At 35.1% G+C, this 576,716-nt stretch overlaps 1 protein-coding gene and 2 pseudogenes across 4 annotated transcripts; all 3 read right to left on the bottom strand.

Moving 5' to 3' along the window:
* Window positions 1–44,244: 44,244 nt before the first annotated feature.
* Window positions 44,245–51,671, bottom strand: LOC130456955 (heat shock factor-binding protein 1-like; annotated as a pseudogene).
* Window positions 51,672–269,076: 217,405 nt separating this feature from the next.
* Window positions 269,077–545,448, bottom strand: SMOC2 (SPARC related modular calcium binding 2). 4 transcript variants are annotated; one of them, XM_007484915.3, is made up of 14 exons: window positions 544,890–545,412; window positions 464,824–464,995; window positions 434,072–434,178; window positions 432,541–432,640; window positions 404,042–404,089; window positions 398,242–398,268; window positions 395,163–395,213; window positions 393,787–393,861; window positions 344,151–344,337; window positions 337,341–337,423; window positions 280,479–280,581; window positions 278,463–278,737; window positions 275,411–275,448; window positions 269,077–270,705 (listed from the first exon to the last, which is right to left on the bottom strand). In XM_007484915.3, exons 1-14 carry the CDS (start codon window positions 544,995–544,997, stop codon window positions 270,688–270,690), a joined length of 1,392 nt encoding a protein of 463 aa, XP_007484977.1. In that variant the 5' UTR covers window positions 544,998–545,412; the 3' UTR covers window positions 269,077–270,687. The 4 variants fall into 4 exon arrangements, with proteins under 4 accessions (XP_007484977.1, XP_056675039.1, XP_007484979.1 ...); XM_056819061.1 differs by having other exon boundaries at window positions 278,490–278,737; XM_007484917.3 differs by lacking the exon at window positions 398,242–398,268 and having other exon boundaries at window positions 544,890–545,448.
* A 10,056-nt stretch (window positions 545,449–555,504) lies between these two features.
* LOC100619325 (40S ribosomal protein S12-like) lies at window positions 555,505–555,902 on the bottom strand (annotated as a pseudogene).
* Window positions 555,903–576,716: the final 20,814 nt, after the last annotated feature.

Genomic DNA, 576,716 nt, shown 5'->3' with positions numbered 1-576,716 from the left:
GCCTGGCACTTGGGAGATGCTTAATAAATGATTATTAACTATTGACTAAGGTTTACAAATTCTTTACAAATATTATATCATTTTATCCTCACAACAACCCTGGGAAGTAGGAGTTAATATCTTCATTTTGTAGATGAGGAACATGAGGTAGACAGAAGTTATGAGTACTTGATTATGTTTATACAGCCAACAAGTGTTTCAGGTCAGATTTGTTCCCAGGTCTTCCTGATTAGTACAGAGCTCTTTCTACTAAGGCAACAAATTTCCCCAAAAATGGCAGAGCATAATCTCCTATTGAAAATTTTACCATATAGGAATATCAAGAATCTTGATTCTCCTTTCCAGAGCTTCTCAAGGAAATGATTATTGCTGAAAAGATGCATGATATAATGCTAGAAGGTAGATTATATATAAAATACAATTAATACTATAATTAACTCAAAACCAGACCATTTTTCTTCTCCTTCTATTTCGCTCATCACCATTTTTACGCAAATTCTCTCTATAACTTTTCAATCACATTCTTATTATTTACACTCTTAGGTTCAGCAATCAAACTCTTCATTTTCATTATCTATATATTAACACTATAGAAATGTTAAACCAATAGTGAATCCCTCAGAACTATGACTTTCAGTAAGATTCTACTTTCCAGAGATAAGTGTGTTTTATCATATTTGTATTAAAATTGTAGTTATGTTGAATTAAAATATAAAATGTTTACCTTAATTTTTAACTTAAAAATGTGACATGTCCAAAGATTAGATTTGTATTAAATGGCAGATGGGGGATTTGAATTAGAGTAACAAACTCCAAATTCTTTACACTTTGCAAAATACCATACTACCTCAAAGATCTTCCTTAATATGGAATTAAACATAACCTAAATTAAACAATTTTATAATAATTTTATAATAAAAATACAATAAAACTTTCTCTTTTTAAAATGTACAAAATAATTCTTAATTATTAGGCATCCAAAAACAGGCAGAGGACTAGATAAGAAGTTTCAACCACTTAAAGATGGTTTTCACAGATCAAACATTTCTAAAACCAAAAGTTAATGATAACTGGAAAAATACAAGTTGGCAGTTTTAGCTGTGCTGATAAAAGAGTACATATATATATATATATATGATGGAATACTTTGTGCTCTCAACTCTTGGTGATTGATTTAAAATTTTAGGAATTTAAGTTTAATAGGAAGAAGAAAAAATTAACATATAATCTTTTCGTTTCATCCTCACTCTGACAATTATAAGAAAAAGCAAACTGCTAATTTTATTGAAAGTTTCAGAATTACATCATAAGACAGAATGTGGATCATGATTTTCAGAAAGAGTTAATCTAATCTAGCTAAATAAATTAGAATATAACTGACCAGATGGTAGTCAGCATTAGGTCTAGCCAAGCTGACTCGTTTACTTTTTTTTGTCCCATTTATTAAAGGAGAGATTCAGTGTCCTATATCTTATAATTGAAGGGGTGCAGAGTTTAAAAAAGTTGATTGATCCCAGTGAATTTTTAAATCTTATGCACTGTTGGGAAATACATGTGTACAGACATATAATGTATACCCTAAATAAAGCAAAGTAATTTTAGAGAGTAAACACTAACAATTAGCAGGAAGTAATCAAGAAGTATAAGGATAAAAGAAAGGCAATTAGATTTGACAAGTAAGAGATTGTTGGTAACTGTAGAGAAAAAAATTCATCTGAATTAGTAAGACCGGAACCCAGATTGCATAGAGTTCAGAAGAGAGAAAGTAGACTAAGATCCACAGAATTATGAAGAATCTGACATGACTGAATGACTGAACAATGACAAGTTTTCCCTTGTAGTTCTTTTCCATAGAGCCATGACAAAAATAGCATTTTTAAAAGGCAAAAAAAAAAATAAAGAGGAAGAAATCAGCATCTCTCATCAAAATATCGTTCTTTCCATTTATATTGTTGTCATTCATTATATATTTTTGTTTGTTGTCTGTTTTTTGTTTATTTGATTCTAATTCTTGGCTCTCATTAAATGTATAGCTATAAATATTTTATTCTCATCAGTGATTTCTTTGAGCCATTAAGTCTAGTAATTATGTCTCTTGATCAAAGGGTACAAACAATTTATTTACATAATTCCGACCAGCAATATGATTATCATTTCACATCCCTTCCGACATTGACTATAGCCATTTTTAGTTATTTTTTGCTAATTTGTAGGATATGAGTTATAATCACAGCAATGTTTTCTTTTTTAATTTCTCTTATTATAAATTATTTGGACCATTCTTTCACTTATTTGGGAATGTCCTCCAATTGTCTTTGAGAATTTTTCATATCATTTGACAATTTATCTGTTTGGAAATGGCTACTAAGTTTATAAATATTTATTAATTTTTTTGTCTGTTTTGGATACAAAGCCCTCATCAGAAAATTTTGAGACAAAGATTTTCCAATTCAACCTCATCTCAAATTATCATACATACATTAAATTTTGTCTCTGCAAAGCTGTTTTAGTTTCATATGATCAACATTACCTATTTTGCCCTTTATATCTGTTTCTATCTCTTATTTGGTTAAGGATACATTTCCTACTTATTGATTGGAGAGGTATATGATCTGTTTCTCTTCTAATTTTTATAGCATGATCTTTAATATTAGACTAAATTGTGAAAGATGGCATAAGGAATTGGTTTCAGTCTAATTTCTAATAACCTGCTTTCTAGTTTCCCCATTAGGATTAATCAAATAAGCATGTTTTTTTTTTTCCTCCTAGGTAATTTAGGTGTTTTGTTTTTGTTTTTGTTTTTTTACTCTCTGTCTAATCTGTTCCATTGATCTTTCTTTCTAGATTTTAAACTATTACCAAAAGGATTTAACAACTGCTATTTTATAATATAATTCAAAATATGAATGTATTATTCCCCCATTATCACTACTCTTTTATACTTTTCCTGTGTATTCTTCATCCATGGTTTATGTATTTTGTATAAAGCTGTTCCTTAAAAATTAAGGTGTGAGTGGCCGTATTTCTTTCCCTGAGACACAAGACTAGACTCATTCATATGTCAAAGATAGCTGGAATATCATGTAAGAGAGTAACTGCCCAATCTAGAAAACAGTTTTCTAAAAGCTAGGAATATATGACTATGGATTTCCATGGACAAGTGTATTTTAAAGGCTGAGTTCCCTTATCTGAAAGCAAAATGGAATAGAATGAGCTAAAGATGAAGAAAACTAATGCTAAGCACAGAGACCAAAATCTGGGAAAGAATCCTCTTATTTACTTGTAGCAGATGTGCTCTTAGTACCTTTCAACTTGACTGAAGGGACATCTGAGTCTTTTAAGATCCAAAAGAAAGGGCATGGGAGGGGGCAGCTGGGTAGCTCAGTGGATTGAGAGTCAGGACTAGAGACAGGAGGATATAGGTTCAAATCTGACCTCAGACACTTCCCAAATATTTGACCCTGGGCAAGTCACTTAACCCCCATTGCCTAGCCCTTACCACTCTTCTGCCTTGGAACCAATACACAGTATTGACTCTAAGATGGAAGGTAAGGGAAGAAAGAAAGAAAGAAAGAAAGAAAGAAAGAAAGAAAGAAAGAAAGAAAGAAAGAAAGAAAGAAAGAAAGAAAGAAAGAAAGAAAGAAAGAAAGAAAGAAAGAAAGAAAGAAAGAAAGAAAGAAAGAAAGAAAGAAAGAAAGAAAGAAAGAAAGAAAGAAAGAAAGAAAGAAAGAAAGAAAGAAAGAAAGAAAGAAGAGTTACTAAAAGAACTATTGCCATGAAGAATAGCTAGGTGGTATAGTGGATAGACCTACTAAGCCTAGAGTCAGGAATTCTCATCTTTCTGAGTTTTAATTTAGTCTCAGACTCTTTCTAGCTATGTGATCCTGGGCCAGTCACTTAACCTTGCTTGTCTCAGTTCCTCATCTATAAAATGTGCTGTAGAAGAAAATGGCCAACCTCCCATATTAACTGGTTCCTCCTAGGACCATTTCAGTTGAAAATCCTACTGATGTGGCAAAGAAAACAGTATCTTCTCTGAAGAACATTTGTAGAGAAGTTCCTGAAGGAACTGGAATGTAAATCGAAATTGGAATTTTTATTTTAAAAGCTTCTTGAATGGTTTAAAGAAGTTTTGCTTATTATAGCTGTCGTGCTTTCTTATGAGACTCATGAAACAATGAATTGTTGGATTCAACCTGCCAAGATTCAGTATTGCCAAACCTAAAAGATCTCTTGTTTCTAGCACCCTTGGGAGGAATGTAAAAGAAGCACATATCCATGAGTTTGTATGCAGACTCTCCTCAAGGAAAAGAGAACACAAGCAAAGAAAAATTAAGTGGGCAGTCATATATCTTAGGTTTTTCAATAAGTATCCTAATGTATTTATAGTCTTGGCTACATTTGACCCAACTTTCTTTCTGCCAGTGAATTAATACAAGCTATGTGTGTCAACAGGGAAAGCACTTTGAATGCCAGATTTGGAATCATCCTTGAAATGTACTGCTAGAATTTTGTAACACATATTTGGCTACTAAAAGCACATGGAGAGCAGAGGAGGACTGGAAAAGAATGGCAGAATTAAATATTCACAGTGAGATCCAAAGTCCAAAGGATTAATGCCATGCTTAAGCAGTCAGATATCTCACCCATCTTAAAAGAATTTATTACAAAAGTGTATGCCCTACAATTTTAACTTATGATAATCCAGGAACTAAATTACATGAGGGTTTTAGTATGATGATATTTGACATTGATTTAGCATTTTCAGGTGCTTGACATAAATTCTTTGATTTGTTCCTCATGACAACCCAGTGAGGGAAGTACTACAAATATTATTATTTCCATTGTACAGATGAGCTAACAAAAGTTCAGTGAGATTTGCCCATTGGCACACAGATGAGATATGGTTTAAATCTAAACTTTTCTTGACTCTGAGAGAAGCAAGCTTTATACAAAGAGTACTACACTATTTAGAGAAAGCATTGTTGAATAGTAGTATATCAGAGACAAATATTGTTCCTCTACCTTTGCTTTTTTATTATCATGTTGGTGTGATAGATGCAGAGGATGGGTCAATTAGTCAGCCAGAAAATAGAATCCAGCTGCATAATAGTCTGAGACATCTTGCAATAATTGCAAGAAGTGGAGGAGAAATTGATTGGGACTCTGATTGTTTCTTACCAATTTCTTATGATTTTGCTTTGATCTAGGCTCCATTTATTGGATTGAACCCTTCTGTTTTTGTAAGATTAATATAATATGTCTCATTAAATTGAAAGACAAATTTAGTGAAAGAAATTACTATTGATGTGGTGGGTAAGCTGATGAATCAGAAACCCGTCAAAAGGTCAAGGTTGTCCACAGCACTCATGAATAATATTCTGAAGCCACAAAAAATGGCTCTGAAAGGCACATCTGGCTAATGAATTAGTCTTAACTGGGAAGAATTGAAGAAGTGGCCTCTGAAAAACTGATTAGAGTTTTTGGACACTATTGTTTTATGTTGTTTTTAACAGAAAAAATTAAAAGAAAATTTTAATAAATTAAATTTAAATTTTTTATTGTTTTACAAAGGCAGCTTTCATCTGGTTCCTAATACACCTCTTTGACTTTGATCAAGAATATGAAAATATAGGCCAGTATACAAGGTCTGCCTGAAATTTCCATATGTAAACCTGTAAAGAAACAATATCACTCCCCAAAGAGCCCCTCTCTTCTCCTTTTGCAGTCAATTCATTGGTGCTATATGTCTAAAATTAAGGGAACTAAGCTTAGACCACTATGACCACAATGACAGAGTAAAAAAATAGAGATTGAAGTCAGACATAAGGGTCTGATATCAATAGCCTCATCTTGAGCACAGTCATAGCAGTGACATTCAAACTGCAGAGGGTAAAAGGTCTAAAAGGCAAGGGTCAAAGGTACTGGAAAGGTAGGAGTCTTCTAATATAGGCACTGATGCTAGAGATATGAGAAAACTGAAAATGATTTTGAATTTAATGGAGAAATGATATGATTTAAGAGAAACACAAAAAGTAAACCCCCAAAATGAGACAACTCCAAAGTAAATTGGAGCAGAACCTTCAAAAAAGAATTGTTTGGACACAAGGACTCTATGGCTAAGTGTAAGACAAGTAGAAACAAAAGTTGAAATGACAGTTATTAAGAAAATATAGGATAAAAATAACTTTGACTGGCAGAGAGAAAACATGACTGGAGTAGTAAATTCTTCAAAACCGAATGGAATTAATTGAATCTAATGATTCAGTGAAACATTAAAACAAAGTCAAAAGAATTTAGAATTGACAAGTACAACTGACTTGGAAAACAGCACAGAGTTAATTTAAGAATTATCATACTTATAGGGGGGCAGCTGGGTAGCTCAGAGGATTGAGAGCCAGGTGTAGAGATGGGAGGTCCTAGATTCAAATCTAGCCTCAGACACTTCTCAGCTGTGTGACTGAGCAATTCCCACTGCCTAGCCCTTAGCACTCTTCTGCCTTGGAATCAATACTGTGTATTGATTCAATACACAGTATTGATTCCAAGGCAAAAGGTAAGGGTTTAAAAAAAAGGATTATCATTCTTCTTGAAAACCATAAATAAACAAAATCTAGATATTATACTATGTAGAACCATAAAAGAAAACCTCACACGTTAAAAAAGGACAAGTTGAAAATAGAATGAATTCATTTGTTACCTTCTCAGATTGCACCCAGATTTAAAACAACAATGAATGTCTAAAATCCAGAGTTCCCAGGATAAAATTTTTATAATACTAAAAGTATTAAAAAAAGAAAGAGTTCAATTAGCAAAGAGCCATAGACAATATCACATAAGATTTTCTTTCAGTTAGTTTAAAGGAAAAGTAATCTTAGAATGCTATATCCCCCCCAAAAAAAAAACAATGAAAGACTTACAAAGATTACCTTATCTCAAAAAAATTATTATAATTTACAAAGAAAAATATGAAGGACATTTAATAAATCTGGAGATTTTAAAGAATTCCTTATGAAAAGATGACAGTTGGATAGAAGCTTAAAATACATGCACAGCAGAAGAAAAAAAGGTAAATCATCAGAGTAACTGGAAAAAGATAAATGATGGTCAATTGTTTATATTTTAAGAGGAAAAGAAGAGAAAAATGTCTCTTCAGAATCTCAATATCTATAACAGTAATATGAAGTAAAGAAAAACATATCCAAAATTGTTTGCATTCTAAGAGGAAAAGAACAGTGGCTCTCTTCAGAATCTCAATATCTATAAAGGTACAATAGAAGTAAAGAAAGACAGATTCAAAAGCTTTTAGCTTTGTTCTTATGTGTTCCTTGAAAAAAGAATAATTAGGGAGAACTAATTTCAGATTACTTCCCTTTACTCACTTTTTCCCAATCAAACCACCTTTTTGTTCTTCCCCATATATGACATTGCCTCTGATTTCCATAGTTTGACATGGATCTCATGCTTAGATTTTTCTCCTTTCCCACCCCTGGAATATGGGGGGTATCCATGATATAACAAGGCATATTAGGAGGAGGTTTAATTTTAGGGGAAAGATAATGACATCAGCTTTGAATACACTGGTTTTGAGATGCCCATAGGAGATTTAAGCAGAAATGTCCAGCTCTGGGGAGAGATAAAGATGTACATTTGGGAGTCATCTGCATGGAGATGCTAAGTCAAAGCAGCTGATGAGAATGGTAAGAGGAATAGAGAAAAAAGAAAAGAAGACCCATAACCCAGAGAGTATGCACCCTCTTACAAGGTAGGGAATTGATAAATACTGTCTTGGAAACAGAGTACCACAAAGAATGACCCATGTTACAAAAACCTGGGAGCATGAATATCTGAAAGAAAAGAGACTGATCAATAATTTCATATTGCTGTAGTGTCAAGAAGGATGAGGACTAACAAAGCACCATTGGATTTAACTATTTATAGACAGTTGGAAACCCAGAAAAGAATAGTTTCCTTTGAGTGTTGGAGTGAAAAATCAGAGTAACAGGTGACAAGAAGTTAGTTGGGAGGAAGCAGAGCCACCAGAATAGGCAGATCCTTCTAGGAGTGTAATTTTTTAAATGGTGCAGTCAACCCAGATTGCACTCCTTATAAAGAGGAGAGGAGACAAAGACAGTGATGGTCAGAATGACTGATGAATTTATCACTATAGACCCTAATAGCAATGGAATTCTTCCAATCCTTATGTTCATCTTTACAACTGGGGTATGAAGGGAGGAAAGAGAATGGAACAAGCATTTATTAAATGTCTACTACGTTCTAGATGCTATACTAAACACTTTATAAATATTAACTCATTCAATCTTCACTTCAGCTCTGTGAAGTTCTTATTATCTCCATTTTACAAGTGAAGAAACTGAGGCAAACAGAGGTTAAGCAATTTCCCCAGGATCACACAAATATTAAATTTTTAGACTGAATTTGAATCATTCTGTTTACCCTAGATTTATGCATTATTTGAAAAGACTCCAACTCCATTTGCCCTCCTGAGTATAAACCAATGGTAACTATAAAGGCTGGAATTATGAGTAAATAGTCTACAATTCTGAGCAGGATTAGTTTTCCCCAAGTTGACATTTGCACTGTTCTATATCTCAGAGTCCAGAAACATCTGAGATTTGTGGGGTCTGTTAAAGTTCATTTGCACATTTATCTTAATATTCATTTTGTTTGTGTGTCCCACTGTGGTTTGAGTATGAATAATAAACACTGGAGTTACATTTAAGGAGCGTGGAGCTGGGTTTCTGTTCTTTTGGAATAGAAGTCTGAGTCACCTATTCATTTTTAAGATCCAGTTCAAGTCCTGATTCCTACAAGAAGTATTCTCTCACTATTCTAACCAAAATGAACTTTCCCCTTTTCTGAGCATCAGTTTATATAGTCAGTACTTGCATTTTTTCATTGCAATTGTTTTCTAGTTTTATATATTTTAAGGTTGTCTTCTGAATTGGATTATAAATTCTTAGAAGAAGTATGTTTGCACTTGTTTTTAATTTTATTCAATCCACACTACAAGTCTAGACACAGAAAGGAGTATACTCTAAACAATAGTTAGTGAATAATTATCTTGTATATACTTATTTTTGCAACTTTTTTATTTATTTAAAGTTGGAAGGGACCTAAACAGTTATCTCACCTAATCCTCTCTTTCTGGATTGGAGGAAGAAAGTTTTAAAGGTTACAGAGGTGCATGTTCTCTTCTCCCACTAAACTACAAGCTCCTTGATGGGATGTATTTTTTCTTAATTTCTCTCTTTACATCCCTAGTGCCTAAGAAGGCAGTCAGATTTGTCAGTAATAAGAGCACTGGGTCTGGACTTTGAAGGATCTGAAATTCAAATCCATTCTCAGAGACACTCATCAATTATGCCTGGGCAAATCAGTTAATCTCTGCTTGCCTTAATCCATTGGAGAAGGAAATGGCAAGCCATTGGCATATCCTTGCCAAGAAAACCCCTTGAACAGTATGGTCCATGGGATCATGAAGAACTGAACAATAGAAACCCCTAGTGGCTACCCTATAGTAAATATTTGATAATTGTAGAATTTTTTAAATTGTAATTACCACTCTGACATCTCCAAATCAAAAGTCATTTCATTGCTCTTCCTTTTCTCCTCTTTTCTTTTTTCTTTTTTGCTTCTTCTTCCTTTGTCAGAACTATCAATATTTACCTGAAATAAATTCTGGATGATCATAGGATTTCCCACACAAGAAACTGAAGCCTAGAAATTTGAAATACTTTCCCATGATCACATAACTACTAAGAATTGTTACTAGTCTTTGATTTGGGGTCTCTTGATTTTAGGTCCAACACATTTTAGTATACTGAGAACATTGCAAGTCAAAATAGAAATATGTCAGTACAATTGCATATGGAAGAATACTGAATTACCATTCTTACTTTCATTATCATCATGTATAAAGATACACCAATAAATATTTTTGACTGAAAAAATAAATATTAAAAACTCAGACCAATAACCCAATACAATTAAGCCACCAGTGTGGAATTAAAATGAAAATGGAGAGAGAAGCCTTTTCACAGCTGCAGTTTCTCATGTTAGGTAAACTCACACTTGAGTTTGACTTTAAATGATCATAAAATACCTCAAATATGAATAGAATATTTTACAGACAGTCCCCAGTCCCATTAGAAGTATAGTAGTTTCTCACACCTCGTCTGGTTTCAAGATCTAAATTGTAATTCCTTACTGGAGAGCTGAAGCAGACACATTCCAACCCTGTGATGTCAGTTAACAACAAGCAGCAGACACTACAGAAGCTTAAAATTTATGCAATTGTGAATGGCATTTTCATACTGGATTCTGGATGTTGTAAAAGTATGATTATAGTATCAAAAGGCATCTTTTTTATAAAATTAAAGGAATTTTTAAAAAATTGTCAATATATTGATTAACATTGAGAAAAGTAAATAGGCATGGGAATTATCTTTTGAAGAATTCAATTCAATGAGAATATATTGAATTCTTACTGTGTACAAGGCATATGGCAACATTTAAAATATTAGTTCTAAAATAATTTACTTCATTTAGATTAACTATATGCAATTGAACAAATAACCTATAAAGGTGGTCCAATGATACATATAGCTTGGATTAATATTGAAAATCAATGGAGCTAGAGCTGAATTTGAACAGGAGGAAGTGAGCAGGTTAGATTGCCTTTGAGAAATTTTCCAGTATTCTTTATGGCCCGAAACATCTCCCTGAAACAAATACTTATCTCTTTACCATCACTGTTCTTTTAGGGATGCAGTAGAACCCATGAAGTATTCATAATTTCCAAAGAATTAAAGCTGAGGCTCATTGGAAGATTCATGGTGAATATGAGTAGACTATGTCATTATAAAGGAAAAGTGGTCTAAAGTAGTCAGCTAAAAGCTGTATTATTGGGGGTGGGAGAAGATGAGCTGATCTTATGCTGAGAAAAAGAAATAAATTCCAAAGTTCTTCCTTGATTTTCAGGCAAAGTCACTGAGCTGGAGGCCGAGCAGTCAGAAAAGAAAAGAAACGGGTTTAGGGAAATTCTCTAGGAATGCAAGTAAGAGTAAAGGTGACTGTATGGGAAACAATGAAACTAAGTGGATTTTTAGAGGAAATCTTAATATATTGAGTGGCCTTCTTCCATTGTATTTAAAGGAGAACATAAAGAAAAAGCACATAAGTATGAATGTTGTGTCCCCTCATTGAATGGAAATTTCTTGAGGACAGAGGATGTTTTCTTTCAGGTTTTGTGGTGCTAACATAGCATAGTGACACCTATAGACATTTAGTGACTATTTTATTGGTAGATTCAATGATGAATTGCAATCCATATTGTTGGATGGTTTAGCCATGTCAGTGATATCACAAACTCATTGCAAGATTATGGTATTCAGAGTAATACTATGCTATTTTTATTTCATGAATGCAAATGATCTTTTTATCTTCTTTCTGTCTTCTCTTACCCTTCCTTCCCCCCCTTTCTAACTTTATTCCCTGATATTGCTTGGCAATGAAACTATAATCATATAATGTAAAATTTTAAATTATGAGGCTAATTGTAGTAAATATTTCAAGAGAAAACTGAGGAGGAAGAAAATGGTAATAGAAAAATTAAGGTGTTTTTATAATTCATGTAGCACAATATGTTGTGCATAGTTGTGGCTCCATAAGTTTTTTAAGTTAGTTTAATGTTTTAAATATTTTCACTAGTTTTTGCTTTTACACTAGAACATATAAGAGCAGGGAAGATTATTTATCTAAACTTTGCATCCTCACATTATCTAAGTCAATGTTCTGTACATAGTAAGCACATAAAAAATAATTACTTAATTGATTGGACTGTCCATGAAAGAGGCACCTCAGTATTTTGGAAATTGGTCATGAAGTCAGGAAGACCTCGGTACAACTCCTTCCTCATGAAAAGGAGGACCAGTAAATGAATCCAGTCTTTTTTATTTTTGTTTTCTTTTTGGGGTTTTTTTTTATTAATTAATTTAGTCAATTTAGAGCATTATTCCTTGATTACAAGAATCATATTCCTTCCCCACCCCCACACCCTTACCATAGCTGACCAGCAATTCCACTGGGTATTACAAGTGTCCTTTATCAAAACCTATTTCTATGTTGTTGATGTTTGCACTGGGATGTTCATTTATAGTCTACATCTCCAATCATATCCCCTCAACTCATGTAATCAAGCAGTTGTTGTTTTTCTTCTATGTTTCTACTCCCACAGTTTCTCTTCTGAATGTGAATAGTGTTCTTTCTCTTAGATCCCTCCAAGTTGTTCAGGATCACTACATTTCCACTAATGGAGAAGTTCATTGCATTCGACTGTACCACAGTGTATCAGTCTCTGTGTACAATGTTCTCCTGGTTCTGCTCCTTTCACTCTGCATCAATTCCTAGAGGTCAATCAAGTTCACATGTAATTCCTCCACTTTATTATTCCTTTGAGCACAATGGTATTCCATCACCAACAGATACCATAATTTTTTCAGTCATTCCCCAATTGAAGGGCATCCCCTCATTTTCCAATTTTTTGCCACCACAAAGAGTGCAGCTATGAATTGAATCCAGTCTTTTTGAGCATTAATAGGATGCTCATCTAATGTCCTTACATGAACTTTGGAACAGATGCAAACTTTATTTGACATTTAATGTATTTTTACTTTTAAAATTTAATTTAATCTTTCTCCAATTATGTGAAAAGACAGCTGACAACATTCTCCCACCCCGACTGAGATGGTGAGCAATCTCATATATATTTTGTGTGAAATTATGAAGAGCATTTTTCCATGTTAATCCTTTTGTGAAAAGAAACTTGAGCAAAAAAATTAAGAAAGAAAGTAAAAAATAAAGTTTTCTTTGGTCTGGATTCAGGCTTCATCAGTTCTTTCCCTGGAAGATGACAGCATTTTTTGTCATGAGTTCTTTGGAAATGTTTTGGATCATTGTATTGCTGACAATTGCTAAGTTATTCACAATTGGCCATGGTATGATACTACTGTCACCATGTACAATGTTTTCCTAGTTTTGCTTATTTCACTCTGCTTCAGTTCATGTAAGTCTTTCCAGGTTTTTCTGAGGTCCTCCTGCTCATCATTTCTTATAACACAATATTTTTCCATTATAATCATATGACCATAACTTACCCATCCATTCCCCGATTGATGGGTCTCCCCTCACATTCCAATTCTGTGCTTCCATAAAAAGAGATGCTTTAAATATTTTTGTACAAATAAGTCTTTTTTCATTTTGCTTTTTATCTCCTTGGGATACAAACGTAGTAATTATTTTCCTAAGTCAAAGGATACGTACTGTTTATAGCCCTTTGAGTATAGTTCCAAATTGCTTTCCAGAATGATTGGATCAGTTCACAACTCCCCCAACAGCACACATTAGTGTCTCAATTTTCCCATATTCCTTCCAAGCTTTGTCATTTTCCTTTTCTGCCATAATAGCCATAATATAATAATAATAACAATTATAACCATAATAGTTGTAGGGTAGTGACTCAGAGTTGTTTTAATTCGAATTTCTCTAATTAATAGCAATTTAGAGCATTTTTTGCATTACTATAGAGAGCTTAAATTACTTTGCCTGAAAATTGTCTGTTCATATCCCTGAAGATTTATCATTTGGGGAAGACAGGTACATTGTACAACTAGTTTTAAAGAGGAGCCTCTTTATCAATAGAACTAAAATCAAAGTACTTCCGAAAGGCATTAGTCATTGAGAGCCTATAACTCTTGTTCTGATTCCTTCCTAACTAGATGCATTCTAGTAAGAGGAGAGACAATGTTATAAGGAAAAAAAGACCTTAGATCATCTCTATCTAAGGCTGAAATGTTGTTTGAGAATGGACTTCTGCTTTGCTTTTGCATTTATTCTTCTTGTTTTTAGGAGTCTGAATGGTGGAGACAAATTTCTCAGACTATTGTAGGTTTGTAGCTAGCCAGTCCAATATCAATCCTTTGAGGTGAGAAATTGCCTTAAGGACCCAACCCAAGGTAGCTGAGACTTGGATTCATTTATTAGCCATGCTACATTTGGATGTAAACTCAGTATGACTGGTGCCATGTACAAACCATCTTAAGTTTGAGCACTATCTCCCCAAGGTGTTGGCAGAGTGTAGCCCCCACGTGCTGAGGGGAAATGCTCATGTTCTTGTTATGTCTTTGAAGTAAATATTCTTTTGTAAAAACTAATTAAAGTTAATTGGTTAAGTAGAACAAGAGTACCATTCACTGGTCACTGAATGTTTCACACAAGGACACCAGGATGGAGGCTTGAGCTCCTAAAATTAGAAATATCTCTTAAGGTTAACTGAAGAATTTTGAAAGGATAAATATAGCTAACCTTACTCTAGGAGAATAAAGCCAGAATATTCACTAAAATTAGATATTTTGTAGCTGTGTGACCATAGACAACTTACTTAACATTTCTATTTCTATTCTTCATCTCCAGAATGGGAATAATTATAGTAAATACTTCATAGGATTTCTAGCCAGATAAAATTAGAAAATGCATTAAAATATTATAGAAATATCAGCTATTATTATTATCATGACTAAATTAGGACTGAAAATACTGATTCTACCCAGTACATCATTAATGTCTTAACAATCCATCCTAGATTAATCCATCAAAAAATATCAAAAAGTTTTCCAGAGAAGAATTTGAGAAAATCAAATAGACTGACTGAATCTAAATATAATACTAATAAAGATGATTTTATCTTTTGAAAACCACAAATTAGAAACTATATAAATTGTGACTGAATTCTTAAAACATAGTATTGAATTGAATGATACTATTTGATACCTTTTAAAAATCTTCCTTTTGCTTTTTTTATTAATAAATTAATTAATAATGAATATAAAGGTGTTTTCCCCACTCCCCCAATTATGATGGAGTTGGTGGCATGCTAATGCCCTATATTCACATTTGTTCAAGAAACTAAAGTCTAGATGAGAAGCCCTATAGACTCAAAGACTATGGCTATTTTCCAAGTGAAAACACTTATTCTCCATGAAAAGAAGTTCTGTGACTGTGACAGACAAAAACAGAACAGAACAGAACAGAACAGAACAAAACAAATAAATAAAAGCTGGTGTGGAGATAAGAAGCAATGAAGAATCTGAGAAAGCAGGATCAACTTCAGAGAACTGAGTTATGAATCATGTACCCAGAAAAGAGGGGAAACCAGTTCAGGGAAATTCTGTAGATGGAACTGAGAAATTTCAGCAAGTAAGATGACTATACAAGAAGCATTAAAAATAAAGGACTATTTAGGATGAAATAGAAAAGAAACTGCTTGCCTAGAAACCCACACTACTGAGAGAAATACAATGGTACCTTGATAAAGAGCACCTCAAGTCACAAGCAATTTGAGTTATAAGCAGTGTGGATCAGCATTTTTTGCTTTAAGTTGCAAGCAGATATTTGAATCATGAGTCTCTGCCTGTGGATGACATAATTGGTATGAAGGCGATGAAGGAAATATTGAGGATTTGGGAAAAAATTAAACAGTTTATTGAAAAGACACACCCAGAAAAATTGCACCAGGTTGTACATTGGAACTCTGTGGCAACAATTTTTCACACATTATCAAAATGTCCTGAAAGGGAGAAGAAACAAGCATCCATGGAAAGGATTTTGTTGAATCAGCCTCTAAGTGAAATGGAGGAAAGTGTGGCAAAACAGACAGAAATCAATGAAGAAAATGATGATAAGTAAAATTTTAAAAATGGCAGTTAAATATAGCAAGAAAGTTACATATCATAAGTAATATGTACAGTCAATTTTGCATTTAAATGTAGATTTATGTGTGAAGAGAGTAAGTTAAGTGATGGCACACAAAATGATAACCTTCTCTGCCAGCATCTTTACCTGATCTTGAAGGTAAATAACATTTCATAAGCAAGTTTCTTTTTTCTTTTTTTTTAATTTTAATTTAGAATATTTTCCATGGTTACATGATTCATAACCCACCCTCTTCTCCTCCTCCCAAAACCAATAAGCCATTCCTCTGGGTTATGCATGCATCATTGTTCAAAACATATTTCTACTTTACAATCTTTCTTATATCTATAAATATATTTATTTGTTATTTATAAAGTACATTTTCATATTTAATAGCATATGAAAACAAAAAAAATAGTGTGGATTTGTGGGACCAGAACAGATTAACTGCATTTCCATTAATTTAAGTGGGGATATTTGATTTGACCAACAAGCAAATTGAGTTACGAGCTTGACGATGGAACAAATTAAACTCGTGTGTCAAGGTACCACTGTAGGTCTCATTTTTGTTCTAGAAGAGAAAAGAGTGAACTAATGAAGATTAAAGAGAGGTGAATAATGAAACTATTGGAAGAGTGGTTTGTTCTGGGATTGAAAAATAGAGATCTTGAAAAATAAGAATCTTAAAGCAGGAGTCCTTATGGGTTTTTTCTTGTGTGTCATGGCCCATTTTGGTAATTTGATGATGCCTCTGAACCTCTTCTTAAACTAATGCTTTTAAATACATCAAATAAACTAATATGGTCAAAAGGAAATCAATTATTTAAAAACATAATTATCAAAGCATTTTATGAAACAAGCTTATGGACTGAAAGTTAAAAACTCCGGCAAACTAAGTTAAATTGAACTGAGCAATGTCAAACTAAATTCCCTTAATTTACCAATTCCAAGTCTAAGCTGTACTTTGATATTTTATCCCTTCTGGCTAATGTTCTGTGTTGTTTTTGTTGTTGATATTCTTCATTCATTTCACTTGTGTCCAACTCTTTGTGACCCATTTTGGAGTTTTCTTGGCAAAGATACAGGAGAAATTTGCCTTTCTTTCTACAGCTCTTTTTACAAATGAACTATGGCAAACAGGGTTAATTGACTCACCTAAGGTTACACAGCTAGAAGTGTCTGAGGGTACATTTCAAAGGAAGATGAATCTTCCTTACTTCAGCCTCAGCATTCTATCTACTATGCCATTTAGTTGCCCCATGTTCTGTACTAGATCTCTTTTATGCTTCATTTTCTTCTGACATTATTCATAGTAGTGTCTTATGCCCTCATTGTTGTATGAGTGCATGCCTCATCTCCCTAAAAAGACTGACTTAAACATAAAGAAGGAAACCATAAGTAAATTGGATAAACACAGAATAGTATACATGTCAGACCTTTGGGAGGGCAAAGACTTTAAAACCAAGCAAGACATAGAAAGAATCACAAAATGTAAAATAAATAATTTCAACTATATCAAATTAAAAAGCTTTTATACAAACAAAACCAATGTAACTAAAATCAGAAGGGAAACAACAAATTGGGAAAAAATCTTCATAGAAACCTCTGACAAAGGTTTAATTACTCAAATTTATAAAGAGCTAAATCAATTGTACAAAAAATCAAGCCATTCTCCAATTGATAAATGGGCAAGGGACATGGATAGGCAGTTCTCAGATAAAGAAATCAAAACTATTAATAAGCACATGAAGAAGTGTTCTACATCTCTTATAATCAGAGAGATGCAAATCAAAACAACTCTGAGGTACCATCTCACACCTAGCAGATTGGCTAACATGATAGCAAAGGAAAGTAATGAATGCTGGAGGGGATGTGGCAAAGTGGGGACATTAATTCATTGCTGGTGGAGTTGTGAATTGATCCAACCATTCTGGAGGGCAATTTGGAACTATGCCCAAAAGGCGATAAAAGAATGTCTGCCCTTTGATCCAGCCATAGCACTGCTGGGTTTGTACCCCAAAGAGATAATGGGGAAAAAGACATGTACAAGAATATTCATAGCTGCACTCTTTGTGGTGGCCAAAAATTGGAAAATGAGGGGATTCCCATCAATTGGGGAATGGCTGAAAAAATTGTGGTATATGTTGGTGATGGAATACTATTGTGCTAAAAGGAATAATAAAGTGGAGGAGTTAGTTCCATGGAGACTGGAACGACCTCCAGGAAGTGATGCAGAGCGAGAGGAGCAGAACCAGGAGAACATTTTACACAGAGACTGATAGACTGTGGTATAATCGAACATAATGGACTTCTCCATTAGTGGCGGTGTAATGTCCCTGAACAATTTGCAGGGTTCTAGGAGAAAAAACACTATCCATAAGCAGAGGACAAACTGTAGGAGTAGAAACATCGAGGAAAAGCAGCTGCCTGATTACAGCTGTTGAGGGGACATGACAGAGGAGAGGCTCTAAACGAACACTCTAATGCAAATATTATCAACAAAGCAATGGGTTCGAATCAAGAACACATGTGATACCCAGTGGAATCACGCATCGACTATGGGGGGTGGGGAGGAGGAAAAGAAAATGATCTTTGTCTTTAATGAATAATGCTTGGAAATGATCAAATAAAATATTATTTAAAAAAAAAGACTTTAAAATCTCTGTAATCTCTGCATCATATATTTCATCTATTCCCAAATGCTTAGTAAGGTGCTACTTTAATAGTTGTAAGGTCAAATATTTGCTGACCACTCAATGAATTTATATTTTAGGAGGCTGAAGTCCATAGATATTATTAATAAATATTGTTCATAGAAGTAACTACTACTGTTAACATACACCAGCCTGTGAAAAGGAAGTTCAAAGTCATATCAAAGTAATGAAGTCTTTCTGAATTCTTTTGACCCCAAATTAATTTACCTAGTAATTTAGTATTTTATTTCAGATTGCCTCATTCCTCTTTCCTGTTTTGAGTTGTTCCAGTTATCAATGAGACTAAGTTGAAAAGAAACAAGTACTTGGAGTGTCTGAAAATTTGTGAAAGGGTGGGTGCTTGAGAAATCTGGGGAAGCTTTAAAAAAATACCAAAGTTTTAGTTAAATAAATAAGTTTTAAAAATCTGCTTAACATAATGGGGGGAAAAAGTTTACTACTTAAAGGTCTTTCTTTACTACAAACACATCCTACAAGTGATATATGGCAATCCCTCCTGGGACTTTTTAAGTCCCTATATCCCTTAGTCTAAACTTTGGCATACTTCTCCATTATATACAAGTTGACTTTTGAACTCTTTGGACCCCAGTTGACTAATGGACATCACTTTTCATTCAGCCTTTTTGTTTACCAAGAGTTCAATTTGCATTTCTTTGAAAAGAGGGAAAAGCATTTTAGTGTCTTGAGTTTTATGGCTAGGAATATCAGTAATATCTGCACAAGATTGTTTCATGGGGACATTAGCCTCAGTGGAAGATATACCTACATATTTCTTCAATATATAAAAAATTGAAAAGCTCCAGGAGATTAAAATTACACCATAAATATCTTTTCCCACCTAGAGTAGAAATGGAGGAACAACTACCTCTCTTTTAAATCTTAAAAAAATAGATGCATTCTTGACATTCAAGTTGAAATGTTTTTATATCATCTTGCTCTTATATTTCTAGTATTACCACAATGTTTAAGATTTCTCTCTCTCTCTCTCTCTCTCTCTCTCTCTCTCTCTCTCTCTCTCTCTCTCTCTCTCTCTCTCTCTTTTCTTCTTTCCTTCCTCTTTCCTTTTTTTCTTCATCTCTTTTTTCTTTCTTCTTTCCCTCCTTATTCTCCCTTCTCTCCCTAATTCTATCCCTTTCCTTCCTTCTTTTCTTCCTAATTCCCAGCCCAGAATTCTATCTACTACATCATAGTACATTATTTCCTTACCTTCTGTTAGAACACACAAAAGTAGTAGTCAGTTGCATAAGCTCCTTCCCTAACAGCATTTTTGCAGTAGGATCTGATTCTGTATATATACCCTCTCCATTTCCCATAAACTGTGAGTGGGGTGGGAATGAGGTGTGTAATAATTTGGGAGTTACAGTTTGTGGAAGTAAAGTAAGAGAACAGTAAGTTTTAGAAATAACCCACTCCACTTGGGCAATAAATTTTGTTTCTCCTCAAAACGAAAAAGATATTCATTTGTTTTTCTACCTACCACCTTCTAAAGACCCGCCTAAGCTTAGACTATAAAATCTAAACTACAATCATGAGCTAGACAATTTACTCCTTAAAGTATCCAAGCAAAAGTCTGATGAGCATTTTGTCTGCTAGTCATTAAGGTATGAGTAGTACTAGGCTTTAAAGATATTGTTCCCTTATTCACGATTTTTCTTATTTTTATATTTTTCTCTTTCCAATGCTTGCTACAGCTAAGATCATTTTCTAATGAGGCTGATCCTCTATTCAGTTCTTCTTAGATATTGTGGGAATTATTTGTAGAGCAAACCCAAGATGTGGAGTAAATGGATCCTTCCAGTATCAGAGCATCAGAGTAAAGAAAGTATTTTTTAGATGAGAAAGTTAAACCCCCAAATACTTAGATGACTTGCCAAAGTTACACAGTTAATAACTAATATGCAGTAAGAACCAGAATGCAGGACTTCTAGTTTCCCAAAGTTTTTTTTCATAAGCTTCTTCCATGTGAACAGAAATATCCTTCAAGGTCCATTTTGAAAATAACTCATCCAAAGACCTGTTACCATCTATGGATTGACATATTGAAAGAAAAGCCTACTATCTCAAAATCTTTCCCTCTCTTTAATCATTCTTAGCTTATAAAACTGTATGTAAAGAACTTTTTAACCATAAATGTAAATAAATCATTGCTTTAATGTAGAAATCAGGTGGCACTGGAAAACTTTAAATAAGCTGTCAAATTTTAAGGTAGTTCTTCAAAGAGACTAAAACTTGATATGTTTGTCTTTCACTATTTTAAGACCATCTGACATGACTGGTTTAAGTAGGTTATACAAGCGTATTTACTTGAAGCCCTATGACACTCCAGAAATCTGAGCACATTCTCTATTTACTTGAAGGAATGTCATATTGTATCTTGTTTGTTTTTTCCCCTCCTAAAGGGCATTGGTCATTCTTCCCTCAGATGATTAACATAAAATTATTGCAGAATGACTGTCTTTGAATGGCTGGATTTTTAAATAGAGCCTCATAAGCTGAGGAAGAATAAGACTTCAATTAAAAGACAAAAAAGAAAAGGCATCTATTCAGTGCCTACTATGTACCAGACACAATATTTAAGTCTCGATTATAAAGGCATGTATCAATCCCTGTTCTTAAGGAGTTCATGTTCTAATGGAGGTCAAGAAATGCAAACAACTGTGTATAATGAGTTACAAATAAGATAAAATTGAAATGATCTTAGAAGGCATTAATATTAAAGAGAACTGGGAAAGGTTTCTTGCACATGTTCAGACTTTAGCTGAAACTTGAAGGAAGTCAGAAGGTAGAGGATTCCAGGCAGGGGGAAGAGCTAGTGAAAATGCCCAGATTTGGAAGAGGGAGTTTCTTTTCTTTTTTTTCTTTTTCTTTTTAATTTTTATCTATTTATTTATGCATTTGAATTAATTTATTTAGTCAATTTAGAACATTATTCCTTGGTTACAATAATCACATTATTTCCCTCCCCACCCCCTTCCCGCAACCGGCTAACAATTTCATTGAGTATTACGTGTGTTCTTGATCAGAACCTATTTCCATGTTGTTGGTGTTTGCACTAGGATGTTCATTTAGAGTCTACATCCCCAGCCATATCCCCTCGACCCATGTATTCAAGCAGTTGTTTTTCTTCAGTGTTTCTACTCCCACAGTTTTTCCTCTGAATGTGGATAGTGTTTTTTCTCATAGACTCCTCCAAGTTGTTCATGATCACTACATTTCCACTAATGGAGAAGTCCATTACATTCGATTGTACCACAGTATATTGGTCTCTGTGTACAATGTTTTCCTGGTTTCACTCTGCATCACTTCCTGGAGGTTCTTCCAGTCTCCATGGAATTCCTCCACTTTATTATTCCTTTGAGCACAATAGTATTCCATCACCATCAGATACCACAATTTGTTCAGCCATTCCCCAATTGAAGGGCATCCCCTCATTTTCCAATCATTTTGCCACCACAAAGTGTGCAGCTATGAATATTTTTGTACTTTTTCCTTATTATCTCTTTGGGGTACAAACCCAGCAGTGTGGAAGAGGGAGTTTCTTGAGTGAGGTAGAGCATGGAGGACAATATTACTAGATTGAAGAGTCAGTGTACAATTTGGGAATTAATCATTATCCAATTTCACAAAAATTGGAGCCAAAATATTTTGGAAAAACACACTGAAAAATGCAATTATGCTAGGTTCAGAAATCTTAGTGGCTGAAGGCTTGCAAAGTATGATTAACATTACAACAATTGCAGAAGGCAAAGAGCAGATATAACCTAACCACATACCTTATTGCTTATAAATCCTGATGTCCTCGAGATTTCCAAGAAAAAAGTTCAGCCAGTAATTTGTCAAGGTACTTTTCTTCTAACATATCCAAACACTCAGAGACAAGAAGGAACATGAAGAAAAAAAAAACCAACAATGCTTTATAAATGGATTTTCCTTGCCGTTTCAGTAGAATGAAAATTGGCCCCATTAGGTTATAAGAGAGGGACAAGAGTTTTTGTGCGGTATGTTTTTCTTTAGATATTTTACCATTTTAAAATGTCTTTTAAAATATTTTTGAGTAGAGTTGAATCAAATATCATCTAGCCATTATTGGGGGGAAAGGAAATTTCTCTAAGTCTAATTAATTAGACAATTGAAATGTCAGGTCTGTCCTCAACTGAGTTTTACCTACTCACTTTTTGTCTTAAGAAAATACATGAAAAAGTGCCTATTTTATGAAAGGCTGGGTAACTTTGGTATCTTTATCCAAAGCTTTCTTTCTTATTCTCTGATTTCAATCATTGATGTGAAAACCTTTTAACCTGCAATAGTGATTAAATTGAAAATCAAGGTATTTTATATCTAGCAATATAAATGTATCTCTCAATGATTCCCTAAAATAGTGTTCTCATACAGCAAAACTGACATACTTTAGGACTAACTATGCCTCTTCCTCACTTTTCTCTACTTAAGTCATATCTATCTTTCAAGTCCCAAGTTAAGACCCACATACTACACATAGCTATTTCTGAATATATATATGTATATATATAATATATATATACATATATATATATATTACTCTTTCCTCTGAATTCTTAAAGTAACTTCATAGGATTGTAGATTTAGAGATGGAAAGGATATTGGAGTTTATGTAGTTCAATCCTTATATGTTATAAGCAGTGTGAGATTATGGACAAAACCCTGAATTTAAACTTGGAGGATTTTTATTCGAATTTAACCTTTACCATCTGTTTGTTTCTTTTCATCTATAAAATGAAGGTGAAAGTAGAAATGATGGACTTTGCAATGCAATGATCCAGGACAATTCTGAAGGACTTATGAGAAGGAATGCTATCCACATTCAGAGAAAGAACTGTGGGAGTAGAAACAGAGAAGAAAAACAACTGCTTGATCACATGGTTCAATGGGAATATTATTGGAGATGTAGATTCTAAACGATCACACTGGTGTAAATATCAACAATATGGAAATACGTCTTGATCAATGACACATGTAAAACCCAGTTGTATTGAGTATTGGCTATGAGAGGGGGTATGGGAGGAGGGGAGGGAAAGAACAAGAATCATGTAACTATGGAAAAATTTTCTTAATTAATCAATTAAAATTCAAAAAGAAAAGATGGACTTTGAAGAGACTTACAACTTAAGTCTATAATTTTATGACATGAAATAGAAGCTCAGACAGGTTAAATGATTTGCTCAGACTCACATATCTAACAAGTGTTTGAGACAGAACTTGAACCCAAGTTTTTCTGACAATTCCAATGTCCTATCTACTACACCTCACTGACTCTTCCTTATATACCATTTATTCTATGTTTAAATTATTTTTTTAAATCTCTTTGGGTATATGCAGTATTTTCTTAACTAGGCTATAAGTCCTTTGAGGACAAAAATCATATTTTTTCCCTCTTTGCAATCTCCAAAGCAGCAGAGTGTCTTGCAAGGAATAGAAACTCAATAAATGTTTGTTCTTATTGTTAATGGTAGCAGTGATAATTAGGATGATGAGGATTATGCTGATGATTAAGATTCCTTTTTTAGAGTTTTTGATTCTAGTCTCTCTCTTGGGCCTTGTTGATATTTTATATGGTTTTTATCTTTCTCATTCTCTGAAACTCCTTTGGGATCCAAACAGATCCACCCCCACAACGATCTATGTTTGTCTTGGATGAACCTCTAGTATAAGGAATGAGATGAGGTTACTTATTCTGTGTCATGTAATTACATTGTTTTGCATTTTAATCTCTGTTGTCTGACATCTGGATGCTTCCAGTGAACATGCCCTGGTTGAGGTCAAATGTTAGTTTTGTAGGCATTTACTGATTTGCCCACAGTGAGTCTTGGCTCCTCAGAGATCATTCAGATTTGGGGGCCCTTGATATGGATCAAATATCTCAGGCAGAGTAACATTTCTGTCATCCAAGAAGATGATTAGAAACTTGGAAAGTCTTTGAAACAACTGATTATACTTTTTTAAAATGAAGAAACTGACAAGGAACTGAATTTTCTCACTTAAGTTGAAAAAAAAGACAATTAAATTGTTGCCTTTTCAAATACATGCTTTTTAAAAAAAATTTTTTTAAGACCTTGAAATGTGGCAGGTTTTTTTACAATTAGAAAACTTAGAGACATAGACATTTCATAAGGATAAATAAGAAATCAGTAGCAACATCAAAGAAAAAATTAATGTTTCCTGATTAGCTCAGAACTTGATGTGTCTGAACATATACCATGGGACAAAATGGGAATGGAGGTATATGGACTAAGAGAAGGTGGTGAAAGATGACAGAATGGAAAACAGAAAACTTCTTAGGGTTGTGTAGTGCAAGTTTCAAAAATTCCTGGCTCCATCTTTTCTTGGAATACATATAAATTCAATATAAACTTTTAAATGGATCATATCTGCAAAATGCTGTATAAATACAAGGTATGACTTGTTTTGAGATCAACCTTAAGCCTCTCCACAAAGCAACTCAGAAATCCTGTTTGTGTGACTCCCAAGTCCACATTCTGTCAGGCAGTGATTTGTTTACAGAAGCAAGCCTTGATGGTGCTGATTGGCTGGATTTCTGCTCAGCATTCTATGGCTGCCTTGTAATCCCTGGCTTGACCTTTAGCCCACACATCCATGGGGAGGCAAACATAATCTTTACCTGGCTTGCTTTAAGCCTGTACCTTTAATTTCTATTCATGGCTTTGCACAGCTGAAAAATAGTAACTTCAGACACTGATGTGTGATATTAAGCACAGCCGAATGGGTCAGATGCAGCCATAAGTTGATGTATGATTTGCTGCAATCCATATTAGATGGCAACTACTATTTTCCCACCTCTACCTGCACAGGTGGTTAATTAACTTTTCTTGGTCTCCATCCTGGCATGAACTTCACCTGCAATTAGTCAGATGAGCCTCTCCCCCTCCCCCCAACCTGGATGAGAGAAGAAATGAAACTCTTCTGAACTCCAGTATGGGAAGCTTTAGATTGCTGTCAATGTACAAGTGTTTTTGCCAAATTGGCAGACTTCACATCTTTGGGAGGTGGTCTGTTTTTAGCTCTGCTTTATTTTCCCTCTTGAGGACAGTTTTCTCTAGTTAAATGGTATTTGATACTACACTGCTATTGGATTGAACACTAGGGGACTCCCAAATTCAGGGGGAGGTAGATTGAAGAAGGATCCTCGAAAAGAAAATTGTAAGATTGGCTAAAAAGGTCAGAAGTAAACCAGGCAAGGATTGTTTCATGGAATCTCAGAGTGTAGAAGACATCTGGAGTTATATAAACTCCCACTTTCAGAAACTCAATATATAAAAGTTGAAAATAAATTAAAATGGGACATCTTGAAAATTACCAGGTAAGTTAGATACATGCTTTTAGTTAAACAGTTTGGGTTTATGGAACACTATTGCATCATAAGAAGCAATGAGAAGGGTAATTAAAAAAAACAAAAACTTGGAAAGAAATACATGGGATAATGAATAAAAAAAATGAATATAACCCCAAAAAACATTATATACAGCTACAGAATTAATACTAGAAGAAAAAATTGTGAATGTTACCTCCAGAAAGTGACCCGAAAAATGAAAGACTTAATTTTTATAAAAATGTTGGTCTCCCAGTGGGGAGGAGCTGAGACACTTACAGATGGTATTTATTATTCAGATACAAAGAAAAATAAGCTAAACATAGAAGAGATTTTATTTAAGACAGTTATCTTCCATCTTAGAATAAACATTATGTTTTGGGTTCTAAACCCAAAGAGTGATAAGGGCTGGGTAATGGGGTTTAAGTGACCAGCCCAGGGTCTCACAGCTAAAAAGGGTCTCACATAAGTGATTTTTTTTAAATTTTATTCATGTACTTTCTTTTTTCTTTGTATATGGAGATGCTTCTTTTATCTGGTTTTGTAAAATTTGTAATAAGAAAGGAGAAATTTCATTTTTTTAACAAATTTTTCAGAATAAAATTCTTGCAAAAGCAAATTTAAATGATTTAAGTGCTAAGCTACAGTGTCAGTGGCCAAAAGGCACTCAAGAGTAGCCTCAGTGAAGCATTATTTCCTACTTATCTGGATGTCAGATTGCCCAAACCTCAAGCCTCCAGGAAACAAACTAAAATCTAGTATTAAGTTAAAATGTCTTCTAATCTCCTGAAATAACTGTTAAAAAATAAATCCCTTGCACTAAAATCAAGTTTATATACTATCAAAATCTAATTTATTCCAAAAATGTTTATTGATAGGTTTTGTTTTCAAATCTTTTATTTTTGAATACATAGAAAGCTAAGTGAGGCAGTGGATAGACTGCTTGACCTGAAGTCAGGAAGACTCATCTTCCCAATTTCAAATATGACCTCAGATATTTCATAGCTGTGTAACCCTGTGAAATTCATGTTTGCCTCAGCTTCCTCACCAGTAAAATGAGCTGGAGAAAGAAATGGCAAAGCACTCCAAAATCTTTGCGAAGAAAACCCCAAATGATGTCACAGTTAGACACAAAAATTGACTCAACAGTAATATATTTACATATTTGGGGCTATATGTGTATCATCCCATACCCACTGAACTATCCTTTAAAATAAAGTATAAAGGAAAAAGGGTCAGGGGACAATAGTGATTTAGAAAATTCACCAATATTTCAAATAAGTTTGAAAGTAATAAAGCACCAGAATGGAGGCATCAATAAAGTACAGTAAGTACAAAAATCTGAGTGCAGTGTTAAGCTTGAAACTATACTCATTTAGCCTTTTTTTGATACCTTATCTATAAACCCATAGTACATATGCCAATAGTCCACAATCCCTCCTCTGGAAAGACGGGAACAAGCAACATTGGTATCATTTCTTCTTTGGGGATTGCATGATCATTATAATTATAAATCATTTGATTTCCTTGCCTATTATTTGATTTTTTTCACTTCCCTTGTAATCTTTGCTTACATTGTTTTCTGACCTTTGCTTACTTCCCCTATATCTGTCCATTTAAGTCTTTCTACACATTTAAGTATAATCTGCATCATCAACATTTTCCCTCTCACTTTCTTAAATCTAGGCAATCAATAAACAGTAAATCAAGCCCCAATTTGTAGTTATTGATCACTCAGGTGTAAATATTCACACAAACCTTTAAGCAGTCAGCTTCACAAGCCCCTGTATGACTTAACTCTAGAACCCTTCCCAATATTACCCCAATCTATGGAGCTTCTCTCTTGTTCATAATTCTTTCTTACAATAAAAATATATTTTGGTATACATGAGACCTTTCTGTAGTTGACCTCTTCAGGGTATATTTTCTATTGATGGGATATGTGGGGAAGAGTATACATATTTTATCCACTTTTAAAAATAATTTTTTTTTTGTTATTTAGTCATTTCATTCATGTATGTCTCTTTGTGACTCTTTTTGGAGGATGGCAAGAGGGGAGTTATTGCCAGAGATACTGGAATGGTTTATCATTTCCTTTCCCAGTTCATTTTATAGATGAAGAAACTGAGATAAACAGAATTAAGTAATTTGACCAAAAAGCCAATAAGTATCTGAAGTTCATTTTAACTCATGTCTTTCTGATTCCAGGCTCTATGCTCTATCCACTGTACCACCTAGCTGCTCCTTTTATTTATTTTTTCTTTTCTTTTCTTTAATTTTTTTCTTAATTGAAAATTTTTATTTAATTAGTTAATTTAGAATATTTTCCATGGTTACATGATTTATGTTCTTTCCCTCCCCTGTACCATCCCCCATGCTCCACCCCCTAGCCAATGAGCAATTAGCTGCTCCTTTTAAATGCAGCTCCAAATTTGAAATTTTAGAAGAGGTGTCATTCTGTATTGTTCAAAGTACCTTTCTTTAGACTTATATGAACTGATGCAAAGTGAAGTCAGTAGAACCAGGACATCACACACAGTCACAGCAATATTTCTTGATGAATAACTGTGAAAAACCTAGTTGTTCTCAGCAATACAGTGATCCAAGACAAACTCAGAGACTCAGTTTGAAAAATTCCATCTGCCCTCTAAGAAATAACTGGAGTTTGAATGCAGACTGAAAAATAATATATTTAATTCTCTTTATTCTTTTTTTATATGAGAACTCTTTAACAAAATCACTATTAGTAAAAAATGTCTTACATGATGTCACATGTAATATATATATCAGATAGATTGTCATATAGAGGCAGAGAGGGAAGGATTGAAAGAGGGTCAGAAGGGAGAGAATTTGGAATTCAACACTTTTTAAAAAATCAATGTTAAAAATATTTTATACATATAATGGGGGAAATTTTTATTTAAAAAAAGAAATACTTTTTCTTTAAATCCCTTATCCTACCAAAATCAGAGATCCAACAACAACCAGTCAAAGAAAATTTAACTTCATTTTCTAGTCCATAATAAAGTAGCAGCTAGACATTAAGTAGATGAATGATACCTATTGGACAGATTAAAGACAGCCTGGCTTTGGAGTCAAAAGACCTGAATTCAAATTCTACCTCTGCCACTTAGTATATCTGTGATTGTGGACAAGTCATTAAAAAAAAGTTAGTCTAGATGACCTCTGAACCTCTCTGAGAGATGCTACCCATATTTCCTAGCTAATGTCTATATAGCACTGAACAAATACCAGATGTGATTGTTATTTAGAGCTCAACTCTAAACCTCTCTACAGAGCAATATTGTAATCATTGGTTTGAGTGACTCCAAACTGTTTCCCTCAAGCTTTGTTTGGAGCAGAGATAGTATTGCTGGTCTGTATCACTGCCCAGCTATGGATGACTTACAATCCACAGCTGAACCCTTGGTCCACACGTAGTATTACAAACATGATTTTCACTAGGTAAAATAATGACAAAAGGCTCTGGCACTCCAGAGTACCCAGATTTTAAGGACCCTAGAACTCTATTCCACAGTTCCAAATTTCCATTAACTCCCTCTACACCCTAGGATGTGGCTATATATTTTAGGTATGCTAGCATACAGTATGTATGCTAAATCAGGGTAATTCATCAAGAAAGGAGGAGTGGACTGGATTCAGAAACCAGGTTTGAAGTCATAGAGGGGATTAGGATAGCAAGTGGAAATTTGTGGAAATTAAATGGACCACATTTACTCTATCTTGTGACTCAGTTTTGGAGTCAGTTCAGTTCCCTTTCTATTCAATTATGAGCCTTTATCTCAATTGTGAGAATTATGCAAATTCTGTCTTGTGAGAAAAGTTTATTCAATTATGGGAATTGGGAAAAAACTTTATTGCATTGTTTGGAACTAACTCTGTATGGCTGGGAAATTGGACCACCTGTACTTGCTATTTAGAGACCCTTAACAAAGGACCAAGGTTATGTTGAAACACAGTTATATCCTAAGATTGATGTAAGGAGTTTTCTCATAATTATGTATCTCAAGCAACCAAATATTTTATCTTAAACCTGGCCCCATACTGATCAGTTAGTTATTGTTTCCATGTTCTTTGGATTGTATACAGACACTTGAGGAGGAGTGGGACACTTCTCTCCCTCAATTCAGGGAATTCATGGGCTCACTCTCCCTCTTCCAATTTGGAAAATTCATAATCTTTCCTTCAACTAGAAATCAAATGACCTAATGTTGTATTGTTTCCTTTTAATTGTTTGGTCTTAACATGATAGACTTGGCTACTATCAAGAACACAACGATCCAGGACAATTCTGAAGGAGTGTTGACAAAGAATGCTATTCACCTCAGAGTCAGAATGAAGATGAAAGCATACGATTTTTCAATTGTTTATTTGAATATATATTTTGGGGTTTGGGTTTTATGTGATTATTCGCCTACAAAAATAAATCATATGGAAATGTTTTACATGAAAATATATGTGTAACCAAGAAAAAATTAAAATAATTGTTTGGTCTTATTTGATTTTTGTTAATGTAGAAAAGTCTGTTTGCCCCTATATTTAGAGTCCAGCCTTAAGCTGAGGAAGGAGCCTGGTCCCAATTTGTTAGGCAATTGGCATGCATTACTTAATAAATTGATTGTTCTGAAGATCAATTCATATTTCCTCAGTTATTTCATCTTTTGTTTGTTACTGAAAGCAATGTTTAGGAGAGAAGTTACATGCTGGTGATACCATTTGACTTTGAGGTGAACCAATAGGTGGCTAGGTAGAGAGAGAGTGGCCTGAGTGAAGGATGGCAAAGGTCTCTGTGTTTGCAACCAGGTGGGCTTGGGTAAAGGTAACCCAAGGAAAGGACTAAAAATGGGGATTGGAGATGCCCTTAAGCCTGAGGAATAGAAGAGGAGGGGTGTATTGAGTGAATCATCAACATTTTTATCATAATGACCTATCTTTATGCATTAGGTTCTATGCTAATCACTAAAGAAAGGCTAAAAAGAAATGATAGAAAGGCTAAAACTAGTCTCTGCACTCAAGAAGCTGGGAACCTAATGAGATGAGGGTAAGTGTATATGACAAGGGTAGCCTGGAGTCAGGGACAAAGGAAGGGATTAACATAAGAGCAGAAGAAATAGTTTCTTCAGGTCTTCAAGGGGCCTTCTTGTTATGGTATTGTCCAAATCTTTTGGTAAATGCATCTGGCTGGGGTCATTAGAGGCAGCCATACTGATCACCATAAAAAATTATAACTGATATAAAAGGAGGAGATATAAAAAATTTCAGAAGTATATGCAGAATTTTGCTAGGAAATTTGGTCTAATCTCTATAATAAAACTGAATTATTAGTAAAAAGTTAAATAATTTTCACTGCTTAGGAAAATGTTACTTCAGGGCTAGTAGAGTTAGTCAGGAGAACTGAGACTACCTCACATACAAACTGGATAAGACAATGAAGGGTGAGTCATTAAAATTCTCAAAGCCTCATTTTTTTCATCCACAAAGTAGAAATAATATCCATTATTTTACCAAACTCACAGATACATATGAGAAAATGTTTGTGAAATACCTTGTAAGCTATAAGTTCACAAAGTACAGATTTAGGTCATTAGGTTTAGAATTAGAAGTTACCTTAAAGATCCTCACTGATCTAACCTATTCATTTTATAGATGATGCAACTAGTTCCAGGAGAAAGAAGATGTGACTCGAGTAGACCACAAAGTGAATGGCAAAAAATTGGATCGAAAACCAGATCCTCTGACTTCACAACCTCAACATAATATATAAATGTGAGCAATTTTTATCATAATGTATTTTTAGAAAGATTCTCACTAAATATTTTAAATAAACAAAACAAAATCTATTTATGGAAAAAGACTTAGTTTCCCTAACTGCCAGATAAATGGGTTGCTACTGGTTCATCATTTTAATTTGATATTCATGCTTTCCTCATAATAATATGTCAAAATATAAAATAACGTGATTAAAAAATGTACCCGATGGTTTTGCTATGTGTGATATATAGGCATCATTTCATAATCACCATATATAGAATTATTATTGGCATGGGTTTATGGGAAATCATTTCTTACAGTGGCAGTTTACTTAGGACAAGGATAACAGAGAAATTTATACTATGAAATAATCTTGTTTACCTTCCAGATGTGGTATAATTACCTGAGTCAGAGTTTGACATCAAAATGGAAAGATCTAGAGATGCCAAGTGAGAATTGTTATTACCAGCTACTCTGCCCCCAGTTCAAAGAAACCAGAGCCTGTTTCCTAATTGTCAGTAATTGCAACTAAAACATATGCTCAAAGTTGGATTTTTTTATTCCTGAAATGTTTAATTTTGACCTTAATTTGACTTTAAGTGGCTTTTTGAAGGTCATTTTATGAAGAACTTCCTGAGAGAGACCTTCAGAGTCAGAAAGAAAAAAAAAGAAAAAAGGGAAAGAAATAGAGAAGGGGGAAAGTGACAGAAAGAAGCATCAAAAGACAAAGGAATTAAAGAGAGAAAGAGAAAATAAATCAGTAATTTAAATCCCTGAGACTATGCTCTGACTTGTAACTTGAATGAGATTTTTCCCATAATACAGCTCATCTGTATTGGATCAAGTCAACAATGCTGTCCATTAGAAGAAGTCTGCTTTCAACTATAGTTGGTCAACTTGCATTTATTAAGCAACTACTGTGTACCAAGCACTGAGCTAAGTGCTGGCAATACAAAGAAAGGGAAGAGATAGCCCCTGCTTTCAAAGAGCTCACCATCTGATGGGAAGGTAATATATGAACATTTATGCATAATTATGGTTTTGTAATTTTTAAAAAAGGATACAGGATACTGGAGACAGGAGGCAGGAGGTCTTGGGTTCAAATCTATATTCAAACACTTTCTTACTGCATGACCCTGGGCAAATCACTAAACCTGCTAATTTTTATTGTTTTTCTGCTTTAGAAACAAAACATAGTATTTATTCTAAGATTTAAATTAAGGGTTTTAAAAGAAAAGAAGTATAATGATGAAGGGGAGACATAAAACTAAGGTAAAAGACTAGAAATAATGAGAATCAAGAAAGGCTTACACTTGTAGAAATTCAGAGAATCCATAAGATTGAAATGAGAAACAAGAAAATGACAGACAGGGAAGAGAGCTAGGGAGAATGCCCAGAGTGTGGAAATGGAGTTTCTTGTTCAAGGAACAGCAAAGAAGACAGTGTTATTTGATCACAGAATAGGTGAGGCAAGTAAGACATAAAAAGACTAGAAATGTAAGAGGGGTTCAAGTTGTAAAAACTTCTGAATTGATGTCAAATAGAGGACACTTTAATCCTAGAGGTAATAGGGAGCAACTGTAGCTTAATAAATGGCACCAAGGCAGTGACAATGTTGGAGAAGAGATAGATAAGTATATGAAATGTGAGTTTTAAAGTGTTGTGGCCATCCCCCAGAGTGCCCCAGGGAGTCCTTCCCCCTTACTTCCTGGCATGGGATAGACAAATCCCATGCTGGGTGAGGGACCATGTCCTCTACTTCCTGGTGTGGGATTGGTCTTGAATTGGACCACTCCAGTGATAGGGAGGAGCCACTTCCCCCCCTCCCCTGGCACAGGATTGGTCTATATAAGAAACAATCCCACATCTAGGAGGGAACTTTGAATCTAACTAGATTCAAAGTTTAGCAGAATTAGTTAATTTCAAGGGGGTAGGGGGATCTGGTTTTTCTTATTTCATTAGAATTAATCAGATAAAGAGTTTTTATTTTGAATCATATCAGAGAGATGTCCCAAAAGTAAATCTATAGGATTTGGCAATAGATTGGATATAAGGGATAAGAGAAAAGAATAATGAAGGACTCTGTTGTGAGAATTGATGACTGAAAGGGTGGTGGCAGAGTTTAGAGACAAAAAAATGAGGCAAATCAATTTAGGATATGTTGAATTTAAATGTGACTATTTGACATCCGATTGGAGATCTCTATAAAGGATTTGGAGATGTAATATTGGAATTTAAGGAGAAAGGTTGAGGGCTGAATAATCACATATATAATTAATATGTGTTTAATCATATAAAGTGTCATACATGTTCTTTATATCATGTGTATACACATGATACAAATGTGGCATATTTATAGGAATTAAAGTAAAACTCAGTGACCTAGTACACTAATTCTTTCATTTTCCCCTTTTAAAAATGGTAACCTGCTGTATTCTTCAGTATTCTAGGCTACATGGGTGACTGAATTTTTCTAAGCCATCAAGATTATTTTATTGTATGCCCTCATCCAAGTTGGTATAAGCTCTCTATGAGTGATTCTTGTTCTCTTTTCATGTCCAAAAGCCATTTTTCTTAATAGAGAAAACATAATCAGACTCATAAATGAGTAGTTCTATGTTCCCTATTTTGTTAGTTATTATCATTCCATCCAATCAGTAATCCTATACTTTCTTTCCCAAATATATCTAAAAAAAAACCTTAACTCCCCACCACCCACCCTATTTTAGCTCTTTTTGGACTTTGGCAATCCTGTATCTTCTAATGGGAATTTGCATGATGCTTATATTCAACCTGTTATCTTCTCTTAATCCCTTCTTTTGCATAATTAAAACATTGAAATTAGAAATCTAGAACTCCCTCCCCCGTAATTTTTTTAATGGTGTATGACTTCCCTGGCATAGAGGCTGGCTTTGATGTATAATTTCTATTTTTTTCCTCCTTATTAGAATTCTTTTTCTTTGTGTCTTCATAGTTTCATTGTTTAGAGCTGCCAGTTTTTTAACTAGAATTTTATTCCATGATTTCTTACCTATTCTTTCTCTGGCCTGTGCAATTTATCTACTCAAACTCTAAAATACTTGATAGACTATGCTCTTTTTTCTTCATAAAAGATGTTACCCTTTAAGTATAAAAATTTTTATCTATTTTTATATCTATTTTATATCTATTTATTTTTTATTTATATATATTTATACATATTAATATATATTATATATTTTTATAATATCTGTTATTTTTATCTATTATTATAATCATAATTATTAATCATTATATATTCTAGGGCTACTATAAATTTCAAATTTCCATTCTCTGTAGAAAGTAGAAGGTAGCTGGCTACTTAACTCATTCAGGATTTTAGAGGACTGTGCAGAGCTCAGAAGTGCTTTTCTAGTATTATAACTCACAAGCCCCAACTAGTGTGCTTCCTTCAATTGATTTTCCATTGGTATCAATTAGCTATCTAGACTTAATGAGCTTTTAGAAATGAATATTGAATGAGATGGTATTGTAAATAAATGTAGACAGTACAAACATCACCTTTAAACTAGGGGTTTACCCTATCAAAAAGTACATTCAGAGTCCAGGATAAAATGAGGTCAAGTTTAGAGTGTATGTGGCTAATGGGTTAACTAACAGTTCTTAAAAGTCCTTTTCTTCCCTCCATGGAGTTCTCATGTTCTTCTTAGGTATGATCTATACTTCTCTCTTATTTAGATACTGAAAGGTTTCTTTACGAATTGTCTTTTTTTTTTTTGGCAGGGAGGTCTTCAGCTCCCAGTATAGACACTCCCAGCAGCTTCTGCTATATGAGGGGTACTGTTAGGATGCAGATAAAAAGTACAAATACTCCAAGTTTCTGAAGTTCACAAAGTTCTCCCCTAGTCAAGGTGGAAGGGATGAGACAGATGCTTAGCTAGAATCATTCTCTATTCTATACTATCAGACACATGAATCCTCAGTTATGAATAGCTTGACACTTTATAGAAGAGTAGGGCATGCGAGGGAATATATTAATTTAATGCTCTTAATTAATTGATTTAATAGAGATATGTGAATCTAATGAAGAAATTAGACCTAGAGGATCTTATAAGTTACTTTATGTAGGGTCTAATGATTCATTGATGGACTGTCAGACCTTTTTCTATATTTACATCTGGTCTGTATGGGTAAAAAAGGTCATTAATATGAGTCTCAGTTACTTCAATATCTTTATAGATTAGCAAAATCCTTTGAACACACTATTGGTAAAGCAGTAAGATAGATGTTCCTCGGGAAACTTCTGACAACTAGTAATAGCCACATAGTTCTTGAAAAGCCAAAGCAAAATTGGCACCTAGCTGTCATTCTTGCTTATTTTCCTAGTTCTGGTGCATAGTCTGTTGACTCTGGATCATTATGAACCATAACCATGCATTAGCACAGACATCTGAATAACCAAGCATTCTGCAATGCCAACACAAAGGTAGGAGAATCAGGGTGAATCATCAAGGGCTCAGTAGGGGCATTGTGTTTCTAAGTCCTTTTTTCATTTCTCTCCTATATTCACTCCATTGTCTTTTACCACAATGTCCTGTAGTTCTACTTTGTGCACATGAAACTCTGTCTCACCACCAAGTGTATATCATTCTTATCCTAAAGATTCACTAGCAGTTCTTATATTTTAAAAAGTATTCCCTGGGACTTTGAAATCCCTGACTATTCCAGGTACAAAATGAGCTGTTTCAGGTTTCATAATTAGTCAAATATGTCTTGAGACCTAATGCAATGAATACAATAACCACAGACTGGATGAGAATAGCAAAACATCAATTTGAACAGAATACCAAGGTAAATAACAAAAGAAATTACCAAGTAGTAGAATTCTTATCTATATGAATGGTATTCAGCTTACTACTTTCTTATTGACAAGAGATAGAATACTTCTGACACCATTTATGCTGTTAAAATCATATCATTTCTTGAATAATTCACATATGACCTTTTTTAGTGGCTAAATGAATCTCTGTATTTTATTATTCTACCTCTGAAACCATTTCTCTATGAAACTAATGCCGCTGTTCACTTCTCCAAGAAGTTATTACTGTCTTCTCCAAAAGCTGTCATCTTCTGAACTGTCTTCCTCTCCTTTTGTGATACTGCCAAGTCAACATGCCTGGAAACCAAGTCAATAAGTGTTCAGTTCTAAGGTTAGTCTTCCCCACAGTCAAGTCTTCCCAACCCACAAGCACCACCTTTAGGAAGCTGTCAAGACCTTTTTTGACCTCACTCACCACTCTCCTCAAATGGGAAGTCCTCCAGGCTCCCATCCTAGTTGGGTTAAGGCAAACAAATTCTTTTCAACTTCTTTCATGCCTCTGGCAGCTAATATTTAAAACATGTGAATTACCTTGAAGTTTTACTAAACTTCAAAGTGGTACCTGGCAGGCAGAAATAGTGATGATTTCCTCATATTCTCACCAAATACAGAAAAGCCTCTTGTCCCCTTTGCATTATTAGCTGGTTCCCTTAAATGCTCTAGTATGGGATCCATATTGTATGTGTGTGGGGTGGGGTGGGGTATAGGTGTGGATATATGATGGATTTCTTTGATGGCTTGGTGAAACCTCTGGATTCCTTCTCAGAATAATGTTCTTGAACCAATTGGAAAGGCAGAAGTTCAGTTAAACTAAAAGCTGTCTATTTTTATATCTAATGAAACCAGAGATGTATACTTTTCCCATCCAAATTCATGAAACTCCCTGGAATCTTTTCACAGACCCATCAGTTCATGGATCCCAGGAGGGATCTAAGGAGGAAAGGCAGAAGGGGGAAAATCTTTGAATCCCCTCTCCTTTCTCTGAGCCAACTCCTTACAGTTGCTGTCTCCCCTAAACCCCGATTTGAGAAGGGGATTCTCCTCTCTTTCCCCTTCTCCATACTGAAAGCCCAAACTTCTTCCTTCAAAAGTACAAACTTCCCATTTATCTTTTTACAAGACAGATGGCACCCTGGATTTAAAAGAACCCTATTTATTAAAAAAATAAAAACCTTTAGGGACTAACTGTCACCAACGATCATCAGTTGTCAGTTGTGAAGTTGTTGTCAATTACAACTCCTTAGGCTAGCCGCCTTTGTCACTGACTCTGCCTAGCAGTTTCCACACAGGATCAAAAAAAAATCTTGATTCCTGGCGGGGAGGGGGAGAACAAGTCAGTTACCTACTGGTAACTCTGGTCAGTTACAAAACCTGAGGGTGAGAGTCTATTGAAAAAGAGAAGTTGTACTAGTGCTGTCAGCAATAGGATCTAGCCATCTTGGATCCTATCTAGCTAGAAGCAAAGCTTGTGGGGACAACGACCATTTTTTAACTGTTAACTCCTGGCAGTTAGAGCCTAGAAAAGATCTAATGGGAAACATGTTACAACTAATACTTTGGTCTTCTATGCTAGGGATAATTGCCATTTATTGGGGCTTCTGTATCATTTATAATACAATGGCAGGGATGATAGACAATGTTCTGGAGACATTAGCCAATATGACTATGAGATGGACACAGTTGCCAATGAATTATCTAGATGTAAATTACCTCTGGAAAATCATACTCCAAGTCTATGTTGTGTTCATGGTAGTAACTAACATTTTAAAGAATATCAAAGCTGGTGCCAACCTGATTTTCCAAAAGAAAACTGTGCATGCTCTAGTCATTGATAATAGATTAGAGACATTGCTTGGTCAGATCCCCATTATAACTGAGATATGCCAAGATTTCACGTAGAGAAAATGAGGCATGGGGAAGGGAACCGATGAGGAGACTGGGGATGTGATGGGACAGACTAATAAGGATGATGTAGTTACTAATACTAATACTGGGACACCATTAGGTGTAGTAGGGGGAAATGACCTTGCCAATAACAAAAAGACACCAATGAATGCATCTGTAACAATCTTGCAAATGCATCAAAGTTTCAAAAGATTATGCCTTTGCTTGCATGATGTAGTAAGGTCACTGATAACTTTGGCATTTTACATGCAAATGTTCATATGTCATTAACCATCCATGACTTAGAGTATTTACATAACTGTATGCCTAAATTTTTATTGGAGCCTCATCTCGCAATTAAAGAACTGAAGAGAGCAGTTCACCTTTATGAACTAGATTTTGAGGATGTAGAAATTATTTTATATGAACTTTTTATACCCCAGGAACATAAAAATTTTATTGAACAAACTGGAAAAGATTCTTCACTCACAAGCTGGCCAGAAGTTTTTGAGGATCTGGATTTTTCTAATCCAAGATCAATGGCTTATCTAAGGAAATGCAGTGAGGATCAATTGCAGGGGATGAAGCAATTATCAGAAAGACCCAATGCATGGGGAAAATTGGAAAGATTATCCCAAGGAAAAAATGAACACCCAAGCACACTTATTGATGCCTTATCAAAAAAACTGAGGGACTGTTAGGTTTTAACCCTAATTCAAAAGAAGCAGAAGTACATGTGAGAAGACAATTTCTCAAGGGCTCTAATAAGCACTTGAGGGATTTCTTCAGGAACTATTGCCCTAAGTTTGACACTATCTCACTTCATGAACTTAGAGATACTGATACCTATCCCATGGGTAGCATAAGGGACTGCCCCAACCATATAGACATACATCTTGAATGGAAAGTCTACAATAACCTTCAATATCAAGTTCCAAATATTTCCTTCTCCCTAGTCCCAAATATGTGAATTGTATCATTTAACCATCCCTTGCCAAGGGAAAGAGGGTCCAAGTGATGGACATCACACATGTAATAAATTCAGTCTTGACCTATTATTAAGAGCAAACATTACTGTTAATTGAGACAATTTAGGCATGTATTCATCTAAATGAGAGACTATTAGTGTCATATATATGTGACAACACTTTTTTTAGCCTCAGAGGGGACAATTAGGATCAATGAATGGAAACTATAGAGAATTATGATTTGAATTAATATAAACAAAAACTCCTGAATAATTATAGTTATGAAGAATGTTGGAATTATTAGAATGGGCTACTTTGGGAAATAGTAAAGTCTTTACTTCTGAGGATCTTATAAATGGCATCAAATATAATCTTTTCAGGGCTTTTGTAGGTTGTGCCCAAGCTATAGGTCTGGTTTAATTAAATATTCCTCTTAACTCCCAATTGACATTTTATAATTCTATGCCATGTTACAACACAAAATTTCTGGGCCTTCCTTTTGTTGCCAGCAATGTGGCAAGTGTTCTTTGTTGTTTATGTCCTTTTTGGATGGTAATATTTTTTCCCTGTGCCTTACAAATATCCTTTAAACCTATAATAATGAAAGTGTCCCTAATTTATAACTCACTTGACTATTAAATCATTTGGATATTTGATATATTGGAAGTTCATTTCTTTGTTTTGGTATCTATATAAGCAAGTAAGTACTAGCCACACAAAGACTTTCTCCACATAATCAAAATAATTTTGCAATAGAATCATTAATAAATTGTAATATAATAGTTATATCTCACCATAATTTCATGAAGCCTTTCTGCAAATCCCAAATGATCAGTTGGGACTCAAACTAGATGACTGGCTATAATCCATATTAAAGCTTGAGCCTTGGCAGCAAAAATTCCCCTTAGCATTAGATTGTATTTGCCATATTACTTACATCATGTGCATGCATTTAATTCCTGTGTAATTAACTGTACCTTAGAGCACTGATCCATATACTGTCTTATTTTTATTGGACCAGATAATGATATTAATCAAGATGTGTCATTTATCTACTCAAAGACAGACTTACAGAGGAAGAAATAGAAGGATATTTTACAAACTCTATTCTGCCAGATCCTGGCTTGTAAAATAGAGACCAACATTTTGCTTTTATGATATCTGCAAATTTGACTTTTCTCCAAGTATTATCAGGTAGGACACCTACCTCATTGACCAAACGCACTAATCTTTACCTCAATGAGAGAAATTAGAGTATTAGTTTGAAAATTTGCATCTATTCTATTGTTGTAAGAACCGTCAATGATTTCAGTATCTCCTGAAATATTTCTTTTAGTCATTAAGGTGAGATAATGCATATTGTTTAGATATCTTCACAAAAAAAAATTCCTTCAACAAAAATACATCTTGTCTCCTACAAATGAGGGATAATGTTAGACACAGGCATGAGGGTGTACCTACAAAAAAAGGGAAAAGTATGTCCCTATTTTTAGGGTCTCAGGGTTGTTGGTCTTTCAATTTTGAAGAGGACCAATGACATCACAGGGTAATGTCTTGACTGATTTGAGAATGGGATTTAAGTGAGTTTTACAGAGTCATCAGCCTTACTGTCTCTTCCAGAATCATTAAAGTTCAGTGGTAAGATCAAAGCCAGGATGACTGGTGATGGCCTGATTACAGTGGTTACATTGGATGACCTAGGAATCTTTGATGTCAGACTAAGCTCTGAGAATGCTTCAACCAACTTCATGGCCATTGGAACAAATTGTTCTGACCTCCCCATTCTACCTGTAAAGATTAAATTAACTCTTCCTTGATTGTGAAAATGAAATTAATTACTTCTCTCCTAGTTGTGAAGATTAAATTTACTCCTCTGCCCATTTTTTAGATTTAATCACCAAAAGTATAAACTACTCACTTAATCATTAAGTGGGAGAGATCTGTGACCCATGTGTGCAATAGTGGGTGACAAATAAGAATCAAACTGAGTTCCTCCTGGGCAGTCCTAAGCAAAGCTTCAACTGTAATTGGTAGATGTAAAAATGGAGGAAGGCACAGGAAGTGACACAAAAGAAATTGTCTTTAAAAGGAAGTTACAACTTCCTTTGGGAGATCTTCAGAGATCTTCAGAAAGTTCTCAGAGTTCTGGAGTTCTGAGTTTGAGTTGGAGGCTGGTGAAGGATCTGCTGATTGGACCTGAGACCCTGTACTTGGTGAGGCTATTCTTAAATCTCCCCCTTTGTAATGACATGTGGTGAGTGAAAAAAGCTGACTCCTTTCCTGGATTTTCTGAAGATACTAGCCTCAGGAGAGACCTATCCTCTTGAGAGAGGCTCCCTGCATCCCTAGTTCTTCAGCTCAAAGTCAAGGCCTCTCTAGCTAAGGACTAACTCCCTGCCTGGGTTGAGCCAGGGGCCAGAGCAAAATATTTAGTCTCTATGCTAGATATCTTACCCTATCCTTTCTCTGATTTCCTACTTCACTCTTTCTATATTTTGTAAATAAATTATAAATAAATCTCTTTGGAATTTCAATAAAATTCCTGGTGACCCTATTCTTAAATAATTCAGTACAATCCTTTATAAAAACCCCTTTGGCCCCCTTGCATACTTGGGGCAGTTTTCACAGGTTTGAGTTCCATTGGTTGCCCTCTACCTGGTTTTGCCAGTCTACTGAGTTGGTTTTACTGGGATTTTGTGGCTGAGTATTCTATATTTTCTTAGAGCCACAGTTGGGAATTGGATGAAAGGTGGATGATCTGATCTAAAGAGGGCTCAGCAAGTCCTCACACCAAAGGTGCTAGTTGTCTTTGAACACTAAATGGCTCTTGCCTTGATTTCAGGAAGAGAAAATGAGAACCTAAACTAGTCCACTAAAGCTGGGCAGTGAGGGCATTAAAACTAGAAAAAGAAATGAGTAGAGAAAAGAAATAGTTGGAATATGCAAATTGAGACTGAAACCTTGCTGATGGAAACAAAATAGGGAGAGATTAAGGTTAGTAACAAAAAGGTCCCTGGTGCTATAGACAACTTTATATAAGATATGGGAGTAGAGCTGGGTCTTGGAAAATGGGAACAGTTTGGATAGGTAGAGAATGGGAGGCATTTATAGAATTCTAAAACTCATGCTTTTACATTGGAAAGAAGAATTGGTAACTCTAAGAAGTCTATGAAGTCATTAGACGTAATGAAATAGGAAGATTCTCTAGAGTTTTGAAGGCATTACAAAGGATAATGTGATTTGGGGAAAGTACTTCTTTCCAAACTGTTTCTTCATTTTACAAATGAGGGAGTTATATAAAATGAGCTCTTCCAGTTTAAGATCTGTGATACAGACATCTGACTCATTTAAAACCATTATTGATTTTTAAAAATTTAACAAATATTTATTTTCTTTCCCATCTAGCTTTGTTAAAGAGGAAAAACAAAAACAATACCTTTGTGACAAATTTACATAGTCAAGAAAAGCAAATCCTCACACTGTCCATATCCAAAAATATTTGTATCTGATACATTATTCATCACAAGTGGGGCAAAGTAGAATTAATTGTCAAACCCCTTGGAGAATAAATGCAACTCATTTCTATTGGTGATGTAAAGGCCAGTTAATATGTTCAAGGAAAACATGTTTTGCAGGGAAAAGGATTTTTTTATTGCATAGCTTTATTACATATATACAACAATACAATAAACCATCTGGTGGTACAGAAAATTTCTCCTACAATCACAAAATAATCATTTAAAAGTTCATTTCCAGGAAAATGACTCCCTCCACTTCTAGATCATCCTTCAGGTTATCTTGACTTTTTTTTGTTTTCCTTTTTTTTAACTCAAGAGCAATTTGATGAGTTAGTCACCTGGGCATCCAATCTCTGTCCCTCACCTCTTGATAAAAAGAAAATGATGTCATGATGAAAATGTTTGGTATTTATCATTCTACCTATAATCTATTATAAAAGTGTCATTCTACAAGCATTTAGTTAAGAAAGAAGGTAAATAATAAAATATGATTTTTCTTTAAAAAAAATCCAAGATTACAATAAGGCATTTGCTAGTCAATACACCAGGATTCACAATGGCCACTTGCTTTTTCTTCTAATTGACAAATGCTTTTTAAAAATCAGTAGCACAAATAAATAGCAAGTGGGTGTTAAAACCCCCTTATGTTCTTACAGGAAGCATTTTTGATATAACTGATTACTGAAGTGTTATACCACATGAAATTCCAATCAGTTAATGTAATGTATCTTTATAGGTTACTTTCTGTTATTGTTATTTGAGAGGAACTAAGATACTATTGTCATTATGCAAATGCTCTGGTATATAAAAAGTGGCAGTAGTTACAATCATTCAATTTCAGTTCCTTTCTGGGGCTTTTTACAGTAGATTCCTAGGTATAGTTCTCAATCATGGAAACATAGCAATGACACAAATACAAAATGCTCAATTTTTTATCTGCTTTAAAAATATGGTCAACATATGACTTATTTGTTATTAATACAACAGTAATTTTGTGCTAAGAATTATTAACCGTTGAATCTAGGTGCTCCAATTCACAAAGAGAATCTGATAACAGTTAAAAAATTAATATGGTTCTTAAAAAAATTACACCAATTTATTATTAAATTGAAATACAAAATGAATGACAAAGGACTTGACAAAAAATGCACTAAAAATTTAGTCAAGTAGTCAGAATTTCAGTTTACCAATATTTACACATTTTATGTCATATAATGCTACCACATACAAGAAATTTTTAAAAATCACTTTGAAACCTAACTAAACTACATATCTTAGGAATACAAACTTTATAATTTAAAAAATGTTTTGCACCCAGTAGTTAATTGAGAAAATCTGTTCCTTCACCTCTTGGCTTGTAAAAAAGATTTTTTTTTTTAAGAAATTAAGAAAATCTTTAACTATAATGCGTTGTTGGTATTTTGTTTTTTCCTTCTATTTCTTACATCCCTGCTTGGGTCATAAGGTCAGCAAAGTCTTTCTCCAGATCATCAATGCAACTGCTCATGTCATCAATTTAGCCAATTATCTGGTCTAACATGGTCTGAAATTTGTCCTTCATCTGCTGGAGAAGTGTATTTACCACAGCATTCAGGTCCTGTACAGTTTGGGGTCTGTCTCCTCCACTGCTCTGGCTCCAGACTTCTGTCACTTTCCCAACTTGGTCTCTCTGCAGGATGTAAGTCTAAGAGAAGGCAAACCAGATGACCTCACTAGATCAATCAAGAACTAGTTCAGAGGATGACCAACTCCAAGGGCTGGGTTAGAAGCAGGAAAAAAGTTAAGAAATCAGCCCACTTAGGGGAAAGAGGTTACCCAAGAGATGCTAGTTTGCCTCATGCAAATTTGCCCCTGGAGGCAGACTTCCTTTGAGGTGGCAATATGGCAGCCAAGTGGGATATAGTGTATTTCTGGACTTGAAGTCAAGAAGAACTAATTTAAAAACATCCCTCAAATAGTTACCAACTATGTGATACCAGATAAATTAATTGACTTCTTTGGGCCAGTTACTTTACTGATGAAATAAAGCATTTCGATTCGCTAACATCTGAGGTCCCTTTGAGCACTTAGTTCATGTTCCAATGGTCCTTCTTAACATGGTTAGTGCTAATGTGACTGTGATTTTGGATTAAAATGTATAATATGATGATTATTTAATTAGTTAGGCTCCTTAGTTCAGCCACTGACCAAGAAGGCCTTATCATAATATATGATAGAATATCTGAGAAAATCTCCTAACTCCAAAGATTGAGAACTTGATCCAAAGTTTCTGAAAAAGTCATCTAAGGGACTACATGTTAAGGATGTACTCCTTGGAACAACTATTAACATTTTTTTAAAATTCTGTTTACAGGATTTCTTGACTATTAAGGAAAACAGGTCAGCTTGACCTCTAGTTGGCAAAACACTCTGACTAGCTCACATTACTGTATACACTTGAGAAAGTAATAAAGCTACATTTCTTTTAATATACCCAATAATTTAGATAAGCTACCCACCACCCCTGCCAAGTGAAATTGAACTAGTGAGGAAGATATGTTTAGGCTAGGTGTTATTGCCTGCAATGTGTTAATATAATCTTAGAAAACTTGAAAATATCAGCAAAGTATTTTGTGAGCTTATGAATAATAATAGCCTACATCTTAGAATACAACTTCTTTTGGTTGTTATGGTTAGAAAAGTCCCCTTTTTTCCAAAAACCCTATGAGAAAAGTAATGTATATGTTGTTTCCATTTTACAAATGAAGAAACTGAAGCCAGGATTTGAACCCAAGGCCTACAACTCTAATTTCAGTGCTTTTGTCCATGGAATGTTATCTCACTAGAATTTATATGACTTCCAAAACACTTTAAGAGCTCACAGGGTCAGTTAGATAGCTAAGTGGATTGAGAGCTAGGCTTAGAGATGGGTACAAATCTGTCCTCAGACACTTCTTAGCTGTGTGATCCTAGACAAATCACTTAACCCTAGGTGCCTAGCCCTTACTTCTCTTCTTTCTTAGAACCTATGCACAGCATTGATTCTAAGAGGGAAGGGAAGGATTATTTTTTAAAGTCCACAAAATTAGAGGAGAGTTGATAAAATTCAGTAACTATATGAAGCATGAATGTTGAGATATTGACTCAAGTTTTTCCTCAAAGATATCACTGAATAAGTAATTATCATTTTTAAAAGACAAGTCTGTCTTAAAAGCATCATTAAAAGGCCAAAATGTTTTCTACAACTTTCTAAATCAAGCCAAAATTTAATATCCATAATTTTGTTCATTAAAATCTCTCTAGATGGGATCCTCTTAATGCATATAGAAGAGACCTTAGAAACGAACTAAACCTAGCTTGAAATTTAAAAATTTCCCTAGAATTCTACTCCAGGGGGAGGTATAATGAGTTAATGGGTGACTGACTGCACTACAAGTGACCCAATCTGAGCCATACTATAAATTCCTGTTTGACCAACCCAGCATGAACATGGCTCGGAACATCTTATAATATTCATCTGGTTTTCATTGGATAGGAAATGACAAACATTTTACTTGGAAAAAATAAGACAATGATAGAATTGTAAAACATCCTCAGCACTTAGACCTTTGTTGCTCATGTCTTGAATTTTCTGTTATAACAAATAATAGTGTGGTTTGTTTTATTTCTTTGCTTTTTATTGGCACTGTTTCACATTAGTTTCTATCAGTTCTGATTTTCAGACAGAAACTGAATTATTCCTTGGGCTATTTACATACAAAAGGAACCCTTGACATCTTTTTTGTATAATCAACACAGCTATAACCAGAAGAATACTTTTTTAATTTAATGATTAAATTCAAATATGTTTAATGTCTATCAGTGCTAAGTGCTACAAATACAAAACTTTACTAACTATTGACTCTTCATGCAAACATGTAATCCAACTAATGGCAAATACAAAAGAGTACAAACAAATAATTTTGATAAAAGTGAGAATGAAACTGGGGACCAGATGGAGACAGTGGAAAGTATGATGAACTAAGAGTGAAAATTTGACTTGGGTTTAAATCTTGGCCCAATCACTAATGATCTTTGTGACCTGGGTCAAGCTCCTTAAGCCAAAATTTCCTCATTTGTAAAATGAAGGAATTGTTCTGTTACCTCTAAGATTTATTCTTGTTTCAAGGATCCTGATGTAGGTACACAGGAGAGGTCCAATCAGAAAGGTATGAGAAATACAAAGTGGGAGAGACCACATAAATCTGGGGAAGAGTGGCAAGAAGGGTAAGGAAGGCTTCTTGAAGAAAGCAGCTTCTTGAAATAAGCCCCAGGGCAAATAGCATCCTCTTCATACCAATTTCTTCTAGAAAGTTTCTTAATGCCATGAATTTTTCCCTAGTGTCAGCAACATGTGATTTTGTTCACAAAGATTAACATGAAAGTAGGTATTATTGTAACACATGTACAACCTCTGCAAAATTACCTGCCATCTTAGGGAGGGGAGAGGGTTCAAAGGAGCAAAATAAAATGGATCACAAAAAGATCATTAAAAATTGTATCAACATCTAATCTGGAAAAAAATTTAGTTGTTTAGTGCACAAAATAATAGATATCGACTATGAGACAGCTCTTTTCACCCTACAATTAAATGCTTAAAAATACAAAACATTCATGAGACTGGCATGGCATTGACAGATACCTAAAACATTGAATAGTGATACATTGAATATTAATTCCTATTTTGATCCCCCAGGAGTTTAATATTTAGAATATGAAACGTGAATACTAAACTATTTTACTCCCACCATGAAAACATACAATTTGTCAGACAGATTGAGAGACAGTGACAGCGACACAGACAGAAACAGACAGAAACAGACACAGATGACAGAGACAGGCAATAAGAATGAGGAAGCCAGTAGTCACCTCTCATAGTTTTCTGGGTATGCAGCTCTTGCTTTTCTGCCTTTAAAAAAGCCCACAAAGTCTGTGACTAATGGAACCACTAGGAGACTCTTGTTGTGACTACTCTTTAGCAATACTTCATAGAACATGTGTAACTGGGAAAAGCTTAATCATTGGGACCTACCCAAAAAGGGCATAGAGCAGGCTTGCCACCATTTATGATCCATATAGAAAGCCTTCTTCCTGTGACCCAAGTCTGGAAGGTCTGAGAGCTCCCCTGATGGGTTCCATTATGCCCTCCCTTAGCACCAGTAAAAAAAAAAATTCTGTTTCCATAAAGCCGAATTATGTGCGTCTGGAACATTTATCCATATACCCAATTCTGAAAAGTTTTAGAGTGGATTAAATGTCCTCTTAGGGAACTACCCAGTATTCTAAGAGAGTCTCCATTCAATTAACGTGATTCTTACTGGCCTGCTAATTCCCATGCCCCAACAGTTCAGTGAGTAGGTTTTTTTTAGATAATTCTAAAATTGTCAGTCTTTTATAGGGACACAGACCTTCCAGAGCTGGAGAATCATTCCATCTCTCTGTATGACTCCTCATCAAACTAATCTTTGTACTCATTATAAGCCACAGTCGCTCCACACTTCTCAAGTTTTACAAAATACTATCTTTATAACCCTTAAAATGAGGCTCTAATAATTTATTGAAGAAATTGAAACTCTTCTCTAAGGTTATTCTTTTCTTTTCTCTTCCTCCTCTTACAATCTCTTGACATTATCTCATACTATTTTTGCTTAAATATTGTGTCCATATTATTCTCCTTGTCATTCCATAATATCATTTTGTAAATGATGAAGATGTATTCTTTCTCACCGAGGCCAAATTTTCAAAATGTACCCCTGTTCTCATCCCTTCCTATTATCTCTAGCAAATTTGCCCCCACTATCCACCTTTACTATAATATTCAGTGTTTCTCCATCTTCTCTTTCATTCTTTAATTTCTATAAGGATGTACAAATCTCCTTCATCCTTTTTCAATAAAGCCTGCCCTCCCAACTAAATATTATCTTTCATCTCTTCTCCATTATTCAGTCAAAATCCTAGAGAAATTCATCTACACTTGATGACTCTACTTCCCTTCCTCTTGCACACACTGAACCCCATAGTAGTCTGGATTCTGACACCATTATTCAACAGAAAACACTATCTCCAAAAATATCAATAAGGTCTTAATCACTAAATCGAATGGCCTCTTCTGAATCCTTACCCTCTTTGACTGCTAATTTAACACCATTAACCAGCCTCTCTTCTGTGATATTCTCCCCTCTATGAATTTTGATTCGATGATTTTGCTCTCCTGGTTCTCCTCCTACCACTCTTTTGCTGTCTACATTTTGATTCATCATCCATGCCATTCTCACTAATTGTGAAAGTCTCTCAGAGCTCTGTTCTGGGCTCATATTTTTATCTCTATTTCTCCTTTTAGTATCCTCATCATTCCCATGAGTTCAATTATTGTCTCTATGCAGATGACTCTCAGATATAAATATCCAAATTTATTCAGCCTCCTGATCTCAATTCCCAAATCAAGAATTGGCTTTTAAACATTATAAACTAAATGTACTACAGAAGACATATCAAGTTCAACACATAAAAACAAAGCTCATAATTTTTATTCCCAAACCACTCCTCTTTGAAGCTTTCCTATTTCTGTTAAGGACATTACCATCTTTCCAGTTATTTAAGTTTGTAGCCCTGGTACCATCTTCACCTCTTCATTCACAGTAACTTGCAGGGTCAGTCAGATGTTAGATATTATTTCTACCTCTATAACCTCTTGCACATGCCCTATCTTTTCCACTGTCACTGCAGCCACCCAAATTCAGAACCTTATGATCTCTGACCTCTTATTTGGTCTTGATGCCTAAAGTCTCTCCAATCTGCTTTTCCCACAACTTCTAAAGTGATTTTCCTTCACTGCAGCTCTAATCATAACACCTTCTTGCTCAAATAAATTCTAGAAATTCCATCCTACATTCAGAATAAAATATAAGCTCTTTTGTTGGATATTTAATTCACTTTGCAAATTGAATTCTCCCTACCTTTCCAGTCTTCTGAGCCATTATTCTGGATCTTCTGATGCAGTGTATGCTTTTTGCAAGCTTCTTTTTGGTGTCTTTTCCAAAAAGTTCACTTTCTTGAATCGAGGAGTTAGTGAACTTCTTTTCCTGGAATTTCTCTCAAAAAATTTTTAAATCATGGATTTCATGAAAATTAGACATTTCTGTTGATATTAGCATCTATCCCCTGTATCAATCAGAGTAAGACCTATAGCTTTCTGACTTCTTTCCATTTATAATCAAACCCTACAAGCCAAAATCCACCTCTATTCAACATAGTCTAATTTAATGAATAATCTTCCTTGCTGACACTTGCCTTTCAATGTCATTTTAATGTTTTAGAGCCTAGATCTCACTACTTAGACCTCTCATACATCCTTGTTCCTGCCTGCCTTCATTAATGTCTTTGGTTTCATCTACCCATCTACTAGACCCCATCCAATTTGTAATATCTCTCAGACATAACTTAACTATCCATAATCAAACCTTTCCTAAACCACTTGCTCACATAGTTATATATAACTTTTATTTCTTGATCCAAAAAATATCTGTTACACATATTAGACTGGCTAAAATGAGAGAAGGACAAAATAACAAATACTGGAGAGAATTTGGAAAAATAGGGACACTAATACACTTTTGGTAGAACTGTAAAGTAATCCAACCATTTTGGAAAGCAATCTGGATTTATGCCAAGAGAGTTATAAAACTTTACTTTGCTTTTAATCCATCCAATTTTAATCCAATCCCATATGATCAGTGGGTTTATTTCCTAAGGTTATAAGGGGAAAAGGGAAAGTAACTATATATTCTAAAATATTTATAACACCTCTCTTTGTAGTGGCAAAGAACTGAAAATTGAGGGAATGCCAATGAATTAGAGAATGGCTAAAGAAGTTGTGGCATATAATGTAGCCATAAGAAATGATGAATAGGTTGATTTTTCAAAAGCATGGAAATATCGATATGAAATTATGAAGAGAGAAATGAGCAGAAACAAGAGAAAATTATATACAGCAACAGAAATTTGAAGAATAACTTGCATATATCCACCTCTAGCAGAAAGCAATTTCTTTGTTGGCAATCTCTCCAAGAGCCATCAAATGCAGAGTGAGAGGAGCAGAACCAGGAGAACATTGTACACAGAGACTGATATACTGTGGCATGATCTGATGTAATGGATTTCATTACAGCAATGCAATGATCAAGGGACTTCTGAGAAAAAATGCTATCCACATTTAGGGGAAGAACTGTGGGAGCAGAAATACAGAGAAAAACAACCGTTTGATCACATGGGTTGATGGGAATATGATTGAGGATGTAGACTCCTGGTGATCACTCTAGTGCAAATATCAATATTATAGAAATAGGTCTTGATCAATGACACATGTAAAACCCAGTGGAATTGCATGTCAACTAAGGGGTAGAAGTGTGGGGGGGGGGGGTAGGAGGGAAAGAACATGAATCTTGTAACCATGGAAAAACATTCTAAATTAATTAATTAAATTAAATTTTCCAAATTAAAATAAAGAGCAAAAAAAATCATATTTATCATAGAATATGCATACCTCTGTCAAGAAGGCCACAAGAACTGATACACTATATATCCTCCATATAATTACTGCTATGTCCACTGAGAGTCAAACAGATCTAATCCAAACTTTCTTCATGCATGCCTCAGGGAGCCAGAGAAAAGGACAGATTAGAGTCCCCACCCGGAACATACCATTTCCAATTCTCTTTTCATTACTGAAATATACTTGAGTTTAAATAATGATTCTGAATCACGGCTCCCACCCCTTGGCAGAGAAGTACAGAATGTGACATGCATTCTCATACATGGCCAATGTGTTGATTATTTATTTTTTTTTTTTGCTTGACTGTGTTCATTTGTTTCAAGAGAGGATTTCTACTTAGGGAATGGAGGGGAAGGGAGTTAGTAGGTAGTATTAGACAAAGGAAAAAGCATCAATAAAAGATTTTTTAAATTCAAAAAATAAGATCTATAAAATGAGCTACAGGAGTCAAGATGGTGACTGAGAGTCAGCAATAGCCCAAACCTCCATAAAGGCTTCCTCACCAATCAAAAACACAATGCTTCAAGAGAACTGAAAACCAAATCTAACAACAGGACAGAGCTAGGGAACCCTCCTCCTGGAACCAAAGTAAAAGGTAAGCCTGAATTCTACAATATGTGGATTTAAGGGGAAGAAAAAAGGAAGGTCCCAGGACCCCTCCCCCACCTACAGAGCTGAGTCTGCAGTGGTGGTTGGAATCTCAGGGTAGGCAAGGGCACAAGTCTGGAGGGAGTACCTTGTCAGCAAAGCTGTGCCATGCTCAGGACTTAGAATATAGACAGCACAGAGGCAGCTGAAGGAGAAGCTCAGAGAAGGCAGGTCAGTCACAGTGGAGACACTCCATCTTGCCCCTCCCCCCCTTTTTCTGGAGGTTTTGGCCTCAGGGTACATCCAGCTTTGCAGATCAACTCCTATACCCTGGCTCAATCTCATCAATAGGGCAGATAAGAAGCCTTCAGAGGGCAGGGAAGCTCAAGCTCCAATACCCCTCCCCAACAGAAGGATCTGAAAGCACTGCTGATTAAGCCTCAAGGGCAAATGCTGCAACAAACTATAGGCAGGGACAGCTGGGTTGCTCAGTGGATTGAGAGCCAGGCCTAGAGACTAGAGGTCCTTGGTTCAAATCTGGCCTGAGACAATTCCCAGCTGTGTGACCCTGGGCAAGTCACCTGACCCTCATTGCCTAGCCCTTACCACTCTTCTGCCTTTGAGCCAATACACAGTATTGACTCCAAGATGGAAGGTAAGGGTTTAAAAAAAATTAAAAAACAAACTATAGGCAACAACCTTGACAACAGGGCAAGAAGAACAACTCCTTTTCAGCTTCTGTTGTCAACCTCAGAAGATCCAATAACCTGTTTAATCAGCAGAACAGAGAAGAAACAAAATGGGGTAAATTTATATGTCATAAAGAATCCCATGGCAGGAAAGGGGAGAACACCAATATGCTGGAGGGGAAAGAGGTTGGAGATAGGAAATACTTAATTCTTACATGCATTGACATTGACTAAAAGAGGGAAGAACAATTAAATCCATTGGGGCAGAGAATTGATTCCCTCCTTCAAGAGAAGTGGAAGGAAAACAAATGAACTGGTGGGGAGGGAAGCAATACAAGGGAGGAAAAAGTGGAGGTAGTTTAAAAAGACTGTAAAGAAAATAAGAAGGAAATAAGAAAGAAGGGAATAAGAAAGGAATAATAAAGAGAAGAAAAATAAGGGTGGGAATTAGGAGAAATGATTAAAAACAAAACACTGGTGTAGAAGGAAATAGTGAAAGAAGAAAGGGCAAGACTAGAAGGGTAAATCAAAATGTTGGGAAATACATAGCTGGTAATGATAACTCTGAATGTGAATGGAATGAACTCAAACATAAAACAAAAGCAAAAAGCAGAGTGGATTAGGAACCAAAATCTACCATATATTGTCTACAAGAAATACACATTAGGAAGGTAGACACACAGAGGGTAAAGGTAAGTGGATGGAGCAAAATTTATTGAGCATCAACTGAGAAAAAGAAGGCGGGAGTCAATATATCTGATGAAGCTAAAGTCAAAATAGATCTAGTTAAAAGAAATTGAGAAGACAATTACATCATGATAAAAAAACAGTATAGACAATGAGGAAATATTAGTACTCAACATGCATGCACCAAATGGCATAGCATCCAAATTTCTAAAGGAGAAACTAGTGGAGATCAAGGATGTAATAGATAGAAAAACTATACTAGTGGTAGACCTGAACCCTCCTCTATCAGAACTAGATAAATCAAACCAAAAAATAAATGAGAAAGAGGTAAGAAAAGTGAATGAAATCTTAGAAAAATTAGAGTTAGTAGATATATGGAAAAAATAAATTGGAACAAAAAGGAATACAACTTCTTTATAGAAGCACATGGTACATTCACAAAGATTGACCATGTACTAGGACATAAAAACATAGCAAACAAGTGCAAAAGAGCAAAAATAATAAATGCAATTTATCAGGATCACAATGCAATAAAACTAATAATTAGTAAGGGTACATGGAGAGGCAAATAAAAAATTAATTGGAAATTAAATAATATGATTCTCCAAAATCAGTTAATTAAAAAACAAATCATAGAAACAATAATTTCATTGAAGAAAATGACAATGATGAGACATCCTTTCAAAATCTATGGGATGCATGCAAAGCAGTAGTTAGTGGGAAATTTATATCTTTGAGTTCATATATTGACAAATTAGGGAGAGCACAGGTCAATGAATTGAGCATGCAAATTACAAAATTAGAATGTAAAGAAATAAAAAATCCTTAGATGAAAACTAAATTAGAGATCCTGAAAATTAAAGAAGAAATTAATAAAATTGAAAGTCAAAGAACTATTGATTTAATAAATAAGAGTAGAAGTTGGTACTTTGAAAAAAATAATTAAATAGACACAGTACTAGTCAATCTAATAAAAAAAAAGAAAGAAGAAAACTAAATTAATAGTATCCAAGATGAAAAGGGAGACCTCACATCTAATGAAGAGGAAATTAATGCAATCATTAAAAACTATGATGCCCAATTATATGGCAATAAATATGACAATCTAGGTGATATGGATGAATATTTACAAAAATATAAATTGCCTAGGTTAACAGAAGAACTAGAAACCTAAATAATACCATATCAGAAAAAGAAATTGAACAAGCCATCAAAGAATTCCCTAAGAAAAAAATCCCCAAGACCAGATGGGTTCCCAAACGAATTCTATCAAACATTCAAAGAACAACTAATCCCAATATTATAGAAACTATTTGACAGTATAAGCAAAGAAGGAGTTCTACCAAATTCCCTTTATGACACAAATATGGTACTAATTCCATAGCCAGGCAGGTCAAAAACAGAGAAAGAAAACTATAGACCAATCTCCTTAAAGCAAAAAGACTCCAGCAAGTGATCATGAGGATCATTCATTATGATCATTTGGGATATATACCAGAAATGAAAGAATGGTTTAATATTAGGAAAACTATACACATAATTGACTATATTAACAAGCAAACAAACAAAAATTACATGATTATCTCAGTAGATGCAGAAAAAGACTGACAAAATATAGCACTCATTCCTATTGAAAATACTAGAAAGTATAAGAATAGATGAAGGGCTTTTCACAAAAATAATAATCAGTATATATCTAAAACCATCAGCAAACATCATCTGCAGTGGGGATAAACTAGAAACCTTCCCAATAAGATTATGAATGAAACAAGGATGCCCATTATCACCTCTATTATTTAACATTGTACTGCAAACACTAGCATTAGCAATTAGAGAAGAAAAAGAATTTGAAAGTATTAAAATAGGCAATGAGGAGACCAAGCTCTCATTCTTTGTGGGTGATATGAAGGGCTACTTAAAGAATTGTAGACAATTCACTAAAAAGCTAGTGGAAATAATCAACACCTTTACCAAAGTTGCAGGATATAAAATAAACCCATATAAGTCATCAGAATTTCTATATATTTCCAACACATCTCAGCAGCAAGAATTAGAAAGAGAAACCCCATTTAAAATCACCCTAGACAATATAAAATACTTAGGAATCTATGTGCTAAAACAAACCCAGGAACTATATGAACACAACTACAAAACACTCTCCACACAATTAAAACTAAATCTAAATAATTGGGAAAACATTAATTGCTCATGGGTAGGATGAGCTAACATAAAAAAAAATGACAATCTTACCCAGACTAATTCACTTATTTAGTACCATACCCATCGAACTACCAAAAAACTTTTTTTTTTTTTTATGGAACTGGAAAAAAATAACAAAATCCATTTGGAAGACCAAAAGATCAAGGTTATCCAGGGAAATACTGTTGTGAAGGAAGGTGGCCTTATAGTACCAGATCTCCAAGTATACTATAAAGCAGTGATCATCAAAACAATATTGTACTGGCTAAGAGACAGAAAGGAGGATCAGTGGAATAGACTTGAGGTAAATGACCTCAGCAAGACAGTCTATGATACTCCAAAGATCACAGCTTTGGAGACAAAAATCCACTATTTGATAAAAACAGCTAAGAAAATTGGAAGATAGTATGGGAGAGATTGGGTTAGGATCATCATCGCATACCCTAAACCAAGATAAATTCAAAATGGTTGAATGACTTGGATATAAAGGAGGAAATTAGAAGTAAATTAGGTAAACACAGAATACTATACATGTCAGACCCTTGGGAAAGGAAAGATTTTAAGACCAAGCAAAAGTTAGAAAAATTACAAAATGTAAAATAAATAATTTTGATTACATTAAATTAAAAAGTTTTTGTACAAGCAAAACCAATGCAACCAAAATTAGAAGGGAAGCAACTTCATAACTAACATCTCTGACAAAGGTCTAATTACTCAAATTTATAAAGAGCTAAATAAATTGTACGAAAAATCAAGCCATTCCCCAATTGATAAATGAGTAAGGGACATGAAAAGGTAATTTTCAGATAAAGAAATAAAACTATTAATAAACACATGAAAAAGTGTTCTAAATCTCTTATAATCAGAGAGATACAAATCAAAGCAACTCTGAAGTATCACTGCACACATAGCAGGTTGGCTAACATGACAGATGTGATGTGGCAAACTTGGGACATTAATACATTTCTGGTTGAGTTGTGAATTGATCCCACCATTCTGGAGGGCAATTTGGAACTATGCCCAAAGGACTAAAGGACTGTCTGCCCTTTGATCCAGCCATAGCACTGCTGGGTTTGTACCCCAAAGAGATAATAAGGAAAAAGACACATACAAAAATATTAATAGCTTTATTCTTTGTGGTGGCAAAAAAATGGAAAATTAGGGGATGCCCTCCAATTGGGGAATGACTGAAAATATTGTGTGATGGAATACTATTGTGCTCAAAGGAACAATAAACTGGAGGAATTCCATGTGAACTGGAATGACCTCCAGGAATTGATGCTGAGTGAGAGGAGCAGGAGAACATTATACAAAGAGAGTGATACACTATGGTACAATCAAATGTAATGGGCTTCTCCATTAGTGGCAATGCAGTGATCCAGAACAACTTGGAGGGATTTATGAGAAAGAACACTCTCTACATTCAGAGGGAAAACTGTAGGAAAAGAAACACAGAAGAAAAACAACTGCTTGATTACATGGGTCGATGGGGATATGATTAGGGATGTAGACTCTAAATGATCATCCTAGTGCAAACTTCAACAACATGGAAATATGTTTTGATCAGGGACACATGTGAAATCCAGTGGAATTGTGCATCAGCTACAGGAAGGGGTGGGGTAGGGGAGAGAAATGATATGATTCTTGTAAACAAGGAAAATGTTCTAAATTGAATAAATAAATTTTCAAAAATTAAAAAAATAAAATAAAATGAGTTAGAGAAAAAATATTCAAAGAATAAAACAAACATATAGAATGGAGCATGAATAGTGTAATTTTGTTACTAATTTATTAAGCTTCATATATATGATTAATATATGTATATATTTATAAGTTCTTATATATTCACTATATAATTTCTACTTTTAAAGTATGTAATAAAACCTTTCTATGTAATCCTCTGGGCTCTTATTATCTTGAAATGTTCATATTTGATGATGATCCTTAAGTTTAAATAAAAAGTATATGTGTATGTATATGAGTATATGTGTTTCTTTGTGTGTATGAATGCATGTGCATATGTGTGTTTGTACAATAGGAGCCAGTATTTTTGAGCATATATTCTAAAATTAACACAGATGGCTGAAAGTACAGATATGAGGAAATATATACAGAATTTCATATATATATATATATATATATATATATATGTATGTATACTTTCTCTCCCTGCTCATGCCCTTCAGCTCAGGTGCTCTCCAGCCTTTCTTTGCCATAATCCCCTTCCTTACTGCCCCCTCCACCAAAAAAAAATAACTAAAAAAAGAAGTGAAAGTAGAAGCAAAAGATAACACAGCTGGGGTGGAATAGGATACAGACATCTACTACAGTTAGACTTTCTTTGCACTATAGGAGTCTCCAAAACTTCCAGTTGATTGAAACAAGGAAAGCAAAAGATGGATAAAGGGACCCTGCTGTATATAGTTGAATCCCATTTTAGACGTTTCAGAGAATTTGGAGGGGAAAGACAGTCAGGAAATTGAGTCAAGATCCTTAAAAACTTGGAAATCATTTTTAATAGGACTTTGATTCTATTGGTAGAGAAAATCCCTTTTCATGAACTATCTCTGCCAGTGGTCAAGTGTAATCCTAGTTTAATAGGCAACCTATGATGAGTTTGAATGTGATTATGTGTATGTAAGTGCATGAGTTGGGCCAATCATTCAGATGTATAATTTTCTTGAGAAATTCAACTGCAAAATATGAGTTGGCTATAGTTCTACCATTTTCAGTGACCTGTGTTTGTTGATTTATTTTTACACTTTCACTATAGCTACTTTCATACTTAGGATCACTATATAAAAACATATTTAAGATGTATTATTGAAATATCTGTGACTTCTCTGCAGAAAGTATACCCAGGATACATATATATATATATATATATATATATATATATATATAAAAATATTTCATAGTTTACAATTTGTCTAAAACTTAGTAAGTTTTTGGGGACTAGCCTAAAATTTGTAGAGCTTAAGTGACTTGCCCACATTCATACAACTAGTATATATCACAGGCAGAGTTTGAACCCATGTCTGCTTGACTGGAAATATAGAATTATAGATGTAATATAGAGCTGTCTCTCTTTCAAGAATTATATACTTAAAATATATCTTCAGAGGTGTGACACAAGCTACCCTTGAGTAACAATAAAAAAAAAACAGAAGAACAACAATGAATCACTGGATAGCAATTCCCCATGCCCCATGCAATTCATGTTTTGGTTATGGGTTTGGGGTTGGGGGGAATAGAGGAAGAAGGGTGGTTTAGGTGGAAAAATACTGTGTGTCATAGAATTCGGCTAACATTTAATTTACCATTATGAATTTAGCTCATGTGTTCTTGGGGCTCTGACTATTCTTTTGAAAACAAACAACCTTGTAATTGAAATTCATAAGTTTAGCAAAATAACAGAGGGAGAGAGGGTCTCAAACATGGGCAGAATGACTCATAAAACATCTTCAGAACAAATTCAGGAGCTGAAACAGATTTTTGAATGAAACATAATTCACAATGTTTTATTAGTTGTTCCATGAAATAAAATATAACAGAGTCTCGTTAACTATTCACTGTATGAGTTATATGTTATATTTATGACATATTCTAGAATATTGAACATTATAATTAATAACCATATATTTTATGGTAGGAACTGTTGTATAAGCAAGTTCAAAATCAGAACTGTTTGTATTAATTCCCATCTGCAATGCTACCATACTTGACCATGGCCAAAGTGATTAACTTCCCTAAATCTGATTTAATTCCATATTAAAAGTAAAGATTCATGGAAAGGAGCTCCTTCACATATAGATCAATATTTTTCAACTACTTCATGATTTAACTCCAAAAAATTCACTTTTCTGAATGGGGGGTACTTTTCTGTGAGGGGTGTGGTATAATAACTAAGTTAAAAACTGATGATTTTGTTTTCCAGACTGAAGGAGGCAGTTGTGGAATCTATACTCAAATAACTAATTTCCAACTATATAAAGGTCATGTTCAGTACAACTGACTACCCACTAACCACTTTATCCACAATTCCCTTTAGCCCTAGGACTGTTATAGAAGAGGTTTACTGAGGGGGTTCAGTGATCTGGGCTATTTAGCTCAGATGATTCAAGAAGGTTGCTAATGAGCCCATAGTTATGCCTTTGATCCTGTTTGGACCAAACTTCTGTGAAGGAAGCTTTTGTTCATTGGCCAAAATTTATATATCTCCTAACCCTATTTGGTTAGTTCCAGGGAAACCCAGAAGATAGTGCAGAATGGCAAACACATAAGCTCTTTTGGGAGAAATAAAACAAATAAGTATCCATACTATTTGTGCACTTACATAAATATTTCAATGGAACTGCTGCTGACAAATTACAGGAACTCTCTTCACAACCATCTGTATGTTCCCTTTCCTTTGTGGCTTTTATTCATGTCATAAGAAAAGCTAGCTATGAATTATTAATTAACAAACCCTCATGCTACCATTAAAGTCAAGTCCTTACCCCAAGACTACCGGATTACTGGAGATGGTATTCAGAGCAGAAGAAAATAGAAAACATCTACAATACCTTCCCCCAAGAACATCTGGTTGCAAGTATATCCTCCTTGTTACAATCGTCATTTAAATGAATGATTTAAAACATTAGGAAAAATAATATTTTAGCACACAAACATATACAATATAATTGCTTAACTTGGACAGATTGACATTTTGTTTATTTATCTATTTTATAGATCTACTTATATCCACTCTATGCTAGTGTGTGTTTTATTAACTACTTTTCCACTGTACTAACATAAATTGATCTTCAGTTGTTCTAGGAGAAGTTATAGAAAAATGTACTACATAATTATAAGAGCGTACCATATTATCAGTCTACTGTTTAGTCCTTTAAGGAGCTATAACTAGGGTAGGAAATTGGGATTTTATCTTGGTACAATGAAATTTAAAGAGCATTGACAGAATTTACATTCCTGAAGTATAGAGACAATTGAATTTAACAGGAGATAAGCAAGAATAATTGGTTTAAATTGGAATCTATTAGATAACATGATTCTCTTCCTAGTGGTTATAGCCTATGTAAGCTTTTGAAGACCCAACCACAACCTACATCTTAATCACTAAGGCAGCTAGACCATACAGTGGATAGAAATAGGGTCTTGACCCTATTTATATGTATAATCCAGCTTTATGCAATAATTGTGTGACTCTGGACAAGTCATGTAACCACCATTTGCCTCAGTTCCTCATCTATAAAATGGAGAAGCACTGAAAAAGGGAATGACAAACTATTCCTGTATCCTTGCCAAGAAAAAAGCATGGGCAAAGTCCATGGAATCAGTTAGAGATAGAAATGACTGAACAACACACCTAACTGCCATCACCTCCTCCTGCCATTAGGAACCATTCAAGCATTTCTTGAAATTAATACTCTAGGATATCAATTCATTGGGCAAATGTCCACTATTCTTTTGCCTCCACCAGTGTGTTGTGTCCTGGAGTATACCCTCCCCCTAATTGATCATAGGTTTCAAAGTTGATTTGTGGGTACATTTATACTCCTGTCCCAGGCACCGTTTTTGATTCTTGCCACGAAAGTAAAATTGCTAGTTACATCTGTAGACCTTTGATCCAATAAAGCAAACCATGTGCTTGTTTATGCCATTTTACTTGTGCCTGACTTCAGTTTTAGAGACTGTGTACTGTGTTAGAAATTCAAGAGTTATTTGTCACAGCTAGAGGCATGATTTTGTAGAGATGATAGGAAGAAGGGGAACTGAAGGTGGGAAGGTCAGAAATTATACAGGCAGGATAGAAGTTCTAGGTCAATGTGTCTTTGGGGAAGCAGCAGGGGATTTTAGGGAGAGGACTGATGGAGGTGGGCAGTATTAGAAGCAGGATCTTGGTGTTCTGAAATCTTGCTTTTTTTCAGCAATTAGCACTAGTTAAGCATCAATTTTTAAATCTATATTATTAGTCAGTTAACCATTCTGTATTATTAATTGCTCATCATGAATCTGTTCTGTATACTACCTTTGTACTATTGCTTATAATTAATTGCTTATATTGTTTTGTATTTACCTTAGTTCTGAAAGGTTATGGAATTATTATTACCCATAGTGGTTGTATAACCGCCCTGGGTCTCCCTCTTTGATAAGGGTTTTCCAGGAAGGCAGTGAGACATCTCCTATGCAAATAATAGAAATATTTTTTGAAAAACAAATTATTTTCTAGAAATATACAAAAAAAAATCCCCTCCCCACCCCCAAAAAGACGCTATTCTCTCATTTCCCCATCTTCTTCCTCTTCTTCAACACCTCTGATGTAAAGGACATTATTGCACCTTATTAAAACTTAGCCAAGGTGTCCAGACAATGCCCTATCTATGTATTCTTCTGTATTTGCAAGTTGCATGTTCATGTAGCCATCCACAGGTACCAGGTAACCTTTGTACTCCATTCCCCACTTAAGCTTCACCATCACTGGCATCACTGACAAATAATGACAAGTGAGACAATGGGGGAAAGCATGGGACATGCTCACTAAGGGCTCTGCTCCTCCAGGTAAATCCCTGAAACCTGCACATGCTCCTTATTCCTTTTGGGGGGAGGTCTTTATTTCCCAGGAATAGGAGGTGACAAGCCCTAACACCCTTAATAAATATATAAAAAATGATCCATACATGGGACTACCCCAACACTTCCAAGGCTACTCCACCAGCCCCCAGGCTATTCTATTAGCCTTAGGCTATTTCACCAGCTTCCCTAATGTACCATCTTAAAAGCCTCTTCTTTAAATAAAATTCCTTCACACTTCTGCATTGAAGGGAGTTTTAAGCCTCCCATTCTTGGAGTAAAACCCTGCTACAAACTTAGGTGTGTTTTCCCATAACAGGACAAGACTTTCTGGCAGGCAAAAAAAAAAAAGCTATAGTGGATAGAATATTGGGTCAGAATTGGTTAGAAACACAAGAGTTCAAGTCCCTTTTCAGACACTTCCTAAGTAAGTCATTCATGAACCACAGTACCCTCAGTTTCCCCAACTATAAAAATAGGATAATAATAGCATCTATTTCATGGGGCTATTATGATGATTAAATAAAATAATGTATGTGAAATTCTTTGCAAACCTCAAAGTACTATATAAATGGGAACCACTATCATTACTATTATTATTATACCAAAACTCATATACAGTGTCTTTGGGGAAAACTGATTCTTATGATGAAGGAGCATATGCCACAGTAACCTTTCAAAACCTGCTGAAAGTGTATAAAAATTCACAGCTTTTGAAATAGGCCTCTGAAATGCAGTATTTATGGTTCTAGCCAGACTCCCAGAAGCTGGATGTTGAATGTCATAAGATTAAAAAAAAATGAAGTACCTCAAGCTCTTACCACAATGCTCTCTCTTATGTGAGAAAACTGGCTCAAACTCAGACTCAAAGCAGCTGGAGAAAGACAACCAGGCTTCTGTCTGACCGATCTCTTTGAGAGATGGAGGAATAAAATTCTCCAGCAGTATTTTAAGAATTTTCTAAGCTTATTATATTTTACAATCATTTTCCTTCATGTTTTCCATATGAGAAACTTCCTTAATTGGGTCCACTGTACATATTTGCGACATCCGACTTTGTCTTTGATCACATGGGAAAGTATCACTTTCTGTCCACTGCTATCCAATAAAATTTCAAAGAAAGTATTACTTTGATTACAGAGCTTTGCCTTTGAGTGGTCTATTAGATATGGGTGATCTTGCCTCCTGAAGTTTGTCTACAGAGCATGTTAGTAATCCCACATGGTGGTCTTCACAATAGTCATAACTCAGTTCAGATTATTAGCTTTAGAAATGGCAAAAAAAAAAGTTAGTTGAGAGGAAGAGTAGAATCATGAATCTCTGACTGGGAAGTGACCTCATCTAGTACAATCTACGTTTGGGCAGGAATGTCCTCTGCAGCATCTCTGATACGTGGTCCTAAGAGTTATTCATGAAATATGTAAACTGCAGATGGAAAGCCCAGTCGAGTGGAAATAGTACCTGACATATAATAGTTCCTAGACCTGAGTCTAGCTGTTCTAGGGGAAAACACTTTCCTTTTTAATTCTAAGTTTTATCACTGATAAAATATAATTAACAATACTCATACTACCACTCTGATACAATTGTTGAGGAGTATAAATAAATAAAATGTGAAAACCTTTTGTTGAACTTTGAAAAGTCATTTTACTTCTTTAGGCATGTCAGAAAATTCCCTAGTAAGCCAAAGGGTTTAGGACCTGTGCTTATGGATAGAATTTTCATATTTGGGGATTTTCTTAATTAAAGTATTTGAATTCTGGACAAAAAAAACAGCATTAGCATACAATAATAGTATAATTTTAAGCAAAGATGAGCTGATTCAGAAAGTGATGTACTTTGGTGATTAGTATTCTTAAAAATGTTTTTATGTCAATTTGAACACATCTAATATTTCCCTCGATGTTTCTCATCAGCATATAACTCTAGGAAGACATATTGAATTTATTTTTATAAAAATTGAAAAACATTTGTACATGGATTTTTATGAGGATTTTTCTGAGTGGGAGGAGGAGGGAATTGATTAGGCTAATGCTTAATCAACTGATGCCCCTCTAATCCAGTTTATGAAATTTAAAAAAAAAAAAGGAAGGAGCAAGTAACAGAGGCAAGGAGGTAATACAAATTTAAATAAAATTCTAAGTAACTTAATATTTTTATCCCATCCATCCAAAAGATCAGCCAGGCACTTGGTGACTCTTTAAGAAGTAATAATTCTCTCTCATTTTGGAAAGCAATCTGGACTTATACTCAAAGCATTATAGAACTATGTATTCCTTTTCACCCAGTAATGTGATTATTAGGTTTGTATGATCAAGGAAAAAGGAGGAGAACCTTTATGATCTAAAATATTTATAGCAACTCTTTTTATGGTGGCAAAAAACTGGAAACTGAAATGATACCCATCAATTGGGGAATGGCTGAACAAATTGTGGTATACAATGTGATGGAATATTATTGTTTAATAAGAAATAATAAATAAAAGGATTGCCCCAAAACCTGGAAAGTCTTATATGAAGTGGTATAAAGTGAAATGAACAGAACCAGAAGAACACTGTACACATTAACAACAATTATATATAATGATAAAATGTGATTGATTTAACCATTATCCACAAGGCAAGGATCCACAGCAACTCTAAGGGCCTAATGATGAAAAAGGCTATCCATAGCTATAGAAGGAGAAGACAGAGTATGAATGCACATTGAAACATGCCATTCTTCACTTTATTTCCTCCATGAAATTTTCCCTGGTGTAAGAAATATGTATCTTGTTTTACAATATGACAAATAGGGAAATATACATTATATGATTTTATATATATGCATATATATACATACACAGAGAAAAAACTGTATCATATTAATTGCTGTCTTTGGGAGGGGAAGGAGTGGGAGAGGAAAAAAGAAGGCATAGATTCTTCAACATAGCTAATATGAAAATGTGTTTCTCTTGGGTGAGTATATTTATTATAATTTATAAAAATCATATATTATTTTATGTGATATATATTATTATACATAGAAAATAAAAATAAATGGTATTAAAAACAAGGTCATAGTTTTATATACAATCTTGTCTTTTATCCTTTACTAAAATATTCATACTTGTTGAACATTAAGTCCATGATAAAAGAAAAGAAGTAACTGATTCATGAGATAGCTTTGAGTAGTGGAAGCTCTGTAAGTCAAAGGGATATCCATTTATGGAAGAAGAACCCAGACATTGAGAGGGAAGCATTCCTTGGCTTTCTTTGAGAAGATGAGATTTCTGTATCCCTGACTTCACTGTTCATGGTCAGTGAGAGATGATGAATCCAGCATGGAGCACACTTAGCCAGTCATGGCAAGGACTGAAGGCACTGTGAGTTGAGAGAGAGAGAGAGAGAGAGAGAGAGAGAGAGAGAGAGAGAGAGAGAGAGAGAGAGAGAGAGAGAGAGAAAGAGAATTAGTCCTGACATTGATAGGAACAGTCTGAACTAAGCAACCTGCCTAATAGGAGATACTATTCTTAGGGGGAAGCAGCAGTAAGACACCATGATAGAAACAAAAGATATCAGGGGTTTATAATCCCAGTAGTGTAAATTACCTGAGTCATATGTGTTCTCTCTATTTGTACTTCTTTAATAGTATACTGTATGTGTGGCCACTAATTTCACTGACAATATGGAACCTGAGGTTGGTGCACTCCCAATTTGTGAAGGGAATAATGTATTATGATTGTTTTTAGTAGGAAATCTCATTGAAAGTCTTTCCATTAGCTGATTTTTCATTTAGCTGATTACTGATAAAGACAAAAGTGCCAAGAGGGGTGTTAACCAAAAATATACCTTGAATCTGGAAGTACAAGTAGTGAAGCAGTCTGGAGAAGATACTTATTTACTGAAAGAGAAAATGTTTCAGTGCCATACAGACTAAATTAGTGAAATGATCCAAGTGCTCAATAATTTAAAATGAAAGCAAATTCTTTCACTCAGTATCTCTTTCATGATCAATCCCAAAACTTCTTTGAAAAAGATTGAGAAGCTTTTTTGAAAATGAAAATATTAAGTGAATATAAAGCAGTCTAGAAATATTGTAATATCCAATAGTTTTTCCTAAGAGAAAACTTAATTCTACAGTTTGAGAGAGATAGGATAAGAATATGATTTTCAAGCCAACCTCCACATACACACAATCCTTTGCCTAGACCTATAAGTTCAATGATGTAGGAAACTCCAGAAGAACTCCGTCTACCAATGCAGATTGATGTCTTGTCCTACAATTTACAATTTTAGATAATTGCCTAGAGTCCCTGAAAGCTTATATTGTCTGTCAAGAAATGGGATTTGAACCAAGCTCTTCCTGACTCTGATGTCAATACACTCTCTGCATCTCCATCCTGCCCCCTTTTATGTGGTGCTTTCCCAAAATAACTATGCCCACATTAGATACTTTGCATTTAATCTCTAGCTAATACAAATTAATGACAACTCTATGCTACCTGAAGAGAATGTTTACAGTGGAAAGTTAATTTTCAGACTGATTCTACTGTTTATACTTATGTGCCTATGTTCTTGTAGTTGATGTCAACTCTTAAAGACACATGCCACTTGGTTGTCTGAGACAGAATCAGGATCAAAATCAGTTGGTTCTCAACACAGATTGCTTTGATTATCCACTGAAAAAGCACAGGAGACAAAAGAATAGGTTGTTACTCAGTAACATCTGAACCTTCATGGTCCTTCATGGGGTTTTCTTGGCAAAGATACTAGAGCAGTTTGCCATTTCCTTCTCTAGTGAATAGAGAAAGCTTAAGAATTTTAAAGAGTTTAAGTTTTAAAATGGGTAAGTAACTTGCCTAGGGTCACATAGCCAGTGTGTATCTGAGGTCAGATTTGAGCTCAGGTTTTCCTAACTCCAGGACTATCACTCTATCCCCTGAACCATCTAGCTATCTCAAGGGAGGGAAAGAATACCAAAGAAGGTTGTATTTTCAGATACACTTGAAGGGGGTGAAGTCTCTCTATGTCTATTATTCTACTGTGGAAACCTTCTTTATAGAACTTAGGATCAAATTTCATGTAATGTAGCTTGCCTCAAATTTGGGATTTATAGAAAAACACAACATTCAAGACTAAAAGGAAACTTAGTCATTATCAGACCATCAAACCTTTCCATCTGACTTAGAGTTAAAATTTGAGCTTCTTGAGAGCAAAAACAGTCTAACTTTTCTATTTATATCTCAAAATTTTAGCACAGTGCTTTGCACATAGTAAGAACTTAATATATATTAATACAACTTTATACAGTAATTCATTCATCTAACCCTTACTTCCTCCTGAAGTAGGAATCCTCTCTATACCAGTTGTCAAAGTAATAATGAGTCTCTGTCCAATCACCCCAAGTGATAATCAAGTTTTCAGTCACCCCCTTTAAACTGTTCCATTTCTACACAACTTAAAACCAAGAACCATAGGCGGCAAGAGATGAAAATAACTGAAAAATAAAACAGGGTCACATTTTTTCCAAAGTAAAATAACATCAGACAAACAGAAGCCTTAAGCTAATGTTTAGTCTTGTTTTCCAATATATCCTTAAATTGTTACTTGCTGAAAGTTCAAATTAATTCAAAAGAATGTCAATTTGCATATAAGTATCTAACATCAAGCACCTTAGAATTCCAAAGTTATGTTACAAGAAAAAAACTATTTAAAGAGTGTAACCTTGTAGTTTCATGTCCCACTTTCCCTGCCCATCTTTCTAGTCATCCTTCACCCCAGAAAAATGAGTAATTGGAGTTCCACATTTATTTTTATTACTATTTAAATTACTATATAAATAAAAATTATTTAGTACTGTAAGATTTACTAAGTGCTTTCTTCACAACACCATTGTGATATAGTTATAAATTTTATTTTATAGATAAGGAAACTGAGTCTCAAAGGTATGAATTTGCTCTGTCATGACACAAAACCACAGCTTCTGGTCCCTATGGTCTATATATAGGTGATAAATCTTCTCAGAGATGGTACTCTTTGTCTCATGCTCCAATCAGGATCCTGCCATGTTTTTTCCCTCCAATTTCTCTAGAATATCTGATTTTGATTTTTTTCCAGTTCTCTCCTAGGGGCATTCAATTTCTCTTCAACCATCAAGCTAATTAGGAATGGAATGAAGAAGAAATTTATAAAAAGTTCTCTAAATGGCTGAGAGTCTCATAGCCCAAATGAACAAATTAAGTTTGTTCATTTATCGTGTGCTTCTGATACATCAAGGACTATGCTAAGTGCTGGGAAAACATAAAGAAATTCAAACCAATCTTTTCTTTCAAGGAATTCACATTCTAAATAGAGGAAATAATACATGTAGGAAAATTGAAATATGGGCAGACAGAAAGGCCCAGTGTCACAAAGGTTATGACAGTATGGTCCAAAAGGATCAGATTCTTTAACATATAATTATAGATCCCCATCCCATTATAATGTGGCAAGAACTTTTATGTAACAAGCAGAAGTAGAATTGTTTTAATTATGTGTGGTCCAATAGATACTGAGATGTGAAGAAAATGGTTTTATTCATTTTTCTTTTCCTTTATTTTGATATTAGCCACCCAACTGGTAATGTAGACAATAGAGCACTGAACTTAGATTCAGGAAGATCTGAGTTTAAATTTGGCCTCAGATTTTTACTAGCTGTGTGCCCCTGAACAAGTCACTTATCTTCTGCCTGCCTCAGTTAACTCAACTATAAAAGGGAGATAAGAATAGCATTTATCTGAAAGAGTTGTGAGGATCAACTGAGATAATAACTCTTAAGCCTTTAGCATGGTCCTGGCATATAGCAGGTTCATAATAAATGTTTGTTCATTACCCCCACCACCACCACTCCTTGTACACTCACACAGTTTATTTGAATGATAATATAAATTCAAAATATACTTTAAGCTATGACTGTCACTGAAATAGGATAATTGGGTTTTGGTGTATGCTCAGACCACATAAAATGGCATTAGCCACAACTGATGGGAATTCAAGATAAAGGCAGAAATCTAGAGACTTTTCAACCTCTTCAGGGGAAAAAATCCCAAGATAGTAAGATACAGGGAAGACAAAGAAATAGAAAGAGTTAAATTGGGCAATGAGGAGTGCAACAGCTTGGTTTCTCAGACAATGGGGCAAAAATCAACCCACATTACAATAGGAAATGTCATCATTTAGGATGAGTCATGCAATGAAGAGAGATCCAGACTTGGACTAAGGAAAATCTTAGTTAAAATCTTGTCTCAGACACTTAATATCTGTGTGATTCTGTACAAGTCAATAGACTTCTGTTTTCCTCAGTTTCCTCATCTATAAAATGGGGATAATAATAGCCAATATCTTTTAGAATTGTGAGGATAAAAGATAATATTTGTAAAGTTCTTGCATATCTTAAATCACTAAATATTGGTTTTATTATTTAAACAGACCAAAGTTTATACCTGAGGTATCAAGTTAGAGCAAATTCAAGATACTTTCTTTTGTCTTTGTTTTGCTTTCTTTAACTGCCTCAGTATGAATTAGCATACCTTGCTCCCCATCTCAACACTTCCATAGTGCTTCAGACTTTAGGATCAATAATAGTCCTACTCAGGGATGGTATAAAAATTGTTAACAGTTTACCAGCCTAACACTGAATCAGTTTATTTATGGGTCTTGATTTGAATCAAGAACCCTAGTTCCCAAATCCAAAAGTGATTGGACTTCTTCCCTGGTGGGTTCCCCAGTCCCTCTAAAGACTGTATTTGTCCCTGATCCATAGCTCCCAATGCCTAGGTTCACAAGTTATACTTTAAAAATATCTTCTGTCTTAGAATCAATACTGTTATATTGGTTCAAAGGCAAAAGAACAGTAAGGGCTAGGCAGGGAGCATCGGTGGCTTGCCCATGGTCTCATAGATAGGAAGTGTCTATGGTCAGAATTGAACTTAACTCTGAATTCATTGAGCCAACTAGCTGCCTTTTCTCCTAAAATATACTTTAATTCCTTAGTTCCCAATGCCTAGCTTCCTAAATCATACTTTAATTCTGGGTCTTCTGTCCCCTCATTTTATTTTCTCATTGACTTCGTTTCTAAGACCTTCTGCTAAGTTTGCTAATACCTTCTGAGGTGGTTCTTCTTCAAATGTCACACACAATAATGAGGCAATAAAATGATTGATGGATTTCGAGCCAGAAGACCTGAGCTCAGAACTCAGATCATCCACTTACTACTTATGTAATCTTGGGCAAGTGATTTTACCTCTCTGAGTCTCAGTATCCTTACCTGTAAAAATGGAAGACTAAATGACCTCTGAGGTTTTATTCAGCTCTTTCTATGGCCTTTCTTCTTGATTCTTCATTGATCTTCTTCACTTCCATCATATTTCCATTTACTATTTTTTAAAAATCCTTAATTAGCTACAAAAAAGAACTACAAAATAGATGACCTTTCTTCAATATTTTCTATTTCCTTATCTCTCCCTGGGCTACTTTCCCAACTCCTCCTGATAATTTCTTACCCATTCTTAATTTTGAAAACTGAAGATTAGATAGATCAAGTAACCAAATTATCCAAGTTCAAACATCTAGATAGTGGCAGATGCTAGAATGAAGGTCTCCTGTCTAGCAGTCCCATGCTCTTTTACATTATACTACACAACCTTGTGCTCCTACAGGAATCTCTATGTCCATTCATCTAAACAGAGTGAACCTGTCAGTGCCCTCTCCAAGATAAGCTCCAGCCTCCAGAAGTAGTTGCATATTTAACATTGACTTAATTTTTTTTCTGAAAGTATTCCAGCCTGTCATATTTGCATACTTAAGACTGTTTGATTCAGAGACCACAGTACAAATATTTTCTTTTAAAATCTTTGTAAGTATCAAGATATATACAAATATTCTACAAAAAGTTCATTCTGTTTTCCATGAAAACAGTTGCATTGAAAAATACTTGGCTTGATACTTAGGAAAACACTTAAATCATTTCTTAAGGTTGAAACATCAGATAGTAGGTTTTCTGAAGAAACAGTCTTTATGAAATTGCTAAAAGAAAATAAAATACAGTGACACTGCTAGGTATTTAGAAATTCCTCTGTGGTAAAGGTATTTCAGTGCTTCCAAAAAAGCCCTGAGTTAAAGTGATTAATTATTCCTAAAAGACCTTTTTCAAACCAGTGTTTATTTTAGAGTGTACAATCCAGCAGGAACTTAACAATTGCCTCCAAGTGCCCCCAACTCCTTCCAAGAAAATCGAGGGAAAACAGTGACTGATCCACAGGCCTATAACTATCAAATCTGATACAGTGATTTGTTTGCACTCAGAGGGCCAGGAGAGTCAAACGTTCTCCATGTTGATATTGCTTTCAACCTGGACTATACTGGTCTCTTGTCACCATGTTGTTGTCTTGATAGGACAAATGGTTGTAAGGTCTGAAAACTGGTCCTTGGAGGGTTATGAGTGAAATACCACCTAGAATGCTATTATCTTCAGGAATAGGTAAAAGGAGATTGGCAATGCTTCACCTCTGCAGCAGGTGTTATTGCCAGCAAATACAAATGGTGCTCTGTTTAGTAATCTTGGGTTCAGGTTAGTTGGATGTTAATCTACACAGACTTTGACTTGGCAGATGCTGTCTCTGTTACCTAAATCTCTTAGCTCACCTTCAAGCGTTGCTTTTGGCTTAAAGGAAACCATCTCCATTCCTGTAATTTAAGATTTGGGCTGGTGTTTATATGGCGCTATTTTTCTCCTTTTCTCTCACTCTGTTTAATGTTCTGCAAGAGGCTCATACACTGAAAGTACTGTCTATTGCATTCTGGACCTAGCCTTTTAGTTTACTTTAAATCTTGGGGCTCATTTATTTCTTTTGTTGCTATACCTCAAATATAGCAGAGCAGGACAGAGCTTTATCTGTCCATGAATGGCACAAATTGGGGGCAGCCGAGTAGCTCAGTGGATTAAGAGCCAGGCCTAGAGATGGGAGGTCCTAGGTTCAAATCTGGCCTCAGACACTTCCCAGCTGTGTGACCCTGGGCAAGTCACTTGACCCCCATTGCCTAGCCCTTCCCACTCTTCTGCAGTTCCAAGACAGAAGGTAAGGGTTTTTTTGAAAAGAAAAGAAAAGAAAAGAAAAGAAAAGAAAAGAAAAGAAAAGAAAAGAAAAGAAAAGAAAAGAAAAGAAAAGAAAAGAAAAGAAAAGAAAAGAAAAGAAAAGAAAAGAAAAGAAAAGAAAAGAAAAGAAAAGAAAAGAATGGCACAAATGCCTGGAAAATATTCAAGATGAGAATGCATTGTTAGTAAAAAGTAAACTGGGAATCAGTCTCCCTCTGGCTCTGCCAATGACTAACTGCCTCAGGGGTATGCCATTGGTAAAAGTAAATGGTATATAATTCAAATTGAACAGTTTGCATCAATGTGATTCTTCTTAAATGGACTAGAAAGGGAAAGCATGCACACTTAGAAGAGTAATTAAACTTGGGTTTTAATCTTCAAAAAAAAGTATATAAGAAGTCACCTGGGTCTTTGGGAATTTAGGAACCAAAAACAGTAACAAAACCAGATTAATTAATAAAACAAAAATTATAGTTTACAGAACAAATGCTACATCTGCACAGAATAAAAACTCCTTAAGAATAAGGGTTGATTTATAATTTATCTTTCTGTCCTTTCAGTGGCCAACTCAATCATTACTTATCTTTTCATAAATGTGTGTAAAATGTGTTTGTGTGTATAGCAAATATAAGTGGAGTCTGGAGCCTGACCACACTCACTGAGAGGTAACCCAACTTCAGTTTGACACTTAACTCATTTACTAAACCAGAGCTCAATAGTGATCTGGCAGTATGTTGAATCTAATAAATTAATAAATTTTATTTATAGTAAGTCCAAATATTATAAAATGTATGTTATTGTACTTATACTTCTAAAGTTGTGTTACAAGTTAATATTAATAATTCATTAATAAGTATATATTTACTTGTTAGCTCAAGCTTCCACTATAATCAATTAAATCTTAATTAAAATTAATTTAAATATAAACCTTAAATTTACTCTTACAGGACTAGAAAAACCTACTTTCCATATATTACTATTGACTTTATCATCTGTATTTAAATTAATGTTGTCAAATAATTCATTTCAATGAATGTATATGCTATATCCATATACATAGGTGTTCATATGTACATATATATATGTGTTGCATATATTAATTAATACCAACGCCACTTCTAAAGTTATCTCAAATCCTCAAAATATCAGGGGCTGTCTCCTCTTCAGTTGTCCAGAAACTAACTACCAAATCATTCTACTCACTCTAGATAATCTTTTTAACATTTTAATATTTCTCCCCAAGATTAGTCCTTTTATCTCTATCTTCTCTTTAGTAGTGGCAGGTAGTTATCAGTTTCTCTCAAGCCCCTTCAAGAATTATTATAAAGTGTTATTTCATAAGATTTCATTTATTATACAAAATAACTATTATAAACCAAAAATGTTCATTTTCATTTTCTCTTGCCCATTTTATAGGTACTTATAGATCACAGAACAATATTCATCTTCTCTTTTACTTTATAGAGAATGTTTGACTTATTTTTTCATCTTACTTTTCCTAAATCTAAATGGATCACAGGTAAACATGTTCCCCTTCAATGTTATTTTCTCCAGGATAACTATACTTAGTTCCTTTAATAGATCCTCATACATCACAAATTCATGACTCCTTCACTGTTTTGCCCTTCTCTTTATACTATCCAGCTTAAAAATGTCCTCCTTAAGTTGTTGTCCAGACCTGATCACAAAGCAAGTCAGAATATGATGGGAATATTGCTTTCCTATTCCTGCAAACTATACCCGTATTAAAGTACAAATGGGCCTAAAGTCAGGAAGACTGATCTTCCTGAGTTCAAATCCAGCCTGTGAATCTTAAAATTTATCAGACGTGTGAATGTTAAAAATTCTTAGATTCTACCTTAGAACATTTGGTTAAGACCATTCCCTATTTTAAACAATGAAGGTACTTGATCAGGAATGTGAGAACTCTAACATTACTCCACCCATACTTAAGCATACTTTAGGGGAAGATAAAGTTGTGAACTCCTTACTGAACAATGAAAAGTACTTAACCCATACTTATAATGAGGCAAAAGCCCTTAAGCTAAGTGTATTTTTAGATCTAATACAAAAAGGTGCTAAGTACCTATGAATGTCAAATTAATCACTAAAAGGTCAGGCAACTTGCAAACTTGCAAGGGACAAACTTAATAAAAGAGGTGTGAAGTTTGGTCTACCCAGAGAAGTTAAGAACTAAAGAAGGTGTGAATTAAGAATGGTCAGTCCTTTGGAAAATGTCTACTGTGATTGGTAGATGTGAAAATTTAGGGGAGGTGACATAGGAGAAAATTCTCTTTAAAAGGAGGTCAGAAAAGCCTCTGAAGCAAGTGAGCTTGTCAAAGCTGAATTGCTCAGCTGAGCAATTCTGAAGGGCTCTGAAGGGCTCAGTGGCTGAACTTAATTCAGCTATGGAGCTGAATTGGAGGCTGGTCTCTGTCTCTGTGGCTGAAAGGGAATTTAGCCTTGGAAGCTGAAGTGGAGCTTCCTGAGCTAAACTGGAGAGTCTCTGAACACTAGAGTCTTGCTTGGAAGAATCTTGTGGTGAGTGATTAAAGACTGACTTAGTTTTCTCTCTTAAGGAGAAAGGTCTAGGCCATTGGCCCTATTTCCTCTCCTCTCTCTCCCTTTCCTTAATTCCTTATTTGTATTAATTAAAATCTCCATAAAAACCCAGCTGACTTGGGCATTTCATATTTGGGAATTTTCCAATGGCAACCAATATATTTTTTATTTGAAACCATATTTCCAAGGTCACATTTTAAGTCAACCACTCTTTTATCTGTAACAAGCCTCAAAATATTTACTAGCTGTGTGGCTCTAGGCAAGTCACTTAACCTCTTTTGCCTCAGTTTCTTTATCAGTAAAATAAGCTGAAGAAGGAAATGGCAAACCATTTCTTCAAAATCCTTACCAAGAAAATCCCAAAAGGGATCATGAAGAATCAGACATGATTGAAACAACTGAAGAACATACTGTTTTGAGATGGTTTTTGGCCACTACATTCCATCGCTACATATTGAGTTTATGGATCAGTAAAAGCCTGTAGATCATTTCCAAAACAACTGTTCTCTATGTATCCCTTTGACTTGTGTATTGATGGGAATGGCCATTGGAACAAATTGTTCTCATCCTCCCATTCAGTCAGGGAGAAGTTTCATGTACTTGGGGAAGAAACTCCCCTAACTCACTCATGACTTTATGAACCATAAGTTACCATCAGTCCGGAGCTCTCTCTATGGGATTTTGGAATGATCACCTAATGACCTAGACAACTCATTCCCCTTACCCTCCAAAAAAGTCACTGAATTGGGTGGACCTAGGGGTAGCAATATTTTTATACTGGGTTCCTACATTCAGAACGATATGATCAATCACGTTAGGACAGAGTTCCTCATATAAGCCAGCATTGGCATTTATTATAGGGCATCTAGGTTGCACAATGGATAGAGCTTCTAGTTGTGGACCCTGGGCTATTTGTTTAAACCTGTTTGCCTCTGTTTCTCATCTTTAAAATAATCTGAAGAAGGAAAAGACAAATCACTCTAGTATCCTTGCCAAGAAAGCCCCAGCTGTAGTCACAAAGTGAGACATAATGAAACTACTGAATATGTATTGATTACATATTGTTAAAGTTAAAGTCACTGTAGCAGCCTCTACAAAAGCATTAGAGAAAGGATTTTTCATAAGAAATCCAAGATCACAATGATCATTTCAATTTGAACCCAGCTGATAACAGATTCTTTTTTATTCTAAATAAAAATGTACAGCAACATGAGTATAAAGCAATAATTAATAAAGACTTTCAATTTGAACTCTCTGCATTTTGCTTTGTATCCTCAGTTTTGGATGCCTGGAATGTACTGCTTCATAAATGTTTGTTCAGTGATAAAATGTTCAGTGATTGGCTGATAAATCACTTGACTGACTCATAATCAAGCTTTGAGAAAATCCCTTCCAGAGGGAATTTTTTCCAATTCCTTCCCCAGAAGTTTTGCTCATAGTTGATACAAGATCATGGCCCATCTGCCTCAAAAGAAGCACCAAAACAGGTTAAGTGGTTCTCATACAAATAAAAGAATTAGCACCTCTCCCCATATTCTCTTGGATCTGCATGTCTAGTTTGCTTGGTCTCAGTTCCCTTGCTTTTGAGTCACCCTAAGGTTCCCTCTTCCATTCTCCTAATAGTGTTCTGTTTGCTGCATAATTGCCCTAGCTCTCTTTCACTGGGAATGAATAATCTTTTTCTATCATGTCTTGCTATTTTCTTGCCTCTATGAATTTGCCCAGGCACTCTTCCTGCCACTCCCAGCCTGGAAAACAATCTCTCCTCAACAGCCCTTCAGGACCCACCTTATCTCCTCTCTAATATCTTCTGTGATCCTCTCCCATTCACCCTTACCCAACAAGATGTGATCATTCACTTAAACCTCTCATCTCTTCTTCTAGGCATTCATCATCCTACTCGTCCTATAATTACATGCTCACGTGTCATTTCCTCTCTAACAGTATGCATCCTAAAGCCAATAATGTTCTTTTAAAACTATCTTTCTATATAGCAGGGTCACACTTTCCCCCCTCTTCTCACTAATCCCACATTCCTTCTTCAATTTATACTCACCTTTACAGATTGGCATCCCCCAGAGAGGCAACTCCTATCTTCTTTTCTAGTTGTGAACATTTTTGCTCTAGAACCCTCACTGATATACTTCTCATTAATAATTTATATATATACAGATGTAGATGTAACAACTTTTTGTGCCACTGGACCCAGGCTTCCTATGCCAAGAGAGTGGGACTGTCTCTGTGCATCGACTTTTCCACTTAAATCTTCATGCACAAGTGTCTTTGTGCACAAAAACACACAAAGACAATAGTCATCCTTGGTTACCGAGAGACTACTACTACTACTACTACTACTATTACTAGAGGTCCATACAGACCACTGTCTGCCAGTGGCCTCAAATTCTTTGTGTCATTAAATTGATTCTTCTTCATTGGACTGGAAATTCAGTATTATTCAATCCATTCCCTTTTAAAATATTGAACAAAATCAATAAAGCTCTTTAGTTCTCTTCAGAAGGCAAAGCTGAAAATAGCTTCCTTTTCCTAAAAAGTATCTTACTCTTTTTTTTTTTTTTGGTGTGACTTCTCCAGGTTGACAGGAAGCATCTCATTTTTTTTAAGTAGATCTTTATACAATGACACCAGTAAAACCCAGTGGAATTGTGCATTGGTTAATGGGAGTAAAGGGAAAGAGGGGAAGGAAAAAAACATGAATCATGTAACCATGGAAAAATATTCTAAATTAATTAATTAAATAAAATTTTTCAATTAAAAAATAAAGTAGATCTTTATAGATTAAAAATAACACCCCCGGGGGCAGCTGGATAGCTCAGTGGATTGAGAACCAGTCCTAGAGACGGGAGGTCCTAGGTTCAAATCTGGCCTCAGACACTTCTCAGGTAAGTGACCCTGGGTAAGTCACTTGACCCCCATTGCCTAGCCCTTACCACTCTTCTGCCTTGGAGCCAATACACAGTATTGACTCCAAGATGGGGAAGGTAAGGGTTAAAAAAAATAACACCCACCTCTCTTTCTTCCCTCTCTTTCTTCCTCTAACTCTCTCCCTCCCCACCCCCAGGAAAGGCATTTATGGTACAAGTATGAATTCTTCATTGATCTTTATGGATCATAGGCAAAATTCCTCTTCCTGTCTACATAAAGAGAGGTATTTAAGTCATTTCTCAACTTCCTGTTACTCCTTATTCCCAAAGCCAACTGTTAATTTTACAACATTCTATAAGCATCTCAATATTATAGTAACACTATTGATGCCTTTACTTGCCTTTTAAAGAAACAGTAAGGGTCTCTAGTGTCCATACATTAGAAGTTCAAAGAAAGGGTTACATTTGTCGTTCTCTTTGTCCCTTTCAATTGACAAATTTGCCAGTTATCCTTTGTGACTACTCTAACACAATGTACGTAGTAGATACTTAAAAATGCTTTTTGAATTACAATTTGAACGGTCCATTTAATCCAGATTAAGTTTTCTTTTGAGATTTGAATATAGTTTGTTAGTTTATCTTTCCATTTCTTTCTTCGGCTCTGGATTCTATCAATATCTGAATCTGGAAGCCTGAAAATGTCATGAACCTGGTCTCTTGCTAGTTCAGAATTAACTGAAAACAGACAGCATAGACATTATATAAGGACACAGAGACTACCAGTTTTTCATTTTTTTAGAACTAGGAAGTTTTAATAATGTTGGATACACATCAAAATATGAGGGTTCTTACCTGAATCAAAGTTTTTTAAGGTTTCACCTTTCTTTAACTTGATACAAGTCAGATGTTAAAGCTATTATTAAAGACTTTAAGACCATAATAGTTACCTTAAAATAATTTAGGTATGTTATTGACATAATCCATATATTTTAGTATAATTTTATATTTTTAGCATCAATCCTGTTGGCTCATCATGAATTATTTTAATAATTCAAATAAAATTATAATTATTCACCATTGTTTTAATAATAAACCTTCCACAGAGAATAATACCTTCAGGTAGTGTCTGATGCTATGTGTCTTCTCTCTGAAATGTGGTACTATTGTGGGAGAAACACACCCAAATTTGTAGCAGGGTCTTTTTCCAAAGAATGGGTGACTCAAACTCCATTTAATCTGGAAGTAAGAAAATAATTTTATTTGAAGAAGAGGCTTAAGGTGGTGAATAGTCCACATAACAAGTGGAATAATCTGGGGGATAATCAGATAGCCTTAGAGCTGATGGATTAGAACAGGTGCTAGTAGAGTAGCCTCTCTGGAGTTGATAGAATAGCAGCTTTCCAGATGCTGTGTAGCAGTTCCATGTGTGAGGTAGCAACTTAGAGTAGCAGCTTCTGCTCCCTGAAGATCAGGGTTTGTATATTTATTACAGTCCAGAGACTAGTCATCTCTCATTCCAGAGAAATTTTCACCTTTCCTGAAAACCCTGGAAAATGGGCATGGCAAAATTCAGGTGGGGCTATGTTTTGGGGTTTCACATAAACATCATAGGGAATAAAGAGGATGTGCAGGCTTGGGGGATTCTTCTGGAATGCCAGAGTGCTTAGTGTGCAAGTTCCAAGTTCCTCCCATTGTCCACTTTGTCATCAGTTGTCAATGTGGGAGAGATCTCTCTAACCTTCTGGAATGTTTTTTTCAATGATGGGAGTGGGGAGGGATGCAGTACATGGAAGAACCACCAGAGATAATTAATTATGTCATACATTTCAGAACTAAAATAAAGACAGAACAATAGGAGTATTAATTAAACAGAGTGGCACACAACTGATGCCCAGTATAGAACATTACAAACACAGTACAGAGGATTGATGGTATAGAATGGGTAACTAATCAACAATACAGATTCTGCAATTCATAATTGACTAATGCTGAAACGACAGATTTTCAGTTGATGTTTAACTAGTGCTAACTGGTGGCAATTACAAGATTTCAGAGTATGAGGGTCTTGTCCCTATTACTATCCCTCACTGCCCACTGCTAACCTCTATCAGTACTAGATACAAAATATTGGAAGAAGGGCAAAGGAAAATTTTGTTTCCATAAAACTTTTCCAAATTATTCATCTCTCTTTGTGAAAGCTGAACTCAACTCTCCTACTTATGCACATAAGTATACTAACTTAGTATCTTCTGGGATTAGAAGTCCTTTTTTAAGATTTATAAACCACTTTCCTGGTTCAATATTAGGAAAATTATTAGTAGAACTAACTCTATCAATTAAAAAAGCAACAAAAAGAATATAGTTATCTCAATAGATACAGAAAAAGCTTTTGACAAAATACAATGTTCATTCTTATTTAAAAAAAACACTAGAAAGCATAGAAAATATACTTTCCTTAAAATGATAAATTGTACCAATCTGCAAACATCATATGTAATGGAAACAAGCATAAGACTTCCCAATATAGATCAAGAGTCAAGCAAGGATACCCATTGTCATACCTGACTGACAGGGGTTCTAACCTGAAACTAATGAGATGAGAGTGTAGTGATATATCAAAGGTTTATTTAGAGGACAAGAGGGGGGACAAGGGGAGAGGGGAAGCTGATGGTGGTGGGGAAGGGGCAGAAAGGAGAGCAAAGGGGAGCCCCAAACCATTGGATTGCTAGGGATCTCCATCTGGATGAAGAAGGGAGCAATCTCTTATAGGGTAGTTGCTTGGGATGAGGTAATCTGTGTTGTCTCTATTGGTCAAAGTTTGGCTACTTGAGTCAAGTTCATTGAATGGTCCTGAGGTGATGTGGAACCTCAGTCTCTTGTGGTGGGAAGTTCTCAGGCCTGATGGTCACTGATTAAGGAGATCATTTGTCTAGACCTGACAAGGAAAGTCCTGATGCTCTGCCAGGTTTTACTGGGACTGTCTCATGGTTTGGATAGATGTTAGGGAAAGGAGGTTAAGGGGACTCAGTTTCAGTAGGGATTGGGGAAAAAGGGATTTTGGTCCCATAATCTATTACCCATTATCATTACTATTATTCAATATTGTTAAAGAAATACTAGTTATAGCAGTTAGAAAAGAAAAATAAAGAGAAGGAATTAGAATAGGCATTAAAGAAACAAAATTGTTATTCTTAGCAGATGATATGATGGTATTCTTAGAGAATCCTAGAGAAAAATTAGCAAATGAATGGATTTATGCCTTATCCATTTGGAGCATACTGAATAGTCAACTGGGGTCCCGCTTATTAATAGATGAAACAATGGTGCTGCCTATATCATAAAAAAGCAGTGTTTTACTTGGCTAAAACACGAAAATTTTCATCAAATGTGTTAAGGTCTGTCATATGCAAGGAATTTGACATATTCTACCTCATGTTGAAGAGCATAACTAGGAGAAATAAGTGAAAGTTGCAAAGGGCACACACTTCCTACAAGGAAATCCTTCTTAACAATTGGGGTGTTGGAGTTGTTTAAAACTGAAATGGGCCATGTTAAGAGTCAGTCAGTTCCTTAACTGAAAGTTTTCAAGTAGAGGCAAAATGACTACCCATAGGGATGTGGAAAAAATAATAATACGTAGATCCATGGCAAGATTCCATCATTTTCCCAGTTCTGAGATTCTAAGAAGACTTTCCCCATCACTCTAACCATAGTTTCTCCCCACAGTGACTCCTCATAGCATTATGTTTGTCACTCTCTTAGGCACTTATAATATTCAGTTCTGTTAAGATAGTTCAGTGATACAGACTTGACATGAAGTGAAGAGGCATTTCTAAAGTGCTTCCCTTTTATGTGCCAGGCACTTTGTTAAGCACTACATGAAGAAGTTTTGAGTTGAATCAATGCTCAGATACAAACTAGATATATATCACCAGGCAAATCATTTAACCTTTATCAAGCCTCAATTTCTCTTCTGTAAAATGGAGGCAGTGACAGAATCTGCTGCACAAGGTTGTAAGAATCAAATGAAATCACATCTATAAAGTGCTTTGTACCGTAATGGCATTATATCAATGCTAGTTATTATTGCTGTTGTTTGCTTTATCCTAGAGCCAGTTTGGCTACATCTACTTACTCAGGGTTCCAGAAGGGTCCTCCTGAAGAGTTGGAGGTGCTTTCCTCCAGTGTCCTTGGTTTAACCTCTTATTCCACTGCATTGGCTACTAATGAATAGCACCTCATTTCCATCTGATCAATTAACTTTAATTAGATTTTTAAAGGGATCTTTACTTTGAACATATAGCTAGAGCAGCAGTAGATTCCCCCAACAATTCAGGGGTGTCTAGCTCTAACTTTTACCACCTCAGTCTCTAGGGGGAGTGAACTCAGACAGTGCAATTTCTACATAGCATTGGTTCCATCAATATTATGTCCAAATGTGATATCACTGTTAAGTAAGTCTTTGTCTTAACTACCATTGGATTGGTTCAGAAATATTGCACCTCACTCCTCAGGGTCTCAAAATTTGAAAGTCTGGATGCACATAGTCTAGGGAGACTCAACTCAAATATCAACTAAAAGCTAGTTTTCCTGACATTTCAAAACACACAGGTCATAGCTTCTAATCTCCTTCCACTAAAACAAGAACCTTGTATTTACTAGGCAAGAAACAGAGTCCTGTCTTTATGGCTCACATATTTATGACAAATAAAGAGGACTTTATAGAATTATCTCTCTTTTCTCACAAATGTATAAGTATGCAAAAAGATGACAGCTGAAGAGGAAAAATGAAGCACTGGTTGCCTAATGCCTTTGAAATTTTGAATTTGAAATTTGGTTTTTTAATTTAAATTTTGAATTTGAATTGAAAATTTGAAAGCACCCCAAGTTCTTCACAATTAATCATATCCTTTCTTACCATATAGTTAAAATATTGGAATAAGTTACAAAATGTTTTCATTTGTCCCCAATTTTTCCAAATCATTGATATTTCTACTATACATCATCATGACTCTCTGAGAATCATAATCCACAGTCTCCTTCACAAGGGGAATTGTATCAGCTGTATTCTGAATATGTTCATAAGGAGTAAGTTCAAAGGCCACTGTCCTGTTACACATATGTTTTGGGTAGATTTATGCATACATGGATGGATAGATGGATGGATGGATGGATGGATGGATGGATGGATGGATGGTTAGAAGATAGAGGTGTTGTGATTTTGTCAAAAAATTATGTCATTTACCTTTTCAAAAAAAAGTTCTCTCTCTTACATTTATGGTTTTTCAAGCTTTGGTCAATCATTTGTTGTCCATTTTTAATCTAAAAAAGTAAAACCAAACATGAAATTCCAAAACAAAACACTGTTAAAGGCTGTTAAATAGGACAAATGTAGAAAAGAGTATGCCTCATTAGCATCTTTTAAGAACATTCTACTCCACAAATCTACATGGAAAATAAAGAGAATTATGCCTATTTGGAAAGCTGCCTCCTCCTGCCACGCTCTTTTCAAGAAAAGGAGAGGAAAATACCCTTCTGGACTAGAATTGAACAAAGTGTTCTGTTTATAAACAGAGACTTGAGTTGGCCAGAGTGGATAAAGTCTGTGTTAAATTTCCCCATATAGCTAGCAACATCATGGTATTATTGTGGTTTGGTTGTTTCAGTCATGTCTGATTTGTTGTGACCCTATTTGGAGTTTACACGACAAGGATACTATAATAGTTCACCATTTTCTTCTCCGGGTCACTTTACAGATGAAGAAACTAAGGCAAATAGGGATAGGTGACTTGTCAAAGGGCCACAAATAACGAATGTCTGAAATTAGATTTGAACTCATATCTTCCTGACTCTAGGCTTCTTAGCTGTTCCAACATCATTATGGTACAAAGTAGCTAAATGTGGCTAAATTATTTATTAAATTTGCAATATTTGCTTATTTTTTCCAATTATAGAAGATATACTTCACTGAGATCTCAATACTATATTCCTTAATAATAGCACAGCTGGGCATTCCTCATAAGTAGTCTATTAAAGTTATAATAATAGTTCACATTCCTATAGACTTGAAAGAATAGAGAGAGGAATTTCCTCACACCATCCCCAAGAGGAAATCTGTATAAGTATTATCCTTCTCATTTTACATATGTAGAAATCGAGGCTCTGATGAGTGTGCAGTATCTTGCAGTCAATTTCCACAAGTGTGAAATGACACACAGCTAATAAGTTTCAGAGCATGGGTATGAACACAGGCCTTCTAATTCCAAGTCCTAAATTTAACACTTTGCCAGTCAATGAAAATATACTGTTGAAAATTTGATAAAACTGGGAACAAATTTGGTACATATGGCCTAAATCTTGGCAGTGATGGATTATCCAGATTTCTGTGACATTGCCAGTCCTCCCAAGCTGACAATAAAGGCACCAAACCCAGCACTCTATTCATTGGCAATATTGGCAAAGCATAAGGGTTTGGAAGATAGTTGTTTTAACACTTGCTGTATTGAAAAGATTTCTTACATATAAAGAAATAAAAAAAGTTTTATTGAGATTGTGCCAAAATGAACTTCTAATGGGTATCACGACACCCAATAGGTATTTTTCTGATGAAATTCTACAGTCTTCATCATGACATTGATCTCTGATTTCCCTCTCTCACCCTTTTCACAACAAAGCATTCATTTCAGTGTTGGGGGTAGCTTGGGTGTGGAGAGTCTTTTTGTATGAGTGCTTCTCCAAGTTTGTGTCAATAGGGAGATAAAATTCAACATAAAAATGAACATTGTATACACTAACTTTTGGAACACATGTATTTCATAATTCAGGAACATTGTTTCTGGGCAGAGTCCAGTCAACTTTAAAAGGCTTTTAGCTGCCATTTTTCCAATATTTGCTTCATAGCAAATGAGAATTTGTTAGGGGAGTAAAATGTATTGTACTATGGTTTCTGCAGCCTAGTATATCTTGATGACAATTACTGAGATGACATTATTTTTAAAAAATGCATTAAAGATGGATTTTGGGTATTTTGCCATCTGTCATATTTGTGGATATGCTCTTAGGTTATCTTTAGAGTCTTTCCCTTTCCCATATGACAGAAAGCCATGAACAGAGTAAATAATCAATGAATTATGTTGAAGAATGCCAAACATTATTTCTTTTATTTTTAATATATTCTACTTACTTAATTTTTCCAAGTTACATTAAATTTTTAGCATTTATTATTTAATATTTTAGTCCCAAATTCTCCTCTTCTCACATATCCCATACCCCTTTAGAAAGCAAGCAATATAATCAATTATGTATACAAAATATACTTCCATATTAGTTATGTTGCAAAATAACACACAAAGAAGAAAGTGAAAAAATATGTGTTAATACATACTTATATGAAGATGGACAGCATTTTTCATCATAAGTCTTTTGGAATAGTCTTGAATAACTGTCTGAATCAGTGTAGCTAAATATTTCTCATTAGTTATTGTTATAATATTGCTCTTAGTATATATAATGTTATCTTTAAGGGTTCAACTTTTTTCACTTTGAATCAGTTCATAAAAGATTCCTTAGGTTTTTCTGAAACCCTTCTCATCATTTCTTATAGAACAACAATATTTTATCATGATTCACACAACTTTTGTTCATTCTTTATCTGATCTATCATCCCTCAATTAGTAATTTGTTTTCACAACAAGGAAAGAACTACTATAAATAGTTTTGAACAAACAAATATTTTTTTTCTTTTTCTTTGGTTTCTTTTAGATGCCAACCTAGTAGTAGTGTTGCTATATCAAAGTATTATAACCCTTTACGCATAGTTCCGAATTGTTCTCAAGAAGGGTAGGATCACTTCACAACTCCAAAAACAAATGCATTAGTGTTCCGATTTAATACATTCCTGAAAGCCATGATTCAAAAAAGAGCCTATATGTCATCTCTCAAGAAATTATTAAGAAAAATTGCCCTAATTTTTTTAGAACCAGAGGGTAAAAAATTAATTTTTAATTTAATTAATAAATAATATTTTATTTTAATTTATTTATTCATATATGTAACATACATGAATAAATAAATAAATAATTTATTTTATTTTATTTAAAAATAAATTAATAAATAAAAATAAATAAAATTTAATTAATTAATTAATTAGAAGACTTATCAATCACCTCTTGAAAGAAATCTCTAAATGAAAACTTCCAGGAATTTTATAGTCGAATTCCAGAACCCCTGGGTCAAAGGAGAAAATGTTATACGTAGCCAGAAATAAATAATTAATATACCATGAGGTCACTGTCAGGATAAACCCAGATTTAGCAGCTTCTATATTTAAGGATAAGAAAGCTTGGAATATGATATTCTGGAGGGTAAAAGAGATGTGATAACAACCAAGAATGACCTACTCAACAAAATTAAATCTAATCTTTCTAGATATAAAAAAGATACTTAATAAAAATCAATGACTTTAAAGCATTCCTGATGAAAATACCAGTGCTGAAAAGAAAATTTTACTTTAAAATTCAAGATGAAAAAGAAGCATATAAAGGTAAACAGGAAAGAGAAGTCAACAGGGATTGAATAAATTTAAACTGTTTTTATGCCTACATAGTGTGTGAAGATTGGATTTAGCTATCTCCTGATTGTAACAATGAAGGTACTTAGCTCTTCCTTTATGGTGAAGCTAGAATTGTAAGCTACAATCTAATTTTAGATTTTAACTACAAAAAGATGATAAGTAACTACAAAGGGTGAATTAATTACACAAATGCGTTAAGTAACTACAAAAGGTGAACTTACCAAAGGAGGTATTAAATTACCAAATAGATATAATCTAACCAGAGAAGGTGAGAACTAAAGAGTGGGAAGTCCTGGAGAAAATCTAACCAGAGAAGGTGAGAGCAAAAGAATGGACAGTCCTGGAGAAAAGCATCTGCTATGATTGGTAGACATGAAAATTTAGAGGAGGTGACACAAGAGAAAAAGATCTTTAAAAATAAGACCAAAAGGCAGAAGGAGATCATTGAATCATTCGGATTCAGATCATTCATTCGGATTCAGACATTTGGACAGTCGTTCGGAGATTCGGGTACTGACTGGGAGGAGCAACTGAAAGACAGACCCTTGAGGAGCGACCAGAAGTCAGACACCCAGACTTCTTTTAGACTGTCACTGTTGGTGAGTGAAAAGCTGACTTAGTGACCCCACCTTTCTGGAGGCATGAAGCCTCCAGGAAAGGTCCATTGTCTTGAGACTCTCTTCCCCTGGCTGGGGCTTAGAATTTCTAACTAGTATCAGAGGAAACCAGAGCTCAATTATTCTCATTCTCTCTCTGTCTCTCTCTCTCTGTCTGTCTCTCTCTCTGTCTCTCTCTCCTTAAATATCTTCCTTCTATTGTAAATATTGTAAATAAACTCCCATAAATTCCATTTACTTTAGTAATTTATTTTGGGATTTAGAAATTAAATCTCTGGTGATCACCTTTATATATACATATATATATATGTATGTATGTATGTATATACATATATGTATGTATGTATGTATGTATATATTCAGAGTATGAACCACAATAAATTTTAACAGGAGAATGGTATTTGTAACCACTAAGAACTTTATCATTATTAGGGCATTTACAAGGAGTGTACATAGACAGAAGGCATGAATGGCTATGATGGCATAATATCTAAAAATAAAATTAAGGAGTGAGAAAGAAGGATACACAAGGAGAAGAGAAGGAAGAGGTGGAATGGGGAAAATTAACTCACATCAAAAAGTACAAATGCGGTTATACAATGGAAAAGTTGCAGGGTGGTGGGATATGCTTGAACTTTACTATCATCAGAATGGGCTCAAAAAGGGAACAACATTTGGTATGGAAATATATATTACCCTATAGGAAAGTAGGAGAGGAGAAAGTTACGAGAATTGGACACAGGACTGATATAATGTAGTAAAGATTGGGGAAGACAGTGTTTAGAAACAAAATACTTTTGAGGAACGTCAGGCTGAAAGGAAAGGAAGCTAAAAAGGAAAAAATGGATAGAGAAATAAGCAGTAATTATAACTGTGAAAAAATGAACACCAAGTTTATTTCATACAACTCTTTATTTCTCAAACATATAGGTAAATGTATCAATTCATAAAAAATATGAGCCTTTTCTCCATTAGATAAATGGCCAAAGGATATTAACAGGCATATTTCAGGAGGAGCCCAAGCTATCAAGATGGGGTGGGGGGTTGGTCCAAATCTCTACTGATTAGAAAAATAAAAATTAAAAAACTCTGAGTTACCACCTTACCCATATAAGATTGGTTAATATGACAGAAAAGGAAAATCTCAAACGTTAGAGAGGATGTGGAAAATTTGGAACACTAAAGCACAGTTGGTCGAATTGTAAAGCTATTTGGAACAATGTTGAAAGGACTAGAAAAATATGCATACCCTTTGATCCTTTGATTTTTTTTAAAGGAAAAGAGCCAACCTATACAAAAATATTAATAACAGCTATTTTTGTGGTGGTAAAGAATTGGAAATGGAAATGGAAGGAATGTCCATCAACTGGAGAATGGATGAGTAAGTTATGGCATATGATTTTGATGGAATACTATTGTGCTATAAGAAATGATGAGCGGGATACTTTCAGAAAAACCTGGAAAGATTTCCATAAACTGATGCGAAGTGAAATGAGAAGTTCCAGGAGAATAATATATTTAGAAATAGCAATATGGCAATGCTGAGCAACTGAATGACTTAGCTATTCTCAGCAATATAAAACTCTAAGGTAATTCCAAAGAACTTATTATGAAAAATGCTACCGACTTCCAAAGAAAGAACTGGTGGAACCTGAATGAAGATCAAAGCATACTTTTTAGAGCTTTTCTTATTTTTCTTTTTTTGTTTTGGTTTTGTGCTGTTTTCTTTTATAATATGACTAATATAGAAATATATTTTTATAATTGCACAAAGATAATTTATATGAAATTACTTGGGGAATGAGGCAGGGAGAAAATTTGGAACTCCAAATTTTAAAAACTTATTAAAATTGTTTTTACATGTAATTGGAAAAAATAAAATATTTTAAAAAGAGAAATAGTGGTGTTATGTTAAATTAGATATAAGGACTATTATTTAAAATTATAGGGCAAGTATACATATTATCTATTTCTTGATTAGCAAAGGTAGAATGTGAAGACAATTTAATTATGTTCATCTAAATACTGTTATTTGTCCTCTTACAAATTTGAATTCCTAAATATTTCTGAAGAATCTTTATATTTATTATCTTAGTTGAAGCATATTTCTTATTTACTAACTTAGTCTTATTAAACATGAAATTTCAAAGTGGTGTTAATGTTCTAAGGAGGTGAACTTGGACCCATTTGCAATTCATCAAATGTTTCAAAATACTGCTCAAGCATTCCATGTTCAGGCCTAGGCCAAATATTTTTCCTTTAATAGTGATCCCCTATGTATTGTAAGAAAAATGGAATCCATGTGGTTTTGACACATTTACATTTTGCTCATCAAAATTGTTTTATTGGGACTATTTGACATCCAAGTAGTCCTTTCAGCTATTTTGGTCAGCCTTTATTCCTAGAAACAAGAAGTTGTATTATGCCAATAGCAAATGAACAGCAGTAAAGGAAAGATCAGAGTTTGGTTTTAATCTCTGAAAACATATGGTCTTAAGTAGATTCAATTCAAGCACAGAAAAAAATCACTCTTCTAGTATTGAATGTACATATATCTGGCTTTAGATGAGGTGGGACAGAGGAGGTGGAAAGATGAAGGGGAAAAGAGCAGTGCACAAAAATGCTGTACATTAAAGGACTTTGTTCATTAATTACTTCTCTACCTCATCTAGTTTAATGAAAAATCAGACAACAAAAAATATTTAAAATGAGTACAAATATTAAAAGTTTTGAAAGCAAAATAACAGCAAGAATATCTTGGTATTTATTTTTAAAAGATGAAATCATATCCAAAGCAATCAACACTGAGTAACATAAACATTAAGTGATTTGTTATATTTCTTTAGCTCAGTATTGACCGTAAGTATTTGTATTCACCCACAATCATATTAGAGTTTTGAGGTCAAACATTTTTAATTAGTTTTAGTAGATATTGGTTATATGTATAAACACATTCATTGCAAACTCAAGCTAATCTTACTTCATAAGCTATGGTCATTTTCATATGGCCAGTCTTCACCATGTATATAAAATCTGAACCCCAAAATCAGCACAAGTGACCTATGCCCCTCGAGGAACTTAAAAAGGGAAACTCCCTATAATGCACTTATGATTTGTCTTGCCACTTTGCAAATGGACCATTTTACTGTGTACAGTTGTTCAATTACCCTCAGGTCCCTGCTATGAGCACCAGCAATGGAAATGAGTCCAGTTTTCCCTCATCATTTCCCAACAAACACTCTATGACACATCTAGCCAACAGAATGACATTTCCAAATAAATTTCCCGCATGACGCGGTTGGCCACTGACCTGGTAATCATGTATTTCATTATACGTTACACATCCACGGATGTGGTCTGCAGCTCCGCACTGACCTGGCATGAATTCTCTAAAGCATGGAAGAATTCAGAGTTTCCCCTAAGTTTTAACCTTTTAATACCTTAGTGACATGCAGTTTAGCTTCATGAAGTAATATTGAGCTCACACCCCAAAGGGGAAAATTCCCCATTTTTCTCATGTTAATTGTTTATTGAATTTTTATGTCATAGCTTCAATAGCTACCAGTTTCAAAAAACTTTTAAAATGGCAGATTGGATCACATATTGGAAGAATTTTAAAGTTGATAAGAACCTAGGTGACCCTCTAATTCATATCACATTCAAAAGAAATCTCTACTATAAAATACCCAACAAGTTACTTTCAAATTTTGATCTAAGCCCTACAGTGAAAGGAAACCTATTATCTATTGAAGCAACTCCAGTCCACCTGATTGTATGTTTTCCACACCCCAATATTAAGAGTAATTTGCCACTCTACAGCTTTCTAGCATTGATCTTGATTCTGCCTTCTGAAAACAAACAAAATGCATTTGGTATTTGAAGGCAATCATCATGCCTGATTCTTTTCTTTCCTACATTCTAACTCCCTTGGTTCTTTGACATATCTTCATATGGCATCAAGTCCAGAGCAAGGATTCTATCTTCTTGGTTTCAAGCAATGGTCCTTAAACTAGGAGTTTTTCAAAAGAGACACATAAGTCTTCAATTTGTACTGAATTCAGTTTGTATTATGATTCTTGTAGCACTTGATACATCTATTACAGCTGTTCCCAAATAATTTCATATGCATGTATTTTGTCTTGTGTTGGGTTATAAATTCCTCAATGGCAGAGGCCATAATGTCTATTTCTTTTTACTATCTCCATTAAGGTTGGCTCTCAACAATACTGTACAGTTAATGATTTGCCTTTATTATCCAATTATTTTTCTCCTCTTTTATTACTCCTTTTCCTTCTTTGTGTAATAATTAAAGGGATTGTAGAGGATTGAAGAGGTACAGGGGATAAGGAAGCTTTTGTAACAGGGAAGGGAGGAGTTGAAGGGAGAGAGGGAATATGGCTACTGGTGAGGTAAAAGGAGAGAGGCTGTTTTTGAAAAATGAGGTTCCTGAGAAATGGGCCAACTGTGATAGCCTGAAGGGATCTCTTCTCTATTGATTAATGTTTAAGATACCCATAGCAGGTAATCAGGGACCCTCCTGAGGGACAAGCCTCCCCCCAGACCAAGGGCACCCAGCAGGGATCCAATAAGGACTGTTTATGGTTGAATGGCTATCCTTAGGTTCAGCTCCCTTTATGTCCCCGTAAAATGATAGTCCTCTTATCTGACTGCGGTTATTTAAATAAAGATTAATTTTAACACAAATTTGGATTGGGAGGTATCAGAGAAGAGGAAATTGGGATTTCCCTAAATTGGATTTGAGTGTCTCTCAGCTTTTGAGCTGAGGCCAGGCCTTGCAGGCTGGTGGAGGGTTTCTTTTATTCCTCTCTATGCTAATCTATGCTAGCTTTCTTAAATTCAAAGTCTTTAGCAGTAGACAGCAAGAGGAAGAAAAGATTCTGACCTTCAGAGCTGGTTGGACCTATCTCTTCGAACTGACACCCCTAAAGACAGGTCTTGCAGTTCATATTGCTCCCCTTAAATCCTTTTGTTTGATGACATGATCATAGGAATCCAGGTAGAGCACACAGTTGGGAAAATCAGGAATAGAGGAACTTCTATCCTAAAACAGGGAGAGAGGCTCCTTCCAGTCTGTGGGCTAGGAAAGAGTCCTTGAGACCAACTGTCACTCCCAGAAGCCCCTCTCCCCACCAACTGTCATTCTTGTCAATATCTTCTTTCTGACATTCCAATGCTGTTTGTTCCACCTGAGTGGCAGAAAGTCCAAAACTTGCTTCAGTTTTCCTTTCCACATTTGATACCATCTCCCAAAAGTTTCTCAATACCTTCCTGCTACCCAGGAACCAACACTTGACTATAATTTCTGGTCCTGTTCTAATCCTAACTATTTCATTAATCTAGTGCCCTAATCCTCAGTGGTTCTTCCTATTAGAACTTTCTCATCATGTGTCCCTTTTTTCAAGGAGACATTTTGAAAAATTAAAAATCAAAACAGACTCCTTTATGAAGGCAACAAATGCAGTGTGAAATTTGGAATTTTAACTATTAATTAGTATTATTCTTCAAATCTTTGGTCATTGGGGCAAAGGATGCCAGAAGTTAGGAGGGCATATAGAATCTTAAAGTTTTGCTCTCAATCTCCTATTATAACATATTAATAAATTATTTTATTAAAGTATTAATATCTCATAAACCTTAGTCTATTAGCCCTCAGTGGTGCATTTGTATTTCAATAGTGATAATATTGGGATGAGCCAAAGTAATAAATCTACTTTCTGTAGGAATATGGGTTTCTTCCCCATAACAGAATATGCCAGACAATAACAATTTCTTATTGACCTAGAAATAGCAGAATTTTCTCTGATTATGTTTTTTGCTTTATTGTATTCTGTCCTGTTCTATCTTTTTCTGTCCTCTGTTCTCCTCATCTCTTTTATCCTATCCTATTTATCCTACTTGATTCGTACTCTATTCAATAATATCTATATTTTCTCCTACGTACAAAATATTATTTTTGCTATGGTGTACAACAAAATTAATTGAGGACTAGTGTCCTGGATTTGGGTTACTTGATTTAGTAAAAAATATTAATGAGTATGAAATATTTACAGCAAAACATGGAATATAATAAGTACTCTATGATAGGTATAAATTTTTATGAGGACTCAGAGTCAAGGAAAAATGGCATCAGTTTGTGTTAATCAAGAAAGACTATATGTCAAAAGGAGCATGTCACTAGGACTTGAGAAGATAGAAATTGGAGAGGTACAGATAAGAGATGGAAAGCATTACAAAAATATGGATATAGAAACACTTGGTATTTGTTAGGGGAATAAGGAATAGTCTAAACTGACTGTTGCACTAGACATATTAAGAAATATAATAAGAAAAGCTTAGAAAATAAAGGATTCTTTACTTCATCATTTTGTACACTATGTTCTGTTGTGATTGAAACCCTTCCATGCCATGGCAGAAACCTTTAGGAGTTGCCAAAACCAAAAACATTTCATTATCAATGGGGACAGTTTAATGAAGAGTTCTTTGTATACTTTGAAGGCTCTTAGCTGATGTAGGATTCATGACTAGTTCAGTACTAGAAGCTACCATGACAGTGTACCATCTTCCAGAGCTTGTATCCTTCATACCTACTCTTCTGGAAGACCATAGTCACTCTTATGCCCCAATTCCCTAGCATAAAGCTTTAGTAAAGAAATAAGCTATAATTCTAAAATTATAGACCATGATCATAGTGCTCATTCTGATAAGGACTTTAAATATGAGTCTCAGTAGTTTGTTTAGCAAGAACCATGGAAGATTTGTGAATAGAGTAGTGAAATCATCTTGCCTTATATAATTTTGACTTGAATAGAAATTAAAGCACTCCCACACAAAAGAACATTTGAATTCAATTTTATTGTTTCTTAAAGGTATGTTGTGAAACACATAAGATTTTTTTTTGTTTTACTTTCTTGTATTGGAGAAGAGCATAAGACAGTTATTTCTATGATATCCATAGTCTGATGGATAAATATGATTAAAAATTCATCAGTACCCTATACCCAGCACAGTGAAATCACATTGTTTCTCAACATAAAAATATAAAACAAGTGCAACTGGGTTTGTTTCAGTCCATGAGTACTCTTGCACACAAAATCTCTTTATTTTTTAAATATATTTTGTATTTGCATTTTGCTTTTCCATCAACTAAAATTTACTCTATATTCCTCCCACTTCCAGAAAGTTATGCCCTCTAAATAACATTTTAAAGATAAACAGGGAAAAAAAAAACAAGAAAAATTATCAATTTATCAAAAAAAATCTGAAAATATATGTAATGTTCCATATCCATGAAACTCCTTCCTTTGCAAAAGAGTAGGTTTATTTTCATATCTCCTCTTTGGGGCTTTGTCTTGCTCTTTTCAATTTTGTATAATTCATTTTTAAATTTTGTAGTTGTTTGTTTTCTATTTACATTATTGTATTCATTGTGTATGCAATTTAACTCTGTATCAGTTCATGTAAATCTTTTCACACTTCTCTATTTTCACATATTGTACATATCAGTAGTATCTCTGGTATGGAGGGCTTGTTGTGCCCTCCTAGGGTAGCTCTCCAACCTCTGACCCTCACCTGACACCCAGCTCTAACTTGTGGCTCCTAGTAGCTGCTAGCATACAGCAGCAGCCACACCCCGGGCAACGGCTTTGACAGGCCGGCTAAACCTTGTGAGGGTAGCCATTGGGTTGTCAACCACTGGTGAACCAGGGCTTTGCTCAACCAGCATGTGAAGACTGCTTCAGCTGAACAGACGGAAGAAACCAATAAGAAGGTTCAACGGCTGAGAGGGCGACGCAGCAAAGCACTGTGGAGTGCTTAGGGCATGTTGGAGCACAAAAGACAACACGGCCATCCAATGCAGCTGAGGAAGTCTCCAGAGGTAACGACTTTTTGTGCCAATGGACCCAGGCTTCCAACACTAAGAGAGTGGGACTGTCTGTGCATCAACTTTTCCACTTAAATCTTCTTCACACACAAGTGTCTTTGTGCACACTCATCTACATCACAGATGAAAGAGCACAAAGACAATTGTCATCCTTGGTAACCGAGAGACTACTACTACTACATATCAGTAATATTCCATTATATTCATGTGGAACAATTTGTGTAGCCATTTTTGAACCAGTGGGTATTTGCTTTGCTTACAACATTAAAAAATGTTATTATAAATATTTTGGTGCATATGGTACCTTCCTTTGTATAAATTACCTCCTTGAAGCATATGATTATTAGTAGAATCTCAAATGTACTTATTGTTTTAAATAATTGTAATTATTCTTCAAAGATATATATCTAGTAAAGTTCACACCTAGGACAAGAAGCCAAAAATACTTATTCAAATTTGTTTTATAGTTCATTACATGAAAGTAATGCATTAAGTAATTATTCTAAATTAAAATCAGTGGGAATGTAGTAATTAGTATAGTAACTCACAGATATGTAAAAATAATGAAGAATATCATGAATTAATTTCTTATTTTAACTAACATTCCTATTAACTAGATGCTGAACTCATTGTTTCTATGCCATCGAAGAATACTTGCTCTCAACAATTAAATGTAACAAATTCGAGTACTGTTCAAACTTTTAAAATAATGTTTTGTTATTCTTAAATGTTGATACTCTAGTGCATAGCTCTTATTATTTTGCCCTAGTTACAGCCTTCCCTCAACAAAAGTCCTATTTTAAAACATTTTAATGACAATTTGGTGACCTTGGGTTTGCAAAGATGATACCAGTAAAGTGCAAATTCCAGCAGAATAGCCTTGATATGCTATCCTACTGATAAGCTGGATCTGATATTTAGAAGTTATGTTGAAGATGGGTTGTATATATATATTTTTGTGGAACAAGTTGAAGAGGTTCATCATCAAGATTTTGAGCTCTAAAGTATTAGTTGGCCATAGTAAGCCATGAAATAGATAAAAATTCAAGATATCCTCCAGTTCCATGAAAGCTCTTCAGTTCATCAGGAAAGTGTTAGAGTGACTAAAAGAAATATAGAAAAATCCATTAAAAAAAACTTTACCTTCCATCTTAGAATCCATACTAAGTATTGATTCCAAGGCAGAATAATGGTAATAAGGCAATTGGGGTTAAGTGATTTGTCCAGGGTCACAAAGCTAGGAAGTATCTGAATTCAAATTTGAAGCCAGAACCTCCTGTCCCTAAGCCTTCATCTCAGTCCACTGAGCCACCTAGCTGCTCCTAAGAATAAAAAATTTTAAAACATCTAAAAATATTACCTTAAATGTTGGTTATCAAATTTGATTTTGTCCAGAAAGCAATGAGTTAATATATATATATATATATATATATATATATATATGTATATATATATATATATATCAGTGGAGGAAAGGAACCACTTTCATATTTATATAGTACAAATGAAGCAAGACTTACATCTAAATAAAAGAATGGCTGTCAGGTTTTGTGTTTTTGTTGCTGTTTGTTTCTTTTTAATCAGAGAAGAAAATTAAAGAAATTCCCAGATTGGTTTTATCATGCTCTGAACATTCATGGAGTATACTTGATTATCTCATCTCGATTTGTGATCTTCCCAAATAGTCTACCATGAAGAGATTTAAAGTTTATCTTCCAATAATAATTACACAAGGGAAAGAATAAATACTGTAAAGATCTTGGCCCACTCCTATAAATCAAGTCAATTTATGTCTTGACAGTGACTTCAACAAGAAAATAGGGAGAGAGGAAATAGCATAAGTAAGTTTGGGAAATAAATAGATTTTGAATGAAGAATTGAAAGAAACCAATGGCTCACTAATTTATGGATAAACTTTGTCTTTGTGTTCATCTATTATGAACTATCTATTTAGAATAAAGTCACATGTCAAGGATCAAAAAATAAAATAAAATTGAATCTATGTTAACATATGTCATTTCAGAATTAACTGTCTATAAAATCAAATAATTTGTTAATAAAATAAATAGATAAGAAAAACATATAGATGAGGTAAGGGGGAAAGAATTATGAAAATTAGGAAATGGATACAATTGAAAATATTGACTCATTGTCATTTCTTCAGCAAATTTAACTAATGTAAAACAACCACCACAATAAAAATGCCAGGAGTCACAAGTACATGATCCTCTTGCCAAATAAAGACTTGGTAGCCGAAGGCAACACTGGTTACTATATAAACCATTGAAAAGCATTACTCCAAAGTACAGTAAATTAGATATATCATCTTTCAGAGAAGTAGAAGGAAAAAAAAAACACTAGAGAAAGTTTGGCCTGAGACTCCAACTAAGCCAGATCAATCAATCATTAAACATGTACTATGTGCTTGAGTAAAATGAAAAAAAAAATTAGCATCTATTCTTAAGGAGCTTTGTTGTTCAGTCATTTCAGTCCTGTTTGACTTCATGACACCATTTTGAATTTTGTTCGCAAAGATCCCAACTTGGTTTTCACTTCCTTCTCTAGCTCATTTTACAGATGAGGAACTGAGGCAAACAAGATTAAATGACATGCCTGGAGTGATCCAGCTAAAAGATATCTGTGGTCAGATTTTAATTCAGGAAGATGAGTCTTCTTTACTGCAGACCTTGCACTCTATCCACATTGAATTATCTAGTTTGCATTCATTATATCATAGGAAATGGCATCTCTTTATACAAATACATGGAAGGTTAGAGTTTAAAAAAAACAGAAATAGCTTTGATCTTGATAAGATTTAGGGGAATTAACAAAAATTTCAGGTAAACAGAATGTTGCTCTCTAACCAAAATTAAATTTGGTTTTAATAAAGCCCTCATTTTAATATATTAATGGCTTTTTGAAAAATGAATTCAACTTTATGCACTATTCTGAGTGTCCTTTTGCTATAGGAACATTTTAAAAGACAAAAATAATATCTGTTCAAATATCAGAAGAGTTTTTTTAGATAATAACTGTTGAAATCAGTCCTTTAAAGATCTTTTAGATGATGTAATTAGGAATAAAATAACATGTTAGACATAGCTATTATTGTTTTTGCAATAGAACAAACATGATATAGTAAGTTGATTTTATATTCTTTCTAATTTCTATACTACATATTCTACATAAAGGCTTAGAAGATAATTTCACAATTTGAAAAATATCTCTGATGTCATGATATGTCAATGATTTTAGTTATTAGTTTGATATTCTATTCATTTATTTACTATTTATTGACTTTTGTTGCTAAGTCTTTGGTAAGAAAACAACCCTCAATTGTTCTCATAGAAAGCAATCACGATGTATTTTTAAAAATACAGCCAGAATTGTGTTGGACTGAAAAAAATAGAAACTCTTTAAAATTATAGGATAGCTCTTAAAATATTCTGGATGATTATCTAACACTCTTGCTGCTTAACTTCTTATCATGTAAATCTTGTTTCTCTGAACTAGGAAAAATCATAGTATGTAGAGCTCAAAGTGACTATAAAGACATTTTCTTGCCTCCTCATTTTACAGATGGGAAAAAAAAAACAACCAATGTCAAAGATGTTAATGTGTTACCAAGATCACACAGCTAGTTTTGGTATAGCTAAGATTTGAACCCATGTCTCCTGACTCATAGGTTGGTGCTCTTTCTGCCACATAATTTTCATAAGAACAGAGACTACATTTAATGCTTCTTATATCCATTCATATAGTGGTTAACTAAATGTTAAGGATAAAGAAAGGGTTCAATAAATAATTGAACAGTAAATATAAAAATACATACCCTATTTATTTAAAAGCCCTACCAAATAAATTTTGGAATGCACTTTTGTTTTTGTTTATGATCATGTTAATTTAAGGATAGACCCTAGTAAACAGCTCTTTGGGAAGAAAGAGACATGAGTCATACGTAGGAACATAAATGGAGCCAGTAGAGTATAAGCAGGAACGGGTTCCCATTTTCTTTTGATCCTAGGGGACGTCTGTATATTGAGATGGGTTGACAAAATGGGAAATGAGGAGTAAATTAAAAAGAGACATAAGATTAGAACAAGAAAGACTGCCAAGAATCATATGCTAGAGGGACAAAGGATGCCTTATTCTAGTTCCAGCATCATAGAAGACCAGGTTCTATCTAGAATGTTAGAGTTAAAGACTACTTAACCACAAAGAGAACAGCCTGTGGTACAATCTGGCAATACAACTGCTTGACTTAGCTCAACAAGGAAAAAATATATAAGATAAGAATGAGAAAGAAATCCTACTATTTCACAGTACCGCGTTTTCTGGAAGAAGAATGAGAGAAACAAAGTCCTAAGAAAAAAGACATTTTAGAAGACCAGGAAAGGAAGAGACATTTTTTATATAGGTTCCAAGAAGTGTGAGGAAGACTATTCTAGGTCTATCATCTATTCAAAGTAAGAAGTCTAAGAGAAAAGAAATATTGACCTTCAAGTCTATTTCCTGCACCCAGATCTGAGGATTGGAAAACCATATTCAATACAGTTGAGACATTGACCCTTTGCCATACCAGACCCACTATTGGTGGAGAAATAAGTCTAAAAGAGAAGAGAAAGGAGAAAATGAAGAGATCAGAATAAGTTTGATCTCAGTAAACTTCGCAATTTTGAACATCTTATTTTCTAGCATGGGCTTGTTTGATTTTTGTTGTTTGGTTTACCTGTATCTAATAAAAAAGATCCTTTGATTATCTTTCTTCTTTGTTAGTCAGGGAAAATAAGCAGATAGAAGGTGCTTATGAATTAGATCAGCAATAGTATATCTTTTGATGTGGAGGAACTCTTGGCCCCCATAGTGAGTGGGGTCTAATCTTTAATTAATAACCAGTCACCTTCCCTTGTGTAAAGATTTAGGTTAACTCAAAGATATGAGTACTATGTGTCAGTATGGGATTCAATTATTCATATCCTTTAAAGAAAAGAAAAAAAAAAACCTTAACCCTCCATCTTAGAATTGATGCTGTGTATTGGTTCCAGGCAGAAGAATGGTAAGGGCTAGGCAATGGGGGTTAAATGACTTCCCCAGGATCAAATAGCTGGGAAGTGTTTGAGGTCATATTTGAACCCAGGACTCAAGTCTCTAGGTGTGACACTAAATCCACTGAAGCACCTAGGTGTCCCCTCCTACCTTTTTAACAGGTTTTAATTGCATCACATAAACGTTAACATGATTTCCTTTGAAAAGTTTGATTCTTAGTTTTTGTTGGAGATGGCTCCTTAGCATGGACAAGCAATTTGCTTGTTCCAGTATGGAAATTCTTATACCATTTTTGTGGTGATAGCCATAAATAAATTGCATAAGCAATTGCAAAAATCACAAAGGCACTACTAGCTATGTCTTCATTCTTTATTGGCAGTCTAGAAATTAGTAGCAGCTGAGACTCTGATTGGATCCACCCCAACATTTATCCAAAAAGGAAAGATAAGGAAATGCAGCTGACTGTGGAATGAAGAGAGCCCTGAAGGTTTTCTGGGACCTGCCAATTGTTGATTGATACCCTGCTCCAGTCCTTCAAAATGATAAAACCAAAGTTGAAAGAGATATCTCTACCACTTGCTAAACTTGCATCTTAATCTAGCTTCAACTGAGCTGGGAGTTCTAGCATTTTCTCTCCTTTGACAACATAAATAGCATTTAAAATGTGACAGTGCAACACCGGAAATTTACCCAATTCATAATATAATAGCTAAGGTAGAACTCTGAGCCACTAAGTGTTTATTAGAGGGACTTGGCCTCCCCCAACTAATAGGATCCCAGACCTTCTTCATAGTCAGAAACCCCCTTCTTCTCCAAAATATAGCTTTTTATCCTTAGGTACCCAAGCCCATGCTTTCATGCCTAGTCAGTCCAGGCATCAGTGAGTGATCTCATTGGTGGGCATCAAACTCTTGGTCTGCCCTCTGGTCCTGTTGCTAACAAACAGTAGGTGGTCATATAGCAGTTAGCTCATCTACTCTATCTTTATGCCACCCACTTTAAGTAACCTGATTATTCATGTCTTTTGACTAAATGGCCCAGATTGCCCAGTGAGGGTCATGAGGAAATCAATAATGGGTGGAAGGGCTTTTTTTTTTCCTTTTAAATATATAAAGGAACTTTTCACTGATGCTTGTGATATCTGGGTGGAGGGTCCCTTTAAACTATGCTGACAAGTTAAGAGCTTAACATAGAGTTTTATAAGATGAAATACTTATTTCTAGAAACTATTCAATTATGAATTATAACTGCTTCTGAATATCATTTGTTAATATGTAACTAGTCACTATTCTTATGAAATCACATTAAATTATATAATATTGATTAGAATTAATTGTAGGGATACAAATAGTGATTTAAGATGGGCAAGGATCTACTAAAATAGTATAGGGGTCAAATTATTTTATTTTAATTTTTTAAATTTGAAATGTTTAATTAATTGATTTAGAATATTTTTCTATGGTTACATGATTCATGTCCTTTCCCTCTGTTTCTCCCCCCACCCCCGGAGCCAATGAGACATTCCACTGGGTTTTACATGGGTCAAAGATCAAGATCTATTTCCATATAAAATTGTTTTTTAAAACAGGACAGGGGAAACTTCTGGGTAATCATGGCTGCAATCTAGACACCACACGCTTCCTCTCCCCGGCACCAAATGAAATAGACTATATCAAAGGAGCATAAAAATTACCTTTGGTGGAACAGGACTCCCCAGTATCCCACAGAGGTGAACGTACCTGGGGATTGAACATTTCCACACTATAATAAGAAGGAGGAAAAGCTTGCACAGAAAAGTGAACTGAGCCGCCCTTCCCCCACCCCACCTCCCCCAACAAACCAGAGTGAGCATCCTGAGCGGTCACCGGGACAGCGAGTGAGTGGGGAATGTCTCTGTCGGGGGGGGGGGGGCCTCCAGGATCCTTGGGATCTGGGGACTGCCGGGAAAAAATGTCTCAGGGCAGTTTCACTGGAGAACCCGGCGCTGAGCAGGGGGATCAGTGGAGCTATACATGGGGTGGCTGCACTGAACATCTCCGCGGAGCTAAACACCAGGGGTGGACCACACACTGATTACCTGGGCGGAGCTGAACACCTGGGCAGTGTGGCTGTGATCAGGGACCCAGCGCTCTAAGAAACCTCAGAGGCTGGGAAGAACTAGTCTGAAGCAACCTAAATTCACAGAATAACCGCCCATATAACCCAGACCCCAGACCAAAAAGGAAAGGGGAATAAAACTACCAAAGGGATGGCTCACACGGCCCAAAATCAAGGCTCCAGGAAGAAAGGGAAAAAAGTGACTATTGAAAACTTTTATGGTGGAAGTACCCAAGGAAAAGAGGAGAATGAGGAGGAAATCCAAAAAAAAATCAGAACATGCCTCCCAAAATGGAAACTATCAACAAGCTTTGGAAGATCTCAAACTGGAAGTTATCCAAAAGATGGAAACCTGGAAAGAAAAATGGGAGAACGAGATCAGCAGTCTAACAGATAAGACTACTCAATTGGAAAAAGAGCTCGAAGCATCCAATAGAAGGGCAGACAAAGCTGAAAAGCAAAACCAGTCCCTAACGACCAGAATCAAGCAATTCGAAGAAAGTGAGATGATAAAACAGCAAGAATCAATAAAGCAAACCCAAAAAATTAATGAATTAGAAGAAAACATAAAATATCTCACTGAGAAGGTCACCGATCTTGAAAACAGAAGGAGAAGAGAAAACCTCCGAATTATCGGTCTCCCAGAAAAACCAGAGATAAACAATAAACTCGATATTATTCTACAGGAGATTATAAAAGAAAATTGCCCCCACGTTCTGGAACAAGGGGGCAAAATAGAAATAGAAAGAATTCATAGAACACCTTCTATACTAAATCCCCAAAAGACATCCCCTAGGAATGTAATTGCCAAATTCAAGAGCTTCCAAGAAAAGGAGAAAATCCTACAAGAAGCCAAGAAGAGGAGCTTCACATATAAGGGGGCTCCCATAAGGATCATACACAACTTGGCGGCTAACACACTAAGAGACTGCAAAGCATGGAACGCGATATTTAGAAAGGCAAGAGAGATGGGTCTCCAACCAAGAATCAACTACCCAGCAAAACTGACTATATACTTCCAGGGGAAAGTATGGGCATTCAACAAAATAGAAGATTTCCAAGCATTTGCTAAGAAAAGACCAGAACTTAGTGGAAAATTTGATATCCAAGCACAGAAAGAGAAACATGAAAAGGTAAATATAAACGAAAGGGAAAAGGAGATAAATCTTACCCATGGAATTTCCAAAAATTTTTTTACTGATTTAGTAAAAAACATAACAAAGTTCATTTGGAAGAACAAAAGATCAAGGATATCCAGGGAAATAATGAAAAAAAAAATACAAAGGAAGGGGGTCTTGCAGTCCCAGATCTCAGACTATATTATAAAGCAGCAGTCATCAAAACAATTTGGTACTGGCTAAGAGACAGAAAGGAGGATCAGTGGAATAGAATGGGGGCAAGCAACCTCAGCAAGACAGTATATGACAAACCCAAAGATCCCAGCTTTTGGGACAAAAATCCACTATTTCATTAAAACTGCTGGGAAAATTGGAGGACAGTGTGTGAAAGATTAGGTTTAGATCAACACTTCACACCCTACACCAAGATAAATTCAAAATGGGTTAATGACTTGAACATAAAGAAGGAAACTATAAGAAAATTAGGAGAACACAGAATAGTATACATGTCAGACCTTTGGGAAGGGAAAGACTTCAAAACCAAGCAAGAATTAGAAAGAGTTACAAAATGCAAAATAAATAATCTGGATTACATCAAATTAAAAAGTTTTTGTACAAACAAAACCAATGTAACCAAAATCAGAAGGATAGCAACAAATTGGGAAACAATCTTCATAAAAACCTCTGACAAAGGTTTAATTACTCAAGTTTATAAAGAACTAAATCAATTGACAAATGGGCAAGGGACATGAACAGGCAGTTCTCAGCCAAAGAAATCAAAACTATTAATAAGCACATGAAAAAGTGCTCTACATCTCTTATAATCAGAGAGATGCAAATCAAAACAACTCTGAGGTATCACCTCACACCTAGCAGATTGGCTAACATGACAGCTATGGAAAGTAATGAATGCTGGAGGGGATGTGGCAAAGTGGGGACATTAATTCATTGCTGATGGAGTTGTGAATTGATCCAACCATTCTGGAGGGCAATTTGGAACTATGCCCAAAGGGTGATAAAATACTATCTGCCCTTTGATCCTGCCATAGCACTGCTGGGTTTGTACTCCAAAGAGATAATAAGGAAAAAGACTTGTACAAGAATATTCATAGCTGCACTCTTTGTGGTGGCCAAAAATTGGAGAACGAGGGGATGCCCGTCAATTGGGGAATGGCTGAACAAATTGTGGTATATGTTGGTGATGGAATACTATTGTGCTAAAAGGAATAATAAAGTAGAGGAATTCCATGGAGACTGGAACAACCTCCAGGAAGTGATGCAGAGCGAAAGGAGCAGAACCAGGAAAACATTATACACAGAGACTGATACATTGTGGTACAATCGAAGGTGATGGACTTCATTAGTGTCAATGCAATGTCCCTGAACAATCTGCAGGGATCTAAAAAATACTATCCACAAGCAGAGGATAAACTGTGGGAGTAAAAACACTGATGAAAAGCAACTGCTTGACTACAGGGTTGGAGGGGACAAGACTGAGGAGAGACTCTAAATGAACCCTCTAATGCAAATTCCAACAACAGGGAAATGAGTTCGAGTCAAGAACACATGTGATAACCAGAGGAATCGTGCCTCGGCTATGGGAGAGGGAAAGGTGTTGGGACGGGGGGAGAGGAGGAAAAGAAAATGATCTTTGTTTCCAGTGAATAATGTATGGAAATGACCAAATAAAATAATGTTTAAAATTAAAAAAAAAAAACAGTATAGGGGCAGCTAGGTAGCACAGTGGATAGAAAGCCAGGCCTGAAAACAGGAGGTTCTAGGTTCAAATATGACCTCAGACACTTCCTAGCTGTGTGATCCTTGACAAGTCATGTAACTCTAATTGATTAGCCCTTACCACTCTTCTGCCTTGAAACTAATACTTAGTATTGATTTTAAGACTAAAAGTAAGTTTAAAAAAATTATAACAGGACTGGGAATATAACCTACTTGATTATTGTATTATCCCCAGTCCCCATTACATCAATCTGTATATAAAAGATGCCTAAAAATTCTTGTTAATACTGTTCTTAATTAGAGAAAATCAGTGCAACAGAGACAAAGAAAAAGCATGAAGATAACTAAAGACTTTGAATAAATGAAAGTTAATACTTTGCATTCTATAATAATAAAACCAAGGTTGAAAAAAAAGTATTAATGAACCAGCATGTTATTTCATTGATGAGGGTGCTCTGGTATGGAATTTCCTCCATTGATATAGATTAGCATCTGATCTGAAATTCTCTTCTTAAGGAGTTGCTAAGAGGAACTAATAACTTAAAAAAACCTGCCTATAGTCACAAAAATTTCTATATGTCTGGTAGAAGAATTGAACTTAAGACTTGCTGAAATCTAGCAGTCATTCTATCCACTATAATGCTGATGTTCACAATAAAAAATTGTAAAAATGAATATAAAATTACACTAAAATTAAACAGAAAAGCCTACTAGCTTCATAGATTTCCTATCTCCAGTTCAGATGAAAAAATGATTTTCTAAAACCCAAATATGACCATGACATGTCCTGTTTAATGAATTTCAATGGCTTCCTAATACTTTTAGGATGAAAGTCAAATTTCTCTGTTCAGCATATGAAAACCAACCCAACCTAGCTCCAACTTATATTACCAAACTTACTCATTACTACCTTTCACCTATTCTATGGTGAAGCCAAACTGGTCTTCTTGCTTTTTCTTGAACATGAATATTCATTTCTTATCTCTGTATCCTTGCATGGGCCGTCTCATATACCTGGAAAGCACTACCCCCTTCCCTTTGAGAATCCCTAGTTTCCTTCAATGATGAGCTCAGACATGACCTTCTTCTACATGAGATTTTCTTAATTCCAAAGTTACTCCTAATAACTTTCAAGCCCTACCCCCAAGTTTCCTACTCTTCATTTTCATATAGAATGTCCATATTTCTATATGTGTTTTTGTACAAAACATGTATATTATATACATAAATATATGCATGTGTAGGTGTGTATACACATGTAGTTTCCCAAATGGAATATTAGTTCCTTGAGGGAAGTGATAGATTCATTTTTTGCCTTTGCATCACAAGATAAGTACATGATTTTTGTTGCTTTTGTTATTGATATGATCAAATATGCTGATAGTTTTCCTTATGTTGAACCAGTCCTGCATTCCTGAGATAAACTGCAGCTTGTCATAATGGATGATACTTGTGATATATTGCTGTAATCTCCTTGCTAGTATTCTATTTTAAAATTTTGCAATAATATTCATTAGGGACATTTCCTTCTCTGTTTTCATTTTTCTTCATTTAGGTATCAGCACCATATTTGTTTCATGAAAGGAATTTGTAGGACTTCTTTACATATTTATTCATCTGGTACCAGGGATTTTTTAAAATTTTGTCATGACTGATACTATTTTTTTTTCAGAACTACATATAAGAATATCAGGAAAAGGAATATTTACTTTAGTCCTGAATTTATTGAGAAAGTTTCCTATATTTTCCTATTATTTATAGAGTATTGGATTTTTAAAAATATATACTTTTTTCTTATTTGTAAAAGGTATTTTTATGCTTATGAATTGTAAGATATATCATAAATGAGTATTTAATGCAAGGTTTTTTCTGTAACTTCATTTTAGATGATTTGTTTTCACTATGTTCTTTTCCTATTTTTAAGTGCATTTAAATATATAAATGTGAATATCTAAGGGACAAATGGGTATAATTTTTGTGTCTGTTTTGTACAATTTTTGAATAGTCATAAATAATATTGCTCTCTACTTTCTTGGCTTTATTTTCTCATGGTTTAAGCATAGAAATATATTTATCTCAAAAAAAGGAGTAGATTATTTTCTCAATTTTTAAGAATTCATGTGGATATTTAATCCAAATTATCAGAAAATATGCTTTTTCATTTTAAGATAATCATGTTTGTTTTGCTAAAAATGAATGTAGAGCTTTTCAGAGACTATGTGCATATGCTTATTTACAAAGCAATGTGAACATATTTTCTATTATTTTCAACATGCAAAATTAAACCCCAACCAAAAAAGTTAATTACTTTGATTTAGTTCACACAGATAATAAGTAAAAAGCCTAGAGCTTAGACCTCAAAAAGTGAATACTGTTTACAGAGGAGTAGAGAATGATGAGTAAAAATATTGGAGTAATTTTTTTTTTCATCCAGAACTATCAAAGAATAGGTCACTGTAAATAATAACTTTTTCTATTTAGTGTTCAACTCCTTATTTTAAATATTTTCAAAAATAATGTTATTTATTGTCTTCTGGATGGTTTAGAAAAAAAATTTTAAATGAGCAATATAACCAGTCTTTTTATGATTTAGGATCAAAATTATGATAACTAATTATCTTTCCCCCAAAACCCACCTCTTTCTGGATTTTCCCTATTGCTACTGCGGATGCTGCTCTCCTCCCAGCCATTGAATTTTGCAACTACAATATCATGTTTAATTCTAAACTCTCACAAATCCTACATACTCAGTCTATGGCCAGATTTTATTTTTTCTTTCCTCCAAAATATGGGTAAATTAATTCACTATGATAAAATTACAATACTAACTAAATTAATTTAATTATTCATTACTATACCAATCAAATTACCAAAGGATTATTTACAGATCTAGAAAAAATAATAACATAATGGGTTGGTGAAGGAATATGTAAAGGGAATGAAGTATTTCTCATGTAAGAAAAAAGTTTGATTTACAAATTGTATTTCTAACTTTTTCTAGGTTCATAGGATCAGAGATCAAGAGTTTTGAGGTACCATGGAAATTTTTTAAACCTCTTGCCTTCACAGTTAAGGAAACTAAGGCCCAGAGAGATTTAAATTAATAATTCAAATCTCAAAGTTCTTCTATGACTTCAAGTTTAATAGTTTCTACTATATCAAAGAACCTTCCCAATTTGCAAAGAAAAACAAAAATCAGTAAAAGAATTGAAGAGTTAGGATCACACAAAGTTGAGAGTTGAGAATTAAAATGTGGCAAGAAGCAAATTAAAAAAAACAGGACAAATTATAGAACTAAAGTTCAATATGCAATTTTATGTGGTTGTATATGCAATTATGGCTAAAAACAAGATCATATATTTTCTCTCTACATGAAACTTCTGTATATGGTTTTTCATCTCTCGATTTATAAAGCACTGTTCCAATGCTTCATTGTGGCATAGAGATGTCACTTGGTTCTCAAAGAGGATTGTCTGTTCTGACAGAATGTACCTACATGGAAAAGTTTCAGCCACAGGCACCTTGGTCCTGTTTAGTTTGGAGAGACTTAACATTAGTCAGGTGATAGATTTTTTTTTTTTGGCCACAAAGTTATGATGTTTCAGAGTTGGAATCTATGGTGGCAGAGGGCATTCTAATATAATTAAATAATGGGTCTTTTTAATATCAGAAATTTTTTTTACGTGAACTGTGATTCATTTGGTTTCAAAATTCCCAGAGAGGAAATACTTACTGCCAATGCAGATCAGCATCTGCCTGAATTTTATTTTCTTGGAGAGTTGCCTGGAGGTACTAAGAGATTAAGTGACTTGGCCATACCAGTGAATGTCAGAGATAAGATTTGAACCCAGGTTTTCTGGACTCCAAAGCTGATTCTATGGCACTCCCTTTCCCCTCTTAAAATACAAAACACAAACAAACACTCATCTATGATAACCTGTTAAGGCTAAAATACTTTGCTTGATAGAATAGACTCCATGAAAATCATAGGAAATACCTTGGACATTGTTCTTAGAGAATTTGCTTATTGGAAAACTCTCCTTTAATCTGGTACTACTAGAATAAAAATTTTCAAATACTATTTAATTTAAAATCTTTCTTGTATAAATAATAACAGTAGGAGTGGGATGCCCTCTTCCCAACAAGGTACCCCATCTCTGCTTTATATGGACAGAGGTTTATCTCCTTAAGGAGCTTGACCTTTAAAATAAAACTTCACCCTTTAATCATTCTCTTTTGTTCATTTTGGCCCAATTACAGAGTAGAACCCTGGAAGAAATTTCTTAAATATACCTTAGGTTTGGATCATGTCTAGGGTCTCCCCAAAAGAGTTTCTTCTACAAAGGTATTAAATAGATAAAATAATCTATTTATAAAAACTATTTCCTCCATCACAAAAGAAATGCTTAAAACACAAAAGACCAATAAAGAACATATTGGCAAATATTTAAAATATGAAATACCAATTTATCAATCTTAGTATACCTTCTCTGGTAGGTTGATATTTAAATCATTAACATATGGATATTTTGTGCTGGTGTTAAACAGATATTTCACTTGAAACTCTCTCAAAGGTTATATTTTCTGAACAGTCATGATCTGATTTGAACTTTTTCAACCAGTCCTTTCAGAAAGGAAACAGGAGCCCCCAAAACAGAAATGGAAAAAGCAAAAGGCACTAAAATCATTCAGCTCATCTCCTTTTTTAGATCTTAAGTTCAAATTTACTGGCATGCTAAGCCTTGGCTTGGATTTTCCTGGTTGCCTTATCTATTGTAATTTCCTAGAAGTAGCCAAATTTTCCACTCAGTAATTATGAAGATCTCATTTTGGACAACCAAGACCTAGCAGTCCATAACCTTTCAACTTCATATCTTTATTGCTAATGCTAAAAACTCCATTACTATTGTGCTATAAGGAATGATAAACTGTTTGATTTCTATATGAACTGGAAAGACATCCACAAACTGATGCAGAGCAAAATGAACAGAACCAGGAGAACATTGTACACAGAAATGGAAACATTGTGGCATAATCAAATGTAATAGACTTGGTTACTAGTAGCAATGCAACAATCCAGGACAATTGAGGAACTTCTAAGAAAGAAAACTATCCACATCCTGAGAAAGAACTATGGGAATAGAAATGTAGAAGAAAAATATTCGATGTATCACTTGTTTATATGGGTATAGGGTTTGAGGTTTGGTTTTTTAAAGATTGATCTATTATAAAAATGAATAATATGGAAATAGGTATCAAGTGATAGCATGTTTAACCAAGTAGAATTGCTTATCAGCTCTGGAAATGGGAAGGGAAGAGGACAGGGAGAGAAAATGAATCATGTAACCATGAAAAAATATAATACACATATATTTTAAAGTTAATTTATTTAGAATATTTTTCCATGGTTACATGATTCATGATTTTTCCCAACCTTCTTCCCTTCCCACTCCCTGAGATTACAAGCAATTTAATTTGGGTTATACATATATCATTGTTCAAAAACTATTTCCATATTATTCATATTTGCAATAGAGTGGTGTTTTGACGTCCATACACCAATTATATCCCTACTGAACCACATGATCAATCATATGTTTTCTTCTGCATTTCAACTCCCACAGTTCTTTCTTGGAATGTGGATAGCATTCTTTCTCATAAATTCCTCTGGATTGTCCTAGAGCTTTACATTGCTTTTAGTAGAAAAGTCTATTACATTTGATTGTGCCCCATTGTATCAGTCTCTGTGAACACTATTCCCCTTTTTCTTCTCCTTTCACTATACATCCATCAAAATGGAGGTTTTTTCCATTTCACATGGAATTCCTCCAGTTCATCATTACTTTCAGTACAATTCCATCACCATCAGATGCCACAATTTTTTCAGCCATTCTTCAATTGATGGACACCCCCTCATTTTCTAATTTTTTGCCCCCACAAAGTGCAGCTATAAATATTTTTTTACAAGTCTTTTTCCTTATTATTGCTTTGGGGTATAAACCCAACAGTAATATGGCTGGATCAAAGGGAAGACATTCTTTTAAATTCCTGTGGGCATAATTTCAAATTACCCTCCAGAATGGTTGGATTAATTCACAACTCCACCAGTCCAATTTTGCCACATCTCCTCCAACAATTATCCCTTTCCTTTGTTGTCATATTGGACAATCTCCTAGGTAGTAAGGTAGTACCTTAGAGTTGTTTTTATTTGCAGTTTAATCAAGAGGAATTTAGAATACTTTTTCATGTGAATATTGATAGTTTTGATTTCTTCACCTGAGAGCTTCCTATTCATATCCTTTGACTATTTGTTAATTGGGGAATGGCTTGATTTTTTTTGTAAATTTTACTTCGTTCCTTATAAATTTGGAAAATTAGACCTTTGTTAGAGAGTTTTGTTTACAACAATTTTCTACCAGTTTGTTGCTTTCCTTCTAATTTTGGTTGCATTGGTTCTGTTTGTACAAACACTTTTTAATTTGATATAGTCAATTCATTCATTTTACATTTTGTAATGTTATCTATATCTTGATTAGTCTTAAATCCCTTCCTTTCCCACAGATATTACAGGTATAGTTTTATGTTCACCTAATTTATTTATGCTTTCATTCTTTATATTTAATTCATTTACCCATTTTGGATTTATCTTGGTATAAGGTGTGGAAAAGATGTTTCAAGTAAACAATTTTTTTAAAACTCCATTACTGTTGACTTGCTTGTACTCACATAAAGAAAATCAAATCAGAAGTCAGCTATGAATTTTAAACCACACCCAGGCTCATCTACAAAGAGAAGGCTAGCACCTGAACTTATTGTCATGTGTTAGTGGTTATTATTATTGTTTGAAAAGATTCTTTCCTATCTTAATAAAAGTCTAAAGAAGGGATTGACAAGTACTATGCTCAATAAATAGAGAGTGGAATCACTCCTTTTAAACACTACTCAGGAATAAATCCCTTTGACTTAGTGGCCATTCTTTTCTTTTACATAGACCTTTCCCCACCTAAAGATGAGCATCACAAGAACAATGAAAACCTCACTATTGATAAGAGTTCACAATTCTCCCTGGAAGTTGCTAGGATGTACCAATAGCCCTCCATTAGCAGTACATTAGTCAGAAAAGACTGTCTGCCCTTTGACATAGCCATAGAACTACTGGGTTTATACCCCAAAGAGATAATAAGGAAAAAGACTTGTACAAGAATATTCATAGCTGCACTCTTTTGTGGCAAAAAAATTAGAAAATGAGGAGATGCCCTCGATTGGAGAATGACTGAACAAATTGTGGTATATGTTGGTGATGGAATACTATTGTGCCCAAAGGAATAATGAACTGGAGGAATTCCATGGGAACTGGAATGACCTTCAGGAATTGATGCTTAGTGAAAGGAGAAGAACCAGAGACCATTGTATACAGAGACTGATATACTGTGGTACAGTCAAATGTAATGCACTTCTCTACTAGCAGCAATGCTATGATCCAGGACAATTCTGAGGGACTTATGAGAAAGAACACTATCCACATCCAGAGAAAGAACTGGGAGAGTAGAAACACAGAGGAAAAACAACTGATTGATCACATGAGTAGAAGAGGATATGATTGGGGTTATAGACTCTAAATGATCACCCTAGTGCAAATATCAACAATATGGAAATAGGTTTTGATCAAAGACACATGTAAAACCCAGTGGATTTGCTTGTCAGCTAAGGGAGGGGGTGGGAGGAGGGAAGGAACATTATTCTTGTAACCAGGGGAAAATGTTCTAAATTAACTAAATAATTAAAAAAATAAAAGAAGTACATTAGCCAGACCATATGTCACTAGAACTTTATCTCATTCAGTTATTTCAATGCCTGACTCTTTGTTACCTGATTTTGAGTTTTCATGGAAAAGATACTGGAGTGGTTTACTATTTCCAACTCTAGCTTATTTCATAGATGAAGAAACTAGGGTAAATGTGGTTAAGTGACCTTCCCAGGGTCACACAGATAATATATATCTGAGGTTGGATTTGAATTCAGGATTCCTCACTCTAGACCCAGGACTCTATCCATTGGGAAACCTATCCATCTGTAATTATATATGCCTAGGGTCAACTCTACTATCCATAAGAAGGTACCCAGAAGCCATCCCTTCATGCTCTGTGGGGTTCAGGGAGGACTCATTCCAATTTCCCACCATATTAATATAATTAGGAATCCATTTCCAAGGGGAGTTTGAAGTCTTTTGAAACTAGCCTGAAATGATGAATTCAACACATGAGATCATGTGTACCAACCAAGCACTAGGCAAAACTTTGTTTCTTATTTGCATGAGTAGAAATCATTGAAAACCTTTATTTTACTATTATTACCCTCCCCACTGCAGGTACAAACAGATGTCTTGAAAGATTTGGAAGCAAATATGTAAGCTTGAGGCAAGAGTCTAGATGGAAAATGATATATGTGATGAATCACTCTCCTTCCCAAGAATCAAAAGATTAAACCTGGTTCTGTTATTAACTCAGTGTGTGACTAAGTCATTCAAATTCTTGCCTTGGAAATGACTGAGCTCTTCATCACTGGAAATACCCAGGAGAGGCTGAATGGCCTTATAAGTGATATGTTATGGAAGTAATCACTGAATGGGATCAGAGCTTAGACTTATGGTTCTCAGGATTGCTTTCAACCCAGAAAGTCTAAAGTGTCACTTTATCTGTAAAATGTGAATTATAATTCCTGCTCTTCTTTCCATTCAGAATTGTTTGGGGAATTAGATGATGTCATAGATAGTGTGTTGAAAAGTATATAATACTGTGCAACCCAACAAGCATTTAAGTGTCTACTGTGTGCAATGCATTATGATGAAGATACAACAACCACAACAACAAAATATACATTAAAATATATTTATATGTAAAGAGCAAGAGCGAGAGAGAGAAAGAGAGAGAGAGAGAGAGAGAGAGAGAGAGAGAGAGAGAGAGAGAGAGAGAGAGAGAGAGAGAGAGAGAAAGAGAGTTCCTGACCTCAAGAGGCTTACATTCTACTGGGACAAAGTATTAAATATATAAACACACAAAAATGCACTTGGGAATTACAGTAGTGAGGAAGTACTAATAGCTAAAGGAGATTATGAAATCAAGGTAGTCAAGGTAAGGATTTTAAGAGGTGACAGTGAGGTGGGTATATATTTCTGGCTTGTGGATAGCCCATGCAAAAGCATGGAAACAGGAAATGGATTGCCAAGTTTGAGGAAATACAAGTAGGCCATTTTGACTAAAACATTGAGTGTATGAAGGGGAATACTGTGCTTCAAGCCTGAAAAGAAAGACTGAGTTACATCAAGAAGGGTGTTAAATGTGTGAAAAAGAATTTTATTTATCTTAATCAAGTACTTGGAGTGCTCTGAATCAGTCAGGAACTTGTGAATCCTTTTGATAAGAGTTCAAGCCCTCATTTGATGGGAAGTGGATCCCACAGACACTGACCCCTTGGCAGTGATAAGCAAATTGAGAGACTTTGATTGGTTCCTGAGATGTGATAGGCCAGGCCACAGTGAAAGGAAGGAGGAACAAGAGAAATAGGAAGTACCATGGAGAAAACTGCTTATAAAAGCCAGCCTAGAGCATTATGACTTATTTCTACTTCTGCTGAGCTGGTGGCTCTTGCTGAGGGAGGATATCTGCATTGGTGTCTCTGCTTTGGAGGATTTTCTGAATTGGAGCACTTCTGCTTTGCAGGCTTATACTGTCCGGCTCCTTTGGCCAAAGATTGGAACTTTGTCGAGGAATGAGCTAGATTTCTTCAGAGCAGACAGAGTGATAGACTAGACAATTTCCCTCTTTATTATCTCTACCCTGCTATAATGAAGATAATAACGTTGCTAATAGCCTCATGACTTAAGAGTTAATTTTCTAAAAGGTGACCCCAATTTTTTTTAAATTCTCATATTTGTCAAACCCATTTTTAATTATTACAAATGCCAAACTAAAGAGTTGCCATTTTATCCTATAGCTACTCAGGAAGATTCTGATGCAGGGAATGACCTGGTAAAACTTGTGATTTAGGCATATGTAAAAGGAAACATATTTGTAAAGAATTTTCTAAATCTTTAAAAAAGTATATAAATGCTAGATATACAAGGTTTCTTTTTACCTTTTTGTTCTATACCATAATAACATAAAGTCAATAAAAAAATGGTATTTACCCAGGGACACTCTCCTTTTTCCAGACACTAAAAGCTGTCAGAACAACTTTCACTTCAAGTTCTCAACTTGTCCAGAGTGTCAACATGAATTTAAATCCTGATCATCAGTTGTTCAGAAATCTAGAATTCTGTGTAATTAATTCTGGGAAGCAGATGGAGAATATCCCCAGTAGAATCAATCACTAGACTAATGACCCATGGAATAACTTACAATCTTTGCACTCAAGCTTGAGAGTAGAAAGGGATCTTACAGATTTGGTTTAGCCTTTTTTTCACTTTAGAAAGGAGTAGACTAAAGCCTTGGGGCCCTTTATATTTTTATACTACATGGTAAAATCCTCCAAAAATCTATATTTGTACAAGTAATTATTAAATAGTATTTTCCATATACTAAACAAAATTATCTTCCAACAACTTCAATCAGTCAACAAATGAATTAAGTGTTTACTAAAAGTAATATAGAGTGCTAGGTGCTGGTTTTAAAAAAAAATTGATTTAATTTTTAAAAGATTCTTTTTCCTTCCCCATCTTTGTTTTTTTGGAGAACCATTTCAACTCTATACTATCTTCTTCTAGTAAGTCCCTTGCTCTCTTATCTTATCTTGCCATGCCAAGGTTCAGCCTTGAATTCCTTCTGCCATCTACTGCCTGTGATCCTATCTATGTGCTACTAAATGAAGTTGGAGAAAATCACACAACTATGTCCACTATGAATTTATATTATATAATATCAATTGGCCTTTCACTGTTTCAAGGCAATCCTTTTATATCTTCCTACTAATTTTACCATCTTATTCACCAGAGTGGTTTTTCCCAAAGCCTCTTTATCCATCCTCAAACATTCTATGCCTTTCCCTACCCCCACCTACTTAGCTGAGAACTTTGTCTCAGATTTTACTGAAAAAATGAAATAATTAATCAAGATCCTTCTTCTCTCTCTTTCTCATCCCAAACCACTCAGATGCCTTCAATGGCTCTTTCCCTACCATGAATATGTGGCCTTCTTACCAAAATCAACTCAACATGTACAATTGATCCTATTCCTTCCTGTTAGCTCCAGCATTCTATCATTCCAACTCTTTCTCTTATCTTTATTCTTTCCCTGTATATTGGTTCCTTCCCTATAACCTACAGACATGCCCATGTCTCCCCATCCTCAAAAAACCCTTGCTTGATCCTTCCATTTCTTCTTTCTCCTTCATCTCTTCAGAATAAACTCCTAGAAAAGGCTTTCTACAATACATGTTTCTACTTCTTTTCTTAAATGCACTCCAGTTTCCAGTTTCACCTTTCAATGGACACTATGCTCTCCAAAGCTACCAGACAGTTTTGCCACCTAGTAAGATATATCTGTGCCCTGAGAAGTCAAACTAGTATAAGACAAAAGTAGTTAAATGACTTAATTAGGTCACTGGTCAGTATGATAATTAATAGTTTCTGCAACACATTAGGTGTTTTTTAGCCACTATGTTTTAGCAAATGCCTATGGAGACCAAGACAATGGTAGCAGTGATGAGGAGATCATAGAATCACTGGATTATAGCTTTCAAGCTTGAAATAACCCTGACACCATCTAATCCACTCCTTTCATTTTAAAGATGAGGAAATGGAGATCCAGTGACATTTAGTGACCTGGCCAAGGTTAGACATGTGTCAAGTGGCAGAATTGGGCTTCCAACACAGTTCCTTGAACTTATTGAACAATGATGTCCATTGGCAACCCAAGAGAATAGTTTGCATACATAACAGAAAGTACTGGCACAGTATCCCCTAGAGAGTTGTCATGATGCTTAGCAGAAGGTAATAAAAAACCATGATAATATAATCAAGGACATTAGTAGCTCTGCAGCAGCAGAAATCTGAACTGTCTTAGCTCCACATGTACCTGGTGCATATCTATATCTGTGTCCTCCATCCATGTTTTTTTAAAAATATGCATGTTTTCTTCTCATGTACTCCAACATGAGTCAAGAGTCAATTGAAAGAAGAATTGAAAGATAAACCACTGAAAAACAAGCCATTGAAACACATAGGAGACAGAAGTCTAAGGTTTATGCTCATGAGTGAAGAACCTAGGGTATAAAAATTGAAGAAACTTTAGAAGATTAAAAGCAGCTTTGCTGGAGCAGAGTTTGAAGGAACTAGTGGGAGAATACACAGCTGACAGGAGGATGATTAAGTGATTTCTGATTGGCTAGAGAAAATATTGAAACAGTTTCAAGTCTAAGTATTGCTCTTCAATGCCCTCTAGAGCATATGTAGGCTCTCCTGAATGTCAGTCACTCTTTACAGTAGTGGGGAAAGATATATTTTGTAACTTCTACACAGTAAAAGGTGCTGAAATTCAATCAGATAATATAGCATTCTGGTGAGTAAAGATGGTTGGCCTTGACCAGACAATCAACTTCAGGGGTTTTTTGTTGTTGTTTTGTTTGTTTGTTTGTTTTTAATGAATTCTCTCCATTAGACAACATCTCTACTGGTGAATAGAGCTGGCTAGGCTGATTTGCCTTACTCAGAGAATTGTTTAGATCTGTTTTGTTGTGATCTTTATTGGCTCCAATTTGGAAAGTAGAGCAATGTTATAAGTTAATAACTAGCAAGGTTTGTTCTGTTCTATCTACAAAAAGATGTCTCATGAGCTTTGTTGTTCTCCTTTAAAAGGAATTACTTCGAGCATAAGTTTGTCATCAAATTAATCATGCAACATTTTCCAATGCCATATTAATATGGTTGAGAAGCTGGAAAAATAAAAGGCGGCTAGGTGGTACAGGACATAGATTTCTTAGCCTAAAGTCAAGAGTCATCTTCATGAGGTTAAATCAGGCCTCAGATACTTGGTAGTTGTTTGACCCTGGGCAAATTATTTAGCTCAGTTTGCTTCAGTTTCTCATTTGCAAAATGAGCTGGAGAAGTAAAAGGCAGAGCACTCTAATATCTTTGCCAAAAAAAACCCAAATGGGGTCATGGAGAGCTGGATACACCTGAAAAACAACAATAGAAAAGTTGAAAACTTATAAATCCTGTAATAATTTGAGTAAAGAAGAGAAGAGGATTTGCTCAGCTGAATAGTAGTACTATATAATATCAGAAAAGTAGAAGTGGCTTCTTATGGGGTAGGGGTTCCTGAAGGAAACAATAATATCAAAGCCTGTAGCCCAGAATTGGGAAGTATCTAAGTAGTTGAGTTTTCCTCCTTCTCAGGGGCTACTTGGTTTCTTTGTGTGATTCTACTCTTTACCCCAAATATTGAGTGTACTAGAAGTTTATAGCCCAGGTTTATTCATGGATTGTGATGTATTGTTACTGTATTTATTTTACCATATGAGTATCTATGATATTACTAAAATTTGTCTTTCCTTATAATTAAATAAATGGTTATGGTCTAGAACTAAAAGTGTCATTATTGTGAGTGTTTGATTATAAGGCTACACAAACTTATCAGTGGTGACCTAAGAACTAAAGTGGAGAGAGTGTCTTTCACCTCAACCAGGAATATATTATTTCTAGAACCCTAAGAGAATACGAATATAAGCATGTAGTGGCCCTTCCTGTAATCTAAACCTACAAAAGAGAAGGCAGTTTGACATGAGTGCTCTAAGTCAGAGGGCAAATGGATGTTCAGATGCCCACGTAAAAAATATAAGGTGCTATAGAAGATGTAGTGCAGAACCATGAGATAGATTTTTATTAAAAAAAAATTTCTGACACTTTCAGATCCAGAAGTGTTCATCCAAAACAGAGGTAATATCTTTTATACTTGACTAGTTGGTACAATTTTTTTTCTTTATATAAAAGTGCATGAAAATCTGAGGCAGATAATTTTATGGGGACTTTCTAAAGGTTTAGAAGTAGAAAAAACAGGGAAAAGGCATTCAGCTTAGCTTTATTACTGATGTGGATAAGTAATTCCTCAATTTTTTTTAAATTGGATACAACTTACAAACTTGACTAAAATATTTAATATGTGTTTATTCAGAGTTGGAAAGGCCCCTTATGAGTTTTGAGTGCCATTTATTTTTTGGTTCATACTCTCTCACTTTGCATGAATAGGATAGGGAAAGAGATAATTGTACATACATTGGTTCTGGGCTGTGGGGAAGGTGGGATTAGGTATGGAACAAACTGTGCTCTCTTTTACAACAAATTGGCATAAATTTCAGCCTCCAAAAGTAATATAACTGATGTATAAACATATTGAAAATAGGATCCACTGTGTTTATTTCTAGTGGCATGATGCAAAAGCCAAGTGTCGCTATTTCTCTGCCAGAATATGGTGAAATTAAGCAATATTCAAGGTCCAGTAAAATTATTCATGCCTTCCCAACAATGAAACATTTAGAATCTTTGTCTTTTTCTTATTTTCTTAACTATAAATGTCAATGTTTTTCTCAGAATCAGACTTAAAAAGAAGAGAAGGAAGCAAAGAAGGAAGGAAGGAAGGATGGGAACAAGGAAAAAAGGAGGGAAGGAAGGAAAAAAAGGAAAATAGAAAGAGGAAGATAAAAAGGGAAGAAGGGATGAAGAGATAAAGCGATAGAGGGCAAAAGGTGAAAAAAAAAGGAGAAAAAGGGAGGGAGGCAGGAAAGCAGGTCTGAATAAAGGAAAGAAGTTAAGCATAAAAAAAGTGTTAATATTCTCAAATCTCTCTGGGGCTAAAGTTCTATAAAGTACAATATTAAGAAGTGATTATAAAATAATCTCACTTTCTGTAATATGTCCTTAATGAATGATTGCAATTAGGAGATGTTTTGACACCTACCTTGATGGTCAGGATATCATGATTATTTCAATTTCTTTTCCTCAATTTTTATATTATTTGGCCAAAAACTGTTGAGTTCTTTCTTCTTCAAAATGCAGGACTTATTGCATAACAGAAAGTGCACTTAATTAAGAATCATAAGATCTTTTCATAATTTAACCACCAATCTATGAGATCTTGGGAAAGTCCCTATAATAGCCCTAGTTTCACATTTCCTTATTTGTAAAGTGAGCTCTATAAAGTGAGCCAGTAAGACTCTACTTTCTTTTTCTAAGGCAATTAGATTCCAAATTCTAAAATAGCATGATCCTACATGGATATAGTAGTTTAAATTAGGTCTTCTAAAAGGTGATAAATATGAAGCATAATATTAAACAATTAACTTTTTTGACCTTCATAAATACTACATATTATATAGATGTTAATCCTATCCTCCTAACAAGGGAAACACTGTCTATAAATGAATACTGAAATTATAAATGAAGAGAAAATGAAAGTTTAATAAAAAAATAATTCTTTAATATCAATTTAAATTATAAATAAATCTCTTTTTAAAGATCCATTTAAATATATTTTGCTTGTAAATTGCTTTTGAATTTTATCATTTCTTTTTTCCTATTGATATGCTTTGGGTTTAAATATTAAATTGCCAAGAGTCCAAAAAGCATGAAGAATACATCTATTGGGAAGTCTAACATTTGCCAATCTGCTTAAAAGCCAGAAGTAAAAGTCACATTTTCATGCAATTAGCAGCCAGCTCAATTCTCCAAGTCCTCAGAGGCTTGAATGTACTTTCGATGAGCACTCCAAAATGACTGGGTATGTATTTCGATATAACCTTTGAGACTACTTGAGGTTCACTCTCTCACTATATTATACCTAGAAATACAAATCTTTCTATGTCTAGGACAAAAAGGGATTTGGTAGAAAAGACCACACAAGAAAGTACAATTATAATATTTTGCCCGACTAATGAATGCAATATGGGATTTTCAGACCATATTACCTCTTCTCAGAATCACCAATGGGAGATAAAAGATCAATCATGAATCATCATTACAGAGGAAGTAAAAGATTCAAGCTCTTGAGGTTAAGCTATTGGATGTATTTATTTTTACAACTGCCTAACTTCCCCTGTGACAAAGAAGTTTTGAGAATGCAGATCTTCAAATCCCCTGCTGTCTTATAAGTCCCCAATGTCTCGAAGTTAATGCTACAAATGAGGACTTCAGTATGGAATAAGAAAAGAACCAACCCAATCATTTATTTGCCTCAAAATCAAACCAAGTATGTTTGAGGTTAGAGACATTTAGATAATTTTCCCCATTAACTTGTTTTGCACATCCTTTTCCCACAGCCAAAATGGCTTTTTCTCTACTCTGTTTGTTATTTCAGGAGTCTTATTTTTTTAAAAAATAGTAACCAATGAAGTGGATTCTTGCCTTTTAAAAATGAATAGATAGTCTAGTTGGGCAAAATCATTTTCATTTTATTTTTTTCTCTCTTAAAAAACTGCCATATTTTATTTTCATTAAGTGTGTGTAACAATGAGACTGGGTGATGGCAGAGAATGAAGAATACTCTTTATGAGAGATATATTTAATTAGCCTAGCTCAACAGGCTTTGTTCTGCTCAGTTCTCTCCAGGGTGGAATAACATGGGTCCAGAAAAAGAAATAGTTACTGACATGGGCACTGTACCCCCAGAAACCCAGGCGAACTCTTATCAAGGAAACTCCATTGCCCTTGCATCCTTGTGACTCTAACCCTAGAAACACCCAATGACCCCACCCAGGGTCCTGAGATGTTTACCCTCTTTTGTCCTCTAGATTTAAGGTGGACAAAGAAATGAATCTTTATGCCTCCAGGCAGACCCCAGTCAGATGACCACCTCACCCCACCAGATGCCTGAGGGACTAACATTCTGGTCATGTCCACACCAGGACATAGCATCTAAAGAGTATATAAACCCCAGAACTGATGTCGTCTGGGGGACAGCCTCTCCATCCATGCTGTCCCCATGGAGGAACAGTCTTTCCTTTCATGCTGTCCTCCCAAGGAACTGCTCCCCATCTTGCTATTCCACCTTGCTATCCTCCTGGCCACTCTCAACATTACTCTCTAAATTAATAAATCTCTTTTTTGTTTTTAAGCTAAGTTTTTGAGTCATCGCATGCTTGCAAAAGGAATCCTTCCAGAACCCAAAGGGTATCCTTCCATGCCCATAACAGTTACTCTGGCCAAGAAGAATGATATGAAGAAAATTAAAAAAAAAAAAAAGGTTTCCAAAGGACTTTCCCTTGGCCTCTTCAGGAAGGCATATTAAGTATTGCCCTCTTGGAGGAGAGAATCAATATAATTGTGCCTTAGTACAAGTTTGTAATTTCCATTACTTTATATTTTTGTACCCCAGGCCCCCTGAACTTTGTGAACCCATATTTTTTAACTCATAGTCTCCTCCATTTCACTTTGAGGTATCCCTTAAACTTCTTCCCACTTTTTTACATCCTCTCACCTACAAAAAAAAAATCTAAAACTAAAATCAGAAATAAAATAAACTGTTTTATAAAAGATTTCTACTAAGCACTACAGAAAATAAGCAAGGAATTTACAATAACAAATCAAAGGGAGAAGACAGAAAGTTACTGAAATCTTATCAGTTAATCCTGGTCTCACAAACAATACCCAAGAAACTGGGTCTTATTCATTCTTTGTTCTCCATTCCCCTATATAGTAGTGGTAGTCTCTTGGTGATCAAGAATGACTATTGTCTTGGTGCAGTTTCATCTACAGTGTACCCTCATGTGGCTTTGGAGTCCAAAGGCTGAGGCGCAAATTTTGTGGCACACGGGGCATGGGACGCCAGTTGTTACGGGAGGTGCAGTTGTGGCCTGGTGTCAGTGTTCACAAGCAGCATCAAGACATCGACATTGCTCATCTTCAAATGTGGTGGCGGCCTGGTGAATTTGAGTTCTCCAGCTGCTTCTGTTGGAGGCAGCGAGTTCTAGTTACTTTGGTGTAATGCCAGCCCACTTCAAGTTGGACTTTAGCTGATCCTTGAATCTTTTCTTTGGCCAGCCTTGTTTCCTGAGTCCAGCTGACAGTTCACCATAGAATACCTGTCTTGGTATTCGCTGTGGGTCCATGTGGATGACGTGTCCAGACCATCGTAGCTGGGCTTTGAGGACCATGACTTCTATGCTGGTGGAGTTGGCTTTGTCGAGGACTTCCTGATTGGTGATTCGGTCCTGCCATCGGATCCTCATGATTGACCAGAGGGAGCGTTGGTGGAATTGCTCCAGCTGTTTCATGTGCTTCCAGTATAGTGTCCATGTTTCACAACCATATAGGAGCGAGCTGAGGACCACTGCGTTATACACTTCGAGCTTCGTCGCAGTGCTTACACCTCTGTGTTGGAGGACTTTGCAGCGCAGCCACCCGAGTGCCTGGCTGGCCTTTTGAATCCTGGCATTAATCTAGTGTTCTAGGGACCTGTCTTTGGCAATGGTGCTGCCCAGGTACTTGAAAGTGTTGACGTTAGAAAGCTGCATGCTGTCGATTGTAATGCACGGCTGGTTCGTTGGCCTCCCTGGTGCAGGTTGGAAGAGAACCTCTGTTTTGCTGAGGCTGATAGTCAGGCCAAACAGTTTTGTTGCAGTGGAGAACCTGTCCACAATGGTTTGGAGATGATTTTCTTGGTGGGCCATGCGAGCACAGTCATCTGCGAAGAGAGCTTCCAGGATGAGTTTCTCTGTTGTCTTTGTTTTTGCAGTCAGGTGGCGAAGGTCAAATAGTGAGCCATCCAGTCGGTATTTGATGTAGATGCCCAGGTCTAGATCCATCACAGCATGTCGTAATACTTGGGTGAAAAATAGGTTGAATAGTACCGGAGAGAGGACACAGCCTTGTTTCATGCCATTGGAGATGTTGAAGTGATAGGAAGTCTCTCCACCAGATAGGACTTCCCCTGTCATGTCGACATGAAAGAGCTGGATCAGTTTGACGAATTTTCCTGGGCAACTGAGCTTGCTGAGGATCACCCACAATGCGTCCCTGTTTCCTGTGTCGAACGCCTTTGTCAGGTCTATGAAGACAATGTAGAGACTCAGGTTCTGCTCAAGGTATTTTTCATGTCCATGGTGCTGCGATCTGATCAGAAGCCACCATTGTGATTCAGGCAGGTTCTGCTCTGAAATAGATGACAGGAGTCTGTTGAGTATAACACAGGTGAGGATCTTTCCAGCAGTGGAGAGTAGTGAGATGCCTCTGTAGTTGTTACAGGTTGTTTGTGAGCCTTTGTTCTTGTATAGGGCTATGATGGAGGCATCTCTGAGTTCTGGGGGCATGTCTCCCTGTTCCCATATGCTGGTCAGCACTATGTGGAATGCCTGGAGCGCCTTTCCATTTAAGGCCTTGTACACCTCGGTTGGGATCCCGTCTTTACCGGGTGCCTTGCCTGCACTCATTTGTTTAATGGCTTTTTGGACTTCCTCTATTGAAGGAGGGACATCAAATTGTTCAATGGAGCGGTTTTGGGGGATCTGGTCAAGGGCGCTTTGGTCGACTGAAGAGGTGTCGGTTGAGAAGCTGACTGAAGTGTTCTTTCCACTTGTTGCTGATGCCTTTTTTATCTTTTATGAGAGTGTTACTGTCAGAGGATAGCAAGGGAGTGGTGGTGGGTTTTAATGGCCCATAGACAGTCTTGAGGGCACTGAAAAATTGTTTGTAGTTTTTCATATCAGCAAACCGCTGGATTTCTTCTGCCTTTTTTTCCTACCGTAGGTCTTGCATCTTCCTGATCTCACGCTACGCCATGGCTTGGAGAGACTTGAATCTGTCCTTTTTAGGAGCAGAATTTGGGTCATTTTGCCACTCCATAAAGGCTTTGTTCTTCTTGCTCAATAGGTCTTCAATAGCAGTGTTGTTCTTGTCGAACCAGTTCTGGTGATTGCGTTGTTTTGGGCCTAGGACTGCCTTTGATGTTTCCTTCACTGCGTCTCTGAACTGGTTCCATTTCTTGGTTGAGCTTCCAGTGAGTCAGCTTGTCATTCAGGCAGGACTGGAATGTTTGCAAATAAGATGGATCTCTAAGATGACTCATGTTGTAAAATGCGTGAACTGTCTGGGCGCATTTTGGATGGTGAGGCGCAATGCGCATTTGAAGATTCTCTCTAACCAATTGGTGGTCTGTCCAGCATTCAGCTCCTCTCATGGTTCTGGTGATCTTTACATCCTGGATGTCTCGCCGGCGTACAATGATGTAGTCAATGAGATGCCACTGTTTTGATCTTGGGTGCATCCACGTTGTTTTATATTTGTTCGCCATTCTGAACACAGTGTTCGTGATGGTGAGTTCGAACTCTGAGCATTTTCTGAGTAGCAGAAGGCCGTTGTTGTTCATTTTGCCCACGCCATGTTTGCTGAGCACTCCTTTCCATCTTTCATGGTCCTGGCCAATGCGGGCGTTGAAGTCTCCCAGTAGTATCAGCTTGTCATTTGTGGGTACTGAGTGCAGGATGGCACTCAGGTCAGAGTAGAACTGCTCAATGGTCTCCTCTGTGCTGGTCAGTGTTGGGGCATATGCGCTGATGATTGTGGCATACCGGTCTTTGCTGAGAGGCAAACGGATCTTCATGAGCCTCTCGCTGATGCCCACAGGCAAGTCTGGCAGCTGTTTGAGCAAACTGGTCTTGATGGCCAGGCCAACACAGTGGAATCTCTCTTCATTTGAGGCTCTACCTTTCCAGAAGAAGGTGTATCCAGTGGTGGGTTCGCTGAGTGATCCCTCTTCTGGTAAGCGTGTTTCGCTTAAGTCTGTGATGTCGATGTTATATCATGCCAGTTCTTTACCGATTAGAGCTGTTCTTCTCTCTAAACAGAATCACAGACACTAGTAGCTGAAAGAACCCTCAAACATTATTTAGACTAACCTGATAGAAGAGGAAGAGTAGAGGCCTCAGAAAGAGATGCTGAAGTCCCTTTACCTCTCAGCAACTTAGGCAACTCCCTAACCTGAAAATTGAAGGGGAAATGCTGATAAATATTAATAGAGAAAGCATTATCATCAGGACTTCCTGAAACCAATGAAATCACAAGACTTGTTTTTAAAAATCCCTAAAAGAATTAGTGGGCAGAGAAATAAAGACCTCAGTTAACCTGCCCTTTCTATTTGGGGACAGCTAAACTGGAGAGATTTTTCCCTAAAGTAAACTCAAATCTGCCTCTCTGCAACTTTACCCTCCAGGGCTCCTGGTTGGAAAGACACAAGAAGTAAAGACTCAATGCCAATGTCACAGGAACTCTCCAGCAAAGTGTGCCAGTTGTGTGGGTCTATCCCTCTTCTGCTGTAGGTGCTGGTCATGATGCTAATGGCAATAATGATAATTATGCATCATCACTATCATTGTCATAATTAATAATATTTTATTTAACCATTCTTTTCCTTTCCCCATCATTCTAACTATTCCTAGTCAAAAATTTCCCCAATTTTAAGGAATTATATTATAATTTGATTATAATATATTCCATTATAAGGAATAAAATTAGGGCTTTGGTCCTTATTGTTCATGAATTGTATTAGAATTTACTTGGATAGGTAAAGACAAAGAATTAGATAGAAAGCCTATTCTATTTAGCCGTGGTCTCAATATGGCTATCTCATCCATCTTCCTCTTGGCTGGTCTACTCTTAAAAAAAAAAGAGATCCTCTTTCCTTGTCTCAAACCTTTTAACCTCTCTACCCAAATTCAATCATGTCTGGATCAAACTCAGTCACATAACCCACACTATATGAACTAGGAGTGCAGGGATGCAAGTAAGATCCCATGGGTGATCCTTGGATACGGTTTCTTTACACACCATAAAATGTCTCTTTTTTCACTCTTAAGCCCATCACCTACAAAGTACTTCATCATTGGTCCTGTAGAAAAATAAGTATTTAGCTCTTGAATTGTACCCCATAATGTTTACCATTTTTATCAATTATCTTGATTAATGATGACATATTTATCAAATTTTCAAGGGATGAAAATCTGAGAGGGGTAGTGAACAAATTAGAAAACTAGTCAACAGAATCAGGATTCAAAAAGGTATTGGCAGATTCTTAGAGAACTGAGTTGAGTCTAATAAGATAAAAGTCAATGAGGATTAATGTAATGTCTTGGATTTGAACTCAAACCAAGTTCACAAGGACAAGATAAGATAAGATAACAGTTTGTCTAGAAATGATCTGGTAGTTTTTAGTGGATCAAGTGCTCACTATGTGACATTATGATGCTGTCATGAAAAAAGTTACTTCAATCTTGGTCCCCATTAAGAGAAGAGTAGCTTACAGAGAAAAAGTCCTTCTTTACTCTGCCTTGTCCAGGCAAAATCTGGAGAAGGAGACCTTAACACGTTTTGCTAAGATTAATGAAGGATATAGACTGCTCAGAATATCTCTAAATTCACAGAGTAAAACAGATAAGATTACAAAATGTTGAAATTCAGTTATTAAAATATTTTTGCAAACAAATTTGCAAATCCCATGTTAAGAATAACTAGTCACTTATTTGTTTATAACCTAGTATTTTTCAACTTTTTGGCTCAATATCTATTTTTCAATTGAAAAAACTAGGTGGTAAAGTGAATATAAAGCACCAGACTTGTAATAAGGAAAACCTCAGTTCAAATTCAGCCTCAAAAACTTAGTTCTTGTGTGACACCCCCGACAAGTCATTTAACCCTTGTTTGCCTCAGTTTCTGCATCTGTAAAATGGGCATAATAATAACACCTACCTCTCAGGATTGTTGGGAGATTTCAAATGAGATATTAATTGTAAAATTCTGAGCACAGTGACTGGCAAAATGTAAATGCTATAGAAATGTTAACCTTCAGTTCTTTATCATTGACTTGCTACTCTCCTCCTTTCCCATCTTGACTCCTCAATAAATTAGCCCAACTACATATTCCTCTTTGATACACTGACTTGTTTGTTCCCTTATCCTATTGCTGACCTTGCTCTGAAAACTCTCATTTTTAAATTTCTCCTACTACCCACTGCCATTACTCCTACTCATATGCTTTAGACTAATGCTATAGAAAATTATGGAACTGTGCTAACTGGATTCCCTACACACTTATGATACATAATCTCAACTGGGCATTCCCGAAGATAAGGAAATCCTTTCATATCTCCTTAATTGACAATTTCACTCAACAGAATTATTTTTTCAAACCTTTTCAAAGCCACTGAAAACTCCTAATGCTTCCTCTACCCCTCCTTGTCCTAATACAAAAACAAGGAATCTAACATCTCTCTGTGGGATTCAGTGATCTCTTAATCACCAAATTGAATGGACTTTTAAAAATTCTCATCTTTTTTTTCTCTCTTCAACCTTTAATATTCTTACTCTCTAACACAATTACTCTTTGATTGATCTTTGATGCTCTTTTCTTTCTAGGTAGTCACAATGTTCTCTCCTGGTTCTCCTCTGATCTATCTGACTATTGTAATAAAAGAGATAATCTGTGTGGAACTATGTCTGGTTGTGGTAACTGGAATATTCTGGCTGCTAGAGAGCTACTACTAGAGGACACCTGAGGCTGCCTAGTTATAATGGAGATAGATGAGAGATAATGCTAGAGAGATAGTGACTAGAGGGGATTACTCTGGAGCTGCCTAAATATCACTAATTGCTAATAAGTCAAGATATTTCTTATCCTTCTCCTCCCTTCACCTCCCAATTTCCACCCATGTCTCCCTTTCCCCTCCCCCAATCTTAGTCAGCCACCTTCTAAGTAACTCAGGGGAACTATGAGGTTTCCAAGAAATATTCTTCACTCTTCCTTTCTCAAGTAAAGGGGTTTATTGGGAACAAACAGGATGGGGATTGAGGTTAAGGGGATAGGTTTGTCCCTAATCTACAAGGAGAATTAAGAGGGTGTGGGAAATGTAGTTCCATCCACAGCTGTGACACAGAGATAGCCAAAGAGATGGAGGACAACTGTTAAACCTTCTTCCTTCTTCAGTTAGATAATCTCTGCTTGAGTAATTCAAGGCCAGACTCTGTCAAAAGCCAAAAAGTTCTCTCTCTCTGCCTAGGTCAGAAAAAGCCAGTCTCTCTTGATCAGGAACTCAGAGAAGAGGTTTCTCTCTTGGTCAATCACCAGTTTCTCTCCTTTGGCCAGACTCCCAACTGCCTCTCCTGGGAACATTCCATTTGGAATCTTCACCTTGATTTTGCAGATCAGGTCCCCAGCTTGCCCTGCATGCCTGGCTTGTCCTGCAAATCTTCTCTTTCTTCATGTCTCTTCCACACTATATGACCACTCATATCTTCTTGCTGGATCTTTATTCAAGTTGTATTTGTTAATCATGGCTGTCTCCCAAAGCTACATCTTAGAATTTTACTTCTCATCTCTCTATATATTATTTCCTTCAGTGATATTATCAGCTACCATGGATTTGACTGTTATATCTATGAAAAGAATTCTCAGATTTATTTTTCCAGATACAACCTCTCTACTGACTTAAAATAGTCTCAAATCTCCAATTGACTATTAAATATCTTGAACTGGATTTATTGTAAATATGTTAAATTCAGTATGTCCAAAACTGAACTCATCCCCAACTCTTCCACTTCTTAATTTCTCCATCACTATTGAAGGTATCATTATCCTCCTAGTTACTCAGGCTTGAAACCAAAGTATTATCCTCTATTTCTTACTGTCTCTCATTCTCTTTATCCAATTAATGCCAAATCCTGCCATTTCTATCTTCTTAAATTCTCTCATATATTATTTTTCCCTCTTCTTAAACTGTCACCATCCTGGTAAAGTTCCTCATCATTTTATGCATGGATTATTTCAAAAACCTTTCTAATGGAACTCCAGTAGAGTTGGGTTAGGATTCACTGCCTCAAGTTTTTAAAAAAATATAGGAAAACAAAAGGAGATACAATTCTCTTTTCTGATCTTTTGAGAAAGTTCTAATTTTTTTTTTCAGGGAACAAAAATTTATTTTATCTTACTATTCCACCTCCTTGATACAAGAAAGAAAAATGAAATCCTTGTAAAAATATACATAATCAAGCCAAGTGGAGTCCCATATTGACCATGTCCAAAAAGATTTACTTTATTATTCATCTTGAATAATCCATCTTTTCTTTTTTAGGAGGTACATAGCATACATCATTATTTGTCCTCTGAAATCATAGCTGGTCACAGAGTTCTTAAGTTTTTCAAAGTTGTTTGGGACAGAAGACAACTTTAGTTGTCTCCTGAAGTACCTTTCACACAAGTATGATTAGCAAGAAAATTCTTAAGCAATGTGACAAGGAAATCACTTTAAAAGACTGATATATATATTAATTTAAGGTCGCCAAGGAATTCAGCTATGTAATTCCTTAATGAAAACTCAAGTCAGCAGTCAACCTTTTGTGGAGTTTAATTACAAACAGGAGGAAGAAACGTATTAGAGAGAGAAGGAAAGAGAGAGAGAGAGAGAGAGAGAGAGAGAGAGAGAGAGAGAGAGAGAGAGAGAGAGAGAGAGAGAAGGGAATAGGGCTTAAATACCCCCTCTGTTTAGGCTGGGCCAAAAGGCCCAAGCTCTTAGATAGCTGAGGCAAACAAAAGAGATCAGTCCCTATCACTCACGTGACCAAAATGGAGAAACAGTCTCAGGGGCCTCCACCTCCAGCTTCCTTCAGAGCAAGCTTCTCAGAGCACCACCTCTCAGAGCAAAACCTCTCCAACCTCCCCTCAATCCTCAGACCCCGCTATCTTTAAGGACACCATCTCAGTTCCCTGCCCTCAGTTCTCACATATACCAATCACTGTCCATGTCTTCCCTCTGCCAATGGTGGCTCTAGCTTAACCCAGGACTGCCCAGAGGTCTGTGGCTTTGCACATGTCTGTTGAAGATGATATTCTCAAATAATTAAATTTTGATCTATGCTGCAGCCCTTCCTAAATCCTGTTAGGACTGAGTAGGGTGGAGATTGTAAGTTCCAAGACCTGGTTCTGTCATTCCAAGTATCTCTATTGTATCAATTCTAAAATCAATCATGACTCAAAGAACTTCCTGTTCTATGCTTAAGTATAGGTCAAAGCCCTTTCCATTGTTCAGCAAAAGGTTTCTGTCCTAAAGTAATCTTAAGTAGGGAGGAGAAGGACCCTCCCATGCCAAAGGGGGTTTCACATTCCAATAGACTATCAGTAGGAAATTTTTCAAGTATGAAATTTCCCAATGGTGAAATTTCCAACATTTATAAGTCTAAGAAATTTTAAGGTTTACAGCAAAGAACAAAGATAATCATAAAAATTAGTTATATAAAATTAAAAACCTTTTACCTAAACAGAATTTTAATGATGACAGAACAACAAAAAAACTAAATGAATAAAAATATTTTATCAGATTTCACTGATACATGTCTGAAATCCAAGACATAGGGAACTGACACAAATATAATCCACTGTAGTCCAGACTTTTCTCAGCAGTCAAAGTGATTTTCCTAAATCACAAGATTGACTATGTCACATTCCCACCCAATAAACTCCATTGGTTCACTTGTCAGTTAACACAAAACTTCTCTTATTTCTCTGATATTCTTATATTGACATTTCTTAGAGTATGGTCATATTCCATTATAGAGATGTATTTTAGTTTATTCAGTCACCTTGAGTATCAATTACAAAATTCCTCTGTTTGGAATTAAAGCCCCCTTTTTAATCTCTCTCCCCCTTCTCTAACTTTCCAGACATGTTATATTTTATCATGCCCCTCACCCAGATAGTCCAGTGTGTGTGGAGAGCTTCATTCAGTCCAGTGATGCTAACCTCTTTTCAGTTCAATGAAAAAAATATTCCATCTCTAGCCTCTGGGCATATTTACTGGATGTTCCCTATTTCTGGAATTCTTTTCTTCAACATCTCTACCTCCTGGTTTCTCTAACTTTGTTCCAAGTAAATTCTACCTTCTACCAGAAGAAGTCTCTCCACATTCCCCTTAATTTTCATGGCTTCTGTCAATGATCTACAATCTATCTTGTGCATCTGAGTGTCATTCACAAGTATGATTAGAGAATTAATACTTAAACAAAGGACAAAGCTCAAAAAATTTTAAATGAATGAACAATTTTCAAAAAGAAGAACAAACTCTTTACAACATTTTGCAAAAAAAAAAAAAAAGAAGTTTATGGTTTCTAAATATAGAGCTAGAAAAAAATCACAAAAGTCACCTAGTCCAGGGAAAAATATCACCAATGAGAGAAAAATATCACCAGAGAGTTTACTTGAATTTCTCAAGATTATAGAGGTAATAAGTAACAAAGCTGAGAGGTGGACTTAAGGTCCTCTAATTTCAAGTACTCAGATCTTCCCATTGAAACATATTGAACCTATTCCAAAGTACCAATAAGATGATTACATATTAAAACACCCTGAATATTGACAAAGATGACAAAAAAGAAGCAGTTAATTTTGAAGAGTATAAGGAAAGGCAAATACAAAGCATACTGTTTAAAAAACTGAATCAGCTTAAAAGTTCTGGAAAACTATTTGAAATGATGTGAGAAAAATTTCTAAATTAACATGGGATGTGTGCCATAGAGATCCAAAAACCAAAAGGTTCAAAATATGCTATAATATTAGTAGTACAATTTGTGAGGGGGTGGAGGGAGTAACAAAGAACTAGGAATAAAGTAGCTAAACACTGAATGAAGGACAACTGAATAAACTGAAATATATGTTGATAATGGAATATGACCATACTATAAGAAATGTCAATATCAGAATATCAGAGAAATAAGGAAAGTTTTGTGTTAGCTGACACAAAGTGCACCATAATTAATGAAGGAAATAAATAGAAACCAAAGAATAATATGCACAGTGACCATCACAATGGAGGTCTCTCCAGTGGTCCTGGAGCATGTGACTTCCAGGGAGGAAGAGGTTGAGATTTCAGAAATGATTTTTTAAAAATAATTTTTAATTTTATTTAATTGATTAAGAAAATTTTTCCATGGTTACATAATTCATGTTCTTTCTCTCCCCTCCTCTCACCCTCCCTCCCATAGCCAATGCTCAATTCTACTGGGTTTTACATGTGTCATTGATCAAGACCTATTTCCATATTACTGATATTTACAAGAAATGATTTTTGTTAATGACTTTTGCCTTTCAGTTTGTGTATATGTGTAAAACTTATTTCTGAATATATGTTCTAGCCAAAATTGAACCTGTTATAATTAGTAATTTTTAATAGTTAAGCAAGAATAATCAATATAACTAGCACTCTGATGACATGTACTATTCTTTCATGGTAGTCCTCAAATCTATGATGACAAAAGGGAGAGAAATTTCATTATCTGCTCTCTAGCATTATTATTAGTTTCTCAGTTAAATAGCATTTGGCTTCCTTTTAGTGACCTCTCCATTTACATTGTTCTAGTCCTTTCTATTACACAATCATATTCCATTACATGCATATATCAACATTTGTTCAGTCATTCCCCAATCAGTAGTCACCTACTTTGTTTTCAGTTCTTTAGTGCCCCTAAACTACTCCCCAAACAGATTTTCTGCCAGAGCCTCTTTCCTGTTCAAAATTGTTCCCTCTCCCCTTTTCTGGCTCTCCCACCAAACTCTCCTTCTGGCCTCCCTGGTTCATAGGAAAGGCAAAGAGAGCAGACTCCAGTACTGCCTGGGCCTCCCAAACACTGGAAACCTAGCTCTGGCCCAGAGGCTTACTCCAATCAACTCCCTATTCTCAGATTGCTGAGATTTGGCTCTTATCCTCCTCCCTGTGGGAATGGATTATTAGAATACAGGTTCAGGGAGAAATGTCTTAAATGGACAGTTAGTAATAATACAACAGAAAGAACATCTGTTGCATATCTGTGTGTATTCACTAAAGCACCCCTTAAGTCTGGAATATACCCGTTACTCAACTTCACCTTTCTGAGACTTTTTCCCCTTTAAAAATCTAAGCAGAAATGCTACATCCTTTATGAAATCTAATTTGGCTTCTAATTGCCCTGTTCCTATGAATTCACTTGCTTTTACTGATGGACGGAAGCGGGATTTTTTAAAAATCATTTTTATTATTGTCTTTGTATACATTCAGTAGCTGCCATCCTGCTTTTTCATGCAATAAGTGCTTAAGAAGAATTAAATGAGTATCATTTCTTAGTCTCCTACCAATCAGACAGCTCCTAGGAGATGTGATTAGTCAGTCAAATAGCACTATGGTAGAAAGAGCTATGCCCTAAACCAGGTTGCCTATCACTTAATTTCCCCCAATTCCCAATTCATACCTTGGACAACCCTCTGTATCAGAATCTCAGTGTGCCAATCTGTAAAATAGGGGGTAATGAATAGATCCTTCACCTAATTGGTAGGGTTGCACTGAATTAAATTACTTACCTCTTGGGATGTATTTGGGAAGAAATGAGATAAGAACATGCAAAATAAAGATGTAATAATAAGAAGAAGAAAGAATAAAGAAGAATAAAGAATAAGAAGAAACAACTACTGGCATATGTATAAAGCTTTAAGGTTTCTAAATCACTGATCACATGGGTTGGTGGGGATATGATTGGGGATGTAGACTCTAAACAAATGATCACCCTAGTGTAAATATCAATAATATAGAAATAGGTCTTGATACATGTAAAAACCAGTGGAATTGAGTGTCAGTTATGGGATAGGAGGAGGCAGGAGGAGAGGGAAAGAACATGAATCTTGTAACGGTAGAAAAATATTCTAAATTAATTCATTAAATAAAAATTTTCAAATAAAAAAGGTTTGTAAAGCACTTAATTCATGTATTCTTTCTTTTGCAACTCACAATACCTCTGGAGTTATTACATCCATTAGAAAATTGGCAAAAGACATCTAAGAGGCAGTGACTTGCCCTCTTGCACCTAAATGTCAGAATTAATCCTCAAACCCACAACATTCCTAACTCTTTGCTTTCCCCTACTCAATGGTATATCATTGATCTCCCCCACATCCATTAAGGAAAAAAAGGTAAACTGTGAAGAAAAAAAAAGGAGATGAACCCCTGCTTAGAATTTCTCCACTTCCCACTTGGGGGTTGGAATGTAATAAGAACTTAATAAATGGGTTTGTTTTGCTTTGTTTTCTTTCCTTCCATTCATTCCTTTAGAAAGCAGCTTGGGAATGTCCTTAGTAGAGCAAGCAGCTTACCCATCAGCACAGTGGGCCCAGGTTAATAGATGTTCAGAGTCCTTCCCTATTTTGCAACCCCTTTTCTTCCTTTTATCTCTCTGCCCCCAATACCCACACCCCAATGTCTCCTGCAGTGTTTTGTTATGCCAACTCTGAGGGAGTTGTGAAGCTCCTCTAGAAGGAAGAGGTTACCATAAGAAGTCAGCAGGTAGGGAAAATATGACAGGAGTTCCTGAGGCTTTTCTTTTCTTTGGACCCAGCAGGGGCACTCCATTCACCCCAACATGAAATCAGGGATCTAGTCTTAAATGAAAAGTCAGTATGCAATTGTTATAAAGAAAACCTTTAAGAATAGTAACTTGCAAAATAGATAAATTAGAGGGTAGTTCATTGCATTACAAAATACTTGGTCCTTTAAGGAGGGATTGCCTGCTAGCTTCCTTTCACAAGAATTGCTTCCTACCCACCTAGCTCCATGCTTTGTTTATAGATTCATCATCTACCTAACAAAACCAGAGAGGGAGGGCAATTTAAAGTCAAATGATTCCTCATGGACTTGGTCCTTAGACTGAACGGTCAGGAATGAAAATAAAGCATCTTTAAAGTAAAGCTTGTAAGCATTGGGGAAATCAGATTGGATGAATACATACTTTGAAGAATATACCTGTTGTCAGGTATACCTCCTTGGAGGTCTGGTAGGGAGAGAGTGGAGAGATACATATAGTATTTCTAAGCAGCTAAAATGTAGAACCTTAGGATAAGAATGATACACCTTGCAATTTTAAACAGTTTTACAAAGTCCCATGGAATCTCTAGTTTCCTTTTTGGACAAAAGCCAGTGACATTAACTGGCGTAGTGGTTAATGCTTTTAGGAAGGCTTAGAAACCATATACAGCTTAGCTCCTTTGGGGTTTTACCTAAGCCAGCTGTGAAATTAGGGGTTTCAATATCCCCTGAACTTCTGGTAAAGCCTTGAAATGAAACTTGTTTGTCAACAAGACTTAAGAATCAATTTTCCTCAAACACTTGGTCATGCCTCTAGTCTCCATTTCCTTTTCCAGTTTCGAATGAACAAACTCAGCATGAATTCCAAAATTCCTTTGAAATCTGGGTTTTGTTGGGAGCTTGGGGGAGGGAGAAGCATAGCAATCAGAGGTGGTATTTGTGATGATATTTTCATGAAGAAAATACTACTCTTAGGTTTTAGACCTAGGAGGAAATGAGCTCTGAGGTCTAAATCCTAAAGCCCTATGATCTAAATGCTAGAAGCATGATCATGTTATTTTATGGACAAAAAAATGAGATCCAACAGAGATTGGATAGATGACTTAGTCAAGGATGGACAGACAATATGAAAGCTGAGTTTGAAGCCAAATCCTCTGATTCTAGACCTCAAAACTTTTCCTATTATACCATTAATTATACCATTACACTTCAGTCCAGAAGAGCTGAGTACCATGAGCTGGCTTTATTTTAAGTTTTTTTTCTCACTAAGAGAATTAAATGAATCATTTATTATTAAATAAGGTAATGAGACCCATTTCCAGGATTTAAACAATAGGGCTGTTGCATCTGCACTCACTACAGCTTTAAAATCCAAGGATTAATGGTAAAATGGAATGAGTGCCACCTCAAGTAAAAGACTGCTCTCTTCTTCATCACTGCTAGACCTTTCTTCCATTGAAGAAAATAGAGATTTCTTCCCTTAAGATCTGAGTCCTTGGGGCAACCCTCATTTTTATTCATTTTTAAACAGACATTTTTAATAATATGTTTCAATTTGCACTAAGAGTTCATCAGTTCTCTCTCTTTGAATGTGGATAACATCTTTCATTATGGGTCTTTTAGAATTGTCTTGGATCATTACCTTGATCAGAGAAGCTAAATCTTTCATAGTGGATCATCCACAACATTGCTCTTACTATGTACAATGTTCCCTTAGTTCTGCTTACGTCACTCTGCATCAGTATCTGAGCTATTATAATGGCCTCCCCACAAATGGTGCTACCTTCTTTCCTTCTCCCAATATAAACTGCTTCCAGATTTAATCTCCTTATACACCAAGGATATGGATAACTATGGGACTGATGGCTTCATTGAGATAGAAAATTCCCAGGTGAGAAAAGCCTCTCTAGTTATGCAAGTTGGCATCTTCCCTGAAACTTATGATCTCAAGAGAGTCACCTAAAAAGTTTAGAAGTTAAGTCATTTGTCCAGAGTTACACAGCTAGTATGAGTGGCAAAGACATCAATTTAACTCAGGTATTCCTGGCTATCTATTTCATTCATGCCATGCTGTGCCTCTTTCTTATGCATAGATATGAAGTCACTTGTCTGCCCCAAAACTTAGAATGGGTTCCTAGTTCCTAAAAAACAAAGTTCTGATTCTTTATCCTGGTACTTAAAGCCTTTCATAATCTGGAGTCATGTTACCTTTCTAGATTTATTTTGTGTTACTCAAAACTATTCCCTTGTCATATTGGACTATATAATATCCCATAAGTTTATCCTATCTTTTTCTATCCCTATCTTTTTGTCAACATTACCTAGAATACTCTCCCTGACTAATCCCTGATAAATTTCCACTCATTCTCCAATACAACAAGAAAAAATAATTGCCTCCTCCAGGAAACTGTCTTCCCTATATTTCAAGACATTGTCCCTGTCAGACTTTATGTAGCAATTTCCATGACCTCTCTTAAAGTTGTTTGAGGTTTTTGTCATACTCCCCCCCAGTAAATTGTAAATTACATAAGGACAAGGTTTTACTTAAACTTTGTAATTTCCCATTAAAAAGTCTGTAAACGTCATCATTTATTTAATAAATGCTCATTTCTATGCATTTTAAAATATTTTATTTTATTTCTTTTTTTTTTTATAAAGAATGGTAGGTGGGATATTGGATTGAGCACTGAACCTGGAGTCAGGAAGACCTGAGTTCTAATCTGAATCTGGACACTAACTTTGTGAACCTACATGAATCAATTAACTTTGTCTACCTCAGTTTCCTCAACTGGAAAATAAAGATAACAATAGCACCTAATTCATAAGGTTGTTGTAAAGATCAAATAAGAAAAATATTTGTAAAGTGCCATTAGCAGAGTTCCTGGAGCATAATAAATGCTTAATAGACTTTTTTCCTTTTTTTTTTCAGGACATGCTTACCCAATCTTTAAGAGGAAACTGTGTGGTAAAATGGAAGGAATATTTGATTTGGAGTTATAGAACAAGGAATCCATAGGTCAATTAGGCCCAATAAAGCCTAAGGTCAACTAGATGATAACTAGGAGATTTATTTACCCTGACTATGTCTTAATTTCCTTATCTATAAAATAAAAGAATTGGACCAGAAGAATTCTAAGCTCCCTTCTAGTCCTAAATCTATAGCCATATAAAGCAAAATTTCATTATAAGAAAATATTTAGGAAATTTATTAACTAAATGACAACATTATTCTTGATTTCTATAGTTAACTGATGAAGTTTGCTCCTCCCTGAAACTATCCTTTCCTATGAGTTCTATGTAACTACTTTACCCATCACCCTTTCTTTTTTTATTTATTTATTGAGTCTACCTTTCAAGTGGCTCCTTTCTGTCAGGTAATAAATGAGTCTCTTCCATTCTAAAATAAAACTTTCAAATCATTCCTCATATTGTTGCCCAAGATCTCTTTTTTCAGATCTTCAAAAGCTCAACCATCTTAAAAAGTATGATCTCCTGATCCTACACTTAAGGCCCAAATAATCAGGCTCCAACTAATGCTTTCATTCTTATTTCATGCCAGATTGGACTATTTTCTATAACCTGTTTTGAATCTTCTCTTTTTCTTCTTTATGACTTTGCTCACTATTCTCCCCATTCCTAGAATGGATCTCCCAATACACCAATCTATTGAACAAAACCTTTCCCTTCCTTTAAGGTCAACTCAGGTATAACCTTCTGCAAGGAGGTTTCTCTGGCTCCCTTCCTCCCTTTCTCCCCTATCTCAGATGAAAATGATTGCTCCTTTTTCAAATTTCTCATAAAATTTTGCCTTTACCACTCTTTTACACATAAAATCTTTCTCTCTCTCTCTCTCTCTCTCTCTCTCTCTCTCTCTCTCTCTCTCTCTCTCTCACACACACACACACACACACACACACACACACACACACACAAACTAAGTACTGATTTTTGACCTTCATTTTGAAGATGATGGATGACATCACAGGCTTATGTCTTGACTGGTAAACGAAATTGATTTAAATGAGGCAGAGTTGTGCAAAGTCTTCAACCTCATACTCTCTTCCAGAATCATCAAAGTCAAGTGGAAAGTCAAGTCAGGATGACTGGTGATGGCCCAGGATACAGAGGAGGATCTTATTGTCTTCAATATCTGACCAAACTCTAAGTACTTCACAGCACCTTCTTTAGCCACTTTCATGGCTATTGGAATAAATTATTCATATTCACCCACTGCATCTGGGGAAATTCTCATATGCCTGGGGTAGACATCTCTCCAACTCATTGACAGATTTGAAATTTGTGGATGAAGGTCAACCTGGTTTAGTCTGCCAACAAACACAGTTTACTGGGGTGTGACTGCTGAAACTTATTGGAGCTATAAGTGACAGTTGAGTGAAAAGTGGACACCAAGGGTAAGCATCCCAAAAAGGGGCTAGGTAAAGCTCCACAATAAGGTGGTAGTCCTTCATAAACACTCCATACACTCCACAGGTACTAGAAGTACAGTTTAAAATGCTTGTTATTGATTGATTGATTTATTGATTCTGAAGGAATTGAAAGTACAATCAGAAATTTCTAAATTTTGGCATCAAGCTCCATATATCCTGTTCTATCTTTGATCATTTTGGCAAGAAACTAGTCCTGAATAAACCAATCTGCCAAACCAATTGTAGACCTTATTCTATGTTAATCATGTTTTTAGGCTCTATTATATTACTGCTAAAGTATTTTGGTTTTTTTCTATATAATGTATAAATCAGGTTGCAGTTATATGAAACCAAAGTAACCAGGAGCCATAAACACATCAATCCAAAAATAGGCAATTGAATTAAAATGTCAACTTCAGTAGATTTTAAACATTGTATAACCTGTGTTGGCCAAACTAACTTGACTATATTAATTCATTTTAGGCCTCAAATACATTGATGGATCCATAAATGCTAATGTGAATGTTCTCCAAGTATGAAAAACCTTTAAGGATAAATGGGATTGGAAAATTATTATTCAAGATAGAGAGAATTAAGTCTATTTTCCTGTTCCCCAAGTGCTATAAATATTAAATACTTTGGATACATACATAATTTTTATTTAATAAATTATAGGAGAAAAATTGCATAATTGAAATTCTTTTATGGAAATCATATTCTTATAGTATTCTATGGATCGCCATTTGGGAAATGCTAACAGCAAAAAATCGGTCAATTAATTACATTTCTTACAATGACTGTAGTGATTGTTGTTTTGAGAATTAAAGTCACAAAATAATTGCTGTGGAAGAAAATTTTGTAAAGACAAGACAGTTGATAAATACTCAACTCTAGCTCCAGAACAATCATTGCAAAGGGTCATTGGTGAAATTAGTACTCCCTCAGTAGATTTGATATTGCCTAACAAAATATCCCAAAATGAATGTTTAATGAGAAATGACTTCGTAATTATACACAAAGGGGATTGTGTAAATACCACGGGGGGCTATTTCTCATTACTTGGCATAGACATATATTTTGCTTACCTTCCACGAAATATTAGGTCTTCTTTCACTGTTATACCCGAAATGGTTTTGCAGAATAATTTGTTTTAATGTCATTTCCTCTGCTGTTGTAAAGTTTCTGTTCAGCAGCCACTGAGATGAACAAAATCCAGGTGTTTTATGTCAAATTGTAGTTGAAGGTATTATGAAACATGCCACTCTATGAAATACGACTATGTCCTGTCTTTAAACTAAACTTTAATATTCATTTATATATTGCCTCAAACTTGCCAATGTTACAATTCCTCAGCATGCTTATCCAACACTGACCACACTGACTTCCACAGCCCTAAAGCCAGTTATGTTACTTTTGACCTCTCCATAAAGTTTTCCAGTACCCTTAAGGGGGTTTGGAACTGTCTAGTCTTTCATTATCTCAAGTTCCCACCAATTGTGTTGAGCAGAGGAAAACAGTGACAAAAACATGATTTTAAGATCTTGCCTAAAATAATCAAAATCTTTTCCCAATTATATTAATATATTATCAGTGCATAATAAAAGCAATCATGTCTTTTATTCTTTTTCCATGCACTCACAATTTGTTCACTTTGAAGATTAGAGCCATCTGCACTGAAAAGTTTCCATCAGTTGGGATATTGCAATCTAGTATTTATTCCAATGTATCTTGCCTTTTTTTGAGATACTCTCTTTGCCACTCTATCATGCTGACCATGAATGTTTCAAGATGGCCATTCTGGAATATTAAGTCACCCTGTCTATTTCTGAGATTTGTAGAAGTTCTATCATCAGGGTTAGTTAGCTAACAGAACAGATAATATCACCTTTGCCAAAATAGTTGGTACTTCAAGATTTCTGCAAGGTCTTCACAGATTTGATAGTGGATTCAGGGAAACCAAGGTACTTACTGTACATTTCTCTAGTTTCTTGATATCCCCTCATTTGACCATTCATCCCCCGTCTCAATCCCATATGATACAGAAACAGACATTAAATACACTAGGATTTGAAGGAGGGATGATGATAATGGTGATGTTGATGACACACATGAATTTGTTTGCTTCCTATTTAAGAAAGTGAAAACTATGCAAGCTTATGTAGTTCCCTTTAAGCTCCAGTGGTCAGAAAATTCAGAGTTAAATTTATTGCCTTAATGTGGTCATCTGCTATGCTCTGGCATCTGAAAGCACTTACTCCTTCTGCTTCTTCTAAACAGACTCTGTTTTGTTTTATGTTTAAATGTCTTATTATATCATTGCTCTAGGTAACAATCCACATGCCACCTCAAGTCCTCTATAAGTTAGTGAAGTAGAATATGAAATAAATAAATAAGTGACCTCTTGACTTGCTTCAAAATAATGTCTCTAAGATAATGTTTCTATTCCATTTTGACAGCACATTGTAAAAACATTGAATGGCTTTTTAGAAATCTTTTTTCATGCTCAATCTTTCTGTTGTCAGATGCCTAACTTTTGACCACCTTTTCCTCTGATATTTTCCCTTTTCTTGGATGCCCTGACACTGATCTCTTCTGGTCCAAAATGTTATTTTTCACCTGGGGCTAAAACAGTTGGAATGTGGTTTGAGAGCACTTGGTCAGTCATGAAGCCAGTAAATATCAAGTGATAAGTGGCAGAGGTAGAATTTTAACCAAAATTCCATGACTCCAAATCCAATAATCTTTCCACACTGCCTTATTTTACATAGGCTAAAATGAGTCTCAGGGGATTGAAGTAATTTACTTGGGATCACACGGCTTGTAAAAGTAAGAGGCATGTTGAGAGGTATCCTCAAATACATGAAGGGTTATCTTGTAAAACAGAGTATGAAGCACATTCCACTATTCCACTTCAACATGGAAAGTCCAAGGGGGAAGATATTAAGAGTAAAGGTAAAGAAAAAATTCGTGGAGCTATCCTCAAATAAAATGGATTATTTGGGGATTCCTCCTTATTAAAAGTCTTCAGACAAAGGTTAAATGATAATTGGTTGTGGATATTATATGGGGCAATTCTTGTTCAGGCATTGAATGGTCTAGATAGCCTCTGTCCTTCCTTCCAACTTTGAGTTCCAGTGGTAATCTCTATCTTATGATAAGATATCAAAGAAGGACTTTAATGTTCAAACAGGATCAGGACATTTAAGGGAATTATTGGAGAGGAAGTACTTTGGCCATTATGCCCTGATGGGCTAAGGACGGAAAATAGCAGTTTTTCTTTGTGAAGGAACATAAGGAAAGGTCCTGGGATTAATGCGGCCCATTAAAATGATGGTGGCCACAGAGAAGTGGGTCATAGGAATGGCTATTCCTGGAAAATGATTCATCTTTTCATAGACCCATATAAGAATTCCAGAGCAAAGTCCTAGTTGTTCTGTAAGAGTTTTGACCCTGCTCCTGATTCTATTCTCTCTCTGACTGTTCCTACTCTGTCTCTTTTTATGACTCCTCTTCCTCCTTTCACCCCTTAAAGATGGTAGTTCTCAAAAGCTTTATCCTTGGCACTCTTCTCTTTCTATATCTTCTCCTTTGGCAGGCTTACTTATCCTTATGGCTTCAGTTATAACCTTTATGCAGGTAACTTACAACATTGAAATCTCTAGCCCTGGCTTCTTCCCTAACTATAATACCGTACTTCCAACTGTCTCCCAGAAAGCAATACCTAAATATTATTTCTCTAGTACTTTATATTCAAATACCAGAAACAAAGCCCAATATCTGTCCACCAAATTATTCCTCTTAACAACTGCTATTTTTTTCCTGATGTCCAGAGCTTGGAAACTAGTATTAATCGCTGATTGGTACTTTCAAGATCCAATTAGTTAAAATATCATGTTAACTCCATTTCTACCACATATTTTGGATCTATTTCATGTATATTATTATAATTGAAGCTATTCTACCTGTAGAAAATGTTTTTCTACAATAGCTTCAATCTAATCTGCTTGCTTCAAGTCTCTAATCTAATTTTAATAACAAATCTACTAATAATCTTCCTGATCAGATCTAACCATGTAACTCCCCTGCTCAAAACCTTTCAATGTTTTCTCATTATTAAAGAGAACATGAAGTCCTAAGCCTGGCATTCAAGATCGTTAGTGTGATGAAGGGCCTTAACAGTCATCTAGACCAATCAAACAAAAGGGATACCTGAAAGGAATTCACATTATAGCTTACATGACAAATGGTCATTCAGCCTTTTATGAAGCCCTTCAGTAAGGAGTTATTGTCTGCCTCTGATGGTAGGCTTTCATACTTTGGGATAGCTCCAATTAGTAGGAAGATTTTTTTTTTTTTACATCAAAAGTGTTTCCTTCTTATACCTTTATTTTTCTCATTGCTTAGTTCTGCTCTTTGTAGCCAAATGAAATAATCTCTCCTTCCACTTCCCCTACTGTCTTTTCTTCTCCAGGTATATTTATCCATTTCCAGTTTACCTTTCTACTTCTAATTTGAGCTGAAGGAAAAGGATAGTCTTGCCCAGAAAAGACCACAGCAGACTTACTGTTATCTTCCCCCAGGGGAAGAAATTTTCCTTTTGAAGAGACTTACATCAAAAGCCTACAACAAGTGATAAACTAGAATTAGGGAAATCCTTTTCTCTCTCTCTCTCTCTCTCTCTCTCTCTCTCTCTCTCTCTCTCTCTCTCTCTCTCTCAGTTTCTCCCCTTGTCTCCTTCCCACAAGAGAATAAACAGATCTTTTAAACTAAAGAAAACTGTTCTGAAAGTTGTATTTAGAGGGAGGAACTGACACCAACTGTGAGGCAAACTTCATTAGTGCTTAGTGAAGAGAACAGGAAGTGAAGGAGGTGCTCTGAAATCTGCTTCCTTCCTTCAAACTGCTTCCCAGTGTAACATCTTTCAATTTCCCTCATTATCTCTCACTAAATTCCCTCTCTAATACAATATGAACTCAAGGTCCTTCTAACATCCTATTTATCTCTTTTGGAATCCAGTATATCAGTGTCCAAGATTATGTTTTGTTTCCTCTTGTATTCCTATCACTTGCAGAAAGTAGGTGATTAATAAATGATTCAGAAATTTGTGTGAAGAAATAGGTTGGTAGATACTCAACTATGAAACTTTTAAGGGAGTAGAAGAGAAAGGTCATAATGTGAGGTCTGTGTTTTAAAAGAAACAGGCTAAAATGGGTGGAAAAAAGATTAGGGTTAGTTTTCTTGGTCCTAGAAATTAAAATTAGGATGTGTGTGGAACTTAAAAAGACTTCCCAAAAGACGGTTAAGTTAGAAGAAAGAAAAAAGAATCAACGAAACATTTAAAAATAAGTTATAAATTAAAGCAAATAGCAGAAAATTCAAAAAGGAAATGAAGACAAGCCGTTTTTGTTATACTCATGTTCAATTTAATATATATCTTTAAAAGTGCATGTAAAAGAAGTTCTTTATTCCTACATACAATAAGAAATGACTAATGATTTTTAGCAGCAATTTAACAGATAGAATTCTTAAATTAAATTTTTACATTAATTCTTTAAATTAATTTTGCATATGTAGAAGATAGTTTGAAGATGGCAAAGGAACAGAGCAGGGACAGAAATTATGAAAGTTAATAGTGCAGAGAAGAAAGGAGGAAGTTCATAAATAAAGAAGTGGCTATTGGAATGGAATGAAGGGAATGAATATAAGACATTAAAATAACAATGATAATAACTATAACTAACATCTATATAACACTTTAAGACTTGCAATAGCTCCAAGTTGCCTTTATTTCAAAAATAGCAAAATATATATTAAAATTTTTATAAATCATGTACAACACATTAAAAGAGTGTGCAGCAAAGTGAAGCAAAACTTAAAGTAATATGTAAATTATTCATCTTAGAATAAAATGTGAGTTTAGTCTCACAGTTTATTATAATAAAGTTTTACTAATGTGAAGAAAAAACAAGCAATTACTCTTTGTTCCTATTACATCATCAGTCTTCAAAAGTTATCTACAAAATGGGGTGAGATGATATCATTATTTTCTGATTCCAAGGAATGTGTGATCAACCAGACCAGACAAGATGGATTGCATTTTACCCACACCATATTAGACAGTCCTGGAGTTTGCTTCCAATAAAACTATACTGACCTTTTTCTTCCAATGCTACCCATCCTGCTCCCTCTCTCTATTGACCTTACCTCACAAAAGTAGTATAGGCATATGGACCCCTTATAATGTTGGTAGATTCAACTATCCCAAAATCACCTACTGTGACAAGAACCTTAAGAGCTATTTTATTTTTAAAAACTGATAGTCTTCAAAAAAGCTTGAAGAGTCAATTACACTGAAACATCATCTATCACACCTATCAGACTGACTAAAATGATAGAAGGGAATGATGATAAATGTTGGAGGTGATGGAAACAAATTGGAACACTAATATACTGTTACTGTGAAATGACTTTAGAAAACAATCTGGATTTATATCCAATGAATTCTAAAACTATGTATATCCTTTGACCTAAGAAATATTACTTCTAGGTCTGTTTCCTAGTGTGATCAAAGACAGATAAAAGCACCTACATGTTCTAAAATATTAATAGCAGGTCTCTTTGTGGTGGGAAAGACCTAGAAACTGCAGGGATACTCTCTTTGGACCTTAACATTCACATCTGTTAAGTGGCAGGCTGGTCTGAATCACTTGTAAGGTCTTCAAGTTCTAAACCTATAGTTTTTAAAATTGTTTTTGGATGAGAACTTTTAGATTATATTGTTCATCAGGAAGAAAAAAGATGCCAATAATCTCCAATAGTCTTCTGAACAATAAGCTTGATAATTTTTGGAACAGCTAACCATTTAACAGTGTTTTACTGGCCTAATTTCCAATTTTATTTAATTAGTAAAAAGAAGTTTATTGTAAATATATTTAGTTGTGAAAAAGAATAGATTTAATCTATTATAGTTTTTTTTTAATTAGTCAAAATGCATCACTAAATTTAAAAGAGCAAGCAATGTCAGATAAGTATTGCAATTCCCCATAATTTCCAAGATGGTGAAGATATGCAATACTTAAAAGTTTCTTTTTTTCTTTTTTTTTTTGCTATTGTTATTCACAGACTTCTAACATACATCTTAATATTTTTAATAAAGAATTTTCAATCTCCCTTCTTTTTTAAAAGTATAAATCCTCCTACCAGGTTGTACACCTTCTAACTATAATAGGCTACCTTGGAATGTAGAGCATTCCCCCACACTTCTGATTTTTTAGCAAAGACTGTTGGATGTGCTATAGAAAGAGTTCTTCAGGTATGGGTTGGGATAAATGGCCAAAGTTACTTCCAACACTCAAATGCTCTGTTTTTATGAATTGAAATATATGCTTGTCCTTGTTGTATGTCTATATCTTAGAACTCCTAAAGCACAAAGAGGGGCAGTAATTTGTCCTCTTGGATTTTAGATCAGCAGTAATGAAAACTTAGCAGAAAGAATGATTGAGAAGCTGGACTCTTTACTAAAGTCAGTTCTTGTTGTTCAGTCATTTCAGTTGTATCTGACACTTCATGACCCCATTTAAGTTTTTCTCTGCAATGATACTGGATTGCTTTACCATTTCCTTCTCCAGTTCATTTTACAGTTGAGAAAACTGAGGTAAACAAGATTAAGTGAATTGCCTAGGTTCAAAGAGCAAGTTTCTAAGGTCATATTTGATAAAGATGTGTCTTCCTGACTTCAAGCTCAGCATTCTATCCACCTAATTTAAGAATGCATAAAAGTGTAGTTACTCTATAGCTTGCTTACTAGAGATGTACTAGAACCAGCTTGACCCTTCTTCCAATCATAGATTGTTAAATGTTTAGTGTGAGCATTTACACCTCAGGAATCAGTCAAAACTACATATCAGGGCTGGTTTTATTGTTTGTTGGTTGTCTAGATAAGGAATTAATGGAGAAAAACCTAAAAAATTAAGATTAAAATTAAAATCTTGAAATGAAAACATTGGATCACAGATCTTCACAACACTCTATTTGTGTTCTAAGTCCCAAAGGCATCCATGCCCTTGTCAGCCTGTCTGAGGATTTGGCCATGGCAAGTAGTGTATGGGCTAGTTTCCAGACAGGCCATGTGGTCCATGGGTGGTATGTGGGGAGACCTGAATTAGACTTTGTATTGGCCACATATGCTAACTTTGAAACCAATTGAAATAGTAATAAAGCACTGGGAAAAGCGTGGGAGCCTGAAGCAGAAAATAAATAAATAAATGTGGAATTTAACTCCAGGATAGAGTGAGTAGATGCTAATTACATGCCCGTTATGTGCAAGAATTGTTTAGCTTCTAGGTTAGAAAGTATCCAGGCTGGTACGGGGTCTTGCATTTTTGAAGGGCATTGAGAGTTGTCTTAGGAACTGGTATTCTGCACCTCCCCACCAAAGGTTTCTGTGTTCACTAGGGGCCTTTGTGTTGGGTGATGGAGCACTTGAATAAACACCTTAGAGAATGGAAAACTCCCACCTCTGAGGTCTCAGAGAGAATTACCACAAGAACTTTTTGATCTCTACTGTGTACCCAATTGGAAAAAAAGGAAAGATGAAAGAACGTGAAATACATTTTCACTTGTGTTCTATTTGTCCTGCCTTTTGGCCAGATTAATTTTTATTTTGGTCTCCTGTGGAAAATATTTGTGGATAAGAAAAATGTGATTTTATTGGCTTAATGGACTAACCTTCAAATCAGTAATGATGTGTTGACTGAATTGTGAAATATTTCTCTTTTTTTTTTTTAAATATCTTCTTTACTCACGCACCTCTTTCACCCATTACAGCAACTGACCTAAATTTAAACCCTGGGCACATTCCCATATCCCATACATTTTGGCCAACCTTTTTCTCATCAGTATTACCTTATAAGCAAACATGCCATCAAATAGACATGAGTATGGTTTCTTCTTTGTGCACTTGGAATTCTTCTGTCTCTCCTACATTAGGAAGCTAGAGTACTATTAAATAGCATCCCCAACCTTCAGGGATGTGCTAGTAAATGTTAAATGATCAGCTTTTCTTTATTGTGTTTTAATTCTATGTAATTCAAAAATATTACTTCAAGGAAATACGCAAAAATTGTAGCTCTTAACAGGCCCAAAGCAGTGACTCTTGGAGATTTTGCAGTAACCATTTAACTGGAGAAGTATATCAAGGAAATCCATGCCCACAATGAAACAGGATCAGTCATACAAAAGCACAGAGGAAATTCTGTTTGAAAAAGGAAAATGTCAAGAATTGACAATTGCTGCAAAACTGCATAATTGATGCCTAGAGAGCAAGCAAAGACTTTCAGTGGCCTAGTAACTTGAAGAACAATTATTGATTCTCTCTAGTGTAACTTGGGCTTCTTGAAGTTGGAAGAAAAGCAAGAATACTAGTAAACAAAAAAGCCATTAACAGGTGTTGGGAAGGAAAAAAAGAGAACAAAATATGTCTTATGTGAAAAACAAAATAAAGATCAGAGTATTGAAGAGTAATAAAAGGTAATTTTCTGGTGATATTCATATTTTTATTTCAAGGCTATACCAAAACTATTTTCAGAAATCTACATGAACCTATAAGAACTGGTCATCTTCATCACACTGAGGGGTGGAGGAGGAAAACATTCCAAAATACTTCTGGGGAAATTTTACTTGTACTGGCTCTAAAGGCCTTGTCTCTATTGATTAATAAACTTTGATAAATACATTGAAATACTGAGAAATAGAATTGTCCTGAATTATAGGACTTCTTAGATAGTTATTGAATACTATAACATAATCTTGACTCTGCCACATATCATGAAGAGTTAAAAATTTTTTCTAAGTGATGGAGATAAATATATTTCAACCAAGAAATTGAAAACCTATGAAATATAATCAAGACTAAACTTGGGGAACTGGACTGCTCATCAAAAACATACAAAAAGTCATAAAAATGCAGTTTCATGATGAAGTATTAAATACTATATGTCAAAATCTTGTGAAGTCAATGCCAAATCATGTACAAGTGATTTCTTTGAAAGGAGGATCCATTACAATTTTATTTTAAAGGTATAAATATTTGTAAAGTTTATATCAATAAATTTAATAATATATTCATCATGTTGATACATTTGATAATCTTACTTCTCCCAATTAATTTGTACATAGTAGCTGTGACTATACTTCCCACTGATGATGTTTGTATCTATGGATTAGTATGTTTCAGACTTATGGGACAAACCTTCTATTGCTATTTATTAATTATTCTATCCATTTACACCCTTGCTTTAAAATTTCTGTATTTTCTGAATGAGTAGTAAAAGACACTGCTGTGGGCTCGTGAAGTTGTTTTTTTTTTTTAATTTTTAAATTTTAATTTGAATCCAGAGACTACGTGAAATTGAGGTGGCTTTCTGGATGGCCATGTTAACTGGGGTGCCTCCCAGTTAATATGTATAGTGTTAAGAAAATTAAAGAAAAAAAAGAAAACTTGCAACTAGAGTGTTCAGGGATGCTTTACAGACAGTGGGGTACCTATACTGAATCTTAAAGAAAAGCAAACATTCTGAATGTACAAGTTGAGTTAAGACTTTAGTTTGGCAAGGCTTCTATACTTCTATGCTTTCCAGGTTCCAAGAAATCATAATATGATTTTTTAAAAGGAAAAATGAAGCTATTCTTCTATGAGTGGTCTAATGCAGATTCCATCTTTCTTTGAATCCTTATACACTATGAGAATAGTTATTTTGCTGTCTATGTATGTATGATTCATTCATTTCTCCACACTAGATTGTTATAATCTTCATGTAAGGGACCATATATATCTTTCTTTCACCCACAATGTCTAATACAACTTATTTGGAGAAGATACCCAGTAAATTGTGGTAAAGATGAAGAAGAGGAAAGGTCAGTCCATTAATTTTTTTTAAGGAAAATACAGGAATGCTTCTATGGTGAGAACCAGAGAACAGGAAACAATTGTGTCTTTCACATAACTCTAAAGAATTCCAAGTATTTTGCAAACACTTGCCAATAAATAATCACCGTATCTCTGTGAGAATAGAACTGACTTTTTTATCTTAATATTATAAATATGTAAACTAAGATATGAGCTGCATTGATGACCCCAACACACATTTGAGTTTCTGACTAATTATTTGGATGATAGCCTACTCATTTCAGGGCTATGTGTAAGAGGAAGGCTGTGAATGCGACTAGCTATACTAACTCAATTCCCAAGTCAAAACTCTTCCACAGATCATTGGCTTACTAGTAATCCTTCCAAGTCTTTTCTCATTGGCCTATTAGCACAGTACAATAGAGTGCTGGACTGAGCATTAGACCTTGGACCTTATTCTAACTCTTCTACTAGCTAGGTATGTGACCTCAAGAGAATCATTTATTATCTCTTAGTCTCAATTTCCTAACTGGAAAAAATGAGAGGATGGGACATGATGATTTATTCAACACAAATTTGTCATGTTTACACTGCATGATCAGTCACTCTGCAAGCATCAGGCACTGATGACGAAGCTTAGGATACAAAGGAGATATAAAATAAAAAATGAAACAGTCCCTGCTTTTAAGCTGCTTACATTATAATGGGAAAGACAATGTATACATGTAGACAGAATACAGATTATATATAATCTATAGATAGATAATGTGTGTATAACACCTTGCCCCCAAAATACATATATGAAATTGATGTAAAATAAATTTAAGGTAATTTGGGGAGTGAAGGTACTAATAGTTGAAGGAATTTTTTAAAAAATTATATGTATAAAGTGGTGCTTGGATTGAGTCTTGAAGGAAATAAGGTATTCTAAAAGGTAGAGGTAAAGATCGAATGAGTCCCAGATGTAAGAAATAGCCAGAGCAAAGGTAAAGATGGGAGATGGACTAATCATGTGTGAAAGACTCTTTTAACTATATAATGCCTGACTGAACTATATAGAACCATAAAGAAATATATAACAGTTCTAGAAAGTTAAATAATATTGAAGTAATGGAAAGCTTGAAGTTCCAAATAGGGAAGTTTCTAGTTTATCCTATTGATAATAAGAAACAATTAGAATTTATTGATGAGCTACTTGAAACATTTAGACATGTATCTAAGGAAAATCACTTTCACAGCTAAATTAAAATATGGATTAGAGCATAGCTAGGAGGCTAGTAGTCCAGGAGAGGTGTTAAGGACCTGAAGAAATACGGTGACAATGTGGATTATGAGTAGGGTAAGATGGAAGTTGTTGTGAAGGTAAATAAATAAGATTTTGCAATTGATTTAACATGTGGGTGAGGGAGAGTGAAATATTAAGTATAACATCAAAATTATGAAATGGGAGACTAGAAGAAATCTGATGACCTCTGCACAACTGGAGAAATTGAGAAGTAGAGTAAAATTGGGAGGGAAGATACTGAAGTCAGTATTGGTCATGTTCAGTTTAAGCTGTTTGGAGGATGTGTAGTTTAAAATGCTCAGCATATAATTGGTGACGTTGGAATGAAGTTCAAGACCAAGCTAGCCTTACAGATTGGACTGTGGTAATAAAGATGATAACCCCATTGGACTTAGAGGACATCAAGTGAGAGATTGTTGGGGGGAAAAAAGAACACAAGGCAGCTAAAGACAGTCTTGTGGGTTTACCATATGGAGAAATATATGGATGATCAGCAAGGAAAGGAGACCAAAGAGTGGTAAGTTGGGGAGAAGGAGAAGCAAAAGAATACTATTCCATAAAAACCCAAAGAAAAAATAGAATCCAGGAAGAAACAATTGTCAACATTACCAAATGCAACAGAAAAAAAAATAGGAATAAGGAAAAAGCTATTAGATTTGATAACCAAGAGACCTTGAGGAGCAGCTAAATGGCTCATTGAATAGAGCACCAGGCCTAGTAAAGGGAGGTCCTGGATTCAAATCTAGCCTCAATCATTTCTTAGCTATATGACCCTGGGCAAGTCACTTAATTGCAATTGCCTAGTCCTTAACTTCTTCTGCCTTAGAACCAATATTGTTTCTAAAACAGAAAGTATAGGCTTAAAAGAGAGAGACCATTGACAGTACCTAAATTATTTTTCAGTTTGAATACTAACACATGCACACAGACACAAACACACACACACACACACAATACATAATATCAAAAAATAATGGAATTTAAAAAATAAATGTTAATTGGAAGAATAAAAAATAACCCAAAATATGAAGGGGAAATAACTATAAAAAAGCAGCAATAAAGGGGAAATAGAATTTCTACACTTTAAACCATATTATATACAAAATATTTGATGTTAAAAAAATAGAAAACTATACTACTGTAAAGACTGGATAAGAAAATCTAAAACAATTGAACTCAATAACCTACTGTATAATAAATCAGAAAATTCAGATTGCCTAGAAAATAACTCTTTATTTGACAAGTATTACAGGGGAAACTGGCAAACAGTATGGTAGAAATTAGAGTGAGACGAACAGTTTACAACATATACCACAATAAACTCAAACCCTGAACATTGAAAGCCATACCATTAAAAAAAATTAGAAGAAAACAAAATCAGATATCCTTCATAATTATCTCTAAGAGAGTTTTTCAAACTTTTTTTATAATGACAAATCCATAGTTAAAAATGTATAACATCATTTATCAATTTATAAATTAAATTTGCACTTTAGCATATTAATAATAGTACACATTTTTAAATTTCTATTTCTCTAATTTCAAATTCCTTTTCTCTAATATTTGATTTAATGAAAAACTGAACATCTTAAAAGGATAAGATAAAGAGGAGATAAGAGTTGATATAAGAGATAACAGAGAGCTACTAGAAATTATTAACTGGGGGAGGAAATGGTAAGACCAGAACTTTAAGAAAATAACTTTGCCATTCATATGAGAAAATGAACTGGAGTGGGGATAGACATTTGGCAAGGAGAATGATCAGGTGGCCATTTGAAAAATCTAGGAGAGAGATGATCCCATGAAGAATGAGGGTGGTGGCTATGGTAGTAGAGAGAAGGGAACAACCTGAAATACAAAAAAGTAGATACAGCATGATTTGGCAACTCATTTGATATATGAATTGGGGGTAAGAGAAAGTAATAAATCAAGGATGACAAGGAAGTTAAGAAGTCTGGTTGAATGGAAGGATGATGATGCTTCTAAAAGGAATAGGAAAAATTGGGAGATCCATGATTAGGATGGGTGAAAGTTGATAGGTGATGATAGCATAGGGTCTGGCACATAGAAGGTGTTCGATTAATGTTTATTGATTAGTATCTGTAACCTAAATCACAATTTATTCATATCTAATTGTTCTGTTGACAAACTGTGTGCCACACAAAACTAAAAGTGCTAAGATGGTCTCTCTCAAATCATTCAAAGCCTACTCTCTGAAGGGTACTTGCAACAAGATAAGGTGATCTTGGATGCCAGAGGGTGAGGGCAGATTTTTTCCCCAAAGGCAGTGCTGCAGCTACTATGAGTAGTAAGGAATTTAGGTTATAATTGTCCAACAAGTACCTCAGAAAAGGTTGCAATCTTACAAACAGAAGAAGGGAGCAGAGTGAAGACTGGGAATAATAAGTATGTTTGTATGAATAAAAAATACAATTAGCTATTGTATCAATGGTATAATTGTGATAAAAGATAGTGCTCTAAAAGGAGTAGGGGAAGATATATATGCATATATATAGGGAATAGAGGAAATTTTACAACAAAAGTAATAAAAATTTATTGTTAAAGTGATCATTAGTAACTTTGGAGAGGACCTTCATTTCAGTGGAAATCAAGACTGCAAAGTATCAAGAAGCAATTGAAAGGAAATGATATGGAGACAATGAACAAAGATAATTTTATTTTGTTTCCGCACATTTGCTTTATTTTGTTATGCTTTTGTTTTTTTCCCTGTAAGTTTAATTGTGGAAGGTAGGGGAGATATGAAACAATAGCTTGAAGAAGTGCTAGGACCTAATTCATTTTTTTTAAGACTGACTATGGGTTATTGGGGCAGCTAGATGGTGTAACAAATAATATGTCCTGTCTGAGGTCGGGAAGTCTCATATTCATGAGTTCAAATATGGCCCTGAACACTTACTAGTTGTATGACTCTGAGAAAGCCACAACTCTGCCTCAGTTCCTCATCTGTAAAAAATGAGCTGGAGAAGGAAATGGCAAATCACTCCACTTTGTTAAGAAAACTCCAACTGGGTCCCAAAAAGTTCAACTCTACTGAAGCAACTGAACAACAATAATGGGATATTGAATATGTTTGTACATGCCTAAGAAGGAACAAGTAGATAGGAGAGATTAAATACTAGAGAAAGAAAATGACTGAAGAGGCAATCTGGAGAGAAGACAGAAATGAATGAGATCAAGGACACATGGGGAAAGTTTAGTCTTGGAAGACATAGATAAAAATTAGAATAGGGAATAATGTCAAGGGTTCTATAAAGCAGAAAATTGGAAAAGATGGGGCTCAAGGCAAATTGTCTTCTATTTTTCAGTATAGTATAAGATAGAATTCTCAACTAAGGGAAGAGAGAAGATGTTGAAAATCTGAAGGAGATAAAAGGTCTAGAATATTCTATATGAAGAATGATATAGACAATTATGTAGATATAAAAAGATTGCTTTCTCATAGTAAGGCTTCAGTTGAAGTTAGTGAACAATGCGAAATTCCACTAATTCTCTGATTTTTTTAACCTATTTGGCAGATATTGGGCATGAATAAATTAATGTGGCTAGTCACTCATGTCTCACATGGGCCATGATCTCTTTCTTCATCACCTCTTTGCCTACCTTCATTCAAATGAATGGCAACTGGTTCATGTAATATATAGAACACCAGGCCTGAGGTCAAATTTGGCCTCAGATCCTTACTAATTGTGTGACTCTGGGCAAGTCATTTAACCCTGTTTACCTCAGTTTCCTCATCTTTAAAATAAGTTGGAGAAGGAAATGGCAAACCACTTCAGGTTTTTTGCCAGGAAATCTCCAAATGGAGTCATGAAGCATTGGACACAACTGAGATAGCTGAACCACAATATTCAAAGGAATAAAGAATAGGTTCACTTTCTATTTTCATGATGATATAAGTCATTAGCTCTTTATCTTTCAAGATCATTTTATTCATTTTTCTCTGCAATTAAAAAGTCTGAAATAACTTCAATTAATATCACAGAGGAAGCATATAAATAGAATCAGCCTCAAAGAAGGCTCAGATTCATGCCATGCTTATGATACATACTAGCTGTATGACCCTAAGAAAGTCACTTAACTTCTCAATGATCTGAGCAACTTTTTAGACTATAAGGTCCAGAGGAAATACCAAATACCTACTCTTACTGAGAGGGAAATTTCCTCACTTGGAGTTTCCTATAGTAATGAGATCACAAATATAATACAGCTTAAGTGTTATGACTTGGTTGACTAAAGAAAACAGTCTATTTCTGCTGAGCAGTTAAAAATATTTCATATATAATGAGCAATTTTCCCTTTCTCTGAGACATGGACACTTAGCAATCCAGAGTCACCAATTCTAACCCCCACTTCCCTTCTTTTTTGGAAACTGTTTGGGGTGGGGGGCTGATTTGAAGAAAACACTTGCCTCAGAGGAAGACAGGAGATAGAGGAATGAAAAGAGTGAAAGTGCTCAAGTCACACTGCCCAGATGCTAAGGGAGAGACAAAGTAAATGGCTAAAAATTCACCATGAGCTGGCACAGAATGGAAAACAGAAACCTATTTGAATGATCCCACAGGCATTCCCAGAGCCACCTGTGGAGGGTGGGACTCCCTGACCTTCCAGTAAAACAACAGAAGATTTAAATAGACCAGAGAGACTCTGGCCCCACAGGGGCTTAATTCTGTGGACCAGCTGTTCAAGAGCCTGGGAGGAGGTAACTAGCACCACCTGTTGGAAAACAGAAAAAAAAAAGTGGGGGGGAGTAATGAATCAGATCTAACTAGTAGCAGCAGTGAAAGGACCTAGAACACACACACACACACACACACACACACACACAGAGAGAGAGAGAGAGAGAGAGAGAGAGAGAGAGAGAGAGAGAGAGAGAGAGAGAGAGAGAGAGTTAGCTAGCTTCTGGCAAAACAATACCACACTCTTCATTGGTTGAGACACCTAGAAAAGGATTTTAAATAGTGACTATATATGTCTTTAAGTAAAGTTTCAACTCTAGCCTCAGATTCTTGTCCTTTCTGCATCCTTTACTATTCAGTAATACTGTTCTGGGTGTTAAAGCTTTGTGATACTGAATGCTTGCAAGGGAGTGCTGGTGGCTACCAATGGGGAAACATCTGATACTGAAAAGCATACCTTTTTTCAAGGTAAAAGTAACATTAGAGAAGAAAGAGTTCTTCAACAGATATCTGGTTCCCTCATTTCTGCAGAGATACTCTTACACAAGGATTATACATTTGTCCATCTGTCTTTATTCCATTGCAACTTTGAAAATTATTTAATGAAAATGTATATATTATTAAATAGAGCAGACACATATTTTTACATATGAGGTGTTTCAAAATTAGTGGTATTGAAAGCTTTTTGAAAAAGTGCCACTATTGCTTAAATAGTTTAAAACTTTTGAGGTATACTGTATTTGTGGTTAGGGACACATCTTGAAACAAAATGGTGCTTGATATTCAAAATAAATATATATTTCCCTAATTAAAAAGATGTGTATATTTGACTCTATACATATCCATGAGATCCAGCATATGGATAGAGCTTACAGAAATGTGATTTCATAGAATATTCTTCTCAGGACATAGAATTTTGTAGAATACTCTTCACAGGAAAACTAAACAGTTCATACTGGGTCATGGCTATGTTTTCCTTGAGAGATTGATTTATAGAGTAGAATTTTGTTTCTCCTATATTCAAACATTGGACTCCAGATTAAGAAGTTAAAATACTTTCAACATAGATATACACATTTCAATCCTTTTGTGATCACACAACCACTCCTGTGAAGGCATTTGTAACTTCATGTGAAAAGTACCTAGTTCACTTTAAAATTATGTAATAAGAGCATCGTCAATTAGAAATGTTTTATTATTCCCTTGTTTATACACACAAATATAATTTTTGTGTTTTACTGAATAGTATCAAATACATTTTCAACATAATGAATATAACAAATTATTTATGGTAAATTAATCTATGTATGAGTTCTAATTTTAAGTATAAATATGTTTGAGTTAGATGGAATAAAATGTGCTTCTATCTAACAGCATATAACTAGGTGATAAAAAGAAATTTTTCAGGCATCATATTTAGTAGGCAAAATAATACTGAAAAGGAATTTGTTGATGAAATAATTAGAAACTGTGGACTCTCCACATCCATAATATCTTATCAACAGGTTTTACATATTTTACAACATCCTTTCCCTTTTCTGGAAAATATCCAACTTAGAAAAGAAAGGAGGCAAAATAATATTGTAGAAAGCTCTCTGAGCTTGAAATTTGAAGACAAGGTTTCTAGATAGAGTTTTATGCTAACTAGCTATAAGAATTTGGGAAAGTCATTCTCCTTCTCTCAATTTATCTCATAATAAATAAAGAGACGGTAAGTTTAGATGACCTCAAAAATCCCTTCCTGTTCTGAATCCTGTGATTTTAATTGATACTCTCAGTACCAAACCACACATATGTCCTTGATTATTAAGGAGTTATTTTTCTCTTCTAGTGTTAAGGCTAGAATCTGAACAAGTGTTTCTCATTGTTTAACATTTATTCTAAGTTGTAAAATACAGATTTCTCTTTTAAGTGCTCATATATTTTGCTGAAGAATATTAAAACATTTGTAGACAACCTTAACAGTAGTCTGTGTTAAGGAACTAACTTTAGTTTTCCAATTTCAACACCAACATTTGAAGTGACAATGGGCAAATGTGCTAACTTTTTTGTGCTTAAATTCTTTTATTTATAAAATAAGAATAATGAAACCCACCCGGTCATCATAATAAAAACTGTAACCAAGGTAATATTTTCATAATATTTAGAATTTGTTTTAATACGTAGAATGTTTTATCCTGAACTCCCTGGAGAGGATTAAAAGCAAAGTCTTCATAGTCAAAGCAAAGCAAGGAATTCACATTATTTAGATGACTCAGGTGAAAAATCCCATCAAAAGAGGATTCTCTTTGTCTAAGTGGGTGGCCTCAATTTCATGCTAATACTTCAATGTACTATGACATAAACCATGGTCCACAGTCTTTTTAGTCAGTGTGAGCAACTGAAGAAAACAGATCTTAGCCAAAATATAATGTATCCCCTAAAGTAAGAAACAATTTTTTTTCCTTATTAGGGTCATAGATTTTGAACCCGAAGGAACCAAAGAGGACAATAGACCAACCATCTCATTTTTCAGATAAAACTGAGGATCTGATAAATATCAGAGCCAACATTCTAACCCAAGTTCTTTCTTTCTTCCCTTTTCTCTCATTTTTAATGTATGACTTTTTATATCATATTTTAATTACTAATACATCAAACCCCACTGAACCCTCATTTGTAACAAAAAAGGAAAAGTAAGTAAATGTAACCTACTACCAACTGCATGTGGTAGTATATGCAACACTGTATACATTGTATACTCATAAAGCCTTATTTTACTGAGAGGAATTTGTGTTTCATCCTCTGATCTATAGGAATGAAGATTATTCATTTCAATTAATCTAAATTCTGCTTCTCTTCAATATAATTTTCATCTCGTTTCATTGCAGCCTTTTGCAGCCTACTCTTTAATCTATTCTGTGAATTCTGCATCAATTCATACAAATCATCCCATGTTTTTCTGATACTTCAAATAATCCATTTCTTGGAGTATGCTAAATTCTATTACACTCATTGGCCATAATTTCTTCAGGCATTTCCCAACTGACAAACATCCCCAGGATAATTCTCTTTGTATGATATCATCTTTCTGGCAACTGCATAACAAGTAGTGGTATTTAAGTAGTCATTTGAATAGAAGGCATAATGATTCCAAATGATCAAATAAAATATTCAAGAATCATGGATCATTTGTCAGTGTTGATGAACTCTTTGCTAATTATTTAAAACTATTTTATATTAAACACTTTAATGTGTTTTTTCTCTTTTCTAGAGAGGGATCCAGTATATTCATTTAGGACCCCCCAAAAGTTAAAAATAGTGAGAAAAGTAAATCATCAGTAAACCAAACTCTTTATTTCCTAGGGTGACCTATTAGACAGTCTCATTTGTTTCATAAAAGATACCCAAACTGAGAAGAGAAGACCTAGCTAGATAACAATGAGATACAGTGCCACAACAGTTGGCAAAATGTTATGGTTGGTATTTAATAAGAAATTAATTTCTAAATCAATGTTATATGTAATAGACACATTTTTCCCCCAAAAGAGAAGAAAAATCTGAAGAAAGTTTAATTAATTATTATTGCATTAACATCTAGAGAACCCTGTTTGGCCATCAGTTTCAGACATAGCTCAATGATACAGAGAGAGTTAACAGAGAAAGGAGAATCATAGCTAGGTTTTCCCCATTATCTCTAGACAGGAATACTCTTCTGGTAGGTAGCATACTGAGTCAATCTGAAATTTCCATTACTAAAGAACAGCTTTAACCCAGCTGTTATATCAAGTTCCCTTCAAGTGACATCTGTGTATTTTCCAACAAAGTTAAGTATCCTGTAAAAATGGAGGAGGCTGATTACACACCCTCATTGTCAAAATCTATTCTCTTCTTCTCCCCTCCCTGGAGTAAAGACCTCCACATGTCTTTATCAAATGTACTTTTCCCCCTTTTATTGGGAATTTAAATTAAGCTTATACTGAACTTCAGGGTTTTATCAGTTCCCACAGGTTATTTCAAAATATTGCATTTCAGTCCCAGTTAATTGAGGAATTTAAGGACATCTCAAAGGATCGAGCTATGTCAATAGAAATAATATTTTTTATCTATCCATAAGAAAAGAAAACAGATGTAGAAGGATATTGTTATTTCAAAATGAAATAGAGAGTTGCATATCATTATTTATATTTCAAGTGTATTTAGATTGCTAGGAGAAATTATAGTAAAATTTTTAAAAATGTCTATCAATTAGTACTGCTGGTCCTTCTAGTTTTAAAAAAATTATCTATTCCAGTGGGCTACAACCATACAAATATTCCAGATATTTAATATACTACACCATGGAAAAATGGCCTCACAACAAAGACTTAAATGTTATATACCAAGGTTGACTCCAATTAGTCTATGACATCAAAGAAGACAAAGGCTGTGACTCTTTCACATAGCTGTCCTATCTTTGGCCTTGATAGAACAACTACCTAAATAAACCCATTTCAAAGCCCTCAGCAGTACCCTGATGATGATTTTTCTTCATTTTGGCATACTGCCCAATCTCTGCACTACTAGAGAAAGTGGCCAGCTTGTGCACTTAACTCTTCTGAGAGTATGAGATAGTGTTATTTTTTTTTTGCTTAAGGATTTCCTTCTAACCCTCATTTCAGTTTGTTTTATTTGTTTCTTTGTCTTTTGTTTTAAAAATCAGTGCAAGGGGCAAGGAGATCAGAGAGTTGAGAGGTTCAAATATGGCCTCAGGTTCTTCCTAGTTGTCTGACTCTAGGCAAATCAGTTCACCCTGATTGCCTAGCCCTAGCCACTTTTCTGTCTTAGAATTTATACTAAGACAGGAGATCTGAGCTTAAAAAAAAAAAAAGATAAGTGCAATACAATAGAGCATTGGGCTTGGTCAGGAAGACCTATGATAAAGCCCTACCTCTTATTTACTACCTCTATAACTCTGGCCAGAAAATTGCCTACTAAAATATGTTGCTGAAGAAAAGCATAGTTTTTTTCATTTAGGAAAATATGAAGATAAATGGGCAAAAGATATGAAGACAGTTTTTGGATGAAGAGATCAAAGTCATGTTTAGGTTTATTAAAAATATTCTAAATCACTACTGATTAGGAAAATGCAAACTAAAACAATCCCGAGATATCTCATACCCATCAGAGTGGCTAAAATGACAAATATTAAAGGGGACATGGGAATATGGGAACACTAAATCATTGTTGGTACAACTTTGTACTGATCCAACCATTTTGAGAGCAATTTGGAATTATGCCCAGAGAGCTATAAAATTGTGTATACCTGTGTATAAATGTGTATGTCAATTTCCCATAGAAATAAAGAATAAAGGAAAAGAACACATATGTTCCAAAATATTTATAGCAGTTCTTTATGGTGGCAAAGAACTGGATATTGAATGACCATCAAATGGGGAATCACTGAACAAATTATACTATATGATTTTAATGGAATGCTACTATACCTTAAAAACAATAAGCATATCAATTTTTTTTTTAACTTGGAAAGAACTAAATGAGAAAAGGAAGAGTGAAATGAGTAGAACAGAAAGGATATTCTATATAGCTACAGTTTAATATTTGAAGTATAACTTATGAACGTTCACCTCCAGAGAATGAAAGAGCAAAGACATAGTCTACATATATATGGCTGTTTACCAGACAATGCCTTTTATGATGTGGGGAGGAAAGGGAAGGGAAGGGCTGCAAAATATAAAAAGAAATGAATAAGTAGGTACTACATGGCAGATAATTTTGTATAGATGAAGTAGTATTTTTTAATAACTCAAAGTTATGCTGCCAGAAGGTTTAGAAGATGCTGTCAGTAGAGATGATAGAAGTTTTCAGAGTAGCTTTTCTTCCTTAATTTCATGTGTAGATATGTTTGTTATTGGTCATTTCAGTCATATCCAACACTTCATAATACCATTTGAGGTTTTCTTGGAAAAGATACTAGAGTGTTTATCATTTATTTCTCTATTTCCTTTTACAGATGAGGAAACTAAGATAAACAGGATGAAGTGATTTGTCCAGGGTTACACAATTGGTATGTGTCTAAGACTTCATTGAACTCAGGTCTTCCTGACTCCAGGATCAGCATTCTATCTACTGTACCACCCCTGCAAATATGTAATTTAGAGTAAGTTTCTTATCTGCCTGCCCCAATAGTAAATAACAGTTCTAATTTTTTTAAATTGCCACACTTTTGTGTATACACATACTTTATATATAAATTAATTCTAATGAAAAATGTTTAACTTAAATAATATTCATTTGTGTTATAATATAGAATGCCTGGGGATATGAAGATCTATGTTAAAATCCCACCAAATTATTTCACCGTTTGAGTCCTCTGTTTTTTTTATATTTGAAATGAGATGAAATTAGGTGATCTCTAAGATTCCTTCTGCCTCTAACATTCTACAATTGAATGTAATTAAGTAACTTAAGTTCCTTATCATCCAAAATGGGAACCTCGAGGGAAATGGTATGGCTCCTAAAGAATCTTTCATTCTCCTAGAACTTTTTATTTACTTGATGGATTATTCCAGAAAGCCTATCTATACAATAATTGAAAATATTTTCCATTCACTCCTTTGAACCAATCATAAAGGTGAGATGGAAAAATGCATCAGTTTCAAAGAAGACTAAGTAAAAGATAAAAGGAGTGATGGAGGCTAAAATGTTAGTGACAGTATTTCTTATTTTGGTTGATGAGAATTTATGAAGTTATCAGGTAAGCTTAGAAATGTCAATGGTAAAAGTAATGGAAAAGACTCTTCAGACAAGTGAATGATACAGAAGTAGATAAAGGAAAAGCATGGTTTTTACAATCAGTCAATCAGTTAATAAAAGTCTGATCATCTAAGAAAGCTATTTGATTTCCAGCAGGTATTCATTTCAGAATGATAGAACCCACTGAACCCTTTTAGCTCTACTTCTCTCTCTGATTAATACCCTGTTCAGTACATTAAATTTATTTTTCAAACCTTTCTAGACAGAGTCCATTTAGACTTTGGGGATGTAGGAGAAAGGAAAAGTAATAAAAGAAGAAAAGGCATCATCAACAACAAAAAAGGATGTTTGTTTTTTCCCCCTCTTTAAATCATATTGGGTTGAGAAAGGGTAATTATGGAAAACAGAAGGGAAACAAACCTTTCCTATAACTCTTCCCATGATTCACTAAAACACTTTTGCCCCACACACAGGAACTAATATTTACCACAGAGTTATAGATGCTGCTAAAAGACCAGGGTGGTCTAAGTACTGGCATACGTGGTTTAAAACATTTTGAAAGAAAGTAAATGCATGTGTTGCTAGTAACAGTGATTTTGAATTTGATGTAGTGTGGTTCAGTTCACAAAAGAATACTCATTCTGGGCAAACAAAATAAAATGTTGTCCTTTATGTTAAACAATGTCTCTACTGATGAGGATCCCTACCAAAGATAGCCCAGTGGCTTCTGATGGTGGCTTTGATTTGCAGAATTCTTTGTGCTGGAGTCTATCTTTTAGAAACATGTTCTTTAGGGGATCATGGATTTAGAGCTAGAGGAGCTCAGAAGTCACTTAGTCTAATATTCTTAACTTTTAGATGAGGAAAATAAAGCCCAGACAAAAGAGGTGAGATACTGAATTTCATATTTATTTATTTTTAATAATTATTATTTTTATTTAAAATTTTTAATGTTTTTCAATTATATTTAGAAACAATTTTAACAATTATTATCTGATACTTTGTGTATTCATATTTTCCCCTCCACCTTTCATCTCCTATCTCCTGAGTGTGTAAATAGTCTGATATGGGTTACACCTCTATTGTCATACTATATGTATTTTTCCATATTCCTCATGCTGTGAAAGAAGACATAAATCACAATACAAGAAAAAACTCATGAAGGAAATAAAGTGGAAAATGGTATGTTCTGATCTGCATTCAGACTCTGGCAATTCCTTGCCAAAATCATTGGCTATGGATAGCATTTTTCTTCAGGAGTCCCTTGGGGTTATCTTGGCTCTTTGTAATGTGGATAATAGTTTAGTCCTCACAGTTGGAGATAATCAATTTTTAAGCCTTTTCTCCCCAAATACCTCATTTGACATTGCTACATGTGGAGTGGCTATGGATTTGACCATGTGTCAGCATCATCTAAATGATATAGGGCAATAGGATCATAGACCTTTGGGACCTTAGAGTCAGTCACAAAGCATTCATTAAGTGCTTAATATATCTCCAGCACTGTGCCAAGCACTGGTGTTTCAAAGAAAGGCAAATAATAATCCTGGCTTTCAAATTATTCATAGTGTGATGGGAGAGATAGCCTGCAAAACAACTTGTGCTTGCAACAAGATATAGATAGGATAAGTTGGAAATAATCAACCAAGAGAAGGAATTCTTAGAGAATGTTAGTTAGTTAGAAAATGCTAATTAAGGGGGAATTGGGTGGAATTTTAGATTGCACTTGAATGAAACCATGGAAAGCTAGAGAAAAGGATGAAGAGGGAAAGAATTCTAGGCATAGGGTTCCATCCTCTTGTTAAAAAGCCTGAAGCCCAGACAGGTCAAATGACTTGTCCAATGTCAAATAAGTAAAAAATAAAAGAGTTACAATTTCAATATAGATTATCTAATAGTAAATCTAATATTCTTTCCACTGTATCATTATGTCTTTTTTTATTTCAAGACTTATTACTACATTACTTTAAAGTATTCCCTCTGGTCTATTGTTTTTCTCTAAGTCTCGAATATAAATTGTTTGGGAATCTATATTTTGGGAATATTTTCACTTCCCCCTACTCCCTATCCCTTTTAAGCTATGTGTCTCTTCATTGAAAAATAAAAACAAAACCTGTTTGACTAGCTGCATCCTATATAATAATATATTTAAAGGATGTAGAAAAATAGATTGTCATTGCATCTTTAAAAAATTGGAAGCAGCTATGGCTCAGTAGTGAAGATCATTGGATCTGAATTCAAGGAAGACCTGAGTTCAAGTGCAGCCTCAGGCACTTCTTAGCTATGTTACCTTGGGCAAATCATTTAACCTTTGAATGCCTAGGAAGCAACTAAGTGACTCAGGGTATAGAATGCTGGGCCTGGATTTAGGAAGATCTGAGTTCAAATTTGACCACAGGTACTGCCTAGTTGTTTGACCCTAGGCAAAGCACTTTATCTCTGATTGATTGAAGAAGGGATCCACTGGAGAAGGAAATGGTAAACCAATCCAATATCCTTACCCAGAAAACTCGGTGGATTGTCATGGTCCACAGGTCATGAAGGGTGGAACTCAACTAATGCCTGAACAACAACTTAAACACACACACACACACACACACACACACACACACACACACACACACACACACACAATATAGGAGGCAGAAGCATAACTTTAATTAAAAATGTAATAAGATCAAAAGAAGAGCTCAAATTGCAATGAGTTCTGATAAGGAAGTTATCACAAGCAAAAAGGGAATGTTTCATGAATATTCATGTAAAAATGACTTAAAAAAACAAGATTTAAAGCTATATTAAATGAGATATTGTCCTAATATGGCATTTTGACAGATTTGATTTGGAATAAGACATTTACTTTGTTTCAGGTTTTTTTCTTAGATAATGCATCTGCAAAAGATATCTACATTCCACAATAATCTTCTCGAAAGTAATGATTTTGAGGATCTCAGGAGAAATGGTCCTATGTAAAGCTTTGCTGCAGAGACTTAACTAGAGCAGGATAACTGACATTTTTTCTCAGACTACCAAAATTAGAGTGTGATGAAAACATTGAAATCTTTCAGCAGAAGAGAAATAACAGAGCTCAACACCCATTTGCCAAGAAGATTTAATTAAAATGGGCAGCTACAAGATGACACTTCCTCTTCTCAGAAAGCCACAACCCAGGTGATCTCTCTACTCTGGTTTCTCTCCCAACCTTTAAATCCACTGAGACTCCCGCTACCAGTAGCCTCTGCCACAAAGTCCAGGAACCAAGCTGGAAAAGTTGGTTTCCTATTTGCCTTAGGCAGTCCTTCGGCTGCCCCAGAAATAAGAATTCTTATTTCCAGCTCTGCTCTGATGACAACTATTTTAGAAAAGAAATAACCATTCTACTCAGGGCCCCAAACTCTGCAGTTTCTAAACAAAAAACATATTCATCAAAGATATTGTTTCAGATAATCATTTCCCACTTTCTGAAGAGCTCTTCCTATATAAAATATAAAGTGCTAATTTTGGAGTCAGAAAAATGGCATCAAATCACACTTCTGACACTAGATATAGGATCTTAATCAAGTCATTTAACTTCTACATGCCTCAGAAAAGTTGCATTACAATTTTAAAAGCCTTGCAATCCTCCAATTAAGACAATGATCAACTAAGATTCCAGAGAAACACAGATGAAACATGCCTCTCATCTGTTGATAAAGAAGTGATGGACTTAGGTCAGATGGGACATATATAATTTGGGAAATGATCTGAACCAGAATTTTTTTTTGTTTGACTATGCATATTTTTAGGAAGGTTTTTCTTTTTTTTTTCCATGATTTTCAATTGAGCAGTAGAGAAACAAAAGGGAGAGAAAATAAATGATTGCTAATTTTTTAGAAATATTTAAATTAAATTACAAACAAAAAATGGAAAGTTGAATAATCAAGCTTGATGTATATATATACATATATATATATATACAATTGTTCAGTAATTTCAGTTATGCCTCACTCTTTTCACCTCATTTGAGTTTTTCTTGAACAGACACTGAAACACTTTCCATTTCCTTCTTCAGCTCATTTTACAAATGAGGAAACTGAAGTAAACAAGTTTAAATGACTTGCCCACAGACTCACAAATAGTTTCTGAGGCTAGATTTGAATTTAGGAAGATGTCTTCCCGATATCAGGCATATATATATGCCTCTTGTTTGATGTCCAATCCAAAGAGTTCTGAAGAAGCTCCTTACCAGATTGTCTGCAGACTGATTGATTTATTTGGGCTTCATTCTATATACTAAGTCATAAAGGAATGTAATTTGTATTAGTGGAGAAATGTCCATCATGGCGATATCATTGATCATGAAAAACTTATTTCAACATTAACATTTGAAAATAATGACAATGGCTAATACTGTTCAGAAAAGTTTTTATTAATTTAAATCACTTTATCAAAGCATTCATCTTCATTATCCCCACCCCCTATACCAAAAGTTTCCTGAAGTTTATAATTAAGCTCTCGAGAAAGAAATATTTATCCATTGTGAAAAGCACAATAATAAATGTTTAAATTGAAAAAAGTTAAGAGGAATGGGGATATTATTAAATACTTAGCATGGTTTCCCTTGAAAGGCAACCTGGTACAAAGCCAGTCTTAAGGGAGATTTGAGTTTAAATCTTGTCTCTGACACAAGTGTCACAATGGACAAAAGACTTACCCATTCTCCTGGAAATCCTTTAAGACAATCAATGACATATATCTGATGCTGATTTGCCTCAGTTGATGAAGTTTCCAATATTAGTAGTTCTCAACATTCATGAAATCACAGGCCATCTACTTCTCCACTCCTCATTCCACCCTCAGTTGATAAAGAACTTTTTAAAAATGTATTTGAACATGTTTACTGCTGTCATAAACTGGGAAATTTCATCTGAATAACAGATAAAATCCTATATAGTTAAAAACAGAATGACCCAGACCTTTGGTCCATTCAAAGTAATATTTTATCTTAAGTGTTTTGTGGGAGGCCATGATTGCTCCCTCTGTTTTCAACCTCAAAGATTAAGGACATAACCCAAAACATCCTGGCTTCCTTTTGTAATCCATTATGAAGCTGTCATCCATAGTTTTATCTGAATCTATTTTTCTAAGCATTTTTCTTTCAGTTTGTAATAAATAACTCTTAGGGTAACGAGTTCCATAAGTTTACTAACTTCTATGCTAAGAAGTGTTCCTTTTATTTATTTCCATAAATCACTTTTTCAAGCTTCAAGTTTCAAGGGGTACACCCAAGTACTAATTACTGCTAACTACCCAAACTCTTCCTGATTTTATAAATTTTGATCCCATTCTCTTTCACCTTCTTTATATTGTTGCTTCTTTCTACCACCATATTTCTTCAACTCCTTTTTCCCTTCTAAGGTCTTAAATGAACAGATACCACATACATAAATTAACTAATTTGATCACTCCATGATATGGTGTATAGAGCTTCAGAAAGTCCCTCTCCAACCCCTGAAGTGGCTTCTCAACCCATTTGTCTGATCTTGTACCACTCCAATATGGAGAACCATAACAACAACAGTTTCTCTGAAGTTTGGGAAAGTAAAAGAAATATCTGTTAGTCTCAATTATTTGTGATATTTCATATCCCCATATCCAAATTGTTTCCAGATAAATTCTTTCCTTGCCAATATCTTTCATCTACACCTTTTCCTCTTAAGATTTCTACTGTCCTAAAGCAATAACTCATCAGCTCATGCCTAGACTTCTCCAATAGCCTACTGATTGTACTCTCTCCCTCATGTCTCTTCCCAATCTGGTCCATCTTCCATTCAACTATCAAACTTACCCTCTTAAAGTTTAAGGCTGACCACATGACCCTCCTCACCTCCATTTAATGAATCCCAGTGACAGCCCTTTACCTTCAAGATCAAATGTAAAACCTTCTGTTTGTCTCTTTGAAAGCTTATAACCTGTCCCCCTCCTGTCTTCTCCATATACTCTGTGATTCATAGATATTGACTTCCTTCTTCTCCAGCTGATTGCTCCATATTATCTCCCCCTTGATCATTTATCTTTAATCTCTCTTATTCTATTGGCTCTTTTCCCACTGGCCCCAGACACATCTATATCTCCTTCACCTTTGATGCAAAACCCTCACCTGATGCATTCATCCATCCCTGCTTAATGTCTTTTTATGGCTAAACTTCTTGAGAAGGCCTTCTAAAATTCATGCCTCTACTTCCATTCCTCTCACTCTTTTCTTAACTCTTTACAATCTGGTCTCTCTGACTTCTTTGCTCATTTCAAAGTTACCAATAATCTCTCAATTGTCATTCTTAATAGTCTTTTCTCAATTTTGAACCCTCTTAACCTCTCTGCAGCCTATGAAACTGTTGATCACCCTCTTCTCCTTGATCGTTTTTCATTTCTATGTTTTCTTGACCCTGATCTTTCCTGATCCTTTTCCTACCTCTCTGACCATTCCTCTTCATTTTGAATTTTTATCTAGGCCATAGCAATTGAGTGGATATTTCCTAAGCTCTGTCCAGGCCCTCTTGTCTTCTTCCTGAATGCTATTTTACTTGGTGACATCATCAGTTCCTGTGGAATCAATGATCATTTTATAAAAATGATTCTCCAATCTATTTGTCTAGCCCTAATCTCTCCTCTGAATTTGTCTCACATCAACAGCCACCCATTGAATATTTCAAGCTGGATGTCCCATAAACATCTCAAACTCAACTTGTCCAAAACAGAATTCATTATAATTTCCCCAAAATTATCCCCTTCTTTCTCACATCCCTGTTACTATTTAAGGTATCACCATCTTCATAGTCACTTAGACTTACAACTTGGGCATCATTCTTGCCTCCTCACTTTCTCCCTCCACATCTAATCTGTTGTCAAGTCCTGACACCTGGAACTGCCCTCACATCTGGAATATTTTAATAGCTTTCTGGTTGGTCTCTTTGCTTCAAGTCTCCTCTACCAGGGGTCTCTCTATGTTTCACCTAGTACCTAAATGATCTTTCTAAAATTCAAGCCTGACCATATAAACCTCTTCTTAATTCACTGAACTTAAGTGACTTCCTATTATCTTCAGGACCAAATATAAAATACTTGGACTATCAAAACTATTCACAATCTGCTTTTTCTTACGTTTAAGTGTTCTTACATCTTATTCTACTCTATATACTCTGTGATCTCCTACTCCTCCTGGCCTCCTTGTTGTTCCTCAAACAAAACATTCCATCTTAGAAATATGTTGATTTCATTGTCTGTCCTCTATGCTTCATTCCTTATCCCCATCTCCTAGATTCTGTTTTCCTTCCAGTCTCATATAAAAGTCTACCTTTTATAAAAAGCTTTTCCTAGTTTCCCTTGGTGCTAATACCTTCACTTTGATATTATTATGAATGTATCCTGTCTATATGCTTTTTTCCATTAGTTGTTCCATATTGTCTTCCTGATTTGATTGTAAGCCCTATAAGGACAGGGACTGTTTTTGCCTTTCTTTGTAACTCCAGAGTTTTTCATAATAGGTATTTAATAAATATTTGTTTACCTATTGACAAAAAAATTCTTGAGTAGACTTTCCAGCCATATAGTAAAGCCAGAGCAAACTGTGGGAAATTTTCATCTCCAGTGGTTCTAGAGTGAATATTGCCTAAGGATGCGATCTATGCATTTTTTCCCCTTTTAAACATTATTTTATTTGGTCATTTTCAAACATTATTCATTAGAAACAAAGATCATTTTCTTTTTTCACCACCCTCCCACAACACTTTCCAATGGCGATGCATGTTTCCTCTGGGTATCACATGTGTCCTCGGTCTGAACTCTTTTCCATGTTGTTGGTATTTTCATTAAGGTGTTCATTTAGAGTCTTTTCTCAATTATATCCCCTCTACCCCTGTAGTCAAGCTGTTGCCTTTCCTTGGTGTTTTTACTCCCACCATTTATCCTCTGCTTGAGGGTAGTGTTTTTTTCTCCTTGATCCCTATGGATTGTTCAGAGACATTGCATTGCCCCTAATGGAGAATTCCATTATGTTCAATTGAACCACAGTGTATCAGTCTCTGTGTACAATGTTCTCCTGGCTCTGCTCCTTTCACTCTGCATCACTTCCTGGAGATTGTTACATGGAATTCCTCCACTTTATTATTCCTTTTAGCACAATAGTATACCATCACCAACATGTACCACAATTTGTTCAGCCATTCCCCAATTGAAGGTCATCCCCTCATTTTCCAACTTTTTGCCACCACAAGGAGCGCAGCTATGAATATTCTTGTACATGTCTTTTTCCTTATTATCTCTTTGGGGTACAAACCCAGCAGTGCTATGGCTGGATCAAAGGGCAGACAGTCTTTTATCACCCTTTGGGCATAGTTCCAAATTGCCTTCCAGAATGGTTGGATCAATTCACAACTCCACCAGCAATGAATTAATGTCCCCACTTTGCCACATCCCCTCCAACATTCATTACTTCCCATAGCTGTCATGTTAGCCAATCTGCTAGGTGTGAGGTGATACTTCACAGTTGTTTTGATTTGCATCTCTCTGATTATCAGAGATGTAGAGCACTTTTTCATGTGCTTATTAATAGTTTAGATTTCTTTGGCTGAGAACTGCCTATTCGTGTCCCTTGCCCATTTATCAGTTGGAGATTGGCTTAATTTTTTGTACAATTGATTTAGCTCCTTATAAATTTGAGTAATTAGACCTTTGTCAAAGGTTTTTGTTATGAAGATTGCTTCCCAATTTGTTGCTTCCCTTCTGATTTTGGTTACATTGATTTTATTTGTAGAAAACCTTTTTAATTTGATGTAATCAAAGTTGTTTATTTTACATTTTGTGACTCTTTCTATATCTTGCTTGGTTTTAAAGTCTTTCCCTTCCCATAGGTCTGACATGTATACCATTCTGTGTTCACCTATAGTTTCCTTCTTTATGTTCAAGTCATTCACCCATTCTGAGTTTATCTTGGTGTAGGGTGTGAGGTGTTGATCCAAACCTAATATTTTCCACACCGTCTTCCAGTTTGAGCAGCAGTTTTTGTCAAATAGTGGATTTTTGTCCCAAAAGCTTGGATATTTGGGCTTATCATAGACTGTCTTTCTGAGGTCACTTATCCCAAGTCTATTCCACTGATCTTTCTTTCTGTCTCTTAGCCAGTACCAAATTGTTTTGATGATTACTGCTTTATAATATAGTTTGAGATCTGGGACTGCAAGGCCACCTTCCTTTGTATTTTTTTTCATTATTTCCCTGGATATCTTTGATCCTTTGTTCTTCCAAATGAACTTTTTTATGTTTTTTTCTAATTCAGTAAAAAAAAAATTTGGAAGTTCAATGGGTATGGCACTAAATAGATAGATCAGTTTTGGTAGCATGTTCATTTTTATTATATTGGCTCATCTTACCCATGAGCAGTTAATGTTTTTCCAATTGCTCAAGTCTAGTTTTAGTTGTGTGGAGAGCTTTTTGTAGTTGTGTTCATATAGTTCCTGTGTTTGTCTTGGGAGATAGATTCCTAGGTATTTTATTTTGTCTAAGGTAATTTTGAATGGGATTTCTCTTTCTAATTCTTGCTGCTGAGCTGTGTTGGAAATATATAGAAATGCTGATGGCTTATGTGGGTGATTTTGTATCCTGCAACTTTGCTAAAGTTGTTGATTATTTCAACTAGCTCTTTGGATGATTCTCTAGGATTCTTTATGTAGACCATCATATCATCCACAAAGAGTGATAGCTTGGTCTCCCCATTGCCTATTTTAATGCCTTCAAATTCTTTTTCTTCTCTAGTTGCTACTGCTAGTGTTTCTAGTACAATGTTAAATAATAGAGGTGATAATAGGCATCCCTGTTTCACTCCTGATCTTATTGGGAATGCATCTAGTTTATCCCCATTGTAGATGATGTTAGCTGATTGTTTTAGATATATACTGTTTATTATTTTTAGGAAAGACCCTTCTATTCCTATGCTTTCTAGTGTTTTTAATAGGAATGGGTGTTATATTTTATCAAAGGCTTTTTCTGCGTCTATTGAGATAATTATGTGATTTGTGTTGGTTTGCTTGTTGATATGGTCAATTATGTGGATGGTTTTCCTAATATTGAACCAGCACTGCATTCACGATATAAATCCTACTTGGTTATAGTGAATGACCCTCATGATCACTTGATTAAGTCTTTTTGCTAGTATCCTGTTTAAGATTTTTGCATCTATGTTTTTGCATCTATGTTCATTATGGAGATTGGTCTATAGTTTTCTTTCTCTATTTTTGACCTGCCTGGCTTTGGAATCAGTACCATGTTTGTGTCTTAAAAGGAATTTGGTATAACTCCCTCTTTGCTTATTATGTCAAATAGTTTCAATAGTATTGGGATTAGCTGTTTTTTGAATGTTTGATAGAATTCACTTGTGAATCCATCTGGCCCTAGGGATTTTCACTTAGGGAGTTCTTTGATGGCCTGTTGGATTTCTTTTTCTGATATAGGATTATTTAAGAATTCTATTTCTTCTTCTGTTAGTCTAGGCAATTTTTATTTTTGTAAGTATTCCTCCATATCATCTAGATTGGCATATTTATTGCCATATAATTGGGCAAAGAAGTTTTTAATGATTGCCTTAATTTCCTCTTCATTGGAGGTAAGGTCCCCCTTTTCATCTATGATACTGTTAATTTGCTTTTCTTCTCTCCTTTTTTAAATTAGATTGACCAGTACTTTGTCTATTTTGTTTGTTTTTTTTTCAAAGTACCAGCTTCTTGTCTTATTTATTAGTTCAATAGTTCTATCACTTTCAATTTTATTAATTTCTCCCTAAATTTTTAAGATTTCTATTTTGGTTTTCCTCTGGAGGTTTTTAATTTGTTCACTTTCAAGTTTTTTTGATTTTCATGTCCAATTCATTGATCTCTGCCCTTCTTAATTTATTAATATATACACTCAGGGATATGAATTTTCCTCTGAGTACTGCTTTGGCTGCATCCCAAAAGGTTTGAAAGGATGTCTCACCATTGTAATTTTCTTCAATGAAATGATTAATTGTTTCTATGATTTGTTCTCTAACTAACCAATTTTGGAACATCATATATTTAATTTTCAATTGATTTTTTATTTTGCTCTCCATGTACCCTTCATTTTTATTTTTATTGCCTTATGATCTGAAAAGTTTGCATTAATTAATTCTGCTTTTCTGCATTTGTATGTCATTCTTTTATGACCTAGTGTATGGTCAATCTTTGTGAATATGCCATGTGCTGCTGAAAAGAAGCATTTTTTTAAAAAGGAAAAAGAAAAAAAATCCTTTTTATTCCTATTTATTTTTCTCCATATATCTATTAACTCTAATTTTTCTAAGATTTCATTCACCACTTTTACCCCTTTTTTATTTATTTTTTATTTGTTTTATTTAAATTTGATAGTGGTTGGTTCAGATCTCCCACTAGTATAGTTTTATTATCTATTTCCTCCTTCAATTCTAGTAGTTTCTCCATTAGAAATTTGGGTGCTATACCATTTGGTGCATACATGTTGATTAGTGAAATTTCCTCATTGTCTATATACTCCCTTTTATCAGGATGTATTTACCTTCCCTATCCCTTTTAATCAGATCTATTTTTGCTGTGGATTTGTCAGATATCATGATTGCTACTCCTGCCTTCTTTCTGTCAGTTGATGCCCAATAGGTCTTACTCCAACCTTTAATTCTGACCTTGTGAATATCTACCTGCCTCATGTGTGTTTCTTGAAGACAAAATATGGTAGGGTTTTGGATTCTAATCCATTCTGCTATTTGTATACGTTTTATGGTTGAGTTCGTCCCATTCACGTTCAATGTTATGATTGTCAGTTGTGAATTCCCCAGCATTTTGATATCCTCCCCTACTTCTGACCTTTCTTCTTTAGCTATAACCTTTTAAACCAGTGATTTACTTTAAATCAGTCCCCTTAGTCCCCTCCCTTGTTATGCTTCCCTTTCTGGCCCCTCCCTTTTTGTTCCCTTCCCCTCCCCCCTCTCCTTTCCTCCCTTTTTTTACTGCCTTCCCCCAACCCCTCTAGGTTTCCCCTCTCCATTACCCTGTTGGATAAGATAGAATTCAAGATGCCAATGGATCTGGATGCTCTTCCCTCTCAGAGTTGATTTCACTGAGAGTAAGGTTTAAGTAATACCAATTAGCACTCTTCCTCTCCTTCTTATAAGAGAATTCCTCCCCTTCCCTTCCCATGTGTATCTTTGTGTGACAAAGATTATTCTATTTAATTTTTTCAAGTATATGTTAGTACCCTCATTGATTCTCCCCCTCCCTTTATCTTTCTTTTTGGTTTTTCCCCCTCCAAATCATGTTAATGCCCCGATCTTTCCCTATGTGTGATTCTTCTGGTTACTCTATTATTGCATATAATTTTTGAAAGTTACACATACCATTTCCCCCATATTTTAGTATATATAATTTGATCTAATTGTATCCCTTATAGAAGAGAGTTTGAATAAAAGAAAAAAAAAACACTTTCTCCTTTTCCCTTTTTTTCATATTTACATTTTCTTGTTTCTCTTGTTCTTTGTGTTTGGATCTCAAACTTTCCACTGAGTTATGGTCTTTTCTTTACAAATACTTGGAAATCTTCTATTTTGTTGAATGCCCATACTTTCCCCTGGGAGTATATAGTCAGTTTCAATGGGTAGCTGATTCTTGGTTGAAGACCCAGTTCTATTGCCTTTCTGAATATCGTATTCCAGGCTTTGCAGTCTTTTAGATGTTACCTGCTAGGTCTTGTGTAATCCTTATTGGTGCTCTTCTGTATCTGAAGTTCCTTTTTTTAGCTTCTTGTAAGATTTTTTCCTTAGCTTGGAAGCTCTTGAATTTGGTGATTACATTCTAGGGGTTGTCTTTTGGGGATTTAGAATGGAGGGTGTTCTATTAACCCTTTCTATTTCTATTTTCCCCCCTTGTTTGAGAATATCAGGGCAATTCCCTTTGATGACTTCTTGTAGTGTGGTATCAAGATTTTTGTTAATCTCTGGTTTTTCAGGTAGCCCAATGATTCTCAAATTGTCTTTCCTTCCTCTGTTTTCCTGGTCTGTCACCTTGTCAGTGAAATATTTTATGTTTTCTTCTAATTCATTAATTTTTTGACTTTGCTTTATTAATTCTTGATGTTTTGCAGGATCAATGGTTTCTAGTTGCTCAATTCTGGTCCTTAAGGTCTGATTTTCTGCTTTAATTTTTTGGCATTCAGCTGTAATTTTTTTGGTTCTATAACAGTTAAAATTTAGGGGAGACTGAGGCAGGTAGGAATTAATTTCTCTCTGCAAGGAGTATTATATTTTTAGAGGTTTATTAAGGATTAAGGATTAAAGAAAATACAGGATAAGGAAAACATGCCTAAGCCAGAGGCCTAGACAAGACCTCACCTACATTATGGAAAGAGCCACGTCTGCTCCAAAACAGAAGTCCAAAAAGAGACCCAAAAATGTTTGCCACCAGCTTAAATCCTTCCATGATCTTGGCCCACCTCAGAATTCCCATGAGATTACAAAGCATTTTGGGGAAGTGGAGCAATGTCTTGTGGGGATTGAAGTCCAGAGTTCAAATTTCAATTATACATTCCCTCCGTTTGATCCTCTGGGAAGAAGTCCTTCCCAAAAGGATCATAAAAACATAATCAATTTAAAGATTACAATAATCTGAGGATAAGGAAAAAAAAAAGAACAAAACCAATAATTACTGGACGCATTGACCGAAAGCCAGTTAAGGGGCAGTCCCCTTTGGCATAAAAGTATACATACAAATAAATGTTCAATCAACCACACCCAAAGTTCAATTTTGTGCAACTTGTGGTCTGGAGGCTTCTTCATGGTGGCTTCTCCAACAGTTCAGTTCTGGATTCAGAGAGGTAGCTTCTTTTTTACCTAAAATTCTTCTCAAAAGGAATTTAAACTTTGCAATTTAAATAATGATATTACATTCCCCCCGTTAAGAGGGTGATTAAAAAAAAGAAAACAGGATCACTTAGGGATGCATGGCTGAGGTATGAGGTATATGAATCAATTGGCAAGAGATATTAAAAGGACATCAGAAAAATCGAAATAAAAAAGAAAAAATTCTGGATGAAAATATAGACTATCAAAGTCTTATGTGTAAAAATTCCAAGTAAAAAGAAAAATAAATCTATAGCAGGTCCTTGAATCAGGGCCCAATTAAAATGATCTAAGCAATGATGCATTTAACCAGTCAGTAGCCAGGACTACAGAAAGGTACCACACTATGAAAGACAGAAAAGGGGACCAGATTATAGGAGCCAAGGTTTGGGGATACTCATCTGTGAGTATTTTCAGAGTGAGTGTGGACACAAGGAAAGCCTATGTCTATCAATGTTAAACATAGTAACCTCAAGTCTTCACACTAGGTTCAAGACCTTTGTATTGGCCTAGAAGTGCATCAATCCATCCTGGATTGGCTTTTCTTTGGCTCTGTGAAATGGTTCTTTTGTGTATAGCTTGTCCTGGAATCAGACAGAATCATTAAGCAAATTCCCATAATTTTTTAAATAATTAGTGGCATCATTTTTATAGTCACAAGCTTGTTGGGCATACTCTGACAAATGTATTTCAAACTTATAGTATTGAAAAGTCAAAAAGTTAAAGAAAATCTTAATGCTGGTTACATGTGCTTCAAATATAAAAAGGAGAGAAAAAATAAAAAAAAAAACAAATAGTATATTGCACATGCAAGAAAAATATAATAATAAAAGAGGTTTAAAAAATTAAAAATGTAGCTTATAATCATTGACACTCTGTGTCAGCAAGGAAAATATAGAATACAAGGCTTTCTTACCAAAAATGAGATCCATTTCTTCTTAATATCTGGCCATGATCACTGTGAGTAGAAGGCAAATGAATTGAGAGAGGTAACATTTTTTCATTATTTAAAAAATACAGTAGTACAAATATATAGATATCAATATCCCCAAAATTCTCAATAGCCCAATTAAATACAATAGCAAACAAACACACTTTCATAATTTCACATAAGTTGCTGTATGGCATTTTTTTAAAGCCTATGAATTGATGGATATTTGTCACAAGTTTTTACAAACATAGCAATCTTTCAACCTTGTTATTTAAACATGTTTTTAAACAAAGTAAAACTCATCTTGGGTTAAAAACATAATCAAGAAATCTATATATCATTCTGGTGCAAGTAAAATAGTGAGCTGAAAAGTATAAGTAAAGGGATGCTCTTTTTTTTTGTTGGAGGCTTTTTAGGGATACAAATGCCCTGAGATTAACTGCCCCAACTTCCATTCACATATTTAGAAATGTGGGAAGGTTGGGGGTTATAATTGTATTTCACTTCAGCTAGAATTGTCCTTACCTCGTGGTAGGAGAAGGCAAAAATGGCCAGAGATTGTTAAAAAAAATTACAAAAATCATATTTAAAAAACCCTTACAATCATTGAGATATTTAGCATATTAAATTTCCCAAGGTTGTTATAGCAATTGTAACCAGTTCTGAAGTCCATCTATCCTCAGCAAACTAGAAAAAAGCTGTTTTTTCATATATGGGCTTATTCAATAATATTTGTTCAGCACAGTTATAGGGGAAAAACAACAGAATTTTAAAAGTAGTCAAAACTCAGTACATTAAAATGAACAGTATAACAGAATAATATCGAATCCAGTAATATATGAACTTAAAATCACAAAGTTATATCTTAAAACAATCAGGAAAAATGCAATAGAGTACAGATATTTGTGTAAACCATTGGATTCTGAAATGCCTTAGAATGTAGCCTTTAGTCTCTTCAAAGTTCCTTGGTTTTTTTTGTTTTCTTTTAATTAATTATTTATATTATTTTATTATATTATATATTAATTAATTAATTATCCATTTAAATGTCTATTGTCCGAAGACAGAGTAATAAGGGCTAGGCAATGGGGGTTAATCTGGCCTCAGAAGTTAAGTTCCTTGGGTTCTTATCCATTTAAATGTCTATTGTCGGAAGGTAGAGTGGTTAAGGGCTAAGCAATGGGGACCCATCCAGGGACCCACAGCTGGGAAGAATCTGAGGCCAGATTTTAACCCAGGACCTCATGTCTGTAGGCTCTCAGTTTGCTGAGCCACCCATTTGCCTCCCCTAAGTTGAATCTTTGGGCTGAATCTTTCTTCTGGCACACAGGTGAAATCAATGCTATTACCAGAAGAGTCAAAAGGTATACTTTTAAACAGCCCATTGCTTTTTAAGTTTCTGTTTGAAAAGTCTGTTTCTTCTCTCTCCCCTGCTATGAACCCACTGTGGTCAATACCCCCATTCACGTGGAGGCTTAGCCTAAGGGAAAATTACCCGTTCTCCTTTCCCTCTCATCTCTCCCCTCCACCTACGTGGCCAATACTGTTACCAGCTGGTCGCAATGAGTCCTGAGCAAACTGATCCAAGGATCTGGGTGATGAGCCATCTGGGTCGGAAGCCAGATGAGTGAAAGACAGACTGCCAGGGTGGGGCAGGGCCTGGAGCTGGAGTGCAGACATGCAGGGCCTGGAGCTCAGGCACCAGGTGAGAGGCCAGGAACAGAAGCAGGAGCCTGAGAGGGCCTCAGGCAGGAGTTGATCAAGATAGTTTTCTAAAAAGCATCTTGGAGAAAAGTGGCTTAAAAAATCATTATCTAGGCTAAAAAATTTGAGAAGTTCTCGTCCCTTCGTGGTCGCCAAAAACTGTAACAGTTAAAATTTAGGGGAGACTGAGGCAGGTAGAAATTAATTTCTCTCTGCAAGGAGTATTATATTTTTAGAGGTGTATTAAGGCTTAAGGATTAAAGAAAAAACAGGAAAAGGAAAACATGCCTAGGGCAGAGGCCTAGACAAGACCTCACCTACATTATGGAAAGAGCCACATCTGCTCCAAAACAGAAGTCCAAAAAAAGACCCAAAAATGTTTACCACCAGCTTAAATCCTTCCATGATCTTGGCCCACCTCAGAATTCCCATGAGATTACAAAGCATTTGGGGAAGTGGAGCAAGGGCTTGTGGGGATTGAAGTCCAGAGTTCAAATCTCAATTTTACAGTTCTCTAATATAATTTGTTGATTTTCTTTTTGAACCATTTCCCACTTCTCTTTCCAGAGGGTTTCCATCTTTCTGATGATAAGCTCCCTTTGAGACTCTTCCAGGGCTTGTGGACAATTTTCATTTTTTTTCAGTTTTGCCTTTCTTTGATTTTCATCCAGTATTTCCTCTGTAGCCTGGGTTTTTCCTCCATTAAAATTTTCAAGGATGACAGCTTTCTTTTTTGATCTCCTGGTGGCCTTTTGAGGTTCCTGTGCACAGTTAACCATTTTTTCTGCGTGTTTTCAGTTCCCTCTTTAGTCAGAAATCAGAGTCTGTTGAGCAGGGTTTTTGTGTATGGAGTTAATGAGCAGGCTCTAGGTTTTCCTCAGTCCTTTGTGGTATCTTCCTCCAGGGGGTGCTCAGTGTCTTCTCTCTCTTGCCTGCCTGGTTTTCAGGTTTGGCTACTTTCGGGGGGTGGGTCCCCTGCAGGCCTAGTCAGTTCCCAAGGACTCAAAAAATGCTCCCTGTTCATTCCAGAGGGACTCCTGTCTCACTCCCTGACTCCAGTGGGTGGGCTGGCTCTGGGCACCTGAGTTCTGAGCTCTCTCACATCTGGAGTTTTTCTGCCTAGATGCCTTCTGGGGGGAGCCCCCCTGCTGTCCTAGCCCACTCCCAAGGGTGCAGAAGTGCCCTCTCCTCACTTCAGAGGCTCCCCTTGCTCATTCATCTTGGCGTGCGCTGGCCCTGGCTCTGGCGCTATAAGTGGGGGTGGGGGAGGGTGGATCCACTCCTTTGTGTGGAAGCCTTTTCCCTCTCTTATAGTCTGGTAAAGCCTCTATCCCACATACCTTCACTGCACCCAGCTCTACAGCTCCTCCACTCCTCTGATAAAGATTCTTAAGTTCTTTTGGGGGTAATCCTTATCGGTGTATGTCGGTGTATGTCGGGGAGAGTGAGTAAGCCACGTTTAGCTGGCCACCATGCTTACTCGGAAGTTTCTAGGCATTTTTAAAGAAGACAAAATCTCACAACTCTAAACTAGATAAAGCAAAACACTAGAAAAAATTACATTTCTCAGCTTCCTTGTTTTTCCTACCCAATGGTAGAATTGTATTGAGTTAACTGAAAAAGGCACTGCTTGATGTAATCCAGTTATAGGGGGGGCAGGAGAAGGAGCTGACACAATAGATTCAATATGTGGTAGGGACCTAAATTTTAGGCTTTGCCCATAGCCCCTCAGAAGGGGTAAAGGAGCCAAAATCATTTTATTATAGAAGTCTGAGCTGCCTAAACCATAAACAATGGATGACAGATTAAGAAATACATCAAAACATGTATGATTTTGGAGCCATCTTGAAATACTTATCCACTCTAAGACTGTGGGAGATTGGTATATCAATGGTGCATTATGTAAGGCATTTTATGATATCTATCAAATGATTTATTTTTTCTTTGGGTATTTTTCAGATAACCATTTGGATGTCCATTTTGTTGTATGACTTGCTGGTTTGAGGGTTTTCTGGGTATCCACAGAGGGGAGAAGGAATGATAATTAACAGTATGAAGCAATACATTGTCTGATATAATCATTATATCATACCTCACACTCTTCTAACACACATACTGCATTGGAAGAATAGAAGAATGGAATAGGTATCCAGTCTTCTGGGAGGAGCCTAATTAAGGTCGGCTACCTTGGAATGTAGAGGCTTCATTTTCATTCAAGATCTTCTAGCCAAGACCTCTGGGAAGGTCTATTCCCAGAGGAAGGAAACTATAAAGTATAGAATATGTGTCTACAAAGAAGTACCTATCAAAGGAACATTTTGACTAACTCAATTTTTCTTCAAGGTGGCATATATGGATCCCAAAACAGGATTATGAAATTCAAACATAAATTTAGAATTAATGCTTTCACTTATTAATGACCACACATGGATAGCCAAGAGATAATCTGTTAGAAAGAGAAACAATTATGTTGTTGCAGGGGTAAAAAAAGGAAAACCCATGAACTCAGTTCTGTTGTTTTTATCACCTGATGTTAACTATTTTTAATCTTGACATTTAATTAGATATGATCAGATACTAGGTACAACACATTGTGCTAGATGTTTAGGAACATTTTTTTTAACTTAGAAAATTTAATTAGTTAATTTAGAATATTTTTCCATGGATAAAAGATTTATATTCTTTCCCTGCCCTATCCTCACCACCCCCCCATAGCCAATACACAATTCCATTGGGTTTTACATGTGTCATTCATCAAGAACTATTTCCATATTATTGATACTTGCACTAGGGTGATCATTTAGAGTCTCCATCCCCAATCATATCCCCATCAACCCATGTGATCAAGCAATTGCTTTTCTTCTATGTTGCTGCTCCCACTGTTCTTTCTCTGGATGTGGATAGTGGTTTTTCTCATATGTCACTCAGAATTGTCCTGGATCACTGCATTGCTGCTAGTAGAGAAGTCTATTACATTTGATTGTTCCATAGTGTATCACTCTCTGTGTATAATGTTCTCCTGGTTCTGCTTCTCTCACTCTGCATCAATTCCTGGAGGTCATTCCAGTTCCCATGGAATTCCTCCAGTTCATTATTCCTTTGAGCACAATAGTATTCTATCACCAACAGATAACCACAATTTGTTCAGCCATTGCCCAATCAAAGGTCATCCCCTCGTTTTCCAATTTTTTTGCCACCACAAAGAGTGCAGCTCTTAATATTTGTGTACAAGTCTTTTTCTTTAAGATCTCTTTGGTGTATAAACCCAGAAGTGGTATGGCTGGATCAAAGGGCAAGCAGTATTTTAGCATCCTTTGGGCATAGTCTTGGGAAAATTTTTAAAAATTTAAAAGATACAAATTTTATTCTCAATAGCATTAAGGTATTCAGTTGATGCAATACATAGCAGTCTAGGCATAGAAGTCAGGAAGACATAAATTCGAATCCAGCCTTAGCCACTTAATAGATATGACCTAGGATAAGTCATTTAACTTCTATTTGCCTCAGTTTCCTCAAGTATAAAATGAGAATAATATTTACCTCCCAGTGTTGTTGTCAGGACTAAATGGGATAAAAATTCATGAAAAGCTTAGTGTGTTGTCTGGCACTTAATAACTGCTAGCAATCAATCTAGTAAAGGCATAAATACACACAGAAAAAAAAAACTATAGCATAATATTGAATATTCCACTCAACCACTGAGTTGGAATAGACAAATAGATATTTAGACAGAGAGATAGACAACTCACACAGACAGATAGATAGACAGATATATGGATGGATAGATGGATGGATAGACAGAGATAAAGAGAGAGAGGAGAGAAAGACAGAGACAGAGACATAGAGAATATATCTATTCTGTTATTTCAGTCATGCCTGACTCTTTGTGACCCCAATGGTATTTTCTTGGCAAAGATACTAGAATGGTTTATCACTTTCTTCTCAACTCATTTTGCAGATGAGGCAAAAAGGGTGAAGTGACTTGCCTAGGATCATAGAGCTAGTAAATATCTGAGGCTAGATTTGAACTCAGGTCTTCCTGACTCTAGGCTAATGCTATACATACTGTATCATCCAACTACCACATATAAAGATATACATATAATTATATATATATATGTGTGTTTTTAGAATTATATATGTGTGCATATATGTATTGCTTTATACATATGTGTGTATTAGTATATATATATATGGAACTTATCTCTAATGGAAAAGCATATGATCAAGTGTGTTAAACTGTAGACTTTGATGAGGTGAATGAGGGTTAGGCAAAGTACTCTGAAAAGTTCAAGAAAAAGCAATTAGGGGCAGTTATATTTTTCTACCCTATCAGTTCTTTGATCCTTAGCATCTATCTCCACATTCGACCATAAAAGAGCACCACTGTTCTTCCTCCTAGATACAGAGGTTCCCCACCATGACTTTATCTGTCCCTTGCTTCCACTCCGCATATCACATCTTCCAAATCTAAAATGGGGACACATGGTCTAATAAAATACAAGCTCATTTCCATCTGAGCTTGGGGCAGTCTAGCATGCTGCTTTAGAGGAACTCTTAATTGGTTAAGAAAATGTTCAGAATAGTGCTGTATCTACTGTGAAGGACTTACTTCAGTTACTGGTATCAGATTTTTGAGAAAACACTCCTTTCTGCACAGTCTTATGAAAAGGGCACTCCTCTTTTTCTTCATTCCTTTCTTCTTTCCTTCTTTCCTCTTTTCCTCCTTTTCCCTCTCACTGTCAGTCACCCTCTTGCTCTATGTCCCCATACTTCCCTCCACTGTGGTGATGGTAGCAATAACCATAGACTTTATCTATTATTTCATAATGAACATCAATGGGAAAATGGGCTGGAAACATGGAATTTTGTTTCATAGATAATTTTGCTGAGACAAACACCTTTATAATCAATCTCTCTATAAATGTAGTGCATCTATCTTTTGAGTATCTGACATCCAATTGATGATTTTTTTTGCATTTTAAGTTGAGTACAATTTTAGGAAATGATTTTTGAAAATTCAGATTTCCAAGTGAAAAAAAGGTATATCCTAAATACAACAAAGTATTTTTAGTACTATTCTTTGCAATAGCAAAGAACTGGAAACAAATTAAATATCCATGGACTGAGGAATGGCTAAACAAATCAAGGTGCATAAATACAACTGAATTTTACTAGATTATAAAACAGATTAATATGAAAAATACAGAGAAGCATGAAGGCTTCTATGGATTGGAGAAAAGTAAAACAAGCAGAACTAAAAAAAATATAAATAATGAATACAATAATGTGGTTAGAAAACACACAAAAAGGAACTAAATACTGTATAATTATAATGATCAAACTCTCCCTGGGGGGGCAACAATTATAGAAAATGGTCATCCAATCTTGTTTGAATATTTTATGAGATTTTCTTGATTAATAGGTTAATGATACTGAACTCTTTCTCTTTCTCCCTGTCCTCTCCCCCCAAGGGTCCTATATAAGACCTAAGTTTAAAACTAGCCTCATGACCCCCAGGCAAGTCACCTAACTTCCATTTGCTTCAGGTTCAATTGTAAAATGAGAATAACAATAGATTTTAATTCACAAGATGAGTTTATCTAATATTAGTAAAAAAAAAAAAACAGTACAGTACCTGGCAAATCGTAAGTACTAATATAGGGAGAGAAATATAAGGGTGGGACGTATTTTGTAATGAATGTATAGTAAAAGCAAAATAGATCAATCCTAATCCTAATAGAATTTATATAGCATCTACTTTGGGCCATGTGCTCTTAATCAATTAATAAATATTATCTCATTTTTTCCTCACAATAATCCTGGGAGCTACGTGCTATTATTAAAGTAAGTTTACAATTGATGAAACTGAAGTAAACAGAGGTTAAATGATTTGCCTAAAGTCACACAACTAATAGGTGTCTGAGGTAAAATTTGAACTCAAGTCTTCCTGACTCTAAAAGTATTCTATACACTGATTCATACTGCTGCTTCTAGGCTATAAAGATAGATACATATACAGACAGACAGACAGATAGAGAGACAGATAGACAGAAATAGATTGATAGATCAATACAGATACGTACTTAAATGTGCATATTTAAATTCATTATAGTAATATAAAATATATTACATATATGAAATGTTATGCATTTGCATTAAATATATAATTTGCATAACATTAATACAAAATTTTATGTGTTATGCATATTATACACACATGTATATAAGTGAAAATTTAAGACACTTTCCTGTTCTATTATACATACAGAGCACATTTTATTTTATTTTATGCTCTTTTTGAATCATGTATCCATTTGACAAATGGTACAGTGGTTAGAATCCAGGCCTGCAGTCAATCTTCCTGAGTTCAAATCTGGTCTTAGACACTGCCTAGCTGTGTGACTCTGGGCAAGTAACTTAACCCTGTTTGTCTCTGTTTTTTCATTTATAAAATGAGCTGGAGAAGGAAATGACAAAGCATTCTAGTATTTCTGCCAAGAAAACCCCAAATGGAGTCACAAAAATTTAGAAACAACTAGAAACAAACTTTAACAGTCTGTCAAACCTATTGACTCCTACTTAGAATAATGTTTTTAAATACATAAAATAATATGTGCAAGATTACCAAGGAAACCAATTTATGTAGAAATAAAGTTATCAAAATATTTCTTAAAACAAGTTTACAGGTCCCAACTTAAGAACTTCTCATCTATAGATCATTTGCTAATGGGATTAGTGAACTTAGTTATTTTTCTTTTTAAAAATTTGCCCTCCTATTAAAAGGATAAAAATCCTTCTGCCCCACCCTGTAAAAAATAATGATAATCCCATCCTGTAAACTGGTAGGTTTCTGTCTCCAATTGAAATGGTGTGACCTGAAAGGCCTTTCTGGCATAGAGAACCCCAGGGAATGCAATCAATCCAAAGATGACCTGGTTTACCTCTCCAGGTGTTCATGTCCTGTGGGTTTTTGTCAGCTTCTGCTTTTAAAGTCCCTTTCCCTCCTCCCCTTTTCCTCATCTTAAAATTCTTTGCAATAGAACAGATTTTTTATAAGCCCATCAGTGTCTTTGTTTCTTCAGGTTTGAGATTCCTTTACCAATCGGAGTGAACAATGAACAGAATTTGGTTTTGTGGGAGTGATGGTGGTGGTGGTTTCAGTGTATGTCAGGAGAGAGGGGATTTGTGGAAAGAAATTGTTTTCTTCATCCAAGGGACCAGATGGCCATAACAAATTTGTCAACAGAGCATCCTAAAGCACATTCCAACAGTCTATTGGCCTCTTAATCCAAGGAATTTAAAAGAACTCACTTTGGGGACATGGAGAAACTTGAAGGAAGTTGTTTAAAGGTATTTCTTTTATGAATGGAAATCTGTCAAAGTTTATGCAGGATGGGAATGATCTCATTTCCCCATAGCCAAACTCCCAAATCCTTCATATCTCTCTTATCTATTAAAAAAAATCCAAGCTGGTCAATAGGAGTATGTTGGGTCTCATCCATATGGATAGAGTATGTCCCTGTATATAGAGAATTCTCAAAAGTATACGTATTCTTTAATTTCAAATCAGTTACGAGGAAACCTCAGGTGTTTTGTTTTGTTTTTTCAGTGTGGGTTTCTTCTCTATATTGACAATGATCAATAGAACATGAAAATACCTTCTTATTTAGCTTTTAATGAAAAAAGAAAGGGAGTTTCTTTCTTAGAAGACTTTCTGAAATGAAGTTATATTCACTGGTCTTAATTGAAAGGCAAGTGCCTTTCAAAGGAAATGTGCCATAGTGCACTTGCCCTATACTACAGAGATTTCTACCTACTCTTTACATTGGTTAAAATTAAGTAACTTGAATATGCAATAGAAATGTGTGTGTGTGTGTGTGTGTGTGTGTGTGTGTGTGTGTGTGTGTGTGTGTATGGGGAGTTGGTTTTTATTTTATATGGGTCTTATAACAGCATTTTATGGGTTGCCTATCATCACTTTGGAAATCCTTCTCCCATTCCATTTTTTCAAATGAACAATTTAAACAATAATAAGTAGACAAACAAAACTGCCATTCATCAAAAACAGGAATTTGTTTCAAATAGGCTTCCACTTACCTTTAGCTTACTTCTCAAATAATGTTTCAAAGTACTGAAATTTAAAAATTTTCTCAAATTTCAAAAGCTCTGCTGGCAGTCTTCCATCCTCAGTGCCATGTGTCCTAATCCAATGTAATTGCTTTGGGACTTTAGTGATGTCTACAGAAAAGGTAACGTAGCACATAGTAAGTATTTAATAAATATTTATTGATTGACAGACAGTGGTAAAGATACATTTCACCTTACATAAATGAAGGAATAATGCCAAATTCAAATTCACAAATTCCTCACATGGGTCTGGGTTTATGCAGGAGTAGACTACTGGAGGATTCCATCCCTACCAGTCCTGTGGGTTTAGAGGTGGAATCATAGTCCCGTCCCTCTTCATCAGGGATTCCAAAACTAGTTCTTTGTAAGTATATTTGGCTGGATATTAGAAATAAGACCCTGAATTATGCCTGAGATATGAGATACTCTATCACCATTGCTGCTGCTACTGGACTCTGAAATTCCTGTTTTCTTGATTCATCACATAGGGCATCCCTTCTAAGAACACTATTCTTCTCCAAAGGTGCCTTCTCAGTTTATCCTGGATCTGTGACTTGGAACTGGGTAGTGGACAACAAAGCTGCCAATGGGGAGATGTTCCACTTGTAATGCCCCAATGTAGGTGTGAGGATAGTGCAATATGAATCTGAGATCACCTCTTTCCTTTGTGCAGAACCTCTCCCTGGATTCAGGAGGGTCTCCATATATATGATCTTGGTCCAATTCTGACTCCAATATTCACAGACTTCCCTGCCTATCTCCTTATTCAGAGCTTGACTGGTCAAAGGACTTAGTAGTGGAGCCAGCCAACATGCCAGAGTAGGTATATGGACCCATCTTATCTTTAATAAATTACCATCCCTAAAACTATGATATTATGCCTCAAACTGAATTCTGGAGCAGGGAAAACCAAAACACAAACTCAGAAGAAGACAACAAAGTCAACAGTGCTGCATCTAAAGCCTCCAAGAAAAAAAATAAGAATTGGTTTCATGCTCCAAAAGAATTAATGGAGTAGTTCAAAAAGGATTTTAAAAATCAAATAAAAGAAGTAGAAGAAAAACTGGCAAAAGAAATGAGAGTGATACAAAAACTATTAAAAAGGGAGTCAATAGCTTGGTAAAAAAAAGGATAAAATTTTACTGAAGGAATGAATGCTTTAAAAAAAAAGAATAGACCAAGGGCAAAAACACATTAAAGAGAAAAACTTTTTAAAGAGATAAACTTCTTAAAGAGAAAAACTGGTCAAATTGAAAATATTATTCAAAAAATCACTGAAAATAAGTTCTCTAAAGACAGAATTGGTCATATGCAAAAAGATGTAAAAATTCACTAAGGAAAAAATACTCTTTACAAAATAGAATTGTTCAAATAGAAAAGGAGATACAAAAAATTACTCAAGAAAACCAGGTCTTAAATATTAGATTTGGGTGAGTGAAAGTTGATGACTCCATAAGACATCAAGAAAACCAAACAAAGACAAAAGAATGACAAAAAAATAGAAGAAAATGTGAAATATCTCATGGAAAAATAACTAACCTGGAAAATAAATCCAGGAGAGATAATGTGAAAATTATTGGATTACTTGAAAGTCATGATCATAAAAAGAGTTTAGACATTTTCTTTTAAGGACTAGAGTGGGAAGAGGAGTAAGGGAAAATAGAATGGGGCAAATTATCTCACATAAAAGAGTCATGAAAAAAAACTTTTACAGTGGAGGGGAAAGTGGGGAAAGTGGGCAGGTGAGTATAGGAACCTTACTCTCATTGGAATTACCTCAATGAGAGAAAAACATACACAATCAATTGGGTATTGAAATCTACCTAACCTTAAAGGATAGTATTAGGGGAAAGGGATAAGAGAATGTGGGAGGGGCTAATACAAAAGAAGGCAAACTGGGGGAGGTGGTAGTCATAAATTAGACAGAAGGAAATGGGATGGAGAGTAATATACAGTAATAATAATGGTACAAAAATTCTGGAAAGCAATTTAGACCTATGCCCAAAGGGCTGTATAATAGTAAATATCCTTTGATGCAGAAATACTAGGTTTGTATCCCAAATAGAATTATTTAAAAAAGAGAGAGAATATTTAGATATTTAAAGCAATTCTTTTTGTGGCAAAAAAGAATTGGAAAGTGAAGAGATACCCATCAACTGGGGAATGGCCAAGTAAGTTAAAATGTATGATTCTAATAGAATATTATCGTGCTGTAAGAAATGACAAGCAGAAGGACTTGAAAAAAAATGGAAAGATTTACATGAACTGCTTATGTGAAGCAGAGTGAAATTAGGAAAATGAGGAGAACATTGTACACAGTGTCAGGAATAATGTACAATGAACAACAATGGGGAAACCCAGAAAAAGTTCCTATGAGTCTTTTTAAAAATTATTTTCCTCCAGTTACTTTGGTCAGGATTCAGACTCTCTCAGTTCTTTTTCTCTGGAAATAGATGACATTTTCTTTTTATCCTGAGTTCTTAAGTTTTTTTATTCAAATTTCCTCCCACAAAAGGATTAATATGGAAAAATGTTATGTGGCAGCCTATGTAAAATCTATATTGAGATTACTTACCATCTCAGTGGATGAGAAGATTGGGAGGGAATGAGGGAGAGAATTCAAGTCTCAATTCTCTTTCAAAAGTGTTGGAAATTGTTGATATGTGTAATTTTTGTGGGGGGAATATTTTTTAAAAGACACAGCAATTTTTGCTGCATTTCTTGATCAGGATTTGGTCTTGTACATTTTCTAGATCTGTTAGGAAGAGTTTATGGAGAGAAGTTCAATGTATTACTTTCTAGCATTTTTCCATCTTAGTTTTACCTCAGCAGGAATTTCTTTATGGATAAGAAATGTAAGAAATTAAATGTAATTTTAAAAAGCAATAAAACAAAATAAAATGTCTTGTCAATATATTCAAAGTAATTATAAAAATGTAAATTTCAATTTGCTTCTTCTTAAGCAGAATATATCTAACATAAACCTAGGCCCTTCAAAAATAGAAATTTCATGATACAAAAAGTGAGCCAAAGAAACTATCCTTAGCTGTTATAATCTAAATCCTCCTAAAAAAGTTGTACTTGCTGTGGAATCTAACTAGACTTTCATTCCTTTCCATTTCTCTACTTTATGACCCATGATTGATATAATTAAACTCCAGGATTAAGGAATCAATGGATCACAATACTTTTTTTTTATCTGTACAAAGCATCCATTCTTAGATGAGAAAACTGAGGCCAGGGAATGTAAGTGACTTGTCTATATTCAAAAAGGAGCAATCATAGCAGTGAAATTGGAACCTATGTCCTCCAATTCCAGGGCTAGTGCTTTTTTACTAGATTACCCTTTGGTAAAACTATGAATTAGAGGAAGTTTTTATTTCCTCTTCCTCTAAGTTATTTTTTTCTCATCCTTCTTATCACCTGAGCACTACTTTATTTGGAAGCATAGCAAAAATAGCACAATAAAAATAATGGGAAAAGATATAGGAAAAATTATAGGAAAAATGGAATTAATAGCACAACATTCCAAGTCTTTATCAGTAACACTTTTTAAAAATAGGAACTGAATAAAAATTATGGTAATTATTCCCTCTAAGAGTTGAAACCACTGGTCATCCCTGCCTTCTTTTCATTTTTAAGTTTTTGTTTATGTCCCTCTTAAATCCATCTGCCCCAATCCCAGACTTGTCCTGTAAATGTTATGACAATCATGGGTACCAGTGTAGCTAACCAGCTAACCATCAAGTATTATTCTTGTTATATAACCAATTTTTGGTCATATTTTTCCTTGACAATATATTTTATACTGCTTCATGGGCTCAATTATTTTAACATGTTGCATTCTGCTCATACCCACCATGTATCTTTCCATTGCACTGTAGGTAGTAGATAACTTTAATTTTATAGACACCAATATTCTGTTCTTCACAATCATAACTGGGAAAGTACTAAATATCTATAAGATGGGCTTTTGTTTCAGACATGTCTGGGATCATTAAAATTATACCAAGGATCCCCAAATGCAATCCTATATTCCTACCATTCAAATCAATACCCAGTTTATTTTCCATCTGCAATGTCTGACTAAGAGAAATGTACTAACATGCCAGGATTGCTGAGTTAACTGAATACCATAGGATTTCTTAATTCATTTGGTTTTTCCTATGTTGGTAAGTCAAATTATTTTGATAAATTATGTATCTCATCTAGAAGATTCTGAAGCCATGCATCACTTCCAAAGAAAAGCTTTGATAGGACTTTATCATCATTAGTTACATCGATAATAAAGGTTGGCAAACCAAGGCTCACAGATCAAATCTATCCATTGTCTATATTTGTCTAGCCTTTGATGTAAGAATGCTTTAATTTTGATTCTTTTTACGTTTTACAAAATAGATGGTTGGTTTGAAGACCTCAATTTAAAGTAACCTCTCTTCCACCTAAACTTTGTGTTGGCATCTTCAAAAGGAGCATCAACCACTTTTAGCAAGCATTCATTTTCCAATTTTATGCCTTACATGACATCTCTAATCCTAAGGTTATAGAACAAAGAAATTTCTGGGGTTTTTCTTAATATCTTGAGAAATATTCAATGAGTTTAATATGTATTTGAGATACATAATTGGAGGAAAGCCTGTAAAGTGTCATTTTTTTACTAAATCAAAAGTTTTTCTTACTCAATAGCCATAATCACAATGTAATCTCATATTCTCTGCACTTTTAAATCAATTATACAACTGTAAAGATGTGGTCTGCTATAGAATATCAGTTACAAAATACTGCCTATTCCTTTTTATATCACTATTAAGAATCTCTTTTGTGTATAAGTAGATTAGTCTCAGAAAAAGCATATGGTTGTAGGCATTTCAATATTTTCTTGTTGGTAAATTTTCTAAATTATAACCTCTTTGCCCAGGTGTTTAGCACACTGTCCTTTCTCACTGTCTTAAGAACTGACCACACAGGCCATCTCTGAATATATTGGGTCTTTCTGTGATAATCTTCAGGAAATCTCATCAAGGTAACCTTTAGTACTTTGGGGATACATAAAAATGTTTATGATGTGAAACACTTAATTTCACTTCCACTTTCTTTTTACTTTCTCTATCCTAGTCTTTAAGGTATATAGTTTTGCAAGAATCTTCTTCCTACTCTCTAATATTTACTCCCAGTCCAGTTCAGTAATTATGGTGTTTCTAGAAAGGATTTCCAAAAAGTGAAAGCAATGATGAAGACTGAACCCTCTCAGGACCAGGTACGAGCATGAGAACCATTGGTAACAGGAACTGGACATTGAGTAGTTCACGTGCTATTTGAACTCAGCAGTATACTGGTTTATTTTGCTCTGCAAAAGTCTTTTGGAGATGGGGGAAACATTTGGGTCTTGAGGGCTAGAATGTTGTAGAATGTTCATGTTAAAAGGAGTCAAATCTAAGCAATCTGCCCCAGATCAGCTTTCTTCTACCATCAACACTAAGTAATCTAAGAAGTCATATGCTGGAATTAGGTCAGAGTTCCCATTTTTTCTCCAAACATGTAGTATCTATAAGAAGAATCATCTCCACAAGTAGTACATATGGCAAATTTTAAGTCATCCTAATACCTTTATTCATGTTTGGCTACTTCAAAAGTCATGGAAGACTTTAATATATCTAGTTGTTTATCTGGAGTGTACTTGAGTTTTTGTCGAGGGAGATGGATGTCATGCTAAATTCACCAATCAGGACATTAATAGCCTGTAATATTTGATGTAATGAACTTACTCTTTTCATCTATTTTTTATAAGAGCTTTTTCTACTTCTCACAATGCATTGATCCCTATGATGTTAAGTTATACATGGTGACTCTTTTGTCATTGTAAAAAAAACAATTGATTATAGAATGTCATAAAATCTTTTCAATGTTTTGTCTCTATATGGTTTTCCCAGTTTGATATTTTTTCCCTGAGTAGTTTTTGAATGATCTTGCTTAATTATTTTCTGCCAATCTCCCTACTACTTTTACTCCTTAATATTTTCTTTTTCCTTTCTTTTTTACTTTTTTTTTTAATTACAAAAGAAACTATTTTTGACAATTGTTTTCTGACATTTTAGGATTCAGTTTCTCTCTTTCCTTTCTTCACAACCCCTCCCCTAAGCAGCACATAGTCTGATATAAGTTATACTAGTGCATTCGTGCAATCCATATTTCCATATTGCTCATGCCATGACAGAAGACACATATCACACATGTAATAAAAGCTATGAAGTGATAAAAAATGACATCTACTTCCAGAGAAAAAGAACTGAATCTGAATCCAGAAAAAAGCAAACTTTTTTCACTTCCTTAATTTTTTTTCATTTGAGTTTCCTTCCACAAAAGAATCAATATGGAAAAATGTTTAACAGGATTGCACATGTAAAATCTATATGAGACTACTTAACATCTCAAGGGGGTAAGAGTTTGGGAGAAAAGGAGGGAGGGAGAGAATTCAAGACTCAATATTATTCTTAAAATGTTGGAATCAGTGTTGGGAAGCTCAGTAGATTGAAAGCTAAGCCTAGAGACACCAAGTCCTAGGTTCAAATATGGCCTCAGACACTTTTCATCTGTGTGACCCTGGGCAACTCACTTAACTCCCATTGCCTAGCCCTTACCACTCTTCTGCCTTGGAACCAATTCACAGTATTGATTCTAAGATGGAAGGTAAGGGTTTAAAAAATGTTGGAATCTTTTTATATGGAATTAGGGAAAATTAAATTTAAAATTAAAACTCACAAAAGAAATAAAGTAGAAGATGGTATGCTTTGATTTATGATCAGCCAAAAGTTCCATCTTTGGCTATGGATAACATTTTTCATCATGAGTCCCATGTGAATATCCTGGAAACTTGCTTTGCTGATAGTAGTTTAGTCCTTCACTGTTGATCACTATAAAGTATTTCTGATACTCTACACAGTGTTCTGATTCTGCTCACTTCATTTGCATCAGTTCACTCAAGTCTTTCAATATTTTCTGAACTCATCCTGTTCATCATTCTTATGGTGTAATAGTCTTTCATTATAACCATATATCCAAACTTGTTCAGCTATTCCCCAATTAATGGATATCCCCTCATTTACCAATTCTTTGCCACTCCAAAAAATGCTAAAAGTATTTTGGTACAGGTAGGTAGGTCCTTTTCCCTTTTCTCTGATCTCTTTGGGATATAGACACAGTGACACAGTAGTGGTATTTTTGGGTAAAAGGGTATAAATCGCTTTATGGCTTTAGGTGTGGTTTCATTTTGTTCTCCATTATAGTATCAGTTCACAGTTGCAACAACAGTGCATTAGTGTCCAAATTTTCCCACATCTCCTCTTAATATTTATCATTTTTTTTCCTTTTTAGCCATATCAATCCATCTGACAAGTATGAGATAGTATCTCAGAGTTTTTTAAACTTATATTTCTCTTATCAATAGTATTTTCAAGAATTTTTAATATGACTATAGAGATTTTTAATTCTTTCATCTGAGAATTGCCTGTTCATATCCATTGATCTACACTGCATTGAGTCATGTACCTCTTCATGAGAGAGAATTTACTCCCTTCCATTTCTCCTTTTCTCTTGTCCCCATGCGTTCCTCTTTCCCATTCTTTGTTGTTTTTCTATATTAACCCATAATATTCAACTTAACCCCTTTCTTCTTTCTATGTGTACTCTTCATTGCCCTAGTAGTGATAACATCCTTAAGTATCTAGAGTACTTTAGGTTTCTTGAGTACTTAAGTACTTTAAGTATCTCAAGTATTACCTTCCCAGGGATGAATCTGCTCAGTCAATATTATTGAAATCTTTACCCTTTTTGTGCTTCTCTTGAGTGTTGAATTTGCTTATCAGATTTTCTTTTTAGCTCTGTTTTTTGGTCAGGAAAATCTTCTATTTCCTTAAACATTTTTTTTTTTGCTTTGGAAGATTATGCTTAGTTTTTCTGGGTATGTAATTCTTGGTTGTAGTCCTAGATCCTTTGCCTTTCAGAATATCATATTCCACACTTTCTGATCTTTTAGTGTAAAAGATGCTAGGTCCTGTGTAATCTTGACTATAGTTCCATGACATTTTAATTATTCCCTTCTGGTTATTTGCAATACTTTTTCCTGGGCCAAGGAGTCCTAGAATTTGACTATAATAGTCTTGGGGTATTTTATTTTGAAGTCTCTTTCAATAGGTGATTAGTGGATTATTCCCATTTTTATCTTTCCCTCCTTTTAGGGGATATTAAGGCAATTTCCCCTGATGGTTTCTTACAATATGATGTCCATGTCCTTTAAAAAAAACATTATTATGTTTTTCAGGTATACTGATAAATCTTAGATTATCTGTCCTATATCTATTGTCCAAGTTGTTTATTTTTATAGTGAGGTATTTCAGATTTTTTTCCCTATTTTTTCAGTTTTTTATTTTATCTTATTGTTTTCTTATGTCTTATGGATTCATTAGCTTTTATTTACACAATTCTAATTTTTAGGAAATTATTTTCTTCTTTGATTTTTTGTATTTCCTTTACCATTTGGCCAATCCCACTCTTTTTTTTTTCCTCTTTTTTTTAAACCCTTAACTTCCATATTAGAGTCAATACTGCATATTGATTCCAAGGCAAAATAGTGGTAAGGTCTAAGCAATGGGGGTTGTGACTAGCCTAGGAGCACACAGCTAGGAAGTGTCTGAGGCCAGATTTGAACCCAGGACCTCCCATCTCTAGGCCTGGCTCTCAATCCACTGAGGCACCCAGCTGCCCCAATCCTACTCTGAAAAATGAGTTGTATTCTTTAGTATATTTTTGTGCCTCCATTTCCTTTTGGTCTCTTCCAATTTCTAAATAGTTGATTTCTTCAGTTAGTTTTGTCATAACTGTTGAGTCTTTGTTAATTTTCTTTTTATTTGACATTTTAACTTTTAACAAGTTCTTCTAAGGTTATTTGGGTGCCTGTCATAATTTCACACCTTTATTTGAGACTTCACATATTTCCTTTCTGGCATTGTTGTCCTCTTCTGAGTTCATATTTTGATCTTCTCCGTCACTAACTTTGTCAGATCAAGTTTTCTCTTTGTCTTTTTCCCATTTTTCTAGTTGTGTTTCATTTTCTGTTTCCTTCTGTATTAAAAAAAAAAAAAGATAAATGAGAGGGGAGTTTGTACCCGAGTGAAGCTTGGACTTTCAGTATGGAGAGGGGGAAAGAGAGGAGAACCCCCTTCACAAAGCGGGGTACAAAGGGAGACAGCAGCTGTAATGGGTTGGCTCAGAGAAAGGAGAGTGGGGTTTGAAGATTTTCTCCCTTCTGCCTTTCCTCCTTAGCTAAAGCTGCTCTCCCAGATTTGCTCTTGTCCCTCTTGTCCCCCCTCCACTACTTGAGACCAAAGGATCTCCCCTTGATCCATTCACTCACACTCAGCTTGGGGAACAGATAACTTTTAATGTTAACTCAATCAGGTAATACAAAGGAATAATGGCCAGGGAAGAATGGGAAAAGGAAAGTGGGAAGAAGGGGTCCCTATCTCTATCTAAACCCTTTCTCCTCCCCCCTTGAGTTTGGGGGGAATTCAGGCCTTGAGCTCCCTGAGAGAAAGTCAGGTTGACTCACCCCTGGCAATAGGAGTTGAGGCAAAGGCTGCTCAGATTTCACTTCAGAAAGTCCTTTCAATTGGGAAGTGTTGGGGGGAAAGATTTATTATCACCAGCAGGAAAAGTGGATAACCCTCAGGAGAAAAGTATTTTCCCACCTTCTCTCTTCGGCTTCTCAAGACCAAGAGATCCTCACTGTTCTCCAAGCCAGATCCTCCTCCTCCTCCTCCGGAATCCCCTCCTGTGGCCCCTCCCCCATTGAAGTGATCAATTTCACATACTCTTCAGTTTGGCACTTTTTCTCTAGTGCCAGCCTCTGTCACAATTCTGTATTTTTTTAGGTTCTTTTCTGCTCCTGGGGTAGAGGGAATACTGTACCAAGCTTACAGGGTACTGTTCTCTGGTACTTGAGATAAATTCAGCTGCTTCTGTTTCCCACCGTATGTCCATATAAAAGGTGACCTGATGTCTTGCTGTGGGGAGACTTGTAGCTGTTTTGGCCAGCTAGATTCTTCTCCCTGTGCTGTCACTGTCCCTGTTGTTTTGTGTGCTTGTCTGGTCTCCACTTTAACTGCCTTTGCCAACTGGCTTGAGCTGGTGTGTTCCCCTGCTCTGCTGCTTTGTTGACTTAGGCACCCTATCCCTTAACCTGCTCTTAATTTCCTTTATAAGATTTACAGTTTATATTCAAAACAGTATTGCCCAAGTTATCATATTGCTTTTCTTTTAGTAGAATTTCTCCATAAGTGTCCCATTCCTTTATCTCCTTTCTGTATCATAGAAGGCACCATCCAGGAGACAGACAGGTTTATACAAATTAGGTCTTTGATGTTTCCACCTTTCAGTTCACTCTCTGGAGATAACATTCATAATTTATTCTTCAAATATTGAATTTGTAACTCTATATGATCTTCTCCTTGTTCTATTCATTTCACTGTTCATTATCCTGTATAGTTCTTTCCAAGTTTTATTAAAATTAGCTTGTTCATCATTTCTCATGGCAGAGTAGTATTCCATCACAATTATATACTACCATTTGTTTAGACATTACTTGATTGATGGGCAACTCATCAATTTCCAGTTCTTTGCCACCATACACTGAGCTGCCATAAATATTTTCCACATATAGGATCTTTTCTTTTCCCCTCCAATCTCCTTGGGAAATAGACCCAGCAATGGTATTGCTGGATATAAGGATATACAGAATTTTATTCACATTCTGGGTATAATTCCAAATTGCTCTTCAAAATGATTGGATCAGTTCACAGTTCCACCAACAGTATATTAGTGTCCCCATTTCTCTATATCCCCTACAACATTTGTCATTTTGTCCCTTTGTCATTTCAGTCAATGTAATGGGTATGAGATGTGTCAACATGGAATTTAATAATCCCAATACTGAACCCCTTTATCCCTTGATTAAAGAGTGATTTTGACTATTTAATAGTTTTGTGTTTTTTCTATTTGACAGATGATATCTCAGAATTGTTTTGATTTGCATTTTTCTAACCAGTAATGATTTTGAACATTTTTATATATCTATATATGACTTTGACTTCTTCATCCCCAAATTATCTGTTCATGTCCTTTGCCCATTTGTCAATTGGGATGGGGGATGGCTCTTATTCTTATAAATTTGACAAGGTTTTCTATATATTTCATATATGAGATCTAAATAATAAAATAAGTTGCCAATATGTTATTATTGTGTTTTTTTTTTATTATAACAGAACAGAAAGACTGCTGGGTGTCAAAATCATATCCATCACAAGTTTGACCTCGTCACTCCCCTGACTAATGAGCTCCAATGACTTCCTATTATCTTCAGATTCAAGAAAATCCTCTCTGTTTTACATTTCAAGCCCTCACAGGCATACTTATTACTATACATTAAATCAATTCTCTATGCATGCTCCACAGTGTAGCCCAAGTGGCTTCTTTGCTGCTCTTTAGGGATATCCTTCTCTAATTCAAACAGTCTTCTTTACCATCAACCTCCCTATTTCCTCCCGATCATTTCTCCCTAAAGAAAAATAAAACTTTTAAGGTTATCTTGATTTAAAGAGGGGTAAAGAAGAAACTGGGATAGTAGGATCATCTCTCTTTTTTGTCCATTCTAGAAATTATCTAAATCAGACTATCTTCATCTTTTCTCTTCTTCTCCATCCTATTTCTCTGCCTTTACACAGACTGTCCATTAGACCTATAAAAATATTCCTTCCTACCTTTGCTTCTCAAAATCTCTCTTCCCCCCAAAAAGCTCAGCCCAGGTTCTATCTGAGACCTTTCTTGATCACCAAAGCTACTGATATCTTACCCTGATATTACCTTGTGTTAATTCTGTATATGCTTTTGTGTATAATACAGGATGTCTGAGTCCAGGAACTTCTTTATTTTTTTTGTCTTTGTATCCTCAACATTACCAAGTGCTTACTATGTCAGGCACTATACAAAATTCTCAGGTACAAAGGGGGGAAAGAGCCCCTGCTCTAGAGGAGTTTCCATTTTTTTAATAAAACTCTTACTTTTTGTCTTAGGATAAGTATTAGTTCTAATGCAGAATGGCAGTATAGGCTAGGCAATGGGGGTTAAATGACTTGCCTAGGGCTTCATATCTAGAATTTGTCAGAGGCCAGATTTGTACTACCAACACCAGTCCTGTCTTTTCACTGAGTCACCCAACTGCCTCAAGAAGCTTTGATTCTGATGGGGGAGCACCACATAAAAAACTAGCCACATTCAAATATATGTTGAGTAAATGAAAATAATCTGAAAGGAGAAGACATCAGCAGTTAGGGGAAACCAGGAAACACCTTCTGCAGGTGAGATTTGTGCTGAATTTTCAAGCAAACTAAGGAAACTAAGAGCTAGAGATGAAGTGGCAGAACATTCCAGCCATGAAGGGGCAGCCAATAAACAGATACTAAGAGATAGAGGGCACCGAGAAGATTTGTGGAATGAATTATTGCTTTTGAAAAATTGCAAGTATGCCCATGTAGATTTATTGTAGGGTGGAGAGGAAAAGAGGATGGAAGCTAGTGGGAAAGATGAGAAGAAAGAGCTTTAAATGCAAAACAGAGGTCTTTATATTTGTTCTTGGAAGTTACTGAAGGAGAGACTGGAGAATGTGGTTGTATCTATGATTTAGAAAAATCACCTTGACAGCTGAGTAGAGAAGTGGGATTGATGCAAGGAAACCAGTCAAAGGCTGGAGGAAAGATGAGAGTCCAAGTTGTAGTTATAATTATTTTCATAGAAATAAAAGGAAAATATGAAAGATTTTGTGAAGGTACATTGAGAAGACAGGACAATGGAGTAGATGTGTGAAGCAAGTGAGAGTGAAAGTAGCAAGATTTAGAATTGGAGAGGGGAATAGATAATGAGCCACATGTTGAACATGTTACCTTTGATATGCCAATACAATATGCAGTTTGAAATGTCCAGGAGGCAGTTGGAGAAGTATGCCTGTCCTTCAGCATAGAAACTAGAACTGGATATTTATAGGTCTGGGAATAATCTGCATAATAATCATCATTTAAGTCATAGTACATGAAGAAATGACCAAGTGAAATACAAGAGAACAAAAGAAAAGGTTTGGGACACAGTTTGAGGTTACACCCATGGTTGGTGTGTATATACCATGGATGCCTCAGTGGCACAGTAGTTAGAGCACTGAGTCTACAGTCAGGACCTATGTTCACATGCTCAGATATTTACTAACTGTCTCTAGGAAAGTCACTTAACCTCCTTTTGCCTTAATTTCTTCATCTGTAAAACTGAGATGATGACAATAGCACCTACCTCAAAGTATTGTTGAAAGGATCAAATGACAATTCTTAACACAGTGCCTAGCACATAGTAAGAACTACACTATTATTATTTAATTATTATATTATACTTTATTAATATCATTATTATGAAGAACCCTAAAAGGAAATCAAGGATTGTGCAGGTAGAAAACAAGCAGTGTCATGAAAACCTAGAAAGGAAAGAGCATCTAAAAAGAGAAAGTGATCAATGGTGCCAAAATTTTGTAGAAAAGTCAAAGAAGAACCCAAAGGGGAAAAAAAAAAGACTATTACTTCTGATGCTAAAAAATCACTGAGGGGCAGCTAGGTGGCTCAGTGGATAGAGTACCAGGGCAGGAAATAGAAAGTCCTTGGTTCAATTCTGGCCTGAAACTGTAACTTAACTGTGTGCCACTCAGCAAATCATTTAACCTCAATTGTCTAGCCCTTACCAATTCTTCTGCCTTGGAACTAATATTTAGTACCAATTCTAAAACAAAAGGTAAGGTTTTTTTTTTTTTCAGTACATATAGAGAAGCCCTCATTAATAAGAAGCATTACTATTTCTTAATATGAGAGCAGAGCAAAGGCTGAGAAAGTAAAGGAGATGTCTAAAGTTATGAAATGAGGAAGACAGAAGAAGGAACTCTGATGGAATAGTCTAAACTTTGTTAGTTTAATATGAAGTGAAACCCTTGGCTAAGAGCATGAGGAGGAGGGCTTACCATGTGATATATGAGAGTCAGAAAATTTCAAACAGCAACTAGAAAGTGTGAGATTGTGAATCATTTGGAAGAAGGAAATTGATTGTTTGCCTTGCAATGGTGAGGATCCATAGAGATTATGTAATAAATATTTAAAGTGGATCCAGTAAGTATGGTTCTGTGATGTTTTTCCAGCTTCACTTAGCAGTATGTGAACAGGAACCAAGGCAGCAGAGAGTGAGAGTAATTGGCCAGATACAATCAGTGATTGTTCAAGGAGGGTGAAGGATTCTAAAGTGGAGAGTAAGTAGCATGGAGAGATTTCAACAAGGAATTGATATAGGAAAGGAAGGAAAGAATACCAGGATCTAGAAAGGAATTGTTGAATGAAGGAAGTGAAGATTAGATTGAGGACAAAGAACAAGAGTAGGAATTATAAAAGAGGAAAATCTAATAATAAAAGATTATGATCAGATAAAGCAATTTCAGAATTCATGACCCTGGACATCAAATACTTCTGAGTCAAGGGTGTGAAGACTATTGCTAGATCTAGAATTTATTGATAAAGGAAGGAGAATGTCTTGGGAATCAATATATGACAGCACCTGGGATCTGGATTAAGTGGTACAATTCAATAAAACAAACTTCAAAGGAAGGAGAGATTTCTTAGAAAGGATATTTGATGGAAAGTCTGGAAGTGTTAATTGGAAACAAGGGGTATTCTGACCTCATATAGTCAGTACTGAAAGAGCATAAGGGACAAAAGATGGAAAGACTGAGAAAAACAAATTTGAGATGAATAGAAGTTTGTTCATTATGTAAATGGCATTACATTGGGCACAAAGGAAGGAGCAAGCAGAACTGAAATAGGGCATTGTAGGGGTAGAGTTGAAGGGATGGGGAATGTAGGAATAAGGAATGACAAGACAATGATGGGGAATGATATCTGTTAGGATCACATTACCACTGAGTATTGAGAACAGATTAATAAAAGCTTTGTGATTGATTTATTAAGAAAAATGAAATTCCATTAAATAGAATTTAAGTTTACAGAAAGGATACATCTAGAGAATTGCCAAGAAAGTGAAAGGAGTAGCATGCAAGCAACTCAAATTCATTTGCCTTATCAAATTTATGAAAAGGTCACTTTTGAAGCATTATATGTTGTTTCATGGATATCACTCAAAAGTATAATTTCAAACATCTGATGTTTGTAGATTTAGGAATGATTTTTTTAAACTAACACTCTTGGTAAAATATTTTATTATTTTGAACCATAAAATTATTTTTAATTTTTAAAATCTGTTAGATTTCAATTGAAATCTTAAAATGAGCTGAGTTTCAAACCAACCCTTTCCATCCTTCCTGAACTCTTTCAGATCTTTAAAGCACATTTGGTGCTTTTGGAGAGAGACATGAATTTTTCCTAGACAAGGTTTTTATGGTTTCATTTTGTAACATTTAACTACATGTTTGATGAAAAAACCACAAAACCTCACAACCCTATATGTAATAATGTCAAATGAAATTCGCTGATTTTGTTAGAGACTTCAGCATTGCCATATGACTTCAGCCAGAGCCATGCAAATTAAGACAAAAAGTCAACAGGAGACCAAATGAATGCTTTGAAGACCACACTTACTAAAATGTGTGGGGTTCCTTGAATCATTTCAACCAATACCCCCAATTTACATAGGTTTGGTTTGGTTTTTTCTATTGCAAATAAGACTTCGAGAAAGGAAACCTCCTTGCATGCTAGCGTGTGACCCCTCTGCAGGTTAATTTGAATTTGTATGAGACATTTAAAAAAAAATGATTTAATAAATTTTCCAAGAAGAATGAAAGGAGACACAGACAGCATTTCCAGAATCACCCAGGGAAGCCTTTGCCACATAGACATGTGGTAACTGGAGTTTATTTCCCATTGGCCTAACACAGTTCTACTTTGACCAACTACACTCTAAATGGAGAAATGTCTGCCCAAATAGCAACAGCAAATACAAACACACAAATAGCCCAGGATTATTTGCAGGGCTGTTTAATGTTTCATCCAGGATGTTTTGATGGATATTTTGATCCTGCTGTAGTCTCATTCAAAAGGTCATTTTGCTTGCTAAAACATTTACTTCACCAGTTCCTCCAGGGTGATGGAACTTGAATAATAGGGAATCTCTTTTTGTCCTAAGTATGTCAGCAAGACTGGTGTGTGTGTGTGTGTGTGTGTGTGTGTGTGTGTTTGTGCACGCGCATGTGCACACATGCACACATGCATGAGAAAGAGAGCAGTTCCATGGCTTCTTTAAGTCTTTTCAATCAATGGTAGGTCATAATACTAGATTAGCTAAAATTCGTTCATTCACAAAAATAGATAAGATCTAATTATCATCTTGAATATTTTAATTTAGTTTTCCATAATTATTTTAAAGCAGGTTAACAAATGACTTCATACCTGGTTTATCCAATGCAGAAAAGGAAACCCAGAGACATATTCATTGAGCCAGTTCTTGAACAGAGTTGCTATTATGACAAGTGGTTTGTGACACCTAATTCTGTCCTATAATTGGTCAAGGATGTGCTCATATGTATGGTATGATTAATAGAGTGGTAGAGTTTTGTTTTATTTTCCTGGCTTAATGTTTAGATTCATTTAAAACTATATAGCATGCCACAGAACCCTTAGGCAGTCCTGAAAATGCCCCTTAGCCTGGGTCAGCTTCTTTCTTAATACAAACTTTTCCATGAATCTGTGCTCATTTTCTCAGGGATACTCTTATTTTCCCTTGACACCAGAATGCATTCTTTTGTGTCCCACCTCATTTCTCAGTTTCACTGGACTATTTTTTCTTCATAATGGCTCTTTTTCATCTTTCCCCTCTCTTTTATCTTGACCTCAGAGATAGACAGAAACAAAAGCAGAGAGATGAGAAAAGATACAGTAGACAATCTGATCATTTCTAAAATGGATTAAAAAAAAAAAAAGAGATCATCCTCTTATTATGCCAATGTCCCTTTTATCTTTCTCAAAGTCTGGATAACCTTCAAAGCTTTATTTTTCCTTAGAGAGAAGTGGTTGGGGGAAAAGAGGTTGGGTTTATGTTAAAGAGGACTATTTAAGCCAAAGAAGGAAAAAGTCTGAGTACTACTGCTATTATATACCACATTAAGTTTGAGCCCACTCTCACTAAGGACTGAGGCTGGCTTCCTGGTTTTAAAGTTGTTTTACTTTTCTACTTTCGTAGTAAGTATCCCTTTTTAAAAGCTAATTGATGATAATTGTCTAAGTAATAGTTTAGAGAAATCAATCGATTTATTGAATTTAGAGGGACTATTCCAGATAAATGTGTATGTGCACATATAAGTAATCATATGTATGTATATATGTGTTTATTTCAAGTCATATTTATAACTATTTATATCACATAAATAGAAATCTAGAATATTGTGATATGAAAGCCTATTGTAAGATTGTAGAGTTAGAGGGGAAAAGATTGAATGTAACTGTGGTATTGATTAATTAGGTGATGTTATGCTGTTTCTCTTCTAGAGATTTTGACTCTTTAATAATAAATGGAGACGATTGACCTAAATGTAATTTTGTTCATAATGTTCACTACAAACTTGAATTTTTAATATTGAGGTCTTATTGTCAATGAAAAATTCCTGGACACTTCCTTTACACTTTATTAGTTTGATTATTTTTATTACTTTTTCTTCATTTTTGGAAGGAAGTGATTCCCATAGATAAGTAACATAATTATTTGTATATTATCCATCAAATTATTCCCAATGAAAAGAACATAAAATATGCATAAGTTTTTAGTTTTGTTTGGTACAGTTATAAATCTAACAATTGTTTCCAAAAATGTTTGAAACAAAGTTGTATCACATTGCAAATTAATAAGCACCTTTCACAAATTTTCTGGAAGTTTCACTACACAGAATTTCAAAGGTAAATAAATAAGGAAGATTCAGACCTAGAAGTTTAAAAAATGTAAATCTTTCATTTAATTACAGAAGAACTTTTTAGCAAGAAATCTTCTTGGCATATTCTTGATCTCTTTTAGGAGGCATATGTCAAAATTAAATGAACAAAATTATAAAATTTAAATGTTTCATCATCATAGAAGCTTTAGCTTCTATGATGATGATGATGATATGTATATGTATATATATATACATACAAAGTGTGGTTTTCTGTGTTATTTATATGAGTGGTTTATAGTCTTGGCTCTCAACTCACTAAGTCACCCAGCTGCCCCCATGGCAACCTGATTTTTTAAAAGAAAGGAGGCCACATCAACAAAATAGCAAATAATGAAAAATGTTGCTGAAAAAGCAACAAATCAAAAAGAATTTAACAAAGTATAGACACAGAGGGATCATTTTAAGTATATTTATCTAAAATCAAAAGCATGTATTATATATAATAGAGAAATAAACTAGAAGCTTCCCCAACAAATATAAGTGTAAAATAATTATTCCTTTTGATAGTAACACTGCTATTATTGAAATAATTACATAATTAATATTTGTATTACCATCAATATCAATAAGACAAGACTAAGAAATCAAAAGCCTAAAGTTAAGTAACAAAAATATGAAACTATCCCTAATTGCCGATGACTTGATAGAAAGCCACAAAACAATCTCCCCCCTCAAAAAAATGCATTTCTGTATAGTGACAGGAATAATAATTTTCTGTATATTAAGATCCAAGAGTCAGTAATATAAAGTGGGATTATTTATAATAACTACAAATACAGAAAATACTTCAGGATAAATAACACTGAGAAGTTTAAAAGCTCTGTATGTATCAATTCATTTAATCCTGTCAACAACCTGATGAGATGAGTATTATCTCTATTTTATAACAAGGAAACTGATAAATAGAGATGTTAAGTGACTTGTCCAAGATTACTTGGCTAGTGAATGTTTGACTTGAATTTTGCCCTTAGACATTTTTTTACTCCAAGATGTATCACTGTATCACCAGCTGCCTATTTACCTCACTATGGATCAGTCTATCAAAGAATATATAATACTTACATATATTCAGATACAAAATGTTTCTTAATGAAATAAGGAACAGTGCTTCTGACTGGGTTGTGCCAATATAATAAAAATGACAGTACCATCTAAGTTAATTTACTATTTTAATGCTATACAAATCAAACTATGAAATGGATTCTTTACAATATGAAACAAAATAAGTACAACAAATATTTGGCAAAACAAATGATCTATAATATTAAAACAAATAACTTAAAATAATAAGAAGGAAGGAGGAATGGAACTTACAGACTTCAAAGGACATTATAAAGTCTTCAAAATGCTTTGATATTTGTTAAAAATAGAGAAGTAGATCAATGGAACAGACCAGTAAAGAGAGAATGAGAAATAATGGAAATCAATAACACAGTAGTTTATAAAGCAAAGAATATAAATTACTTAAGAAAGAATTATTTATTTTATTAAGAACTACTGGGGAAACTAGAAATCAACCCAGTAGAAAATAGACTTGTACCAACACCTTATATCATATTCTACAATAAATTCAAAAAAGAATATATGAACCTAATTCAAAAGATCATACCATACAAAAATTAGAAGCAAGCTGGTAATATGCCTTTTGAATATGTTGTTGTATATTCTTAATGAACAATGGATAAAACCAATTATCAAAGATAACATAGATAACTTTGGTTACAAAAAACTGTAACATTTCTGCACAAATAAAATTAATGCACCTAGGATAAGAAGAGAAACAGTTGAATGGAAAAAGGTTTCCATTATGTGTCTATATATGTGCATGTGTATTTGTGTACAACTAAAAGGCATTCCCAACTAGATAAGTGGTCAGAGAATATGATCAAATAGCTCACAAAAGAATTTTAAACTTATTAACCAGCTTAAAAAAAGAATATGCTAAAACACTGATAACAAGAGAAATGCAAAAGAAACTACTCTGGAGTTTCACATCACACTCCACAAATTAGAAAAGATGCCAAAATATAGAAGAGAATCAACGTTGGAGTCATTTGAGAAAGGCAAGTCACATATATTATTGGTGGAGCAATAAATCAGTATAAACATTTGGGAAAGCAATCTGGAATTTTACACCTTAAATGACTGATATATCCACATCTTTTAACTTATAGATTCCACTGCAAAGTATATACCTCAAAGGCAGCTGGTAAGATTATCCCCATGTGAATCAAAATATTTATAGAAGCACATTTTATAGTAACAAAGAAGTAGAAACAAAGCAAATGTCCATTAGATTATGACTAACTGAATAAATTGTTACATGAATTTAATTAAACATTTCTCTGCTATAAGAAAGGAGATATATATTACATATATATATATATATACATATAAATGAATATAGAGAAGCATGGAAAGACTTCTATGAATTGATATGTAGGGAATTAAACAGTCCAAACTGATGTCCAAGGAATTAGTGTCAAGAAAACAATATACTCAATGATATAACAGTGTAAATGGAAAGAACAAGAACCATCAAATAATACAAAAGTGAATATTGCTGTATTATAAAGAATAAGCCTGGCCCCAAAGAAAAGAGGTGAGAAGACACTTCCCTCTGTTCTTTTGCAGAGATAAGAGATGATTGGTTGTAGAACCTTAGATATATTTTCAGATATCTTTGGTATGTATATTGCATGCCTTTGTTTGTCTTTCTCCCCCCTTTTTTTTCTTCTTTTGCTAATTGGGATAGTTTTCTGGGATTAATGAAGGAAAAGATACTTGGAGAAATTTAGGTGATTTAAAATCAAGATATCAATAAAATGTATTTAAAAAAATCACTATCAAGAAGCATTTATGCAAAAGAAATCAACACCTGTTTTAAGGCTTAAGTCCCATTATTTATCAATTCCAAACAAAGCAGAGTAGCCAGTAAAGGAAAGATTGACTGTCCACCACAAAAGAAAGCCAGAGAGAGTATGCTGTTGTCAGACATAACTAGGACTATAATTCCAACAAAAATGTGTTTTTTACTTTACTTTTAACTTACAAAAAGAGATATGAAATCAGACAGTCAGAGGGAAGGGGTGGATGAAACCGCTAGTGTGCCTCCAACAAAAGAAGCAAGATCTATGTGTGTGTTTTCTCTATATTCTTATAATCACTTCCAGTTTACTCAAGAACAGGTAATTAGCTTCTATCTTCTTTCCAGTCTCTAGCCGGTCCCTAAGCTTATTCTGAGGCTCAGAGGCAAAATTGTCCCTTTGTGTTTTAAATTTGATGCTGTATCACAAGATCACGGTGTTTAGAAATATAAGGGATCTTGGAGATTATTTATTCCAAAAATCTTATTTTGGGCAGAGAAAAACAGTCCTAGAAAGTTTTAGTAATTTGCCTAAGATCACAAGGATACTAAGGATAACAATTAAGATTCAAACCCAGATATTATAGTCACTGAGAACGTTTTCCTTCTACAAAGAACAGGTAAGTTTTAAATACTATGGTTGTGCCCTATTATTCAACTGAGTCATTATATAGTATATTTTCACTATTTTCATTATATTAAGTATATATAGTATATTTTAACTATTTTCACAGAATATCAGACATTGAGCAATAACACACATTGGAATTTGTCTACGGAGAATTCAAGAAGAAAAATAGGTGAAATACACTGATTTTATAAGACTATAACATTTTGATTGTTCTGTCCTTGTTTAAATCATTCTACTGAACAATGTGACCCCAAGAAGCAAGCCTCAAAAACAGTTAGAGGAAATGAAAGTAACTATTTTCTGGTATCCTTGAATATGTCTTGAATTACTCAGCACAATAGATAGATTACTTATCATAAGGACACTTATTATGAATATTGTATAAATTTCCTAAACCTTCAGTGGGATGTTGCCCTGATATTCTGAACTTTGATAGATCTATGACTTGGTAGTAGATCTTGTCCTTCCCCAAATATATAGAATGTATCCTCTTTTAGGTGTCCTGAATCATCATGGTTGAAACAATCATAATTTGGTGGCCAGTCTTTTGGTGACAGATATTCTTTCTGTTTCCTTGCTTTTCCAACCTTCCCCGGAATAGTGGCGATATTGTTGTGTATGGGACAGAACAAAGACTTGGAGACAGAAGAAATTTAGTTTAGAAAATTTCAAATATCTAATAGGAACCTGTTATGGATGTCACATAATTTCTCTAAGCCTTCAGCAGGATATCACAAAGTATAGTGTCATGCAAAAAGAGAAATCTCTCAGTCATGAAGTCTTGCCTTCAATTCCAGCCCTTTAGATATATTAATTGTGGCTGAAGTGACTGAAGCCCCTTAGCCTAGCCCCCTGGTGCAGCAGCAGTTTCCTAAAAGTTGAATAGAAAGCAAGGACTGTGCTTTTGTCCTTTTTATTCTTAGGAATTAAGAAATACTTAATAAATGCTTGTTAAATAATAGATCTTCAGTGGTAAAGGGAGTTCTCTCACTGGGAATTCCCTCTATCTAAAAAAGTCAAAGATCTCTTCCCCTAAGATACTAGGGAAAGGATTGGAGGATAATAATATTTTTTTTATAACACATATTGTTGTTGTGAAGTCTTTTGTAAGTGAGAAGCTACTCTGAGAATGGAGAGTTACCTTCAGGCTGCAAGGAAGCAATGGAAAAACTTGGTTGGAGAAAGTACCATAAATATCCCTTTAAAAATCATTTTAGGAATGTGAGCCACTTGAATATAAACTAGAAACAATGATGAGCCTCACTATTTGTTAGCCATACAATTTGAGTAATCTCATCCCCTGCTGGGGAACTGTTAAGTGGATCAGTAATTGGCAGAAGTTGGGTACTTGGTACAGCTAAGATGTATTGAAATGTGAGGTAAGGGAAGTTGTGTGCTTTGAAGAAAGATCCCTACACATCTCAACTTCACATGCATGAAATTGAACCAGTTGTGCTTGGGAGATTATGAGAAAAGTGTGAATGTACTAACTAAGGAACCCAATCCAAACAGAAGAAAGTGTCCCTGACCCTGAACAAATGATTTTAGAATCAGGGAAAAAAGGCAAGCAACAAAAACAGTGAGGCAGGGAAGCTCATAATTGAAAGAACTAGACTAATTATCAAAAAGATAATAAATAATAGTAAAAGTGGTGATGCTAATGGTAAATGAAAATATACATATATATGTACACACACACACACACACACATATATATGTATATATATATAGAGAGAGAGAGAGAGCATTTAGTTATTTGTTTTTTAAATCTTATTTAATTAGTCAATATTTTTCCTTGGTTACAAGAGTCATATTCTTTCCCTCACCTCCTCACCTCTCCCTCCCATGGCCAACACACAATTCCACTGTGTTTTACATGTGTCCTTGATCAAAACCCATTTCCATATTGTTAATGTTTGCACTAAGGTGATCATTTAGAATCTACATCCCCAATCATATCACCATTGACCCATGTGATCAAACAGTTGTTTTTTTCTTCTATGTTTCTGCTCCCACAGTTTTTCTTCTGGATGTGGATAGTGTTCTTTCTCATAAATCCCTCTGAGTTGTTCAGAATCATTGCATTACTGCTAGTAGAGAAGTCCATTACATTTGATTGTACCACAGTGTATCAGTCACTGTGTATAATGTTCTCCTGGTCCTGGCCCTTTCACTCTGCATCATATCCTAGAGGTTAATCCAGTTCACATGGAATTCCACCAGTGCATTATTCCTTTGGGCACAATAGTAGTATTCCATCACCACCATATACCACAATTTGTTCAGCCATTCCCCAATTGGATGATTTCGCTTCATTTTCTGATTTGTTGCCACCACAAACAGCATGACTATGAATATTCTTGTACAAGTCTTTTTCCTTATTACCTCTTTGGGGTATAAACCCAGCAGTGCTATGGCTGGATCAAAGGGCAGATAGTCTTTTAGTTCCCTTTGGGCATAGTTCCAAATAGCCCTCCATAATGGTTGGATCAATTCACAACTCCACCAGCAATGCATTAATGTCCACATTTTGACACATCCCCTCCAACATTCATTATTTTCCTTTGCTGTTATGTTAGCCTATAAGGCTCCCCGAACCCGTAAGAAGCCTCAAGGTAGGAAGACAGAAAAAGGATAAAAGTTTTGGATACCCTGAGGGGCATGTTGGAGCCAAGTTATAGATATGAGGTGGCAGAAATGAGTCAGAAACCAGGCCTTATTGATTATAATAGGGCCACAGCATAATCCCGATCTTTAGGATGTCGCAGACGCATGATCCATCCTGAGATCCACAATTAATACCACACAGGTTGGAGACATGATAGAGAAAAGAGAGTGCCTGGCCAAAAAGCCAAGTCCCAGGTGGGAGAGGTAGATAAGGAAAGGAATTAAAGATGGAGCTTTGCCTCTGGCCAAGGACAGACATCAGTGAGAGCTGAGATCCAAGAGAGGAAGAGAGGGCGGAGCTTGCTGTGGCCCTGTATTTAATCTCTTTGATATGCAAATATACACAATACATAGGGATGATTATCATTGGTTAATGACAAGGTATAGGTGTGGTTTCTCTTAGCCAGGTGAGCACAAAGAAACCTGTTTTCCCGCCTAACCTGGGGGAAGTTGGGGTCAAGGGTCAGAGGCTTTCTCAGCCATGCTCGAGACTGAGCATGCTCTCTTCTAAGCCACTCTGTACATACTAACTGTTTCCCTTGCCCATAGCTAGGGGTAGACTGCTACAGCCTATCGGCTGGGTGTGAGGTGTTTGGTACCTCAGAGTTGTTTTGATGTGCATTTCTCTGATTATAAGAGATTTAGAACACTTTTTCATGTGCTTATTAATATTTTGATTTCTTTATCTGAAAAATTGCCTATTTGTGTCCCTTACCCATTTATCAATTGGGGAATGGCTTGATTTTATTGCACAGTTGATTTAGTTCCTTATAAATTTGAATGATTAGACCTTTGTCAGAGGTTTCTTTATAAAGATTGTTTCCCAATTTGTTGCTTCCCTTCTAATTTTGATTGCATTGGTTTTGTTTGCACAAAACATTTTTAATTTAATGTAATAAAAATTATTTATTTTGCTTTTTGTAATTTTTTCTAACTATTGGTTGGTCTTAAAATCTTTCCTTTCCTGAATGTGAGCATTTTGGTGGAAGGCATTTCACTCCCTTATAGTGTGGAAATACCCAAATTCCACATACCTTCAATGCTGCAACCTACTGTAGAGTCCCTTCATTAATATGAATTTGATTTTTTGGCCTTTTGAGATAGTCTATATCAGTAGGTGGTGAGGAGAGGAAGAGTCATGGGTCTACATTGCTGCCATATTTACCCAGAAGTCCCCAGCACAGAGCTTATGTTGTACAAGGCACTGTGCTAAGTATTTTACAGTTATTATGTCATTTGGTTCTCACAACCATTCTGGGAGGTAAGTGCTTATTCTCACTTTACAGTTGAAGAAACTGAAGTAAAAAAGAGCTCAAGTGACTTGTTTAGGGTCACATAGCTGGTAAGTCTATGAGGCAATATTTGAACTCAGCATTTGCTTCCGGCCGATCCAGCACTCTACTACATCACCTGGCTTACTTTATTGGGTTTCCTTCTCTCTACCATGATAGGAAAGAAGAAAGGCATTGTATGATCTAGAATCATGTGATCTAAAATCAGGGGATTTGGAAATGTAAATCTAATCTAACTGAAAGAATTACAATCTCTATTCTTTCAGACAGGGCTGTGCATTAATTGTAAACCTTAAAATTTCTTAGACTTATGAATGTTGGAAATTTCACCATTGGGCAATTTCATACTGGAAAAAATTTCCTACTGATAGTAAGAACTCTATTGGAATGTGAAATCCCTTGGCATGGGAGGATCCTTCTCCTCCCTACTTAAGACTACTTTAGGACAGAAACCTTTTGCTAAACAATGGAAAGGGTTTTGACCTATGCTTAAACATAGAACAGGAAGTTCTTTGAGTCATGATTGATTTTAGAATTGATACAATAGAGATACTTGGAATGACAGAACCAGGTCTTTGAAAACACAATCTCCACCCTACTTAGAGTAACAGGATTTAGGAAGGGCTGCAGCAAAGATCAAGATTTAATTATTTGAGAATATGACCTTCAACAGACATGTGCAAAGCCACAGACCTCTGGGCGGTTCTGGGTTAAACTAGAGCCACCATTGGCACAGGGGAGACATGGACAGTGATTGGTAGATGTGAGAACTGAGGGGAGGGAACTTAGATGGTTTCCTTAAAGATAGTGGGATCTGAGGACAGAGGGAGGAGAGTTTTTTGCTCTGAGGAGGTTTTGCTCAAGTAGGTTTTGCTCTGAAGGAGTCTGAGAGGAGAGAGGTACTGAAGGGAGAGCTCCTGGAGAGGTCTTGAAGGAGGCTGTGAAAGGAGAACTCAGGAGGAGTCAGGAGGAGAATTCTCTGGAACATTTCTTGAAAGGAGGCTCTCTTGAAGGTGGAGCCTGAGGTTGGCATAAGAAGCCTTACCTAGAGAGATCTTGGGTGAGTGATAAAACCAACTGACTGATTTATTCATTCTTATTCCTTTCTTACTTTCTCTCTTTTTCTATTGATTAATCAGTGTATTATAAATTAAATTTCTCTATAAAACCCAGTTGGCTTGGGCATATTCATAAATTGGGAATATATTCCCTGGCGACCATCTTATATTTATATAAAACCAAGACACATATTATATAAAACCAAGAAAACATATTTCAGCGGTCATAATTGTTATATATTTCCCTTGCTCCCAAAACATTTTAATTATCACATAATGGGGGCATACCAAGACTGACTGGACAGAAATATTTCAGCTCTGTGATGATGAACAAGTCATTTATCCACAGTGTGTAAAATTTCCTCATTTGAACAATTAGGGGATTAGACTTTATGACCTCCAAGGTCCCTTCTGGCTTAAATACATGGCCCTGTCATTTTAATGTATCCTGTACTACTGGGAAAGAAGGGGCATAATAATAGCAATGACAACCCCTTACTTAAGGTTTGCAAAAGCCATTTATAAATATTATCTTGTTGGAGTCTCATAACAACTCTTCCAATTAGGTGCTATTATTATGCTTCTTTTACAATTGAGGAAACTGAGGAAATCAGAGGTTAAGTGTCTTGCCTAGGGTCAGACATCTAGTAAGGGTCTGAGACAGGATTTGTACCCAATCTGATTGCAAGTGCCATATTCTCTCCATAGCGCTACATAGAAGCAGTTGTATAATATTTCCTTAAAACAATTAAAGGGATTTCTGAGCCATACTCATTCACCTTGCATTATTAAGTATCCATTTTATTAGCATATGTTTATTTAATGTGTAATTCCCTAGACCTTCATCAAATTTATTTCATTGTCTATGCAGATGAGAATAGTTTTCCTGATTTTCTAAAATTTGACTTGTGCCACACAATGTCTCAATGCTCCCCATGACATTTAGAACTGCTCCTTTCTCTTTTGTCCCCCTTCAATTATGGTTTCTGAACCTCTATCTTTAATTCTCACCTCTTTTTCCACTCATTTCATACCACTGCCACTTCCTACACTTTCCATTATAGGAAGATTGGTACAAGAGATCTTCCACATTGGGAATGGTCTCCCACCTTACATTACTCTTGTGTTCGAAAAGAGTCTGTAGCCTTTTCTTATCTTCCCAATTATATTAGGAACCTTTGCATGTTAAGATCACTTAGTATTAATTTATATGTATTTTGAAGATACATATGTATTACTAAATTAATCCATCTAAGAGAATATAAGCTCCATTGTCCCAGAGATTAATTTATTTTTGCATTTGTATTTGTAGTGTTTGAACAATATCTTGCGCATGGTAGACATTTTTTTTTAATTAGATGACCATTAGTTTAACTAAATTGTCTTTACTTAATGAAGCCTTTTGTGCTTTTTAAAATTGCTAATTGCCTCCCTCATCAAATATCTTGCATTTTATTTTTCATATTTATTTCTATTTATATATGTTATGTTTAAATTGTTTATATTTGACTCACCCATTATAATGTAAGCTTTATTAATATAAGTTTTATAATGACTATCTCACCCATTTTAATATATCTTTTTAATATAAGCATTTGGTTACCATCTCACCCATTTTAATGTAAGTACTTTTAAAGTAAAAATTGTTTCATTCATTGAACTTATAAACTCATTGCCTAATATACTGCTTGAAGTATAATTCATTCAAAAATACTTAATAGATTTAGAGTACTGTGTTTACTCTTTCTTTTCTGCAGTATCTTTTTCTCTTACTCCATAAAAACTGGAAGTCTCATCCAACCCACTAGTTTTACAGATGAGAAAACTGAGGCTCAGAAAACCATGTCTTGCTAAGCTCTCAGATAGTAAGACGCAGATCAGTACAAATCTGGGAACATTCTTGGCCAGTTCTACTCCATCCTCATAACTCTGTATGCCAAAGTTAAAGATGTTAAAATTAAATTCAGTGAGTGATTTTTTCAGGTTTCTTTAACTTTCTGAGAAAAAATAAGTAAATAAACTGTCACTATCTACCTTCTCCCAATACTTTGTTTCTTAGTGAGGGTACAAACTAATGTGAAGAAACGTGTGTTTTAAATGAAGTCAAATATCAGACATTGTTCCTTGACCATCCATGAAGAGAACTGAAACACAAAACTTAGTGTTGGGTTCCAAATTTAAAAGTATGAATAGACTGAAAGAAAAGGGAGGGAGTGATAGAGATGGGGGAACAACTTGGCTTAAAATATAGTCTTCTAATTCATATCCCTGAGTGCATATATTAACAAATTAGGGAGGACAGAGATCAAGGAATTGGAAATGCAAATCAAAAAATTTGAGAACAAACAAATTAAAACCCCCCAGAAGAAAACCAAACTAGAGATCCTAAAAATTAAGGGAGAAATTAATAAAATCGAAAGTGACAGAACTATTGAGTTAATAAACAAGACTAGAAGCTGGTACTTTGAAAAAACAGACAAAATAGACAATGTACTGGTCAATCTAATTAAAAAAAGGAAAGAAGAAAGGAAAATTAACAGCATCAAGGATGTAAAGGGAGATTTCACCTCCAATGAAGAGGAAATTAAGGCAATCATTAAAAACTACTTTGCCCAACTATATGGCAATAAATATACCAACATAGGTGATATGGATGAATATTTAAAAAAATATAAATTGCCTAGACTAACAGAAGAAGAAATAGATTTCTTAAATAACCCCATATCAGAAAAAGAAATCCAACAGGCCATCAAAGAACTTCCTAAGAAAAATCCCCAGGGCCTGACAGATTCACCAGTGAATTCTATCAAACATTCAAAGAACACCTAATTCCAATACTATACAAACTATTAGACATAATAAGCAAAGAGGGAGTTCTACCAAACTCCTTTTATGACACAAACATGGTACTAATTCCAAAGCCAGGCAGGACAAAAACAGAGAAAGAAAATTATAGACCAATCTCCCTAATGAATATAGATGCAAAAATCTTAAATAGGATACTAGCAAAAAGACTCCAGCAAGTGATCAGAAGGGTCATCTACCATGATCAAATAGGATTTATACCAGGGATGCAGGGCTGGTTCAATATTAGGAAAACTATCCACATAATTGACCACATCAACAAGCAAACCAACAAGAACCACATGATTATCTCAATAGATGCAGAACATTCCTACTAAGAACACTAGAAAGCATAGGAATAGAAGGGTCATTCCTAAAAATAATAAACAGTATATATCTAAAACCATCAACTAATATCATCTGCAATGGGGATAAACTAAATCCATTCCCATTAAGATCAGGAGTGAAACAAGGATGCCCATTATCACCTCTATTATTTGATATTGTATTAGAAACACTAGCAGTAGCAATTAGAGAAGAAAAAGAAATTGAAGGCATTAAAATAGGCAAGGAGGAGACCAAATTATCGCTCTTTGCAGATGACATGATGGTCTACTTAAAGAATCCTAGAGATTCAACCAAAAAGCTAATCAAAATAATCAACAACTTTAACAAAGTTGCAGGATACAAAATAAACCCACATAAGTCATCAGCTTTTCTATATATCTCCAACAAAGCTCAGCAGCAAGAACTAGAAAGAGAAATCCCATTCAAAATTACCTTAGACAAAATAAAATACTTAGGAATCTATCTCCCGAGACAAACACAGGAACTATATGAACACAACTACAAAACACTTTCCACACAACTAAAACTAGACTTGAACAATTGGAAGAACATTAACTGCTCATGGGTAGGATGAGCCAATATAATAAAAATGACCATCCTACCCAAACTCATCTATCTATTTAGTGCCATACCCATGGAACTTCCAAAAAATTTTTTTACTGATTTAGAAAAAAACATAACAAAGTTCATTTGGAAGAACAAAAGATCAAGGATATCCAGGGAAATAATGAAAAAAAAATACAAAGGAAGGGGCCTTGCAGTCCCAGATCTCAGACTATATTATAAAGCAGTGGTCACCAAAACAATCTGGTACTGGCTAAGAGACAGAAAGGAGGATCATTGGAATTGACTGGGGGCAAGAGACCTCAGCAAGATAGTATATGACAAACCCAAAGATCCCAGCTTTTGGGACAAAAATCCACTATTTCATAAAAACTGCTGGGAAAATTGGAGGACAGTGTGTGAAAGACTAGGTTTAGATCAACACCTCACACCCTACACCAAGATAAATTCAAAATGGGTGAATGACTTGAACATAAAGAAGGAAATTATAAGAAAATTAGGAGAATACAGAATAGCATATATGTCAGACCTTTGGGAAGGGAAAGACTTCAAAACCAAGCAAGACTTAGAAAGAGTTACAAAATGCAAAATAAATAATCTGGAATACATCAAATTAAAAAGTTTTTGTACAAATAAAACCAATGTAACCAAAATCAGAAAGGTAGCAACAAATTGGGAAACAATCCTCATAAAAACCTCTGACAAAGGTTTAATTACTCAAATTTACAAAGAACTAAATCAATTGTACATAAAATCAAGCCATTCTCCAATTGATAAATGGGCAAGGGATATGAACAGAGTGTTCTCAGCCAAAGAAATCAAAACTATTAATAAGCACATGAAAAAAGAGCTCTACATCTCTTATAATCAGAGAGATGCAAATCAAAACAACTCTGAGGTATCACCTCACACCTAGCAGATTGGCTAACATGACAGTGAAGGAAAGTAATGAATGCTGGATGGGATGTGGCAAAGTGGGGACACTAATTCATTGCTGGTGGAGTTGTGAATTTATCCAGCCATTCTGGAGGGCAATTTGGAACTATGCCCTAAGGGTGATAAAAGACTGTCTGCCCTTTGATCCAGCCATAGCACGGCTGGGTTTGTACCCCAAAGAGATAATAAGGAAAAAGACTTGAACACGAATATTCATAGCTGCACTCTTTGTGGTGGCCAAAAATTGGAAAAGGAGGGGATGCCCATCAATTGGGGAATGGCTGAACAAATTGTGGTATATGTTGGTGATGGAATACTATTGTGCTAAAAGGAATAATAAAGTAGAGGAATTCCATGGAGACTAGAACAACCTCCAGGAAGTGATGCAGAGAGAGAGGAGCAGAACCTGGAAAACATTGTACACAGGAAAACATTGTACACAGAGACTGATACATTGTGGTAAATCAAAGGTGAAGGACTTCTCCATTAGTGGCAATGCAATGTCCCTGAACAATCTGCAGGGATCTAAAAAATACTATCCACAAGCAGAGGATAAACTGTGGGAGTAAAAACACCGATGAAAAGCAACTGATTGACTACAGGGGTGGAGGGGATATGACTGAGGAGAGACTCTAAATGAACACTAACACAAATACCAACAACAGGGAAATGGGTTCAAGTCAAGAACACATGTGATAACCAGTGGAATCGTGCGTCGGCTATGGGAGAGGGAAAGGTGGTGGGAGGGGGGGCGAAGAGGAAAAGAAAATGATCTTTGTTTCCAGTGAATAATGTTTGGAAATGACCAAATAAAATAATGTTTAAAATTATAAAAAATATATATATAGTCTTCTGTCCCTAATTTGCTGTCTACACTTGTTATTAGGAATATGTTGTGGGATGTTAGGAACAAAATATGTCAAGTGAAGCAGTGATTTGTTCTATACCTTGAGCCTATCCCCCTGCTAAAGAGTTATTCCTGGATCAGTTGAGGGGCTGCATGTCTTAACTAAACTATATCCTTAACCAGACCCTGTCTAACAACTTGAACTATTTCCATGAAAACACGTCAGGCAAAATAATATTACAGAAGGCAGATAGTTTTCTTTTACGAATAATGTTATAAACCAGTAATTAGCCAAAGAAGGATTCTATAGAGTTCTGAAAATTCACAAAGGAGTTCATTGTCATATGTTAATATAAAAGGGGTTCACACTTTTCTGACTTGTGCACTAAAAATCTGTTATGATTTGTTATGATAGTACCTTTTTAGAAAAGACCTAAGGATCCTCTAACATAGAAAACTCTCACTATTTCAGTAAAACCCACCCAATTTCTGCCAAGTGAAGACAGTGATTTTGGAAAAAGAAGATTTAGCAAGTGAAAAAGAAGAAAATCTCTGTGAAAAGGACTTGAATTTCTGATCTATAGAATAAGGATATGACTAGAGAAGAATATATATATATATAGATTTGTAGTCAACTTACATGTACATATGTGTGTTTATATATATATATATATATATATTTGTCATGGAGGAATGCTACCATAATTGTGGGGACCTGCAACTATTTTTTGGAGGTCTTTTTTACATAAGCACATGGTAATTTATTTTTCAATTGGCCTTAATAACTGTATCCTTCAAAACCTGGAAGAAAGGACAATGTATTTGTCTATTCTGAACCTAATTCAAACCAATGTTGAGAAACTAGTTGCTGACATAGAAATGGCGGAAATTGTAATTAGAAGTAAAGATTCCATCAAAGTATTTGTTGTAAAGGAGAGAAAATCCTGGTAGGTCATCCTCAGGATATTCTACCACCTTTCCAAGTATTCAGCTATTTAAAAAACCACAGTATCAACACATTATGTATTTTCCAATAACCTTTTTTCAATAGATAGAAAACTGTTTAATCAATATTATTGAATATTGTAATTTTTGGCCACAAGGCAGATAATAAATAGTTTATGATTAGTTGAGAAGATAATGTCACATCTCTTGGGCTGTATAGAGATAGAAGAATTAGTCTAGCACTGAGTTGCCAAACAATAGATCAGCAATGGTAAGGGACATAAGGCTCCAAAGGAATTGCTTTACGATAGAAAGGAGGGAAATTTTCTGTCTTTCCCACCCCCTGCCACCTGTACATACTGACCATGTTATTGAAGAAGCTATTCATATAGGAGACAATGCATCCAGTCAGAAGCAAAGAGAGACATGCCAAGATTAATTAACAGATCTTAGAAATCACAGGCTACGCTTATGTTTTCCCATTTCCTGTCTGAAAGGACTGAGGAATCACAGGCAATGGATAGTTGCCCTAACTCTCTCTTGGTCATGAAGTATTCAGAGTTGGAATTTAAATGGCCTTGTGAACTTCAAATGGTCAGGAGAGCTATAAGTCTTGTATGCATAGAAAATTGATCAATTAACTTAAAATTTTAAAATGTATGTTAAATTGTTCATAACCTTTGACCCAGAGATTTTGCTATTGATACTAAAACTAAATGAGATTAATGATAGCCAGAAAGCCCTATTTGTATCAAAATGTTCATAGCAGTCTATGAATGATAGAAATAAGATTCATGTCCAAATATTGATGAATAGTTGAGTCAACCATGGCATTAAGGCATAACAAATGTGAAAAACTCAGAGAAATACAAAACACAAAAGAAGTAATTCAGAATAAAGAAAAAAGAGTTAAAAGAAGAGTGTAAAAATTACTACAATAATATAAATAAAATCATTCTGATGAGGCAACAAAACTCTAGCATAAGAAAAAATATTTATTAGGCTCACAGATATGGTTAAAGTTAAACAACACACCATTAATTTCTGTTAAAGTGTTTTTCAGGGAATGATAAAATTCATTAAGTAAGTTTCTGTATTTGTTGGGAAGTATCTGTTATGTAAAAAAAGCATCTATACTACCTGTAAGAATGTGACTTTTTCAGACTTTGGGAATTTTGCTGATTGAATGGTGCAGAGGCAAAGACAAGTGTGAGTTACATATTTTTAAAAAAGTAAGAAAGCTGCACATATAGAGAAGGTACTTAAGACAAAGGTACTATGAGTCAAAGATTGGACTTGGTGCTTCTTTCTAACATGCCACTTGTTTTAACAAATAGTAGATCTTCAGATTTAAAGAGGGTAACTCTGAGCCACAGAGTTATTTTGATTACCAGACAAAGTTACATTACCTTGTTATGGTTAAGCTAAAAGAGATGAGGATTTAGCAACTATTCTAATTAATTACCATGTGCTGGATTAAAGTTTCTTACTAAAAAGACCCATCCTTTAATTTGGAAGGGATTAGTCTATCTATAAAAACACTTTAGAGCTTTGTGAAAAAGCATCTCCACTTCTCTGCCCTATTACCTGATGCCTGAAAAAATATGGTTATCAAAAAAATAAAATAAGTGAAAACCTTATTGACTGTCACTTGTTGTCCAGAAAGTAATAATTCTTCATAGCCCAGAAAAGTGATCAAGACTATTGAAGCATCTGTAAATCTCAGGTTACTGGCTCTACTCTTTTTTTAACTTATTTTTTTTTAATTTGGTCAATTTCAAACATTATTCATCGAGAACAAAAATCATTTTCTTTTCCTCCCTCCCCTCCCGCCAACCCTCCCATAGCTGACGATAGCCGAGGTGCAATTCCACTGGGTATCACATGTGTCCTTGTGATGAAATCATTTCCATGTTGTTGGTATTTGCTCTAGGATGTTCATTTAGAGTGTCCATCCCCAATCATTTCTCCTCGGCCCCTGTAGTCAAGCAGTTGCCTTTCTTCGGTGTTTTTGTTCCCACAGTTTGTCCTCTGCTTGTGGATAGTGAATTTTCTCGTATATCCCTGCAAGTTGTTCAGGGGCATTGCATTGAGACTAATGGAGAAGTCCAATGACATTCAATTGTACCACAGTGTATCAGTCTCTGTGTACAATGTTTTCCTGGTTCTGCTCCTCTCACTCTGCATCACTTCCTGGAAGTTGTTCCAGTTCACATGGAATTCCTCCACTTTATTATTCCTTTGAGCACAATAGTATTCCATCACCAACAGTTACCACAATTTGTTCAGCCATTCCCCAATTGTAGGGAATCCCCTCCTTTTCCAATTTTTGGCCACCACAAAGAGTGCAGCCATGAATATTCTTGTACATGTCTTTTTCCTTATTATCTCTTTGGGGTACAAACCCAGCAGTGCTATGGCTGGATCAAAGGGCAGACAGTCTTTTGTCGCCCTTTGGGTATAGTTCCAAATTGCCCTCCAGAATGGTTGGATCAATTCACAACTCCACCAGCAATGAATTAATGTCCCGACTTTGCCACATCCCCTCCAGCATTCATTACTTCCCATAGCTGTCATGTTAGCCAATCTGCTAGGTGTGAGGTGATACCTCAGAGTTGTTTTGATTTTCATCTCTCTGATTAACAGAGATTTATAACACTTTTTCATGTGCTTATCAATAGTTTTGATATCTTTAACTGAAAATTGCCAATTCATATCCCTTGCCCATTTATCAGTTGGAGAATGGCTTGATTTTTTGTACAATTGATTTAGCTCTTTGTAATTTTGAGTAATTAAACCTTTGTCAGAGGTTTTTGTTATGAAGATTGTTTCCCAATTTGTTGCTTCCCTTCTGATTTTGGTTACATTGGTTTTGTTCATACAAAAACTTTTTAATTTGATGTAGACAAAATTATTTATTTTACATTTTGTGGCTCTTTCTAAGTCTTGCTTGGTTTTAAAATCTTTCCCTTCCCAAAGGTCTGACATGTATGCTATTCTGTTTTCACATAATTTACTTATTGTTTCCTTCTTTACATTCAAATCATTCACCCATTCTGAGTTCATCTTGGTGTAGGGTGAGAGGTATTGATCCAAACCTAATCTCTCCCACACTGTCTTTGGGTTCTACTCTTTTTGAAAGACTATATCAATATTGTAGCCCTTTCAAAAAATAACTGTCATGCACAGATGTAACTTATCTCAGCAACTAGCCTAGCAATACCAGTACTTAGCCTGACCAACAGTGGAGGAAAGATCAAGGATATGCAGGGAAATAATGAAAAAAAATGTGAAGGAAAGTGGCCTTGCAGTACCAGATCTCAAACTATACTATAAAGCAATGGTCATCAAAACAATATGGTACTGGCTAAGAGACAGAAAGGAGGATCAGTGGAATAGGCTTCAGGTATATGACCTCAGCAAGACTGTCTATGATAGGCCCAATGATCCCAGCTTTGGGGACCAAAATCCACTATTTGATAAAAACTGCTGGGAAAATTAGAAGACAGAATGGGAGAGAATAGGTTTGGATCAACATCTCACATCCTACATCAAGAGAAACTCAGAATGGGTGAATGACTTGAATATAAAGAAGGAAACTATAAGCAAGTTAGGTGAACACAGAATAGTATACATGTCATATCTTTGGGAAGGGAAAGATTTTAAGACAAAGCAAGAGTTAGAAAAAAATTACAAAATGTAAAATAAATAATTTTGATTACATCAAATTAAAAGGTTTTTTGTACAAATAAAACCAATGCAACCAAAATTAGAAGGAAAGCAACAAATTGGGAAAAATCTTCATAACAAAGACCTCTGACAATGATCTAATTACTCAAATTTACAAAGAGCTAAATCAACTGTAGTGATGAAATACTATTGTGTTCAAAGGAATAATGAACTGGAAGAATTCTATGTGAACTGGAATGACCTCCAGGAATTGATGCAGAGTGAGAGGAGCAGAACCAGGAGAACATTGTACACAGAGACTGATACACTGTGGTACAATCAAATGTAATGGACTTCTCCATTTGTGGCAATGCAGTATTCCAGCTTCAATAGTCTTGATTACTTTTCTGGGCTATGAAGTGTTCCAGAACAGCCCGGAGGGATCTCCTGAGTGAGAAAGTGAAAAACAACACTATCCACATTTAGAGGAAAAACTGTGGGAGTAGAAACACAGAAGAAAAACAACTGCTTGATCATTTGGGTTGAGGGGATATGTTTGGGGATGTAGACTCTAAATGAACATCCTAATGGAAACATCAACAACATGGAAATGGGTTTTGATCAAGGACACATGTAAAACCCAGTGGAATTGTGCCTCAGCTATGGGAAGTGGTAGGGGGAGGGGAGGGAAAGAATATGATTCTTGTAGCCAAGAGAAAATGTTCTAAATTGACTAATTAAATAAAATTTTCAAAAAGAAAAAAAGAACCAATGCATAGTATTAATTCCAAGACAGAAGGTATGGGTTTCAAAAATGAATTGACTTTCATGGGACCCAAAAATAATAGATGCAAATGAAAATTTCAGCATCTTTTTACTCCTCACAATCCAGAGTGGAATAAATTCTCTAGAATCTTCTACCTTCAGAATGACCTCTGAAGAGGATTTTTTTTTTCTTTTCAGAAACTCAACATCCTTGGAGTGTACAGGGACACTACTTACTTGGCTAATACTTTTCAGGGATAGACTAAAATTGTGATCTTAGAGGAAGGGACTGTTGGGAGAACTTAAATGGGTGGCTGCTCCTAATCCACCATCTTGACTCTACCTGTATAGCCTAAAAGTATAATCTTGATTTGAAAGAAGTAGCAAATTGTACAATGAAAACAGAGCAATATTTGAATGGTTTTCACTCTTGTCTATTAATTAGTTGCATCTTCTTCTGCTCTGTGGAGTGGGAAAGGTGAGGGAAGAGATTGGGGAGAGGGTAGGGAGAGGTGGTAAGTGACTGAAGTAACTGATATAACAAAATCAATATGGAATCAAAGAATAGGCATGACTCCCTAGGTGGGGAGAACATCTCTTCTTTTGGTTGGAGGCACCAATCAGACAGTCAGTAAATATTTATTAAATACCTAATAAGTAAGCACTGTGGGAAGGCCTACAGATCTGAAAAATAGAAAAAGACAGCCCTCTTTCAAGAAGCTCCAAATGAAATGAGAGCTGTAACATGCAAACATCCATGTTCAATCAGCTGTCCTCTATACATAGGGAATAAATTGGAAATAATCAACCGAAGAAAGGTAATAGAATTAAGAGGGAACAGGAAATCCTTCCTAAAGATGGTGAGGCTTTAACTGAGACTTGAAGGAAACCAAGATTTTATGAGACCCCATTATGGTTCACTACAAAGTCACTGAGATGATTGCAAAGGAGCTGTATGCTCCATAAATGCTTAGTAGCTTTCTCATTATGTTATTTTGCCCAGGCTTCATATTCTAATCCAATAAGCTTTTATTACACACCTACTATATGTACCATGTTGATGGTAAAAGATACAAAAGGAAAGTTAATAGCAATGCCTGCCCTCAAGGTGTTTACCTATTATATCATCATATACTAAAAATATTTACCAGTAGTTTGGATTCATAAAATAAGTAACTCATAAGATTTTTTATTGGAATTAAATGTTTTATGTATCATTTTAGCACCCCTAATTCATTTTAATCCTGTATTTACCAAAGAGACATAAATCACACTGAAAAATCCTATTAATTCTTTTTTTTCCTCTTTTTAAAAAATGCCCCACTGTAATAATTTTATACAATGAATTCTATGTGAATTAATGAGACATAGTTTCCTGTTATTTCAACCAGATTGGGTACATTATTCATTTTTTATTATTTTTTGTTGCTGGAAATGGTGCTGATATTTAGTCAGTGTTGAGGGACTTTCGGTATGAAAACTCCCTACACACACACACACACACACACACACACACACACACATACATATATTTGCAACTTTTTTAGAATTTAGTATTCAGGAGTTATATGTACCACTGAAAGATTATACAATGTGCCTATGGACACATAGCCAGCATCTGTTAGAGAGAGGATTTATACCCAGATCTTCTTGACTCAAGCTCGCCTTCCAGGGACTGCACATGTATCTCTCAGAATAAATTAAAAATTTTCACATGAAAATGAACTGAAAATTACTTATTTTAATCAAGAAGCAGCTAAATGGTACAGTGGACATAACATTGGGCTTGAAGGAAGATGAGTTTATATCTAGTCTCAAATACTTACTAGTTGTAGAACTCTGGGAATCCACTGCCTGCCTCAGTTTCCTCCACTATAAAATGAGGATCACAATAGCTTCTGTCTGAGATTACATTTGTAAAACACTTAGCACAGTGCGCAGTGCATAGTGGACACTTAATAAATGCTTTACCCCTTTCTTTTTTCCTTCCTTCTTTCTTCAGCTGCATCTTTATGATATTAAAATATATTTTAAAATCAAGAATGGTCTAAGAATAAAAGAGAAAAAAATAGCTTGCTTAGCCTGTTTTTCAACAATTCCTTCCACAAAAACCCAAAGCTCAAACTCCTGGGATTCTCCAGCTGCCACTCTGAGTTTTCACTTTTTCTATATTCCCCTGAGAGACCTGTCAGTGCAAAGAGCCAAACAAAGGCAGAAAGAAACAAGTGTGGTTCTCAGAGTAGCCCAGAGTTACCAGCATGTGGTTCTCATTTGGAAAAGCTGAGAAGGAGCAGTGTTCTCATAGTAGCTCCAAATAAAAATACCCTCCTTGAAAACTCAAGAGTACAGTGAGAAGTAATGTCCTTAGGATCTTCCAAGCCAGAAACTGTACAAAAAGATGCATTCATTAAAAGTTGGATTGCCCAACTGGGTTTTGCAGAAAGTTCATTGCACCTCATGTCATCTGAAGGAGCTCATGCCTGAGTCCCTCCACATGAGAGTATTTGCATAAGAAAGCTACAAGGCTCAAATTGAATTAGGACTCTGAGTAAAAGTAAACTGAATTTGTAATGTCAAGGAATCCTGAAATTCTAATGAAGGTGAATATTCTCAATTTTAATGCTCTAGGTGGAAACATTGGAGCTGTGCTTATATCATTTAGAGTTCTATATCCTAGAGAAAGTCATATCCTATAGGTGACTGAGAAGTAATTCTAAAATTTCTCATTTCTTTGTATTGATCTAGTTTTTGAGTTTCTTTTCTCTCTCCCTCCCTCCCTCCCTCTCTCTCTCTCTCTCTTTCTCTTTCTCTGTCTCTCTGTCTCTGTCTCTGTCTCTGTCTCTCTGTCTCTGTCTCTCTCTCTCTCTCTCTCTCTCTCTCTCTCTCTCTCTCTCTCTCTCTAAGTGCCTCTAAAATTTTCATTTAATTGAACTGATCCAGTTTTAACATTTATTTTTTCCCTCTCTTCTTTTCTGTCCCCTCATCCCTAGTCCCTTCTTTGTATTGGATGTACTGAAGATCTGCCTATTACTTAAGAGGGTTTTTTTTTTGGTTAATATCCTGTAGTTAATTGGTGTTGGTAGGGTAATGGAAGAATTTAAATATTAATATAGCACCTACTATGTGCCAAGCACTAAGCTAAATGCTTTTCATAAGTATCATTTCGCTTAATCCTCAAAATAACTTCTCAAAGTAGGTGATACAGTTATTCCGACCTTAGACTGAGGAGAATAGAAGCTAAATTAATTGCCTGGGATTGTACAACCACAAAGATTCTAGGCACAGATATGAAATCAATTCTTCCCAACTATGACTATAGCAAAACATGCTATCCACTACCCTACTAATGCCTTAGTAGTAAACAATTGATTCATAAAATATAATCATCCTCCTTCATCTTCCTTTTTTCCTTCCTTCCTTTCTTTTCCTCTTCCTCTTCTTCGTCTAAATCAATTTGAAAAGCAGCATTGTGCAGTGTGTAGGATTCTGGATTCCAAATAAGGAAAACCTGTGTTCAGATCCAGCCTTAGAATACTTGCTAGCTGGGGCACTTAAGCAGATGTATTCTAGAATGTCCTTGTTCTCAACTGATCCTTCATTACTCAATTTTATCCCACTATTCAATTGCATGTTGAACATTCGTTGAGTTTTCTGTGTGGGATGCAGTTGGGTCATATCAGACTGCCTTTTTTAGAATTCCTAGAAGAAAAAAGGAAAGTTAAAAGAGAACTGCAGAAACTCAGAAGAAATGAATCTCTTAAATATTTCATATTGGGAAGAGCCTAGATGGTTAAAAGCCAGTGGTTAAATTGAATAATTTAAAATCTTCCTCTTTTGTCCCAATCTTCAACAAACACACACACATACCACACACTCATCCTTAACACCATTCCTAGCTACAGGATTCCAAGCTGAATCTTTCTGCTCTCATCTCTAAATCAAACAGCAAAAGACCTTTATTCTAGTCTCAGCTCTATCACTAATGAGCTATATTACCCCCCAAAAATCACCCTACCTCTTTGTAATTCAGTTTCCTAAATTATAAGTCAAAATAGTAGAAGATAAATTCTTAGATCTCTTCCAACTAAATAAGTCTATGATTCTATTCTCTGACTACACCTACTCCATACATCCAGAAAGCAGTGATGTTATTCTAAAAGGAATTTTGGATTTGTAATCAAATAAGATCCAGGTTTGAATCCTGCCTCTGACACTTTTCTAGTTGTGTGACCAGGGGCAAAACTCTTAACTCCTTTGAAACTCAGTTTCCTCAGGTGTAAAAATGGCATAAGAAAAGAAGAAAACAAGCATTTATTCAGTGACTCTTTTATACCAAGCACTGTACTAAATGCTGTAGAGGTATTATTTCCTTTCATCTTCACAACAACCCAATGATCCTATATAGACTTTAGAAAATGTAGGCAGAGAAAAGTTAAGTGACTTTCCCAGGGTCACACAACTAGTAGCTGTCTGAGGTAAAATGTAAACTCAGATTTTCCTTAATCTAGTCCAAGCATTATTCTATCCCCATTATGACCTAGATATCTATAAATATAATACATAATATGTAATCTAATGATAAGGGCATCAAGGTGGTACAGGGGATAGAGTGCCAGGCTTAGATCAGGAAGACTTGAGTTCAGATCTAATCTCAGACACTTATTAACTATGTGACCCTGGGCAAGTCACCTAACTCTGTTCACTTAAGTTTTTCGATATAATAGTATCTTTCATGAGGTAGTGTGGTATAGGAGATAGAGAATTGGATTTAAGAGTAGAAAGATTTGAGTTCCCAGCTCTCTTTTTCCACCTCCAGGTTGTTTCCTTGGACAAGTCCCTTAACCTCTCAATGCCCTAGCCTACTCTCTAAAGCTATATAATTGAAGATCAAGTTCAAAACTACATAGAAAGAGGTTCTTAATTAGGAACTGAGAGTATAATACACAGGTGAAATCATAGGTCTATTAGGAGTGGGAGGTGAGAAGAGAGGGAAGTATCTTTAATATTTCCCTAGTACATTTCTAAGGCTCAAATGAGCACATTGAAAACCTGAAAATGTCAGATGTTATTATGTGTCTCCTGCATCTTTGGAAACAATCAAGGGAAGCCAAGAAGGGCCATCAAGAAAAATTCTTTAGAGTTCATATTGTGATAGGCAGTTCGGGCAATGAATAAGGACTCCTCAGAAAAAAAGACCTCATGATCAGTGTAGTATCATCATGAGTATATGTTACATTAGAAGCTATAGGATTTGTTTTCTTTGTGGTAAAGAGAGAAAGAAAGGGCCTTGTCACAAAATATCCAGTGTTCCATGCTGAATCTCTAGGTTTCTAGATCAGAATTATCCTGATCTAATTAAGTCTAAAATTCCCCTGTTGTAGATTAAAATGGAATTGTTCATACTGGGCTTGAAAGACTAACATAGTCTAATTTTAAAAAATCAGCCCTTTTGTTTTTTCATTTATTTATTTATTTTTAAAGATTTTTCCATGTTTACATGATTCATTTTTCTTTCCCAACCCTACTTGCTCCACCCTCCCAGAGCCAACAAGCAATTCCACTGGGTTATACAAATGTTATCACTTGATATTTATTTCCATATTATTCATTTTTGCAATAGAGGAATCTTTTAAAACCAAAACCCCAAATCATGTACCCATATAAATTGATGTCATATATTTTTCTTCTGTATTTCTACTCCCACAGTTCTCGATGTGGATAGCATTCTTTCTTATAAGTCCCTTGGGATTGTCCTTGATCATTGCATTGCTACTAGAAGCAAAATCCATTACTTTCGATCATTCCACAATATTTCACTTTTTGTGCACAATGTTCTCTTGGTTCTGCTCATCTCACTCTACATCAGTTCATGGAGTTTCTTCCAGATCATACAGAAATCATCCAATTCATCATTCCTTATAGTACAATAGTATTTCATCACCATCATATACCACCCTTTGTTCATCCATTCCCCAATTTAGGGACACCTTCCATTTTCCATTTTTTTTTGCCACCACAAAGGGTAGAACCCTTTTTTATTATCTCTTTGGGGTATAAACCTAGTAAGGGTATTTCAGGATCAAAGGGTAGGCATTCTTTTAAAGTCCTTTGGGCATAATTCCAAATTGCCTTCCAGAACATAATTAGTTTCCTTTGTAAATCTATTAATTTATTCTATATATTTAAAAATGCCACCCCCCAGGTAACCATGAATTTCTTCAGAATTCCTAAAGCATCCATAAAGAAAAAAACTGAATCTATGTTTTTTGAGGAAGATAAAACTAAATCTTTTCAGAAACTGTACTTCATGATAGAGTATGCCTGCTGGTAGAATTGTTAATTGTTCCAACCATTCTGGAAGGCATCAATTGTGCAGTTCTTCTGGAGCCTTAATCTCTAACCCACCCAGAAGCTTTGGTAAGACTCAGGGCTGCAAACCCTTGCTCTCTAATTCACTAGCAAAATGTAGCTCTGTCTTATTACTACTTATTGAATAGTTTCTGCCAGGGGCAGAGCAGGGGCAAGCCATGGAGGCCATATGATTAACAAAACCCCAATCTGAAAGACTATCTCTCCCCCATCCCCTAGAGGCAGAGGAATGTAAAATTCACTGCAAGTCAACAGAACAGTCTTCCTTAGAATGTCTCAGAATCAGAAGAGGCCTTAGAAATCAATTAGATCAACCCCAGAACCTTAGGTTCCAAAACTAAAGTGACTTGGACACATGAGGTCACTGGCAGCCATGATTAGAACCTCTTGACTCTGAGTCTAATGTTCTTTCCACCAGTTTTGCCAGGCAGATTTCCAACACCTGTTGGAAATTTTTGCCAAGAATGAGCCAGGAAGATTCTAATGAAACATGGAAAAGCCCTGGGTGATCATGAGTAATCAAAGCTCATAAACTAGAAGGTCTTTCACAATACCATCTGGTTTTGTACCCTTCCTTAGATTGATGAATGTTCTAATATCTGGGCAAAAATAGTTATTTACTTTGTTTTTTTAGAATCTGTGGGATATAGAAACCTCACAATCTTGCAGAATAATAATTCTAGTGATTTAACACCTTGGCAATTAAGAATTGTTTTCATAAATCAAACAAAAATCTCTCCTACTTAGTTATCAGTGAATTAAATTATTATTTCAGTCCCCTCCTAATGAATACCGCACATTTACTTAAGATCATTAATTAGGAAGTGATCCTCACTCAAATTTTCATCTTCCATCTCTGTGTCTTTGTAATGTCTGTCCTTCATGCATGTAACACTCTAGTGTTTAACTCTTTAGGTTTACCATGGTAAAAACCAGCAGCTTTCTTTAAGACTGCTCAAAATACACTTCCTGTAAGATCTTTCCCCAGTCCTTTCAGCTTCCAGTACTTTTCCCATTAAAGGTTATTTTCTATCTAGTAAATATTTATCTTCTTAGTGAAATCTTAGGTTGATATTATTTCCTCCATTTGAATGTAAGTTCCTTGTCAGGGAAAAAGGAAAAGAATCTATATGTTCCAAAGTATTTATAGCAGCAGAAATTGGGGGATGCTTATCAGTTGGGGAATGGCAGAATAAATTGTGGTATGATTGTGATGGAAAAATACTGCCCCATAAGAAACTGAGCAGACTAATTTTTTTTTAAAACCTTGGAAAGAACAGCGTGGGATAATGAACAATGAAATGAGTAGAACCAAGAGAATATTATGCACAGCTACAGATTTAATACTTGAAGAATAACTTATGAATGTTACCTCTAGAGAATGAACTAAAAATGGAAACATGAAAGATGTTATATATATATACATATATATATATATATATATGCCTCCTATAATGATTGATGATGCCTCCTATAAATTGGGAGGGAAAGGAGGGACTGCGATACTTGTAAATAAATTCTATTAACAAAAAAAAAAAAAACATAAATTCCTTACAGACAAGAATTGTTTCCTTTTTTTCTATTTCCCCAACCTTCAGCATAATGTAGTTAATAAATATTTTTTAGTAATTTGTTGATGGATTCAATCTTCAGTATCTTTTCTTTAGTTTAATTACCCAAATTTCTTTAGTTTCTCTTTTTTAAGGAGATGTTTAGCTACTTTTTCCCCTTTACTACTTTTCCTCTTGGTCCTGGAGATGCAGAAAGAAAAGAGAGAAGCTTATGGTGCTAGCCACCTGAAAGGAAGAAACAATCTGAAATTGCTTGATACAAGAATGACCTAGTCCAGCCTCTGTTCTTTAAGATAATGATTGTTATTTGATGCTTCAGAGAAAGGCAGGGTAAACATTCCACAGAGCACCTGGCCTGTCATGAAATACTATATGGACAGAAGGGAAACATTCCTTTCTGAACCCAGCTGGTGATCAGCTTAGACCCTGGGGCACAAGGATTACAGATGCCAAAGCATTCAGTGTTTGGACAATGAGGATCATTGAGATGTTTCTTGTCCTTGAGAAGTAAGCTCATAGGAATAAGACATAGGAGCCAAAGGTGTTGACTTATGGAGCATTTCAGTTCAGATATCATTAAATGTATTATCTTCATTTGACATAAACTAATCCGGAAAAAGATGGTATCTTGGGGACTTGTGACTTCCTATGGTTTATAAACGTAGGGTCAAGATGACAATTCATGAAATCTAGTAGATATACTCTCATGTGGATTTAACTAACACTTTTTCATTTTAACTGTTCAGCAGAAAACACTAAGGTCTTATAATACAGGTGAGTATGGACTTCCCACTCTGCTCCCTTTATAGTTACCGGATGTTTATGCATGCATTTGTCCTATTTTTTTAATCTGAAGTATCCATACAAAAATAGTCTTTAAAATGCATGAAAAGAAGATTAATTTTCTCTATCTCTTTGAACCTCTATGCCTTAAAGAAAGAAATTTTTTGTCCTCAAAAATAAATTGTTTTGATTTGGAATATGCTGAGTAGATAAAATATATTATCTTTGTAATTCCTGAAGTCAACCAATCAATGACAAAAATGATTTGTCAGAGATTATAAAGGCTACTATGTTAAGTTTCAGACACATAGCCCCAGCTGTTGGCTTCTAAAACCCCAAAGAGATAGGATGACAGGATTAGTGGCATTACTGGGGCCCCTTCCCCCAGAAAACACAAACAGGAAAACACCCTCTGGGCAATTCTTAAATTCAATTCAGTTCAGTTCAACAAACATTTATTAAGGGTTTACTATGGACAGTCTTGAGCCAGGTGCTGAGTATGCAAAGATATTTACAATATAGGGGTAGGATAGAAGAGGTGGGAATCAGAGAAAGCATCATGGAGAGGCACTGGATCTGATCCTTAAAAGAGGAGGGTTTTAATAGACTGAAATTAGTAGAGGATGCATTCTAATGAAATGTATCCACTACACACAGAGGCAGGCCAGTTTGATAAGGTCAAGAAACAAGTGGTTTTATTTAGTCAAAAGTATAATTTGCACAAAATATAATACCATGAAGTAAGAATAGAAAAATAGTTAAGAACTAAAAGAAACTTTATGGGGCATTCATTCTAGGCTCTTTTATATATAAAGAAACTGAGGCCCAGAGATAGGAAGTGATTTGGAAACTGGGTAGAAATAGAAAACCTGGGATTCAAATAAATGTCCTTTGACTCTTTCCATACCACTAGATTAAAATCTATTTCTAGAAAACTTTTTATGACATGGTAAAGAGTTTGTATTTTATTCAATAAGCAATCCGGAAGTCCTGAGGGATTTAGAGCAGAACAAGCTAATCAAAACCTTTACTAAGATGAAGACAATAAGAATGAAAAAGAAGAAATAGATGCAAGATATATTTTAGAATTATACATGATAGAATTTCATAATTGATTGAATGTGGAACATGAGGCTAAGGAAGGAGTCAAGTATTGTTCTGAGTTTTTCAGACTGGGTCACTGGGAAGAGAGCAGTGCTATTAAAAGAAAGAAGTTAGGGAAAAGAATGAGTTTGGAGGAAAGATGATGAATTTTGTCATGTTGGGTTTAATAGTTAGACATACAATTGGAAACAATTGGTTTAATGTAGCATACCAGGTATATTTGCATCTTGAAAGTATTATTGGTGTATTAATATTGTATCTTATGTGTTTATATACCAGACTCATGGTCATGTTACTTTTTGATTATTATATTTCCAAATCTTCAGTCCAAAGGACAAAAGAATTCCTGAGCAGTACATTATTTGCCACAGGGTCCTAGATCCCACCTTGTTAGACCAGATTCCTTACCAAGTCACATTGATTGTCAATTGAGCCAATGTTAAAACCTATGTCATGTCACATGTTCATTAGCTACTCCCACTCCACATTCCTAAATTCTCCAATAAAAGTTTGGGGACATGTGTAGAGCCCTCTCTCAATTCCATCAGAGGGGCAAGCACGATGGAGCCCATATTTTTTAATTCCTTATCTCTGAGTCTCTCTCTTTCTCAATCTCTCATCTAACCATTTCCCCTCAGTTTCTAATTTCCTTCTCAGGTATCCACCCATGAAAATATTAATATGTAACTACAGGAGATTACATTTAAAATTGTGAGGCTGGAGCTCAGGGTTGATAATGAATGGCATTGGATGGAGTAAATGAGTCTGCCAAGGTTGAGCACATTCAAGGAAGAGGGCAAGGAAGAGCCCACTGGGGTTTGGGAATGGTAGACAAGAAGAAAAAGAAATTATATGAGAGATTAGGAAGTGATCAGAGTAAAAAGGGAAGGTGAAAATGGCATCACAGGAACAAAGAAGCGACATAATCTAAAAGGGGCAATTATAATATAAAATGCTATAGAATTAGGAATTTATTATGACTTTCAGAAAAACGGTAATGATATAAGGTAGATTACAGGCTTCTAAACTTAACAGATACTTCAGAGTGCCACAGAGAATTTATACATAAGAAAAGGAACATAGTATTTCCTGGAACACTGTGGTCTCATAATCATGCCATGCCAGAGACCCTTTGTCCCTTTCACTCTAGAATTATACTGCTTCTCTCACTTACCATGACAGAAGGACACTGGCCAATTTTCTATCACCAACAGCACTTCCCCCACTGAAGACCACTTCTAAATATCTAATGGTTCATGATTGACTGCAATGGAATGAAATGATCAGGTCTCAGTCCTCCAAAAGGACAGTCTGTGTACTATTACAACATCGGTCTATTCTATTCAGTCTTTTTTAATGTTTTCTGTTGTTTTCCATGGCCAATTCTGTCTTTTCAACAGAAATGTTTTCAAAAGATGTGTTCTCTTATTTATTGCACAGATAAAGTCATTGCAACCATTGTAAAATCAGATGTTAAATCATTATTATGCCTGATCCTCTAAAACCAAACCCTCCAAAATTCTTTCATGATCTTTTATATTCTTGGCATACAGATATGAGATGGAGAAAATAATTATATACATTCCTAATTCAGTGTACTCACTCGTTCTTTTAGCTTAGCACAACTACAGTTGCCAGCTTCTTGTCAGAATCGGTGCCCCTTTCAATTCACTTCATTTATAATAAACACCTATGTGGTAAACAGAAGGAAAACTAGCTTTCTTGTGGAAAAACATAAATTCCTATAGACAAGAAGCTTATATTCTACTGGAGAATAGATAATATTCCTATAAGACAGAAATAACATAAATATTGAGGTCCATGTTAAACATACATTTTTATTAATGCCTTTTGTTTTTATATGATAATGTTTGTTCCCAATATCACTCTCTCTCTTCCTCTTCCCAGAGATACATCTTACATATCAAAATAGTATTTTTAAAGTTAAAAATAAAATGAAAAAAGAAGAGGAAAGGAGCAGCAGAATCAATACACTAAAAACATCTTTTCTAAAATGTACAATTTATACCACCTATTGACCACTCTTCTTTGAGAAGGAATGGACTGAGAGAGTCTTTAAGAGGAATTTTTAATGTAGTGAATATAGTATCAAGCCAAAGGACAATCTTTAGGGATAAAAAGTATGTAAAGTACTCCTATTATTCTTAAAGCACTCTTCTACTCTTTTGGTTGAATCCAATAAGAGCATTCTTCTTATACTACTCTGCATTCTTGGCTCCAAAGGAAGCAAATTATTACATTATAAATGTGGCTTTGTTAATTTTCCTTAATTAAATTTTAACCACAGAATATTGACCCTCATTTATATGGCTCTTATTTTTAAAATTTTATGTGCTTTGTTTTGGAAAGACCAAACTCAAAACTGAAAGGCCTGTGGCCTTAAACTACTGCATCACAACATCACCATCTATCATTAGGTCAAATCAAATAAGATAAAATTTTATGGAGTAAATGGAAACTTGTAGCTTTGAGATAAAAGTCAAATGAGAAAAACATGACTGGACAAATACTTTCCTGAAAAGAACCTGGAGATTTTCTTTAACTCTAAGCTCAGTTTGATTCAACTATTTTGGCCAAAAGAGTTCATGAAGACAATCTTGGGATGTATTGAGAGACAGACCTTCTAAAAATAAGGTTTTACATAATACTACACTGCATTCCTTTCTGGTCACATCTCATTTGTAGCATCCCACATTTTAAGAAAGATATTATTTCAGTAGAATATCAGAAAGAATTATATGTTTTGTATTTTTAGTGATAAAACAAGTATCCCTAGTAACTAGTGTATAGTAATTATTTGGTAGATATGAAATAAAATAGAATTGAGGAGATTCTGACAACAGTAGTACCCTTATATATGCTAAGATAGTAAAGCAAGTTTATTTCTCTGATAGGGAGTTCCGCCCTACACAATAAGTTTGTAATAGGATCCCAGAATTGTTGAGTTATAGAGGGAAATGAATAACAATCTGATTGATTATATAACTTTAAACAATTCCCCTTATATTTATTTTTCCTTTGTCTGTTGGTTTACAAAATATATGTTACCAAATCTATGTACCAATATTTAGGATGGAAGCTGTTTGATTTTTGTCTTTCTATTCTGGGAAACAAACATGGTACTTGTCAAATAGCAGGTACTAAATGATAGGTTGTTTAGTATATAAAGCACTGCACTGGTAATCAGGGAGATTCATCTTCATGAGATAAAATCTGGCCTCCAGCACTTAATAGTTGGGTGATTCTGGGCAAGTCATTTAATCCTGTTTGCATCAGTTTCCTCATTTGTAAAATGAGCTGGAGAAGGAAATGACAAACTAGTATCTTTTCTAAGAAAAACCCAAATTGAGTCATGGAGAGCCAGACATGACTGAAAAAACTAAACAACAACCACAAAACCACAATACCTTATAAGCCATTCTTATATTCAAGGTATGAAAATGGTACTGTGATAATAGGGAAACATTTTTTTCTCTGTGTTTTGTGAAGCAAGCACTGCTGTTCTACGACTCTATGCCTACTTGGAAATTTCCACACCTAATGCTAACTCATCTAAGAGTTCACTGGTCAGTTCCCAGTGTTCTTGATTTTCCCCTGAAAGAATATAAGCTCCCTGCCCTGAATGTTTCACTTTTGCCTTTGTATCCTTTGTGCTTGGCTCTTAGTGGTCCCTTAATAAATGTTTGCTAATTGATAAATTGATTGTTTGCAGTTCTCCTGAAATTAGTCAGTCCCACATAAACAAAAACTTAATAATACTCATTGCCTTTGTCTTCATTATCAAACTGTTGCATTTGATCTGAAAATTTTGTGTAGACTCTGTCCCACATGAATGTGAGTACATTAAAATTACCACAAAGTCAAGGTACATTTTGGCTTATCAATCCTGCTTGCCTTTTTTAATAGACTAAATTAACTTGACCATGGAAGAAGTAACGGGAACATTCATTGATATCTATTTCCCCAGCTTAAGGGCAATAAATGAAAATTTCCAGTAACAACAGAAAAATAGTTACTTAGTCTGTAATTATTTAAGCCCAAACAGTCACTTGAAGCTTGACTTTCCTCCTTGCCTTTGTGTTGTATCTTTACTGGTATGCAATGTGTTTATCTCTTTAATAGTAGCTCAGCTGTGAATCTACCAGTGACAAGTCATAGGATCATTGATTTAGATGCAAAAGGGACTAAGAGGTCATCTAATCTAACTCATTTTTAGAGACGGGGAAAATGAGGAAACCAAGAATCAGAGAGATTAAGAAGCGAACAAGTATTTACTAAGCACCTGCTCTGTAACAGGCACTGTGCTATGTGCTCTACAAAAGTCTCATTTAATATCTTCACGAGCTCTCTGGCAGGTAAGTGCTATTATTATCACTATTTTTCAGTTGAGGAAATTGAGGTGGATACAGGCTAAGTAGCTTCCTGAGGTCTCAAAGCTGATCAATGTTTTAGTTCAGATTTGAATTTAGGTCTCCCTGACTCCAGACCGCTGGTTCTGTCTTCTGTGTCACCTAACTGCCTCCAGGTTAGGAAATTTGCCCATGGTCACACAGCTAGATGATGTAGTTATTATGAAAACATTATGAGAAGGGGAAGATTTGGAAACACTTCCTTCCAACTGGAGTAGGAAGCAGAAAAGCCTGGGAGATGAACTTAATGAATCAATATCCAAAATGAATGAAGAAATGGCCAAATGTTATAGGGAAATTAGCATGTTTGCAGAATCCCCAGTCCAGTCTGTTTATACATATATGTGGGAAATGTAGATGGGTTTAAGAGAAAACGCATCAAAAGACTCACCATTGCATCCCATAAGACATCAGCACAGAATTAAAAAGAATATTATTAAATTGTTCATCCAATAAGTAAATGGCATACTGCCTCTACTGTTTATGGTGTCTGTGGTTTTGGAATTTAAGGAGGGAATTCAAATTTTATTCAAGGATGGCTCCTTTTATTTGGAGAAACCAATTAGATTGGACTAATAAACTGTTATTATCTGCCTCAGGAGATTCTTGTAGTACAGGAGGCTGAAACAGCTGCTAGGGTATCTAGGGGAGCCCAGGAGGAAGACTAAGCACCTGCATCAGATCTTCTACTGTTCCCTTAGGGTCAAACACCTCCTGGTCTAGGAATGAATCCTGTGACCTAGAGAGTGACCTTTCTCAGAGGGAGAATAATCACTAACATCCAGAGGCTTAGACTTCCTGAGAGGAGATTTGCTTTAGGGAATCACAGTCCTATTATCAGAATAGAACAATATGGCTAGAAATGTTCAGCCACTCTGTCCCTCATCTTACCAAGTTCTAATGTACCCTTCTTCATTCACTGGGTGATTGTCATTTTCTTAGATATGTGGTCCCCTAAACTATTGGTACTCAATTTGGAGCAAAGGTTTTAGACTGCTCAGAGTGTCTTATCAAACCAAAAGGGCAAGATGACAATGTGTATTTTAGTACAATGTTTGGGATGATTTGGGGGCCTGAGGGAATCTGCTCTTTCCTCTTCCTAGTCACTAATGATGCTGGCTTTATAAATCCACAGGAATTTCTTGTTAATAAGCTTAACTGGCATCACAGAATGTTTATATAATGGAAATCACTACATTTTGCCACTTGCACTGTCACACCCACTGAGTGAGAACACATCATTTTAACAATAATATATATGACTATTCCATTAACTAAAAATATTAAGTTTTTGAAAATGCTCACACACTAATATAGGTATATGTTGTGGTGTATTTATATATGTGTATGAACATATATTCTGATGAGTTTAATGGCTTTGCCAAACTGTCAAAAGGGTCACTGATACAGAAAAAAAAATTTAAGAAAATTTGAAGCACTTAAAAGAATGACCAGTATGGAAGTGTGTTTTTCATGATAGTAAAAATACATTTAAAAAAAAAGACCCTTGAGCAAGGAATCCCTCTGAAAGGGTAAAAAATCTCTGATTTTTCTCTAAAAGATTATGGAGGTAAACCTACCAAGCAAACTAAACTCCTTTACATCACCCAAAATGAGTCCCCACCTAGTAATTTAATCCTAACTCTAAACCAACCCTAACCCTAAACCTAAACCCTAACCCTTATCCTAAACCTAATCCTAACCCTAACAATGGGTTATTGCTCATATGTAGAATGGACATGGGAGTATTAAAGGATACCTGACATAGAATTGCTAGGTCACAACAAGAAATGGAAAGAATTGTTGGGTCATCACAATGAAACAAAGAAAGGGATAAAAAAAGACTGTATACTGCTTAGGAAGTTGTTGAGGGTTAAATATGTTTAATATGTGTCTCTGTAATCGGAGTACCATCACAAACGAGCACTTAAATACTTTTTGATTGATTGAAAATATGATACTCCCTAAGCCTATATATGAACTCTGTCACCTGTGACAACAAAGCTTCTTAGATGAATCTTTGAAAAGTTCTTCTCTCTAGGTCACTCTGATACCCTGATGAACCAGGATGAGCTAGCATGTGGCTACAGATATAAAAAGGATTAGAAAACTACCAACATAGTTCATTTTCTTTATGAATTTGCATAAAGACTCACTAATGACAGGAATGTAGTCTGTGACCATGGGAGTGAATCAAGTGAGTGATACATTTAGGAACTGACTTTATTGTCAGAGCATCATTAACTAGCCACAGCCATTAAACACAGAAGACTGCTGAAGGGCTCAAATTTGGCTTTTGTCTGAGTCTTTCTGAACAGGGAATGTTGAGGATTTCTAGAATTCTACTACAAATTTTCTTTAGTTCTACTATTAAATTATAATTCCCCCCTTGATATTTTTAGAGAAAAATAAGTCAGATAATAATACCTCTTCTTTTAACCCTTATCTTCTTTCTTAGAATTCAAGCTATATATTAGTGCTAAGGCAGAAGAGTAGTAAGGACTAAGCAAAGATTGTTAAGTGACTTGTCTGGGGTCACACAGACAAGAAAGTATCTGAAGTCATATTTGAACCCAGGACCTCCTGTCTCTTAATCAACTAAGCCATCTAGCTATTCCCAATGTCTCTTCTTTAATGTCATTTCCAATGAAAAAAATCATCTCAGTATTCTTAATTCTCAGTTCCTTATCATATTCCTTATCATGAGCCCAAATAAACAGAGAAAATTTAAATGTCACAGTAACAATTAAGACAACAAAACAATCTACCACATAATTTTCATTCTTTTCTCATCAGTATAATCATTTACCTTTGAAAAATCTTAATTTGTTCTTTGAATAAATCACAGCAAAAAGAACATTCACTAGAATTAGGTTTCAGTTCAGATCATGACTCTGTCACTTACCAACTATGTGACCTTCAGCAAGTCATTTAACCTCCTAGTGCCTAAGCTTCCTCATGAGGCAATAGATTTTTCTGGTCTTTAGACAAGACTTAAATCCAAATATTCTGGTCTCAAAGGTTAATTCTCAATCAAATAGATCCCTCTATTCTCATGAAAGTCTGGTTATTCTGCATATATAAGGAAAGTTACATAAAAATATCATGTGTGTTCATAAAACAATTTTTCACTATGTAGTTTGTTGTAAGTTGGGTAATGATAAGCCATTAATATTCAGTAATCAGTCACATGGCATATGAAAGCTTTTAGTATTCCATTCCCTATCACAGAGTACAACTATCCTTTCACTAAGTAGATGGTCTCTCTGGTTGTGGCTAAAAAGTTCTTTCATAATCTTGTGCCACCCTGGTGATGAGCATCTTGGAATTGAGCTAGAAATAATAGATATGCAGTCCTCCAATGCACCTGGTTTTTGAGTTAATTTTTTTACATGTTAAAACAATTTTTAATAATTGTTTTCTGACATTTTGTGATCCATATTGTCTCCCTCCCTTCCTTCCTTCTCTACCCTCTCCCCAAGATGGAAGGTAATATGATATAGGTTGTACATGTGTTATAATATAAGACATATTTCCATGTTTGTCATGTTGTGAAAGAAGACGCATTGCTTACACTAAAGAAAAATTCATGGAGGAAATAAGTTGAAGAATGATATGTTTCCATCTGTATTCAGATACCCAGCCTATTTTTGAAACTGTTCTTTTCAATTTGATAAAGTCTACAAGAATTTGGTCTACATTAGCTTTACATTCAAGAACACAGGGTCCCCTCTGTGGCTCGATGAAGCATCAAAGCAGTAATATAATGTAGGGTTTATAATTGAAATTGGCTAAATGGGGAAATATTTTTCTTCTCTAAATGCCTCTATCAGTTTTGAAAAACTTTGATTTAGTGAATCTAAGAACACTCCTCCCACACCATCCTAATCTTTAAATGTGAGTATAGTTTAAGAGAAATTGTAACCCATATGTTTCTGATTCCTTTATACTTTTTGTAACCCATCTAAATGTTGATTTGTAATAGTTTTCTGATGTGCAAATGGTTTTGAACTTTGAAACCTATTTTTCTGAAAACAAAACCTTGTGTTTGCACCAAATCGAAGAAATTTAATTCAACTATTTGTTCAGTCCCTTGTGTTTGCAGACACTGTGTCAGATATGGAGAAAGGTCATTATACATAACATTGTTTTTAATTTTTTAAAAAACCCTTACCTTCCATCTTAGAATTAATACTATGTATTGGATCTGAGACAGAAGAGCAGGAAGGGATGGGTAATGGGGGTTAAGTGATTTGTCCAGAATAGAGTGTGAATGGGAATTCTTTATTCCCTTTGTCTACTTTAAGTTCTTAATAGATTAACTCAAATTAGACAATCAAGAACTTAAAGTAGACAAAGGGAATAAAGAATTCCATTTCACAAGAGTTAGGAAGTGTCCAAGGTCAGATACAAACCTAAGACCTCCCATCTCCAGGCCTAGTTCCCCATCCACTAAGCCACCTAGCTCCTCTTGGCATGTAACATTTTAGCTAAGATTCAATGAATCTTGGAAATAAAACCATAAAGATATCAAATTAGAAATCATAAAATTTTAGGATAGGATACATATTTTAAGAATATATTTTCACATTGTTCATATTGTTTGTTATATAACCACGAACTATTTGAATGTCTCTATTTTGGATTATTGTTAAGAATTGATTTACTAGTCTGTTTGGCTCTCAATATTCCAATCCATCCTTTATACCAGTAATTCTCAAGTGTGGTCTGTAGACCCTTAGGCATCCTTGAGACCCTTTCAGGGAATCCATCATTTTAAAACTACTATCATAATAACACTGATATCAATGAGCTTTTCACTCTTATTCTCTTAAAAGTGTATCATGGAATTCTCCAGGCTACATGATCTATGAATTAATACTTAGCTACCAATATGAAGACTCAATGAACATCTTATCTGAAGAATGGTACTTTTTGCCCTACAAAAAAATTTCTGGTATCAGTATCAATCACTGAACATCTTCTTTTATGTGAATATTTTGTAACAAACATTGTAGTGTCAAAATATTCAAAGTGTTGAATAATTTTTTAAGACAGGCTTGGGTATTTGGCAGAAATTTTCTTGAAAATGAATGAAGTGATCCTGTCATATTAAGAAAATCAACTTGCAATATTTGTTTTGTTTTTCTTGTTGTTCAGTCTTGTCTGACTCTACATGACCAAGTAGAGTTTGCCCATAGAGCTTTCACAGCAAAGATACTAGTTTGCCATTTCCCTTCTCCAATGTGTCTTCATTTTATTGATGAGGAACTGAGACAAATAGGGGTTAAGTGACTTGCCAAGGCCATCCACATAGGAAGTGTCTGAGACCATATTTTAACTCCTGAGTCAAGGTTTAGCACTCTTATCCACTGCACCATTGAGCTGTTCACACAGTATTTGTTACCAATGATAAAATTCATGAGAAAATTAGGATTTTGGAAGACATCTATCATCATGAGCTTGACAGTATCCAAATACTGAAGATTTTTCTGAGAATATCTGTGATGATATTAACTAAAATGGTTTGACATCATATGAAGAAATGTGTCAACTGCTGGAAGATCTGCATATCTTAGTGAACCTATTGATCAATATATATTACAAAATAACAAAAGTAAAAGATTCAATCAAATTTCAATCTGAATATAACAGAGTACATAAACTTACTTTATATGGTTTTAAATTCCACATTGAAATAAACATTTATGTAACTAAGTTTAATGTAGTTCCAAAGAAGAATATCCACAATTATATGAAGGAAGTTATTAAATACTCTTCCCTATTTAAACTGCATATCTATGTGAAGCTGCATTTTTCTTCATTCTTCAACCAAAACAATATATCTAAACAGAATGAATGTAAAAGCAGATGTGAGTATCTAACTGTCTTTTATTAATCCGGGCATTCATTAAATTTAATAAAATATATAAAACAATGACATTATTCAGAGTACTTTAAGCATATATCTATTTTTGTAAATTGATATTTGTATTAGCATTTAATGGGCTTATTATAGATGAATTAATGAATATTTTAACTTATCAATTTTAATTTTAAAAATAATAAATATCATTAAATTAAATCACATGAAGTTTTTTGGGAAACTCAGTAATTCTTAGAAGTCTAAAACTTCCTGAGACCAAAAATATTGAGAACCACTACTTTACACAAATGCCAAACAGGAGGGTGAGTATTTGGTAGAATAATTCTAGAAGAAAAAAAAAAACAAAAAAACATTAAATGGAAACTATTTACTTTTGACACATCTTCTTTTTGTCCTAATAACAATGTCAGCCCTACTGTTTAAAGTATCTTTAGTTGACTAGCTCATCATTGGAATTAGAAGGAGTCAGACTTGATTTGAATGTCTTGGCCATTCTCTCAAGCCATTATAATATAGAATTATTACTCTCAAATTCTAAGAGAAAGTCAACCAAAGAAAGTAATTAACCTTCTTTATGACCTCAAGAACTACATAAAGCATGGTATATATTCCAGAAACTATACATCTGGATAAATATTTTGATGATATTAATCTCAAGAGGTTGTTGTGAAGATTAAGCTATATAATGTGGATTTTTTTTAAAAATATAAAATGCTTTTAAACAATCTGGTACAATGGGATGAGTGTTATAGCTCTGGAAGTCACGAAGACCTGAATTTAGATGCTGCTTTGGACACTTTTGGTTCTGTGACTCCAGACAATTTATTTAACCTCTTTTAGGCTCAGTTTTCTCATTTGCAAAATGGGAGTAATGATAACAGCTACTTTTCATAATTACTGTGAAGATTAAATCAGATAAAATTACAAATATAAAATGCTTTATCAATCTAAAAGAATATAGGAAGGTTAGTTCCTATAAGAAAGAGGAGGAAAAAAGAAAAAGACCTTACTTCACTTGAGGTGGGCTACATTTTATTACTGAGAGCACACTCACATCTTCAGGTGGATGGACATAAAAGAAATATAGAATTTAGATGCACTATTTAGAGGTGGAATTTTTTGAAATCTAATTTCAATATGAAAATTGATTTTTATTTCCATTTATATATTTTGATTTTGTTTCACCTAGATTTCACCCACATCCCTTTCTCTGAGATCACAACAAAGAATTGTTTAAAAAAGAAAGAAAAGAGGATAAAGAGAAGAAATAATTCAGCAAAACTTATCAAAATAGTAAAATTTGACATAATGTACAGCATGCCACACCCATACGCCCAAAGTTCTACAAAGGAGTGAAGTGAGGTTCCTTTTTGTATCTTCCACATGGGGTCAAGCTTATTCTCTATAAGTTCACAGCATTCATTTTCAACTGTTTTATGTGTTTTTCCATCAACATAGCTGTAGTCATTATGTATGTTATTTTTCTGGTTCTTCTTACTTTACTTTTCATCAGTTCCTATTAAGTCTTTCCATGCTTCTTTATATTCTTCATATCTGTCATTTCATAGAGCACAGTAATATTCCTTTACCTTCATGTATCACAATTTATTTAGCTATTTCCCAATAGATGTGTCTGCTTTGTTTCTTGCTCTTTGCCTCAACAAAAAGCAAAACTATAATAAACACTTTGATGTCTGTGGAGTGAGATGTAATATTTCTAATATAAATTCAGAGAATGGCAAAATTTACTTGTAGGCTGCAGGTGAACCTGGTAAGTATTCTATGTCTTCACCAAATGCTATTGTTTTAGTTTTAGTTGAATGGAGTATCTGGATGTATATGGGTACTTTCAAAAATGTTGCTTCAACTTTCTTTTTATTCCCCACATTTTTCTGGAAGGCATTAACTGCTTTCGAAGAACCTCAGTTGTTATCCCAGTATCTAAATGAAAAGGCTTCTACTCCATTTGACTGAAGTTCTAACTTTGTTGAAATAAACTTAATAAAAACTTTTGTTACCATTCTAATAATCCCCTAACAACTATGCATATGTTCAGTACAATGTATCATCCCACTATAGCCTCAGACTTAACTTGAAGAATGGCACATAATGACGATAATTAGAAAAATAATGTAAAACATGAGCAAGCACAAGTTCTATTTCCATCTATGAAATTCATGTGTGGATAACATTAAGTGATTGTCATTAATTGTGCATTTTAGGGTCATTAAGTCTTCTTCAAAGTTCCAATTGTTCAGTTCAAAGCAAAAATCCTCAAGGAAATTATCTCTAAAGTAGTCTATGGTATCTAGTCAATGTTATTGAGTCCTCATATGCAAATTTATTTTTTTCTCTTTAAATTTTTATTTGGTCATTTCCAAACATTATTCATTGAAACAAAGATCATTTTCTTTTCTCCCTCCCCCCTCCCACCACCTCTCCCATAGCCCACACGCAATTCAACTGGGTATCATATGTGTTCTTGATTCAAACCCATTTCCATGTTGTTGGTATTTGCATTAGAGTGTTCATTTAGAGTTTCTCCTCAGTCGTATCCCCTCCACCCCTGTAGTCAAGCAGTTGATTTTCATCGGTGTTTTTACTCCCACAGTTTATCTTCTGCTTGTGGATAGTGTTTTTTAGATCCCTGCAGATTGTTCAGGGACATTGCATTGACCCTAATGGAGAAGTCCATCACCTTCGATTGTACCACAATGTATCAGTCTCTGTGTACAATATTTTCCTGGTTCTGCTCCTTTCGCTCTGCATCACTTCCTAGAGGTTGTTCCAGTTTCCATGGAATTCCTCCACTTTATTATTCCTTTTAGCACAATAGTATTCCATCATCAACATATACCACAATTTGTTAAGCCATTCCCCAATTGAAGGGCATCCCCTCATTTTCCAATTTTTGGCCATCACAAAGAGTGCAGCTATGAATATTCTTGTACAAGTCTTTTTCCTTATCTCTTTGGGGTACAAGCCCAGCAGTGCTATGGCTGGATCAAAGGGCAGACAGTCTTTTATCACCCTTTGGGCATAGTTCCAAATTGCCCTCCAGAATGGTTGAATTAATTCACAACTCCACCAGCAATGAATTAGTGTCCCAACTTTGCCACATCCCCTCCAACATTCATTACTTTCCATAGCTGTTATGTTAGCCAATCTACTAGGTGTGAGGTGATACCTCAGAGTTGTTTTGATTTGCATCTCTCTGATTATAAGAGATGTAGAACACTTTTTCATGTGCTTATTAATAGTTTTGATTTCTTTGGCTGGGAACTGCCTGTTCATGTCCCTTGCCCATTTATCAATTGGAGAATGGCTTGATTTTTTGTACAATTGATTTAGCTCTTTGTAAATTTGAGTAATTAAGCCTTTGTCAGAGGTTTTTATGAAAATTGTTTCCCAATTTGTTGCTACCCTTCTGATTTTAGTTACATTGGTTTTGTTTGTACAAAACCTTTTTAATTTGATGTAGTCAAAATTATTTATTTTACATTTTGTGACTCTTTCTAAGTCTTGCTTGGTTTTAAAATCTTTCCCTTCCCAAAGGTCTGACAGGTATACTATTCTGTGTTCACCTAATTTACTTATAGTTTCCTTCTTTATGTTCAAGTCATTCACCCATTCTGAATTTATCTTGGTGTAGGGCTCATATGCAAATTTAAAGGCAACTGTTGGATGCCTTTGTTACTCTACAAGAGAGCACTAACCAATAGGTAAAAGGAGAAGAGGAATATGATTGCACATCCTAAGAGTTCTGACATCAGTATCTTAGCTTTCATGATCATTTTCAATACAACCACTAGAAGAAAATTTCCTGTGATGAATGACTTGTTGGTTATTAAAACAAACTAGCACTAAATGAATAGCAGAAGTATTTATGTTGATATGTTAGGAAAAATTAGGCCCCAGACATTGAAAGTTTGGAAACTTTGAAATCATACATCTACTCCTAACATGCCAACAATCCATCCAATTTTTCAAGCTAGATTCACTGTCTATCATCTGGTTTATTAGGTAAACCTGAGAGAGATGTGAATTGACCATAGATATAGATATAAATAACACTATGTATTGATACTACCCAATTATTGAGTTCTTCACAGACTCAAGAACATATATTTAGAGCTAGAAAGTATTTAAAACTTGCCCCCATTGTTTTGAGATGAGCAAATTGAGACGAGTCATAATTTTTCTCTTCTACCCAATTTCTGTCTTTATACAAGAGGAACTCACCATATCTGCTGACTTTTCCTCAAACACTCTAACTACTCAGTTCCTCAATGTATTCATTTACCTAACCTACTTCCCAACCCCACTTTGATCACACCCAAAGATTTGATCTTGTCTTTCCCAAAATGTGCTATTTCCACATTTAAGAATTCCCAAATTCATATCCAACCATAATTTATTGACTTTTCACATACTACTCTTCCTCTCCTTATAAAACTCTACTCTTCATCTGTACCATGATTTCTAATCCTTTGACTCTTCTATATCATACCAGTCCTTCTCCCCTGAATTAGCCATTCCTAGTCCCATTATCATTTTACCTATTATTATCTGCTAAGCCTTAGCCTTGGATGATTCCCATTATTCCCTGACTTTCCTCCTTGTTGAGTGAAGGGAAGAAATTATGCAACCATTCTGACTGATCCCTTTACAAAATCTGTGTTAATTAACTTCAACTTGGCCCTTCTAGGCAATACTTCTATATTTATCAATTTTCTTGTCAATTTTACTCCACACTTGCTATTCTACATCTTTTTTGCTCCTAAAAAATCTGATAGCTTACTTCCCCCAACTCCCTTACCTGAGAACCTTAATTCATAATTTCCAGGAAAAAAATTAGGTCATTTGTCATTAGTTCTTCCTTTTCCCCTCTTCCTCATCTGTCATTCATATGTTTCACTATCTTTTTCTTCACCCCATCTCACATGATAAAGTGGCCTTCCTTCTTAGCAAGACATATCCCTCTATTTACTCAAGTGACTCCATTCCACCCTATCTCATCCAAAGGATTACTTCTATCTCTTTATCACTTCTTTTTAGTCTCACCTTTCATCTGCAAATCAGTTCATATCACATACTGAAAAAAATCTAATATACTACTGAAATCTCCAACAGGAAATGTATGTGGAAGTTTGATTAAAATATCCCAACATGATGTAAGAGCAATCAGGAAAACTTCAATCTTATTTAAGACTGTTACTAAATAGTAATGTAAGCCTGAATCCTTTCTCTTCTAATGAACTAGAGACCTCTATTTAGCTAGGTGATACAGTGGATAGAACACTGGTCAGGAAGATCAGATCATCAGGAAGATCAAAATTCAAATCCAGTCTCAGGCATTTATTACCTGTGTGACTCTTGGTAAGTCATTGAACCTTACTAGCTCTGTGACCCTGGATAAATAAAGTAATCTCTGCATCTCTCTTAATTATAAAATTGGTATAACAATAGCACCTACTTCTTAGAGTTGTTATAAGAATTATATAACAATGTAAGCACCCAGTGCAATGTCTGACATATAGTAGGCACTTAGTATGTGCTTGTTCCCTTTCTTTTCTCTATCTCTATTTTTACATTTCTTTAATGGGTGATTTGGAATAGATTATTTCTTTGGTCTTCCATGCTGAGTGTCTTCTGTGATTCTATGATTCTGCAGAAGATAATTTCTGAATCTATAGATATCATTATTTAGGATTAATTTCATGAATTCAACTCAGAGGCAAATGTTGGACACTGGATGGTGGGTAATTTTGAAAATTAGAAGATCAGAGATTTTGCCATAATCCTGGCCAAATCATTTAATTTCTTTATATGTAAAATAAAAGGGTAAAAATATAAGACTACTTAAGTCCCTTCCATCCCTAATTGTCTATGAATCTCAACCTAAAGTACTGCTCTGTAATAAACAATCCCATGTAGTGTCATTGTAGACATTCAATAAATGCTTGTTGAATAAGTGAATAATGTCCCTATGGATTTGACATTCTCACCCTACTTTAGGCTTTTATGGTTGTTCAGTCATGTACCAATCCCATTTGGGGTTTTCTTGTCAAAGTTACTGAAGTGACTTGCCATTTCTTTCCACAACACATTTTACAGATGAGTAAACTGAAGCAAACAAGGTCAAGTGATTGATTATTCCAGGGTCACACAGCTAGTACTTGTCTAAGCCTACATTTGAATTCAGGAAATTGAGTCTTCCTAAGTTCAGGTGCAGAGCCCTAGCCATGCAGCTGCCCTTACTTTATGCTAGTCACATACCAGTCAGTCTTCAGCTGCCAATGTTTAAGCAGATTGCTAAATACTTTCAGGCTGAAGTAATGAAGAAGATTTGGCTAGGAATGAAAGGGTTACTTCAAGATAAACAGGGAAAATAATGACAATGACAATGGTGCCTCTGATATGTGGTACTAAAAGTACCTGACCCTACCTCAGCTATTTAGCTTCACTAAACAGGTCACATGAAGACACCCTTGAGCTCTGTTATTGGACCCTAGGTGCCAACTCTATAAGTTGATTGGAAAACATCTTTGCCCCTTCTTACCTACAGTCCTCTCTGGACCCTCATCATATTTGAATATTTTCCTTGGTTGGGACAAGACACTAGTGCACAATGATGACTGAGGATGGCATTTCACACATCTTCACCAAAATCAATGTCTTTACACAGTTTTCAATGAATAAGTCCTTAAAATTTCCTGTTAAGACTTTGTCCTCTTGAATCTGTGGCTTGTTCAGACTTCACAATTGAGGACAGGATTAGCATAGCACTTCTAGTATGTTCTTAAAGTCAGGAAGAAAAAATGAGATGATACAACCATTCTGGAAGGCAATTTGGAATTATTCCCAAAGGACTTTGAAAGAATGCCTACCCTTTGATCCTGCAATACCCTTACTAGGTTTGTACCCCAAAGAGATAATAAAAAGTGTTGTACAAAAATATTCGTGGCTGTTCTCTTTGGGGTGGCAAAAAAAGGAAAATGGAGGAATGGCTGAACAAGTTGTGGTATATGATAGTGATGGAATACTATTGTACTATAAGAAATGATGAACTGGATGATTTCTGTGTGATCTAGAAGAACCTCCATGAACTGATGTAGAGTAAAATGAGCAGAACCAAGAGAACATTGTACACAAAAAGTGAAACATTGTGGAAAGATCAACTGTGATGGATTTTGCTACTCATAGCAATGCAATGATCCAGGACAATGCCAAGGAACTTATGAGAAAGAATGCTATCCACATCCAGAGAAAGAACTGTGGGAGTAGAAATTCAAAAGAAAACACATGATTTATCACTTGTTTGTATGGGTATATGATTTGGGGTTTTGGTTTTAAAAGATTGCTCTATTGCAAAAATGAATAATATGGAAGTAGGTATCAAGTGATAACATGTACAACCCAGTACAATTGCTTGTTGGCTCTGGGAGAGGGGAGGGAAAGAAAATGAATCCTATAAACATGGAAAAATATTTTTAAATAAATATATTTTTTTAAAAAGTAAGAAATGAGTTGTTACCATCTTCAGGAATTGTCAAGGATTGCTTCAGTTACAGGGAGACACAGCTGCAAAGAACTTGGTATTTTTGAATATATATGGGTGATGCTGTGGGGCTGAAAAACAGGTTAAACAGTGTCAGCATGGCAAAAACAAAGTTAAAAATTGTAGGACAGAGCAAGACCTCTCTTATCAATCATCAACTGTCTCATAAAGAAAACATTCATGATTAACATCTTCCTTCTTATGAGCAATTGCTAATAAACTCTAATCTTTATTCCTTGTTCTTAAAACCTCAGCTCCCTCTGCCCCTCAACCATATGAATGCTATTCTGGAGTTTACATATTCAGAAAACAGTCAGTCCATTGTTTAACAACTGTAGAAAATAAAACCAGTACCACCACCACCAACCAAAAGAACCCCAATCAATGTCATAAGTAAGATTTTAACTAGAAACTCTTTCTTGAATGTATAAGTACATGAATGACATATTAACAACATTCCTTGTGGCATAATCCTAGACTGACAAAACAGTAAATAAAAATGACTTAATATATACTTTCCCTCTACTATCCTTTATCCTCAGATTTAAAAGATAGCTAATTACATCATTCATTCTTACCAGTCAATGGAAATGCCATATTTCCCAACAGGCATAAAAGCTTGGGAGAAACCAAATGAAAAACCATAAACACTTGCCCAATTTTACTTGCCCTCTCCCTTTCCAATACCTGTAAATACCTTGTCATCTGACTATGAATCAACTTATTATTTCACTGCACAAAAATAATTTTTTAAAAAATCCACATTGCCATGGCCCCATTATGTTTATTTTACCTATGGTTCTTTAGCAATATAGAAGACCTGTAATTTTTTTCTTTTTTTTGAAAAACAGTCAAATATTAACCTAGAAATAAGAAAGAAAATGTACCAGCTATATGCTAATTCAACCCGTATGCTTCAGGTTTCTTATGTATGATTGATGCTAACCAAAAGCAAAGTTACATTTTAAAACAATTACAGCTGTCAATGAGCACTCATTCCACATTTGCATGTTTTAAAATTCCAAAGCAACAAAAATATGGAACTCATTGTCTTTTAACTATTTTCTCTTCTGATCCCAGTGGACTATTGTGGCTTTTGATATAACATACAACAATATGTGCCCCAGTGCACAGCTTGCTCACATCTTTTGACTTCCTCACAACTGTTTCTTAGTTTCTTTATTTAACTGAGTCCAAATGAAATCACATCAGAAGTCACTTTGTATATGGACAGTGATAATGACATCAGTTTGTGCTTTTATAGTTTGTATGCATTTTAAGATTTGTAATGTGCTTTCTTCACAACTAACCATGAGATAGGAATTGCAAGTGTCAATATCTTCATTTTGCAGTTAAGGAAAAAGGGCTTAGAGAGATCTGTATGACATGCTAAGGGCCACACAGTTAGTGCATCTCACACCAGGATTTGAATCCAGACAGGGGGTATGCTGGTAATTGTTTAATGACTGCCTCCATAGATAGATAGATAGATAGATAGATAGATAGATAGATAGATAGATAGATAGATAGATATAAGCATGACATACTTTTAGGTTTAATCTGCATTATTAACATTTCTCCATTATTTTCTTAAGTCTAAAAATAAATAAAACAATAAATCAAGTACTGATCTGTAGCATTTGATGATTTCTGAGGTATAAATGCTCCCACTGAAAATTCAACATATCATGCATATCAGGATTCCCAAATGAACTTCCTCAAACCATCATCTTGCTAATGCCAGAGTGAACCCTCAGGGTGAACTCTGTTGTTGTCAATCTGTTACTAGCAAAACCTCTGAATCGGCTCAAACCAATCAATCCAAATAGTCGCTGAGGTTGAGCAAACTCATATATATACCTGCAGGAATCACATCCAGGTCATGAAGCCCTGATGGGAATAGACTCTTTGATGGTGAGAAAACTGTCTTGTCACTGAGCAAACTTTACTACCTTCTTATTCTTTATTGTGTCACAATTATATAATCAAAACTTTACCTTGTTAATTTGGATATGTTCCTAAATCCAGACACAACCATTTATAGCTTTCCCTCCTCCAATGGAATAAATATGGAATAAAATGGAAAAAATAACATATTGCTTAGAAACTTTTGTGAACTCTCTCGTACTTTGTTTTCTAGAGTTTAATGAACAACTGGCTGGCTCCTGTCTTTTGACTCCAGGACTCTCCCTTTGGCCTTTAATAATAAAGGAGGTTACAAATTATTTCAAAGCTGTGAAAGGATGCTACTTCTGATATTCTTCCTTACAATTATTTGAGTTGGAGAAATGAAATTCAATCAATCCAAATATCTGATTTTTGTCCTTAAATGGTCACAGCAATTGAAAACCAAAATCTATTTTTGAGTTCATATAAGATTAGAGGCTGTGAGGAATATAAAACATGTTGGAGACTATGGTCATGCCCTTTACAAGATTGCAGTCTCCTTGGAGATATGGGGAGGTTGAAAGAAAAGTGAGAGCTGAACTGGATCGTGTGGGATAGGAAGGAAATAGATTAGGCAGAAAGAATGTGATTGTGGAAAGGACCATAGTTTTTGTGGAAGGAAGAAATAACAAGAGGAAAGAGAATTAATTAGCTGTATGGTATATAGAGGTAGTAATGACATTATTAAGTTCATTTTGGACTGGGTTTTCATGGCTTACCTTTGCTACATTTTGTGAAAGAAAAGAAGAGATATGCTTGATATGCTTTTAACTACACAATGTTGTACAATGGGGAAAGCTAATTTAGTCTTTGCCATTCCTTTATAAAGATGTCTCATTACAACTGTACTAGGAATTACAGAATGCTTAGGAGATTGGACAGAACTATATTGCTTCCTACAAAACCCCAAATATAAAATACAAAATCTTGATTATTTATATTTCATTTCTATTGTGCATGCTTTCCCATTAGTTGGGAATTATATAGTATGTGCTTTTGTTCAAATCCCAAACATTTTTCTACCCAAAAATCTTATGTTGTTCCTACCTCGAAGCAGCAAGGTAGAATAGTAAATGAAGCATTGTACCTTACATTAGTAAGATCTGACATAAAGTCTTAACATCAGAGACCTGGTAGCTATATGACTGACCCCTCCTAGTAGGAAGACAAGTAGGGCATTAAAGATTAGCAAATGGTCAAAAGAATAAGATAAGAGGAGAAACCCAGAAAGAAAAGAAGCTTTGAGAAGAATATCTTAATTTAATTCAATTCAATAGCTGTTGGTTAAGCACCTACTATGTGTAAAGCACTGTTCTAAAAGAACATTTATCAACTATGTAGAAAGTACTTCTCCATCATTTGGAGATTTAAAGAAAGAAATTAAAGCATTCCCTCTGCAAGGAACTTATATTTCAATGTTAGCCCTTAATTACAAAAAAAAAAATTTGGTAAGGGTTTGTTGTTCTTGTTGAATTGACTAAGTGTATTGAATGTCTTGAGAACATAAACATGAAGTTAGGAAGAATTCACAGTAAAAAAAATTAATAAGAAAACAATCCACAGTATTTGTTGAGATGATGAAGAAGATCAAGAAACAGAGAGCAAAAATAGGAAATCTTAATTAGACAATTATGGATCTACAGTTGGGAAAGAGAAGAAAAATGAATTAATATTTCATCTCTCCTTTTTTCTTTGTGGATTGTATTTAATTCCTCTCCATCAGGTTTACTTCTTCCTCTCTAGGATTAAATTTTTTCATCTGTAATCCAAATTCAGTAAATGAAATGAGACTGATCTAATTACTATTCAAAAACATTTCAATTTATATCAGCAAAAAATGTATTTAATCAATTTATATGTATATGTATGTATGTACACATATATTTCCAATTCATGTGTATTTATGAAACAGCTTCATATTTCTTCTCATTACTATCCCAGGTACTCCATCTAGTGAAAAAATAACAGGAATGTGTTATAAAATAAGATTCTTGTTCTCAAGGAGATTATAATCCATTTGGTTAAATAAGACTGGTTTATACAAAATCTTAGGAGAATAATAAATACAAAACAGTGTGCTACTGACTTTAAGTACACTAGGATTTACATGAGGATCAATGGGAACTTATAGTTTATTTCTGAATAGTGTATTCAGAAAAGACTTGAATTTATCTATGAAGATGGACAGGACTTGAATAGGCTGGATGATGGAAGACCTGAGGAAAACAGCATTAGCAATGGAGAAGGAGCTTGTTTAAAAAAATAAAAAACTATCCTTAGCAGCACTGACAAACTTGGGTGGGAACGATTTCCTATCATATAATCATTTTGTTGTTGTTGCAATTCTGGTCTTGGAAATTCATTTAAGTTTATACAAATAGGTTTTCTAAAGGCATCTATTGGTAAAGACTGAATCATTCAAAAAATTCCATTCTAAATTAAAAGTCAACCTATTCCAGTGTTTTGTTAACATTTTCCCTACTTCTGCTTCCCATGTTCCCAGCCCTAGATTAAAGATTTTTGAAAGTATTTAAATCATTAGTTTTTAGCCACCATGGGCCAAACATAAAGGCAACCACAAAAAAGCAACACTGCTATAATCCTTCACCATCGATGTGTTGATTAAAAATATATATTAAACCTTACTCTATCAGCCAAACCTTAAGAGGATCTATTGTTATAGGGAAAGATTTTTTTAATATCTAATTAAGTTTTGCTTGCAGCTTTAGTACATAAAAATACAAAAGGAAATTCATCTCTGTTGTGGCTCAGGTTCCTTCATCCTGTTGAAATCTGCTCCTAATTTGGAAATATATGTTGGTTTCTACTCTGAAATTTTCATCAACTGTTACTTAGCCTGTATGCATATCTACTGGAGGACTAAGCACTACCCTTTAATATAACTGACTTGTCCATATTCAAGGACACTCGTAAATGGAAATAGCTAAGTAGAGATGTATGCAGAAATCGTGGGACTTTCAGATTATGCCCAATACCATTCCCATTTTTCTTCATCAGACCCTGTCAATGTCTTCCATCAAATACATGTCTCATGGATTTCATAAAACTTTTAAAAATTGGGAGAGTTGGCTCTCCCCTATCTTACCTTTATCTTTTCTACTTTAAAACTAGCCATAATGGAAAGAGCAAAGCCTTGGGATCAAAAGACCTACAAAGGTCTGTATTGCCTCTTTGCCACTCATGGGTAAACTGAGTAAATAACTTCAATTCTTCCTTGTGATTTCAGTTTCCTCACCCATGAAGTACCTAGAGTAGCGACTAAAATGCTATATTTGGAGTCAGGAATACTTGAATTTGAATCCCACCTCAAGCACTTAGTTTATTAGTCAGATGCTAGATAAGGCATGTAACCTCAGTCTCATTTTCCTCATCTGTAAAATGGAGAAGATAATATCTCACCTAATAGAGTTTTGAAATTAAATGAGATATGTAAAGCATTTTGCCAATCTCTAATGGTTATATAAATATCACTAATTATTATTAGCTACAAAATGACGTGGTTGACTTAAAAGCATTGATTTAGAATTACAAGGGAACTCAATAGTCACCTAGCTAAACTGTCTCATTCAATAGATAGGGAAACTGAGACTCAGAAAGGCAAAGTCTCTTGCTCAAGGTTCAAGCACAGGTCTTTGGATTTTAGGAATAGATTTTATTCCATTGAACTATACTATCTTTTCCCTCTAAAACCCTTTCTAGCCCTAACATGACAACAAAGCATAGGTAGAAATCAGTCCTTAATTATAATCAGCTTGAATGAACAGAAAGGGTCTTGACCAAGTTCAGGGAATTATTTGCGACCATTTAAAATCAGGATATCAGATGCCAGTTGCCTCTAAAAGGATACACACAATGATCCAACAATGAACCCTTTATAAGGGACTGGTAATACATATGTAGTTAGGAAATTGAGAGTAAAGAATCTGAAGCCTAATTGACCACCTCTCAGATCACCATTCAAGTGTGCATTTGAGGGTGCACCCACGAGGGCTATTCTTTCTTCAAATACAAACAAGCTCATGATTCCTAGGACTACTTAGCCATCTTATTACCACATAGGCTGTTCATTTCCACCACTCTCCACTTTTCAGTTCCCTTCTTTATGTTGTTCTCTTCCACGAGAATATAAGCTTCTTGAGAAAAGGAATTTTTTGCTTGTATATATATATGTATATATATATATATATATTCTCATTATTTAGTATAATGCCTGTTACATAGTAAGTATTTAACAAATGGTTATCTATTTGCCTGTCTACTTAGGCAGGATTATATAATTGATAACCATCTTTCTACACAAACACTTTAACAGTGAGTCAAAGTTCAACCTGAATGATTAGATTACTAGGTTTTCTATTTCTAGTTAATGAATGAGTAATTTAAAATCAATTTATATTTTATTTAACTTTCTACAGTCTCCTCTATTAATAAGTATGAAATGATATAAAAAAAGAAAAGAAAAATTCATCTTACTATAATGATCAGAGTGCTTTAAAGAATGAAGGTTCATTAAAAAAAAAACAACTTAAACCTTTATCTTCTGTCTTAGAATCAATACTGTGTATTGGTTACAAAAAGGAAAAGAGGTAAGGGCTAGGGAATGGGGGTTAAGTGACTTCTCCAGGGTCACACAGCTAGGAAGTATCTGAGGTCAAATTTGAACTCTGGACCTCCCATTTCTAGATCTGGCTCTCAATCTACTAAGCCACTTCTAACAGTCATTTTGGGGGGATTTAGTTTAATTCTTCTTTATATGTTCACTGTCAATGGTAATTAATATGTTTGGCTATAGAAACACAGAAATATATCAATTAAAGAATGGAAAGACTAAATTATCTGCTGTGTTAATAAATATCCCTAATGAAGTACCATGAATCTTTCAATGTGGTTAATGGCAATGTCTGTGGTTTGTGAATATGATGGAAATAATAGTTTTTAGCCAAAATGATTGGTCATTTTTAATATGTAAAAAAGATGTACACAATATTGCATGATAATCAACTGTGAGTGACTTGACTACTATCAGCAATACAAGAATCCAGCACAATTTCAAAGGACTCATGACAAAAAAAGACTATCCACTGCTTTAGAGGGAACAGACCATCTGAATGAAGATTGAAGCACACCATTTTTCACTTTGTTTCCTCCATGAATTTCTCTCTAGTGTAAGCAATATGTGTCTTCTTTCTCAACATGATGAATATGGAAATAGGTATTGTATAATAACATATGTGTCACCTATATTACATTAGCTGCCATCGTGGGGAAGAAGAGGTGGGAGGGAGAAAACATTGATCACAAAATGTCAGAAAACAATTATTCAAGATTGTATCAACATGTAAAAGAATTTAAAAATTAAAAATTTTAAAAAGAAAAGGATATACCCCAGGAAATGATATGTTATAGTGCAACTCTATTGGTTCCATGGTTTCCCAAGACTTAGAAAAGTACGTGGCACAGAATGGGTGCTTAATAAATGCTGATTGACACTGACTGAATCTTTATGAATACATTTTTTTCATTTTTCAAATGATTTGTATATAAAGATCCATGCACATGCTTCTCAGTATAGAATGGAAGCTTGTTGAGGTCAAGGATTGTTACAGTTTTATCTGTCTAGCCCCAGTACAGGACACCTGATTGATAGTTAATATACTGTGTTGATGGATTGTTAAACCACGCTGCCACTTAACTGGTGCTACTGTAGTTTCTCATCCAGCCTTTGACTAAAGGTCCACTGTGAGGGGGAACCTCCTATCTTCCAAGACAGCTCACTCCATTGTATGGATAGAAATCATGCAGGAGGAGAAGGCTGGAGTTCCTCATAATCTGTGTTAGTGAAGGTGAGACCCATGCTGAATAGAGTCCAAATTCCTTGAAGAAGGGCTGAAGATATATTGCTTCCTCTTTTTCTCCAGATGATTCAACTTAAGTGACTCTTACATCAAGTTTTCTGTAGATTAATTTTGTCCTCCACCAAATGTTTTCCTTCCACACCTTTATCCCTATCTCACAATTACTAATTTTCTCCCTCCAAAAAATACCACATATGTTTTTGCACATACTCTAATTATAGTTATATATGTATATTTTCTCTCTCATTCAAATTGTAGGTCCTTAAGGATGGGAACTATTTTGTTTTTATATTTCTATGCCCAGAGCTAAGCATGATGTCTGATACATATTGATATTAAGTCACTTTTCTTGACCCCATTTAGAGCTTTCTTGGTGAATATACTAGAGTAGTTTGCCATTTTACAGATGAAGAAACTGGGGCAAACAGGGTGAAATGACTTGTCCAGGGTCACATAGCTAGTAAGTGTCTGAGATCACATTTGAATGCAGAAAGATGAGTCTTCCTGACTCTTGGACTGGTACTCTTATCTACTCCACCACCTAACTGCTCCTCTTGTTCATATTAGGAACTTAATAAGTGCTTATTGATTGAATGATAAATTATTTACATTTTTATAAAAAATTTTTCCTAAATCTATGGAAAGAACTCTTTTATTGATGATCAAAAATCCAAATCAGATTTCAAAGGATTTGGAAGTTAGTGGGAGAAGAGATAGTGGAGGAAAATAGTGTAGATGATTCTTTTCTTCAATTTACATTATAAAAAAAAAGAGGAAAATTACTTCAAGTTTTAGCTATCCTTGGTCACTAGAAGTTAGTTCAGACATTTATGGAATATCCACAATGGTCAGCTAGAGACAGGGGCATTGGGAGATAGGCAGTATCCCTTTCTACTGCCAAAGCCATCTTTGTCTACAGGAAGTTAGGAGACTAGACATTCATCTTTTCCCTTTAGGTGGGCAAGGCCAGATCAAGGAAGGAATGTCAAAGCCCGAGACTATGTAAAGTGAAGACAATAAAGATGGAGCTTATCAATTAGCCCAGTTTAGGTAGCTAGCTGGCACTGTGGATAGAGTGCATGATAGAGTCAGAAAGATTTGAATTTAAATCCTGCTTTAGAAATTAGTTATGTGACCTTGGGCAAGTATATTAACCTGTGCCTGATCTGTGGCTCAGTTTACTCCTCTGTAAAAATGGAAATATTTAGAGTAACTACCTACCTTGCATAATTTTTGTGAGTATCAAGTGAATTAAACATGATAAAATGCTGTTTGCTACTTTTAGTTATTATTTTGTTGTAATTAAGAGATGCATTGTGGAGAAGGTGGCAGAAGAGCACATCATTCTGGGCCACATGTAATTCCCAAATGTGTATATTTGGCTCCCTGAAATCCATTCTATCTTCCCATTCTTTGGGACATTCATCTGGTGCCCCCATAACAATAGGGCAATGCCTTCTTCTGTCTCCACCCCTAGCCTGGTTCAAGTTTTCCATGGAGTTGGTGGAAGCAGAGAAAGATCCAGTTGCTAAAGGGTTTATCATGGGATGGTGAGAAAAGCTGAGGTTCCATACTTGAACCCATACTATAATCCCATCATTTGCATCACTCCTCCCTCTACACCCATATTCCCCCCCACCCCATACACACACACACAGGACAAGTCTGATGCTGCTAGTGCAGAGCGATCTTAAATCATTCCTTTCATATCTTCAGTTCAGTCATAGCTGTAGCAAAGACTCCCTTGGTCTATTCAAATTTGTGTAAGTGAAGATGTGTCCAGTGAAAAAGGAGGACTCCAGAGGTTAGATGTTAGAACTTTAGAAGCTCATAGGTGAACTTAATTTGAATGGAACATCATGGAGAGATTGGGTAAATCTTAGAGCTGGCATTTATAAAATGCTTTAAGGTTTGCAAAGTCCTTTACATATGTGACCAAAGCTTAGTTTGGCTTTGCTTTCCACATGCTAAGATGACCTAAAATGCATTTACCACACTTCTAGGAGAAGACCTACTTTCCCCTACTATATGGAGCTGCTTCTTTTGCATTGGATATATCCCTGGAAAAGACTGAATCTTTAAAACAATGAGACTTGGACACTCTCTCTGTCCCTGTCATCCCACTCCAGAAACGGTGAAGGTCATATTTATGTACAGAGGAAGCACCATGATCTCAAAAGTTAGGAGGAAGGTTTCTTTGTCCTCCTTTCCCCTTTTACTCTGTGTCCCAGAGAAATAGGGCTAGATTCGACATTTTGTTTTGTTTCATTTGCACTTAGTTCTAAGTACACAGAAGGTAGACTCCCCATTGGTCCCAGGAACTTGAGCCATGAATAATTTGGAAGAAGTATTCCAAGCCATATGTGCAACCAGCCAACCCAATAAATAAGCCCTAAGAAATTACGATGCTTAAGACCTGAGTCCAAGATGGGGCTTTGGACTTGGAACTTGTTACTTTGCAATGTAGGAACTGAGATAAATGGTAAACCTAATCCTTTTCCACTCCAAGAAGATGAGGAGCTGGACTTATGCTTCTCCCTACCCTAGCCAAGGATTAAAAATGTTTGCTTATTTATTATTGCTACAGCTTTGAATTGAACGTACTTTTGTAAAAAGACAATCCAACTGTTGATTAATTAAGTGGCACTGCTACAATTGTAAAAAATAGACTGGAATACAGGACTACAATCCCCACAAGCCTTTGCTCCACTTCCCCAGAATTCCTTGTAATCTCACCTGGGCTGAGATCGAGAAGGTATTTAAACTGATTCAAAGGCTTTTGAGGCTCTCTCTTGGCTCTTGGACTTCCGTTTGGGGCAGATGTGGCTTTTTTTCATAATGTAGGTGAGGTTGTGTCTAAGCCACTCTATGGCCTGGACACGTGTTTCTTATGCTGTATTTTCTTTAATCCTTAATCTTCAATAAACCTCTAAAAAAATATAATACCCGTTGCAGAGAGAAACTAATTTCTACCTTCCTCAGTCTCCCGGTCTCCCCTAAATTTTAATCTTTACACAATTGAATGAACACTATCTGAGTGAGTTGCAGCCAATGACAAGGGGCCTAGAGATCCCAAAAGGTGGCTTTCTTAAAAGTACTGGAGAACCATTCAGGAATGGTGAAATATAATATGACTTTTCTTTAAGCAGTGGAAACCACGTTAAAGAATTGTAATGTGTATATTATTTCCTTTGATAATGAGCCTAATGAGTATATGCAATTTTTATCCTCATTTTTCAAAAAGAGAAGTAGGCAGAAAGACATTAAGGGATTTATTCAGTGGCACTTAAAACTAGTAAGTGTATAAAGCAGGGTTTGAATTCAGGTTTTTGTTTTTGTTTTTTTGTTTTTACTCCAAATCCAGAAATCTACTATCACTTTTAGCTGCTTCTGGTAGGAAGGAGAAGGGGGAAGGAGTGGAAGGGGATATGGATGCCAGAATTCTAGGTATGTTCTTTTAGGCATTTAGTGTTTTCTTCCTGGTTTTGCTTATTTAATTTTACTCTAATTCATAAAATTCATCTAGTTTTCTTTTAAATCTTCATATTTACCATTTCTTTTTGCATAGTCATATTCCTTTATATTCATATAGTACAATAGGTCTAGCTATTTCCCAATTCAAGCTAGATCCTAAAATACATTAGTTATCCCGCTTCTTTTAGAATCAGAATAGTTTTTTTTTTTTTTTGCTAACATAGTAGCCCTCATTTAACAAAACAGCTTGCCAACTATTCTTTTAATTGCAATATTATTAGATGTAAAAGTTAATAGTTTTGGCTTTCTTTCAGAGTAAAACCCCATATTTTATTGCCTCGTTCAAACAAATAATAGCAAAAGTTTGATAAGTGTACTGACTGTATTCATGCTATATTTCTTTAAGACATGTGTTTTCAAGATATTTAGTAGCAACTAACTTTACTGAATACATCTTTCTTCTTAATAGCAATGTTGCAATAACCAACAAAACAAGCACTATAAAAACATGCTGGGAATAAATTTGTAGGTACTTTCTACCATTTAAAGCAGAAATAAATCTAATTGCTGTGTGTGGTATGACCTATAATATAAGGAAATAAAAATCTATGGTTTCCAAAATAATAACAACAGCAAGATGTGTAAGGTTGGTCTGTTTCAGCTCTTGAAAACTCAGAGGGGATTAAATTAATTTATCACTCATCAGTTAAGATTAATCCTCCAGGTGCACATGACCTTGTGCAAGGCAATGTGTAGAATAGTCAGATGATACGCTTTGGCCATCAAAAACTTAAATTGCAACTGAGTGCAATTACCTACAGAATGCTAGAAAGAAGCCAGTAATAGAATAAAATCTCTTTGCAAGTTATATGTGGTTTCAAGTGGTTACCCATATAATTATTTTTAGCTTCATGTATGTTGATCAGGTTGTAAATCTTTATTCAAGATTCTTTCCACCTTTTATTTTTGAAATTCTTAGGAAGAAAATTCAAAACTGTTAGATATCATGTATATCAAAGAATGCTACACACTGAGAGACAGAAAAAAACATCATGGGACAGCAAATCCAATTTGTACTTCTGAAAAATCCTCTTATGACATTCCAAATCTAAAGATTTCTCAAAGATATCCAATGAAGCAAGGGTGGGTAATGTATTGTTATCTGAGGCTGAGGTAATACTTGTCATTTATGGGACCAGCTAAATATTAAGGTTTTCTTTACTTCAAGCCTTTAATCAGTCTCTGAAACTTCCGCTCAGTGCTTCCAGTTTTGTCAACTAAGGTGAAATCAAAGGGTTTAATCAGTCACTTTTAATCTTAGGAATGTTTGCTCTTCTGTCAATAATCAGTCTTTATTGGAACATCCCTCTATCACGCTGACCCTCTTCTCCAATTGGTAAATTCCTTCCATGGCTTCCATTTTGGAGATAGGTCCAGCTCTGCCAGGCTTAATTCTCCTTCTAGTTGTGCTTCTGATTCTGGACTTTACCTTCATGCATCTTTATCCTGCCTATTCCTGCTTTTCAGCTCCTTTTAATATGTTATCTTCTCTCATTATAAGTTCCTGAAGACATAAACTATCTTTCTTTTTGCTGATTTTTATACTTGCAGAACTTTGTCCAAAGCTTGGCACTGAAAAAATATTTTTAAAATACTTGTAGGGCAGCTAAGTAGCACCGTGGATAGAGCATCAAACCTTGTGTCAGGAAGATCTGAATTCAGACACATCCTAGCTGTGTGACCCTAGATAAGTCACTTAATCCCAGTAGTCTGACCCTTTCTGTCCTTCTTTCTTAGAGTTGATACTAGGATAGATGAGTTTAAGGATTAAAAAAAATACATGTGACCTGCCTTCCTGTCTTTTGTCCACATGATAGATTTTCAGCCTTTTTTATACTTGAAGACAGCTCTCATGTCTCCTCAAAGACTCCCCCCCCCCAAGATAACCTCCTTAAATCCTTCAATCAATCTTCATATAGATGTCATGGACTCCAGGCTGGCATGGTCACTAGTCTGGTATCCTTTTTTCTAGACATATTTCAGTCTCTATCTTTGGTAAAATACTGCAGATGTGACCTGATTTGATTACATGTAGATATAAGATCTCTCTCATTCTGTATTTGATTTTTAATTTGAACTATGATAGTATTTTTTAAATTTTATTTTCTTGGCCCCCCAGAAAGATATACTAGAACAGGGAAAGTCTCATCATAAGTATTTCTTAATATTATATTTTAAAATTTATATTTAAGTATATCTCATTAATGTATTTAAATAAATATTTTATATAGATAAATTTATGACATACATTTAAATATTCAATTTAAAATATGTAGTTTCTTTAGATTCACATTTTAAAATATATTTAAATATATACACATACTTATATAACATATTTAAAATTTAAAATATATACCATTAACTGTTTATTGATATATTAAAATATATACACATGTATACACACAACACATACATACATACACATATATTCATTCATTCCAGTCTATAATACCTTTTGAGTCATGTTGAGTGTGTTGTACTAGAAATCAGAGAGTTAGTTTAAAAAAAAAAAGGGAAACAGACCCTTATACTCAAGGAAATGAATGACAGACAGATGAATTGGCTTCCTAACAGGAATGACTTGAAGTAAGGTTTTGGGTTGAGAATGTTACTTCTTTGACAGCAGGAATTGTTTCGAATTGTTTCATTCTTCCTGATTGTATACCCAGAACAGGGCACACAGTAGATACTTAATAACTACATCTTTATTGATTAATTCATAGTTCAGTACCTCTTTTGCTGGTGCCTGGTACAGTTGTACTTTGGTACCCATGTACTTACCAGTAACATAAGTAAAATCTGACTTCTATTAAAAACAAGGTGACTGGGGCAGCTGGGTAGCTCAGTGGATTGAGAGCCAGGCCTAAAGATTGGAGGTCCTAGGTTCAAATATGACCTCAGACATTTCCCAGCTGTATGACTCCGGGCAAGTCATTTAACCTCCATTGCCTAGCCCTTACCACTTGATTCCAAGATGGAAGGAAAGGGCTTAAAAAAAACAAAAACAGAAATACGGTGACCATCCATATGAGATATCAAAAGAATCAGAGGTAGGTCTCTAACATAATCCTCTAGACAGCATTTTTGGAGAAAACATGAAGGGCAAATTCACATCTTGAGAAGACATAGACTGTTCTCATTCTTAAATGGTGGAGGAAATATTTGTGCTGGGGCTATTATGATCCACCAAGGCACCTTTGTAGTATGGCTGAACTATGCAAGCTGATTTTAGACTTTGTATACTCTTGGACATAAATACACTTTAATTCCCAAGGTAAAAATTACTAATACCTCAGAAAATATCTTAGAGGCATTTTATATTATCTGGGAAAACAAACAAAAATAACTAAGAATTGATGTGGAAGGGATGTTAGTACTGTAGTGGTGATGGCAGTAATGGAAGCACTTAACTTCAATTTCTGACCACATTTCTCATAACTGACCAACAAGAATCCTTACTTTTATGCCCATATATTCAGTGTACTCCTGTCAGTCACTTTTCTTCAGTCTACAATGGCCTTTAATGATGATTCATATTCTTTAATGATGCTCCATATTCTATAGATGCTTTTGAAGCCAGTTAAATTACCTTGTCCTCTATGAATCTTTCCCTTATGGCTCCAAGTCACAATACCATTTCCCTCCCTTTGTTCCTGTACTTAATAATTGACACTTTTTCGTAGTTATTATTTTGTTGTCCAGTCATTTTCAATTGTGTCAGACCCTGTGACCCCATATTGGGTTTTCTTGGCAAAGATAATGAAGTGGCTGGCCATTTCCTTCCCTGGTATATTTTACAGATGAGGAAATGAGGCAAACAGAGTGAAATAAATTCCTGAGGGTCATACAGCTAAGTGTTTGAGGCCAGGTTTGAATTCAAGAAAATGAATCTTTCCAATTGCCAGTGCTCTATTCACTGCACCACCTAGCTTTAACTGGTCCAAATGTAAGCTACCTTCATAGATACAGGCTGAATGTTAAAATTATATTTCTTTGAAATAAAAAAGATTATTAGAGAAAAAAACTACTTTTGTAAAATTACTCTATTAAATATATTTACTATAAAGGTAAATGGATGGATAGGTAAAAAAAGAGCCCAAGGGAAAGCTGTGGGGTTCTGAATTGCCCTTACCAAGGTCAAGAATAGGAAGGCAGGGACTTGGGAATTGTGAATAGCTACACAGACAAGCTGGTGTTCCTGCAAATTCACAGAACTGATTTGGGTGGAGAGGAAAAAAAGGACGAAGAATGAACAGAGCAAACCTTTGATCCAGATTCATACACAGTTGGAGAAAAGCCAATCATTGCAAGGTAAATTTTATTCAGTTTTTGTACAAGCCAGATTTGCCAGGAAGAGGACTACTACAGAGGATATTTGGACCAGTGTGGTAATTACGTTGTATGCATGTGTGTTAGCTCTCCAATGACATTGAAAGCTCTTTATAGTCAGAGACCATCCTTTATATTTTTGCATATCCCATGGAGCCAACTCTATGTGAAACACATAGCAATTCTCAGTGCAAGCTGGTTGGAGGGCTGGCTGCTTACTTAATTGACTTCTATTTATTTGTCTATATGGGCAATGCCATTATATTCCTTTATGAAAACATAGTTGCTCATATTTATTAGAATAAAAGACAAAGAAACAGCTGTGATAGCATATTGTATTTTAATCTAAGAAGAAGATTAAATTCAAAGTTTAACAATATGAAAGATTACCAAATAAATTTTGGATCAAACCCTTTCTTTAAACAAAAATGAAACACATTTGTACTTTTTCCTGTTGCTCCAATGATTACAGTTCTGATTTTTGCACATTTAAAATATATTCATACATGTCTTTTTCCATGAGTGTTTTATTTGCCATAAAGATTTTTTTTTCCCAACCAGAAGTCCAAGCCTAGACAGCATCACAGCTAATTGTCATTCACTACTTGCATGTCATACCCCAAATGTCTTAACTAAGCAAGTTCATGCCCTTTGATTACAGTAAAGTTTCCTCCTCGGGGTGCCAGGTTTGGAGATGCCAGCAGACACCGAACATTTCTGCTGCTTACACTGTGTCTGAATTCAGCTCCTGAATCTTTTCTCCCAGGAATCCATGGGACACAGAATTCTTAGCTCACCTGCAAATTCTTACTTGCTTGAGGCACTCCCAAAAGGTGAGAGGAAAGAAAGATATGAAAGCCTCCCAGAATTCCTTGGCTTCCATGGCCAATGGCTAAAACACAGCTGATGCTGGCTGGCCATATCTCAGGAAGGCAACCGTTCATCATTACTGAGGTGATAGATTTACCTTCTAATGGACCTAGGGACAGCCTCAGGTGGGAGAGGATTCTGCCAGGTGTAAGGAAAAAGCAAGACAGACAAGCATGTTTAGCCTGCCTCGTCTCTCCATAATTAGATTTACTGTCCGAAATAAATCTACCTCTTTACTGCCTTGTCCTGACAGCAGTAGGAGCATGCTCTAGGGTTTGGCAGGACCAGCTTTGAGTGACACTCCAATTCACCTCACTCTCTTTCAGTTTGCTGCATGACTAATCTGAGCCAAAGGCAAAACTTAAGCAAAAGATTACAATGGAAGGTGCATAGCAAATGTTTAAAAAAAAACACACACAACTATTTTCCTACAAGAGCACTAAATGTAGTTGTTTGAGTCCTGTAGTGGTTGCATAGCTCACTGCACGAGCATGATTTCGGGAAAGCAAAACAAACCCAAAGGAAACCCTTCCCTGTGCTATGGATGCATTCTCTGAGTAACTGCGAAGCTGAGTCAGCGGTATTTTACAAACTCTTTTTTTGGAAACCTAAAGATTCCAAAACCGATTCAAGAATATTGTGAGTACAGTAGATTTCAAATAAAGCAAAATGTCAGCATAACTATGTTAAATGGCTGTACTGGTTAGGAAAAGAGGCGTGGTATTAGAACCAAGATAATCTACTACCAGAAGATGGCATCTACTCCATTAATGTTTGCAGAAAAAATGTTTTAAAATTTAAAAAAGTTCAAATGCAAACTTAATACATCTCCACCAAGTACAGATTTCAAAGGTCAAAAGAAGACACATACATTGTATGTGATTAATTTTTTGAAACTAACCATTCCATTTTCACAGATTAAAAGTCTGCTTAAATATCTCATTTCTACAAAGTGAATTTACATTTAAAGTACAAAGTGCAAATACTATGGTTGTTTTTTTTTAATTGCCTTTTGGTGAGGGAATCTCCCACATGTCGAAGATCTGCCTTGTTATGATAGCCTTTCATCCTTGCTTCTTTGGCTGAAAAAAGAGAGACAAGTATTTTAAAAGGGCTGATTTAGTCATGTGTTAAAATAACTTTAAATATGTTCTATGTATATAAGAATATAATTTAGATTTTTAAAGATTAATCAGTTTCCATTCAATTCCAATTAAGAATTTGTATGTATGTATATATGTATTCATATAAGAATATAATTTAGATTTTTAAAGATTAATCCATTTCCATTCAATTCCAAATAAGGATTTCCATTTCCATCAAGAGACAACCCCAGCAGATTCAAGTTGATCTCAAAGTAATGAAAGCTGCCTGCTAAAATAATCATTGAGTATCATATTAATGAATAGTCAACATTCTGTGTAGATATCAAATTTTCCATTTCGTAATCCCTACCTACCCCTTCACCTCCCAAATATATTTCAAATCAAAGACATCAACCAAAAAGATATTGAATCTGTCCATATATTAAATGTGTGTGCGAGAGAAAAATAATCAGTTAAGAAGATAAATATTATTTCAAGGGGAATTAGAAAGCTCAGGATTTTGATTTCCCTTTAATAATACCATGCTCTTTTGGGGAAAGATTTTACAAAAATATTAGTTTCAACTGTAGAATGTGCTTTTATTCATTTCCCCTCAGAAAAATTCATTTACAAATATTTCCCTGATAAATGCAGCTATTTATTTTTTAATCATCTTCCACCTCACTCATTTAGGATATAGGTGCTATTTAGGCTAAGGTCACAGGTTTGACAACTGTATAATCCAGATAACTAAGCTCCATACAGAAACACACACACACACACACACACACACACACAAACACACAGAATCTTTGTTCTATGACACTGACTGTGTCCTTGCCTTTTACTCATTTGGTAAATGCAGGTTGTCAGAGGTAAACAGGAGAAAAAATCACACTGGTTCAGCATTCCTCAATTACTTGCAGTGGCAAAAGAGCCAACTCAGAATGCATATCTGGTACTTGTCCTGCTGACCAAAGTCAGGAGCAATATCTTGACACAGGACAATCTGGTGTTCCACTCTGAACCTCAAGATCAGTTACCTTCTATTCTCACACTGGTGGAGTTACCATGAAACTAGTTGTTCCTAGGAATACCATATTGCTGAGCCCCAATGATTAAGTCCTTGATTTGAGTTATTGGAACATATGAAACACAATGAAATGGAGCAAGAGGCATTCTGAAACAAACAATAATGCACTTTGGGTCCCATCTCCTCTAAAGGTAGCTCATGGAATCACAACACGACTGTAGGAATGTTTCTCCAATCATATGTTGGCTACCATGTAAATGACCTGCAAAAGGTGGCTATCAGCAAATTTTACCAATGGCTTCATAAAGCAGAAGTGTCCAACATGGCCCACAATGCTCTCTAGTGAAGGGATCATATTAAAAAAAACAATATGGAAACAGTAACAAAATGAATAAAAATACAATCAGATAAAGATAATATGTATATTTAAGTCAATATATGGATAACCTATGAGGATCCTTATTTATGTTTTGTTTTGTTTTTTTTTTCCACTGTTCATTTCAGTTTGACAACACTGCTGTGGAGCACTTAAAAATCAGAACTAGAAATGGCCTTTAAAAAAAAAGTCTAAGAAGGGCAAGGCCTAAGCAAATAGAATTAAAAGACTTGCCCAATGTCATAAAACTAAGAAATGTCTGAAGCCAAATTTGAACCCAAGTCCTCCAGACTCCAGGCCTGGCACTCTGACCATTGTACCACCAAACAACCTCCTGGCAGTGGTCTAAAAAACACTTTTGATCACTTTAAAAATGTATCTTTTCACAATATGTACTATCTATCATCTAATATATAATAGTAACTATAGTAATATAAATAACATATATGTATATAAATCTTAGTGACATGATATGCACATAAATTAGTTTGTAAGAAAAATAAAAATGAAGAGGCAAAAATTAGAAATACTTTTATTGACTATGCTCTATTAAAGAATGAGAAGCTTAATTTATTTAAATGAGTACATTCAGAAATGCAATTGATTAAGTTTTAAAATGATATATGCATTTTATATTCTGCAGGAATTTATAGTTCCTTGAAAATGTTGTATATATATATTTAAGAGTCAAAAGTTAGGGTCCAAACTTTTTAAGGTTAAAGTCAGTTTTCTTGGGCAGTATGGTATCTTGGCTGGAGAACTGGTTTCAAAGTCAAGAAGTTTTGGTTTAAGTCTTGATTTTGACATAATCCTGGCCAAATCACTTAACCTGTCAACACTCTAGGCAACTCTCTAAGACTCTAAGCTTCAGAGAAGGGGCTGACCTGAATTGATAAAGAGAATTTGCTTATCCCAGTGTCCCCTATACCAATAAAAGCAAAAGTCTAGGCCCTATATCCAACCTTATTTTTTTCCTTTTCAAATCTGTCTTAGTAACGAGTCTAAAAATTATTCTCAAATTTCAAATTATTTTCAAATTTTATTTCTCTAAGTCAAGTTGTAAAACTAAGGCTTGTGCACTTTTTAGGAAACATATTTTGATAACTTTATTTCAATATAACTGGTTCCCTTTCTAATCCTAAATATTTTTAATGTTGAAAAACATTAATATGAAAAGGTTTTATTTTACAAAATTGCCAAAGATATCTAAGACACATACAAATAGATTAAGAAATAATACAGCTTTTTCACATTATCCAATGTGATCTGCTTAAAAACATAGTATTCTCACTTTACTTAAAAAAATAAATGAGGGGGATCTAGGTAGCACAGTGGATAGAGGGCTAGATCTGGAGTCTAGAAGATTTGATTTCAAATTTGGGTTCAGGTACTTCTTAGCTGTGTGATCCTGAGCAAGTCACTTAACTCTGACTTAGAATTGATACTAAGAAGTAAGAGGTTTTTTATTTTTAAAGAAAATAAGAATTATTTGATTTTACTAAGAAACTGATCAAGTTAAGTTGACAGAACTCTCAGCTACATTTCAGTATATCAGATGAGTTGAAAGGAGCAACATTTTGAATTATGCATTTAACTATGGACAGCAAATGATATTGATTTAATCAGATATAATTGCAAATAGAAAGGGAGAAGGGAACTGAGAAGAAGGCTTAGATGGGTCAGCTTTCTCAGTGATGTTCTTTTCTTTTTAAGTATTAAAGGAAAATTACATCTTCCTAGGTACATCCTCCCATTATCGTTTTTCCTCAGAAGAAACATTTATTTTTTTAGTCTTATAGCACATATATGTCATTGAAGGCTCACACAGCAAAGCTTAATTAAAAGTTCATATTTCATAGTGTCAAAGAATCTGAAACACTTGAAAATGGAAAAGAGGGGCAGTGTTTTGAAATGACTATTCAGGAGTGATGGTGGATAGGGCACGTGTGCCAGTAATTGTCATCATCTAATTAAAGCAATCCTTTGAAAATTTGGGGAGTTCCGGTATTTGACTGTTTTCAGGCCAGCCCACTTTTAATGTGTAAGTGATTTGTGGAGGGATTTTCAAAATGAAAACCATAAACATTTGCTAAACAAAGAAAAAACTTATCACACATCTTGCCCTGTGAAATGGTTTTAAGCTCTAGCCAAGGTGTGTGTAGGAGGTCTCCACTTAAAACCCACAACAAAAGCTTAGCTTGCCTTGGGAGGTGTGGAGGGAACATCAAACAAGCAAAAGAGATAAAGTAAATAACAAATTGACTAGCTGAAGTGAAGGAGGGAGATTTGCCCTGGCTTTGAGAGACAGAGAACAGATTCAATCTATGTTTATCTTCTGGCAAATACTCCCTATTGGAGCTAAAGAGAGGGTAGAAAAAGACATCACAATTGATGCACTTAATGGTTTGCATTCTCATCATCTTTATACATAGATATGTAATGTATACCCATAGATTTGAATTTATAACTACACACATAATAGAGGTGCATATAGAGACAGAATTCATATATTCAGTATAATCCCAAATATTTGGTATAAGGTGGTGCAGTAGATAAGAGTCCTGGAGTCCCAGAGTCCTAGAGTCAGGAATACCTGAGTGCAAATCAGACCTTAGACATTTACTAGCTGTAGGACCCTGGGCAAGTCACTTAGTCCTGTTTGCCTTGGTTTCCTCATCTGTAAAAAGTGTTGGAAAAGGAAATGGCAAACCACTCCAGTATCTTTGCCAAGAAAACCCCAATGGGGCCATGAAGAGTCAACATAACTGAATAACATATATGTTCAGTATATGCTTATATGTTCTTCCTATGGAATTGTTATTCTATTATCTATCTATTATCTATCTATTAGAAGGCTTTAATGAAAAAAGGAGTATTCAATATTTTTATGACTAGAGTCTTACCTATAAAAACAATCAACCCAACCTGCTTACAGAAATTATTTACAGCTGACTGAGTTGTACAAAATACACTGACTCTCAAGAGCCCCAGGAGAAGCAGTATTTTTAAAAATTCATTTTAAAAGATAAAAATTATAATTAGTTGGAAACAATCTTGAGGATTTATCATTTCTACAGTGTGATAACCCCTCCCCCCAAAAGAAGAAATGTTAAAACTATTCACTGAAACATCATCAGTTTGAAAACTTTAGAAAGAAGGCTGAAAATACATTTGGCAAGTGGTGGTTTCTCTTTAAAGATGCCATGTATTCCATCACCAATAGAACCCAAATTATATATAATCAGATCAATTACTAGCACATGATTTTAGCCATTACAAAAAGGCTCACTTACCTGTCTGTTGGAAGTGCTTTCAGAGTTGGTTTTAGGAGCTGAAAAAAGAAATGTGTTTAAAATTATATTTTGTTTCACAAAGTAGAGTACACTGACTGTAGCCTGCATTTGGATTGCATTTCTCTCCTTCCTTCTCACAAAGCATGAAAATCATCACCTCTCCCCTGGACTATTCCACAATGGCTTCTTCATTGGCCTCCCTGCCACCATTTTCTCCACTCCAATGTATTCTTCACAGAGCAGTTAAGGTGAAATTCTTAGAACACCAATCTAACCACTTTATAAATTCATCCCTTATCTTTATTGGGTCTCTATTGCACTTGGGATAAAATGCACAATCTCTAACTGGGTCTTAAAAATGCTATATAATCTAACTCCAATCTACTTACCTTTTAGGCCTTATTTCATATTATTTCTCTTTATGCCCTTTCTTTCCCAGTCAAGGTGTCCTGCCAACTATTTCCCAAACATACAACATCCCATCCCCAACCACCATGTTTTTTTATAAGTCATCAATCCTGTCAAAAATGTACTCATTCCTCTTCTCTGACCTCTAGAGAACTTCCTTCAAAGAACTGCTCATAAAATACCTCTCTCTACATAAGACCTTTGCTGATTCCCCAATTACAGCCACTATTTCCCTTTTGAAATTACTTTCCATGTACTTCATTGTTATTTATTTGCATGTACATTTTATCCCTTACCACCACAATAATGGAAGCTACTTCAGGGCAAAGACTATTTTTTTTGTCTCTGTATCCCTTCAAAACACTAAATAATTGTTTGTTAACTGAATTGAATATTCAAGTTTATCAGAGAAACTATTATTAAAATATAATGCAATTTCTCTAGTACAAATGTACACCATTATTTTTCTTATGGAAATTCTGAAGGAAATGTTTACTAGGAAATGATTATTTATTGGGACTTACAGTCATATATGAATGTGCATATATATACTATTAAGACTGGTAATAATCCTCAGGTCTATTTTGAGGAATGCTAAGTACTACAAACACATGGTCCAAATGACTTCTAATTCTTCAGAAATAGAACAATTTCATTTAACCGTATAAAATCCTATCTTATATTGGGCATATTTAAACTCCTATTTTATATTAGACCTATTTTTATATAGGCACAATGAATTATGACATTAATATAATAAATATTCAGAAGGGATGTCTGTGTGTGGAAAGACCAGTCATCTTTTTCCCATCTTCATTTTCTCTCCCTCCACCCATTTTCTTCTCTTTTGTCAACAAACATATTCAGGTCTCTCTAATACTGCTAATAAAACAATGGATCCATAACCTCATCCATGTAGGTATTTGCTCCAATAATGCAGATTATAATTCATCAACACCTGCCCTGCTCTAAAACTCTAATCTGGTGCTTTCCATCAATTTGCTGCTGGAGGTCTATCTACCCAGCTTCCTGTGGTTTTCCTTACCTTCTGTTCATACTGCACAGATACCAAGAAAGTCAGCAAATTGTCCATTTGTTTTCTAACAATCTTACAAGTATCCTGCTCTTCTTGAAAAAAAAAAACCTTACCTTCTATTTTACTATTATTTCTAAGAGAGAAGAATAGCAAAGCTAGGTAACTGGGTTTAAGTGACTAGCACAGGGTCACTATTGCCCTTTTTGTCACTAACATGTTTCTCTGCCATCATTCACAGCATTTCTTCTTTAGCTTTCTGTTGCTTTGTTTTCCTATAGAGTGAAAATGTCAATGGGGTAGCTAGTGGATTGAGATCTAGGACTAGAAACAGTAGGTTCTGGGTTCGAGACTGGATTTATACACTTCCTAGTTATGTGACTCTGGGCAAATCACTTAATCTTGATCACCTAGCCCTTATTGCTCTTCTGCCTTAGAATCAATACTAAAGCAAGATAATGTTTTTTTTTTAATGTCAAAACTCAGATGATTTGGTTTCTCCTGTAGTTTGTCATTAGCCAAGAAGCTCACATTTGAAATCATTAAAATAAGAAAGTTAATATTGTATATGCCTACCATGCTGATAAATTTATATATGATTTAAATTTGTTTGATTATTAGCACTTCCTCCCTCCATCTATTTTCTGCTACCTCATTGTCTCTGTAGAAGAAGAAGTGAATATACCGGATTTGGGCAACATTTTTTATCTTTCTTTATTCCATGAGTTAATGTTATCAAATAATTTATCCCCAAGAGCAGCAATCTTAGCTCCAGAGAAATCCCTATCTCACCTGAATACATAAAACTCCTACCTACATCTGTCTCCTTCATTAAAAAAAAACAAGATGAAGGTCCTAAAGAGCCTGTCTCATCAGCCCCTTCCTTGTCTGAATTCCTTTAGGCTTGAAAAAAAGTCTTTCCTATGAATATCAATGCCAATTCTAATACTGTTCAAAAAATAGATCTCATAGTTGGATTCCTAGAGTTGTCTTCTTTCTACTGATTCCATATAAGAAAGGCCCAATTTGGTAATGGTAATAAAATGTTTCTGGGGCATGTTGGAAAATGTCACAATAAGAAGAGATATAACTGTTACTGTTTAATTCCCACACTGCTTAGTGTTTCTCTCCTTCCTTTATAAATAACTGGGAAAGAAGATGGGAGAACTTAAGCTTTCCAGGTGAGAATATTGAGTCCAGAAATATAGGGCAGTTTCTCCAAATTCCCCCTTGTGTCTATGACCCAGAGATGAAAGGTCCATAAAATGTTTCTGATTCTTCAGATAAGCCTTTTAGAGAACTGGAGGTACCGTGCTGTTTTTTAAAAGAAACCAAAGTATCTCATCTACCATCCATGATCTGATTTTTAAAGTGACAATGTAAAGTCTACCTGCTTCAACTTAGCTTATCCCTAGAGGAGTGACAATTTATACTCTCTCCTAGTGGCTAATTATTGATTTAAGCAGCATGAAAATGATACCTCTTCCTGTTTCAAAACTAGTGAATATTGTATGCAGTAAAAGTGATTTTCAAAATCTAAAAAAAATTCTAAACAGAATGTCAAGATTTGACATATTAAACAAGACTTAAAAAGTTAGAAAAGGTTCTTACTATGACGTTTCTTTGTGTTTGCTTTACCTTCTTCTTTTGTAACACCAAGGCAGCCCATTAACTCTTGAACAGAGATGGATTTGTCATTATTCACATCACAATACTCAACAAATTTCTTCACACACTTCTTGGGTTTGGATTTTTTCCGAAGGAATCTCTTAAAAGGCTTGATTTCTTTTTTGCCAATATCACCACTGGAGTTCTTATCAAGTAGTTTGAAATACCAATGGACCACTCTCTCTTCTAGAGTGTGACTAGGATCAGGTTCTGAAAGTCTGAAATAAAAACAAAATATGGAGCTTCCTTGAGATTCATTGTTTTTATAATATTAAAAAATACGTTTGATTACTTACTATATCCAGAGTACTCTGCCACATATGACCTAACTCCCTTAAGAAGCTTAAAGTCTAGTTGCGGTGGGGAAAAAGACTACAAATAAAGATAACATGAATTGAAATTATCTTAAGGATTAAAGAAGAGTAGACAGAACTATGAGATTAGATAAGCTAACCTTACTCCTCCTGGCTACTTATTGCCTTCTCTCCCAAATACAGAAGCAATTTACCAACATTCCCAGCAGTAGTCTGTTCCTTCTGCTTAGACTTTTGGTAGCAATGACATTTGAACTCTCATATGTTTGCATGAATAAAAAATGATGTCTTTCTAAGGCTCTAGAAAAATATTTTATTTTTGCATTTTGACACAGATCAAAAATTTGTCCATTTTGCTTCCTAAATTTTTGACCTATTGAAAGTCAGAGGTTGCCTTTGGTATTGACCAATTTGTTGTTAACAAAATCATCCTTATCCTATGGTTTCATTCAAGATATCCCAATTCAAACATGAAGCAGCAGGAAATTAATAAAGTGAACTCCTATGTTTCTAGTTCATTTGCTTTTACCTCGTCAAAGTTTCATTCCTTTGTAGATATTTCTGAAAGGTGTGTGTGTGTGTGTGTGTGTGTGTGTGTGTGTGAAGAGAAAATTAATTTGATGCTTTTTCGCCAATAATAATCTCCTTGAATCAGGAATCCTATTCAATATCACAAAATGCAAACCTCTTTAGGAGGGATATTTATTTTGAGATTTTGACTTTATACAGAAAGAATGGCAAAATGGATCATTTCACTGATTTGCATATGTGAAATTGCAGAATGTAAACTTCTTGATGATAGCACATGTATTTTATTTTTGTCTTTTTTTTTAAGTGCCTTACATGGTACCCTGCATAGAGTAGGACCTATATGAGTGCTGAGTGAATTGAATTGATGGAATGTTCTTCACTTTTGAATCCTCTTAGCTTATTATTCAGGCATGGTAGGGAGGTTTCTAGGATTTTGATGAGATCCACTTGATTGGATTTGAAAATAAGTTCATGTATGTTAGATTCTCTAGTACAGTCTCTCATGCTACTGACTTTTCTAAAAACTTATAAATATATTCTTATTTAGCAATTAATTAATTTTTCTGCATTTGTAGAGCAAGTGTTCTAAGTTATAATTATTTTTCAGAAAAAAATTTCCCATAATATAAAACAAAAAGCTAAGACTTTTTGGTTCTTATTTTATTAAAATGATTTGGTTAAACCAGTGATGATAGACATTTTCTGTTATAGCAGCTTATCTTTTTTTTTTCATGTCTTACTCTTAAATAACATGGAAAAAAATAACTGAAGAGAATAAATATCCTTGAATCTTCATTCCTGCCCCAGCTCTATTCCTGGATTCTGAACTTCAAAAATAATTTCTATGCCTGTCTCATCCTATTACTTTCTTCAGTGCTAAAGCTTCCTTTCCTTGGAACACGTAAAGATGAGAAAGAGACTGACAGACAGAGAGACAGACAGAGACAGAGACAGAGACAGAGTCAGAGAGACAGAAAGAAAATTTCCAGAGGAAGATATTTTTTGGATTTTAATGTCAATATCAATTAAGCCCAATTCTAATAATGTGGAGCCAGTATCAAGGGCATACCTGAAATGTTCATTTCCAATCTTTCCAAAATTAAGTTTAATTTACCTGCTAGATGAGGAGGAGGGATCAGAAACAGCATGAACCATATCAGTTGACAGAGCATCCAGAACACTGGTCAGGAATTCATTCTTCTTGGCCCCGGGACAACCTGAAAAAAATTAATTATATCAATATTTAACAAAAATAATTACATTCACATAAGTTGGCTAGGTTGTATAGTAGATAGTGCAGGGCTTGGAGTCAGGAATATCTAAGTTCAAATCTAGCCTTAGACACTTACTAGTTTTATTTCCCTGGGAATGAACCTTTATTTTATTCAGTTTTCTCAACTGTAAAATGGAGATGGTAATAACACCTAAGTCATAGAGTTGTTGTGAGGATCAAATGTTATAATACTGGTAAAGTACTTAGAAAAGCATGTGTTATATAATACTCATTTCCTTCCTTCCTTGCTTCCTCCCTTTCATTTCCCCAGTCTTTATGAAAAGAAAATTCACTTTGCTATACTGAGTTTATGTGTGTTTTCTCTTGTATTGCTGTTTTATTAAGAGAGTTGTTTGGGATTTCCTTCATTCCTTCAAAATCTTTTTGAATATTTGCAGGCATGCAACATCATCACAGTTTCATCTTGTCATCTTCTTCTTTTGAAGTTGGCAGAGGATTGGCTACCCTGGCAGGAGAAGCTAAGAATGAGGTCTTCCCATCATCTCTCCTTAGGGACAGATATATTTTGGTCTCTTAGGTTCCATTGGTACCTCCAAGGTATGATTCTATAAATTCAAAAAGATCCTAATGATGCCACATCTTTTTCCCCATTTAATTCTGGTCAAGCCTTAAGAAGTTTACTTTAACCTGTAAAGTTGAAGACCTTGCACTGAGTATATCAAGTCTTCAATTCATTCCTGATGGGGACATTACTAAAATTCTGAGACTACCTCTAGTTTCAGAATTACTCCTCTGATACTCATTGCATTAAGAATGAAGATGACAAACATAAAGTTGTTGAGAGGTTAACTTCTGCCCTGAGAAAAAATAATTTAAAGAAGGAAAAAAAAGTCATATAAAATCATTCAAGGTGTCCCAATTACTTTGGAGTCTATCCAGTATGGAGAAAAGAAATATATAAAAGCCCAAAGGGGAAGAGAACTGTCCATCAGTAGGGATTAAAAATCTCATTACATTTCCCAGTGACCCTTTGAGAAGGAGGAAGAATTATCTAAGATTAGAAAGCTCTGCCCTAGCAAATTATTTCTCAGTGGGCACATGAGGTGTTAAGGAAATTAGACCATTCAGAATGTGACTGTCTATTTCTGAGCTTCATTAGAATAAGAATGATTTAAGTCTTGTAGTGATTCTGTACTATAGCAGTTACACTCTGTGAAGAACATGTTTATGCAGTTAAAAGTACCCTGTTTCTTATACATTTCTCTTTGACACTTGGGGCTTTTTGTTTTATTCCTGTGTATATAAAAGTTGTATATAACAGGAATGTATTTAAGCCAGTTCTACTTCATTAACTTCCCGTATCAGAAAACAGATGTGAATCCTCAGCAAGAATGGAATGGGAGTGAAGATTGAGGGAACAAGGGGGAGGGAATGCTCTTTTCTTTTGAACACATCTGGAAAAGACTGATTATTATCTACAGAGAATACAGACAAGATGAGATTGCTACCCAGCCTTTATGTGAAAGGGAAAAAATATTATCTATTGGCACACACACACACACACACACACACACACACACACACATATATATATATATATATATATATATCATGAAATATCTTTTGTGGAAAGAAATAGCAGATAGATATTTCTGGAACCCAGAAAATTTATTAGTGGCACAGTAAAAACCACTTGAAATGCTCTCCTTGATCAATATGTCTATAAAATGGCAACTTCCTTGGTCAGTAGACCTGACATGTTTGAGTATCAGTCCTGTCAATTAAATAGGTCAAGCCTGTTGAATCAAGAGAAATGAATCCCAATGGCCTAAAATTTATCTCTAAGGACTGCTACTATTGGGGAAAGATTTCTTTCTTTCTTTGTAATTAACATCTACAATTCATAGAATGGGGTTTAGACTATAGTAGGTGATTCATATATATTGATTGATTGTTAATTGATGGAATAAATAGAGGGTAACTCTTGGTGGAAGCCTATCTCTAAACCAAAATCATAAGCAGTCAAAGGGAAAATATATGTGTGTGCCCCTTCTGAGCTATTTAGTCAAACTTTGGCCCATCTTATATGACCTTAAATTCTTTAGATACTTGAATTTTTAAAAATTGCCCCTTGGAAAAGCATCAAGTCTTATACAATTAGGTCACCATTAGTGTGCATAATGAATCCCCTAAAGTGATCACATTAAATTAATCTATATATTTCCATTGGATGGAACCAGTTAGTACATTTTACATAAATATCATTTTAAATTATGTGAATTTCAATACCTTCAACTGTTTTAAGGTACTCATTAATTCTTATTAATCATGACTTTGCTATAATCATTAAATCTCATGGTTGGAAGCAACCTCATAGGTGATCTAGTTCATATCATTTCTGATTAGGAATCTTCTTTGCAACACCCAGCTGCCATTTAAGAGAGTGATTGGGAGTCTGTGACCTCTGCAGATAGACCATTACTGTTTTGTATGACTCTATAAGGAAGACCTGAAAATGACCTCCCAATAAAATTTACCTTAGTTCAACCCTCTGAGGGCCAAGGAAAACAAATCTAATCCTGCTTCTACATTATAGTTCTGAAAGGAAAGGGGGAAGGGGAAAGAGAAAAGGGGAAAGGAAGGGAATAAGCATTTATATAGCATCTAGAATGTGCCAGACACTGTGATAATCATTTTTAAAATACAAAAATCTCTGTAAACCATAACTCTGCTTCAAGTACTCTCTTTTTCAAGTTTAATATCTTTTTTTCCTTCAACTAATCATTGTATGGCCTGAAACCCTGTCTTTCACCATCCTGAAAACCCTATTATATATCAACTTTAGTCAACTTGTCAATATTGTTCCTAAAATGTGAATTATAATATATAATTGCACATTCTAGATATAAACTGATCAGAGAACATTAAGGTAAGATCATCCGCTTTCTCCTTAAGTACATCATGTTTCTATCAATGTGGTCTAAAATTACATTAGAAATTTGACTGTCACATACTGCTGTTGACTCATATCTATTTTGCAGTCCACTTAAAAAATGGGTCTTTTTCACAGTCTTTCTGGCTTGCCAGGTGTTAGTATCTTCTCTCCAACATTACCTTTGGATCTTTATTGATAATGCTGATGTTGTTCCGTTGTGTCCAACTCTTTGCGAACCCACCTGGGGTTTTCTTGGCAAAGATACTAGAGTGGTTTGCCATTTCCTTCCTTTGACAGATGAAACTGAAGCAAACAAGGCTGAGTGACCTACCCAGGGTCATTCAAGTAGTAAATATCTTTGACTAGATTTGAACTCACAAAGATGAGTGTCCCTAACTCTAGGAACAGCATTCTATCCACAGTACCACCTACCTACCTGCTCATAAATTAATCAATCAATCAATAAATCAATCTATATCTATATCTATATCTATATAATACCTCTATACATGCATGCTTTCTCCACTATCAGAATATAAACTCCTTTAGGGCAGAAACTACTTTGTTCTTGCCTTTGTGATCTCAATGCCAAGCGCATAGTAAGAACTTAATTAATGCTTATCCAATGATTGCTTATGTATTGCCTTATTGATTCTTTTTAAATTTAATTTTATTTTTTCCATATTTTTAATATTTATAATAGAATGATCATTTAGAGTCTACATTCCCAATCATATCCCCATTTCATTGATTCTTTAAGTTTGAGTAGGCTTTTAAGTTTGAGTGGGCTTTTAAACATGGGGGTGGGGGAATTGGAGTTTAATCGGGAGAGTCCTTTAATTAATTCATGAACTCTTATATGAGATTGTACCCAGGCTGTTTAAGACTAGTTTTGAAGGGCTCTGGGTCAGACATAGCACGTTTATCCCTTAATTTTTTTAAAATTGAAATTTACTTGTTTCTTACATTAAAATATCCAGTTAGCTCCCTCCCTTTTTTCTCCCCATTATCATTTGATCTTTTTTTTTTATTTGGCTCATCAAATCTCTCAAAATATTTTTGGATAGTGACCCTAACCAAGGAAAAAAAGCATGTATATGGCACTTACTATGTGCCAGACACTGTGCTAAGTACTTTACAAATGTTATCTCATTTCTCCCACCCAAGAACCCTTGAAGATAGGTGCTATTATTATTTGCTTTTTGGGATATTGAGTCAAACAGAGGATTGCACAGTTAGAAAGTGTCTGAGACTGGATTCAGGCTCATGTCTTTCTGACTCCAGACATTAAACAACTTAGCTACCTTTAACAGATGGGGTGGAGGGGTAGGTGTGATGAATTAAAAACTATTTACAGGTCAGTTAGGTGGCTCAGGGGAGAGAGAGCCAGTCCTGGCGATAGGAGGTCCTGAATTCATATCTGGCCTTATATATTTCTTAGCTGTTTGACTCTGGGCAAGTCACTTAATCCCAATTGCCTAGCCCTTACTCTTCTGCCTTGGAACCAATGCTTAGTATTGATTATAAATCAGAAAATAAGGATTTTAAAAAATGCTATTTTCTTCAAGGTAAAAAAATAAATAAAAGGAGGGGAACAAGAGAAAGCCTTTCTTAATATATTCTCCCTCTCAAATTGCCTTCTATTTGCTGTTTCTACACATGGCATTTACTTGATTATTTACATGTTGCCTTCTTTAATAGAATGTACAGAGACTATTTTTCCCTTTTGGTCTCCCCATCACTTTGCACAGTGCATAGCATAAAATGAGTACTTAATAAATTCTTATTGATTTGCTGGCTGAATTTAAAATGGAAAGAAATCACATGATATCATTTGAGAGGAAAAAAGGTGAGATTTTAGTATGTAAAGAGTGATAGAAATAAATAGCAAGGCAAGGAAGAAACCCACCATGAAATAGCACTCTTAAAACCCTACAGCTAATTCCTGTAGAAATGTTCATGACTAATTCAACAGCTTAAGGGGAGATGAGAACCCACAAAATAGTTACTGTTCAAGCCAACAGAAAATAGTCAGCTTCTGACAAGTTATAACTTCAGCGGGCATGCACCTAGGTGCAGTTACAGGTCCAGGGCATTGCAATATAATGAACCCTCTGTTCTTGGCAGGTGTTATCAAGATGGCACTGCTCTTGAGCCCTCCAACCATGCTACAATCCATCCTGTGGATAAAAAGGTAGGACCGGGCCACTTAGGTCTTATGTAATGAATCATTCATGCACGTGCCAGCATGCAGCAAAGGAAGGGTTAGTTCAGGCTGAAAGGCTGATAGTTCTCTTTGCCTCCCGCTTGCTCTAATTTCGTTTTGTCCTACTGCCTATATTGTGTGGCTTTGACAGCTTACATAAATAATTTGTTGTTAAAGGGTTGGAGTTGAAACCACATGGTGTTACCCTGCAGGTTCAGAGATGTAACACAAAATTAAGTGTTTACTTTAGGGATAGTTTTACCCACAAGTATGTTCTCCATTCAAACACAGAATAGGCTTTAGAAACCTTAGACCAACAAATACATACCACGCATGACAGGAACATACACAAACACCTCACTTCAGTTGGAAACTTAAGAGCCTCATTTAAAATATATAATATATGTACGGCTGGTCTTATTACTCTACCCTGATAGGTAACTAATAAAACAATAAAAGGTATATTTATAGAAAGGAGACAGGATATTGCTATGGCACTTCAGAGCTGAAGAAGCTTTATAGAAGGTGCAGAGAAAATTCTCATTTACTCCCAAATCAGTCTCTTCCTGTGAAAGCACTGAAGAAGTGAATAATTTAGCTTACTAGACAGCTTTTTCTAGGTTCATTTTTATCTTTATCTCTTTTTATAGATGAAGAAACCAAGGTCCAGAGAGGTTAGAGGCTTGAGCAAGGTGACATAGCTCATTGGGATCCAAACCAATGCTAAAATCTGAGCCAGAACCCAAGAAAAGAATTGGTCATCTAAACACAACTTTCTTGAATTTCTTCAAATGAGTACAATGGTACAAACAATCCTAATCTAAATCCCAATGACCTATGCCATCTTGCTCAAGCCACTAACTTCTCTGGACCTTGGTTTCCTCATTTATAAAATGTAGTGGTTAGATCTAATCATCAGTCAATTAACAAGCATTTAAAAAGTATTTATTATATGTTCTAGGAGAGATAAAGACAACAATGAACCTAGAAAAAACTCTCTGAATTCCCTTCCTGTTCTAACATTCTGTGTCTCTGAGTAGATACGTCCCTTGAATTAACATGCATAATTCACATTTATGTAGGATGTTCCAAAAGTCTTGGTGTGGTTTTAACCTAGTAAAATTTAAAAATGTACCCAGACTTTTTAGACATTTGTTATAATTAAGGTTCACTAAGCACTTTGCATACATTACCTTTTATTTGATCCTTACAGCAACCCTATGAGGTAGGTGCTATTATTACCAGCATTTTATAGATGAAGAAATTGAGATTCAGAGAGTGTTATTTAGTGACTTGCCCAGAATCTCAGAGCTATTAAAAATCCAATGGAAAATTTAATTAGACAGGATTTGAACTAAAATCTTTCTCACTCTGAATCCATTATATCCCTGAATGATTTCATGCTATATGAATTGTTCTCAAATTCCAGTGCTAGAAAAAACAGTAGTATTGCCATCATCATCACCATTATCATCACCACCATCACCACCACTACTATCATCACCATCACCACTATATTTTTTTAAATATCTAATTAGGTCAATTTTTCACTCAAACAATTTGAGCTTATAGAATGGGAAGGGTGAGAGTCAAGCCTTCACATACTCAGTGATCTAGAAGGGATGTAAGAAGCTATCTAATTCTGCCCCTTCATTCTAAAAAAAAATAACCTCCCCCCCAAAAAAACCTGATACTCAAGGAGGATATATAACTTGCCTAAGCGTAGTAAGTTTAAGAGAGAGAATTCAAACTAGGTCTTCATTGTAAAGTCAGCTTTGTTTCCACTGCTATCTTCCTGCTCTCAAAAAGATTAACTTAAGTTTCTCTTCTCTTTTTCTAGCAAACAGATTGATGCTCTAGAATATCTCCTATTTCACTGCATCCTAAAATATTTTGCTAAATGTACCCCCACTCCCTCTAGGGTTGTAATACCTTCTTTTTTTTTTTAAACCCTTACCTTCCGTCTTGGAGTCAATACTGTGTATTGGCTCCAAGGCAGAAGAGTGGTAAGGGCTAGGCAATGGGGGTCAAGTGACTTGCCCAGGGTCACACAGCTGGGAAGTGTCTGAGGCCAGATTTGAACCTAGGACCTCCCGTCTCTAGGCCTGGCTCTCAATCCACTGAGATACCCAGCTGCCCCCTTGTAATACCTTCTTGACAAATTTATGTCCTTGAAAATGTTATTTTAAGTACTCTGCTAGAGCACGGCACATCATAAAGTAAGGTGAACAACTTGGCAATGATCTCATTGATTTCCCTGGTATGGATAATGAATCTTTAGAATTCAAGTCTTCAACACTCATCCTTTGCTTCCTTTCCTCCTTTGATATTCATATAATTCAATTGAACATTAATTACACACTTCCCATACATAAGCATTGTGATAGGTGCTGAGAATAAAACAACAAAAATAAAACAATCTTTGCCTTTGAGAATCTTATATTCAGCTGAGGGGATGACTAGTTTATAGTGAGAATTCATAATTAATGCAGAGGCTCCCAATGTAGAAATAAAAACTCTCCTAAAATCTCTAGCAGGGGTTGGGAGGAATGTATTGCATAATGGATGATCCTCTTCTATCAGGACTGACCTGATTGCAATTTAGCTCAACAATATTCACCCCTCTATAACCAGCCAAGGCCACAAATGCCAACAATCCCTAGTTATAGACCACACTGAGGTTCACTTAAGTCCTTCCCCAAGCCTCCTTCCTTGCTCAAGAATTGATAATCAAATCAACATAACCATTGTTTCTGGAACAATTTACTGCTTTATAGTTCCATTCAACATCACCGACTCTATGTCATATATTCCTAGGTTAATGCTTACTTGACAGACTATTACTTTCTGCTTCCTTATACATATTTTGTTAATCCCATTCCTTCCTATTTCTCTATTCCATTATACTCCATATTTCGACTGTGCATTTTGGAACTTTATTTAGAGTAGAGAAGTCATAGAGTCTATATCTATCCATCTATCTTGCATTTAATTTTCTATGAATAGGTTGTTAATTCCTGCCCTGTGCCTAAGTAGAATATAATCTTTTAAAGAATATGAATTATTTAGTTTTTATCTTTGAATCTCCAGCACCTCTTTTAAAGCATTTAATAAATGCTTATCAAATTAGTTTAAATGACCCAAGTAAAAGAAAAATTGAGAGAGGGAAAGAGTAAGAATAACAAATTGGTGGATCTCTGCCAGACACACAAGGGAGGTGACACTGAAGTCAGACTTCAAAAGAAGATAATTATTCTGAGAGGAAGATATTCCAGGCTAGCAAGATGACTTGAGTCAAATGCAAGGATATGGAACATAGTGTCTAGAATTCAGGGCAATTCAGTGTAAAGCAGAAGTCATCAAAGGAAAATGGAATGAAATAAACCTGGAAAGGGAGGCATGGAAAGACTATGGAGAATCTTAAGTACTGAGAAATGGCATTTGTATTTCATCCATTAAGTAATAGAGAGCCATTAAATGTTGTTGAGTAAAGAAGTGACAGTCAGACTCATGTTTTAGGAAAATTATTTTAACAGTTATTTGAAAGATAGATTGGAAAGGAATAGACTGCAAACAGAGACAACAACTAGGAGGACATTAGAATTGTCCAAGTGAAAAGCAAAAAGAATCTAGATTGAGGCTATGAGGGGGATGATAAGGATATTGATGTGAGACATGTGAAAATAAAATCAATAAATCTTCAGTATTCATTGGCCATGCAGGGTAAAGGAGAATAAAAATTAAAGGATGATAGAATGAGTATCGCTTAGGTCCTTGAGTTAAAAATGCCAGTGAGATGTCCAGAAGGACATATCTATTAAGCAAACTAAAGATATTGAAAAACATGAGCACAATTAGGCTTAAAAGAGATCAGGGCTAAATATATAGACAGGTATCATTGACATAGAGAGAATATTTTAATTAATTGGAGCTGAAGTGATCTCTGAAAGTACAAGTAGGGAAGATACCAAGAGACAACTTTAGGGGAATATATAGGACAAAGAGACAGATGATGAATGATGATGACCCACTACAATGTTCAGACAGGTCAGAGAGCAGGGTCATAGAAGAGAAGATAGAATATTCAGGAGGAATTTCTCAACAGTATAAGGAGCTACAGAAAAGTCAAAGGGGATGAGAACTTTAAAAGATCATATGAATATAAAGTTAAAAGATTGTTCATAAGCTTGGAGAGAGGGATTCACCTACAATTCATAGGCCTGAAAAGTGACTGAGAAGCAAAGAATCAGAATCAATGAATCTAGACCAAAGCTTCTTAACTTTTTGGATATCTTAGAACCCTTTGGCCACCTGGTAAAGACTACAAACCTTATCTCAGAACAATCTTCTTAAATGGAAAAAAATAAAATGTGTAGGATCCCCAAAGGAAAAATATCTTCTTAAATACAGTTATGTCTGTTTGTCTGTCCATCTGTCTGTATGTCTATCTATCTATCTATCTTATCTCTGTCTCTGTGTGTCTCTGTGTCTCTGTCTCTGTGTCTCTGTCTCTGTCTCTGTCTCTCTCTCTCTCTGTCTCTGTCTCTCTCTGTCTGTCTGTCTCTCTCTCTCTCTCTCTCTGATAGCTCACAAATCCCAGGTAAAGGACCCTTTGTATAAATAGTTCTTTCAAGGAATCTGAGAGTGAAAAGGAGAGACATAGGATATTAGTTTGTGTGGAGAGGTGATGTGAGGGCTTTTTAAAGCCTGGAGTTGAACTAAACAGATTAATAGGCAATGGAGAAGGAGCTTGGTTAGGAAAAACTGGGACTCAGATAGAGAGGAAAGGATTAATGGAAGAAGATCCTAGAAAAGTCCAAGGGGATATGATTCAGGTTACTTGCAGAGAACATTGGGAGGGAAATGGTCAGCCTCTTTCTCAGAGACTGAATTAATAATAGAAAGGATGAGTGATGCTGATGAGAGGTTTGGAGACAGTGGAGTTTGGGGTGACAAAATTTAGGATTTTAAGACCTGAATTAATTGCATGTTTACTGTTGCTGTCCTTTGTTCGATTATCACCCACTGCCTGCGCTCTTCACTTGTATGTTACAGAGTCCTCATCTTAGTCTTCCCTTTCTATCTTTGTTCTCCTGGAAGTGACATCACCTAAAATTAATTCAAATATCATCTCTTCAATGGTGATACCCAAATCAACATATCCAGTTTTAATCTTCAACTTGTTGACTGTGAAAAGATGCCACTATGTGTCAAGTTTATAAAGAGATTTATTTATTTATTATACATAAACCACAACAAATGTTTGAATACCCAAGAAAAGTTTCAAGGAAGAGTATAACAATATTTGATAACTAATCCTCTCCTCTGCCTCCATCTTTCCACACATGCTATTTGCAATATATTACATCCTTATCTTTGATATTCTAGAGTTTCACATTTCCACCAAAATAATGAATTAATATTATAAAGACTCAATTAAGAAGAATTTGCAAAGGCATTTGCCCTATATTAGCTCTTAATTTTTTTATCCCATGGATTAGAGGCATAATGGGGATAAAATAATCACTACTGCAAAGGCATTTTAAAAATTAAAATTATGAACTTCTCTCTTAGAATCCATATTAAGTATTGGTTCCAATGCAGAAGAGTAAGGTGGTTAAGTAACTTGCCCAGGGTCTCACAGTTAGGAAGTGTATGAGGCCAGATTCAATCCCAGTCCCTCCTATCTCCAGACCTGGTTCTTTATCCAGTGAGGCACCTAGCTGCCCCATTCATAGGATATGTTAAATTTACAAGGTATGAACATTTAAGCTAGATATTATTGCAATTTAAAAATTCTATCAGCAGTAGAATTTCTATATTAAATTTCCCAGTAGACTATAATTTCCTTATAATTCTCCCTTTATAACTGTTCTTATGGATGATTATATAGTAAAATTCTATTTCACTCAACATTCTAGCACATACATGCCATACAAGATGCTCTATTGGCAAGTCTTTTTGTAATAGAAAATTTGGGACTAAAAAGTAGAGAATTTGATTTTTTAATATTATATTGTTATTCTACAGTGATGCTAACAGATTTAAATATGTGACTGAAGAGGCAAAATGATCCTTTTTATATCCCTTTAAAAGGGATATAAAACAATGAATGCCTATAGTGTGGTGACTATAGAAATATAATTTTCCAGGCTTTGGGGTACTTTAGAAAGAAGTTGAAAACTATTTCTCTGCTTTGTGTGAGCTATAGTCCTGTTAGGAGACTAGATAATCTCTTAAATTGCATACTACTTTGACATTTTTAAGGCTCACTGGATAGAGCACTGGACCCCAGCATCAGAAAGCCTTGAGTTAAAAATTCAGACTCAGATACTAGGTGTGCAAGTCAGGCCAAGTCACTTAACCTCAGTTTCCTCATCTGTATAATGAGCTAAAGAAGGAAATGGCAAATCACTCAAATATCTGCGCCAAGAAAACTCCATAAACATTATGGTCCATGGTATCACAGAGAGTTGGACATGACTAAATCAAATAAACAACAACAAAATTGCATATTTTGAACACAGAAATCATTTGTTCCTCCCCTAATCCCAGTTATTTTTATTTCTTACATGAAATACCTTTCAATTCTATCAAAAGTTTAAAAAAAGATGATAACCACCTCATTGGGTGGCTATAAAGATCAAATGAAATACAATTCTTATAGCATTTTATAATTCTTATATATTATCTATGAGAGTTACTGTGGCCGAAAACATCATTACCTTGCTGCCAAACTAGTGATAATCCTCTCTGAAATTACCTAGATCAGGCCCAGATGAAATACATGCAATCCATTAGGGGCCCCCTACACATGGGTTTTCAGCTTCCTAGGACCTGCAAGTGCTCAGGTAATGTTAACACAGTGTTTGAGAACCTTGGCTGCTTCTATATGTCAATGATGTATGACTGAAGACTTTAGTGATATAAGACATAAAGCGAATAAAATTTCAAATCAAAATGTAAGAAGCTTGTAAAAAGAACCATAAAAATTAAATGTTTAAATCCAAACTAATGAGAATCAGGTTACCATATTATTTTTTATGCCTGACTAGGCTGGAATTAAAAGATTGCATTCATGGTAGGGAGTCTACGAGCCAATAAATAGTTCTTGCTACTACAGCACTTAATAATTGAAAATGTAGTCTTCACTATCACAATTCATTCAAATCAAGTTCAGTCAGAGGGGCATAAGCTAACATTTCTACCATTAACCAGTGGTATATTTTATCTGAAAAGCATGGATATAGGTAAATGGAACTTAAGTTTCATAGTAAAATGAAACAAAAAACAAAAACAAGAATATATATATATATATAAATTTCAGTCACAAGGGCCAGGAAGGAAAAAAAAACTATCATCAGTATAATTCTCATATGCAGAAGTCATAGAACTGTCTCTAGATTCTTCCTTATTATCATGGAATTAATACTCCTCAGCATTATTGTATTTTCATTTTATTTTAGTTAGCACATAATATAATCATAAGAATAAATCTCATTTGTAAGAAGCAACAAAGACAAATTGAACTTCAATGTAAGGTACAAGAAGGAAATAATAAAATAACTGGCAATGTAGTTTAAAGACAAACTGTAAAGTATTTAAAATTTCAGAGAAGTTTGTATTTGATCCTGGAAGTAAGGGGCATTAGAGTGGCACAGACACATCTGTGTTTCAGAAACATTGTTTTGACAACTCTGGGGAGAATAGATTACAGAGGGCAAGGACTTGGGACACAGAAACTACTGACTTTTGTAGTAATTCAATCAAGAAGAGTGAGGTTCTCAGTGAGGGTGGTTATGGGGAGAATTATAAGAAATGGATAAATATGAGAAATGCTATAAAGATAGAATGAGGGTAGCTAGGTAGCTCAGTGGATAGCAAGTCAAGCATGGAGATGGAACATCTCATGTTCAAATCAGACCTCAGATACTCCCAAGCTCTGGTACCCTGGGCAAGTCACTTAACCCCCATTGCCTAGCCCTTACAACTCTTATGCCTTGGAACCAATACTTGATTTTAGTTCTAAGACAGAAAATAAGCAATGCAAAATATAATAAATTGTAAATTACAAAAAAGTAAAAAATAATAAATAAATTTAAAAAAATAGAATGGATGGCAATTTGGAATTATGCCCAAAGGGCAATAAAAGACTGTCTGCACTTTGATCCAGCCATAGCACTGCTGGGTTTGTACCCCTAAGAGATAATAAGGAAAAAGACATGTACAAGAGTATCCATAGCTGCGCTCTTTGTGGTAGCAAAAAATTGGAAAATGAGGGGATGCCCTTCAATTGGGGAATGGCTGAACAAATTGTGGTATCTGTTGGTGATGGAATACTATTGTGCTCAAAGAAATAGTGAACTGGAGGAATTCTATGTGAACTGGAAAAACCTCCAGGAATTGATGCAGTGAAAGGAGCAGAACCAAGAGAACATTATACACAGAGACTGATACACTGTGGCACAATCGAATGTAATGGACTTCTCTACTAGCAGCAATGCAATGATCCAGGACAATTCTGAGGGACTTATGAGAAAGAACTCTATCCACATGCAGAGAAAGAACTGTGGGAGCAGAAACACAGAAGAAAAACAACTACTCAATCACATAGGTTGATGGGAATATGATTGGGGATGGAGACTCTTAATGATCACCCTAGTGCAAATATTAATAATGTTGAAATAGGTCTTTACCCAGTAGAATTGTGCCCATCAGTTATTGGGGGGGAAGGAGGGGAGGGAAAGAACATGAATCATATAACAGTGGAAAAATATTCTAAATTAATTAAATAAAATTTTTTAATTAAAAAAGACAGAATGGACACAATTTAGGAATTGATATGATGTGAGGGGTGAGGAAGAAAGAAGAATCACATCACATTTCTTACAACAAACCTGTGGGCTAAGTAATGCATTAATTTCTATTCCTATTTTCTATAGGAGAAAACTGCTCTGGGCTATGTATAGAATTAATGTTGGAGTTGGGATGTGAACTCTAATCTTATGTCAAGTGCATTTCCTTCTTAATTTTTTCTATTATGACAGCCTAAAGGAGGGAAAGAGGATTAATTGCAGGATACACTTTTAATTCACTCAATCAACATTTAATAAGCAATTATTATGTCCCAGGTACTGAGAGAATTAAAAAAAAAAAAAAGCAATAGACAGTCCTGGTTTTCTAGGAGCTCAAAATCTAATGAAATCAGACCAATTTAAGTGTGCAAATTTAAACTCTTAAAACAATTCTACCTTGTCTTTTTTTTGAGGAGTAATTGGTCTTTTACATAAATGTGAATAGGATACATGGTATTTCCTTCATAGATTTGCCCCCGTAAAAGACAGATTCAAAATCACAATGGTAAACTAGAAGCACAGAAAAGATGAAGCCCTTTGGACCCAGTTTGGAAGTTTCTTAAGCAACTTGTTATTTGTACATCCAGACACTACCACCAGCAGCCAAAAACTGTGGACACAGCACTCAGCTGACAATTTGATTAATGAGACATGAAGCTCTGACTGAATCTAAATAAGGAATAGTCTGTAGTTTGAAATCTTGACTCTCCTTGGCTGTCCTTAGGGTAATGAAACCAAGGCCTTAGAGTATCCTAAGTCTGTTTGTTTACAAAGTCTCTTGTTTTGTTCTACTCAGATTTTCAACTGAGGCCAGGCCAATTAAAAAAAATGTATCTTTACACAAGTAGACCATGTTATATTTCCCAGGATGCGATATTCAGCCACTCACCGCCATTTTGTTTGAATTTTGCTAGGGTCTTGAATGAAAGTGAGAATGAAAGAAAGACAAACATGGCCTGGGTGCAGAAAACTTCAACCTCAAAATTGATAACAGTGTCAGATTTTAAAGTAATTTTCATGTCTTGTCCCAATATACCATCTCTGTTTCTTAATAATGAATTTTTCTAAAATATCTTGAATACTAAATGGATTTATAAAGTAGAAAGCAAATACTCTGGTTTTCCAGTTTTCTAGCTACATAAAATTTAGAAACTAAACATCTTGCTCATTACAAAAAAAAACAACAACATGGTCTCTGCATCTTACAAAACAGTTTCAAGACTATGATCTCCCTTTAAATTCTCACCAGGTTATTGAATAGTAAACCAATATGGAATGATGTGCTGGAACCAATTCAAACTAGCTTGGAGAGCCAACTGTTAAAATTTCAAAATGAGATTTATATGTCATAAAGAGGCATGTTTGATTTATCAGGGCTTGACTTATTGTTTTCTTGTCTGGAATTAAGAAAGTGAGAGTAGGACAGGAAAGGAGGTAAGATACTTGAAAAATTTAATGTAATAAACTTTTTTAATACAAAAAAGTACATGATAAAAGAATTGGCAAAGATACAAATTAAAATTAAAAGTAGTGAAGGGTTTCTTTTTCCCCAAATAGATGGTTGTTAAATATTTAACAGCACATTAATGTCTGAAAGCTATTTTTTTTATTCTTAACTTGCACCTTAGAATCAATACCATGTATTGGTTCCAAGGCAGATGAGTGGTAATGGCTAGGCAATGAAGGTAAAGTGACTTAACCAGGGTCATACAGAACCCAGGACCTCTTGTCTCTAAGCATGACAATCTGCTGAGCCACCTAGCTGCCCCTTCCACAGCTATTTTTTTTCCTCACAGTTATTTTTTGAAGAATGTTATGTGGAAAAGGAATTGTGCTTGCTCTATTTGGACTTAGTAGGTAGAGCTGGAGGCAATATTGGAGTTTCACAGAGAGATTTCAGCTGGATGCAAGTTAGGAAGGACTTTCTTTCAATTAGCAGTGACTGTCTGCTTCAGGAGTTAGAGAATTCGATCTCACTAAAGATCTTCTGACTTAAGTTAGATATGCACTTGTTAGGCATGTGGCAGGGGAGAATACCATTTAGATATGGATTGGACGAAATTTCCTCAGAGACTATTTCTAAATAAGAAAATGATTCTCTGAATTTCCATCAGTCATTCCCACATTTCCTAGGGACATATTTAACAGGGAACTACCAGAAGCATGGAACTGAATGCCATATGGCATGGCATTTATATTATTTATACTTGATTCTTTCTAAAAGATCATCTTAGGAAAGAGAGTGGGATCTGAGCACGGAAATAGCCTATTGGTTAATGCCTAAGGGGGAAAACCCCAAATTCTATCACTAGAGAGCTTATAAGCAAGCACATTAGAGTTGAGTCAAATAATGCATAGTGAATACCTCAAACTCTAACCTCTTTCTCCTGTATTCCCATCAAATCTTAATGTTTCCAGGTGTTTTGTTGCTCAGTTGTTTCAGTCCATGTCCAATGCTTTGTGGCCTCATCTGGAGTTTTCTTGGCAAGGATACTTGAACAGTTTGCCATTTCCTTCTCCAGTTAATTTTACAGATTTCAGGGTCACACAGTGAGTATCTGAGGCCAGATTTTAACTTTAATCTTCCTGATTCCAGGCCTGAAGCTCTATTCATTATGCTATCTACCTGCCCAAAACTTCCCAGTAGCCTCAAGGAGAGACATACAGAAAAGAAATGACAAACAAGATCATCCTCCAAAACCCTCACAAATTATGTGAATGAATTAATTAATACAATGAATTAACCGATTACATGAACTGAATACATGACCTACATGAATTAGTGAAGTGAAGTAAGAAGAACCAGGAGAATGTTGAATGTAGTCATAACAATAGCATCTGATCAGCTGTGAATGAATGAACTATTCTCAGTGATGTAAGGATTCAGGACAAATCCAAGGGACTCAGGATGAAAGAGACTATCTGCCATAGAAGAAACTGATCGAGTCTGAATGCAGATTGAAGCATTCTATTCTTCACTTTATTTTCTCCATGGAGTTTTCTCTATTATAAGCAATATGTCTCTTCTTTCACAACATAATGAACACAGAATTATGTACTGCATGAAAGCACATGAACATCCTATAACATATTACCTGCCATCTTGGGGAAGATGAGGAAGGGAAGAAGGTCAAAAACATGGGGAAGGAAGCAAAGAATATGGGTTGAAAAATATCAGAAAACAATGATTAAATTTGTTTTTGCATGTAATCTGGGGGGGGGGGAAGGATTGTTAAAAAATATTTGAACAACCAAAAAAAAAAGAAGAGAAAAGAAGGTTCAAGGAGGCTTCATGCCAACATTTTGCTCAGGAAACTAGTTAAAAAGTTAATTCATTGCTGAGAGAAGTTCTTTTGAGAAATTGTCTTTTATTACTTTAGATATTATAATTTGGGCATGTAGAAGTCATGCACTTAATTATCTGAGAATAATGGACTTTTTGCACAGAAAAAGGCCTTAACAGAACACCCTCAGCTCTTCTCTTGGGTTTGTCCTCAGGCTCATTCCTCCTCAACAGAATATAATCTTTTGTGCTGAGAGACTGTTTTTCATTTTTCTTTGTATCCTTAGTACTTGCACATATTTGGCACTTCATAAACCCTTGTTGAATACACTTAAACTGAGTTACAATGAAAAAGGAAGGAAAAACATATAACAATCTCTGAAAAATCTAGATCGCTATAAAAGCTTTAAAATTCAGTATTATAATTACCATCATTTCTTCCCTGTGATGCTTTATCATAGTTTCTCAAAGAGTAGTATGCAAGCTTTGGTAGATTCTACCTTGCTAGAAAGATTGAGTGTACCTCTCTTGCTGGACTTTATATAAAAAAAGCTCATTATCAAGAGATAATGATTTTGGGGGTGAGGGAAAGAACTAATATGGTCAGAGCCTGGAATCACAAATCTAGTCTCAAATATTTGCTAACTGTGTGATTTTGGGCAAGTCTTTTAACTTGTGTCTGCCTTTATTTTCTCAACTTTAAATGAAGATAATAATAGCACTGACCACCCAGGGTTGCATAAATAAAATGAGATAATATTTGTAAAGCACTTAGCATAGTATCTGACACAAAGCAAGTGCTTAATAAATGCTTGTTTTCCTCCTTCCATCCTTCTTGCTAAAATACAATGAGGTTATGATTATTATCATTAGAGCGATTATTTAGAAACATGAAATCATAGAACTCAGAGGCATAACTGAATGGATACATGTTCTTGTTGATTAAAGTACCTTTTTCGGTGGTACAGATAACAATACAGTCATACCTGCCTCCCATCAGTCTTCTTTGGAGGAGCCACCCAATGCACTAGAAGTCTTTCTCTAGCTACCTTAACATTTCCTGGGTACCTGTGTAGACCTTGGGACTATTTGTCCTTATTCTCAATGTAGCCCCAACTCATTACTAGTGAAGAAGCTATACAATAGCAGTTTTCTCAACTGGAAGTTCTAGATACCAATGAAATCACACATCCAGCAGCTATCAGTTCTGATCCTTACCAAGGAGAAGAACAGAGAATTAATGATACATAATTAATTTAACTGTCTCTTTCCCAGACTTCCTTTTCCCATGTAGAATGCTCATGGAAGAGCAAGTTGCTTAGTGGATTATTTACATAATTTCCCAGAAAACATCCCCTGCTGAATTCAGATATCAGAAAGAGCCATTGGAAATGTTATATATGGTATAAATTCAGATTTATGTATGTACTGTCCCCAACTCTTTACCTAAATTCATTGCATATATTAAATTTTACTTTTAGTTTATTGTTTTAGCTATTAACAAGCTATCTCCTTCCTCAGAAGAACCTTTCTAAAATCTGATCTGAAATAACCAAATTTAAAATGTCTAAATTCATGTCAATTAAGACAAAGTCATGAAAATTATAAATATATGTAAGTATATATAATATATGCCTGTTATATATACATTCATTCTATATTAAATACATATACATCTAATTTCCATGCATGTGTACACAGAATAAATACATGCATCTATAAATGTATATATGAATATGTAATATGTTATATATGTGTATGTGTGTATGTACATATAAATGGTTCATTGCTTCTGAACTGGAACTGTATATTTTGTATTTTATTTCTAATACTTCTGTAAGTAAAATAACAATTTGCTTTATTAAAGATAAACATTTAAAAATACACATAGGCAAAAACATGTTCCTCACTATCCAGGAGCTCATATGTTAATGATGCTAATGATAAAGACAATTTGTAAGCAACTTTGTATATATAGGAAATAAACAGTGTAAATGAGAGGTTAAATCAGATGGAAGGCACTGAGTGGTAGAAAAGGGTCTTGTAGAGTGTGAGATTTAAGCTGATTGTTGAAGGTAGAAGGGCAAGACTTAAAATCAATCGAATATTTGAGATGACAGGAATTAAGGATGAAACAAAAGGGGTGATACGGGGTGACTGGGAGATTGCTTTTGCACTCAGTATTGCAGAGTAGTTGGAGAGAAGGAAAGGTTTGAGTATAAAATGACCTCTGTTTTGGACATGTTGAGTTTGAGATGTCCAAAAGGCATGTATAGATTTTAGAGCTGGAAGGGAGCTCACGGACTATATAGTCCAATTCTTTCACTTTACAAATTAGAAAACTGAAGTCTAGTGATTTGTCCAGGGTTACACAGTTAGTGTGGTTGTGGATTGGTGCTCTCAGTTAACATCTAGCTCTCTACACCATGTCACATTACAGAAAAATGAATCCTAAACTCAAATGACATATTAGATATATTTCTACCTGGTTTTCCTAATTAAATGTGATTTTATTCATTTGATGGATTAATATCATATCCTAAAAATTTATCCTTAATGAAATTAATTGATTGTAAAAAATAAGTAGATAATTTATGTATTCATCAATTGATAGTACCCAAAGAAAGGAAATTCAGAATTATTAGTAGGAAAAGAAGAAAACTATATAGTCCAACAAATGCTACTATGTAATAGTATCCACCATAAAATATAGATGCAATGTAGAGAGTGTCTGATGTTTTAAAAAAGCTACCCATTTAACCCCTTTTGGAAAATCAGAAATCCTCTTGTTCCTTGGAATTCCTAAGCCTCAAATGGATGATCCTGACCATATCAGTTGTCACATATGAGCTCTGCAATAATACAGTCTGGTTTTCTAATCTATTTCAGTGAGATAATAACTAATTTTGACACCGGAAAAATATGATATCTATTGCATACATATTTTTTCATTGAAGTGCATAGTGGACAAGTTGCATATTTAAATCAGATTCTGAAAACAGTTTCATCCTGGCTATATGCCTAATATATACTATTAGGAAATGACACATACTAGGGAGAATCATGCTCATTAAATATTTCTCAAACTCAAATTACAGAGTTGGAAGGTATCTTAAGAATCTTTCCTTATCCCTATAAGGAAACAGGATAAGAGGTTGTGATTGATGCAACATTTGTCCAGTCTAATTACAATATAAAACATCACTGCTCTGAATTCATAGCACCTGCATTCTAAAGCATAGCACAAACTATCCATCAATCTAAAGTAAATCATGTTTCTCATTATACTATTTTCCATCCAAAATTCATTTTTACATGAAGCTATTTTTAAAACTGGAAGGAAATAAATTTAAAAGAAGCACAACTTGTCAAATGAATTTTTACATTTATCTCTATGAACCCTTCAGAGGAAAGGACCTAAATAAGTCTAGACAAAAATAAAATTAAACCAATAAAAATTCAATTTGGTAATTAGATTTGTGCTTTAGAGCAAACTAGCTCCAGGCAGATGAGTTGGAGATGAAAGTTTCTGCCAAAAATGCAGAACTGTTTTAAAGCATTGATGAAAATGTGGACTCATAAAATGGAAATGCTGACAGACATGGTCTAGTATAGTGCTATTAAATACATATGAACACAGAAAACATTATCCCATTAAAATGGAAAATTGCTTACCTCTCTGTTTTAATTTTTGAGAGTATGTGCATATGTATTTGCTTTCTCTGATACCCATATTCAGACATCCATAATATAATTCCAGGGGGCAGCTAGATGGCTAGAGTCAGGACTGGCAGAAGATTCTTGGTTTAAATACAGCCACTGTATGGTCCTTAACATTCTTCTGTCTTAGAATCAATGGAAGGTGAGGATTGATTTTAAAAATATATGATTCTATTAGACAGAGGGAATTCCATACTGACTTTAAATTCTCTCTCTCTCGTCTTTGTAGCTGGAGCTGAATCTTTGTAAAGATAGGGACATTGTTTTATATTACTTCCCAGAAAAACTTCACTTTGCTGGACATGTCCTATGCACTATCTCTTGATTGACTGGTTGGCTGTTCTTTAATTGAATTTTGATTTGAACTGTTGGAGGCTCAGAGGGAGTAGCACCATTTGTTAAACTAATATAGAGTTTGTGAAGCCATTATTGACCAATTTTTAACATAGTGCACTTTTATTAAGCATATTTTATCTACTCTTTTAAGTGACAGTTTGCCCTAATTCATCTGTCTCACTTAAAAGAACTTAAAGGAGTGGTTGGTTTATGCTGCTAAACTTTTTTTTTCCTTTTTTTGCCCTGAGCATCTGAAAAACTGATATCTGAATAGAATGGACCCCTTAAACAAAATATAGTAGATTATTCTATATTAAGCCACAATAAACTCATATTGCTTAGGCTCTCACTGAAAGCTACACAAACTTAAATAGCAAGAAAAAATTTAGAATGTAAGCTGACAGCTTACAACTGTTCTGCCGTGTCTAAGAATTAAAGCAGAACTATAGGCAGCAGATTGAAGAGCATCCGTTACTGTGATATTTTGCATATTTTAAGCACCACATAGTAGCTAAGGGATAAATGACCAGTGTTACTGTGGTTCTCAATTTGCCAGTTCATAGTCTAGTGGAAAATAATTTGCGTGGACCAAAAGAAGAAACCAAAGGAGGAAAGGCACCTTTTATGAGTGTGATGCAAGACTGGCCAATTAGGGACTTTCAAGAATGTGTAAATTTATCCTTCTTGGTGAGTCATAAAGAGCTTGGGGATATTCTTTACCTATAGTTAATCCAAAGAGTGAAATGTTGAACAACCAAATTCTGTCCACACGAGTTTGAGGAACTATAAAAGTCTTTTGATTGACTGCAAAGTCAATGTTCTTAATAATTCATTAGGAGCTTAACTGAAACTGAGCATGCTTTCAAAACTTTGAAAGAACAGGGTTTCTTTTGGCTCTCATTTATTTTTTTCTTGATAATAAATGAATGAGCAAGCAGACTGATTAAGGTATAACTATGTAATCTTCCAAAAGATGGAGTGGCCACCAGTTACACAATTGAAAATGGTAGTTACAATAGCTAGATTCTAGAAATCAACTACCCCATCAACAAAGACATCAGACTCTCCAAGTAGGCAGCCCAGGTGAACAAGAGAATGACTTGTCCATTTGGTGATGTTTTGTTCACCAGCAAACTTGGTGAAGATGATGACAGACAAGGACTCTTGGGACAGGAGATACTCCTTGGCCTTATCTATCCTTTAGATGCTTGTTTCAGAGCTTTTCTGCTTAACCTCAGTGTTCCTGACTCCAGGATCCATACTCTATCCACTGTGCCACCCAGCTACCACAGGCCATCAGGGTTACCCTCACAACACTGGAGGGCATTAGGTACTCAAGCATTCAATACAAATTGGGTTTGAGAGTGTAGACTCAGAAGGGGTTACGCAGGATTCAATTAAGTGTATATAGTTAAATGTGTGTAATGAATAATAGATTTTCTGAAGCAAAAAGGGTTTATGATCTTTGAAATGGATTAAATGTTCCTGGATATATGAAAGACCCTTGTACCATCTAGAAGATGAGAGGAACCTGAACTTTCTAGCTCATTTTTAAACATCCTGGTTTCCTGAGTGGATTCCACTTAGATAATAGTTCTTATCCTTGTTAAGACCTTGGCCTTGGCAGACTGCATTAATACTATTAGAAAACTGTCTACTGTCACATGAAGATATATTGTTTTCCTGACTTTGCCCCTTAGCTCACATCCACTTCCCAAGAAATGAACTCTCAGCCTGCCTCAATATTATCTATACTGTGATACCCAAGTAATATTTTGTGTGTATGTAGTATTAAAAGTTGGGGAGATGTGTAGGCAAGCTACACATAAGACAGGGCTATTTGAGCTGATTCTTGAAGGAAACTATGGACTCTATGAGGTGAAATTGGTTGATACATTCCAAGAACGTCCAAATGTTTGGAAATGGGAGTATGAAAGTCATGTGTGAATAGAAGAAAAAAGACCAGTGTGTAAGAACTATATTAATAATAGCTAGCATTCATAAAATACTTTTAGGTTTACCAAGTTTTTTATATATGTTATTTGATCCTCATAACAATCCTATGGTAAGTGCTGATATTATTCACATTTTACGGAGAAGGAAATTGGCCACTTACCACCTTGAAATTCAATATGATGATCTTCTTCTTTGAATACTATTTATCCTATACTAAATTATACTAGTGAATTCAATTGATTTACCAAAAGCTATTCTAATACTGCTATTGGGGGTTAATTAAATATTTCCTAAATTTGTGATTTTAAAAAATTATGAGTAGCCTTTCCACTATAGATATAGCCTTTGAGAGCTCCCATCAACCTAAAAAAATACAATGAGGCCATTTAATCTAGCGTTAATTGAGGCACAGGAAAAATTGCTTACATTGAAGTCTAATGAATAGACTAAAAATATCATCAATCAGTTTTCTTTATAGGCTTGGAAGCATCCTTATAGGTAACTAAGGCCCACACCTTCATTTTATGAATGAGAAAATTGAGGTCCAGAGAGGTTAAGTGACTTGTACAGGGTAATAAAGATAATTAGTGGCAGATCTATGATTTGAATCCCCACCCATGAGTTCTATTTTAGTTCCCTTTCCATTCCACCACAGAAGCTCCATGACTGCCACTTATTATCTTTGTAGCTAACCATCACCAACTCACTCTTATTTCCTTATTTTAAAAATGCCCACCTTGTGTCTGTTTAGAGGATCAAATGCAGCAAAGACATGTTAAATTCTTTTGGTAAATACATGAGATTTTTGCAAATATGAAGTAGTTGTAAGGATTTATTTCAAGCAGTTAGCCCAGTGTAATTACATTACAAGGTACTGTGAACTTGGCTATAAGCTCACTGTTCATTTCTGAAAGAACATGGACAATGGACAATACACCTTCAGGCTGGTGCTGAGCAAATGATTCAATTTAAAAGAAAGAAAAAGAAAGAAAGAAAGAAAGAAAGAAAGAAAGAAAGAAAGAAAGAAAGAAAGAAAGAAAGAAAGAAAGAAAGAAAGAAAGAAAGAAAGAAAGAAAGAAAGAAAGAAAGAAAGAAAGAAAGAAAGAAAGAAAGAAAGAAAGAAAGAAAGAAAGAAAGACAAAGAAGAAACAAAGGAAACAAAAGAAAAGAAAATGGAATTTACAAATTATATATTGGAGAGTTTGTCTTAGATTCATTAAAAAATTCTTGACTGGATTATTAAAAGGAACTATCCAAAGTGAGCTTCTAGTAAAGGAATTGATAAACCAAAAGTCATCATGGTTTTGTTAAAATCATGCCAGGGGCAGCTAGGTGGCTCAGTGGATAGAAAGTCAAAAATGGGAGGTCCTGGGTACATATCTGGCCTTGGGCATTTCTTAGCTGTGTGACCCAGGGCAAGTCACTTAACACCCATTGCCTTGCCCTTACTGTTCTTCTACTTTAGAACCCATACACAGTATTAATTCTAAGGTTAAAGTAAGGTTTTAAAAAAATAACCCATTCCCATCTAAACTCATTTTCTAATGTGAAAGAAGTAAATATTGGATAACCATTTGTTGGTTGTGTTCTGAAGGAGATTTTTGTTCCACAATGGGTTGAACAGGAAAGACTCAGAGGTCCTTCAAATAGTGGCATTTTGTGATTCTGGGTGTTGCTAATTGTGGGAAGATGACTAGTATCAACATAATTATACCTTTCAAAAATAGTACTGTATTATGAAATATATATTCTTAAAATGTTCTATCCTCAAAATACAAAATATAGACATATCTCTGTGTGTTTTCTTTAGTTTATAAAGGTAACTGTGCCTGAGATACTTTCTTTGTTTTAATGTTAGACATTCAGACTAAGTTAGAGTTTCTCCTTGGGATCATTCATTCCCTATATCCCCACCCATTTTTAAAAAAAGGATCTTAAAATGAACACAAAATTTGTTTATTCTATACCTCCCAGTTGTCTATGAATTAAATTTTGCATAAATACAAAACTTTTATCATTTTTTATCAAGGTAAGGAATTCTCTATTCCAAATATATGATACTGAGGAATTCTACAAAATAGGCTTTTACTGGAGAAAGATGGATGTTTATTATCCAAGCCCAAGCAGAGTTCTCAAGTAAGCTACCAAATTGTGCCAAGCAAATTAGGTATTGAGTTCTAGAAATCAATACAAGTAGAGATAGTCAAAACTTATCTTCAGAAACATTAGAAAATGCTTGCCCTTCAGGAGTGCTTTAAAACTATATTTTTATATAATGCCATTTGACAATTCATTCATTGCACGTATTGGGAAGTATAAGTAAAAACACAGCTTCTGGACCTTATAAGCCCTTCTACTATAATTCCTATTCATCTTTTTTTTCCCCCTTCAGATTCAGCTGCCAACTTAGAAGTGTGTCGGTTTAATAAAGGGCTTGAACAATCAATTTCACCTCCTGCTATTCTGATGTTTCCCAGGGCTGTGGAGAAGAGGGAGGGTTGTTAAATATAGGGAGTTAATATATAGCTCTAGGGATTTCTTCTCATTGTAACTGCAGCCAAATGATTTGTTTACAGTAATCCCTTCTGGATTAAAAATTTCCAGATGACAACAGACTGACTTAATTAAATCCTCTAAAACTCAAAGCACACACAGCCCACACGGGACAGAACAGCCGCGGTCCTTGGACAGTACAATGTGTGGAGCCCTTGAAGCCACTTTTATAAACACACAGAGTGCTGAGAGGGCAATGAACTGGTCATGGAGACAAGTGATAAATGGATGTCTTGTGGCTTCATTTTCTGCCTGGTATTTAAAAGGGAGGAGTCAAGAGGAGGGCAGAAGCTACAACCACAGGCAAATCAAGAAAATGTCAGAGAATATAAAGAAGAAGAAAAAAAAAGACAGGCAATTAAGCCTGTAGTTGGAGGGATTATGTACATTATGGTCATTTTTAGAATGTGAAATCTGAGCCAGTATTATACGAGCCAGGGGGTGAAAAAGAAACTAATGCTTTGTTTAAGGAAATTAGAATGTTCTTTTAAAAAGTTGGAGGGAGGGGGGCAGCAAGAGAATCATTAGGGATAACCTAAGACCAAAAGGCCAGCAGATTCTACCATACATCAGGGTGGCCAAGAGAACAGTAATAAATACCATTTTCTATCAATAAACAGGATTTTAAAAAGCACTGTCAGTGACCTCAATTGATCATCTTCAAAGGCTATTTACCAAATGCCCATAATCCTAATCAGCGGAATCCCAATTTGTCACTAATTGCAATCACCATGTGCTTCTGGGCAATAGTCTGAAAACTCTAATTCTATTCTGTGAATAAGGAGGGAGGAACTTATGAAAATAGATATCACAAAATTGCCAGTTAAACTGAACACAATTTGTATATCTTTTTGGTGCACTTTCAACAAGAACATTTCTTAAAACTTCAGTTTTAGTTTCCCTTTTGAACCCTGCAAGGTTTTTCAGTCTCCCACATCTACTCTATATGTTCTTCATGATAAGGATCTTTTCCTATGTTTGGGTCCTTAAAGGATTCATTGGGAGAAACTAAGTTTCAGAGTACACTGACAAAACAAGAGACCGTCATTTGGTCATTATTCACAGAAGTTGTATATTTGCTGGATGCTTCTATTTTTATTCATTCTTTTGTTTTTCTTCTGGAGAACATGTTAATTTATAAGAGATTCATTTCTCCTGACCCTATAATCCTCATTCTCCCCCCTGGAGCATTGAGGAAATACTCAAAATGTGCTTCTGGGTTCTTATCAAAATCTGGGGGTTTACTTCCTGAAAATAATGGCAGCACCACCAGAATAATGCTGCTTTTCCATATATTGACCTCAGCTATTTTACCATGTATGTTGCTCAAAGGTACTGGGATAATTATTACCATGGTTCTGAAAACCCAGAGTGAGCTAAGCCTCTGTCACCCTCTCTTTTTTCTTCACAGGAGCCCAACAACAAGGAAACAACCTGAAGATCCAGAAGATGGCAGGGTAGGTGAAGGGGATTTAGGAATCAGTCATGTTGGTAGTTGATGGTATATAGAATGAACAACTGACTGAATGTCTGAATTTTTAAATTTTTTACTCGTCCCAAGTGTAATATTTTTTTTTAAACAAATAGCTAATTCGTTTGTTACACTAAATTTTCCAGGTACTACCCCACCACTAGAAAAGGCATCATTTGACAAATATATATATATATATATATATGTTTATATATATATATATATACATATATGTAACATATGTTATATTTACACATATATTTAACACATATACTGTACATATACCCATATTTAATAAATATATGTAATATGTTACATATACCCATATTTGACAAATATATATACTATACATATTATACATACAAATATACTTGACACATATACATACACATAAATCTGACAAATATATATTATATACACATGCACATATTTGACAAACACATAATATACTAATGGTATATGTACATATCTGACATATAATATACATATTTGACATATACATATCTGATGAATATAATATACATATTATACCTATATTCATATTTGGCAAATATAAAATATTTATACCCATATTTGACAAATATATATAATATGTATCTTTTACATATACCCATATTTGGAAAATGTATATGATATATATTATAGCTATACCCATATTTGACAAGTATATATACTATACTTATATCCATATTTGATAAATATATGTAATATATTATATATATATATATATATACACCCTTATTTGACAAATATGTTATACATATCACAAATATACTCATATTTGACAAATATATGTAATATACCTATTATACATATACCCATATTTGAAATATATATGATATATATTATACCTATATCCATATTTGATAGATATATATGGTATACATATTATACCTATACACATATTTGACAGATATATATATATCATATATATACACTATGTCTTGCTTTTCTATTTATCTGTTCTTTTTCTAGAGATAGACACAAGATATTTTTCAAACAATGTTTTTGTCCCTTTATATATCTTTTGGTTCTGCTTGTTTGACTTTTCTAATTTCATGTAGGTCTTTCCATGTTTGTAACACCCTTATAAACTGTATCCCATTCCATGTTCTCTTACTGTGCCCTTAGAGTATAAACCATTTTCCTCTGCTTGACTTCACTGTAACCAGAAATCACTTCAACCTTCATCCCTTGACTATTTTGAAAGTTAAATCAAGGCAGGTGGTGTCATAGCTTGTTAAAGGTGACAGGGCCATGACAAAGGGGGGAAAAAAGGTAACTGTGGTAGGGAAGGGGGTTTCAGTTCCCCTCCATGTAATCAAGAGTTTATTTTCACTGCAGTGAAATGTTGTAGCCACCACTGAAAAAACCAGAACAGCTACCACCACATTTATGAAAAAGGCTATGCTTCAATCTTCCCATTAACTCTGCCCTTTCTGATTCTTTAATAGAACACACATAAAAAAATACAGCTGGGTAGCAGACTTCAGGGAATGTTTCTGGAATATGTCAAGTAATCTGAGTTTCACATATAGAAGTTTTGCACACATGTCCAATTGTTTCTTAAAAGGAGGAGGAGGGGATGCAGTGGGTAGTACATAATGTCTTCATATTCATGCCTTGTAGCTTTAGACCAGGAAAGGACCTTAGGGGCTAACTGATACAATGTCCTCATTTTACAGATGAGAAAACTGAGTCTCAAGAGTTGATAAATGATTCAACCAAGATAAAACAGGGCACAATATCATCAGAGGCAACATTTAAAGTCAGGTTCTCTGACTCCAAACCTAGAACTCTTCCCTCAATACCTTAACTAGATATTTTGCCTCTGCTCATAATTCAGGATTGGCTGGTCAGAAACCAAGATGGCAAGCTGCAATACAAAGAGGAAAGAGCACACAATATGATCAAGAAATTGAAGAGTAAATAAGTGATCTTATTGCCAAATTTTCTTCATGAAATCAAAAGTCCTGGATGTGAACCCAGAGACCCCATACAGGTTCTTTTAGCCAGGTTTAAGAGGAGTAACTCCTTTATATCTCTTAGTAAAGGTTATTTTTAATCAGTGTATGAAATTAGTTTCCTTCATGCAAGAGGAATTATGTTTCATTTTGGATCAATAATCACTGGATTTGGAAGGGTTGATAGAATTGTTATTCTCTTTACTGAGAAGGTAGGCTGTCTCCCCATTCCTTGATATGAAAGCTCTAAGAGTGCAGAAGTGTGGCTCATCATATTCTAAATTACCTTGGATTCTAAAGAACATGAAACAAAGACCAACATCCTCACCCCAGTGCTCCAAGAAATTGTCTGACACATTGCTGCACGTATAAACAAGAGGAATCATTTCCTCCCCCAAAGAGCTTGTTGCTACAAAGAGAGAGAAAATCCAGAACTTGTCTATTTGTTTTTCTCTGTGCTCAAAACTTGACTTTCAGGGACCCTGAGGCTGAACCACATCTTGTACTGGGATCAGAGGATGAGGTTGGGTGCATTTGTAATTTAGCAATTATTTGAGCAGGCCTGAGGATATCATACTGGACTACACAATGCTTTCTCAGCCTCTCTTACCATTCTTCACATATGCCATCTATGGGCTGACAAAAGAATATCAAAATATCTAAAGGAAATACACTCTATTGGTTACTCATCAACTTATGTGCAGTGCCAAAAATAGAATAAATAAAGCTCAAGATTAGGGAAGATGGTGGAGACACCAAAGAGGCAGGGAAAGACATACAGTGAAAGGCGAGGATGACAAGGGAAAAGATAGGAAAGATAGGAAGGGACAATTCTGTCCAATTTAATTTTGAGCCTGGAATTTAAATTTTTCATGGTATACATAGAGATTCGATTTTTTAAAAAGAAACTGAGGGCAAGTGAACCAAAGTTAACCCTTGGAAAGAAAGTCAAGAACTAAGAAAGTGGAAGTTGGAGTCAGGAGAACTAGGTTGTATTGTAATGATGCTTCTAAGCAATTGTAATACCATAGGCAGGGCATTTCCTTTCTCTGGATCTTAGTTTCTCCTTTTTCTAACAGCACTGTGATGATATCTAGGCTTCTACTTCTAATACTATGGAGTTAGCATGGTAGAGTGAAAAAAAATGCTAGATCTGGAGTCAAAAGACTTGGGTTCAGATCTTAGCTTTTCTCCACATTGTCTGGGTGACCCTGGGAAAATTACTTCAACTCTCTGGGTTTCAGTTTCTTTCTCTATAAAATAAGAAAGTGAGACTACATGATCTAGATGTAAAATCCATTCCAACTCTCAGTCTATAGTCTTTTGATTTTCTTTTCCTCTCCCAGGGATAGAATGCTATTGTGAATCACAGAGGGTGTGTTACTTAAAGGGATTATACTATTAACTAACAGGTGAGGTAAAGTAATCCTTCTGGAGTGCTGGATTACCTGCTGATATATCACTCCTTCAGGGCAGTAAATAACCACAGAAACCTTGGAAGTAGAGGTGTTACTATCACCCTGAAATGTCTTGAAGCTGACAGGGGGAAATTCCTAGCTCCTCATCCTGCTGGGATGTCACATTTATCAAATTGCTTTTATTCCTTCTAAGGGGGGAAAAAAGCCAGGGAAGAGAACACCTGGGGACAAATCTGCTTTAAAAACTATCAGGCCAAAAAAATTCAGCATCACTCCACTGGTTTTTCAAGTACACAGAAGAAAAAAAAACAGTCAGAAATAAATCATCTTATTAATATTCATGATTTGATTTATTTTTCAAAGAATTGGCATACAGTGTGGGGTTTGATTGGGGATATATATGTTTATACATACCCACCCACATGCTCATTCTGTCCTCAAGGCTCATGACCCAGGACAATCAATCAAACAATATTTATTATTAATTTTATTAAGAAAAATGCTTAATTTTCAACCTAACTCAAGGAAGGACTTTCCAAAATAAATAATCTAATAGGAATTTTCTTGCATTTTAAATTGTTTAAAATAAAATAACCAAATGGGTAAAGTTTCCACACAAGTCATGTTATTATAATATATTAATCTGTTGGTTATATCTGGGGATATAAACCTCCCCCACTTTCAAAAGTGTATTTATAAAGGGAGAAAACATGTACATTTATACATATGTACAAAATAAAATCAAGGTAATTGTAGAAGAGGTTATTAGCACCAGAAAAGGTTCGGTTTAAGTGCTGCTTGAGCTATGTCTTGAAGAAAGAGAGGGATTCTATGATTTGTGATTAGAAAGGTCGGAATTCCAGGTTTGGGAGATGGCCATTACAGAGGCATGAAGAATGATGAAAGGAGATGCACCACTCTGTGTGAGGAATAGCAAGAAGGCTGATTTGACTGGGCCATAGAGTGATGGGATGGGAAGAATAGTGAGACTAGAAAGAGGTTGGGACCAGTATGTAAAGGACTTTAAAAATGAAACATTTTATAATTTATCCTAAAAGTAAAACGGATCCACTAGAGAAGAAAATGGCAAAGCACTCTAGCATTATGGATATGTATGGGGTATGGGGTAATGAAGAATGGATCAGAACAAGACTGAATAACAACAAAAAGGAACTGCTGAAATTTAAGGAGAAAAGTAACATGTTCACATCTATACTTAAAGCAAAACATGTTGACAGGTTTGTGGAGGATAGATTAGAAAAGCAAGAGACTTTAGATGAGAAGATAAATTAACAAGCTTTTGCTATATAGACTAGGAAAGAAATGATGAAAACCTAAAATAAGGTAGTAGAATGAGTAGAAAGAGGGAGGTAATGAAAAATATTGTAGAGATAGAAATTGAAAGATTCGGCAACTACTTAGATATGTGGAGTGAGGGAAGAGTTAGAAATTAAGGATGATGCCAATATTATGAACCAGGAAAACTGGAAGAAGGGTGGTACCATCAACATAAACAGGGGAATCTGGAAGAAGAGTTTGGGGGGGTGGAGTTTGGGGAAAAGATGTTTGAGACACATTGAATTTGAGAAGTCTCTGGGACATCAAGTTGGAAATGTTCAAATGATAGTTGTTTGGGGGTTCAGGACTGAAGCTCAGGGGAGAGATGTTTTAGATGAATAGATTTGGAAACTATAAATCAAGATATGACAATTAATCCCATGAGAGTTTATGAGATGACCAAAAGAGAAGGTGGAATGAAAAAACAGTACAGGACAAAGCCTTGGTGAACACTCACAATTAAAGAATGTGATATGAATAATAAGCCAGTAGAGAAGAGATGGAGGAATTATCAGATAGGTAGGAGGAAGGCTATGAGAAAGTAGTGTGTCACAAAAGAACATTAAGGGAAGAGAATCCAAAAATAGAGGGTTGCCAACAATGTCAAATTCAGGAGAAAGATCAAGAAGGATGAGGGCTGAGAAGATCATTAGATTTGATAGTTGAGGTCACTGGAAATTTTTGCCTAGAGCCATTCTTGTTGAATGATGAAGTTGGAAGTCAGATTACAAAGGTGAGTGAATGAGAAAAGTCAGCTTTTTCCAAGAATTTGACTAACAGAAGAAATAAACAATTATTGCTTAAGGAATCATAGGATCAAGAGAAGATTTTTTTTTGGAAGATGGGAGAGAACTGAACATGTGGGAAGGCAATAGGGAAGTTATAATAGACAAAAAGAAATTAAAAATTAGAGAGAAAAGGGAAGTAATTGAAGAAACAGTACACCAGAGAAGACAGGAGAGCACATGTAGAAAGTCTTGACAAGAGGAAGGACTACTTTGTTTTCAGAGGCTAGATGAATAGGTAGATATAGATCATGTCCTGGAATTTTGAGATAAAGAGAAAGGGAGAGGAGAGAGTTCAAATAATCTTATTTTCTTAATAGACTGAGGTTAGATCCCTCCACTGAGCTCCAAGGACATACATACTTGAATAATATACATTTGACTATTCAATTGGTTAAAGAAAGCTAAGAACAGGGAACTTTTCATTTTTTAAGAGCTAGAGTCCAAACATGAAGGGTGGGAGAAATCATAGCATGCTCATAGTAGCTCTTTCTTCTCCTTTTAGCTGCCTTGATGAAGTTGAGATAATGAAGCAGTATAGGTGTGTGTGTACATATACATATTTGTGTGTGTGTGTATATATATATATATATATATATATATATATGTGTGTGTGTGTGTGTGTGTGTGTTTCATATTTATATAATAATGCACATACCAGAAGTAAGAAGGAGAAATAGCTGGATATTAGGGAACTTAAAATCATGCCCAAGGCTATATTGCCCTTGCAAGCTGGGCTACCCCAAGGTGAGTCCAACAGAAGCTGATCCACCAAGAAAGACATATAATGGGGGTTGGGGGAGTAATGTAAAAACCCTGCTAGCTCTACAGGAAGCTCTATAGCTTCTAGAGGAAAGCAATCTTTTCAGTTTTTCTTCTAATTGATGCTTAAGGGCTTGATGCAGGGAATTAAAAAAAAAAAAGGCAGTTTGAGAACTAAAGCATTAGTTGCACTTTATTTGATCTGCTTTTATTTATTTCTTCCATTTTGATTAAAGCCTTTATGCACTATATTTTCCAAAGTAAAGTTTAAGAAAAAAATAGACAGTCAAATGGACAAGTGGAAAGAGTTAATGGAATATGGATCAGAGCTAATAGATTTGATTAGAGAACACAAATCCTACCCTAAATATAGATGTAATCAGAGTACACAAAGGACCAGAACCAAGAGTTGAAGGCTTGGAAGCTACTACAGATCTGGTGCTAGATGCCATTTATATGTATGTGGGACAGTGTGTGTGGGGGAGTCAGCACCCCCTGGTGGTCATAATGCTTTTATATGTGCTTGCATTTGCATAAGAGCAAGTAAAACTTCTTGGATTAAGAAGAGTTTACTGGAGTTTTAAAAGCATTTTTAGTACCTAGACCATTTTTTACACATAATAGGTAAGTGATAAATAAATGTTTGATGAAATCCTAAATCACTGAATTCTCCTGGAAAATAATATAATTAATCCTGACCTTTGGAAAGGGCAAGAGAATCATATAGGTAGAAATAGGTAATAATGTTTTATTTATTTGAAACAAATAGAGATTGTGGAGGAATCATTTTTTATGGATTAGATTAAATAACATCTGATTCTTGCCAAGTTTAAAATTTCAACAAAATTTGAGCTACCTAATCTTTTGTTAATCAATTTTTGGCTTTTATTTAAAATTTTATTAATATCTTTTGTTATCGTGTGATCTTTATTTCCTAATATGTTTCTCTGTACTTCTCTAATGCAAATAATCCTTTATTGCATAACAAGGAAGAAAAAAATAAGTTAATGGGAAAAAAACAGTTCAGCAAAATTAACCAACATAACCAATAGGCATTATTACATAATAATGGTCCATCACCTCTGCCAAGCAGAAAGAGATACAATCTCATAGTATTTCTTTGGCGAGAAGCTTGGCCAATATAACTGTAAGACAATACGTGTCCATTTTGTCATTCTTTCCATTTTAATTTTTTTGTCATTATTTTCCTGAATCTATGTTTTTACATCAGTTCATAGAAGTATTTTAATGCCTTTCTGTATTTACCAATTCTGTATTTTCTGTATTGCCATTCTTTCATATAGCACAATAATATGCCAACACATTCTTTTAGCAAAATTTGTTTAGTCATTCCCTGTTTAATGGAACTCTACTTTTCCCCCTTCGATAAATTAAGGCTAATAAAATACTTTTATAATATTGTAAATGTATATAAGCCTTTTCTTTTGCATCTTTGCCTTCTCTTAAAATATTATGACATATACACCTAATAGGATAGGATAGGATAGGATAGGATGTATATGGAGTTCTCAAAGTCTTAGTATAGTTTTAAATGGAAAACCCAGTGTGTATTCATACAAATGTGTGTATATACATCTAGATATGAACAGAAGAATAGTAGGTTGGGTCCTCTTTTGTCAAACTATATAGTACCATTAAACCCCAAACTTTTCCTTGTAATAAAGGCCCATTTTTTAACTCTAATATTCTGCTGGTATTGACTCACTCATAATACAATATCCAAAGGTTGAAGGCATCAAAAGTCTTTTGGTGGGCATTATTAAGCACATGTCCAATGTCTTTAAATATCAGAACAGCCAAGTAAAAAATATATGAAGCTTATTCCATTTTTTCTCCAAAAGACTTCATTAGATCAAGCTAGACCAATGGGTAAAAGTTACTTAGAAAGAGATCTTGAAGTAGTCTAAGAAATAATTTCATCCTAATCAAGGCTATAAACTAAGCAATAGCCTGCTTTATAAAATAGTGACCTTCTTGTCTTTGGATATGTTGAAGTATATGTTCACATATCAGAAATGTTGTACAGGACATTTTTACTTTAGGAATCAGATGGTACCAAATGACTGTACTTTCATCCAACTCTAAGATTCTATGACTTCCTATGACTCAATATATTTTGGGGACGGAATCTTATTATTCATAGTAGAATATGTACTAAATATCACGTTTAATAGGAAAGTCCTTATATACTATATGGGACCTGTAATAATTAAAGAAATATCTAAAGTTAGGAGGTCAAGCAACAAGTGACTAATACATCAATCTTTTCAAACAACATACACATCTTTGATTGAATTAAAGGGATGATCTATGCTGTTTAGAATACAGCTGAATATATGAAGGGCCCTCTCCCTGAAATAATTAGAAAAACTGAAAATTCAGAGAGAGGCACTGAAGAATGGGGAACATTAAATGAAATCATACTTTATAACACTGGCTGAAGGAATTGTGTTATAACAGCATGATTATGAAATAACAAAAAGCAAAGGTTCTTTTATATGGATTTTTCATATCTAAAGTATTAATACAAAGTAATGTGACTAATTTTTAATTGTCATACTAGAAGCTGAATATGAGTATCACCCCCCTTCAAACTTAATATATTGGGAAGTTTATTCCAATGAATACTAGAATTACTTTCTGAGATACTATACAAGGCATAAATATGTAAAAATTAGTTTCTTTTTATGATCATATCTCATTCTTAACCAAAATTCATATAATACATTTTTATCTACTTTATTCTTCAGATTGATCTCTACTAAAATGTATTCTGCTGCTTCCATAATTCATTTATATTCTTAGAGGGCCATGATTTGCTACCATTTTTTTTAGAAGAATCATAGGGCTCTCCTGCATGAAATAAGGCCAATTCCAACAAATAGTTCTAAGAATGATCTTGATAAATGATAGACTTCTTGGAATGAATATATGACTTCCAAAGGGACTTATTTAGAAGTCCCCAACCTTCATTTGAGTATGTATGTTGAACAAGTTACTTTTCTTCTCTATACTACAACTTAAACATTGAGAAGATAAGGGGGTTAAAGTGAATGATGTACATTTTGGTTCTACCATTCTATAGATACACATTCTAATGTTTTTAAAAAGTCACATTATTTAATAAAGTGAGATAGAGTGTTAAATGTCTTGACCAAATAAATATGAACTATTGTCAGTATTATCTTTTAGTCATACCCAAATAGCATACATGCTCAGAAAAAGGAGGTGTCTTAGTCATGTAGCTCAAGTGACAAGTAATGGATGAACAATGTGAACTAGTACCTGTGAATTGTTAAAAAAAAAAAGGCAGAAAGCTCTTTAGCATGTAGGATAGGATAGGATAGGTCCTCTTTGAAGGAATTGTGAGAGGACATCAATAAGAAAAACACAGGATGACATGTACAGGATTGGAATCTGAACCAGTGAAGGTAGTACCCACATAAATGAGATCATAGTTCCATCAAAATAATGAAATAGTCATATGTTTAAATGTCATTTTCCATCTCTCCCATCAATTCTGAAGCTGACTAAGTGTATGGATTATGCTTTCAAGTTCCTTCATCTATACCTTTGCATAAAGTTTATTTAAAATGCTTTTCACACAGCAGATGTTCAAAGAAGTCATTTTGATGGACGGTTCACATATGCAATATACCACCAATGGGAGAGCTATACAGGAGAAGCCTATTCCCTGCCCATTCTTGTGGTAGAAATTCTTTCCTAAACAGTGAAGAGGTGTATTTATGTGTCTCTGTGTGTGTGTGTGTGTGTGTGCATCAATTGAGGAACTATTCCCTTTATCAAAGATTTATGGAAGAGGATAGTTTTGGAACAATTTATTGATTTTATCACACAAAAGACTTTCAGCAATGATCATAGCAAAGGACATTAAGCATTTAACACTGCCTTTTCTCAGAATTTGCTGACTTCTGAGGCCAGGACTTCTTAGTACTGATCTTAAACAAATAACCTGAAAGATATGGTCATCCAAGTTCAAGAATGCACAGTATTCTGAGTTAGATGAAATGCAAAACCCTTAGATAAAAAGTCTAACCAAGACTACAGGTCAAATACAGGACAATGAGTTGCAGATCTAGGGAAATGACATGTTTTCATATTATTCCTTATATTGCACCATAATGAATGTGGATCAACTTTTGACTAAAATCAGATTAAGGTGATTGGTCTTGGGCTATCCCAATAGAATGCCCAAATAAACCATTTGAAAAGGGAAAAACCTAGCAACTGATTATTTTGTTTCTTTATTTAAATGACAAAATATCTGTGTTTTGCTTTAGAATGAACATATATGATAAAAATATTATAGATTATTCTGTATGCATTTATAGAATGAAGAAAATATATGTTTTTATTTAAAACCCAAATGGAACCAGAGAACAAAATACCCAATTGGCATCCATGGTAAGTTAAAACCTTTCCTACAAATTTCTTGTGCTTTTCTGTTGAGTTTAACTTTCAATAAATATAAACTACTCAGATAAGTAAATGTATATTGAAAATAGGGACTAGATTATTCTGTGCTTTAAAGTAATAACATATAATACGATCATAGATCAAAAGTTGTAAGGACTCTCATCATCCAACACGAAATTTAAAATAATAATAATGTCAATTATACACTGTTCTTTCCAGTGCACTACAGCAAAAATTTATTCATTTTCCCTCTGAAATCTTTTAATTTCTAGGTTAATTTTTTGTACCCTGATTGTCAAAGAGTTCCTGATAAATTTCCAGGGGGACTCTTTCTTTTTAAGGTATTTCAAGAACCTTTGGACAAATGTTCTAGGGAAGTAGTATGGAATTGGACTTTCCAAGTTTGAATTCTATTTTCTGGCCCTGCTCAATTCTGGATCATTTGTCTTTCAGAGGTGGGCTCTTTTCCTTTCCTTGATATAGCTCCAACCCATGCTTTAATGTTGTTGGGTTTTGTTGGTTTTTGTTTGTTTGTTTGTTTTTTTCACAAGGAAGAGAATAGAGGGTGATGATCATGAAAGCATGGAAGGTAAGGAACAGTATTGTTCTAGAAAAGACTTTAGATGAAATCTCATCCATACCCCAATTTTCAGGAATTTCCCTATCTCTCTGTATGAAACCATTTACAAAAGTGGGTAGAAAAGAACTGGAAACATCATCCAATAATCCATTTGCAGTACCCAACTGCTGATAGGGCTAGCAATTCTGTCCTTGTATTTAACCTAGAATCTCTCTTTTAAAATAATAGCTTATGATAAACTGGAGGAATTCCATGTGAACTAGAATAACCTCTAGGAATTGATGCAGAGTGAAAGGAGCAGAACCAGGAGAACATTGTACACAGAGACCGATACACTGTGCCACAATCAAATGTAATGGACTTCTCTACTAGCAGCAATGCAGTGATCCAGGACACTTCTGAGAGACCTATGATAAAGAACACCATCTACATTCAGAGGAAAAATTTTGGAAATAGAAACACTGAAGAAAAACAACTCCTTGATCACAGGATCCAGACTCTAAATGTAGATGTAGACTGTAGACTCTAAATGATGTAGACTCTAAATGATCACGCTAGTGCAAATATCAATAATTTGGATTTGGAAATAGTTCTGGATCAATAACACATGTAAAACCCAGTGGAATTATGCATCAGCTATGGGAGGGAGGTGGAGGTAGGGGAGGGAAAGAACAAGAATCTTGTAACCATGAAAAAATGTTCTAAATTAATTAATTAAATAAATAATATTTTCCAAAACTTAAAAATAAACCAATAAAATAATAACTTATGACCATTTCATTTTATTATCTTCTTAAGAAAGTTGGAAGGGAATCATTTACCTGTTCTCCATACAATGTCTTTGATGGTTCTTGAATATAGCTAATTAGTGATCCTTTATTTCTCTTGTTCAGAACAAAGGAGTGAAAACACAATATTGCTTCAGACTGTCAATAAAAGGTTGCTTATGTTTTTTGTGTTTCAACTTCTCCATCTGAGAAGGACACATACTCCATCTGTGGAAGTACTATGATGACTGATTAGTTAGCAATGCCATTGTGTAAGTGCTTTGTACAGTAAGGCATTGTGTGGTGTGCTATTTGGTAGAAAGTGTGAAAAGGAAGGATGCTGGACCAAATAATAGAGTAGATTTATTGACAAAGCTACCCCACCATTAGCAAAGCATCCTCTTGATTCTGAGGTTTTTGTCACCACTTCTAGAAAGGACAGGTACTCCAGCAGAGCAAAGTCTCAGAAATGCTCCATATTCCCTTCATTTGAAAGCTCACAAAGGCATAACTACTGTACTGCTGCATATCAATATATATTGGTCTGACCATTTGGTTTTGTCTCAATAAAACACTAGGTTTTTTGGTTTTTGTTTTTCAAATAAAGCTTGCTAGAAATTTAATTTACATGTGAGGTGGTAAAGAGATGATGACTACAACAAGGTAATTTAAGTCTCCCAAAGAGGTCAGTCTTATTACATGGTAGACAATGAATGCTTCTCCAAAAAAATCCAGAGAAACTTATCCTAAATATTGAATTTAAGGAATCTCTGATTAATTAGAATGGCATACCACTCCAATGAATCAGATTCTATGTGATTGACTTTGAAGAGAGAAAGTGAGTGCATTGGAAAGGGAGAATGAAAAGGAAAGCAAGACTTTAAATTTAGCCCAATTGCTTTCCAACTATTTGTCTTAGGACATTGGGCAAGCTAATTAGCATTTGAAATACAGCCAGTTAATCCTTTGCTGTCAAAGAGAGATGGATGGGGGAGGGAGGAACTATGGATTTTTCTGAAACTTTGCCCTTGAAATGACAAGTCCAGAGAGAGTTAAGAAAAACAAATGACAAGCCCAGAGAGAGTTAAGAAAAACTTAAGCATGTTGGCATATCCCCGCAGGGAAAACATACTAGAATTTGCTATGGTCGCCTGTTGTTCATTATAAACAAGCTTGTGAAACCCTCCCTACCATCAGTTGCTTAAGCAGGAGAGTTGATGCAGCCTGAAATACAGAATGAGCACTCGAATATTAGGAATACATCGGCGTGTCCAATCAAATTCTTATAGAATTAAGTTATCTGGAAAGAGTAACTCCATTTTTGCTATCAGCTGTCCCTTTCTCATTAGCCCGGCTTCCATTCTAGAAGTATCAAGCCCAGTGTTCTGGCCAATATCCAGCTTAGATAAATGGATTTCACTTGTCTCAATCCCCCTCGGAGTTTCAAGTGGAGAAGTGATTTTTCACTTTCACTCCCAAACATTTCGGAATGTACAACTGAGTAGACATTGCCCACAGACAGCTAACTTCCAGAGTTCAGCTATCTGGGTTGAGAGTGAATGAGATAGCCTTGAAACAGGCACAAATTCTGGAAAATATCTTTCAAGAATTAGACCACAAGAATATTTTTTGATTTAGAGGGGTTATTTAATCCTAGATTATTCTTTCCTTTTCTAAATTAATTTATTTGAAATGTGACTTTATCAGGTTTAGCATTGCACTGAGGACAATCGAATTGCAAACATTGTATTATAAATTCTTGGAGGACTGATCTGACCCATTTTTGAAATCACCAAAGCAGCTTTAAGCTAAAAAATATTTGTCAAGTGACTAAATAACTAAATGTTGAAATAATATAACACATAGAAGCCACAGTAAGACTCTTTCCAGTATACTGACTGTCACTTGACCTTAAGCAGTTTATATCCTATCTTGGATCACAAATAATTGTTTATAGCTAGAAATAAAAGTTTTAAGCAGAGAATAAGGTGCTACATTTTCTCATTTTACAATAAAAGGAGTAACATTAAGAATGCAGTTTAGCCAGTCAATCAACAAGCATTTTATTGAGTGTCCTGTCATTGAGAAGACTGAGAAAAAAGGTAAAGAGTAGGGGCATAAAGGACATCTTCATCAGCAAGGGAGGACTGAAATTACTGAAGAAGGTGGCAGAATTTCTTTCTCTAAAAATCTTAAATCTCAAAGTTTCTCAACTTCTGGTTTACCTTAGGTGTGGTTTAGAAGACTAAAAACCCTAAATGACCTGCCAAATTTCCTTCCAGAGCTTTTTATACTTATTTGATCTATTTAATGAAACAATTCTATTAAAATAAATTAAAGGATTCTTGCATAATTTGTAATTGTGGGAAAAGATAATCTGAATTAATCAATTACTGAACATTTAAATTACAGATAGTTTTAATTCCTTTTCATTACTCTGAGGGTACACACAATATCCAGGAGCAGGCTTTTAAATGAAATAGAGTAGAAGAATTACAGAAGACATTTAAATAGTCAGATAAGAATGTTTGAAGCTCCTTCCACATTTTCTGTAGCAGATACTTTTTCAGGGGTAAAATGAAATCAAACTTTGAGTCAGCCTTTCTATGAATGAGCACATATTTCCAGTCTATGGAGACCAAAGGAAGTGAAATTTTATGTACCAAATACATGCTATCATCTTTAGGAGGTCTTTGCTGGTACTTTTGGTCTTTGGTATAATCCCTTCTAGGGTTATTTTTCATATACATTACATTTATTCTGTATGTTCTGATATAAACATATGATATTTATATATATATACATAAATATGAATAAACATACGCACATATATACATATAAGAAACATATTCTAATAGAAAATCTCCCTCCCTTTTTATAGATATAAATCTCTCTCTTTCTCTATCTCTATATCTATATAGAGAGTCTGTAATGTAATAATAATCATTATCAGTTTAACAAAACTCCATTAATTTTAATACTATTTATGGCCCCTGCTGTGTTTCTACAATACATATCAAGGCTCTTTCACATAAAAGTTTTCTGTGAGATAACCCTTTTGGTCAGTATTATATAATCATTTATTAGTGGCAGTAAATAAGATACCAACAAAATATATATATATGTGTGTGTGTGTGTATAAATATATAGATATCCATCTACCTCTATAAAATATGTATGTCTCTCTCTCTATATATATACATTTATATTTACTATGCTAGTATTATTTGCCAGTAAAACAAGGCTTACATTTTAAAGATTCAGAAATGACAAAAAAGAAATGGACAAAAAAACCCAAATCTAGCAAGAGATATTGCCTCTTCTATGAAACCCTTGATGATTTCTTAATTTTAATTTCCCCAGGCATTATATAGGAGTTCGCCAGCCAAACTGCTTTAAGATTTCCCTATGTTATATTATTTTAATTACTTATAATATGAGTATCTAATATTTAGTTGTCATTTTAATATTTTCTGGCATTTTAGGTACTGAAATTAATTGTTTCATTACCAAATCATTTTGACATATGAGATATAAAATTGGAAACAGTAAGACTCAGGATATTCACAGAATAGCAGAATTAGAACAGACCTCAGAGGATTTCTAGTCCAACATGTCCCTGAACTACTCTTCATCATACCTAGTCCATGGTTATGTAAGCCTTTGAAGATCTTGAGTGAGCAAGAAACCACCACATTTTTAAAGAACTTATATTCATTTGGAAGCTTATATATATATTTTTAATATCAAGGCTGTTTGCTTCTTTGAAAATTCTAGTTATTGTTCCAATTCTGCCCAGTGGAGCCAAACCCAACCAATCCAACCCCTCTTTCACATGGCGGAGTCCAGGTCAAAAAATTTGAAGATTATCATATCTTCTGTCAATCTTCTCTTCTCCTGGTTAAATATGCCTATTTAGCCAGTTCTCTTATGACCTGAAATAAAGACTTAAAACTGTCTTTCTAGCCTGTGTACTTTCCCCAATTTATTAGCATTCATTTCCTTCCTAAAGTGTGGTGCCCAGAAATGAACATGGTACCCTAGATATGATCAGTCCTTGGTAAGACTATTACGCCTTCAGTGTGGGGTACTAGGGCATCCATTAGGTAGTTTAAGAATGTCTTAGATTTGTTGGCCATTATATTTCATTTTTGACTCATACTGAGCTTGAATTCTACTGATTTCTCAAGATATTTTTCAGATGAAGTTTTGTCTAATGATCTTTCCAACATCGTCTGCTTGTGAAATTGAGTTTTTTTAACCCAAACCCTAAGACTTCATATTTATATTGCTACATTTTCTCTTAAGTCCAATTTTCTAGCCTGTCAAGATCTTTTTAAAAATTTTTGTCATCCTTTTTAGCTTTTTATTATATGCAAATCTTACAAGTACTTACTCTGTCTTAATTCAGGCTACTGCTATACAATCTTAAGTAATAATAGTGGGCCAGTTAGTTTCCTGAGCCACTCCAAAAGCCATCTCCTTCCCAATCAATATCAAACAGTTAATGAAGCCTTTTTGGGTCCAGCAATTCATCTATTTTCAGATCCACCTTGTGTTAGGTTTAACTTTTTTCTATGAGGAAGCTTTGGAGTCTGTCAATATCTTTGTTAAAATTTCTAAAACATTTTAAAATATTAAAAAAAAATCACCTTTCTGTTTTGGTGAACCAGCTATTTCCCACTTGTTTGGCATTTTTCACTTATTAATAAATAATATCTTTTAATAAGAAATATTATTATTTCTAATAGGAATAGAATAATAAAGAAATAATAATTAATAAATAAAAGTGATTCCTCAGAGGAATTTACTGAAGTTAACAAAAAAAAGAAAATATTGCCCTTCTACTCCAGGTCAGACTGGTCCCCTGAATATTCCTTGACAATGATTTGTTCACTTCCCTTCATCTTTATGATAAAATATAATGAAATAGTTGACACTAGATTATAAAAAATTCTAACCTGCATTGGGGAGGGCACTTTGTCAGTTGATCTCCCCCATTCAAATCAAAGCAGTTATTAAAGAAATGAACCCCACCAAACAACTGGGGAAAAATGAGCTCAGACTTTTTTGTCAAGGTAATGGGCAAATGGCATGCATGCTGTAACTGAGGCAAATCTATCACAGGTATCAGAATGATCACTATTCCCCCATTAATCTCAATGCTATGACAGTTTAGATGATACATTAGCACTGGAGCTGTCATTTACAGGGAATGTTGCTGATAACATTCTTCTTTCAATTTATCTGTAAAGAAAATCAGTTCTTTTGAATTCTTAGCATAAAGAACCACAAGAAATTCATTATGTACTTCTTAACTGCTAGACATCAAGAGTATTCAAAACAAAATTTTTAAAAATTCTTAAATATTTCTACAGTCAAGGATTCAATATCCCTTAGTAGCACAGTATAATTTACCTAAGAATGTTCCTTAGATCTATCTTGATTCCCTCAGGTAAATTCATAGCAGTTCACTAATCTACAGCTGGAAAGGATCTTGGAAATCTTTTAAAATATCATTCTATTATTTTACAATCGAGGAAACTAAGGCCTGGAAAAGTGAAGTAAATAGCCCAATGTCACACAAGTGATAAATAGCAGAGATAAGTTTGATACATGTCTTCTGACTCCAAATTCATCATTTTTTCCACTCTAAAACCGAGTCTACTAATTCTAGATTCAGGTTATATAAAGAATAATTTCTAACACCTCTGTAAAAATTTTTAGATATAATTGAGTGAAATTATTCACTTACTCTTTAATTTTAACATATTGAAAAATCTTAGCTTCTATGACCTTTTCCCATTGGTCCCATTTTCTAACCCATTAGCAATTTCCACCACTCTTCTCTGGAACTTCTCCAGTTTCTCCAGATTCCTAATATGTAGACAGAGGGGAAAATATGTTCAACCAAATATACACTCATAAAAATCTAAGTATTTTGCCAAATATAACAGAATTATCATTTTTCATTCCTTACATATGATATTCCTTTGCTACATCACAGTGGCCTGTTCTTTTTTCTTTTTTTCTTTTTTGGCAACTATACAATAGGATGGCCTCCTGTTTAACTTTAGCTCTATTATGATTCCTAAGACTTTTTCCATTACTTTGTCAGTAATTTCCCATAATTTAGCTGAATAAGTGTTACCAGGATTTCAAGGAGACCTTACAAATTCTTGGAAGTTTATTTTATGCCCATAATACTTCCCAAAGGTAAGATGCCTGCTTCTATTGTCCTCATTCCCTTTTTTCTCCTTGCTTCCTCTGGAGTATAAAGTTTGTGGGATGGAAATTCAGTCTACCACCCATTTAATTGTTATTCCTAAAGTCACTGCCTTTCAGATATCCTCACTGAGGTTGGTTTAGAGAAACCACATCTTTCATTTGTCAGGGGAGAATTCTAGATTTTAGAGCTTCAAGAGGCCTTAGAGTTCATTTAATCCAACCCCCTCATTTTAGAGAAGAGGAAATAAAGATAAAAAGGCTTGCCTAAGATCATGCAAATAGTGGCAGAGCTAAGAGCAGGCCCCAAGTGTCCTCATCCCTTACCCCAGATCCTTTTATTTTGAATTTTGTTGTATAGAAATTTTTTTTCAGTTTTGTCCAACTATTTGTGACTCCTTTTAATTTTTTTTTCTTGATAAAGATCCTGGAGTGGATTGCCATTTCCTTCTTCAGCTCATTGTACAGATGAGGAAACTGAGGCAAGCAGGGTTAAATGACTTATTCATGGTCACACCGCTAGTAAAATGAATTTGAATTTGGGAATATAAGTCTTCCTGACTCTAGACACTTTATCTACTTTGACACTTAGCTACTCTTTTTGACTATATCCTACTATTTCATTTAAAGATCTCCACAATTTCACTTCTTATTTTTCTTCTAAGGTGTTGGTAATGTCATGCATCTACCAATTTAATGAACACATTTCTGAATTATATCATCCAGATCTTTTTATTAAAATATTAAATCACATGGGACCCTGGACTGAACCTTGGGGTACACTACTACTACAACTTTCCTTTAAACTTTCCACTCCTGACTAAGACTGGGTAATTAATCATTTCTCTAGAGGCCCCTCTTTCTACCAGCTGTGAATCTACTCAAAGGAATAATGTTATCTTTAAAAAACTTACATTAATATAAACGCACACCATGGTTTTCTTTTTTCTTTTCTTTTTTTTGGGGGGGGGCCTTAATGAGGGGAAAAGGAAAAAAAAAACTTGTCCTTTTCCTTAGGAAGATGCTAGTATATGTATCTGGTGCTTAAACTCATGAGTACTTGTTAGTGAAAGCAATGAAGTAATAAAATTCTCCATGGCCAGCACCATTTAGTAAGAATTGTGCCATCCACATTAATACTACCTTTGAGAGTTACACATCACAAGCTGAGACAGAACAGTCTGTTCTTTTGACCAGACTAAACTTTTTGCAGACTAATAATATATCCGTGAATTCAGTATTTGCTCTGAGGTAGGACTAGGCAGGAGTTGGAAACATTAATTGATGAAATATTGCCATCTCAGATTATTCTCATATTATGACTTTGAAAAGAACCTCTAAAGCTACAGAATAAACTCTTAAGCTGGCTATTAATTTCATTTTAGAGTAAAAGTAAATATTGAATTTTTTTCCTAGGTGTCATAGAATCCTTTACACAAATCAACCTGATATTTAATTCAGGATCCAACTGTCTCCTGGGAAATCATCTTAAGCCATGCATATGGCATCTAGAGTATCCATTTGTGCTGCTAAAGATGAGAATAATTAATATTGAAAATAAGTATAAGACTATTCATAAATGGTATAAAATGTTAAAGAGGAGCTTTTCAGATTTTGGTTTTGTTATATCATTTTTACTTGCAATTTATTACTAGTATCCCATATAACTAAAATTTTATTTTATACCAGGCTCTAAACTGTTATTTATTATAGCATCACCTCATCTACGATCAAGTTTTTGTAGTGATTGTTTCTAAGGAAGTTATTGAGTCAACTGATTGCTTTTCAGTCCTGAAAGTCTTCAAGGATCCTTCAGATGGAATTTCTTTTTAGGAGGTATGATAAATGATAAACCTTCAGGGTCAAGAGGAGGGGAGGGAGAGAGAGAGAGAAAGAGAGAGAGAAAGGAGGGAGGGAGGAGGGAGAGAGAGAGAGAGACAATCTGGCTATACTAATTGATCCAAATTGAGGTCAGAATGATTATAGGCTGAAGAGAAGGGAAATATTGCAATGCAGGAGGGCTCACAAGAACACCTGGAAACATGATACTCTTTCAGGGACTCTGATTGGGGTCTGGGAACTGAGAATGCTTCTTTAAATCATTCATGTGGTAGCACTCAGTCAAGTCTGGTTCTAGTTCATTCATCTTTGTTAGGGTTATCTAAAATCCAATATCTTTGAAAAGGGTAAGAATTTTGTTTGTGTAACTGTATTGTTATTTTATTATAATGAATCAAGATAAATAATTAATACTCTCAATGAAAGAAGCACTCTCTGGACCTTTGGTAATTTCAGAGTAAGACAAGTTAAAATGCCAATAAAGTCATAGATTTGAATATCTATTTCTCCAATGATATTACTTAGTACTGACTGTTTTAGACTAGTTGCACTGCATGATAAGGGGTTGGGGTGGGGTAAAATGCAACACAAGTTATATTTATACTTTATGAATCATCTGATAAGCCATAAGCATTATTAAACCATAACAAATTAATCAAGTTTTAGCTTCACTGTTAAATGGGAAGATAAATTTTTGGATCTTCCACCTTCCATGCTAATGCTATGTTAAGAATTGCTTGATTTTTTTTCTAAATTGTCCTAAGGGGAACTAAGGTTAGCTAACTGAGCTATGCTTCTCAGCTCTGACAGTTGCAAAACTCAAATCTTCTCTGACTAGCCCTTGCTTATGAATAAATCAGAAGCAGAATAGAATAAATATGGATGCTACAGGTAACCTGTCCCAGGTCTTATTGCTATTTTATAAAACTTTTAATATTAAGGAAGAATGTGGACTTTTAGAGGAAGGTTGAGGTCTCCCACTAGTATAGTTTTATTATCTATTTCCTCCTTAAACTCCAATGGTTTCTCCTTTAAAAATCTGAATGCTACACCATTTGGTGCATACATGTTGAATACTGATATTTACTCATTCTCCTATCTCTTTTAATCAGATCTATTTTTACTTTGACTTTGTCAGATAGCATTATTGCTACCCCTGCATTCTTTTTCTCAGTTGATGTCCAATAAATTCTGCTCCAGCCTTTTACCATTACCCCAGGTGTCTGTCTGCTCGGATGTATTTCTTGTAGACAGCAAATATGGACTTTTCATAGAAATAATGGACTAGATTATCACTTTTGGTCCTGGACACCAAATTAAGAACTTAAAGTGAGAATCTAGATGTAATACTCTTTTAGGAGGGGTGATGTCATAAATCTTCAGAGTCTGAACATCCAAAATAAATGAGAGAATGAGAAAGATCTGGATATAGTAATTGATTGGAACTGAGGTCAGAATGATTACAGGCTAGAGAGGTGTGTGTGTGTGTGTGTGTGTGTGTGTGTGTGTGTTTATACACACACACACACACACACATATATATATATATTAATGCATATATACATATGTCTGTATGTCTATATAATTGTATTTTGATATAACTAACTTTCCTAACATGGGTTTTTCATTGTACACTTAAAAATTATTCTGATAAGGGATTAATTGGTTTCACTAGATAACCAAAGGAAACCAAGACATCAAAAAAGGTTAAAAACCTTTATTTTAATGGAAAAACAATTCAGGCTTCCATCCTATATTTGAAATTCCATCATCCCTAAATTAGTTCTAAATCCTGGGTTCCTTTAAGAGATGCTGAACCTTTGAGTTATAAAGCTAGTTAATCATTCAATTGAGATTACTCAAAATAAGGACATAAATAATTATCAAGCAGGAGGAATGAAAGAGGATATAAACATAGCTCAATATGATTCATTCATAAAGAGAGATGGGCAATGTGTTTGACAAATACCAATTTGCAAGGAAGGAAAAGTTATTCTTTAATGATTTCATCAACTAAATATGAAAGGAAGAGAGGAAGTTTAAGGAGATAAGTCTCCAATATGTTTCAGTATTGAGTTGGACTTAACTGTTATTTGCTGTTATTTCTATGAGTACCAGTGTTGTACATTCTCTACGGCACAGAAAATAGCATCCATAAGAAAGACAAAAAGGAGAACCAGAAGAACAGGCATCATAAGACACAGTAATGATCTGTTCTTCAATATGAAACCCATTAAATGGGATTTCTCCTCCCATATGTAAAATGTTGGCCTCCAAAGATCAGATCATCATTTACTGTCAATTTGGTGTGAGATGGAAAAAACTGTTGACTCTTCTACATATGATGTGAATAAATATTTGGCAGTAAAAAAAGAAAAAGTGAGCTGTGTGTGATTTCTTTCTGAACATATTGCCAGATTAACTTGGAAAACAGAGTACCCTCCTGGGTCTGAAGAAAAGCAACAGGAAATGGAAATTTTGCCCTTTAAGAAGAAAACTCATTAGCTTGGTGTGACCGGAAGTAGCCACTACATTGGAGACATTCTCCCCCTTATTGAGAAGAAACTCATAAGGGAATTATTTTAAGATGCATTTGTTTTCTCCTAATAAGGATAATTATCTCCAAATAATCAAAGTGACTAAGTGCTTATGAACAGTACATTCACAAACATCTACAATTACAGACATAAGCTGACTTTTCCACTGTTAGCATAACATGATATTTTGCTGCCTCAAGACTCTGGCTTTCATTAAAGGTATGGGTGAGGCAAGAGGATCTTTGTTGTGACAGTTTAACAGTAATATTTTTTTCTCATTATGAGCAAATTGTGTCTTGGTTCTTTTAGGTCTGGAGAGCTTTTCCTGAATGTCTCTGTGACTTGAAATACTTGGAAAAGAGCTATTTCTGAAGAGTATATCTAAAATCCAGGCAACACAATACTAACATCATCTCATGTTTCTAATTTTGGTTACCAAATGTTGCTGAGTACCAGCTAAATGACCATTTCAGCTTTAAAGACACCTTTTTTTGTCATAGTATCTGAAATAGCGGGTTTCCAAATATGTATAGTATTTTTTCTCTCTCCCTCTCCATATATATATATATATATATATATATATATATATATATATATATATATATATGTATATGTATATATGTATACATATAGATAGATAGATAGATATCAAGATATATCTATATATATCAAGATATATATGTAGAATAATTAGGAGGGGCTGCATTTTCTTCTGACATATTTTATCAATGAATTAATTTGATTGCCTGCATATAGATTATTTAAATTGTGCATGAAATACTGCTCTTCTTTGAAAATATTTTTAATTTATAAATATATTAATTTAAATTTACAAATAAATGAATTAAAATGAATTCATAAAATAAATAAATGTATAAATTGAATGTATAAATATATACATAATAAATTTATATATTTCATATGTTATAAATATATTTATTTTTCTTTTTAGAAATGTAAATACAAACATATATGTTTTATTTACATGTTAAATATTACAAATGGAAGAGGGCTTAGACCATTTACGAAAACTAAGTCCGGAAGAGACCAGGCTTTAAATTACAAAGAAACTAATATAGGTAAATACAAGTCAAGTCAGTCAGTTCGTCAATGAGTCAATTAAGCCCTTACTATGTAGCAAGCATTGGGGACACAAAGAAAGGTAAAAAGGGGTCCCTAACTTTAAGGAGCTTACAGTCTAATGAGAGACACAACCTGATAGAAATCATTTGACTACTCATCCTTAATTTTGATTTCAAAGGGAAAAGGTGAAGGAAGGGTAAGTCTTAAGGAAGAAAAAGATTTCTGACCACTAACAAATCTTTAATGATAGGTAGCTGGCACCATAGTGCACAGTGTCAGTCTTGGAGTCAGACAGGTTTATCTTCCTGAGTTCAAAGTTGGCCTCAGACACTTGCTAGATATGTGATCCTGGGCAAGCCATTGAACCTTTTTTGCCTCAGTTTCCTCATCTGTAAAATGAGCTGGAGAAGAGAACAGCAAACAGCTCCAGTAATTGAACCAAGAAAACCCCAGTTGGGATCACAAAGCGACATTACTTAAAAAAAAAAAAAAAGAAACCTGAACAATAGAACCTTTATAAAGGATTTAACTGCTCTTTGAGGGCAGAAAATGTTTTTTTACCTTTTTTTGTTTGTCCAGATAATAACAGTGTGCTTGGAACATAATAAGAAATTGATAAATGCTTACTGACAACAAATATTTATTGCGCACATACTGTGTATAAGGCAATGCATTGTATGTGAAGCTTTGTGAGTTACTTATACCAGAGATATACATTTATGAATGCAGTGAATGATCTTTTTTTTCCAGCTATAGCCCTATAACCCATGAAGAAAGCTAAATTAATGGAACAAAAAGTTAATATCCCTTTTCAACAAAGAGATATAGAAGGATCACTGGATTTGGGGCTAGGAGATTTGAGTTTGATTCCGGTCTCTTCTACATACTACTACCTAGCCAAATCACCCAAGGATTCCTGTGGGCTTCATATTGACTTAGAAAACCTTAGAAAACCACATGCTTACATTTGCTATGTTTTTTTTCTATTTTTATTTATTTTGCTAAATATTTCCCAATTATATTGAAACTGGTTGGGTTGTACATGGAAGAATTGCATGAGTGTTTGACATCTCTGTTCTAAGTAACACTAATATTATAAACTGTAGAGTAGTTGCATTTCTACATTGAAACAAAGTGTTTTCTCTTCCAAGAGTTCCCTTTATCAATAAAATCACTAATCTGGTCTCTAATTTCCCTAAAGTAGGTAGATACAGCAGTTGAGTTGACAAGAAACCACCAAATTATATTTCTTTGACTTTTGCTCTGAACAATTTTTCATTGTCTATATTATACATTGCTACAAAATAAATTGCATAATAATTTTTGCATATAAAACATTTATTCAATTGTATTTTTTTGTCTTTCTTTGTATCACCATTGCTTAAAGAAGTGATTGGCATTAAATTTTTTGTTGTATTGTCATTTTGTTTTTTTAACCCTTATCTTTCTGTTCTAGAATGTATTCTAAAGCAGAAGAGTGGTAAGAGTTAAGCAACTGAGATTAAGGGACTTGTCCAGGGTCACATATATGAGGCCAAATTGGAATCCAGGATCTGCTGTCTCTAGATCTGTCTATTCACTTAGCCAACTAACTTCGCTGTTGTTTATTGACTTTACTGTAATGTGAGCCTCATTATCCACAACTATAAGGATTTCTTCTGTTTAAACTGAAGGTCTAAGGTGCCAATAAGCCCAGCTCCCTCTTTTAACTTATTGATAATTACTCACATCGTTGACCTAATGCCTAAGAGGAAATGAATGGACCTATATGTTAGCTTTAAAAACCCAAACCTATGAGGTGATGACAAATATCAATGTTATGTCTGGAAAATCAATCTCTAGAAATCAAATACTCCATTTTAGTGTTTCATTTTTCTAGGCAGTTCAAAAAGTAAATCAGAGATTAATAATGCTATGAGAATACCTGCATTTCTCTTCAAAAAAAAGATTCTATTTTCTTCAGTATAAAAGAATGGAACATCAAAGATTTGACTATAAAATTTATTGACTGGTATATAAGCAAGAAATGATACTGATGTACAACCGAGGTCTTCATATTCCTTCTTATAAGATTTCATGACATGTTACTCTTACCAAAGAATGAAGCTGGGGTAGTTTCATTGTTTCTTAAATACATAATATCCTGCCTTTTCAAGGGCTCTTTTAGCTCTGCAGTCACTGCATCATAGTCTAGCTGTTGCGTTGATCAAATAGTTACATTTAACCAGACCCATCTACAACTAATGCAAGAGACTGACTGACACATTACTGACTTATAGGATACATGCAAGTCATTTCTAAAGAAAGTCAACAATTATAAGAATTATCTTAATATACTAAAAGAGCTTTACTGATGGATATAATGCAACACAAGGGAGACTGTATCTCCCATCTATTTCCTGTGCCTAACATGGGAAATAGAAACAAGAAATCCAGTAAAGCAATGAAAATTACCAGAGGTGTTTTCAGATGAGATTTTCTATTGTGTTATCCTAGTCTTGTACTTAGTATTCAATAACATTTTCTCAAAGTATCCTGGGCATCCCTCTCTCCAAGTAGAGAATTTGGAGCTCAGGATTCCCAGGCTGTGGAGCATACAAAGAATGATTTAATGGATAATAAAATTCATAAAATATTGGGTTCCTCCCATGACTTCAAAATTGAACAAATAAAATAGATTAAATATCTCAATGTAATAAGTATATATCACATTTCTTGTGATTAGGTGGGAAATGTCAGATTCTAGTGATACCCACTGTATTGTTACTATGAAGTTTCCTCTTATACGGAACTGATAATCAGAAAGAATAACCTCTTCAATACTTTGAAAACAGGTCTCTCTTCAAATTACTTCTTTGAGGGCGAATGCCATTTAATGCTATAATTCTGATATGTACTGATTGTACAACTATACATACAGACTTTATGGTTAATATAAAATGTATTTTAGTTAGCAAAGAACATTTTATTTTCACCGTCAATTATGTAATTATGGAAAGGATGAAATAGGAAAATTTTTTCCAATTTTTTACCAGGGTCATATTTTCTGCACCAATACACCAGAAATGAGATATCCACTGCAACAACAGACCTTACTTCTTTAGAAAGACCTCCTTCCTATTCAAGCATATCTATATTCTTAGAAAGCATTTGTTTTGTTCAAAACTGAAAATATTACTATCTCCCTTAATTATAATATATCCATGTAATTAAACACAAATCAGCCAACTACGTTTAAGCTTATGAAGAACCCAAGCTAATTTAAATAATTCACAGACCCAGAACATAAATTCCTTCAGTTACTAAAAAAATTCCTGAAAATTAAAATAAGCATGAAATACTTGGAAACCCAAGTACTGTCTAAGGGAAAACTGTGCAAATGGAAAAGAATGAGGTTGAATAACTTCAAACAACAGAAAGCTCACATGGTATAAGCATTTTATAGGAATAATGTTATACAAAGGGGAAGGAAGAGCTAGTAAGAGGTTTGAACTTGGGCAAATGGGTCTTCCTGCCTTTGGGGCCAACGCTTTATCCATTTTGCCACCTAGCTACCCCATCTTTTGCCTTATAAATATTTTTAATTCATTTGTTCCACATATATTTATAAAGAATCTTTATGGGCTTATCTATGAGACATCAAGTTGAAAATGTCCAATGAGCAGTTGAAGATTCAAGACTACAGGGCAGGAGAAATTAGGACTGGACAAAATAGATTTGAGAATTATCTGAATGTATTTATGTATATATATAAATATATGTATATGTATATAGATAACATTCATATATTTTATATTTGTATTCATTTATTATATATTTATATTCATGCATTTATATTCATGTATTATATACATTTATATTCATATTATGTATATTTAAATTCACATATTATATATTTATATTCCTATTAAATATATATGTCCAAACAGAATTTGTCATCTTTTCCCCCAAACCCTATTCTTCTCCAAGCTTACCCATTACTGCTGAGAACACCTTTCTCTTCCCAATCTCCCAAGCTTATAATGTATGTGTCATCCTGGACTCCTCACTCACTCTCACCTCCACATTGACAACTCTTCTTCATTTTATCTTCTTGACATTGCTGTCTTCTCTCCTTTCATATAGCCACTGCCCTGGTCCAAGACTTTATCACTTATGCCTGCACTATTCCAACTGCCTTCTGGTTAGTCTTCCTGCCCTTCATTTCTCCCTAGTCCAGTCCATCTTCCACTTGGATTGCTATCAGAACAATCTTCTTACAGCACAGGACTGACTGATGATTTCACCCCCATTCCTTTGCTCATTAAAATTCAGTGTGTCTCCCTGTTCTCTTCAGCATCAAATACAAAACCCTCTGTTTGACTTTTAAAGTCCTTAATAATCTGAGCCACCCTATCTTTTCAGTCTTTTTACACTTTAAATCATCCCCTCCACCTACTTACTATATGACCCAATGAAATAGGCCTTCTTTCTATTCCTCACACAAGACACTCCATCTGTGGAATCTGTGCTTTCTTCACTGACTGCCTCCCATATTTGAAATTTTGTCCTTCTCATCTCTACCCCCTAACTATCTTGGTTTTCCCAGATAAAATCTCACCTTTTGTAAGAAGACTTTCCAATCCCTCTTAATGCTAGTACCTTACCTCTGAGGTTCCCCCCAGTTTAACCTCTTTATATCCTGGAAGTATATAGTGGTTTTCATGTTGTCTACTCCACTAACATGTAATTTCTTTATGGGCAGGGACCATGATCTTGCCTTTGTTTCTCTGGAGCTTAGCATAATGACTGGCAAATAATAAGTACTGAAAAAGACTTGTTGATTGACTAAATTGAACAGGTTTTCCCTAATGCGTAATATTCTATGCTTTGCTTCATAAACTCAAAAGTACTCTCTAGACCTTCCATAAATTGCACCAAAGTTGTTTCTGAAAGTATTTCCCCCTCTTTTGTACCAAATTAGGTAATTCAAGATCCAATGTTTCAATAATCAGTTTTGGTATATCATGGCAGGGAATATTTGCGTTTCAGAGAAAAACAGAATTCATGAAGTGTCTTTTTGTGTATATAAGTATGATAATTATGAGTTTACATTCACTGTTTCTGTTTCATTTCAAATTGTACCTTGCAATTAGACTCACTTGATATGTAGACAGGTCTAAGTCATATTTTATTAAAAAATTAAACTTCAGCAATTTGAAATTTTAGTTGTTTTTGTGCCAGAAAAAAATATTTGAACTACCACTCTAATGTTAGCAAAATAAATAATGGATTATTTGGTTGTGTTTGCGTGTATATGCACACATCTCTCCCCCCAAAGAGTCCAAAAGGCATACTGTTCTTAGAGTATGGTTTTGTACTTACATTTTTTTTCCTTCAAATGTTTTACTTTTCAAATTGATGTTTCATCCAAATCCTCTAACCTCAAGTGAAATAAATCTGTGAAACATCTCCAATCTGTATGTTGTACTGATAGCCTTATGCATGTCTGGGTTGGATTCAAGGCTCTCTTTCAGTTGAGATTCAGAATTGCCTCACTGGCCAATCAGCCTAATAATGTCCAAGCCCTCTGGGAGACAGATTTGGATGAATTCCTTCCCGTCATGAACCAGCCTTGAATCCAAATGTGGTAACAAATATTCTGCAGCCAAAATCCATCTATTACACTCACCTTGGAGCTGGCGGCCCTTGTACAAATCCTTTGTTTTGGTTGGGTGAGCCCTGGCTGTGTTATCGCATTTCGGCTGTTCATACCTACAAGAGAAGAGAAGCGGGGGTGGGAGGGGGGGGACGAGGAAGAGGCAAGAGAGAAAAAAACGACCAGTTGAGAGTTTGAAATATGCCTCCTTCTAGGCCTCACATGGTCACACTTAAACTATACACTTCTTTGGCTCTTAGCACATGCTGTGACACTTGGTTCTCATGTTACAATGCTCATGATTTATTACCTGGATTCTTTGGAGAAAATTTAATTGTGGTGAGCCTGTTGTACTTATCTTGTAAGAAGATGTAAACTGTCTGTGGCTGTTGTCAATACTTTGAAATCCAGTGTCTCACACAAGATTGGATATTATATTCAGAACACCTTCCTCCCATATTACCAAAATAGCTAAGATGTTGAGAGAGTTGATTTTCTGTTGATACAGAATGTGATTTCTGATCTTATCTTTCTGTATCATTGTCCTGTTTTAATTATACTGGGCACATGCCAGTGTTTAAAGGTTTTATTTTCTCCATTGGGAATCACCTTAAGGTTATCTTTCTGTATAATGCTCCTTTTCTCTATAATATAGAAAAGGAAAAAAAAAACATCTTCTCTCTTAAGGGATTGTCTTTAAGTGTCTATCCTTCTTACTTCCCCAGAGAATTCAGACCAATTCTATAGGGGACTCGTTCTGTGGATCATGATGTAATGAATGTAATTTGCTCACTGTCTCCCTTCCCCTCGCATCCTGAATGGCTTCTTTGATACCAGAAAACATAACACCCATTCACCTTTATCTAACTTTGCAAGTAATAATTTAATATGCCTTTTCAAAATGTTGGTTTTGAGATTAGAGTCCCTGACATACTCAAGCAAACATCTAAGCTATCAAATTTTAATCAAAAGCCCATTAAATTATATCCTTTTGAAATCTGGTAATGTTCAGTACTGTAAGACAAAGAAACATATCCATGATTGTGAAAACTCTTTATATAAATGTACCTCTTACCAGAGTGCTCCGCAATCTTATTGGAACACTATGACACATAGAAAATGGAAAAACAAAAAGTTCATCAAGAAGCTAGTCACTAATAGGGATCCTAGGTTTTTATTTTTTACCTATGTTTAATTCTCTGAGAGCCCTACACATTTCACAACTAAAAAGCTCAGTTAGAAGCAAGAAGGAGATGTAGAAAAGGAGGAGTGTAAGTGTACTAGTTGGGGGAAGATTGGCTATCCATAATGGACCTCACTCCCTATGACCAGCTGTAAAATTTAGACTTGTTTCACAATGAACAATCCAAGAAATGTGAGCTGTAAAAGGACAGAAGGTTGCCTTTAACATGGACAGATGACTAATTAATGAAGTGGAACGATGCCTAGAAAGCACTAATGATGGAATTCCCATTGGAGGCCAAATCACTCCAATACTTTGAAAAAGCATCTTCTCACAAGCCCACATCAAAGGAAAGCACCGCAGCATCATGTGCTACTACATAGCTCTAAAAATTAAAACACTGATATCAAGTAGGTATGGGGATGCCATTGAAGCTCATGAGTGTCCATTACTTTTAATATTTAAAAGATTGATTCTGAGAGGAATCATAATAATCTCTATCTGTGTATTGTGAAATGTCTCAAATTAGAAGACTTGTGGATTGGAACTTAGCCATCCCTTCATAATACTTCTGGTACTTTTCCAAGAATGAAGAGAAGAAAAACTTATGAATAAACTGTAACCCTGATGTCTAGGTATGCAAAGGTGTATATCTAAACCATCTACTCAAATTGCCAGGATCTCACCTTTGCTTCAAAAATTATCATAGAACTTCTATAACCCAATATGGTATCTATTCCAGTAAATATAGGTCATGGCTTTTGGACCCATAGAATAGAAACTCAAAATTCAACTTCTCCCTCCACCCTATTCCTTGCTGTTTATTTTAGCCTATTTCGACTTGACAAAGTGAAAATTTCTGGATTGTCTAGCTGCCCATCAGATACCATGCTTTCTGCCAATGTGCAATGTAATTTCATGCTTAAGAGACTACACATACACCACAAGTGAGAAAGGCACCCTATGGAATCAAGAATAGAAGCCGCTTTGATCAGGAGGTTAGAATGGTTGGGATTCTGATAGCTGATGGATGAACTCTTCCATCAGCCAAGAAAATAGTGAAAGAGAAGTCTCTAAGTTCTACACACTAATGTAGTACCTGGCAACCAGCCTGGTCCTTGATTAATCTGATACCCCACTTCAACGATTTTTCCTCTATGTGAATTAGTATGCAGAACTGAAACTTTCTCCTCTAAGTTCCACTTTCTAGTCCAGACAGAGTAGGATTACACGGGAACTCTGTTTCTGGACTTCAAGCAGATTCAGAAAATATAGAAGGAAGAGGCAAAAAGGAAGAATCTGATTTCTACAATCAATACTCATCTATTAAGCATCTACTAAGAACAAAGCATTGTGCCTAAGTGCTTTATATGTTAAACATAAAAACAATCAAATTCATAGGTGCTACAGTCACTCCCTTGGCTTCTCAGTAACCAATTCAACTGGAAATTTTTAACTGAAAATGGTGCAAGAATGTACTGTTTGCCTCAGAAAAGGTTTTTCATTCTTCATATTTCTAATGTTTGACTTACAGATCACAGAAGATTTTTTCAAGTCATTTTTATGTCATGTAGTAGAAGGAATACAGAATTTACAGTCAGAGGATCTGAGTTCAAATTCCATTTATATGACTCATATCCTATGTGAACTTGGCCATATCACTTAATCTCCATGAGCTTCCTTCTATATAATGCAGAGGTAAGACTAGGTGACCTTTCCAAACTTACTCTCACCTCTAAGTTCTATAATCCTAAATTTCCTCTGCTCTCATATAGAAGAAAAGACAGTAGTTTCACATGATAGAACTGTCATATCTATTTCTTTGTTTGATTTTGAAACTTTTCCTTTAACTCACTATATTAAGCACCTACTAAGTCCCTGAAATTGAGCTAGGTACTTTTTATTTAAAGAGAAGTATGCAGTATCCTCTGGGATAAAGAAGACATGTCCACAGATAAGTAAATATAACATATGTGCAAAGCTACATACGTATTGAAAACAATTGGGTGTTAGAAGAATTAGCAGGAAAGGCAGAAATGTTCAACCTATAACCAAAAGATAAACCGAGAGAATAAGATGTTTTCGCGAAGTTATTTTGTTTCTTCAAAGAGTTCAAAAGAAGGTTTATTCATTTTGAATCTGAGAGCATACAGAATCAGAAGATAGTTTTGGACAACAGAAGGCAGACATAAGAAAAAGCAGAGAGAAATTAGTAATTGACTAGCCTATCCTAAAGCTGATTAAGTATGATTCCTGACAGAAGGAAACAATTTTTGAAAAAGCAAAGTAAAAAAGATCTCATCAATAGATAACAGAGGAGAAAGACCAAGAAAGCTATGCTTAGTACCATATGACTGTAAAAGGTAGCAGTCAAATCATATTCTGAGACAAAAAAGATTAAGGAAGAACAGCTTAAATCTGGTAATTAATGGAGTAATCATTTGGCAAATCAAGTATCTTCTCTCTTGGTTGACAAAGGGAGAGTTGGAAGATATTCCCTGAGCTGGCAGGAGCACAATGTGTGGGTCTCTGGTACTTTTCTATCCCTGAAACCTGGAAACAGTATAGATTGGGGGGAAACCCCCCAACTTAGAATAGAATAAAAATTGTTGGAGTAAAATAATTGTTTACAGATTCTTTAGAAATAGAGTATAAATGCCGATCTCATGATTTCAGAGTCAGTTTGATGGTTGAGGATTAAATACTCATGGACTCCCACTAACATAGGTTGACAATTTGTCAGTGACATTCCATCTCTACTATAGTTTTAAAGTTTGAGTTCTAGTTCTGTAGTTGGTCTAGTGTCAAGTCTATGGAAATAATATCTCCTCTGAATACATAGGAAACAAATAAATAATGCTTCCTGGAGATGACGGTTTCTTACCTTATAAATTATTACACAAAGACAAAAACAATGAAAATAAAATCAAAATTGATCTCACACCACAGCCTTGTAAAGACTGATGGTGGCACTGCAATGGTTTAAAACTAGCTCCCATGATGCTTTTGCAGAAACCAAATCTCAATAGTTATTCTAAATAGTTTTATTTGGAATCTGGTATTTGCCTCAACCTACATCTATTCTATACTCTTCAAGGTTCTCTGCCATCTATGGATATTTTATATCTCTATTTCTCCAAAGCAGTGGTTCCAAAGAGACTGCCTATGAAATGGGCTGAAGGGTTAGGCAAGATTGCAAACTATTTGGGGTTGATTCTTATATAATATTATCAGCTGTCTCTTTATACTGTTGGTTTCTAGGAATTTGGATTGCCTTGCTCCATCTCCTAAGTATCAATTTTAAGTACTTTGAGGATCTGGGATTTTGTCAATGTGGGTGTTTCTATCTGCCATCCCTATCCCCATGATAACTATAGTTGCATACAACTTTGGTAATTATATTCATGAGATGCTCAATCCAAAAATATTCATCCCCTGTCCACTAACCATCTGGTAATGAGTGAGACTGATCCTCAGATGAAAAAAAATGTGGCCTATTAATAAGAGGTTTTTCGGCTTATTAGGGTCAGCCAGAGTTTCAACTTTGGTAGGATAGCTTTTGAATGTCTAGAGTCACTTCCAAGCCATAATGAGGCATTTGGGAAGGATCTTAATTGGGGGAAAACATATAAATAAATGGAAAGACCTAATGGAAAATGCCAAAAAGCTGATGTTTGGACAGTAGACATGTAGTTATATTTCTAAATCTGGATAAATGTAAAAACAACTCCATTTATAAAATATCAACAAGAATGATACATTCATATAACACCTATCTTTAAGGGTCATTCATCTACCCTTGAACTTGGATAAGGTCATAGATGGTATGCTCATCAGATTCATCATGATATAAATTTGAGAGGGATAATTAACACACTGACTGAGAGAACTAAGACTTAGAAAGATTTTGTAAAACAAAGACACTGAGACAAAACTATCAACATGAATTTCAGTAGGGATAAATGTAAATCTTTACATTTTGGTGGTTTTCTTGATTTGAATCAACAGTGAATCTTGAGATGCAGGTAAGAAAGTTAATGCTATTTTAAAGTATATTACAAGAACTGGGAATGTTTAACCAGAAAAAGGGAAGACTTAGAAAGGAGACAATAGGGAATATTCAAGAAACTGATGCTTTGACCTATGAAAGAGGTATCAGAATTGTTTTCCTTGGTCCCATGAGGGACAATTAGTAGCAATAGGTAGAAATTGTGAAGAGGAAAATTTAGTCTTGATTTAGGATCCTTCCTTGACACACCCCTGTTTTTATACAGGGAGTCATCCTTCCAGTCGCTCATGTTAATAGCTATTCAGTCATTCTCAGCTTTTTATTATCCCTTGCCCCACATATCCAATCAGTAGCTCTCATCCTACAATATCCCTCATACAATCCCTTCCTCTCCATTGATGTTACTAGTACCCCACTTCCAGTTCCTCATCACTTCTTGGCTGGACTATTGCAGTAGTCTTCCAATTGCTATTCATACCTTAAGTTTTTCCTCTTGTTATATTTAGTTATTTTTCAGTCATGTTTAGTTCTTAGTGCCCCCATTGAATTTTTGAGTTTTATAATGAACGTGGCTTTCTAGGAAAATCAAGTGCTGGTGTTTATTTGTACTTTGATTTCGGGTGAATGGAGAAGAGAAAAGGGAAGGAATATTCCCTACCCCCCCCCAAAGTCCTTCTGACTCTCCAATGTGGTTTTGTGGGAAGAAGGAAGGAGGATATCAGAAAAGATGCTTGGAGATTGCTAAAAAGTTCTTTTTTTTTTTTTCTCCAATCCATCCATTTGCTGCTCTGTTTCTGGTGAGTCTGGTGCTAAATGCTAAAATCTATAATGGCATCAAAGGAGGAAGAGGTAAAAACATGGTAGAGTGGAATCTCATTTCTTAGGACTGTTAGGCAAAAATAAAGTAATAGATTGCCATTTCCTTCTCCAGCTTCATTTTATAAAGGAGGAAAATTGAGGTAAACAGGATAAAACCCTACTTCACATAGCTATCAAGTGTCTGAGGTCAGATTTGAACTCAAGAATATGAGTCTTCCTGACTGTAGGTCCAGCATTCTATCCATTATACCACCCAATTAACCCTCCCTTAGGTCTCTCCTCATTCAAATCCATTCTTACATAGTTGCCCAAGTCACATTTCCATTTATCATCATAGAAAGTTACCTGGATACCAATAGTGTAAGAACCTTGCCTAGAGTCAACCATTCTTGTATTCTACAACTATAAGAGATCAAGGAGAGTGATATATCCATAGTGCACTAATTTGCAAGGATCAGTTTACTTAACTTTACTTATCAGAATTGTATTATCTGATTCATCAGTCACATCTTGACCTTTGACTCAAACTCAGGTCTTTCTCACTCTAAGATGAGATTTCTTTTTATCATGCTAAGCTATATAAGAACTACATATTTCAGTTATTATTATTAATTGTAGTGATGTTCTTACTTTGTAACTGTTTAGAAAAAATCTTTAATATTTTTTTCTTTATTTTATTCCAGTAACAAATTATACATAAGTTTTCCAAGGTTATATGATTCGTGTTGTTTCACTCTCCTCTTCTCTCCCCACTCCTGCAGTTGACAAGTACTTCCACTGGGTTATACATGTATTTTAGAAAAAAAAAATCTTTACTATTACAAACTTTTACCTTGTGGATGTACCAGGAATAGGACGTCCTGTGTCTACTAGAACACACCAGCAATATCCTGTAGAAGGATGACACTGCACAGGTTTGTAAAGACCACCATGAGCACACTCAGGAATAACCACATTGTCATTCTTCGGCTGTTTGGCTTCTTCTAATGCAGACTGGTGTTCTTGATCACATGATGATGCTGAAATAAACAGGAAAATAAACTCAGAATTAACCTCATAAACATGTAGATAGTAGGGTATATGACCTAGTAAGGGATATGGAGAAAGATAATATGAAAGATTTGAAGAGATTTTAAATTCAGAAAAGAAACATTTTAACAAATGGTTTGTAAGCTAAATACACCTGCGTTTATTTGTTCTTTTAAGTTATTTTCATGTAAAGTATAACATGCTAGTCATCGCCATTTCAATTACCGTGGGTCAGATCCAATCTATGTCACTAGTATGTGCAATGGCGTTTTAGCTATAGTTTGTGACTTAACATAATGGAATTATATAATAAAACATAATGGAATTCTTGGTTCATCCACTTTGAATACCACTGAACAAAGATCTAGTCAACATAAAAGTCAGAACTAGAATGCCACTCAATGTTGGCATGTATTACTTATGATACCTATTTGCTATTAAACAATGAATGATACTCTACTTGTCTATCATGAGCCCTTCCAAGAACTGACCATGGTAACATAATATAGCAGGGAAAGTGCTCTACTATAAGTCAACACATCTAAGTTGTGATCCCTACTCTGAAGTTAATCATTGGTACTTATATCCTGACCATGGAATGTAGATCATAAGTCATAGAAGGTTAGAGGTGGAAAGAATGTTAGAAATCATGTAGTCTATCTTGGCATTTCATGTATGAGGAAGTTGAGGTCAGAGAGGTGAAGTCATTTGCTGAAAGTCACAAGAGTAATAAATAGCAGAGTTGGAACTTGAACCCATGTCTATTAGCACCAAATCTGTCCTTTTTCTAATGAGTCAAAGAAATTCAAGCAACAAGCATTTATTAACCACCTATTATGTGCCAGGCATTGTGCTTACATGCTAAAGATGCAGAGGGAAAAAAAAAATCAAATCTTTCCCTACCTTTAAGGGGTTTACATTCTATCAGAGAAAAAAATACATATATGCATGTAAATACATGCTTAATTCATTATCTCTCTTCATATATTTATCTAAATTTACAAAATAGATACCAGGTAGTTTTTTTGATGGAAAGAGACAGGGTTTAAATAGCTAGGAGGACTAAGAAAGGCTTAATTAAGAGGTGGTAATTTATCTGTGTCTTGAAGACAATCAGGAACCCTAAGGGGCAGAGATGAGAGAATTGTGGAAATAGGCAAGTATAATAGTCCAGAGACAGGAAATGGAGTACCTCCCAAGGCCCTACTCTAAACATCTGGCAACCACAGATGGCATTGCATGCATGAAACTGTCACAAACATATTCTTCCACTCCAAAGCTACTCCCTCCAATAAAATATAAAAGTATTAAAAGGATAAATCTCTTCACTTTGAAAATAGTCTCTTAAATAGTAGAATCCTTGAATGTACTGAATTATTCAAATATTGGTAATTAATTATTAAACAGAGAGATAGAATATACCAAAGGTAATTGCAAATCCACAAAATTTAAGATAAAACATCTTTGATCTTACAATATAATTCATTAAAGACAGTTAATCTGGCATATAAAAATTATTCTATGTTGAACTTTCCAGAAAGACCTCTATTATATAAAATGAGGTAGCTTATTTTTTGTTCATTTAATTTCTCTCTATGTTAATAGTTAAAGGACGCCATGCTATAATGGTTAGAGATCTAGCCATGAAGTCAGGAAAACCCGGGTTCAAATCCTGTGTCTTATGCATATTTGGCACAATGATCCTGGGAAAATCACTTAATCTCTCAGCCCTCTAACAATTTCTTGTAAACCAGAAAATGCAAAGAAATTGACAGCCTGTAGTGGTAGAAGGCGTTTCCTAATCTGAGATTTCCCCAATATCAGTGAAGTCACGGGTCCTGTTTCTTTCCCTTTGTGTTTATGGTTAGTTTACCTGATTCTATCTACAGTGATAAAAATCAACATTCCCACCAGTCATAGCCACACACCTCTCCATGGTATGTAACTATAAAAACAATATGCCCTGAACAATGTCAAAGGAAAGCAACTCAAAAGTCAGAAAGAGGGTTCTGTGATCATTGGCCAGAGTGTGATAAGCAGCTCTTCAAATGTCTCTATGTAACTGTTCCCCCTTTTAAATTCTACATCCCCTCAGCACCAGGGAGAGTGGAAAATTGCACAATCCCAGATTTCATGCTGCAAACTCTGAAAAGGATAAAGGAAAGTGTCTGTTTAAGTTATTTTTTTATATAGTATCCAGCTTTTGATGGAGATGAGTACTTTCAGTCAGTCAATTGTCTTCTATGTTTCAGGCACTGTGTTAAGGGTTGGGGATAGATATAATGGTTTAAAAACAGTCTCTACTTTCAAAGAGGTCATGGCCTAATGGAGGAGACCACATACAAATATAAACAAGATAAATGTTGGAACAATAGGAACTAATCAACAAAGATAAGGCAATAATATTAATGAGGGTTGGGAAAGACTTCTTGCAGAAAGTGAGATTTTAGTTGAGACAAAGAAAGTCAGGAGATCTTAGAGGCTGAGATGAGGATGAGGAAGATTCAAGCATAATTCTGGTGACAAAAGGTACACTATCCCTTACATACATTCTAGTTATTAAATGACTTCTGGCGATTCAAGTGATGTTTTGACATGGGGATTGGAGTATGTTTAGTTTCTTTAAAAAAACTTAAAAGGGGTTTCTGGCTAGACAGGAATGGAAGGGAGAGTTAGTGGCCAGGTGATGATCAAGAATAAAATAAAGGTATCAATGCATTTTATCTAAAAGTATTTAAGTAATAACAATAATAGTAGTAGCCTTTCTAAAACGCTTTAAGGTTTGCAGAACATGGTACATTCATTATCTCATTTGATCTTCACAAGAACTCTGTGAAATTTGTGTTATAAACATTTTACACGAGGAAACTGAAATTGAGAATTTAGGTGATTTAACCAGGTTCACACAGCTAGTAAAGGTCAAAGACTAGATTTAAATTCAGGCTTTCCTAGCTCTATCCATTATACCACCTAGCTGCCTGATCAGATGTGGTGATAGGCAGGCAGACAAACCAATTCAAGCCCTTTTGTTCAGTTTGTTCAGTTGTTTTCTGGTCTGTCCAACTATTCATGATTGCAGTTGGGCTTTTCTTGATAAAGATACTGGAGTGGTTGGCTATTTCCTTCTCCAGCTCATTTTATAGGTAAGGAACCAAGGCAAAAAGGGTTAAGTGACTTGCTCAGAGTCACACAGATAGTACATATCTGAAACCAGATTTGGACCCAAGAAGATGAATCTTCCTGATTCCAAGCCTAGTGTCTTATCCACTGTGCCACTTAGCTGCCCCAGTTCATGTCCTTGAGTCATCAAAATTCCCCCCAAATGCAAAAGTTCTGTGTAGCTTTAAAGTATGATGGAGAAAAAAAATGAGTCATGGATGAAGGATTTGTAACTTATCATCTGAATTCTTTCCACTTCAACCCAAAACACCAACATTAATACTAGCCCTTCAAATTTCCATGAGTAAAGAAACAATTTTATGTTAGGGATTTGAGAAGTGATTGAATACCTAAGACTTCTTTTAAAAGTCTTTAGAATAATTCTGACCTATGATATTTTCTTCATCTTTTCATAATAAATTCCAAAATTAATTTCTTATATCTTTGTTAAACCATACTATATGTAAACATATGTTTTAGTATATGCATATACATCATCATAAAATATAATTATATTACATATTTGTTAAATTCAAATCTGTGGAGGCATAGAATTTGAAGCTGGCAAGGACTTTAGAAATCACCTAATCCAACCCTTTATTTGTAGTCATGTAGTCAGTCAATTACCATTTGAGGAATCTTGATGGTGAGTTAGAAAGACCTTTGGGCCTGGATTTAGGAAGATGAGTTCAAATCCATCCTCAGATATTTACTTGCTGTGTGATTCTGACCAATTCACTTAACTTCTGTTTGCCCCAATAAAATGGGGATACTCAGCAGAGGGGATGCATTAGTATACAAGGGAACAAGAAAGACTCTTGTAAAAGGTAGGATTTAAAATTTGAGAAAGCTATGTAAGCTTGGAGGCAAAGATGAAGAGGCAGAGTTCCAGTAATGAAAGATAAAGAAAATGAAACTTAGAAAGATAAATACCTTTACCAAGATACTTAAGAGCATTCTCTTAAATCTTAGAATTTTTTTCACTAAAAGGTGATAAAATCTTGCATCAAACCATCTTTAAATCTTTTTTTTTTACATTTTTCTTTTTTGACTCCAAATCATGGAAAACCATGATCTCTGAAGAATTCAAAGTTAGGAGAGCAATGGAGAAATATATTACAAGAACCCAGTAAGGAGATCAGTGTCACTAGATTGCAAAGCATTCATCATCTTTCCTCCTAAATTTTTCCCTCCTTTTTAATTTCCCTATTACTATAGGAGGTAACATCATCCTCTTAGTCCCTCAAACTCACTATGTAGGTGTTATTCTCAACTCTCCACTAACTTTTATCCCCACCCCTTCCAATCCTTTGCCATGATCTGCTGATGTCACCTTTGCAATATCTTTCAAATATTCTCCCTTTCCTCCTTTGACATTATCATGTTCCTGCTCAATAAACCTTAGTGGCTTCCTTTTGCCTCCAGGACCAAATGCAAAAATACATTTGGTATTCAAAGTCCTTCATAACCAAATTCACTCCTACCTTTCTGGTGTTCTTATACCCTATAGCCGGACGGACAAATAGTCTTTAATCCAGTCATATTGGGCTCCTGAACATTCCATGAACAAGAAACTCCATCTCTTAGCTCCAGGTATTTTTTCTCTGACTGTTCCCTATGCCCAGAACATTCTTCCTTCTCATCTCTGTCCACTGGTTTCCTTTAAATCCCACATAAAATTCCATTAGGCAGCTAAGTGCCACAGTGCATAGAACACAAGACCTGAAGTCAAGAAGACTAATCCTTCTGAGTTCAAATCTAGCCTCAGATGCTCAATAACTATGTAAACCTAGGTAAGTTATTTAATTCTGTGTGCCTCTGTTTCCTCATTCATAAAAGGAGTTGATGAAAGAAATGGCAAACCACTTCAGTATTTTGGCCAAGAAAACCCCAAATGCAAACAAGAAGAGTTGGACACAAATCCACAACAACAAAATAAATCCTCTACAGGAACCCTTTCTTAAACCCTCTTAAATTTCTGAGCCTTTATTACCTGTTTATCCCATGGATAGTTTTTTTGTGTGCATTTGTTTGTTGTCTCACCAATTGAATTGCGAATTCCTTGAGGGCTTTTTATTCCTGTTTGTATCCCCAGAGATTAGCACAGTGCTGGTCACATACCAGGTGCATAATAAATGTGTGTTGATTAGTTGATGCAGAGGGGAGTAAAATATAAGAAGACTGGAAATATGGGGGCAGGGAAGGTTAGGAAGGACTTTAAAAAAGCAGGGAAAAAAGAGTATATTTCATTCTGGAAGTAATAGGGAGCAACTGGAATTTACTGATTAGAGGACAAAAGCTGAAATGGGAGAATCTATACTTTAGGAAAATCACATTGACTATCTCATAAAGTATACAAATAGATCCATTTCCTAAATTCTAAGCATTAAATGACTTAAAAAAAACAGAAGGGAAAACTATTTCCTTTCTTATGCAGTTCCGCTAATTTTCTTTAGAAATTTATCATAAATTCTCTTATGAGTGAAATGATTATTTTTTTCTGCTCAGTATATTAACAGAACTGGGTCTCAGATACCAGATATTTTACATGGTTGTTTTTGTCACCTTTATCTTGAAAATAATACAAAAATTGTTTTCTATGAGCTTTGAAAAAGGCATCAATTTTGACTTAGAGGATTTCAGGAGACAACATAATTTTAAAATATCTAGAAATAGTTCCTATATCATTAAATATCACATTCACTGCTAGGGAGAACCTGACCCAAATCAATCTCCTCTTCCAATCATCTGAATGATGATGATTGTTTTTCAAGCTCAAGCACTCCTGGAAAACACATTGTTTTGCTTTGGTTCTCTCTAGGTAAGCAAAGGGGATTTCTGGTGTTATTACCTTGCCACAGAAGTGCATTTAATTTGGACTTGTCCAGAGACCTATTACATCTGTAGAATGGTTTCTAAGAGGATATTGAAATGTTCTTCCTCTTTTTCAGAACATATTTAAAACAAAAGAGAGCAAATATGGCACAGTGCATTAAAAAAATTTGCCCTTGGAATCAGAAAGACTGGGGTTCATGTATTCCCTCTGACTGTAAGCCCAGAAAAATCACATAAATTGTCAGTGCCCCAGAAAACTGTCTAAGAATATAAACCAAATTTGATGGAGATCTTTACCAGAGGTATTCTATACTAATAAAATCACAGGTCCAAACTCCTCAGCTCTCCTTCATTTAAGACAAATAACCTTCATTCTATGAAGTAATAATTATCTATGAAAATAGGAGACCAAATAGAAATATGGGCAACCACGTGGCACAGCCAAGCTTGCATCAGGAAGATTCATCTTCATGAGTTCAAATGTTGCTGATGAATTTCTCTATATAGGAGAAACTGGGGGCTCTCTTACTAATGTATAATGGAAGTGCCCCAGAGAAAATTTTCTGTTTGAAAAGACATTCTGGAACTAATTGCTGACTTCCAAACACATGGTGGACAGGATTCTCTGATTAGCTGCAACTGAGGAACCAAGACTGGCCTCAGTTATCCTCAGTCTCTGCCAATGGAATAGAGGGGAGAATACCTCTTCTAATTCTGTGGCTACTACATAGAGAGATTGAAGATAGGAGGTCTTTTGACAAAGTGAGCAAGGCTTCCCTCCCTTATGAAGAACTAAGTCAATTCTTCACATCAATAGATTCAATTCCAGTATAATTTTTTTTTGTAATTGTCATAAAAGACTTCATTTTTTTTCTCCACAGCCTATCATATCTTTTTTCTAGCTCATTATGTATATCTTGTGCATACAGAGAACAAAACAATTCAAAGGCAGATGCATACTAATGCATTACAGACATGCATAAGATCTAATGTGATTCAGACCCAGGGCATATTGTGTCCATTTACATATTTCTGAATGTTAGTTTTTATTCTTCTTACATTTGGCTCACTTCTACTTTCTATATATTGTCTTAATCAATGCCCAGATTATTATTTTTTTTGTGGTTCTCTTCTTACTTATGCAACATTTAAATGAGGAAATTAAAGATAATACATCAAAGAAAACCCTCTCAAACAATTTGATAAATCAAACACCTCATTTAGAATTTGATTTGTAAGAAATAGTTTGAAACAAAGAAGACTTTTTTTAAATGAAATATGATTATTTGCATGTCTATGTTTATAAATAATAATAACATAATAAAGCACTAAATGTGAGTTCAGAAATTATATTTGAACCCTGACAATAAGATGACAAAAATATACAAATCTAATATATGATTTCAAAATTTGCCTATGTCAAAGAGAAAAAAGTGCACAAATGATGCCAGCTATTAAGCTCTGGAAGTTAATAAACTGGCACAGAGTTTTTGTCATTCTATGTTTAACCTGTCATTTCCACGGGCAACATCTTGTCATTTATAAGAAACAGGCATGATTGATTAATTGCTTTGACAGGGAATCTCCCTTTTGTATAAGAAACTACATTAGTTAGAAGAAAGCAGATTAAAATGTTTCAGATGGCAAATCTAATTTCCTCAGAAAGAAAATAACTGGCCATGCCTGTGTGCATTGAAATATTCCTTCTCAGACATTTGTTTTCCATAGTTTAGCCATAATGTGATCGTGTATGCACAAACTATTTCTACATTGATACACAAATTTTAGGACCCTTGCCTGGAAAGAAATAGCCAGGCCATTCTCATCTGGGCAAATTGAAATAATTTTAGGCCTCATTCCTTGAATGGTTTCAATAACTACCTGTTTGTGAATGATTTATAAATCTGTATCTTTGGCCCTGATCTCTCACACTCTCTTCTCTCTTAATCATTAGTTGTCTGTAGGACAATTTCACTTACATGTCCTGCCAACATCTCTAGAATATCTTTTGCATCTGTTCCCTTTTCTTTACTTTTGGGGCCATTATCCTATTCCATACACTTATTACCTCTTGCCTGAAGTATTGTGAAAACTGCCTACTTTGTTTTTCTACCATTAATCTCTCCTCTTTTAAATTTATCTTCCACAGCACTCCCCACCCCAATTTCAATACTCTTTTTTTTAACCCTTTACCTTAAGGGCTAGGTAATGGGAGTTAAGTGACTTGCCCAAGGTCACACAGGTGGGAAGTGTCTGAGTCCAGTTTTGACCCAAGACCTGCCATCTCTAGGCCTAGCTCTCAATCCATTGAGCTGCCCCCTCATCACCATTTTTAAAAGATATTTCCAGTCTTCTCAACCTTAAACTCTCCTAGGCACTCTATGATCCAGGGAGTTTGGCTTCCTTGCTCTTTACTTCATTTGATGCTCCATTTCCACTTGTGAACATTTTCCTCATGGTTCCAAAGCTCTTTGTCCTCAGCTTCACTGACTTATTCATATTACAGCTTAAATTCCACCTTTTGAAAGAAGGCTATCCTGGTCCTCCTTCATCTTAGTCCTTTCCTTCTAAGATCATCTCCAGTTTATCCTCCACCTTGTTTGCACAGAGTTTATCCCCAATGAGATTGTGAGCTCCTCTAGAACAGGGGCTACTTTTCACCCATCTCTGTATCCCTAGTGCATAGAACAGTGTCTGGCACAGGTGCAAAGCTGAATATAGCAAATGCTGGTTGAATGACAGACTATCCTCAAGATTTGTAGTATTAGTATTGCCATTAATTGATTTCTCTTCTTTGGACTTTTACATTCAGTTTCCCACTCATTGTGTCTAACTAACTTTATTGTACTATATGACTTTTTGCAACTTCTTCATTCCTTTGGGGTATGGGATGTAAAATGGAAGATGGAATAGCACACATGAAATATGGCACAATTGTTCTTTCTTTTTTAACCCTTACCTTCCATTTTAGAATCAATATTGTATTGGTTCCAAGGCAGAAGAGTGGTAAGGGCTAGGCAATGGGGGTTAAGTAACTTGCCCAGGGTCACACAGGTGGGAAGTGTCTGAGTCCAGATTTGAACCTGGGACCTCTCATCTCTAGGCCTGACTCTCATTCCACTGAGTCACCTAGCTGCCCACCCCCAACAGTTCTTTATGGAATAAAGATCTGACTTCTGTAATAAGAAAATTGAATCAACTATAGATTAGTAGTTAATTAAGTCAAATAGTAGACTATTGGTTCCTTGATAGCAGAGACTTTTGTTTTAGTCATCATCTTTTCAGTAAGAGCACAATGGTCTGAACACAGCAGACACTTAATAATCTGAGTTCTCATTTGTGTTTTCACATCTTTTCTTATCCCTTGAGCAAAGAGATTAGCCTAACCAAACTGCCTCAAAAAATAACTCTAAAGATATATACTACAATGGTCTTAGATATATTCTTACCTTACTAATTTTGCAGCATCTGACTTTGCTTACCACAAGATGGTCATTTTTCCTTTTGTTCCCATTTATCTTGCTTAAAGTCATTTTGTCAAGATTCCACCAGAACAATTTCAATCAGAATATTAGGCTGCTCCAAAAGCTTGAATCCTTTTTCTTTTGGATTAAATATAATTTCTTCTGCTGGGGCTTCAATATCCTTAAACAATGTACTTTCCTTAACTCCTCAAACACACAGACCTATTTTCTATAAACTTTCCTATTTACCTAACTTGAATCTGCACTGCTGATTTAACCATGCCTCCTTTCCCAGGCATCAAATACTATAAAACTCGAATTCCTCAACCTACAAAACAGACTTTGACCATATGGTTTTTTAACAGAAGGGAAGATTCTAATTTCTGGTTCTTTCTTTGACTTAAGATCAAAGAATCTTAGAGGCAAAAAGGACTCTAGAAATAATTCAGTCCAAGATCCTTAATATTCAAGGTCAGAATAATTAGGAGACTTGCTTGAAGTCATGCAATTTCATTGGAACTAAAGTCTCCTGTTCTAAAAATACGCCATACCAGCTGGCCCAAAACACCAGTTCTTGGCCAACTGCAAGCCATGCCACAGGCTATATCTATTCTTGACAAACTTCTTGAGAGCAAGAACTGATCAAGATCAGGTTAGTTAAGATGAAAGCTCAACAATCAGAAACTAGAAACCAGGATTCTGGAAGGAAAAGAAACCAGAGTGCCTTAGGATCAATAAAGAATTTTACAATCTCTTATTTGATACTCCCAATAACTTTTTAACCATTGAACATTTTAACTACAGATTCAGAAAACTATGGATCAGAATGATTAAGGGACTTCCAAAAGTTATTCACTTAGTTAGCGTCTGAGGTGGGATGTGAACTTAGTTCTCCATGATTCCAAATTCATCATGATGTCATGGCTACCTTGATATATCTGAGATATTTGTGGGAGTATTTAGAAGCCCGCTGACCTTGTATACATGACATGTCACATCTATTATCATCATGTTCATCACATTCTTGAACATTCTACACAATAAACACTAACTATGTAATCAACTGGCTCTTTGGTGCAGCAGGAGCATGGCTTATGTTCAGATTTTCCCTTCCTGTTAGGTTGCATAGATCACGTCCAGATAATCTATATCTGCTTCCAGTCTATCATGAGAGAGCCTTGGGACCTACTTTCAGCTATTTGGGATTCTAGGGAATGGACTCATTGCCATCTCATATTACAAGCCCTTGAGTCATGAATGTACAAAGGTAGGCAGCCTAAGATTCCATATAATCAGCCAAGAGCTGGCAAAGAATATCTGTGCATGTTCTGTACATTCTGTCATGAAGGACATAAGAAAACAACAAGATATAGAATTTTCTTCTTAGCTATGTGACCCTGAGCAAGTCACTTAACCCCATTTGCCTAGCCCTGAACTTTTTGTTTTAAAAGTTATACTGAAGTTGTACTGAAGATAGACGTTAAAGGGAGGAAAAAGATCCAGAATTTTTAAAAATATATTTCTTGAAAGTCAGAAAAAATAAAGTTTATACCCTATCTCTGATATATAATGGTTATGTGAAACTAGGGTATTCACTGAAACTCTTAGCATTAAAGGCAATTCTTAAAGAGTATAAATTGCATAAAAGATGTCTATCTACATTGGAAGAGGAAATTTCTCACTAGGAGTTCTTGACACTGATGAGATTAAGAACTAGTCCAGAACTGGAGGAAAAAAAAAGATATCTGAGAAAGAAGTAACTAATTTAAATACCGAAGATGTCCATGTTCAAATTCGTTAGATCATTAAATTTCTTTTAACTAGATATGTACTCATTAAATATATTGCTGATAATAAAGAATGCAAGAAAGCACATATCTGGGGCTCTCAGAAAAGCAGGGCAACATAACTAGATTTGATGTATGACAATTTTAAAGTAATTTAGAAGAAATTTATTTTATTTTAGGAATTCTTATAATCAAGTATCTCTAAAGTTCCCATAATTGAACATTTTGAATCCCCAAATTTAAAACTACTTAACAGGAAAAAATAATCTTACTCATAATAAAATGATCAGAAAGGATCAAAATCTAGGACTTCTCTCACTCACTGAACCAATGCAAAGATTCCCATTTCCACAAGGTTCAATAACAAAACCACACTGCAAACTCATCAAAAAGACCACAGGCATATGAATATTCAAGTAGTCTTTGTATCTGGGGATATGCTAGGCCATAGTTCTTTTAAAAATCAAAATGCTCTTTTAAAATGAAATAATTTTAACACTATACTTCCATTTTAGATTCAATACTCTGTATTGGTTCCAAAGCAGAAGAACCTAGGTAATGGGGATTAAATAACTTGCCCAGCATCACATAGCTAGGAAGTGTCTGATACCAGATTTGAACCCAGGACCTCCAGTCTCTAGGCCTAGCTCTCAATCCACTGAGCTACCTAACTGTTCCCAAGAATCTGGTATTTAAAAAAAGAGTTATTGAGACTAGATGGATAATGGACTATTTTAAGTCAGAGGACAAAAAAAAAAAGACATTACCTATAAATAATCTTTCAAGATCTCAATGTATCAGAGACAAAAGAGACCACATTTGGTGAAGAGACTTAGATTAAGAGTCAGGAGACACAGATTTAAGCTCCATTTTTCAAATCTAACACTAACCTGTATGGGCTTTCTTTCCTTTATAAAAATGAGTAGACCAGTCAAGCATATCTCTAATATCAATTCTAATTTTCTTTAACTATAAGATTTATCACATACATTTAACTTAGTTAACTTGAGAAATACTACCATTTTCCAACCATCCCTTGACCCCAAAGAAGGATTATCATCCAGGACTGAGGTAAAAGAGAACTCAAGGCATTAAAAAAATTAGGTTAAATACCACCAAATCATTAAATGTGGGGGATAGAAGGCAGAATAAGATTTCCTAGCAGAGAAAACTTTATGTAATCTCCATGTCATCTGCTCTGTAAAACTAGAACAGAAAGGCAAGGGGAAGGAAATTAGGATCAAGAGGATTGTGTAGGTTCACACATCTCTATCTGTTGTGCCACCTAGTTGCTCCAAAACTTTCTTTTATTGTGTTATGTGGCATATGTTGCATGATTCTAGGCAAGTAACAACTTCTGGTTGCTTCAGTTTCATGAAATACAAAATGGAGGTGGCAGTAGTATCCATCTACCAATGTTGCTGTAAGGAACAAATGAGATAATATTTTGTAAAACACTTAGCACCATATGTTATTCATAGTGTGAAGATTGGGTTTAACTGTTTCCTGATTTTAACAAAAGAGATACTTTGTTTAACAAAATCAGGAATGTCTTGAGAACTCTAAATTCCTCCACCCTACTTAGACCATACTTTAAGGGAAGATAAAGTTGTAATCTTCTGATTGAACAATGAAGGTACTTAACTCTTACCTTATAGTGAAGCTAGAACTTTAAGCTAAGTCCATTTTAAGATCTTAATACAAAAAGGTGTTAAGTAACTATAAAGGTTAAATTCATCACAAAAAGGTTAAGTAACTCACAAAAGGTGAACTTAACAAAGAAGTGTTAAATAACTCTAAAGATATAATCTAATCAAAGAAGATGAGAACTAAAAAGAATGGGCATTTAGAGGAGGAGACACAAAAGTGAAAGGTCTATATATTGGCCCATTCCCTCTTTCCTGTACCTTTTGTGGCAGAGAGTTGGCTGAGAGCAGCATGCTGGCCTTTCGTCATCTTAGTATGACTATAAGTTATTGTCCGATTCGGTGGTGAGTTTCTAGCTGAGTTTTCCTCCTTTACTCCAACTTTATACTCTTAGAAGCCTCTAATCTTCTTCAGAGACCTAGAGGTGGGGATTTTAAACTCCCCCTGGCACAGGCCAGGCAGGAGAAATCCTATATTCTCTTCCCCCCTTCTCCTTAAATTCTTTCCCTTGATATTAATTAAAATACCATACATTTCCAGACTGACTTGGATATTTTTATTTGGGATTTTCCCCGGTGACCAATTAACTCTAGATTTTAAGTCACAACCCTAAAAATATCTTTACAATAGTATTTAATAAATTCATTAAATGAATTTTCTTCCTTCCTCAAGGAATTCCTTTAGATAGGCATAGTAGTGTAGTAGACAAAAGTAGTAATAAAAGAGTATCAGAATTGGAGCCAAAAGACATAAGTATTCTTCCTCCGTAGAATGAAGATAAATATGTTTTTACTATCTATTTTTGTCAGGCAATTCACTTTTTAAGCACCAACTATGCACTAGTCACTGAAAAATGCAGGGGATAAAAAAAAGAGGTTAAATGACAATCCCTGTCTACAAGGAATATACAATCTAATGTGGGAGAAAAGGAGGCATATATGTACAAACAAGCTATATACAGGGCAAATAGGAAATAAGAGAGGAAAGATACTCAAGTTAAGATGGCTTGGGAAAGGCTTCATGAAGAAGATGATATTTTAATTTGGACTTTTGGGGAGCCAAGACATGGAGATTAGGAAGGAAAGCATTGGGGCAGGTAGGTAGCTCAACAGATAGAGACTCAGGCCAGGAGATGGGAAGTCCTCTGTTCAAATTTGTCTTCAGACACTTCCTATGCAAGTCATTTAATCTCAGTTGCCTAGACCTTATTGCTTTTCTGCCTTGGAACTGATATTGAGTATAAATAACAGAAGGCAAGAGTTTAAGGGGGGAAAAAGAATAAAAAGATTCCAGGCATAGGGAAGAGTCAGAGAAAATACTCTGAGTTGAGAGATGGAATATCTAGTTATTAGAACACTAAGAAGCCTGGTGTCACTCAATCAAAGAGTATATGGTAGAGAGTAAAGTGTAAGAAGAAGGGGAATATAGGAGGGGGCTAGTTTATGAATAGATTCAAATGTCAAACAGGCTTTGGTTATACTTGTGCATTAAGAAAGTCACTCGAATGGAAGATGAATTGGAGTGGGGAAGAAGCTTGAGGTGAACAGAACCATCAGGAGATGACTGCAATAACCCAGGCATAGGATGATGAGGACAAGCACTAGAAGAGTGAAAATGTCAGAGGAGAGGAGGAGGAAAATACTCAAGAGATGTTGAAAACTACAATCAACAAGCCTTGGCAACAGCTTCGATGTGGTAGGGGTGAAAGAGAGTAAGCAGTCCAAGATGACTCTTAAGGTTTCAAGCCTGGATTAAATGAGCTCATAGAATTTCAAAATGGAAAGTACTTTAGAGTTCATCTAATCCAACCTCCTCATGTTCCAGAAGAGGAAAAGTTTGCCAAGAGAGTTAAAGAGACCTACCCAAGGTCACATAGGGAGTATGATTCAACCCATGTTCTTTTATTTCAAATCCAGCATTTTTTTCTGTCCACTCCTTCATCACTTAACATTTTGGGCTATATTTGATGTTTTTATCTTCTCTAGCCTCCTGCATGTAAGATCTTGGAGTATAGAAATTTTGGCCTAGACATATGTAAATCCCTACCCCCAAATGGGGCCAATTGAAAATGGAAAATGTCCACATTTATTGAGCACATACATTAGGCACTTCATAAATATTTCAGAGAATAAAAAAAAAAATTGAGCATTAGAAAGAATCTCAATGGCCAGCTCGTCAAACATATATTAAAGGAATCTCCACTATAATCTACCCAGAAAATGGTTGATTGACTTCTGATTGATGATCTCTGATGGGGCAGGGGTTTGGGTTGGGAGGCACCAGATTCCAGATCTCTATCTCACTTTGGGGCAGCTCTAATGATTGAGATGTTTGACATCAAGTCAAAACAGGCCTTTTTGCAACTTCTACTTGAATAATCCTAGATCTGTCCATCTGGAGCCAAAATGAACAAGTCCAATTTCTTCTGAACAAGACAGCCTTGAGTCATCTCTTTTCTAGACTGAACATGCCCAGCTTCTTCAACTGATTCTCATATGGCATTTGCCGATTTTATCAGCAATCCAGTTTTAGGTTATGGTAACACATCGGGGTTTCAGGGCCTTAAATCACTGCAGTTTTTCAAGCACTAAAATAAGTTAAAAGAATGCTAAAGTAGAGTCCTGTGAATAGAACCATGACCTCATAAACTGAGTAATCACAAAGGAAACTGGTCATCTTAATTAGAGAGGTAGGTAAATGTTGAGTAAGATTACAGAGGAGTAACTGAAATTGGCCAAGCTCTGTGTCCATGTGTAAAAAGGAGCCAAAAGCCAGTTAGCTGGAATGTCCTGGGATGATTTCCTTTTAGCTTCAGCAATGTTTTTGTATTGTTTTACTCAGTTTATTTTTCACATGTTTATTGTTGGTTCAAATAAATCCGCTTGTGTTTTGGTTTTCACAGTAAAGCCAGATCTTTGGCTTGGCTCTCCTTTCAAACTCTATGAGGACAACCAAACTCCTGGAAGAACTTAGTCTTCTTCTTTGAGTCTGTGGAAACCAATGAAAAATTTTCTTGTCACCCATAATGGTCAGATTCGGCTTATTAATAGCATGCCCACATCCTGTTGAAGTGAGGTTGAGCTACCACTTTGCTAAAGAGTTGTGTGTAACCTCCTGATCTTCAAGGATATGTGGAGAGATGAGCACAAAGAGGTTGCAAGTCTTCTCTTTCTGACTAAATCAAAGCATGGAAGAGGTCCCCCAAGCTTTCTTTTATCATTTGCTTTTCATCTGATGTCTAATATAAGTGGAGTGTCCATTCATAAGATAGTTGCTTTAAAATATTTAGATTCTCGTAGAAATAAGTTAATCAACAGGGGAAAACAAAGAAAATATTTCATGTAATGGTTACTTTAGGTAATACTTTTCAGGGTCTAATTATTTTTCTTTCTATTTTTTTAATGCATCACTAATAAATACTCTCATTCTTTTCCACTCCCAGTCCAAACTTCAACAATATAATGCATAGTTTTGAGCCCTCTCAGACAAAGGCAGAGAACCTAAAGGCCTGTTTTTTTGGCAGAACCACTCAAATAAAACAGATTCTAAATATTTAACTTTTGCAGATAACCAGCATCACAGGAAACAGCAACACTAGTATTGTCACCTAATAAGGAAACATTTTTATTACAGTTTATGCAAAGAGAGTTCTGTTGTTCTCCATCTTCCTCACTATACATATATTATGTTGAGGGTAGAGGGGGTGGTCAGGGTTTGTTTTGATTTGGAAAGAAGAAAGTCAGCCTGCTGGTCTGCTCAATAATAAGTGGAACTATAATGAGAAATGTGCATTTTTGAAGAGATCACAGAGATTTAAAAACCAAACCTAGCAGTTAGAGATTCAATCTGCTTTTTGTCACAGAGTTCAACCATAAAATAAAATAAAACTTAGGCAAGCAATATTAGCATTTGAGCTGTTTACATCTTTTGGAATCAAATTTTGCTTCCCATAACTGCTCTACAAAAATCCTGTGCCACCCAAACTAGCCAGGTCAATGCTACACACAGGACTTACAGCACTTTCCCTTCCTGCAGACTTTTGCTTATGCTAGATCTTATTCCCAAAGTGCTATCCTAACTCCATCCGCTACAGCCACACTCTGCCCATCAAAACCCTTACTGTCTTTTAATTGGGGAATGAGGCAATCCGATTTGGCCATCACTGAGGGGAGTTATCACTGTGGATTAGACACCCACCTATCAGGAATATTCATTGCCACCAAGAAGCCACCTCAGAGCCCTGGACATAGCAGGGTCCCCCAGACCACTGGTCCTTCTTCCAGCCAGCCCCAGAATTATCTAGCTAAATGATTTATAGGAAGAAGCCAACGATCCCCACCAATAGCCAAGCCAACTGCAACCTATGAAGTAGGACAGCCAATTTAGCTTAGGTAGCAAAGATGTCCTGAGGGAAAGAAAGGAGAAAGAATATGTCAGACAAGTCTATCTCATCCATAACCTTCCCACAGACTCCAGTGGAGATGGAGCAGGATCCTGAAGCCAAAAGTCTTGGGAAAATCAGTGATTCCCTAGACCATAGGTATTGTCAGTTCCAGTTGGGTCTCAAAAGGTATTTATTGAGGGGGGCATTTATCGTCAAGAAAGGGCTCACTTTCCATCACCATCACCAACATGAATTGTTTACCAACTACTCTCATGGGCAGGGAAATGAAAGAACCATGAGCGTAGCAGCCCCTCACTCCCCAACTACAGGTCTTGCTCCTAGCCTCAAGGTCATCATTCTAGGAAACAACTTATTTGGAGAGAAAACTAGAAACTCCTTTTGTTTTCTGTGGCAACCCAAGATGCCTCAACAGCTACTAAAAACTGGAAAAGAAGGTTCTTGCCACCAAAATCTCTCTCACTGTCTGTCAAATGGTTTAATTTTACAAAATGCTGTGATTTTTTTCAGTGGAAATAATAATAATGAAGATGCATTACTATCTGTTTTGATGCAGTCTAAGGACTGACTTGAAATTAAAACCATCAGGTGTGTTGCATTTCCCAGTAGAATGTGAGCTCCTTGGGAGCAGAAACTATATTATTTTTCCATTTGTATCTCCATTCCTTAGGCCATTGCTTGGAACATAATCAAGTCAAATTAAGTGATTTTCTTCATTCATTCAGAGAGGACAGAAAGTTCAATTGCATATCAGGAAAAACCTGAATCTTAATTCTGCCTCAGACACACTTAATAGCTGTGTGATCTGGAAAAAATTATTTAACCTCTCTGATCCTCAGTCTCCCCATCTGTAAAATCATACCTGTAATGTCTACCTTAAACTATTATTATAAAGTCAAATGAGATAATATGGATAATTTTTTGTAAATATTAAAGCAGTATATAAATGCTAGCTATTATTATTGTTGTTGTTACTACTACTACTTGTGTCATATCTGAAACCTTGCCCATCCTAGATATTTTCTTAACCACTATTCAAGCATTTCTTTGATGCCTTTCCAAAATGTGTCCATTTTCAAAGGAGTAGAAAGTTATAATTCTCATTTTAGAAAATCTTTATAATATGCAGTTTGTTTCCCAATCAATATATTTCTGGTAGAGTTTCAAAGCCATCAGTCCTATGTTCCTAGATCCCGCTATATAATTATTTTCTTGACATAGATGCTGATCATGAGAAAGGGTAAGCAAGGGTCAAATCATTAAAAGAGTGTAGAGAATCAATCAGTTGATGTGACTGAATCAACATTTGTCATAATATCACTTTTATCCAAATCTCATTGACCTGGCTCATTGACTCTATCACCTACTTCAATTTGGAGTGCATTTACATAAAGGTTTTTTAAAAGTAACAAAAGGTTTGTTTGTTTTTTAAGTTGAAATCATCATGATGGTAGTAGTTAAAATTCCCCAAATATTCAGGTTTTTCCTAACCTCACTATTTCTCTTCCCTAACTCAGCCTCACTTCATCTCTAAAAATAAAGGAAGTAGTCAAGGCAGTCAAGCCAATCTGAGCATTCTTCATCACAGCCCAGGTACCACTTCATACTCCCTGATGGACTTCTGTGTGCAGACGAGAGATGAGTGTCACCATGCAAATACAGATAATATTCAAAGGACCCCTTTGACAAGAGAATTGATGGTCATGTAAATATAGTCCTTTGAAACAACTGGCTTCTGTCTTTATAAAATGAGGGCACTTAGTTGCTTGCTGACTTAACTGATCATTGAATAGCTAAGTGACTTACAACAAGATCAACAAAGTTCTGTTATTCCTATGGGGTCATTCCTTTCATATCTCAATTGACCATGTTTTTTTCTTTGTGGACTTTAACGTTAAAAGAATAGGTTACTGAACTGATCTTTTAAATACATAAATGTTCTGGTCAAAATGATTAATTTTATGGTTCCATATATACAAAACCTTTTTTGTCTGGATAACATCTAAAAGATATATCTATTTGAGGTTAAGAGGGGAAGGTAAGGAATGGATGTATGCAATAGTCTGTTTCAGTGAGAAAAACTGGTCCATAAACATTTCAGAATTACTTTCTTAACATTTCCAATTTTAGTCACTATGAAAGATACATTTTTTAAATCCAGCTTGTTTAGTGCAGTTGAACATTCAAATGGTAATTCTTCCTCATACAAAGAAAATTAAATATTAGGAGACCCAGGAGGTCCTTGTTATCTGAGGATAATTGGTACCAGAAAAAGTCAATTTAAAGAATCCTTTTAAATGGGGACCAATAATTCATAGTAAAAAAAGAGAAAAAAATCTCATTTATTGGAAATTTATATTGACAAGTGAAAATATTATTAGGAAAAGAAATTTCACTTATTTCATATTTAGCAAAATTTGAATTATAATTTCAATTCAGTAATTGTTAAAATGATTAAAGAATTATATCTTTTTGGTGCAACATTTCTAATAAAATTATAAACTGCATGATATTACATTCTTCAGGTCTCAATAATATAAAAATATATGAATGTATCATTAGTTTTTCCAGTGAATTTCTTAATAATCAGATGATTGTCTTAGAGCTGGAAAGAATTTGGGAGGCATCAACTTCATTATTTACATTTTATAGCTAAGAAAACTGAGATTCATGTAGATTTAATGACTTGCTTAATGTCATATAGATAGTAAAGTAATTCAAAGGAAATATTTGAATCCAAGACTTTTGAACTCACAGGTAATTAATGTTTTTGATCATTCTCTCATGAAGCTTATACTGACAAATCTGAAGAGACCAAGATTTTGAGGGGATAAGTAGGAATAGACAATAGGTACAAAGAGACTAATGTTAAGTGGGGAGGAATGTTTGAGTGGGTAGCAGTTTTATAAGTAGTCCATTAAATACTGTTGTTTTTTTTCAGAATATGATGATTTTTGTTTTTCTTTGCAATCTCTTAGGGAGGTATATGTTATAGTAGATAGACAAGTCTATGAGTCAGAAAGACTTAGGTTCAAGTCCCATCTTTGACATACACTTGATGGATGTAGGAAAGTCATCTAAGTTCTGAGGCCCTAAATAACTCTCTAAAACTAAAAGTTGTGAAATGAAAACTGATCTATATTGATAGAAGTGATTTCCTCACCTGGAAGTTTCTTGTTTCAATGAAATTACAGGTCTTGGAAACAAAATATAACTTCATAAACTATAGGGTCTCACACAATTAATAATAGGATAAATACATCCTCTGCCCAACTCCAAAACCCTGACATAAGCAAAACTTGACTGTGGCTACTTTAACACAAGCAACTGGCTTTAGTCTTCCAAAGAGCAAAAAGAAGTCAGTGAAGCAAAGGAAAGAATCATGCACCATATTTCAAAACAATTACTAGACTTCTAAAACATCTAAGCACACAATGTAGGAAGGGAAACAAAAAAGATAATTCATGAAAGCTTCTTCCTCAAACATAATCAGATGTTATCCACATATCTGAACCTTCCTTTTAAGCTCTTCTATTTCCCCTATGATGAGAAAAAAAAAAACATGAAGTTGAAAGGGTCATCTACTACAATGCCTTTATTTTAAAAATGAGGAAACTGAGGCCAAGAAGAGTTGTTTATTATCCAAGGTCACATAGTAAGTGGTAGAAGAAGGATTTGAACCCACACCTCTTATATATCCTGGGGTTTTATTCTATTGTACCTGTCCTCTTTAGTTTAGTAATATAGTTATTCACATAATTTGTTGCCCAGAAAATTTTACATTTTTATAAACCTGTGATTTCATCAATATAACTAGATATTTCCTCCCATTTTTGCATGCTTTCTTTTCTTGAAGTATTCTTATCTTTGTCCTTTAAAGAACCACCCAACACACTGGTAACTTTCTTCTGGTACTTTTATATTTCCAAAGTATGATTGTACTCCAAGTACTATATCAGTGACCTAAAGAAAGGATACAGGAAGAATATCAGGCCTGACTATACATTTTGCCTCTGACATCAGCTATACAATCATGTTCAATTTACTTGATTTTCCTGAAACCTCAGTTATCTAATTTTAAAAATATGATAGTAATGAATTTGGAGTAATATTGGATTGAGAGCTGCCCCCAGAGCCAGGAAGTCCTAGGTTCAAGTCCCACCTCTAACACAGTGATAATGAACCTTTTAGGAATGGAACACCCAAACTGCACCCTCTCATGATATGTGAGCCACCTCTTTACACCAGACAGGGGAAGGAGGAAGCACTCCCATCAGACTCCTGGACAGAGGAGTGGGTGATATCCCCAGGCAAATGGTAAAGGAGAAGGGAGAATCCCCCTCTGGCACATGTTCCATAGGTTCGCCAACATAGTTCTAACACAGATTCCTAAATGGCTTTGGACAACTTCCTTATCCTCCCAGTGCCTTAGGAAACTAAGTCTATAATTTGTAAAGATGGTACAAACCTATGTGATAGAAGGAGTTTCCTTATACTGGAGTCCCAAGGTAACAATAGAATCATAAGTTTTGTTCCCTAAGCAAAATAACTACAAATGGAATAACTTGTAAAATCCTTTGCAAACATTAAAAGCACTAGAAAAAAGTCAACTATTATTGAGTTATCTTTCATTCCTGTTGTATTACTAGCCTGACTCTTTTTCAGGTCATCTCTCATATCTTTTACTATTTGTCCTTTCTAAGTTATCATTTGTTCTACGTTTAGTCTTCTGGTACCATCCATGCATCTTCCCATTGCCACTGGAGTCACTTAAATTATTATTCTATTGAATTCATGATGTTCAATAATGGCAGCCATAGAGTATCAATCAAAAAACGTTGGTCTTAAAGAGAAACCTTTGTTTAACAAGGCCCTAGTAATCTACTTGCTCAGTATCATCAAAATATTGATTTTGTCAGGAAAAAGATAAAAACATCCACATCATCTAGAACTTCTGTCAAAGGATGATGTTTCTGTATGTTTTTTATTGATAGTTACTAATTTTAGCTTTGCATAAATGTGTAAACATGCATATTTGATACTAGGAGACATATTTTCATCAATGATAATACAAATAATTCTCTTTCAGAAATACTTTCTAAATGTTCAGAGTTGTCCCAATGCATAAAAACACAGTATTCAACATCATTGAATAATATTACTAAAATATTCAAATTAGGCCATTTAATTTAGGTTAGAGCAAGTTTTCTCACATACATAAATATCCAAACAATAACATTTTTGACAAAAACCTGATCTTAGAATAATCATAAATATGATACCAAGATTAGTTTAATAATTAGAGATCTTTGGGACTAAAACTGTTATCTGTTCCTGGTAAGTAAGCATTCCTATAGCTCAACAACTTTCTAGACATTGTATTAATTAGATTTCCAAACAATATGTTCCCAACCTGGCATGCAAAAGCTGAATTAACAAATATGAATGATCTACTAAGCAATGAAAATTAAACTTTTCACCATCTAAGAAAATTTAGGATAAGAAATTTATATACATAAGCCATAATGATGAGGAGTTACTAGTTCCTTCAGGACAAAGTTGTGCTCACAGAGTTAAAGCAAAACAGAGCATTGGAAAGTTACTGGGAAATTCAGAGGCACCCACACATTAATCAAACATAATTATGGATGACCCATTCCTCTCCTTTATTCTCTTATTTCAGTCAGTCACCATCTCCTGTCTCATCATCAAATGTCTCTTCTGTCAAATCCTTTCTCTATTCCTCTTAGCTGCACAATAGTCAAGGTGTTCATCCTACCATTCTTGGAATATTTTAGAAGACTTTCTGCTTCAAGTTTCTCCCCACTCCAATCTGGGTACTACTGTCCAATTAACCTCAAATACTGTTTCTATGATGTTATTCTTAGTCAGGAGACAAAAAAGGGACACTTGGTGCCAGAAATGGGGAAGGGGAAGGGCAACAAGGAAAGGAAAACAGAAATTGGAAAGCGAAGCTTCAGAGGTTTCAAAAATTGTCTCTACTTCAACATTATTCTCAACTGATGCTCAGTGACAGACAATATGAGTTTTGACAAATATGCACTTCCTCAGAACTCAAAGCCCGAGTTTTCATCTTGGTTCTTCCATTCTTCCTCTACCTGTGTTACCTTGTTAAACATTGCCTAACTTTTGAGGTCACATTGGAAAAAGAAAGGCAATATGTTAGATGCCTTCTACAGTCCTTTTAGCTCAAATTTTAAAAAAATCTTATAAGTTTTAGAAGTTGTTTATTTGAAAATATCAGTAATTGTAATTGAATTATGTTTCAGGATAATGAAATTTTTTCCCATTTAACCAGTCTATATTTTATTAAGCCCTTGCCTTTCCTAATAACCTATGCAAACTGCAAAAGAAAAGATGCAAAGTTGCAAAAGAAATGATGACTCGATGGTCTCAAGAAACCTGCAACAAGTCAAACCATTCATTAATAAATGACTGTTTCTTTATTTACAAAAATGGTGATAGTCCATCTATAACTTTGTACCACTTGGCTGAAACTCATTTTAATCTAAACTGAAAAGGTAACTAAAATATAACACAAAATTTAGTAGAAATGAAAAGATGCTTTGAATTGCTTAAAATTAAGAAATTCACAAAATGAAAAATGTTTCCCCTTAAAGTTTTAGTGGTTTGCTCCCTCTTACTTTTGTTAAAATCCTCTATGTCTAAAATGGGGAAAGCATTCATTTTTGTCATGATTCAGTCAAACTAAAACAGATAAACAAATCTATTTCCAAGTTTCCTAACAACAACAAAAATGCCTTTTAGTTGAGCCCAATCTTGGAAAGTTTTACTCCCAAGTTTTGCATCAAAAAAGTTATTAACAATCAAGTTGATGGATAGAGGGACTGTTTGTTTGCATTCTTATCCAGGAGTTAATAGTAAAATAAAGTGGCTGGATTCACTTGTTCAATTTGTTGGCACTTTCTTACAATGCTCTTCAAAAGAAAAGATTTAAGAATTTGTGTGAGTGCTTTGTATATGTATATGTATATGTATGTATATGTGTATGTATATATATGTATATATATATATATACTGTGTATTGGTTCCAAGGCAGAAGAGTGGTAAGGGCTAGGCAATGGGGGTCAAGTGACTTGCCCAGGTTCACACAGCTGGGAAGTGGCTGAGGCCGGATTCGAACCTAGGACCTCCCACCTCTAGGCTTGGCTCTCAATCCACTGAGCTACCCAGCCGCCCAATCCACTGGTCTGGTTTTATTAGTCACATTTAATACTATTTACCCTACAAATATTTACCCTACAAATACTATTTACCCTACAAAAAACAAAACCTCTTTGGAGTTGAAGTGTGAAAATAATACTACTGGCTTACCTTTCTTTTAAGGATTTGGGCTTTTCTCTGACTGAATTCTGAACAGATAGTATGGATAGCATGGAGATTTGTCATCACAACTTAAATGGCCCTTTTAAAATAGCAGTTTTTATTTGGAAATAGCATAAAAGTTTCCATTTAACTCATTAAAGATGGTATCAATGGTGCTTATTAGCAGCACAAGGGACCACACTTATGTGGCATCTTTGAAAGAAAAGTCATTGCAGGCAAAAGTGTCAAAACAAATTTCTGTGGTTTCATAAAATAGATGAAATAATTTCTCAGTTGAAATTAACTGCATTTGGTTTGTTTTCATAAAAATGAAAGATTGTTTCCATGTATGAAAAACAAGTTTTTATTTTTGTTTGGTTTTTACAAAATACTATTTGGCTGTTTACAAAACCAATTTTTCAGGGGAAAATTTTAATTTTGTCCTAAGCAAAATTTCAATATCTTAAAATGAATACTGGAAAAATTCAATCTTAACCCAAATCTGATCATTTTATCAAATCCTAGTGAAAAATGACAGGTGTCCTATGTGCCTATCCAATATGGAACCTCCATCATACTCTGTTATACTTGATTGCACTTAACTTCCTTCCTTGCAGAATAGTTGAGATTGACAATAACTTTGGGAAGAAGTCAAAAATGAGTAGATTCAGACATGCATAGAGATGATGACCATAATGGTTACATTACAAAGCTAAAAATGGTTCTTTGAATGAGCCATTGTGAAAACCATGCAGCCTGAGATCCACAAGATATAAAAATCTTGCAGAAGAAAAATTGTAATAAAATCTGGACTTTCAAAGGAGGTTAAACCTAGGGACTCTTCTCCAATTCAACTGAACAGATTCTAATAAGTGAAGTTCAAAGTTGTAAATGTAAAATTTGGAACAGACGTCAGAGGCCATAGAGTCCAAGCCTCACACTTTATAGATGAGGAAACTGAGGCAGTAAAAGTTTAAATGATTTGAATAATGCTATATAGTATGCATATTTGATATTTGCTCACAGGAGCCAAATAACTTCAGTTATTTTTACATCAAATAAAATTTAAAACTCCTTAGATGCCAGGACACCTTTTATCTCCACTCAATTTTCTCCTTACCTTAGAATGCAGAACTATTTGAAGAGCTATATCAGTTATGCTATGTATAGTTGATCAGTTTTTCAATGTGCTTGATTTGAGAAGATCTAGAGGCATCTACAAAGTGGCTCAATGGAAAAAGTAGTGAAATTGACCTCAGAATACCTGAATAAGAATCCTGGCTCTGTCACCCTGTTTCCTTGGACAAACTATTCCTTCCCTTTGAACCCCTCTCTTTACCTCCCCCCTTTATTTTTCTCTCCTCTCTCCTCCCTCCCCTCTCTCTCTCTCCTTCTCCCCAGGTCTCTCCCCCTTTTTCTCTCTCTGCTTTTTCTCTTCTACCTTCAGTTTCCTCATCTAAAAAATGAGGCTATGCCAAATATCCTCTGGTCCCTCTTAGATTTAAATTGGTGCCTTCATCATTTAAAATACACCCCTAGAAGGGAAAATTTATACTTATATGAATACGCTCTCAAAATTTAAAATATACTGAAATAATTCACCTGATCAAATAAAGCCATAGGTGTCTCTAGTAAACAGCTTCAGGAAGTGCATTCCCTGCCCCAAAAACAGTTGTAAAAACTTTGTGTGTCTCATAGACATAGATAATCTATGGATAAAACCTGGTTAAATTCCTTAACAATGAATGATTTTCTATTAGTTAGCTAAGGTGGAGCCATTGAGGATGCTATGTTCACACTAGACTCCTAACTCCTTAAGACGAGGGGCTGTGTTCTTTGCTTTTGTTCTAGTTTGTTTTTATTTTCCCCTTCTCTTTCTATCCCCAATGTTTAGCACAGTGCTGGCATATTAGTACTTAATGCTGGTCTATTGACTGACAAATGAAATAAAGAAGATAAGGTCTCTTCAGTTAACCAAAATCTGAACTCTGCTTGAAGAAGACACAAAACACAAGCATGAAAACAATTATAAAACAATATGTCATCAAGGGGGAAATGATATGTTATAATTAATTATGTAATTGCCCCAAGGATGTTAAATAGGAGCAATCAGTGTGGTCTAATCACAGGGCCATCTAAGGGCTATCAGGAATTAGCCAATTTCTAAAATATAAACTGGCTGCTTATATTTTACACAAACATACACAAACACACATATACACACACTGTATGGTAAAATTGAAGCAATTACCTGGATGTTTACCTTAATGATCTGACCTCAATGCTTTTAATATTCAGGTGAAAGCGATTCAAAGAAGGCTTGAATTATCTGAATAATTACCTTAAACATTTCATGTAGATATACAGAGCCTCAGCACCATATAAAAGAGGTTTAGTTTATATAAATATTGCGACCACTGCATTCAATCAGAACTTATTCCAGGACTGACTCATTTTAAACTATTGACTATTCTGTTGTTTTTGCTGTAACACAATATCCTGGTGGTTCTGGCAATGGACGCTAATGTTATTTTCAGGCAACGTAGAAAGACAGAAAGACTATATTTTTTAATATTTACCTGGAACACATCTCAAGAAAATAGACAGATTAAGGCAAAAAGATAATAAATATTATGAAGAGGAAAGGTAAAGAAAGTGGTTTTACTTGCAAAAATAGGGAGCTGTGAAATTTGCCTTTCCATGTAAAAAAGTAGACTATCGTTAATATGTTTTGTCAGAAACATAAGGTATATCCCTTAGGATTTTTTTTCTCCCTTATATAAGTGAATCCCCATATTAAAAATAATAACATTTAAGAAACTTATTAATCCTTTCAGTCCATTATGGTACCATGTAGCAGTTGTAACATTTAGGAGTCCTGTTCTGGGCAAGTAGCCAGAAAGACCAAATTTGTGTCCTACCTGAGACATTCACTAGCTTGTGTCATTCTGGTCAAATTATCAGATGCACATACATACAGATATATGTATATATGCAGTGTTTTACTAACCTTAAAGCACTATATAAATGCTAGTTGTTAGTATCAATGCCCTGCAGAGAACTGCACATCCATCAGTGGTTTATGTTGGGTAGTAGTAAAGGATGATAATTTCATTTTACTACCCTTGCTCCATTTCAAAGCAAGAGGGTATGCTAAAAAATATTGTATGGTTTAATAAAAAATTTTTTTCTGTGCACCCACTATAAATTGTTAATTGTCCACGGCTGCTGAACGAGTGGCTATTTAGAAGGGATAATGCATTTAGAATAGTTATCCATTGGCAGCTTACTCCTTCTGCTACCCATATGGGTAAGGGTGGAGAATCTAATTTTGGTTTGACTTTGTGAGTCATATTAAAAAGTCTCTTTCTTTGTGGTTAATATCAATCCCACTTTTGGTCTTGTAACTGATGGGAAAAAATAGGAAAGAAAATCAAAGTGATTTCTGTCCTGTTGGTTTTTTTCTTAATTCTTAGTTGTGAAAAGATACAAAGAAAAGTGTCTCTAAAGTTCAAAAATAACTATTCCATAATCAAATCAATTTTCCAAGCTTTCTGCTTCTCGTTTCACCCATTGCTCTTAATTCTACCCTCTGCTTCTAATCAGGATAAGTTAAAAGGGAACTCGCTGAATTTAGTTACAAGATTTAGATTTGCATGAAAGTTCTGCTACTTATTTATTACCTGTATAACCTTGGCTGAATCACTTAAATTCCCTCAACATTACTTTCCTCATCTGTAAAATAAAGTGGTTGGGCTAGTTAAAATTGAAAGTCTCTTCTAGTTCAAGATTTCTATTAAGCAGTAATAGAGGAAGCTAGGTAGCACAGTTCTCACACACTTATTATTTGTGAGACTGAGTGGGAAACCTCAGTTTCCTCATCTTTAAAATGGGATAATAATAGAACATATCTCACACGGTTATTGCGAGGATTCAAATAAACATTCAAAAATTGTTTTGCAAACTTTAAAGAATAATGTAAATGTTCTACTTTCCACTGTAAGTTGCAAGGAATAGATTTCATAAAGAAGAAAAATTAGAGCTTCCCAAAAATATAATGGGTCATTTCAGAAGGTAACAATTTCCCAAATATTGATCTAGCAGAAGCAAAATATCAAGGCTATCCAAGAGATTTATGATTTAGGTAAGTAATGAATAAGATGCCTAAGTTCTTTCCTAATTTTATCATGGTATCTTTTCTTTATACACTAATTACAATATGACCATCATAGAGATCGCAAGCAGATTTTGCCTTGCTTCCTTGTATTTGCATGACAAATTTGGCATAGTGCCTGACATATAGGAAGCAATTAATAAATGCTTCTTCATCCATTCATTTACAAAATAATTTGAATTTAACTGGATTATGAGGGCTGTGAAAGTAACAAGGCTATACTTGGACTTTTCTTAAATTTGCACATTCTAGACACTAGAAGAAATATCCTACCAAATATTTGTGCACTCCATAATCTTTAGAGCTGATCTAAGAAAATTACATCTGGTGACAGGCAATTAATTTTCTATTTGCTAAGGGCATTCAGGGTTTGTTATACTATAACAAAGGTTTTATTTTTAGAATAAGTACGATTAATGACCTTGGTTAGGAGGAAATTCCATAGATAGAGAGTCTCCCCCTTCAGCAGTTCTGTGTTTTAGAAGGAGAGCGTGTTGAGTTTGGCATCAGGATAGATCTGAGTTCAAATTCTTCTTTAACTACTTATTGGTACTATGACCCTAGGCAGGTCACTTGACCTCTGTCAACCTTAATAACCCCTCAGTTTGTAAAGTGGAAGAATAATAGCACCTATTTCACAGAGTTGTTGAGGAACAAATGAGATGTTGTGTACACACAAAGACATGTATATATACATATATGATTATATATGTATATGTCCAATATAGACACATATATGCATATAGTGCTTTGCAAAATCAAATCATGAAGTGCAATTTAACTCTGATTAATACTATTTCTTGAGACTATTTTGCTATATGCAAGCCATATTTATGACAGGAAAAAAATCAATTCCCTTCATTCATACACAGGCTTGCTTTTCTCAACCCCATCCCACCATACAAGCATGAAGCCTTAGTACTCACATTATCTAGAAAGAAGTCAGGGTTGTCCTCTATTAAATGTATACAAGAGGGGTCATACAATAGCAGCAACCAATGTGGGTCTAACATTTGTGTTCTTACAAAATTTGCTCATTTCTTTTGTACCTGTTATCACCACCTTGCTGTGTCTTCATAGTAATTCTAGCCTTCTTCCAAGTATGAGACTGGATGAATCTCTGAAGATCATGTTTGGCATCAGAATCTCTCTCAAGGAGGAAATTACAAAGGAATTTGTAGCACAGAAAAAGCAATACTTGTAATAGAAACATTTTTCTCCTAAGTGCTTTTCCATTTAGATTCTTAAATTTACCTCTATTTGGGTATTTAAGTACTACACAATTTTGGCATATTTTTGAAAGTTTTTTCCTATGCCATCTTCTTGCAAAAGCAAACACTTATACAGATTATCAGCTGTGCTAATTATGGAGGCATTCATCTATAATCTAGGCTATCTGAGAGACTGAGGTTTCTGAGCTACCATGGGCAAAACCCACTGAGTGTCTACACTAAGTCCAAGATCAATATGGTGAATCCTTGGGAGTATGAAGCTACTAGGTTGCCTAAGGAGGAGAGAGCTGACTCAGGTCAAAAATGGAACAGGTCAAAACCCCCAAGTTCATCAATGATGAGATCAAGCCCATGAGTGGTCACTGAAATCCCATATATGTTTCATGAAGTTGGAATGCAACTTAGCCATTATCTGATCAATTCCTACCAAAAGCATGAACCTCTATACCATATTTAAGAAGCTTTATCCAAGTATGAACAGTTGACAGAATTAGTTCTGCAGGAACTTTGATACTTGTAGAAATGATTGATTTTTTCTTATTGTCATTCCAAACATTTTCTTTCAAAAAGTAGGACAAAAATCCTTATGAAGTAATATTGAGCATTAAAGAACTTATTTTAAACATTGCCATCTCTTTCATGTTAATGTGACTTAAAGTACAGAGTTAGAAGTTTGTCTTGGACTACTGTTTCCTTTCAGTTATGAAAGAGACTCGGAGTTAGGGGGAAAGACAAAGCAAAAATGAGAGATCTAAACAGAGACACAGGGAGTACTTTCTGTAGGACATTGCATGGATTACAAATTCTAGGCCATGTTTTCCTCCTCTAAAATGAGGATTTAGATTAGAGGGTTCCTAAGATCCCTCCAAGTCATAGTCAATAATTCTATGATCCTAGGTCAGAGAATGTGAATAAAAACATAAAAAGGAGATCTTATTGAATACTAAAGTCATCCAAAGATGCCTTCAGTCTCATTATAGTACTGACTTATTGAAAAACAAACAAAAGTGATCTCCTTCGGGTACAAGAGGAAATTACCAAGACATGTTGTCCACTTGAGTGTTTTAAACAAAACTGGATATAATTCACTATCTTTTTATGTAACCTGCAGTTTTATGATTGGATATTATGCTTTATTACTTGACCAAAAGTTTAAAAAAGTCATTAAGGCTAGAAAGAGTAAAACTGCTTAACTTTTTAAAAGCATATTGAACAACTGGGAAAACTAGAAAAGTTTATTTATGGCCAATGTCTGGAGAAGATTATATTTTAGAAACACCTTTAAATGAGGATATATGCATTCATTATGCTTTCCATTCTCGGTATAACTACCCAGACATGGGCATTCTAGCATATAGGTCCTCAATTATGAAACTTAGTGATGCTTCTTTTGTAGAAGCATGTGGTTAGGAAGTAAGATAAGGGATATCACAAAGTTTTAAACTGAAAGAGAAGATTGGACTTTTTCCTTTTTATGGGATTTAATATACTCTGATTTAAAGTAGTTCAGGGGAAGATTATTATCTTTTGGCACCCCTTTTATTTTGCATAATAAAACAAAAATTATCAACCTTGCATAAAGCAGAAAAATATTTTCACTGAGGGGGTCCAATAAAACTGTGGAACATCCTGAACATAAAGGATATCTTCTTGGATATAAAACAGAACCATTTTTAATGGTTTAGGGAGGAAGGATCATTATTTTTTTAATCCTAAGTGGGAGGAAAGTTTTAGAGATGTCAAAACTGGGGTATTCTGGGGCTAATATGCAAAATCAAAAAGAAGATAAATGCAAAACTTGTAAAACAAGGGGATTACCAAAGTTAGGGCCAAACTCTAATGAACTGACCGAAAGCCTGCAAGTGAAGACTGACATAACATTCAAGAACTCTGGGGAGGTCTGGAAAGGTTTATCTCCTGGCTCACAATACATGTCTTTTGGAAGAGTCATGGATAGGAGAGAAAAAACAGACTCTCCAAGCACACTCCAACCCACCCCCACTCACACACACACCACCACCACCCCTATCACCAATTTAGAATTTAAAATAAATGATGAAATAAAATCTAATTTCTCTAGGTCATCACTGACCATAGTGCATTTTGGTATTCTCCATTGAGAACTCAAAACCACATGCAAATACCTGCTGGTGATTCTTCAGACCAATGGGTCCTCCTGCCAATGGCCCACGCAGCCCAAGTCACTGTCCAGACTTTGATGAAATGGTTGGTCGGAAGTTGCTTCTGACCAATTCCCCAGCCCTGATCAGGAGGCTTAACTTCTAGTTGGCACAGGCTCCTTTACCACGGGCGCTTTTGATGTCAAAACTATTGTGACCCTTGCTGCAGTGGAAAACTACTTTGGAGGAGAGGAGGAAAGGCACTAAAGGAAGAAACCTCAGCCCTTCCAAACAACTGGCTGATTTTAAAAGCTAATAATAATAAGGGTGTTCCTATACACCGCAGCTGTTTTTCAACAACAATGTGTTTCCAATGGGGTAGGGGGAATGTAAGTTATAGCATACTTCAAACAAACCAGTCCATTCTAGATAATTAAAGCTTACATTTACCAAGGCAGACAGCAGTTTGAAAAATGTCAACATTTTGGCCTGATCCTAAGGGAAAAGTTTAATGCCTCTCTTTGGTCTCTACCCCTAGGAAGTAAGGCTTTGGGCAAGTGATCTCAAGTACACTTCTAGGACAATAGGATGGATCTGAGAGGTAGAGTTAGAAGAGAACTAAGAAGCCATAGACTTCAAACCCTCATTTTAAGGTGAAAAAATTGAGGTTCAGGAAGATGGGCTGATTTGTCCAAGGTTACATAGATCATAAAGGGTAGCTCTGGCACTTAAGGACTTAATTTTTACCACTGTCAAAGGAAAGTAGATCCCCTAAAATTCTAGATGATTTTGGTTCTTTTAGTCAGTTTTAAAATGAAAAGGATAGTGATTTGTGCTGTGGTGTGTTGTACTGATCATGTTGTCTGTAGAAATTTTGCCCGATTTTCAAGGTAAAAATCTTGAGTTACCTTGAATCAGACAATTATTACCTGCTTAGCACAGTGCACAAAGTAGGTATTTAATAAATGTTTATGAATTAAAAAGTCTATTTAACCCTTCTGTGCTTCAGGCTCCTCATCTGTATTTAACATCTTAAGGAGGTCTACCTCCCAAAACTCATAGCTGTGCAGATGGATCCCCTAGAGAGTTGCCGATTCTTGGAAATTACAACAAAAGTATCCTGCCTTGAAGGTCCCAAAACTGAGGTTCATGAGCCCCTAATGGTATACTTACCTTTATAAGCCAGCCAGCAGATATAATTTCCTCAAAATAAAGGCATTTACTAAGATGGTAAGAACAGTGGTAGAGAGTAGGACCCTCCACAAATCTGCAGTGGACTTTCATATATACACCGATACATATATGCATGTATATGATATGATTTGGGGCAACTAGATGGTTAGACTACCAGGTCTGCTGTCAAAAAGACTCATCTTTATGAGTTCAGATCTACCTTCAGCCATTTACTAGCTGGGACAGTTTCCTCATCTATAAAATAAGCTGGCAATGGGAATGGCAAACCACTCTAGTGTCTTTGCCAAGAAAACCCCAAATGAGGTCACAAAAATTCAGACATGCTTGAAACAACTAAACAATAAATATATGCCATGCATGTATTTCATCAGAAGGAAAAGTGAGATTGGCTTAGACCACGTTGACAGCAAAGCATTCATGTAGGGAACACTTATGGGTAAGACAGCATGTGCATCTAGGATTTCAGTATCAGAGTATCCTTTCTCTTCTTGTAGTTTCCTTGTCCTCTTCTCTCCAGGGCACATCATCTCTGCTGTTACTTACTCTTAGTCTCCTTAGGTCTTCTCCTCTCCAAGACTGATTTCTTTCCCCCGTATAACCATTTCTCTCTGCTGGAGGCTAAAGGGTCACACATCACTCAATCAGCTTTGGGTGCTCCAGTTTTTTTGGGTTTTTTTAAGGACCATAGGAGGGGAATTGGCCAGTCTTTGGTCAGCTACTGCCAAATCTGCTTTTCAATTCAGAGGGACCTTTTCACATTTAATGAAGGCATAACTGCATGTGTATATCTATATCTATCTATAGTCATAGAGCTCTTTGTACTTTATTAGCACATCTGTATCTCCTTACCTGTGTTATCTAATCCTTATTTTCCTAGATTATGTGAACTGAGCTGAGGGCCACAAAACCTCCCCATACTACAAATGGGAAAAAAAAGAGATAAGACTGTTTGGCCTTCAAGATCTCTTCTAAGTGGACTATCAGAAAGAAAACAGAAGGAGACATAAAGATAAAATGTAAACAGAATTAGGGTTAAGTTTAAGATTCAATGATCTTAAAGTCCCTGTTTTCTCTTCAAAATGCCATTTAATTGAATTTGATTTGCATTCTTACCTTCTCTTCTTCCAAAAGATCTGCTGTAAGGATAATCTAAAATATTTCTTCCTATTAGTATTTGACTGGAAATCTCTAAAAAGTGTCCTCTTTTTTTTTCAGAAGGGATATTTGTATTTCCTCAGAAGTAGTAAGACTTGAAGTCATATCCTAGATTCACCAGTAATTCTGCTTGCTTTCAGCTCCAAGAAATGTCATGTCTTTCCCAGGTTAAGTTGACTACTTGAAATTTCATTTCCATGCAGATTGATTCAATTTTACATGATACTCAACATCTCAGCTTCCTTGGTTGCCTCTCCCTTCTGATTGGAGGGCTGAACAGTAGAGTATTAAATTCTTCCTAGGGCCTTCTATTTTCAGAAGACTCAGAACTTTCCAGGTAACTCTAATTTCCATTACCAACTCTTCTTGTTTTTGACTCAAGAGAAGAGAAGAAGGAAAAGAAGGAACTTTTAAATAGTGCCAACTATGTGCCAGGAATTGTTGTAAATGCTTGAGAAATATTATCTTGTTTGGTCCCTAGAACAGCCTGGCCATATAGGAAATTGAGGCCAAGTTAGGATAAATTCCCTAGAGTCAAACAGAGAGTATATATCTGAGGCCAGAATTTAACTCAGATCTTCCTGACATTGGGCACTATGATCTATCCACAGTCCCACTTAGCTTCCATCATTTCCCATTATCATCCCCCATCCATCCAACAGATAGTCCCTGGTAGCTCCTACCTCTCCCTACATCTCTTTTCATTTTCCTTTTGTATATTATCTTTCCCTGTTAGATTATAAGCTTCTTGTGGGCTCCTTTTTTATTGCATCCCCAAATCTTAGCACAGTGTTTGACACATAGCAGGCATGAATAAATTGAAATTCAAGTTCTGCCTTAAACAAACACATACTAGCTGTATTATCCTGGACAATTCCATGAAATCATTAGTAACTATCTAAGTAAAAATTATAGCCCTTCAATGAAATTTTTCCTCATTGGGAGTTCCTTATCTCAAATCAAACCATAAATCTAACTTTTCTTTCCCTCTTTCCCCATACACTTATGTAATAAGAAAATAAAAACAACAAAAAAAGCTGATAGGATCTGTCAACCTTGCTCATTATCCATTCATTAGGTATTTGTTGAACACTATATATATATATATATATATATATATATATATATATGGTATATGCCTTATGTAAGGCTTTCTCTACATTATCTGGACCTTTCTTCAAGAAGATGAGAGTCATACATGCAAACAATTCTCACCATGGTGATCATTAGAAATTAGGAAACTCCTAAAAGTTTAGAGAGCTTAGTTTAAGTGGATGCAGCAGCATGAAAATAGTGTTTTATGACATCTTATAATATTCCTTAAAGACCCCTGGTTGAACACATGGAGCTTGTGAGTAGGGCAGTACAGTACTGTGATTCCTAGTTTGATCTTCTGGGTTTTGTTCACTTCCTGAGCATCTCAACATTAAGAAAGGTTGATTGAGTGGCAAATAGTTATGGTCTATGAAGAAAAATCCTCTTAAGTGATACAAGATGAAGACTGAAATATGTTGGATTCATTACTATATTTGTGAAATCAAACCACTCATCAAAGCATATCATACTCTTGCTTTCTGCTTGTGTACCCAGCATTTCTAAAACATTATAAGAAAATGACCTCTAACTATTTTTCAAAATAATAGAAAGATCTCTGTTTTTACTGATCTTAGTTTCAGAGAATTGGGTTTGGACTTTGCTCCATAGGCCCTGTGGATATAGATTGGTATTAAGCAAGATAATAACTAAAAGGGGTCTCTGAAAGAATCATTATGAATTAATAATTAGACTTGACATACTTCTAAAGCAAAGCTTTGGCCATCAAGATCATCAATAAGTTCCTAAGAATTCTATTGCCTAGAGAAAATTCATTGCAGTACAGGGGAGAATAGAGGAAGGAAAATCATGGCCTGGAAAACCACTTTTGAGCCAATCATTTGACTTGGTGCTCCAAGGAATTTTGCAGTCCTTTCCACCAACTCAACATAGTTGTGGAAAGCAGACCAGCCTGGTCTGACCTGTCCTCTGTTCAGTAAGGACTCAGGACTCAGAACCTAATCTTTTCCCTGGAAAGAAAGTGAGACAAGTGGCAATTGACCAGTCTGTACTTGTTCCCAAGATCCCCTAACTCCCCAAATGGAGCAAGGAGTATCGTGTACAAGGAACAGAAAGGAATCAGGTTTTAAAGGGTTTTAACAGAGTTTATTTTTGAGTCTGGAAATAATATGAAGCCATGAGAATTTAGTGATTAGAGGTAAAACCTATGATTTAAGAAAATCATTTTGGCATTTATATGGAAGATGGATAGCAGCAGGTGGAGCCTGGAGAGGGTAGAGATTAGAATGAGGTAGGGGGACTAATTTGAAGGCTATTGTAACAGTCTAGGCAAGAGATAATGGCGGATGTAGAATAGTGGTTATGTGTACAGAAAGAATGGAGAGATTTTTTAAAAAAAGATTTAGGAGAGATTTAGAAAAAAATTATAAGATTTGGCAACTAGATGGATATATGAGTCTCCAAATTACCTCCATTTATACTATATATATCTTACATGTATGATTATTTGTATGTTGTATCCCCCATTTGAACATGAGCTTTTTTAGGGCAGAAATCATGTTTTTGCTTCTTTATATCCCCAGTGTTTAGCAAAATGCCTGGAACATAGGGAACAAATAATAGGTGTTTGTTCACTGACAGACTTAATGAGGGTGAGATCGATGACACAAAGTTTAGAAACCTGGGTAACTGATAACTCCACTTAACAGCAATAAAGAAGTTTAGAAAATGGGCATTTGGGGAAGGTACAAGATAACTAGTTCTGTTTTTAACATGTTGAGTATGAGATATGTAGGACATTCAGTGAAAAATGTCTAATAGACAATGTTGATGTGGGCTTGGACCTCCGGAGACAGATTAGAATTGGATGCATACATCTGGAAGTTATCCGCATAAAAAAATACAAGTGAATCCATGGGAGCTGATGAGGTCACCAATAGCGATGATTATATTTAAGGTTTATATAGTGCTTTAAAGTTTAAGAGCATTTTGCATTTATTGTCTCATTTGATCTTCTCAACAACCCTGTGAAGTAGATATTATTACAACCATTATGGAGAGGGGGCAACTGACTCACAAAGAGTCACACATTTAAGGAAGAATCTGAACTAGTCTTTCATGAATCCAGTTTCAAGATTCAAGATTCTATCCACTACATCACCTACATATTGTGAATTGGGGCAAGTCATCTCGGACTCATTTTCCTCATATATAGGAGAATTTGTCCTTTCTAAGTTTTTATGGCATTGCTATCTTATTTTTCTTCCTACTTGTCTGACCACTCCTCATTATTCTTTACTAATCCTTCATTCAGGTCACATCTACTGATTGTGAATAACCCCCAAGGCTCTGTCATGGGCCATCTTCTATTTTTTTCTCTATATCTCTTAATAATCCCATCAATACCCAACAATTAAATATTAATTCTATGCAGATGACTCCTAGATCTATATATCTAGCACTAGCCTCTATCATGAGCTACAGTCACACATCACAAACTGTTTTTGGACATCTCAAAGTATAAGTTTCATAAGCATCTCAAATTCAACAGATGAATTGCAGAACAATGTCCCCAATCTGTACTCATCCATCACCTTTCCAATTCCCTTGGGATCCATGCTAAGGGACTCCCTAGAGTATTTCATAACAAATTTGAGTTAAGACTTTAATCTTTTTGTCCTAACCTGCAAGGGCAACTAACAAAGTAATGGCTGCTTCTTAACCAAGAAGAATAGCAATCAAAGACTTCTAAGGAAAGAATATTAGCAACATCATTAAGATAAGATTTATTTAGTCTTTGGGCCAAAAGAAAAGATTCTTTTTCTACAAGGATGTAGAAACCTGAAAGAGAACACATAGTAGGCATGGAAGGGAGGAAAGGTTTAGAATAGAAATAAACTAAATAAACAACAACAATGAAAACAAAATTGTAGATTATAAAGAATTACAATGGGGAATAACTATTACAAAGAGTAGCTAAATCAAATAACACTGGATTTAGAGCCAAATGACTGATATTAAGTTGTAAAAATGGAGACTTAAATCCAGGACTCCAGTCCCCAGAAGTCTTTGCTCACTTCCCAGATTGCTTTGTAATCACACTGAATTCTTACCTGGGCGAGAAAACAAATTATTATTTAAAGAAGTTCTCCACCTACTGAGGGTCTCTTCCGCTTCGGAGCAGAGGCATCTCTCATGATGTGAGTGAAATTGAATTGGGCCTCTCAGCCCACCTGGCACGTGCCTTTCTTACTTGTATTTTCTTTATATTTTAATCTTCAATAAACCTCTAAAAATATAATACTCCTTGCAGAGGGAAACTAATTTCTACCTGCCCCAGCTTCCCCCATAGTTTTTAATCTTTACAAAGTCCCTGGTTTGGATGCCATCTACCTTGGCCAAATCATTCAGATTCTCTTGGCCTCAGTTTACCCACATTTAAAATTAGGGATATAGAACTGATGATCTCTAAAGTTCCTTCTAGCTCTATATCCTATTAAACCTATAAAACAGGGCAAACTATTTAATAAGAAGAGATTTTTTTTAGCTCAGCTACATATAATTAGGATCACAAAATTACTTTTCATTAAAAAAAAAAAGATTAGCTCAATACTTGAAATGTCTCTTTAGAATGTAGAAGGAAGAACAGATTTTGAGAAGAGAAATTAGGGAAAAGGCAATAATACCAAGGATGTGGGAGTTAGGAAAAATCTCCCCCTTGAACCCCACATGCTGGCAGTTGAAAACTAATGAAATTAAGCAACACCAGGAATCTGGCTAAGGGAAGTTTTTATTTGGAATTAATCATGGTGGTTTGACTTATTTTCTCATAAATACCATGTGCATTCTTTGGAAGTAAAGGATTTTTCAAATATGTAGTCACTGCATCTACCGTTTTACTTTTTCTATTTTGAAAGTCTCTCCAAGCATAGAAGTGAGCAATCAGATATAACTTCCCTGAAATAAGGCCCATTATTAACCAGATTCTCAGAAACAGGAATTCTGGGTTACAATGTCTTTCTGTTCTATTTTATACTGAATATGTATATCCTTGATAAGAATACAACACCATCACCTCTTCAAGGGCCACCTTCTATTATAGTCCAGTTTATGGCACATTTTTATCATGAAGCTTTACTCAATTCCTTTATTCAATGTTTCTCTTCCCTTCCCTTCACTCCTGTCCTATGCTGTTAGTTCACCAAAAGCATTTATTAAGTGTTTATTATGTGTCAGGTTCTGTGCTAAATGCTGGAGAAACCAGAAAAAAAGCAAAGAGAGTCCCCATCCTCAAGTAACTTAGATTCTAATAAGAGAATGTCCTTGTACATAATCTGAGAGTGCACTTTGGTATTTGCCATTCATTGTCTTCTTTATATCATTCTTTCATTCAGACATTGAGAAATTTTGCTTCCTCTTTAAAGCTACACATTCTCTGATGCAAGGTCACTTATACTTTTGCATACCTGCTGAGTACTTAGCATGGTAACTGTGAGAGAAATAAATATATATGTATATGTATAAATTGATGATTGATCAAATCATGTGTAAGACATTGAGATAAGGTATGCCTATACAAGATTTTTATCTGCTTATAATATAATCCCAAATAGAATTTAGCTAATATTTTTAATATTAATAGTAAATATGACACCTGAAATGAAAAGCCCCACAAAATGGGAAAAGGCTGTAAAAGCTCTGAATTATGCTATATAATGGATATGAGGTAACATAATAGCAAAATATAATAACTACAATTATAAGTATCTGCACAATCAGTTTAAGGATTGGTTTCCAATTAACTCATGCCAGCTGTTCCTTTTTCTTCATTCTCCCAATGCTAGCTTTACATTAATGGTTACTCTTTCCATTTGCTCAATTCCCTTATTTCTGTAAGCCACATCACCATGGCCAGTGATTACAATTGAAAACCATAACACAGAAACTATTATTTGAGTTAAAGTTATTTCTCTTCCTTTATAGAAGACCCCCTCTGTGTGCTTTGAAGGGTGGTTCTTTCCTATCTCCACTGAATATGTAATGTCTTATTATCTTTAGGGTATAGAACCAACTGTACAGAGTACAGGGTTGGGTTTCACAGAAGAAACTTGTTATTTTGTGGTAGTGTTAATAAGTCTGCCAAACAAACAAAATAACCCAGCTTTCTCTTTGATAGTCTAGTTTGTAACAAAAATTGGAACAGATACCTTGAAAGCATTTTGGGTACAGAAGAGAACACCATTTGGATTTACAGTATAACACAGCAAAAGTTATGTGATATTTCATCTCTAATAGGAGTTGATATTATACAGGAATGAGGTATTCAGTCAATATGAATTTTATTTGAAGCATAATAATAAAAATGCATGCTGTTATCTTTATATAATTCATAGAAAGAAAAAAAACTATATCTTTCTCAAATATGTTTTAGAGAGGAAGAATTGGAATAAGTATTCCAAAATTTTAGATGAATCTAATACTGAACCCCTACCTGAATAACATCTCTGAAGCTCAACAAATGGTCAACTGGATTTCCATTTTCAGTAGCATTGAGCTCACTACCTACTTTTGTAGCTTGTTCCACTCTGGGAAAACACTACTTGTTAAGCACTTCCTCTTTATACCAAGCCTAAGTTCAATTTTCTGTACCTTTCATCAACTTGTTCATAGTTAAACATAGACTAGAAGAAGTCTAAAGCATGTTCCATGAGATAGCCCTTTAAATATTTGAGAATAGTTATCATGAAATCAATATCATTCCCACACATATACACACATCACAAATCTCCTCTATACCTTCTTTACTTCCTCAGTTTCTCTATCATATGCTAAAATACTACAATTTGCAAAACTATCATTTTGTTTACTCTTGATACTCTCAAGCTAATCAATACTCCCCCCCAGAAACTGACACCAAAATTGAATATAATGATCCCAATAAAATATGATGAGTTCATTAGCTTCCTGAGAAACTCTATGCCTCTTTCTGTCATACAAAGTTACACAACTTTTTTAAACAATATGAGATTTTCCTTTGATAATGTAGGTCATTATGTAGACATTCCTTTGATATGTAGATCATGTATTCATTTATAACATCTTGCAGTGTATGGTATAAGATGCTAGTCTAACTCTCTGTTCTGCTGAGCTACTTCCCAATTTCCCAAGCAATATTTACTGTTTGATAAGTTTTTGGTAAATCCATGCTGACTCATTTTAATCAGAATTTTCCTTTCTAAATATTCTGTAACTATTCCCTTAATGTAGTCAAGAATTTTGCTAAGAATCAAAGTTAAACTCAATAGTTTTGGTGGACAGATTCCATTATTTATATTTAAAAAAAAATTCGTTCAGTAGCATGGGATTTAGTTTTTCTAGGATTAAAGATATATGAATTCATCATGGCCAGATTGTGGTCTCTTATTTATTTTGAGTTTGAGTTTCAAATCCTTTTGAATCATCTTGTTTTCATACCAAAGATCATTCTCCTTGACAAAGAAAAAAGTTGGGTGTTTGGCCCAAGATAGCAGAAGTAGGAGTAATAGATAGAGGTTACAAAGAGGTAAATTTAGACTTAAGGTAAAGAATAACTCTTGAATGAATAAAACTATACAAACATGGCAGTAGGTTCACCATTATGATAGATCTTTAAGAAGAATTGTAGGACGATTTGTGGAGTATGTTGTCAAGATGATTCCCACATAGACACAGGTCAAAGTAGATGGCTACTGATATTCCTTCTGACTAAAACTCTGAAATTTAGTGAACCATAGATCAAAATTTAAGTGCTATAAGGAACCTTGGTTTTCACCTAACATGAATCTCTTAGTTGTCAGAAACTGAGGGTCAGAAATCTAAGTTCCTTACTCAAGTCCCCCATAATGTGTTGAATAACAGTCAAGTTTCAATCTCAGACATCTCACTAAAAATGTAGTCTTGTCCCCAGGCTATCACTTGTCTAAAAGACCAGAAGGCAGGTTTAGACCTTTCAGGTTCTTCTCTCATAACTCATTGCCCAAAACAAAGCACACTACTTGAGGTCCATGACTTAAGAGTCTATCTGTCCTTCCATTGCTGTCATGATTCCTCTTCTCCTTTCTCTGTTCTATTCTTTCTGAAACCTCATAGCCTCGAGTTCGAGCTCTTCCCAGTATAAATTAGCTAATCTGACAAATTTATTCTGTTGATGGGTAATAAGATCAGGGTAGCTAGTGGCAGTGGATAGAACTCCTAACTGGAAGTCAGGAAGACCTGAGTTCATGTGTGTCCTTGGATTCTTACTAAATATATGTTCCTCGGAAAGTCACTTAATTTTGTAAAATGAGTTTTTCCGCATCTGTAAAGTGAGATGGAGAAGGAATGGAAACCTGCTCCAGGATCTTTGCCAAGAAAACCCCAAATGGAGTCATGAAGAGTCCAATGTAACTGAAATAACTGAACAATAATGATAAAATCAAGACTTTAGGACTTAAAGGGAACTTGGAAGTTACCTAGTCCCATTTCCTCATTTTACAGATGACCAACCTGAGGTTAATAGATGCAAAGTTGGCCCACAAGCTGAATGTGGGAGAACCAGGATTTAAATTTAGGTAGTCCAAGTCCAAGTCTCACATCTTCCATATTATATAATGCTGAATACTAAAGGCAACATCAGCTTATCAGGAACAAAATATCTAGTCCTGGGCCAGACATAAGCATAATGATGGCAAAAGCTATCAAAAGAAAGCCATAAATATTTCAAGATTATTATCCTACAAATGGTTATTCTTTGGTAAAAGTTTTCTAACCTAAGAAAAAGAGACACAGACTAAATGTTTTCATGCAGAAGTGTAAGAAAGAGACATAAAAAGTCTTCATTATAAATGGAGGGAAGAAGGGAAAATCCTATCACTTGCTTAACAAAAAAAAATAGTATCATTCTGCTTGGGGAGCACTGAAATTGTCTGTGTTCAAGCTATATTCTCTCAGGAAAAGGACCAAAAATCCTTAAACTCTGCGGAGGTCATTTTAAATATTGTACCTAGCTACTATCTTCGTCAGATTCTGATGCCATCATTTTCCACTTGTAACAGGCAGAAAGTCATGTATAAGTACAGAACAGGAGAAGAGGTGAGGGAAACTTTTCTTTCACTTGTCCCCTAGAACCCAAAGCTCAGAATGCTAAAGTTGTTAAACATGGTAAATACAATGAAGAAAAGGTATTTTATCTCAAAGATTTTATGACATAAGCACTCTGAGCCTCTCTCCCTGTTTATTTTTTAACCACCTCAAATGTTAATGAATTAGAATTGGGGGCAGTTAGGACTGCACAGAGGATAGAACCTTAAGTCAGTTCAAATTTGGCCTCAGACAGTTATTAGCTACGTAACCCTGAATTAGTCACAACTTCTGTTTTCATCACTGTCCTCAGCAAATAAAATAGAGATTGTAATAGGAACCCTTCCTAGGATTACTGTGAGGATCAAAGGAGATAATATTTTAAAGTGCTTAGAATTTAGTAAGTGCTATATAAATATTACCTATTGTTATTATTTTTATATACTGGGAAATGGTTTTTACTTATCTTCTGTCTTTGGTATTGTCTCTATAAGCCCCAAAGCATATTTGACTCTACCCATCACACTATGCATGACAACTGTATTTAATTTATTCCGCAAAGAAAGAAATGATACTTCTCTTAATCTATAATATTTAAGCAGTAGCACTGAAGGCTAGATATTTTGGTCACAAATTCCTGGAAAAATATTCTATTTTTAACTGCTATAAAGGAACACCACGAGAGGAAAAATGAATTACCAGTTTTGGCTTTTGTATAAAAGAGTAGAGAAGAATGTTGAAAGGAAGAAAAAAAAAGGGAAGACAAAAACCATTGAATAGGTCCCAAACTATTTATGTTTTATTAAATAAATGTGCTACCAAGGATGTTTATAAAGCTGAACCTCTTCCAAAAATCAACAACAAAAATATTCAAGGGTCATGACAATATTCTGATGTCTGAAACTTCTGAAGACCATGGCAACAGCCTACATCACATGACTCTTACCACAACTTAACATTTCATTGTCAAAAGTTAATGGAGTAAATGGTATGGTGTCAGTGCCTTTTAAGATGCCAGCTAGTTATGACTTTCTTCAGCCTGACAGTATGAACATGTATCAGGGCAACTGGTATGTAGTATGTAAATATAATCCAGTAATTTCATGCCCTGCATCTGTAAATCTCCTCAATGTCATCTCTTTGTGCTCAACTCATTTAGGCTGATTTAAATCAAATTATAGTGTAGAGTAACTGATGTAAACTGGAATTTCCTGAGACATTATTTTCAGTACCACCAAATACTGAAAGCCTGTACTGTTTTTATTGGTTAATTATAATTGGCAGGTCACTTAGAGGCCTGCAAATCTGGTAAAATCCACTGAAGGGTGTAACACAAAAATGTGCTTGTTCTGTGCGTCTCTAGTCCTTAATCTATCCAAACACACAGTATTTCCCCATACATAATGGTATATGCTTTCAAAAAATGATTTACTTTTCCAGTGTCATTTCTAACAATGATGTATCATTTATAAAATTAATTGTATATATAAATATATAATCCATATTATATATGTAAATATATATAGTCCACATTATATGTGTGTCCATAGTTTATATGTGTGTGTATATGTATCTAGAGTTCCAAAAATTCTTGTGTTTTCACAATAGCCAAATTTTAATGTCTACAAATCTGATAAAAATAACATAAAAGTCACCTCTCAGTAAATAGCTGTAAAGTTCAAAAGCTGAGTTTTTAAAAAAGTTTAATTAGATTCAAAATTAATTTTCACAAATGTAGGGAACATTTCTGAGAGATATTTTAAACCTTAATTAATATTAGACTGAGCCCTCAGTTAACATGCAATTATCAAGCACTTAGTATGCACCATGCACTATGTTAAGTGCTGAGGATCAAGCAAAACAAAACAGAAAAATAGTCCCTGCTCTCGAGGACCTCAGATTCTAAAAGGGTGAACATCTTGTACCTGACTAGGTACATTCCAGATATATATATATATATATATATATATATATATATATATATATATATATATATATATAGAGAGAGAGAGAGAGAGAGAGAGAGAGAGAGAGAGAGAGAGTAGGTGAAAGGAATCTGAAAAACAAAAAGCATTACTGGAGTGGGGAAAAGTACTGGGAAAAACCTCCTGTAGATGTTAGGATTGGAGCTGAAATTGTGATCCAACTACATCGGCCAACTGGGAATTCCTTGAAGGTATCATTCATCATCTCTGCTTTCTATATATTTAAGGCAGAAGGTGACTATACCTGTAATATTTTCCCTTTTTATCTTTGCAGATTCTGTCCTGGGGAAAAGTGTAAAAGACTGAAAAAGGAAGAAGGGGCTAGATTATGAAGAGTTTTAAATAACAGAGGACTTTATATTTAATTACAGATGTAATGGGGAGCCACTGGAGCACATTAAATATGAGAGTGGCATGATCAGGTGTAGTTTCTAAGAAAAATGTTCATATAGTAGGAAAGACATATAACAACCATCTTCTAAGCAACCCAAGAAAAATAAGGTTGAATTTCTTTCACTCAAGATGAATGAGCAAGCCTATGCCCTTACATTTTTTTCATTCTAAGCAATAATGATAGCAGTTCAGAATGAATATTTGAGAGAAACACATCTGGAGAGGTATAAGTCAAAAATCTTCAATTATGATATGACTATAACAGTGACTAATATATTCCAGAGGGAAGGTTTTACAAGGTTCCTTTCTACCATTTTTTTAAACAAATTGAATTTTATTTAAGAAAAAAATAATATTTCATATCAACAAAAAATGAAGAACCACCCCTCCCATAAACTGATTATTTGACTATCCTTAAATTTAGTCCAACTCTTTTCATTACAGTCTCATTACACTAGACTTCATTTATCAGGAATTTACCAACATCATTGGTATTCTCAGTTCTCCATGATACATTTAAGCTGCTCAGAAGATTTACTTCATCGGCACATGCATGGAACATTGTTTCAAAGCCATACTATTAAAGAGGTTAACATATGGGATATTGGGAATTAAGAACATTTCCAGCAATGGAGAAAAACATTGCTGAGATTTAAAAGCCTCTCCTTCTATACCTTTATTGCTACTGGCTGCTATAATTATGACTCATCATGGAAAATAGTTTTTTTTTTCATTCTTTTTGTTTCTTCCTCATCAGTCCACATTGTATATGTTAGGAAGATGGAAATTTAGCTGTATAAGTTCTCTAGATTTTAGAAGTATTGATATAATCAACAAGTTTTCTGTTTATTTTTCCCCTTAATTATTGAGGCATCACAATGTGGACTGACCACACAGAAAAATAAATAGAGTGTTACACCAGATAAAGCTTATTTAAACACAATATAGCTTGGAAGAAAAAAAAATATGACTGATAAGATCACAGCACTAAAATTGGAAGGCATCTTGGAGGCCATTTAATTGAACCCCTTCAAAAGAAGAAACGAAGAACATAAAGGTTAAGCGAGGTACCCAAGGGCATCCACATAATAACATCAGACATGAAATATAAACCCAAGTCCTCTGACTCCAGAGCCAGAGGTTCTTTCCAATGTACTATAAGTCATCAAAGTACTTATATTGTGAGATTTAACCATGATCAACTCTACTTTCATTTTTCACTCAAACTAGGATACTTCTGCCACTTTTACACACCCCTACCTGTTTGCTAATGTCTTTCAAACTACCTGACTGGCATATTGCAAAAGTTCATTGATTGAGGAAGCTTAGTTTCTCCTTTAACCAAAATAACTGAGTTTAAAATAGGGCATATCATCACCCTTCTCATAATGCCATTATGATCCTCATCATCATTATCAACAGTAAATATTTATCAAGTACCCACCCTTATCTCTCACCAAATAATCCTAATGTAAAATGATATACATTAATTCTGCTCAAAATTGAGCTGAGCTAGATATTCACCCATCCCAGGTTCCTTCACTGAAGAAAGAATCTAAGTAATTATATTTAGTACCAAAACCCTTCCCAGAAGATAAGTCAAGAGAACAACCCTTCTGTATAAGAATACAATGGGCTATTTTTTGCTGATAAGTCCCTGACAATCAATTTCACCAATGCCCATGTCCCAGTATGTCCACTGGTTATTCGAGCCTCTCTGCAATGTTGATGTGCTTATTCTCCTACTCTGAAGGTAAAGAATTCCTGTGGGTCTTTGTGTTCCAAAAAGCAATCGTTGGCATTTATTAGGTGTTTAATAAATCATTTTATTCAGTAATTAATTAATTAATCATGACTATTTGCCAGGAAATCTAATAGGAGGTGGAGAACAAAAAGTCAAGCAAGGAAAGTCCTTGCTCTGAGGGCAGGGACACAACCATATCAACCTTGTAGATGGGCCCCATCCCAAAGTCTTGGTTTGCTGGGGCCAACTCATTTTCTTTTATTTTGTTTGCTTTGGTTTGTTTTGTTTTTAACAGCTGTGTGGGCTGACATCAAAATTTCCATTTGATTCAGTTCAGTGAAGATGCCTAGACATAGTTGAGGGTCTCTGGATTGTAACATTCTTGCTTTTCTTTTTTTTTTTTTTTAATCTGAAAAGATCTCAAAGGTTATTGACACTTCCTTGATTGGGGGGAAAAAAGGGAACCAATATATCCTGCTTGACCTTTGCATATCTGTCTCCATTTCCTCTGTTAGTCTTTAATAGCTTTTGGAAATTCAACTGCTCTTTTAAATTATTTTTAATTTTGTACATTTTTTTAACTTCAAAGAATGCTCTGAAGAAAGACATATAACCACAGGTCAGATGAAGGTTTTGAGACTATTGCTCCCTTCATGGGATGCTTCTAATCCCTTTTTTTCAAGTAACATCAAATCTGTGTCATTACTGAAATGAAGTCCCTACAGTAGCTGAACAATCCTAACAATATAATAATCACTATTTTCAAAAGGAATCATACACAGAATTTCACTGCAAAGACTCCCCCCCACAATTATTAAAGTCATCTAACTAAGAAGCTAAATGGTAATTAAGGAAAGAGCAAGTTTCAGAAAAGCAGTTTAAAGTAGTCACTGAAAATTAAGTAGTCTTATTTCTACTCTGTGGGCATGTCTATAAAATCCATAAATAATCACTTTCAAAAAGTCAAAAATTGAATCAACTTGTTTATTTTTAATAAATTGACCAGATGTTTTTTGGCATTTGGATATCTTAAACAACTAACTAGTCTAATTTTTTTTAGAAAGAATCAGTACAACTAGTTGTTAAATATCTTAATTTCCCTTTTAGGAAAAAAAAACTACAAAATAAGGTTTTTCTAATTAATAAAATTTAATTGAATGAAAAATGCTTAACCCAAATCATTGGAAAGTTAAAATATCCATTTAATTATAACCTTTTATGCTAGATTTCTAAATTATGAATTTTATTAATTTGAGGATACCTCAAGGAAATAGATCAAGTTATTTCCTCAGATATTTCAAATGGGCTTAAGACTACCCATACCATGGACTGGTTAACTAAAAATACAGACACAGCAATTATAAAAATGTGATTTATTTATAGTGGCTTTGAGGTGAGGTTTATTATTGTTTCTCTCTCCTCTAAAGTAAAATTCTTACCTAGACAAAGCATTTTTTAACCCAATGCACAATTAAGTAAAAAGATTGTTGTTAGACTTTAATGACCTGAGGAGGGGAGAGTCAGGAAAGCCATTTCTCATGGCTATGTCAAGAGTTGGACTTATACTGAATTAAAACCTATTTTTGTGCATTTAACTCTTTATGCCTTCTGATTCAATATGTGTACCAAGAAGCTGGGATCATTATCTTACCTGAATTCTTATTGGTTTTGTTCTGTCGGCTCTTGACTTGTTCAGTCCACAAAGTGGGATAACGAGAAGCAATATCTAGGAAATTAAACACAATAAAATGAAAATTACTTACATTTTAAATGTAGCAAGGAAGCATTACTTTAGTTAACATCCTAAAAATTAAATATCAATATAGGAATTAAAGTGAAATATTTTAGATTCTTTTGAAACTGCTAAAATGATTTTGTTCAGTAGTTTTTCAATTCTTCATGACCCCATTTGGGTTTTTGCTTGGCAAAGATACTGAAGTGGTTTGCCATTTCCTTCTCCAGCTCATTTTACAGATAAGGAACTGGGACTTGCCTAGGGTCACAAGTAGTATCTGGGGCCATATTTGAACCCAGAGAAATGAATCTTACTGAATCCAGACTCAGGGCTCTATTCACTATGCCTCCTAACTGTACATGCATAAAAAATTATTAGAATTTTTCTAATAAATGGAAAATAGTATGAGTTTGAAGCAATTCAACCTATAACTTAGATCATATTTATTCCATTGTCTATCTTCCATGTGACTGAAAGGTTCTGAATACTAGTATGCTTTACATTAAGATAATACCCTGATCCTACAAAATAGACTTATTGGTGAAGGGGGTCATATAAGTGATATAAGTGCCCAACAAAGTTTTCATTCTGCCAAAAGAATCAATGGAGTTTCTTTGAATAAGAACAATCTTCCTGTATTTAAAAAGATCTGATTTTGTTTTAACTTACACAAAATTTTTCAGTGACTTATGTCCACTCAAAGTAGGTCACATTTGCAATAATTATAGTGGATTAAAATTGTTCTTTAAACAGAACTACCTTGTAACTTGGTCATAAATTATAAATAGGGAACTACCAAAAAAATCCATTAGTGAGGAGGAATAAGAAATCTGTGATTATAATAACTGCTTATAAAAAGATGAAATATGCACAGGAAATATGGCAAGAATTATGGTTTGTTTTTAAAGCATTAAATATATTAATTATTAAAAGGCATGTAGAAGCCAAAATTCAACTTTCCAGTTCATAATCTGTAGCCAAAGGCTGCCTTCATCATTTGTCTTTAAAGTTTAATAAAAGTGAATTTAGTTTTCTTCTGTATGAAAGCATTCAAGCCAAATGTCTCCAACAGCCAGTATTGAAAGTCACTTGGCCCTCATTACGTGGAAAAATGACAGAACTTCCATCACAAAATTGGCAAATGGCCAAATATAAATAGGACTTAGACTAAGATTTAATTTTCTCAGTTCCTGTGATTTTGCCCACTATAATTCCCGATTATTCTGTCCTCCTTGCAGCCTATTAAACACCCACTCTGAGACATCTTCTGATCAAGTCTAAAATATACTCACCTTCTTCATCACCTTGAGGCTGAGTCTCCAATGCAGGAGCTGAGGCATCATCTGAATTCAGAATGGAAAAGATTTGCAAGGAGACTACAATTATGAGAGTAAGTTAAATAAGTGTGCATATATGATTAATGCTAATGATCTGCTCATAGCCCCCAAAAGGTTAACAAAAACAACATAATATACACATTACTTCAGTTTTTAAAAACACACTTTACAAAGTTTGTCCTGACTCAGTGGTTTCATATAATAAGAAGAGTAAATCAGCATGTCAATTGGCCACTGCTTTAAAATGTTACCTACTGCTGGAATTTACTCTCAAGGGGATGGGGAATAACTGAATGATGGATTTGCTCTTATACTAATATAATCAATAGCTTGGATTTAGAGAGTATGGAAATATGAAAAGATTTTAAGGATTAAAAAGTCTAGCAAAAAAGAAGAAAATGCAATGTTGAAGATTCAGTGGAAAACTTAAAAGATTCCATTTTTAATGGCATGACTCAATATATTTGATACTCTCTCATTGTTGTCATCAGGGGGCAATACAGGTTAAATAGCCATTAAATGAATTTCTGCTTTACTAGATCTTTATCCACACTAATTTAGGTCTCCTTCTACCTACCACTGTAGAACAAATCATGAAAGTCTGTTGAGTTGTTTTTTGTTTTTGTTTTATGAGGATGAGGGGGATATAGCTTGCTATTTTAGATGGCTTTGTTTCCTTTAATAACTAATGTAATGAAAGACTGGAGAACAGAAGAATAAAACTACATTCATTTTAATACATATGTGTGTATGTACATAGATATTTAAATTGATAAGCTCTTGAAACTGAACTATGCTTTATAATTCTGTATGAGTTAGACTTTTTAAAATGATGTTTCTTCTGAGAGGTTGTTCTTCAAGAGGGCCCAGACATCCTCAAGACTGATGGGCCCCTAGAAAGTGAGGGTTTTGTGATTCATTTTGTGGTGACTCATCATAACCATCCCATTTCTTTTCCTTGTGTTCTTTCACATATCTCAGTTAAAACCAAAGCAAGTTTGTGTGTGTGTGTGTGTGTGACTAATTTGACATTAAACTACAAAAATCAGCAGTGTCAAAAAGGTGCCTACTATAAGGGCTCAATATAATTTCATATCTTGTTTCTATTTGCTCTCTCAGCTACTTAGAGAGGCAAAGCAGGATTTCTATTAAAATCTATTTATGACACAAATGGAAAGAATTTTTGAAAAGCACTTACCCCAACAGGTAGCTAGCTGCGAGGTTCATGCTGAATTAATATATGTAAAGTGCCTTATAAATTTTGAAATGCTATATAAGTATTAGCTATTGGTATTATTATTAGTCTATAAAACTGGAAAAAGAAATTTAATTTGTATCTACTGGTAGAAAAACAGATGAACTAGGATAATGTTCACCATGTTTGGGAAGTATATTATGAAACATATTGAGAGAGCCTTTTCTTGTGTTTCATCTTTTAAGGCTTGAATTTCAAGAGAGAAAAACTTAAAAAAGAAGACATTTAAAAATCTGACATGAGTGAGTTGAGTTAAATGGGTACTCCTCTCTGTTTTCTGAAAGCTAAAAGAGAAGCTAGCAAATTTTATTTTTGTTTTTTTTTTTCCCCAAAAGAACAAGTATAAAAACTAAAGACGAATCAGATCTTCAGTGCAACCCTTGAGAGAACATAGATTGCTGGTAAAGTATCTCTCTGCCTCTCCCATTCTCCTGACATTAAGAAACTGAATTCACTTCTTTATTTTTATCTTATATTCTTTCATCTTTCCAGTACATCTTCTTTAGGGTGTCTTTATTTTCTCAACCTGCTTTTGAAACTTTTCCTTTCTTTTTAAGATCAGCCATGAATAGCAACTTAATCAAAATCACTTGGAAAAGAGAGAAAAATTGTAGGAAAAAATCTCAAATGCTATCCTTATTAGGATTGAACAAAAAAAAATGTTTGGCATGCCAAGTTCTGTTGTTCTTCTGTTCTTGTATTTACATTTAAGAGTCTCTCTTAGAAGAGAAGTGACCTCAGAAAAGGGAATTTGTTCTTTTCTACAGTTTAACCCTATGCAAGTGCTTTCATATACCAGTATGTTCATATGGTATGTGCATTAATATTTGTTCAGAAAGATGAAGAAAAGGATTTTAAAATATCCACTGCATAAGGTGAGCCTTTAGTCTCTCACACTTCCCTAATGACCTAGCCATGGCAAGGGAAGATTTACCTTCCTGAAACAAGGTCTTCATTTTATCTCTTCTTTGCTCTAGGTCTTTCCATAGCTCAAATAAAAAACTTTAGAAAACTATGAAAATATCAGAATCAACCATCTGGTCGAACTCAAATTGAATCAAGAGATTGCCCACTAAGTGGCAAGTAGTTCTTTGATCTTTGCTTCTATTGAAGGGCTCTCTACTGCTTCCCTAAGAAGCACATTACACTTTTGGATGGCTAATGGTTTAGAAGAATTCCTTACTTTAAGCATCCATGTATGTTTTTTTTCAACTTTTACCCATTGCTTCTGGTTGTTCCCTCATCCTAGTTTTCAATCAGAGTCAAAGGATATCAGGACTTGAAGATAACTTAGAGATGATTTAGGACAAATTTCTCATTTTATTAAGGAAGCAACAAAGGTCAAGAAAAAGGAAGTGTGAAAAATCAAATATCTATTTAGTAAGAAAGCTGGGAATATAGCCCAGTTCAATGTCACAGAAAATTTAAAACACCTTTAAGATCATAGGATTGTAGATCTAGAGCTGGAGGAGATTTCAAAAATCATTTTGTTCAGCCCCTTTATTTTACAGATGAGGAAAATGGGGTTGAGGGTGGTGAAGTGAATTGAGATAAAACACACATTAAGCAAATACAATTCAGAGCAAGGATTTAAATTCAGGTTTCATGACTCCAAGTTCAGAAGCATTTCTACTAGCCCATGTTACCTCCCAGAAGTACTAAAATATCTTCTCAGTGATTGATCAAACCATACACACTGGAAAAACAAATTGGATGAACAATGCATATTGCCCAGATTATTATAATAAACTATTTAAATTAATCTATTAATAAGTTTACCTTGAATAAATATTATAGATGCTGGGCCTGGAACAGAGTAGAAGGAAGAGATTGGGTTGGATATGTATATAGATAGATAGATATAGATATAAAAATATATATTTTTGTACACACATATACACACAAACATTCATACACATTGATAGCCATTGTCCATCTACATGCATGACAAAAATCTGAGCAATAGACATTCTTCATTCATATTTATTTGTTTGTTTTCCTCTGTGGATGGTTAAGCCAAATTGTTTCGAGTGGTTATGGACACAATCTAAAAATAATTCATACTAAAAATAATTTTGCATTAAATAAATTCACCTAAAAATAATTTCTGGACCTGGGTGGAGACATAAAATAGTGAGTTTATGTTAATAATAGGGATGATTTAGTGAATGAGTATTAAGAAGAACTAAGCAGTATCACTGGGGTGGGGAAAGGGAGGAGAAGGGACACTGTATGACTAGAGGAGGGAAAAAAACAGAAAAATGAAAGGCATTAAAAGGTTGGATAAAAAGAAAAGGATAAATCATTTAAACTGACTCTTGTTTTACCAGTCACAGGTAAGAAAAGTGTTTGTTGCATATGGGGAGAATTATTCCTCAGCACTGCTGGCCTCAGAGAGCCACTTGGAAATGGAACAATCACTTAACACAAGTGAAAAATTAATTAACAAGGCTGACACCTGTCTTTGACCCTCCCCCCAACCTATTTGAAGTGGATTTAGACAAAATAAAGACTTTAAAATGAGCAAGTTGAATTAGATTTTACTTGCTTAGTGTATGCAATCTTATTTGACATTTTAAATAGGAAGGATGCTATGCTGCCATGTAATACATTTAACTAGCTTTAGCCAAGCTAAAGCACACTATCTCATAACCTCAGTATGAGTGAAAAAACCCAGGAAGCTTGTCTTATTTCTTCCAGAAAAAAAACAGGATTTATAAGATAACAAAAAGAGAAAAAAAGATAAAACCTCATTATTGGTACTCAGCATTTATGCATTTAATCTTATAACATGAATGCTGTAAGATTCATAATTAAAGATCACAGAGGAGGGGCAAAGAAAATGTTTTGTTTCACTGATGATTCCTTGTTCTAGGGATGGATTGAAATCACAATATAAAACATTTTAAAGTGATCAAGAACCAGAGAGAAAGGAAAATCAATATAAAGCCGGCTAAAGTGTGTAAGTGCCGAGGTATTTATGGGTGGGAGTGAATGAAAAATTAGTAGTTGGGGCAGCTATATCATATAAACAGGGTTGTGTTGTGCAGTTTAGTATCTTTCCTAAATAGTCAAAAGGGAATGGAGCAATATTCTTAGTCTTAGAACTTTAGGGGTTAAACATTCTAGGACAATAGGTATCATTTTCATTTCTCTATTTTTTTCTACAAGTTTAGCATTTGGTCTAAATATCTCAGAATCACCTTCTCATAGTTGGAAGGGAGCTCAAAGACCAACAACTCCATCTCTCACTTGAACAAGAATCTCCTTTGTCTGAAGATCTCTAGTGAGGGGAACCCACAATCTCACACTACAGCCTATTCCATTTGGGGATAGCTCTAATGTTAGGAAGCCTAATGGTAGGCAGGTCTTTCTTATATGAAGCCTTAATTTGTCTGTTTACAAGTTACATTTGTCACTCCTAGTTCCTTTCAATATCATAATGTAATTGTCATTATTATGTCTTTCTCTTCTTACTCTCCAAATCTCTTCCATGGGGTAAACATCCTAAATTCCTTGAGTAAATCCTTATAGGTTCTTCTTTGATTTGGGTGGCCTCCAATGGACTCTCTATATCTTTGTTGTTCAGTCCTTTCAGATGTGTCTGACTCTTTGCAACTCCATTTGGAGTTTTCTTGAAAAAGAGACTAGAGTGGTTTATACTTCCTTGATCAGCTCATTTAACAGATTAGGAAACTGAGGCAAATGGTGTTAAGTGATTTGCCTAGGGTCACACAGTTAGCAAGTGTCTGAGGCCAAGTTTGAACTCAGGAAGATGAGTCTCCTAGACTCCAGACCCAAGTTCTCTATCCACTGCACCACCTAGCTGCCCTGTACCTTAGTAGTGAATTCATAAAGATGTGGTACCAAGAACTGAACCTAATGCTGCAGAAGTGGTCCAGCCAGGGCACCATGAATCAGAAGTATCATCACCCAAGCTAAGAGACTATGGCTCTCTGAAAGTTATTTAAATCTGCCATAGCTCTTTGGGATGTCATATGATCCTGTTGACTCATACTGAGCTGACTCACTAGAACACCCAGATATTTCTCATAAAAAACTACTGCCTACATCTATATTTACTGAATGATTAATTTATTTTTTTCTTTACTGATTTCCCTTCATTTTCCCCTCAACTAGAAAACAAAATTATACAGTAGTTATAGTGATGGAACTTGAATCAGGATGACCTGGGTTTAAAGCTAGATTCATATATTTAATAACTGGGTGACCCTGGAAGAGCCCCCAAGCCTCTATCTGCCTCAGCTTTCTCAACTGTAAAATGGGGTCATAATAGGATTTATATCTCAGGATTTTTGTTAAGTTCAAATGAGATAATACTTGTAGAGCTCTTAATATAGTGCTCAGCACATAGATGGCACTTAATAAATACTTGTTTCCTTTCCTCCTTGGCACTATGAACCCCATATTGCTTCTGAAACTGACTCTATCTCACAACCTTACATATTCTTGCATTACAGATATCCCCTGTCCCTTATCTTTTTATAGTAATTTCCTATATTAAACACATAACAATCTATATATCTAAATCATTTTCAATAATGATTAAAATATTATGTAAATAGATATAGATATCACCTAAGGGAAAAGATTTGAAAGAGCCAGTATGGCATAGTAGTAGTGGTAGTCTCTCGGTGACCAAGAATGACTATTGTCTTTGTGCAGTTTCATCTACGGTGTACCCTCATGTGGCTTTGGAGTCCAAAGGCTGAGGCGCAGAGTTTGTGGATAAATAATCAGAATGTGAATATGGAAAATCTGAGTTCAAGACCTGCTTCTGGCAAATACCTTCTACTGATTCTAGATAGGCTAATTCTCAGTAACCCCTCTAACCTCTACAAATCTCTGTCTAAAAATTCTAAAGCAGGTACAGATTTGCTTTGGTAGAAAGAGTTTTCTGAACTTAAGTTCCCATTTTATATCATTGATCTACAATGATATCAAACTCCAAACAGAAATCAAAACCACTAAACCATATTTAAAGGAATCCTGTGGGATGCACACTGGTTTAGTTTTAAATTGTAATATGTATTTCATTGTATTTTTATTTATCTTGCTAAATATTTACACTTGTATTTTAACCTTGTTGGTGAGATATTCAGGAGTACTGGGAGTCAGGGGCTGTATATTTGACACCTCTGTCCTAGACCAATGAAATATTTGATTTCTCCCTCCCAATAAAATAATTGGGCTCAATAGGAGGGGAGTGTACATTATAGCTTGGCTCTTTGATAGCTCTTTCTAGAACACTTTAAACAGATCTTTTAAAGCTAAGTCACAGGAGTAACATTCATTTAAAAGCTTTTGATCATCATTTTCTTCAGACTCTGCTCAAATCCCACTTTCTACAAGAAATGTATGTTGCCAATCAATCCATGCCTTCCTCCTCCCAATGCTAATGCTTTCCCTCTTCAATTTACACTGTATAATATATATATATATATGTGTGTGTGTGTGTGTGTGTGTGTGTGTGTGTGTGTGTGTGTGTGTATCTTGTATCTACATGTGTCTTGTTATTTCCATGTTGCCTCTCCCATTAAAATATAGCTCCTTGAGAACACAGACACTGTTTTTGCTTTTCTTTCTATCCCTATCACTTAACATAGTGCCTGGAATATAATAAACACTTTAGAATATCTTTATTATCTGAATAAATGCTTGTTGACTCACTGAATATCCCTCAAAAATTCTTCATATCTCACTGGATTCAAATTACCTAACTAAGGAACCCATCCTGTAGGGCTGAATCTATTAAACTGTGGAATATGCAGTATTCAGAGCCCCTCTATTTATGAGACTCTTTTTGAATTTCTCAATCCCAACAGCAAACTAGGTAGGGAACCAAGGTTTGGAATACCCATCCCTCTCTATTGGCAAGTATTTTCTTCACCTAACTCACACTGTCATATAAATTACAATGAGCTATAAAATGCCATTGCTGTAGTCAGTGGAGAAAGAACATTTGTCTATTAGAGTGTCAACTTGAAATCTGGAGACCCCAAGTCTTTCCTGTCCCCTGAGAACTCACCCTGAGGGAATTCCCAGACTCACCCATTTCAGACTGAAAAAATAGACTTTAAGGTATTTGATGGTCCCAGTTGGGTGGGACTGGTAGATCTAACTCAAATGTTAAGTCCCTTTTTGTCCTAGTAGTTTCTCCCATTGTAGCAAACTCCTCTCCCAGGTAGCCCAGCCCTAGGTTCCATCCTTCCCTTTTGTATCCATTGTAAAGGATCAGTCTCCCTCAGATAATCCTGGCTTAGACTTCTCATTTCCTTGTAGCCAAGGTAATGCCATTCAATCATACTTCCCAGTTTTTAGTTCCCCAAATGTATATAAGTTCCCCAAGACCTATTGTTCTTTGGAGAATCTCTCATGGTGCATTCTCCCAGAGATACTGTCCCCAGAGCCCCAGGGTTTTGACTCTGTGTAGTTGGTGGCACTTGGCTCTGTGATGTCGGGCCTATTATTGGACCTATCTTTTTCCTGATTAAAGATTTGGTTTCATTTGACTACTTTTTTAGTTCTGTGTTTTTCAAGGTTAACAGGAACATCTGGGTGACAAAAAGGGACTTGGAATCAGGAAGACCTAAGTTTAAATATGGCCTTGGATAACTGGATGACCATGGGCAATTATTTAATTTCTGTAGCCTCAGTTTCCTCAACTGTAAAATAAGGATCATAATAACGCTTAACTCCCAGGATTGTTATGAGAATAAAATGATATATTTGTAAAGTACTTAGCATAGTTCCTGGCCCTTAATAGGCACTTAATAAATGCTTGTTCTCTTTCATTCTTCAAGTGACTTATTTTAAATTGATGTTTGTAATGAAGCCATTTCTTTGATTTTATTTATTAAACTAAAGGTCACTGCCTTGCAAACTACTTCTTGGACTTTTGGGGGAGTTTAGGGAGATTGTATGTTGTTTTTGTATTGTGAGATGTGATTGTTCAAAATACTAAAGCCTCATTATTTCTTGTTTCCCTTCAATAATCATAACAAAAATAAGTGTGAAGAATGTGGAAAACTGAGAGGACAAGAGAGGGCCCAGACTGTAGAAAATGGAAAAAAGTATAGAAGGAAAGGAGGGGGAAAAAAGGAAGTCAGGACTCAGATAGTTGAGAAAATAGTATGATAGTAGTTAACATTTACTAGGATATAACTATCTTAGGGTAATTCAAGAATATTGTAAAATCACCAAGAATGAGATCCTGCTTGAAAGTTGGGGGTACCCCCAAAAAATAATGATCTAGAAAACCCAAACACATTTATTAAAGTCATCTCTTAAAATTTTACCTTTTTAAAATATGTATTTGTTGTAAAGTTTTTTGTTTTGTATAGTCAGCTCTACACAATAGGCCACTGAGAAAATCACCATAAACATAAGGTTATATGTAGAGGGTTTTTTTTAATCAACAAAAATTGCATTTAACTCTTGTTTAATGTACTTTTAAATTATTTTTTAGCCTGTATCCTCTAATAAATTTTTAAAAAAATATTTTTCTTAGGATATTAGAGCATATAGAATATTTCCAACATCATTTGAAGACATTTACCTGCTTTCCCTGTGCCTTCTCGTTGAGGCAACTTTTCAGTAATAGAACCTAAAAAAGCAAAAATGAGAGAAAAGGGTATTTTAGTATCAGTTTGGTGACCTGAAGCTCTTTTTTTACATTCCTGTCTCAGTTATTTACTGATTTTTAATCTTTTGCCACTTTTTTACATTTTCTATCCAAACATTTGCCTTAAGGATCCATAGCTTTATTTATATGTTATGTAGTTTTTTATTAATATCCCAGGAGAATAGTGGAGAAATTCATATTATTTCCTTTCTACATTCAAAACTTTAATGATAAGTGATAACAAAGGATGACAAAGAAAAAGATCACTATCTTTCTTTGTACCTTTTGTTATCTGGAGAGAACAACAAGAAATCCCAGTAACACAGCATATTCTCTTTGGTATCATTATGGTGTCATGATGGGGATGTATTATAAAAGAAGAAACATATAATATGGGAGAGTCAAAAGATTTTAATTCAAGTTCTGATTCTGATGTGGATTTACTTTGTGATCTTTGGGAAATTCTTTAACTTCTCTGAACCCAAGTTTCTTATCTTTCAAAATTGAATGGGAGCTGCTATGTGATTCAGTAACAGACCTCAAGTCAGAAAGAATTCTTCCTAAACTCAAATATCACCTCAAATTTTAGCTGTGCATTCCTGGGCAAGTAACTTAACCTGTTTATGTCAGTTTCCTCAACTGTAAAATGATCCAGAGAAGTAAATGGCAAACCCACTTTACTATATCTACCAAGAAAACCTCAAATGGGGTAAAAAAAGAGTTGGGAACAATTGAAAAATGACTGATCAACAACAAAAATGGAAAAACAGTATTTGTAATGATACTTCAAAAATTGTTGAGAAAATAAAAAATAAAAAATACAAACACCTTATAATCATAAAGCATTTTATAGATGTGAAGTGCTTTGTTATAAAAATATAATTTACTAGGTTCCATTTCAAAGAAAAGAATAGAATTCTAAAGAATCATTCTAAATACCACTTTTGCACTGGGTTTTGCCTAGAAGAACACCAAATTCTTAAAGTGATTAATATTTGAAACTTCTAAATATTTCTTCTATAAAAGTGTGTTATAAAAACAAAATAATTGAAACAAAATGCTACAAAATTATGACCAATAGACCCCCCCCCCAAAGAAGGAGATGAGAAGACATCTCCATTTCTTTGCAGAGTTGGGTAACAGTGTGTAACACTGCATATTTCTATTTCTATATTTTGGTAAATTTATCTGAACTGATATTTAGTTTCCTATTTTTAAAAATATCTCTGTTGAAACTTAGCAAAACTAAAGTTCAGAAGATACCAAATCACTCACTGAAATATCAAAGGGAAGGACTTTTAGAGGCAAAGAAAACATTCAACATTCTGCAAAGGACATTAGTCTTTAATAGCTCAATAACATCTGGGAAGGCCATTGAGACCACAAATTTGCCCCAGGGCACAGATCCCTTATATTTTAGGGTTCAGCCATTCATCCACATATGACCCAATAGAAGTCTGGAAAGTACAATCAGACTGAACATCTCCGAAAGATTAAGAATTATTGAAGAGAAAAGGCCACAATTCTCTCACCTCTTGCATAGAACTCTAAGAAAGTCAAAGGGAAATGGCTTTTATTTTCAATCTTAAATTAAGGCTCATTGCTTTTTCTGATAAGAGCTTTCACACTCCAGCTGAAAAAATTAAAAACACCATAAAAACCAGCAAAGTCAAGGCTAAAGGCTTGCTGCTGCCCATTTAAGAACAAGTCTAAGGAGTCTAGGAAATAAAACTCTCCAAATGAAATGCTATGTCTATTTAAGAAAATAGGGCTAAATCTGCCAGGAGATGCCTAATGGAAAAGAACCTACTCAAACCAGTCCAAAATCACTTGCCCAGATGTAGAGTAACCTGCTCTAGCCAAGCCAGCAGCAAATAAGATAGGTAAGAAGTCAGCTGTGAATCTGATCAATTTGAGTAAGGCATGTTGATCCACCCAGCTGAGATGCTGAGCCTTGAGAGGATCAGGTCCAGGTAAACAACTCATCCATGACAAAAGTCACTCATCCATCACCAATATCACAGTCCACAACTAACTTCATGAGCATCTTCCAGAAAATAAAAGTGTGGGTAAGCCCTGCAGGTCTAGAGTTGTGAGTTGCCTTATGTTCCCTACATATATGCCTAATTAAATCTATGATTTATGTTTGTGTATACTGTTCCTCCCACGGACTTTATGTGTATTTGTGGGAAAGTCTGTTCTAGATTTTGGAGGAAATGTTTTATAACTACTGTTACTATTTGAATAAATGCCTTTTGTAAAAAAGATAATTGAATTACTGGCTAATTGTTAAGGTGAAGTGTACAAATAGGAGCTCATAAACTACAAAGATAATAGGCTAACCACCCAGAGGGTTACACCTAGAACTATGAGAATAATAGCAGCCATTTCTTCTGGGTACCTAACTTCCTATGAGAGGTAGGTTGGAGAACTAAGCCTAACAGAGTGCTATATTTTGTTATAAGGTGTTGCTGCTTCAGTGGGAGAGAGAGAAGAAGATATATTGAAAATTGTAGATAATATGAAAGCAATTTTTAAAAAAGATGTTATTTTGTTAAAGTATGTCTTTACAAAAATTGTAGGTCTTATACTTTCAGGAATGCTTATTGGGGCTACTGCTGTTATCTCTCAGTTTGTCTTCTTATAAATAAGCCATTCTTAGCATTAGAGGAAGACAAGAAGGGTTTTTGAAGGATAGTTATGGTTGGGTTCCCTCCCCAACCTCCCCAACCCATTTGGCTTAAAAACTAGGTAATTCCTTCATCCAAGTGCAGGGGACTTCTGGAGTAGCATCAAAGACATACACCTTTCCAACCATCAGAGCTGAAGGGAAGAGAGAAATGGGACTAAAGTAGAAGCTAACCAAATTTCATTAGAAAAAAGAAGAGTAAAAATTCTGACCCATTACAGAGAGTAGCAAGCAGAGTGGGACAGAAGTCTGGGTCATACATTGTTGTTTTCTCTTCAGGATACTCTTAAGGCTGTGTTTGTGAACCCATGGCACAAGTGCCCCTGCCTGCTGGAAGGGACTGCTGTGGTCGCCCTTTCCACAGCACTGGAGGGCATTTTTCACATGCCCCAGCCCTCTACCCATCAACCAGATGTAAGCACTTCCTCATTCTTCTGTCTGGGATAATGTGGGGGCTCATAGGCAGATCAAGGTTGCAGTTTGGGCACCCAATCTCTAAAAGGTTTGCCAACAGTGACCTAGGGTTTCTGCTTATGTCTGATGACACTGTCACTGCTTTGCTTTTATATCATCTCTATTTACTACCTTAACATTAAGAATGAAGAGAAACCTGCCAAAAAGAATAACCTGACACAATTAAAAGACACTGCTAAAGCAAAGTTGTTACTCTGTAACTTTCCTTTCTGGAAATAAACTGCTCTTCCTTTTCTATCTTAAATGAGTTACAGGATAGTGTTATAGTATGGTTATACAACTTTAAGGTAGAAACTAGTTACTTTCTTCTACCAACATTATTAGGTTGGGACAACAATACATATTAAGATGACTACAACCTATAAAAAGTTATTTGTGTTGTTTTGTCAAAGGAAAATTTTAATATGATTTTTCATGGTTTGCCCAGTTTTATATCTATATTTAGATGTTGACTAACACTAACCATTTAGCTTTCCTAACCTTTACTGTCTCTGAATTTCCAAGTCAAAACATTGATTTGAACATCTGTATTTTCCCCAGAAAATATACAACTGATATTCTCAGTGTGTGGTCTTCTCCTAAAGTTTACATAAAATTATTTTTTTGTTTTTACCATATATATAATTTCTTAAGAAATCCAGATTTATTTTTTAACCACTTAAATGATTTAGTCATCAGTTTATTTCCATCATTTCAAATTATGACTTCCTGACATGACCCATGTGGCATTTTCCATTTCTTATAACCACACCAGCTGAAATAAATAATAACTACTTTATTAATATTTCTGAATATAATTGTACAACACATATTTATACACATTGAAAAACAACATAAGTGGTTTGAATAATTATGACAATAATGTCCATAAGACTATACACAAACATTTCCTAAATTCAACTTAAAACTAAGTCAGGGGAAAGATAAAATTATTTTCTCAGTTTTTTGAAAAAAACGTAGATAAGGATAGTAAATCAGAATTCAAGGCTTGTGTTATTATTTATCCTTACCTCCCAGCTATAGTTGTTTTATCAAAGATAACCAATATAATTATTAAATAATTATAAAACTTTCAATAGTCTATTGGTCTAGCTTTCTCATTTTAGGCAGTCTTGACAATGATTTTATTGATCTAAGAACTCATTATCAATGATACTTCTTCCACTGGTAAAGATCAGAGCTTCTTCTTCTTATATATTTTCCTAAATCTTCCATAGATTCACCCATGGAATGGCAGTTCCTCTTGTGTGTCTTGTTATTCCATGGATATTTGTGAGATTTCATTTAAGATCCCTTATTCTTGCTATGTGACCAGTCCATCTCATTTTCTAATCATGCATGTCTTTTTGGTGACATCCTCTATGCCATTTCTTAGAGATGAATCATCATTAGTAATGTGCTGTGGGCCATGTAAGCCCTCCATGAATCTGTGCTTATTTCAATCACCTGCAATTGTCATTCTAATGATTTTGTGGTATTCTGTGATTCATTGCCATATAGCATCACCATATTGGTGTTTACTAGCTAGCTTTCTTTGGGATTATTAAATATGCTACAAAATTTCCCTAGAACTAAGTTTTCTGGTTGTCTTCTATTGTGTTCTGGGTTATTTTTTTATCTGTAGTGTCTGCTCAAAATAAATGGACTAATTTGTTTAACTGCATGTCATGATATGGGTATCATGTAATGATGGTAGCAGAATGGTAAAATAGGGCAAAGAATGCTATGGATCAAATAAAAGACCATATATAAATATTACTTTAAATGCCAATTTTCTTAATGTGACCTTTAACTATCATTGAATGTGTCAACTTCTGAAAAAGCTAAATAATATTTATAGTAATGTTATCATTATAAACAGAATCAGAAAACCAAAGAAAATAGAGCCAAATTAAAGGACAGGCAACTATTAGATTTTTGTACAGCAGGAGAATGAAAAATTGGAAGAGCTTATTTCATCATGGATCCAAAGTAAAAGAAAGGCATTGTTCCAATGAAATTGGAAGTAACTTTAGAGTTTACCAAGTCCCAACCCTGGATTTTTACAATGAGGAAACTGGGGCAGCAAGATGTTAAGTGATTTGCCCTTGGTCACACAGGATAGTAATGGCAGAGCTAGGATTCAACCCTGCCCTCTTTTCAATAAACCCCAAAGCATAAGCAAACAGATCAGGATTATCTGTTCATTACCATGATCACTTTAATCATTTCAGATTTTTAAAAATAAGTTATAGCCTATTTTTAATTCTAGAAAAGAAGATATCAGAGTCTCCCTAAATAAGTAGGCAGTTAAGATGTTCAATATATAATTTATGTTATCATAGAGATGAAAGATATATTGAGAGGTCATATAGTCAATTCCAATGACTTTGGGCCACTTTCCAATGAAAGCCGGTTTTCGCTTAGTCTGTCTTCAGGGAAGATGGAAAACAGCTTAACCTTATTCTCAGTAGGACAATTCAAGCATGCAAACTAAAATGTGCCCAGGAGTAAAAAGCAATTTAATACTATTTTTTCTTGTCTTTCTATATTTTCAGAGAAATTTGCGTTCATGGAACAACATTGCAGTATGTTTATTGCAGTCAAGAATCAAAAGTGGGAAAAGATTCTAAACATTGTTGGAAAGAAAGAGATAAGACACTAGTGAATGTGGATTAGAACAACAAAGATTTCATAAATTGGTGAACTTATTTACATGCCCATAAATTCATTGAAATATTGGTTGAGATGGGGTCTCATCATTATTTTCATAATAAAGACAATTCATAAAACCCCACTCATATTTCTTCCTAAAGATAAATCATTCTACTTCCTTCAGTCTCTCAGATTCTGTGAGACCTCACCCAATTTCAATCTTAATTTTTTAAGAGAGTGGTCTTTTCAGCAATTAGGCTATGTATTACTTGTGAGAGAAACTCCAAAACATACAACAGGAGGGGGAAATGCTATAGTTTAAGGGAAGAATAATGAGCTATTAAGTCTCTCATTTCTAAGAATAATTGTTTCAAATCAAGCCGCATTTAGTAGTTGCAAGTTGGTGCCAAAGCCAACCCCCATGTAGTACAGAGTATTATGTTAAATGAATTGGTGGTCTAAAAAAAGCCTGTTTCACAAGCTCTAAATGCACTTTAAAAATAAATAAGAAAAGAAAGATCTGTGATATTGACTGTTAAAGGAGAAGTGAGTGCATTTAATGAGCTCAGATCTTTGCAGCTAAGCACTTGTTTAACATGCTGGATTGATCGGTCCATCAGCGCAAAGTTAAACAAGCCAGTCTGTGGTGATTTATCCATCTCTGGAATTCTTAAGTCTCTGGGACAGATTTATAATGCCAGATGGCTTTTCTTTGGCAAAATATACCCACAGGCCCTGGAGGTCTACATACTTACCATGTTCACTGAACCATTTTTTTTTTATTTTTATAAACACTATAGTTAACAGTAGTAACCAGAAAACAGGTACTCTAAGCTATCACAACTTAAATGAAACTTTCCATAAGAAGCCTTTTCCATTCCCTTAATTGTTTGTATTCTCTTCATCTTCAACTAGCCTTATATTTAATTATCTGGGAACAAACAGAAGAAAACCATGGAAAGGATATTATCATAGACATGGATCACTCATACAACAAGAGCAAAGGATAAGTTATTGACAACCAACCTGACCCCTTCTTTTGTTAATGTGTCGAGACCCATAGGAAAGCCACCATATTGATGAGTGAATACCTCCTAACTCCTCAGACAGAACTTATGGGAGACCAAGGATGAGAATCACATAGAATGGGCAAGGATGGACTGTCATCTACAATATATCCTGGGAGGGAATAGTCACATTGATGAGATTTTCAGATATTACAGTATATTGAGAGTATTACAGTAAATGTTATATTCTTTACCCCTTCTGCCACTTCCAGATAGAAACATAAGTTCCTGGATGGCTGAAATTTGTTTTCTCTTGTCTCTTAATACTCTGCACCTGGTAGATAGTAAGAGCTTTAAAAATGTTACTTGAATTAAATTAAATAGCTGTTAATGAGCTCATCTTTTTATTTAAGACTACTAGACCATGTTGATCTAGTTATTTCTTCCATCTTGTCGGATAAATCAGATTGTTACACAATTGAACTAAAAAGTTTTATGAAAAGTAGCAATGATATACATATTCCAAACATTCCAATTCACCTTTGAAGCCAAAGAATATGGACACAGTCCCTACTAAAAGGAAGACACATAAGAAGAGAACCATAGACCAGGAAGTAAGAAGAGATATTCAGAACACGGGATTAGAAACATCAATTTAGTCTCTGCCATTCTTGTCCAGGACTCACCAGAAGAGTCAGCTGAGGAGTTTTAGAAAAAACAGTATATGGGGAGTCAGGAGAATTAGGTTCTAGATCTGGTTGTGCCAAGAACTAGCTTTGTGATCTTTTGAGTTTCAGTTCCTCTAACTGTAAAACATAGGCATTGGAAATGGACCAGATAACATCTTGTGTTTCTATGAGCTCTAATATCTCAGGATTCCATGGAGAGGAGAGCCATAGGATACTTTTTGTGAGGTGAAGGTAAATTGGTATCAGTAAGAAAACTTTCTTTTAAATATAATTATTAATAATAATTAATCAAGAGCACAAAGAAATAATATGTACTCTCAAAGCACTCTAATATTGACAGAGTTCATTCTGCCCAACAACTATGAGAGGAAATTTAATTTAATTAAAATAAATTAATTTAATTAAATTAAAATCTCACTTTTAAATTTAACAACTGAGAGACATCAAGTGACTTGCTCAATTTACCTAAATGTTAAATTGAAAATTCAAACAAAATCTTTAGATTGAAAACCTTTCTTCACATATCCATATATAGATATATGGAAGACATAACAAACAACAAATAATGAGAAAAAAACATTTAAACATGCAAAGGAGAATAGAAAAGGAAGATTGTATATTAAAATGGGATTTATGATGAATAGTTTGGTTTTAAATTTGTATTCAATTTAACATAATATTACAAAATTATCCTACTCATCTTTGTCATTTTCTGAACTTCTGTTCTCTTCTATGTATTTTTTAAATGTTTCATTGATGCGTTTTTCTTTCTCTTTTTTTGAATCATTATTACTATCAATTGACTTCCCAAGAATGTTCATGGAAAAACAAATCTACACATTGAAAATTTCTGAAAATGTCTCACCTTGTACTTCTAGTCCATCATCCTTTTCCAAGAGGTGAGAAATATTCTTAATCTTTTGTTTTCTGAACCCATAACTTATCAATTCAATCAATCAAAATTCTTAAATATTTCAAAAAAGATTTCCCTTTATATCTTTGTAGTAATATAATTTGCCAGCCTGGTTGTGCCTCCTTAATTCTTCATCATCCTAGGTTTCTCTAAATTTATTATTTTTCTCTTTCTTACACTGCAATTATATTCCATTGAATTTATAAATTATAATTTGTAGGCAGTGGGTAGATAAAGCATGGGGCCTGGAGTCAGGAAGACTCAAGTTCAAATATGACCAAATAGCTATGCGACCTTGGGAAAATCACTTAACCTCTTCCTCAATTTACTTATTATAAAATGGGAATAATAATATCACCTAATTTCCCAGGTTGTTCGGTGGATAAAGTGAGATATTTAGAAAGTGATTAGCACAGTGGCAAAAAAAATAAGAGCTATATAAATGCTAATTATCATTATTATTGTTTTCCATTTGACTGCTCTCCCAATAATGAGCATCTTTTAAATTTGTTTTTCTTTTCTGTAACAAAAAGTACAGCTATGAACATTTTTGTACATATAGTCTTTGACATTTTGATGGAACAATTAAAGCTATGCACAGTTTAGTGCCTTTGTGCTACTATAGCAGGATACTCTTTGCAGTACACCACCACGCTCCCTTCTTTAAAAGGACAGTCAGCTCTATGGCTGCATAACCTAAATAAAGACTTTTTTACCTGCAGTACACAGTGTAGTCACCACAAGGAGATAGTTTGGTGATTATTCACCAGAGCAGAGAAACATTTTACAATTCCAAGCTACCAATGTCTTTAATACTCCCCTGAAGCAGGCACAGTATATTCTAATGATGCAATAATTTCATTTGAAAGCTTCAGCTACTCTTTATTAAACCACCCAAAAGACTACTGCTTGTTCCTCATAAATCTCTGTGATCTTCAGCAACTCAAGAAGATACTGCTCTTTTCTACTTTGCTCTAATCTAGAGAAAAAATTAAATTTACTGGATCTTTCTCAAGAGATAAATTAGCTTAGTGATTAATGCCCATAAGCATTAAAAATTTAATAGGGTGGTTCATGTCTGAATGATGCTAATGATTTCCTAATGGCCCTCCCCCACAATTGCCTTGTATTTATGTTATTTATATTATGTAGATGCTGACCTACATGCAAATTGCCTCAGAAAGGCACTTTTTCATGTTGGTTTCTGTATTCTTAATACCAAGCACAGTGTCTGTCACATAGCAGGCTCCTAATGAATACTTATTAATTAATTTAATTTTTTTATGTACCATCAGCAAGATTTCAATTCAATAATTTCAATTCAATAAATACTATATTCAATAGTATTCAATAAATACTATATTCAATATATTCAATAAATACAATTCAATAAATATGCTAATATACTTCCTTATTTACTTAAATAGGGTATACTAAATGAAAGTAAGAAAGGAAGCTAACCAAACAGTATTTTACATGCATTCATTTTTTTTCCATCTTAGAATTGGTATTCTATATTGGTTCCAAGGCAGAAGAGAGGTAAGGACTAGGCAATTGGGGCAAGTGAATTGTCTAGGATCACACAGCTAGTAAGTACATATGAGGACAGATTTGAACCCAAGATCTCTTATCTCTAAGTCTGGCTTTCTATACCCTGGGCCACCCATATATTCATTTTTTTAAATTCCTCATAACTACATATCCAAAACTTTTGTTCACAAGAAATGATGTGTTAAAATGTAGGAAAAGGAAACAGACATATGTCACTCCTCTGCTCAGATCCTTCAAAGGCACCCTATGTCTTTATTGTCTAGCATCATTAGGTAATAAGCATTTGAAACATTTAATTTTTTTAGGTAAACTGAGTTATTCAAGCATGAAAGCCATTATTTAATTTTAACCATTTTTCACAGATGTCAATTTAGTTGAAAGATTTGGTAAGGATTTATTAGGCCCCTACTATGTGTAACCACTCTTCCAGGATGCAAAAGGAAAAATAAAACAGTTGGTATTCTCAAGCAGTTGGCATTTCTATTCATTTTTTATTTTGTTTTGTAACATAAGTAACATACTTCTTTATCATCATAAATGTGCATACTAAAACGTAATTTTATTGTTAGTTATCGCTATGAATGTCAACAATTGCTTTAATTATGAAATCAATAATTGGTATGATTGATGATAATTCAGTTATATTTAATTCAAGGTTATTAAATTAGAATCATTGTTATGATTAAAATTATTATAACTGCTGTTATCATTAATTCTTCCCTTTATCATCTCAAGTATTAAACATTTATGTTCAAATCCCATTGCATGTCCTTTATTAATATCTCTAGCCCCATCGCCATCACCTCAGTAAAGTTCTATACATTGCTGCCCTGGAATACTATAATGGCCCAATTGATCTTTCTATCTCTACTCTATCCTACTCCAATCTATACTTCATATTGGTACCAGAAGAATTTTCCTTATACAAAGGAAGAAATAAACATTATTAATTAATATAATATAAAATAAATATATAATAATATAATATAAAGAAATAAACATTATTATTTCTACTATGTGTCAAGCACTAACACTTCACAACTATTATCTCATGTGATCCTCAAAACAGCCCTGGGAGGTAGGTGCTAATGATTTAACCTTTGACATTTGAGGAAACTGAGGCAGAAAGTGGTGAAACTAAGTTCCACAGCTAGTAAGTAGCAGAGATCAAATTTGAATTCAGGTTTTCCTAATTCTCAGTCCAGTTCTTTACCTACCATTAAATGCTTTAAAGAAAGATCTGGCCATGTTACTAAGTTCAAAATCTTTTAGTTGCACCTTATGGCTTTCCAAATGAAGACCACATCTATTGACATGAAATTTAAGGTCCTTCATAATCTCATACCATACTACCTTTTCAGCTGTATCTACTTCCTTCCATCCTCTGTACTTGAGGAGTCCTGGATTTTTACTAAAACATAATTCCTACCTTTCTTTTGCCTAATCAGTTTTTAAAGTCAAGATCCAATTCTTCCTTCTCCAGAATGCATTCATTAACTCCCCATTTTTTAAAAACCCCAACCTTCTGTCTTGGAATCAATATTGTGTATTGGTTCTAAGGCAGAAGAGTGATAAGGGCTAGGCAATAGGGGTTAAGTGACTTGCCCAGGGTCACACAGCTGGGAAGTGTCTGAGGTCAGATTTTAACCTAGGATCTCCCATCTCTAGGTCTGCCTCTCAACCCATTGAGCTACCCAGCTGCCCCCAACTTCCCATTTTCTGTATGAACTCCACATAGCACTTCATTTTAACTTCTCTGATGGAGAGAGAGCTGGACTATGGAAGATCTGACTTTCAATCCAGCCTCAGACCTGTGCTAGCTGTGTGACCCAGCGCAAGTCATTTAATCTCTGTTTACCTCAGTTCCCTCATCTATAAAATGGGGATAATAATAGCACCTATTTCCCAGGATTGTCATGAGGATCAAGTAAGAAAAGGTAAATATCATGGTGCCAGGCACAACATAAGTGCTATATAAATGATAGCTATTATTATTGTTAATAATAATAATGCTTTTGATATTTCTCTATGTCCAGTTCTCCTATTGGACTATAACATCTTTAAAGGAAAGACATATTTCCTAGACTTTTTTTATCATCCTACAACTGGTACAGTAATTAATACATATATGAATTGATTTCTATCCTCCAGCATTATTAAAACATCTGGGTATTTTGGTCTTAGGCAAATGGGCCAGATGATTATCAAGTGAGATAATGTCTTTAAAATGCTTTGAGAGCTTCAAATACTACATATGTGCCAACTATTATTATTATATTTTTGTGTGTGTTCTATCTGATTTTCATAGTTTCTTAGTCTCTTTGCAGAGAGTCTCATGGTCAATTCCTGTATTTTGTGGCTCACCTGTTTTTCAGTTGTGTCTGACCCCATTTGGGACACATTTCCTGGAAAAGATATTGGAGTGCTTTGCCATTTCTTTTTCTAGTTCATTTTTCAAACGAGAAAACTAAGGCAAATAGAGGTAACTGAAATGCTCAGGATCACATAGCTAGTAAATGTCTCAGGTTGGATTTGAACTTAGATCTTAACTTTAGGACTAGCATTTAGCTGTCCACTGCATTAACTAAATACTTCTAAGAACAACTATTATGCCTGGTTATATTATACAGCTTTTCTTCTCCTTCTTTGCTGCCTTTACTCTTTAATGGTCTGGAAATCAAGTAAATTGGAATGTGTTACAATTATGTCTAAAATTATCATCAATAGACTGTGCAGACTTAAGGAACTGCACTATGTATAAAGTCAAGGAGCTTTGTTGCTTACTTTGCAGTTTTCTGTCTCAAAAATCCTTTTGTTTATTTCCATAAGGCATCATGGTGATGTTGAAAGATAATCGTACTTGAATTTAGGAGACTTTACTTGGAATCCCAGATCTGCTGTTTGCTAGATCTGTGACCTTCATTTAATTCTCAGCCTCAATTTCTTTGTCTGCAAAATGATAGTAATAATAAGCTTGTACTGCCTATCTCACAGGGCTGTGACAAATGTTTTATAAAGTCTTAAAGGGTTATAGAAATAGGAACAGTTATTATTTCTGGTTCTTAACTATATTCAAATAGTTGAAGTTGCCAGAGATGTGAGCACCAAATAGGTGAAATGAAGTACTGAGAAAGAGCATTTAGATCTCCAATTTCAAGCCCACCACTGGCTCATGGACTCTCGATAAATCACTCTGTCTCTTACAGCTTTCTTATTTGTAAAAATGGGAGCTCTAAATTGAGGCCATTTTTCTTTTTAATAGTGTGAATTAAATACTACAGAAAATAGGGTATTTGTAGGCAGAAGTATAGAAGAAGAATATTCAAGCAGGAATTTTTTTATTATACTCTTATAAACTGGTAATGGTTTCAAGTGTAAAAAGTCCCAAACAAAGATAAAAACAAAGTTTAATAAAACCTAATTGAAGATGGAAATAATGAGAACAGTTCACAAAGATAAGCACTTTGCTTTAATGAGAGAAAAAGGGTAGCTTCACATGTTATATTTATCTGATAAAGCCAAGAAAATATATATGAAAAACTTATGAGTGAAAAGCAATTATTTCATTAAATATGTACATATATATGTATGCACATATATACATATAATGGCACAAAATGGCATATAGCATATTTAAAGTATATACATTAATAATATGTATAATATTAAAAGTTTAAACTACCCTAAGACTTTTGGGACAGCATTGTGTTGATGTATGATGATGATGCATTTATATTATAATTTTGTCCCAAACTAAGACTTCAATTTTGACCTGAATTAGTTGGTAAAATTTGAGAATCCAAAAAGAAAAGACTAGAGAAATAACCGTGTAATAGTAAAATGAAAATTATTTTCCTCTTTTCCATAGAACTGATGGAGAATTATATTGTTTTTTATCAGACATATATATATGCATGCATACATATTTTATATGTATATGTTTTATATTCTGTCATATTTACATGCAAATATAGGCCTGTGCATTTTCTATGTGTCCATATATATGTAGATATATAGATAGAGATAGAAAAATGGAGAGATGGAGAGATAGAGAGAAAGATATATATATATATATATATATATATAAAGAGAGAGAGGGATGGATAGACAGATAGAAAGATAGATTGACAGATACTTAGATTCAGATAGATAGATAGATAGATAGATAGATAGATAGATAGATAGATAGATAGAAAAACCTGGTGTAAAAATATATGAATTATTGTTTTTAATACTAATAATGCCATTAATGAATAGTATAGAAGCAATTTTAAAATAGGGTTAAGCAAGGTTTTTTCTCATTTTCTTAAAAGTTCCTAATTTCCCTTGTTTTAATATTTCTGATCCTAAGTCTTTTTGCATTAAGACAAACCTCATATTTGCAGTTTTACTGATGGACTTTCATAGTTAGACAGAACCAATGGATTCTTTCAACAATTCACTTTTCCTTTCATATGTCCTTAGCACCACCTGAATATATATCAGATATTTCCTAATAAAGATATTTTAGTGAACTGTTTCTGTATATTTGGTTTTGTATGGCTTTGTTGTCTGAACCTTAGTTTCTTCATTAGTAAAATAGGGTTATTTAACTAGATGTTGTCGAGGGTCTCTTTTTTAGTTCTAAGGGCTACCAAAAAAACTGTAATTTTGGTGAGAAATATTTTATTTAAAATTGTGTCACTTCTTATAAACTGAAGCCTTAGAACTAAGGAAATAATATTCTGGAAAACATTAAAGTTTTCCTTTAACTTTCATCCTTGTGAAGTCAAAACAAAGAAACTTTATACTGACATTCTGATTACACCTTGCTAAGTCACAATGCAGACCTCTGAAAAAACAGCAGTTTCTGTACTATTTGAATGTTTGGATATTTTAGTTGTTTGTTTCTTTTTTTTAACCCTTACCTTCCATCTTGGAATCAATACTGTGTATTGGTTCTAAAGCAGAAGAGTGATAAGGGCTAGGCAATGGGGGTCAAGTGACTTGCTCAAGGTCACACAGCTGGGAAGTATCTGAGGCCAAATTTGAACCTAGGACCTCCCTTCTCTAGGCCTGGCTCTCAATCCACTGAGCTACCCTTGTTTGAATATTTTAAATCAATTTTGATACTTGAAAAATGGATGAATGACTAGGTTTATAAAAGACCTGGTTAACTGATTAATTACTGGGATAAAATTGAATTAAATGATTAGATAAAATAATCTCTAAAGTCCCATCCAGCTCTAAAATTGAATTAAGAACTAAAATATAAAAGCAAACTCTTACCACTAACAATTAGATATGTTCACAATCAGGGAAAATAAAACATATTTCTTTCTTTTCTCTGCATAAAATATCTCTCCCCAAATGATACTGAATATTACACAACTACCATTAATATTTCCAATACAATTAATTTTTATACAATAAAATAATAAATGTTAATTAAAAGAAGACACCCAAGAGGCTGATATTGAGAGCTTGAGATTCATATTAAATAGAGCCAGAGAGCCCTCAACCATTTTTAATCTGTTTTACCCAAGGCCATTTTTCATTAAAAATGTTCATTAAAAAATGTTTTTAAAAAACTTTAGTATAGACCTATTTGCAAATGGACATTCTAGATAGAATTTGCTCAGAATTTCCATTACGTACAGTGGCACAGAGTGCTAGACTTGTAGTCAGAAGAAAATGAGTTCAAATAGGTCACAGATACAGTAGCTGGGTGACTGTGCAAAGTGATTTAACCTCTCTGACAGTAATTTCCTTTATCTATAAAATGTGGACAAGTGGTACAAAATGCTGGGCTAAGGGACAGGAAGCCCTGAGTTCAAATCTAGATTCTGACACTAAGTGTGTGAGTCTGAGCAAGTCATTTAACTCACCTCAGTTTCCTTAATTATAAAATGTGGTTAATAATAGTACCTATTTCCTAAGGTTGTTGTGAGGATTAAATGAGTGTGTGCATGTGTGTGTATGTGTATGTGCCACATGTGCATGCCTGAAGGAGGGAGGGAGGTAGGAAGAGTGAGACAGAGAGAGTAAGAGAGAAAGAGAAACATAAACCAAAAGAGACAGAAACAGACAGATAGACAGAGACAGAGAGGATGAGAGACAGAGATAGAGAGACAAAGACAGAGAGAAACAGAAACATGGAAAGAAAATATCCCAGGTATGGGGAATGGCCAGTACAAAGACACATAGCTGAGAACTGGATAGCAAGTATCAAAGGACCTTAAGGGTCATGGAAGGAAATGGAACCTAAGAAGACTAGAAAGGTGCTAAAGGGGCAAGTAGTGAGGAAACAAAGAGCTATATTGATCCTGGAGGTAATAGGGAGTCAATGGAGTTAATTGATCAGACTAATCGACATCAGACACCCATTTTAGGCAGCTGAATGGGAAAAAATTGAACTGAAGGGACACTTGAGGCAAGGAGAAAGCGAGTAAGCCTTTGCAATCATCTGGGTAAGAGGTGATGAGTGCTTATACCAGAGAGAGAGCAGGGAGATCTGAAGATAAGGTAGAGAAGGAAATGATATGATTTAGAAACTGATTAGATATGCAGTGTCAATGAGAGTGAAGAGTTGAGAGTGACAATAAGGATGACAACTGGGCAACTAAAAAAATGGTGGCACCCTCAAGAGAAATAGGTACATTAGGTTGAGGGGATAATATGGTGGGCTCTGTTTTTGAAATGTTGATTCTGAAATGCTACAAGCAACCAGAAATTGAAATGGCCAACATTCAAAATCAACTTTGGATTATTTTTAAGATGTTATAGTATTTTAAAAGTTATAAAAATGTAAAAAAAAAGCAACAACAGCAACAACAAACAGATGTCTTCTCATGTATACTTTGAAAAGAAAAAAATTTAAGGACTTGGTCCTTTGTGACATAATGAAATAGTAATTTTGGAGTAGTTTGGTTTTTTAACCCCTTGCAAAAGAAATGTATTATCTATGAACTGTGTTTGATAAAGTCTTTTGCTCATTTTTTAAAAAAAAAGTACACAAATTCTCTCCAATTAGCTATTTCTAAAGTGAGTTTCTATTCCCTTTTTCTATGAATTAGTATGTTCAGATTTTCTTCAAAACATCATTACTGCTGAGCTAAACAATAAGATTCCTTAAATTATAAACTATTAAGAAATTGTTCCAAAAAGGTTCAGTTTACAATATCTAAAACTAAAGTTTGTCTTTAGGCCAGAAGATCTTGGCCACAGAACATAGTTACAAAAGAGAGATGAGATTAAAAAGATGAAGCCATTCCCAAGTAATAGAGCGCAGGCTATCTATCTTCCCTTGGAAAAAAAAAAGACTTTCTTTTATCAAAAGCTTATTTTCCCCTCAATTTTTGCTTAAATCTAGACAAATCACTCATCAAAATGCAGAGTAATGAATCTGAAGACAGAGACCTTGGGTTTATACCCCAAATAGATCATTTGCTATTATCTATTTGTCCCTGGACAAGTGACTTAACCTCTATGGGGTTTGCATTCCTTATCATCTATAAAATGAGGAACTGGGACTCTACAATCCCTTCTAGCTCTAAATCCATTATCTAACTGGAAATATGATTAAGAAATATAAATCAACTGTGTACAAATGGAGATATACTGATATTGATTCCTCTCCTAGGATAAAAGGTTCCAGTTGGGTGGAGGAAGGAACTATTAGGGCTACACTTTACCATTAGAGTTCTCTTGAGACTGTGTATGTTCTTGGCTTCAAAATCCTTAAAAGCCAGGCCCTCTGGACAGGTAAAGTCTATGGGGAAGGCAGTGGAGGTAGATAAACTAGCCAGCTGTTCACTGGATAAGGAAAGATTTTACCTCATCTCCAGTGCCTACTCTTTCTCTCTCCCTCTCTCTCTCCCTCCCCCCCACCCTCTCTCTCTCTCTCTCTCTCTCTCTCTTTCTCTCTCTCTCTCTCTCTCTCTCTCTCTCTCTCTTTCTCTCTCTCTCTCTCTCTCCCTTTTCTCTCTCTCTCAAATAATCAAGTTTATATATATATACATATGTATGCATGTTTTCTATGTATATAGAGCTATGTACATACACATATGAACAAGTTTATTCTTCATGAACCTAGTATTAATAGATACATAGAGATATATGTAGCTATATGTGTGTATATTTATATATGTATATGTGTAGGTATAGTTCTTTCTCCAGTAAGTATATATGCATATGCTTTATATATAGAGAGAGTCACATATTACATAAGGTCATATTATATACAGACATACAATAGATATTTAAGTGACATAATACACATATAATATGAAATTTACTATAGAATAGGTGACTAAGTGGCTCAATGAATAGAGTGCCAGCCCTAAAATCAGGAAGATGAGTCTTCCTGAATTCAACTGTGGCTTGAAGCACCAGTTATGTGATCCTAGGCAAGATGTTAACCCTTCTTGCCTCAATTTCTGCATCTATAAAGTGAGTTGGAGAAGGAACATTGCCAAGAAAACTTCAAAAAGATTCAGACACAATGGAAATGGTTGAAGAAAAATAAATATCACAATATGTGAATATATGTTATATACACACATGTACACACATATATGCATGTGCACACATGTATACAAACACACGATACACACAATATGTAATATATACAATGTATTTTATATGTATATTATATACACACATATGTAGGTATATATACACACACACATGTCTCCTGGCAGAAATAGAAAGACATAGATCTCATTGAACAGGGTAGATGACATGTCTCTTTCATTAAAATAAAAGCTCTTGGAAAGCAGAAACCAAATTGTTGCTTTTTGCCTTTTCTTGATTCCCAGAGCTAAGCGCAGTGACTGACACATAGAAAATGTTTAATAATAGATGTTTTTCAGAGGTGGTGGTCAGACCTACATTTTAGAAAAGTCACTATGGTAGCTGAGTGTAGAAGGAACTGAAGTAAAGGGAGAATTGAGGAGAGGATCAATTAGAAGCTTTGATAAATGAGCTTCAACAGGCAGGCAATGGCAGCTTATTGACCCAGCTCACCCACAAAATATACACTGATAACCCTTGACACATGTCTCTCCGTTCCCAAACAGAATGTCCTTGAACACCTTTCAGTCTGTCCTTCCTGAAGATGGGAGGAAGAAATGGAAGAAAAGTAAAGGTCAAGGTCAAATTGATTTCTTAAAAACAAAAGGCATATATTATGGATGCTTTGGTTATTCCAACAGACCATCACACACTTGCAAAAAAAAATCCTTATTATTTTTATAGTCTATCAACTTCTGACTCTAGAATTGTAGAACAGCTCTCATATTTCTTCAAGTGCTGTGTATTCATTGCCAAAAGGCTCCAATGACCTTCATTAAAATAAATCACTCTTTAAAAATATTTATTTATTTGTTTCATTTAAACATCCAATTAACTCCCACCCTCCCTCTTCCTCTCTTCCCATTAGAGAAGGCATCATTTGACAAAAAGATATATGTATTATATATAAAACTTAGTCTTATTTCTATTTATCAGTTCTTTCTTTAGAGGTGAGCAAACACAAGCCATCCTTCAAATAATATTTCTGTTGCTGTATATAATGTTCTCTTAGTTCTGCTCATTTCACTCTCCATAATTTCAAGTATGACTTTCTGTGTTTTTCCAAATTTAACCTGGCATTTCTTATGGTACAACAGTATTCAATCACAACCATATGGTAAGACTCGTTTAGCCCTTCCCCAATTGATGTGATAGGTGACAGATAATTTTGATAATTACTGCTTTATAGTAATGATAATCACTTTTTATAGATTACTTGGGGATGTACACAGCATGTTCCTTATACAAGCCATGTAAGGCAGGTAGCACAAGTATTATGATTCCCATTTTACAGATGAGGAGCTCAGATTCTAAGAGATTAAGTGATTTAGATATGATCACAAAGAATCACAAAGGAGATATGATCACAAAGCATTTCAATCCAAATCATTGGGATAGTTTGAAGAAATTGGGAAGTTTAGCCCAGAGAAGAGAAGACTTGGAAAGAGGACAAAGTTGATAACTCTCTTCAATTCTCTGAAATACTGTCATATGATAGAGGGGATTAGATGTATTCATATTGGTCCTAGAGAACAAAATTAAAATTAGTGGCTAGAAGTAATAATAACAATTAATAACAATAACAAAATAACTAGCATTTATATATTTAAAGTTTCCAAAGTGCTTTATATATATTATCTTATTTTATCTTGGCAATAACCCAGGGAGGTAGATGCTATTATTATTCTCATTTAACAAACAGGTGGGAAAAAAGAGGCAAGCACAGGTTGAATGACTTTCTCAAGGTCACACAGATAACAAGTGCTTAAGACCAGATTTGTACTCAGGGCTTCCTGGCTCCAAGTTCATCAAAAAGTAATATTTAGTTTTAATGTAAGGAAAACCTTCCTAACATTTCATGATTATCCAAATGTGAACTGAGAGGTCCTGATAGTCATCCTGGGAGAGGGGAACAATTGAATTCATAGCCTACCTACTTCTGACAAGTACTGGTCAAATGACCCTGGACAAGTCACTTAAAATATCAGTCCCCAAAGTGTTTTGTCACTCTAGTGAATATTACTTCTCTTTTGTTAGCAATTTCATTGTTTGCTCTTTTCTATAGCACAGAAGAAAGCTATCAAGGAGGTTTGTCAACTGGTGTCAACATTTCCATTCACTAATTTTCTTCAAGCACCATTCTAACTCTTTTTCTTACAATCTGACCTCCAAACAATGATCAGAGGCTGAAGGAAATCTAAAGAAAGATTACCCAGTGGTTTTTGTCTGAAGAAAAATGTTAGTTAGAAATCCATTCATTTTATTTAATTTTTAAGAGATGCATTTCATTTAATAGTAGCTTATTAAAGATCAGAATTGTGATGATAGCATTTAATATTAGGTATCCACAGTGCATTAGGTAATACATCATTTCTATCCTTTTAGCATCTGAAATATATTTTTAGCTGCTAGCTCAAAGGGAAAATGACATGCATTACTCCATATGGCAAAAGTATGAAGTGATCCTAAAATCAAAGGATTGGAAAAAGATTGTCAATCTCTAGCCCAACCCCTCATTCTAAAGCAGAGGAACATGAACCCCAAAGACATAAAGTTATTCATGTGATTTCAAAAATATTGATAGAAGTAAAGGTGGAACTGAAACTCAAGTCTCCTAACTTCAAGTCATACACTTTCCTTCCACCATAGCATGCCACTGCCCGGCCAGTAAAAAAACATTATGTCAGGGTAACAACTAGATTGCTATTTTCATGGATAATGGACTCCCCCTTTTCTTGTCTCCTGTCTATTTTGAGAAATCTAGTGACTTCCTCCCTATAAAAATGGAGAATTGTGGCAATTTGATATTTTTATTCTCTCTCACACACATATAAAAATTTTATATATAAATGATGTTTAATAAATATATGGTATATATATTATATATAATAATTGTAAACATATTCCTATTGCTGATCATTTAGCTTCTTTTTGATAACTCTTCCACCCAGTAGTAGGGAATACAAATAATAAACAAAATGAATGAGATTTTAATTCAAGGAAATAAGTATGACAATTAGGTATCATTGAAATTTATGATGATTATAACTGACAAAAGGAAATAGAAAATGTTATAATTTTTCCAAAAGATTAGATGAAAAAGCCAGTGGAGGAATGCTATATGTCTAAAAGTATACTGTTTACACAGAAATCCATTGATCCAAGGAGGGAAGCATGGTAGAGAGCATTCATGTTAAAATAAAAAGAGGGGGTGGAATAGAAGTTATATCTTTATACTGTAGGCTGCCTGGTCAAGTGGAAGAATGGAAATTGGGTTGTTGACATAGATTATAAAACTTGACAGAATCATGTGAAAATTGTGATGGATAAGATCAATTAAATTAACTTATACTGAAGGTTTCCTTCTGCAATGATGAAACTTCAAGTGTTTCTGGGTAACAATTCCATATTTTAGAAAGTAAAAATGCAACAGAAAGAAATATTATTTGATGACTAAACAACAAAAGCCATCATAGGAGCACAGATATATTTAAAGACCTGAGTAACCACTGATGGCACAGGAGAAGACTTGCAGTCAAGAAGCTCTGAGTTCAAATTCTACCTCAGGGATTTACTAGCTGTCTGATCCTAGGCAAAAGTTATTTAAACAAATTCAGCCTCAGTTTTCTAATTCATTAAATGGGTAATAATGTGAGGATCTCTCTCATTTTTCTGGTAAGGGTACTAACGCTCAGAGATGTTAAATAATATGTATAAAACTGCAGAAGTAACTAATGAAAGAACCAGGATTCAAATCCAGCACGCTATCTACTATGTTACCATTTAACTGTTAAGTGAAGACGAAACAATGGAAACCTTGAGGAAAAAGTAGCCATTTCATCTTAGAGTTCATTATAGATAAGGAATGGAATGCCAGACCCAGTAAGAAAGTAGATGTCAAAAAGTTCAGAAAAAAAGATAAGTAATAGCATCTCAAGATTTGAGACTTTAAAGGCATGAGATGGATGGGAGACTCTTGAAGACACAAACACTCTGATAATGCAGTCTTGTATAATTTAAATGACAAAGGTCAAGGCATCTAAAGAAATAATTGAGAGATATCTGATGAATTCAGGTATTAAAGGAACAGAGAAAAGGGGCACTTTTTAAGTTACAAAAGGAGGGAGGGGCATATAAACAAAAATATTCATTTTTTAAAATTGGGTCAAGAAGGTAAAGGCTTAAACTTAGCCCCAAAAGGGAAAGGAATTGAGTTTTAGTCACTGTGAGAAGAAGAAAAAGAAGGAAGCATAATCTTACAGTGTAGGGGAAGATATTGGACTCATTTGTCTTTGAGGTCTATTCCAATTTTGAACCTGGAATTCTATGGTATAAAAATGATAACAAATCACAAATAATATAGAACAAATCAACTCTTAATCTGCTTTTGAAAGATGAGAATTAAAAATCTAGATCCCCCCAACAGTTTCCCCTCATATTTTGTCTTGGCCAATTCTCCTCTGAAGTACTGTATTCTGTTCTGCTTGTAATCAGGAAAGAACTGGATAAGGGAAATGATGGCAAATAAAGATTGGTCAAAGAAATGGAGTGTTTAATACAGTGGAGATAAAATGTTGAAGAAAGCTGATGTTCTTCATCTAACATGGGAAAAGATGGCATGTGGAACAAAGATTGGAATTTTCTGATTTGTTCTGGTGGGCAAAATTAAGAGTAATTGAAATAATGGTTCATTAAGAGTGATAGAGGTAGATTTAGGAATAATGTAAGGAAAAATTTCCAGACAATTAGGGTTATCCAAAAGTGGAGTGGCCTATCTCAGGAGTTGATGGGCACTCCCCTCTGAAGATCTTCAAGTGAAGGCTGGAAAATATCTTTCAAAGACAAGGTGAAGAAGATTTTCAATCAGGAAGGGACCAGGCAAATCCATCCCAGTGCTGATATTCTGTGAGACTGAGCAGAGTCCATGCTGAAAATCAAAGTCTCCCTTGGCTGGGGATTGAGACAAGGTCCAGACTTTGAGGATACTGAGCATTCTGGTGCCAGAAAACTCTAGTTGGATGTAGTAGTCAAGAAATGAATTGCTATGTCTGGGGGCCTTGAATAACAAGTACTAGTTTCCAACAGGTAAGTTTAGATTTGATGTAAGAAAAAACTTCCTAATGATTAGAATTGTTCAAGAGCAGGATGGATTGAACAGAGAATTGGAAACCGATGGGATGTCCATTAATTAGGGAATGATCAAACAAGTTGGGGTATATGATTGCGATGGAATACTACTGTGTAATAAGAAATGAAAAAAAGGTTAATTTTGGAAAAAAAAAACATAGGAAGACCTACATGAAATTATTAAGAATGAAACAAGTAGAATCAACAGAACATTATATATAGAAGCAAGAAATATCATTTGAAGAATGCCTTATCTGTTCCCGCATCCAGAGAAAGAACTGATAAAACAGAAATAATCAAGATCTAGTTTTATATATACATATATCTTTTTGTTAAATGATGCCTTCTGTAATGACAGGAGGAGAAAAAAGGAAAGGAAGTTAACTAGGTATATAACCAACATAAATGTAATAAACTGATTAATTAATTAAGCTTTAATTAAATTTTAATTTAATTTAATTTTAATTAATTAATAATTAATAAAACTTGATGATTGAACTAATAATTTAATTAAATATATCCACTTTGAGATTTAGATTTGAGATTGAGAGAACCAGACCTAGAGACAAAAGGTTCTGAATTCAAATCTGGTCTCAGATACTTACTAGCTGTGTGACCCTGGACAAGTGACAATCCCCATTGCCTAGTCCTTACCACTGTTCAGCTGTTCAGCCTTGAAACCAATACCATGTGGATTTATTCTATGACAGAAGATAATTTTTTTTAAAGTAGAAGGGATTGCTTCTGGAGATACTAGGTTCCCCACCTCTTTAAGGAACTTCAAGAAGAGCCTTAAAAACCAGTTGTTAGTATCTTATAGTGGGGATTTTTTTTTTCATATATAGACTAGAGTAGATGATTGCTGAGAAGCAGCTGTGTTCAGTGGTTAAGAACACTGGGTCTGGAGTCAGAAAGATCTGAGTTCAAATGTGGTCTCAGATTCTTCTTAACCCCTGACCTTGGGTAAGTCACTTAACCTCTGATTATCTGACAAAAGGAACCCATGTAAAAGGAAACGGCATATCAATCCAGTATCTTTGCCAAGAAAACCTCATGGATATCTCTGGTCCATGGGATCTGGAAGCATGGGACATAACTGGCAAACTAAACAACATCAACAACAATAGATAACTACTGAGGTCCTTCCCAAATCACCAATTCTGGGATTCTGAGATTCTTCCCAGGTCACAAATAATCCCCCTTTTGCCAAAGACTTTTTTCAGTTCTAATTCTCCTTGAAATCCATTCAACACATGATAGTGCTGACTGACTATCTTTCCCAGTTATGCATTGCTTCTTCAGTTCCTACTCTTAGAATCCCTTTTTTCTTTCAAAAATCATTTCAAAAGCTACTTTCTACATGCCACTTTTCCTGGCCCTTCCCCAAATGCTGAGTCCTCCTCCTCCAAATTATTGTGTTGTTTTTTTTTTCTCTATATGTTTTCTTTATATATATTCAGATACTTATTTTCTTCCACTTCTCTCCAACATCCCTTCAAAGAATGTAAACTTTCCTCATATCAGGGACTGAATCATTTGAACAGATTTCTGGTTGATACTCTTGGGTTTTCCAGTTGAACCCCTGGCGAAATATTTCTCCTGGCACTAACAAAGATATCTTATAAACAGATATCTTATATCTTATAGCCTTCTTTGTATTTCCAGCAGTTAGCACAGTGCATAGCACATAATAGGTGCTTAATAAATATTTACTGGTTTAATGAAATGGAAATTTTTTTTTCTAATTCGTATAAACTATCTATATTACACTTATATAAAAAACTTATGTAAACCTAAGATTACAAGATTTAGAAGTGGAAAGACCTTTTGAGGTTATCTAGTCCAGTGCCCTCATTTTTATAGAAGAGGAATAACCTCTCCAAAATTACACAGTTAAAAAATAAATGTTCAAAACATCATTTAAAAATTAAATAAAATAAATTAAAAACCACCATTCAAAACTAATTCTTCTAACAACAAAACACAACAAAATCAATTAACAAGCATTCATTATACTCTCTGTGTGCTAGGCATTGTGTGAGGCATTCTTTCTACCATGCTGGCAAAGGAAGAGAGCCATTTACATCAATAAAAAATCGAAGTATATTCTTATTGTATGTAGATCCTTCCTATTTCTTTCCCTAACCTTTAAAATTTAATAGTTTCTTGACATCTTGCCACATTTATATACAGCTTCCAAAAGAATCCTTTGTGTATGCACCTGCACCCTTTCTAATGTTTTTTTCCCTTCCAAACTAAAACATGAACAACATCTGGAGGTAAAAAAAATCCACATAAATATTCTGTGAAGTTTGTGAAACAAATTAAGAGTAACAACCAGGTGTAAAGAAGTACTTCTAAACTATCATTAAAAATGTGTCTACATAAAAAGAAACAAACATTTGGAGAGAGACTAAACAGCATTAGAAGACAATGTTGTAACTGGGAACAGGTTCTACCTAATTTTTCTTTTTAAAAACAAATTCAATATGTTTTTTTTTTCCCTTTTGAATTGATTAGGATATTCTGCACAACATTCTAGGCCAATTATCTCTGAATCAGAGGTATGCTCTGCCTTATTTTCCACATACTATCTCATTTCCTATTTAGTTATCTTCTATGTTGCCATTTTCATTTTTATGACTATTCCCAATTGCATTTTTATGATTTGTATACATTCACAATGACATATGAATAATCTTGTCCAATAATCATCAGAAATTAGAGGGGATTTGTGAAGGAAAATCCAGTACTTTCATCACATCAAAATGTTGCCACAAATTGGTTAGAAAAAAGATTTATATAGATAATAAAGTATAAAGAAGGAGAAAATGTCAACTTGATGTAAACATTAGAAAAGGGACATTTTGGGAGCAGCTGGGTTGTTCAGTGGATTGAGAGTCAGGCCTAGAGACAGCAGGTCCTAGGTTCAAATGTGGCCTCAGACACTTACCAGCTGTGTGACCCTGGGCAAGTCACTTGACCCCCATTGCCTAGCCCTTACCACTCTTCTGCCTTGGAGATTGACTCCAAGATGGAAGGTAAGGGTTTAAAAAAAAAAGAAAAAGAAAAAAAGAAAATGGTAAGCCTATTCTATATAATTTTATATCTTACATTTTCCCAGAGAATTTGTAATTTATTTAACAAACTTAATTAGCACTTTGAAAAATTATAATAGCATGTAAAATTTCAATAGACTTTTGAAGCAGAAATAATTTAATTTTCTATTTTAAATATTAAATTATTATGTGAAATTACATAATTAGTTTTAATTACAATATTTTATAAATTAATTTTAACCTTTTAATATTAAGTTAAGTGATTTATTTTAAATAACAAAAGTCAATTTTTAAGTAGGATATGTTCAGAATCTGGTTAATTTTACTTAAAAATTTGACATCCTAGAATAGATGCTTGTTGCATAACTATTAAATAGTTTACTAAATATTTCATCATAAATGTATATTTCATCATTCTACATTTAACGATTTTTAAGATGTTTTCAATAATATCAGCTGTAGGTAGAATAAAAGGTCTGTTGCTTAAAAGAGGAAATCTTCTAATGAGTTCCAAAATGTCATTATGTATCATTACATGTGATAATCAGCAAATACCCTTTTAACTTGATTAGTCTTCTTAAAATGACTGTGCAAAGTTTTAACAAATCTGATAAGACAGTCCGGAAAAGTAGTCTGCAATTGAATAGCAAAACCTTTTTAAAAAGGAAAAAGATCTGAAATTTTTATAGCATTAGCCATAAAATAGTAACATGAAACAGAGCAGTTTATGGATTATTCTTTTGCCAGCATTATTACCTTTAGTACATCAAGCCCATTTTATATGGATAATAAAATAACACAAATAAAATGTCTGGAAACAGAGTTATGTAGAACTAGTCACTTTTCCTTAGCAAAGATTTATGTACAAAACCAGAAAGTTTAACTGTTTTCCCACCAAGAGCAATATTTGGCCGTTTTCCCTAGTAACTATGATCTTTGAGATTCATTTAAAAAAATTGTTTTGACATGATAACATATCATAATTTTGCCTCAATGGTGGCTTTTTTCAGAAACTGCTAAGTTGCCTCCCATACTAAAATTGTCTTCCCACCCTCCACCTCAAGAAAAGAAAGATAATCACTTTTGTAAGCATATATTCAGTGCTCACCATATGCACAGCACAGAACCAAGGATTGGGAATACAAAGACAGAAATTGAAAACAGTCAATGCCATTGAGAAAATTACACTGTAGGGAGGAGAAGGAAGAAATTTTGTTACAGTCAGTGATTAAAACTCATTCCCATCATTCTCATGACACTACCAGGACTCAAAATCTTGTGCATTCATTCCAAGGAAGGAAGGAAGGAAGGAAGGAAGGAAGGAAGGAAGGAAGGAAGGAAGGAAGGAAGGAAGGAAGGAAGGAAGGAAGGAAGGAAGGAAGGAAGGAAGGAAGGAAGGGAGGAAGGGAGGGAGGGAGGGAGGGAGGGAGGGAGGAAGGGAGGAAGGGAGGAAGGGAGGGAGGGAGGGAGGGAGGGAGGGAGGGAGGGAGGGAGGAAGGAAGGAAGGGAGGGAGGGAGGGAGGGAGGGAGGGAGGGAGGGAGGGAGGGAGGGAGGAAGGAAGGAAGGAAGAAAATTATTGAATTATTTTTTACATAATTACTGCTAAATGGCATTGGGCAGGAAATGTATTCATCTCAAGAGGGCAACTGATCACATGAAGTAATTAGATATCATTTGCTCTTTTACCTGTAGACTATAACAGGGCAATCACTTATGTGACCACTTGTTAAACTCACCTGGGCACCGAGGTGTTTTGTGGGCTACTGCAGTGCCACTGATCGGCCGTCCATTGGGAGTAACACACCAACAATATCCTGTGTAACTGTGACATTGTACCTGTCAGGGAATCACACAATGAATGGAGTTTCAAAAGAGAGAGATGCTCCACATTTATTCTAATACAGGTAGGTTTAAAAACATCTTAACAGGTGAGAAGTTGTTTTATCCAGGATACCCACAGTCTTTGACATGTTGGTAATAATATATAATAAAAGGAATAAGGAATAAGGAAAAATATAATAAAGGGGAAATGGCTCAATTATGCTATTTATAAAATATCTGAGCTCAAAAGAAACTTTTATGTCATCTAACCCAACCACTCCTTTCTAATAAATGGGGACCTATGGTCCAAAAAGTTAAGTGATTTGTCCAAGGACACAGTGCTGGTGAGTGAGCTTGGACTAAAACTCAAGTGCCCTTTTGTTCCTTCCATTATACAAGCTCTAATCTTGGTTCTGCTTTTACAAAGGCCCCATCTAACAAACATCATGTGCTTTAGGGGAACATAACGTTTCTTCTCTTTACCTTTTTCCCTCTTCCTCCTTCAAATGGTTTTGTAACTTTCACAAAGAACAGAGACCTCTATTGTCAAAAAGGATAAATGGATAATAAAATGATGCTGTGAATCATGGAAAATTTAAAGAGCTAATCTAATTAACTAACTCCAAGAAAACCTATTCATTTGGGTTTTTTTTTCATTAAAATTATTTTAAGATTTTATTCATTTGTTTTTTCTAATAATAAAAGATATTCATATTATAAAATGTAAACTAGCATCCTTAGAATCATTGAATTGGGTGTTAGTAGGCCTGAGTTCTTGGATGCCCTCAGTCACTAATCAGTTAGTGATTTGGAACAGGTTTAAACTCTCTAAATCTCTGAATGCCTAATATATTAGATATTAGGCTAGATAATCTAATAAAATGTTGCTATGATTTTGTGACTCAACAACGACTTGAAAGAAGGTTTCCATCCTTCTGAAAGGTCACAATGTCTTAATATTATATGAGAATCATCAATAAGGAAATTAGCCTATGCTATATTCTTATCATCAATAATATATATAAACTCCAATGCAATAAATTTTCCTCCTCCAATTCATTCAAAAATAAATGTATATAAACACAACTGGGTATGCAGATGAATTTTCCCAGAGTTATCTGTGAATGGCTTATCACATAAGCCCAAAAACATGATACAGTAGAAACAGAACAGGCTTGAAAGTAAGAGGATATGGGTTCAAATCTTGTCATTGATCCATGCCTCATTTTCCTCATCTGTAAAATGTTAGAAATTAGTATATGACCTCCAAGGTTCCTGCCTGCTGAGGATCTATGATGTTATCAATAATTATATTGTCCTTCCATGTAAATGGCTCATTTCCTCACTGAACTCCAATCATCTACTTTTTAACTACCTTTTCCCTCCCTTGTTCCTCAGCTTTTTCCTTTGCCTATTCAGTTGTAGAACTCAAAAAAAGTTTGTAACCTGGCTGTATGTGCCATCATCATTGCATTCTGGAATGAAAACTTGCTGAAATTCCTTCCGGGCTTGTTCCTGGGTATACTTCCTTTCTGCCACACATCTTGATACATCTGGAGAAAAGAGATTGGTAGGAACAGGTTAAAAATGTAGAGAATTGCATGCAAAGAATACAGAAATGACAGGTTTAAGAAAAAACAGTTTTTTTCTCTATAAAATTCTCCCATGAAAAATCTACTTTTTATTCATTAAAAAAGAAGTAATTTGCTCCATTATTTGAAATATTTATGACATTGTTTACTCTTTTTAACACTATCATTTGCTTTATATAGAAATGTTTAAAAAAGAAAGAATGGCAGCATTGCAATTTGGACTATAATTTTGGTGACAAATTGATAATCACCTTATTAATAAAAAACAAGAATTACAAGGTTGCCTCACACTGTAACCTCTCAGTAGACTATAGACTTACCTCCAACTGAGCACAACCAATTAAATGGAAGCTCAAAAAGGAAACAGTCCTGGTTCACTCAAGAAGCTAGAGAGGAAAGATGAACAGGTAGAAGGGGCTGAGAGATGTCTTAGAGAAATAGAGGTATCCATGAGGTCCAAAGGCAGGAACTCAAGCCATGCATAAGACTATAGCTATTGCTCAAGACTTAGGTTCACATGGTATAAAAAAGAAAATGAATATATTCTCTCCTCCAACTTCAAAATTATTTAGAAGAAAAAATGGGTAGATAACTAAGAAGCATTCTAAGCAACCCCAAAAAATTATTCAGTAAGCTTAAACTATTGTTTTTACCATCTTCCAGTAAAATCCCATGTCACTGCCTCCAAGGAATAGATATGACTAGCCTTTGGAAGCAATCAATAAAGCAATCAATAAACATATGCCTGTTATATGCCAGGCATTATGCTAAGCTCTGGGACAATTTCCATCAACCTGAAAAAAATTTTAAGTATGAGCCTGAACTTTGAGTATGAACTATTGCCTGGGGACCATCTGAGAAAAGTCTGAAGAAACTCCTTGTCAGATTAGATGCAGAGTAACAAATTTGGAGATTGCATCATTCTGACAATTAGCCACTAAGACAGAAAAAGACTGTCACCTGAAAAGAGTAACCACTCTGATTGGTTAAAGATGTTGTTGTTCAGTTTTTTCAGCCATGTCCAGTGACTCTTCATGCCCTCATTTGAGGTTTTCTTGGCAAAAAGATACTAGAATGGTTTACCATTTCCATCTTCAGCTCGTCTGACAAATGAGGAAACTGAGGCAATCAAAGTTAAGTGACTTGCCCAAGGTCATCCAGCATAAGTGTCTGAGGTCACATTTGCATTCAGGAAGATGAGTTTTCCTGACTTCAGGCCTCTTACTCTATCCACTGCACCACCACACTACCCTTAAAGATACTGAAGTATTAAAATATTTCTACCATACTATAATCCTTACATTAAATTCTGTGTTTTTTTTGATTAGAAAAATTGCATATATGCCCTCAATGAATTAATGCAAATGTGTTCAGTCAAAGAATACATTATTGTGGGAATATTTTATTAATAAATGGAGAGATCATAAAATTAATATCTAAGTATCTACACCAATGAATCAAGAAACATTTCTTAAATGCTTACAATTTGCTGAACACTGTGCTAAGCTCAGAGAATACCCTTTCCCACCAAAACAACCAAAAAGACAAATAGTACTTGCCCTCAAGGAACTTACATTCTAATCAGAAATGAGACAATATGTAAATAAATAAATGAAATACATAAGATATATATGTATGTATGCACAGTGTATACAAGTTTATGAAGATATGCTGGCTTGGCGATTCTAAATACAAGATAGAAAATTAAAAAGAAATCTTTGCTTGTCTTAATAATATAAAACTCCAACTGTTTTCAAATATATCAAGATTGAGCAGGTTGGTAAGCAGATAGAGCACCAGGTCTGGAGTTGAGATTACCTGGGTTCAAGTCTGGCCTCACATACTTCCCAACTGGGTGACCTTGAGTAAGTCACTTAGCTCTTATTTCCTCTCCCTTGATGCTCTTCTGTCTTAGAATTAATACTAACACAGAAGGTAAGGGTTTAAATTCATATATTAAGATCATAAACTATATTATTTACCCATGCCACTTTCAGGTCTCTAATAAAATGAATCACAATTATAGTATTACTATAGCCCAATATTCTGAGGGATCCAGGTCCAGGAAAATATTTTTCTAAGAATAAAATGCTTTTTAGTGTTTTCGACCATGAACCTTGAGTCCTAGGATTACCACCTCAAGAATATATTTAACTTGCTTTGGGTCATAAAATATAGTTCACTTAAATTTTATAATTAAAAAATAATTGGTTCCCCAGTTTGCTCAAACATCTCCAGCTGCTTTAGGGGAGCTTAAAGACTTTCTCAAATACAGGAGATACGCTTCAAAGGCAGTCTCTCTTCTGGAGCCTTTGAATCATGACTTTTAACCATTGAATACTGAATAAGATAAGGAATTCCATGATGCTTCTGCCTGGGCTGCTACCCTCTAACTGTAATTGTGCTAGAGAGAATTCCTGCCCTTTAATTTCTGCCCTTCTACAGTGCTAAGTTTGTGACACTAACCTTTGATAAACCCACCTTGGTTAACGTGCTGTATTATGTACTACAGACCTGAGCATTTAAGAACATCTCCTTTATCCCAGTTTCAGTGCCTTAAGTTTTATTCTGCAGACTGGCCTTGGCGATCTAGCACTTAGCAACATGTGGTTTTAATGTAGCCTGTGTTTTTAAACTGAAGATAAATCACTGCTTTGGTGGACTTCTGTCCTCATTTTTTTCTGTAGAACCTGTGGTTTGACTGTCTAAAAGGAAAAGTGATATAAGCTCCAGCATGCAGAGACTCTACTATGGTACAGATAGAGTTATAAATTATCTCTAATATTTGAATTATCATGGAAAATGCCAAAAAATGATGAATTTTCCAAAAGACTCACTGGTTTTATTTCTGGCCCAGACCTCTGTGTCTATTAAAAACTTCATATTTGCAGCTGATCTAATACTCCCCAAACCTGCAGCTTTCAATTTTAATGGAATATTAAATTCCAGTTTTATGCCTAACATTTCTTGGATTATTTAGTCATAGGAAGCAATTAAGGTTTAGCTCCAGGGAACTATAGGACCTCTTTAAAATTATCCCACAAAAGCAAGTTAACAGTCACCTTCACTTTATTAAATAAAAATGTTAAAATAATGCATGATCTTCATATTATTCCTCACATGTCATCCATTATTCTATTTATCTCATTAAAAAAGGTATTTTTCTATTAAAGCCTGTATAATTTTTCATGATTAAGACACATTCAAGTGAAAACATACTAAAATAAATATGCATACAGAGGGAGATACAGATAGATCAAGATAGAGAGCTAAAAGGTGGGAGGGAAAGGAGGGAATAGACCGAGAAGTTTCAAGCTAGGAAGAACTGGGTTTACACCTGTCCCATCTTTGACATTGCCAGTATGGCAATATGATCCTAGGCAAGTCCTTTAACCTCTTGATGCTCTAGTCAACTCTCCAAGATGATCAGTTACTAAGAAAGAGCTGACCTCCATTGCACAGTTTCTTTAGTTGGCAGTTTTTTATGCCAATAAAATCATAGTTTCAGTTCCTAATCTGTATATACATGAATGTGTACGCAAAAACAATGCACTTATATCCCCTACATATATGTAACCTATGTGTGTTTAAAATGACTGCTAGTTAAAGGAAATCAGTTCTTGTTAAAAAGAAAGTAAAATACCTCTTTGTTACCAAAACCACCCTAGATTCTTTATATTTCTTGTCCTACTACTTGACTAATCCATGAAAACTAAATGCCCATCCTTCTAGGTCTCTTTCTATTTACCTCTACAAACATTCTATTTCACTGAAGACTATTTTTGTTACATTTTCTGCAGTATATCAATGTAGGTACAGATTGTCCCTTCATTTTTTTAATTAGGGTTTGTAAATGCTTACACCTATATCATTTTCACACTGTGATAAGTTTGGTCAGGAAAATGGCTAGATCTGGCCCATTTTCAAGTGGAGTTTTGCTCTTTAGTGCTCGGGCATCTGTTGTGGTTTTGTTCTGGACACTGTAATTCTAGTTGTCCAGATGTTGAATCTTCAAAGGACAAGTGTTATGCCATTCCTGTTCATAGCTTTTTTTAAACTATGGTGGCTTGGCCAATTTTTACCCCAAAGCAAATTTAGAGTAAACCTAAAAGATCATACTTATAATCCCAGAATAGGGCAAGTGGTTCATTTAATACAGTCCAAGCTCTTCTACCTTACAAATGAAAAAAAAAGTGTTTTACATGGATTTGATTATGAGCACTGGTAAATTTTTACTTCAAAGACTTTATCAGGTCAATATATAAATAGTTGTTTTTGTTGCTTATCCAGATACCACAGACAAGGTTTTACACAGAAGATTTTGTTGTTATTTTCAAATCATGCTGACTTTAGTTAACATAAAAATTAATCTGCATGATTTGGAATTTTCCTCTCACTGAAAATAAAATTGTTCATTCCTTTTTTTCCTACTCTGATAACCGGAAATGATTTGTTTGTTCAACAAAACATTTTTGTCATAGGAACCATCAAAATGCAGGACTAACCAAGAAGTAGAAACAAACCACAGTATCTTACATCTGTTAGTACTGATGATGGTTTTTCTTAAAGCAGGAAGCAAATCATTTCCTACTTTTTTAAAAACTCCTCAGATAGGGGTTAAACAATAATTTGAAGAGACAGCTGTCCTGAAGATCTTACATGGAAAGATTTTAGAAAGCATTACTTGAAGTGAGCTAAAAGCTTTGATGAAACCAAGGGGGACTAATAATACACTGATGTTTATAGACACCACTGAGTTTGATAGTTACAAAGGCTGAACAGCTCCCCTGGTAAGGCCTTCTAATTGGCTTTTTTATTTATAAGTTCTACATGATACAGAACTATAGAAAAAGAAAAAGAAAAAATACTGGAAATAGATGTATTATATTTTCAACTTTTTACTTTTAACTTCTGGGTAAATTCATCAGAGTTCTAATATACATATATTAGAAAGAGCCCAAGAGACCACCTTTAAGCAATAGTTATTTTTTTAAGCTCCCAACTTGTATAATATAAAATCAGTGTCTTGGTATAAGATTTCCCTGGATCAAATCCATTTAATTCAACAAACATATAAAATCATTATGATGTGAAAGACGCTGTTTTAGGCACTAGGATCATGAAGACAAAATTAAAATAATCACTTTTAAAGAGGTTAGATTCTAATTGGTTTGGGGGTAGGGAAATTAGAGCACATATAATGATAAGAAAAATACAACATAATTTTAATAATGTCCTAGGAACTAGAATAAACAAGGATGCTTCCATGAAATATATGGTATTAGATGAATCTTGAAAGAAAATGTGGTTGATTATAAGCAATGATGAAGAAAGCATTCATTTTAGGCAGTGGATATGACTTGTGTGAATAGATGCATGGTGCTAGGAGAAGGAGGGATAAAGCTATTTTGCCTATAACTGAGTACATGTAGGGAGAAATATGGCATTTGGCTAAAACTAGATTGTGAAGAGTCTAGATGTCATTTGTATTTTGAATTAAATATAAGAAAGCAACTGGAAATTTTGAGTAGAAGAATGACATAATTAGATCTGAATTTTAGAGATTATTTTGGCAGTAGTATGGATGTGAATTGGAGATGGAAGAGAAAGACATTATTGTATCTCACAAAAGTTAATTTTAAAGGTAATTTTCATAATACCAAACATCCCTGGTATAAAAATCCAACTTTTTAACGTAAATATTCTCCTAGCAATTTTGTATAGTTGTGAACTTTAAAGCATTATAATCTCTGAAGAATCAAAATTGCAGGTCATTCAGTGGGAAATGAAGACATGTGTGGTGGGTATCAGTTGATTCCTACATGTTCCCAGTAAGAACTGTCATGAAGAAAATTTCCAACAAAACCTATTCAATATTTTTTTAAACTTTAACTTTCTACAATCTTTGCAAATGGCTCAAGCTTCTTTGTTTTACTGTCAAACTTCTTCAAAGAGTATTCAACATTAGCTTTCTCCACTTCCTAACCACTCCTTAGCTCATTTCGATTAGACTTCCCTCCTCATTTCTCTATTGTCACTGTTCTTTAAGAAGTTTACTAACGATCACCTAACCAAGTCATTTTCCCCTCATTCTCTTCTCTCTTTGCCTTTCTGCAACATTCAATATTTGTTGATCAGCTCCCCTCCTCCTAACTACTGTGACATTGGACTTTCTCTCTTGACTGACTTCTTATCCTATTGTCCTAATATCATTGCTCTCTTGTCTCTAGCTGGATCCTTTCCTTCTCCCATACTCTTAACCAGGGCTGTCTCCCAAATGCTTGCTACTCTCTTCTTTCTTTGGTTATCATAAACACTTCTAATGGCTTAATTAGCTTAAAGAAGATGAATTCCAAATCTATATCCCTGGCCCTAAATTCTCCCCAGAGATCCAAACCCATTGATTAAATTATTTAATGGATAATTCTTTCTGGATATGCTGCTGACACCTCAAACTCAACATGTTATTCATCAAAACTGGCTCCTTCCTCCTGACTTTAGACCTGGAAAGAACCTGAGAGGTTCTATAGTGAAAATTCTTAATTTAACATATGAGGAAACTGGCCAAGAGAAGTTAAATGGCATGCCCAAGGTCAATGAGTAGTAAGTGGAAAAGCTAAATTAGCCCCTCAGCTCTTCTTACTCTAAATCAAGGATTGTCGCTTCCCCTATTTTGATTACTGCCACTGGATTTATCTTGCTATTTTCTGCTCATTTGTTCTGTAATGGGAGCAATATCAAAATCGCTATTCCATGCTATATCAACTAGAGTATTAAAACCATCTTCAAGACTTGACTAGCTAAAGGAAGTAGCAGTTGAGGCTGTTGACATTAGTTCTTGGGAAACATAAGTACAAGAGAACCACAAAGAGCTCTATTTACTCTCTGATGCTTGGCTTATAGGAATGGCAACAATGACAACTTAGTCAAGGGAGCTTCTCTCAGATGAATTAACTCAAAGTGTTCCCAAAGCCAATCCTTACTGAATATTCAATATTCTTCTCTTCCTATGGCTAAGCAAATCTCTAGTGTTTTGTTTTGTTCTAGTATCAAATACAAACTACCAAGGGACTGAATTGAATCAAGCCTATCCCAGAACAATCACTATTATCCAATCTATCACTGTCTTATTGATTCTGACCCCCAATTATATTTTATAGCTGTCAGAACTTTCTTATGTCAATCATCCTAGTTTAAGACTTCATTATATCTCTTGTAATATAGAAGTCAATTCTCTACCAATCTACCTGTATCCATTAAGTACCTTAACTGGCAAGTATCCAATGCATCCTAAAATGTTCATTGGCCAGTTGAGCAGTTTTGATACACAACTTTGATTGTGTCATTCCACTGTAAAACCCTTTAATAATTTTTCAGTGTATGCTCAAAAATGACCAAATTCCTTACCTTGGTAGTCTAGGTTGTCCAAAAGCTTGTTCCAACTTATTTTTAGCTTTATCTCACAATATCAACTAACTGTAGCTAAATTACCATCTTATGAACCCTTCCTTGATTTCTCCAGCCAGAAGTGATTAATTTCTTTCTATTTATAAACATAAGCTTACCTTCCCTGTGCATCTGTTTTCTATTTTGTATTATGGTTAATTTGGATATCCATTTCCCATTTAGTTAGTGATTTTTCCTGAAGCACAGGTCTGACTATATCAGTCTCCTACTCATTAAACTCCAGTAGCTCCCTATTACCTTCAGAATCAAATACAAAATCTTTTGTTTAGTGTTCAAAATCCTTTATAACTTAGCCCACTTCTACTTTTCCAGACTCCTTACACCTTACTCCCTACTATAAACTCTTTGATCCATTGATATTGGCCTCCTTGCTGTACCATGAACAAAACTGTTCCAGCCATTTCCTCTGGCTGTTTCCCATGCCAAGAATACTCTCTCTCCCTATCCCTGCCCCTGAGCTTCCCTGACTTCATTAAGTTCCCCATAACCCCATTTTTTTAAGGAAGTCTTTCCCAGGTCCTCTTAAACCCAGAGCCTTTTCTTTTGTAATCATTTCCTATTTATCCTGTATATAGTTTTTGTATATTTGTTTATTTGTTGTCTCCAACATTAGATTATGAGATCCTATAGGGCAGGGACCATCTTTTCCTTTTTTTTTTTTTGCATTCCTACCACTTAGCACAGTCCTGAAACATAGTAGGTACTTAATAAATGCTTCTGGATTGACTGATAGATATTTTATCTCTCCACTAGCTAAAAAGTCCTTGAAGGCAAGACTATCTCTTAGATATCTTTATTCTTCTTCAAAACCAACAACAGTGTACTGCATACAAAAGATACTTAATGAATATGTGCTCAATTTAATCATCTATTAACATTGTGGCCAGATAGTCAAAACATAAACTTACTTTGTAGTGCATTCAAACAATAATTTCTATAACTGTGAAATTATTATTCAACCAGTAAATTTCTAACAGGCATCTGACAGAGACACTAGCTTAAAGATTTATAATATTTAACCCATTCATCATTCTAATAGTTAAACTGTGAGCTAACCTCAGAATATTGTGCTGGAATTCTTCTTGGCACAAATAACATTTTCTTTCTCTTTAGAAAACTTAAATGAAATAGTTGTGTTTTTACTGATAAATATGTTAGATCCCCAAGAAGGGCCAAGCACTTGAAATATTCATATGCAGTTGGGTTGCCTAACATAGTGTCATTTCTCCCTAAGATTTTGTTAGGAAGTATATTAAAAGCTTCATCTCGTCTATAACTGGCAAAAATATCAATCAAGTATTCCAAATAATTTTGAAAAGACACTAAGTTTTCAACCACTAGATGTAATTTTATTTTAAGTGCAAGAGACACATGGGATCAACAGTAGTGGAATATCGCCAGAGTAGTTACAGCTGCCAATGAGTTTAAACTTAGAAATATGTACCATTTATTAGCCTTTTAAAATATATAAACAGTCAATGCAAAATATGTAAAGACAGAGACCACTTGTGGCTACCATCATCATAAAAATGTGTGACTTTATAAGACGTTACCATTTCCAAAGTAGTAGGGTTTGGCTATAAGATTTCTGAGACCAATAATCCTTGTATACCTACATTTTAACCCACTATAACATCTATTTGGGAATTCTGTCCACTTATATATTTGGTAAGTATTGTGCTGCCTAACCTCTTATTATTTCATAGCTGTATGGGTTATTTAAGCAAAAAAGGAGAAATATATTTTATGTGACATTCCAAACATATTTTGGTGTGTTTCTGATCATCGTTTGAACCTGAGACCTAAGGTAAAACCTCTTGTTATGTCTACTTTAGTCTATAAAGAAAGATATTTCTAAACACCAAACCTATTTAGAGCACCATAAAAGAGTTAAGGTAAACATCAACCATATAGAGTTTCAACAAGAAATGAAGGCAGATATGATTAAAAAGTGCCAGTCCAATTCTGCTTGTAATGACTGTTCCAGATATGGTTGTTGTGCATTTGAAATGGAATGAAACCATACATTAAAAGAAGTGAACAAGAACCAGTTCTAGGAATCATTAAAAGGAAAAAAAAAGAGTTCTCATTAATAAACTAATTCTTAGAACACCTTGATTCATGATGAATGATTCACAAAAACACAAACTTTTTAATTCCACGTTATCAAAGTCAAGTAACTCCATATTCTTGCAATGACTAAAGAGTACACACTGTCACTAAATGCTCTTTTATGGATTAATTAAATTAAGTAAACCTCCACAACATCTCAATTGTTAGTAACCACTACAATTGTAATTTATCCTATCTTCAAAGGCAGTTCCCTAAGGAACTAAGATTCAGGAAAAGGAGCAGATGAGGACTGTTACCAAAACACCTCAATGATCATAGCCTCTTAAATCTTAAAGATCATCTAATTCAATCTCTTCCCTAAATAAGGAAATAAGGAAATTGAGACTGGAAAGGTTAGGTTAGTCAGTCATCCACTTAATACTATAGATAGGACTAAAAAGGAAAAAATAAAAGAATTTAAAATAATGAGAATATCTTATTAGTCAGCATTTATAAAGTGTTTATAAGCTTCCCAGAACTGTGCTAGGTACTACTACATCCTTATACTCTATAATGAAAATGAAAATTAACCAAAAAAACCTATAAGAATATACTATTGTGCCAATTAGAGATGGTTTACAACTACAGAAAACTTTGCCAAGATCTCATTGGAAAGCTTCATTGGCTTCAGATATGACATGTTCTTCAGATATAATCTCTTCAAATAATTTGACTGGATCTATGAGAAGACATATGCCAGTAGTATGGATCCTTCTTATTTCTTGGTGTGTGTGTGTGTGTGTGTGTGTGTGTGTGTGTGTGTGTGTGTTTGTAAGAAAATGAGAGAAACCAAAGGGCTCTAAAAGTGCATACTCATTGACTTAGGAATACCACTACAAAGTTTGTATCCCACAGAGATTAAAGATAGAGGGAATGGACCTACTTGTACAAAAATACTTATAGCATCTCTTTTTGTGGTAGTAGAGAATTGGAAACTGAAGGGATGCCCATCAATTAGGGAATGGTTGAACAAGTTATAGTATATGATTGTAATGGAATACTATTGTGCCATAAGAAACTAGTTGATCACAAAAAACCCTTTGGAAGAATGATGTGATGCAAAGTGAAATGAGAACCAGGAAAAGGTTGTACATAGTAACAGCAACAAAGTTTGATGATCATGTTGTAAATAACAACCATTATCAACAATGGAGGGATCCAAGACAACACCAAGGGGCTCATGATGAAAAAGGCTCTCCAATGCCATAGAAGGAACTGACTATCTGAAAACAGATTGAAGCATAACATTTTTCACTTTATTTCCTTCATGAATGTTTCACTAGTGAAAACAGTATGTCTTCTTTCACAATGTGATGACTATGGAAATATGTATTGTATGATAACAAATGTACAATCTAGATCATATTATCTGCCATCTTGGAGAAGGGGAAAGGATGGAAGTGAGGAGAAAACATGGATTACAAAATGTCATTAAGTGGTTATTAAAATTATAATAATGCAATCTAGAAAAAATTAAAATTTAACAAAAAAAAAGAAAGTTGGGAACAGAAATAGAGACACAAAGAGGAGACAAAAGAGAAAGAGAGAGACAAAGGGAAAAGACAGATACAAAGAGAACAGATACATAGATATATAGAGAAATATGGAATGAAAGACAAAGAGGGACCTAGGAGGAAGACAGAGAAGAGCAGAGAGGCTTACCAGAAGAGATGGTTAGGGAGAAAATGAGAGAAAGTGAGCCATGCCACAGAAAAGTTAATGCTGACAAATACCCACCATTCTATCAGAAGACTGAAAAATCTGGTTTTCTTCTATTAGACACTTCTTCTCTAGATACTGTTCAATTTAAGACCAGATACATTCATGGGGTATTTCAGGCATTGAAGATAACAATTTGGAAGTTTGAACATGATTCTCTTGGTTTATGTAACCTTACACTATTTGACCTCTGAAAAATAATTCTCAACCAAACGTTGTTAAGATCTCCTTAATGACCTTCTCAGGCATGAGCAGTAAAGGTTAAATTATCTCCAATGTTTTACAAAAACTACTTTGAATGCCCTGATGGTATCCACACCCCTAGAAGATGTGGTGTGGAAAATAAGAAAAACTTTAGTCATTTATTAAATAATCGTCACACCCCTAGAAGATGTGGTGTGGAAAATAAGAAAAACTTTAGTCATTTATTAAATAATCGTGTGGCAAAATTTTAAGCAAAAGGCTTTCCCAGGAGATTATGAAGATAAAAAGCTTTATAATAAGTAAACTGAACTTGGATGAAAGGTACTATAAATAAGTACTAAGACTTAAATAACAATAATACTCATTATTAAACCAGATTAAAATCCTACGCAACACTATAGGAATTATTTAAGGAAAGAACAAAGGTTCTCAGAACTTATCATCTTAGTTGTAATAGTGACAATAATAATTCTCATCTTTGTATAGGATGTGCATCTGACCTTATAATGATAATAGTTCACTTCCTATGTAATACTTCTTAGAACTAAAGTTGTTTCCCAGGAGGAAGTTCTGACTCTATATATCAACAATAATGGTGATGATGGTGACAATAATAATACAACATTAAAAAATAGTAAATGATTAGTTACTGTCTCTTTCATCCAAATTCAGTTTGCTTGTTATAAGCTACTTTGACTGGAAAATATTCTCAAAGAGCTTTTTTTTTTGCCAGATTTTCATTATATTTTGATATCAGAAACATCAGCAGAGTTCCATTGCTTAATTATATTCAGCTATTTTCATTTTTGTACAGATTAAAAATAAAACAAAAAAATTTTAGCCTCATGATTTAAGAATAATATGTTAATTTTTATGCTGCATGCAAGAACGGCAAATTCCACATTGATTAAATTAATCATCAATAACTTACCATGGTTATGTCCAAAGCCAATGAAGTAGTCAGGTTATCATATGAAATAAATAAGATATTATTAAATAAATCTAATTAACTTCAGATTAGAAGTTTTATGTGTGATCCAAAAGTGATCATATATCATGAAAAAAAAGTTTTTAAAATGCCCAGAGATTTGGAGACAAAATTCTCATTCAAGCTATGACAGCTTTCATTGGAGAATTGCATTCAGGATAAATATTTTAGTTATTTTTATGATGATATCACAGGTTCATAATCTCATAAATGATTTATTACCTTGCTATCCCTGTTCCTGACATTCCCTGAACTTCAAAATCCTGCCCCTATTGCTGTCTCATCCTAGAACTTCTCTGAGTTTCTGGAGATTCATTGCCTTAAAACACCCTACAATGCATGCCACCTACTCAACCTAGAACATGCCTCCAAAAGGCCTGCCCTTATTTTCCCTCTGGTGACTTTTTCCTGGAACCTCCATTTTGCAAAAGGACCTAGGCCAGCCTTTCTTCATCCCATCCTTGTCTCAGAACTTCAAAATTATGCTCCTGAACCACTTATCTTCTGTTAGTAACTTCCCTTAAAAACAAACATTGAAACCCTCTTTAAAGTCCCATCCTGTAAGTGTAACTGCCAGAGGACTATCTTAGTCATCTTCACCCAAGTTGCCTTGTTTGTTTATCAATGCAAACTTGGAGTTAAGACTTGTAGAATCCTGTTATAGGTGAAGTTAACATAAGCACATAGATTTTTCAACCACTGATTTGGAAAGTCTTTGGATTACCATGCCCATATTCCAAGTGAAAATTTGCCCTACACCTCCCTTCATCGTTTTCTGATCCCTTTTGTGGGCTGTCTTCCCCTAGGAGAAATTAAGCTTCCTGAGAGAAGATACCATCTTTGTCTTTGTTTATAATTATATCCCTAGCATTTAGCATAGTGCCTGGCATATAGTCAAGGACTTAATAAATGCCTGTTTCCTTCCTTCCTTTTAAATGATCAATATTGACACACCATCCACCAACTCGCAGTCTTCTACATTCTCTCAAAAGAATAAAAAAGCAAACATCGTGGGCTAGAAATCTGAAATGGCTGGAGAAATAAAGAGGTGGTCAGTATAGGAAGACTAGATAAATTATAGGCTTGGGGGGAAATGGGATACATTTTCTCTGTATGGGAAATCCTTTTGGCTATCTGCCAGAATATAGGCAAACTCTTTTTTAGATATTGTAAAGGTAGATATGCATTAATACCTGCAGGGTATTCACAACAATAGAATTCTCTAATGTTTGCTATGAGCACAGGGTCTATAGTGAAACCAGTGGAGGAACCTCTTTTAAAGACAGCCTGTAAAGTGTAGCTGCCAGGATACTATCTTGGTCATCTTGCCCACTGAGGCTACTCTGTTCCCTTATTAATGCTAACTCTGAGCAAAGACATATAGAGTCCTAATTATATGTGTTGTTAATATAAGCATGCAGATTTTTCATTGATTTGGAAAATCATGGGATTATCATGTCCACATTCCAAGTGAAATTGCAGGAAATTCAATATGGATTCCAAGAGTAGTGCTGAAGGGCTGCGTAACACCAGACCATATTTTGAATCCTATAAGTATCTGCAAATCCCTTGACTTAACAGAAGGCCACTGGTTACATATTTTATTTCCTTTTTGAGAACTGGGGAAGCAGTCCAGTGTGTGGTATAGTAGAGAAAGCTCAGGAAAGGAAGTTAAAGAGATCTGGATTCTAGTCCCTACCCTCCCACTAAAAAGCTGTGATTTTAGTCAATGATTAGTTCTTGCTGGCTTCTCTTTCCCTATCTGCAAAATGAAGTAGAGTAGATACAGTGATGTCTAAAATCCCTTCCAGTTCTGTTATGTAATTGTTTTAATTTTAACCTCTCTTTTTTCCTAGTATTAAATAAAGTGGTAAAAACTTAATGGTCCACTACTTCTGTTTTAGCAAGGTGGTGCAGGGAATAAAATGTTGGGCCTACATTCAGAAAGACATTTTTTTAATTTTATTTAATTAGTCAACTTAGAACATTATTCCTTGGTTATGAGAATCATATTCTTTGTTGTCTCTCCCCAACCCTTCCTACAGCTGACACACAATTCCACTGGGTTTTACATGTGGCCTTGATCAAAACCTATTTCCATGTTGTTGATGTTTGCACTAGGATGATCATTTAGAGTCTACATCCTGTGGAAGAGGCATGAAGGAAGAGAGAATTTTATGCATGCAAGACAGAAAGCTGGGGACCTCATCTGTCAATCAAGGAGAAGATTCCAATTAGAATGTTCCCAGGAAAGTCAGTTAGAGGGAAACCAGGCTGAAGAGGGAAGAAGCAGGGACAAATCCCTGTTAACTTTTGTCCTAGGCTGAAGGACCCTGGGGAGGGGGGGCTTCTGGAATTAGGCTGAGAAGAAATTAACTTTTGCTGGTGGCTTTGTGCAATTGGAAGAAGAAAGAAGATTAAACAGTTGTCCTCCATCTCCTTGACAGACTTTTGGGTCACAATTGTGACAGGACTGACATTTCCCACAATCCTCCTATCCCTCATTATAGATTAGGGAAACCCTAATCCCTCTCACCTCATTTTACTTCAGTTCTCCATCCTGTTGTTCACAATTGTAATATTTATTAGGAGAGAAAATGGGATTGGAAAAATGGGGGATAGAGAGAGGTTTGCAAGGGGGTATGGAGGAGAGAGGGGAGAGAGGGAATATTGCTTGGTGAGGCAAGAGAGGGAGATGCCCCCTGCTGAGAGGAAACAGCAGGGGTCTGATAAGGACTGTTTGTCTTGGAATGACTGAACTGAAGTTCAGTTCCCTCTATGTCCAGAAAAGATAGTCTACTTGTCTGACTGTGAATTCAAATAATATAAAGTTTAATTAATTAATTAAAAACCAGTTGGGATTGGAGTTTTTTCCTCAGCTTCAGAGTTTTGCCAGGCCCTAGAGGCTGGCAGAGGGTTCTCCCACTCCCGTCTACTCTATATCAGTCCAGTTTTGTATAATTCACAATCTTAGCAGTAGACAGAAAGGAAAGAAGAACAGTTCTAACTTTCAGAAATGAATGGGCCTGAATCTTCGGGCTGAACCAAGAAAAGCATGCCACTCCAGAATGGGCTGAACAAGCTCCTTCCTCCTCCAACACCAGGAAGCAAGTCCAAAAACCAGCAGGAAAGAAGTGCTAGTCACAAGACCCAACTGCCACTCCTAGTTGCCCCTTCCCCCACCAACTATCAGTCTTATTTCCTTTCCACACAATAAATCCCCTTACTTGAGAAAGGAAGATAAAAGGGAGTTTCCTCATAAACCTCTGAATCCACTCAGGGGGAAGGGGCGAAGCCACAGGTTTCAGAAGAAGGGAGGTGAAGGGAAGGATTGAGGGAGGAGGAGGGTAGGAAAAATATTGATCTATTAGCCATCAGTAATGATCAATAGGCAACCCCAGAATATCTCTCTCTAGTAGTATCTCTCAATCTCTCAGAAATACCTCTATCTCCATTACAACAAGGCACTCATAAGTTTCCCTAGTATCTCTCTAGTCAAGCCAGAGTATCCATTCACTGCAACTAGAAATAGTTCTCCAGATTATCTTTCTAATATAATCCCCAATCATATCTTCCTTAACCCATGTAATCAAGCAGTTTTTCCTCTGTGTTTCTAGTTCCACAGTTTTTCCTCTGAATGTGAAGAGTGTTCTTTCTCATAAATCCCTCCAAGTTGTTCAGGATAACTCCATTGCCACTAATGGAGAATTCCATTACATTGGAATGTACCAACAGTGTATCAATCTGTGTATATAATGTTCTCCTGGTTCTGCTCCTCTCACTCTGCATCAATTCCTGCAGGTCATTCCAGTTCACATGGAATTCCTCCAGTTCATTACTCCTTTGAGTACAATAGTATTCCATCACCAACATATATAAAACAATTTGTTCAGCCATTCCCCAATTGGAGGCCATTCCTTCATTTTCCAATTTTTTTTTACTACCACAAAGAGTGTAGCTATGAATATTCATGTACATGACTTTTTTCCTTATTGTCACTTTGGGGTATAAAACCAACAGTGCTATGGCTGAATCAAAGGGAAGACAGTCTTTTAGTGCCCTTTGGGCATAGTTCCAAATTGCCTTCCAGAATGGTTGGATCAATTCACAACTCCACCAGCAATGCATTAATGTCTCAATTTTACCACATCCCCTTCAACATTCATTACTTTCCTTTGCTGTCATGTTAGCTAATCTGCTAGGTGTGAGGTGATACCTCAGAGTTGTTTTGACTCACATCTCTCTGATTATAATAGATTTAGAACACTTTTTTCATGTTCTTATTAATAGTTTTGATTTCTTTATGTGAAAATTGCCTATTCATGTCCTTTCCCATTTATCAATTGGGGAATAGCTTGATTTTTTGTACAATTGATTTAACTCTTTATAATTTTGAGTAGTTAGACCTTTGTCAGAGGTTTTTGTTATGAAAATTTTTTCCCAATTTGTTACATTCCTTATAATTTTGTTTGCATTGGTCTTATTTGTACAAAACCTTTTTAATTTAATGTAATCAAAATTATTTATTTTACATTTTGTGATTTTTTAACTCTTGCTTGGTCTTAAAATCTTTCCTTTCCCAAAGATATGACATGTATATTATTCTGTGTTCATCTAATTTACTTATAGTTTCCTTCTTTATATTCAAGTCATTCGCCCATTCTGAGTTTATCTTGGTGTAGGGTCTGAGATGTTGATCCGAATCCATTCTCTCTGATACTATTTTCCACTTTTCCCAGCAGTTTTTATCAAATAATGGATTTTGGTCCCAAAAACTGGGATCTTTGGTCTTGTCTTGCTGAGGTCACTTACCCCAAGTCTATTCCACTTATCCTCCTTTCTGTCTCTTAGCCAGTACCATATTGTTTTGATGAACACTGCTTTATAGTATAGTTTGAGATCTGGTACTGCAAGGCCACCTTCATAAACTTTTCTTTTCATTATTTCCCTGGATATCTTTGATCTTTTGTTCTTCCAAATGAATGTTGTTATGTTTTTTTTCTAATTCAGTAAATTTTTTTTTTGGTAGTTTAATGGGAATGGCACTAAATAAGCAAATTACTTTGGGTAGGATTGTCATTTTTGTTATGTGACTTCATCTTTCCGATGAGCAATTAATGTTTATCCAATTGTTTAGGTCTAGTTTTAATTGTGTAGAGAGTGTTTTATAGTTATGTTCATATAATTCCTGTGTTTGTCTTAGCAGATAGATTTCTAAGTATTTTCTATTGTCAAGGGTGATTTTAAATGGAATTTCTCTTTCAAATTCTTGCTGCTGAGATGTGTTGGAAATATATAGAAATGTTGATGATTTATGTGGGTTTATTTTGTATCCTGCAACTTTGATAAGTTGTTGATTATTTCTACTAGCTTTTTGGTTGATTTTCTAGGATTCTTTAAGTAAACCATCATATCTTCTGAAAAGGGTGATAGCGTGATCTCTTCATTGCCTATTTTAATACCTTCAGTTTCTTTTTCTTCTCTAATTGCTACTGCTAGTGTTTTTAGTACAATGTTAAATAATAGAGGTGATAATGGACATACATGTTTCACTCTGATCTTATTGGGAAGGCTTCTAGTTTATCTCCATTGCAAATGATATTTGCTGATGGTTTTAGATATAAACTGTTTATTATTTTTAGGAAAGGCCCTTCTATTCCTAAACTTTCTAGTGTATTCAATAGGAATGAGTGTTGTATTTTTTCAAAGGCTTTTTCTGCATCCATTGAGATAATCATGCGATTTTCGTCGATTTGCTTGTTAATATGGTCAATTATGTGGATGGTTTTCCTAATAATAAGCCATCCTTACATTTCTGTTTTAAATCCCACCTGGTCATAATGAATAACACTCGTGATCACTAGCTGGAGTCTTTTTGCTAGTATTCTATTTAAGATTTTTGCATCTATGTTCATTAAGGAGACTGATCTGTAATTTTCTTTTTCTGTTTTTGACCTGCCTGGCTTTGAAAATCAGTATCATATTTGTGTCATAAAAGGAATTTGGTAAAACTCCTTCTTTGCTTATTTTGTCAAATAGTTTGTATAATATTGGGATTAGTTGTTCTTTGAATGTTTTATAGAATTCATTTGTGAATCCAACTGGTCCTTGGGATTTTTTCTTAGGGAGTTCTTTAATGGCTTGTTCAATTTCTTTTTCTGATATGGGGTTGTTTAGGTAATTTATTTCTTCCTCTGTTAGTCTAGGCAATTTATATTTTTGTACATTTTCATCCATATCACCTAGATTGCCATATTTATTGCCATATAATTGGACATAATAGATTTTAATGATTGCTTAATTTCCTCTTCATTAGAGGTGAGGTCTCCCTTTTCATCTTTAATACTGTTAATTTGGTTTTCTTCTTTCCTTTCTTTAATTAGATTGACCAGTACTTTTTCTATTTTATATATTTTTTAAAGTACCAAAACCTAGTCTTACTTATAAAATCAATAATTCTTTGACTTTCACTTTTATTAATTTCTCCTTTAATTTTTAGGATCTCTAATTTAGTTTTCATCTGAGGATTTTTAATTTGTTCACTTCCTACTTTTTAATTTGCATGCCCAATTCATTGACCTCTGCCCTTTCTAATTTGTTAATATATGAACTCAAGGATATAAATTTCCCCCTATGTACTGCTTTGGATGAATCCCATAGGTTTTGAAAGGATGTCTCATCATTTTCATTTTCTTCAATTAAATTATTAATTCTTTCTATGATTTGTTCTTACCTAACCAGTTTTTGAGAATTATATTTTATAATTTCCATTTAATTTTTGTTTTGCCTCTCCTTGTACCCTTACTAATTATTATTTTCATTACATTGTTATCTGAAAAGGTTTAATTTATTATTTCTGCTCTTTTGCACTTATGCCCTAGTACATGGTCAATCTTTGTGAATGTACCATGTGCTACTGAAAAGAAGGTGTATTCCTTTTTGTTTCTATTTATTTTTCTCCACTTATCTATAAACCCCAATTTTTCTAAGATTTCATTCACTTCTCCTACCTGTTTCTTATTTATTTTATGTTTTGATTTATCTGGTTCTGATAGAGGAAGGTTCAGGTGTCCCACTAGTATAGTTTTTCTATCTATTTCATCCTTGAGTTCCACTAGTTTCTCCTTTAGAAATTTGGACGCTATGCCATTTGGTGAATACATGTTGAGTATTAATATTTTCTCATTGTCTATACTGCCTTTTATCAGGATGTAATTACTTTCTATATCTCTTTTAATTCTACTTTTACTTTGACTTCATCAGATATCATGATTGTGACTTCTGCTTTCTTTTTCTCAGTTGATACCCAATAGATTTTGCTCTATCCACTTTTACCCTGTGCATGTGTCTACCTTCCTCATGTGTATTTCTTATACTCACCATATGGTAGGATTTTGGTTTCTAATCCACTCTGCTATTTTCTTGTGTTTTATGGGTGAGTTCATTCCATTCACATTCAGAGTTATGATTACCAGCTGTGTATTTCTCAACATTTTGATTTCCACTCCTAGTCATGCCCTTTCTTTTTTCACTATTTCCTTCTACATCTACATTGTTTTTAATCAGTCCCCATAATTCCCAACCTTATTTTACTTCCCTTTCTACCCCCTTCTAATTCCCCTCTTATTTCCTTTACTCTCTTTTTAACCTACCCCCTACTCTCTCCCTCCCTCATATTGCTTCCCTCCCCATCAGTCCATTTGTTACCCTTCTACTTCTCTATAGGGCTCAAAGCAATTCTCTGATCCAAAGGACTTGACAGTTCTTCCCTCTTTGAGTAAATTTCAATGCATGTAAGAATTAAATATTTCCTCTCTCCAACCTCTTTACCCTTCCAGTGTATTAGTGTTCTCCTCCACTCCCACCACAAGCTTACATATAAATTTACCCCATTTTCTTTTCCCATTTCTCTTAGTATTAACCTCTTTTTTACCTCTAGTTTATATCTAAATATGTATGTATATATATACATACATACATGCATATGGCTATATACATATTTATGTCTTGGCATTTTATCCTATACAGTTTGTCACTGTTCCTTCTAAGTATAATTCTTCTAGCTACCTAGGTGATAATAACAATTTTGAAGAGTTACCAATATCCTCTTTTATTGTAGGGATACATATAATTTTAACTTATTGGGTCTCTTAAAAAAAAGGTTTTTTGTTTGTTTGTTTTTCCACCTTTTTTAATTGCCTCTTGGTGATTCTCTTGAGTTCTGTGTTTGGGCATCAAATTTTGTGTTCAGGCACGGTCTTTGTTTTTTTTAACAAATACTTGGAAGTCTTCTATTTTATTAAATGACCATACTTTCCCCTGTAAGAATATAGTTAATTTTGCTGGGTAGTTGATTCTTGGTTGTAGGCCTAGTTCCCTTGCTTTCCGGGAATATATTCCATGCCTTTTGGTCCTTCAGTGTAGGTGCAACCAGATCATGTGTTATCCTCACTGTAATTCCATTGTATCTGAATGACTTCTTCTTAGCAGCTTGTAATATTTTTTCCTTTGTCTGTAGTTCTTGAATTTGGCTATAACATTCCTGGGTGTTTTCACTTGGGGATTAAATACAGGAGGTGATCTGCAGATATCTTTCAAGCTCCACTTTTCCTTCTTCCTCTAGAATGTCAGGAGAGTTTTCTTGGACAAATTCCTGTAGAATGATGGCATGGTCTTCCAGTGGACCAATGATTCTTAAGTTGTCTCTCCTGGACCTGTTTTCAAAATCTTCCATTTTGTATATGAGGTGTTTCATATTTTCCTCAATTTTTTTCATTCTTTTGATTTTATTTTATAGTTTCCTGCTGTCTTGCAAAGTTGTTTGCTTCTAGTTGTTGGATTTTAGTTTTTAAAGATTGAATTGCATCCCTGGTTTTTTGGTTATTCTCCTTCTGGTCTGATTTTCTTTGAAGGTCATCTTTCATCTCCTTTGCCTCATTTTCAAGCTGATTAATTTTGTCTTTCAATACACTATTTTCTGTTTCCAGATGATTTATTTTGCTTTTTAAGTTCTTTTCCAACTGTGTTCAGCCTCTCCTAATTGTTTTTTTAATTGTATTTTGAGTTCTTCCAAAGCCTGTGTCCAATTTGCTGAAGTTTCTCTGTTTTTGCTTCATGTTCCTTTATCCTCCTCTGTTTCATTTGCTCTTTGTTCATTGACTGGATAGAAGCTGTTCATTGTAATTTCTTTTTTTGTTGTTTACTCATATTTCCCCCTTCTCTTACCCCTGTAGTTGCCTGTAGTCTTGCTCCTCTCATTTTGTGCTGGGTCTGTGAGTTTGGACTGTTTTGTCCTGAAGGAGCTTCTTCTCTGTTCTGCTGCTTGATCAGGTAGTATGATCTTCCTTGGCTGACAGCAGAACCTGAAAAGGAGTTGGGTTTCCTGCCCTGTTGTCAAGGCTGTTGCCTATAGTTTGTTGCAGCCTTTGCCCTTAGATTTCAGTCAGCAAGGCTCTCAAATCAGTCTGTAAGGGAGGGGTGTTGGAGCTTGAGCTTCCCTATCCTCAGAAGTTTTCTTATCTGCCCTTATTGATGATATTGAGCCAGGGCAGGGTTGATCTGCAAAGCTGGCTGTGCACTGAGGCCAAAAACTCCAGAAAAAGGAGGGGGGAGGAGCAAGATGGAATGTTTTGGCTGCAACTGGGCTGCCTGCTCTGCACCTCTCTCCAGTTAGGCCATCTATGTTCTAAGCCTTGAGCCTGGCACAACTTTGCTAGAAAGGTTCTCCCTCTGGACTAATGTCCTTTCCTGCCCAGAGATTCCAGCCACTGCTGGAGGTTCAGCACTATAGGTGGGGCAGGGGTCCTGGGACCTTCTTTCTTTCTTCCCCTTAAACCCACATGTTCTAGAGTTCAGGATTTTTGGGGGGTTTACCTTTTAAGTTGGGTCCAAGAGAAGGGTTCCCTAATTCTGTCATGTTGTTAGATTTGTTTTTCAGTCCCCTTAAAGAACTGTGTTTTTAATTGGTGAGGAAGGGTTTGAGGAGGTCTGAACTTTTCCTGCTTCTAAGCTACCATCTTGACTCCACTTCAGGAAGACATATTTTCCTTAGTTCAAATCAAGTCTCAGATGCTTAGTAGCTGTGTGACTCTGAACAAGTTTTTTTTATCCTGCTTGCCTCAGTTTCCTTATCTATAAAATGAGCTAAAGAGGGAAATGGCAAACCACTTTAGTATCTTTGCCAAGAAAACCTCAAATGGGGCAGGTAGAGTCAGACATGATTGAAAAACAACCTCTGCTTCACAGAGCTGAGTGTACTGTTACTTCAGCATAAAGTAGGAGACAACAAAGTCAACTTTTCATGGTATAAAATTTTGATAAAATGAATAAGAAGCCTGTACAGGGTAAATAGCCCAGAAGAATCAGATTATTCTAGGAGATAATTAAAATAAAACCAGGCCCACTATACCAACTAACTATACAAAAAAAAATCCTGATTTGAATCTTTAAGAGATCAGAAAGAAAATGTTTGAATTTAAGTTATCAAAGTTGATTTTGTAACATAAACACAGTTGTTTGATTTTCATCAGGATGGGGGAATGAAAGTTTTTGGTTCATATATAATAAATTCACTGAATTTAAGAAGAGAATTTCATGCTGAAAGGAAAGGTGATGTGAAGTCTTAATTGGAGGCTCTCCTCTAGGCCTTCAACAGGATTTTTGAGATTATATAAAGGAAAATAGCAATGAAGGGATATGAAACTGAAACTATTACTGCAATTGGCTGACATCCATTGTGTTTTTTTAAACTTATTTTTATATCCTAAGCCTGCCCTAACAATGACTTTTATAAGAAGAAGCATAATTCACTTAATAGTCAAGGGTATTGTAAAATACTTCCTAATTTCTCTACATAGAGATATACAACTACTACCAATATGTGAAAATCATTTTCTGTTCAAGATCATAAGTGAGGCTAGTGTTTAACCACTGAAGATGAACACAGGGCAATTAGAGGTATACAACTCCTATTGCCAATCTAGATCACTCCAAAATAAACTATAAACTTGTTGATACTAATTATTATTTGCATAAATCAATCTGATCATAAGTTCTACCATTTTCCTCTGAACAATAAATGGGAATTCTGGCAGCAGTGGTCAAGTTAAAGACAATAAGTCAAAACCACCCATCTGGTAAACATTGAATAGATGTAAAAATTATCTTCTTTTTTTAGAGGTTTGAGCTTGAATTTTGAGCTCCAACCAAAATTTTAGAATGTTATCAATTATCCTTTTTTTTAAAGAATTAATAAACAGATATCCAAAGGAAGATATTCATTCTTACATAGTGCAGGAACTACTTGGCAGTAAAAATTGATCATTAAATATTTAACTTCTGTGAAGAAACTTTAATTGATTCCCCCACCTTGAGAGAATGTGAGTCTCTTGAAAAAGGTGACATTTTGTTTTTGTTTTTTTGTCTTAAATATAATAAATGTTTACTGAGTTAAAAAAAAGATAGGCAAGCTGATTCCATTGCTTAGACACATATAGGCTCTTCATTATCCTGATGATATAACTAGTAAGTATCTAATGTCAGATTTGAATACAAGAAGATAGTCCTTCCTAACTTCAGGTCCAGAACTCTATCCACTGTACCACCTATATGCTTTTTACAGCTTATTCTTTTCCATACATTTTGTGCTCTGTTTCTTGTAAAAGACACTCTAGCTTTCAATTTTGTGCCTTTTCAATGAATCTCGTATATTCTTGGAAATTCTCTTCCTCATCATCTCTGCCTCCTAGCTTCTTTCATATCTCAGCTAAAATCTAACCTTCCTCAAGAAAACTTTCCTGAGGTATCACCTCACACCTAGTAGATTGGCTAACATGACAGCAAAGAAAAGTAATGAATGCTGGAGGGGATGTGGCAAAGTAGGGACACGAATTCACTGCTGGTGGGGTTGTGAACTGATCCAACCATTCTGGAGGGCAATTTGGAACTATGCCCAAAGGGTGATAAAAGACTGTCTTCCCTTTTATCCAGCCATAGCACTGCTGGGTTTGTACCCCAAAGAGATAAAAAGGAAAAAGACTTGTATAAGAATATTCATAGCTGCGCTCTTTGTGGTGGCCAAAAATTGGAAAATGAGGGGATGCCCTTCAATTGGGGAATGGCTGAACAAATTGTGGTATATGTTAGTGATGGAATACTATTGTGCTAAAAGGAATAATAAAGTGGAGGAATTCCATGGAGACTGGAACAACCTTCAGGAAGTGATGCAGAGCGAAAGGAGCAGAACCAGGAAAACGTACACAGAGACTGACACACTGTGGTACAATCGAACGTAATGGACTTCTCCATTAGTGTCAATGCAATGTCCCTGAACAATCTGCGGGGATCTAGGAGAAAAAACACTATCCACAAGCAGAGGATAAACTGTGAGAGTAAAAACACGGATGAAAAGCAACTGCTTGACTACAGGGGTGGAGGGGATATGACTGAGGAGAGACTCTAAATGAACACTAATGCAAATACCAACAACATGGAAATGGGTTAGAATCAAGAACACTTGTGATACCCAGTGGAATCGCGTGTGGGCTATGGGACAGGTGGGGGGGAGGAGAAAATGATTTTTGTCTCCAATGAATAATGATCAGAAATGACCAAATAAAATAATGTTAAAAAAAAAGAAAACTTTCCCTCTCCATAATGTTAGTGCCTTTCCTCTGAAATTAAAACTAATTCATTATAGATTATGTTCATAACATATTTTTATATAATATTGTATGTCACAACATACAATATTATATAAAATATAATATAGTTATGACATTTATGTTTAATATCTTTCTGTGTGTATATATATGTATGTGTATTATAGATGTATATTCTTATTTGAACATAGTTATTTATGTGTTAACTCCTTATTAGATTGTGAACTCCTTCAGGGCAAAGATAGTTTTTTCTTTGTATCTCCTGGCAAATAGTAGGTACTTAATAAATGTTTGCTAACTTGAAATAGACCATATACAAAATTCAATAAAAATATTAAGGAGGAAAACAATATACATAGATAATACATTATCTTATCTTTTCTTTTGCTCTAGACCATAGATTTCATCTATAAGAAGCTCTTAGGAGAACACTACCTCTAATAATGTATTCAATTATTCTACATTGTACTTTTACAGATTTCTGCAGAGCATTAAGTGAATTGTCCAGGATCACACAGTCAACATGTGACCAAGATGATACTCAAACCCAAGTCTAATTCTCTTTGTCCAAATGTCTTCCAATTATATGAAAACATCTTCAATGACCCTAACCTCTATTTTTCTTTTCTCTGGTCAAAAGATCTCTAGTTTCTTGAACTGATCTTCATATGGCATGGACTTGAAGCCTTTCTCCATTTTGGTTGCCTTCCTCTGAATGTTTTCTGACTTATTAGGCTCTGCTTCCCATTGAAGGTTCCTCCCTGCATTCTCTGCCTTTCTCCCATCATACTGACTTCAATCAACCCCCCCCCTCCCCATTATGTCCCTAAATTTTGCAGAATGGATGAATTCTCTTCTTTCTCACTACATATAGAAGGAAGCAGTTCTGTGAGGTCCTTTAGAACTGAAGTGACCCAGATTTCCAATTCAATGAGTTCTCTTCAAATGCCCTGCATTGCTATGAAAGCTATTATTGTTTCATTATGGAGAGATATACTGCCCTGATTAGATATATGAAACAAATGGTGGTAGTTAACATTAAGAAAATGTCACATACTGACACAAACCCCACAATGCCTTTCATATGTTTTTCAAATAGAGTAAAAAGTCCCTACACATTAACAGGGAGTCTTTGAGTTGAAAAGGACCTCAGAGGCCATCTGGTTTAGATGGGAAATATGGAACTGTTGTTCCCAATTTCATCTAAGCTCTGCCCACCCCCACCCCACTGCTTCTCAGAGAATGAACATCATAACTGATTCTTTATCTAAATAGGAATTTCCTTCAATTCTGCTGACAAGTATTCAACCACTAGTCCGAACTCAATGGAACAGTAGACCTGATTTCAAATCTCAACTTGGACACTTGTTAGTTATATGAACATGGGCAAAGCACTTGCTTCTTGCTTTTCTCAGTTTCCTCATTTATAAACAATACCTGCCTCAGAGCATTGTGAAGATAATCAAACGAGATAATATTTGTAAAGCACTTTGAAATTGAATTTTTGGAAACTGAAATATTTGAAAACTTGAAAGTAATATATAAGTTCAAGTTATTCTTATTGTTATTGTAATTGTCATTACTGAGAAAAAATTCAAGACTTATGGTAGCCCATTCCACTTTAGGAAAGCTCTCATTACAGTGCAGTCGGATTTTACTTGTGTTTTGAGTACTAAAGTCAACAGAGTAAACATCATGCATGGTCAACATTACCCTTGGAAATAATTTCTATTTTTGAGAATGTCCAGTTAATGTAATTTAAGCATTTGTAGCAGAAAATGCTAGTGTTTCTTTAAAAGAAGGAAAACTATCAGCTATCAAAAGTTATCAATCTGAGATGGTAGCTTTGGAAGCAATGGATATGTCTTTATTGTTCATTATATCTAGCTCAGTTATGGATGAAAGAGGCAATAACCAGGACTTCTCTTAAAAAAGAAGAAAACAATAACAGAGGAAAATTGATGATTAGGGGAAAAACAAATGCCATTAAATTATTTCAGACATAGATGTGATTACATTAGATGTCAATCTCACCACCTTATTTATTTTTTCTTCTTTACCTAGAGTCAAGAGAGGACAGAAGGAAGTTAAAGGGGACATTGCAGTGGTCTTCTACCTGACCTGGAGAGCTAAGAAGGGCAGCTAACCTCTCCATAGCTATCAGCCTATGGAGAAACAGATGGACTGTGGACATTTTAGAGTCCTAATTATTGCTTGAAATATTCACACTATGGAGAACTGGTCATGACTTTCACCAAATGGGAGAACCACAGATTCATATTTTCCAACTCATACTTGCTAGGAGAATCTCTCAGTGTTCTGCATATAGTAGGTTTTTGATAAATGTTTCTTGAGCTAAATAAATGGAAAAATGTGTAGACATAGGCAGAATGAATGCCAATAAGAGTCAAAATTTAAAAATCCACTTGAATAAATATAGAATATAAAAGAATTTTAAATTGTTTTGAAATTATTTCCAAGTTTAACATGATACTGATAAATTACCATTCAGCAACAGTTTTAATAGTAATGAGCTCTTCACAATTTTTTTCCTTTTGATATTTTTCTAGCCTTTAATTTCACACCTAATATCTAATAATACAATACATTGTTAAAATTTTTGAGTAACCTGTTTAGGTCTGATACTTCTGATTGACAGTGTAAAATATTGCTTTAAAGAGCTAGTTCAGAGAGAAATTTCCACCTCATTTTGTAGCATTGTTAGAGTAGTTAAAATTTACTTTTGAATCAATTAAATTCTATAGACATGAAGTGCTAAACAAAAATGAAAACATGAAAAACAGTTCTTGACATCAAGGAATTTATAGTCTATTGGTAGGAATATAATATATGTAAATAGGTAAACACAAGGCCATTTGAGAAAAGGGAGAACAATAACAAGGAGGGGAAAGAGAGGGATGGAGAGATATGGAGAGGTGAATCAAGAAAACATTCAGATTAGAGATGGGACCTGAACAGAGCCTGGAACCAAGCTAAAGATTGTAAGAAGAGAGATTAGGAAGGAAAACATTACATATATGGGGGAGAGTCAGTACACAGACACAGAAAAAGGACATAGATGGCCATGCTTAAGGAAGAGCAGTATGGCAATTAATTACAATGAAGAAAGTATGAAGGGGAGGGCAATATTGTATAAAGAACCAAATTGTGTTGAAATGCCAGATTGGCAAGTTTGTATTCATCTGAGAGACTATGTTGTCCAGTAATTTTAGTCATGTCTGACTCTTCCTGACACTGTTTGGGGTTTTTCTTGGCAAAGATACTGTAGTGGTTTGCCATTTCCTTCTCCCACTTATTTTTTCAAATGAGGAAACCAAGGCATACAGAGTTAAATATCTTGCCCAGGATCACATAGGTAGTAAGTGTCTGAGGCCAAATTTGAATACAGGAAGATGAGTCTTCCTGACCCCACACCTACTACTTTAACTACTGTACCACCTAAAGGCAATGGGGATGCTCTAAAGATTCTTGAGCAAAAGAGAGTAACTTCAGAAAGTTTGCTTTGGAATAGGACATCCATTGTTACCTATTGTGGTATATTCACCAATATCCATAATCAATATTATCTATGACGCTTTGCATTTATTGTTCATGAATCACTTTAGAAATTAATGATTTGGGGCCAGCTAAGAGGCCTAATGGCTTGAAAGTCAGACCTAGAGATCGGAGGTCTTTAGTTCAAATCTGACCTCAAATACTTCCTAGCTATATGACCCTACACAAGTCTCTTAACCCCAATTGCCTTGCCATTACTTATTTTAAGTCTTGGAACCAATACTCAGTATCTATTCTAAGACAGGAGGTAAGGGTAAAAAAATAAAATAAAACAATGAAATAATAAAATTTCCAAGGGTAAAAAATAAAACAATGAAAAAATGACATATTTCCATGTCTGTTTGAAGCTCCATCTGAGATCATGTGTTAAACAAAATGATGCAAAAACATGAAAAATAAATATAAAATTACAGCAATGAAAATAAAATTTAAAAAAATTTTATTTTAAATTTCTAGAAATATAATAGCAAAGTTTGCTCCCAAAGAAAAAATAAGGAAGTGTGGTTCCCTCCTTTATTTGAATAGGCCACAGATCATGGGTGTAAATACTGCATATATTATCAGATTTGGTTAATGTGTTAATTAATTTCCTGAGGTTTTTTTTATTTTATTTTTAAGTCTATTAGGGAATAGCCAACTCTTTAGGTAAGTCATGGGAAATTAGAAAATTCAGTTGACATAAAAAAGGTATCAATAAAACATTTAAAATAAACTTAAAATATTACGTAGCAGTTGAAGAACAAAAGGATTCAATAAATTATAGCTATAGGACTTAGGTAGGACTGAGATTATCTAAATTATATAAATAGTTTTAAATGCTCTAGGGATGTTAATTCCAGTGGCAAACCTAAAGCCAATAATAAATGAAAGTTGGGTGCTCAGACCAATGAAAATTATCTCAAACCTGTTGTCATGGTGTCCTTCTGACACATATAATATGCTCAGTGAGAGTCACATTCTGTTTCCCCTATATTTATATTGGGACAAAGAGGACATCTGGTCCAAGGAACATGGTAATAACATGCTATTGTCAAAAAACAAGTGATACAGGCTGGTCTGGTTACAAGGAAGCATTTGATGGAAAGAGAACTGAAGTGGTGTAAAATCTGTCCCAGCTTGGAACTAAGACAGCTCATTTCTCTGAAGTATTCTCATTTCTTTGCAAGATTATTAAGGCAGTAGATAATAAGAAAAAACTATTTTACAGGGTTGAATCTGTATAATCTCTTCTTCTCTATACAGAATAGTAAAGGAGGCAAATCTCTTTCCAAAAATGCTATATTTTTGAAATAGCAGGTCTTTGGCTTCCTTCACTTACAATGGGAAGATTTTCAATGCTTTCCCTTAAGTGTGCCAGCTACTGCAGACCTTCTAGACCTGGCATGAACATTGCTCATTTCCTAAATCCAGAGTGAAATATAACCAGGGGGACAGCAGTAAAACTAAAATAAATAAGTGCAATGGTCACAGGAGCTATGCAGACAAATGCAAAGCATCTTTCACAAGGAGGAATAGCCAAAGGAGCTGAGTTAGGAGGAATATTTAGAAGACTGGGGAAAATCTAGTGTAAATCACTTGAGCAGACAATAAATTATGGTATAAACATTCCTAAGACCTTTAGGCTTATGCAATTTATTCAGTTTCTAAACTGTAGATATATTGCCACTTTCCTTTTAAAAGCAAGTTAAAAGTCTCACATAGAAGCTTTTAGAAGATTCCCCAAAGGATAACAATTTCCTTGAATATTTTGATTTCAAAAAAATGCAAAAATTTGCAAGAGCTGAGAAAAAGATTAAACATATATATATATATATATGTATATGCATATATGTGCCTAATTTTAGCCACATATGATATAAACTAAAGTTTGGAGAGACTTACCTTTGCAATTTCCTCGATAGGCAATTTCCAGCTGAGGATCTTTGCATTTGGCCCGTTGAAATTCACACCGGGATAAGAAGGTCCTTCCATCAGAAGCACAGAGTGATTTCTGAGGAGATCCTGCACAGTCCAGGCTACACTCTTTATCTTTATCTTGGTCCACTCTCAAAAACTAAGAAAAAAATGAGAGAAAAAATACATCTTGAAAAATTAGCGATGTAAGTAAAAAAATGAGAACAAAACCCAAATACATTATTATCAAATTATTAATTATTATCATGGATATCCTTCTGTATTTGTTTGGAAATGATTAGTAATCTCCAATCAAGTTTTCACAATCTCTCAAGTTTTCACAAAGTCTCAATATAACAATAAAAACTGATATCTATGTACCCCTCATTTCCTAACCTCCTATATTTCTGGAACTATGAAACATGATCAAATGAAATCTGCCATTATTGCTGAATGCAGTATGTTTATTTACTCCCCTTTGAAGCAGCTAGACAGTGCTGTGTATAGGTCTGGAGTGAAGATGACCTGAGTTCAAATATGACCTTTGATACTTATTGGCTGTGTGACCTTGATCAAATTTCTATAATCCATATCCCAAACAATCAAATGAATTGGTAACTGAAAATCCTGTCTCTGGCACTCACAATTGACTTTATCTTAAGCTAGTTACAATCCCCTGTGCCTCAGTTTCCTCTGAGAAATTTAGGAGGTTGGACAAGATGACCTTTAAAAACCCCTTTCAGTTCCATAGAAATAATTCTCAAATACTGTGACTTACAATAATCTTACTAATTAAGATGACCAAGTATTAATTAAGGGCTTAACTGAGCTATGCATAAAAAAATCTAAGGGCTTAGGAACGGAATGTGGAGACATGACACTACTCTCCACCCAGTCATCTTCTATTTAGGACCCACCATCAAGCTCCCATCCTCAATCTTCTCCTCATTCTAATCCATCCTCTACTTAGCTGTTTAACTGATTTTCTTAAAACACAGGTATGACTATATCATTTCTCTAGTCAATAAATTCCAGTAGTTCCCTATTGCCTCCAGTATAAAATATAAAGTCCTTTGTTTGACTTTTAAAGCACCCTAAAACCTGGCCCCTTCCTAGCTTTCCAGTCTACCAGACATTCTATGATCCATTAATACTGGTCTCATTGCTTTTCCTTATATAAGACACTCATATAATGGCCTCACAATTCCTTGTCCTGTCATATGTGTGGGAGGAAGGGTGGCAGGAGGAGCATCAAATACAAGAACCAAGAGTAGATGATTATGGAAGCCAGTCTCCTAGCATTCAGGGAAAGGTCCCAGATTCTTGTAGTGACTCTGCTCTCAATGTGCTCTTGCAATCTCCTGTTCTCAGCCAATCTAAGTAGCTCCTGGACCAAGTAAAAGTCCATATGGATGGCTGTGACTCCTGGTCTTCGGTATGTCACTTGATAGTGGGACAACCCCTCAACTTCCCCAAACCACTCCTGTGTCCAAGCATATAACTTGCCATTAATGCTGAGGATTAAAAATTGTGGGTTACTCCTACATCTCCCTTCTGGCTTCATCTTGTGTGAGAGACTCCTGGTTTTAGAACCATTGTGGCAGAAGAGAAGTAGAAGGTTCTTGGATCCTACTCCTCCTCTAAACAGTGTGTGCTGGAGAAGTTGAAAGTATTGGTGGTCCCAACCTACAAAGCACTTTGTTGAAATATGTCCATGCCATAGACAAAGACATACTTGAACTGCCCAGATTATGGCTCTGGTGCCATTCCTTGTTGAGATGTTACAATATTACTCATCTATGTTTTTCTCTGTAGTGCATTAGAGTAGACCTTGTTCTAACCAAGTATTAGCCAGGAGTGATTATCCAAATAATAACTAAAGATAAATGGTTGAATTATCTGGGAATAGGTGAAAATGAACAAGAATATTCATTGCCTGCTGAATGGCTTAGCAGATGAGTAGCGAAAACAGTAAGAGTAAAATTAGGATAGAATTGATATGTTTCTGTCTAGGATTATTATATCTTAAGGAGTCTAAGACATACTACTGGCTTCAGTTCCAGTTTACTCTGGCATTTGCTTCATCTCCCCAATAGCCCCTTCCACATTCTTTCCTTTCTATAAGAATATAATAATATAATGATCCTAGAGCGTAAGGATTCTCTTGTTTTCTTCTTTTTGCACAATATAGTTTCTGGTATATAACTTCTTAATAAATGCTCTATCAATATATTTGTGATATATTTATGTTTATGTCTGTCCAAGCAGTCATACCTACCTTTCTATCATCTATTTATTTAATCAATCATATCTATCTTTCTATCATTTATCTAATCAATTGTTCTATCTTCCTATCATCTGTGTAATAAACTGCATCTTCTTATCCAGTATCTATCTAATCAATCTTATCTATTTACCTATCTATAACTCATGGAATGACCTCTGAAGGAAGGTTTCACTGTTCCCTGGACACAGAGTTTGCCATCATTCCTGGTCCATAGTAGGTGCTGAAGAAATGATTGATGTTTACTCAACATCCCAGACCCTAGTGATACAGTAGACCAAATCAACAGTGGTTGCCAATGAAGTACAGCTATTTCACTGGCCAAGGATCACCAACTGCTGATGCTATTCTGACCAAAAGTGACCTCAACAGTCACTCAACATAAAACTCGGGGTAGGAGTGTAAAGTGAACTATCTTTGGCAGGGCAGTAGATAGTACTACATAATTATTGCTGTGAAAGACATTTTGGTCATTTAAGCCATGGGTTCTGGCAAGTGGGGAACTTAGAGGCTACAGCTAGGACCAATAGATGTGCGGTAAACTCCCTAAAAATAATCTAGGCCCATCCTGCACCTGCACTCCTCACATAAGGCTTACATTTGTTGCTTTTATTCTTGTTGTTCTTTGTTACTTTAGAATTCGCCTTTAAACTGCTGGCACAATATTTCTAAGAAATCCATTCACCTAAGAAAGTAGCACTTTAGATAAATGGAAATAATTATTAAGTTATGTGGGCGTAGGAAAAAAGTGACATTTCCCTTTTCACCACAATCCTCAGAACTGGGCAGAGTAAGCACTAATTGTTTTTAAATGAATTTTGACACAGAAAAGGAGTTTTGACACTCATTTTTCATTTGAATTAAAATGCATTTTAATTTCCTGGCACCAGAGGGCTAGTGTTCAGGAAGAGGCAAAACCATGGTAGTCCTCGAACAAATTTTTCTAGCATCTGACTGTTTTCTGAATAAGCATTAAGGCATGAAAGGCATGTAGATGCCAGGAGATAATCACTCTCTTGGGTATTGTAAGACAGAAGGAACAGTCCCTTAGAAATTTCATCCACCCACTAAAATATTGCTTCAGTTTTACAAATTTTTCTAACATTGCTTCATTTCCCTCAATCCCCAACATTTGAGAATTTTGAGACTTGTTCTCAAAACACATAGCTGGATTTGGAGAGTTTAGCATTGCATAAGAGGAAGCAAAGAGAAAACAACAGCAAGGGATTCAATTTGATCATACCCCCAAATTATGACTCCTAATTTTAAATGAAAGCCTGCCCTACAAGTAGTTCTTTTCTATTTTAGTCAGAAGAGATAGGACAACCTAGATCCACTTAATTTTTGTGCTTAAGCTGTGGTCTATTTGCATTTCCTTAAATCTTTAAGTGAGGAAATGCATATGACTTAGGGATAAGACATTGTAATTATAATTTTCTGCAAATTAAAAGAGACAACTTCCATATCTTTTATTAAAAAATAAAAGTAGCATTCATGAGGTTGGAATTTGACCATAATTCTTGATAATTTAATGGCACAGGAGCTAACAATGAAAGCATTCTTTTCCAGCAATACGAGAACATACTTTATGCACATGTTTTCCCTCTCTTTTTAATAATAGCAATTCCAAGACAGAAGAGTTATTTCAAGAATAAAAGTAGTTTTTAAACTAAATTGTTTTCATTTTTAATTCAAGCTATTTTTAAAAAAACTGAATTTTTAATATTCCAAAAAATTCATTGTTCCTAAAGGTGCCTAATTGAGGAGCTTTGAATGAGTCAAAGAGCACTTGCCATTCTCTACTGGGAGGTCAAATTGCTCTCTTTAGATGCTAGTCTGAACGTTTAACCTTCATAACTTCATTCTTGTTGGCTCCCTATTGCCACCAAAATCAAATATAAAGTTCTCCATTTGGCATTGAGAGCCCTCCTTACTATTCCAGCCTTGTTATACCTTATATTCTTCCATGTTCACCCATATAATCTGCAGTTCAGTGACACTACCCTTCTTTTTATTCTTTGCCCATGTGGAAATGAGAAATTGAGGATGATTTTGTAGCAGGAGATTGGAGCAGCTGAGACTGATGACCTGTCATTCAAATGAGAGCACTGTGATTTGGAATGTGATCGGAAAGAGCAGTTGGAGGAGACCAACTGTAGGCTGGACCCTTTTGGCTTGGAAGAGGGAGGAAGGCTGTTTTCTCTTGGTTTTGTGACTGAAGCCTGATGGTGGTCTTTGACTTTGAAGACAGAAGAAAGAAGGACAAAATCCAGCTCTCTCTCTGATTTGCTCTGTTGTGATAGTGATTGAACTTCCAGACCTATCAGCCCATTTCTCCAAATTGAAATATTCCATCATCCTCCAATCTAAGACTCATTGTAGTATTAGGGAAATCCCATGCCCTCTCTCCTTCTAATTTGATCCTTCCCTGTCTTCCTCAATAAACCCCTTATTTAAGATAAAGAAGAGAAAGATTATTTCATTTGAGATATCATAAACTCACCCTTGAGTTGATTTTGAGAAACCAGAAGGGGAATAAACAGGAAGGGGGGAGGCAAGAAGGGAGGTGAAGGGAGGAAGAGAGAGGAAGGGAGAAAGGAAGATTATCCGCCTGATCTTTAGATATCAATTACCATTCAAAATATTCCCTTATTACACCCATGGCATTCAATCTCTCAACTCTAGACATTTTCACTTGTTGTCCTCCATGCCTAGAACTGTCTCCCTCCTGGTTTTCACCTCTAAGCTTCTCTGGCTCCTTTTAGAATTCAACTAAAATCCTGCCATCTGCAAGAAGTCTTTCTCAGTCCTTAGTGTAATCTTTCTGAGATAATTTACATTTATTCTATCCATATCCTGTTTGAGTATAGCTGTGTTAATGTTATTTATCCCCACCTTAGACTGTGTTGTCCTTGAAAGTCTTTTGCCTTTCTTGGAAAAAAACGTGTTGTATTTTTATCCCTTAGCACAGTACCAGGAATATATTAGGAATTTAATAAATGATGTTGATTGAGTATTACAACATTGGAATTGGATCACCTCTAGATTGTGAAGAAATCTCTAACTAGAATTTTTGCACTGGCTTTGTTTTGACTCTTTCTTAAGGTGAAAGGGAAAGAAATTTTAAAATGTCATTTTAAAAGTTTCTTTTTAAATTTTTATTTTTTCAGATTTTGTATTGATACAATTTTTAATATTCATTTTCTGGCATTTTGCAATCAATGTTCTATCATTCCCTCTCATCCATCTCCCTTCCCAAAAAGGCAGGTAATATGTATAGGTTGTATGTATATTATTGATACATATTTCTGTCTTTGTCATGTTGCAAAACAAAGGACATATTGCTTACATAAGAAAAATCCATGGTGGTAATAAAGTGAAGAATGGTATGTTTCAATTTGCATTTGGATTCCATCGGAAAGAATTTCTTTTTTGGACATCCAGGAGCTTATGCATCAGCATTCAGTGAGTTAATCAGAAACATGTGGACTAAATTTACCATAATATACATGAAGGTGGAAGAGAATGGAGAAAAGGAGGAGAAATGGGGAAATGTAACTGAGACTCAACAATAAAACTCCAAACATCTAATAAATAAGTTAAATATTTTTTAACTTTCAAGCAGCACTGAATTTGTCTACTTTATCAGCAAGTTGAAGCCTACTTTTTTTAACCCTTACCTTCTGTCTTAGAATTGATACTAAGTATTGTTTCCAAAACAGAAGAGAGGTAAGGGCAAGATAATTTCAGTTAAGTGACTTGCCTAAGGTCATACAGCTAAGAGGTGTCTGAGGTCAGATTTGAAGAGCCTACTTTTTTTTTTTTAACTAGAAAAATAATACATCAGGGAAATGCTGAGGAAAATTTAGCAGGAAAGCATGGGACTATAGCTATAGTATTCATGGCTACAATGACTGACAAAATGATACTCCAGTTTCCCAAAAGGTGGAACACCATCCATATTTTCCCACCTTAATGTGGGGGAAAGCACACACACTGGGAAAATATGACTCAAGATGTGATATGTGTCCTGGACATGTAATCAGTTCTGGTAGGGGTAGAGCTGGCAATTATTTCTGAGTTGATGATTTAAGAGGAAGGTTTTCTAAAGCTACTTAAAGGAGGCAGAATTCCTTCATTTTCAAACTGAGAACTAACATTTCAGAGACCAGGATGCAGAATAAAGTGAGTAGGACCAGGGGGACAAGTTATATATTAACAATAACATTATAAAAACAAACAGTTTTTAAAGGCTTGAGAACTTTGATCAATTCCAGGATCAACAGTGACAAAAAAAAAGAAGCATAATGGTTATGGGCTTTATCATTCCTAGACCATCTAAAAATATTCATTTAAGTGTTATTATTCTGAATTATATTCCCAGCATGTGAAGACTGCTTCGGCTGAACAGATGGAAGAAACCAATAAGAAGGTTCAACGGCTGAGAGGGCGACACAGCAAAGCACTGTGGAGTGCTCAGGGCGTGTTGGAGCACAAAAGACAACATGGCCATCCAATGCAGCTGAGGACATCTCCAGGTGTAACGATTTTTCGTGCCAATGGACCCAGGCTTCCAACGCCAATAGAGTGGGACTGTCTCTGTGCATCAACTTTTCCACTTAAATCTCCTTCACGCACAAGTGTTTTTGTGCACGCACAAATGTTTTTGTGCACACTCATCTACATCACAGATGAAAGCACACAAAGACAATCGTCATCCTAGGTTACCGAGAGACTACTACTGTATTCTGAATTAGCAACTTTTGTCTATATACATTATAGCAGGAACTGAAGTACCTCCATATTGATATTCTTAAGAGAGGAACTAGAAGCAATTTCAAACATATAGGCTACTCCAAGATGACAAAATCCCTCTGACTTTGCAAGATGGACACCTTCTTAACAATTTACAATGTAAGAGAGTTGTTCAAAGTATTAAGTTAGAAAGGCATGTACAGGATCACAGAACCAGTATATATCAGAAGAGAAACTTGAACCCATCTCATCTTAGCCACTTATTAACTGTGTGACCCTGGGAAAGTAATTTGTTTTATGATATCTGTCAGTTTCCTCATTTGTAAAATGAGTATAATAATAACTAACACCTACTTCTTAGGGCTGTTGTGAAGATACAATGAGATAATGTTCGTAAGTATTTTGCAAACCTTAAAGCACTACATAAAATCAATCAACACTACCAATCAACATTATTTCATTGATTATTTTTGCTACAAATTACACCACAAAAGAGAATAAAATTGCAGCTAAGAACAGTTCACAAGTTATCCTTGATAAGACAAAAAAATTACATGTGGATTACATCATATGATCAAAGGCAATAAGAAATGTCATCTCATGGTAAACTCTTGATCATGTTACTTTTCAATCCTCAGGAAAAGAGTAAGCAAATATTTATCTATGAAGGTAATTACAGTTAACAATGGATTAAGATGTGGTACATAAACTGAGGGAGAAGTTCTTTGAAAATTCTGACTATAACTTCCTAAACCAATACATCATATACCTTAAAGATGACTCAGTCACTCTAATGGGAAGGGGAGGTCAGTAAAAACATTTATACATCAAAAATTAGGTGCAGCATCAAATAAAACATTTGACTCTTGCTTTCTACTCAGAAATCTCTAGCTTTCTGAACATTAAGCATTCCTTCAAGAAGAGAATTAGAAGGGTCCTGGACAATGTAAGGACCAAATACTAAAATGAAATGATGTCAAATAGGAAACAATGGGTTATAGATATAGGAATTACTTCAGCATTCAAGTATCTATATGGAGTTAACATCTGATCAGAAAAAAAATAAATGAAAAACCAGAAGGAAGAATAGATAAGAAAATTATAATATAATCTGAATAGATTGTATCTATGACAAAATGTTGCCTAAGAGGTATTTTCAGAAGAAATGAGTTCAAACCTAGCTCTTGCTTCTTGCTATCATGTGACAACCAATAAATGACATTTTGGGGGTCAATTTCTAAATCGACTCTGGGTCTCTCTTTCCTAATCTATAAAATGAGACAGGTGGATTATATCATATCTAAAATCATTGAAAATTTGATATTTTTCTGTCTAGATTTAAAACTAGTCAACTCAAAAAGAAAGGGAAATGAATCTCCAATGAGAGAAATCTCAAATTCTCAAAATATTAACTTATTCCATGACTTCACAGTTCTATTTGTTAGAAATATTTTCTATATGATGCCTAAATATGTGATACTACAACCCATTGTTCCTTGTTATGTTTTTGGGGAACTCTTCAATATCATCAACTTTCTTTTTTAAATTTTATTTAGAATATTTTCCATGGTTACATGATTCATGATTTTTCCCATTCTTCTTCCCTCCCCCTTCCCAAAAGTTATAAGCAATTCCACTGGGTTATATATGTATCATTGTTCAAAACCTATTTCTATGTTATTCATATTAGTAGTTGAGTGATCTTTTAACATCAAAACCCTAATCATATATCCATCGAATCACGTGATTGATCATATATTTTTCTTCTGTGTTTCTGTTTCCACAGTTCTTTCTCTGGATGTGAATAGTATTCTTTCTCCTAATTTCCTCTGGATTGTCCTGGATTATTACATTGCAGCTAGTAGAGAAGTACATTATGTTCACTTGTACCACAGTGTATCAGTCTCTGTGTCCAATGTTTTCCTGGTTCTGCTCCTTTCACTCTGCATCAATTCCTGGCGGTTCTTCCAGTTCACATAGAATTCCTCCAGTTCATCATTCCCTTCAGCATAATAGTATTCCATCACCATCAGACACCACAATTTCTTCAGCCATTCTCCAATCGATGGATCCCTCTCATTTTCCAATTTTTTGCCACAACAAAGAGCATGGATATAAATATTCTTGTACAAGTATTTTTCCTTATTATCTCTTTGGGGTACAAATTGAGCATGGATATAACTAGATCAAAGGGCAAGAATTCTTTTAAAGCCCTTTGGGCATAATTCCACAGAATGGTTGGATGAATTTATGACTCCACTAGCAGTGTATTAGTATATGATCAACCTACAAATATTTAATATTTACAAATATTTAAAGCTATTGTGCCCCTGATTTTTTCTGTTTTCCAGTCAAAAACATTCCCAATTCCACCATTTTTCTTTAAATTGTATGATCTTGAAGGTATTTATCATCATCTTCATCCTCATCTGCCCTTCCTAAAAGTGTACCCCAAATTAAACTCACTATTGTGCTCTGAATGTGTTATCTAGAAATAAAGAACAGCATTGGCTATGTGAAAAGTGCTGAATCATATCTCTCTTGAGGAACTGATGAAGTTGAAACTCCCTAAAGAGTCACTTTTATTTATTTTCAATGATGTTATAAACACTGATGCCATTGGCTAGTTAGACATTTGATTTTCCTATTTAAGCCCATAAGCAGCTCTTCAAGATAATTTGATAGTAATCTGTTACATGGAGGAATAAAGCCTGGAATCTAGGATTAGCACTGAAATGAAGAATGGGAGAGGCTTTCTATACTTTAACAGTTAAGCAAGAACCATTCTTCTACCAGTTACCACAGTGTTGCCTCACATTTTTTCAGTGAAAACTACAATTCTTTCCACACCCTTCCTAGTCCTGAGCAGCATCAGTCTGCTTAAGGTGAAGATCAGGAAAAGGAGAATAAGAAAACCATGTGGAGAGAGAGAACTTATTCTCATCTACCTGCCTGCCAACCTACCTACCTACCTACCTATCTGTCTGTCTGTCTATATATCTATCTGTGTATCTGTTTATCTCTCGATCTGTGTATCTATCTTTCTTTCTATCTATATTTGCATATGTGTGTATATATATATATCCATAGACACATAAATATATATATATAAACACATATATTTTATTTTTATATATTCACTTATAAATATGCACATACACACATATACAAATAGATAAATAGATCTATAAATCCAAAGAGAGAAGTGAGCCAGGCACTGCCTTGAACAAGTTTAATTTCCTGGATCCTTAAGTAAAGCTTCAGGATCCCCAGAGATCTATTTAAGTGTGTGTACATGCAATATTCATAGCTTAAAACTGGAACATACCTCAAAAGTCATCTAGTTTAAAAAAAAAACTAGCATTGTGACCAATTTCAGCACATCAGCTGATATTACTCAGATCACTTGAAACTTATACTGCCTACCTCACAAGGTTGGTATGGGGGAAAATATGCTGTGTCAAACCTTAGAAGCAGCGTATGTTATTATCATTGCTATTGGCTAGTTATTATGTCTGCTAATGCCATATATTGCTTTCAAATGGTGAGCTACTGTAAGAAGCAAAAGAGTTAAGATTAGTTATTTCCATAGCATTTGACTAATGCTGAGATAAGCTAATAGCAGTCTCAGGAGTCATTCCATTTTCACTCTCAGTTGTTCTACTATTTCTATGTAAAATACATTAGTTAAGAGAGTGTTCAAATGGAACCTCTCCAAAGACCACTTAAAAACATCACTTCTTGGAAAAGTCTTTTCTTTAGGAATTAGGAAAGTAAAATCTAAATTACTCATATGAAACCAATCCCCCCTTCCTTTATTTTGTTTAAAGGGAAGGGCGTTTTTCATGGCAACACTTTGCAGAGCAGTAGACCTGTGATTTCAATGGTAATCAGAACTTCTTTTAATCTTCAAATATTACTTGGAACACTGACACGTTAAATGATTTGACCAAGGTCACACAGCCAGTATATCAGAGACTTGAGACTTCTTCGTGACTTAGCAAGCTCCCTATTCCCTTTCCATTGTGCCACATTCCTTACTTATCATATTTTTTTTTTATTTTTAAAGAGGTCTTGCTGGACTTATCTTTACTCTATAATTAGGGTAGCATGAGGCAAGTATGTTATAAATGAAAGGCTCTGGAAAAATAATCAAAAGACTTTCCCTACAGTCCCTGTTCAGCCACTAATTAGTTACCTGTGTGATCTTGGGTATGATATTTCAACCTTCTGCATCCCTTTCCCCTCATTCTTAAAATAGGAATCATAACAGTTTCTTCTCCAACTTCACAGAATTATTATAGAAAAGTGCTTTGTAAACTTTAAATAACTATATAAATGGATCAATTGGGTGGCTCAATAGAAAGAGATCAAGGCCCAGAGATGGAAAGTCTTGGGTTCAAATATGACCAGATATTTTTTAGTTGGGTGATCCTTGGCAGATCACTAAACCTCTATTGCCTAGTTTTTACCTTTCTTCTGCCTTGGAATTGATACTTAGTATCAATTCTACAAAAGGCAAGGAGTTAAAAAAGGTATATAAATTTAAATTATTATAATTATATTATTTTTTCTTATTGATCCTAACCTATGATTTGATTTATAAATGGAAAACTGGAAATAGAAACTAAAACCCTCTACACCTATATATATATATATATATATATATATATATATATATATATGTATAACAGGAGTTGAGTTGCCTAAATGACCAAAAGTTTCCCTATCTTGCCAATAATCACACTGCTAATATGTGTGTCATATATAGGATTTGAAACCAGTCTTTCCTGATGTTAAGGCAGGCACTTTAGCATAACTAATGACATATAAATAGCATTACCAAACAAAAATATTCAATCAATTGATTTTTAAGTTCTAAATCTATAATTTTGAGTGTTAGAAATTGAGAAAAAAAATCAGGCTAAAAAATTAAAGTTCTATACAGTTTTCTTCAGCCTATATTAAGCTTCTAGCTATAAATAGCATTTATAACTTTTATTTCATCTCAGTAGGTGCCAGTTTTAGAATGAGTTCAATAAATGTATGTTGCTTATTTGCTTGATTGATAGAGATTTAACTTGATTCCATTTTTAACTTTTAAAAGACATGTCTAAACTGGGAATATTCTGAGCCTTCATGGATAATGAAAATCTTGGCTGCTTTCTATAGGAATTGAAGTAGGACAACCACGAGGATAGTGGGCAAAAGAAATACTTTAAGGAGGCACTAAAGCCTAGATTCAGATGATGTGGGAAGGCTGCGGAATGCAAGGAAACTCAATCTTGGATGAGCTGACCTCATCATGTGCATCCCTTGGAAAAGAGAGTAACATGATGAGTGTGAAGGTATCACATGGTAACTAAGCAGTCACCAGTGGCTTCAAGGCTCAAAAAGAATGGTGACAAGTAAAGACCAAAAGTAAGTGTTTTGCATGTGTAGCAGGGAATAGAGGATAAAGTTATTTATATCTCTCTCTGAATATTCATATATGTGTAAGAGTTGAATTAATATTTTACCCAGATATATATTTTATAAAGTTTATTAGAAAGGGTAGACAATCATAGTTTTAAATCTCATCATTCCTCTAAGTAACCTGACCACAAGTTGCCTAGCCTGCCAGTCTCTTCCTCCTTCCTCCTTACCTGCCTGCTCTGTTCCTGCTTCTTCAAAGCCAAAAACCAAAAGCCCCGGTCAGTCACTGCCCCCTCACTTTTATCAACATACAACACGTACACGGACGCAAAACCTGGCGCGACTGTGTTATGTGAGAAATGTCAGGCTACTCAGGAGGGGGAGGGAATGAACTTCCTTGACACATCTGTCTCATTTTCTAGATAGAAAGGATATCATCCATTCAAAACTCCTCATTCCATTTGAGAAACCTGAAGCCAAGAGAGGTGACATGAATATATAGTAGAGTAGGGATTCAAATCAAGGTTTCCTGATTTCTGACACCACATCTAGTATTCTTACTGTCATAACGCATTTCCATTTTTTTTTACTTCCTCTCTCCCCCTTAATCTCTCTTGTTATATGGAATTATGTGTACTTACACATTTTATATACACAATGCATGTAAAAAACACGAATATATGTGTATAACAAACATGACTACACATGTATACATATGCATAAATACATGTATATCTCATTAACAAATATTTTTAAATGATTAATCCATGCAAAATGTTAATAACAGTGCAAAAAACCTCTACTCTCAAGAACCTTAAATATTTAATTATCTACACATGTGCATATTTGTCCATATGAATGGGTGTATACATACAGGTATACATATATTCTAGAGAGAGACACACACACAGAAAGAGACAAAAGTAGAGACAAAGAGGGGAGGCTTGCATCGGGAGAAATATACACCCATACATATATGTATGAGTATATGCAATACACATATTATTTAATGATATCACGGCATATTAATTGGATAATTAATATTATATAATCTCAATATAAAATAAATAATAATATTATGATATAAAGTTATACGTATATTACTTTGAGGAGAGAGAAACTAGTAGCTGTAGGATCAGGAAAGACTTCATGGAGGAGGCAGTATTTGAGCTAAATTTTAGGGGAAGCAAGGATTTTGAGAGACAAAGGTAGGAAAGGAATATATTCCAGGAGTTAAAGCCACCCTATGCAAAGGTATGAAGATAGGACATGGAATATTATACTTGGAGAATAGAGAAGACCAATTCAGCTTGTCGAGTGCATGGAGGAGAGACATATATAATAATATCTTTAAGGAAAGTTAAAATCACATTATGAAAGATTTAAAATGCCAACCAGTCCTAGAGGCAATGAGGAGGCATTGGAGTTTAAGAAGTAGTGGAGTGTCATATGGGCAGGCACGTACTTTAGGAATATCATTAATTGAGCAACTCTTTGGAGGATGTATTGCAGTAGAGAAAGACCTATAGGAGGAAGACTACCACCAGGAGGTAACTGACCTCCTGGTCATTACTGGTCATTGACTCCTGGAGTCAATGGGAGAGATAATGAGGGCCTGGATGAGGCAGTGGAGAGAAGAGGGTCCACCCAAGAGAGGTGGAGGAGGCAGAATAGATAAAACTTGGCAACTAATTAGATATGTGAGGTAAGATAAAGTGTGGAGTCCAGTCTGTGAACCTGGGTAATTTTGGAAGGATGAGGATTGTCTCAATAAGAATAGAGATGTTTGTATCGGTGTGGATTAGGGACCATTGGGGGAGAATGTATTCTATTTTGGACATGTTGAGTTTGCAATGACTGTGAGTTATGTGGTCAAAATAGCTAGAAGGCAGTTGGTGATGCTGGAGCTCAGGAGAGGGACAGAATAGAGAGAAAGAAAAAAAAAAGGGGTCTAGGAGAGTCCTGGTAAACATTCCTTGTTATGGAACAGGATATGGAGAGCAAAAAGAGATCTTTTTGCTAAAAGATCTAAAAAAGCTAAAAGATGCTAAAAAAGAGATCAAAGAATCCACAAATACTATGTATATAGATACATACATATTCAATTACTCTGTATGTATATATTATGTATGTATGTAATTTCTCTATATGCATATATAAATGCAGATGTATACAATGTCTTTATAGATCTGTAGTTATTTTATAATTATGTACATTCTCTATAAAGAGATCCTATATTTTTAAAATACAGTATTTATATGTATCTATATAATTATAGACATACAGATAGCAGATGGAGATACATTTTCTATATAGCTATAATAAACTCACATTTAGGTAGCTCACATTTAGGAACCACTTCAATGTTCATAAAGCACTTTTCTCTCAACAGCCTTCTTTAACAAATCATGTATAAATATTAGTCTTTCTATTAAAGTCTAATACTGGAGGGCTACTATGTGTTTCAGTGGATCAAATCCCAAGCCCAGACCTTTAGCAAGTCACTTAATCCCCATTGCTTAGCCTTTACCACTCTTCTGCCTTAGAGTCAAAACACAGTATTGACGGAAAGTAAAGAGTTTTTTAAAAAGTCTTATTCTGTAACTTTGTAGTGATGCTGAAGGTTTAAATGGCCGTGCCATCAAGATTCAAATTCTTTTCTATCCAATCGAGAGGGAAATTTTTCAAATATAGTACTGAGAAGGGACTGTAAGTTTGCCATCCAAAACCATCCTTTTTAAGTTTGGAAAGACTGATCATGAGAAAGTTGGATATCAAGGGATGATTATTGTGTTCATGAAAATGATCTAAGAAGATATAGAAATGTTACAATTGGCTTCAATTGAGCAAATCAATGAAATCCTTTTGAAATTCCATATCTTTGAAAGAATTGACTGAAATGGAATGTTTGCATGTAACATATAATTATGAATAGGATCACAGAATCTAGAGCAAAAAGGTGCCTAGACTTGATATATTCCTATCCTTTAATTTTACAAATAAGAAAAGTTTATATTTAACATGGACAGCATTCGGATTAATAAAAGGCAAAAACATCCTAAGAACTAGCACTATCCAAAAGTGCAATGGGCCAATTATTTCTCTCTCCTTCTGTCCCATCTACAAGATCTACATCTACATCTACAAGAAAGGCTGGAATAATGACAATAATGTCATATAGGAAACCCTCATTCAGGTAGAGATCACATTGTTGTTTGTCCTTCATGCCTGAAGAGGACCAATGACATCATGACATTGGGGTCAGGAGGAAAGTGTGGTGCATTCAGTGGGTGAGGCTTCAAATCTGTCCTTTACAGGGACCACCAGTCTGAGCTTGGGGGAAGTTGATTAATTTATATTAATTTATATATTTATATATATAATTATGTATACATATATATATGTATATATGTAGTCTGGTCTTGGCTATCATGGCCATGCATATACATACATACAAATACATGTTCCAGATGTCCCAAAAGTTTTAGCTCAGTTTTTTACTTTAATAACTTAAGACATTTAGTATATTTTATATTTATGTGTATTTGAGTACACAAATATATGTGTGTGTTTGTGTTTCTGTATATATATATATAAGTGTATATATATATATATATGTATATGTATATAAAACACATGGAAATAAACAGTCTAATGATTAATGGCCCAGGGAGCATAGTAAAAAGAATACTGACTCTAAAGTCAAAAGACTGTAATTCCAATCCCCTCCCAGGTTCTCATTACCTGTGTGATCTTGAGTAAGACATTTAACCTTGTGCCTCAGTTTCCTCACTGTATAATGAGGAGGAGATAGCCTCTGTGGGCCCTTCCAGTTCTTCATCTATGACAACTTGAGAAAAGTAGCTATTCATACCATAAAGAGAAAGAAAGAAATTTATGACTGCTTCCTCTACTACAAATGACCACCAACACCTGAGATGCATTTGATACTGATGTTTAGCATCTAATTATGTTTTATTTCATCGTGTACATAGTTTTATTATATATCAATCTGATGTGTTTATCTTAGATGATAAACTTCTATGATCATAGTCATTAAATAAATAGAAGTAAAAGATAATGAAATATGTTTTGATGATGATGATGATTATGATGAAAATCAAAACTACTGTTTTTGAGAAGCTCATTGATACATGAAGAAGGCTTTTCCTATCTCAGTTCAAATTAAGAACTAGGTGGAATTATGCAACTACTGCCAAGAGGAAGGGAAAAAAAAGGAAGAATGTCTTGGAGAAACACAGATTATTATGAATCCCTTCTCCTCTATCAAAACAGGTGAGGAGGAATTGTTCACACATTTAAAAGATTGCAGAACAACCCTGATGGAGAGTAACATGACAAACTTATTTTCACTTCTTAAATAATGTTAGAGATTGAATAGATCAGACATAAATGAATTTTTATCTCTGAATGAGGAACAGATTGTTTCCAGTGAAAGTCTGTACATACTTTGAGACATTCTCTTTCCTCCCCAAATACCTCTCTACTATTATTATCCAGTCCTGTTTATCCTCAGTTACAGGTTCTTGAAAGACAGTTACATTATTCTAAAATGTGCACCACATTCCGCCAGTCCTTTTTATTTTCTATTTATTTTTATCTTTATGATACCCTGTGTGTATCATTTATGCTGTGGAAAAAGTATGTGAGTATTTATTGAATTGGAAGGTTTCAGAAAGTTGGGATTCCTGGCTGCCAATAGGAGGAATCACTGTTAAAAATATTATATTACATCCAGTGATATTTTAAACCTCTTTTCAGGCAAATGCACAATATAAAATAGAGACTCAGTAAATATTTATTAAATGAATTAATGCACTTATACTAGTGCTTGTCGAATGTGGGGTGTCTGACCTAATACAACTTGGGCATACTCAGAAGCAAAAGACATTTGAGCTCGTTCCAGTGCTGCCATTTATAAGCATGATTTCTGAGGATACTAGGAAAACCTTAAGATTGATCATTCATGAAATAGCTGGGATAAACAAAGGTCAGAGGAGAGAGGAATTGAAGACAAGACCCAAAAAGACTTTCATCCATCTACAAATATCTCCTTTTAAACACATTATGTTCAAGTCACTATTCTCTTTGGTGGAGATATAAAGTAAAGTGCAACTCTCCCCTTCCTCAAGAAATTTACTTTGTAAATATAATCAAAATGTTTTTAAAATACAGGATAACCTTAGGGGGACATCAGAAGTAATAGAGAACATACAAGATAAATATAGAAAAAAACAAGGGATTCCAACAAGATAAAGAAAGAAAGAAAGAATATATTCCATCAATATGAAGGCACAGAGTAGAGAGATGGGATGCTGGGCCTCAGAAATAGCAAGGAGGCCAGTTGTTTTTGTTTGTTTGTTTGTTTGTTTGTTTTTTCAGGACTACAGAGTAAGCAGAGGGGAACATTGTATAATAAGATTGGAAAGGCATATCAGGGCATGATTGCAAGGGGACAAATTCGAAATAAAAGTTCGTATTTGATCCTAAAGGTTGTAGGGAGTCCCTGGAGTTCACTGAGTGGGTATGTAAGAGATAGTGCTGAAGGGAGTGAACAGGGCCAGATTTATGCTTTTCTTTGATAGTTGAGGAAAGAGATGGTAAGGACCTGAACTAGGATGGAAGCAAAAAAATGTGCTCTTCAAATTTAAATCCAGGTGGGTAAGCTCTAGATTTAGGGGCACAGGACACCTAATTGTTGGCTGGAAAGAGTCCAGTTGGAACAGAAATTAATATAGCATTAACAATGCACTCACATAACTTTCTGTTAGGTAATTGAAGGTTTTTTAAATCTTTATTTTTTAAACTTCTAGCAAAGAATATGAGGTATAATTTTAGATTAAGGAGGGTTTTTAGGATTCAATCTTGGGCTTCTATAGAAACAGCAAAGAAATTCCTTATTTGGACTGCAAGAGTATGACTGACATTCACCAATATTCACTTTAAATTCACAGTAAATTTTATATATGTTTGAATCCGAGTTGATGGAGAGAGGAGAGAACAGCTGAATCATTCCACACAGCTTTCACATACAGCACTGGAGAGGCTACGAAGGCAAACATCAATTACCACTTTACTCTAACTCTGTCCTAGATTTGTAGTGATAGAACCTGAATTTGCATCCTGAATCCGTCACTACCTATGTGACCTTGGACAAATTAATTAATGCTTAGGTATATTTTTCTCATCTGATAAATTAAGGCATTAGACTAGATATCTTTTCTGTTGTTGTTTTTTGTTTGGCTTTTTTAAAATATTCCTTCCCTTCCCTCTTGGAATCAATACTGTGTATTGTTTCCAAGGCAAAAGAATGGTAAAGGCTGGGCATTGGGGGTCAAGTGATTTGCCCAGGGTTACACAGCTGTCTCTAAGCCTGGCTCTCTATTCAATGACCCACCTAGTTGTCCGTGCCCCTCACACACCAAAGACTATAAATGACTTCTAAGAAAGATCTCCTTTGTTCCAGCTCTAAGTCTATGAACCTATGATCCCAATTTCCAAGAACATATAAGCCAGAACAAGCAGTTAGGTGGAACAGTGAATAGAGCACCAGCCCTGTAATCAGGAGGACCTGAGTTCAAATCTGTTCTCAGACACTTCCTAGCTATGTGACCCTGGGCAAGTCACTTAACCCCATTTGTCTCAGTGTCCTCATCTATAAAATGAGCTGGAGAAGGAGATGAAAAACCATTCCAGTATCTCTGCCAAGAAAACCCCATATGGGGTCATAAAGAATGAGACATGACTAATCGACTTAACAACAAAAAGAAAGCCAGAGACAAAGTTCCATTTGTCATTTCACTCTCTTTTGCATGAAGTTCAGTGTCTGCTCCCACTTCAGCACAATCCAGAAGAAGAAAGTGCTCAAGAACTCATTTTCCCCTCTCTTCTTGGTTTATATAACCTAATAGATTCTTCACATTTTTAGCATACTTTGTTTACATTATGAGATAGCTGGGAAGCAAGTCTTTCAAAGAGAATTTCTTTCCTGGGTCCTTGAGATGGAACATCTGAATCTCTTGATGCTCTCACATCACTATGCTGAATTATCTTGATTACTGAAACGTGTAAATAGAACTTCAGAGATAGTTAGAAACAATTCAGGAAAGCTGGCATACACTACACAAAAGCTGATTCTGTAATACATCATCTGACACCTCTCAAGTATGTTGGGTTTTTTCTTTTCACCTTTCTTCCCTCAGGTACAAAGACAGTCATGATTCTAAACTATGCTGCCAGCATCCCTTATTCATGTATGTTTCATATCAATCTAAACAAAGAAAATATCCTATCATCTAACTGAGCACCACATGCCCCACTCAGAAACTTTTTAAGCATATTAAAAAAACAAATATAGTCAGATCTATATTTTTAAACTGTTATGATATAAAAGTTCCACTTGAAGTTACTGCTTTGTAACTCAGAATGTATTTTCCCACAGAAATGGTATTTTAAATGGTAGTTAACCATTAAAACTCTATGTAAACCACAATATAAAAAGAGTACTGAATATTTGAGGGAAAATAGTACAAATTGTAACACTCCTAATGAAATGAAGTAAAATTGAATAAGAAATTATTTATTTTCAATTCTAGCACTTTTATTAGAGATGAATGAGAAGGTAAATGGTATCTTACTGATAAAGAGGGTGCTGGTCACTTTCATGGGCTTTAGACATTGACCTCCCACCTCCAGTACATTGAAATTCACTTCAGTAGGAATGACTTCCCTTATTTAAATAAAATTGTATCCCTAGTACCAAAGCTACACTTACTTTTTCAGTTCAGTATGCACTTCTAAGTCCCACCTACATGACAACAAAGAGGTAGCTAGATAGCTCAGTTGTTAAGAGTGTTGGACATGCAGTCAGGAAGACCTGAGTTCAAATGTAGCCTCAGACACTCAGTAGCGGTATGACTCTGGGCAAGTCATTGTTTGCCTTAATTCCCTGGAGGAGGAAATGACAAACCATTTTGTCTATATTTGTCAAAGAAAACCCTATACGGGGTCATGAAGAGTTGGACATGTCTGAGTAACTAAGCAACATGGCAAGCATTTTGTAAGCCTCTGTTAATACCACAATGAAATACAAAAAGTCTACCCTCAAGGAGAACAGAAAATGAATAATCATTTATATAATATCTTCTATGTGCCATGTACTGCACTACATACTTTACAAATCTCATCTCATGTGATCTTCACAACAAATCTGGCAGTTAAGTGTTGTCATTATTTCCTTTTTACAGTTATGGAAATTGAGACAGAAGTTTAAGTGACTTGCCCAAAAAATTTGAACTCAAGTCTTATTGACTCTGGGTTATATTATCATTTTGGGAGGACTCACAAATAGAACAGATAGGAGGAATTATTTTACTGAAGTAATGGTGCAGGACTGAAAAGAGGAGAAGAGGAAGGAATTTGTGTAAGGTAGAATAATCTGAATTGTGAACAGTGAAAGACAGAGAAAGAGAAAAGATCATGGTATATGTATAACCATCTGAGGTAGATTTAAAGCACCATTGAAAAGAAGTCATAAGAAATAGAACTAATTTTCCTAATCACTAGAAAATAACCATGGTCAATGTCAGTGATCTAGAAAAGAAAGGAGGAAGCATAGCACTGTGAAAATCATGCTGATTTGAAGTCAGAAGACTTGAGTTTGAATTCTGCCTTTAACACTACTTATATGACCTTGAGTCAGTCATTTCATTTCATCTCTTTGGACATAAGTTTCTTCCTATGTAAAATGAGGGGGACAGACTAGATGATCTCTAAGTTCCTTCACAGTCATAGATATATTGACCAAAGTAGGAATGGTTATATTTTCCATGCTACAACTTTGGAGAGGACACATGCTAGCAAACATCTCCAAACTATAATTTTGAGTTAAAAATGACAGTCTCCTGATATGTGAAATCTTAGAGAGAGAAGACATATCCTACCACTTGTACTTCTCTTATTAAAAGGGCATGTTTTTATCATTTCTTTAGCTGACAAGTTTCCTAACACTGGGCTCCATTTGGAAAAGCAGAGATTCTGTGTGAAGGTTGATTTACCTTTGAATGTATCATGTTTCATTTCTATGGAATTATATGATGTATTTAGTTAGACACACTCAGCCTATGGAAGTTATTCCTGCCCTTCGTCATGAAAGAATGCATTGTCCAAGTAGCAAGAGCACATATAATTGTGGTAATTACTTCCTCCAGTTAGGTGCATGTCTGGATGGAGGAGAGAAGTGGGGCATCCTCCTGGAGCCTATGCTTCTGATGGTTGAAAGAGATGCACTGGCTATAGAGGAAGAATATATATTTTTTTTTCCATTTTAGTATACATACAAGAGAAGTAGCCAGGTGGAAAAATTGTATCCACTGCTACATCAGAAGTAACTCCTTTGTAGAATAACTTTATACTCTTCCTCATTTCCCGGATCAAATATAAAATCTGCTGTTTGACATTCAAAGTCTTACTTAATCTGGACCCCATTTCCATTTCCACTGTCCTTAAATCTTGCTCCTCTCATATATCCTGCAATTTAGTGATCCTGGCATCCTTATTGTCTTTCACACAAAACAATCTACTTCCCAAATCCAGGAATTATCAATAATCTTCCCCCTCCCCGGCCTCCTGCATGGAATGCCTCCTCACTTCTCTGGATTCCTAGTCCCAGACAAAATCCTGCCCTCTGCAAAAAGTCATTTCTTATCTCCTTTAATGCTAGTGCCTTCTCACTGTTGATTACTTCTAATTTATTATATAAATGCAAATTTACTTGTATGTAGTGGTTTGCCTGCTGTCACCTCTATTAGAGTGAACTCCTCCAGACTAAAGACTGGCTTTTGCTTTTCTTTGTCTCAAACTAGTGTTTAGCATAGTACCTGCACATAGTAGGCATTTAATAAATGTTTGTTGATTGATTCAGAATTATACTGGACTATAGAGTAGCTGCTGTCCCATATATCGATTGTGAGGGGGGGTTAAGAATGTAGAAAGAGTCATACTGTATCAATTTAGATAAGAATATGGCTATCTTCTCAATTTTCAATAGTTCCTATTGCACTGTCTCCAGTTTAACTAGCTTACAGAACAAGGCTAGCAATAAGGATCCTCCTACCAAAAAAAAAATAGAGTAGCTCCTTTGAACAGTAGTTTAAAATCCATTTTTCATACTATTCCAGTGAGGGGCTAGAGGAAGTCATATTCAGTTTGTAACCATTTATCAAAAATCAGGCTGCTGAATTTGCTTACCCTACTGAAGTCCTTGAGCTAAAAGCCAAAAAAGTCTAGCTGAGTGTTGAATTCCAAGGAAGAGGAGGTGTCATCTCTTTGTATTAATGTGGTTAATGGACCAGGTGTTTCCTATGGTACCATATGTGTGTGCAGGTGTGTGTCTGCTAAAAACCTTTGTATATAAAAACTCCTAAATTGGAACAAATGAAGAGGTTATCCCAGCAACTGTTCCCACATGCCCAGTCTCTTGCTTTCAAGACTGTTTGTTATTCTGCCAGTTCATAGAGGCTAAACTCACTCATGATACTTAAGGAGGAGAAGTATTCCTAATAACATCTGGTGTAACTATTCAAAGGACTTGCCAAGATGGAGACCAACGTGACTGGAACATTGTCAAACCAAGAAAACAGTGAGGTTTATAATGGAAACTGAGACAGGACTTTAATTTAGGATGGTTCCATTCCATCATAATGATTCCACAATCAAAACATTTCAGTGTTACTGGTTCCATGGCTGTTGACAGTGCAAAATTACAAAAAGCAGCTACTGCATACACCCAGCTTGTGTTTTCTGAAGGAAACGTTATCCCGTTAAGAAGGGTTGCTGAAAACCTGTATATGGTGCTACTGAATGGCAACGATCACTTTTGTTTCTTTAGCAAGAAGGCCTTCTTAAACCAAAAGATATGTAGCTAATCCAAAACTGCCCATGAAATATCTCATTTTGGACACTGTTTAACCAAGAAGGGGGAAGGAAAATGGCTGGCTTACACCATTTCTTGAAAAATAAAATTGTATCCAGATTTGTCAACATGCCTGCCAAACTTCAACCCAACCTGACTTAAACTAGCCAGAAATTAAAATGACTATAAATTGGATATTAGGATGGGAAGTCTGACAGAGACTTAAATATAATGTTGCTATGCAGTGTTATTATAGATGTGCTAAAATTTGAAGCCAAATCTTATCAGAGAGTGATGCTCTTCATTTTTATGCACAACCACTAATTGGAGAAACCTTGACCTTTAGGTTTGGGGCATCTGCTTTGTTGCTTTGGTTCTGAAGGAGAGTTAATTACTTCAGAAAAGATTAATGCATAACAGTAATTGTGAAAACTTCCTCCCATTTGTTTGACTAGTATACAGTTTGAATAGCTTGTGTAAAAATGGAGATTTGAACCCTGGACTCCAATCCCCAGAAGTCCTTGGCCACTTCCCAGAATGCTTTGTAATCTCACTGAGATCCTCAACTGAGCGAGATCTAAAATTTCTATTTAAACTGGTTGTAAAGCCTACCAGCACTTTTTCCAACTTTCCAAGGAGATGCGGCTCTCCACCTAGCAGGCAAGATGTGAGTGGTTGTGAATGGGCTCACTGGGCCTAGGCACGTGCTTTTCTTATTTTGTATTTTCTTTATTTCTTAATCTTAAATAAACCTCTAAAAATATAATACTTCTAGCAGAGAAACTAATTTTAACTGTTACACTTGTTGACTGACTAATACGTAATAAGTATTTAGTAAGTGTTGATTGGTTACTGAGAATTTTTTAAAGTATCTAAATATATGAATTCAAATTTGTGTGGTCAGTCTCCTACTTAAATATACTTTAGAGCCGTTCAGGTAATTCTAATAATATTGCCATTATTCAAATATTTTTGGAAGTGTTACTTTTTTTATTCAAGTATGATATTTTTTACTGAATCACCCTCATTACCTCAGAGCCACACAGCTCACATGCTCTATTTCTGTATTACGGTCATTTTTTTTTTTTAAAGAACATAAGTTCTTCAAGGGCAGGGCTGTCTCTATTATTGTATCTGTACCTCCAGTGGACAGCACAGGCAGAACACTAGGCAATTTTTTAATATTTCATGCATGTGGTTTTCATTTATTCATTCTATTAATTTATTTTGACATTTCTTTTTCAACTCTGAACTTACTTCATTCTAATAACCTTTTGAGATGTATTCAACAGGTATCCACCTTTTCAAAGATCTATCACTTTATCATACCAATACAGGTTGCAACCCTGCTGCGGTTTAATAGATGATCTTTATGATTTATTATGGCCAAAGAAATGTTTAAAAAACATAACAGTGTTCACTTGAGGGCTATACTTCTGGTGATGTCTCTCTGAATTTGAGTTTGGTTGCTCCTCAAAATCTATCAGAACTTTTGCTCCACTGGCACAACTTTGAGGAACCTAAGGTTACTCTGACATCACAATGAGACTTCAGAGCAGTACTTTTAATTGAGAAGAGTGTATCCTAGAGTGACAGTACTAGAGAAAAGAGCATGAAAATTGCAATCAGAAGACCAAACTTCAAAATTCAGCTCTGTCATGAAATAACTAAAAGGTCATACATGCAAAAAACAAACAAACAAACAAAAAAAAAACCCAGCTCTCAGTTTGCTCACCTGTAAATTGACCATAGTAAGACTTGGTCTGACTCACCTATCAGAGTTGTAGTAAAGCAAGTGCTTTATAAACTATAATGTGCTATATAAATAGGAGTAATTGTCATTATTACAGCACTTTGGTCTAGAACTCTCCTTCCCTTTTATCTTTATTACCATCTACATTCTCTCTTACTTATTAACACACATCTATTCTATTAGGATATAGACTTCCATGGGGCAGAAAACATAGTTTTTCAACAACTTTCATGCAGAAGAGATTGACATATAATAGGAACTTAATTTATTCAATTTGATTCAACTGTGAAATTTTTATTCCTATTATATATGGTATATGTTTTTGTTCCTATTATATATCATTCTAATTGTCAAATTATCATTTAGCAGAAAAGAAAAATAAAGTGCATAAATTTGTAGACTTTCAAGCTCATAGTAAACTGGTAGCAAAGCTGGGACTAGAATACAAGCTCCCTGTAATGATTAGTGCAAGAGAGGAATTTGGAATTTTTGCATCAGAGGTGAGTGGCAGAAACGTTGGTTGGAAACTGTTTCTGCCACTCACCCCTGATCATTACATCCCTGAACCCCATTTGTTTATATTTAACAGAAACGAACCAGTTTCAGAAGGAATAATGACTTGTAATTCAACATTATCTAGCATTTTTGAACCAAAAAAAAAAAACCCAAACTCAGTAGCTTCACAATGGTAAGCCTTCTAGACTATATAGTAATTATTCAATCCGTGGTGTATTTATCACCATAAAATGGATAATTGTGTTCCTGTTTTCATTTTATTGGTCAGCTACCTCAACTCTTTCACTAGAATGTATCACACATCTCAGCAGAATTCATTTTTTTTTTTCTGTTCAACCACTAGTGTGTGTCAAAGAAGATTGGATAAACAAATAACAATGGGAACTTGGCTTCTATTAACCATGCTGATATGTAATTTTCTACATGTTACTGTAATCTTTCCTTCCTTTACCAACTAAAGCAATTTGATAGCTAAAAGAGAAAAGGCTGTCTGAAACTAGGGTACAAGTACTACATATTCATTATTGATACAGTGATGACTATATGCTTTATATCTCTATGTAGATGTGAGAAGGAGGAGAGAGGCAGGCATAAAAAAAAATATTTCCATAAGTGGCAAGTCAAGACTTCTATCCTTAAATGGCTATTGGACTTATAAATAGTTTTAATGAAACTTTTGATCTTTAAAGAAACTGTCTATTCCCATACATTCCTTGGTCTACACATGCTTAGTGCACAAGTAACCCTATGTAAGGGCACAGTAGTTGGCACGTAGTAGATGTGCAATATATTGCTTACTGAATTCTCATACTAATTAATCAACAAAAAAAGAGAAGGGAAAGGATTCCATTCAGAATAAGAAGGAAGAATGTACGCAGCTACATGGTGCAGTGGGACAGAGTGCTAGATCTAAAATTAGGAAATCCTGAGTTCAAATCTGGATTCAGACTCCAAGTAGCTATATGACCATGAATCAGTCACTTAACTGCCTCTCAGCCTCAGTTTTTTTCATCTGTAAAAAGGGGATAATAATGGCACCAATCAATCTCCCTGGGACCCTGTGAGGACAAAATGATGTCATAGTTGTAAAAACCTTTTTAAATTCTTGGAGTTATATAAATTCTAGCTGGAAGAAGCACAATAGAGCATTTTCCAAATGTAAAGGATATTTGAGTAGTGGTGGATGAGAGATAAAGGTCATTAAAGATCAATAGCCTTAGTCTTAGAGGCAGAGAAGACCCTAAAGAATCATATAAAGAGTAAGAAAAGGGAGTTACCAAAAACCAAAAGAATTAGGTGGTTTGCTATATAATACTCCTATAACAATCATGATAAATAAGCAATCTATGAACCTACAAGTTTCATTTCAAGTTGGGTTTATAATTTCTCAAGCTCTGATTCTCATATCATTTTAGTTTATTTTGGTTCAGTGGTTTCCAACTTGATCAGCAAACTAATATCTCCTTGAGGACAATAAAATGAAATCGCAATTAGTTGAAGACAAATAGCCCTTGTACCTCCACAGTCAGTAAGAGTAGAAACACTAACCCTTCTTGTTTGTGGAACTGTTTTAACTAGTGGATCAAATTAATGTTTGGATTGAAATTTTTCATTATTTTATTGTTAGTAGTCATAATAATTTTGATTCTGAGATATTCTCTTGTAACTTCCACTGACTTTGGTGGAAGTCAGGCATGCAGATTTCAGGGCTGAATTTGACCCAGGATGCTTGGTTTAAGAGAGACATGCCATGAGAGATATCATCACTACAAAACTCCAAAGCCAAACAAACCTCGGCATTCCAGCCTGCCTGAACCCTTTTCACATGATCTGAGAGTCTTAAAAACTCCCTCTCCAATGCTTACCCCTCACTCTCACCCCACTATTCAAATGTTTTGGAAACTAACTGCCTGACATTACCTTGGCAACCCTAATTTCATGTGTGCAAAGTTAGCCTGTCATTTCCACAAAATAAAGTCAATAGTCTCCTTTCAGCACTGTCTCTCTTGCTTCTTCATAATTCAAACTCAGCCAACTTCAATTGGACCTAGATCAAAAACTCTGCATTAGTTAGATACATGATAGCAGAAGCCTGATATGAAAAGTATTTACAATTAATAGGGATGACCTACTGCGAATTATACAAGATCATCCAGAAATATTTCCCGTCGTTAGGGATGACCTATTAAGAGTTATACAGGGTCATCCTTTATAAGGGAAAATATGTTTCCTACCACTCATCCTGTTCTGAATTTTAAATGATACATAAACATACTTAGGTGAAGCCAAAATGACCTCGCCCTTGTCCTTCTCTCATTTGCTGATGGGTGAGGACCTCCCCATCCCAAACTCAACCTCAGCCTGGGCTCCCACAGAGTCAGGATCAGGACATTTGGGTTGATATGGAACAGTATTGAAATAAGGGACTATCCCAAGTGAAGAGCTCCAATTGAGCCTCTTAGCATCACTGTGGCACTTTATCAGTAATTACTAAGTTCTGTCGTTTGTAAAATCCCGTCATTCCAATGATTCAGGCAACCATTTATTTTTTTATTTAAATTTATTTGTTTGTTACAATAAAATACCAAGTTAACTCCCTTCACCCTTTTCCCCTTTAGAGGAAGCATCATTTGACAAAAAATTTATGCATACATAAAACTGTACCTTATTTATTTATATTTGCTAGGCTTTGTGCTAAGTACTAAGATCACAAATATAATTTTAAATAGAGTTCCTGCCCTCAAAACACTTGTATTCTAAAGGGAGAAAATCAAACTAAAAAGGAGAAGAGAGGAAATTCCCTAGGATAGGGGCATGATGGAGAAGTCTGGACTGCAGCCTAATAAGAAACGAAGAGGTGGCTAGCCTGGACACCCTCTTCATATGGAGGTTCTAAGAGGAGTCATCCAGTCAAAGGAAGGAGTGCCATGAGAGTATTCCTCAAGTTGCTTAGAGGTTTCTTCATCTGTAAAAGAAGAAGATTAAACCCAATGACCTGCAAAATCTATGCTGATATCTATAGCTATTTCTTCATATCCTTAATTGAAGGTGGGATGGGGAAGGGAGGGATAGAAGTATTGATTATGTGTCTACTCTGTGCCAAGCACTGTGCCAGATGCTTTACAAATAATATCTCCTTTGATCCTCCCTACAACCCTGTGAGGGAGTTGCTATTATCCCCATTTTAGAGTTAAGGAAAATGAGGAAGACAGAGTTTAAATGACTTGTCCAGGGTCACCCAGCTTGTGTCTGAGCCTAGATTTGGATTCATGTCTTCCTGACTGCTTTGACAACATTCTTTCTAATAAGCTACCCATCTGTCTCTAGGCAAATAGGTAAATGTAATAAAGCAGAACTGTTTAAATAGGCACTGTGAGGAAATATGTGAGCCTTAATGCCATGATATAGCAGAAACACCAGATTTCTACTTAGAGGGTTGAAGTGGGTATTGTTGAAGTCCACAATCAATTTGTTGGTTCCTTACAATTTTGCCACAAGCTGTTTTGCCCTTCATTTAGAAAAGAAAAAAATGAGTTGTAGAAATGACTAATACTTCCTGGTGCTTAATAATTTTTAAATTCAATATTCATTTGGAAAAGTAAATTTTCAGGGCAATTAGGTGGCTCATTGGATAAAGTGGCTTGGAGGCATAGAGACCAGGCCTGGAAATGGGAGGTCCCAGGTTCAAATCTAGACTCAGATATTTCCTAGCTATGTGACCCTGGGAAAGTTATTTAACCCTAATTGCTTAGCCCTTACCACTGTTCTGCCTTGGAACCTATATTTATTATCTATTCTAAGACAGAAGATTGGGGATTTAAAAAAAATAAAAGTTAATTTGCTAGACTACTAAAGTTTTATACCATCCAAAATTACTTTACTATTTTTTTCAGAAAGCTTTCTAAAATTTGCTATATATTTCCATCTGTTTAAGCAGAGACCATTCAATACCATTTAACATTTTAAAAAATAATTAAAGGAAATCAGTATCAGCAAAATTACTGTGCTGTAATTCAAAGATCTTCTGGGGCTGCTGAGAAAGGTAAAAATGTTTACTTGTATATTACTGTTCTTTTTTTCCCTACATTTTCTGTCTCATTCCTCACAGTTAAGACTGTCACTTGTCACTTCTTGCTGCTATCAGAGAACCTGTCCCTAATGGACCCCCTTCTAAATGTCTATGGGTAAAGAAAACAGCTCACCAAGTTTATTATCATGTCCAAAATAATAATAAATAATCTCCAAGTTGAAAGATCAAGACATTCTCCTATAAAGAAAATATTTAAACTGCCTACTTTGTATCATCTACTTTGTCTGCTTAAGGACATTTTTGTTTATTATGAGTTCTTAGCTAAATTTCTAGGATAAGTCACCTCCAGGATTGGGACATCACTAGGCTGACTTTGTGACTACTTCCTTGTATAAATATATCTTGTCTACTCAACCAGATTATAAACTCTGTGGGCAAAGACCAGGTCTTTTTTGTGTTCCCCAAGTACAGTGATCAGCATAAAGAAGGTCAAAAAGTCCTTGTTGATGCATGGATACATTTTGGGAGGCAACAATACTTAAGGTAATTTGCAAGACTATATTTGGAGAACATGAGGGAAAAGGAAGTAGCATTTCAGAGCTAGTAGAAATCTTAGAGATTTTCCAGTACATTGTTTTTAGCAGATGAAGAAAATGAGGTCCAGTGAAATTGACTTCCTCAAGACCACAGAGTAAATAAATGAGAGATTCAAGATCTAAAGATAGTTTTTATTTCCATTAAAATATGTTGAGATTTCTTTTGTTTCAACTTTCCATGCTTTGAGAACTTTTGAGAGACAGAAAGAGGGGTAAGCCATATTTTTCCATTATTGTTCAAAAATATGTATAAAAGTTAGAGGCTAACTATCTTTCAGGGAAAATAGGAGAGAAGGGGGAAAAGTCAATTCGATTAATCAGAGTACAGGTAGAACATTGAATTTGTCAATTCATGAGTGGATTTAATTAACTCCTTTACAATTAACTTTTTTATAAGTTCATCAATGACCATACAAGTTGTGCTCTCCCTAGAGGACTAAGCAACATCATGAGAGTATTTCTTGACTTGAATATGAGTTGAATTTAAGTAAGACAGAGTTGCACAAAGTCATTGTCCTCACTCTCTCTTCCAATGTTATCCAAGTCCAGTTGCAGGACAAAAGGCAAGATGATCTTAAAGATACCTGTGGTGGCAACAGTTGAGTCAAAAAAGAGAGAAAAGGGCAAAATCCTAAAGAGCTAGGTCCACACTATGGAAAGAGTAACAGGACTGAAGACTCATCTGCCTGAGTTCAACCCTTGTCTTTGATATATACTAGTTGTGAGACCTTGGGAAAAGTCACTTAACCCTGTCTGCCTCAGCTTTCTCTTCTGTAACATGAGCCGGAAAAGGAAATGACAAACTACTTCAATATCTTTGCCAAGAAAATTCCAAATGCAGTCACAAAGAATTGGATACAACTGAAAAATGACTCAATATCAACAAAGCCTACATATGAGATTAAAAAGACAAAAATATAACCATTCCTTGTCTCAAAGAGTTTACATTCTATAAAGGACAATAAAATACAATGAAAATAAATAGTTGCTTTTATATACATTAAGGCATTTTTCTAAACATCCAGTGCATGTCAGGCACAGTGCTAGTATAGGGGATATGCTTACATCAGGGAGCTTCTATTTGATCAGACAGAGAAAATGTTAAGGTGCTTCATACATTCATGTACTTAACTGTGCTATACATATCACAAACATACATTCTCTCTCTCTCTCTCTTTCTCTCTCTCTCTTTCTCTCTCTCTCTGTATATATATATATATATATATATATATCATAGCTATAGATTTAAAAAACAGTATAGCCTGTATATGTTTTATGAGTAATCATACTGTTTCTACAACTTGTAAACATCCATTTTCCATGATTTCCAGTTCTATGGGATTTCTATTGCTTGGATGTGATCAGTTACTGTTTCCTGAAAAAGTGAAATTTCCAAAGGATCTAGACTGTTTAATGGTTTATAGATTATAGGTTTATAGATAATAAGTAGGATATTTGCAATTGAGACTGTCCTCCAAAATTGAGCCACCATATTTGTTGAATATTTTTGGATGACTGCATTAATTTAGAATGAATAGGTGGATATGTCCATATATATGATTCACTGAGGAGAAGAAGATTCTTCTTTTAATTTAATAAAATTCAGTAGATGTTTATTTATCGCTTACAATGTAAGCAAGTCAGTGTGGGAGGTGCTGGCAATACAGAAATGAATGGGCTAATAATAACCCTGTGGGGGATATAGATTGTTGCTGTTGTTCAGCCATTTTAATCATATCTGACTCTGTTGACCTCACCTGGGGCATTTTTGGCAAAAACACTGGGGGAGGTTTGCCATTTTTTTTCTCTGGATCACTTTACAGATGAGGAAACTGAGGCAGAGTTAAGTGTTTTGCCAGTGCCACATAGCTACCAACTGTCTAAGGTCAAATTTGAAATCTGATTTTCTAAACTCCTGGCCCAGCACTCTATCTACTGTGCCACTGCTTGCTATAATATAACTAACAGGACCAATAGCATTTAACTTTTTACAAAGTATTTTCTTCCCAACAACCTCATATAGCTATTTCAAGGCAAGGAAACAGATAAGGATATAGGAACATAAATGAGAAATCAGGAGAGGTAAGGGGAATGAGAACCCTAGTTAAAACAGAATATTAAAGGTTAGCCTCTTTTTCTAAGTCTAAAATCAAGGCAGATTGTGTATGGATTTTTTCCTCCTAAGTCAAAGCAATTTTATGAATATTTATGACTGGAGAAATATCATTGCCATCCTCATGATCCTTCCCCTTACCACTTGTGCTGCACATACTACACTAATTGAATCGTGACTATAAATGTGCACAGTACAGATGGTATGCTTCTATGTTTTTAAGGAAACATGATGTTTCTTCAGCCTATTATTTATTCTCCATTTTCTCTGGGTGAGGGGGGGTTATCTTTTGTGACCTCCTTAAATTTCTATTGTGCTGTTTATGGAACTGGATCACTTGCTATGTGATGAAATAATGGAATTTCAAGACCTTGTCAACTTTTGCCTAGACAATTATCATAATCTGCCAATAAATCTCCCCACATTCAGAGTCTCAGTTCTCCAATTCTTCCTTCATTCCATTTTCATAGTAATATCATTATACAAAGGTCTGGCCCCATCCCTTCCCGATTCAGAAACCTTCAGAGGTAGTATGGCATAATGGATAGAAGACTGGTCTCCAAACCAGGAAGAACCATATTCATGTGCTACCTTTGATATATACAGGCTGTTTGACCTTAAGCAAACCACTTATCTGCTCAGTATTCTAGCTAATGACTTTAAATTTCAGAGGTGGTTCTGGTCTAGCTACTTCCTTCACTTTAGAGGTGCAAAAAACAAACAAACAAACAAACAAAAAAAAAAAAAACAGAGGCTAGTCACTATCCCCATACTATATGCAGATTCCTTAGACAGTCTTTCAAGCCATTCTGCTATGCGAACTAACAACCTTTCTGGTTTCTACAGGCACATTTGTTGTTCAGTTGTGTCCAACCGTTTGTGATCCGAGTTGAGGTTTTCTTGGCAAAGATACTGGAGTAGTTTGCTACTTCCTTGTCCAGCTCATTTTACAGATGAGGAAACTGAGACAAAAAGTCAGTGATTTATATAGTGTCTGTGGCCAGATTTGAACTCAGGAACTCTTCCTGATTCCAGGCCTGGCACTTTATCCACTGTGCTACTTAGGTTACCAGAACACATTATTCTTTGTTAAATCTAATGAATGATTGTTCCTCAATTTGCCTTCTTTTCATTCTCATCTCTTTCAGCTACTTGCATATACTTTGCCATATTCAAAACATTTCTTCCTCTCTGACTCTCCAATCTCCACCTAGTAAAATTATTAGCCTTTTAGACCCTAATTCTTTATAGTGCATTCCCCTCATAAATTTCCTAAGATCATATGATTCTATAGTCGTAAAGAACCTTAGAACTCATCTAATCCAACTTACTTGTTTTACAAATGAGGAAAATGGGTCTAATGAGGTTAAAAGTGATTTATCCAAGGCCACATAGATAGGAAGCAATGCAAGTTCAAATGATCTCTCCTTATATGAATTGTCTAAATAATTCTTCTTGAACCTTTATGCATTTAATCATTTTCTAACATGTATAAATAATTGTTTGTGTTCGTATATAATTCTTCCTACTGGACTATAAACTTGAAATCAGGTCCTATGGTGTTTTTCACCTTTTTATCCTTATTGCTAACAAAGTGCCTTTGTATGAACTGAATTAAGATGCTTCAATTATTTTTTGAAGATTTGACTTATCCCTCATCTGCCAAATATCAATCACACTTCAGTGCAAATTATTAAATACTTTCTTCATAAGGCTTAATTAAGATCTAGCATATGAAGAAAATGGAACTTTCTGACCAAAAGAGAGACAATTTTAAGTCCTGGAAATGATGTCAAAATTCTATCATGGGTATCCTGATAAACCTAAAGATATCATGAAAATTTTGAGTGACAAGAAAGGAAGCACTACACAGCAGAAGAGATGAAACAAGAATCAAGGTACAAGGTCAATGAATTTTTGTTCACAGTTCTTAGACTCAGGAAGAGCTGAAATGACCTTTGGAGTCCCTCATTTTACAAATAAGGAAACCGAGGATTAGAAATGTCAAGTGATTTTTTTCAGGTTTCCACAGTTGGCTGGAGACAGATCCCAGATAAGAACACAACAGCATTCTGAGTACATTTAGAAATAATGAAACCAAAAGAAGAAGTACTCTAAAAGTAAATTTCCTTAATTAATTTTAAGTTTAGCCTGCCTCGACCTTAGATTACGGTAATTGTGGTCATGTAATCATGACTGAGGCATACTAGGTGGCATGGTAGGTAAAATTCTTGGAGCCAGGAAGATCTAAATTCAAATCCAGCCTCAGACACTTCCTAGTTATGCAGCCTTGGGCAAGTTACTTAACCCCAGATTCCTCATCTTGAAAGCTGAGATAATAATAGCACCTACCTCCCAGTGTGATTGCAAAGATTAAATGAGATAATAATTGTAAAGCACTTAGCACAATTCCATGGCACATAGGAAGCACTACATAAATGTTAGACATTACGATGATAATGATGATGACTGACAAGATATGAGATTCAGTGAATCTTGTTAACTCTCAGCAAGGAATCCTATGGTTCTAAGAGGAGCATAAATTTCTGGCACTGATGATAAAAAAGAAAAAAAAAAGTAATCACCTCTGTAACTCCAGCCCACCCCCATCCAAAACATCAAGGACTAACATTAGAAACACACCCATAATCTTCAAAACCTCATGCATTAACCACAGTACACCTGGACATTATATTATCAGAGGTTTGAAAACTACCCATTAATGAGTTAAAACAACTGACAATGGAAAGTCCCATTCACTCATTAATTTGCAGCATGGACCTATATAATTAATGAACTAACTCTCTCTCTCTCTGTCTCTCTGTCTCTATTCTCTCTCTCTCTCTCTCTCTCTCTCTCTCTCTCTCTCTCTCTCTCTCTCTCTCTCTATTTCTCTCTCTCTCTCTGTCTCTGTCTCTCTGTCTCTATTTCTCTCTTTCTCTCTCTCTATTTCTCTCTCTCTCTCTCTCTCTCTCTCTCTCTCTCTCTCTCTCTCTCTCTCTCTCTCTCTCTCTCTCTCCCCTCTGTCTGTCTGTCTCTAATGAATTTACAGTTCTCTTTCAGGAGGCTTGCAGTACTTTGACAGCTATGGTCTTGGGGCTATTATTCTATAATAAAGAGTTATATGACATGGATTTGGACAGTATAAAGTTGGGTCTGGGAATATTTTTTGCACAATACTGTAGAACCACAAGAGAATTAAAGCAAACTAAATATGGAGTCAGATATGTTTTCACTTATCAGCCCTCAAATACTCTGTTACTGATTCATTGGTGAATTATGATTGGTTTGGATACACTTGCAACCATCACTAGCTTTGGAAACTAAAGGGGTATGAGCCAACTCTAAAATTAATATAATAAAGTACTGCTCTATTGGACATTTAAATATGCCAAAGCAAGCCTCTAATCTTTGCTATGTTTCTCATGAGTAACCTTTACAAAATAGTAGCAAATGAGACAAAAAGATGTCTTCTTCCTTTTCCCTTTTCCTCCCTTTACTCAATTACTCAGACACATAGGTTCTCTGTCAATATACACTACTGAATTAAAAATTAAAAGGGAATAACTAATATTTATTAAGGATTTTCTGTGGAAATCGTCATATGGCAGATACTGAGGGAAATGCATAGATCTCACCAATTGATCAGTCAGTCAGCAAGAATAAAGTGCCTGTATAATACATATATCACCCAGATCAAATTGCTTATCTTCTCTGAGAGGGGGGAGGGAATGGAAAGAGGGAAACAATTTGGATTATGTAATTTTGAATAATATGTGTTGAAAGTGGTTACTTCATGTAATTGGGGAAGATATATGAACAAAAAAAGAGTAAAGTGCCTACTATGTTCAAGGTACTATATTAACTAAACATTGGAGAGCAAAAATAAAAGTAAAAACCACCCCTGCCCTCATGGGAAAGATTATATATATATATATATATATATATATATATATATATATATATATGTATGTATGTATGAAAAGCTAGCAACTGAGAGGAACACAAAAAGGCCTTCTGTTTAGTATTTCAGGCAACCAGATATTCCAAAAGGTGGAATTGTAGAGGGAATGTATTCCAGTCAAAGAAGGTCAATGAAAGATCTAGAGATGGGAAATGGAATGCATAAAGATGATCCAGAATAATAGTTTAACTGGAGCAGAGACTGCTTAGATTATAAAAGTAGAATGTGGTCAAATTGTGAAAGAGATTGGAGAGGGCCTTGAATACAAGGCATAGAGTTTTGAATTAAATTTTAACAACAGGAAAACACTTAGATATTTTGAGCAAATTAATGTGACCAATTATGAGCATAAGAAAGATGAATGATAAGGGGGGAGAATAAAGGTAGAAACAAAGTATAAAGATCCATTTGCAATAATCCAAGTAGGTGGTAATATCTCTCTATTAGGAGATCCTAGAGTTCATCTGATCAGCCTTTTTCATTTTATTCTTGAGGAAAGTCCAAAGTCATACAGGGAGTAAGTTGTAGAGGAAGGATTGAACCCAGATCTTCTGATTCCAAACCCAGGGCTCTTTACCCTATACCACACTAGATCACCACCACCTACTTATCAAATGAAAAGACTGCTGATAGAGGGAAAATTATGAGAGTTTTAAGTCTGAGGAGTTAGATAAAAATTACCATGTGCAGAGATGAGAAACTAATTGATTTGTGTGTCCTAGAATCCTTGCTTTGAGGTAACAAAAGCTATCAAATTAAAAGAGGCCCAATGTAGCCACATTTTCCATTAAACTAATCAACAAAATTTTTCTAAATTTTAAAATTTTTTAGATTACATTTTGGTACAATTTTTTTTTGTTTCCATATTGTTCATTTTTGTTAGTGAATAATCTTATATCAATACAATTTAGAATAATTGTTTTCTGTCATTTTGCAAACCATGTTCTCTTCCTCCTTCTCATCCCTCCTACTCCCCAAGAGGGCAGGTAATATGATATAGGTTGTACATGTATTATGCAACACATATTTCCCCATTCATCGTGATCATATAATAAAAATGAGGGTGCTAACACCTGTCTGTGATCTATCCTACCACCCATCAGCATCCACAATTTAGGTGTTATCCTTGACTCTTCGCTCTCCCTCACCTTCACATCCAATTAGTTGCCATGTTTCCTGATTTTTATCTTTATAACATTTCTCACATATTCCCTTTACTTCTCTGACACACATGGACTCCAGCAAGAGACTGTAGGATAGTCTCCCTACTCCAAGTTTCTTCCCATTCTAATCCATCCTAATAGCACAAGTCACTCCTCAATTCAATCAAATCCAGTGGTTACATCTTGGATAGAATATAAAATCCTCTGTTTGACTTATAAATCCTTTCATAAACTATCTCTTTCCTACTTTTCCATTCTTCTTATACCTCACTCACTCATCCACTCTCCTCACAAATGACACTCATATTTCAACTCTGACCATTTTTATTGCCTGTCCCTCTCCCTCTCCTCACAAACACTCCACCTCTCAATTCTAAGCATTTTCATTGGCTTTCTGTTCCTCATTCCTGGATTTCTCTCCTTCCTCATTTCTGCCTTCTAGCTTCCCTGGTTTCCTTCAAGTTTAAGTCTAAATTCAATCTTCTGCAAGAAGCCAATATTCCTTAATGCTAATGCCTTCCATTTGTTGATTACCTACAATTCATCCTGCAGGTATCATTTGCATGTTTTCTCCCCATTAAGACACTGAGCTTCTTGAGAGTGGGACTGCCTTTTGCCTTTCTCTGTAAGCTTAGCACTTAGCAGAGTGCCCAGCACAGAGCAAATGCATAATAAATATTTGTTAATTGAATGACTGATCCTATGTTCCTATCACAGTTCTGTTGTAAGAGACAAATGAAACAAAGTATGTCAAATTCCTTCCAAAACTTATAGAACCATATAAATGTCACCTCTAAAGTTAGTTTTATATTCACAAAATAGCAATAAGTCTAAAATGTTATTGGCCAAGCCACAAACCTTTTTTTTTTCATCTTTTACTCTCAACTCTGATTTCTATTTGATACTTGATCTGGGCATAAAAGAATGTGGACTGACTGAATTTGAAGCCTGAGGCATCCTACCCATATGATCAGTACTATATATCTGCTCCCTTGGCTGCAAATTGTATTGGTAACAATCAGTAACGGGCAAACCGTCAAGAGGAAAGAAGTCAGATTTAGAAACGAAGTTTGGACACAAGCTCAAGCACCCAAGACTTCAGAGGCATACACTTCCTCTCTCCATGAAATGAAAAGGTGAAGCAAGGCTTCAACAGTGTGGGAATAAAGCCAGGAAATGTAAAAGCAGAATTGAGGTTAATCAGCTCTTGTATGCCATACACCCTTATGTTGGAGGTTTCTAGATTTATCTCAACCTCTCTCAATTTCATCTTTAAAAGTGGGTTATAAAATTCACAGGAAAGCTATTGCAACAGGATTTAGCCCTATGGTTCCTAGCACCTACCAAGAGCTAGACATTTAGAACTACATGAAGATGAAATAAATTATGTGTATATATGTATATATATATATATATATACACATATATATAAACACAGCTATGTATACATAAATACGTACTAGTTTTTAAGGCTAACCAACCTTAGGACTCAAAAATATTCAAGTCTAATTCAAACATTGGTCAAAATATGAAGTCATTATTGCCTCACACATTATGAATATGGATTCTAAGATCAAAACCCAAGAAAAATATAGTTTGTTTCTTTTGATTCTCTAATTGTATCTCTCTCCAAAGGCTCATAATATTTCATAAAGAAATAATTCCTCAAGTATTCTGTAGGTACAGATTGTGAAAAGAAGGAAAAATCTACATAAGATTTAGGAACCAAAAACTTCTGCTCCTTATTTGACTAATTGACTCTGATTCATCAAATTTAATGATTTAAAATATAGTTTTATTTTTATTTTTTGAATGAAGAACATATTTGCTTCTATTTCTTACTTCATTTACCTATTGCCTCCAGCTATGTCCATAATGAATCTATGTCTAAAGAGAGAAGACAACCGTGTGTCATCTTCAGTCTTAGATTTCTGGTCTGGCTGTCATTCCAATCTAAATTTTCTTCTTGTTTTGAATGTATGGTTTCATTGGTATAGCTACATCCTTGACCAGTGCAAAACCACAACAGTTCTGAAACTTAGACTCTTAGAACATCGCCCAGGCTCTGAGGGATTAACTGATTTTTCCCAGGGTGTCACAACTATTATAGTTCAAAGTCAGTATTTGACTTTTTTGAAAAGTCAGTATTTGGAACTAACTTTGTATTAACTTTAAAAAGTTAGTATTTGGTACTAACTTCTAAATTTTCAAATGGTATATTATTATGTGAATGGATATTTTCTGTTTGCTAATTGTTCCTGGTTTACAGTATATTGAAAGATTATGTCAAAAAAGAAGGGATATTTAACATGTAAGGACATAGTATAAAAATATGGGAATAAAAAAGTAGAAATATGGGAATATGCTCTCTCACATCTAGGTAGAGAATGGGGAATATTAATGTATGTCATAGTGTTTGAGGTCATATTTTCTTAATAAACCTAACTGTTGTTATCCTTCCTTTTTTTTCTTTATAAGATGAGCTCTTTGGAAAGGATATATTGGGAAATTAAAGTGATTTGAAAACAAAAAAAAATCAATACACATTTTAAAAAAGGAGGCATGATAACTAACATTTATATTGTATTTTAAGGTTTGCAAAGCACTTTACAAGTATAATTTCATTTTATTCTCACTAAAACCTTCAAGTAATAGGTGCTATTATTATCCCTCTTTTTACCTATGAAGAAATTTCCAGTCTTGAAAGAGAGTAGATTCCAAGAGTGCAAGTTAGGCTACCTGCACTGAATCAGTGTATATGTAAAGGAAGGCAATGTACACCAAGCAAGGAAACCTGGGATTCCAGTGTAGAAAAGTCCTTCCATCAAATTGCCCCTGTTGATTTTGTTACAAATTTATATTAGTGTGTGGTTTTAATTTGAGAGACTTCTGAAAAAGGTCTCAGAAAAGGCAAACCAAAATTAACTAAAGCTAAGTGTTAGGCACTTAGAGAGTTGGACAGAAATGTTTGAGGAAACTGGCAAAGTATTTTATAAATATATTTCTGAGGCCGTCAGAGTGTCAAGCACTTAGGAACTTTAAGAATTACAGAATTTTTTTTTAGCTAAAAGAGACTTTGTCTGTCACTGGGAAATGGCAAACACCCCAGCTCACCCTTTCCACATCATATATGCAAAGCCAATACTATCCAGTACATTAGTTTCAAAGAAACAGTTTCCAAATGAGATTGGAAGTATCCTTGATTATATCACTTAAAACTGGATTAAGTTTTCTCCAAGTATCTTTATTTCTTCTCTTTGGGTCTCTTAGAGACCAAAGGAAATATCCGTTTTCAAGAATCAAGGTTGAAGATGATTTAAGGGGCAGTGGAAAGATGCAAGGTAATCAAGAGAACAAAGAATGTTCCAAAAAAGGAAATAAACATCACAAACTGTGCCAAGGATATCACCAGAGGAATCTATTTCTAAAAGGGAAAAAAATGAAACATGACAATCACATGACAAGAAAGGAATAACTGAATTCTGTATGCTTCATTGGTATCTATTTACCATCAAGTGGTCTAGAAGAAGGCCCCCAACATGATAAGTGTGTCCCCTATAGTATAAAACAGGAAGAGATAGCCAAGAGTCATGCAGGATGAGAAGGTCTGATTGAGTTTTGGTCTGCACTATCAGAAGGAATACCCAGGTATATAAATTCACCAACCAAATATGTAGACCCAATCTCAGTGATTCTGATGGTGAATAGCTGTTTTTATCTCAAGATCTGTCTATATCTTCAGTTTGGAAGAAGCTTTCAAAACAATAAGTTCCCATGTAACCAGTATTATTTTCAACATGGAAGAAATATATTCACGTGTATGTATGAACAATACTTTGGCCTTCAGGGTTCTGAAAACCAAAAATTATGTATACCAACAAAAATAGATATTCAAGGTATAAATTAAAAGTATAAACACTATATTTTGCTTTCTTCCTTTTTTAATTTGATATCTCTTCCACAAAATGACTAATATGGAAAACTTTTACATGATTGGACATGTAAAAATCTATATTAGTTTGCTTACCATCTCAGGGAATGGCAAGGGTGAGTGAGACAGAGGGAGATTGGGAAAGATGGAGAGATTTTAGAATTCAAAATTTAAAAAAATAGTAATGCTAAAATTGTTTTTACATGTACTTGAGGGAAAATAAAATATTTTCAAAAGTTTATGCAACATAGTTCATAACTATATTTCTCTACATCAATAAATAAAATATGAATACTGAGACAATCAGAAGCATCCCATAAATAAGAAAATGCACATTTGTATTCAATTTAATAACAAAAATTTATCAGTAGGCTTTCTGCATGTCTTAGGTAAGTGGTAAAATGAATTAAGATTAGAAGATTTGGCTGACTGCCTCTACTAACTCTCTCTCTACTTCAGTTCAACAAGCATTTTTGTCAAGGTGGAGAGGTTTAATATAATTTTATGAGAGACTATAAAAATGAAGAATAAAAGCAGCATGTTTAGGGGAGTATTCAAAATATGTTGTTGTTATACAATAAAAAAGACCTCAATCTGTATTGTTAACACTTAAAACTTTTAAGAAAGAATGACTATGAAAATTTACAAAATAAGTAGGTTTTCTTTGTTGGCCTCAACCTCTGCAGATTGCCATGTCTGTCCCAAATCCATTATCCTCTTCACCTGATGTCTTTTCCCCCTTTCCCAAAGGAAATCATATGCCAATGTGTTTTTTTTTTCCCTCACTCCTACCAAAATTTTGTCTTCAGGGAAAGAATTTACACTCTAAGAAGCAAATGGATGCTAAGGAATTTAAAGTCTTAGCCCTGTGAATATTTTGACACATTAATAAACTTTAAGATTAGAGCTGTGGAATCACAAACTGTGTACGGTCTTTAAAGAGTGGACTTGGAGATTCCCTCCTACTTCCTTTATTGATACCACATATAATATTACATACTTTATAAGTGAAATGGCCTTTGGAAAATTATAAAATTATTTCAATAATACTAACCTCTCCTTAAAGGTTTATTTTTATTATTTTTATATTTTTACTATTTTTTTAATAAATTGAGCCTTTGAAAAAGCTCTTTATAATACAAATGGGATTTTATAACTGTGAGTCATAGAATGCTTCAGTCTCTGAAGAACTGAAGTTCAGGATTATTCAGAGTGAGCATGATCAAGCTTCAACAGATTTTAAACAAGAAGGAATATAAAGGATGTCATCAAGGAAATCTATGACAGAAAAATCAGATAGGCTGGTCACATGTTGAGAAGGAGGAATAGCCAATGGATACATTATGTGGTTCTTTAGTATTCATATCATTCAAGATATCTGAAGGAAGACCAGCAGCATCGTAGTTGGACTCTGTTTGGGCAAATTTTGTGAGAATATGAATAAATGTTACCTAGGATGGGAAGGCATTGATGAACTTCAGTGTACATCATTGGAGGAAACACTCAAACACAGATCTCACTGGAATATTAGAGGATCTTCCATTCTGATATTTTCTGTCAGGAAAAAAGTTTATTTCCAAAATGATGTGCAATTTGAAAGACTAGAAAATGAATTAAGCAAGTATAGAAGTTATATGAATCATATGCACAGAAATCTCTCTATTGTGGTCTATAATTGATTTCCTGGAGGAAAAGGAATCTGGATTTCCAGACATGTTTATGATTGATGTTATGCAAATCAAATTCAGCAAAGACTTGTTATTATTTCTTCCATAGAAGTAAAATACCAAAAGCTAACAGTCTTTCCATGTAGCAACAAAGTATAAGTGCTTCTATTTTTAAAAAAATGAGGCAATATTGCCTTGTATAGTAAAGAACTGACAACTCAAGAAACAATTCTTTTCCTGGTCCCGTAACATTCATTATCATTGTCAATTTTTGGAAAGGGGATACTTTGAAATAGGAAAACATTCCACAACCCTATAGAAATGGAAGCTACAAAATTATTGATATTAAATAAAGATTATACTATATAAATCAAATAGAATCTCAGAATTGAGATCTAATTAGCCTTTAAGAAATTCAAGCAACTTTATTTATTAATTTATTAAGCACTTGCTAGTCACTGCTCTGGGTACTCAAGATACAAAGTAAAAATTAAACAATCCCCTAGCCCTCAAGGCGCCCAATGAGGGAGACATCCATATATGTCTTGTTTACTTTGGGTTTTGTAAAATGTACCGGGAAGTATACTATCAAATGCTCAGAGAGAAGAACTGGTAAAGTTATAGAAGTAATTTCCCAAAACATGCCTAATCAGAGATGAACAAAATATAAAATTTTGAAAAAGGTACCTTTCAGAGTATTCTGTCTATACTTTATCACTGTATGTTGGGTAAACAGAAAACTATTCCCAAAATATCTTATATTACGTTCTTCACTTTCTGGGTAGAGTGCATAAAGGACAAAGAATTTAGGAGGCTAAAGACAAAAGCTGTCATTTGATATTTTTGGTTATTAAAAAAAACCATATCTAAAACAAAATTTAAATATGTTTCTGAAAATATATCTATTATTTATTATGGTGATACAGGTTATATAATTCTGAATACTGACCACTAAAAGATTCCACAGAAGCACTTATAATAGTTTGCCCTCCTTAAAATAGTTGCTCAAGAAATGTTTGTTAAATATTTTGTTGAACCTGGTTTAAGCAAAGACAATTAAACTGTACTCTGTGTGGATGAATGTGTAATTTTGCCTTAGAACAAATAGTATTGATTCTAAGATGGAAGGTAAGGGTTTGGAAAAAAAAAAAGAATTGTCCAGGAGGGACTGGACTTCAGGAGAGAAACTTGGGGCTGGACATACACAATATATTTGGGAGTCAGTTACATAAAGATTATAATTGAGATCTTCAGAACTGATAAAGTCACTGAGAGTATAGGCAAGAAGAGGGACTAGGGAAACTTTCAAAATGAAGGTAACATATCATAGATAATGATATAGCAAGGAAGATATCCTCCTACATCAGAGATAAAAGAACTAAGAAAAAGGAAAACCACAAAAGCACCCTCAAAACAAACAAACAAAAAACCAGAAAGAAAGGATTATCCAGAAGAGGATAATCAACAGTGGCATGTGCAGCACAGTACTGGAAGGATGGGGATTGAAAAAAGACCATTGAATCGATTGTGATAATTTTAGAGAGAATAGTTTTAGTTGAGTGATGAGTTTGAAAGCCATACTGGAGAAACTGAGAAATAAGTGAGGGGAGAGGAATTTTTTCTAGGAATGTTAAAATTTTCTTGAATGTTAAAAGGAGTAGAGAAAAGACAAGGGCTGTAAAAGTGGTAGTAGGAGTCAGTAAGGGAATTTTTTCTTTTTAAGGATGAGCACAATGTTTATAAAATAGAAGAAAAGCCAGGGGATAGAAAAGAGATAAAAAGTTAGCAAGAGAGGAGGGTGAATAACAGAGGGCAATCAGCCAGAGAAGACAATAGAAAAAGATATTGAACATACAAGTATTGTCACTAAATCTCTGAGTCTCAGTTTACTCATATTTTAAAAAGGTGAGCTGGACTGGATAGCCTCTGAACCCCTTTCTAGCTCTTAAGTTAAAATCCAATTATCCCACAATTTCCAGCTGTTAGACACAAAAATTATCTTATTTATTGAATGAATTGGCCAATTCTTTTGACTTTTTAGAGACATGTCAGCATTTCAATGGACACTTCAAATTGGGTAAATTTGGCAACATTCTGGATATGGGTCTTTGTCTTTATAAATGTCATTTGTGCTGACCAATTAAGTTGGTAAGAAACCAAAATGTTTTGTTTACTTTCACCACAGTGTGATCTAATTTGGTTTTTGTTACTGGCCTGAATTTGTGCAGTAGTGAAAGTACTCTATTGACTTCAGGAACTTGATTTTTAATTTAGAAGGTTAAAAAGCAATTTGCTTCTGTATCCAAACTTTTATTCTTTTGTATTGCACTGATCTGTAAAACTCAATTGACAAAACCTTTCTCTTTTCATAAGTGATTCCATTTCTGTTTTTAAAAACTTAGCAAGTCGCTAGTAACAGTCTTTCTTCCTTAAGCTATTTGAATATTTAGTATTGCAGGTATTACAAAGTCTCAGGAAAAGAAGGCAAGAATAATCTTGGACATGAATTTCAGGCAGTGATCCATACAACCACCATTCAAATGATCTCCTTATTATTAATATTTTACAATTCAGATGGCTGTGAGTGCGGACCTAAAAGGAGTGTCTTTTCTTGGTTATAACTGGGATTATTTCCAAATGTTGGGTAATATAGGAAGAGGAGAAAAGCACTTTAGTTTCCCCCTTCATTTTCTCCTTTATCTAACAATCTCTAGCTGAGCCCATTTTAGTAGAATGACTGAGATAGTACTCCATCAATGAGCAGAAGCCCTAGTCAGGTGTGGAAGAGGAGAGATACAAGAGATACACAGAACTCTAATCCTGACTCTTCCACTTACTCACTGTCTTAGGCAAGCCTCTATTGAGCCTTAGTTTTGTTATCCTTAAAGTGAGAGAGTTGAATTAGTTAATCTCCAAGGTCTCATTCAACTTTAATACTCTGTGACTAGTTCCTTGAGTGTAGGAAATTTTGAACTAAAATAAGAAGTTTATCCTAGAAATCCCAAAGGAAAATTATTGTGGTTGAGTATGTAACTGCTCCAAAGGCAGATGGCTAAGTATTTCCGTAAGATGTTCATTGAAACATTTTCAGTGACATCACAGGAAATACTTTTCCTTCAGTTTTTATGTATAGCATTTGCTTTATGCTTCTATTTTAAGTAATTCCTTTACACAAATCTCATATTAGTAGTATAGATAAAGCTTAATTGTAGGACTTAGAAGCTAAAATCATTGTTCTTTAAGATTCATTATGTTCCTGCTTAAATAATGCTTCCCAACTGGCATGGAGACACTGGCACCAAAGGTGGTTAATAACAGTTGACATAACTTCTGTCCTTCTCCATGCATATTGCACTTGCAATAGCAATGCAAACAGGCTCAGAAAAGAACTATGCACTTTCAATAGAAGTGTTCAAGTTGCAGCTGGTGATTTGGAGTCCCTCTGCACCATCCACCATTCCTTAGATCAACTAAAGTATCTTTGGGGAATGAGTACTTTTATGATTATCATGTTTGTTGAACCTCTCTTGCCAACCTTGCATCCTTCTTCCCTTCCCACACATTAGCCCTGGCTGACATTGAAATAAACACATTGCAGGTGTGTCCTTATAAAAGTTGAGTTGGGAAGTATTGGTCTTCTGGGACTTAACGCAGAAAACCCAAACAATTATATTACGCTTACTAATATTCATGGGAAATATGCTTTCTTCTTAAAATTGTCTGCAACTGGAGGAAGCAAAGGAGAAAAAATTAGGAAGTTGTGTCCTCAACTGCTTGTCCAGCATGAAATGTCCTAATACAGATTTAATGGAATCCAATTCCCCTTATGAATCACTTGGTGTATTACTTTAACCCCTCCTTGGTTTGTCACAGCCTGGAGACAATGATTTCTATTGTCTCTTGTCACTGTATTTGGTCTTTACACTGGAGTGATAGCTAGCCTCTTAGATCTAACCCTGTAGGAAAAGGAAATAGACTAGTCTCACTTGATTCTCCAGAATTTAAAGTTTTAGATTCCAACATTATAGCTGAACCCAGGCAACAAGAAAAAAAAATAGCTCTTTGGGGTGACTTTGGGATACTGTTGTAAAAGCAGATTCTCTTAAATTTGATCACGTCTCCAGAAAGTGAAGGAGAATATTCTTCTTTCTGTAGCAGAGGCAAATTGGTGTGATAGAAAAGATGATGGATTAAAAGTCAGAAGACCTAGTTAGCTCTTAGATAGCTATATGATCTTCAAAATACATAATATCTCTAGGATTTATTTCTTTTATCTGTAAACTGAGAAGGTTGGATATATCTAAGCTGCCTTCTTATGTGCCTATGGCTGATGATCTTCAAGTGACTCAGAAAGGGGATAAGGGAGCTCTCTCATTACCACACCATCCAAAGGACAGGAAATACAAACAGCTGGAATAAGTAAAATTGAACTTGGAGGATTCCCATTGACCCAAGAAGTGAATTCTCTGACATTCCTAGCATTCTGAATTTCTAATTTAGTACAGGCTCTATGGTCCCAAAGCCCTGCTCCAGCAGTTGTTGACCCCACCTTGTCTTATCCTTGAGAATTTTAGTACCTCATGGATACCCTGAGACTATTCTCCTCCAAAGTAGCCCCTTGCCTCCTTGAACTCACTCCTGCCTAAGGGTTGGTTGGCTTAGTAATTGACATGAGCAAGTCTTACCCCAAGGTGGAGCTGATACTAGATAGCTGATAGCTAGAAAATTCCCTATTCTAATATTTTGTGGTAGCACCTTCATAAAATTAAAGTCAGAATTACAATAACTCCAGGTAAATGTAGATAGGATAGTCTGCACTCGTCTTCCTAAGTGGATATTATCTAAACCAAAATGAAAAGGCTTTTAATATTAAAGGAAATCCATTGTGAAATTAAGGAAGCCAAACTACATAAGATTGAAAGCTGGCAACATTCCCCTTCTATTCAAGATCAGGGAAAAGTTCTGATAAATCTAGCTGCCAGTATTGGGATGAAAGGTGAAGATGGAGGTGGAGAAAATGATGCTGGCAAGAAAGCAGTGTCCATGAAGTAAGAAATCACTTTTTTTAAGGGGTGGAGAAAGGTAAAGTAAAATAATCTGACTTTCCTACCTATGATCTTCATACACATGGACTTTTCTAGGTATAAGCACTCAAAGCTCTGACACATCTCACTCAATTAGTCAAGAATTGATACCACTTTCAGTGCATTCTGCGTTTAATGCTGTGAAATATTTATATCTTACATTTGTATTCAGTTTGGGTAGATATTCTCCTGTCATTCAAATTGTATATCCTTTGTGTTCCTTCTTTCATTTTTTTTTGGATGCAGCTGATGAACTGAAGTGGTAGCCACATTCTGTTGTGGGGGTATAATTAGTTTTATTAATATAATTTTGAAAATACCATGAAATTCTTCAGGATATTACTGCTATCATATACATTAATAATGAGAACAGACAAGCGTATGAGACATATGAGATTTCCAGGTCTACCTATCCTGGCCAATCTGGAAATATTACAGTAGCTATCTGTCATGCAGTACTCTGAAATTATAGCTTCTAAATTCAGAAATAAATACAGTGATGGTGTATGTGAGAATAAAATGGGGGGGGGAATCATTAATTGAATTCTCATGAAACTATTATCTTTTATAAAGATATTTTATTTTTACAAATTACATGTAATAACAAATTTCCACATAAGTTTTACAAAGTTATAAGATGCAATTTGTCTCCCTCTTCCCTCCCAGAACTGGCAAACAATATGATCTGGGTCATACATGTATTATTATCATGCAAAAGATATTTCCATATTGTTCATTTTTGTAAGGCAATAATAATATAAAATCAAAGTCCTAAAACAAAAACACAAATAAATTTAAGTGAAAAATCACATGTTTTGATCTATATTCTATTTCTGGAGGTGGATAGCATTCTTTGTCATAAGTCCATCAGAAATGCCCTGGATCATTATATTGCTGAGGAGCAAAATCTATCCCAAAACTATATTACATGTCATCCAGACAATTAATTTCTGGAAGGCCCCTACAGCAAAGCATGGTGAATAGTCATATAGTCAAAGAAGATACTTGATGGAAATCACTACCCATCAAAGATTCCCACAGTTGCCTGGGAAAATGACTCATCATAAAGGCCAGTCCCCCTGGATGTATCAGAGTGAAAGGGGATCCTGAATCATTTGGCATAGAGGAATAGAAGAAAGAGTCATTCAAAGCAAAATGCACTCCACCTTCTAATTTTTTCAGTCCCTCTGCCCACAAGGTCAACTAACTCAGTACAGTATATTGTTTTCTCACATGTAGCACCACCTGTATTAACATCTCATTTCTTTATGTCTTTTTTATGTAATCTGATTAGACTTAAGAAAATGATTGCTTTTCAGTATGCTCATTTCTAAATGAATCAGGATGGGTAATATTGGCAATAGTTATTTTAAAAGGTCTCTTGGTCCTTATATAAATAGCAAAGGCCCCTGTCTAATCTCTTTATAACAATTCATTGGTATCCTTTACAGAAAATTGCCAGAAGCCATTAGTGAATAATTTGTGACACTAATAGTAGCCAGCCACCACAATACTGATTCACAGAAACTATTGTCATTGTAGCTTCTTGTTTCCAGGAGCCCTAATTTTCTTGATTCATGCCTTTGGAGAAAAGAACAAATTATTTTTAATGTATTTTGGCATGCTTAATCCAGTTTTCCAATGAAGGCTACAATGAATAATCTTCAACTCTATCTACAGTGAGAAGAGAAAGTTGTTATTCCTCTATGCAACCTCCCAAAGTGGTTATTGTTGGAAATAAGTAAGAGCAATGATATTATGTGGCTGACTAATATATGCCTTTAAAAGAGAGTTCAGAAGTCATCTTCTAGGACTTACTGGCCCCCATTATTAGTCAGTCAGAAGACCACCACCCTCTTAATTATTAGCTAAGTTCTCTCTTCTGCTGCTTTTACTCTTGTTGTTAAATGGCTTCCTCAATAAATTAAAGGTTCAGCTTAAATAATAAAGCTATTAACATGACTTTATAAGAATATAAGAAATTAAGTTTAAAAGGTTTAGCTCAAGTTTTGAAATATATAGATATTGATGTAACTTTAGTTCAGAAGGGACAGTCAAACAGCCTTCCTGGTAACTTCAAGAAAAATAAAAACCATTTGCAATATAAAGTGAAATCTTTATTAATGCTTTTCCAAGTACATATTGTTATATACTTAAAAAAAAACAGTACCTATACAACCATTAATGGGTTTGTATCACAAAGAGGTCAGAGATAAGAGAAAAGGACCAACCAATACCACATTATTTTTTGCAGCTCTTTTTTGTAGTGGCAAAGAATAGGAAACTGAGGGATTGGCTATCACTTGGGGGAATGGAGAAACAAATTGTGGTATATGATTGTAATGGAATACTATTGTGTCATAAGAAATATGATAAACAGTACGAGTTCAGAAAAAAAAACTGGAAAAACTTATCTGAATTGATGCAAAGAGAAGTGAGCAGAAAGGAGGAAACAGTGCATACAATAACAAAGATATTGTATGATGATCAACTGTGAAGGACTAAACCATTATCAGCAAAGCAAGTTTCCAAGATATCCATGAGGGACTTATGATGAAAAATGCTATCCGCAGTCAAAGGAAGACTTTGATTACAGCTCAAAGCATGCCATCTTCTATTTTACTTCCTTCATGAGTTTTTCATTGTATTGTGACATGTGTTGATGTATATTGCATGAAAGCACTGGTATATCCTATATATAATAACTATTGCCTCAGGGAGGAGGCAGGAGAAGGTAGGGAGAGAATCTGAATCCTAAAATGTCAGAAAACAATTGTAAAATATTGTTTCTACATGTAACTAAAAAAATAAATTCCAAAAAAACTCAGAAAACTAGTGCTTTTATTGAATTATCTTTTATTTTCCCCTTATAAAATCATTGCTATAGCCTCCAGTACTTCATGAAGAATATCTTCAGAACTCCCCAAAGCCCATGATTTCATTGATGTAGGAAGTACTTATAACAGTGAAATAGATCACAATCTCTCCACATTTTAACTGGATAATCTTCCTGATCTTAAAAAGATATCTCAGACCCCTGAATCCCAAATAACCTAACTACTAAGATGCTCTACAATTTTTTTTAATGTGAGAACATGTTTTGACTGAGTTACAAAATCAATCAATTATTCAAAGGGTTGAGAACTCATGTGGTCTAAGAAGTAACTGTTCTCTCCTTGTTGGATAGCAGTTATCACCTCCTTTTGTGGATTCTTCAGGAAATTGCCCTTTGGTGTGTGTAGCTTTCTTCTGGGATTACAAAGGTTGATGCCTTTATAGAGTCTTAAAGGTGTGTTTACTTGGTATGTCTTGTTTGTTCTTAGCTCGATGCAGAGACTGTCTCACTACTGTTGCTCCATGGAAACTATTACAAATGTAAATGAGAAGTCTAAATCCACTGATCTTTTAAAGCTCAAGAGGTCATCCCCTACTTAAGCCATGAGTGCATATGTAAGGAAATTCTATTTTTCCTGATATCCACCCCACATGTAATTAATTCCCTCTTAGAAGCTTGGGTAGTGCTATTCCACCACCATGGTGGATGTCAATGGATGCTAGATAGAGTATTTATTAAACGCTTACTATAAATATTGAGGATACAAATACAAGCAAGAAGGGAAGTTCTTACCCTCAATGAGTATATATTCTAAAGAAGAAAGACAAACCATAAAGTAGAAAATTGGTAGAATGGGGGTTCTTACCCTCAATGAATATATATTCTAAAGAAGAAAGACAAACCATAAAGTAGAAAATTGGTAGAATGGGGACCAGGAGGCTGCATGGTATGGAGATGCTCTGAAAGAAGAGTGAAGGTCTGGTTCTGGACAAGATGAAATAAAAGATCATCTATTAAAGGTAAGAATCCAGAAATGATGACCAAGGTTCCATTTAGGGAGTGGGTGAAAGTAAGAGTGAACTAGGAGAGAAAATGTTTCCTAGTGGAATAAAAATTGGCTTTGGAGTCATCATGCCTGAAGTCAAATTGTCTCTCTTCTGCTTACTATCTATAATGGCCTTTGACAAGTGACTTTATGTTCCCAAATTTTAGTTCTCCTATTTGTGAAATGAAAGGATTAGACGGACCACATCATATGGCCTCTGAGGTTCCTTACAACTCTAGAACTTCGTAATTCTAGGACCAGGATAAGAGAGGAAGTTACCAGAGAACCAGGAAAACTAGACAGGACCCAAAGTACAAGATAGAGATCAGAGAACTAAAAGAATATAGAAGCTGAGGATTCAAAGAAGGGGAGAATACTTGATATTATATTTGTATAAAACCAATCTGAGGAAGAGAGAATTTGTGGGTGATTGTGTTCCTAAAGTAGCACTGCTTTAGTTGAATGTTGAACTAAGACTACATTTTAGCTTGTACAGCAAACAGAGTGATAGGTCTGGTGTCAGGAAGACCCAAGTTCAAATTTGGCTTCAGATACTTACTAGCTATATAACTGAACAAGTGACTTAACCTTCTTTGCCTCAGTTTCCTCATCTATAAAATGAGCCAGAGAAGGAAATGGCAAACCATTCCCAAGTATCCTTGCCAAGAAAACCCTAAATAGGGTCATGACGAATGGGACATGACTAAAAGACCTGAACAACAATGCTTTTGGGGTTGGGGGGAAGAAGCTCCTCATCCCACACAAATGATTTTCTGATAGTACATGAAGAACTAACTGTACTTGGCAAAATGAACAGACATCTGCACAGCAGTAGCTTCCTATGCTGTCTGTTGTGTTTGCTTTCTTGTTAACTCACTAGATTTGATCATCTGGAACATACTTCTCCATTTCTGCCAATTAGGTCCTAATACATGATTAGATTCTTAACTGTAACAAAGCTTTCGTTTCTACATCCAAGAGGCTCCAAGCTACACTGGAGCTTCCTAGAAATTTCATGCTAAACAGCAAAAGAAAGTATCAAGAAATTCAAGATAGCCCCAGTGTTTGAATGTAAAGCCAGTAGAAAGTCAAGTTAAAGTCACAGGCTCTTCAAGGAAAAGGGAGAGTATAGTATAAGAAAATCCATTTGTCCTGGGCATTTACTTTTTTCCTTATGGGGGTCTTCCTAACGTTTCTCACAAAATTCACATGTGTTTCATTTTAAACACATAGTGTGTCTAACACTACCGGGCAATGGTACTTAATTCACCTAACCCTTTCAGTCAAGTCCAAAAAATTTTGCCTGAGGCGTGACAGACTTTACTGGAAAATGCTAGGAGATTTAACACTTTGACTCCAAACAGACCACAGGCTAGGTCTCAACACTCTCATCTCTAAGAATTCACCGAGCTCACCATGAGCACAAACATTCTTACTCTTGCTGATATTAAATAGTTTTAAAGTTTAAGAAAATCCAAATCATTGCTCATAAAATTTGTTTGCTTGGGGGCAGCTGGGTAGCTCAGTGGATTGAGAGCTAGCCCTAGAGACGGGAGGTCCTAAGTTCAAATTTGACCTCAGACATTTCTCAGCTGTGTGACCCTGGACAAGTCACTTAACCCCCATTGCCTAGCCCTTACCACTCTTCTGCCTTGGAGTCAATACACAGTATTAACTCCAAGATGGAAGGTAAGGGTTTAAATTTTTTTTTTTGGTTTGATTAAAAATGTCCACAAAGGAAACCTAGGAACATAAGCATTACTTAAAATCTGTCTCACCAGAACTGCGTTCTTTAGATTTTTTTTTCTATACCTTTACCTTCTTTTTTAGAATGAATACTGTATATTGGTTCCAAGCAGACAAGAAATAAAGGGTAGGCAATGGGAGCTAAGTGACTTGCCCAGGGTCACAAAACTAATAAGTGTCTAAGTTCAAATTTGAATTCAGGATCTCCCATCTCTAGGTCTTTACTTAATTCACTGAGCCACCGAGCTGCCCCTGTTCTTTAGGTTTTCAGAAGACTTCTATGGTTCATGGTAGTTTATGCCACTTTGTAAATGAGAAAACTAGAGCCCACTCTAGCAAATCATGTCTATCAAAACTACAATTGGAAGGACAATAGAATTAGAAGCAATAAAGGCAATATGCTAAAGAGGAAAGGATACTGAATCTTGAATCACAGGCCCTGGGTTTTTAAATAAAATATTGTAAACTGAGGGGAAACTGTTTCTTCAGCAATGACTGTTGTTCTCTGGCTTATGATTAGAGAGAGCTAGCTACAGAGAGGGGAACCACCCTGAGGATCTCCTAGTTACAATGGGGATAGATGAGAGACACTGTTAGTACAGGGGAATGCTGCCACACAGGGATACTGGCACACAGGGATGCTGGTACACAGAGAACTGCTCTGGGGTTTACTCTGGGGTTTGTCTATTGATCCCTATTGATGGCTGATGGATCAATCTACTTCCTAACCTCCTTCCTCCCTCACTCCCTCCCTTTTCCAACCCTCTGCTCCCTGCCCCCCTTCACCTCCCAATTCTTCTTGAAGCCTTTGGCTTCTTCCCTCCCCCCTAAGTGAACTATAAAGATCTTCTTTCCTTTTCCTTTTTCAAATAGGGGTTTCTTGGGATAACAGGGTGGGAAACTGAGGAAAGTGGGATGAGGGTTTCCCTAATCTATAAGGGGAATTTGAGAGGGTTATGGAAATAGTCCAGTAACAAAGGTGAGAAGAGGAACAATTAGATAAATGGATTACAACAGCTAAGATCTTCTTTCTTCTTTTACAACACCATCAAGGTCTCTCCGTTTCTCCTGGCCAGCTTAAACTCTCAGAGAGAGACAACCAATTCAAAACCCAAGGTTCTCCTTCTTCTCCTTTCTCTGTGGCTAGAAAACCCCAACTTTTGGTCAGCAAAATCTCAGAGAGTGTAGGGTCTCCCCTTGATCAGGAAGCCCCAAAAAACAAGCCAGCAAATCAGGGTCTTCAGCCATCATCAACTGCCAGAGAGAGAATGACACTCCCAGTTTCTCCTTCTTCTCCTCTCTCTCTTGCCAGAAAAACCCCAACTCTTGGTCAGTCAAAATCTCAGAGAGCATAGAGGTCTCCCCTTGATCAGAAACCCCCCAAAAACAAGCCAGCACAACTGCTTCAGCCAGTCCCAACTGCCAGCCTCCACTATCAGAGAGAGAGACACTCCCCTTGATCAGAAAGCCCCCCAAAACAAGCCAGCACAAACAGGGTCTTTAGCCAGCCTCAACTGCCATCCTCAACTGCCAGAGAGAGAGAGTCACCCTCTCAGCCCCTCCCCCTTTCTCAGCTCAACTGCCACTCCTCCTGGGAACATTCCCTTTTAGAATCTTCCTCTTGATTGACAAAACATGTCCCCAGCTTAGTCTCTTGCATCTTATCTTGTCCTTCAAAACCTCTCTCTCTTTATGCCTCTTCCACAGTTTGAATACTTACTGCCATTTACCTGCCATTAACTAATATTAGACAAGTTTCTAGGTCTTCTTTTGCTCCTATGAAAAATGACATGTTTGGTCTAAGTAATATCTAGTGTCCTTTCTGGTATGGAATGTATAATTAATGGGCGATTTGAATCCACAGCTTCTTGTTGTTGATTGTCCTTCATTTTTGAAGAGGACCATTGGCATCACAGCATGATGACTAGTGCATGAATTAAATTTAAAAGAGGCAGAGTTGCACGAAAATTGTTACCTTCACTGTTTCTTCTAGCATCATCAAAGTCCATTGGTAGAACAAAAATCAAGATGACTTGGTGAGAGTCCACAATGCAGTGGACGAACTTGTCCTTGTTGTCTGACCAAGCTCTAACCCCTTCCCATTGGCTGCTTCAGCCACTTTAATGGCCAATAGAACAACACATTGTCTTCATCTGCCCATTTGAAGGCTCAATGAATGGAATGCCAGAAGCTGGAATCAGAACCTGAGTTCATATCCAACCATAGACATTTACTTGCTGTGTGACCTTGGGCAAGTCACTAAATTTCCATCTGCCTCAGTTGCTTCATTTATAAAACAAGGATAACAAAAGCACCTCCCTCCCATGGTTGTTGTAAGGATAAAATGAAATGATACTTGCAGAGTGCTATGTTACTGCAAGCTATTATCATTATTAAGATGAAAGGGTCTCCATGACAGAGAAATTCTCTAATTTTATGCTCTGTCTTTTGTCTTCTAACCCAGAAATAGAGAGACAACTTGGTCACTCCCCAGCCTCTTCTAGCTTTAGAACCTTATGGTCTCTTCAATACTGTAATTCTATTCTTTAAAAAAAAAATGCACAGTGAGTTGATTTGTAAAATTGATTTCTTTATCCCCCAGAGGTCCAAAAGAGAGCTGCGGGATGGTTTTGACCACATAGTCTGCCAGCCTGCCTGCCTGCCTGCTAAGCAACATGCAGAGAATTGTGCAGCTAATCTCACATCCGTGGCAGCAATCAGGAAGGTGTCTTGGAAAATTTGTCATTGGGCTTTGCTTTCTTTCAGTCTGAAAGGATTGTTTTAACCACATATATAAGATTAGAATCTGGCATCCTGTGTGTTTACAAATGATGTCTTCAAGGCACCCGGTAAGCAAAAGAAAGGGATTAAGTAATTGTGGCTGGAGTGACTCCTCCCTGGAGTGTTCTTTGTAGCTGACTCAGTCATGGCAAAACCAAAATCCTCCTGGCAAGTGCTGGTATTTTGTTTAGCAGCATGTGGTGATAGTGGTAGGGTGGGTTTTTCAGTGTTTGTTTTTGTGTTAAATATGATATTTTAAAAGGAAGAACAATATCCACTTGAAATTGCACAGCACTTTTAGACAAAGAGGTCCAACGGAAATAGATATTTATTAAGTGCCTACTACACACAAAGCACTGTGTTTATTTCCTACAGCCAGGTAACAGTTACGAAAGGTAAGGTATTATTAAATTTACTTCATACGTGATACAAAGTGAAATTAGGCAGGTTTGACTAATACCCCTACCCCACACACACACATAGGCAATGGATGATGCACCAAAATCCCAAATCATTGTTCCTTCAATCCTAGATCTGACCTTTTGGAGTTGTGGGGAGGTAGGGGGGAACATGTGCAAGGAAGGGGAGGGAAGCAAGTGTAGAGTACCAATGATAAAAAGAAGTTCTGGTATATGTGTACACATCCTTTTGTGAGCTATTCGTTTCCTTTTTTTAAATGATGACTGTTTTAGGCTCCTTCCTAGGAATATAGCCTGATTTCTGTAGGCTTCTGAATCTGAATTCCGAACTCTGAAATTCTGAGGCACTTGACACCATAAGCTTTTCTAGCAATCATTTGTGTTTATTCTCTCTTCTTTCCATATACTATCCTCTCTCCTTTTCCTATTTGCAGAAATTTACCTACCTCTCATCCTGTTTCTGCCCTTGATGCCAATATGTTTATCTAGGTTTTTTTTCAGAAAAAATTCAGTCATTCAATAAACACTTAGTTACCACTATGTTGAAATCAACTTCATTCCTGGGAAATTACCCTGCTATATCTGTCATCCCCAAATCTCAAAGCATGGTACTAAAACCTTTCATGCTGTTTACTATATTCCCCAGAATCAAGTAGGATTTTTTGGTGGTCTAAAACCTCCTAGAAAACTAGCAAATGAAGACCAAACTAATCTAGAACTTCCACTTTCTGGTATTAGAGAGGGAAGGAGGAAGAGATGGATAGACACAGAGAGATAGAGGTAGTCAGGGAGCAGAGAGTGATAAAGTAAAAGAGCAAGAGACAGAAAGATAGACAGGCAGAGGGAAGGAGAGAGACAGAGACAGAGGAAGAAAGAAGATTGTGTGGCCTGGGGCAGGGGTTGGGTGGGCAGACCAGTACCACTTATCTCATAGGTTGAAATATATAAACATACATAGGTAAAGATAAGTATAGCTATATAGGTGTGTAAATGTGTATATTTAAAACACTTTGTAAACCTTAAAGAAATGTGAGTTGTACAAGATGAATTCAAAGGGAAGTAAAGCTCTTTGTAAACCCACAAAGAATAATATGTAAATGATAGCTATTACTGTTAGCACCAGTTGTTGGTAAGGGCAATGTCACTTTGAGTGGTTCACAGTCCCAAGAGTTCCGAGTCCTTGTTGCCCTGCCAAGAGGGAGCTCAGATTTCCTAAACATCCCAATACATCAAGCATTCTAGGGAAGATCATGGAAGGGAAGGAGCTGCTACACTGGAGCACTCAAAACTCATTGATTCCATACATGTTATTGTTGTTCAGTCATCTCAGTTGTGTCCTACTCTTCATGACCCCATTTGGGGTTTTCTTAGCAAAGATCCTGGAGTGATTTGCCATTTCCTTCTCCACTAATTTCAAATGTACTTACTGATTTATGATATTTCCTTTTCCCTCTCCCACCTCTGCCCCCTCCCCCATAAAACCCTATTCTGGGATTGATTCAAAGATAAAGTGATCTCTTGCTTTCTTTCTCCATTCCAGAGTCCATGATTTCAAGCCATGCCACTGTGACAATCAATGTACTCTCTTGTAGATCGCTGAGTATGGGGTCTGCTTTGTAAATTCAATATGAATTAGACCAAAAGCAGGTGGAATGATCTCATGGAATAAAATGAAAATCATCAACCAAATACACATTCCTTTCAAACTAGAACTGATCATGTACTCAGGCTGTGAGATTTACAAAAGTTGAGTTGTTTCTCTCTTCTCCCCACCCCCATCCAGCTTCAGTTTTACATTCCATTACAATCTCTGGTTTGGGCTGGAAGCAGAAGCACCAGCATACCTTACAAGGCTATTTCTGTGGTATTTCCAGCCAGGCTCAAACTGGCAGTCTTAAAAATCTGGTGAGAAATTCTCTTCTAATTTGTGGTTTGGATTAGAAGTTCAAAAAGACTAAAATAAGAAAGAAAACCCAAGTCAGGTAAACTTTTCAGTGTTTTGGATCTCCAATCAATCTTCTCTGAATTTTACCCATTGTGTTTCAAAAACTAAAAAAAGGCAAGATGTATCATCCATTAAAATTGTCATGCATCACCTATGTTTGCTTGTTATAAATATTGTATCCTCTTTATCTGAAAGATAATGAAGCTACCTTTGGGTGTGTGCAATCCTATCTGAAAGGGGTTATTGCTAATTTATATGTTATACTGACTGCCTTTAACTTTTTATTCATATTTAATGTGGCATGGGCTTCATAGGTATATATTTGGGCTCATCTAAACCTAAATTTCTGACTCATAAAGTATGACATATGTAAATTATGTTGCTTCCAATTGATTCCATGCAAAGGAAACACTAGAATTTGATCTATATGTAAACTATATTTTAATATATATACTTAAACAAATTGAACGTGAAAATGTATTAAATTTGAGATCAGGAAAAAATAAACTAAATTAGTATCAAAACCCACTTTTAAACTGTTATAGATGTGTAAAATTATATATACATATATATTTATATAAATGATAGTGATATCATCATGAACCTGGAGGCAAAGAATGAAATATGCCACTTTGTTATGATTGTCCTACTCATCATTTCCTTGTCTCTTTAATCAGGTGTCTTTCTTCTGAAATTCAGAAGAGTTATTAGGAAAGGGTAAGTAGGCATTGACACCAGGGTAAAATTCTTCCCCATGTTTGTCTGTCCTCTACTAAGTGGAGAAAAAGATTTTAGGTCCCCAGTGGGCCAAGCCTAGTAAAAGGAGAAGGGGAAAGACAGGATCTTGTCGGTTACTATGAGTATTGGGTCTGCTTTGTAAATTAAATATGAGTTAAACTGAAAGCAGGTGGAATGATCTAATGGAATAAAATGTAAACCATCCACCATATGCAAAATCATTTTTTTTTTGCTGGAGAGATGCTGACTAAAGAGACAGAGTATCTCTTGAAAAACCATGGGAAAATAAATTAGAATGCATACATATCTCAGTTATTCCCCCTTCTCTCCTCTGACACTTCCACCACTCTTCATCTGAAATGTGTCCTTTTTCACCTATTCACTAATCTCTCCCTACTCCAATTTATCCTCCATTCACTTGCCAAATGGATAGTATAGGTATGATCATATCCTCCCCATACTCCATAAACTCCAGTGCTTCCTATCCTCTCCAGCATCAAATATAAAATGATCTGTTCAGCATTCAAAGCCTTTCATAACCTAGTCCACCCCTGCCTTTCTGGCCCTCATATTTTCCTCCCCAACACACACTCTTTGATTCAGTGACACAGGTCTCCTGGTTGGCACCTCTTGGCTCCAGCCACTTTTTTTGACTATCCTCATGCTTGGGACTCTCTCTCCTTAAGTCCACCTACTTAGTTCCTTGGGTTTCTTTAATAACCTATTAAAATTCCATCTTTTACAGGAAGCCTTTCCCAACCCCTCTCAATTCTTGATCTTTCTGTTAGAGTTAAAATGGGTTTTGTTAAAATTAAGAGTTATAAAAAGTTGCTGTGGTTGCCATTTATAAAAATTAACTCTTAAGTCATGCAGCTTTTAGTAGCTTTAGTGGCTTTATTCCAGCAAGGTAGAAATAGAAGAGGTGAAAATGTAGGAAGGAGATAAGGAATTTTCTAGCCTACCACTCTAAGTTGGCTCTGAAGAAATCTAGCTTGCTCCTCTTACAAAGTTCCAATCTCTGGCCAGAAAAGCGGAAGAGACTCAGCCACCAGGGTCCAATCTCCAAGTGGAAGTTTGCAAAAGTCAAACTCCTTGAGCCATAAAGTAGAATCTCCAACCCAGAACAAATCTAATCTCAAAGGAATGCTCAGCTTTTCAGTCTCTCCATTTATAAACCTTTTCCCATGTCACTTTCTGTCTCTCTGGTTTCTACTTCCTATTACTGTGAGCTGGTCTATCACATCTCAGGAACCAATCATAGTTTCTTAATCTGCCTGGCACTGCCCAGGGGCAGTGCTTGTGGGATCTACTTCTGATCTTTGAGGGTGTGAACTTCTTTTTCTAGTAAAAGGTTAACTAAGCATGAAAGGAGGGAAACTCCAATTTCTTGATTAAGTTAAAATAAACAAAGGGGTTTGAATTCCCTTTCACAAATGTTTATTATTTCCTATATACCCTATTTATACATTGTCTGAGAGCATAGACTGTCTTTTGTCTTTTTTCTGGATCTATCTATGCTAGAAATTGAAGTAGTCTATACAAGCAGCATCACTCCTAATATTTTAAAAACAATTTCATTTTGGAGAAGAAGGCTTTAATGGGAAATGTTTGTATTAATAGCAAGTAGAATAAGAAATCCTTAGCATAGTGCCTGGCACATAGTAGGCACTTAAAAATATTGATCAATTGACTGACTGTTGTACTCAAAGTCAGAAAGAGCTGATTTCAAATCCAAATCCTGCCTCAGACTCTTAATAGCCATGTGACTCAAAAATTCACTGAGCTTTTCTCAGGGCTAATTTTCTTATTTTTAAAATGGATATAATAATAGCAAGTATCATACCAGGTGGTTTTGAAGATCAGAAAATATATGTAAAGTGCTTTGTAAACCTTGTGTCATATCCAGCTGTTAGTGTTCACCTTATAAACAACTTCACATTTTATTAAAGCTGTCAGAAATATGAGATAATTATTAATTCTGGCAAAAATAGAGGCAATACAATAAAATACAAGATGATCTCCAATGATATCTCACCAACTCCTGTGGTCAGTAAATTGTATATAACTACTATGTGGTCAGCTTTGTCTTGCTATAAAATGATCTGAATAGACTGAGACAGAGAAGATTATACAGGGTCAAATCGAGGTTGCAAACAAATTAGAATACATGCTAAACACATTGTCCAGAATTGTTGGTAGAAGATATCATTTCATGAGAACATTTGATATTATAGATGAGAGCATCTCTAAGTATTATAGTTGCTATGAATGCAAAAATTTCACATTAAATGTTTTTCTCCAAAAGGAAATTATCTTTAGAACATTAGGAGTGACGCTTCTTGTATAGAGCACTCCAATTTATAGAATAGATAATCCTAGAAAAGATGAGGATGGGGATTAAATCTGGATGAAGGATTTCTTTGGCATAAGAAACTCCCAGGTGAGGAAATTCTCTCTTATTCTACTACAACTTAAAGTCTTACAGAGTTGGCCAGAATACTGAAAGGTAATGGACTTGTCCAGCTTCACAGAACCAGCATGTCTGTTTCAGAAGCAGCACTTAAACCCAGGTTCAATGCCAGCTTTCTACCTATTTCATGACACTTCTCGTTGTTCAAGAAAAAACTAAGTTCTTAAACTGAATTAATATATACTGAATTTCACTTTTCTATTACTTTTGATCACTATAATGGAAATGTGTTCTCCTAAAGAAATATTTAGAAATAAAATGCTGTTTAAAAAAAGCAGACTAAAGAATGCGGTACACTTTTAAGAATCACATATTTTTAAAACTTCCTCCAATCCTAGGCCTGATCAGAAGTGATGCCAAGCCTCACTCATTCTCCCCAGAAATTTTATCTTGCTTTTTACACCAAAGCCTTCACTCCAGCCTTTGTGAGTCCAGTTTTTCCCTGATGTGTAGATAAACTTTACTATAGTCCTTTGTATACTCAAGTATGCACCAGTATCACCTGTGGGTACCTTTGTTTTTTTTCTTTAAAGAGCAGAAGTTCTTAACCTTTATTGTGTCATGGATCCCTCTGGCAGCCTAGTAAAGCCTGAACCCTTTCTGAAAGTTTTTAAATACACAAAATAAAAAAGGGATTACAAAGGAAATCAATTATACCAAAATACTGGTTAACAAAATATATTTTTTAAAAACACAGACTCCAGGTTAAGAATTCCTTCAGCATCATTTAAGTAAAAAAAAAAGAATAGGGAATTGTCCTTTTGAGAACCATTTTGTGTCTTATTTGTTTTCCACCATCATACAAACATTAAAATCCAAGCAAGTAAATAATGGCAATGGAGAAAACAATTAAACAGAGACTGACTCATTCCTGGGACTCTCAGAAGAAGAGAAATGGGGTAATGTGAACCCAGACTAAGACTGAGAAGGGTCTCAAGTTTATATTGGTAAGAAGTACACACTGCCTCCAGCCCTGGCCTTTACCCTGAAGAGGAACATATGCCAGGTCTCAGGAGGTATAACCTGTGAGTTTAACTTGGGAAAGTACCAGTACTTACTGACTATCAAGATTGGAGGAGAGGAAGTCTACCATCTAGAGCAAGACAATATGGTGTCTGGACTTGGAATCAAGAAAGTCCTAGGTTCAAATAGAGCTTTGACACTTGTTAGCTCTGGGGCCTTAAGCAAGACATTTAACCGCTATTTCAACTGCTAAATGGGGATTTTAAAAAGCCCATCTATTACCTACTTCACACGGTCATGTGAAAAGTAATTTAGGTATGGACTTAAAAGCACATTAGCACTATATAAATTCAAGCTATTATTTTCTGCTATGGCTCCTGAAAAAAAATATTTCTTACACCCCAAGACTGACCTCTGATGCATTTTCCCATAGAAAGTTGGCGTTATTCCTTTTGTGGCATCATATTATACTTCAGGTACAGCATGGGTTAAAAAGGTTTTCTTGGGCTGACCTGAGAATCTAACCTCTATGTATCCATGAGAAAATAAGTTTTGAATATCAAACTAACTCAAAATGAAACTCGTGGAACACAACCCATTGGTAAGCTGAGGCTTCTTGTATTTTGATAAAACATTTCCAAAGAAGCAGAAATTTTCAAATCTTGTCTCTCCTTCAAATTTTTCTTTCCAATTTTAATTATTTTACTTTTCTGTCTGACTTATACAGAAGCAGGCACAGAAGAGCACACCTAGAGGTGGGTGATCTATACAGTCTTGAACTATATCAGTCTTGAACTGGAACAAGGACATCTGCTATAACCCTTAACATTACAGTTGAGGAACTTGAAGCTAAGGAAGATTAAATAGACTTTCCTTAGGTCATCCAAGTAGTATTAAAGCCAAGATTTGAATCCAGAGCCACTAACTCTAGAGCTAATGTTCTTTCTGTGGTGCCCACTATCTCTCATGGGTCCCCACACTCCAATGATCCTTTTTCATAATTTCTTTATAGCTTTTCTCCATGCTTAGCTAACCAAAAACAAACTGGAATGCACTTTGATAACACATGAACTAAGATGCTAGATAGAAACTAATTTTAATTTATCTTTGATCTCATTAACCAGAGTACTCAATCCAACAAAGTAGTTCACAACTTTGCTGTGTCTGCTCATACTGTGACTCTTGGATGTTCATATATTTTCAGATATCTACCACAATAAGGCAATTACCTAACAAACTGAGCACCTTCCTTTTTACCTCAATATAGTTTGTATTCCAATAGTATTCTCAGACTGACCATCAGTTATTGCCCCCTATAAAACCAATTTTTCTTTCTTTCTTTCTTTTTTATTTTACTGTTCTACATTTTTCTGGTGGCAGATTCTATGGCAACTTGAAGTTGGTGAACTTACATTTAAAAATATTTTGAGAAATTCATTTCAATATAATTGGTTTCTCCTTTTAGGCTTCCAAGGTGGGGGTTCAGCAGACTGTCAAAGGACCTCTGATATAAATCATTGCTCTCAGGAATGTTTTCAGAAATGTAGAATTTATGCATACATTGTAGAGAAATTCAACTCCTTTTTTCCAGGGTCATCATGGGTTGTGGCCCAATAGAGATCCTTTGAAAGAACTTTGGTATTTTTAGCCATAATGGGATTACACAAAACCTAACAAAACTGTTCCTTGTCTTAAAGTGACTAGCAGATCACTGCCTTATACATAATAGACACTTCATAAATGCTAATGTGATTGAATTAAAGTAGGTCTCCTGCATTGGAAGAGCTGCAATATGAATCAGTGTTTTCACATATAATTCCAATCAAACCATACCTGGAGTTCAATTCCATAAACATTTATAAAATGTCTACTCTAGGCACTGCATTGCATAAAAAAGTGATACAGAGTTTAGATCACAGAATATTGAAGTTGGAAAGGATCTTGGAAATTATGCTGTCCAGCTTTATAATTTTGATGAAGAAATTAGGACCCAGAGAGAATTTCTCAAAGTCTCACAGGTAGAATAGGACATTTGTAGTCAGTAACTAAGAGAACTATGCTTGCTATCCGGAAAACTTAGTTTCAAATTCCTCCTCTAATATTTGCTCGCTATATATGACCATGAGCAGATTGTTTAATTTATTTGAATCTAAGTTTCAGAGAATGAGAATAATAATAGCACCTAGCTTACAGGGTTACTTTGAGACTCAAATGAAATAATGATATAAACTCTTTGCAAACTCTAAATCATCTAAATGTCAATTATTTTTATTATGTCACATTTTTGATTCTTATAATTAAAACATGGTCCAATCCTCCGGGGATGTATAGTCCAGTAGGGAAATATGACACATGCACACAGGAATATAATACAAAATACCATATAATGTGTGGTTAAGAGAAGTATAAGCCAAGTTCCATATGCAGTTTGAAGGGATAAGAACCATTACCAATGTGTATTAGGGAGGGGTTGTTTTTTATCTTTGCACTTTAGAAGATGAGTAGGAATTTGGCAGGTAAAGTAAACATAAGAAGTCATTCAAGGCACAGGAAATAATGTGAACAAAAGATTAGTGATGAGAAAATACAGGGTGAAAAAGTGGGATGCATTTGGGATAGGGCAAGCAATTCAGTTCAACTTGCATTTAGTCCTTGAATAGAAGTTATATTAAATAAAGCTAGAAAACAAGCTGTAACTGGAGATGACAGATTACTTGGAAAATTAATTCAAGTCACATAATAGTCTTAGAGTCTACGTTAAGTTCTTAGTTCACAATCAGTAGACTTAAAAAACTTTAAATTGTATTTTCTTTTTTTTTTTAACTCTTACCTTCCATTGGAGTCAATATTAGTTCCTAGGCAGAAGAGAGATAAAGGCTAGGCAATGGGGAGTTATAGTGACTTGCCCAGGGTCACACAGCTAGGAAGTGCCTGAGGCCAAATTTGAACCAAGAATCTCCTGTTTCTACATCTGGCTCTCAATCCACTGAGTCACCTTGCTGCTACCCTGAATTTATTTTTTTCTGCTTTCAAATTCATAAAAGTAAAAAAAAAAAGCATGATATTTGTTTGTACCAGTCTTGTTGTGCATTGCTTTTTATGTTATATGCATAATTTCCACAGTCTGAGAGGTCATAAAGACTCCTTAGAGAAACTTTTATTCTTCTGATGAAAGAAAGTTTCTCATCTCTAGCAAAATGGAAAATCTACAGAAAATCAAGCTGGGAGACTATTTGAAAATGAACCCCCTCTTGTGTTCATCCTTACTTCCTTTCATTGAAATCAAATTTGGTGAGTTTATATTGAGCATATTTTCAATAAATAATTTTTTTCTTCTGTGGCATGAGGAACAGAATAAGGTGGTAGAATGATGATGACAGTAAATATGGATGGGGCCAAGAAGATTTTTTTAAATCAAGATTCTCAGGCATTTGTGCTCAGGGAATGTTATGCAGCTTCCAATCATCATTCTAATATGAGATCAATAAAAATAAATTATATAAAAGAAGGAAGATATATCCAGTTAACTCATCAAATGAAGTATTCTTTCCATAAAGCCACATTTGAAATCTCTTGGGGAAAAGGCTTAGTGAAAAGGTGACTTTGAAAGCCTCAGCACAGTGTTTGGATTTGTAGCAGCTAAATCCTTTCAGGTCAAAATCCATCATAAAATCTGACATGCTTGAGAATGGCCATCCCTTGAGAACACTGAAACACAGTCCTATTAATTCAGCAGAGAAAATAAATTAAGTCATCTCCTTAAATACAATCTGATTCATTGAATGAACTTGTATTGCTGCGGAAAGAAAATAACATGGAAAATCAGTCAATCTAAAATTCAACAAATAGAGACCCTCTTAACTCTCCCCCAGGGTAAGAAAGGGACAGATTCTTTTTAAAGAACATTTTACATCACCACCAGAAAGTCCTTTCCTTGGATCTTATTTTGTATGTCTTATATCGAATCTGGGAATGGTCATATTTGTAACTAAAGTTACTAGATTTTTTTAAAACCATCTCTAAGGTTTCTTTATTCTACACTTCTGCATCCTGTATCCTAATAAACCCAACATTTAGGCTATGAAAGATGGACATGAAAATTGAAATCAAATGTTAGGTGATGCTGGGTTGTGTTTGCCTCCCAGATGTCGGTGACTTGAATAGCAAAGCTTTCAGGTGCATGGCTCAATTCCAACTCCCACCTCCACTACCCCTCCCCAAAGCCCAAAGAGATGATGTTTGTTCTTGGGCTCCCTCCTGTGGTATATTCAAGAAATACTGGGGGGAATCCTTTCCAAAGAAGTTCCATGTCAGGCATTTTCAAACACTGGCTGAATGATAGAGAGCACCTGGGTATTTCAGGCACAGTATAAAAGGATATTATGAAGACAGGTAGAAATGAAAGCCAAGAGTAGGGGAAACAGTCTTGACTCCACCTGGATTATATCTTTGAATAAAAGAAAGATCCATCCTTGGCAAGTGCCTCCAAAAGATAAATCTTTTAAGTATAGAGAACTGATTATCATAAGCACATATCCGTGTATCTGGCAAAGTTATAACTTATAAAAGACATGTATGTTCAGGTCAGAGCTGTTGTTCACTTTCCCTAGCCCGAGGTGTTTACTAAAACCTAAAATATATACATACACAATCTACCTCTACCTGTTGGGGAAGGATATCTGTCAGGAGGACAAATGAGATAATATTTACAAAATTGCCATGAGCTTTGGGAGAAAAAAGTATAACGTAAGCTCAAGATATAATATCACCCCTGGAGACTTGCTGTAATGCTACGTCTGGAGCATACACCATAATACTCTATTTTGAGAGATGCTTTTAGGCAACGAAGAAAATACGAGAGAGATGCAACAGACTTAAATGTATCTGTAGCTTATTGAAGAAGAGTATCAAGTTGAAACCAAGGAGGAGCCAGCCACCGAGACTTTACTCCAAGGCTCCGAAACTTAAAGGGTGTCGATGATCCTTCTGAGTGTGTTCCCTATGACATGCATACACACATCTACGGGGGCCATGCTCTAGACAGTATCTTCCTCACTATCTGTCTGCCTCAATTTCATCTCAAAGTATACTTCCTCCTGTGATGACCACTCCACAAGCCTCACCTGGCCCCCTGATTCTTCATCTCCCCTCCATCTAGTTTTCTCAATAACAGCAAGTCCCTTCAAAAGTGAAGAAACCTCAGTGTCCCATGGCATGCTTTTCCTCCCAGATGAATTAATCATTCTTGCCCTAGGCAAAATATTTCCTAGATATGACTATAGACAGACTAAAACTAACAAAATGTGACTTGACAGGAGTTAATATTTAGTTTAAAAATAGCAAAAGCGTAGGATTGGAGATGTGTGATTCTATAATACATAAAAAACAAACAAACAAGGATGTCAACAAGCAAAACATGGGTCAACAGTGTGAAATAACCACTATCTTTGGCCACATTGAGAGAAGTAATGTATCCAGAATGGGAGAGGTGACCCTTCCCCTATGCTCACTTGGTTCATTATCTGTAATTCTCTATAATACTAAGTTCACTCAGATGGAGGCACTACATTTTAAAAGGGATATTAAGACATATCAGAGAAGGGCAAACAGAATGTAAACGATCCGAATATAATGTCATACTAACAATGGTGAAAGTTCTTGGAGTATTGAAACTGGAGGAAAGAAGGTTGCAATGGGGGGAAAAAAGGATCAAATTTGTCCAATGTAGTTAAGAGGAGATGAATAAGATCACTGGACATCTGCAACTCCAAAATAACATTCAGCTCAAAATATGGAAGCATTTTCTAACAATTAGAACTGTCCAAAAATGTTCAATCTACATTGGATATCCACTTGTCAGAAGAAGCTGTAGAGTCAAGTCTTGAGGCAATATGATATGGAGAAAAGAGCATTGACTCTTGAGTCAGAGGATTTGAACTCTAATTCTGTCTGTAACATTTAGGACCTCTATGAACTCTGAACTTGGGTAAATCATCTAAGGTCTTTGAGTTTCAATTTCTTTAGCTATAAAATGAGGATGTTGGATTCGATGGCCTCTGAAGTTTCTTCCAGTTTCAGAGCTCAGATCACAAGGTTGGAAGTATCAGAGGTTTTGAAGTTGGAAGGGACTTTTGAGGTCATCATCTAGTCCAACTCCTTCATTTTATGGATGAGGAAACTGTGGCTAACAGAGGTTAGGCAACTTGCCCAAGGTCCCCAAGGCATTGAAATCACTCTTCAATCCCTTCTAACTATAAGCTTCTATTATTTGGAAACAACAAAAATGAGTACCAGCTGATAGGTTTAATGACTATTCTCTTTGTAAGGGATACATGACTAATGCTCCTTAGAATAAATTTTTAATAAATTGCATCACACAACTCCAGTATATTATTTTAACTTAATCAGTCCTAGATTTTCTGATTAGAAGTTCCAAAGTTACGCAGTGATGAGCGATTCTAAATGTCTATTTATTCTTTTGCAAAAGATAAAAGACAATTTTTCTATTTGTTGTGAGACCATATATTCAGAGAATCTGAAGATCTGAATTTGAATCTAGAACCCATTATTCTCTGTCTTCGAAGCCTTGGACAAGTCACTCTATCTGAGGCTCATTTGTAAAATGGGAGTTAAGTCCTACCCTGCTGACATCACAGAGTTCTTGTCAGTATCAAGTGAAATTTCGTATTTTAAAGTATTATGTTAATTGTAAAGTGCTACAATAAGAACAAGTTAGTGTCAGCAAATTTTTTGCTGGCTAATAGCCAATATTTGAAAAGGGAACCATTTTATTATAGAGCAAAACTAGTTGCCCTGTCTGGGAATGCCTAACTCTAGCAATGAAGGAATACTTCTGGTTAAGGAATGACCAAGAAGAAATAGAGTGTGACTACTGCATTCTTTGACATTATTTTGCTTTAGATTTCATTTCAGTGAATATGAAATTACATTTTAAAAATATATACAATGCAACATTTAATTTTACTTCTTTTTGAGTTATCACAGGAAAACAAGTCTTTTTTTAATGTCTCATAGTCTAAAAGGTTTATCCCCCCAAATTTCCACTTTTTGTGATATCTTGAGGCTACTGAGCATTAAGAAATAAGAAACCACCTTTGTGACCTAGCTCTTCACCAAATCCACTACAATTCACGGTTCTTTCTGATTACTAAAATATTCAGTGGTCACAAAGGCCCAGCTGATCCACCATATGAAGTGATATAACAAATCTCCATTATACTTTAAACACTCTAGAGGCTTTTTAAACCAATTTTTAATCCTTTATTGACATTTTAGAACATAATTAAATGACAAATCTTTATGACAGAAACTATCTTTACTAAAGATTTCATAGTATAGAATATTTTTGAAAGAAAAGAAAAGTGGAGCAATATTCAGAAGAGCTGAAGCTTGTAGTATGGTATGGACTTGCAATATTTCCTTATTGGAAACAATTTAGCTATTGAATAGCCTCCTCAGGTGGACCTCTGCGGCAAATTTATCTAACCACATACACAAATGTCTCACAGGATGGACAGGTATATATAAGTTGCAATCTGTATCACTGTAAAAAAAATGCCAATATCCAGGCTAAAAAATCTATCAAGGTATTAAACTATTATTTTAGTCTCAATCATATATGGGCAAATTTTCTATAGAAATGTCATAAATATTATGGATGTGGTATTAAGGACAGGTATGTGGCACAATAGATAGCATGCTGGGTCTAGAGTCAGAAAATTCTTCCTGAGTTCAAATCTAACCTCACACTAGTTGTGTGATCTTGTATAAGTCACTTAACCCTGTTTAATTCCTCATCTATAAAATGAGCTGGAGAAGAAAATGGTCAACTATTCTAGTATCTGCCAAGAAAACCTCATATGGGGTCACAGAGTTAGACATAATTAAAAAATTACTGCCTGAAAGGTTTGATCTATATAAAAAGTAGCCATAAGCTAAGGGGAATTATGTGGTTCTTTGGAAGACAGAAAAATGGGTAAATATGAACAAAGAAGTGTAATATGGAAGAAAAAAAATCAGTCTTTACCAAAAAACGGAATTGAGCAATGCATTATATACCTTACAAAGTTTTAAACTAATTACTGAAGGTTCTTATAGTACTTTGGAAATCATATGCTGGAAATGAATTGATGAAATTGACCTTCAAAGTATAGAATGGTGGCACTATAATAATCATCAAATTCTAGAATTCTGGGCCTAAAAGGACAGTCAAAGATTAATGCTATTTCTGATTTCTGTATTATATTCAAAAATCCTCAAAGTATTTTTTGAAAACAGGAACATTCTTTTACTACTTTTCCAGGCAATATGGTATAATGGGTAGAATGCTGAATTTGAAGTTCAGCAAGACTTGTTTGAATCCTATTTTAGATACTTTTTAGCTGCCTAACCATTAGCAAGTCACTTCAATTCTTATAGTCTCTTTTTTTCTCAGGTGATAATTCTATCTCACAAAGTTCTAATGAGGATAAAAGGAGATAATATCTACAAAACATTTTGCAAACATTAAAGGACTCCCTAAACATTAGTGAGGAGCAATAGTAGTAGTAGTTGTAGTAGTAGTGGTAGTAGAGGTAGCAATAAAAATAGTAATATCAAAGAACAAAGTGAAACAGAGGAGCAGCTTGGTACAGTGAAGTCAAGAAGGCTAGATTTCAAATCCAGCAACTGACACATAATGAGCCATATGACCATGGGCAAATCCCTTCATCTCTTAATGCATCCATGAAAATCTCCAAGAAAATATGTTACAGATGCAATTTCCTTACTGGGAACTCCCTACACTGATGAAATCAGATTTGGAATTCCCTCAAAATAGCATATGATTTCTTTTAAAGAATAAAAAGTAGAGATGAATTACTTACCCTCTATGAGAGTGATCTTCTAGAAATACTAAGATTCCTAGTCTCAGACCAGGGGAACAAAATCAAAATATATTATTGGGCCAGGAAGACCTATATTCAAATCCTGCCTTTCACACTTATTAGACTTGTGGCTATGGGTTATATGTCTGTGGACAAACTGTCTGACTCTCAGTTTTCTTATATGAAAAATGGAGGGACTGGGCTAGTAGTCTCTTCATTCTCAAAATCTGTGATCTATGATCCTGTGATGGACCATTATACTTCCCAGAGACATTGGGCTGAGAAAACACTTTCCTCGCTGTTTCTTCAGAGTGGATGAAGAAGAATTCTTGATGTCTAGATAAATCCATTCAAACTTTCTCTGTCCAAATTTGTATTATCATCTTCAGGGCAGAGAATTTGGCTGAATACCTTATATGGGCAGCTAGGTAGCACCTAGAATAGAACCATGAACCTGAAATCAAGAAAATCTGATTTCAAAACTGGCCTCAGACACTTACTAGCTGTGTGAACCTGGACAACTCACTTAACCCTTTTTGCCTCTTGGAAGCAAACTACTTTAATGGCAAACTACTATCACATTTTTGCCAAGAAAACCCCCAAACAGGGTCATGAAGAGCCAAAGAGTCAGACATAACTAAGCAATAACTCCTTTGTGGCATAAGATAAATTTTAATGATTTTGCTTAACAAAATTGGGCAATAGGGTGCCCCCATAAATATCATCATTATCGTCATCATCAATTAATCAAATGATTACCCATTAATAAAGTTTAGGCATCCTTGGCAATGACTAGAAAATTATAAACTACTTTTATGGAATTATAGCCTGGTAAGTGAAATGGAATCTGACCCAGGGCATTTAGGAATCTATTCATTACAACAGAAAAGAAAAATCATCCTCTTCTCTAGAAGAAAGACTATTTGGTCTTGGAATTCTAATTTCTTTTTCTGAGCCTGAAGCTAGCAGAGAGGGGAACTTCAATTGCTTCCTATCCCCTGATCACCGAAGACAGTGAAATGTAAATAAAGCAAACAACTCCATTTAAATAAGGTCACACATTGTGTACTTAGGACTTCTTTTTCTTTATTTATAATTTGTTTTCTTGCTAATAAACTGACTAACTGTTTCTTTAAAAGCTAACTGAAATCCAACCAATTTCATAGCCTCCAATATGTAACTGTCTTAATAGATTATTCTAATGATGCTGTACTAAAGTGGTTTGAACCACTGATCAAACACACCACAGATTACTTGTGTTTACCTACAACTCTTCATGCTTTCCTAAAACTTCATTATTATTTGAAGACTCTTTGCCAGCAACCTCAAATGTTAAAATTTCTTCTACTCAAAAATACTTCTGTCATAAATTTGGAAACTGCTAATGGATGGTGTCAGTAACATAATGCTGGGGGTAATATAACGTCATTGGCCCACCCAGCAGAAGCAGTTCATTTTCCACTTTCTGCCACCAAAGCAGCAAGAGTCATACAAGAGAAGCAATCATAGCTTAAGAGAAAGAGGAGAAAGAAAGGAACTTAGGACAATGCAAAATTTCAGCCCTGCCTAAAAGAGAAGAAACAGAAGCAATGAATAAAATTTGGGATGAAAGAAGTAGTATAGATTAGAATTGGTGAGGAATGCTTGGACTAAAGAAAAAAGAGGCATAAAAAAGAGGTGACCAAGACAAACAAGAAAGTATAATGTAAGCATCCTGCAGACAAGGGGCATTTCGTGTTTGTCTTAGACATTTTAGCACCTGACATAGTAAGTACACAGAATTAGTAGTTTACAAATATGCTTGTTGAATTGAACTGAAGGGAATGATAAGAGACAAATTGATCAAATGAAAAAATTTGTAAGAGGAATTCCAGTTACTTCAAACAACCATAAATCCTTGAGTTAATGGTTTCAAGGCAGGGTTATAAAATGTAAAATGGGAATTTTTCAAAATTACAAGTAATTTTGTATTTCAAAACAAAATATTTCTGAAACTCCTTCAATTGTTCATTCTTTAAAAAATAAAAAGAAACCCTTACCTTCTATCTTAGAATCAATACCATACATCACTTTTAAGGCAGGAGGAAAATAATGGTTAGGCAATGGGGATTAAGTGACTTTCCCAGTGTCACACAATTAGGAAGTGCCTGAGGTCATATTTGAACCCAAGGTGTCCTATCTCTAGGTCTGACTCTCAATCCACTGAGCTACCTAGTTATTCTCCAAGGTCATTAAAGTTCATTCTTTCTATATACATGATGATTTCCCCCTCTTTTAATATTATTTCAATATCCCTAAAATAGTTAAAAATATAACTTTTGTCCTCTTTATTTGGTTCTACTTTCTTTGGGTTTCACTACAACCTTTGTCCTAGTCACTTAAGCCTGATGCTAAAAAAACCAAGTAAGGTAAATTTCTTAATTTTCCTTTTAGATTCTTCATTTCAATGTGGATGAAATGAAGAATTGGTAAAACATCCACTTCCACTCTCATTTCTTGATTTAAGTCAAATAAAGTAAAATAATTAAAAATTTAAAACCTTAAAAATTTAGCACTAAATAGATGGGACTTAGAGTTCTGTTGGTCTAATTCATTTTGGCAGATAGGGAAACTGAGATCTTCATTATTTAATCATCTTATCCAGGTTCACACACAAGCAGAATAACTACAATTAAAATCCCACATCCTTTGATTCCAAATTAATGCCTCATTCCTCCATCCCAAACTACCTTGCTTAAATAACTTGTAAAGATGCCTTATGGATACATTAAAGTAATATTTCTCTCAAGAATATCTGCTACAAGTTGAATGGAATTGAAAATGTCTTTAATTGGTAGCTTGTTCATATAAATTATGTCTTTTCTGAAGGGTTATCTTCCAAATCTCCCTAGTAAAAGCCCACTTTTATACAGTGCTTTTAGGTTTACAAAGTAATTTACAACACATTATCTCCTTTGATCTGCACACCCTGTGAGAGAGATGCTATTGTAACCTCATTTTACAGCTGGTGAAACAGAGGCGACAAGAATCTAAATGGCTTGTCCAAAGTCACACATCTCATGGAAGTTAACGAATTGCAGGATGTAAACTCAAGTCTTCTTGATTCTAGGTCCAGCATTCTAACCACACGTGTACCCCTTCAACTTACAGTTTACATCTTGTATGAAGCAAAATATGATGTGCAGTAGTACTCTGTGTGCAGATCACACCTAGAACCTCCAAACAGAGGTTCTGCTCATTTTAATAATAACTCCCAGTCTTCAAGTCTGAGATGTCTTAGAGATTTATTTTGATGAAGAATTCCTGAACTGCACATTGTTGTCAGAGCTCCTGTAACTTCTGCTGCCCCCAGTACTCATTTGCTGCAGGATCTTGTTAGGATCTGGAGCTGCTTATAGTTTTATTTATGGTCTTGGTTTCAAGTCAAAATTAAAGTAACTCTTCCAAATGTTTGGGTTTGGAGACGCCATCTAAATGGGTTTCTAAGTTGGAAAATGTTGATTGTGTTTAGTTTCTTTCTGCTCAACTACCTTAGTGGTACATCTCACACTAGTGACCTCAATAGAGCCTTTTCAGGGTACTGAACACTCCAAAGAGCATGTAATGAGAGAATAAGAAAAATAGATTAGTTCCCTAAAATAGTCAACATTAACAAAATAAGCTGTTAAAGAAATTGGTGTCTGTATTACAAGGAACAATTTCCTCAGAAATAGAAGAGTATTTTTTCCCCACACCAGAGGATATCGCCTGACAAAAAGATATGTATATATAGATGGTCTTTCATGTTTCTGTTTTTCAGTTCATTTTCTATAGGTGAACATTCACAAGTTAATCTTCAAATACTAATTCTATAGCTGCATATTAGATCTCCCAGTATATTAGATCAAACAGCCACTTGAGTTTGACCAAGAATGAAGGAATTTTTTTTTTACTTTTTTTATTGTATTTGTGGCAGTGTTCATTTCTCTGTCTTTCTCAGGCACAGAGATAGATAGATAGATAGACAGACAGACAGACAAATAGATGGATAGATGGATAGACAGACAGATAGATAGACAGTCCATCTATAGATCTATAGATATCTAGATATATCTAGAAATATGGATGTCTAGATAGGTCTGGGTTGACTATAATTGTTTTAGTTCTTTAGATTAGAGATGGATTATATGTTGAACTTTATGTAGAAGAATATAGAATCTAAAAAACATGATGGTGGCAGCATAAGAAATTCATGAAATAGTCATCTAGTAGAATCCAAAAATAAACACAGAGAAGAGAAGTGGTTAATCAGTAAAGATGAAATGGCAAAGGATGAGGTAAAGAACTAAATATTATCAACTGGCCAGTTATAAAATTCACCATTTACTATTAATTACCTTCAAAAACTTCTGAAAAAAATGGGTTTCGGGCATTTTTTGTCACCTTTTTTGCCTCAATGGAAAAACTTAAGTATGAGAACTGTACCAGGTAAACTAAGATCCAAATGGTTTTGATCTTACTCCAATACCCATCCCATAAGGTGGAATTTTCTCTGTTTTGTTCTTTGGGAAAGAATAAAAGAAAGTGTGACTAAGAAGAACTTCATGAAGCCATTCCTTAGTCCATGGAGAGTATTAAAATGAAACAAGTCATTTATTGATGTGAAAATTTAGAATTTGCTTAGCTAGGAAAGGAACAAAGCATTTGCAAGTTAGGGTACTCTAGCAGAAGCTAAGATGATCATTGATTGTAAACAAGCTTGAACAAATTAGATAAAAACTGTAGGTATAATGAGCCATTAACTGCTAATGAGAAAAGATGCTTTTTGAGCTGTCTTTCTACATTCTCAGGAATAAGAAAAGGGTATTCACTGAGACAAACCAAAATGTTTAGTTTTTATGTCTAGTAATATATCATTATAAATGAATACATGTTCAAGTTCAGAGACAGGTTCTTAAAGCTTCATCTTTCTTTGCATTTGAGAACAAGGGGAGGTTGGTGTAGAAAGGGTTGCCTTGCTTGGTAGAATCCAGCCATGAACAAATTTTGCAATCTCAGAGGAGGCTGACTTAATGTCACTAGTTAATGAGAAATGAGACATCCCAAAAGAAATAAATTAACCGTCCTCTTTGCTTCACTTGCCACCCTTAATTTGCCTCAATATTGGGTTGGTTGCACATGCACTCTACAAGCAATCAAATTATATTTTCCCCAATGACATAAATTCTGGATTAGTTTCATCACACAGTTTTTAAGTATTTCACAAAGACCACATTACAGATAATGACATCCTGCTGTGGAGAGTAAGTCCTCCCTTTGAATGAATGCCCCTGAAATAATAGGTCATCAAAAACCTTCCCATAGCAAGGTGCAAAAAGTCCTGATGAGCATAAGCCCAACATTTTCAGTGGTCAATCAATAAAATTTCTACCACACCTAGCTGGCCTCAAAACTACTTGTTATACTTGTCCACATTGAAAAATAATGAGTATACTTAAATATTTTACAAGAGTAAGTCTTTTACCTAGCCCCTAAGCCAATAAAAAAGAAAAATCTCATAACAAGTTTTATTGTTATAAGATTTTATGCTTTAGAAAAATGTTGTAGTATTCAGGTGGCATTTTCATTTAGTAGGAATCTTATAAAACACAGATAGAGCCAACTCTGACCATTATGAAAAAAATAAGCCACAACAACCTGTAAGACTTTTCTTCTCCTCACCTGCCTCACAACCATTACAACAAAAAAGTTATGATACATTTACTGCAATATATTTAGAAAAAGAAATACACACACTATATATATATATATATATATATATATATATATATATAAGTAACCACTTCTGATGGCACTTTTCTACATGAATCAAAACAGAATGCTCCCAGGGACTCCTGGAGGAACCTTTTTTTTTTTTTTTTAACACTTAAAGGCAGAGAGGAGAAGCAGTGGGTGACCTGTTGCTGGGTGGCTGCAGCCAACACTGCTAGAATCTACTTAGTGATCTGGTTTCATGAGAATTTATGTAATCTGCTGATTATAATGTAAAGCCAACAATCACCTAATGCCAGGACAGGGAGATTTTGAACATCTTTTCTGTTTCTTCAGAGAGTGAGTGACCTCAGTAGTTTCTGTTGTTATTTCTTGGGTGAAGGGGATGGGGGTAGCACTGGTAAAGAATCTATGAATTGAATACATGTGAAAATATATTTTAAAAAATAATTAACTTGCTTTTATCTGGGTGATGAAATGATAGTCAAGTGATCTGCATATGAAACCATTCCTTTAATGTTTTTAATTAGCAATTTATAACCTCCAGTCTTTTGAACTCCTGAGCTACAAGACAGATACTGGGGACCTCTTGTGAAGAATTTTAGGTATGAGCAGTCAATTCACTAACTCCTCTCTCTCTCTCCCTCTCCCTCCCTCTCTCTCTCTCTCTCTCTCTCTCTCTCTCTCTCTCTCTCTGTCTTTAAGAATCTCCCACAAATGTTTTATACTTGCTGAAAAGTAGAATTTGAAAACAGCTCATTTCACAACTGTCCTTATTTTTAATATAATAAACACCTTTAGGACTCATCCCTCACCACTTAAAAGCTGCTCTCAACAAGAGGTGTTCTCTCTACCTTCGTGTTTTCTCAAGCACTTGTTTAAAAACACATCTAAGTGGAATGTTTTTATTTCTGCAGATTGCATTAATTATAGCTTTGCAAACACTGCAAGCGCCGCAAGAAGACTGAACTGAGCCATTAGCTGCAAACCTCAGGTCTTGGCTAGGGAAAAGTTTATGGTTTATTTAGCAATCCTAATGAATTGGCTCACCCATCCCCTATACATAGCTCTGCCTCTGGCATAAGGTGCTGGACACAGCCAGAGACTGTCTCATAGAAGCTTGCAGTTGAGAAGAAAAAAAAATACATAGTGGTCAACCACGGATGACCCACACATTTGGGAGAGCTGCTTCAATGCAGGATTTTTGCCCTAGCTAGGGAAATAAACCTAAGGATGGATCCAAGCCCAGGAGACTTAAGGCTAACCTCATACTTAAACTGCCTTCTCCCTTAGCCTTTCCCAGAGAAGGAAGACAAATTAAAGCAACTTGTTCCTCTATTATATTAAAGTTCAAGGAGAAAATAATATTCATTCTTTCTTCTTTTCTCCCTCTCCCACTCCGCCCGGGCTCTCTCCCACTCCCCTCCACCCCCACCCCCCGCCAAGTTCCATCTTCCCTAGGCAAGTAAGAATTACCAATGCTAGTTCTCTATCCAACAAGGTCAAAAGGAGGGAATAGATATGACGACGGGGGTGTAAAAAGCAGGGAATGGGGGGCAAGAGCTCCTGCCTCACAACTCAGGTGGGCTCCTCTGGCCTCGGTCGAGTTGGGCTTTTTGACAGCCCCAAAGCTGTCTATCAGGTAGGACCAGCATGGTCCACCACCCTCCAACTAGTCTAATTTTTTTTTTACTCTTTTGCACCCACTTTTTTGCCCGTCCATAAAGTTCACAAACTGGGGAGTCGGGTTCCGAGACATCCCCCCCATCTACCCAAGTCCCAATCCGCTAGGACCCTGATCGCGAAGGCGGGGCTCCTGGGTCCCCAGCTTTGCAGACTCCAGCGCAACAGAAGCCCCCTTTCAGGATACAGACAAGTTCTGCCTCTGGGTCCTGCCAGAGAAGTTGATGGGAATGCGGGGCTAGCAGTTAATCAAGCCACTCAATCCAGAGTGGAAAGAGGAAAGGGCGCGGAGAGGCGCCCGCAGAAGACGCGCAGTTGCTGATCGCATAGGCTCTGCGAACCAACCTGTTCCGAGGTTAGGGGAAAGGAAGAGGGAGAGCAGTTTGGCTGGGAGGGGACAGAGGGCGCACAGGGGAGCGAGAGAGCAGCACCGGCTAGGGGAAAGAGGGCAGTTCGGGGCGTGCGCGCGGGCGGACCGAGGGGGCACCCCTGGTGCCCGCCGAGACAGCTCTAGAGTGTCCTTGGTCGGCTGGGGAAACAGAGGGAGAGGGAGATCCAGAGAGGGAGGAGGCAACTCCTCGGGCTTACCGTGAGAGCGGAGAACTTCTGTGCCGGGACCAGTAGGAGCAGCTCCGGGAGCAGCAGCAGCAACCACCAAATTTTGGGGAACAACATCCTGACCCGGAGCGAAGACATACACAGACAGACACGCGCGCACAGATACACACACACGCACGCACGGGCCTTGACAGGGTGCAGCGAAGAATTTTGCCTGGTGGTCTCACTGCTCCTCCCTACCCCTTGGCTCACTCTTTTCTCGGATCTCCTGCAAGGCGAGAGAGTAAGCGTAACCAAGAGTGATCCTCCTCCTCTGCTCCTGGGTTAGGCTGAGATCTGCTTTTTCTTTTGCCCCTCTGAAATTTGGGCTGGGCTGAGGAGAGGGGCTGAGGGGGAGGGGTGGGGGAGATGCAACTGCTGCTTCCTTTATTCTCTCTTCCCACCCCCCCCTCCTTGCTGCTTGGATTTTATAACCTCCCCCTCCGGGCACGGAGAGATATCTCCCTTGTCCTTTTTTCTGCTTCCTTCACTTCTGACAGATTCTCCCTGAAACTTCCAGGATCCTCCTTCTTTCACCCTCACCGCCACCACTCCCCCCCCCCTTTTCGCTCAGATTCCACCCCTTCCCCCCTCCCACCACCACCCTAACCACCACCACACTTCAGCCCCACCTTCCTTGCTAGTTTTTCGAGGCTGCCACTGCTCTCAGCAGCCTTATCAGATTAGATGCTGCTGCTGCCTCCCAGTTCAGGTTGGAGGCCTTCCTTAGTGGAGATTCTTTATCTCTTCTCAGGGCTTGCAAAGGGGAAAGAGGTGATTTATGCATGCGTATACATATATGTATGTCAAATATATGCATAAATGCATATATTTATATAAGAACTCTCCCTGCCCCCACCTTTGTCATTGACTACAATGACAAAGCATCACTCCCAAACCTCCACCATCAACTCCCTCCCGGCTCCCCCTTCCAACTTGATATGTCCAGTGAATTTTCAGGTGAAAGCCAAAGCACACTTAACCAGACCAAACTGATTCATTCTTCCACCAAGATCCCAAACCTTCTGATTCAGTACAAAAAAGTACCGGATTTGGCTGTGAATAACATTATATGACAAAGAGAAGTTATTTTACCTCTTTGGTCTCTGTTCCTCATCTGTAATTTTAAGAGGAAAGAGGAAAGAGGTTTTAGGGAGAAAGGGAAAGTAGAAATAATCCAATATAAACCACCTCATTTTGCAAATGAGAAAACAGACCCAGAACCTGTTGAATAGCTTGGCTCAGCCAATCAGCAAGGTTCTCTGACTCCAAATTCAATGCTCTTTAATTACATCACAATATGCCTTTCACCTTTGAATCTTATAAATCATCCATGATTCTTCTCACCTGCTACAATGAAACATCTCTTCTGCTTGACTAGGCTAATTGACCAGTTCATAGGAAAGACTGATGGGCCAAATCTATATATAAATGAAATTTAATCAAAAGAAATATAAAGTGCTTTATTTAGGTTCCAAAGATCAACTGCATGAGTACAAGATAAAACAAGCATGATAATATAACAGATCATATGAAAAGATTTGTGATTTTCAGTGAACTGCAAGATCAATAGGGGAATCTAGGTGGCCCAGTGGATAGAATGCTGGGCCATAAGTCATAAAAACTCATCTTTCTGAGTTCAAATCTGTTCTCAGACATTAGTATCTGTGTAATCCTGGACAAATCATTTAACCCTATTTGCTTCACTTCTTCATCTGTAAAATGAACAGGAGAAGGAATTGGCAAAACATTCTAGTATCTTTGCTAAAGTAAGAAGCTAGCTTGTTCAATGGATAGAGTATTGGGCCTATAGTCAAGAAGACCTGAGTTCAAAGTCTACCACATACACTTATGAGCTGTGTGACCCTCGCCAAGTCATTGTACCCTGATTGCCTCAGTTTTCTCATCTGTAGAATGAGCTGGAGAAGGAAATAGTAAACCACTATAGTATCTTTGCCAAGAAAATCCCAAATGGAGTCACAAAAAAGTCAGACATAACTGAAATAACTAAACAATAATAACACCAACAAGGTCTGTATGTGACAACAATGAAACACGGCAGACAGAAATGTTAAGCTCTAAAGTGCATTCAAAACAGTAGAGGTGGCAATCTTGCTCTTCTTTGCAGTGATTAAAGTACATAGAGAGAGAACTTGCTGAGAGAGAGAACTGAAATACATAAACATTTTCATATGAGCTATTATATTATCTTTTTTGTTTTATGTTGTACTCTAGATGCCATATTTTACTGTATGGATGAGGAGGCAAGGGTTAATTGAGTTAATCAAGCAAATTTCCTATAATATCTGAAGTTGTATCAAGATGCTAATCCCTTATATTTTAACCAAGTGAAATGACTTCTCTTTTAAATCAATGAATCATAAGCTATAAATTAAGTAAAGAAAAAATCATTTTTCAACTAGAGTAATAGGAAGTTTGCATTGACTAAGGAAGCTTTGTCATTATCTGTGAATTATCTCTAAAATATTGAGCCAAATGGAGATAAGATTCAAGTACCTGGTAGTGAAGAGGACAGAGTTTTCTAACTAAAACACTGAGAAGGAACCTTCTGGAAATAGAAGAGCAAAGGCATGGCTTTGACTTTGGGAGACAGTCTCTTCTTCCTTTTTTTTTTTCCAGAAAAGGAACTTGTGAGCTTCAATGGATCCAAAAATGTTGTCATTTCTCCTTATCCCATTAGTTTTCTAATAGCATCCTTAGAACAGCTGACTGATGGTAGTATCTGCATAGTGAGCTAAGATATACTGAGCAGAATTCCATAACTAAGGAAAATATTTTGAGGACTCCATCAAAAGGACTTCCAGGACTTGAGAGGTACCACTTTGCCAGGTGTGCTCTATAAGTGTAAGTCCACTTTTCCCAAGATTCTGTATCTGCTGCTGGTGTAGTGTGTCACAGACTTAAAGAAATGTATTATTTCAACTACTCTTTCTACCTCAGTAAATGCTCCTTTTTAAAAACTAAGTCCAGTCAACTAATTGATATCAAATGATAATCATGCCAGGAAGTACACAGATGGGGGCTCATGCACTACAGCATTAGAAGGACACAGATGCCTAGCCCCCTAGGATCACCGTGGACCCTGAGGGAAGATGTAATAGCTGAGTTCTGAGGACCCAATTCCTCAGTGTGAGTGATTGGGAGATGAGACAGATTTCTCAAAGCTTATAACAGCTACTTTTGAAAGCAGAATGACAAGCAAAAAGTATCAAGTTGAAGGCACTCAGGAGAGGATATTTCAAATCATTGCATATAATAAATAGTTAAAATAACTGCATACTGAATGTCAAAGATGACCTAACTGTAATCATCATATTCTCAAAAGTTCTATCTTATAGAAAAATTAGACTCAATCTATCTGGCCTTGGAGGGTAGAGCAATGAGCAATAGATGGGAGTTTCAGAGAGTTACATTTAGTTCTCATAGTTACAAGTATTCTAAAGAGAAATGTGGGGAGCAGATAGTAAGAACAGTGAATAGAGTTCGGGCCTGACATGAGAGAGTTTCATACTCCTGAGTTCAAATTTTACCTCAGACACTTAGTAGCTGTGTGATCCTGAGCAAGTCATTAACCCTGTTTGCCTCAGTTTCCTCATCTATATAAAAAAAAAACCAAAAAACTGGAAATGGAAATGGCAAACCACTCCAATAACTTTGTCAAGAAAACTTCAAATGGGATCAGAAGAGTCAGACACACTGAAACAACTGAACTAAGTGAAATGTGATAACTTGAAAGAATAATAATTATATTAACAGTAGGTAATATGTGTATAGTAATTTAAAATAAAAAAACAACATATATTATTCAATTTCGTACAAATCTTCCAGAATAGCCTGGACGACCATATGTTGGATATTTTGTAGAGAATGTTTTTATACAAATAAGAATGAAACTAAATTGTCTCTATAATACTTCACAATTCTGTGTGCAAGTGAAGCTAAGCTAAGGCTAGCCATCCTAAAAGAATGCTATTGGACCCTACAAATTGGATCCTCAGTTGGACAGGATTTGAAAACATATCATGTGCAGTTGGAATATTCCTTTTAATCTGTTTTGCCAAAGGGTTTTAGATGAGTTTTATGTAGTATTCTGATGAGTGCTCAGAGACAAGAGCAGGACTTGGTTCTCGATGACAGTTACCGACCAAGGAATTTTGCACACCCAACTCTGGCTAACATGTCTATTTATACAGCATTGCTGAAATAGTTTTGCCTTGGCTTTAAAATTTCATGAAATAGTCTTAATTCTGGCTAATAGAAAATAAAAGGAGTACAAACTTTAAAGAACAATGGAAAATTGTCTATCAGAACTAAAAAGGCATACATTACTTGAAAAAAGACAAAAAATATTTAACATTCATATCATGCCCAAGATATTTATTCCACCACTTTTGAAATTACTTTTTGACTATATAAGCCATAGGTCTAGGAGCAAGTGGGTAAGATACTTACTGACTTTGGTTATCATAAGCAATTCCCATCATTATCACACAATATTTACAGAAGGACAATATTTTGCTATTAGCTGCTCATTTATTGAACGTAGTATAAATGATGGACAAAAATGTCATTGGGAGAAAGGGGAAAGAAGAGAACTTATCCTGAAGGAATTATATGGTTCCAAAGATCTACATTATTAGTTGCCTAAGATATTCTCTATAGTTTAAAGACACAGATACCAATTATGTAATAAAGTTCATTGGAGTGCTACATATGGGGCAGAGAAAAAAATTAGAACTGTTTAAATTAGGCTGAGTTCAGGCAAGGAAGGTATCTAATAAAAATAAAGGTAAAGAAAAGATGAGTTCATTTAATTTTAAGAGACACACATACATACACCAGAATACTTGGAGGATTTGGGGATTTACAAAGAAGTCTAAGCTTTTCATAGTTAGCATTCTCTTTTTTAAATGGCATGAACTGCAGAATATGGCTAATTTACAGTGTTGTCATACCAAGGACATTACAAATTCATAGGTGAACTATTCAGTCAATAGTTGCCTTTCTTATAAAACTCAAAGGCTTTTTGTATAATCCTCCTTTATCTTCATTACTTTACTGAAACTTAAAGGGGAAAATTAGTTACTCCAATTTCATATATGAATATCTTGAGACACAGAGAGTGTAAATGGCCATGATCTCATATGGCTCAGTTATTAACAAAGCCTGAAATAAAGCCAAAATTTCCTATTTAATAATTTTAGGGAGTCATAGTGGCATAGTAAATAAAGAACCAACTTCCAAGGCAAAAGGAGTTGAGTTCAAATTTTACCTCTGAAACATACTAGCTATGTGAACAAATAAGTAACCTTTCAGCATATACAGGTAGTTCTCTAAGATTCTAAAACAGAGTCCACTTGTTGATCTTGATCTTGCTAGAAGGAGTTTATTAAGAGTACAAATTTGAAAAAATATTTTTAGGAGAGAGAGCAATTTTGAGAGACAGACAGACAGATACACAGAGAGAAAGACAGAGAGACAGACAGAGAAAGAAATTAGAGTAACTAGTAAAAAAAAAGTCTTAGCATTTGCCATTTTTTTAAAAACATATTTTACATTTCAACCTACAGAACCTCAGGTGGTTTCCAACCCATTAAATATAATGATATGCATTTGTCCCAGGATTGCCAAAAGGATTTTGAGCTGGACTCCACCATGATGTGTGGAATTCACTAAAGTAGAATCTGCTTCCTAAATACCAAAACAGTAATGTCTTAGAGAGGTCAAGGACAAATGAAATGGAACTGAGAGGGATATTTCATCAGTTTAAATATTTATAGAAAATGATAATATTTTAATTAATAACACTATGAAATATTTATGTGTCATGAAATCTAACAAAAAGTTACTAGTGATATATGTGCCATATGTATATGTGGCATTACTTAATAATTATGGAAGTCACAGCACAAATATTATTATATTATTTAGCATTGCCTGTAGGGCAAAGGAGTCAAAAGGAAGAGTTTCCTTTCTGCCAGACATCTGTTTATTTTGCAATCGATAAGTATCATGGGGACTTTGGGGGAAATTTTGGTCTAGGAAACAAATTTTTGTACTAGAGACTGAATTTAAACTGATACCACTGCGAAGTTATAAAGAATAACACACTAATTATTATATTTAACCATCATATAACTTGAGAAATGGAAGAAATCTCAGATGCAACTTGTACTTGAGTGAGGATCCCCTCTGCAATGTTTCCATTTAGTAATCTTTCAGTCTTCATGAAGACCTCCAGGGAATAAGAACCCATTTTGAGGAAAAATGTCCATTCTACATATTAATAATTCAGAATTTGGGGAAGGTTTTCCATATATCAAGTCCTTTCTGCCACTTTTATTCTTTGTTCCTAGTCCATTCTTTTGAGGCCAGGCAAAATAATCCCAAGACCTCTTACACATGACAATCATGCAGCTTCCTCTTTCTGCCTCAATTCCAATACTACCTTCTCTTTTCCAGGTTAAACATACCTAGTTTTTCCAACAAATGTTTCTATGGCAGAATCTTCCGGCCTTCACTATCCCAGCACCACTTTTCTGCCTTCTCTTCTCCTAAACCATTAGTAAAACACATTATTGGATCAAATGGTTTCATTTCTTTTTATTTTATTATGCCAAAATGGGAACCATTAAGAATTATGTTATGTTAATTTGAAATGTATTATTTGGCTAATTACTTCACTTGTTAATTCAAAGTTACCTAGAAAGTTACTTTTGTTTCAGTTATTTCTTAAATGTATTAGGGCTACTTTCTTGCTTTAATAAGTATAGAGTAATATGGTTGAATGTTTGATGATCTTTGGGGCTTTATTAGGCCTCAAGGTCACAATTTTAGAACTTAATACTTATATTTAACTATAAATAGACAAGTTATAAGAAATTGGGTTGAAATGTGTTCTGGGAATCAGGAAATATTTTGATAATTATTTATTTTATTTTTTAAAAGATGCCATCTGTTCCAGTTTATTTTTTTCTTATTTTCTTTATTTTTCCTTCTCAAAAACTGTGTGCTTGGAGGGGAAGGGCAGAGTAAACCTTGTTTAGCTAAGACTCTTAATGAAATGATTTCCAAATGGTTGAAATTATTATATATTTTAATAGTACAGCCTTGCCTTGAATAGACTTATAAGACCACAAATATATTATCTAGAGAGAACTATTTATATCTCTCTATGCATGCCTAACTTCTATCTATCTATCTATCTATCTATCTATCTATCTATCTATCTATCTACCTATCTACCTATGTCTGTCTATCTATTTTAGGATTATGCCAACAGCAAGAAGTTTAAATGAGGAAAATTTCTGAACATGGAGGGTTCTTGCCAAGTTCAATTTTTGGACTGACAGAAAGTGATTTTCTTGTAGTTAAAATATTAAAATAGTGTAAAGTATTTTCTTCTCCATTTTCACAGTATTTCACTTTGGAATCATTTTTTTCTAGAAAGGCATTTTAGTTACTTCAGTAGAAAGTCAAGAATCTAGGATCTCCTACTTAATCTCTAAGGAAACAAAAAATTCTTTGAATTTTTTAAAACGCCAATTTGATTTCATAGAAGTTTGTGAACATTCTATTGTTGACAGCTGTACTAGCAACTTACAATGACAGTAGTAAATATGGATTTAGTATTATGCTATAAAAGAGCGCCTTGCACTCTAAATGTTCAGCATTTAATTTTTTAATGAGTGCAATTTTACTGCTAGAACAATTGTAGATTTACTAAGGAAGTTCTATTTCACAGACCTGCATACAGTATTTAAACTTATCCAGTGGTAACACTCCCCTGGAGATCAATGGGTAACTTACCATCCTGCCCTTCTGAGAGAGTGTGGTAAAACATTACAGCACATGTTTCATTAGCTTGGCATTTTGATAGCAGGCAGCAACATGCTATAACTGATATGAAATAACTTTATATTGTTTGTTTATTATGTGGGCACAATTATGCTTTTGCTTTTGCCTGTTCATTTCTGCAATGACATTTCTTAGTATATGAGATAAAAGGAATGTATCTCAATAGTGCTGATCAATTGGTACAAAAGCCAGTCAGGGTAAATGTATCAAGAGAAAGGGAAGTGAATTCAGGAAGCAATGACAATAAACTGAATTCCAAGTTTTATCTGCAATGGGGATAAGTTAGAAGCCTTCCCAATAAGATCAGGAGTGAAGCAAGGATGCCCGTTATCTCTATTATTTAATATTGTACCAATTTCCTAGCCATTAACACTCTTCTGTCTTGGAAACAATATTGATTCTAAGAGAAGAAAAGGTGTTTTTTAAAATAAATAAATAAATCATTTTAAAGGACAAAAAAAATTTAACTGAATTCAAATTATCAATTGATCTAAACCAGTTTTTTTTAATTCAATATCAACCTATTACCATGATAATGAAGTAACCTTGATTATTCAGGTCTATCATTAATTTTGTATCCTGGGGCAAATCACTTTATTTCTCTGACCTCAGTTTACCCATCTGTAAAATGAAGAGATGGAATAAATCTAAGGACCTTTACAACTTTGACATTCTCTGATTTCTAAGGTTCCCTTATATTTCCATTTACTGGACATTGTGTTAGTAAGAACTCCAGCAAAGGCTTATTTAAAAGAAAAAAGTTTTGTTGGTTTTTTTTTTAATGGCAACAGAGACACAACTTGCCAGAAGCACTTGGCAGCATGGACCACACAGATACAATTTATACAGACAGAAAAGTAGTGTAAGTAGATACTCTAATAAAGAAACCTTTCAATTACCCTTAGCAATTTCCCCTCCCCCTCCTCTGTCTTTCTCTAACCTTGTATATACACCAGAGTGACATTCCATTCAACTCTTTTTCTCCCTCCCTCTTTCCTCTTTCCCTTATTCAAATATGAAAAAATGAAACATGCAAAGAGAAATCCTTAGGTAGTTTAGACAACTGGCACAATGTTTGAGATACATGGTAATAGAAAAGGTGATAGCAAAAGTATGTGCACTTTGACCTTACAAACATCGGCTGGGTTTCAAGTCTTTGGTGGAACTGTTCATTGTAGTGTAGTGGAATTTTGGCCCCATTACATGCTTGGCTTTATTTCATCTCCGTACACAAGGGAGTCCTACTCTGAGTTCAGGAATAAGAGCCATGATATTATTCTGCATCCTAGTCCTGGTTTTGAGTTATATCTTGGGCAAATTTCTCAATTTCTATTGTCCTCCTCAAATAGGGGTGATTTGATTCAAAGCACTGGGCAATAATGGCCTATTTTAGTTCATTTCATTCCTGTGTTTCTATAAAGCCCATACTGAATGAAAAATCAAGTTCTCTTATAAAATAATTCAATCATAAAGGCTTTTGGGTTATTGCTGCAGACGTTGGAGGCACATAGAAAGATCCCTGAAATATATCAATTCCCACTATCCAGTGGACAAATGGTGAAAAGATTTGAACAATTTATGTAACAATAGAAAGACAAATTGTTAATCACTAGAAAAAATGTTTGTCTTTACTAAGAAGAGAGATACAAGTTCAAACCATTTTGAGGTACCACCTCAGACCTCTCAAAGTGGCAAAGATAATCAAAAGTAATGAAGCAATGCTAGCCAGACTAAGAAAGAGTTTAATTTACTGAATCCAGGGGTATCTTATACTACTAATAAAACTTTTTTTTTCTGGGAAACTACAAAAAAATAACCATTTCCTTTTACTTAATTATTATTGCTTACTGTCCTTCATACATATAAATGACCAAAATTACATCACTATGTTAGGGTCAGCATATAATACTCTGACTGTGTCTGACCAGACTAATGGGAGCTTGGAAGGTTCTACTACAGGTCAGGCACAAATGATCCTCATGAACATTTGGGGATGGAGATGTCTCTAAACCTTTACTTCTCACATATCTTTTGAGCAACTGAAATTTGGCCTTGTTCATAGAGCAGAGTGCATTATTTGAGTCATGCACATCGCTAAGATAGGCAGTCCCATGCCAATATCTCCCATATCTTTCAATCAATACCAAAGGTTTTTAAATTATTAATTTTTGTCCCATTTTAAGATCCAAGCTGTCTCTCCCCTTCCCCACTTAGCACTAGGGAAGGTCATGATATGACAAAGAGATAGATAGATAGATAGATAGATAGATAGATAGATAGATAGATAGATAGATAGATAGATATAAATAGATAGACAGATAGATATAAAACCATACAATGTATTTTTCTATTTCCAGTTCTTTCTCAATTCTGTTATTCCTCAAACAATATTGCTGTTACTGTACACAATGCTCTCTTCATTCAAATCTTTGTACTCTTTGTTATTTCATTCAAGTCTTTCCTGTCTACTTCAAAAATCAACTTACTCATCACTTTTTATAGCACAGTAGTATTCCATCACATTCATATGCCACAACTTGTTTAGGTATTGTCCAATTTATGGGCATCCTCTTAATTTCCCGCTCTTTGCTACCACAGAGAGAGCTGCTATAAATATTTTAGAACATATAGGTTCTTTTCCTTTATCCCTGATCGTTTTGGAAAACAGACCAAATACTGGTATTGCTAGCATTTTTTTTTTCCAAATCAGACCAAGGCTTTTATTTATTCATTTTTTACTTTTAAAATATCCTTCAATAAACTTCTTTCACCAGAGTTTCCTTGCCATGGTCCTTAACAACAACACAACTACAGCCAACCATTTTATGGGGCTTTCTCTCTCTGTCAATTTTACAAACTCCTACCCATCCAGCCAGCTTCTTTGGGCATCAACTTAGATTAAGTTGATTTGGTGCTCAGCACACAGGGTTTCAACCAACTTTACTTATGTAGGTTCATCCAGTTGGAAGGAAGAACACTAAGATGGGCTTGGCATTGATCTAAGGCTTTGGCAACATCACCAATTCCATGAGCTAAGTCATCATGACTGAGTTCAAGCTTCAGTATTTCTTTTAGAGAAGTGTTAATGTCTGTTATACCTGCAGCAGCAGTGCTTTCCTCAGCCATGGCAATGGTTCACAGGTGAAGCTAAATATTGAAAGCACCCAGGAGCCCCCACTTACTGCTTGACTCAGTGGCAACAAACAGCAACACGGGTTAATAACTTTTTGATAGATACAGTGGTTCTAAAGAGAAACCTTAGAGTTTCTTCATATTATTACTTTTGACTTCTGTGTGAGTGCTTATGTGAATTCTCCAAAGTCTTTTATAGGCAAATTGGCATTTGAACAGTGTGTGCACTTCTACAGTAGAGTTGGAATGTTTGTCAGTTCAGCTTGAAAAAGGATCTCAGTGTCCAGTAATTTATCTTACCAAATGATCTTCAGAGTCCCCCTAAGACAATTCAAGTGGAAATGGTTCAGTTTCCTTCCATGGTGCTGGAATATGGTCCTGGTTTCATAGGCATATAACAATGAGGTCAGCACTACAGCTCTGTAGATCTTCAGTTTGGTAGGCAGCCTAATACCACTCCTCTCACACATTTCTTTGGAGCCTTCCAAACACTGAATTAGTTCTGGCAAAGCATGTGTCAACTTTATTATCTATATCACTGATGGCAAACTTTTTAGAATCTTTTAGACACCAAATACCATGTCCCACATTCCCCAGACTGGGTGCCATGCCCTGCCCCCCAGAGACCAAGTGCCCCCCTCCCTTACCCCAGACATAGGTAGGAGAAAGGGAGGGAGTGGCTCAGTCATTCTGCTCAGGGAAGGGATTAAGTGCTTCCATTGATTGAGCTGCTGAGTAGAGGGCCATGGAGGTGCTGTGGAAAAGGGGAAGGGAGCAGCTCCACCTGAGTCCCTCTGTCTTTCTAGTAACAAACTCTGGTAGGTGATAGTGCACATGTCAATAGAGAGGTCTCTGCATGCCATCTTTGGCATTTATGCCATAGGTTTGCCATCATGGATCTATGTGGACATCCTTGGAAAGTATACAGCCATGGTAAGTAAACTTATCCACAGCATTCAAAAGTTCTCCATTTGCTGTAATTAATGGTTCCATATATGGGTTATATGATGTTGACTGGTGCAGAACCTGTTTTCTTTGGGTTGGTTTTTAGGCCAAAATCAGCACAAGCAGCAGAGAACAGATTCATAATTGTTTCATCTCCACCTAAGAGTCTATGATGAGTGTACCATCTGTAAACAAGAAGTTACACAGCAACTCCCCCTCAACTTTAGTCTTGGCTTGTAATCTTTTCAAGTTAAATAATTTACCATCAGTGCAGTGGCTTGACTTTGATACCATTTTCATCCTCATTATAGTTCCAACAACATCCATTCAATCACATTTCTCCCAAAGAATTCCTGCCATGTCCAATAGTCTGGGTCTACTCTAGCACTGTGTCTACTCTAGCATTAACATCACCCAGAATTACAAGCTTGGCCTTCTTTGGAATGCTGATGATGAAGATCTTTATATATTCATAAAATTTCTCTTTGACTTCATCAGGGATCATCATAGCAGGAGACTATGCACTGATGATGGTAGTATATAGCAGAGTCTGCAAGTGGCAGTAACATTGTTATGAGCCTATTTACTCCTTTTAGGGGACTTTCCAAGCTGAGCCTATTGACAAGATTAAATTTGAATGCAAAACCTATACATCAAGTTCACAGTGTTCCTCATTATAGTCAGCTTGAACTTCAGTAAACTAGTATTTGTCAATCTTGTTTCCCTCAGGGCTACTATTTGGGGGTGACATTTGTTGAGCTCTCACACAATGCACACATTTCATGTACCAGAGGTGAGTGGAAGCATCTTCAAAAGTTCTTGTATATTTTTGTTTGTTTCAGAGGCAGGGTAGGACCCTTGACTGCCAGGGTAAGAAGACTAGGGATAGGAAAGGTAAGACAGACACATTTTAAGCATCTTTTACACCAAAAGGTGAGCAGTGAGATCCTTTAAAAAGTCTTCTCAGACACCCTTAGGGGTGCTGAATCCCACTGCTGCTTCAGTACAGGGAGAAAACAATCATTTTTGCTGGTTCCCCTGTCTACAAGGTTGTGACCAATGCTCTTAGCATATTCATGCCTGCTACTTGGACATTTGCCCAATGCCACAGAATTCTGAGGTAGGAGTAAAATAATAAAATGATGACATAGTAAAATGGTAAAATGGCATGAGTGTGCTGTCTTTTGACTTGTGAATAAATTAGTCTTAAGTGAGGAAGACTTGCACAAAGTCGTAGGCTTCTCTCTTCCAGAATTATTGAAATTCAGTGACAAAAGTCAAGATAACTGGTAGATGGCTCAGGATGCAATGGAAGAGTTGGCATCTTTAGTGTCTGACCAAGATCTAGGTGCTCTACAGTGCCTGCTTAAGCTACCTTCATAGAAACTGGGTCAGATTATTTTCATCCACCCATTCTTCACATATTTGGGCTAGACACCCCCTTAATTCATCAAAGGGTTTGAAACCTTGCCCACAATCTGGTTTAACCTGGTTGCTAAGATGGTTTTCCAGAGTGTGACCACTGTGCATACTATATAGCTCCTTGAGCCACAGGTAAGAGCTATGACAGTGGACACCAAAGTTGAAAAGCAACTCTGCAAAGAGCTCAGCAGTCCTTACGAGAGCTACCAGTGTTCCTTGAACACCCCTTGAAGGTAGGCCAGCCAGAGCATCTCCCCAGAAAAGGAGAACTTTGGGAGCAATTCACTACTGGGAGAAAAGGGACCAGCATAGCAAAGAAAATAATAGATATTCTAGGGTGAAACAGTAGATGTTCTAGGGTGAAAAGGGCACAGGAACTGAAGTTCCAGAATGAAATAGTAGCAGATCTCAAAGGATTTCCTATGCTGACCGTGGTGACTCTCAATAATTTCAGAAAATACCCTTCAAAGACCAAAGAGAGAACTGGATAGATAGAATTTGACAATAATCACATCAAAGATGACATTCTGACAAAAAAAGAAAAAGAAAAATGTCATCTATCCCAAAGTATTTATACAAAATTATTAGAATTATTAGGAAAAAAATGAAGGAACTTGAAAGACCCAAAACCAGGAAATTGTTAAATAAATCAGGGCATATTAATGTAAAGGGATATTATAATGGAATTAAGATAAATACACATGAGTAATATAGAGAAATTAGGAAATGTTTTTATGAAATAATGCAAATAGAATAATCAGAAGAACAGAAAACTATGACCATAAAAAATCAAATAGATATAAATATATAAAAGAAAAAGAAACATATTGGTGACTAAAAGGAAGTCATATTTAAATGTCATATTTTATTTAAGTTAATTTGATTACAAATAATTATAATGCAAGTTTAACATAAAATTAATAATGTCATTAAAAATAAAGGAAGAACCTTAAAGTATACCATAAAGATATAAAGGTCTATTAAATCACATTCCTCCCTCTCTCTCCTTCCTCCCCACAAAAAGTCATTAATTCTATTTGCTTCTATCTTGTTTTAAGTAAAGTGGTTAAAGAAGCAAGATAATCAAGAACTTGAAGGAATAAAAAAGAATAGCCCAATATTCAATAAGCCAAAAATGTAAACTACTTGAGAAAACACTATACTTGATAAGAACTGTGGTTAAAACTGTGAAGTAATTTATCAAAAACTATCTTTAGATGAATATCTTACATTACACAGCTCTATGATATCCAAGTGAGCATGAAACATATATACAAAAGAATAGATAATTTTAAAATTAGAAGATAATTGAATGAAATCCTTTCACAATGGTTAAAGGCAGAATCACTTACCAAGCAAGAAAGAGAAATCACAAAAGACAAAATAGGCAATTTGGATTACATAAAATTTAACAAGCTCTTAAAAAAATTAAATGTATCTTTTTGTTTGTTACACTAAAATACCCAGTTAATAATTTCCATCTTTTCTCTACCCCTATTAAAGAAGATGTCTTTTGGTCAAAAATATGTATATCTGCAAATATATTAACTATGTCTTACTTATTTCTATTTATCATTTCTTTCTTTGGAGGTGGACATCCACAAGACATTCCTTAAATAGTATTTCTGTTGCTGTATATAATATTCTCTTGGTTCTATTCATTTTAGTCTTCATAATTTCATGTAGGTCTTTCTATGGTTTTCCAAAATTAACCTGTTCATCATTTCTTACAGTATTCCACCACAATCATACCGCAACTTGTTTAGCAATTCCTTGATTGATAGGCATCCCTTCAGTTTCTAGTTCTTTCCCACCACAAAAATAGCCATTATAAATATTTTAGAACATATAGGTTCATTTCCTTTTTACATGAGCACACTAAAAAATAAACTTAATAGTGGCATTGCTGTGTCAAATTGTATACATAGTTTTATAACTCTTTGAGCATAATTCCAAATTGCTTTTCAAAATGGTTGGATTGAGTTCACAGTTACACCAATGGTATATTAGGGTCCCCATTTCCCCACATCCCTCCAACATTTATCATTTTGCCCTTTTATCATTTTAGCCAATCCAATAGGATTGAGATGATATCTCAGAGTTGTTTTGATTTGCATTTCTCTAATCATTAATGATTTAGAACATTTTTAATATTTCTATATATAGCTTTGATAGCTTCATCCAAAAACATCATATCTTCTGACCATTTGTCAGTTGGGGAATGGCTCATATTTTTGTATATTTCATAAAATTCTCTTATATTTTATAGATATGAGACATCTATTCAAGAAACTGTCAATAAAAAATTTCCCCCAACTTCTGCTTTCTTTCTAATTTTGACTACATTAATTTTATTTGAATAAAACTTTTTAAATTTAATGTATTCAAAATTATTCCTTTTAATGGAAAAAATCAACTAAGAAGATAAACTGTCCAGTAGGGAAAATCCTTTATATCAAATATCATTGCTAGAAATTTGCTAAATAAGACATATAGACAACTGATACAAAAAATATGAGACCAAGAACCATTCTTCAAAAACAAGTGGTCAGTATATATGAATAATTTGTCTTCAAAAGGTAGTATCACAGGGGCAGCTGGATGGCTCAGTGGCTCTAGGCCAAGGGTCCCCAAACTTTTTATATAGGAGGCCAGTTCACTCTCCCTCAGACCATTGGAGGGCCGGACTATAAAAAATAAAAAACTATGAACAAATCCCTATGGAAAATCTTATTTTAAAGTAAAAAAAAAAAACTAAACAGGAACAAATACAATATTTAAAGTAAATAACAAGTAAATTTAAATCAACATACTGACAATATAATGGCCCCTTATAATAGGGGTCATAATGTTGTGCATCTGGGAGAGTATGAGGGCCATTGTACTACCATGTTTCCCTGAAAATAGGACACTGTCTTATATTAATTTGACCCAAAAAAACAGGGTGTGTCTTATAAACACCCAGTGGCAGTGGTGGGATTCTCACAGTAGAGGCCCACCACTGATGTCACAGGCCAGATCACCACTATCTGATGCCTTTATAGAGTACTGGAGGTGGTGCTGGGCCTATGACACTATATACCACTGTCTGGGATAGTGGAGGCTGCAGCGCTGGCTGTGATGAGCCTGTCACACCTTGGACAGGTCCATCACTGCCACCACTATACCGGGCAGCAGTATACACAGTGCGGAATCCCCTCCCCCAGATAGTCACTCACCATGCTGATGTCTTCCATTGTGCAGCCACATAATCCTTTTCACGGCACCTCATTCTCATTCAGCTACTCTCAGAACAAGGCTCCTCACAAAGGATTATGTCACTGGAAGTAGTACTGTACGTGAGTGCCGCTGCACTTTGCGGAGCTGCCACATACAATGCTCCTCTCACTGACCACCAATGAAAAAGGTGCCCCTTCCAGAGGTGAGGTTGGGGCCAGATAAATGGCCTCAGGGGGGCCACATGTGGCCCAGAGGCCATAGTTTGGGGACCCCTGCTCTAGGCTCAGGACTAGAAAAGAGAGGTCCTAGATTCAAATCTTGCCTCAAATACTTCCTATCTGTGTGCAACCAAGTCATTTAACCAAAATTGCCTAGCCTTTACCTTTCTTCTATCTTGAAATGAAGACTTAGTATTGATTCTAAGACAGAAGGTAAGAATTTTAATAAAGAAAATTTAAAAACTAAAAGGCAATATTACAAACTATTGATAGCATAAAAAATTGCTCAAAATCACAAATAAGGGAAATGCAAATTAAAACAATTCTGAAATTTTACCTTAAACCCAGAAAATTGACTAAGGTGATAAAAGTACAAGGTTATTAGTGGATAGGAAGGCCAGGAGAGTAGGCACAGACATAGAAGTCTTGCTAAGAGTAGGGAAATCTACATATATTTGAAGCTAATCAAAATACTAGACTACAGGGTTGAATATCTAAAGTTTCTTTAAAGAACAGACTATGTAACATGCATCACCTGCTTAGAAGTACTATGCCTCTACTGAGACTCTCTTGTTTTCTGCTGGATGATGCCACTCCTCTGCTATTCATGCAATAGAAAGAAAGAAGGAAGGAAGGAAAGAAGGAAGGAAGGAAGGAAGGAAGGAAGGAAGGAAGGAAGGAAGGAAGGAAGGAAGGAAGGAAGGAAGGAAGGAAGGAAGGAAGGAAGGAAGGAAGGAAGGAAAGAAGGAAGGAAGGAAGGAAGGAAGGAAGGAAGGAAGGAAGGAAGGAAGGAAGGAAGGAAGGAAGGAAGGAAGGAAGGAAGGAAGGAAGGAAGGAAGGAAGGAAGGAAGGAAGGAAGGAAGGAAAGAAGGAAGGAAGGAAGGAAGAGAGAGAGAGAGAAAAGAAAGACAGGAAGGAAGAAAGAAGTTTTTTGAGCTAGAACATTATGAAAGAATAGCCTGGATAATTTGAATAAGGAGAAATTGAAACCAGGGAAATAATCTCTTAGGCTAGGCAATTTAAAGTAATTTATTCACAAAGTGATGAGGTCTTGAACTAAAGAAAAGGAAGTAATGTTGGTAGCTTGTTTACTAGATACCTAGTAAAATCATGAAGTGAACTTGCTAATATTGTGCAGCATTCCAACTGTTTGGTTGATTGCCAGTGGAAAAGAAGAACCCAGTTTAAATGTATAATGACAGGGTACTCAATGGCATGAATGAGCTCAAGAAATAACTGTCTGTGGGAAAGAGTAGGTTCCCTTTTCTCTGCCTTTCTTCACTTTTCTTAGAGAATCTGAAGGCAGCAGATAGAAGCAAGGCAGAGTGCCTATGAGCTTTCCCTAACCCCCAAAAGCCATCAATATAGAGACTTTGCAGCTGAAACAATTGAATGATCTTACCTTTGTAGTCTAAGCAGAATGTTTCCTTTTGGTGGAAAGTTTTGGAGAGCTCCTGAGGGTTGACTCTTTAATAGCTCTCAGTTTGAGTCTTAGAATTTGATATTTTAATGAGAAAAGAGAAATTAACTGAACAGTGGGCTTCTTGTAGAGAAATGTGGATCGGGCCTATGCTTCCTGGTATTGGAAGTAACAAAGAATTTAAGTCACAATATGAAAGATCAAGTGACCTGGGTTTTCACTTTGTCTATACAGGGAATTTTACTGACCATGTAGGTCTCAAAGGTAGACCATCTAGTAGCCCCACTGGTATTCCCCTTCTGAAAGGATTTTAAACTACTTGATGGTTTTGAGGACTTTAACATTGCAGTAAAATGTGACAATTACTAAAAGAGGAAGAAAAATGTGCTGAATGTTTATGTTATTATATTGTATATTACTTTGACATCCTTTGTATCATTTTTATTTTCTGCACTTTCTGTTAATTTTTACCTGGAAAAAAGAAAAGAAAAATAAAATAGAGAATTATTTATTTTATCTCAATTGGTTTTGTCCCTAGGGAGTCAGAGTTCTCCAACACCAGTTGAATTACAGACACAGATAGAAGAAATCCAAAGAGCGAATAAGAAGTAAAATATTGGTCTCAGCTGCAATCCCTCAAGGAAGAGTAAGATTGAAACAAATAATCCAGTAGTATACAAAGTCTTTTGTACCTAAAAAATTGAATCAGTCAGAAGAGCCAAAGAAAAATTACCTTATACATTCTCATCTTGCCTTTTCTATGTAGATATCACAAACTGATGGAAAGACTATTCTTTTTGTTGAGCCATATTATGATATCAGATGAATGAAAAGTACAGATGAATGTACAGCTATCAGGCAGAAATGTGACCATTGGTGCACCCAAAGAGTATGACCCTTACTTAACTAGAAATTAGTAAAGGAATAAATGGAAAGAGATTATTTAAAATTGAGGGACTCGGGCTCCTAGTAAGTAAAATATGAGGTAGCCTTAAATCCTTATTCTTTTTTACATTGCCTCATCATTTTTTTCCTATTCCCTTTCCTAGAGCTGTGGATTTGGGGGTTGGGACCCTCCTCATATATTTTATCTCTAAAACTTTGAATATTTTCAGCCTACCATTAATGGAGTCATCTCCTTTAGAACTCAAAACCTCTAGCATCACTCAAATCTGGGAAGTATGGTTCTTGTACTTATGTATGGCTAATAAGCTTCTGGGAAGCAGCCTCAGAGCATTTTGCATGAAATACTAGAGCCTTTATTAGTAATAGAGATTTTGAATTTCTTAGACTATCTATAGCAAGGGGCCAAATAAGCAACTATGATTCCAATAAAATGATTCCAGTCTGTCCTTTCTATATACAGGATCATAAATTTATATCTTGACTTTAGAGGCTATTTAGTCCAAAGTCTCTCATTTTAGAGATGGGGAAATGGAAGCACTATAATTTGCCCAGGTTTACCCAACTAGGATGTATCCAAGGTAGGATTTAAACCCAGATATTTCCAAGATTAGTGCCCTATCCACTGTGATGTGCTACTATCAGGAATGGACATCAGCCAGAAATTGAACCCAGGCATCCCACAAAGCAGGTGAGAATTCTTAACTGAGCTAGGCTTAAAACTACAAATTTTTTTGAATGAAAGTTAAAATTCTATACTGATACATGTTGGCTTTTTTTAGTTGAAGTTTCTCCCAATTGAATGAATATGCATATAAATACCAAACTGATATGTAGGTATATATAAGTTTTTATTAGACAAATGTACATCCCTGTCTTCTTTTCCTAATGTGTCTGATTTATTGGATATATCTTTCAAATCATTTACTGCCAATGTCAAAATAATACTAAGCTTATAAAAGTAGTTATGCTGGAGAATTGAAGGAAGAGTTGTTAAAAGTTCTAGAAATGAATTCCAGTGACTCTGGAAGATTGTTTGCAGCACAGACCTACAGAAAGAACATACCCAAGCACACCCAGATATACCAGAAGCCCTCTTATAATGCCGTACAGGTTTTCCTAATCTCTTAACTCTCCTCAATGATTTTGCTATCACTGCCCTTGTTTCTTTTACATCTTTCTTGTGATCCTTTGCACACCCAGAAGGCTCTGATCTGAGAAAAAAAGAGATGCTTCTTGCAACTTGATTGCTTCAATCTAGGACCCTATGATGGACTCTATGATGCTCCTTCAGACATTCTCTGGTACCTGCTCCAATGACGCTTCTGCTTAATGGAGTCCAGTTTCTATCTGGGTTGGGTATGTTTAAAATTCTATATATAGCCTTGTGTCTATTAAAGAAGCCTCTAGACTCTCTATGACAAGGGACCTGGGAAAGTATAATTCCAGTCTATGATTTTTCTTATGCTCATAGGATCATAAATGTAAATCTTGAAAGACATTAGAGGCTGCTTAGTCCAATTCTCCTTATTTGATATATAAGGAAACTGAGGCAAAGAGTAGTAAATGACTTGCTTAGGTTCATTCAGTTAGATTGTATGTGAGAGACCCTCCTGTTTCCTACCTCTAGGAATAGCTCCCTCATTCCAATCAGCTGCAGCTAGGTCAGAGAAAATCAACTAGATATATTTTTTCACTCTATCTCCCTTGGCCACTTTGCTTCCCATGCCTCAACATATAGTACATGGCCCTGCCCTTCTTTCTGGTATGTCAAAGGAGGCAAAAACTCAACATTTTAAAAAGAATGATCCTCTGGTCATTGGGCCTTAACTATTGCCAATAGTAGCTTTTAATAACAAAGTATGGCTACATGGGAGCAGGATCAGTTTAGGAAGATGCTTTTTGAGGCAAGAAGATATGACTGAAAAGATTCTTCTTTATGTGAAAAGAAGGGAAATGTTTTGATTAAAAGGAGATCCTTACTAAATATGTTTTTTTTTAAGTAAAGTTTAGTTGCTAATTAAAAAATAAATAAATAAATGTAGTTGTTTATGGAGGTTTAGAGGAGACCAATTCCTATTCAGGCATAGAGAGAAGTCTCTCTGAGCCTTGTTGCCCAAAATGTATTGTTCTTAAAGCTCTCATTGTATCACTTCAATTCGAATATCCCAATACAAGCAAAACTGAAAGCGAAAATTTCATTTAGTCTCTTCTTGAATCTCCATGATGTCAATCTCTACCTAGTCTCTACCTAACAATCTCTTAATCATTCCTAAGGAGGGAAGGAATAGTGTTGTCTGAAAAGGACTATGTTTCCTAGAGACACAAGTAGGCTCTGAGAAACTCCTGTTTTGACTCACAGGGGAATCTGTAACCCCAAAGTCTCGCAACAATTGTTTTAGTTTAGTTAGTTGAACATGTTGTATGTACACTTCCAGTAAGCATAAATAATATACAGAAACTGCCCTTTTCCTCAAGTGCCTTTTTTTTGAGGAAGGAAACAAAGAATGCCTCAGAGCTACACTATCAAGTAAAGACATCATTATCCTAGTTTTGGGTCAGTGATCTTCACAACCTCTCAATTTTAGCAACATGGCCACTTTAAACCAGTTCTCCAGATTATTTCTGCTACACAAATAAATACAGATTAGCAAGACTCTACCCCAGGAATCCCTACTCTCCCAGAAACACACAGGTTTGACAAGCTTCCTTATATCAATGTAGAATAATAATTTCCCAAGAAAGGCCTATAAACTCACCCCAGACCAACAAGAAGCAATATCCCAAAATGCTGCGTGTGGAAGATCCTTCAAGTGAAAATTTTGCTCAAACTTGTATCCCCCAAATCATGAAGTTTCTCCTACTGTAATTACTTATTATAATTGATTGGTAAGATAGAGAGAGCATATCAGTAGCATCAGACTATCCGCAGTGTTGGTTTTTAGAACTATTTGCTAATTACTTCCAATACAGTTTGTAGCTGGTGAGAAGACATCTAAACTGCTACTCTGAGTGTTTATCTCGGTCTCTTTCTCTCTGCCTCCATCACTGTAACTGTCTCTGTGTTTTTGTCTCTGTCTGTCTCTATCTCTGTCTGTCTGCCTCTGCCTCTTTCTCCCCCCATCCTGTCTTGTGAGCTAAGTCCTGTTGCTTTTGATTTAATATTTTCTGTTTTCCACAGATTATATGAGACTCTACTTCTGTAAGCATTAAAATCTATGTTCCTTGACAATAGGGGATGTTTTTCATTGTGTCTCTTTTAATCTCCAATGCCTACCACAGCATTTTAGACATCACAAGAGCTTAATAAAGGCTTCTTGAGTTGAATCAGGAAAATGCCTTTTTCCTATCCATCAGAAACATGAGCCACTGACATTGATAAGAGTGATGAGTGGAAATGAAATACAGTTAATTCTCTGCTATCTGTCATGGTCAGAGAATTAGGTATATTGGTTAGCCAAATATTCTAATTAACCTTTTTAACCTATGTATATCAACAGTTGAGTAGTTGAAAAAAAGCAGAAAAAATATTTGTGTGAAGAAATTTTTTTCTGAGAAAATGGTAAAGAATAGCAGTTTGTTTCAATGACCAAATTAAAAATTATCCCTCAGATAAATGTTCTAAGAGGAGCTGTTTGAAAGCAAAACCACACTGTGGTAAGAATGGTTGTAGGGCATTGTGGTATATATTTTATTTGCAGAACTTTTTTTAGAGATTGGAGTCTATAACTGGCAAAATTATAAATAAAATAACTGTGAACTATGGGATGAATATATAAGGATTATTGACAGGAGAACAATTTTCTGAAATTTACCATAATGATAAAGATGAGTCACTAGCCAAAAATGGCTCTGAGTTGAGACATTAAATTAGAAATTGTGAGGAAACCATAAGTGAAAGAGTCAAGAAGCTAGCAAGACAACTACTAAAAGGCCAGAGAAGAAGCAGAAGAGTCAGTTAAGCATAGGAAGAATGAGAAGAAGCTGCTGACAGATGACAAAGAAGGCTTTCAGTTAAGATGACCCTTTAGCTGATTTGCTGGGAATTTGTTGATTGGAAGAAAAGTGTTACTTTGTTAATTTGCTGGAGAAAAGTCCAGAGTGTGAATTGTTATGAGTACATGGGATTCTCCACTTATTTTGCCTGAGAGGTTTCTATAAATATGTGCCCATTGTCCCCTATGGACTGTCCATGCATTGATGGAAGATTTATGGGTTTACTATGATGCCAGTATTATTTCTGATATTCCCTGCTATTGAATAAATTTAATGATTATTGTTGTTGTCTTCATTTTATTGTTTAGATACATGCTTTATATTTCAAAATTAATTTTGTATAGATGACTTTTATATAAATGATAAGCTCATGAGTCGAGGCTCAAAAGTTACAATGGCAGGTAGTAGGAATGTATCTTTTTCCACACTAAGATTACTCCTAGGACTCTGAGTTAGCAGTTAAGTTGTAGTCATCTGTTTCTGACTTATCTTGGAAAAGCCTAAAGACATCCACATGAAAGTAAATTGGGGAATGAGTCAACCCAGAGAACAAAAATAGTGATACCCTCCTATACCCAGGTTATATTTCAATGACCATTTTTCAAGAATGATAGGCCAACAAAATGTATAGAATAGTAAATATATATGTTTCTAATACATTTATTTTTATTTCAAAATGTTCTTTTCTTCACTCCCTTTCCTACCCATTTTGAATACATCTAAAGTCATGCAAAACATATTTCTGCATTAGCTATGTTATGAAAAAAAGCAAGAAATATAAAGTGAAAATTTGTTTCAATCTACATTCAGAATTTGTCAGTTCTCTCTGGAAGTGTATAGCATTTTTCATCATGATTTCTTTGAAATTATAGTGAATGATTGCATCAATTGTGTTGATGATCTGCTAAGTCTCTTGCAGTGGATTATTCTTACAATATTTCTGTTAATGCGTGCAATGTTTCCCAACCTCTGCTCACTTTACTTTGCATCTGTTCATATTAATCTTCCCAGGCTTCTCTGAAACCATATATTTTGCTATTTTTTAAGCACAATAATATTCCTTCAGAAATATATACCACAACTTGTTTAGCATTCCTCAATTGATAAGCATCCCCTCAGTTTCTAATACTTTGTCACCACACACACACACACACACACACACACACACATACACACAAAGCCTGCTATAAATATCCTTGTATATAAGCCCTTTTCATTTTATTTTATCTTTTTAGGGTAAAGAATTGATAGAGATGTTGTTTGATTAAAAGATATGTAAAATTTTGTGGTCCTTTGGATGTAGGTCGAAATTGTTCTCCAAAATGGTTGGACAAGTTCATAGATCCACATCCCCTCCAACATTTGACATTTTCCTTTTCTTTAATGTTAGCCAATCTGATGAATATAAAGTAGTACCATAAAATAGTTTTAATTTGCATTTCTTTAATTATTATTGATTTAGAGCATTTTGTATGACTATTGATAGCTTTTGATTTCTTTTTTTTGAAAGTTGCCTGTTTATATCATACCTTATATCATTTTTCAGCTTGGGAATGACTTATTTTTATCAATTTGGTTACCTTTTTTCATTTTCCTGTGGGTGGCATTTATTTTTAGTTTACTTTTGAGATGGTAGTAACCTATGATTCATAGGTACTTCATAACAAGGCTAAAATATTTGTATATTTTAAAGAAGACTTTTGTTTCAGAGAGAAGATTTGGGTCATTAAGACAAATATGAAATTTCCTAGAGTAATCATGGCCCCAATATCCCCCTACTTTTTAACTTTGGGCCCAATTTATTATCCATTTGCAGTGTCTCTCCAAGTTATACATGTATATGTCTATGTGTATGCATGTATGCATATACTGATGAGTTCTATAATTGTCCACTAAACTCTACATCATACTCTGGACAACAAGTGGTCTTTATCCCCTTACATTTTTCCTGTTTTTCCCTTCCTAAAAGAGAAGACTTTCCTTACACAATTAGAGAATACTCCCTTGAGTAGTCATGTCTCATCTAGGACATTCTATTATGGGGTCTGACAAAGTCAACACAATGTACACAAAAATAAAAATCAGCAAGTCTTTAACTTTAATAGGTCTTTAACTTAGGTCTAACTCTATAATAATGACAAATTTATTTGGTTAATACATGGTACCCTATTTCATGCCTAACCTGATAATAATAATCTGAAAATGATCAAGGATGGCTCTTTATATTCTTTTATTTATTTATGTAATCTATATATTTTTGGCTTATACATGAGAAGAAATACATTAGAGGGAAATTTCACTCTTTTTACATTCAATAAGCAAAAAGGACAGTCATAACTTGTAATATTTCTGTATTTAACTTAATTGCATGATAGGAAAAAAGTGTGGTCTTTTGTTGAATATAGTTTGAAAAAGCCTGCCAGGTAAATATTCATATCTTTTTTTTTAATGTCCAGTGTTTTTTTAATCTTTTTTATTTGGTCAATTTAAAAAATTATTCCTTGGTTATATGAATCATATTTTATCCCTCCCTCCCCTACCCCCACCTTTCCCATAGCCAATGCACAGTTCCATTAGATATTACATGTGTCCTAGATCAGAACCTATTTCCATGTTGTTGATGTTTGCAGTAGGATGTTCATTTAGAATCTATATCCCCAATCATATCCCCTTGACCCATGTAGTCAAGCAGTTGTTTTCCTTCAGTGTTTTTACTCCCAAGTTTTTCCTCTGAATGTGGATAGTGTTCTTTCTCGTAGATCCCTCCAGGTGGTTCAGTATCACTGCATTGCCACTAATGGACATGCACATTACATTTGATTGTACCATAGTGTATCGGTCTCTGAGTACAATGTTCTCCTGGTTCCGCTCCTTTCCCTCGACATCACTTCCTGGAGGTCATTCCAGTTCCCATGGAATTCCTCCAGTTTATTATTTCTTTGAGCACAATAGTATTCCATCATCAACATATACCACAATTTGTTCAGCCATTCCCCAATTGAAGGGCATCCCCTCATTTTCCAATATTTTGCCACCACAAAGAGCACAGCTATGAGTATTCTTGTACATGTCTTTTTCCTTATTATCTCTTTGGGGGTACAAACCCAGCAGTGCTATGGCTGGACCAAAGGGCAGACAATCTTTTAGTGCCCTTTGGGCATAGTTTAAAAATTGCCCTCCAGAATGATTGGATCAATTCACAACTCTACCAGCAATGAATTAATGTCCCAACTTTGCCACATCCCCTCCAGCATTCATTTCTTTCCTTTGCTGTCATGTTAGCCAATCTGGTAGGTGTGAGGTGGTACCTCAGAGTTGTTTTGATTTGCATCTCTCTGATTATAAGAGATTTAGAACACTTTTTCATGTGCTTATTAATAGTTTTGATTTCTTTGACTGAAAATTGCCTATTCATGTCCCTTGCCCATTTATCAATTGGATAATGTCATGATTTTTTTGTATAATTGATTTAGCTCTTTATAAATTTGAGTAATTAGACCTTTGTCAGAGGTTTTTGTTATGAAGCTTGTTCCCCAATTTGTTACTTTCCTTCTAATTTTGGTTGCATTCCTTTTGTTTGTACAAAAACCTTTTAATTTGATGTAATCAAAATTATTTATTTTACATTTTGTGATTTTTTCTAACTCTTGCTTCGTCTTAAAATCTTTCCTTTCCCAAATATCTGACATGTATATTATTCTGTGTTCACCTAATTTACTTATAATTTCCTTCTTTATGTTCAAGTCATTCACCCATTCTGAGTTTATCTTGGTGTAGGGTGTGAGATGATGATCCAAACCTAATCTCTCCCATACTGTCTTCTAATTTTCCCAGCAGTTTTTATCAAATAGTGGATTGTGGTCCCAAAAGCTGGGATCTTTGGACTTATCATAGACTGTCTTGCTGAGTTCACTTACCCCAAGTCTATTCCACTGATCCTCCTTTCTGTCTCTTAGCCAGTACCATATTGTTTTGATGAGCACTGCTTTATAGTATAGTTTGAGATCTGGTACTGTAAGGCAATCTTCCTTTGCATTTTTTTTTCATTATTTCCCTGGATATCCTCGATCTTTTGTTCTTCTAAATGAACTTTGTTATGTTCTTTTTCTAATTCAGAAAAAAAGTTTTTTGGTACTTTGATGGGTATGACACTAAATAAGCAAATTTATTTGGGTAGGATACTCATTTTTATTATGTTACCTCATCCTACCCATGAGCAGTTACTGTTTTTCCAATTGTTTAGATCTAGTTTTAATTGTGTGGAAAGTGTTTTGTAGTTGTGTTCATATAGTTCCTGTGTTTGTCTTAGCAGATATAGTCCTAAGTATTTTATATTGTCTAGAGTGATTTTAAATGGAATTTCTCTTTCTAACTCTTGCTGCTGAGATATGTTGGAGATATATAGAAATTCTGATGATTTATGTGGGTTTATTTTGTATCCTGAAAATGTGCTAAAGTTGTTGATTATTTCCAGTAGCTTTTTAGTTGATTCTCTAGAATTCTTTAAGTAGACCATCATATCATCTGCATAGAGTGATAGCTTGGTCTCTTCTTTGCCAATTTTCATACCTTCAATTTCTTTTCCTTCTCTAATTGCTACTGCTAGTGTTTCTAGTACAATGTTAAATAATAGAGATGATAATGGGCATCCTTGTTTCACTCCTGATCTTATTGGGAATGCATCTAGTTTATCCCCATTGCAGATGATGTTTGCTGATGTTTTTAGATAAATACTGTTTATTATTTTTATGGAAGGACCTTCCATTCCTATACTTTCTAGTGTTTTTGATAGGAATGAGTGTTGTATTTTATCAAAGGCTTTTTCTGTATCTATTGAGATAATCATGTGATTTTTTTTTTTGGTTTGCTTGTTGACATGGTCAATTTTGTAGATGGTTTTCCTAATATTTAACCATCCTTGCATTCCTGGTATAACTCCCACCTGATCATAATGAATAAGCCTTGTGATGACTTGCTGGAGTCTTTCTGCTAGTATTCTATTTAATATTTTTGCATCCATGTTCATTAAGGAGATTGGTCTATAGTTTTCTTTCTTTGTTTTTGACCTGCCTGGCTTCAGAGTCAGTACCATATTTGTGTCATGAAAGGAATTTGCTAGAACTCCCTCTTTGCTTATTATGTCAAATAGTTTGGGATTATTTTGGGATTAGTTGTTCTGTGAATGTTTAATAGAATTCACTTGTGAATCCATCAGGCCCTGGAGATATTTTCTTAGGAAGTTCTTTGATGGCTTGTTCAATTTCTTTTTCTGATATGGGATTATTTAAGAATTACATTTCTTCTTCTGTTAATCTAGGAAATTTATATTTTTATAAATATTCATCTATATCACCTAGATTGCTATATTTGTTGTCATATATTTGGGTGAAATGGTTCTTAATGATTGCCTTAATTTCCTATTCATTGGAGGTGAGGTCTCCCTTTTCATCTATGATATTGTTAATTTGGTTTTTTTTTCTCTCTTTTTTTTATTCGATTAACCAGCACTTTGTCTATTTTGTTTGTTTTTTTCAAAATACCAGCTTCTAGTCTTATTTATTAGTTCAATAGTTCTTTCACTTTCAATTTTATTAATTTCTCCCTTAATTTTTCATATCTCTAATTTAGTTTTCATCAGGGGATTTTTAATTTGTTCGCTTTCAAGATTTTTGATTTGCATGTCCTATTCATTGACCTCTGCCCTCCCTAATTTGTTAATATATAAACTCAAGGATATAAATGTTCCTCTGAGTACTGCTTTGGCTGCATCCCATAGATCTTGAAAGGATGTCTCATCATTGTCATTTTCTTCAAAGAAATTATTAATTGTTTTTATGATTTGTTCTCTAACTGATTTTGGAGAATCATATTATTTAATTTCCAATTAATTTTTGATTTGGCTCTCCCTGTACCCTTACTGATTATTATTTTTATTGCATTATGGTCTGAAAAGACTGAATTTATTATTTCTTCTTTTCTGCATTTGTTTGCCATGTTTCTATGCCCTAGTACATGGTCAATCTTTGTGAATGTATTAAGTGCGGCTGAAAAGAAGGTATATTCCTTTTTGTTCCTATTTATTTTTCTCCATATATCTATTAACTCTAATTTTTCCAAGATTCCATTCACATCTCTTATCTCTTTCTTATTTATTTTTTGATTTATCTAAATTTGACAGTGGTAAGTTCAGGTCTCCCACTAGTATAGTTTCACTATCTATTTCCTCCTTCAGTTCCACTAGTTTCTCCTTTAGAAGTTTGGATGCTATACCATTTGATGCATACATATTGATTACTGATATTTTCTCATTGTCTATACTACCTTTTATCAGGATGTAATTACCTTCCCTATCTCTTTTAACTAGATCCATTTTTACATTGGCTTTGTCAGATATCATGATTGCAAGTCCTGCCTTCTTTCTATCAATTGAGGCCCAATAGGTTTTGCTCCAACCTTTTATTCTAACCTTGTACATGTCTACCTGCCTCAGGTGTGTTTCTTGTAGACAACATATGGTAGTATTTTGGTTTGTAATCCACTCTCCTAATGGTTTTCATTTTATGGGTGAGTTCATCCCATTCACACTCAAAATTATGATTGCCACTTGTATATTCCCCAGAATTTTTATAATCTCTCCTAGTTCTGTCCTTTCTTCTTTTGCTATATCCTTTTAAACCATTGGTTTGCTTTTAATCAGTCTCCCTAATCCCCACCCTTAATATGCTTACCTTTCTGGCCCCTCCTTTTTTGTTCCCTCCTTATTTTTTTAGGGTCTGCAATGTTTCCTCCCCCCTCTCTTTCCCTCAATTTTGTACTCCCTGTAACCCTACCCTCCTGAGTTTTCCCTTCTCACTTTCCCTATAGTTGTAAGATAGAATTCAATACCACAATGGATCTAGAGGCTCTTCCCTCTCACTGAGAGTGAGGTTTAAGTATTACCTATTAAGGCTCTCTCCCTCTCCTTCTTATAAGAATATTCTTCCCCTCCCCTTCCCATGTGTATCTTTGTGTGATAAAGATTATCCTATTTATTTTATTTCTTCTAGTATCTCTTGGTGCCATCTTTAATTCCCCCCTCCCTTTTTCTTTTATGCATATCATCTTATAGCACTTATTACCCCAATCTCTTCCTGTGAATCATTCTTCTAATGACTATAATAGTGAATATAATTTTTGAGAGTTACAAATAACATTTTCCCCATATATGAGTATAAATAATTTGATCTTATTGAAGCCCTTAAGGAAGAAAGTTTGAATAAAAATATATTTTCCCCTTTTCCCCTCTCTTATTTACCTTTTCATGTTTCTCTTGATCTTTGTGTTTGGATATCAAAACTTTCCACTTAGTTCTGGTCTTTTCCTTACAAATACTTGGAAATCTTCTATTTTGTTGAATGTCCATACTTCCTCTGAAAGTATATAGTCAGTTCTGATGGATAGGTGATCCTTGGTTGAAGACCCATTTCTCTTACCTTTCTGAATATCATATTCCAAACCTTGTGGTCCTTTAGTGTGGAAGCTGCCAGATCTTGTGACATCCAAAAAAATAGGAGTTGCAATCATGCTATCAAATAAACCATAACTATACAAACGTAGAAACTTAACATGAAATTCTAAATAATGAGTGGTCAAGAAACAAAGTCATAGGAACTATGAATAATTAGAATAATTATGTAAAAGAAAATAATAATAATAATAATAATGAAATAATATACAAAATTTCTGGGATGTGGCTAAAGTCCTCTAGGGTATAGAGGTCAGGAATCATCTTCTTACAAACATAAATTAACCAAATGGAAAAAAAAGAAAATTAATTAAATGGATATACATATTTTTAAAAATTAGAAAACCAACAAATAAACAAACATAAAATACAAAGGAAGAGATATCAAAAATTAGAGAAGAAATAGATTAGAAATTAAAACTATAGAAATTATAGAAGCTAAAACTAATTCTTTTCAAAAACTAATAAAATTGATGCCTGTTTAGACAGCCTAATTTAAAAGAAGGCAGAAAATCAAATCAACAAAATGGTAAATGAAAATTTTATGTATATGGCAAAATAGTCACAGAAGTCAGTAGTTATTGATAGCCTCTTTTTTGTCTTTTTCTTGTTGTTGGTATTAAGGTATGAGATTCCCCCCCCCCCATGCTTTTGTCATTTTCCCTTCTTTCATATGCCATATGAGTCAATCTCTCAATGTTCCATGTTGTGTCACTTGCAACATAGATTTCTTCTATTGGTCTCTAGTCTATCTCCTTTAATCATATTTTTTCTTATTGGAGTTTCTACTTACTCTATAAGCACTTCCAGGAACAAGATGCCAGAGTAGTGGTTATAAATATCTTTAAAGGTGAAAAGAGTTTTTTTTATAAAATCTTTAGAGATCTTTTTCCAGCTTTCATCTCTGTGTTGTCCTTCCAGTTTCTTCCTTAAATGCCCATGGGATGACTTTGCTTAGTTGGGTCAATTACTAAGCTTTATTTAAAATAGTTTTACATTTATTCCATTGCTCTTCTCTGTTTTATGAGCCAACACTGCTCATTATTTTTCCAACATCTTTCTTTGTAAGATTTTACAAGGGAGATTACATTCTAAATCTGTGTCACCTTTGGCTGCTGATTCTCTCTGGTTGGCAAATAAGTCAAATGTTTGTTAACTAAGGCACTTTTTAGTCTCTGTTG

This window comes from Monodelphis domestica, chromosome 2 (genome assembly GCF_027887165.1).
Source record: "Monodelphis domestica isolate mMonDom1 chromosome 2, mMonDom1.pri, whole genome shotgun sequence".
Taxonomy (NCBI): domain Eukaryota; kingdom Metazoa; phylum Chordata; class Mammalia; order Didelphimorphia; family Didelphidae; genus Monodelphis; species Monodelphis domestica.
Note: the sequence above shows the minus strand (reverse complement) of the source record. Positions and strands in the feature narration are given on the sequence as shown.

Bases quoted from the DNA above. Each gene is read 5' to 3' on its own strand.
- SMOC2 (XM_007484915.3), bottom strand. From the start codon at position 544,997: ATGTCTTCGCTCCGGGTCAGGATGTTGTTCCCCAAAATTTGGTGGTTG. The intron at 464,996-544,889 runs GTAAGCCCGAGG...TTTTTTTCTTAG, and splicing joins AGAAGTTCTCCGCTCTCACG to TTTTTGAGAGTGGACCAAGA. The intron at 398,269-404,041 runs GTAAATGTCTTC...ACTCTGTTCCAG, and splicing joins AGAAGGCACAGGGAAAGCAG to GCCCAGCATCTATAATATTT.